Below are 553280 nucleotides of genomic sequence, written 5' to 3' on the forward strand. Positions count from 1 at the left end.
TTTATCTCTTTCGCGGTTTTAGGTCGTGGGTATTCTTTTATGCACTGAATTTTCTTTGGATCCGGGGACACCCCCGTTTCGTTAATTACATGCCCGAGATAGACTACTTCTTTTCTTAGAAAATTGCATTTCTGCGGTTGTAATTTTAAATTATGTACTCGTAATCTATCAAAAACTCGGATTAATTTTTCCTGATGGTCCCTAAGACTTGAACCGTGTACCACTATGTCATCGAGATATGCAGTACACATCTCTTCTAACCCCATCAAGACTGCTTTCATTGCCCTCGTAAATGTGGCTGGAGCGGAACTTAACCCAAAAGGCATACGTACGTATTCATAATGCCCCGATTTCGTAGAAAACGCGGTTTTATGAATGTCGGTTTCGTCAATCTTAATTTGGTGGTAACCTGCCTTGAGGTCCAGAGTAGAAAAGTACTTTGATGACCCTAGGGATTCTAAAATTTCGAGTAGATTTGGTAGACTATAAGCTTCATTTTCGGTCATTTCATTTAATTTACGAAAATCAACACAAATTCTCAGTTTCTGTTTCCCCTCCTGGTCTGTTTCTTTTTTCTTGACTACTACCAAGGGAAAGTTAAAAGGTGAAGTGGAATTGCGTATTATATTGTCTTGTTTCATTTCGACTACTTGTTTTTCGATTTCCTGTTGATATGCCCACGGTAACCTATAAGGTCGTATGTTAATCGGTTTTACGCAGCGCGGTGTATTAATTTTATGCGTTACTACATCTGTGGCGCTTAACGGTTCCCCCTCAACATAGAATAAATCAGAATAGTTATTAATAATTTCAAATAAATTGTCTCTTTCTTCGTTATTTAAGTGTTCTGTTTTAATCAATGTTGATAATTGCTTAATTTTATTCTCGTTTAGATTATTTTCAACTAATCGAATATTTTCGTAATACGGCTCCCAGTCAATGTTACGTGAGGTCAGTTCCTCGATAAGATACGGTTGTTCTGAAATGTTTATTACGTTGCTGATTAAAGTATTTTTGTTCACCGGACTTACACTGTTTGCGATTATTACATCGTCGTTTAAATCCTGTTTTGCTATAGTTATTTCCGTACACTCAATATTTTCTATGTTTTTAACTAACATAACACAGTTACTTCGTGGTGGTATTATTAACGGTCGTTCCCACCCATGTTCTGGTAATAGTAATATTTCTTTGTTCATATCTAGTATGGCTTTGTTCTCTTTTAGAAATGTGCGACCAATTATGCCGCTACCGGGTATCGGAAAAACGTCTTTTACAATATCGAATTTAGTAATAAAAGTTGCGTCGTTAATTTCAATAGGAATTACGATCGAACCTAATGTGTTAATAATTGTAGAACTGATACCTTTAATATTTTTCCTATCTGACTCGTTCACGACTACATGGTCTTTCAAAGCTGATAGTTTAATAATATTCATTTCGGCTCCCGAGTCTATTAAAAATTTGAGATTTCCCGATGAAAAAGTGTTCGCGTTGATTACTATATGTTCCTCTTCCATCTGTGAGGTAATTACCCGTATACTTTTTAGTTCACCCACCGTTTTGTTTTGGTTATCCGCCTGACCTTGTTTTTTTTTATTTTCATTAAAAATTCGTTTCCTACACTCGGAAATATCGTGATTAGGTTTTTTACAATACTTGCAAAATTTAATGTTTCCTGTCCGCTCAGTTTTTATCTCTATGCGATTATTTATCGGATTCCTAAAACTTGAAGTGCTCGGCGCGCTTGACCTACACTCATTAGCGTAGTGACCTATTTTGCTACATCGATTACATTTAATATGCGATTTATTAGAATTGCCTTTATAAAACGGCCGGTTAAATTTTGTGCTATCGTTTTTCTCGCCTACATTTTCCTTCTCCGTCGCTATTCTCACTGCCTCCTCGTATGACGTAATATTTCGCGCTTCTAGAATAAGACGAATAGAAGGATTTATGCCTTCCATAAAAACGACAAGCGCTGAAGTTAGCATGGTTTCAGCTATTACTCGTGATTCAGGTGCTGTTTTCCCTACTGTAAGCGCTCTAGTGAGTTGGTGGTAAGTTTGTTGAATGCGATTTGCGAAAGCTTGTATGTTTTCGTCATTACGTTGTCGCATAGATGTCAATTGTTTTTGCAAGTAATTAATAGAATGCGAAGGTTGATATATTGTTTTCAAATGACTTTTTAATTGTTCCCACGTATTAAATTCGTGATATTTAATGTATTCATGCGCACCCCCCTCAATGTTGGCTAAAATTGCCTGTAATAATGGTGGTTTAACGGTTTCGGTTACGTTACCGAAAAGAAATTCACATTTCGTTATAAAAATGGAAAGTTGACTATCTGTGCCCCCTGAGAAAGAAGGTGCCTGCCTAATAGCGGTTTCAAGACCTAAAGTAGTGGCGGCCATAGTTATACGTAAATTAACAGGGTTATATGCAACGATTTGCCAATTATTACGCGGACTGTCAGACATAAAATTAAGATACTACTTTAAAAAATAACTTACACAGTGTTCATGTTAGTAAAGTGAGTATTGGTATGGTCCTCGTTGAAATGAATTGGAAACCTCCTCTGTGTCGCTGTATGCGTTGATCCAAAAAACTCTGGTTTGGTTGCCTGGTCTGATCCTGACTGCAAAAATTGATACTCGAAGTGGCTCGACGATCTAGCTACGAAACTGCTGGCGCGTAGACCAATTATAAATAATTGGGTTTCTGATGTAGTGTTCGTAGTATATCAAGAACGTGGTTTTCGAAGTTCGTCAGTGAGTTCCCAAGTTACTTTTTGATAAATCAAAATTTTCACTTAGTGTAACCCCACACCTGACACCAAAAAGTTACGTATGTAGTACTCTCGTGCTACACTTGTACACTTTAATTATTTAATGACGTGCTTCGATGTCCTGTTGTTGATAAGTTGGTAGAGTCACAAAGGTATGTTTGGAAATAGTAAATAAATTCACGATTGTATTATAAGTTAAACAGTAAGTTTAATAAAATAAAGTAAAATAAAATAGTCACAAAGTAAAATACATTTGCACTTAAAATTTGTAGGCAGAGTTTACGCTCGGTACCTGAGAACTACGTGCAGTAAGCTAGTAAAAAGTAATTCTAAATCTATGTACTAATTTAGTACCCTTATATACACATGACCTCTTATCCGTGGCGTGACCCCGACAAAGCCACCGGATAGGCTCACTAAAATACATGCATAGGAGTTGTTTACGCCGAATATTCATGAATAAGCACTAGTTACAAAAACATTTATAATTAATGTAATATTTTATATTACGTTTTTCCCAGTATCCATGAATACGCGTTTCCTAATCAAAAAGGCCAAAGGACAAAATAATATGTAAAAATACCTAATACCAGGAAACGTCAACTATACGAGTAAACATGGTTTACTACACCTACTACCACGAATCTGCACATGGTTTATGCAGTGAGTAAAAAAGCCACCGCAGCCGAATCAAAATACCACAGTAGCCGTCTCGAGTTGTACGCCGTCATATGGATACTGAACTGACTCCGACCATACTTGCTCGGCATACGTTTTACCGTGGTTACTGATTGCCAGTCGCTTATTTATTTGAACATTCACAAGACCGTCAAACCGCAGATCGCGCGCTGGTTCGAGGTTCTCCAAGAGTCCGAGTTCGACATCAAGTTCCGGCCGGGCGAGCGTATGGCACATGTTGACGCGCTGAGTCGCGCTGTATGTCCGACGGCCACAGAAGAAGATTTGTCCATTAACGAAGAGCTCTCCGCTCGCCTCGATGTATTCGTTGCAATGACAGCGACCGAAAGAGTACGGTTTATGCAGCAAGGAGATGCCGCCACGAAAAATTTAATCCAACTGGTGTTGGCCACGCGAACCCTCACCGAGCATGAGAAGCGCACCGTGGAACATTATGAACTACACGATGGAGTTCTACACCGCAGGTACGCCGGACGGTTGCTGTTAGTCGTGCCACGCCCTATGAGGAAAGGCATAGGCGTCACTAAGGGGTATCGAGGGGTATCTTTGCTACCCCAGACATTTTTTTGGGGTAGCAAGGGTATCGTTTTGCTACCCCAAATAAAATCTTAGATTTTAACAGTATAATCGATGTTTTTTTCAAGTGGGTACAAAAATAGACTATAATACTATATATTATTGTGATTATGTTCAAAATAATAATATTTTGTGATAAGTCCAATACGGACGATTAAATAGCGTGCACTGAGATAGATAAGAATATACTTATCTATCTCAGTGATAGCGTGTACCACGGTTAAAGATAATATAGTATATAGCTGATATATAAAGTATATCTTTAACCGTGGTGTATATAATATACGTCATATCAAGTTCTAAAACGAAAAGGTTAGCCAGTTATCATGATATTTTCTGATTGGCTATTGTCCGTGACCCGTGTGTCATATATGCTAGATCAAAAGAGCGGTTTTCATACAATACGTCTTGTTATCAATAATCTATATTCTATCTCATATGTTGCCAGACGTACGAGAATTCTCGTATTCGTACGAGAATTGAACACAAGCGTACGAGGTACGAGGACACCCTATTATCGTACGCCAAATATACGAGAATTCAATCATATTTTATAAACCTAATTATTTTATTTTTTTTTTTATTTTAGATTATTGAATTTGAACAGTTTAACATAATAGATTAATAATAGATTAATATATATAAAATGAGATTTTATCGTATATAAAAATAGTCTTATCTATCTTCGTGTAAACATATTTTATATTATGTATAGAACGATCTTGTGAAAATATGTAATTGTATTTATTACACGGTTAGAGTTAATATACACGGTTTATAATAGATAGTAATTTACATTGATAACGATATCAAATTCAGAAATGCGATATTTTGTAGTAATTCTGAATTCGTTATTTCTTTATGTAGTAAGTGATATGTCAATATAAACTTAAAGTTATTTATTATTTATAAATTGTTATATTTGTTATTGTTTTTTTTAAATATTTAAACATGCACGAGACTAGTGAAAGTGAAGATGATCATGCAGGTACTTCAAAGACCAAAAAAAGAAAGCAAACTCATAGAGCTCAAAAATTTAGAGACGAATGGTTAAATTTATCAGATTTAAAATCATGGTTACTTCCAGTAGAAACTGATGCTTTTAAAGCTAAATGCAAAGTGTGTAATATTATAATGGTTGGTGAATTGACAAACATTAAAATGCATGGTAAAGGTATAAAGCATTTGCAAAATTGCAAACAGTTGAAAAAACCTATATCAACATTCTTCAAAACAGCACCAACCAATTTGAATACTGATGTTTCTAAAGCAGAAATAAAACTGTCTGGATTTATAGCAGAACACAATGTTTCATTTATGGCAATGGATCATTTATCTGATCTGCTTAAAGAAATATTTCCAGATTCAAAAATTGCCCAAGAAATAAATCTTAAAAGAACCAAAACCACAGCAATCATCAAAAATGTGATAGGAGCTTCGCATAAAGATAATTTAGCTGCACAATTGATGAAATGTAAATTTAGCATTCTGACTGATGAATCTACAGACATCGGTACAGTAAAAACATCTTGTGTAGTAGTGAGGTTAAATATTAACAATTCAAAATAATAGACAAATAATATAGTATTTAAATAAACTTTTAAATGTACTATTTTCAGATTTTATGATGAATCGACAAAACATGTCGAATCAAAATTTTGGGAATTGCATGATGTTTTTGATATCCCAATTGATAAGCAACCAGCAGCGACGGCTGAACATTTATTTAATTGCCTGATTGCAACGTTGAATCGTTTTAAAATTCCATTAGAAAATATAATTGGATTCGGCTCTGATGGGTGCAATGTAATGATGGGCTCTAAGAATTCAGTGGCAACAAGATTTAACCAGATGTGTCCAGGTATTTTTATACTAAAATGTATATGCCATAGTGCACATTTATGTGCATCAGAAGCATGCAAACAAATACCAAGATCTTGTGAGGATATGGCTCGCAATATCTTTAACTTTTTACACAGCAGTGCTAAACGGCAAAGTACTTTAAAACAGTTCCAATTGTTCATGGATCTTAAACCAAAAAAAATTTTACACCCTTCACAGACCAGATGGCTTTCTTTAGAAGCTGTAGTAAACAGAATTTTGGAACAATGGGAAGCCTTAAGACTATACTTCAATGACACATATTTAGATCAAAAACTTTTTTCGACGGAACAGATTTATAATTCATTGAATGATAAATTCATAAAATTATATTTCTTTTTTTTAGCATGGATACTACCCAAATTTAACGAGTTTAACAAATATTTCCAAACCCAAAAAGTTGTCATCAATGATCTACATGACAAAATTCGACTTCTGTATCAGGAAATCTTATTATCGTTTTTAAAAAGAAACTATGTAATGCAAAATGATCTCAGTAGTGTGAGACCTGACAATGGAGAACACCATCTTCCTGATAGGCAGTTATATTTAGGTGCCCAGGTTCTAAAATACATAAATGTACCTGAACTAGCTAACAAGAATGTAGAGAAAAAACACTTTTTCAAGAGTTGTAGATATTTTTTGCAAACCGCTGCTTTAGAGCTTAAGAAGCGGTATAACATGGACGATCCTGTACTGAGTAAGCTGCCATCATTGAGTGCAAAGAATGCCCTATCCATCGAGTACCATGATTCGCACCCAACTCTTGTACCATTAATATCATTAATGACAAGAATAGTGCCAGAAAACAATGTGGAATTAATTCAAAAGATAGATGACCAGTGGCGTAGTCTTCCATTAAAAATAATGCACATGCCTGACTCCATTACTAATTTACAGTATGCCAATGGATCAGCTGATATATTTTGGTAATAAATATATAATTTAATTTTGAAAAGTAAAGTAAGTATATTTAATTTATATATTATTTCAGGTCTAACATCAAGGATTATGATATAAAAACTGAAGCAATAGGACAAGAACTTCCAGATTTTGCTTTATCAGTTCTTTGTCTACCGCACTCTAACGCGGACTGCGAGCGAATTTTTTCTAGCGTTAATGCTATAAAAACGAAGTATAGAAACAAGTTAATTACCGAAACTATAAATGGTACTATACTGACAAAAGAGTGCATAAAGGGCGGAAGATCTCAAACAAAAAATTGTGTTAACTTTGTTCCTAGTAAGTTAATGATTAATAGAATGACTAGTAATACATTATATCCTAAAAAAGAAATCTCATCAGAAAATATTTCTGCTGATATATTTTATTCTGCTGATGAATAAAATTGTTTTAACTACTGGTAAATATAAATTTTTATTTCTAAGTTAAAAGTATTAGGTTTGTGCAATTTGTGAACTTAACTATACCTACCATACAGAATAAATAAGTTGTTACATTTTTTTTTATAATTTTAGATTGTTTTGTTTGAATTGTTAAATATTATGTTTATTAAGGCAGTGATTTTGATTATTATATTTTTTTCATGTTCTTTAATCAACCCTTTCAAATTGAAGTGGTTAAATTTAACTACTGGTAAATATAAATTTTTATTTCTAAGTTAAAAGTATTAGGTTTGTGCAATTTGTTAACTATGCCTACCATACAAAATAAATAAGTTGTTACTGTTGCGGCCCACCTCGCAGTTTAGTCGTGGTACCCGGAGTCAGTTGAGGCGAAACAACCAGAGTGCGCGTGCGTTTATGTGCGTCGCCACAATACCACAGAATAATTATTCTGTGACAATACTATCTATACTCAATGATAATATTGTATAATGTATATCTGTGATTATGTATGAATGATTATAGATATAAGAAATCAAGAAATGAGTAGTATGACTATAGCGAGCGAAGCGAGTTTTTTTTTTAGTGTACGAGAATTGAAGTTAAAATACGAGAATTTTGGGAAGCTTGATACGAGATTTTAGCCATTGCCCGAGCGTTATGCTTGAGCTGTCTCGTTTGTTGTTTCTGTATTATTGTTACAGACTTACAGTGTAAATTGTGAATTTTGGACTCGTGCTTAAAATTTCAAAAGCTTAAAGATTATTATCTATTTTTTAATTTTTGAAAAACGCTATTGTTCTGTTTAGAACAGTATGGGTAAAATAACAAAAACAAAAAAAACATTACACCAATATTTCACTAAAAAATCGACATCTCCTGGCAAAGATGAAACAAATGATACAATCGTCAGCAATGGTAAGTTGCTAAAATACTTTATACTGTTCTGTGTTATAACTAATTATACTAAAATGTATTATGTACTAATATTAAATTGTTTATGTTTAATTTGTTTATTTTGTTAGATGTACAATCAGAAACATTCATTGAACAATCCTGTCCTGATGATCTATTACATGCAAGTTCCTCAACTTCAGTTACAATAACAGCTATAGAATCTACTGGTACAATTGCAGAAACTTGTTATATTATAACTTGTTTGTCGTTTGTGTCATTGTTGTTGGTCGTTGGATATACTTACCTATCCAGGTTTTTTTTTTTGTGGACATAACTTGCTAGTTAGACATTTATGTGCAAATAGTTATTGAGGTATGAATAATAATGTAACGGGTAAGTACCCACTACTCAGTGTTAAGTAAATTATTAATAAAGTACAAATACCAGTGGACAGTGGCGTTTTTCTATAAATATGTGTAAACTGTATTACTTAATCATTGTGTAACTTCATGCATTACCTAACTGCTTTACTAAACTAGTAGTTAATGCTTTATATATAATGTAGTTAAATATATAAACATTCAATGCATGTATATATTATGTAGTATTTTAGTTATTTATTTGTATTAAGATTATAAAAAATTGATCAGTTTTGTTGAATAACACATTTGGCGCCTATTTCTTTAACTTAAAATGATTTGTTATTTATTTATTTATTAATTTTGCTAATATTAAATTAAAATAAGTTTTTAAATTTATTTTTTAGAGCAAAGTGATACCTCTGTGGTATTGGATACAAATTTATATGATCGTGATCCTGCCAAAGGTGTTAATATTGCATATAAATTATTAAGTTTGAATACGGGACCATACCAGCCAATAAATATTGAATTTTTATCTCATAATGGTAGAAAATTTCTCCAAAGGTGGTACAACATTTATAATTGGTTAGAGTACAGTCCTTCTACTCATTCTGCTTACTGCTTTAACTGTCGTGCTTTTCCTCCAAATAATTCTGATTCAAGTTTTATTGATGGAGGCTTTTGCACTTGGTCTAAAGCCACATTTGCATTTAACAAACATGAAAAAAGTTTATCTCATAAACATTCAACTTTAAAAGTAAATAGCTACAAGGCATCATTTATCAGTGGTAGTGTAGCTGATAAAGTTGATAATCACCACCAACATGAACTAGCAGAAAATAGAATGTACTTATCAAATCTTCTTGACAGTCTACTATTTTGTGGAAGACAAGGGATTGGTATTAGAGGTCATCGTGAGGATGAATCATCATTAAATAAGGGCAATTATTTAGAATTATTAAACTTGAGAGCTAAAGATAATACCATTATAAATCGTTTCTTTATTGAAAAAGAGAAAACTTTTCGTTATGTTAGTGTTCCTTACACCAATATGTTTCTCAATTATATGGGAAAAAATATCAAGGACTCTATTATTAATGATATTCAACAAGCCATTATTTTTAGCATAATTGTAGATGAAACGCAAGATCTTGCTAGACACGAACAAGTGTCAGTATGTGTAAGATATGTTTCGAAAACATTGGAACCTCATGAAGTATTTTTAGGATTTTATCGAACAGCATCAACAGATGGAGAGTCATTAACTACTTTAATAAAAGAAGTAATCTTATCAAATGGTTTGAGTATTAACAACATAAGAGGCCAATGTTATGATGGCGCTGCATCAATGCGTGGCTCTTACAGTGGGGTCCAGGCAAGAATTCGTGATGAAAATAAACTAGCTGTATACGTTCATTGTTACGCTCATATTCTTAACCTATGTCTTGTAGATCTTTCTAAAGTAATACCTCATGTGAGAAACACATTTGGTACTCTTCAATCATTGTATTCATTTATAGGTGCTTCATCAAAACGATACAGTATTTTTGAACAAATAATGTTAGAAACATCTTCTAATGGAAAAAATAAATTAAAATCCTTAAGTGACACACGGTGGAATTGCCGCATAGAATCAATAAAAGCAGTTATTAAAACATTGCCAGTTATACTAAAAACATTAGAAACAATTTCAGAAAATGACTCTTTACATGGATCAGATGCTAGTAGTTTATTGAATAATATTCAGACATTTCAGTTTGTATTTTGTTTGTACACTTTAAATAAAATAATGGAACAAACTAATATACTTTCAAAGTATTTACAATCTCCATCGATAAATTATGCCACAGTCAATATTATGTCACAGAAAATTATTGATGAATTAAATGAGTATCGCTCTGAAAATGCATTTAATGAAATTTGGAAGGTCACGCAAGAGATAGTCAATAGTTATGATTTCCTATCACCTAAGATGCCTCGCAAAAGAAGTTTACCAGTTAAAAAAATTGGTGGTGGTTCAATTCATCCAGAGTTTACAGATGTCAAGGATTTTTATAGAATAGAAATGTATTATTTAATTCTTGACACAATCACACAAGCAATAAAAGACAAGTTTAATGAAAATGATTTAAAGATTTTAAACTCAATAAACAACATTTTAGTTAATGAGAATCCTGATTTATCTGATATTCAGGAAGTTAGTGCAGTATATAGATTTGATGTAAATGAATTGAAGTCTGAAATAATTATTTTCAATAGAATGTTTATCAGTTTGAAAAAAGAAGTTAACTTTGAAAATAAATTAGCATATATAAAAAAAGTTGAAGTTGGGAGTGGTTTCCCTATATTAGTAGATGTATTTAAATTATTTTTGACAATACCAATGAACAGTGCATCGTGCGAAAGAAGCTTTTCGTGCTTAAGAAGATTAAAAAATTACTTAAGAACAACCATGGGCCAAACAAGATTAAGTGACTTAGGTTTATTGTATATACATAAAGATAAAGAAGTAAATAAAGATGCAGTTATCGACAAATTTTGTGCTGACAACAAACGTCGAATTAATTTAAAATAAATATTTGAGTACTGATACATTTAATATATGTTTGTATCTAATGTTTTCTAATGTATATAATTTGTTTTTAATTAATGTAACAGTTAAAAAAAATAATATAGTTCAATCAAAATTTTAAATATACATATGCATTTTTATTGTACAAAATAACGATTAAACCTATAAAAAAATTATTTTTTCACTTTCTAAAAATAAACTTTGCTACCCTAGAATTTGGACTCTAGTGACGCCCATGAGGAAAGGTATAGTCATCGGCGAGCATGACTACGGAGGCCACTTTTCACTGGACCAAACTATGGCAAAATGTATGAACAATTATTGATTCCCGGGTATGTGAAACAGCACATACAGATGTGTCTTGACTGTTTAGTGTACAAAACACCGGCCGGAAAAAAACCCGGTTACCTCCACCCGATACCGAGTGGACGTCGTCCGTTCGAGGTAGTGCATGTCGACCACCTGGGCACCTACCGTGTTTTCTGGGGACACCTACCGTGTGGCCGAGGTAGCCAGCGACGGGCGTGAAGTCCACGCCACCACCGCTCAAGTCTCTCAGCTGAAGTCCTGGAAGGTATTTCGAGAGGATGAGGACGATGTACCATCTGAAGCCAAAATCGAAGACCCAGTCCCACCAGAGGACGAGAATGCAGTGCAGGAGCCGGTACGAGCTGTCCGACATGAGGTCGAGGAAGAAGATGGAGTCACAACCGCCAGACCAGTACGGACGAGGAAACCACCCGCTCACTTGTTGGACTATCAGATGGATTGATCGATGTTTAATTATTTACGCTGCATTTTATGATTTTTAATTTGCCTCACGTTCCTGGTATATCTGTTTAATTATTACTCCTTTTTATATGTATTTTGTTGTTACGCTACCGTGATCGAGGGTGATCCCTCTGGCCAGGAAAACCGAATGTTAGCGCCAATATTTTATTGCTGTATATGTAATTATTATTTATTTAATAACGGGTAGTCACACTGAGCCCTGGGCCAGTGGTTGTAGGCTCGGCGCGCCGCAGCGGCGACGTGACCGAATATGTCGTGAGAGTTCTAGTCTTGTTTTTGTAAAGATCCGGCGACTCCGTCCGTCCGCCGCGTACCTCCGTGCAACCACGACCAGTGACCACGTTTTAGTACCGTTTAATATACTATGTATTATTTTAACGTAAATTGATATATTACACCATCACCGACACCGTACATGTCGTGCTGGGGTGTACCGTGATCAACAATAATAAAGTTTTCATTATTACCGTCTACATCCGCCTAGTGTTTGTTATTTCAGTCCTGACCCGTAATAATATTCTTTTTGGATATTAGCCGCTAACAATGTGAACCTTAAAAATAAAAAAATTAACAAGCATAAAATTGTTATAACTTGAGTTAATAGATTCCTCCATTTTTAAATAAAATGGAAATGTTCATGACTCAATAAAGAAATAAAATTGTAATAAAGAAAATAAATGGCAACGCTGATCGTAAAAGAACAAAGGCTTTTTTCATATTAGGTTTTCATTATAATATTGAGTTCAATAAGGGTGTAGATAACTAACCTGGTTGCAGACAGTTTGTCCCGTTTAGTGTTGGAAACTAATGAAAATGCCTAAAAAATGAAATGTTGATGAAGTTAGTTGGGTTAAAAACCATTTACCAATATTGGTATTTGTCAAATTAAAACTAAAACCATGAAAGCACCTTATTTTTAAAAAAAAATAATCACTTATGTTCTAAGTAACTGGCCGCATGTAGTAACAGACGACATAAAACCTTTACACAATCGAAAATTAGAAATACACGTAAAAGGAAATATTTAAACTAAATTTACTAAATTATTTTTAACCGAACTTCATAGCAAACATCTTAGTTTTGTAATAAAACCTATTTGTAAACTATAACAATTTTACTTTAGCTAAACAATTTTTATAAGTATTTTATTAATTGTTACTTGTAGTCATAAATTAAAAAGTACTAAAAAAATATTTATGTTTGAACAGTCTTGATATGTATTTATTCATTGGTATTTGTTTTTATAAATAAAAATCTTAAATAACAAAATAATGTAGTTTTACCAAGCGGGTACTGAAAAGTCTGAAAAGTTTTAATGAATAGTCATTTTAATAGATTATCACTGCGCATGACTTCAGCGGTCATCCGGGAGTACACCAGACACTGAGTAATATTGTTCAAGATTTTTGGTTTCCAGGCATGAGAAGGTATGTAAAAATACACATCCACATGTTCTTGTCTTGCAAAATGTACAAAATTATGGTCTAAACAAAATCAGTCAACAATTGTTGCCAAACAGATATATGATGAGCAATTTAAATTTCACTAAGGTTCCTAACAAAACTAGTTAGAAATTTTATAATTAAAAAAATATTTCTACAAACACAAAGCATTGACATGTTCAATAAAATTATGGATTTCTGTGAATTAACACACTTTTTACAGCAATAAATACAATTTATTTCTGAGTACTGTGATATAAAAAATGGAACACATTGCAACATATTTGGACTTCCTTCAAGGAGAAAAAGGAATGTATCTTGGTTTTACCTTAAGACATAAGAGAAGTTTAACATAATGAAAAAGCGAATAACTTCATTTTGACGAGAAATTCATGATGATTACATAAAATTTATTGTACAGCTCATTTATTCGTTATAGGTTAATAGAAGAGAAGAAAAAACAATATAAAGCCTAATGTTACCATATTAAGCAAAAAGGAAAACAACAACTATATTTTATGCTCATTATGTGTATATTTTGTTTTTGATATGAACTCTATTAAACAATATGATTTCATGGAACACGGATAAAATACCGTATGGAAAATATGTTTTAAAAAAAAAAAACATAATATGCGTATGGGTAACAATAACCCATATCACATAGTTTTCCAAACTAACCTGTATGCTACACAGATAGGAAAACCATTTACACCTACTTATGATGGTGAAATTAGAGTTTTTATTGGATTAAATATGTGCATGAGTGTTAAACGTCTTCCAAGCTATCGGGACTATTGGTCTAGTGCACCAGATTTACACGATGAGTATATATCAAGTATGATGAGTGTAAAAAGATTTAGTTGGCTTCTATCACACATCCATTTCAATGATAATCAACTTCTACCAAAACGTGGGGAAGCCAACTATGACAAACTATATAAAATTCGGCCATTATTGGATTATATTGGTCAAAACTTTTTTAATTCATATAGACCTCACAGGGATGTCGCTGTTGATGAAGCTATGGTAAAATTCAAGGGTCGAAGCACTCTAAAGCAGTATATGAAAGATAAGCCAGTAAAAAGGGGTTACAAGGTGTGGATGTTATGTGATAGTTCTGGGTACAATTTAAAATTTGAAGTGTATACAGGTAAAAAAGAAGGGACAGTTGAAGCTGGTCTTGGAGGTAGGGTAGTACTTGATTTATGTAAGGAATTGGAAAATAAAAATCATGTTGTATATATGGACAACTTTTTTTCAAGTAATATACTTTTTGAAAATCTGTTGACTAAAAAAATATATGCGTGTGGAACTGTTAGAGCTAATCGAAAATTTCTTCCAACACTTACAAAAGACAACCAGTTGCAAAGAGGCGAATATGATTGGGCAACAAGCAATAAGGGATTGGCTTTTTATAAATGGAAAGATCGAAAAACAGTTCATATATTATCTTCTCTTCACTCACCAGATGACAAAGTATTTGTCAACAGGAAAGAAAAAGATGGAAGTACTTCTAAAGTTCCATGTCCTTTAGCATTGAAGGATTATAATTCAAATATGAACTTTGTTGACAACTTTGACCGTCTAAAAAAAGATTACCAGTGTGATAGAAAAAGCCATAAGTGGTACATGAGACTGTTTTTTCATTTTATTGATTGCTGTGTTGTCAATTCATTTATTATTTACAAAGAATTGGATACAGAAGGTAAAAAATTAACTAATAAAAATTTTCGTAGAGAGGTTTACACAGGCTTATTATCTAGAAAATTAGTTGATGTGCAATCCCCATCCACAGTGAAAAAAAGAACTAAATCCAATATTGAAATCAGCAACCATAAGCCACATGTCTCAAAACATCTGAGACTTACTGAATCTAAACATCAACCAACTGAAGGCAGTAGTAGAAGGTGTGCGATGTGTTCAACTAAAAAAAAACCACAAAGAACAAAATGGATTTGTTCTACTTGTAAAGTTCCTTTGTGTATCAAGAAAGAAAAAACTTGCTTTCAAGATTATCATACAAAATAATTTGTATTAAATTCAAATTTTTTTTTTATTAGTTATCTATTTCAAAAGGGTATAAATTTATTTTATTTTGAGTTATCTATATTGCTTCAATAATTTTATCTTGTGTTTTTATTATTATTATTAAAAAAAGGTTTTGTATTTGTTTTTCAGAAATATCTGGAGTTTATATAATATTATTTTGTTCTTTTATTATTAATAATATATATAATAAATATATCTATTATTAAATGGTATACAATATTCTAGTTCTTTGTTAGTTGGAGGATTCAAATATTTTCTTATATCCTTCTTATGGTACTCATATAATGTTTTATTGAAGTTAAAAAGTATAAGTTTGGATTTGATAACATTTTATTCAAAAAAGCCTTTTATTTTGGTGGTGGTCACTATAAGGACCACCTTTTCCCAAGTTTTTCTGAAAAAACTGCTAACTCAAAAAAAATGTAATCAACAATATTTTAGTTAAATACCAGAATAAAAGCATTTAAAAAAAAAAAAAATTAAAAAAATTAATTTTGACACATTGCCCAAATGGGTTTTTTTTCCAAAGGAAATTTTCGCCCCTCAAAGAGTTAAATAACAAAATAATGTAGTTTTACCAAGCGGGTACTGAAAAGTCTGAAAAGTTTTAATGAATAGTCTGATTATCACTGCGCATGACTTCAGCGGTCATCCGGGAGTACACCAGACACTGAGTAATATTGTTCAAGATTTTTGGTTTCCAGGCATGAGAAGGTATGTAAAAATACACATCCACATGTTCTTGTCTTGCAAAATGTACAAAATTATGGTCTAAACAAAATCAGTCAACAATTGTTGCCAAACAGATATATGATGCGCAATTTAAATTTCACTAAGGTTCCTAACAAAACTAGTTAGAAATTTTATAATTAAAAAAATATTTCTACATACACAAAGCATTGACATGTTCAATAAAATTATGGATTTCTGTGAATTAACACACTTTTTACAGCAATAAATACAATTTATTTCTGAGTACTGTGATATAAAAAATGGAACACATTGCAACATATTTGGACTTCCTTCAAGGAGAAAAAGGAATGTATCTTGGTTTTACCTTAAGACATAAGAGAAGTTTAACATAATGAAAAAGCGAATAACTTCATTTTGACGAGAAATTCATGATGATTACATAAAATTTATTATACAGCTCATTTATTCGTTATAGGTTAATAGAAGAGAAGAAAAAACAATATAAAGCCTAATGTTACCATATTAAGCAAAAAGGAAAACAACAACTATATTATTTTATGCTCATTATGTGTATATTTTGTTTTTGATATAAACTCTATTAAACAATATGATTTCATGGAACACGGATAAAATACCGTATGAAAAATATGTTTTAAAAAAAAAACATTATATGCGTATGGGTAACAATAACCCATATGGTTGTACATACATAACCAGGTACCTAAATAACAAATGTTCGGTGAAGGTGGCTCGAACGCACGTAATGAAAGAGTCTGTCTCCGTACATTGACACACAGGCTGATGAACAAGCCCGGATTAAGGGGGGGGCCAGGAGGGGCCATGGCCCTGGGCCCACGGATATTAAACAAAAGTGGGCCCTTGGCGAATAGTACTTTTTTTATTAAATCAGAAATATTTGGATATAGTAATAATAGTATATTTCGTAAATCAAAACTCAAAAGAAACATGTAAAATATAATAGGGGAAGACGGGGTATTACCGTATGCGGGGCAAAATCGTATTATCGGAATGTTATCAATAATTGTTATCATGGAGGTAAACTGAAGACACCGATTTGAAACGTTTTGTTTGCTTATCTATTGAATATGATAGTGCACTTGTTTTGATATCACGTTTTTAAAATAAATACGTTTTATGTTTTTACTTTCAATTACTAAAATATTATCAACATTTCAAAGAGTGAATTTTTATATGCGAAAAAATTGTTCAGGTATGTCATATTTATTATTCAATAGCTAATGAAGTGTAATTTACATTTGTTGTATAAATGCATTCATTTATTAATTTAATGTTTGATATAAAGCTCGAAAACTTTTAATAGTCTTGTGGGGCAAAATCGTATGGGGCAAAATCGTATGGTTATACACTGTACGGTTTTACTACGTTGATATTTTGACAATTGCTATGGTTGAATTTAAACAATTTATTAGTACCTATTGAATTGTTTTATTTTTCTTAGTATGGTTCGTAATTATATTCGGAAATCAAACAGACAATCATGGTTGGAAGATGATATGAAAATGGCTGTATTAGCTGTGGTGGAAAGAAGTTTGACTTATGATGCTGCGTCTATTCGTTATGAAGTTCCTCGTTCAACGTTACAGGATCGAGTCAATAAAGTTAAAGAAGGAAAATTAAATGTACAACAGTGTGGATTAAAAGGTATATATTTTAATGATTACACAATATTATGGTAATTAGTTTGATATAGGTATTATTACAGAAAATTTCTTATTAAGAAAACCAATTTTTTTCTACTGATATTAGATAACATATTATTTAGTTATAAGGGGGTGCTTATTGTAAACTTGTCAATTATGTGCTGAAATAATTGTTTTCAATTAAAAGTATAATTTTTTATTGTTATAGCTTTGGGACATTATCAAAAAGTATTTTCAATCGAACAAGAAAATGTTCTTGTACAATATTTAAAAGACATGGAAAGTCGTTTGTTTGGCTTAACACAAAATCATTTTAGAAAAATGGCCTTTGAACTTGCCGAAAGAAACAATATTGCTCATAATTTTAATAAAACAAATGGTTTAGCAGGTGAATTAAGCAATGATTATTTTTATTTATATATTTTAAAGTTTATTGTTATATTATCTTTTAATTTTTTTTATGTAGGTCAAGATTGGTTAAAAGGCTTTTTATTAAGGCACCCAGAGTTGTCAGTACGGATCCCAGAACCAACTTCAGCTGTGAGAGCTATGGGCTTCAATCGACCGGTGGTGAATAGTTTTTATGATTTGTTAAAAAAATGTTATGAGACTCATCACTTTAAGCCAGAACAAATTTTTAATGTTGATGAAAGTGGATTGTCAAATGTAGCCAAAAGTAGAGCCAAAATAATTTCCCAAAAGGGACGAAGACAAGTTGGCAAACTGTCATCAGCTGAAAGAGGTCAAAATGTTACAGTGACAATTTGTTTTTCAGCATCGGGTTCATATATTCCCCCATTATTAATATTCCCTAGAGTCAGATTAAATCCAGATTTTGAAGAAGAAGCACCACCTGGATCATTGGTTGTTTGTCATCCATCAGGGTGGATGCAATCCGAAATATTTGTGCAGTGGCTTCATCATTTTATTAAGCATACACATCCCACAAAAGAAAACCCTATTTTATTGCTTTTAGATGGTCATGTTACTCATGTTAAAAACCTTGAAGTTATAGATGTAGCCCGCAAAAATAATATAGTTATCATTTGTTTTCCTCCCCATACAACTCACAAATTACAACCGTTAGATGTGAGCTTTATGGGTCCACTCAGTACATACTATAGCCAAGAGTTAGATTTGTGGTTACTTAACCACCCAGGCCAAGTTGTTGGTCTTCGCCACATTTCTAAAATTTTTCGTGAGGCATATCTAAAAGCAGCAACTCCTAAAAATGCAATTTCTGGTTTTAGAAAAACTGGTATAGCTCCATTTAATTCAGACATATTTGACAATTCTGACTTTGCTCCAGCTGAAACTACCAATAATATTGAAATGTCATTAGATACCCAAACACAACCTTGTTGTTCAGCTGATAATAATAGTGCTCTTGCATTATATTCTACTCCCCAACCTAGTTCCTCTGCTAATACATTGAATACTGAACAACCTGCAGATAATGTTCAAAATGCAGCTGTTTCATCTTTATTGTCTCAAAGTTTGGTATTAGAAACACCACATACAACTTTTTCTTCAAATGAAAAACAGATTTTTACTATATCTCCAGAAATTATTTTGCCAATACCAAAAGCTCAAAATATTAACAGATCATCAAGAAGAAGAGGAAAGACAGCAATTATCACTGAAAGTCCATACAAAAAAGAACTCCAAGAAGCTAAAGAAAACAGCAAACCACTGCCAAAGAAAAAACAAAAGAAAAATAATATTAAAAAAAGATTATTCACTTCTACAGATGAAGAAGAAATTCACCCCAAAAAGCTATGTGTTTCAACTGATGATGATGACAGTGCCGACGAAGAGTGTATATATTGTAGTATGCCATACAAAGAAGACTCAAAGGGAGAGAAATGGGTTAAATGTATAAATTGCTGTAGATGGTGTCATGAGCTTTGTGGAGGAGTTGATAACTGGAAGACCTACATTTGTGATCTTTGTATAAAAAAAAAATAAGTAAAACATTATTGATTAAGGTAATTTTTATTTCTTATAAGAAAAAAAGGTTTTGTTTTATTTTTATATTACATATTGTTTACTATATTTATATGCTAGGCAGGCATAATGTTAAGTTTTGTTATTATTTTTTTTTGAAAAAGTTATAAAAAGTTTTTGTTTTTTTAATATTTACATATTATTTTATGTTTACCTACTATATTTATGTGCTAGGCAGGCATAATGTTAAGTTTCATTATTATTTTTTTTGGAAAAGTTATAAAAAAGTTATTTTGGTATAATAATTTATATTTCTTATAAAAAAATAAGGTTTTGTTTTATTTTTATGATTATAATAAACTGTTTATGTTCTAGCTAGAATTGCCAAAAAAATTTATCATATTAAATTTTGTTATTATTTTTATTAAAAAGTAATTTTGTGTGGTCATTTTTATTTCTTATATTAAAAGAAGATTTTGTTTTATTTTAATAACTTTATAGGTACTTAGGTAAGTTGTATTTGTTGTACTACTGCCAATGGGAGCAGGTTTTATCGCATATTGTATTGTGTTATTAATTTGTTGACATTTTGAAGAATTGAAAACAATGTTTAGGTACATTTTTAATTAATGAAAATGAAATCATACATAGCTTACTACCTACTGCCTAATTTTAGTTAAACTTTATAAATGAATTAAACAAAAGACCAATACCAATTAATAATTTACCAATAAATATAATGAACTGTGTTTTGGTATAAAAAATTATCCTCATACGATTTTGCCCCAGGGTACATACGGATTTACCCCGCACCTGGGGTAAATCCGTATTTTTCCCAAAAAAAGTAAAACGCAAATTAGACACATTTAAAAAAAAAAAATACAAAAAAGTTTCGAATAAAAGTTATAGACCATAAGTTGTTCTATATATACCAGTTTAAAAAATTTAATTTCGTTAAAAATTACATGATTCATAAGCCATGGAAGCTTAACCGTACGGTACTGCCCCGCCTTCCCCTATATTAAATGCGATAAAATACAAAGATTTGCAATGATAATAAATAATAATATAAACTTATATCATTATTATTATTATACATTAACGTTTCCTATAAGCTATACGCCTATACATAGAGTACTCTGTGGTGGGCTAAATACTATATTGATAATGGATATGGAATATGGATATCACCTATGTTATTATTATGCTATCGACTATCGTCTATTTTTAGCAGGATGATAATGATAATGCAATGGAATTATAGGAATCACGAGTACAGTCTGTACTACAGTGAATACCGTCGATTACGATTTACGACGGTTGAAACATCATTACTAATAATAGATTTAGTTATCAAACTGTTTTTGATGATAAAACATATTCCTCAATAATTATTATTTATTAACCAGACGAATTCTATTTATGTTATTTTTCTACGATAACAATACTGAAACAAGTCTTGTCTCTTGTATAGTCTTCAGTCGAAGTCATAATAACGTTTAACGTTTAACAGTGGTTAGTGTTAGTGTTTTGTTTTACAAATACAACTTATAACTTATATTATTGAAATTTGAAGTAAAAGTCGAATATGAGTGGCTGTAAAAAATATTTAAGCGGTGCTCAGAAGAGAAAAAAGAAGAAAGAAGATCTTTTAATGACATCTGCTGTTAAGTGCAATAAAATAACTGGATTTTTTTCTTTAACTAATGAAAGTGACGATAAACTAGTTTCAAATGTTATAGAAATAGATCATAGTATCTCAAAGGAAAATATAAACAATGAAACTAATATCAATTGTAAGTACCTTTGAATTTTAACTAGAATAATGAACGCATTCAAACAATAATATTTATAATTTATCATATTATATAACCCATGTTATGTTCATTGTTCAAACACTTAAGTTAAAAAATAAATGTATTTAAATAATTAAATATAATATATCAATATAATAAACATTTTCAATAATTATGTTAGGTATTGTGGATGGTACTGTGGATGGTATTGTGGATGGTATACTTGATGACACTATTGATATAAATAATCATTATAATATACCAGAAGAAGTTAATGCTATTAGTATTGCATGTATGTCATGTAAGTATATAAAATAATATATTAATAAGTAATTAGTATAATACAGTTTAAAATAGGTAAAGTATTTAAATAAAAGTATTTGATTCTTAAATACAAACACATCCAAGACCGTATTTAAAATACTTTCCAAATACTTTATTCGAGAAGTATTTAAAAAGTATTCTAAATACAATAAAAATATTTAAATACATTTACTCAAATACTTAACAAGACTGGACTATAATATAAATAATATAATACATTTTAAATTTAAATATTAATTTTTTTTAGATGATAATGCCAAAAATGTTTCCAGTAATTTAAAAGATAAAATTAATTTGCATGTTGACTTAAAAGAAACTGTTCAGACTGATCACTTAAACAATACTCATTGTAAGTACCTATCAAATATAAATTAATTATAGGTATCTATAGTTTAAATTTTAAATTATTTATTTGTAGGTTTATCACCGGCCAAACAAAATCAAAGTAATAATGGTCTTGAAAATACTAATTCTACTTGTAAGTATAAAAATTAATTTTTTTCACAATATTTGGTGGTTAATGTTTTATTTTCAATATTTGTTATTATTAAAGCTGTTAAGGATACTACGAATATTGGTACAATACATCATGCAGATATTGATGATAACAGCTTTGATGAATTAACCGTTAAAGATCCATATTTTTGGCCAAGTAAAATAAATGATGATTTTGTGGATTATTGTATTAAAAAAGGGCCATCATTTTTTCAAAATAAACAAAAATCGTATACTCAATCTGCACGCATTAGTGGTAAATATAGTACTTAATCATTATTTATTTTTATTGTTATTACTTGTTAAATTTTTTTAATAATTTTCAATAAAGAATTTTTTTTAATAAAACATTCTTATTATAATTTATTTATGTTTATATATCATTGATGTTTAATAATTAAGTTAATTTATTTGATTTTTAGATCATAAAAGACATTTAACGCCTGCAATGTTTGAAAGAACTTTACCTAATGGACAAATATGTGATCGGCTGTGGCTTTTGTATTCTCCAAGTCAGGGTTCAGTATTTTGTTTTATGTGTAAGCTTTTTTCAAAGAATCGTGAAAACTCTTTTGTAAAAAATGGGTTTGATCAATGGAAAAAATTTGAAAAAATATCATACCATGAAAACAGCATGTATCACAGAGAAGCAAATACTACATGGCTACTTCGAGAAAACTCATTAAATTCCGTAAATCAACAAATCTGTAAGCAAATATCTACTGAAACTCAATATTGGATTGATGTTTTAAAACGCGTTGTAGCAGTTATTAAATATTTATCTTCACGTGGTTTACCATTTAGAGGAGACAATGAAGTATTTGGAGTAAAAAATAATGGAAATTACTTAGGACTTCTTGAACTAATTTCTGAGTTTGATCCATTTTTGAAAACCCATATTGAATTGCACGGTAATAAAGGGAGAGGTCATCCATCATACCTATCTACAACAATTTTGAACGAATTAATAACTCTGATAAAGAGACGTGTTATTAATTATATTGAAAATGAAATCAGAGAAAGTAAATATTTTTCATTAATTTTGGACTCAACTCCGGATTTATCTAAGGTAGATCAAATGGCAATAGTATTAAGATATTGTACATCACATAATGTACAAGAGAGATTATTAGAGCTTAAACCTATTGATAGTCACAAAGGTGAGTCAATCTTTAAATTGTTAGAAGATTTTCTTAAAAATTCTAAACTTGATATTTTAAATTGTCGCGGTCAGTCATATGATAATGCTCCTAATATGAGTGGAACTTATGAAGGACTACAAGCATATGTAAAAAAAAAGTGTGATTTAGCTATTTATGTACCTTGCACTGCTCATTCACTTAACCTAGTCGGAGTTCACAGTGTGAATTGTTGCTTAGAAGCAGTAAATTTTTTTGGGTTTCTTCAGTCACTGTATAATTTTTTCAGTAGTGCTACTCACAGATGGAATATATTAACTACATCTATAGAAAAAAGTGATAGTAATCGATTACTAGTATTAAAATCTTTAAGTGATACTAGATGGTCATGTCATACAGAGTCTTGTAAAGCATTAATAAATAATTACACTAAAATTATTGAAGTATTAGAAACTATAATAAGTCCTAATAGTAAAGAAAATGAAGATACTAAAAGAAATGCTAGACCATTATTAAAAAAAATTTTAAAAAAAGAAACTGGATACATGGCACTTTTATGGAATGACATTTTAGAAAGATCCAACAAGACCTCAATACAGTTGCAAACAATAAATTGTGATCCTTTAAAAGCTCTTAATTTACTTATATCATTAAAGCATTATGTATCAAATTTGAGGAAGTGCAGTACATTATATGAAAATAAAATAAATCAACTTAGTCCTAAAATAAAAGAGAAATACTCCGATGAACAAGAGAGAATAAAAAAAAAGAAATTTCCAAATGACTCTGGTTGTAATCAGGTATCTTTAAGTGGTCATGACAAGTTTAGAGTAGAGACTTATTATGTTATTATAGATAGTTTTTGTTCACAATTAGAAAAACGAATTGAAGCTTATAGTTTTCTAAAAAACAATTTTTTGTTCATCACAAAATTACATGTTGTTTTACCACAAGATACTGATGAAGAAGAAGAAGTTAATAAAAGTCTTGAAAATTTTATTTTATTGTATAAAAAAGATGTTGATAATACTATACAAAATGAAATTATACAATTCAAAAAATATTGGTCTATCAGTAAACCTTCATATGATGACACACAAGATTATCTGCTAGATATTTGGAAGCATTTCAATGAAAAAAATCTATTACTTTCTTTTCCTAATTTGTATACTGCAATTAAAATATATCTAACCATACCTATTGCAAATTGTTCGGCTGAAAGAGCTTTCTCCAAATTAGCTCGAATAAAAAACAAGTATAGAACAAGCTCTTCTCAAGAAAATTTAAATAGTTTTATGGTTTTGTGTTCAGAGAGTGATGTTTTGGAGGTAATTAATACCGATGATATAATTAAAGAGTTTGCTGCCCAAAAATCTAGAAAAAAATATTTTTAATAAAATTTTTATTTTTGTATTTAAAAAAAAAATAAGAAATAAATTGATGAATATATTTTTTTTTCTGAAATATTTTTATTTGTGGGTCACCAAAATTTTGATTATGGATATGGGCCCCTAAAATTGTTTGGCCCCAGGCCCAAAATTATCTTAATCCGGGCTTGCTGATGAAGATCAAACCAATTAAATTAACATACAATTGTTAAATTCAATAATTAGAGAAATTTTTTTTTTGAAACCTTTAAATTTGCTTGTTCGTGAAGCACAGTGCAGCGAATTAAAGCTAAATCTTTAACTTTGCCTAGTTATATTGATAGACATGCTTGTTTGCTACAATATCGACATAACACAAAAATCGTAATCAAAAATATAAACGAATTGTCCGTATCCGATAGATAAACGACAAAGACTACAAAATACATATGTTGAAAAACCTCAAAAATCATTCAAAGAAAAGCGAGAATGTAAAAAAGTTAGAAAAAAAAAAGTTTATCCCATTTTTTTTATTCTTGAATCAGAAATCTCTTACGATAATTTACAACGAAACAACCATCGAATAACGTTCTAGCAACGGTGCTGACGGTTATGTATTTTTATACTAGGTTGAGATAATGTCAACGTACTTCGATATCAACAAATGACTGATGTAAAATCTCGGTATGAAAGACAAAACATTGAAAAATATACTCCAATCAAAATATAAACGAATTGTCCGTATCCGATAGATACACGACAAAGACTTAACAATACATATGTTGAAAAACCTCAAAAATCGTTCAAGGAAAAGCGAGATCGTAAAAAAGTTAGAAAAAAATATGGTTTATCCCATTTTTGTTTTTCTTGAATCAGAAATTGGTTACGATAATTTACAACGAAACAACCATCGAATAACGTTCTAGCAACGATGCTGACGGTTATGTATTTTTATACTAGGTTGAGGTAATGTCAACGTACTTCGATATCAACAAATGACCGATGTAAAATCTCGGTATGAAAGACAAAACATTGAAAAATATACACCAATCAAAATATAAACGAATTGTCCGTATCCGATAGATACACGACAAAGGCTAAACATAATATATGTTGACAACACAACAGATTACATCCAATGAATGAAGTGACAATCAAAAACATAATTAATGCTTTAGGAAACATTACAAAAACAGGAGTAAGATAATTTACAACGAAACAACCATCGAATAACGTTCTAGCAACGGTGTTGACGGTTACGTATTTTTATACTAGGTTGAGGTAATGATAAACATACTTCGACATCAACAAATGACCGATGTAAAATCTCGGTATGAAGGACAAAACTGAAGTGAAGCTGGCTCGAACGGACGAAATGAATGAGTCTGTACCCGTTCATTGAGACACAGGCTGATGACGATCAAACCAATTAAATTAACATACAATTGTTACATTCAATAATTGGAGAAATTTTTTTTCTGAAAACTTTAAATTTGGTTGTTCATGAAGCACAGTGCCGCAAACCTAAGCTAAATCTTTCACTTTGCCTAGTTATATTGATAGATATTTGTTATTATTACACTTTTTGGTACAAAATTTTACTATAAATTGTCTGTTATTTCATTAATATTATGTACAAGGTTGGTGAATATTTCAAAAATTGTATTCATTTAAAAAGTTTGTTGTTATTATTTGGTATAATTTTTATATGTATAGAATCCTATTTAAAAGTTATTTTTTATTTGTTCTCAACATGAAACATTTAAAATTCTCATGCAAGTATAATTAATTTTTATTAACTTATTAACTTTGTCTAATGTAACTGTGTTTTATACATTAAAATGTAAGTCAAAGGGAAACATTACATTTCAGAGAAGTGGACTAACCATCAAACATTTTTGTAAGTTACTCCTTTTTGAAAATTCTGAATAGCCTAACCCACATTACAACTTTGAAAACTTAAAGCTCGTAAATGGCTTATATATAGTTAAAAAGACACAAATTTATTCTTCAAAAATAACTTTCTTGTTATGTTTTATGATAATTCAGTGATTAAAAAATGCCTTTGAAAAATAGAAGAAACTTGTAAAGCCAGACTCTGAAAAAACCTATTTTATGAGTTCAGCCGTTTTAGTTCTATGCGTCTTAGACAAAAATTAGTGAGACTTAAAAAATACAAAAAATTAGCTATTTAATCATGAAGAAAAGAAAAGTATAAAATAATTAAAAGCGAATAACTTCATTTTGACGAGAAATACATGATGATTACATACAATTTATTGTACAGCTCATTTATTTGTTATAGGTTAATAGAAGAGAAGAAAAAACAATATAAAGCCTAATGTTACCATATTAAGCAAAAAGGAAAACAACAACTATATTTTATGCTCATAACCCATATGGTTGTACATACATAACCAGGTACCTAAATAACAAATGTTCGGTGAAGGTGGCTCGAACGCACGTAATGAAAGAGTCTGTCTCCGTACATTGACACACAGGCTGATGAAGATCAAACCAATTAAATTAACATACAATTGTTAAATTCAATAATTAGAGAAATTTTTTTTTTGAAACCTTTAAATTTGCTTGTTCGTGAAGCACAGTGCAGCGAATTAAAGCTAAATCTTTAACTTTGCCTAGTTATATTGATAGACATGCTTGTTTGCTACAATATCGACATAACACAAAAATCGTCATTTTTGAGTTGTTTGCAAATAATAATAATTTTGGTGTTTTTCTTTATGCTGCAAGAACGACATAAGTGAACATACATAAATTAGCCGCTAGATGGCAGTTGTGACGTTATTGCGTTATCATTATTTATTATCATATTTTATTTTAATACTGTCTTATCTCAGTTAGTATTCCGCCGGCATACTGCCAAGTGCTACTACTTTTTTCTTAGACCTACATAATTTACGTTAATACGTTATTGCTACAAAGGTAAGAAAATTTATACATTTTTATTTGTTTGGAATAGTGTATTATTTCGACTTATGACTTTATTGACGAAATAATGGTTACCGTGTTTGTGGGTGAATAGAAACAAAATTTCGAAATAAGTTTCATTGACCAATAACTACGGTCTAAGTATAACTATTTTTATAAGTTGTTGATGTATTACATTAGTTATGTTATGAAGAATCGAATTCAATTGATACATTTTTACCTCCATAATAATTGTCGATAAGAAAATTGATAAGAGTAAAAATTATTTTACCTCCAAAGAATGTGTATCAACTTTGTTATCATGGTTCTCGTGAACAAATTGTGATAACTCCAAAATTTTTTTTTTTCACTTTTCGGCGTTGTTGTGGAGAATTAATTAACGTAAGTATCAATCCTGTTTAATGAATTGCTGATTTTTTATAATTTTTTTAATCATAACATTTTGTTTTATGGGTGAATAGAAACATGCCAAAAGTATATAAGCCAGATCCGGGCGGCAAGCGTTATCAAAAACCTAACAAATCTGATTTAGCTAATGCTGTTGCTGCTGTCAAATTCAAGAAGATGTCCTACAGAGAAGCTGAGTCAGTTTACGGTATCAATTATTCAGTTATTTACAGACATGTTAAAAACCCGGAGATCAAAACACAAGGAGGCCAAACATCACTTTCTAAAGAAGAAGAGAATTTAATTGTATCAGGTATTTTGTTATGCGCTGAATGGGGTTATCCGTTTGGCAGATTCGATTTAAGATTATTAGTTAATGGATACCTTGAACGCCGGGGAAAAAAGGTTAAAAGGTTTAAAAATGGTACTATGCCTGGTCGAGATTGGGCAGATAGTTTTCTCACCAGACATAAAAATATTTTAGCTGTTAGAATGTGTCAGAATATAAAACGTTCTCGGGCAGGTGTTACAAGAAGTACAATCAATTCATATTTTGATAACCTTACAAATTCACTTGATAGTGTACCACCATCTAATATATTAAATTGCGATGAAACAAACTTAACAGATGACCCCGGTCGTCGAAAAATTATAACTAAACGTGGTACAAAGTATCCAGAAAGGGTAATGAATAGTAGTAAAACATCAAATTCTATCATGTTTGCTGGTACGGCAGATGGTATATTGCTCCCACCTTATACTGTTTATAAGGCAAAAACAATATCTGACAGTTGGCGCTTAGGTGGTCCAAAAGGATCAAGATATGCATCAAGCCAATCTGGATGGTTTGACAGTTACTCATTTGATGACTGGATTAAAAGTATTGCTATACCATACTTGAAAAAATTACCTGGGAGAAAGATATTAATTGGTGACAATTTATCCAGTCACATTTCAATGGAATCAATTAAAGCTTGTAAAGAACATAATATTTCATTTGTTTTTTTACCTGCAAACTCTACTCATCTTACCCAGCCACTTGATGTTGCCTTTTTTAGGCAACTGAAGTGTCATTGGCGTATTATAATGGAAAACTGGAAAAATGGGGATGGAAGGAATGAGTGTTCGGTACCTAAAGATTGTTTTCCACGACTTCTCAATATTTTGATGAAAAAAATATCAGAAAATTGTGCTAATAATTTAAAATCGGGTTTCGAAAAATGTGGAATATACCCTCTAAATCGTGACAAGGTATTAAATATGTTGCCAGTAGAATATGATGACCCAGATGTTTCTGATCATGTCAACAGTAGTTTAAAAGAATTTTTAAAAACTATGAGAAGTCCTGAAACAACAAATGTGCGTCAAAAGAGAAAAAAATTGAATGTTCAACCAGGACAAAGTGTTGAGGTTGTGAGGAGTTCTAATTCTGAACATGGAGATCAATCTGATTCTTCCAGTACAGTTGACCAACCAGAAGATGTTGTTGATTCTATTATATCCCCAGCAGTAATTTCAGATGATAGCTCAGATGAAGAAGATGATGGTGATGTAAATATTGAGACTTTACCACATGTTATAAAATACAATCAACGTTTTGACAATGTCCATCCTATTTCTCAAATGGCTGATGTAAAAGATGGAATGTGGTTACTAGTTAGTTTCGAGGTCATATCAAAAAAAACAACAACTTGTAAGAAAATTTATAAGTATTATATTTGTAAAGTTTTAAAATGTGATCATGGTGAGTTTATTGGTACATCTTTAAGAAACATCAATACAAGAGACCATTTTGGATTTATATATGGGTTCCCAAATGTTACAGACGAATTTACATTTAGTTTCTTCCAAATAATTGGTAAGCTGGATGACCCTAAACCATATAAAAGAGGTTTATTTAAATTTAAAATTAACTACAAATCATTATAAGTATTTGTTATATAAATTGTACATTTGTACTTACCTATATTCTTAATACCAAGGTGGGTATGTTTAAAGTATCCAAAGAAGGCTTTACTTTAATAAGTTAATATAAGAAACTTAAAAAGACTATTAAATTCAAAGACTGAATTTATTATTTTATTTGTTAAATTGTTTAAACTGTTGTTTTGTAAGTTTATATAATTAAATTAGTTAATATAAGAAACTTAAAAAGACTATTAAATTCAAAGACTGAATTTATTATTTTATTTGTTAAATTGTTTAAACTGTTGTTTTGTAAGTTTATATAATTAAATTAGTTAATATAAGAAACTTAAAAAGACTATTAAATTCAAAGACAGAATAAATTATTTTAATTGTTAAATAAAAAAAAATACTGTTATTAAAATAAAATATGTTTAAAATGTTGTTTTTCATAAAATAAAGGCTATAAGTAAGTTATTTGAACGTCTTTTTTTTAAAAAAATTCAAAATTATGTTTCTATTCAACCTCAATACAGTTGAATAACAAATTCTATGAAAACTAAGCAGCTGTTTTTTTTTCACCCACACCTGCGGGTGAATAGAAACAGCGTACTTAAAAAAATTTATAAAATCAAATTGTATAGTTGGATAACCGTTGAAAATTCTATCATGTAGTACTCGGTGAGACCCAAATTTTGATGTAATTCACAGCATTGTACATATTTTAGATCCAGAGATATAACACCTGAAAGGTGTAAACCTGTTTCTATTCACCCACAATTACGGTATGACTTACATTAGAATTATTTAGTAATATGTCACTCTTGCAAAAAACTTTTTTTTTGTTTGATTGGTTATTTATTCTTATGACGTTATTTCTAAAAATTATTTTTCTTTTCTTAATTTAAATACTGAATTATTTGACTTTAAGACTTTTCTTGTTTAAAACTATTATTTATCTTTTAGTGTATTTTAAAAATGAATTCTCGGGGAAAGTTGTTACTTAAATTAGCCGGTGTATCAACCAATTTACCCGAACATAAAAATGTAATTAAACAACAAAATACTTTTGAAAAACCTATACATGAATCAGCTGTACAAGTGTCTTCAAAATTGAATGGTATGTAAATCAATTACATTATAAATTATAATGATATAAATGCTATTTATTTCAAAAATAATAATATTTTTATTTATTTTTTATAAATAATATAATATTATTTTTATTTAAATCACAAATTATGATATTGTGTATATTTTCCCTAAAAAACTAATATAATATATTTTTTATTTTAGTATCAAGTAGATTATCAGCATCATCGTCAAGTAGTGCCTCAACTTCTGATTCTTCATCATCATCTTCCTCTGAAGACTTTGATGATACTTTTGGTGATAAAACTTACGAACCTACTAAAGAAAACATTATTTTGAGTGAAGATACTACTGAAGATGATTCAAACATTGACGACAACAATGATCACAGACCATCTGTTTCTATTGAGAGCTCAACCAGTGAGGTAAATTTAAGTTTGATAAATACATTAGGGGTAACTAGTCCATTGAAAAAAGGTAAAAAACGTCAGAGAAATGAAGATAAATGGAAGAGAAACATAGATAAAAAGTTGAGAAATAAAGAGCAGTTATATGAATCACATTGTGCGAGCAAAAAAATGAGAAAAGAAAGGCAGATGAAATCTCCATGTAAAGAAACTTGCAAGCTTAAGTGTTCATCCAAGTTCAATGATGAAAATAGGAAAGAATTGTTTTCAGGATTTTGGGAGTTGGGTGATATTGAAAGACAGAGACAATTTATTTCAAATAGTATGCAGACCATTCAGCCCAAGTATCGTTATATTCGCCAAGGTGGTATTAGAAGCCCAAGAAACAATAATAATGCGTTTTATTTCATTTTAAAAGAACAAAAAGTAAGAGTATGTAAATTATTTTTTAAGAATACGTTAGATATAAATGATCAACCTATTCGTACCTTCCTAGAAAAACAAAATAAAATAGCTAATATTCTATTAGAAGGAGATAAAAGGGAAAAACATGGCAAACATGTTAAAGTAGACGATAAAATAATATAAAACATATTACTTCAATACCAAAAATTGAAAGTCACTATGCAAGAGCAGATACTTCAAAACATTTCATTGATGGGAGTAGGTTTATTGCTGATATTCACAGGGATTATGTGGCTAATTGTAAAGAAAAAAATGTTCCATTTGGCAATTATGTATTGTTTTATCGTATTTTCACCCAAGAATTTAATATTTCATTTTTTCAACCTAAGAAAGACTTGTGTGATACATGTGAAGCCTATAACAATGCAATAGGTGAAGAAAAAACTGAACTAAAAAATAATTATGAAGAACACTTGATGGAAAAAGATTTGTCAAGAAGTGAGAAACAACTTGATAAAGAAAAGTCAAATTTAATTTTAGGTGTTTATGATTTACAAGCTGTGATGCCACTGCCAAAAGGAGATGTTTCTATATTTTATTACAGGTCAAAGTTAAATGTTCTTAATTTTGCTATTTATGACATGCAGAAAAATATTGCTGATTGCTATGTATGGGATGAATCAAATGGTCACAGAGGTGTGAATGAGTTGGGAACTTGTATACTGAAATATTTAGAAATGAAGTCTGATAAAAATGAAGGGGATGTAATTTTCTATTCCGATAATTGTCCCGGGCAAAATAAAAATAAATTTATACTAATTGCATTATATATTTATGCAGTTCGTCAATTTAAAAATATTAAAACAATCACACATAAATACCTTATAGAAGTATGTTCCACCTGACAATCTCTGGTTTTATAATGATCTCGAATCAAATAATTTACCATATGAAGACAACTCGGATGAATAGTAAAACAAAATTACTGTTCTTTTTTATTTATATACCTACAGTTTATTACATATTACCTACAGTTTTCTGTTATTTATTTTTTATATTAGTTTTTTTTTCATGATTAATATAAGTAATTTGTTTTGTATATCAACAAAAAACATGTATACCTACTACTATTTCTTATTATTTAATTCTTATATTGTTTTTTCTCATGTTAACTATTATTATAAATTGTTTTATTTTATTGTTTTTAAATACCTGTTAATAACATATTAAGGTAACAGTTTTGATTTAAAAAAAAAGCAAGTACTTACCTACAGTTTTCTGTTATTTATATTTTATATAATTTTTTTTTCATGATTAATATCAGTAATTTGTTTTGTATATCAACAAAAAACATGTATACCTACTACTATTTCTTATTATTTAATTTTTATATTGTTTTTTCTCATGTTAACTATTATTATAAATTGTTTTATTTTATTGTTTTTAAATACCTGTTAATGACATATTAAGGTAACAGTTTTAATTTAACAAAAAAGCAAGTACGTACCTACTGTTTTCTGTTATTTATATTTTATATATTTTTTTTTTTTCATGAATACTATTATAACTTGTTTTATAAATACTAATAAAATGAAGGAAACATTTTTATTTTAACAAAAAAACATGTACCATTTTGTTATTTATTTGTGTAGATGTATCAATGTTTAAAACAATGCATATATTATAATATTATATTACCGATGATAACAATTTTAGTGCAACAACCAGACATCTCCAAATTGTTTTTGGTTTTGTGAGTATAGAAATTTTTTTTTGGCAATTTGGGTGTTGGCATCAACTATAAGCCCAAAATTAGATTTCAATTATATTTTTTACAAATTTTTAAAATTATTAGTTATTTTTTAACACGTTGGCTGCCGCATGGCCGCCGGCACCCCAAGTAATTTCTGAGCGTGGTGGGCCATACTATTTTCACATAATTTATCGTAAATGTTTACGTTTGTAAAAATAGCTCTAATTTTCCGATTTTGATAAAATTTATACAGTTTTAATCAGTAAACCTTGTATAATAATATAAAATGAAGAAATGTCTTGGGTCGCCGGCTGGCAAGTGGCCTACAAATGATATGACTTTATATAATGGGCCACTGTTGGTCGCCGGCGGTCTTGTTCTAAACATAAACTTAGCTGGTATTTTTTTTTGCTTATCATAATTTACACTATTATAGTTTCTGTGGCGATAAATCACGATATATAATACATAGTAATAATAATTTTTAATGTATAATGTTAATATAAAAGTAACTTTTTTCACATATATTTAAGTAATAATAAATCTTTTATAAGTTTGAATATTTCAATAGTTTTTTTTTTCAAAACCATCTACTTTTTGTAGTCTACGCCATGGTAAAATCTATATTTTTCTATCTCCAGGCCGTATTAAAATAAAGTTCATTTAAGATAATGTGGAATTTGGTAGCCGGCGACCCAAGCGGCCTCTGAAAAATAATTCGGTTTGGGTCGCCAGCTACCCAATTGGCTTCACAATAAATAAAATCATTTGGGTTGCCGGCGTCCATGTGGCAGCCAACGTGTTAAAACACTATTTTGTCTCTCCTGAACATATTCATAATATTAAATGTCTGGTTGTTGCACCCACCTCTTCAATTTTACTTTAGCTAAACAATTTTAATAAGTATTTTATTAATTGTTACTTGTTATCATAAATTAAAAAGTACTAAAAAAATATTTATGTTTGAACAGTATTGATATGTATTTATTCATTGGTATTTGTTTTTATAAATAAAAATCTTAAATAACAAAATGATGTAGTTTTACCAAGCGGGTACTGAAAAGTCTGAAAAGATTTAATGTTAATAAAGATGGAAATACACTAAGTATGTCTGATATTATTATGAACTGTAATTTTCATTATTTTGTATAGTATTATACTCTAAGAATAAGTCGTATCTCAAAAAAAAAATTGAAATACATTGTGTCTCATGGAAAACATTTCAAGTACAAATGAATATGAAAATGCCGTAATATTACAATCAAAGATTATTATTATTTTGACAATTAAAAGATAATAAATAGATGTTTATCAGCTAAACTTGATTTTATTAGCACGTTTTTGTCTCTTCTGAAGATTTTTTTTTTTTTTGAGATACGACTTGTTACTTGCACAACGACGACATGCTAGATAGATTATTGGAACAAAAATGTGCAATGTTATACTCTATTTCTTCTATAATCTACCATTAGAACTAAATTCTTCTCAGTGGGATTTGATGGAAAATGTATAACTAATTTTAAAATATTTACCACTTATAAAAATGTTTTTTTTTACTATTGTTATATATTTGACTTGATTTTTCAAATAATATATATTTTATAATATGATTATAAAATGTAATACTACCAAGTAAGTACAAAAAAATATTTATGTTTGAACAATTTTGATATGTATTTATTCATTGTTACTTTTTATATAAATAAAAATCTTAAATAACAAAATTACCTATGTAGTTTTACCAAGCAGGTACTGAAAAGTCTGAAACGTTTTAAAATTAATAAAGACGGAAATGTACTAAGTATGTCTGATGTTATTATGAACTGTATTTTTATTATTTTGTATAGTATTATACAATAAGAATAAGTCATATCTCAAAACAAAAAAAATTGAAATACATCATATCTAATAAGAAAAAATAAATAGATATGTTAAATAATATATACATTTATGTTTTAACTTTTAGGTGGTAAGGCAAACAAGTGAAACAAATACTGACCATATTATGTAGTCGGTCGATATGCAAATTTGATAAAAAAAAATTCTTATACTCAAGAAAAACTTAACACCAATAATGTAAAAAGAGGTACCCTTATTACGCCCCTGACAGAATACATTATGATTCGCTTAGTATGACGACTGCCAATATTTTTACATAAACATGTTTAATGCTACAATAGGTTATGGTCGAGCCAACAACCAACAACTAAACGTCCTATAGGTAAATAACATCATATAACTTCCGGGGGCCCAAATATCCTACCTTAACCCTTTCAAGCCCAACGATAACTTTTGGAATCATGTATATCAATGACGTATTAAACAGCCCACAATTTTCCAATAAAGACTAAATACACATAAATAAATGAGAAATTGTCTTCTCTTTCTAATGGGAACACTGTTTTTTCTTATTTGAATGATTAAACTGTCAGTTTGTTTTCGTTATCAATAATCAACCACGGTGCAAGAAACCAAATTTTAAATATTAATTAAAAGGTAAGTTATTTTAGCCAAATCAATTAAAAAAAAATTTAATCATGTTAAAAATTACTTCATCTTTCTAGTTAAAGTATTATTATAGATCTAACTCTTATAGTTTTTTCATTATAGCATCATAAACACGATGACTCCTATAATAATCATTGGGATTAAACAAACAATTCAATTTTTTTTTTAATTATCAAAATGCCATCTTATAGAATATTTTGGAATAATCAGACCCGTTTTTCTATAGTTTCTGATGTAATGGCAAGAAACAGATTTGATAACCTAAGGTCTTACTTTCACGTTAATGATAATACTCATATGTTACCCAGAGAACATAGCCAACATGACAAATTGTTTAAAATCAGACCTTTTTTGAATGCTATAAGGGATAACATGAAAAAAGTTCATGTAAATGAGTATATAGCTGTTGACGAAATAATTATTCCTTTCAAAGGTCGCTCAATTATGAAGCAGTACAATAAAAATAAGCCTCATAAATGGGGAATCAAAATGTTTCACTGGCTTCATCAAATGGACTAGTGCATGATTTTGAAATATATGTTGGCAAAGGTACTTTACCTCCATCGAACCATGGCCTAGGTATAAGTGGAGATGTTGTCATGCGACTTATTGAATGTATTCCAAAAAATGAAAATTGTAAGGTAATATTTGTACTTCATAACTTGATTGTTAAAATTTTACATTAAGTTAACATAAATATACAATCATTTTTGTTTTAGGTATCTATGGACAATTGGTTTAATTCCTACAACTTGCAATGCAAGTTAAAATTTGTTGGAGTTCAAAGTATCGGGACAGTACGTTCTAATCGTATTGCCGGTTGTGTATTAGCAAATGATAAGCAATTGAAATCTGGAGAATGTGGCAAGTTTGATAGTAGAGTGGACACAAATAACAATATTGTAGTAACTAAGTGGAATGATAATAAAGTTGTGCATGTAATTTCAAATTACAAAGGACCACTACCTGTGGAGAATGTCAAAAGATGGTCTGTTGCAGAAAAAAAAAAGTTGATGTCCCTAGGCCAGCGTCAATTGGTGAATATAATTCTTATATGGGAGGCATTGATTTACATGACATGCTAGTGGAGCTATATCGTGTAAATATAAGAGTAAGACGATATTATTTACGCATTGTGTATCATTTGCTTGATATGTATGTGGTAAATTCGTGGTTACTCTATAGAAGACATTGTAAGCAGTTAAATGAAAAAACTATGAGCTTATTAAAATTTAAGTTAGAAATATCTCATGCTTTATTACAATGTGGAAAAGTTCAAACGCCAAAAAGAGGTAGACCATTATCTAACACACCACCAAGTAAAAAAGAAGAACTTTTACTCCAAGACCAACTAACGATGTTAGATATGATGAAACTGGACATTGGCCAATTCGAGTCATAAAAAAACAAAGATGTAAAAATTGTATTACATGTTATTCTACAACAAAATGTGATAAGTGTAAGTTACACTTATGTTACAATTTAAAAAACAATTGTTTTTTAAACTACCATAAAAAATAAGTTCCTATATTTTATCCTATCTAAGTAAGTACTTATTGTTATAATAGGATTATTATAATGTTATATTTTAAAGTTTTTATTGAAATTTTGTTTTCATTAAGTTTTGATTATTATTATCTTTTTATCAACAAAAAGCAACAAGTCATTGAATTTTGTACACAGTTTGATTTATATTTTATTTTATGTTTATGATTTTAATCTAATCTAACCTATTGTGTTGTGTAATATAGAGTTTGATTTGGGGTTATAAGTTCACTAAATAAATTCAATTCTTGTAATTTGGAAAATATGCTGGTAAATAAAAAAAAAAAATTTTAATCGTTACCTAGTTCCCAGTGATAATTTTAAGCATCATGTCTGTAAAATGTCGGTAAGTTTTTTCAAAAATTACAAAAAAAATTTTTCTCCCTTAATTTAATTCTACAAAAGCCAAAAATGATAACAGAAATTTTTTTTGTGAGTACACCACAAATTAAAAAAAATCAATAGGCTAAACAAATTAAAAAAAAAAAAGTTAGTTCAACTGCTAAAACACTCAGGGAAGTAAATTCTGATTCAGCTGATGAGGACCATGCATTCAATCCTGTGTGGAAAAGAAAATTTAACATTCCTACGTCCAGGCCTGAGTACAATCTACCAACAGGAACTAATGAAAATTCATTTTTGAACTGTAACACTCCTACTGATGTATTTTTAGAGTTCATGGATTGTATTTTAGAGGACATAGTATATCAGACAAATCTTTATGGAACACAAAATGGTAAAAACTTGAATATTAAAAATGAAAATATGCTAGCATTTATTGGTATAAATTTTATTATGGGATACAATCGCTTACCTTCGTGGAAAGACTATTGGTCTACTTCCCCTGATTTGAGGCTAAAACTTATTGCTGAATCAATGCCCCGTGCTTTATTCGATAAGATTCTAGTAAATTTACATTGTAATGACAACACTGCTCTGCCAGATAACAATAAAGATAAACTATTTAAATTAAAGCCAATGATAGACTAAAACAGTATAACCCAATGAAACCAATTAAAAGAGGATATAAACTGTGGTGCATAGCTGACCAAAAAGGTTATATAATGAATTTTAAAGTTTATCAAGGCAAAGAAGAATTAGTGAATTCTAGTTTTGAAAAATATGGACTTGGGGAACGTGTTGTACTAGAACTCACAGAACATTTGTGGAATCAAAACCGAGAGGTTTATTTTGATAATTATTTTTCATCTACATTGTTTATTCAAAAGCTGAAAATTGAAAAAACACTGGGCTGTGGAACAATTTGTATAAATCGAAAAGGGATACCACTAAATATGACATCTGATAAAACACTAAATCGAGGTGACCACAATTCAAAATATTTGTCAGATGGAACTGCATTTTTCAAGTGGAAGGACAGTAAGCCGGTACATATCATTTCAAACTTCCATGGATCTGAAACGACAACTGTTCCAAGGAAAGAAAGAAATGGCACATCACATCCATTTTAAATTCTTTTAAACCATATTATTTCATGAACTAATAAAATCACGTATGATATTATAATGTTTTTAAAAAAGAGAAAATATTTGTAAAATTAATTGTGGTTCACGATTGATGAATTGTGTTTGAATTGTATCAATATAATTTTGAAATATATAATTTGTTTTGCTATGCGTACTTCGATATCAACAAATGACCGATGTAAAATATCGGTATGAAATACAAAACTGAAGTGAAGCTGGCTCGAACGCACGTAATGAATGAGTCTGTACCCGTTCATTGAGACACAGGCTGATGACGATAAAACCAAATAAATTAACATACAATTGTTACATTCAATAATAATTGGAGAAAGTTTTTTTCTGAAAACTTTAAATTTGGTTGTTCATGAAGCACTGTGCAGCGAATTTAAGCTACCGTTTGTAACTACATAGTAGCTAATACATCACCATCTGTTGATGAAATTGATAATTTTTAGTAAGCGGTCACTCATTTTTACCTTGTGACCAAGACTTTGGCTTAGTTGAAAAGCAAAAAATATTCCTTCCAGACATACATTAATTTGATGATTGGAAAACTGTTATAGCGTCTGCTAGAAAACTAACCCGTTTCAAATGGTGGCTATGACAAAAGATGATTTTTTCTCAACAAGGTCATTGGAAAAACAAATAACAAATAGAAAAATAGATGTAACTAATGATAAGGTACAGTGGATGAAAATCCAATGGCTGAACCATAAAAAATAACAGCCATTATAAGTATTCAAATAATACAGAATACCCTTTTTACTCAGTTTATATTGGAAAAAGAAATTCACATATTGAAGACTATACAAAACAGTTAGATTTGTTATATCCAAATGGGCATAGGTACAATAACAGAATTTAAAAAAAAAAGAATTATTGGAAATAATTCCATTCATACTTCCGATAAGACACAGTTTTTAACATAATCTCAAAGTCAACTGAAATAACAATGACAATTTTCGAGACCTTTATTATTATGAAGAACATGAATAAAAATAATTATATTATACAATGTATTGTGAATATTACATCAAAAATGTTATTCATTTAAAAGTTTGTTGTTTTTTTTGGTATCAATTATTTTGTTATGATACAACTGTTAAATGTTTTTATTTTAATAACTAAGTTATGATTATATTATTACCTGAATATTTTGAAATAATAAAATTATGGTAAGTCTTTTTTTTTTTATACAATATTAAGATTTTAGTACATTATATTATTATAATACTGTTATGAATTTTATCACCAAAGAAATTTATTTTATTTTATATTATTACACTTTTTGGTACAAAATGTTACTATAAATTGTCTGTTATGTCATTAATATTATGAACAAGGTTTGTGAATATTTCAAAAATTGTATTCATTTAAAAAGTTTGTTGTTATTATTTGGTATAATTTTTATAAGTATAGAATCCTATTTAAAAGTTATTTTTTATTTGTTCTCAACATGAAACATTTAAAATTCTCATGCAAGTATAATTAATTTTTATTAACTTATTAACTTTGTCTAATGTAACTGTGTTATATACATTAAAATGTAAGTCAAAGGGAAACATTACATTTCAGAGAAGTGGACTAACCATCAAACATTTTTGTAAGTTACTCATTTTTGAAAATTCTGAATAGCCTAACCCACATTACAACTTTGAAAACTTAAAGCTCGTAAATGGCTTATATATAGTTAAAAAGACACAAATTTATTTTTCAAAAATAACTTTCATGTTATGTTTTATGATAATTCAGTGATTAAAAAAATGCCTTTGAAAAATAGAAGAAACTTGTAAAGCTAGACTCTGAAAAAAACCTATTTTATGAGTTCAGCCGTTTTAGTTCTATGCGTCTTAGACAAAAATTAGTGAGACTAAAAAAATACAAAAAATTAGCTATTAAATCATGAACAAAAGAAAAGTATAAAATAATTAAAAGCGAATAACTTCATTTTGACGAGAAATACATGATGATTACATAAAATAGATTGTAAAAACTTATATTATATTCTATTATAGGTTAATAGAACAAAATCAAGTCCAATATTGACTTATAAAGAAAGAAGGATAACAAAAACTATATTTTATGCTCATTATGTGTTCATTTTAAATTCTTTTAAACCATATTATTTCATGAACTAATAAAATCACGTATGATATTATAATGTTTTTAAAAAAGAGAAAATATTTGTAAAATTAATTGTGGTTCACGATTGATGAATTGTGTTTGAATTTTATCAATATAATTTTGAAATATATAATTTGTTTAGCTTAGTCATGTAGTAACATATTGATACTAACATACCAATTGACTTAATAAAAGATTATTTGATAGATATATTATATCAAAAAACATAATATTATAAACAAAATTAATTATATATACAATTGAAAAACTACTTGTGAAATATTCGTCATTACATTTGATTATGAGCCTATTAACATTTGATAGCCATTACACCGTGTATCCTTGAATTCCATTGTTCGTAGACATATAAAACATATGTGTATTGTGTTCATTCAATTAGACAATTATGAGCTTTCGGATGGTTAGATCGCGCCAGAGGCTCATACATATGCATTTGTTGAATCATATAATATATAATTATTTCGAATTTCCAATGGCAAATTCACAGTTATCATACACAAAATAACTACACGTGTATTTCATTATTTTTTTCTAATTCAAAACAACATGTATACCAATGTTAATGCAAATGTGGTAACAAAGAACAAGTAGCTATTAAAAGTATACACAACTAATGGTTTATGTATTTAAATAATCAAATAAATATTCCAAATCGTTGAATTACAAACAAATATTTTAAATGTAATTAATGTAAAAAAGCTTTAATTCACAATTCAAAAACAAAATATATCATACGTTATTTTTTTCAATAATTAAATATGTTATTCATAAATATTATACCATAAAATGTGAACCTTAAAAATAAAAAAATTAACAAGCATAAAATTGTTATAACTTAAGTTAATAGATTCCTGCATTCTTAAATAAAATGGAAATGTTCATGACTCAATAAAAAATAAAATTGTAATAAAGAAAATAAATGGCAACGCTGATCGTAAAAGAACAAAGGCTTTTTTCATATTGGGTTTTCATTATAAGATTGACTTCAATAAGGGTGTAGATAACCTAGTTGCAGACAGTTTGTCCTGTTTAGTGTTGGAAACTAACGAAAATGCCTAAAAAATGAAATTCTGATGAAGTTAGTTGGGTTAAAAACCATTTACCAATATTGGTATTTGTCAAATTAAAACTGAAACCATGAGAGCACCTTATTTTTAAAAAAAATAATCACTTATGTTTTAAGTAACTGGCCGCATGTAGTAACAGACGACATAATACCTTTACACAATCGAAAATTAGAAATACACGTAAAAGGAAATATTTAAACTAAATTTACTAAATTCCTTTTAACCGAACTTCATAGCAAACATCTTAGTTTTGTAATAAACCCTATTTGTAAACTATAACAATTTTACTTTAGCTAAACAATTTTAATAAGTATTTTATTAATTGTTACTTGTTATCATAAATTAAAAAGTACTAAAAAAATATTTATGTTTGAACAGTCTTGATATGTATTTATTCATTGGTATTTGTTTTTATAAATAAAAATCTTAAATAACAAAATGATGTAGTTTTACCAAGCGGGTACTGAAAAGTCTGAAAAGATTTAATGTTAATAAAGATGGAAATACACTAAGGGCCGATTTCACCAAATATGCTTTAATCGTGGTTACAGTAATCAAGATTACAAGTTAATCGTGATTATATTAGATTTGCATTTCACCGGGGGGTAAATCACTGATGGAAATCGGTGTACAAGTAGTGGGAAATCTTATGGTAATCTTGGAAATCTATGGGGTAATCTTGTAAAGCTTATGGTAATCGTGGAAATCTGTGGTAATCTCATGGAAATCTTGTGGAAATCTATGGTAATCTGATTAAAACCCCGATTAAAACCTTTGGTAATCTTATAGAAATAAAATTGTTGTTACATTATTTGAGATATTTAACAATGAATAATTGGCTACACTGGCCTTATCGGTATGTTTATTAATAATTATAATCTATGAGTTACCATGAAAAAATAATTATTATGTTTATTTATATCACACTATCCCAGATACACAGATTGTATAAAGTGGCGTTTGAATGTTTATCAATTTATTGTTAGTCATGCGAGGGTAATGTGTAGAAAAATAACATAATACCTATTATAAAAGATATCAGTGATATCACTTCAATCGCCAATACAGACGATTTTAATGCTATAAAATATTTTTCTTCATTTTATACAAATCATTTAAATTAAACTATAGAACAACATAACTACAGTCGTCAGTCAGTCTTGGAGTTTTTCTTGTAGCAGTTTACAGGTATGAATACATTTCCAAGAGTGATTGCACTAATTTTAACTATTATTATTGTTTATATTCTGGTTTTTATTATGTCTCGATAATCTAAGTTGTATTGTAAGGTACAAAGTTAGGTATAAACATAATTTTAGTGAAAGAGGCCAGGGAAAATAATAAAAAAAGGTAACTAATTTAGTAATGATATATTATTTGATACATTTAATTAATTTTTTTATAGCATTTTGTATTTATAATAGGTGTTTAAAATATTGCAATAGGTAGATAGTTCATTATTTATATTTTTGTTGGTTTAAGAAAAGGTGTATTTAACTATCTAAAAATGTATGCTGATGAATCTAAAATGGTATTTTATTTGAATGCTTAAATCTTGTATAAATATACAGAAAATATATGTTTGTCTATATTATGGAGTTAAGTAATTATGATTTTCACAAATGTTTTTTTTAATCAGAATTAATTTAAGTTTATTTATTTTATTATACCTATTTAATCAGATATTTAGTTTTTAACTAAACTTATGAATTTCAAGTAAGTATAATATTTGTCTTGAGATTTAAATAGTTCTTAAAAAAAATAGTGCCTGCAGCTGTTTGCACAGTATTATGCTTGTGCATTACTATGCTTATCTCACTTCATGTTTGAAATTATTTGTATTTTATTATTAGTTACATGCATTTTGAATTCTATTTTAAATAAATTAAATTTCTGCATATTCTTACTGAAATGTAGGTACCTACCTATTTTCTAAAATAAAAAAAATTATATTTTTGTCTTATTGTCTTATGTATTAATAAAAATCATATTGTATCATAATGTTTCTAATTTTATTCTTTTCAAGGCATTTGCAATAATAGAATGCTTGTGTTATCTGGTTATTATTATTTTTTTATGTGCATGAAAAAACTCATAAATTACAATTATCTAATTCAAGTGCATAGATAATTCACTATTGATCCATTTTTATTTAATAGGGTGTACAAATACCTAACTATAAAATAAGAAACAAAATAGTGTTATAATTTAAAAAAAATTAATTTTTAAAGTTTCAAAATAGGCTTTCATGAAAACATGAGTAACATATGTTTGAATATCAATATTTTTAAGACAATTATTATCAAATAATTAAACGTTTAAACCTATACAATTTCAATAGGTATTAAAAATATAAATAATTATTATTTGAGTGCAAAATTATTACCGGCTTTTGCTTTTAAATTTTATTTAACTTGAAAAATCCAGAAAAAAATCTGTAAGCAAATTAATTATGTTATCGTATATTTCAGCAAAATGGCCAATAACCCAGAAAAAAATAGTCTTCTGGACAGAGAAAATGTTGGCAATGACAGGGTTGACATAGATGTTTTTACGGAAGCAGAAAACTGTTTAATGACAACTATTCCGAGTAATTTAAAACAACTTTTAATAATAAATGGTTATGAGGATAAAAAAGCTTTGAGTTGCATTGATGATCAAATTTTGGACAAGATTGAAGAATTTGCTAGAGAAGTTTTACCCAGTTTAATAAATAGTGATGAATACTTATCTTATTATGGAATTTTTAAAAATAATGTTCCTAAATTTCAAATTCTTAGTGGGTTTCGTAAGAGAGTTATGATGGTGGCTAATTTTTATAAAACAAAATTTTCCAAAACTAGTCCACAAATGGTAAAAAAAACTTTACCAAAAACAAGAAATGTAAGTTGTAAACGAATTTGTACTTCCGATTTGTCTAGAAATAATTCAGAACCTAGTATGCCAAACATCACAGATAACAATGCAATACTTGACTTGGAAAGTGAACGTGCGTTTGTTGAATCTTCAATTAGAAAATGGCTTCGAAATCATTCACAATTAGAACTTGTGTCAGTATCAAATAATGATTTAAATATTTCTGTTAAGCTTAATGAAAATAATTTGGAAGATGATGATACAGGAGAAAAAAGTTATAGTTGTGATTACATTTGCTTCATACATTGTGTAGTATGCAAGGTAAGGTTAACATGCAGAAAAGTAAAAGATAGAACACATACCAAAGGTAGATGGTTACTCAGTAACTTATATAGACACATGACTATACATTGTTCAGAAAATAAAACCAATTCTAAAGAAAATAAATCTCATAACAAAAAAGTAACAGATTACTTTTCTCATAATTCTCATACCAATGAAACAAATAATGATGTTAATGTTGATTCTCCCATGGAAGAAATTAATTTGAATTCTGACTCTTCGGTTTTTCAAGTAGGCAGTATTATGACTCAAGGGACACATAATAATAAGCTGCAAGTTGAATGTCCCCTAGTAAAAAAAAATGCATTGGATAAATCTAAGTGGAAAATTGTCATTATACAGTCGTCGAGAAAGTTAAGCAAGAGCTAGAAATAAAACGCTTGTGTCAGAAAAAATCAACTATGGATTGGAGCAACCATTAATAACAAATTTCTACCCAGTATTGAACAAGGTTGAGAAATTAATTAAAGAAAATGCTGATTTAAAACAGATGTTGTTAGAGAACATGAATAACTCTGTGAATATCTCGGTTGAACATATTAAATAATTTATCAATTGAAAATATGCCAGTTCTACTTAAAAGTTTACTTAAATCAAGTATAGTAAATTCAAAACACAAACCTAAGTCGAATGTGTATAATGAAACAATGAAAAAGTTTTCTATTTATCTATTTTTTGTTGGTGGACGTCATCTATATCAAACACTTTGTTATAATTTGCCAAATTCTCTTCCATCTATTCCCAGTCTTTTTAGATATTTTGGAAAAACTCAACAATTGTCCGAAGGATACTTTAGGTTTATGGAACTCAGAAAATTCTTGGACGATCATAACTATCCATCATATGTCTGATTGAGTGAGGATGCTACAAGAATTACTGGAAGAATTGAATATGATAGCATTACAGATAAGCTTGTGGGATTTGTTTTACCATTGAAAGATGGCTGTCCTATATTAAATACATATGTAGTCACATCAGTTAGAAGTATATTGGATGCATTTGAAAATGGAACCAAATCCAAGTATACATATTGTATCATGGCACAGCCATCCTTACTTGGTGCTCTTTCATTTTGTATTTCAATTTTTGGTACAAATAATAATTTTTCTTTTACTGATGTAAATAATCGTTGGGAAAAAATGATAGAAATGGCTACAAATCAAAATATTCATGTTTTAGGATTTTCAAGTGACGGGGACCCTAGACTTTTAAAAGCCATGCAGTACCGTTGTATGGTTCAGGAACCGGTATCTGATTGTTCATGGTTTCAATTAGGCTCTCCACTTGGTTATAACTCAACATCAAATGAACACCAAATTTACATTCAAGACACGACACATATAGGGACCAAGTTACGAACAAGGCTTCTGAAACCTAGCGTAGTTCTTCCCATGGGTAGATATGCTGCTTCATTAACTCATTTGCAATGTCTAATAGATAATTACTCTAAAGACAAACATTTTCTCACAAAATCAGATCTTAATTCAATTGATAAAATGAATTTTCGAGCAGCAGAAAAAATATGTTCTGATAAAGTTATTGAGTTAATGAAATCTATTCCAGATACAAATGGTACAGTTGCGTATCTAACAATTATGCAATTTGTTATTTCTGCATTCAATGACCATAATATTAGCATTAAAAACCGTGTATATAAACTGTGGTTTTCTGTATTCTTTTTAAGAAAGTGGAAACTTTGGATTACAAGCAATAAATCCTACTCTTGTACAGCTAACTTTATATCTATTAATTCATACCAATGTATTGAAATAAATGCTCATGCTATAATTAAACTTGTAAATACATTCAAAACATCTGTATTAAATATTGAAAAACAACCAAACAATACATCAGATCTAAATCCTAGTATGTTTGTACCATGGCTCTACAGTTCTCAACCATGTGAACAACTTTTTAGAACAACAAGATCGCTAACATCTACTTTTAACACAGCAGTAAACTTTAGTATTAAAGAATTAATGAATCGGGTCAAACGTATTGAAATGTTGAATTCAATATCTAACGATCTTGGAAATTCAAAAAACAATGAAGATAATGATATCTATAAGTTTCCTAGAAATATCAAACAAACATCAATGTCTACTTCTGTTTCCAGATCTCTTTCAAATATAACTTCAGACATGTTAACTTCTTTGAATTTAAATAGTACCATAAATGACGCATTCAATGACTGCCAAAAATTATTAAAAACACTTGGGATAATGATGCAGGAAGAAACTATGATTATAGATGATTTAGTACTCAATATTTCAATTGAAAAACTCTGTAAGACAATGGATAAGACAATAAACAATGATTGTGTTATAACTTCTGATGGAGATTTGGATAAGGATATTGAGCTAGGTGAAAATTTGAATGACTCTGTAAATTACCACGATAATAATAAAACTGATTTAAACCCAGACGAAACTGATAATGAATTGGACTTATGTAGCTTGTCATCAATAGAAAATATTGGAGAATTTCTGAACCTAAAAAATTTTGAAACTAAGTTTGATGATGAAGCACATGGGGGATTTAAAAACAGTCCATTCATTAACCCTTTATAGGGCAAGGGGATATATATTTCCCACCCAAGAAAAAAAATTCTAGCACTGTGTGGTCACAGGTAATATTTTTCCCACTTGTTTGAAAAAAACCGTTATTTTTTTCTGTATACGACAGTGTCAATTATATGTATTTGATAACATTTCAAATAAGAGAAATAAATCGATAACGACCAAAGTGGGAAATTATCTACCCATTGCCAAACAGGCGATACACTTTTTTTCCCTCCAATAAATTTCCTATCAAAATTGTTATTTGTTTTAATTTTAATAAATAAGCAGCTTAACTTATAAAGTCTTTGGTGATATTAATTTAAAGATAACATTTTAGCGCGTTTTTCTGTGTTATCTTACGGTTTATTTGAAATGTATTTTCTGTGTTATCAATTTATAAAAATAATTGAATATTATTTTCAAATATGTAGTTGTGGTTTTGAACTTATAAAAAATACTTTCAAACTTCACTAACAATCTTGAAGTAAGTATATTCTGAATCATTATTTCATACTCTTTCGATAAATATACACTTTTGGGGCCAAAAATGACCCACTTACAAAATATTTACGTATAATTATCAATTTTTTTCCCAGATGCTATCAGAATATGAGATTCTAGAAGAGTGGAATGCTATTACCGATGATATGGCATTCGATTCGGAAGACGGAGGAGATTCTGATGCAGAAGACTGTACCACCAATGCAAATAACTCTCTAAGTCAACCAGTATGGCATTTATCTACCAGATCATCAGGTAAATAAACCAAATAATTATTTTTTTAATTTATAATTATATTTAATTAAAAGTTTTTTTTTACATACAGGTTCTAGTATGGCTGAAGCTGAAGTGCAGGTGCCTAATGTATCAAATATTGAACAAACAAATAGTAACATTCCTTCTACTTCTCAAGGTATATTTCAATTTATAATTGTTCAATATTTTGAATTAGATTTTTGTTTGTATTTGTTGTATATATTATAAAAAATAAAAAAAATTTGGTACAAAAATATTGTATTATACAATTTAGTATATTATAGTACCTAGAACCTATATAACATTATTTATTATTTTACTAAAATAAATTTGTACCTACCTATATTTATGTAAATGTATGGAATATGTTCTTATAAACAACATTGCAATAACTAATGTATTGTACTGTAAGAATAAAACTATGATGAAAACATTAATATAGTTGGTACCAATAGTTATATATAATCTTTAACATAATTAAAATTACTATTAATTAAATCTAATTATATCAAGTAGTATTCTAATTAATTATTATAGTTGTTGGTAAAATATATTGATAGATAATTTTATTTTGTCAGATATACATAATGATTTGGAGTTGCTAGAAGATATTATGTCCAGCTCAGATGAGGAAATGGATGACAGTGATAAAGATAAAGATTATGTACCAACTCAGCAACAGCAACTACTTGTAGATTTAGATGAAGTTAATGACTTACCTATTGATGTAAATATATTTCTAAATAATAATGATCTTGAAAACGAACTCCTAAATGTAGAAGCAGACAATATTTCAAATCCAAATATAAGTGGTGAAAACGAACTCATAAATTTAGACGTAGACAATGTTTCTAATCCAAATATGAGTGGTGAATTTAATTTTGTAAAGTCAGGATTTCCTCCAAAAAAATTTAAAAAAGTTAGATTTAGAGAAGAACAAGGTCCAGTAGACAAAAACGTTTATAAAATGCCGCCAATAGAAATATTTAAATTGATGATTGGTCCTATATTTCAAACAATTGTTCAACAAACAAATTTATATGCTCAGCAAAAAAATGTTAATATCAACACAAGCATTGAAGAAATAAAAGCATTTATTGGAATTTTAATTTTTATGGGTTACCATAGCTTACCTAGCATCAGGTTATATTGGTCAAATGATCCTAATTTTTTTTGTGAACGTGTGGCCAAAATCATGCCTGTAAAAAGGTTTTTGAAAATTCTACGGTTAATTCATCTTAATGATAATTCCCAAATGCCATCAAGAAATTCTTTGGATTTTGATAAATTATATAAAATTCGTCCTATGATAACGCATTTGAAAGATATTTATCAATCTGTATATCGCCCATCAAGATACTTGGCAGTCGATGAAAGCATGGTAGCATATAAGGGACGTTCCACTATGAAACAATATATGCCCATGAAACCTATTAAAAGGGGTTTCAAAATATGGGCATTGGCTGATTCTTATAGTGGTTTTTTACTGAATCTTGATATATACACTGGAAAAAAATCAAATGGAATACCTGAGTATGGACTAGGAGAAAACGTTGTGTTATACTTGACCAAAAAATTGAAAAACTTATTTTACTGTGTTTTTTTTGATAATTTTTTTACCAGTATACCTCTAATTTTTAAACTTTTGTGTGATGGTATATTTGCATGTGGAACATTTAGAGTAAACAAAAAGTATTATCCAAAACACCTTATGAAAAATGATGGTAAATATACTTCTGGTGACATTGAATATGCCCAAAGTGAAGATATTGGTATTATGCGATGGAAGGATAGAGGAAGTAAACCAGTGACACTTGTTAGCAACATGCATAACTCTTCAGATACATCTACAGTACTGAGAAAAAATGGTAAAGGGGAAAGGATTCAAGTAAAGTGCCCTACTGGAATATCAGATTATAATAAATACATGGGAGGAGTTGACAAATTTGATCAATATATGTCTCCATACTCAATTTCTCAAAAGTCGAGGAAGTGGTGGATTAAACTTTTTTATTATATGGTTGATACTGCTATTGTTAATTCTTATATTTTATATAAAGAAAGTTGCAACAAGAATAAAAAAAAGTACATTACACATTTAGAGTTTCGATCGAGATTAACGGATGAGCTTATTGGGAATTTTTCATGCAGGAAAAAGAATACATCTTCCCCCCACGAACAAAGATATAAAAAAAAAACAAAAACTTTCCATCGCTCATGATTTTACAGCTGGAGTTAATCATATGCCAAAATCCATAGATAAATATAGAAGATGCAAAATGTGTAGCACTAAAGCAAAAGAAAAAAGATCCAATATGATTTGTTCTACATGCAACATAACACTATGCAAACAATGTTTTGTACCATATCACAAACCTACCTAAAATTGTTTATCCCTATTTCATTACTTTTATTATTTATATGGAAAATTCCAGAAGTTTATTGTTTTATTTTACTAGAAATGTATCAGGTTGTTGATTTTTATTTTAAAGATATATAATAATTATTATTTATTTTTTATCAATTTTAGTTTTACTAAGTATAAGTTCAATTGTTTTTTTTTTATTATTATTTACGAATTTTAAATACATTTTATAGGGATGTGCATTACAGAAATGTTGTGTTTTTAATGTTTTTTTACTTTTTTTATTTTTATTATATTTAGGTATATTAGTTTGAATGAGGCTTGTATATTTTTCTAAGTAACCGCATAAGTGGGAAATATATTACCATTGCCCGTTCAGTAAATCCCACGGTCGTAAAGGTGCAAAGGGAAACTATTTTCCCACCACTTTTCCAATCATGCAAAACAAATTAAAAATTTTCCAATATTTTTCCCAAAATCAGAGTACTCCATACTGAATGTATACCAATTTTCAGAACAATCTGGTGATTTTTTTTGTTCTGCCCTATAAAGGGTTAAAATAAAAACTAATAGTAATAAATCTATGATCATAAAAAAAAGTACTTTATGTTGGTTATTAGATAATAAAAAAGATATAGTCAGTACTGACCGTTTAAGAAGATTCATTCCTATTGTTTCAAATAATGATACTCCATTAATTGTTCATAAGAAAATAACTATAAGTGATCATGTACGTATTGGGGATTGGGCCTTATTTAGATTAAATAAAACTAAGAATGAAGAAATTAATATTCCAAAAAATGTTAAGTTTGAAGGTTTTATTATTTGCAGAATTCTTGCTTTTGGATACATGACCAAGAGAAATAAAGCTTAATTATTAAAGAAGACAATTTGGACGAAATAGGATGTTATTGTAGTTGCTATACAATAAATGAATTAGGTCAGTTATTTTCATTAGAAAAAGAAAATGTGTATCAGTGTATGAACACCTATATTTTTTCAATTCCAAATCCTTTGGTTAAAACAATTGAAAATAAACCAATGTTAGTTTTGGACATTCAAGTATTAAGTGACTTAAAAAACCAAATACTAACAATAACTACAAACATTAAGGAGCGTACATCATTTAAATCAACCCGAACAGATGAAAATTTATCTGATTCTGATGAAGATTCTCTGAGTGATTCTTATAGTGTACATGACAGTCCAGACACTGATTCACTCAGCTCAAATGAAAACAATGGACCCATTGATGAACCTCAACTTCAAACTGACCAGAATAAAATAAAAATGTCTGGAAAAGTTAGTCTCAATAAAGAAAACTATTATGCTATTATGTACGACACAAATTGGTACTTGGGAAGATTAATACATTTTAACAATGAAGATGATACATTTTGTACAATCAAATTTTTAAAAACAGATCTAGATAATTTTTACTGGCCAAAACATCCTGAACAACAAGAGGTAGATATAAAATATATTTTCTATGGACCTATAAACCTTCAAGGATTTGGACCATTTACTATAAAAAGAAATGATCGTCATCAGATTATAAAGATATACAAAAGTTTGAAAAAAATTTAATTTAATAAATTCATTAATTATTTTTATTTGAATCTAGTTATAAAAAAAATGTTATGTTTAAATATTTTGATAGTTTGTAAGTTAGTAATGATGTGTTGTTCTGTTTAAAATAGTTTGTTTTTTTTTCATTTGTTTTGTTTAATAATATGTATTTGTTCTATTTTAATTAGAGTTTTATTTGTTTTTAATAATAAGAAGAAATACTTCTTAGATAATAATTTCTATTCCAGCTAAGGATATAAATAAAAGTTATAAATCTGGATATAAATAATATTTTGTGTATATATGTAATTATATTTGATTAAGTTGTTTAGCTATTGAAAACACAATTTTTTTAAGTTTTGTGTACAAATTTAAAATTATTATAGACAATCTGTGGTATTATCAAAGATCATTTGAAACTTTTATATTATATTCTGTGATATTTTGATGAATACTTTACATTATGGAAACATACTTATGCTTTAGTAATTGGTAATCATTTTAATCTTAAGGTAATCCTTAAGGAATCTCGGTAATCTTTAACTAATTATGGATATCCATTGGTAATCTTAGTAATAATGGTAATCTCTGTGGTAATCTTTTGACAATCATGGTAAACTTTGGATAATCATGGTAATCTTTGTATAATCATGGTAATTTTGGGTAATCATGGTAATCTGTAATCTGGTGTACACATTTTCCACCAGTGATTTACCCTCTGCATTTCACCATGCTAATCACGGTTCCACTAATCACGATTACGGTAACCGTGATTAACTCTACTAACCGCGATTAAAAGGAACTATCACAGAATTCTGTGGGTACTATCAAACAGCTGTGGCCTACGATAATGTGATAATAGTAAAATCAGCATCTTTATTGGACATTGGTTATTTGGTTATCCATAGTCCATTGACCTACGACCATCGTAGCATCGTTTTATTTGAATCAGTGCGCACTCCGCTGTTTTTTTTAACTTTTGTTTGGTCAATTTGATTTGTTTTAAATATGGAAACTGTAAAGAGGAAACGAGAGCGTACTTTCGACAACTCGGAAAAACGTATGTTTTTAGAGATTATCACTCGACACTTTAGTGTGATCGAGTCAAAAAAGACTGACGGTGTAAATATGAAACTGAAGAGCCAAAAGTAGAATAGAATTGCTGAAGAATTTGCCGCAGCATCATCAACATGTCATAGAGACTCTCAGAGTTTAAAAACGCTGTGGGACAACCTTAAGAGAAAGGCGAAGATGGCACATACAAATAAGTATGTCTGATATTATTATGAACTGTAATTTCCATTATTTTGTATAGTATTGTACTCTAAGAATAAGTCGTATCTCAAAAAAAAAAATTGAAATACATTATGTCTCATGGAAAACATTTCAAGTCATAAGCGTGTCTACGGTGGGTGCCTAGGGTGCCTGGGCTGCCCCTGCAATTTTCGAAAGGCGCCGGTCAACCAAGTTTTAAATCTAGTGGTTTACAACTTTTATTTAGAAAAAAAAAATGTCAAGCATTGTTTATTTTGTTCTAATAATATTATATTGCATTGCCGAATTGATTTATGATTCTATCACAAATCACGATAATAATATTATGCGGGTAACTGTTGACTGGTACACGTACAATTTTTGAGAAACATGAATTATTTTTATAACTATTGAATACAAATAATTTCAGTATAATTAGAGCACGGACTATGGAGTGGTGGTGACGACCGACCCCACTTGTTGTCGGAATAACCTAGTCTATAAAGACAGACGATGGTACGACCGTACGGTTCGCATAGTCGCATCTATTATTGGATGTTGACATATTATTATTGTGGTATTATTTTTCATCAACTCACAATTCTCAAAAATACGGACCAGTTACACATGAGTACATGACTGTTAAACTGTAATCACTAATGCTAGTTATTGTTCTCGGTTTTGACTTTTTTTTTCGTATTTGAGACTGGGTCTTGAGAGAATGGATATTTTTAAAAGAAAAAAAGGAGGAGCCGCTGGAGAACGAGATCGCAAAAAAGTTAAATTGGTTCAAACTGCTAAATCTTGTCAAAATATAAAAGCCTTCTTTAAATTAAATAATGAAAACAAAATTATTGTTGATAATAATGAAAACGAAGATGATCCTGATGTCCCTGCTTCATGCATGGTAATAGTATAAATCTTTATTTTATTAGATAGGTATGTTATATTTTACCTTTTTGAGTCAACAAGACACAATAATACAATATTCTTAAATTTATAGAATGAAAAGATCAGCGAAAATGTAATTTATAATGGACTTGAAGCTGAACCAGATGTAAGTTAATCATTGTCTACCTATATGTATAATTTTTATTTTTATTTATTTTATCATTACCTAGGTACCTAATATTATTAATTTTACAGAATGAAAAGAACAGCAAAAATGTAATTTGTAATACACTTGAAGCTGAACCAGATGTAAGTTTATCATTCCCACCCATATTATGTATAATTTTATTAGCTTTATCATTAATATTGTTAAATTTACAGAATGAAAATAACAGCGAACATGTAATTTGTAATACACCTGAAGCTGAACCAGACGTAAGTTAATCATTATCCACCCATATTATGCATAATTTTATTTGCTTTATCATTAATATTATTAATTTTACAAAATTAAAAGAATAGTGAAAATGTAATTCTACAATTATTTTATTTTTGCCATGTTTTTAGCGTAACAACCAAAACCAAACAATAGAAGTTACTAATGATGTCACAGGTAAATACTTAGTCTTAAAAATATGTATTAAAGAATAGAAAATATATATAAATATAATAGTTTTTTGGAACATTTGAATTCCACAATATTAGAGTTTATCAAGTTTACCAAATTATAGATTAAAAAAAATATATTTATAACAATACTTAAAGAAGATATTAGATAGGTTCTTGAATTAATTTATTTTACTCAATTATTTTATATCATAAATTATTTATATATATATTATATCAGATTTTTTTTATTTTTTATTTTTTTAAATTAATGATTAATATTGGATAATATATACTACATTTTATATTATTTTATCTCATATTTAAATAAATATTTTAATCATTCTTTTATAATGTATCATGTATGCATGGACATTTTTAATTTGTTTCAGAGTTTAATATTACTATCAACGATCCAACAGTTAAGTTACCAACCAATCGTCTTGAATTTTATCAAAGAATTAATCAAGGTCCATATCGTCCAATTTTAAAGCATTACCCGAGAACTTAACAAGGAAAGAAACAGCGTTCGTTTCAAAAATCATGGTATGAAATGTATAGTTGGTTAGAATATAGTTTGATAGTTGATGCAGCGTTTTGCTTTCCGTGTCGTTGTTTTAATGGAAATGAATCTAATATCGGTCAGACAGAAAAAGTGTTTACTAAAACAGGATTTAATAGTTGGTACAGGGCTTCTGAAAGATTAAAATCTCATCAAATATCAAAATATCACATAAACAGTAGAACAGCTATGAATAATTTTTGTTTTAAAAAATCTATTGATGAAGTAATTGACAGAATCAATTTTTAATACACTTAATGATGTAATTACTTGTCAATTTATGTTAGATTGGAAGAATGTAATTGCAGTATGTTTTGACGGAGCAGCAACTATGGCTGGTAATATTAACGGCGTACAAGCCAAATGCAAGAATAAAAATAAAAATATTTTGCATGTGCACTGTTATGCACATTGCTTAAATTTAACTTTAATGGATGCTGTTTGTGCTAATGCAAAGTATAGTGAAGTAAATAAATGTGTCTTTGATTTTCTTGGGACGGTACAATTTATTTATTCTTTTATTGAAGGGAGTCCAATACGACATGCAGTATTTGAAAAATTTGCCAAATTAGATGGCGCTAAAGTACAAACATTAAAATCAATGTCTCAAACTAGGTGGGCTTGTCGCGCTGATGCAGTGAATGCAGTTAAAAACAATTATAAAGCATTATTATGTACTTTAAAAGAAATAAGTTCCAAATGTTTAATACCTGAAGCAAGAGCTAAATGTCGTGGACTTCTATATCAACTTAAAACCTTTGAGTTTATTTATTGTTTAAATTTAATGCAACCAATTTTACAATTGATACTAAAAGTAAGTTCATCTTTACAAGCTTCAAACTTAGAACTTTTTACTGCTGTTTCACTTACACATGCCTTAAGATCTTCATTAAACTCAATAAGAAAATCACCTCAAGAAATTCAGTCTATATTTATTAATACAGAACAAATGTGTAAAGAAAATAATATTGAAATACCAACTGTAAAAAATAGAAAAGTTTCAAAAAAGAGAGATGATTTGCAGTGTTCTACATCACAGCATATTTATCTTACAAAGAGTGAAGAAATGAAGGTAACTGTCGTTTTTCCATTATTAGATGTGTTATTATCTGGAATCGATGATAGATTTAAACAAGAAACATCTGATTTAATAACTGTGATAGGACAATTAATTAATTTAGAGTTGAATTGCAACTCATCTTGCATATACATACTAAAAAATTTGCTAAATATTCGAACACAAGATCTTTTTGTAGAGATTAAGCTTTTAAAAAGTCTTGAGGACACACCCAAAGGAACATCATCAGATTATGTATATAAGTGGCTTGATTGGTTAGCAATCGAAGGAAGATCCGATACTTTCAAGACATTTTATAACTGTCTAACATATTTTGTGTTTATACCAGTGACCAGTTGTGGATGCGAAAGAAGTTTTTCAAAAATGTCAATAGTAAAAACCAAATTAAGAAGCACAATGACACAAGAAAGGCTCAATGCTTTATTATTTTTATTTATAGAACAAGAATATGTGAGTAATATCAATATTGAAAGTGTGATTGATGATTTTCAAAATGTTCCTACAAAAAGAAGACTCATTCTTTGATGTAAATGTGTTATAATGATAATATTATACGTATTGTTTTATATTATAAATATAATGTGTTGTTCAATGTTCTTCTTATTATTAAACATATTAGGTACCTCTATATACATACTATTTATAAAATGTTGTTATTCTATACAGTATATGCTTACACATCATATATGTTGCTTATTATCTAATTTTATCATATGGACATTTGGTGTAATCCAGGTTTGTATATAGATGAATAATACCTATATTAAAATTTTTGGAGTTAAATATAAAGAAAAATATGGACTTGGGGAACGTGTTGTACTAGAACTCACAGAACATTTGTGGAATCAAAACCGAGAGGTTTATTTTGATAATTATTTTTCATCTACATTGTTTATTCAAAAGCTGAAAATTGAAAAAACACTGGGCTGTGGAACAATTTGTATAAATCGAAAAGGGATACCACTAAATATGACATCTGATAAAACACTAAATCGAGGTGACCACAATTCAAAATATTTGTCAGATGGAACTGCATTTTTCAAGTGGAAGGACAGTAAGCCGGTACATATCATTTCAAACTTCCATGGATCTGAAACGACAACTGTTCCAAGGAAAGAAAGAAATGGCACATCACATCCATTTTAAATTCTTTTAAACCATATTATTTCATGAACTAATAAAATCACGTATGATATTATAATGTTTTTAAAAAAGAGAAAATATTTGTAAAATTAATTGTGGTTCACGATTGATGAATTGTGTTTGAATTTTATCAATATAATTTTGAAATATATAATTTGTTTTGCTATGCGTACTTCGATATCAACAAATGACCGATGTAAAATATCGGTATGAAATACAAAACTGAAGTGAAGCTGGCTCGAACGCACGTAATGAATGAGTCTGTACCCGTTCATTGAGACACAGGCTGATGACGATAAAACCAAATAAATTAACATACAATTGTTACATTCAATAATAATTGGAGAAAGTTTTTTTCTGAAAACTTTAAATTTGGTTGTTCATGAAGCACTGTGCAGCGAATTTAAGCTACCGTTTGTAACTACATAGTAGCTAATACATCACCATCTGTTGATGAAATTGATAATTTTTAGTAAGCGGTCACTCATTTTTACCTTGTGACCAAGACTTTGGCTTAGTTGAAAAGCAAAAAATATTCCTTCCAGACATACATTAATTTGATGATTGGAAAACTGTTATAGCGTCTGCTAGAAAAAAATGTAATATATTGGGCTTGAAAGGGTTAATAATTGATGGGTGTGAAATATGAGGGCGAAATCTCTTTTTACCAGATCCGACATGGTATCTAATAAACCACCAGTTTTATTAACAATGAAAGCAATACCTATTGCATAGCAAGATTAATAAGTAATCAAACAACAAAAATTATTATACCTACCAATCTGATTAAAAATGTTGTAAGTCATTGATAAATTATATAATTTAGGTACCTCAATAGTGAACCTTTATTTACCATAATATAAATGCCGACCTCGCAGTTGGTTTTGAATTGTTAACAATTGATAGCTCCACAGCAAATGATATCATAGGTACCTACCTGTAAAAGAAAAATATGAGTTATATAGAGACATATAAAATAATAGCATAGGTGGCAGTACGATATGGAAACATTAATGATTTGCATTACGAATCTTGCCACAGACTGCAGTTTAAAGCGTTCAAACGACATGCAAAATATCATGATATTGAATTATTATACTTATACATACACAGAGTTCCAAAGTAACACGCAGATTGCACTTGCTTGCAGCTGTAGTTAAGATAAGTAGCAACCAGTTAAAAAGTAATCAATCTGGATACTCTGCTTAAGAGACAGCTATCGTCATTGCCCTGGACATAGTCAATGGCGTTCACAACTAGACTCTGTAATGTGTACTGCAATCGCCGGTACCGAAACATCAAGTTCTTGCTAGTTGCCGTCGAAACGAGGATGAACCAATACCTAACTTAACATAACTGATGGATAAAATAAACAAAAAACACGAACACGTGTTTTCCCGAGACGCGAAATCGACACTGGCTTCAATGAGAATAAAATATAAAATAACTGTAGCGCGTTGTATAATTAATTGTTATTATTAATATTAATAGTATTATGCCGACAGATGACATACCGAACGGAACACGACCACTGTCGGTTCGGAGGTGATGAGAACTGAGAAAATAGGAAAGTACTTAAGTGGAAGAATCGGCAGAAGAGCAGTACCGGCGAGAGAGAATAAATTTAAGTTCAATCAGAAAAAAATGGCGGACCGGTTCGCAGCGTCGTAACAACAGTAAACAGCCAACAATAGTGTACACCATACTACACGGGTGTGCATGCGGCGTCAACGGAGCCGAGAGCAGCACCGCAGCGCTACATTCGTGCGTAGTGTACTAAGTACTATGTAGTTACTAGTTGTACAACTGCTTCGGCGACCAGAGCAGTGCCGAACCATCCGTTAGGCGGTGGGGAATCGACGTCGGTGGGGAGAAGTCGGCGCCGGTGGTGGTTGTACTGAACAAAATATGTCGACGTCGTGTCGGCGCGTCCTCGCCGCCTGGCGCCTCTACGCGCGGATGTCATTGGACAACCGGACACAGTGGTTCTCATTTTGCTGACTACTGATCGCGAACCGACCGTGCTCTCTCAATCCGTAACGACACAACACTATGCACTGATGATAATAATAATAATAAATAAATAATGGAGCTCCAATGTGCCATAGATTTATACATTATTATTCTATGTAACGGAGCAACACTTACGGACGACAACAGTGTTGTTACATAAAGTTACTTTATCGTTTAACTCGGTACGAAGTACGGCAGCTGTAGATACTATAAACACTGAGTACACACTACTGCCGTGGTTCGAAGTACCAAGTACAAACTACAAACGTACCTAATGTCCAATATTGTTAAACGTACCGCGCTGATGTTTTGCTGTCGGCAACGAAAATCACGTTGACAAAAACCTTAGATACAATATTATACAACGATTGTCAACATGAATATTATATTATAATATGCAAAAAGACTAACGCCTACCGAACGATGATAATATTACGTGATAACGCCCGTGTTAAGAAAAACCAAGTGTAACTATTATATTATTAGTATACATATAAATATTATTTTATATATATATTATATTAATATGTATTAGTATAATATATTAACTATCTCAGACCTAAGTGCATTTAGTTGACTCCACGGCTACCCACAAGGCATAAAAATATTTTTTGGAAAATAATATGGTTGTGAAAATATTTTGAAAAGTTGTGTAAATAATTAGGAAATATTTTAGTTATATTCTTTGACCATGAAGTTCATATTTTTAAACATTTACAAAAAATTTTAATCATATATTTTCAAAAAATATTTTTACGGAAACTTTATAAAAATATTAAGTCAACATTTTTATGCAATCATATATAGTACAATATTTTATTATTATGAGAAGAAAATATTCATACATAATTATTATTCAAATATTCACAGAATATTATCATTTCCCTAATGCTGTATAGATATCTATAGTTGACTACCACAGTCCCACGAAGAGGCATAATAAAGTATAAACTAATGATAACTGATAACAGATAACAAGCAAAAACATTAAGACACAAACTACAAGTTTTCGAAATTTCGAATGCGTCCAAGAGGACGTCGTACCTAGTATGTTTTGTCTTACTATGTTGTTTCCGTCTTAATAACGAATAATATACCAAAATGTACGTCCAGCAGTTCCAATTTTGTATGATTGGCTTAAATATTAGAGTGAATTGACCTATTGTGAAACTTAAATGTAAGATCTACATGACTACATTTATTTATATTCTGTCATTGGTTGTTTGCGATATTTTAATTTTTAAGTGAATTATGAGCATTTTAAAATAGGTATAGGTACGTATTAATATTTTACATACCTAGGCACTCGATAACTCACTTAAAGTAAAATATCGTAAAAAAACAACTAGAGAACACATAAAATGTTCTTACGTTTCAGTTTGACAATATAGGGCAGTTCACTATAATATTTAAGCTCACAACACAAAATTAAAACTGCTAGACAACGTCCTCCTTATGACGACCACGATTTAAGACTGTGCCCATCTTGTATTATAAATCACGATTTACCACGTCTTGTTTCGAATGTCCTAACTTGTCATAACACGGACACTTTTCACGTTTCGATCACAATTCACGACTGTAGATAATAATTAATAAAAATGTGGGCAAGTGGGTGTCGCTCTGCTGTAGATATAGTAGGTTACAAGCGGGTTACTGGAATGGATGGTGTTAAATGTGAATTCATAATATAATATCATTATATATATGAAAAACGATTCAGAGCGAAGACGGTCAGACAGCCTATATGATATATTATTAAGTATATTTAATGATATTATTATGAATAAAATAAGTTATACATAAACTATTTACGTGGAACCTTGTTTTAAATTTTCAATCCTTGGCTATAATAGTTAAACATTTTATACATTTTTAACTACAAAAAAATGAACTTTAAATGCTCATAAAAAAAATTGTGCTTATGTATTTTTAATATTTTTAACCTGCTATTGTAACAATATATCAGGAGCCTTGTATTAAATTTGCACGCTTTTTGACCCACCAAATAAAAGGTTACTGACATTTATAGAAAAAATAATTAAAAAAATTAAATTTTTTAATTATGGGTAGGTAAATAGCTCAAAACAAGTCAAAATATTTTCAAAATTGTATTGTTTGTATAAAATGAGAATTCAAACGTTCAGTGAAATGTTCATGTATCTACAGTAATTTGTTTTTGAATTTCAACAAAATAACAAAATCACTATACATGAAAAATCGAGTGAATATCCAATGTTGTACAAATATGATCGCTCATAAAAATTTAATTTAACCTTCTAGGCATTTTTTTTTTTTTTTTTGATAAAGGTAGACAAACTTATAGGAATCTTGTAATACATTTTAAAACCTTAGATTTAAAAAGAAAATTTTTTATGAATTTCTAACTCAAAATAATTTGCTAATTTTTGTGATTTTTACGTATTTGGTCAAGATTTTAACTTTAAATGCGTATAAAATAAAATTGTAACTGGATTTTAATATTTTTCAAATATTATTGTAACAGTATATTAGGATCCGTGTATTCAATTTTCAAGCTTTTTTATCCAACAAATAAAATTTTATTGACATTCAAACAAATCATAATTTTTTGAAAATTTTATTATGTATAAAAAATGTCAATATAAACAACCAGTGAAAATATCATGTATCTACGTTCAATTGTTTTAGAGTTACACCAAAAACCAAAATCAATTTTGTCAAAAACCTTGCATAAAAATCCCCGTTTTCCCTAATTTTTCTTTTGTTTTTCACAGCGCTTTTAAAAACTATTTGGAATTTTTCAATTTTTTACTTATGTACCAACTAGATTCACTTTCCTATCAGAAAAGATACTTTTGAAGAATTTCTAAGCATTTTTACTGTTCTAAAAGGTGATAAAATTTAAAAAATAACACACTTTGTAAAATTAATTAATGTTGGATTTAAAGCTTTGGTAAAGATTTCTAATACTGCTTTCCATTCTTATTTTTAGTTATTGATATTACAGAAAACAATTTTATTACACGAACACAATAATATAATAGGTTCTTCTTTGATCTTTGATGATTCGACCGTCGAAAATAATTAAGGATATTAATTACGAGCAAACTATAATATAGTCAATACTTAATGCTTAAGGGGATTCGATATCATGATTTTCTGTTTTTGTCTAACACACACGCGACATAGGATTTTAGACTGGTTCTTTGCCAAACATACCAATTGATCTAATGAAGCGATAAGAATTTTAAAAACAGATTTGAATTTGTCGTCAAGTCTACTTTAAATCAACTTCCCCACATTTTTTAATTTTTTGATTTTAACTTCTCCGAAAATTAAAATACGACAATTTTCAAATACTCCTTTTTAATATGACATTTTTAGGAATTTGGGGATAATATCAAACATGTGGGAAAGTCGATTTCAAGTAGCCTTGACGACAAATTCAAATCAGTTTTCAGATTTTCTTATCACTTCAATAGATTAATTGTAATGTTTGGCAAAAATCACGTCTAAAACCCATTAATGCGTACTTAAAAAAAGTATCTACTTATACAGTATACCTATTTAGCAGTTATACTAAATAGGTATGTGCTTATAATAATGTACAAAATAAAATGCTTTAATAATATGCATATATTTTTTTACTCACAATTGTTATAAATACAAACACTTTACTAAAAAATATGTTTTTGTTTTATAATTTTTACTAAACATTTACAAACAAAGACAGGAAATTAAATGTCAACTAGTGGTTTGAAAAACACAATACAATAATTACAATAATACCTAGTGAAAACTCAAAATAAATAAGTATTAAAATATTATAATATATTTTTTTTATTACCAAATTTTCAAACTGTATCTGTTATTAAATTATCATTATCTAACAATTAATATGATCTAAATTGGTAAATTTTAGAAATAATAATATGCTCTATACACTTTTAATATTTTTTTCGTAGTGTCGTGAAAACTATTTCAAACTTACTTATCAATAAATCAAATATCTCAAAAAAACATGCAAATGCAACAATTACAACTTCTGAACCATGAACTCAGATTTTTTGAACAATTTGAACAAAAATAAGACTTTGAATTATATGACTATTGGATATAATAATATGATGACATTTCTAGTTTCTAACATTTCGCTATCGCGGATAATATATGTTTTAGTTGATAGGCATTTAACTTCCTGAGTATCTTTTTCCGATGGGAAAGTGAATCTAGTTGGTGCTTAGGGAGGTCAAAAATCGTAATAGTTTTCAAAAGCGCCAAAAAAAAAAACAAAATTTTAAAAACAGTAATTTTAATTTTAACGGCATAATCTGTTTTCGAAAAAATTGATTTTTGTTTTTAGTGTAACTCTAAAAAAAATTAGATACATTCAATTTTTGGTGAATTTTATACTATAGTTTTCTATATACGATAACATTTTCAAAATATATTGACTCCTGTTGAGCTATTTATAGGCATATGAAATGTACAATTATTATTCATTTTTTTGAAAATAATGTTAATATACAATTTCCGCTGTAGAAAAAAAATTTGAGAGTAATTCCACAGTAATTTTTTATGAGCGTCTTAAGTTTGAATTTTGACATAAAAATCACAAACATTATCAAACTATTTGGAGTTGTAAATTCATAAGAAATTTTCTTTTTATTTATATGAGATTTGAAAATTGAATACAAGATTGCTCGTAAGTTTGCCTACTTTTATCAAAAAAAATAAGTCTGCTGGAAAATCAAATTACAATTTGGTGTGAGTTTGTATTTTTACAACATTGGAAAACATTTTCATATTGAATATTTACATATTATTTTGAAGTTAAAAAAATATAAAATATTCAATTTTACTAGCTGATAAGTAATAAGGATTCAAAATTTTAAAAAATAGTTCACACTGTAACCAAAAAATTAAAAATCTATAAACACAGTTTTTTTTATATTCGATTGAACTTTTGAAGTTCAAATTTGGACGAGATTACATAGGTATTACAATTAAAAATATTATTTGTGGGTAGGTACTTAAAACTTCTAAAGTATATTATTATTATATACAAATAATATTAATTCGACTTAAAAAACTACCGTAGGTATTAATAATAATTTTATAAATATAATATTAAGTTAAAATATCCTTGGCTAACAAATTGTTTCTGATCAGAATCGTTTATAGTTTATAATGATATTATATCATTGAATTCAAATGTAACACCATCTATTACAGTGACCCACTTGTGACCTACTGTACAGCAGATCTACACCCACTTATCTGTTTTTTAGATTCTGAGTGGAACGATGAATGTATTGATTTTACAATGATGTGTGTTTTTTTTTAAATTTTTTTAAATTTTTTATTTTTGTGTCTTTCATCACCTTTTAGGACAGTAAAAGTGCTTGGATTTTCTTCAATAGTAACTTTTCTGATAGGAAAGTGAATCTAGTTGGTACTTTGGGGGGTCAAAAGTTTTGTCAAAAAATTTCCCAGTAGTTTTCAAACGTGAAAAACAAAAGAAAAATTAAGGAAAAACGGGAATTTTTACGCAAAATCGGTTTTTGAGAAAATCGATTTTGGTTTTTGGTGTAACTCTAAAACAAATGACCGTAGGGACATGAAATTTTGACTGAATGTTTATATTAGCATTTTCTATACACCATAAAATGTTGAAAATATTTTGACTCTTTTTGAGCTGTTTAGGGACATTGTCAGTTTTAAATTTTTTTAGTTTTTTTTTCTATGAATATCAATAAAATTTTATTTGTTGACTAAAAACACGTGAAAATTTGATATAAGGCTCCTGATATATTGTTCTAATAGCAGTTGAAAAATATTAAAAATACATAGGCACAATTTTTTTTATAAGCATTTAAAGTTCAAATTTTGACAACATTTATCAAATTTATAATTTATTCATTATTTTGTAGTTAAAAATGTATAAAATGTTTAACTTTTATGGCTAAGTATTGAAAATTTAAAACAAGGCTCCACGTTATATAGGCATTTTCTATACACAATAAAATTTTGAAAATATTTTGACTCTTTTTGAGCTGTTTACGGCCATTGTCAGTTTTCAATTTTTTTAGTTTTTTTTTCTATAAATATCAATAAAATTTTATCTGTTGAGTAAAAAAGCTTGAAAATTTAATAGAAGGCTCCTAGGTTATTGTTTCAAAGGCAGATGAAAAAAATTAAAAATCCTTAGTCACAGTTTTTATTTATAAGCATTTAAAGTTCAAATTTTGACAAAATACGGAAAAATCACGAAAAATAGCAAATTATTTTGAGTTGAGAATTCATAAAAATTTTTCTTTTTAAATCTAAGATTTGAAAATGTAATATAAGATTACTCATAAGTTTGTCTACCTTTATCAAAAAAAAAAATGTTTACAAGAAACTTAAGGCGGTTGAAAGTGGGTCGTTTTTTCGTGCATTTAGACCAATAAGCAAAAGAAAAAAAAACACACTTCTAGAAGTCCAATTTTCATTTTGAAAAAATGTTTGGATTTGTTTACTCCTTGTCTGTGTTATGTAGGAAATTAATTTTTAATTTTATGTTTTTTAGTAACAATAAAGTAAAAGTGAATTTTGGAAAAAAAAGAAAATTAATTTGGTACTATATTAATTAAACAATAGAAAAAATCGAAAATCCATTTCCTACATAACCTAGAAAACAGAATAATGAATTTAAATGTGTTTTCAAAATTAAAATCGGGCTTTTGGTACTGGGTGAATTTTTCTTCCGCTTTTTGGGACTTTCATAGCCACATAGGAGTTGAAACATTTTCAATTGCAAAATATAGTGACGTGTCACTGCGCGTAGGTACGCTATACCGATTTCCGAGAATCTTAGCCGCGACTATTATATACGGGCGATAAGAAATCAATTACATAATATTATAATGATACACAGCTGCTAAATAAAATATTATTTAGTATATTATGCCATCGTGATTCAGTCCGTGCACTATTTGTACTCACTACCAATTTTATTTTCTTGTGGTAAAAATGAGTAATTGGCGTTTTGGTAATAAAAAACGAGCTAAATTATTCATAAGACGAAAAAAGTTGAAACAGAATTTGGCAAATTTACAAAAAAAAAATGAAGAAATTCAAGAACTCGGCAATGACGACAGCAATAACGTTTCAGAAATAAGCAATAATCAGTTAAAAAGTTGTTCAATAATGCGATATTATAATTATTTTAAATCTCAGTGGTATTTTAGATTCTGAGCGAAGCGATGAATGTATTGATTTCACAATGATGTGTGTTTTTTTTTTTATTTTAGATTCTGAGCGAAGCGATGAATGTATTGATTCTACAATGATGTGTGTTTTTTTTTTTATTTTTTTTTTATTTTTGTGTCTGTCATCACCTTTTAGGACAGTAAAAGTGCTTGGATTTTCTTCAATAGTAACTTTTCTGATAGGAAAGTGAATCTAGTTGGTACTTTGGGGGGTTAAAAGTAAAAATTTCCCAGTAGTTTTCACAAGCGACGTGAAAAACAAAAGAAAAATTAAGGAAAAACGGGAATTTTTACGCAAAATCGGTTTTCGAGAAAATCGATTTTGGTTTTTGGTGTAACTCTAAAACAAATGACCGTAGGGACATGAAATTTTGACTGAATGTTTATATTAGCATTTTCTATACACCATAAAATTTACAAAATATTTTGACTCTTTTTGAGCTGTTTACGGCCATTGTCAGTTTTCAATTTTTTTAGTTTTTTTTTCTATAAATATCAATAAAATTTTATCTGTTGAGTAAAAAAGCTTGAAAATTTAATAGAAGGCTCCCAGGTTATTGTTTCAAAGGCAGATGAAAAAAATTAAAAATCCTTAGTCACAGTTTTTAATTATAAGCATTTAAAGTTCAAATTTTGACAAAATACGGAAAAATCACGAAAAATAGCAAATTATTTTGATGAGAATTCATAAAAATTTTTCTTTTTAAATCTAAGATTTGAAAATGTAATATAAGATTACTCATAAGTTTGTCTACCTTTATCAAAAAAAAAATGTCTAGAAGAAACTTAAATTAAATTTTTATGAGCTTCTGAAATTTATATTTTTACAACATTTGATATTTACTCGATTTCTCATGTAACAATTTTCTTATTTTATTGTAATTAAAAAACGAATGACTGTAGATACTTGAAAATTTCACTGAATGTTTATATTAGCATTTTCTATACACCATAAAATGTTGAAAATATTTTGACTCTTTTTGAGCTGTTTACGGACATTATCAGTTTTCAATTTTTTTAGTTTTTTTTTCTATAAATATCAATAAATTTTTATTTGTTGGGTAAAAAAGCGTGAAAATTTAATATAAGGCTCTTGATATATCGTTCTAATAGCAGTTGAAAAATATTAAAAATACATAGGCACAATTTTTTTTTATAAGCATTTAAAGTTCAAATTTTGACAACATTTATCAAATTTATAATTTATTAATTATTTTGTAGTTAAAAATTTATACATTTTTAACTTTTATGGCTAAGGATTGAAAATTTAAAACAAGGCTCCACGTAAATAGGTTATATATAAATCACTTTATTCACAATAATATCATCAAATATACTTGGTAAAATCATAGGCTGACTGACCGTTTTCGCTCAGAATCGTTTTTCTTATACAATGATATTATATCATTGAATTCAAATTTAACACCATCCATTACAGTGACCCACTTGTAACCTACCGTACAGCAGAGCGACATCCACTTATCCACCTTTTTTTTTTTATTTTTGTGTCTGTCATCACGTTTTAGGACAGTAAAAGTGCTTGGATTTTCTTCAATAGTAACTTTTCTGATAGGAAAGTGAATCTAGTTGGTACTTTGTGGGGTCAAAAGTAAAAATTTCCCAGTAGTTTTCACAAGCGACGTGAAAAACAAAAGAAAAATTAAGGAAAAACGGGAATTTTTACGCAAAATCGGTTTTCGAGAAAATCGATTTTGGTTTTTGGTGTAACTCTAAAACAAATGACCGTAGAGACATGAAATTTTTACTGAATATTTATATTAGCATTTTCTATACACCATAAAATTTACAAAATATTTTGACTCTTTTTGAGCTGTTTACGGCCATTGTCAGTTTTCAATTTTTTTAGTTTTTTTTTCTATAAATATCAATAAAAATTTATCTGTTGAGTAAAAAAGCTTGAAAATTTAATAGAAGGCTCCTAGGTTATTGTTTCAAAGGCAGATGAAAAAAATTAAAAATCCTTAGTCACAGTTTTTATTTATAAGCATTTAAAGTTCAAATTTTGACAAAATACGGAAAAATCACGAAAAATAGTAAATTATTTTGAGTTGAGAATTCATAAAAATTTTTCTTTTTAAATCTAAGATTTGAAAATGTAATATAAGATTACTCATAAGTTTGTCTACCTTTATCAAAAAAAAAAAATGTCTAGAAGAAACTTAAATTAAATTTTTATGAGCGTCTGAAATTTATATTTTTACAACATTTGATATTTACTCGATTTCTCATGTAACAATTTTCTTATTTTATTGTAATTAAAAAACGAATGACTGTAGATACATCTATAATTATTTATTTTGTTTTTACTAGACACTTGTTACGTTGATGTTTAATTTATTATTTAGGCGTCTATCATTGGGTATAGGATCAACAAAGTTCTTTTTATGGGCGTACGTAATAAACACTGTTCAGTTTGCCAAAATAATGAAAATAGTGAAAAAGAATCACCATTTCATCAGTGTTTTAAAAATTGGAATGGGACTTCTACTGCCATGGAATCCGATATAATTGTCGAGGGATTCTGTCAAAGTGTGACTATGCATAATTTAATATATGATAAATTAATTGGAGATGGAGATTCAAGTATAATGAAGAAGTTAACACTTTCTAAACCTTATGCAGATTACGACATAGATGTAAAAAAAATAGAATGTATGAACCATATTTTAAGAAACTATTGTAATAGAATTGTAGACATGTCAGCTCGTCGTATAAGTTCTTCTGGAACTGTAGTCCCGGGGTTTTTAAGGAAAACATTAAAAATAGAAGGCTTAAATTAAGGTATATTAAGAATATAATATATAATTATACATTTATGTAGCAATATAATATAATACAAGCAATTGTTTTTTTAAAGACTTACTGTTGTCAATATATAATTTATAATGATTATGTTTTTGATAAAACTATGAACTAGGTACATTATACTTTATGTAAGTACGATGTTGTATAATTTAGTTTTGTCAATACAATGCGCGGTGTGACGGTAATAAAATTATTGTTGAACTGTTTACTGATAAAACGAAATAATTACGCGTTCGGGGAACTAACGCACACCAATGATCAGTTATTACACTCACACTCACACAGCAATCCCAATGAATATAACATATTGCCTATACTCAACATGTACATGAAGTTGGCCCCCCCACTTTGTCCCAATGACTTCAAAATACCACCACATAATTGCAAATTAATTGCAAATAATTGCAAATCGAGTTTCATTAATTGCAAATCACCCAGTTTTGAGTAAACTCAAATTCAAAATTGGGGGGGCCAACTTCATGTAGCCCCCCCACTTTGTCCGATTCATTTCAAAATACCGCCAAATAATTGCAAATTAATTGCAACTAATTGCAAATCGAGTTTGGCTAATTGCAAATCATTTTTTATATTTTTTACGAATTTTTCAATTTTTTAGCCAGCCCCCCCACATTGCCCGATTCATTTCAAAATGCCGTCAAATAATTGCAAATTAATTGCAACTAATTGCAAATCATTTTTTATATTTTTTACGAATTTTTCAATTTTTTAGCTAGCCCCCCCCCCCACGTTGCCCGATTCATTTCAAAATGCTGTCAAATAATTGCAAATTAATTGCAACTAATTGCAAATCAAGTTTGGCTAATTGCAAATACTCAACCCCTAAAAAACGGTCCACTTTCAACCGCCTTAAATTAAATTTTTATGAGCGTCTGAAATTTATATTTTTACAACATTTGATATTCACTCGATTTCTCATGTAACAATTTTCTTATTTTATTGTAATTAAAAAACGAATGACTGTAGATACTTGAAAATTTCACTGAATGTTTATATTAGCATTTTCTATACACGATAAAATTTTGAAAATATTTTGACTCTTTTTGAGCTGTTTACGGACATTGTCAGTTTTCAATTTTTTTAGTTTTTTTTTCTATAAATATCAATAAAATTATATTTGTTGACTAAAAAAGCGTGAAAATTTAATAGAAGGCTGCTGATATATCGTTCTAATAGCAGTTGAAAAATATTAAAAATACATAAGCACAATTTTTTTTTATAAGCATTTAAAGTGCAAATTTTGATAATATTTATCAAATTTATAATTTATGTATTATTTTGTAGTTAAAAGTATAAATAGTATAAAATGTTTAACTTTTATGGCTAAGGATTGAAAATTTAAAACCAGGCTCTACGTAAATAGGTTATATATAAATTACATTATTCACAATAATATCATCAAATATACTTGGTAACATCATAGGCTGACTGACCGTTTTCGCTCAGAATCGTTTTTCTTATACAATGATATTATATAATTGAATTAAAATTTAACACCATCCATTACAGTAACCCACTTGTAACCTACTGTACAGCAGAGCGACATCCACTTACCCACCTTTTTTAAATTTGTTTTCCATTATGTCAATAAAAAAATGTTCATTGGGTCAAAAAGCTTGAAAATGTAATATGAGATTCCTCATAAGTTGTTATAATGCCAATTGAAAAATATAAATGATACATTTGCATTATTTTTATAAACATTAAAATAAAATGTTGACAAAATCTCAAAAAATTATACAAATTATTGTTGTTTTAAATTTTTTTTTAATTTAAAATTTGCTTAGCTAAGTATTGATACATTAAACCAGGGACTGGAACCGAATCTAAATGAACTGGTTCTGGAACCGGAACCTATCATATATTAAGAACCGGAAACGGAACCAAAACTTTATTTTAATAAATAAAGTACTAGAACCGAACTGGATTTTTAAATTAAATAGGTTCGTTTAGGTTATAAAATAAAATAATTTTATTTATCATAATTTAATGGCATTACTGTTTTGTGTATAAACTATAAATGATCGTATGAATTACTGTTAATTAAACCCGCATTCTGGATAGGTATTCAAAATTACTATACTTTTCGGTACTTATAAATTATCTGGAACCGGTACCGAAATTATTTGGAACCATACCTTTGTTTTTTTTTATCAAAAAATCAGAACTTAAAAGAAAATTGCAAATGACTGTTTAGTTAAAAATGTATAAAATGTTCAATTTATATAGCTAATCGTTAAGACTTTAAACAATGTTCCTCATAATTAGTTCATTCTGTAACTAAAAAATCTAAAAATATAAAAACACAGTTTTTTTACGGATATTTTAAGTTTAAATTTGGACAAAATTAAATATTTAAACAAAAATTAACGATTTCAGTTAACCTGTTTTGTTGTAATAATGTAATATTATTAAATTTGAAAATATTATTCGTAGTTACTTAAAACTTTATAGTATATAATATAATTTATAGTATTGTATACAGCCAATGAAATTTTCAATTGTAATTTATTTTCAAAAATTATTTCAACTTACTATTTATGTCTTTAGTAAAATAAATTAATTTGATAGAAATCATATCAAAAAATATAGGCAGTTAGTAATATATAGGCTGACACTCTGACAGACCGTCTTCGCTCAGAATTATTTTTCGTATACAATAAATTATTATGTCATATTATTAAATTCAAATTTAGCTTGCACATAACAGTAACCAGTGTTTGGTTAGAACGTCGTTCACGTGTTCACGTTCATATTTAGTGAACGATACGTGAACGTCACTCGTTTTTTTTCAAATAGAACGTAAACGTGAACGACTTTTTATATTTAATGAATTTAAACGATTTTTAAGATATTTAAATTTATTAACTATGTATTTAATAAGCATTGATTATTAACCATATGGGTTGAATATACCTACTCATTTTGGTGTTAATTCAAATACGAAATTTGTATATATTAACAACTACACTAACAATAAAACATTGTTAAGAATTAAATCAACACTACTGCACTGGTACATCTATGCCTATACAAATATGGACTTAACTTTTAGGAGGGCCGGGGAAATGCCAAATATCTAAAACACGGTTTTTGGTCGGAAGAGATTTTCAAAATCCTTACTCTAAACATTCACTCAATACCTATAATTTTTAAGAATGTCGTTGTTTGGGTGGCTACATCCGGCCGAAAATAATATATATTTATTGTGTCTTTCGAGGTACTTTTTAGAATAAAAAAATGATCTTCAGCGGACGTATATTATAACATGGCCCGCAGTATATAAAATACGTATAAAATAAATTTCGGATATGGCATTGAGTTTGAAAGAGGTTGGCATGCCTGTAGGACGTTTAGGGCGTAGGTATACCGTGTGTCGTGAACAATATTATACTATACGAGTTCAAGTAGTCGGCACAGGTTTTTTTTTTTCATGGAATTCGGTCCCTTCTCAGTCCTTTGTTATATTTTATTGTTGTTCATAGCAGCTGCCAGCAGCTGTCTCAGGAATGTGAAATTTAACCTTGGAATTGTTCGGGTAGGGTCGTTATCTTGTATATCTACCTACCTACCTATACCTACAAAGTATAAACTGGATGCGACTGTATCCCATTTACAATAATATTATATTTTATATTTAATTTTGATATATTATTTTGTTTTTCATAAATCTTATTTAAACGTTAAATAAAGTTTCCACTCCGCCGGATTAACCTATCGGGAAATCCGGAATCTTCTCAATCGATTTATTATTATATGATTACAAAAAAAGTTATTTTTTTGTGAAATACTTATAGAATTGTAATTACAAAACCATAGTAGAATTTTTTCAAATCATAGCTTATATATTATATGATAGGACGGTACCGCGAAAAAAAAAACCCCGGAAATTTAGTCCCTGAAAAAAAATAACTCTTTATAAGATTTAGCAATATTATAAAAAGTCGGTCATGGGACAATGATCAATATTATTTATTATAATATAGTGTATATTTCTATCATATTATAGAATCACGGACGTTTCGCTATCGCCGTTTCGTCCCCGTCTATTATTAAGATAGGACATTTAATATTATCTTTGTTGTCGTCGTCGTCTTTGTCGCTGAACAACTCAAGTTAGGAAATTCCCAAAAATAATATTTTGAAAAAAGTTATTAGTTTTAATAATAATAATAATAATAATAAATATATGTAAACAGGACCGGCTCAAGGGAAAATAGTGAACTAGGCAAAATCAAATTTTGCCGCCCTTAACAATATAATACTATCAGTATTTTGAAAATGCCGCCCTCCTACTAATGTGCAGCTTAAGTGCCGCCCTAAGCATGGGCCTATATCGCCTACTCCTTGAGCCGGGCCTGTATGTAAAATCCCAAATGGTAAGAGTACAGTATTAAAAGACTAAAATTATCGTTAATTTAACTCATGAAAACAATAGTTGAAATAACTGAGAATTTTGAAAACAAATTAAACATCAATATACAAATTATAAATACAAATGTTTAGCTTAGAGCAGGAATCGAAAAAAAAATCAAAATTTGGAATTTTATTACAAGTTGTTGGTAGGCAACACCGGACTTTTTGTGAACTATTGTTTTTAGAATGATTTTTGTTTTATTAAATCAAATTTAAATTTTGTGGCCATTCTCTCATATTAATATAAATTATATTGAAATTGTAGGTTTTTTTAAAAAAAAATTGAGAATGTGAAATTATAAAAAGCAATTTTAATGTAGTGATTTAAAAATTAAAATACCGGGGCCAATCGTCTTATGGGTAGGTAAATAACATTACATAACTCCCGGGGGCTAATTGTCCTATCTTAATAATAGACGGGGACGAAACGACGGAGGCGAAACGTCCTTTTAAACATTTTAATTAATCTAAATATTTGTATGCCATTGAGTATATAGTAAAATGTATAACATATATCTACGTAAAATTGTTATATTCCCACAAATAATGTTGAATTTGGATTCAATGACAAGTTATTGTGTACGATAAAAACGATTCAGTCCGGTCAGGCCATGATCTGACCTATAATACTGATTCGATAACATACTAACTTAATACAATTTAAATTAAAAACTTATTTTGAAATTAGAATTTTTTTTTCATATTTATCATTTGGCCTAATGACATTTTATAGTTTCGCCTATATGGAAATAGGAATAAATAATATATTATTGACTTTCGATTAAAACAAATTTGACTGAAACGAAAATTGACTATTTGTTTTATATAATGTATTATATTTATACAGGCAGATATTATTGAAATTGTATTACAAATGTATTATGAATAAAAATTACTATTTGTCCTTAAATCACACATAGACTGTCATTGAAATTTCGTGAATATGTGTTAGGTAGGTACCTGGTAGATATACATCATTCATTTTAAAAAATACAACGTTAGGACTAATATGAAATATTTACATATTGTTATCTGTTAATACGTCATATTGACAAACTGTAGTTTCACCAGTATTGTATTAATTATTTATTTAACTGTAATTTTTCACATTTTTTTTTTGTTTCAGAACTTTGACATTTAAAGTTTTAATTTATTCTATTTAATTTAAAGTAGGTATATGTTTCTATTTGAATTTCTTTGAATCTTTCTATAAACATAAAAATATTTGGATGAGTTGAATAAAACCTAGAATTAAAACGAAAATTAAATGACTCGCATGCGTTGGTGGCTCTGATTATGCTTGCAGAGCTCATATTTCAGGTAGACCTATAGGTGAGGTTATACCTATATCTACTTAATAACCAGCAAATCGTATCACTCTTTCGTCGTCAGGCTTTGATTTTATCAAGTGAAATTGACCATTTTTCCACAATAGGTTAGGTTATATAGTTTTTAGTATATATGTCTATAATATAATATAATTTTTAAATTAATTTTTAAGACCACGGAAATAAAATATGGAGAATATACCAAGGATGGTATATCATACATTAATATAAGACAGGTTACATAAAATGTGCCTGTTTTTAAAAATACAATTCTGAAACCAGAATAATATAATAAATTAGTACCTATAATTATCTATATTATACGTTATATTTTTAACCATAAAATATAATATAGACCAAATTCCAGTTTAACGATAATAATTGTTGGTTGATAGTATTATTTGCTTATCTCATGAGTCATAACATAGGAACTCATTAACATTTAAGAATATTCGATTGTCCTGCGTTAAACTAATAGATAGAAATTAAACAAAAGCAAATATTAGACAACATCAAATAAGTAGTTATTAGACTCTGAGTAATGCAATGAATGTATCTATTGGTCTTACAATAATTGTTTTGTATTTGTCATACAATTTTGGAGCAGTGAAACTATACTACACTTTTTACTTTGAGATTAGTTCCTGGTAGAAAATTTGGTATAGACGTTTCTACTTTCCTTAGGATATAATAAGTGAAAATGTCTTAAACCTACCTACTTAAATAATATGGAAAACCAAACAAAAATTTCGAAAAACAGACATTTTTACGAAAAACTAGGTATCTATAAAATCGATTTGGTTTTTTATTTTATATATATAACGGGTGGTCGCCCAATAATACAGTAAACTTACATGATACAGTAAATACAAATAAAAATTTTGCCATTTTGGATATAGAAAAATTAAAATGGCAATAAAAAAGATTACGCAAACTAAACTACACAATATAATATGGTATACCGTATACGTTTAATATAACATAATGTAACAAAATCAATTCCTAACAATATTAAACTCACTAAAATAGGTGAGGTCCTCGTGGTGTTACCCAGTTACCCAGACGCATCAGATGGTCAATCGGTCTTTTTGCTGTAATTAAAAAACGAATAACAATGAACAGTTGAGACTACAATTTTACACTAAACATGCTTTTTTTTTAAGCTTTTACACATTAATTATGCATTAATGCAAAAAAACCAATTTTAATTTTAACTTGATAGATTATTTTAAAATAAACTGTAAAAAAGCTAAATTACTTATTTTAATAGTAATTTAATCTATTTAAATTCTTATGTTATAAGAAAATTACGAAATAGTTAAGTTTAATAAGTTAACTTTTCAACTACCTATAGTTAATGTCCATTTTTGGAATATGGCCATGAAGATAACTAAATATTTAATATATCCGTTTGGTACAACTACAGTGGCGGGTAACGACGTAACGTACGTGTCGTACATAATTTTATGTTTTACGATTTCAATTTCCAATAAAATACAGTAGTCACTCGATAATTCGAAAAACTCCATAAATCGAACTTAACGCTGAGTCCCCTGAAAACCTCTATAATTAGAAGAAAATACATGTAGGTATTCCGGTCCCATGTACAAAGATTATGTACAATCTATTCAGATAGATAGGTATATAGGTATAAGCTCCCTATGGGTTATTTTAAATAAATAGTGTTGTTAGGTGGGCTGTAGCCCCCCCGCAAAATGTTAACCCTAGTTGTACCTATGTCGCCAATATATTGTCGGTCACCAATTATTCGTATATCTTTATAATATCGAACATAGGTAATAGGAGAATATAGTATAAATTATAATATTATACTAACACTAAATTTAATAGATCGACTTATTTTACTTATCGTTTGCAGGGTAAAGGTCAAAATAACTCAGCGAATGAAATTCGAGAGTTTCGAACAATCCTATTGTGCACTAAAGTAGCCTCTAACCAGGGTACTACGACAACGGTCGCCGGTCCTACACCGTATAGGTATAATATAGTGTGTTACTTATATATTTTAGTTTTTATGTTACGTAAAATATATAATAGGTATGTGGGTATATTATATACTATCGACCGAAAATAATATTACGGTGCGTCATGGTATCAATGTGTAGTGATCCTAACCGTATAGATAATATACAATAATATGTATATTATCATATTATTATCGTCGACATCGTATGTTTGAATTTATAAACTACTAGCTATCCCACCCGACGTTGTCCAGGCCAAAGATTTGTAGTTTTAGTAAATATATTTGTACAAAATGTATATACCATATTTCTTCTAATTATAATATTTTTATAATATACGTAACGAATTGCAACCATTTAAATTGACAAAAAAAAATTATTTTTTTGTATGCTAAAAAAAATCATAGCTGTATACACCCTCCAATTGTCAAGTAATAATCTATTGAAATAACTTGTATTGACTTTTTTAAAACCTTCCCCGTAACTCGACCGATTTATTAGTGAAAACCGTATAATTAAAATAAGTAGATTTCTTTTCGAGATATGCTCGTACATACAAAAAAGGGGCAGTACTTCTCTGCTATATTATGCTTGTTATATATATAAACCTTCCACTTGAATCACTCTATTAATTAAAAAAACCGCATCGAAATCCGCGCAGTTTTAAAGATCCAAGTATATACAGAGAGAAAAAGGGACTTTGTTTTATAACATGTTAAGATTACCTGTATACAAGGCTGGGCAAGTTAATGATTTTTTTTAACTCAGTTCAGTCAAGTTAATATGCACCAATAACAAAAGTAAAAAGATAATTTAACAATAGGTTAAATCAGTTAAGTTAAAAGTTAATACACACTTTTTGTTAACTTTTTATTAAGTTAAAAAGCGCCCTTAATTTTTCTCCAACCCAAAACTAAATTATAGACTATAATGTTTGTACTTTATACAGTAGGTATTTGCATATAACTTATAGATTCAAATTATATACATTTTTAACATTAAACAATTCATGGTAAATATACTTCGACATGAAAACGAATAGACTGAAATAGTGAAGTTTAATAAAATTAAAAACAAAATAAATTAACTTGACTTATTTCTTAAAATGAAAAATTAATTCGTTAGTTTCACGTTTATTAAAAAAAAAAATTTAGTAAGTTAATAGTTAAGCTAATGAAAAACCAAAAGTAACTAGTTAAGTTAAAAAGTTTAAATTAAATTAACTTTTAAACTTAACTTTAACTTTTTAACTCTTTGCCTATTTATTTATATCGTATTGCATAGCCGAAAACTGTGAACGCAAATGCCATGACGTGTCGTTTGTATATTATTACTATTATTGTTCTTTAATGGTATTTAAAAAATACAATTTTAGAAATGATAAGAATATTGTTTTTATTTGCTTAATTTTTTTAATTGATTCATCCGTAAACTTATCTGAACTCAAAATTCGTCTATATTTATTATTTAGATAGATAATGAACAAAATTATATTATATTACCAATCTATCTAGATATGGGATATTTTTTTTACCTCTTGTTCTTAAAAAATACACCTAATTAATTTTAAACGCGTATATATCAGGGACTGGAACCTTTTGAATTTATCGGTATCGCAATCGGTTCGAATACTGGTTCTCCAAAAATAAAATATTCGGAATACGGGTTTAATTAATAGTATGAGAAATATTAGAAAACTCATATGACTTCATATTTTATACACAAAACAGTAATCCCATTAAATTATGATATCTAAATAAAATTATTTTATTTTTGAACCGAAAATAATCTATATTTAATTTGAAAATTCCTGTACGGTTCGGGTACTTTATTTATTAAAATAAAAATGTCGATTCCCGGTTCTTATTATTTTATAGATTCTGGTTCCAGAACCGATTCTTTTAGGTTCGGTTCCAGTCTCTGGTATAGATACGGCAATATTATTACTGTCGAGGAAAATGATCTACTTTTTATTTCGTCTTCAAAAATATAATAACCACATATGTTATACCTTCTACCATTAAAACCGCTATCGAGTTAGATTACACATTGCTTTTCACTACATAATATACTGTAGGAACCTAGGGCTTACTAGGCATTTGCCAAGAATCCAGATTACTCCATACTGTTATCGACGAAAAAAATATTATTTTCAATAGTATCATTGATATAACGAAATATGTTGCATTTATAATGAATAATGATACACCCATTATATATTTTTTATAAGCTTAGAGATAATTAAAAAAAATTAATATATAATTTATATCAATCAACATCCATATAACGATAAGTTTTACGCATTATCATAATATATGATGAACTCATAATCCGTATCTCATTAATATAGCCAATACATTCATTCGACATTTATTGCGCCATAGCCGCCATTAAACATATAAAATATATTATAGCTCATACTATCACAATTAATACAAATAATATTAGCCAACCAAATTTGAAAAATTAATTCGATATAAAATATTACTCCTTATTCCTTAACACTTAAATGTATTAATGTATCAGTGGTGGCGTGAAATTTTTTTCCCAAGAAACAACTATACCTTAAATACCTATAAGTAACCTACCCGCACACCAATTTTTCACATTTTATACTTATCTTTTCTCGCATTTTAAACGCAGGTCATATGCGACTATGCGAGTAAAAATGATAAACTAGTCTAGCCGTCTAAGTCTAATCTCTTGGAGACTGGAGTCATTGGTGATTGGGATACCAATCCCACTTTTGCATGGGGCGGCTGCCTCATAAAAAGCTATTCACTCTGCCACTGAAATGTATTATAATAATAATGATCTAGTATAAAATAAGGTATAATTATAATTTGTCTTTCACTACTCTTCCTTACAATTGGTCATTCGCGTTTCTATAACTACAATTTATTATAGCAATATAATTATAATAATATGTAAATAATTATTTAATTATTTATAAAAAAAATTCTAGTCCCACAACTGACGCATATTATACCTATTATAGTCCCTATCATAACTTACTTTATAATTTATAGAAATCACACATTTATATAATATGAGAAGTGCTATTTTCTTTTATTGTTTGAACACTATAACGTAGCAAAAATTTTGCATTATACATTTATACACTCGGACTCCATTTATAGTATTATAAATGTATAACATTTACTTATAGGTAGGTACCTATTATCTATTTATCTACCGTATGATTTTGAAATATAAATTAAACAACATTTTGTATTGACATTATTTTATGATTTTATTGTTTGTATAGTTATTATCATAGAACTTATACTATGTATTAGTATAAGGTCCATGGTTATTAGGGAGCACCACTGTAGTAGACAATTCCATTCAAGTGACTCACCTAGTCATCTACTATGTCTCTAATAGCATTTTGTTAACAGCCGTCAATTAAGAAATGTTAATACAACGGATGTGTATTAACTATTAATGTATTATTTGTATTTATCATTCTAAATTGATTACAAGCTTAATGCTGTAGACAATGATTCCGATCAAGTGACTCATTTAGGTTTTGATATAGCACATTAACGTAGTATCTATACGTACCAATTTGTTAATAGCCGCCAATAATTGAGAAATGTTAATACCCACAATTATCATATTATATGTATTTTGGTATTTATCATCCTAAATTGAATATTAAAAACTATAATCAAGTATCTGCAGTTAAATTCTATTGTACACAATTGACGTCCATTTATTTTGTTGGTAGGTTCTCACGATTCGACACGACGGGTGGTATTTATGGGAATATATGTATAATAGGTAGGTTATAAATGAAGACATTTGCACAGTAATGGAAATTTAATATCCGTGCAGGAGTACCACAAAAATTTGTCCATTTAAGAGTACCTGTCACAAATTTTGCCCTCCTTCGTAACGCTGCTGTTTACCAGCTAAAACAAAACTAAATTTATAGTATATCTAAAATGTCTATCCAACTACCGTCACAACTATATAGTATAGGCAGTATAGCGGACGTGCTACAAATGATATAGTTAATTCAGCATATTATACTTACCTACCTATAACTATATATTAAATAGATACACCAACTATAATATTAAAATTGTATCCAATAAATTATTTCGAAGACAAAAAAATGTATTATATTATTATATATTTTTATAAAAACTAAATTGTTTATCTAAATATATAATATAGGTACCTATACGTAAGTAAAACCTCTTTTACCTCGGCGCGACGCCAATTCCTACTTATAAATATAATATGTCATATATTATATAATATTTTATATAGACAGAGCCTTACCAAAATGTTTCAGACCCGGCGCAAATTAATTTCGGGGTCCATAAATCATCATAACACGATATGATAAAAAAATTTGTCACAAAGATTCGAAATTTGACCAACCAAATTGGTATAGGTGTTAAAAATATTAAATATTAAATATAATATTTAATTAATAGTCTTCACTCGTCAGTATTTAAATAATAACTATAGTCACTGCCTGACTTTGCTATGCACACTTATGCTAACGAGTTTCTACGAAGAAATGTGTAAATATTTATCATTAATAATCTTCGCATTCCGACATCGCGACAATAATACATTATATTTAAGATAACTGAAAACGTAATCTGTTTACCTATGTAATATAGTTGCAAACTACAGAAACGAAATAAAATCGTTCATTGAAATTTCATAAAGAAAGAAGATTTCATCAATGATGGGACTTATATAATGGGTAACGCCTCGAGTGGTCCAATAATAATTATTATTATTATTATCTGACTAACACACATGTCTATTTGAATTTTTTAGGGGCCCCTAGAAATTTCCCCTAAATGGAGCCTGGGTAACAATGATTCCGTTGTACTACCTCCTTCCCGTCAGAACAACCCTGTTTATAGTGGCTTACATAATAATATTACTGAATAGGTACTGTTCGTAATTTTTGTAGCACTCGGAAAATTTGCGAAGGTTAACAGCAAGTAGCAACCAGGAATACATAACATAATATGAACGTTGAGTTTAGTATTTTAAAATATCTGACAAACCAAAAACACACGTGTTTTCTAAACCTACAATTTCCTCCCCTACAAAACAAAAACAAAAACAGCTAATGGCCATAGTTTCCGGGCTTAATGATCAATTATATAAAAAAAAAAATATTAATAATAAGTAATAACAATAGGTATGTTACCTATATTATTAGGTATTCGGAAAAAAAGCCCTGTACCAACTAAATACATAACATTTTTTACTATATTGTGTACATTTTATAATTTTAAATGTTTAAACAATATATATATAAATATATATTTCAATATAATCATGTAAAACTTTTTTTTACATTGCTATCTATAAGGCTATAACCATATTATATTATATTATATATATAATATCCGTTTAATAAATTTTATATAATAATAATATTTAATAAGATAATACACCAAATATGTTAAGCTATACTTATATATAATATTTTATAATAATAAGAGTAATACAATAATATGTTAAGGAATGTTATTGAACTAGCTATTTATTATAATACCTATATATTTTGATTTATGGGTTATGTTGTATGATTTTCAACTGTGATATAATTAGTTATTGTTTAATGTCATATACCTACTAAATGTAATTTTTTTTATAGTTAGGTACCTATTAATAAAATAAATGGATTACCTAGTATAATAAATTAGATGCATAATAATATAATGAAATAATTTGATAATTAATGAAAAACAATTGTAGTTAAAACGGGGCTTTTTTTTCTTAGATTCATATTATTATGCTATTATGCACACATTAGACATTGTACAACAAAACAAGTATAAAGACATAAAAAAGCGACGAAAAAATAAGGCTACAATAGGAAGACGACGAAAGACGAACAACGAGCAAGAAAATAAAAGATAGAACAATCTTAACAATAAAAACATATTGTTGGTACAAAGAATTAATAATTATTTTTATTGTTCTTTCTAGATACTTATATAAGAAAGCCGAAAGTTTACCGACACGTGATCATAATACATAATGAACTCTCAGTCACCCGAAGCTCACGGGGAAAAAAAATTCGACTTACTACAAATTTCGAGTCATAAAAATCTTAATGTGTTATTTTTATTTGAAGGGGAATTTTATTTGTTCGAGATGTCGAGAATTTCGAGTTATCAAGGTTCGAGTTACCGAGAGTACACTGTATTTTATAAACACTAAAGAATCATACAGTATCCAATTGCAGTATCTAGGCAAAGAAAAAAACTAAAAAGTAAAAACAAGAATTATATCAATAATCATTTCTAACGTATATAAGTTTAATTTTTGTATTATCTAATGTTCTAAAATAGGTAAGCATTTAAAATTATCTATTAGGGTAGTAAATTATTAGTATCTATTTTACATACAACATAATATAACATATACGAATACGAGTGTTTTGGTCGATTTGATTAGATCATTTTTATTTATATTTTTATATAATGTTTTTTTTGGTGTAAGCTCTATTAAAAACAAATCCTTAAAAACCACTGACGTTGACACAATGAGATGGTGGTCATCAAATGTCTTGGTCAAAAAACTTAAAAATGTAATAAGTACCTACAAGGTTCCTCGTAAATTGTTTTTAGTGTACCTAAATTAAAAACAAAATCGAGCTAAATCCACAATAATATTTTATGAGCGTCTTAAGTTCAAATGTTGGCAAAAGTCGTAAAAATCACGAAAATGTGGAAATTATTTTGGGTTAGAAATTAATAAAAATTTTCTTTTAAATCTAATCCAAGATTCCTTTATAAGTTAGTCTACTTTTATCAAATAAATGTACCGGAGGATCAAATTACATTTTTATTAGAGTTTGAAGTTCGAATTTTTACAATATTGGATATTCACTCGACTTCTCGTGGAGCGATTTTCTTATTTTGTTATAATTCAAAAAGAAACAATACCCTATACCTAGTATATATTTAAATTTTAAAATTTATTTATAGTTTATTATATCGTTTACTATACTTGATAAAATTTTCAAAATATTTTGACTCGTTTTAAGCTGTTTACGGACATATCAATTTTCAATTTTTTTAGTATTTTTTCCTTTAAATATCAATAACATTTTATTCGTTGGGACCGTTGGGTAAATTTGCTACAATATTAGTTTAAAAATATTAAAATACACATATTTACAAAATGTCGACTAAATTTATCAAATTAAAAATTTACCAATTATTTAGCAGTTAAAAATTTATAAAATGTTCAATTTTTATAATTAAGGATACAAATTTTTAAACAAATTGCCATATGAGTTTTACACACTGTCACCAAAAAACCTTAAAAATATATAAACACAGTTTTTTTTATAATTATATGAAGTTCAAGTTTGGACAAAATTAGATATTTATATGAAGAAGAACAATTTTAGTTTTGTGTTATAATTTAAAAAAATATTATTTGCGTGTACTTGAAACTTTTAAAGTATATCATTATATAGGTACCTACCTACAAGGCTACAAATAATATTAATTCAACTTACCGGCTACCGTAACATAAATATAAATATAATATAAAATAAACCTATATAAATAAATATTCTAAATATCCTAGGCTGACCATCTCTGCTCAGAATCGTTTTTCGTATACAATGATGTTTTATCAATGAATTCAAATTTAACAACCATCCATTGCAGTGACTCTATTACTATATACTTTACAGCAGAGTGACACCCACTTACCCACTATTTTAATATTTTAAGTGCCTCCATATTTATAAAATAAGTTGTAAGCATAACTAAATTATAGTAGCTAATCAAAAAAAGAGTTTAAATTGTATTATTTCAATAACCATAATGGCTCCACGTATTAAGAGTTTAAAACTTCAAACAATAATATTATAAATTTGATAAATACTAATTAAATTAATAGTAGGAGTAGTAGTGTTCACACAGATCCTCCTCTACTGTCGGTTCAAACGGAAGAAAAAAAAAAAAATTAAATTAATAGCAAATGTTGATTAAATATAGGTATTGTAATTTTTAGCTTTTATTAAATATATCTATTTTGTGTAAAATGAAGATTATGGCGTTATTATTTTAAACATATAAAAATGTATAATTAGAGTTCAAAAGTTACAAGTTACCTCTTGTAGTTTTTAAATCGATATAAAATCAATAACCATTACCTACAAATGCATACAAATATGAAAACAATTACATAATAGTATTTTAGTTTATGATAGTGAATGATATTAATGCAATGCGTTGACCTGATTGCACTAAAATAATATTATATCTTGAGACATTTTCAATTTTTTTTGTTAAATTTGAAAAATTTACTTTTTTTACTTTGCACAAACTTTTGGAGAAATGGAAGTTGTTATCATAAATCAGACGCCGGCAACTAGCGGACCAACTAACTTTTTACTGCAGCCTACCAAATGATCCTCAGGGTATTTATTTAATCATGAGACTATGTATTTTAAAATTTGATACAAATTAAGTTGTATTATACTTTTGATTCTGATGACTATTAAATTCATACGATTATGAACATATTTCAAGTTTCTAATTGGATCTTTGCTTATAGTTACTTATAAGTTATAGAATTAGTACTATACAATGTATATTGAACCTTATTATCATGTTTAATGTGCTCTTCAATGAAAAGTTGAAAAAACCATAGCCTTCATGGGTATAAGGTTGCCGGCTCCTGCCTTAAATAATACGGCATAAAATACTTTGGTAATAAATTAAAATTTAAAAATATTTATCACTCATAAAAGTATTAAGTCTACAAGACATAAACATTTTAAATGAATTGTTTTTAAATTCTTCAATGTATAGATTTCTAGTCTTCTATAAATCAAGAACATAAAATAGAAAATTAGAAAAATATGCAACTCCTAAAACGTCCGAGCACTAATGATCAAACATTATTACCTATCTAGGAGTAACCAGATGTCTTACATAAAGAGGATTTTCTTGGATTAAATATTTATGTCTCCCCTTTAAAAGCTTCTGTATTCATAATAATTCAAAATATTAATATTTTCTATTTAATTTGTATGATAAAAATAAATATTTATTTATTATTTGTCCTTGGTTTTAGTTATAGAGTTGACACTATTGATGTATTGACTAATATCATTATTCAATTATCAGTTAAAATATTATATTATAAATACAAGAGTATAGTAAAAGTTGTTTTTTAATGTTATTTGACTATTAAATATTAATACATAAAAATAAAGTTAATTAGCGTAGTAATGAAGTAAGTAAGTAAAGTAAGAATTTTATATTATATATAATATTTTATCATTGTTAAAAACAAAAATTAGAAAGTATCCTCTTTTGGACATTATGGTTAGAGTGACCTATCTAGGTAGTGCATTTGTTATATGATAAGTTACAATATCATTTTAGACATAAGATCCACTGTTTTTAGAACTGAAAAAATGTATTTTTCAAGATAAATAATATCATTACTATAATTAATTGGTGTGCATGGTGCATCATGGCTGAAAGTTAGATAACAATAAAATAAATGTGTTATTACATATTAATTATCAAATAAAGCATTAAAGAATGTTAATTTGATTGAAATTGTGTAAATTGCGATGGCAAATAATTTGATTACTATTATTATAAATGTGTTTAGTTTGTCAATCAATTACTATTATATAGAATTTTGATATGAAAATAACAAATTATTTAATATGTATGATTTTGTTTAATTTACGTAACTATTGAGATGATGTCTAGTGCAAGTGTTTTATCTATCTTATTATTGCATAACATACCAAAACTTACGTTCAGTAGTTATTTCTGTGTTGTTAGCTTAAATATAAGAGTCAATTGACCTAATATTAAACTTAAAGATTAGAGCAGTATCTGTGTGATCTCGTAAGTTTTTTATAATACTTTAATTTTTGAGAAAATTATGAGCGTAAAATAATAAAATATAAGAAATTCTCATCTCTCCTAAAAATTAAAATATTATAAATAACCAACGAGAGAACACATTTAAAGATTTTACTTTTAAATTCAATAGTAGGTCAATTAATTTTAATATTAAATAAAACATCTGAACACTAATTTCTTATGTTGTCTATGTATAAGACAGAGAAAACATGTTATGCGAGTGTGATGTTCTCTAGAACAACCAGTTCAACAAAAATGTAGCCTCACACATTATTTAAATGGGAATATGCACCAGGGCTTTGTCGTGGCTTTTCTTATTTTGGGGTTACTACCGATTTATTGGTTGTTCCTACATATTACTGATTTAATAGTGTTATTTCATCATATTATATAAATAATAAAAATTTACAAATTATCTAAGAAAAATAATGTTTGTTATACTCTATAAATGGGTTGTACTTTATTCATTTTTAATTAAAGTCTTTCATTACATTAAGCAACATACTTTTGTGTATGTGTATGTGTGTGTACATAAATTTAATACAAAGTAGAAGTTGAAAAATTGAAAATAGAATAAAAAACTAATTCATTTTTAATTGTTTAACCGTATGAGTATTATATTGTTCTTTATGATAACTTTCTTGGAGTCATGAATTCTTTGACATCATCATCTGTAATTTTACTTCTGTTTGTTTGGTGTTCCTGCACAATTTTCGAAATAGTTTCAATCAATATTTTTTTTAATTCTCCAGTTAACATTTTTCCAGAAGTATAAGCCTGTTAACACATTAAAAGATTATATTTAATTTTAATGAAATTATAACAACATAGATTCATTAATTATGTTTATTACTTTTTCAATTTTGATTAATTCTTCATCATTTTCTAGAAAATGTTTTAAATACTGATAAGATATATCGACATTACAATCACCACCCTTTTCTCGGTGCAATTCAACTGTTCCTTGACCTCCAGAAAATGCATACTTGTTGATCTATTAAATAAGAAATAAAATGAATAGTTAAGAAAATAATTCAAAAAAACCCAACTAACTTTATTTTTTATTTCCTTTGGAGTGTCCTTCAAATAGATAGACGAATTCAAATCACTAGCCGACATTTTAGTGTCGGCCCCTTGTAAAGATGGTAGAAACGATGAATGTATTAATGCCGGTTTTGAGAATCCAAGCTTAGGAGCAACATCTCTTGTCATTCGAAAATATGGATCCTGTAAAAAAATTCTTTTAATAAACAATTAATAATAACACAATTAAATGTAATCTCACCTGATCAATAGCACAAGGAACTAAACAAGGAACTTTTTTATCTCCAAATATAAACGGAAAAGTTGAAGACAAGCAAGGAGCAGCTTGAACGGCAGGGAATGCAATTTTTCCGATGACATCACTATCTCCAAATCCAAATATACCTTTCACTTGATTGAATGTAACACTCTTTTGAATTCTTATTACATTAGCATAAAAAGATGGACATTCTCTAAAGTCATTTAATTATTATTACTAATTTGTATTAACTTCAAACCAAAATGTATTAATATATTAATAATATATTAAGCTCTAAATATTTATAATACCCCATGAACTGTAAATCTGAAAATATAAACGTGTTCTTTTTGTCGAATCCACACGCTATTATATCTTTAGCATTTTCAACAGACAACCTCTTTGCTTCTTCTAATGTTAAATCTTTCCATAAATATTTTTCATCATCAGTCAACTGGATTACGAGAGGAACATTAAAAGCATCTTGTAACCATCTGAAAGCAATACAATATTAGTAACTGTTAAATTCAACTTTTAAAATAAAATAAAATAATTAAAAATCTTACTTTGTAAATATAAATGGTATCAAATGGCCAATATGCAGAGAAGTAGAAGAAGGGCCTCTTCCTGTATATAAATAAAAAGGTTTTCCTTGTTCATATAAATTTAAAATACTGTATAAATCTCGATGTGAAAAAAAAATTCCCCTTTTTAGGAAATGGTGAACCGGTTTTTTAGTGGCGGCTTCAATCCGTAACAGTAATTCTTCATCAATTTTACTACTACCAAATCTTCCTAAAAAAAAAAAGGTTTTGTTTGTAATTATATTTATAAGCCAAAAGTTAAAAATTTAAATACCGATATAATACAATAATAATAATAATATGAACTATGCACCTTAATCTATGAATAATAATAAAATATATGTAATAATAATGTATGAAATATATTTTTTTTATTCAGTACATTTTTTGGAATTATTAAAAGATTAAATTGTTTTCTATAAATAAAACTATTAATAAGTAGACTGTGTATGTCTTTTTGCAGTTTTCACCCAGTGCGTATAGTAAAAGTAAAAAAAAAAAAATAAAGAAACTGATCATAACGACGTATGTATACATATTTTAAAACATGCGTTTAATCCACGCTAAATAATAATAAAATAACATTCAGCTACGAGTAGAGAATTTTAAACCATTTATTTCAAATGTATATTAGACGCCAATTGGCTACAGTACGCAGTCAATGTGTTAAAAGTGATATTATAATTTTTTTTTTGTAATTTAAGTAGATTGTTGAACTAAAATACTTTTAACATTGTATATTTATATTAAATAAATATTCTTAACTTTCTGTAGTTTAGGTTAGTTTTGTTTAACGAAAAATTAGACTTTGTGGGATTTGGTTGTAATAAGAACTAGGTATTAATAGTTTTTTTTTGTAATATGAATGCTTTGTTACAAAATTGTATTATTTTAATAGAAAAATCATATTCTAATTTGCTTGTTTCAATATTATAGAAATGATGTATCTGTTAACAGAAGGTTGATCGTATTTTTAAAAACAACTACAGGTTATTAAATAAATAATTTATTTACGACCCAGTTGAGAACTGCAACAACTCAAAAAATTGGTTTATCGGGTATAATGTGTTTTCTATATTGTTTCTCTATGTAACGTAATGTAAATTATAATATTGAAAATTACCTCTCTGGTAAATAATTTAACTATATTTTATTGCGTTCTTGAACTGAAATTGTCATAAGATGGTATACATAACTCAGATTTTTTATACTTCGAGTTGTTGCAGTTTTGAACTAGGGCGTCGTTATGATTGTATTGAACTATTGAGATGTTTATTAAAGAAAAAACACTTATTGGACAGAAAAAAAAACCGTATAAATGTAGTTAATTATATAGTAGTAAAAAAATTGTATTGTTTGAATCAATAATTCATAAAATGTATTAATAACTAAATAATTAATAAATAAAATAAACAAAAGCCCTATTTATCGGAAGAATAAAAAAATTTTATTTTATAACTATTGTTTAATTGATAACTAAAAAAAAATTTATTTATATCTAATTGTTTATTTTAATTGTAATTGTTTGTTTAATAAAATGTATAGAGTATACTGTATAAGTTCAGCTTAATAGATTAAACTAATAAAGTAAAGTGTAGTAAAAGTCAAATGATAGTTAATATTTAATTATTAATTATTTAAATTAAAATATTATAAGATGATGTTTAAAAAGTAATTTCATTAATACCTACCGTTAATAAATAAAAGAAGACATATTTTGGTATAGTTTAAGTCTAAAATGAAGGCATTATTTAATTAATAAGAGACCAATATAATAAAAATAAATATTAGTCTATAATACTTGTACAGTACTTCTAGATACAATAAATATCTTTATTACCTACTTAATTAAAATAAAAGTACTTGATACCTGGGAATTAAATAATACTATATTATAACATTGGTTATTAAAAATAATACTTAGTATATTAATTATTATGTTTGGCCAGTTTATGTACGAGAAATAGCTAAACTTTACCACGGAAGTAGGCCAAGTTCGTAAAACAACTAAGTAAATCTACTTAGATTGACAAATAATATCATATAATATCGGTAACTATCAGCAACATGTATAATTATTGTATTCATTATATATGAAGCAGCAAACATATTATATTAGTGCTTACTAATTCATTATAAGAAACTGAAAAAGAAATTACAGAATAATCATAATAACTATATCCATAATGTATCAAAGTATTGTTCTTTGTAATTGGTTTTTGAACAAATGTATTTTCATTATTATCAATAGGTACTTTTCACATTTTCAGAAATAGCCTAAAATAAATAAGAGTTTTATGCCTGTATGCATAGTCAATTTAAAAAACTATATTTAAACTATTATTAAAACTATTCATTTAAAAACATTATTTATCTAAGACTATTTCCCCGACTATTTCTTAAATGCAATTAAGTAAATAATTGCATTTCATTTTTAATTAAAGATTGATATATTTTTAACCATGTGCGGACATTATTGGTAGATAGTCATATAAATTATAAGTACCTACCTATTCAGTTTCAGAGTATGCTACACCCGCATGTGTTGTCTCCGTCCTAAAAATGTAAAGCATAGCAAAAACTATTTTGCGCAGGAAAGAACAGACAGCTACGGCGATAAGTATAACCAAGAAACAAAATTTTCACCACGTAAAAGGAGAACTTTGGCTGTGAAAAATTGTTTCTATTTTTTCGATATTAGAACAACAAAAAACGTTATTTAATTTTGAAAAACACAATGAATTTTGAAACAATATGAATTTTTTTCATATAAGTGATATCAAAAAAATAAAAACCATATTTCACAGATAAGATTTTTAGCCATATTGTATGTCAATTTGAAGTCTTAACTATCACTACAGCCTGAGTAGTTCTATCCCGAGCCAAATAGTTTTTGCTATGTTGTACATTTGAAAGATGCAGACAACACGTGCGAGAGTAGCGTCCTCTTAAGTTATGTTTCAGCTATATGTTATGCATATGTATATATTTATACATTATAAACATATTATATATGATACTAGAATAATAGTATACAATGTATACTAGTTGTTTCCGCAATTATAATTAGTTATGTTAAGTCTGAACATCAAGATGCGCTCAAGATGTAGTTTTTTTATTTAACAGTTATTTAACAAAACTTAAATTAACAATTAGAAAAACAATTAAAATTGCTTATTGCATATGGGGCATTCTATTCTAACAGTAAAACTACCGTAGTCCTGGTGGTTCGATTCGCCACTGATTGTGTACAATGTTTGAGAATATCAATATGACAATGAGTAAATCAACAAAAAAAAAAAATTTATTATACCCAAGTGTAAAACGATACATGGAAAATGAACCAAAAACCCAATTATTATTGTTGGGACGAAAGAAAAAGTAATAAACAGTGATTGCTTACGGATGAGTTTGTCATAGTCGATTCCTGTTTTGTTCTTTGAACAAACATTCCATGGGTCTACCACATCGTCTTCGTTGCTGACTTCTTTAGATTCCAATGACAGGTTTTCTAGGGACGAAGCCATCTTAAAACGTACGTGAAACGTAAATTTCAACGAACAAGGAACAACCCGCTAATAACTATGTGGTATGTACAGACGAATATTATTGGTTAGGTGAACGCATACAGTTATAATTGCAGGAACGTTATCAGTTATCAGTTATCACTATTATCGACGTGGATTCCGTGGAGGCATGGCTGAAAAATATATATTTATTTAGCCATGCGTTGTCGCGTGGAGGTAAGTCACGATTTTAAATAATCATCATTTATGTTAACAAAACTTCAAAAATCTGCAACTCTGTAAGCCAAGTGCCATCCTAGAGTAATATTACTCTCTATGATGCCAACAACTCAACATGATGACATTGTTTACTTGATCGATGATGATACCAATTACTATAGATATAGTAAGTGCTTGGAAGGAACTTGCTCCAATGATTTCGTACAATTTTCAGCAACTTAACGGGAACATGCTTCGGACTTAGTTTGTACGAAGGGACATATTGGAATTTCGTACATTTTTAGAGGACATGAACGATTTTATTTGTTCCTTTTTTGTTCATTTATTCTTAAATATAGGGAATTTAAAATTTTTTTATGGAAATGTAGTTAATATTATAATAATCTATAATCTATAATATACGATAATATTGACAATGTTTACAAAATGTCATGTCTATCGCGGCGGTCTTATCGGTCTTAATTTATATGAAATAAATAAATTAAACATTTTAAAAACAAAATAACTACCTTATTAAACAATGTGTTACCTACTGGGTACAGTAAAAAAATATAAATATAAATTAATATGCAAGACGTGGTCACGTAAGTATAGGTATCTAATATCCCATGTTGTAAAAACGCTCATAAAAATTTAATTTGACTTTCTGGTAGAGATTTAATTTTTATAAAGGTAAACAAACTCGTAAGGAATCTAGAATTAAATATTCAAATCTTAGATTTAAAAATAAAATTTTTATGAATTTCTAACACAAATTAATTTGCAAATTTTCGTGATTTTTACGAATTTTATCAAAGTTCAAACTTTCAATGCTTATAAAAAAATAGTGACTTTATAATTTTAATATTTCTCAACTGTCATTGTAACAATATATTAAGAGCCTTGTATTAAACTTTCAAGCTTTTCGACAATTCGAGCCAACAAATAAAATATTACTATAATAATTTATAAAAAAAAAAAAAAACTAAAATAAATTGGAAACTGAAAATGTCTGTATGCAGCTTAAAACAAGCTTAAATATTTTGAACATTTTACGGTGTATAGAAAAATATTAATATAAACATTCAGTGAAAATGTCATGTAGGTATCTACGGTTATTTGTTTTAGAGTTACCTACACCAAAAATTAAAATGGATTTTGTCGAAAACCAATTTTGCAAAAAATTCCCATTAGGCTATTTCGTTTTTCCCGGCGCTTTTGAACACCAATGAGAATTTTGATCTCCCCAATGCACCAACTAGATTCACTTTCCTATCAAACAAGATACTGAAGTTGAGAATCAAAGCTTTATTTCGACTACTTATCGTCTTATACACAGACACAAATATGATCGTACGATTTTGGTTTTTGCCTTTGGTGTACTTAACTCTGAAACAAATTACTGTAAATACATACAAATATGCAATTTTCACTGAATGTTGATATGAGAATTTTCTATACACCAATACAACATAAAGTGTTAATAATATTTAAACTTGTCTTGAGCTGTTATAACGGACATTTTCAGTTTCCAATTTGTTCAGTTTTAGATTCTGAGCGAAGCGATGAATGTATTGATTCTACAATGATGTGTGTTTTTTTTTTATTTTTTTTATTTTTATTTTTGTGTCTGTCATCACCTTTTAGGACAGTAAAAGTGCTTGGATTTTCTTCAATAGTAACTTTTCTGATAGGAAAGTGAATCTAGTTGGTACTTTGTGTGGTCAAAACTAAAAATTTCCTAGTAGTTTTCACAAGCGACATGAAAAACAAAAGAAAAATTAAGGAAAAACGGGAATTTTTACGCAAAATCTGTTTTCGAGAAAATCGATTTTGGTTTTTGGTGTAACTCTAAAACAAATGACCGTAGGGACATGAAATTTTGACTGAATGTTTATATTAGCATTTTCTATACACCATAAAATTTACAAAATATTTTGTCTCTTTTTGAGCTGTTTACGGCCATTGTCAGTTTTCAATTTTTTTAGTTTTTTTTTCTATAAATATCAATAAAATTGTATCTGTTGAGTAAAAAAGCTTGAAAATTTAATAGAAGGCTCCTAGGTTATTGTTTCATAGGCAGATGAAAAAAAATAAAAATCCTTAGTCACAGTTTTTATTTATAAGCATTTAAAGTTCAAATTTTGACAAAATACGGAAAAATCACGAAAATTAGCAAATTATTTTGAGTTGAGAATTCATAAAAATTTTTCTCTTTAAATCTAAGATTGAAAAATGTAATATAAGATTACTCATAAGTTTGTCTACCTTTATCAAAAAAAAAAATGTCTACAAAAAACTTAAATTAAATTTTTATGAGCGTCTGAAATTTATATTTTTACAACATATGATATATTCACTTGATTTCTCATGCAACAATTTTCTTATTTTATTGTAATTAAAAAACGAATGACTGTAGATACTTGAAAATTTCACTGAATGTTTATATTAGCATTTTCTATACACCATAACATTTTAAAAATATTTTGACTCTTTTTGAGCTGTTTACGGACATTTTTCAATTTTTTTAGTTTTTTTTTCTATAATTATCAATAAAATTTTATTTGTTGACTAAAAAAGCGTGAAAATTTAATATAAGGCTCCTGATTTATCGTTCTAATAGCAGTTGAAAAATATTAAAAATACATAGGCACAATTTTTTTTTATAAGCATTTAAAGTTCAAATTTTGACAACATTTATCAAATTTATAATTTATTAATTATTTTGTAGTTAAAAATGTATAAAATGTTTAACTTTTATGGCTAAGGATTGAAAATTTAAAACAAGGCTCCACGTAAATAGGTTATATATAAATTACTTTATTCACAATAATATCATCAAATATACTTGGTAAAATCATAGGCTGACTGACCGTTTTCGCTCAGAATCGTTTTTCTTATACAATGATATTATATCATTGAATTCAAATTTAACACCATCCATTACAGTGACCCACTTGTAACCTACTGTGAAGCAGAGCGACATCCACTTATCCACCTTTTTTTTGTTGAAAATATTGTCTAAAATAATTGTTTGACCAATCAAAATACAATCGTAAGTGTATAGATATATCCACAATAATGTTTTATGAGCGTCTGAAGTTAGAATTTCGACAAAATTCGTTAAAATTAGGACAATTTATAAATGCATAAAAATGTTTCTTTTAATGTCTAAAATTTTAATATTCAATGTAGGGGGCGGAAAAAAAGTCTCAGGGAAAATATGTTCATAAAACTGATGGAATATACAATTTGGAACATTTTAAATAGAATTCATATAATCACTCTGTATAATTAATATGTTAGTTTTTTAGACTTTTTACCTACCAAGGCGGTAATTGCAATACTGCATACTCTATTGCCTATGAATATCTTAAAAGGGGTTTTTAAAAGCAAATTAATTATTTTTCGGATATTAGATAATCAGAGACACGGTCTTCTAAGATATCAGAGATATATAAACCAAGTTAATTATAAAGAAAATTACTGATAACAGAGAGAGAGTGAAAGTGAGAGAGTGAGGTTCAGAGGTCCAGGGACCAAAATTGCTAGAAAAAGATAAGCATACACCTTAGGTTAGGTCAAGGTGGATTTATTTACCTTAGGTTAGGCCATAGTCTTAGATCTCATTATATTACACACAGAGGTGGCATTTCGCGTGACATCATGCATTATGCGGTTCACTGAACCACCAAAAAGTTTGGGGTGGGTGTCATTTTAATAGGTAGGTATACTTGCGTCTTAGTTCTCAGTGTCCAGTATAGCCGTATAGGTAATATAAGAATGGTTAATTTGATTGCCGATTCATTATTAGCAACAAATAGATACAATCACATACATTAACAATTAACTTATGAAGTTATCAACGGCTTTATGATGAAAATATAGTCCCAATGTCACATAAAGTATGAGACAATGTGACAGTGTTATTCGAAAATCGCAATCAATTGTATAGGTAGGTACTAGAATTGTATTATAATAATATCCTTATTACTGAACTACTCTCTAATGTGAAATTTGCTGAAATGTAGTCACTTATACTGAATTCAACAACTGATGAGTCAAAGCTCGATCAATTTGATTTTGTGTATAAGTGTATTGTAGACGAATTTGTGGTTTTTTTTAATTTGAAAAAATCGTCTTTTTTTATAACAAATTTTCATTTGTTATAGAAATTAGGAATTTTTTTTCAAATTAAAAATAACCCCATATTCGTTTATATTTAAAAAAATCATCAACTCGTTATTAATTATGCGGTTTAATGATAAGAAAAAAAGCTTATTGCCAAAAATTGCCTGTTTAAAATTAAAATGGTGGATAAGTGGATGTCGCTCTGCTGTACAGTAGGTTACAAATGGGTCACTGTAATGGATGGTGTTAAATTTGAATTCAATGATATAATATCATTGTATAAGAAAAACGATTCTGAGCGAAAACGGTCAGTCAGCCTATGATTTTACCAAGTATATTTGATGATATTATTGTGAATAAAGTAATTTATATATAACCTATTTACGTGGAGCCTTGTTTTAAATTTTCAATCCTTAGCCATAAAAGTTAAACATTTTATACATTTTTAACTACAAAATAATTAATAAATTATAAATTTGATAAATGTTGTCAAAATTTGAACTTTAAATGCTTATAAAAAAAAATTGTGCCTATGTATTTTTAATATTTTTCAACTGCTATTGGAACGATATATCAGGAGCCTTATATTAAATTTTCACGCTTTTTTAGTCAACAAATAAAATTTTATTGATAATTATAGAAAAAAAACTAAAAAAATTGAAAACTGACAATGTCCGTAAACAGCTCAAAAAGAGACAAAATATTTTGTAAATTTTATGGTGTATAGAAAATGCTAATATAAACATTCAGTGAAATTTTCAAGTATCTACAGTCATTCGTTTTTTAATTACAATAAAATAAGAAAATTGTTGCATGAGAAATCAAGTGAATATATCATATGTTGTAAAAATATAAATTTCAGACGCTCATAAAAATTTAATTTAAGTTTTTTGTAGACATTTTTTTTTTTGATAAAGGTAGACAAACTTATGAGTAATCTTATATTACATTTTTAAATCTTAGATTTAAAGAGAAAAATTTTTATGAATTCTCAACTCAAAATAATTTGCTAATTTTCGTGATTTTTCCGTATTTTGTCAAAATTTGAACTTTAAATGCTTATAATTAAAAACTGTGACTAAGGATTTTTAATTTTTTTCATCTGCCTTTGAAACAATAACCTGGGAGCCTTCTATTAAATTTTCAAGCTTTTTTACTAAACAGATAAAATTTTATTGATATTTATAGAAAAAAAAACTAAAAAAATTGAAAACTGACAATGGCCGTAAACAGCTCAAAAAGAGTCAAAATATTTTGTAAATTTTATGGTGTATAGAAAATGCTAATATAAACATTCAGTCAAAATTTCATGTCCCTACGGTCATTCGTTTTAGAGTTACACCAAAAACCAAAATCGATTTTCTCGAAAACCGATTTTGCGTAAAAATTCCCGTTTTTCCTTAATTTTTCTTTTGTTTTTCACGTCGCTTGTGAAAACTACTGGGAAATTTTTACTTTTGACCCCACAAAGTACCAACTAGATTCACTTTCCTATCAGAAAAGTTACTATTGAAGAAAATCCAAGCACTTTTACTGTCCTAAAACGTGATGACAGACACAAAAAAAAAAAAAAATAAAAAAAAAATAAAAATAAAACACACATCATTGTAAAGTCAATACATTCATCGCTTCGCTCAGAATCTAAAATGTTGATATTGATGATATTAAACAAGTACCAAAGCTGGGCAAGTTAACCAATTTTTTTAACTAGTTAAAGTTAAGTTATCCTAAAATAAAAAATAACTAAGCTAAGTCAAAGTTAGTTTTAAAAGTTACTGAATTTGAGTAACTAAGTTAAGTTTCAAATTTTTATGAAAATAATAACTAAGTTAAGTTAAAATTTAAGTTACTTTTTATTTTTTTAAAACCTTTAACTTACTCATAAACGTTTTTTTTATCTCATCTTAGGAATATAACTGGTTTTGGTATAAAGTAAAACAAATTGATTACAAATGCACAGACTATATTATTTTATAAATTATACAACTGTTTTAGATTATTGTTATAGCTGTTACCTTACATACAGATCAAAATTATATAATTGCAGAATAATTGAAATATTAGTATTTATTTATTAAAAAACAATTAAATAGTAGTTGAATCTTGAAATATGATTGTTTTCCATTTGTTTTCTTAAAAACACAATAGAAATATAGAATAGAATATAGCATAATATAATACCTATTTAATCATATTCTACTCAATAAATATAAATTAATCTACTGCTGCTAGTTCTGCTATAAAGCAATCTTGTCAAGTTAATAATTATTTTCAGTTTTAAATGTTGTCTAATATAAATGTTTCTTTTTTGAATTTGAAGGAAAATGTTTAAAATATTGATAAAAAAAAGAAAATATTTACAGTTCACATTAAAATATAAAATATAAAATGTTACTTCAAAAATATTTTAACAGTCCTAATCTCATCAGTTTATTAAAAGTAGCAATCAAACTATTAGAATTGATAAAAGTGTTCAAAATGACAAAATGACTTCATTAATCATGGCGATCTCAGAAATATCAATGCAAATAATATACAGTTCATAAATCATAATAAGAAAATTTTTGTAAACAACTTTTTACAAATAACTTTAATTTTAAACAAAATAACTAAGTTCAGTTACAATTATTTATAAAAAGAAATAACTTAGTTACTAACTAAGTTATTTTCTACATTCTATTTTTTTTAACTAGTTAGTTCTTAGTTCTATCATTTTTAAGTTTTTAAGTTATCAAAAAAAGTAACTATTAACTTAACTTTTAAATTTTTAACTAGTTACTGCCCAGCTTTGAGAAGTACATATAGTTAGGTACTGAAAATGTGTACTCAAGTGTATATAAATTGCTATGAGTAGCTTTTACTAGACCTGTTAGTTGCGCAACCTGCAAACGTTCATTATCTTCAATGCGGCGTTAAAAGTTTGTCAAAAGAACAACAATGAGACAAGAACGATTTTCAAATTTATTATTATTGAATATCAAAAGAGATGTAACTAATAGTCTTAACACAAAAATAATTAATGATACATTTCAGCAACTAATAGAAAATAAGTTTTGATTTTATATTATTTTATATGTACATTTTGTAATTCGAGTGAAAGTTGATTAAAACTGTGTCGAGGTACCTATATAACTATTTATAATTTTATAATTAAAATGTTTTAATTCACTACCTAGCCTTATATGATTTTTTATATATTTATTTTTTATAAATTTTTTTTATATTTTTGTGTATTGTTAGTAGCCAGCCGGTGTATTAGTTAGGCCCTAACTGTTAGGGGGTCTATGCTAAACTCTAGTAAACAATAGACCCTATAAAAAAAAGTTATAGTTGCGCCGATTTACATTGCGCTAGATAAAACTAATTTTGTTTTATATCTAGGTTTGTAATGTCGACTCGTTCACTTGGTTACTTAATTTATCATATCATCACAATTATTAAGCATGTCTTAAAATAAATAATAATTGTTCAAAAAAGTTATAAAAATTATGTAAGTTCTTGTATCTAATATGACTTTTTGGTTAACTATTGTTGAACTACCAACTGAAAATAGTCAAACCGCCTCTGATTACACATATATTTACTATCTCTTTTTAACAATATCGGCACTTGGCAACCATAGTTGGGTATGCGGGACGCGCAGTCCATATAGGTAGGTATATATAACTGTATAAGTAAGTCTATGGTTATATAATATATTCTATGTTTAAAATTCAAGATTCAAGATGGATTTAATAATTATTATTGGGATTATAGTTTATACAATTAAATATTAATAAATTATGTATATCAATAATATTAAAACAGGATATTAAATTATTTTATCGATTATTTACTAGTACTTATAGTAGTAGGTCATATACGACTTGCTACAATCGTACTGATACAGACATACAGAATACAGATACCTCGTAATTCGTATAGGAGGTATTTAATTTTAAAACAAAATGATAGACAAATAATATACACCGAGTATACGAGTCGCGTATATATAGGACCAGCGAGATAATATCAACACTAATCTTTACAACAGTAATAAATATAAAAATATGTCTATATTAAATAGTAAATACTACTGTTTCTATTAAATATTATTAAAAATGATTAATCTTTAATCGTTTAATAATATCTGTTTAATGTAGGTATATCTTTTAATGAAAAATTTAGTATATTTTTATGTAGGTACCTATAAAACTCGATAGGTACTTTCCATAACTGTACATACTGTTACAGAGACAATATTATAATTTGTAGTAAATAGTAATTGTACCTATAATATACTTGTATAGTTTTATCGAAGGTTATAGGACTGTCCAGTCCTCCATAATATATATGCACATAGGGCACCTATTATGAATTATGATAAAACTTATAATGCAAATGTTTCATTAACGTGCCTGCTGGCTACTACATGACTATACATCAGACGTCTTGATACCCCACAGGCCACAGCAGAGTATTTAATACATTCATATTATACTTTAAGGGAAGTATAGGTCCTAGTTAAGTTATGAATTTATAATTATTGTTTACACTACCATTAGGAAATTGATGAACTGTGGTCAAATCCAAGCAACTACAGATCATTACAAAATTTGGCAAATAGCTTCAAATTATTTAAATTTTAATTATTATAGTAATTTTAATCATTATTTATATTGTCCTAATAGATATTTTCGTGTTTAACAAAACTAAAAAATTGGTTTCTTTGTTAAATAACAGTATTGATCGCACTTTACATTTTTGAATTGATCTTAATTATACAATGTTAGCTTTATTTTATGAAATATAAACATTTGTCGATTATATATGTTATTAGTATATAGTTGAATGTATCTTATTAATTTTTAAATTTTTTCCAATTATTCGAACACTGGGTATTGGGCGCGAGCAACTACAATAGTAGGTAAACTAAAATATCAAGTAGGTAGTGTTAACTTTACTATTACGAGTATTGACGCAATATTATACATTATAAATTATAATTAATATTATTACAACGGCCGATGATCTTAATGTCTTATCATAAATAATAATTATTGTTATACAGTGCAAAGTGCAGACCACCTGGCACCTATAATGATTAAAATATTTATTAGCTGTTGTATTATTATTAATTTATTGGCTGCATCCGAATTGCGTGCGCACTGCGCAGTTTATTTGTTTACAGAGCTGAGAGTAGAGTTGCGTGCGAGTATTTTTCGGGATAGGTCTGAATTGGGTGCGTAAAGGTTTGAGAAAAAAGAAATAGAAAAATATTTAAAATTTTTTTCGAACTATCATTTTCATTTAAACCAAAAAATATGTTCTACTCTTCGTATCCAAACATTTCCGTATTTTTAGAAGTTTTGAATAATGTACGAACTGAAGTTTTAAAACTGCCAGTTTAATTTTTGTTTTTTTTTGATTTTTTGTACCTATAGGTATTTTTTTAATTGAATTCAATATTTTTGACTGATTTTTGACTTTAATTTACGGGTATACCAAAAGGTGATACTCGACGCACAACAAAAACCTATTACTTTCAATCGTACCTATACAATTTATACTATACTTACCTACATGAAACATCTATTTCATTATATTATATAATTATAAACATTTAAATAATTCAACAATAACTATTTAAAATATAAAAAAAATATCTAATACACACATAATATATACCTATAATTCATTATTATTATGTACAACATAATCCATTTATTTGTTTTTAATATGTATAATATTATGTAATAAAGTACAAATTCACTGAATTTTAAATCAATTTTTTGAAATCTTACCGAACTAACTTGGTTAGTCGGTAGACTAATCCGCACGAAAATTGGTTCCGTCACGAAAAAACTACGCACGCAATTCGACGTAGATAATGATTTTCGCAAGCAATATTCGGAAGCACCGATTTTATTGCTATCGTTTTGATCTATACCTTCCGTTTATTAACCTTTATCGTGGCCTTATTCTCACACACTAACTACTCTATGGCTAACGCACACACACTAGCACGGCAGCCGTGATCTCCGATACGTCTTGCTGCCGCCGACTGTCGAGTCGTTATCAATTTTTTTTTAAACCGGTCGTTTTTCATTATTTTAGTCGGAATAATAGTGTTTAATGCTTATCATCATTCATCGCTCATCAAGCCTTATTATTTATTACCATTAATTACCTACCGATATCGTTTTAAGTTACCCAACCGTCATCAATTATGTAGACTCCATAATATAATAAATAACACTATTACAATAGTAATAACTACGTGTGGTGTGAACGCGATAGAGTACGTACAACTTGTTGATTTTTTTACCTATTGCAATCATAAGTTATAACCAAAAGTTAGAATAATAGATTACAAACCCGTCGGATACGATGAAAATGTTTGGGTTAAAGAGAATTGTCGACGAGAAGGTCGACAAAACAGTAGATATGGCTTCAGACGCTGTTAACTGTTTGCTGGACACAACGTACAAGGGTGGATTATTCTCAATGATTATCGTTACCATCGTATGGGTGTCCATATTTCTGTACATAGCATTCTATTATGCGTACATGCCTTCTCTCATGTTCAGCCGTCCGATTCACATGCAATTCAAGTGAGTATTGATTTATAATATCTTGTCTTTCTTATTGTGAAATGTGCATACATAGGAGCATACTATTTATTAGCTGTCTGCTTCTTTACATAACTGATAATCTACTTAAATTGCTAATAGAAAAAGAATGGTAACTACCCAAATGGCCAAAATCATCCAAACAGCTTGCCCTCCTCTACAATGATAGGTTGGAGAAAATCTCCGTGATGCAAAGTTTAATTAACATTAAACGTCTTAGTGTCAAATGGCTAAGTGTTTGTCAATTGTTTACAAATTGTAAATACCTAACTTGTAGTCTGTGTACAAAATAGGTGCTGCCCAAATAATTGTATTATTATTGTCCAGTACATTATGTTTTTATCTTATAACTGGTCTGAATTAAGTTAGTTAATTAATTAATTAAGTCTCATTTAAGATATAATATTAATCACAATGAATAGAATTAGGTAGGTACACTTTTAATATTTGAATACTTTTGAAACACTATTTTATATTGTACCACAATTTGCAATATAATATTATAAAATCTCAATTATAAGTTAAATACAAATATAATTGTTGTTATTATAGAAAGTTATATCAGCATTATACATTTTAAATTAATTTTTTAACGAAAAACATGACATATAGATAATAATATGTATTTTATCTATTATTTTTTTTTTTATATTTTCCTCGATATTTACGTACATTAATTAAAAATGTAATTACATTTCTATAGGGCTTAGATTTTAAATAATTTGTATATAATTTTGATTTCAGATCCTGTTACAGCAATAAAGGTTTATGTGATTACCCTTCAGCACATGTTCAGTTAACCAAAAGCCACCAGTTATTAATGATTGGTCAAAAATACAAAATTACGGTTTACGTTGAGCTTCCAGAATCACCGGTTAATGAAGAAATTGGTGAGTTGACTGTGAAAACTAATATACTTTTTTTAAAAATATATTTTAATATTTTATCCTTTTTAATGGGATAATCCTTCCCCTTGAATAATTACAAAATAATTAAATATTGGCTTCATTTTATTTAAGGAATGTTTATGCTCTGTGTTCGTTTGAGTGACAAATTTGGCTATCTTGTATCGTCTTCCTGTCGATCTAGTAGATTAAGGTACATGAGCCAACTGTATCGTGCGGTTCATACATTGTTTATGGTACCATTTTACCTGACAGGATTATCCGCAGAAAAACAATTAATCCAGTTAGAAATGTATACAGATTTTGAGGAAGATCAAGTACTTATACATTTTTTTGGCTTAGTTTTGAATTAATATTTTATTTTATTATATTATACATTTTATATATTAGTTACATCCAGTTACGGACATTTACTTCGAGATGTTAAATCATGATATTCAAATTTATTCTGCCAAGATAAACATCATTGCTAACCTGGGTGGTTTACGATACCTCATGTTTCATTGGCCGATAGTATCGGCTTGTCTAGGAATCGGATCAAATCTCCTTTTTGTATTTTTTGTGTTTTCAATGTCATGGCGACATATATATGGACCTGAAGTTTATAGAAGTGAACCAAATGGTAAATAATTAATCATTTCAAAATTATTTTATTTTTGTTAATTAGTATTTTATATTTGTATTTATTTGCAGATCTTTTGGGCCGAACAGGTATCGGACACTTGGATGAATTTGATTCTGAAGATGATTCCGAAATATCAGATGATTTATCTAAAAAAGAGTTTCTTCCTTATAGTTTTTCATCACCCAGCCTAATGATTCCTGAGCAATAGTTGATAATCTTATTTCTAACTAGAAATATTTTGATTTGTCATAACCTGATAATTATTAATTTATAAATGAGCAAAACTCTTTTATTGTAGGTACCTATAATATTTATGTTATCTTTGTTTTAGATTTAAAACAGATAGGTACCAGAAAAATATAGGGTATAGACTATTCAACAGTCTCTGTGGTGCTTTTATTTAGCGTTTTATTTTATACTTAAGATTAATGTATATAATACTTTTTATTATTTCTTTCTTTATCTTGTTTTAATTAGTTGTTTGTTTAGTGATTAGAGAATAATATTTTTTTAGTTTTGTATCTCATTGTAGTTACCAAATTCTATCGTTGTTATAATACCTATATAATTATAAATTTTGAAACATTTACTATTTGTATTGCAATATGTATCTATAAACACAGGAAAATGTAAGCACTAGTTACTTTTCCATCCATTTGAAAAATGCTTTTTTTATGCATTTGAAGGGCTTGCTGAAATAATCAAATTAGTCCATGTTTTTCACAAATGCACTTTTTATCGAATAAAAAAAAAAAAAAATTCTCCATAAGTGGGTGCAACAACCAGATTAGTTCGTTACATAGAAGTATAGTTTTTAGAGTAAATTGACTTATCTGGTTTTCGTGTTTGGGTGCAAGAATTAGATAAGTCCGGACTTATCTGGTTTTTGCTAGAAACCATCTATTCCATTTCATCATAAAAAGTAAATATAAGTAGTATGTATACATTCTACAACTTGATTAATGCCAAAACTAGTTTTCTTTTATTTAATACTTAAATAATTAATTTTGCATGCAAATACAAATTTGAAAATTGTGGGGAAAAAACCAGATAAGTCCATGTTAGGTCAAGTTCATTAAATTTTTATAAAATGTATATAGAACTTAGACAAACTTGCAGTATGCATACATGACGAGCATCTTTCAAAGATTCAAAATATTTAATTAGATATAAATTTTAGAATATTTTTCCAACCGTTAAAGTGTTTTTTGTCCTTGAAGTGATATATTCAAATGTTATTTATAAATTATTTTATCTTATTGTTAAACAAATTCCACAATGCTCTTAAGTTAATATACTTGCATATAAACTTTGCTCAAAGTAATATTTTTATTACTTGATAAAATAATGACATAGAAATCATTTACAAAATATATGTGTTGTTTTGTTCATTTTGCAATTTGCATAATTACCTTAAAGTTTTTCAGTACTTTTTTTGTATTTTAAGAAATTTCATTCATTACTCAATTGTAAAAGATAATTTATTTTGCTTATCCCAAATTTTTAAGTACATTACATAGAGATAATCAAGTCTTAATTTGTTTTCAAAAATTCGTTGAAACATAAATTAATATATTAATACAAAAATGTAGAAAATATTCTTGAAACAATTAAGTTATAATATAGAGTGTTACAAATGTTTAGTATGATGCACTAACTGTCCTAAACACATCAATACGGTATTCAAAATACAGTATTTTTATAATTGTCTGTCTCTACACTAACAACTTGATTACATACATTCACAATTAAGATACGTTTATTGTTAATGAAAGATAACAAAAATAAACACGATTACCTTATTTTTACATTACTGTAAAAGTACGTTTGTCGTTTACTTGTAATTACTAATTTACTGTTGCTGAGCGCTATCAATTTGTAATTGAACAAATTCTTGAATATCCCTGTATTTCACACTAATTCATTGGTGTTGTCAAAGTGGTACAATATGTGTAACTTACTATTTTAACAAATACTATGTTGTACAGCTATTATATTTTATAACCTATTTTAATAGAGAAGTTTTCTTTTGGATTGGTTTTTATACTATTTAGTAAATAGATATCAAATAAATAATTTTGACTAGGATTTTTAATGTGTAAGGGGCACGGAGTAGGTTTTTAAGATATTCAATTTCAATTTTTAATATAAATTATAATCAAAATTAAGAGTAGGTGATGTGAGCGCGTAGTAATTAATAATTTATTAATATCATTAGTGACTAGTGTACTTACATTGCTACGTGTAGCTTGTACATGGAGGCATGAAGACAGTATAAATGCAATAACATGCTAAATGGACAGTATAACAATAGTATAACAATGTGTTATTAATTAATTGTTTAAGTGTTTAAGATTGGAGACCGATAGCCTAAAGTTATGATATTATACGTTTTTTAAATTCCTAAAATTTGAAAATAATAAGTACTTGTTTAACTAGTTTTTTAAAGTTAATCATATTCCCATATTGATTATATATCTAATATTATATTTTTCAAACAAGAATAATATAGCAGGTAGCGTTTCCGTGAGAGACAAAATATAAAATGCATGTCATATTCCATCATGACTTATGACATACAAAAGATTAAATAGTTGGGAAACTTCTGTACTCTGTAAAAATATTTGATAGTGGCTCTACAATAGTTGTTGTTATAACTACCTATCTAAATCGAACTGAAAATTTACCATCGATAATAAGCAATTGATTTCACATTTTTCAATAATTATAATAATACCACTTTTTATCCTTACATTATTGGAAATAGAATAATTTAAACAAAACAAAATTGCGTAGTAATAAATTATGTAAATACTAAATACAATATTACTGTACAACTCTTAAAATTAATAAATGAATAGCTTAAATTAGTTAAAGTTAGCTTAAGTTAATATACAAATAATTAAGATTTTGTCTCTGCAATGCAATTCTTTTCTTCGAGTATTTTTAAAGTAAGTATTTGCAATATAAATGATTACCTAATATGGTTAGTGTTGAATAAATTAAAAATAGTACAATATAGTATTTATTCTTAGTTTCTTATTCCTATAAATAGCTTAAAAACAATCAAAATATTTTTCATAATTTTATCATGTACAGAGACAATGGTAAAATAAATACTTGGTGAAAATGTTAAGTATCTTCAATTACCTATTCATTTTTGAGTTACAAAGTATAAACTAACCACTTTTGTAAGTCAAAAGGTCATCGTATAAATTTAATGATGCTTTGAGTGGCCTGTAAAGCCACGTAAATTCGTAAATTAACTCATGTCAAGAAATTCCTAAAAATAAAATTTTGAAAAAAGTTATAACGTTCAAAATTAATTAATTTAAAAAAATATTGATATTTTAAAAAATAAGTATATATTATTCAAAGTATAAAACATAAATGCCTTAAAATTGTTTGTTGATTAAATGTTGCGTGTTGTATATTAATGTTATATTCAATATAAAGTGTATGTTGTATAATGTATATAAATAATTAGCAAATTCAGTTAAGCTGTGTGAATTTCTTGGATGGATGTATTATTTGTGTTGTGATTTAGATTTCAAACTTTAAAATTTTACTATTTTAATATATCATTTAAGTTATACTTTGATTTTTTAACTATAAAGCCAATACAAGTTGAAAACTTTTGTATTTGCTAATGTTTATTACATATTAAATTTATTGGTGGATGAATATTATTTTAAATTATTATCTGCCTGAGTTCTAAAACTAATAACAATTAACATGTAACTATAAATGCTTTATACTTCAATGTTGGTTTATTGTACCTAATAATGTTAATTAATTTATATTTTAATTATAAAATTATGAATGAAAACAAAAGATTTTTCTATCAAGTAAAATAGAAACTAGTCAAAAGTTGATGTACTCTACGACCTGCAGCAAGTTAACTGTAGGATTTAATTCAAGGACAAGGACACCATATATACCAAGATCAATGTCTAGAGGATCACCTCTCTGAGGAACATGCAAATTTTCATTGATACAGATATTATGAAGAATACAACACGACACTATGATTTTTGAAGCTCGTTCTGGATTATAGTACAAAACTCTGTTAAATACATCTATTAATTCCTGAACCAAAGCCTTACTGAGTTTAAACTCTAAACTTTTTTTAGAAACTGGTGGTCAGATACTTTTAAAAATATAATAAATTATAATGAGTATAAATGTATAATGTAATTAAGTAGGCATGAACTAAGAAGGCTATAAATACTATAGGTTATTTATTATTATTACACAAACCAACCTTCCATAACATTTCGGGCATTATAATATTGCCTAGGCTAATATTGCCTACCTACAGCTCTAATTTCAGCTTCCTCTAAATCTCTCAAGACTTCTAAGTGCAAAATTAATTCAAAATTTCCATTTTCCCAAGTCCCAAAAATAATAAATTGTAATATCGTATATTAAACTATTTAAGAACTGTTTAATAATATAGTAGGTAAATGTACCTACTTAAGAAATACGGTTTATGTTTCGATTTTTTAATATTCTTGAACGCAAATTAACACAATAAACCAATAAACAAAAACTATAATATAAATAAATAAAGATAACAAATAATGGTATGAAAATTAATACGAAACGACATATAGGCGCAAATCGGTTAAATTTTTTGGAGGGACTCAAGCCCCATAGGCTCCCCATATACCATATTGCTAGTAGTCTAGTACCACAGAATATAAAAATTACTAGATTAAATATAAAAATACTAATTACTAGATTTTGAACTGGGGGGACTTGACCGACATTTGGGGGGACTTAGTCCCCCCCCCCTATTTGCGCCAATGCGAAACGATCAATTCGTTATAATTACAGATTGGGTTGACCGACCTTGGGATGAATTTTTTTTCCGGGTCGGGCTTGAGCATCATCCATCGGACTCACTAGGTAGCAGGGTCGCAGGACGGTGATAGTCGCTTTTCCTTCTTCGGCATCGACGGCTCGCTCGGCAGTGGCAGTAGCTGCTCGTTCGATGGTCATCGTTCAGTCATCACGATCATCCGTCCATAATACACATATTCTGATAGTTGGCGTTCAATATTTTTTACAATGTTTCCACAATGTTTCTACAATGTTTCAAAACATCGCGCGCAAATTTTCCCAGAAAATTGTATTATTTATTTATTATTCATCATTAACTATTTTATTAACCACCCGTTTTAGGTACTAATAGAGAACCTAAATTACCAATTTAAATATGGTCACCAGTGGTGCCGATCTATATTTCATGTTCTGGGGAAAAAATTCTGGTATTAGAGGTAAGACCCACGACCCACTTACTTAAAAACATTTTTAGCTACTCTCGAATAGTGCATTATAATCGTGATATACTTCCTGGTGCCATACTCATACTATTATTGCCTATTCTTTACACTTTCTTAACACTTACTATTATTTTTCAATTAAATACCACTAATGACTGATCACTTATATTCACACTCACCCATCTGATCCAATCATAAATAGTTCTGGGGAATTTTTCCCAGTTGATACGCGCGGTGTTCGGCGACACTGATGGTTACAATATTGGGCATTTCATCCCTAAATTTGAAACTTTTAGGCACTATTATAGTCTATAATAAATATATATGTAGGAATTAATAATTATATGTACGTTAAGTATTTTATCTTTTTTATTCAATCTAGATCTTATACGGGCATAACTATACAAAATTATAAGTTAGCTTTTAATATTTTAAATTTCATCGATTGTTTGTGACTTATTTTAAAATTGTAAATTATTTTTACATCTTAAAATACTTATAACTCGCTTTAAAATTAAAATATAATAAAAATCCGATGAGATTGTCTAGATAATAATCTTATCTTTAAATCTTATAAGAAGTCAATTCACTCTATTTTTTTAACTAACAGAGCTACACGTGTTCTGCCGAGTGTAAAATTTGGTATGTTACGCACTTGTAAGACGGAGACAGAACATACAGTTATCACGTTCTCTTAAACAACTTCTTATAAAATAGAGATGTAGTAAACATTAACTTATTAAAAATGGTAAATGGGTAATCCATTTGTAGTAACTAGTACACTAGTACGTATGTAGTAGGTTTTTTTGTGAGTACTGGTCTTAGTGTTCAAAAATGGTTTCAAGATTTTTCTGAATAAGTTTCGTATCTGAAAACGGTTACGATTTTTTCCGGGTTTCGATTTTCGTGTTTGAAAACTGTCTCGATTTTTTTCGGGTTCCGGGTTTCATGTCTGAAAATGGTTTCGATTTTTATCGGGTTACCGGTTTTTAAAACCGGTTTATAAGCCGTTTTTACTCTCTGGTTTGAGGGGCCCCTTTTAAAAGAAAAAAAAATTTCCAAAGAAAACCTACAAATGTCGGGGCAGTGGGCATCATTATCCTCGAAGGCCGTACGTGACCTCTGGGTAGGTCTTTATAAAGATGGAACTGATGGTCGAACGATAAATGGTGGCAGGAGAAAGTGCTTACCACGAACTAAGATGTACAGGACTGGAAACGATAAGGTTAGATGGTGTGAGAGGTAAATCCTCCTTAATGTATACAATGAGCGGGGTACGGGGGCTTCGAATTCTTGTCAACATTTGCGCTAACTAGGTATCTAAAACGAGAAATTAATAAATCGGTATGCTAATTAACATTAACAGGAGCTTAATTTCCCGCCTTTTTTATGCTTCGTAAAATATATAATTATATAATATATATAATTATATATATATAATTATATTTCATAATAATTGTGTCTATGTTTGATCTTGACTTGGGTGACTTGATGTTCAACTTTTTTAAGAGACTTTTGAATTCTTAAAATACACACAATTATGGACTATGGCAAGGTATTGTGTAATAAATTGTCTTTCACAAAATTAAAAATAAAAAATTTCATTATTTACTTTAAAAAATCCAAAATCCAAATATTCCCCTTTTTTTATCATTTTTTTTTCTCCAGAATATTAAAATGAATTAAAAAATGTTTTTGGTTCTATTCGGAAAGCCAATGGTCCAAATGATCATCCTACCACTATAACATTTCTACAAGTTTATAAATTACTTTCGGTTTATTCAATACTTAAGCCCCCCAAAACTGGCAATTGTCTAATTTTAGATTCGTCAACACCAAAACTAACAATAGGAATTAGGAGACATAAAAGAAATATTTAAATCTGAACCATCAGAAAGACAAGAAAAAATTGATTAAATAGGTAGTATGGTCACCGAAAATAATTGGAATTCAAATGTAGATGTTGCATTTGAAGACCATAATGTTACTGCATAGGTACAGACTAAAGCAGCAGCGAAAGAATTTCTGATTTATTATATATGTGGTTATTTATGTAAGCAAATACTAATACACACAAACTATAAAGTATGTCTGAATGCTTTAAAAGGTAGCTTTATGTTTTATTTTACTTAATATTTATTGTTGGTAAAACATATAGGTATAATTTACTAATATTGAAATCTAGGAAATGACTTGGATGTAAAACAACCTGAAGCCGCATTTACTAATTTGGAAACAAGAGGTTACCTACAAGATATATCTAAATCACAACTTTTTCCAACTAATATCAGCCATAGAGGAAGGTTGTGTCAAACATAGTACAGATTCAGACGTTTTTAACAAAACAATTGATCATGTTCTTGAAGAACATGGTGATTTACTGACATTTCCTCGTAGTGATCATAAAACTGAAAAAATGACTAATATAAAATATTTTCCAATACAACATCACTATGAGAATGAAACAGTTTACTTTGTCACAAAACAAACAATTAAAAAAAAGGTGGATAAGTGGATGTCGCTCTGCTGTACAGTAGGTTACAAGTGGGTCACTGTAATGGATGGTGTTAAATTTGAATTCAATGATTTAATATCATTGTATAAGAAAAACGATTCTGAGCGAAAACGGTCAGTCAGCCTATGATATTACCAAGTATATTTGATGATATTATTGTGAATAAAGTAATTTATATATAACCTATTTACGGTGGAGCCATGTTTTAAATTTTCAATCCTTAGCCATAAAAGTTAAACATTTTATACATTTTTAACTACAAAATAATTAATATATTATAAATTTGATAAATGTTGTCAAAATTTGAACTTTAAATGCTTATAAAAAAAAATTGTGCCTATGTATTTTTAATATTTTTCAACTGCTAATAGAACGATATATCAGTAGCCTTATATTAAATTTTCACGCTTTTTTACCCAACAAATAAAAATTTATTGATATTTATAGAAAAAAAAAACTAAAAAAATTGAAAACTGACAATGTCCGTAAACAGCTCAAAAAGAGTCAAAATATTTTCAAAATTTTATCGTGTATAGAAAATGCAAATATAAACATTCAGTGAAATTTTCAAGTATCTACAGTCATTCGTTTTTTAATTACAATAAAATAAGAAAATTGTTACATGAGAAATCGAGTGAATATCAAATGTTGTAAAAATATAAATTTCAGACGCTCATAAAAATTTAATTTAAGTTTCTTGTAAACATTTTTTTTTTTTATAAAGGTAGACAAACTTATGAGTAATCTTATATTACATTTTCAAATCTTAGATTTAAAAAGAAAATTTTTTATGAATTCTCAACTCAAAATAATTTGCTATTTTTCGTGATTTTTCCATATTTTGTCAAAATTTTAACTTTAAATGCTTATAAATAAAAACTGTGACTAAGGATTTTTATTTTTTTCGTCTGCCTTTGAAACAATAACCTAGGAGCCTTCTATTAAATTTTCAAGCTTTTTTACTCAACAGATAAAATTTTATTGATATTTATAGAAAAAAAAACTAAAAAAAATGGAAATTGACAATGTCCGTAAACGGCTCAAAATAAGTCAAAATATTTGGAAAATGTTATGTTGTATAGGAAATGCAATTATAAACATTCAGTCAAAATTTCATGTCCCTACGGTCATTTGTTTTAGAATTACACCAAAAACCAAAATCGATTTTCTCAAAAACTGATTTTGCGTAAAAATTCCCGTTTTTTCTTAATTTTTCTTTTGTTTTTCACGTCGCTTTTGAAAATTACTGGGAAATTTATTTTTGACCCCTCAAAGTACCAACTAGATTCACTTTCCTATCAGAAAAGTTACTATTGAAGAAAATCCAAGCACTATTACTGTCCTAAAAGGTGATGACAGACACAAAAATAAAAAAAAAAAACACACATCATTGTAAAATCAATACATTCATCGCTTCGCTCAGAATCTAAAAAAAGTTACAAGAAAAAAAAAATATCAAAACTTATTACTACATAATAGGTACTTTATAAATAATAGCTTTATAGTAATAAGTTCTACCTATCTTTTATTTCATAAATGCTACCTATGTCTTATTTCCATGATATTATGTTATCAATTAAATACAATTTTACAATAAATTATTACAAATTATAGTTAATATCTTTATTCTACAATAATATTTTGAAATCATAATGCCTACGTCCTATCTACATTCCAAAATAAAAAAAAGAACCACTCAAATATTTTATTATTTTTTTACACGTTACTCCTAATATACCTATATATTATGTATTTTTTATTATATTATGTTTGGGTTGTTACTTGCCAGTTGCCATGGTAATTTTTTGACCTTCACGAATCTATTTTTCAAAACTTTTTGGTATAAATGCATAATTGGGAAATCATTAAATAAATAATAATAACTATAAACTCGGATAGCGGCCGCCGGCCAAGAGTTGAACGCTAATGTTGATTAGAACCGAAATTCCCTCGTCCCCCGCACAATCATAATATTAAGATGAACTCTTATCAACATTCGTTTCCAGTCCTGTATATCTTAGTTCGTGGTGCTAATGTAAATGCACTAGCTCTTAACGTGATCTAGTGGTCATGAATAGTTTGGCTACCTATGAGATCTTAGATACAGTAAATAATCATAATATCAAAATACATCGTAAAATACAATTACTGTTTTTAGCTGAGCAAAGTTTACTAAGACATAGAATTCGACGCTAGATGGCCTTAACTGTTGGTAATTTCATATGAGATCACTGCTCGGTCACTTTGTCATTAATCTTAACATAATAATATTATTACGTCAACGCGCAACCATTATATTTTAAACCGTGGTCAGAAGTTAGAATTTTGACAAAATTCGTAAAAATTACGAAAATGTTGCAAATTATCTAGAGTTAGAAAGTTCATAAGAGATATATTTTTTATAATATCTAAGATTTGAAAATATTTATGCCAACTTTTCTCATAATGTATTTGTCTACAAAAAAAAAATGTCTACCGGAAAATCAATTAAAATTTTGTATGAGCGTTTGGAACTATTTTCTTATCAATTTATTGTTATTCGAAAACGAATAACCCTAGATACTTTAAATGTACACCAAATGGTTATTTTATAATTTTCTATACTTTATAAGACTTTCAAAATATTGTGACACATTTTGAACTGTTTACAGACATTTAAAATTTTTTTTTTATATACATTTAAGAAATATTTTGACGTTTTTAATAAATATTATAGTCGATAAATAATTTTTTGCTCGATTAAAAAACTTGAAAATGTAATACAAGGTCCCAAAAAAAGTTGTTAAAAATGCAATTTTGCAAAAAAAATTGAATCCACAATAATTTTTTATAATCGTCTAGCATTAGAAATTCGCTAATATATTTAGAAAATTTAGTAGAAAATTCCCCACAAGTTTTTCTATATTTGACAAAATCATTGTCAATAAAAAAATTGTTCACTCGATAAAATAGTTTGAACATACCTGGTTTCTCATAAGTTGTTTTGATAGTAATCGATAACAGTTCTAAGAGGAAGACATAATTTTTAAAAAAAATGCAGGCAAGCGGGGTATTGCTCTGCTGTACAGTAGGTCACTGTAATGGATGGTGTTAAATTTGAATTCAATGATATAATAATATCATTGTATAAGAAAAACGATTCTTAGCGAAGACGGTCAGTATCAGCCTATGATATTTTGATGATATTATTGTGAATAAAGTAATTTATATATAACCTATTTACGTTGAACCTTGTATTTTCAATCCTTAGCTATACAATTTATACATTTTTAACACAAAATAATATTATTACATTTTAAACTTTATAAATTTAGTGAAAACTCAAACTTTAAATAATTATGAACAAAAATTGTGAACATGTATTATATTTATCAACTGCTATAATAAAAATATATCAGTAACTTTGAATTAATTTTTCACGCTTTTTTACCCAACAAATAAAATATTATTGACAAATATAGAAAAAAAAACTAAAAAAATTGAAAACTGAAAATGTTTGTAAACAGCTTAAGACAAGTCAAAATATTTAATATATTATACATTGTATCGTGTATAGAAAATGCTATTATAAACAATCAGTGAACATGTCATGTCTATACGGTAATTTGTTTTAAAGTCACGCCAAAAACCAAAATCGATTTTGTCGAAAACCAATGTTGCAGAAAAATTTCCCGGCGCTTTGAAAACTATTGGGAATTTTAAATTTTGACCTGAATGCAACAACTAGATTTACTTTCCTATCGAACAAGATACTGTTGAAGAAAATCGAAGCAGTGTTACTGTCCCAAACCGCGGTGATGACAGACACAAAAATTAAAAATAAAAAACACACATCATAGTAAAATCAATACATTTATCGCTCTGCTTAGAATCTAAAATAAACTTTTATTTTAAAGAAAACTCTTAACTTAAATATATTATATACCATAATATTATATAAGTCTAAAATACACAAATTATGTATATTATACATTAATGATATTATATACGGAATTCAAAACCTATAGGGAGTGAGTTAGTTGCACCGTTTTGCCCCCCTTCTTCAGAATGCCCATACGTCCCTCGTAAAACATTTATCATTAAGCAATTTTAGTTTTTTCAAAATGTAATTGAACTAAAATATTAATCGTAGAAACTTGAAACATTCCATTGTTGTTTAAATTTATAAATTTAATGTGCACATTTTCCATACTTATAAAGACATTTTAAAAATATTTTACTAATATACATTTCAAGCTAATTATATCGTATTTGAAACTTTAGAATTTTTTTTATACTGTTATTTTTAGTCTCGGTAAAAAAGCTTGACAATTTAATACAAGTTCCCACATAATTTGTCGGAGATTTGAAACTTGTGGTAAGTATGTGTGTTATTATATTTTACTACCTAAACGCAAATATATTTTAAAAATATTGAATTTTAGATTCATTTTAACTTTTAGACTATTGCCTGATACCTAATACCATACAACGCATTAACGCCTATATCGTAGTAAAATAAATAACTATAGTTGTAATATACCTAAATATATAATACAATATACTTAGTTGTTCGTAATATAGGTTGACAGAGTTGTCGAATCAGAATCGTTCTTCCTATATAATCACTTGTCAATTGTCATTGAATTCAAATTGTATACATGATACATCCATTACAGATTACTGCAGTGACCTATTCGATGACGAAGTATAGTGACAAGGTCACTAGACACCTACTGTACATCAGCACGGTATACCTACTTCAAGTAGGCTACTTCTCCTTTTTTATTTTGTAAATCATGATAAAAGACTGCAGTATATGACTAATAATATATATTACAGTAAAAAACTAAAATGTTTGCACTTCATTTTAAAATAAGTCGACCTTTCTAAAGTTTCTATGTACCTACCAAATTAACACTCTGTATAGCCTTTACCTATATATGGTACCTATACATTATAGGTACCATGTATATTATATTTATAAATACATATCTATTATATTATATAGGTACAACAATATAATCATAAATAATATTATAAAGTATGTAGGTATTATAGGTAGTAATTTTTTTATTTGATAGTACATTATACTCAGTTAGACATAAGTACAAAAATTGTATATAATGATAAACATTTAGGGCTAAATTTTCCGAATATTTCAATAGACCACGGCGAAACAAAATGTTATGAAAACCATTGTTTTGGGCTGTCCACCTCCATATCTATAATATTATTTTTCTATTCCTATCCATAGTATTCTTGTAAACCTAAAACAACGTAATAACTGGTGATTACCTTAACGCCTAACCCTAAGCGTCTTGTGGTATCGCATCTCGTAATACATAATATACGCATGATCCAGGGGTGAAACTGAAACTTGTTTAAGGGGGTGGCGAGTAGGAATAGTTTACAGTGATACATAAGTACAATGAAAATGTTATTTCTATATTAATTTACTCATATGAGAACCCAGGTTCAGTTTAAATACTCTGAATGAATGGCACATTGATTAATAATTATTGTATCTAATTAATATGATTAATTAAATAATCTTTGTTACAGTTTATAGATCTGACTTTTCACAAGACAGTACACAAAATTATCGCGTTTAAATTCTAAAGGTACAACTTTAAGTTTGGCATAAATGCAGTTTAGCTCCTAAGAGTTTTTTTTTCTTCAAAATGTATGTTTTGCATGCTTAATTTGATGTTACTTAAAAAAAATCGCTCTAACTCAATTTGTAAGTTATGGTCAAAAAACTTCAAAATGGTCGGGTTATTTTAAAACCTACTAAGTTGAGCAAAAAATACTAAAACTTACAAAAAAAATCGCTTGAGAAGTAAACTACATTCATTCCTAAGTTTTAATGCGTACATCGCTACATATAATTATTTAAAGAATTGGCCTTCTTAGCACGCTTGGAGGCCCATGCCCGCATTAAATGTCCTAAAATAAAAACTCAACAATTTCTCAATCAAAGATCGGAAGTGACCATATCGTTGAATTAACTATCTAAAAAAGCCTGAAGGTGGAGGGTTATCACAACGTCACCCCCCCCCCCTATACATCCACCCATGGTATGATCCCTCGTGGCATACGCTCCACTGGCTATAATTTACCCCTCACTGCAGGATACCTGCATAGCATTATTAATTAAACTTTTAATTTTCTTTTCTCAACGCCGTTACTGAATGAAGATACACATAATATCATACAAATACGAGTTCCTATTATACTTGTTGAAAAATATCACGCGCATTTTGTAGATCAAAATTTGAAATGTCCGTATCGAATATAGGTAATGTGCGTAAAATCGCACCAACGCAAAGGTTGCCGCTGATATTATATACCTACTTTGATTAGAATGGACTGTATTATAAGCAGACGGAAACACGTGGCTTCGAGGAACAGAAGTTTTTAAACGAAAAAAAGTAGAAGAAACGTCGCTCGTTGTCTGATTGCGTTCAACTCTGTATCATGGTTTATTATGTAATATAACGAACGACTGCGTGGGCGCGTGGCACGTGCTCCGATTTGATGGTAATACTAACAATATTATAATTATTACTATCATTCTGCGGTCGTCAATGTGTGTTTGCGTGTATTTTACAACAAATAATTATTATGTAGTTGTGCGTGCACGCTTCCCGTATATCCTGGGTCCTGGGGCGGCGGCGGTGGAGTCGACGAGCATATTTACAACGGATAAGAAACATCTTATGCCACCAAACGAGTGCGAGTGTCCCGCTTTTATAAAGTGCTTTTATTTTGCCCCCCCCCTCGCTACTGGGTCACCATGGGTGTGGAGGGCAGAGGGGGGGGGGAGAATAGGTACGAGGGTGAGTGATCGAGAGAGAGAAAGTGAGGGAGAGAGTGTGTGTGTGAGAGAGAGAGAGAGAGAGTGAGGGAGAGTGTGTGTGTAAGAGAGAGAGACGTCGACCGTCACACGGCGCGTTTTCCGCGATACACAACAAACCGACATCGTCGTCGTCGTGTGGGAAAGTCGGCGGTGGCGGATGAAAACTGACGGTAATAGGTGTTGATTTTTCCCCCAGTGAATTAATGATTAGTTACCGGAAAAGCCGCCTGGCTGCGCGGCCTGTTTCAAAGGTATATAATGCGAGGGCGGCACGGACGGCAAACCGCATACGCTCGTTCGGTACCACCGTGGTCGCTGCCGCCCGCGAGACAGTCACGCGTTGCGCCTCGTATCGTGTTGGCTTCGTGAAACGCTGTCGCGCCGCAAACGTCACGAAAAACGGCAACAACATATTATTATTCATACAGTCGCATTATTATTTTAATTGTCATACAGTGTTGTATTAATGCCAAGACAATGTCATAATTCTTACAATATAATATAATAGTATATGGTATTACTGCACCCCGGCGGCGCCAGCACCGCGCCGAGACGTCGTCGTAATATTTGCATATAGGTAATATTATTGTTGTTATTACATTGTTATTATGATACGATATTATGCGGTATCGCATATAAATAATTATATTGTATGATATTATAATTTATAAGTATTCACCTTTATGCACCTCCTAATCGACATGTACACACACACTCATTGCACAGAATTGTTCCACCCCCACCCCTTAATCCCACAAACATACTAGTGTACCTATTATAATATTATGTTGACGCACAGTCCATAGACATTTATAATGATAGCCATGTGAAAAAAAAAATTTTAAAAAAATTGTATTTTACAAGCACACACGTACTTACGTCGGATCGTGCGAACGTCTTTTAGAATTCGAGACGTTAAAATTTAACAGTTTCTTAAAAATCGAATAATGACCCTCTATCAAATTTTAACGAGCCGTTACATTTACGAAATATCTATGAGACCATTCCCGGCAGTTGTATCTACATTTTAATTGTTAGTGTGTCTATTTAATATAATATAATGATATGCGCCCTCAGTTAGTTTAATATAATATGGGTATAATATTTAACATATTATTATGTATATATTGTATCATAAACCCACGAGGATACACGTGCGATGGGACGACCGATGACTGGAAACATGGAGACTTGTGGGTTAAACTATAACGATAATAATAATAATACGATTCTACGGAATGAAGCTCGCGACCCGTTATAATTGCATCAGTAATCAGACCGTATTGACAATATCGCTAGTTAGGTATATAGTTATATTATTTCATTTTTTTGTTCATATTTTAGTAAACCCCCGTGACGAGTTTTGTGTTTATAAAAAGATACGACGACAGACTCTTTATTGCATTTGGAATAAGCATTCTATAATTTAATAAGTTCCATATTTTTATGCCACCAAACTTCGTTCTTCCCAATACGAATTCCCGAGGAATATCAAAACACTCGACGAAAACCAATGATTTGCAAACATTTTCATTGAAACAGATATTATGTTTAAACAATTTTTTCTTTGGCTCAAAAAATAATATAATTATTATCATATTGTTACTATAGTTAATGTTATTAAATAATGTAAAATTATTGGATTTACGAAATTGTATAGAGATTATTTTATTATTACATTTTCAAGTCATATACAAATAAAATTGCGTTAAAAGAATTGTATTCATTGTTTTAAAACAGTAATTTATAAATTTGTTGGAACGATTGATCGAAAAGTTGCACTATACAATTTTTAAGATAGGCAATTTTATCTAGATAGTTCATTAAAAATATAATTTTTCTATTTGCAAAGTAATATTTCTTAGTGCAGGGAAAATAAACGGAAACAAATACGAGAACTTACGGCATATCCGTTTTTAACAAAAATTTGTATGGATATTTTGTTGTTTTTCAGAAAATCATAATAATAGACAGTAGATACATGGTATTTTAACGATTGTTTTTTTGTTTGTTAATTCCTTAGAGAATATTTTTTTTTTAAAAATGTAGTACATTTTTGAGCCTTAACAAAAAATTTTAAATATTTTTGTTTTTAAATTTAAAATGAAATCATCTTATCTATCCCGTGGAGGTACACATTTTTTTATTAGGATTTAAGTTCAAATAAAAAGTTTTATTTATATAATTTATATAATATAGGTTATATATATTTATAAATATTTATTTTTATATAGAATTATGTTTTTGTTTTGTTTTATCGCTCACAAATGGTCAAAAATGCAAGGAATTAAATTGATATCAAATATTGGACTCTAGTGAGTGTCATTAGTGGATGACTTCTCCCCTCAATTGTAGCCTGTTATAATTAACTCTTACCATATAAGCTTATTGTGCCCCTAAGGTACAGATTGTTTATCTCAAATAAAAAAAAAAAAAAAATATCGGACTTAATAAAAAACCCAAATCAATTCTGAAATGTTTCAACAAAGATGATGACATGATGTTCTTTTTTAAATTTGAAATCATAATATCTTAGACACAACATTTGAATTATTTATTTGTACTTCATTTAACGATATTATATAGCATTGTAAAACTTTACAATTTAATACAAGGTTGAAATTGAACAAACATGAATTACTTTTTTATTTAATATCTACTTACATTTTTAAACCATAATTTATACATTTTTTTATGAGTAACTTAAAATGTTAAAATGTCCTATGACCTATATACATTATAAACCAAATTACGTTAAAAATAATTGTCCTTCGGATGCTATGATTTATTATTGATTTCCAATTCATATCAAAAATACAGAAATGTCCTGCTTTTGACATGAACCGCAAAGTGAGACGAGTGGCCAACACCCGAATTCTGAAAAACTGTTTGGGTATTTTTTTAAATTTTGATAAAATGTGTAATTCTGGGTTTTAAAACTTCAAATTTTAGACAATATGTTTAATAATAAACAATTACTTAGTACTATAATTAAAACTAATAAATCTCCACCAATATTATAATATATTTATAACTTGTTAATGTTCTATAAAATACGGTAAAGTTTTTAATTTTAAAACACCATTATTTTTCATTTATTTTAATAGAATTTGTAATTTTGAGGATGCCGTCTAAAATTTTTAATACATATATGTTTATTTACATAAGATTCATTACTTTATATACTATTGAAAATCTATACCTTACCATTTGTTATTTTAATAAATAACTTGAAATTGTATAGACAATGTTATTTAACATGCATCACTCAGAAACATTGTATGAATGCTATATCAATTCTTTCAAATGAACAGTAAATCATTATCCTGTTCCGTGAAGGTAAGCACTTCGCTCAGATGCTGATATAGTTGGTAAGAAATAAAATAAAATTTGTAAATAATCTCGAAAGTTAGTGCACGAAATAATATTTGCTTTTTTCACTCTAACGTGGTTACGTGGGTGGTATTTATTTTGAATACCCATTGATTAGATTATATTTTAATTTATAAACTATAATTATGTAAACTATAATTTTTATTGAAGTAATATTATACTAAACTATTGATAATTTTTTAAGACTTGGGGAACATTTTAAACATTTTGTTTGGCCCCCATCTTAGAATCAAAAATATTATAAATCACATATTTCTTAAAAATAAAAAGATAATTTTGTCTCCTTATAATGTATCTCTTTAAATTATCTTTATTATTTTGGTAATATCTAATTATGTATTATAGTTAATATAGGTGCTTAGTTAATATTGTAAAAAAATGTAATAAGGAACTTTGAATTATATACTAGGAATAATTAAAATATAATAATACTTTCATCACTGTAACAGCTTTTAATTAGTTTTAGCTTCAACATTTTAGTATGGTTAGGAAAAAATAATAATTTGAATCATTACTTTAATTATATTATAGATTTAATTAGTCCAATAGCTAGAATAAAATATTTTTGAAAATATATAGGCATTATATTATAATTGGGAGAAGTTAAATTAACTCGTAAAAGGTAAGGATTTGAGTAACTTATTTAGGCATAAACTAAAAAAATATAACTTAAAGTTGCTCGTTGTGACAAAAAATTACGACTCTTAAAAAAATTGTGATTGTTCTTCTTTTGTGTGTAACTCGCTGCAGTAAGTGAACCTTGGTAGGCAATGTGCGAAAATTTGATTTGATGCAAGCTTGTATCTAACTGATCTGCCCGAATAACCAATGGCAACCAATAAAATAGCCAACACTAATGTATACTAATTATTTCTCCTGTAAATAAAAATGAATGTAGCATCCATTTGTAAATAAACATTTCCATCGTAAATCTCAAAATTCCTGTTTGAGCACCTCCCCGAGTTGGATCTATCGGGCCCAATTGTGAATCCGAATCATCCCGAGAACCACTCAAACACACACAAAAAATTTCATCAAAATAGGTCCAGCCGTTTAGGAATGCATAAAGGACAGACGAACGGACGGACAGACAATCATTCTTTTTTGTATATAATATAGATGATAAATAGGTATTATTAATATAATAAATGTACGTACAAGATTAAATTGATGGAGATGATGCAGATGACAGCGGGATATCTTGAGGGAGGCGTGGTTCCAATGGTCCATTTATTGTTTTATTCCCAAATTTATATTGGAGAGCTCATTGAGTTTAGTTGAGTCTTGGGTGAAATATTGTTTGAATTGATCTTTGATCAAAATACCCAAGAACGGTATTCCGACGTCGTTATGAAGTTTTTAGTTACACATAAACCAAGCTTTTCATAAACCTACTCTAAGGTTTTTATTTTGAGCTGTCTGTAGTTTTTTAATTCTTATTAAAGATGCGATGGCCCACACGGTCATACTAGACACGAGTACCTTTGTTAAGAATGGTATTATTTATGGGTATATTATTACATTTATACCTAATAGTGGTGATCATTTAATTTATAGTGTTGAGCTATAGTTCATCGGGGGTAATGAAATTTTCATTGAGGCCTGGTTTATTATTTTATTTATTTGTATTTTCCAGATTAGTTTTTCATCAAGGAATACTCCGAGGTACCTATTTAATTGACTGATCTTTATAATTCTAATTTATGTGTGAATTATTATAATTATTATTTGAGTAGGGTTTATATATCTCCTTAGGGTAAATATTTTTGGTTTGAATTTGATAGGGTTTAAGGTGAATTTCTATTTTGTGAATCATTTTGATATTAAATCAACTGAGTTTTGACTTATTAAATTTTCTAGATTTTTATGTTTCGATACGATAGCGGTGTCATTTTTAAATATTGCTGATTAAATTTTTTTTATTAATGGTATATTAGGAATTATACTATTATAGTGGTTTTGAGCTTCAACTAATGACTAAGTTAATAATTATATTAAGTTCTATCACGATTTAATTTTTTATATAGCAGACATAGATAAAATGAGACCGATAAAATGCCTATCATTAAAAGTTTTCTGTTTTCGAGAGTGTCAAACACGTTATGATATTTATGATATGAGTAGGCACATGACTAAAAAAAACGTCCAATAATAAGAGGGTTATGCTATTGAGAGATGTTTGTTATATATATATATATATATAGAGGTTCTCTATATAGATCTTATTTACCTTGTACTTCTACACAATTATATTTTATTGAATGACATTTTTTTTATATAACTTCAATAGTTTTTAAATTCGATTTATGCAATTATAAACAGTATTTGTGAAATATATTCATGTTGACATTATTTCTAAAGTAGGTACTATAGTACCAAATAATGATATCAGATGATTGTGACCTAACTAAAATATAATATGCATAGCGCATACCTCTTTACTATTTTATTATTTTTTAAATAAATTATAATAATATATTTCTATAATTCATGTATTTTTTTTAACATAAATATCATTTTGAAATATATTTTTAACTATCTTTTGTTGTTTTAAACTACAACTCTATAATGTTTTATCTGAAAACAATTTTACCGCACGATTTACACGAATTAATTCACTTGTCTTTTCCTTTTCAAAGCACTATGAGGATCCCTTTTTTATTTTAACTGACACATTATTATTGTTAGGTAGCGGCTTTAGGATTCAAATAAAAATAAAGCGAACAATATGTTCACATTTTATCATAGTGTAACATGTTAATAATGTTTATATAGTAGACATCGATGATACGTAACGTAGAAATATGCCCATCATTGAAAGTGACCTGTTATCGAGAATGTCAATATAACAACTAACAAGTTTTGTTATTATATTTTTGACGAAACCAAAAAAACAAAAAAATAAAAACATACTTACGTCCACTATCAAGAGGTTTTTTTTTTTATTAAATTGAGGTTGGTTGTAGGTACAACTTATCATATTTTTACACAATTATAAATGTAAGAAATGTTTTAATATAACGTGGTTAATTTCAGAATTTAATTAATGCAATTTATTATAAACAAAGGTTGTTAATATACATGTCATCAATCTTTTATAAAGTACCAAATAATGATGATGATGTTTCAACTTTTTTTTTTTAATGAGTTTCAAAAGTTTTAACATAAAACTTTGTGCACCATTAAGAGATGGTTTTAGTTCGTTTTCAAGCTAAGTAAGTAGATACGTTTGTATTTTTAATAATAATTTAAAAAAACTAGTAATATGTATTATATTATATGGAATAATTAAATTAAATGGGTTAATGATTCGATTTATTATAGGTACATTGAATATTTGATTAAACTATTAAAGTTCGATTATTCATCGTTGGATTTTGTAAATAATACATATAGTAGTAAAGTCTATATTTTTATACATATTTGAGACATTTTATAATCTAATATTATAATAACTGAGAAAATATTATATATTTTGAACGGAAGTAGGACCCATAATTGTGGTTTATAATGATGTGTTTTTATACGTACCTGCACGCTTTTTAGGACACTAAAAATGCTTCAAAAGTTTTGTATATCTAGTCCTCTTATAGATTAGAAGTGGACACTGGACAAACATAGTACTTCAAATGTGTCAGAATTGCAGAATTCCCATTAATTCTGAAGAAAAAAGAATAATATAATACTATTTTAGGTTGTTTTAGATTTTAAGTTTCTGAAAATATTTTGAAGGTATTTTGTACATATTAGTTTAGGTATTATTTTTGAAACAGTAAATATTAATTTTAAAATATTTACAAAATTGAAAGTTTTTGTTTTACCTATAACAGGTAGTTTATTATGAAAACAGACAAATTGATTGTGGATTAGTGTAACAATTATTATTTCTATTATTCATATTAACTTCATAGTGCATAATTTTAATTAAAAAAAACTATTGCGACTTTAGGCTTTAATGAATTTGGTAAACTGTTTGTATCTTAAATAATTAGGCAATCGGTGTTTTCGTTCTACCTCCATAAGAACTATAGACATTATGTCATTTAAATTAGGTAAATAGTAATATGAATGATAATTGGCTTGAAATCATTTTTATTTTAACATACATGCTAAGTATGCTACCTATAGGTTACTGTTCCTACCTACCAATATGTATCATGTGTTATTCAACATTTGAGTTCTTGTTCGACCTCAAGAAGGAGGATGTTATATTTAGTATAATAATAATAAAAGAAAATATTATGTTTTCCTTGTTTCGTAAACGCAGAAGTCAACAGAGAAATGCTATATGCAGCCCACAGGCATTGTAGAGCCTATTTAGAAAAATCACTAGTCGAGTTGTCCAATTTTGCAATATGAATGTTTAAAATAAAAAATAGATACCTACTCACGTTATGTATACAATATACAAATATAATATAAAGTCAGTTTCATAAAAATAAATATTCTGCGTTATGTTGAATTGTATAGTAAACTTATATTAATATGTTTATATATGTATGCATATTTTAGGCGAATAAACGTTCTGTTTTATTTTATGGAGAATATAATATGAATGTTGTACTAAAATGAAAAAAAAAAACATCCAATAAATAAAACTAGTTTTCTTCAAATGCTGGGTGAGTTTACTGTTTTTTTTTTTTTATTATTATTATTCCTAATAAGTTTTCTTGACCTAAAATCAACTAAACTTACGTATATAAAATTAAAATTTTTAATGTTTATGCCTAATTTTTACGAGTGCTTATTTAAATTAGTGGATATTTAACATTTATACATTTGAAAATACGGAAGAAGAGAATAAAACGTCCACTATTCTGATTTGATAGATATTTTGTTTTATTAAAATTTAAAAAAAAAAACTTATTTAGTACTGTAGAATTAGTTTATAATTATAAAAGTTTTTTTAATTTACTTATAACGTTTTTACAAATGTTCAAATTTATAGTTAGGTTGTTACAATTATTTACTTATAACCAAATTATGGCAAAGATAAGCATATAAAAAAATATTACCAATACAGATCTCATTGTTGAAGATGAATTAAAAAAAAAAGTATTTTGAAATAGTTATTTGTGAACACGAGTATTACACTATTACCTAACACTTTTTCTTTTGAACAAAATTACTTTTGTAACATTTTTTTTTCATGCACCATTTTCACATATGGCGTTCTAATACTTGACACCGTACCCAATTTATCATTACTTGTTATGATGAAAGTTCTAAATACAACGCGGACACGTGTAATTTGTGAAATAACAATCAACATTTAATATTTCAGGATTCTTAATAAAACTTGATACACAAATTGCATAATAATTATTACTTCATTAGGTAACTCATTTTATAAATAGGTATTAAACTTAATTACTGTTATGAAAATGTTCTCATAAAATGAATTAAAATCTAGTTTCCATAAACAGTAAATAACCTTAAAATTATTTAAGTGATTCATTTGTTCTTGAATCTTTAACTCTAGGGAGATTTCTAATAGAAAATTGGATCTAGTTTTGAGTTTTAGACTGCAAAATACACAGCACTTTTTTAAATAATTAGGCAAAAAGTGGGTAAGTGGATGTCGCTCTGCTGTACAGTAGGTTACAAGTGGGTCACTGTAATGGATGATGGTAAATTTGAATTAAATGATAAAATATCGTTGTATAAGAAAAATGATTCTGAGCCAAAACGACCAGTCAGTCTATGATATTACTAAGTATATTAATTGATAATATTATTCTGAATAAAGTAATTTATATATTTACCTATTTACGTGGATCTTGTTTTAAATTTTCAATCCTTAGCTATAAAAGTTGTAAATGTTATACATTTTTAACTACAAAATAATAATTACATTTTAAATTTGATAAATTTTGTCAAAATTTGAACTTTAAATGCTTATAAAAAAAAATCGTGCCTATGTATTTTTAAAATTTTTCAACTGCTAGTGTAACAATATATCAGGAGCCTTGCATTCAATTTTCACGCATTTTTACCAAACAAACAAAATGTTTTTGATATTTATAGAAAAAAAAACTAAAAAATTTAAAGCTAACAATGTCCGTCAACAGCACAAAAAGAGTCAAAATATTTTCAAAATGTTATGGTGTATAAAAAATGAGAATATTAACATTCAGTAAAATTTTCATTTATCTACAGTCATTCGTTTTTAAATAACAAAACTGCTATATATATTCGATTTATCGAGTGAATATGCAATATTGTAAAAATATGAACTTCAAACGTTCATAAAAATTTAATTTGATTTGCTTGTAGACATTTTTTTTCTGATAAAGGTAGAGAAACTTTTAAACAATATTGCATAACATTTCCAAATCTTAGATTAAAAACAAAAATTTTTATAAATTCTCAACTCAAAATAATTTGCCAATTTTCTTGATTTTTCCGTATTTCGTCGAGATTAGAACTTTAAATGCTTATAAAAAAAAAACTATGACTAAGGATTTTTAATATTTTTCAAATGTCATTGTAACAATAAATTAGGAGCCTTGTATTAAATCTTTAAGCTTTTTTACTCAACAAATAGAGTTTTATTGACATTCATAGGAAAAAAGACTAATAAAATTTGATCTAGCATAGAAATTTCGAATATAAACAACCAGTGAACACAACACTCGTTTTCGACTAAATCATTTTTTTTTTTATAATTTATAAACAAGTACCTACTTACAATTTCATACAAATATATTTAATATTAGATTTTCTAGACATGATTCAATTTTCAAAATGTATTGGCTTTTTCAAGATTTTATGGATGATTTACATTTTAGAATTTTTGATATAATATATTGAAAAATTAAATCGAAAAGCTTAAAAATTGAATACAAGGTTATTCATAAATATCATTCAAGGTACAATGTTTTTAAGTCATAAACTGCCATAGTATTAAATGGTATACACAAACATTTACCAAGACATTTAACATGCTATGTAAAAAATTAGATTACTATTATATATAATTCGAAAATAAATGACTAAATAATTAACTTAACTTGAAGACAATGATAATTAACTATAAAAAGTTAAGTTACAACAATAAACATTTAAACTGAATAAGATAATAAGTTAAAAACAAAAATAATTAACTAGTTAAATTAAAAAGTTAAAAAAAATTAACTTTTTAACTTAATTTTAACTTTTTAACAAGCCCACCTTTGATGTTAATTTATATTTTGTTTTAATTGTAACACCTAAATACCTTAAGAGTTAAGATTGACAATTGAATACAACATTTCTCAAAAGTTTTTTTTATTAGTATTACAAAATTTGATATTGTAGGGTATAATAACGATTTATGTTCAAACGCAATTTGTTGATTGGTTGTTATTCAAAAATATTGATCGTAGAAACGTTGTTGGTGCAGGTAGTTTAATATTTATATAAAAATATAGATTTTTAAATAGAACTTAGTTATTTGACGTACAAAAAATATAAACCATAGAAACTTAAAGGTATTTTTATTTAAATGATTGGAGTCTTTATAAATTCAATACGCAATGAGACATGGATATATTTTATAAGTGTGGGGGGGGGGGGGGGGGGTACCAAAAAAACCTGAAAAATTAAAATTGAAAAATTGGTACAAGTTAAACTTAAGAAAAAAATTATGAAAATTATATTAATAATAAATGATTTAAGGTTTTATTATGATTGAAAATTATCAAAAATAATATTTTGAAAAAGTTATTAAGATTAAAATTAATTAAGTGAAAAAATTAATATTTGTTAAAAAATTGTAAAAATAAATAAGTGACTTAAATTAACGTTTTTAACATAAATATTTTTTTTTAAATTAGATTTAAAAATTGGCTATTTTGAATTTTCCATAACCAATTAAATAAGATTAGCATAGCTTCACCGTAGTTTGAAATTTAGATATTTATTTTTTTCAGCTTTTAGTAGTCTCTTTTTCTGTGTTTTTTACCAAATTTCCGACAGATTTTTTAAATTTAGTATGAGTATGCCAAAAGGAATGACAGTTTTTAAACTATGGTACATATTTGTTTTATTTTAATGGTAATAAATAGAGTCTATAATTTTAGATAGAATAAAGGTAATTTTATCTAAAAGTTTTATAACATTTAAAGGGAGTGTTCTGTGGTGATATAAACTTTTTTTTCAAATAAGAATTTTTTATTGTAAATTGCTCAAGACATGATTTTTTTTTTTTGGAAAACGTTGAAGCATTTAAATAAAAGATCAGTTCAAAGAATCGAGCAGTTTCTGAGTAATTAAACATTAATTACTAAGGATACTAAGAATAGTACCTTATTCTTAAAAATGGTTTTACATCAAATATAAAATAAATTAAATATTTATTCTAGTATTTTTTATATTCAAAAAAATGTTTACAAACATAGAATGCTAATATTATATTAAAATGTATTACCAACTTAAATTTTTAATATAAAATTATCATACCGAGTATAATATATTTAAACCTATTATCGTGGACTATTAATCTTAGTACCTACATAAAGTTAGGTAATTAGAAACTGCTCATGTGAATTTGGATTTATATACAGCAACATTTTTAAAAAAGTATTCGTTGAAAAATTTACAGTTTAAAATGAAGGTTTGTACCAACAAATTACAATTTTTAAATGACATAAAAAATCTAAATACTAAAAATTTGGTATTTAAGAGGACGCCACACCCGCATGTGTTGTTCACGTCCTACAAGTGCGTAACATAGAAAATTTACGGTCAGTGGATCACGTTTGGCTCCGTTAGTTTAAAAATGAGAGTGAATCGACCTGATATGAAACTTGATGGTATGAACATCATCTGTGTTCATATGTTAGTTTTATACGATAGTTCAATTTTTTTAGCAAGTTATGCGTATATAATACAGCATGAATTGAAAATTCTCATAACTCACTTAAAAACTGAATAATCGTAAAATACAAATATACGAACACAGATAATGTTCTTACCATCAAGTTTTATATTAGGTTGAATCACTCTTATTTTTAAAGTAACGGAGCTAAATGTGACCTGCCGAACGTAGATTTGGTGAGTTACGCATTTGTACGACAGAGAAAAACACATGCGGATGTGGCGTCCTCTTAAGTATACTGTAAAATTTCAAAAATTAGAATTTGAATAAAGTCATTATTAAAGGAAAAAAATTATGAGAATATGCTTGTTGAATCTCGCCCGCTGTAGTTGAGTGAAATTGGACCACTTGTAGACTATATTATTATGTTTACATTCGAAAAGTTTTAAAATTTATCTTTTCTCTTATTTTTTTTTCATAAGTTATAAAAGTAAACAAATTGAAACCGAGCATTTTTATTTTAAAGTTTGAACATTTTATACAAGGTTAAATTCATTCTAATAGTTAAAAATGTATGATCTGTCTCATTCGATTAAAATATATAATAAAATATATACAACATTTCCCGGTTCTATGGTGAGCTAAGCACCTTATACTTGTAGCACCTTGATAGCACAATACTATCTGTCTATGTATTTTGTTCAAATCTTTTCATAAGTATATAATAATATTATTTGATCCCAGAAATATCAAAGTATTTTAATTACACTTTTTTTATCTTTTTTTTACAACACGTTTTAAGTTAAAAAAAAAACAACTTTTTTAATGTCATAAATTAACTTTTGTCATTATTTCGTCATTTTTTCACTTAAGTGTATATTCAATTGTATACTTTAAAGATAACTGAAAAATTAAATTACATAATATAATAACACATAATAATATGTGCTCTAATGATATTGATAATTTTAATTAATTTTGATATTATTTCAGATATTCAACATATTTATTTTAAATATAAAAAGATAAATAATTCTATTAAAATGACATTTATATTATTTAAATTTCTACGCAGGTACCTAGAATATAAACATATAATATAATATTGTAATTTTCTTAGTAACGATATTTTCCACAGGTATTTAATAATATTCATGATATAAATAAAACACAATAATTTCTATTGAACGTGTAACTTATAATGGTTCTTAAATACCTATGTAATTGGGTTTATAGCTTTGTTATGTTAACAAAACCAAAATCGTATTTATGTTTTGAAAAAGTATCTTTTTAAAGAACCCTTTATATTATTTTGTCAAAAGTATTATTATTATAATATGTGCTTATAGTTAATTCCAATAATCTCCATAAATTCAACAAAGCTTATGTTTTTTTACTGTAAGTAGAATGCATTTGGTAACAATTATATTTATTTCCGGTATTTATTGCGAAAATAATATTCTTGATTATGCAACTCAAGGTATAAAAAAAATGTATATCATGTACTCAAAAACCCATTCTCAGTCTAGTGAATTTACCTTTCTACTCGAACACGTTCAAATCCCTCCCCGAGTAGGTCGAGTGGAAGTCATTGTAGACTTTGTTTACCATTTGTCGTCATTCAAATTGAGAAAGAGTGCTGTATTATTTGTTGACAGAAGATGGGTAAAGAAACTTAATGAGGGAAGCGTACACTGTAATATTTGTTTTTCTCGCAAATAAACATTCATTTTATTTTATGGAAAAGTTTTAAATTTAACTAGCTTCTGAATATTAATAATAAAACACATATGAATCCAACTATTCAAAATTACATGAAAACGTATTTTAGTATACATATTAATACATTATAGGCGTTAGACTTATAATGCATATTTTATTTTAGTTTGAAAACCATTCGTAAATGACAAGTATATTTTATATTCAAATAAATATCCATGTCGCCTTCACAGTGAAGTTATAGTTCAGTTCATGTCTTGTCCATATTAAACGTTTAATGTTTTGTGTTAGCTACAAAGATTTATTTTATTACACGTCAGACAAAAAATAACACTTTAGCACTTCAAAGCATTTTTCAAAATTATTTCGTATTTAATTTTGCAAAATATAAGAACAAACATAAACTTTTTTTAATATTTATAATATCTTACTTACTTCAAGTGCTGGAATCAACTAGGTTTTTATTGATCCATGATATGTTGGTTCTTGTGGGAATATATGTATATTATAATATTATTAACATCATTACTGTAGCATTTTTCATCATTAAGTATTTATTTGTTACGCAACGTATTTCTTGGTGTCGAATTTCTGTTTTTACTGTGGCTGGGGCCACTAGACACACTTCATTCTAATATATTATTTGATTAATTAGTTTTTAATAGGTACGGTAGTATCGTACCCATAATGAATTATTTACTTGATTGTATTTTAATGGTTTAAGGAGTAACAGTTTATAATAATTATGGTATACATTTTGTTTAGTATATTATAATGTGTAATTTAGTACCTATACACTATTACACTGTATTATATATATATATTATTTTAATTTCAGTTTCATATTACAAAACGCCACGATAAAGTTGTTAAATATTGGCTTCGAGAATCTTTATTGTTTGGATAATAATTTTTCATAAAAACTTTGTTTAAAAAGTTATTATTTCAATGGAATATTTTACATGTCTATATTAGTTTTCATAGTATTTAATGAATTATAAATTGTAGAAGACTCTCAATCAAAAATTGAAGAAAAACATTTTATTTTCAAAGAATATTATTTGCTGTATGTAGATGTTCATGCATATATATAATATAGAGTGACTGACAATAAATTATTGCAAGACCATTATCGTTATTACAAAATATATAAAATAAATAGTTTTGTATAAGGTTTTAGGACTATCATCGACTCAGTCTAGTATCATTTACACTTATACTACGCGTATTATTATTTATTTCCCGGTATAAAAGTATTCCGACTAAACTGTAATAACCATTTCACTAGACTGCGACTTGCAGTCGTTATCAGTATCACTGTTTCCCTATAGTATTTTTTTTTTATTATTATACTAGAGTTGAGTTGAAAATACTACCTAACGCGTTACATTTTTTTTTCTAACCTTATAATTTGTTTTCTCTGATGCACCGTTATTACTTATCGTCTACTAACTAACAGTCAAAGTCTATTAGTCCATTAAATACATTAATACGAGCATGAAATGTTTTTATATTACACTTAATATTATGGTTGTAGTTTTGAATAACTGTAAATATATTATTTCGGTCATAATGATATATCGTCATTCGTACTTGAGCTGTGTTTTGTTAGCGAAAGTGCCCGACTAGTCCAACGAGAAAAAGTGGTTTTCATTGGAAAGAGTGGTAGATAATAGTCTATGTAATGGTACAGGAATACAATTTTGAAAATCACCTACAATCATATTTACATACTGGTGTTTGTGTATTCCCATGTGAGACGTATAAAACGTATAACTATTTCGAACGTGGTAAGTCATTCCATAACAGTTCTTCGAATTGAGTTACGAAGTGTAAGCTTTGGCTGTAGAGTTCTGATCCTGGGGGCTGGGACCCTCGATTGCGTCACAAGCGTTTGCCATTTTAAAAGGAAACCCTACCAAACTATTGACATCATTCTAGTTGATTGTGTTATTTTTGTTTGAAGACTAGTAAGAGTAAGAACAATACAAATATTGTATGAACATAATGCCGATTTGGCTTTATTTGACGGAATAAGTACGAAGTAATTTGCCCATTATCGCTCGACTCTACAACGTACCTACCTAATATTGACATAATTATATTGTACGTCATAATATTGTTTAAAACATAACAGTTATATTCCATATAAAGACGGTGATATCAGCATAATAATAAATGTGTAGTTCGGCTAGAATTTTAATAAATAATTATTTTACAAGATATTACATGGATATAATTATTTTGGACGAAAAACAAATGAGATTGATAGATAGATAAATTTAATGTAACTAACTGATTAAAAGCATCAAAACATTAATTTGATTTTTAAAATATCAACCATGCATTTTTAGTATTGAGTACTGAACCTATCAGATTATGTTAAACCTACAGTAATACTTTTTTTTCATTATTCATCAAAATCGTTTAGAAAAATAGAAACCAACAAAACATACGCAAATAATTGGTTTTTGGATTTAGGTAACAAACCTCCCTGGAGGAAAGTCAGGGTTTCACAATGAAATGGGATGTAGTTCAATTTATTATCTGATATCCAAAAAGGGGTACAATAATGTCTAAAGTTTAATTATATACATTTTTTAGTTGGAAAGTTTAATTGAGTGATAAATAATTATTTGTAATGTTGTGGTGTATTTTAAATTTATAATATAATTATGGAATAATACATACTGATACCTATACAGCTAAACCTATACCTTCTGAATAAAAGTATATTTTTTATATTGTGAATTTATTTTCTTCCAAAAATTTATATTTTAAATACATTGAAGTATACAGTACATTGTTCAATGATACTTAGGGTAAATAAACGTCTTAATTTTCCAAGTTGATTTATTAAATGTATTAAATATATCACAATGTTTTATACTATGTTTAATGGTGACTTATATGATTTATTAAGTACAAATTATTCCAAATTATTTTTTGTTGACAAAAATTATCTCTCAATAGATTATTTCAAAATGTTTGGACGAGGGAGTAATAAAATTACACTTTAATATTGTTAGCTGTGTTTTTAATAATAGGTTATCTATCATTTATATTTTATTAAATTAATGTAATTAACAGTCATGGTTTTTTTCGGTATAGTAATAGTAGTTTAAAAAAATGAAAACTTTAGTAAGATATGATTTGAAAGTAGGTAGACATTGGAATCAGTTAAGTGGTGCTTTGAGCTTTCTAAAGTATATCATAAAATGTTCAGAAGTCTTAAATAATATTTAGAAACCTTCAAAGAAACAATAAAATAAAAGCTAAATTGATTGTAATATCATTGACATTTATACTTTTAAAAACTTTTTAGCGTTTCGTATTCGTCGATTACTACCTTCAAAATATGTTTATGCGCATAAAACAAAAACACAAAGTAAAAATATATTGTTTATTCATTTAAAAACATTTTTGGCCTTTCCGCTGTGGTCAAAGCACACAATAACCAAACACCACAATAGACCCACTTTTCATTCTGCCCTACCTATTCATTTTTTATGATAGCTTAACCTGGATAAATAATAATGTGTTAATCAAGAAATATTCTTAACTTAGGAGGTACCTAGTAATATTTACTAACTAAGGACTTAAAACGTAAATATGTTTGTACGTCACAACAGCTATAAATGCTAGTAATGTTTATAATATATTATAAAAGACATATTTGGGGGACGGAGTGACCGAGTGGATTAACGCGTCGGTTGCGACGCATACCGGCGCCGGTTCGATGCCAGCCGCGGGTGGTATTTTTCTTTGGAAAAGTCAAGGTGTCCGGAGAGAAGTGCCGTCATCCTCCACCCGGGCATGGCAGATACCTACGGGAGCCCACTCAAAAATAAACCCAGAAAGTACCCTCCCCCCCCACAGTAAAAACCACCCAATGGCCTAAGTTGCCGCGGGTTAATAAAAAAAGACATATTTCTTAATTAAGTTTTGATTTCTAAATAGGTACCTTATAATATACTTTCACAGTAGCTGTTAATGATGTAAATTATTCAGAAAACATATTATTTGATTATAAAATATAAATAGGTAGCTGCTTACGCAACACTAACAATTATTGTTCTTAAAATAATTTTAAATTTACGTTTTTGCATATTATGGGGAGTAAAAATAAGTTATTGATGTATTTGAAATAGAAATTAAAAATTGTATATACAATTGTATATTATCTATCTTTTTTAAAATACCAACGAATTTCATTGAAATCATTATTAATTTTGTGTTGATAAATCTGTAAAATTTACTAAAACATTTCTTAAAATATTTAAACATACCTACCTTATCTTTGGAGTTATTTTTATAGAGTGCGATAAAAATCAATTTTAGATGTACGATGATTACAGACGTCAATTTATTGTTTCCATTTTTCAAAAAATGATTCCAATATTTACTCGTATCTACTAGTACCTAAGTCAAGAATTTCAGGGATCAAAATTATTTTGTAAAGATTAATTAACCAATGTACAGTGATTTATTGTGCTCTATAATGATTAGTTTAGAGAACATATAGGTAGACGGTTGAGAATTGCATGCACGATGATAAAGGATGTCAAAAACCTATTGTTATATAGGTATTTGTGCGCGAGTTGTTTTAATGGGTTTTCAATAAACACACTGTCGTTGACCCTGCATATACCGTCCTTGACCGAATGTATTTTATTCTTTTTGAAATATTTCTTTTTTTCCTGATCGATTTTGGATTTTTCCAGTGTTCTTGTTTTTATCGGGTGTGGTTGTATGAAGTAAAAACACACACGCACCCACACATATTATATAAATGCACACATTTACCATCGTTTTTGAGCGTAAATCGTTTATTTTATAATAAATAAATAAGTATCTTCTCATCGAATTTGTATTACATTATGTTGTTACAGCAGTATCTACTGTCTAATAGATACAACTGGAATTGCCGTATCTTACATATCATCGCCCCATGGGAAACATATACGAAAATACGCATTAGGTTCCTTCGGATACCCCACTTGGTAGGTAGTTGGTATCTACGTGTAAAAACCACTGTCGTTTGTTTAAAAGGTCATAATATAACGCAATCCTATAGTGGCCAAAGTAACGAAATATATAGTGCGTAAATATTAAGCTACCCACTAAAAGTGTGGTTTAAACAATTTCTAATAGAAAATGTAGACATTTTGAAATTTAAACACTTAGAATAATCTATTTCAATTTGTAATCGAAAGTATTTTATACACTAAAATATTTATATACCTATAGTAATATTGATCCTCCATAAAGGATCTTTTGAAGGATTTTATATTGTTGGTACAGTTATAAATCATGTTGAGTAGTTTTTAAAATAAAACAATAAAATTTTTTTCAATAAATGATTAGCTCAACACTTAAGATCAAAATATATTAATATGACGCGTAACAGTAGAATTTGGTTTAAAAAAAATAAGTTACCGAAATAAAATTCATCTATAGATAATAACATTTACTAGTAAAGTTATCATATTTTTTTTTTACTGAATATATTATCATTAATCATCGTAATTGTTATTTATAATGCTTTGGCCTATGGGCAATGCAAATCACTAAATTATTACTGACTTGTTTAATCATCTTTTGACTGTTTCCTCATGATAAATTAACTAGGATAATTATTCAAGCAACTTCTTATTAAAATGTGATGCCCTGGGCAATTTCCTTAGCTCCAGGCTTTTCCCTAATACGCTACTGTACAAATTGTTATTATATTTTATTTCATTGCGATGATATTATCGGTGGAATTTTTTGAAGAATCGTATATTGTAATGTAACTACCAAATAATTTAATTTGTATACCCACTGAATGTGATTATATTTATCAAATTGCAATACTTGATCATAATTTGTATAAGTTTGAGAATAAAGAATTAAACAATATATTTATTATTTATATCAATGCACTTATGGCATTTCATAAGTTTTAAATTAAATATGAACCTCTTATCTATTTATAAAAAAAAACGTATTTTCTATTCAAAGCGATAGAATTTCATATATTTTGACATTTAAATTGTTTCATAGGTGGATATATTTGTTTTCTTTTTATTCGTTTGAAAAATTTGTTGAATAGCAAATAAATATAAAAACTGAAAATTTGATTGATATACATTAAATATGTATGCCGAAAAACTCTGAACTGACAAAATATTTTAAATAAATGACCAAGTTACGTCATAATCCTAATTGAGATTGTTGAAAATTTGATGTTGAACTTAAAAATATTCACTATCATGATATTACGATGATTACAATTCGTATTTAAATGATTGCTATTGCTGCAAATACTACAAACACTCACAGGTCACAATATTAAATATATTAATATTTAATACCTACCTACCTAACCTACTCACTGGTGAAAACAATGAGTATGCATACGGTATATTTTGTTTTAGAGTTTAGAGAATTTTAAAACAATAGAATTTCATGTCCATTATTCAATCATTGATTTTGAATTTTCCGGCGAAAATAGTTATGCTAATTTTACAAGGTAGGTATACCAACTAATTTTATTTTTCGAATAGTTATTGTCTTACATCGATTTATTTTCATGAGATTACACATAAGTTTACATAAAACATAATGTGTTCACGAACCCATATGACAATATTTTCATGATATTTGTTATCAATATGTCATCTATAGTAAATTGTGTAATATATTTATAGGTAAGTACCTAAATTCATTAAAAAAAATATTTTTATTCCTAGTTGTCTAAATTATATATCAATTATTACTATACCTGCATGTATAACACAATATTAATTATTACGATATGAGAATATTATAATACATTATACTACATTAATACTTAATTTATTATAGTAAGATTCTGAGTTTTGTTTCGTTTAAATTCAAATTCGTTGATATTATATCTACTAAATAATGAAAAAGAACAATATAATGTAAACATAGTTGAAGGTTATCAATCATGTCAGACATTTGAGAAATAGTTTAGAATAGAAAAATTTATGACTTATTACCGTTTTGTTTAACTTCCTAGGGAAACGGGGAAGCATGATTATGACATAATATTTTAAGGGTTTATTTATAAAGCTTAATAATTAAGAAGCAGCTAGTTTAGTATATCATCAAAATAATATGGAATTCGTGATTTACAAGGATGCTAAGACGTCAAATATTATTTTTTTATTTTATTTACATGAAGAATTATATTAAATATAATATTAATTATACACATTTTGTAGCTGCCCATATTGTTACAATTTTTAACCATCTATCCGTATTGTAAGTATTTTAGAAAATAATTCTATCAAATTAAGATCACAAGTTTTTGTTTATTGTTATAAAGTTTGAAGTATTTTTTTTTTAAGTAAAAAATCTTTTTGTATCTTATGTAGGTGTGTTAATTTGTTTATTCATGTGTTATTTAGGTACCTATTGGATTATTTATCACAGTTATACTTTAATTTTAGTTTTTAATATTGATACCTAATAGTTAATTGTTTAAAACCACTCATTTTCATATTAATCTTATAAAAATTATTATTAAATACTATGCGAGGAATTTTCCAACTGAGGTATAGAATACAATTTATATTATGCAGTTTCTTTATTTCCCGTACAAATAAATATATCGATACACGTTAGTAGTATGTGCTTACATTGGTTATTCATAGTTCAGTTTAATCAGGAACAGTTTATAAGGTTTATTTCACATGAAATTATTTTAATTTAAAAAAGAAATTACCAATGGAATTTTAATATGCATTTGTTTATGTTGAAAAGTCGCTTCAAAACCATATCAAATTACTTTGTTTTATTTTGTATATCTCAAAAAGTTTTAGATAAACTTCTTGAATATTCAAGAACGTTTAATGATTAATGAATATCAAGGTGAGTCTGTTTTCAAGAATTTATAATATATTTTAAATTTTTATCGAAAGTTTGTTAAATATTTTCAAGATGTAAAAACGGTATCCATATCATCAAATTATTCTCTTTTATTTTATTTTTTTGTTCATTTAATTAACTGTTCCAACAAACTAAATGTCTTACAATGTTATAATTTTACAAAAAATACAAATACACATATTAATTTGTACTAAGATTGGATTTATGTGTTTTCTTTGGTTTTGCTGTTGTTAGAATTTAGGGTAAGTTTCCATTTTTGTATATATTTTATTGGAAATTCTAGGATTTGGTTTTGTGATAAAATTATGGTTTCAACTGCTAATATTGATAACTGGCAGTAATTTGGTGTTGGTGTATCATGACAGTAACGTTAAAAAAAGTTGGTCCTAGGACAGATCACTGGAGGATGCTTTACTTTATATGGAGTAGGTATCTACTTTGGAGAGGTCGGATCCCATTCTTACCAGGAAGATGCGATTCGTGATTAATATTTATAATTATAACAGTGCTTTGTAAATTAACGTTGGGCACTTTAGAGTTTTTAATTTTGATAAAAGTTCTTGATGTCAAACTTGTGATCAATTGTTGACGGCTGTGATTGTACTTTTTTTGTTTTCAAATAGGTCAACTAAAGTTTTAGAAATCCGTTGTAATTGGTCAATATTGTTGAGTAGAAAAGGTTTGAATCCAGACTTATGAGGTGGAATAATCCTTATGAATAGTTTTACTCTGTATTGTATAATTCTTTCTAAGAGTTTGGAAAGGGTAGCGAGTATACATATTTATCTACAGCTTTTGACTTATTTATTTTCCTAGTACCTATGAGTATTGGGATGATGATTCTAAATTTCATGAACCTGAAAAGAAACTTAGTCTCATTGTTAAGTTTAAAAGGTTAGCTAAACGATATTGATATAGATTTTTGATTATTTTTTACCAATAAGGTCATGTCCTGGGCTTTTTTATTTATTAATCTATTGTACTTATGGTATTGGTTTATATTTGATTTTCATGTTTTTTTTTTGCTTATTTCAATAAATATTTATTCTTAGGAATTTGCATTATTACCTATAGAAAATGAAGTTCCTAAATGTTGGTAAAAAATATCACATTTTCGGTATAAGTTTAGTATTCAGCCAAACAGTTTTTTAATGGAGGATTTGTGTTATTTAGTTTAAGGATTTTTTTAGTAGCTGTCCATAAGTAAGAATCATTTTACTCTATTTTTGACACAATTTATGTTTTGTAGGAGTTATATGTGTGGTTGTCTAGTTTCCGTTTACTATTCTTGTTAGTTGATTTAGTCGTTTTTTTTAATATCTGGTGATCTATCATCTTTTCAGGTTCTTTGAATCACGATTATTTTATTTTATTGGTTATAAGTCGTATGAATATTGGTATTGTAAAGATATTGGTATCAACTTTTGTGGTTATTGGTGGAGCCTCCGCTTGGTCTATTGCTATTTTTATAGTTTCTGTCAGATATTAGATATATTGTCTTGGAGTTTACATCGTTTACGTTGGTACCTACCTATAGTCATTGTTTGTTTGGTTGATTGATGTTTTTTTTTTAAATTTCTCATTCAATTAGTTTTGGGACTGGAATGTTAGTTTCAGTTTGGGTACTTAGTTTTTAATATGGGGATATGATCTGAGTAAAATTTTAGACTTTTTGCTAGAGGCTTGATAAAGAAGTTTGAGACTAAGATAATATCTAATACCTATATCTGAGAGTTATTCGTGCTCAGTAGTAGGTAGGATGAGGTATATGTTAGATCATTGATTTTATGCAGCCTCATGGCTCATATTATATTTCTTGATTTTGGATCCCATAAGAATAAGGTGGGTGTTTTTTTGTACAGTTCTAATAAATCCATTTTTTGGATATTATTTACAATGTGGATTTTGTGTCGTGATAAGAACCCTACTAAGGTAAACATAGGGTTTAATAAAGTAAATAATTTATAGATTTTCTTATATTGTCATTTTAGTTGAATAATCAAATTGTTTTTAATAATCGTATTATAACGTAAACCTAATTACCTATTCATTTCGATTTCTTCATAGATTATCAGCCAATACAAATGAAAATTGTAGGTTAGTATAAATAGGTATAATTAATATATTAGAATTACCTTTATAGATTAAGATAAATATATTTAAAAGTGATTGGACAGTTATAAATAATTCGTTCGCATACCGGAATCGTAACTATAAAAGTACCTACTTATTTATCCTTAGAACAATCAAAATCTTACTAGGTGTGTTTTTACTAGAATGTTTTTAAAGTGAATATCACTAGTATTCATCTGAAGATTATCATTAGACGCTTATAAAATAAACCTTTAATGATTTTTATCATAATATAATATAATAACATAACGCTAAATTATAATTTCAACTATTTATAGTTTTTCATAACTTTAATATTATTATCATCCATTATTAGCAAATTTGATATTTTTTTTATGTAAGTACTCTTCATGTATATTAACGTTTTAATATATTATGTGTATTACGTATGCATTTGTTTGTATGTATTAGCAGATAAACAGAATAATAATTATACGATTGGGGCTGAAATAGTTTTCTTAACTCTTAATGTCAAGCAACAAACAACGGGCGGGAATGAAATTACGCTGGGGAATAGAAGCTGGTAGAAAATTTGGTGCGTTAACAATTATTTTAATTCAGTTCAAACAACATTGCTTGGGTTGTATGACATTTCTTTTGTGTAAGCATTCATTTTTCTTATAAACGATTGTTTTATATAAGTCTACAGATTTGTTGTTTTGTAATTTTCTTCACACGATGATGGAAAGAAAGCTCATTATAAACTCGACCAACTATAATGAGTTAACTTTCGTAATCATCAGACTTTTTTTGATTCAAGTGTTGTTGATCTAGTAAGTTTGTGTTGGATTTAAATCTGACCGGGTCAAGTATAAAGTAACTCTTTTGCGCCGACTGTATAATTGGTGTCAAACCAAAAAGTAACAAACTCCATTTTTCAATAGCTACACCTAATAGTTATGAATGTTGAATGATTTATAGCAACAATAAATAAACAATTTGTTTTTGATTTTTCTAGCTGCTGTTTTTAATTGAAACCACAAATGTAAGCAACTATTGCGTTGATGGAAATTACAAAATTGGATGTGATAGGAATATAATATGTATAATAGGCACACACGTAATTGTTTAGTGAAATAAATAATGACTAATTTTTTATTTACTTTTTGAATTCTCGAGAGTTGGGATCTATTATCATCATTATAGTAATATAACTGTAATACATTGGCTGCCGTATTAATTTAAAGTAAATACCAATGCTACGAGACAGTTTACTTTTGTTAACAGATTCACCACGAAAGAGGTGGTGTAGGTACAGCATAGCCATAATGATGTGGCATACCCGGATATAATAAGTTTGAATTGTTAATACAATTATTTTGTGTTGACGATAATTGTAATAAATTATTTTGTGATAGATTTAAATATTATCACTTGAAAAAAAAATATTTTTATTTTTAGTTGGGTTGCAGTTAGGTTTGCATCTAGTTAACGTAGTAGGTATATATCATTAAGTTGAATAATAATTAAACTCCTTTAACGTGACACAATTAGAAATGTTGCCATCGTAGTAGTGAGTAAACAATATATAATATTTAAATACAATGCGTATTATAAATTTTAATTGTGTAGCTGTTAAAATAGTAATTCAGCTGACTAGGTACTGGATTTCTCAAAGTTAGTTCCAAATCCTGTGTAAAACCTTTGCTCATAAAAGTGGGAATATTTATATTATTATATTTGAATTCTATAGTGAATCAGTGTAAATTTGTGGTTAGTAGCTGTTCTTACTGCGGACAGTTGACTAATCTACGTTCTAGTATTTAAATGTTTGAATTTTCGTTATCAAGTTTATCAAAAATTAAAAAATATATTTCAGTAAAACCATTTTCAATAAATGGATACTTCTCTAATATTATGAACTATTTTTTGATAAAATTATTTTACTATAAAAAAACGAGAATTTATATAATAATGGAGTGAATATTATATTATATTTTATTTTACAATGTATATTTTGTGAGTGCCGAGCCGACAGCTGAACGACAACGACGACTGCTGAACCCACGCAACACGACCGCATAATATTAATAATGATATATAGATTATAGATTATGATATTATACAGGTTTTATCGATAACAATATATAGGTATATCGTATACCTTCACGCCGTAACACTGTCCAATCAATTTTACGGTATAAGAATAATAATTGTTAAAAATAGTATAAATTTATAAGTATTTTTCAAACAAAACATGTTGTCTGTCAATGACAACATTAAGCTAAAAAGTTTTAGGTCATGTTATATTAAATGTAATTTACTACCTACCTAATTCATGGCGGTGCAAACTTTTTTCATCTGTGAAGCTCGATTTTATTTGTTCCAACGCCCAACGGGAGGTGCCAATCACTAAGTTTAACTTCCTATAATTTCGTAAATATGTGATTAATAAAGCTAAAAATATTCTACCTACTGTGTTTCAAACTTAATTAACTAAAACTAACGTCCTAACTGGCAACTACCACAAAAGGTTATTACCATCTTTATGTACGAAACCGCTATTTTGTATAAAACCACTTCCAGCCACTAATGAAACACGAGTTCCAAAATAACAACAGAGGTTTCGCAAAAATGGAATATTAATCAGCCATTAGTACACAGAAACTTTTGTAAATAAATAAATGTCATTAAATAATTGAAAAATATAATAGATACAAATATACAATACTCAAAACATCTGAGATTTTTAATACAATTTTATGCTGATGCGCAAAAAATATATAACTAGAAAAATGCAGATGTCATACATTTTTGGTTTTGTTAAAAAAACATGTTTATTACTGATTACTTAAGTTTGAATACAACTGAATTCCATAATATTCATTTAAAATTAAACACTTACTTCCGAATGTTAAACTGAAATAATTATGTATGTTTAATAGATGTATTAAAAACAACAAACTATTACAAAACAATATGATAATAATAATATCCAAAACGTTTTAAATATTTCCGTTGGCTTAGACGTACCTATGAATTAGTTATAATAATAAAATATGTACATTTAAATATATACAAGTTGGCATTCTTTTATTGATATACAAAGTCCAGTTTTTGTTTTTCACATTTACCTACATTTATAATCTTATAGAAGATTAATGAGAACATATTTCATAAATTGCATTTTTGAAGGCATTTCTTAAGAAACAGATTTAGAAAAATAAATAATAGTATAATACAATAATAGTATATTAATATGTAAATAACTATGTGTTATAAGTACCTTTTTTTTCTTCGTATTATCGAGGACCGGGAAGTACCTAGTTATAAAGATGATGTCGAATTTTGGAGGAAGAATAATCACATTTTAATTTTATATAGGTTAAAAGTTAGAGATAAAACGTTATTGTAACTATATTAGGTATAGTATTATCCGTCCGCTATAATTATTTTTTCTGGTCGCAACATGTGTAGTATTTTTGATTTTTTATACTTGACCTTACTATTATAATTATTATTTTTGAAAAACGTAATTCATTCACTCATTTATATTTTCTTGTTTTTGCTCTACAATACGTTAATGATAAATATAATATAAAAAAATTATATTGCAGTTCTATGAAGTAATACTTTCTGGTATGTGTTTTTAGAAAAACCCATTGCAATTCACTGTTTTGCGACTATTCTATACCATGAATATTTGCGTTCGTACTTCCATGAACTTCCTACGGGGTTTGTTCTGTTGCAACTTACAGGTCACCCGAAGGATACGCAATTCCTGCCATTATCACAGTTTTCAGTAGAATTATTCAAAAATTACACGATACATAACATTTTGTTATTTTGTTTTGCATTGCAAATCTCCCGTTGGAAATACGCCAAATATAATAATATTATAATACTTTCTGGTTAATCATGTACCTAAAACTAATAAATAATTGTACGATAATCATACAACCCATACCTGTGAGATTATATTATAGAAAAATAATAAATGTCGGTAACTCTACGGGTAGATACTCTCTATATCGATGGAGGCGTTAACAAGAAAAATAAATTCCAATATACACATACTCACGTGTTATATTTTAAAAATAAAATAAATCCTCACCAAACCGGAACATCACGTTTACCGGGCTATTGAAATACGACTGAACAAACAATACGAATATGTATGAGAAAGAACATTGCTGTGCGTCAGATTTCCCTTTATTCGATTTCAAATCATATTTTCTTCGCTCAAATAAAATATTGAAATTAGTTACTAAACGTTGAAAAGTTACAAAAATTGTTTTTCTTAAAAACAGGGAAACGTATTGTTTTAAAACTATTAAAATGTTGTGCAAACGTTTGAATAGTTATTCAAAAAAAAAAAATCTTTTTCTTGGGTATTTCTTAAGCGTATGTAAATAGTAAAATATTTAATTGCTCGGGGAAACAATTAATATAATTAATATTTCGTTCATGTGATAAAAATCGTGAAAAATATTCATAATTTGCTGTAACAACTGTCTGATTGCTATGGAAATGGTACTTAAATATTATACAAAATGGTTGGCGCACGCTATTTAATTAGTAATAATTCTTCTCAATATCTAAATACTTTCTACAGCGTATAAACTCGAATTGAAATTTGTTCTGCCTATTTATTTATTATTATATATTTCTTTTTTTTTCTAAATAATCGACTATTTGTAGAAAGATAATAATTTTCGTTCATAATTTACTTTTATTTTTGATTCAATATAATAGAACAATAGTTTGAACCAAAATTATATTTCAGTGCCTAAATAATGCAAAACAATCATTTGGTCTAGCGACGAAGTAATATGGGTACGAAGAAATATGGGTACCTAGGTAATAGATTTGTTTTTCGTTTTTTTTTCGATGATTTAAATTTATTTGCCCATGGGTTACGCACAGTTATTGAATATTACACCTATATGAACTTTTTTTGATTAATTTATAGTAATATTATTGATTTTATTAATTTTAATAATTTTTAGATTTCGATTGATTAACTTATGATTTTGAGATCACATATATATCGATATATCAAATATTATTATCATATATAGTTATTATTATTTTTTTTTTAAATACGTTTTAATTCTTAAGAAAACTAATTTGTTCAGTTGGAAAATTGTCGATTATAATTTACACATAAAAAATTGTTTTTATAGGGATCCATCTAAGTGGACGTATTTTTAGTCTAAAATTAAATAGGATTGGTTGTTTGAGTATACTTTTAACTCTTAGTGGAAGTTTTTTTTACTCGTGAATAAATCATGTGTTTTGTGAAACAGTAGTAGTTTTGAGGGGGGGGGGGGAGACTAAGGGTGTCATATACTAAGTTCTCTATAAAACTAACTATTTAAAAAAAAAATTATATGATAAACATTCAATATTGAAACACGTCCTAATATTAGAAAATAGTTTGTATTTATTAATATTTACGGAAATAAACAAGGAAACTATAGCAGTTATTGAAATATATATTTTATATTATAATATAAAGTATATTAATTATTCTTATCGTTAACCTATTTTTATAGAAACCATAGTTAGATAAGTACATATTAACCAAATACTTGGGCACGTATTAAATAGCAAAAATTTTTTTTCCAACAAATTCTATTGTGGATATCACATTGTGAATAAATCAGTGGCAACTGATAATTATACAGAATTTAGAGGGTAATACGTAAATATGCGAATATTGTACGAGTGTTAAATATTCAATTAAAATAATAAAGGAACTAAGAAAGTATATTGAAAAGGTAGGTACTTAAGACTAACATAGGTAGGCATTTTAAAAATTATTTAAAATAGTATTCAATACAAAGATATAGAAGATATTTCAAGTGAATCTGATGCGTTAAATTATATATGTTTGCAAATACTAAAAATAGATGCATCGAATTTGTAGTTTAAATAGTTATTTTTCTTTTTAATTTCGTAATTAAGATTTTGGGCATGTAGCCTCCCCTCCCCCTTATTCAAGTTCCTGAATCCCAACTATTTCTGTTATAACCACCTAGATGGATTCTCAAAAAATATCACGTTTGCTTATGGTTCATACAATTTTTGAATATAATATAGTTCAGGCATGTTTTAGTGATAAGATCTTACTACTCAATAAAGAGATTGAAAATTGTAACCGCGTTTAGTGGTTAATTTTTGTCCAATATCAATGAGAAATAAAAATAAAGTTGGTTAGGGAATTAAGGCTAAAGTCGTATACATATAGTATGGTGATTATATTAACATTAAACTTAGATTATCTCGAAAGCAAAAAATGTCTTACAATATTTATTTCTATGGGAAACGTAATTAATTTACCTACCTACATATACTAGTGGAGAGCGAGACCAGATCCATTAGAAGGAGGGGAGGGGGCAGACGGTCGGTTATCCTGACTGGTCGGTCGTGTTAGACCGACCTAAGTATATGGTACTTTAAGTCAAATAGTAACACATTTTATGGTGCACAAAATATATAATACTTTTAAACAGTTTTGAAAATTGAAAATAATCTATTTATTTTTTCAATAATTTATCAGGAGTTTCATTTAAAAGTTCGACAATTTGTTATTTTCAACGGTCAGCAAGCAAAGTTAATTTATTTAAAACGCTATCACCAGGCTACAACTCATCATGAACAAATATCGCAGTGTTTTTAACACTATTATATGACTATGTAGTGTATTTTCCACGTAGATCACCACCATACGAGTAGGTATGTACATCTAACGTCACACTTCAAAAGTTGAGTGCTGCATTTTAAATTAAATGAAAAAAAAAATACCCCAAGTAAATTACCTATGATTTGTACGCTAGGTGTATTTATGGTTATTTAAAAAAAAAAACCCCATTAAATAATATTGGTAATACGATTTTCGATACACAACAGATTTGCCGATTAGTGTAATATTGTTTAACGTTGTTTCGACGTTACCCAACAATTACCGTACTACAGGTATGGTTGCATACGAAATAGCACTGAAAGCTACTCCCACTAATTGTTCTTAAATTAAAAAAGGCAATACACTTATGGAATGTACGCTTTCCCAAGAGTGGCTCGCACTCCACACAGGAAGTACTTTAAAGTACAAATAAGTAGCTTGTCCATCGTATCCAATACCCTAAACGTTAAGATAATTAAATTGGACGATTGAAGGAAACTTAATCGGATTAATACGTGGCGGTTAAAGATCTGGCGAAGAATCGTAAGGTGGTCAAACCTTGGGACGAACGTATGTTAGGTATACATAATATTATATACGCGTGGTTAGGCGTTTTCATTGGATTGCATCCGGTTCTGACCTCGGTATACTTATCGTCGTTTTCCTGATAATGTTGTAACATTCAGAGCCGATATGCGATTTAGTATTTACGTACACCGAGCGCCTCATACGACGGCCACTGCCTCGTATCATACGAAGGCCAAACGATATTTTTACCGATTTTACCGTTATGGTCTCTAAGCGGTTGCGATTGGTATCCGGCCGCTGGAGTCGAGTCTGACCAATTACTGAAAATAGGCTTGCGCCTTGATTTGTAGATACGGAATAATAATAATTCACGTGGAACAATAACGATTTGAGATGTCCCCTTAACGTCCATTGTTGTACCAGTAGAACACCCGTGGGACCCAATATCATCTCATTCAATGTGAACGGTGACCGGTAGAAACGTAAAATTCGCTTTGCAACGTCATGGCGTTAACTGCAAAGCCCTTGCATCCCCGTCGTTGGGTTTCAAACCTGTCATAATGTCGTATTGGAGTTTGCAAAATATGTTTTTGGAAGTCCCAGTAGTGTTGCTACATTTCAATCGTTGGGAGCTTATACTTTAAAAATGTTCATGGATATAGTTCGGTAAACAGAAAACTGGGGAAGTCGTTCTGATGTATTTATAATAAATGTTGACTGTTGAGTGTACCTCATCATTGAGTAGGTCACTCTGATGTAATGGATGTGTTAGATTTGAAATTATTCAATGATAAATGATTGTACATAGGTATACGATGAATAACGATTCAAAGCTGAGGTGGTCATTTAGTCTAAATATACTTTTCTAAGAATATTTTACTATAAATATAATGTATTGCTTATTAGGTAGTAGTATAGTTTATATTAGTAATAAAGTATAATATACTTTATTACTAATTAATATTATTTAAATTACTTAATTAATATTATTAAGAACATTGGAAAAATTTTAAGCTCAAATTTTCCAATTAGAAATTGTGATCATGTATTTTCAACGTTTTAAAATTCCTACAAGAACAATTTACTAATATGAGATATTGTATTACATTTTAAGCTTTTTGACCGAGTCTAAAATTGTTAATAAACACTTATTAAAATTTTTTCTATAGGTTTTAAATAGTTGAAAATGAGTCTAAACATTTTGAAAAAGTCCTTGTGTATGGAAAATGATATAATATAGTTTTTATTAAACATAAAAGAACACAAATTGTTTAGATTATAATTCGTTATTATACGTTTGAATATCCTATGCCACCAATACCTGAACTTAAATAGCTAATAAAAAATATATGTGTCTACACTAAATTTTTTTTTTTTGAATTCCAGTAAAGAATTTATGACGAATATTATCTTGCATTTTAAACTTATAAGTGTTAAAATTAAAAAATGTATGAATTTTTAACATGAAAATAATTTACCTTTTTTGGTGATTGTAAAGAATTTTGTAAAAATGTATTGAAACATGCCAATTTGGACTTGCTGGTCTTTTCATATTGCCACTCGAAGCAAAATGGTACTAAGTTTGGCTATGTTTAAGCCGTGAAATCTGTTTAAATCAGTGAAAGATCTCGTGCTTAGAAATAACCGCGGAAGCATCAATTCGGATAAAGAAATTCCTGTAGATATTAATGGAGGATAAGCACATGGAAAAAGTTTAATTTTATCAAAAGTCAGATTCCAGAAAATACAGTAAATTACATTTGAGAATGTTTTAAAAATATAATTAATATCTTGATTGCTCTAAAATCGAACGTTTATTTATTTCAATAGTTCTAAAAAATATATATTGATAATAGATAGGTAGATAGTTAGTTTAGTTTATTTTAACGTTAGTATATTAAGTACGTAATACGGTGTAGTATCTTCATTAATTTAACATTATTGTTGAGGCAAAATTCCCGATTGCTCTGATATAATAATTACTATAATTTATAGAAAATAAGTGAAACGGTAATTAGGTAATCATATGTTATTTACCATTTACGTAATAAGAAAATATTAGAAAATCCGTTTACAAAATGTTTATACCTGTATAATAGGTGAAGCATAACTGTTATGAAATCTTATATTATTGGAAAGTGACAACTTGATTTTAAGTGTTGAAACAGGAAATAAAACAAAAAGTACAAATTTAATTGGAGTATATTTTTTCAATTTTCTCATCGTATTTTCTTATATAATGGATATTGAATAGATTTCTCAGTATATATTTTGAGATCAGTTGTGGATACTGAAAAAATAAAGCATTTTGGAAATTATTTTCTTCTGTACACAGTGTTTATATTTTCATCTTGAAGGTATTTACCCTCTATTTGATGTCTGTATGAATTTCAGAAGAATAACAATTATTTTCAATTCTAAAATGTTTAATAGAGTATCTCGTATTATTTGGAAGGAACAAAAAATATTATTTTAACGAACATTGTAGAATAATCTTAAAGATGTATGATACAAATATCATATTGTATGAAATAAATATGCAAGGAAAAACGATAATAATCCGTATCAGAAAATTATAATAATTTGCAAGCATTATAATTATAATTTGAATGCTAACTTAACAATCCACTGATTTACTAATAAATTTACCTTAGTAAAAATAAATAGTTGTGTTGTGTTTTTTTTTTATTCAAAAATGATTTAAAAGTATTTGAATAAGAATACATTATTAATATCTGTGTACAAAAATATTGCCAATTTATTTATTTTGATGGGCCATATTAAATCGGTACATTACCCTTGTCCAGTAGTTTAATATGATTTTCACTTATTTTTTTTTTACTATTATTGTGTCACAAACTGTTTCATAGTTTCTTGACTGTAAAAAAATCTAAGTAAGTACCATCTGTCACCAATTTTTGATCGATCAACATGTAATTTAAAACTTTTGAACTCTTTTACTATCTCAAAAATTGTTTTTCAATAATAAAAAACACAACATTGTAACACCGATTTCTCTCTCTCTCTGAAAATGAAATGAGTTAGTGCTTTAAAATTGTCTAATAAGTGTATGACGCGTATGTATGTGCGTTTAATTCAAATACAATATAAAAATGTTTCATAATTATATTAGCAAAAATTAATGTTTAGCTAAAAAAACATGTAAACTTATAACATATAGGTACCAAAACTGTGCATCGTGTGAGCACATTTAATAAAACTGTTTGGTGGTTAGATTACAAACTTTTTATCTTAAAACTAAAAGGTGTTAAGAGGTTACGCCATCAAACATTCTCGACTTTCTAAAGCTTTTATTGAATCAATATTTTAAAATTTATGAGCACATCATGTGTTAAAAAATTCTTTGAACAGTCAAATATCGTTATTCTTCTACTACATTTTTGCATGCCACATTAATAACCATTCCATAAACATCTTAGGTGTACCTTATTCGTTTAATAAATTCTTTAATATAATATTAATTATAATTGTTTAGCGTATAAAAATATTGTGAAGTATTTTCAATGTTTTAAAAATTCTATAAGAACAACTTATATTAAAAATTTTAATTGAAAGCACTTTTGAGTTTTTTGACCGAGCCTAAAAATAGTGGGCTAAAAAAAATCGAAAATATTTCGAAAATGTCAAATGTTTTTAATAATAGTTAAATAAATATTTGAAAAAATTTACTGTGTATAATAATTTAAGTTATCGTAGAATGTTTCAAACTTATATAAATAAAACGTTTTTCAATAATCATAAAACACAAACATCGTTTAGAGGATGATTCGTTATTATGAGTTTGAATATCCACTGTCTTCAAAATTTGAACTTTAAAAGGGTAATAAAAAATATATGTGACTTTACGCTAATCTTTTTTTTTTAAATTCCAGTCAATAATATATTTTCGTGGTTAAGTCAAATTTTGTTAACATAAGAACTTTAAACGCTTTTGAAAAAATTTGTGAATGTGTCAGTGTTTTCAATATTTTTAAGTGTGGTAAAAGTTAACTATAATATTATATAAGAAAATTATAATATTTATAATTAGAACTAAAAATTTGTAAAATTATACCATGTTTAGTATAAATGTAAACTGTAATATTTTATGAAAGTCTTAGGTATCTATGGTAATTAATTTTTGAGTTCCCACAAAAAAAATAAAATATGTTGTGTCCAAAACTGGATTTACGTAAAATTAATTTTAATTAATACCCTTAACTTTTTTTCCGATTGTTTTGTAAGGTACCTACTGTGAGACTCGCAGATTACCTTTTAGATCTGTTTTTCTTCTAGAAACCTAAAAGTTGATGATTGACTCCTTTTTCTTCTATAAAAAGTGTTGTCAAACACAACAAAAAACATAATATTATGTTATTAGGTTCATATCGCATTGTAATATAAAGCATTCGGAATCAAAAATAAAATTAAAAAGCGTTGAAAATATACAATCATATTATTAATACTTACTGTTTTTATGATATAAAATATTTTCTGGAGCGAATTTATGAACTTTTTCAAAATGCAAATTTCATTATTTGCACGGAAGTATTCAAACGTTTAAATCGATGTTTTTAAAAAATGTGAAAAAAAAAAGTTTGTTTTACTGTATAAAAATTATTATTTTGTGTATGTAAACATGAAACAGGCTAATAACGATTTTATCATAATAATAAAAAAAACTTAGATTTAATTATTATTTATATTTATATAATATGATAGTTCTTTTATGGTTGATTTCACTAAAGTGTATCGAACTTTGATAAAAATACAATTTATAATGTATTCTTATAATTCTTTAATAAGTCAAAGTAAAGTTAACGAACTAAAATGTAGTTCTAAAAATAATCATATAATATAATATAAAATATAAATTATGTTTTCATTAGCAATCTCCAATCTACTATTAAAATTGATGAATATGACCTTCGATCTTCTGAAGAATACTTTCTACGAAAATGCCATTCGTCCATGAATTATAATGTAACATAATGTAATTACGCCTAGTAAATTTTGTACTATGGACAGGCTACTTAAAATGTATTAAAGTATAAATATAAAATTATATTTTTTTATTTAATATTTTGTAGAATGAGAATATTAATTCATAAAAAAATTATTACCTATATTGTAAATTTTTTTTTTAAGGGTTGAAGCTAAAGTTATATGGAAAAAACGTTTTTCCCTTTTTTCCCCTATTGTTCTTTCAATTTTTGTTTAGTTATTAAAGATTAGTAATTACCAAAAAAGTGACTTTTTATTTTTTCGTCGTTTGATGTTTTCTAGAACAAGAATTATTATAAACAAACTATAATTTAAGTGTATTAAAAACTAGGTACTGCAAAATTATTAAAAATATACAAATGCATTAAACCGTGTATTTATAATTTGTTCATTATTACACTGTACGTACATACTCAACTTATTGATATTTGTAGCCTTGTAGTCTGTAGGTAAGGTAGGTATATTGTAATATTTATCAGTGTGTGATATTTCTATATTTATAATCTTAATAATCCATTTTTACTAATAGTACCTATATTATAGGTACTATTAAGACCGTTTTACGTATTTAATTGATAGGCACTCTATTACTTTGCATGAACATTTTTGTACCCTTGCTATCTTACTAAGTATTTAGTATTTTTTTTAAAATTTTATATTTTGATATTTTATATTCAGAAAATATACCGAAATGCCTTAAAAATACTCTTTTATTTATTAAAATCGATTAAAGGCCACGGATACGCACATTATTATTCCAAGGGCAAACATTTATAATAAAAATGTATTTTTATACTTCTAGCCCACTTCCGGCATTTGTTATGCTGTACGTTTATAGGTCACTGTCACTATACGGACGTTAGTTTAAGATTTTTGAATTAACAAAATAGAATGAAAATATAATAATTTAATTTTAGATTGATACAATAAAATGTATTTGTTAACAGTATTTCATAGTTTTGATTAATGGCGATCTATAATAATCTAGTTTTTGCTCTTTTCTGTTTATATAATAATATATTATACTTACTTAAAAGGTAATATGTGACGAGTGTTTTCTATGGATTTATTTCTTAGCTTCAGAATACATTTATCAACTTTCGTTTCATATGGTAGGTACCTACGTGGCTATATATTGTGAACTACAACAATAATAGTAATTAGGTATTAGCTGTAGGATGTTTTCGTAGGTATTATAATAACTAAATACAAATAGGTTTTAATCAATATAAAACTGATTCGAAACAAAATAGAATGAAAATATAATAATTTAATTTTAGATTGACACAATAAAATGTATTTGTTAACAGTATTTCATAGTTTTGATTAATGGCGATCTATAATAATCTAGTTTTTGCTCTTTTCTGTTTATATAATAATATATTATACTTACTTAAAAGGTAATATGTGACGAGTGTTTTCTATGGATTTATTTCTTAGCTTCAGAATACATTTATCAACTTTTGTTTTATATGGTAGGTACCTACGTAGCTATATATTGTGAACTACAACAATAATAGTAATTAGGTATTAGCTGTAGGATGTTTTCGTAGGTATTAAAATAACTCAATACAAATAGGTTTTAATCAATATAAAACTGATTAGATAAAACTCGAAATCATAGCACGCCAGAAATTCTTCGTAGATAAGAAATTAGCCAAATTTTGTTTTTTTGTGATCAACGACAGTTTCTCAAATTATAGCAGGGTGTTTTGTTTGTATGGATTTAAATGATTAGTAGTGAAATGTATGAATGTCGTAGCCATAGAACATGTTATTGAAAATTAGTTTTCCTAGTTACCCTAAGTAATAAGTAATATTTACGCTTACCTATGTCTTATAATGTATTTTATCTACTAATGAAATACAAAGATAAATATCCAAAGTTTAGTTGTACAATTTAAACTTCAAAGGTGGAATTAAGATTCCGGGACCTAGTACTAGTGTTATTACTGGAAGTTGGTGCATTCTAAAAGTTTGTGTAATGTAGTACTCGTTATTGTTTTCAAAAAATGTTCAATTTCAACCTGTATGAATAAGTAATAAATACGTTCTTTTATATATGAATAAGTTGAAATATAGGTATTCAGAAAATAAAAATTATGAAAGAAAAAAGGTGCAGAAATTATGAACCTACCATTTATTTTATAAATATGTTTTAATAAAATAAATACTTTAATAGTTAGGATAATATGCTTTTAATGTTGATTGTTCTACATTCATTTAATTTGTTGTGATTTTAAAAGCTTCGCGATGTAAATTGAAAATGAGTTCCAGTTGTTATTACCTATTGGTAATTTATTTTTCTTTTATTTGCATTTTTAAATATTTTAAAAATATAAAACATTTTGGTACATTTTTCTTATATCGCAATTTATTATTTTTAATTAAAACGGTAAATACCAAAATGTAATACTTATCAGAGCTGTTCTGATTTTATAATATAAAATGGTATATTTTTCAATGGCATTTTGTTTATTGTACTGTAATAAGAATATTTAATAATTATCAGCTAAATATAATATGCACCTCACAAAACTTTTGGTGTACTTTTATAATATTATTTCATGGCATTGTAACAATCATTACTGTCGTGGGTATGTAATTATAGTAATTGTTGAGTTTTCTGTTTCATATTTTTAACATCGAAACATATTATTTGATACATATCATTGTAAAAAATAATACCAATAGACAATCAATTATTTAAATGTGTCATTATGTAGTTTTTTTTACTATTATTTTATCTAATATTCTTTATACTTTTACACTAAATATGTCTTTTGTTTTAAAATTGCACTCACAAATAAACATAAAAAAAAAATTTTGCTGTAAATTTATTTCTTATTTGTTGCCACCTACATTAAATTGAGTTACCTTTAATTTTTGAACAACAATATCCAATCTCATTTTAAATTCTGAACGCTACAAACAAAACAATCGAGTTTACAATAATGTGTATTTTTTCATTTTGAGAAACACTTTTTGGTGGAAATAACAGCTAAACTATTTTAGTACGTATTTTAAAATTGACACCAATCTAAGAGAGTATATACTTTACAATTTAAAAGTCAATGGTTTTCTCGTTAAATCACACAAATCAAGAATGACAATTTTATCGTAGAAATATAACTTAAGCCAATAATTGTCCAAATTTATTCTTTTAAGTAATAAGGAATAATTAAGTTTGGGTTTAGAATTCTTTTTTAATTTTAATTTTAATTTTTAGTTTGTTAGGTTGGAGTTGGATTCATAATAATTTGTATTTTATTTTTAATTTAATACTTTTTGAAACATTTACAAAATCTTAAAACTATTACATTCATTTGATACCTTTTGATACTGTCTTAGTAGTTAAATAGATTAAACTTAGAATTTTTTTTGTAATTTTCATGAAAATATAGTGAAAGAGTGCTATAAAATTATCCTGACCTGGGTGGCATCGCTTTTCAAATACAAAGATTTATCGTTGCCATCAAATTTAAAGGCATACTTACACCTGTACCATATTGGAAAAAATAAATAAAAAGGGAGACAAAGAGACGGAGATGATATAAAGTGTGAGAATGATTGAAAGTGGTTACAGTCTTATAGAATATCACAATTTTGTATAAATGGATACATTAAAATATTTTTGTTTTTAATTTACAGGTGGTTTCTGAATACCAACTGTCGACTTATCAAACATACGGTCTGTTAAATAAATTCGTAAGTATACCATAATATTAAATCAAAACTTAACCTTCGATTTGCTATGCAAATCTGTAGGGCAGAAGAGATTTGATGCATTTTTACTTATAATTTGCTTACTAACATTCATTGAAAGTTTTATTGAACACTTTTAACTATTAACTATTTCCAAAGCTCTTTTTTTTTTGGAATTTAGTAAATTTAGTTTTTGTAACATTGTTTTATTTAACATTAATTTGGTTGTGTAAAAGTTAATGATTTCGTACTTGCGTAATGCTAAAGGTAATAGTTGAAATTAAATCTGCTTAGCTTAGACATCTTCTGAAAATTCTCACATTTTGATTTAACCAAATAAATGAACAGCCTTGTGGTATCTATGATGAAGGAAAACTCGCAGTGGTACAGCATATACTAATAAACGTGATTATAGATTGAGCCTTTTGAACGGACCATTATATTATATACGAAGTCTTAGAGATAAGAAATTACTAACTTTAAATCATAAATCGCGTCGGCATTATTATAATGTACCTAATCTACTAGTTCTATTGTTTCGCAAGAAGTTCCAGTGAATATTTTGAAAGAAATGCATAGATAGTTGACATAGAATACTCATATTGTGTCGTTCTATTTATACAATTCTTTCAGATTAATTAGGCACGCAAATATCTAATACATTATTATTATAAAGATTTATTATATATTTTGTTAGGTAGGTATTTTTGTTTATGCAATTTAAATTGTGTACTAAAACACATCAGTTTGATATTATAACTTCTATAAATACAGACGTATTTTAATTGAACGATATTCTGAATTATATTTGGTTTAATCTAAACTAATAAGCATAATTTATAATTCGTCAAAGTATATCTTAGTTAATTGTTTGAAAATAACACGTACGAAGAGTAGGTATTTGTAAAAAAAAATGCGTACCTATATCCGTTTACGTGATCAGTGGCATAATAACGGAGACATACCTACTTAGGATACTTTGAGGATTTCCCATTGTATTCACAGTTCATTAATTACATTCAAATCTTTAAATTAAAAAGAATTAATAATTCGCGCACGTCAAGTACAAAATTTAATGTAAAAATTACGTGGTCACAATATTTTTTTTTATAAGCGTTCAAAGTTAGAATTTTAACCAAATTTGTAAAAATTATGAACATTTGCAAACTATTTTGAGTCAGTAATTCATAAATGTATTCTCTTTATATCTAAGATTTGAAAATTGAATACAAGGTTCAATAAGTTTTTTACTTTTGACAGAAGAAAAAAGCTCAACGAAAAATCACATTAACTTTTTATGCGAGCAATTTTTCCGACATTGGATATTCAACCGTATATTAATGATTTCTCATCGAAAGATTTTCTTATTTTATGTAATTCAAAAACAAATAACGATTAACCTTAGATATTTATAATGTTCACCAAATGTTTACCTGTATTACAATTTTCTATACATGGTATAATTTTCAAAATATGTTGACTCTTTTTGAGCTATTTACTAGCCATTTATTTATTTACTCAAAGAGCTACATTTTTCCCCGCGATACGCAGTTACTAATCAGTTTATTCATTTTATAGGTACGTGAAATTAATATTTTTCTCAATATAAACCTCATAGATTTGCACAAAACGAATTATATTCTTTATATTTATATTATAACATCTACTTTTGTGTATTTTAAATACTAAATTGTAGAACGTAGGAGAGTTGGAACTTATTTCTGGATATCAATATGATTCAAAATAACGTATACAAATAAAACTGCGTAAATACATTTCCATAGAAAATTACAATCTCATCCAAACATATTATCATTTTCAAATCCAATTCATAATTATTATAACAGTAGGTACCTACTGGATAACCAGTTTATTTTACTGGATATTTCTATTTTTGTGTATATTATGTACCTATTTTTATCAAATTTGCTCGCTGAGGTTTGGCATACGTACATTGTAAAAATTCCAATTAAAATAAATAATAGAACTAATTTTCAACCAAGTTAAATTACTCTTTTCCCCTATATTAAACTTGTAACTTTTACTTAGTCATAAAAAAATAAAAGTAATTTTTAACTTCACACTTATAACTTACATCATTTTGTCTATATTAACTTGACTCGACGAGTTATATAAATTAGTCAACTTGCTTAGTCTTGTAAACTATCTAGTTAATAAATTAATTTTAATTTAACAATTATTATACATCTAGTAACTATGTGAATCAATAAAAGTCTTGTATTTAACTGTAATTGTGATTTGTCATTGATCTTCAGTTAACATAATTATAATGATAACTATTTGCTTGGAAAATTCTTTAACCTAGGCAATTTAATTATAAAAACTGGATTATTATTAGCTCTGCTGTACTTATATTTTATTTCTAACTTACCTCGTCATTGAGAACTGAGAACGTTACTGGAATGGATATGTTAAAATAAATTTGAATTCAATGATAAATCATTGTATACGAAAAACGATTCTGAGCGAAGGTGATGGGTGTATCTGCATCGATTTCTAAGGATAGTTTATGTTATACTATTATTTTCTTATTTATTGGTAGGTTGAATTATTTTTTGCCAAAAACATCGCATGTAACTTATAAGTCAATACTGGCGTAGGTAGGTACCGATCGCATAAGATGGTACTTATCGTTTTCTATTTCTTTAGTTCGTCTTAAAAAATGTAATATATTTTTATATTATACAAAGTACAAATGATGAGCACTTATAACAATACAATTCAATTTGACAACACTATTGGCCTTTTACACACGTGCCCCTAACCACCCCCCCTTAATTATACGGTTCTGAACTTATGAGGGACCGTGCACGTCGGACAAACAAAATATGATACTCGCCCCCTTTGGAATAAAATATTATTTATTTACTCGTGTTACACAAAATATCTCTGTTGTATTTCATTAACGTTTAGTAGGTACAGACTAAGTTCGTAGGTACATCAAAAATTAACCACCAGAAATACTCACATAACTCACAAGAAATATTTTAATAAAGTTTCTGAAAATATTGCAAATTACGCAAAGATTACCATATTATTGTTATCATTATAATGATTTTACTATAAACATATTAAACTTTTGGTAGTTTTTTTAAAATTTATTTATCACATAATTTTTTGTAATAGGTATTTATTGTTTATTCTTCAATTTGACTAAATTTAAAACTGAAAATTGTGGAATATTATACACAGAATACACTTCCAAGATGTTGTACTTAATAGGTATTTAACATTTTGTGTAAATACCCAACGCCGAACTATCAAACCAATAAAAAAATCCATGGTCAAAAATCCAACTTATTTGAAAAAAAATTGTTGAAACTGTTGCCAAAAAACTTTATAAATCTAATACAAAAATATTGAAGGATACTAATAAGTTATCTATATAGTAAAATTAAAAAAATGAATTGAGCCACCATATTTTTTATTATGAGCGTCTGAAGTTAGAGTTAGAAATTCATAAAAAGTTTCTTTTTATATCTAAGGTTTAAAATTGAATACAAGATTCCTTATAAGTTTTTCTACATATAGTAAGAAAAAAAATTGAAGTTTTTTATAAGCATATGCAATTCAAAATTCATCAGTGACAAAATTCGTCAAAGTCGCAAAAATTTGCTAATTATTTTGTAATTACAAATGTATAAAATGTTTAATTTTTATAGCTAAACATCTAAAATGTAAACTGTAATCAAAAAAACTAAAAAACTGTAAACACATAGTTCTTTTATTTATTTATATAGATATGGGTAGAATTCAGATGAAATTACATTTTTAAACGAAGAATAACAATTTTAGTTATTTTATTGTAATTTAAAAATATATTCGTGAGTACTTGAAGCTTTTTAAAGTGTACCTAGGTACTATTATATTTTATATTATATACAATAACATTTCCAAATGCATTTTTTTTGGCGACAATTAATTCAACCCACTGTGTTGCGAATAGTAAAATAAATTACTTTAATAACAAATCATAAAATGTATTTAGTAATATATGCTGACAGACTGTCTTCGCCCAGAATCGTTTTTCGTATGCTAAATCATTGAGTTCATATTTAAAACATACATTACAGAGACCCACTCCACACGCCCACTTGCCTACCTTTTTTTGAAAATTTGCTTTGAACTTAAATAATTTAATACATTTTTCGTGATTATTAGTCATAATACAAACAAATAATGTTATTACTATTAATATTTTATTCGACAGGCTATTTTGGATTATTTTTGATTTTTATTTGTCATATCCGTTGGGTTTATAGATTAACAAGGCAACCCTGCATTTTTTATCTATTGGATATTTTGGCCTTAGATATTTTGACTTGGATAATTTCAATACAGACTATTTTGTCCTTAAATATATTTTCCCGATACCAATTTATTTAGATGTAATATTATACTCAAGCGATTAGTTTTTTTTTCGTCCTAAAAAGCTAATTTAGTTTTTCATATCAATATATTATACAGTTTACTCGTAGACGGTAAGATTATGTACCTATTGACGATTAAAATCATTTTAGTTTTATTGCTTAGATAGATGTTACTATTATACATAATATTTAATATTATCATGCGTCATGCAAATAATTGTTGTCTTATTAATTTGATGCCAACATCAAGTAAATATTACCTACTCATTTACTAGCATACCATAATATGCTCATCGTGCAAGCAAGTTTTACAAGTTTATGACAAATATTTTACAAGCACAGTCGACGAAAACTCAGAATTTACAATAATCATTGATACTAATGAGGATATGTGGAGACTGGAGAGGTTTAGGTTTAGGCTAATAATTGTTTATAAATGGGTGGTAACTACAATTATTAATATACTGGTGAATAGCGATCATAATGGTATACCTATACGACAGAAAATCACGTGGAACACGTGTTTAATGCCCACACTGATTTCGGCCGTACGTGAATAAAATTATACATATAATTAATAATATTATATTAAATAAAATCAAACAAATTTGAAAAAAAAAAATTACACACAAACCTCCGTTTATGTATTATAAATAGGTAGGCGGTACTTACTTGCAGTGCCCGTATTATAGCATTATAATAATATTATTATGCTTGCACAGTCCATTCAACAATAATATTATAATAACATACGGCTGAACGTCTAAAATATAATATTTTAGTCTACCAATAATTGACAGATAATATTAGTATGGCCGAGGTTTATTATAATATTAGATTGCATTTTAAATATTTCACGAATAGTAGCATTAACCCTTAGGCCATAATAATATTATGCGTGCTTGTATTATAATAATAACCAGACCCTGCGACGGCGCATGCGCGGTAGACACACATACACACTGATGGCGTCTATGGTCCCGAACAACGGGCTGATGACTAATGTACGAAAACGATTTGTTTAATTATTGAAGCCCACCGGCTCGCACTGTGAATAAACCAAAACCCGATATGGCCACAGGCCGTGCAATATCGTACATTGACGATTTGTTGTCGTTATCATAATAATAATGATAATAATAATAATAATAATAATAATAATATTCATCTTCCTCGGGCTGTATAAAATACAATGCGATGTACAGGGCGAACGTAATATTATAATGTGCAACGCGATTATTTCACGTGATTTTGTCCATTGAAATCAAATTATTATTATTATTATTATTGATCGAATTAACAACACAATACGTGCATTTCATTATTTCGTAATAATATCATTAGCCTCGTGTACATTTCAATAATATTTCACAACGCTCCAACCGCGAATGAAAACTTTTTATTTCTTTTTTTCGATGTAATAGGTGCCCCACGTACCTCCTAAAGGTATTTTCTTTTTATTCCGAGAGAATTACGTTTTCACGCCACGATTGTTGTTGTCTGCGACGTGCGTCGTCAAATACTAAAAGGTTCACAAACCTAAATGATTATAATATAGCTGGTATTTATTTAATGCTATTATAATAGTTGTTGCATGTGTTTTTTTTGCATTATAATATTTATCGCTAACTTTTTATTATTGCTTTTTAGAAAGTCGTAAATAATATTATGACTTGATTTTTGTCACTACGCTGGAAACATGTCCCGCAGGAATCTTATACTGAAAAAAGTATAATATCATTGACCAATTGCCCTAAATATATGTCCACTAGTGTGTACAAAACTTGATAATGTTTTTTGTACCGTATGTCCTTGTATAATATAATATTATATCATATTTTGTTTGCATCCATTTATTGTTATTTTCAAATGTGTGGTATAATAATCGGTTTACCATCTTCACATGAAGATTTTTTCTTCTAGAATTTTAAAATTGTATCAATAATATAGAATAATATAGCTGAAGAGCCTTCAATGAAAGGATTCTTCGCCCGAACATCCGTCGTAGGTGCAGCACTTGGAATTATTTTTGTGAATAATTATTTTATAGATTGTATATTAATTAACAATATATGTTTGAAAAAAATATAAAATATAATATAAATTTATAAATATTATAATTTTACGAATTTAGAAGTCAAATTTCTATAATTTTACAAATGAGCAGACATTATTAATTATACAATAACAATTTCAAAATATTTTTTAAAAATAAATCTAACGGATAATATATTCGTAGTGCCTATACTAAATATTTTGTTATCGTCTGTTAATACTCATCAATACTATATCTAGTAATAGCAACTAAATTTCATATAATATTATTATGTGCAGCAGACACCTTTTTTACACGAATTCATGTCGATAGTAATAAATTAAAAACATTTTTTTTTTTTTTTTATGAAATTATTCCCTTTACATATATAACAGCCGAATATGCTTGGGTTCATTAAACTAATTACTAATTTTAGAGTTGTACAACAATTGTATTGCATAGTCACTAGTTAGACTTATAGATACATTACACATTTTTTTTTACTAATAACTAGGTATAAGTACCTAATATTATAGATCACAATTCATAGACAATTTCTTGATTGTCGTTTAGTTTAAAACATTTCAAACGAATATTTATTTTCATACAAATCCCAGACCTTGCATCTATAGTTATTTTGAATCAAACTTGTATTTATATTTATTACTAAGTATAAAAAAAAATGCGTTTGCAAGTTCTACAATAACCTACCTAATTATATTATGTTTCAACTATAGATATTGATGCGCAATATGGAAATAGAAAATCACTTCTGTATGAAAATCTTGAATACACTAGCATGTACTTAATTGATTGATACATTTATACGCACAATTTTTACACATTATAGTATGACGACAAATATTTATAAATTTTTATATTCTCTTCCAGATCATTGAGCGTTTAAAAACATAATATTATATAATAACTATTGTATAAATATTTTTGTAAAAGCATATCTAAATAAATAAATACATTAAAAACCAATCATTTTTATGACTATAGGTCACATTGAATTGCACTTAATTATATTGTTATCATCAAATTGCGTTATAAAATTTTATATTTTAAAGTTTACGCGTCACCTACTATAATAAAGATTGAAAACTTATAGTATTTTGTGTAAAGCTGTCGGCGTACCCGATTAATAACATAACCACATATAATTAGTCGATAACGCGAGACTTACCTTGTCATATATATTATTATTATTACTTCTACACAGGTACATACACTCAACTTATTTCCGTGGTTTCTTTAGAAGTTCAAGTGTGCACAACTATAATAATATGATTGTATCGCATATTATGTCTCATACAATGATCGGATGACACACGCTGCATCAGATTTAATAGGTTGTATTTCACGTAAATGTCCGTTGTTTGCCTCTGAATTTAAACAATCAACAAAACGTATTGTATTTTTATTAACATAAAGAAATTTAATACTTGTAAAATTTATTTTATTATCATACTAAAAAAATGGTGGGTATGAAAAAAAAAGAGCGCCTTAAAATACACACAAATAAAACACATTAAACCACCGGACTATAATTGCAGCAAGTCTTTACGATTCACGAAAAAATTTCTCGAGAAAGCATTGCAAATTTGCAGTCAAATAAAGAAGTTTGAATGTACAACAATCTAATTGGAAATTGAACATACAAGTGTATGGTGTAGTTTTAAAATCATTTTGAACAATATCAACAGAGTTACAGTCTATTTAACTAGAAACTATTGTAGCGTATTTTCAACATTTTATCAGATAATTTCCCTGCGGCCCGCATTACATTGCACTTCCGACACCTAAAGCAACCAAATAACCAATATACAAAAAAAAAAAAATAATAATAACAATACTAATTTCTACTATTACTATAATAATCTGAAACCAAACCATGTATAAACATAAAAACTCATTTTATAAAATAATTTTAAAAAAAAAAATCATTGTAAAACCAATATGTTACCAAAATAATATCTAGCTATCAACAACAAAAATGAGTGATATCCCAACAAACACTCCGCCATACTACGTGTAAAAAAAAAAAGGTAAGTATTAAAAAAAATGGCTCTACAAGTTATGATGTAATTTTATAGGTAGCTTAAGTCTTTGAACTATAGATATTATTTATACTTAAATAATCTGCTAAAAAATTGAACTTAGCTTGGCGACTAATTAAGTTAAGAATTTAAAAATACTATAGCATAGTGAGTACCTACATAATAACAATACAGTCTACTATCATTGAAATAGCTATAGTGTAATCAAGTGTTTTAATGTCACCGTGCTAAGTTAAACTGTTTGACAGAATATTTTAACATAAATGATATCCAAAGTTCAAAGACTTGGCTACCTATAAAATTATGACACAACTTTTAGAGCCGTTTTTTTTTTTTTTACTCAGCGTTTTTTTACACGGATTATGGCGGAGTGTTTTTGTTGGGTTATAATATGACGAAAACGAATATCGAACATTTGCTGCGTAACCAAGTAAGAATGATAAAACAACAGGTATATACGTTTGAAAACATTTATTATATTTGAAGCCTCGAAGGCATACAATTACATATAGATATACCTCAAATATGGCAAAAAAAAAATTTGTGTTACGACGATAATATTTCCCGTTCCATAAATGTTTATAATATTATTTTAACGGTAATAAACCTTTATAAAACGGAAATTGTCTATTGTAGAGGTGACATAATATTTTATTCTTAGTGTCCGCCAATTATTTCTGCATTCTGAACATCACTGAAGTCACCAAACGTTGGGTAAATGCATTGTAGAAGTTAACTAAAATATAATTTGTAAAAAAAAAAACATTTGCAATACGAATTTGAAAAACTTAAGCACGCGTTTATCATAATATTATGTTACAGTTGGGTAACACAAACACATTATGAGCGAATAACATATTATGGATGCATTGTGCATGACATGAATGTATGATATCTAAAATCTGAAAGCAATAATATTAACATACTTTGAAAAAGGTTAGCAGCCGAGTGATTTTTTTTTTAAATCCAACCGAATACCAAACTTCAACAGTAGATGTACAAAAAATAAACTTTAAAATTTCACGATCTACATCTAATCTTCTATAAACATGTTTTGAAGCAGTTTTATTTTAAAACGTGTTCAAATTATAAATAAATAAAACACATCATTGTAAAGCTAATGTAATAGCTTCTTCGTCCATGTTCAGAATCTAAAATTTTGCACGGTAAATATATCGTAAATAATTAATAGGTTGGTACTTCCTGACCTGTACAACGAAACTAAATTTTATATTTACTTCAAAGTTCAAACATAATATTCTGAACCCAATTCAATTTACTTATGTTTGAAAACTACAGATATATTAAATTTGTAGTATAGGTCTGCATAAAAATATTATGTTAATTGATGTTTTAAATTAAGAAAAGAAAATTGACTGATAGTCACTTGATTGTACATTGTATTGACATTTTTTTTTTTAAAATTTGAATGACTTTTAATTAAACGATATTGATAGGTTGAAAACAACGTGAAAATGTCAAGTCTGAGCAATGTGGTGTGCGCGAGATAGCTAAGTAATTCATTGCTATTCAACAATTAATATTCAATATTTTAATATAAAAAATAAAATAAAATACCACTGGAAACAAATTCTATAATAACTTATACTATTACTCATATTATATATATATATATTATATACATATATATTACAAAATATGCAGTCGATATAAAAGTCGTTCAACATTTTAAGTTACGTTACCGCACATATTATGGCCACTTTATTATTATAGGTTCTGAGTTTTGGCCGGGAGGTTTGGGTTTAAAATGTTGTGTCTTTCAGTGAATTTTATTGTATTTGATCGTGAACACTTTTTATTGTAGAATGAGTGCTACGAAGAATTTCATATGTAGCATATGAGAAATCGATTGGAAATTATAGATGTAGATTGTTCTTTGGGGAATCAAATGTGAAAATGTTATTTTTCAAGGAAATTGAGAAAAACTACCAAAAAACACCGACATTTATGGCAAAACCATTTTGTACAAAATGTATTTCGTTTGTTTTCATTGTAATTTAATAAATAATAATATTAGATATTGGATTGAGTGGGTATTGGTTTTATTATTTTATACAGGGTGATTCTCCAAGCATACCCATCCAAACATTTTTCTTTACTAATGAAGTTATTCAAATTCAGTTTTTTTTTCAATTTTTATGTAAACAATACTAAATATAAAGAAGTTTATATCACCATAGAATACTCATTAAATGGTATGTCTCTAAGTATTTGAAAATATGGCCTTCGAGTATAATTACAAATTCAAAAAAGCAGAATTTGAATAAAATAATAATTAGGAATAATACATTATTTTAGGATGAAATGGGATGAACACTAAACACCCTGAATACTTCATTAAATTTTTAGGTTCCTTCCATATAGGTTTTTTATTAATTTTTCTTATTTCTAGAGGGATTAATTTTTAGATTTCTGAAATAAATACTCAACATTTTAATCTCGGTTGACTCATACTGCATGATTAATGATTATATTACCTATATACCTAATTATTAATTATTTGATTAGTAAGTATTTAATTAGTATTAATTTGAATCGAAAAATCGCATTTACAAAAGTATACATATTAACTTAAATTTAGGAAAAATAAAATACATTTAAAATGAAGTATCGTAAGTAAATTTTATTTTATAGACTTTTAAGAATGGTAATATAATCTCTTTCGAGTTTAAAATTGAACCAATGTTAATATTTTAAAAAATGTTTATTTTTACAGAGAATTATTTAAAAACTTCAGACATCATTATGTTGGGTAAATGATGGAATTCTGATCACTTTTTTATTTTTGTTATAAAAATCATTAAATTAAACTATACGTACCACATTGTTTTTGGTCAACTTTGAAAAAATTATATAAATAATCGTATGAATCTCAACTTTTTTTTTTTTAACATTCTGGATATTAAAATAAAAATATTTCATGTTTTTCATTTTCTGTTCAAATGAAATGCACTGTTATGCTTCCACCTGACATTCTTCAAGCTTAAATATACCAATAAAAATTAAACAAAAACGCAATATTTATGATTATACTATATTATACTATATAAAATATAGTCATTAATTTAGATAACTATAATTATCGAAAACATCTGGTATGTATGCCAATATTTCGTAATTGTTACTATATATTCCATTATACTTTAATTAATTCGATTAATACCTAATTAATGGTGTAATTCATTATCATATGATTAGGTAGGTATACAGATTATTCGGATATTTCAAAAATTTAAATTTATAATGCAATATTTGTAATGACATGGACATGTTGACGGGTCGAATATCATGTGATTAGAGTAGGTACTTAGAATAAAAAGGGGTATTGTTGTATTTTCATTGTGTTTCACAATAGCAAATACCGAAAACAGAGTCATGGAATATTTGGACATACGTCGAACAAAATTCTATGGTGAGTTACGTATTTATCAATGACTAAAAAATGATGTTTGGGTAGACATACGATAAATTCAATTATTTGAAGCACAGACCTTTATGAAAAAATAAGGTATTTGACTACTCGTTTCATGTTTTAAGTAAATTTATTATTTGATTTAAATAAATTGGCAGTACAACGTTAAGAATACTCGTATAATAAAAATAATTAAATCTTTCAAAATTAAAATATAATTCAAGTATGGTGACTAACCTATTGAAGATTGTATTATATAAGATCATTTAAATTTGATATTTTTTTATTTCAGTGTAGAAATGTCATTGTCTAAAGTGTAAATAATAGGTATATTATGTTTCATAGTTAATAATTTTGTAATAATACATCACTAACATATAATAATAAAAAAATAATAAATATGTAATTGTAGTTCAAAGTTGTATGATATTAAATATTACTATTTTTCTAAAGAAATACAAAAATCAATAACCACTAGTAAAAAAAAAAAAATGCATAATAGTTGTCAGTGTTACACCTACGACCTATATTTAAATTGATTGGTTTTTTGTATAATATTTAAAAAGAAAAATAGTCAAACAAATATACATTGTTTTCTTGTTTTTGGTAACAACATCAAAATATAATATAACAGTTTAGAATATAAATATAATAATATGGTCATAACACTATTCGTTCTATTTTTTGAAACATTGTTGAATTGTGTGTACATACCTACACGTACTTTGTCTGCAACATTAAAAAAATATTTACCTCAAGTTCAAAATCGTAGGTTTTAGTGGATTAAATCATATTGAATTTAAATTATATTTTTATTTTGTAATAACTTAGAACGTATACACTTTCATATACTAATTTTAACTCTGCGTTCATATTCTTTATTAAGTCTTGATAAATTGTCGGATGTAATCGTTTTCAATTTATAACTGCCTTTCTTCAGTTTAATTATATAATTGAAAAGATTGCTAAGAAAATAGTCTACAATTGTCCTGAAAACTAATATTCTTAACTCTATATCTTTTTAGTGTGAAATTAATATACGAAAAAGCTTAAAATAAACCCTAATTAGTATATTGTATAATATTATTTTATAATATTGTGTAATTAAAAAAAAACCGATGGAATTACTCTGCGATATAGTAGCTGGTATCTATACTGTCCGTATACTGTCTGTATTGATCCTAGTCATTGAATAAGTCCCTTATAGGTCACTATAACGGATGTGTTAAATTTGAATTTAATGGTAAATCATTGTAATATTGTTTACTTAAAACAATTCTGAAAAGGGGAAAAAGGTCTCTCGGCCTATATTTCTAAGAATATTTTACTATATATTTATAGATATAGGTAATTGATTTTTCTCTTAGTAGATACATACTGGCTAATACGATAGGTTCAACTAATTTTTGACAAAAAGAAATCGCATACTTTTATTTTATTATAATAATATTATTTTATATAATTTTACCAGCTGTTATTAACAAATTATAACTTATTAGTCAACACCGACGTACCGTAGAACGATGTAAATAGGATCATAGTATAGCTTAAATTAATCTAAATATTTTCATTTTATTGTGCATGCAAAATAATATTATACTTCGGAATCTAATGGAGAATCGTTTAAAGTCCCAACGAATATGTATATATTCAATATTATTGATTTTCAACATAATAGCTAAAATTCGTTCAAAAATCAAATTTTGTAAACATTTGATCTGGAAATGTCAAAAAAAAAAATGTTAACAAAATAAATGTTTTTTCAATATTTTTTTTATTGAAATAAGAATAACTTAAGAGAGATTATATATTACATTTTAAGTATTTTTCCCTAGTATTAAAAGTCTTATCAACACTTATAAGTATTAAATATTAATATTTGAAATTTCGATCGTGGGTAAATAAGAATAATTGCAATAATAGTGGAATGTTTCTTGTTTCAACCATTAATATTTTTACATCAAACTAACAAAAATTATATTTTATTCGTGAGTGTCTAGTCTCGTTGTATCTTAGATTCCACAAGGCCATAAAAAATAAATGTGGCCCTACGTCAAACTTAATTTTCAATTTCATTCAGAATAACTTATGAGAAACCTGCATAAAATGTGCAAGCTTTTTGATTGAGCAAAAAACTAAAAAAAGTTTAAAATTTTAAATAATAATATTAAAAATATAGTCTTATAAATATCAATATTTTTTGAAAAATAATTCTTCTTCTTGAAAATTATAATATTGATACTTGGTGAAAATTTAAAGAAATACCTAATTATCCGTTTTTGAATTACAATAAAATATCAAGAACAATGTTGTCAGTTGGTTATTTTTTCCTAATTTTTTAGAAAAGTACAGATTTCAGTAATTTTTATTTTTTACCCTTTTTAAAGTACTAAATAAATCTAAGTTTATACCATAAGATCACCTCGAAGTTAATGAACAAAAGATTTATTCTACTATAAATAAAACACGTATTGTTAAATTGAATCGCCCCGCCCAGAATCTAGAAAACTATTTTAAACTATTGTTAAGGTGCTATTATACTACTGTATTCTAAACGGTATTTTAGATTTTAAAATTGACTACATTTAGGAAACATTGACTTATTTCAGATTCCGAGCATTGCAATTTGCAAGGAATCTATTGTTTTACAACTACGTGTTTTTTTGTAGTGGCAGTTGTTGTTATAGTTGTTGTTGTTTCATAAAATACTTTTTGGGTCAGTAAAAGTGCTTCAAATGTTTCATTTTATAGCCTCTCTAATAATAATTTGTATAATAACTCGTAATTGGAATGCGAGAACAGGTGCTCTTTAATACAGATCATTTTTAATAACGCTTAGTTAAAACATAATTTATAAATTGCATACTAACAAGATTAAAAATATCAATGTTATTTATTTTCATATTAATTTTGTATTTATTATTTTTCATTAATTAGTCTTTACTGTTTAGATATAAACTACCCAAACCTATATGTATTCGAAGATATTTATTGACGATAATTTAAAGGTTGAAACATAATATTAATACTAATTTTAAGCCGAGATCTTCTGAGAATCATCTATCAAATACAATGATAGCTACTTTCAGATTTAATAGCATAACACACCCCTCCTTATTGCCCGTTAAAAACAGTGGCCTACTTAACGTGTAAAGGATGTCTGTTTTCCCGACTAAATCATTATTCTTGCCAAGCATTGAAGCATTAACATTGGGCGTTATTCCTCATTAATTTAAGTCGATGTAAGGTAATTATAATATCAGATTTTTTCCCTTTAAAGAGGTGCATATTATGTTTGTCAGGATTCTTGGGTAGGTGTCTAATTGCGATACATTTTTTCTTACATTCACTTTTTGGGCTAAATCAATCATCAGTGTTATTATTCCGTAACATTTGTTTTGTATTGTATTTGAGTTGACGTAGTAATAAATATTTTTTTTTTTTTTTTATTTATTTGAAGAAATCTACAATCTATACATGCTTTTTGTATAATAAGTAGGTTTGATATATGAAAGGTAAAATATGGTATGAGTAGTTAGATTAGGGAAGATACCCAGTGGTAACACCCTGGTAATAAATATTAATAGTAATAAAAAAAATATATCACTGTACATTTGAAAATCACATTTAATACGGAAATAAAAATAAAAATAAATATTCTATCAATCACAAAACCTGTCAAATTTAACATTACCTAAGCATTTCGTCTGGTGTGAAATAGTTTTCAGCTTTTTAATCGTATTCCTTCATTTTTAAATACTCAAGTACCCATAATATGTATATTAAAATAAAAATACCTACCATATTATAGCAATATAACTCAGGGTTTGGTTAGGGGGAAAAAAAAAGTTTATGCAAATTAATATACTTACATTTTTTTGGCGCCCGCAATTGAAATTTCCATCAGCCTTCATTTTTTTATTTGTCCACTTCAATCTGAATTTATAGTGTTCCTAATCGTTTTCTGTTTATTATAAATGTGTAGTAACCTAAAAAATATGTCTTGACTTAATAATTTAACGTTTAATTTTATTGAAAATTGTATTGCAAAGTATCTACGTATAGGTAGGTACTGATATCTAATTTTTATTCTACAGTTTTTATGAAGCTGTTGTTGCATTCTATTCACAGCCTTAGTTACAATTCTTCAAATTCATTTAGTCGAATAGCCAATGATGAAATTATATTTTAAACAGTGTTTAATATAATATTAATAATAGCATAATCTATTCTGGTTGGTTGTAATTAAATAAGTTAAACTATTAAACCATAGGTAGGTACAAAATATTTATTTGCATAGATATTTGAGAAATGTTTAGGTATTATTCCGAGTTCGAGAACTGTCGGGGATCAACTTAATATTTTCTTTATCTAAATTACATTTGAAAACTATCGAGGCATGTCCTACAGGTTTATTCAAATGTTCATATATTAATTTAAATGCGGCTAGTGCACGTCATTATTGCAAGTGCAGATAAGTTTCACCAGACTGAAACAGAGATGCCCTAAAAAAAAACAGTTTGATGATTTTATACTGCCAACAAACTGAACATTGTCCAATTATCATCGCAAATATGATATATACTATTTCAACACAAGTAGTATATTATTCCATTCCATTGTATTTTTTATTCATTACATTTATTTATTGTGTCCCGTGCGCTAATAAAACCATATAAGCTCCAGTAATCGTGTTTTATTAATATACAATGGCCTTTATGTGAAATATTTATATACAACACTAAATAAACGTTACTATATGAAAAATAAAGTGTACAATTTTCACTGGAGAAAATAATTAGTTGTGGAACTTAAAATCTAAACGCAAATCGAATTACACTAATCAATTATTATAATAATATCATTGTATAGATTACACAATTGTTTCGTATTGTCACTGGGAGCCAACTAAATATATTTAAAATAAATCTACAAACTATCCGAGTAGGTACTAAACATATTTTATGCAATTTGAATGCAAATGAATAAATAGAAAAAAAAGTACATATCACAAATTTAGTTTGTTTTATGTACCTATACCATGGTTATAGATAATAAATTACAATTTATATACCTATTCGTAGTACCTGCCTACCTAATAAAGTAGTTGCTATTTTAATTTTAACATTTTTTCTTTTATAAACGAATTTTAAAATCTATATTCTGGTAAAAATGTATAGTATAATATGTTATATTTTATAAATATTTACATTTTTCATGGTTAAGACGCTATTCATCAACAGAACCAATCCATTGAATGTAACTATGGACCTCGGTTTGGAGGTAAGTATAGTTTTTCTTATAAAATATATCTTATTTGGATTACCAGGGATAGTTTTCGATGACATACACGGTATTTATGAAATTTTAATGTTATTAGGATAGATATAATATGTCGTTTCTATGTAGGTACTATATATTTATTAATATCTGTTGTTAGCAGTGTGATGAAAGGCTTATTATTACTGTTTGAATAATTAATAAAGGGAGTAAGACGAGTGGTTAGAAATGTTGGGGGTCATATTGTGAGTTATTTGTATATGGTTGATATTAGATTTGAGGGTCTTGAGCGTTTAAGTTATTGACTCGTTGTGTTTATATTAGGTACTGTGATGCTATTTCTGGGGTTTCTGTCAATTCCTATTAATTTTAATAACTGATGTTCTAAATCTATGAAAAACAGTGATAGAGGTTTTTTGTTTGATATTTAAGTGTGCTTATAATACTGTGAGTAATATTTACGTTTTTCTTTAGATATTTTTCAACTAGCGAAACTACAATAGATTGATGTAAAATCTAGTTAGGTATATAATATTCAGTAGAGTTTTTCTTCATATAGCTGGAAGTTATAGAAATCAGAATTTTATTTCTTTAGATATTTTTACTACAGTTTTTTAGGATTTTAAATTGGTAGTAAGTTGTGAGTATTAAGTTGTTGGTCCAACTCATGCATATGAATTAAATTAGTGAATTAGTGAGTTTTTTAATTTCATCACAAACATAATATATACGGGTTTGTGGTTTTACGATTACTTATTTTTTATATCCTTACTCTCAGACCAAGACTGTCTAAATCATCTTTGGCTATGGTTGTAAAACAGTTTGTCGAGTTAAACTGTGGAATAATGTTTGGTTAGTAGACTTTGCTTTTGGCGAAGATACTGGGAAATGGAGATGTTTTATTTGTTTTTGAGATCTTACTGAGAGAGCGAGGACGATGTATTTGTACCAAAACTATAACATTTGTATTTTATATCACTATAAACAATCAATGTTGTATTTTGTATGATTTGTTTATTATTTTAATTGGTTTTGCTCTAGGATTTCGTATACCTGGTTAATGTTATAATTGCTCGTCGACGAAGGATCGTTTGATAGTGTCTAATCTGATAATTTTCTCGACAGCGATTTATTAGTGTGCAAGGTATTAATGTGCTATTGAACACTCGTGTTTTCTGAGTACAATTTGTGTATGGTTACCCCGGAAAGCCTAAAGGTTTCTTGTCCAGCTCGTAATAATTTAAGTATCTATAAACATAACTATTTTCCTGAGAAAATTTGAGAATATTTAATTAATAATTATTTTAGCTAAAGAAGTGCGTGAATAATACACGTTGTATAAATAATGAGTACAAAGCTACATGTGAGTAACATGTTTATCGGATAAGATATACCACCTTAAATTCAACGATGATATTATGTTCTATTTTTAAGAAACACTTTTAATATAGAGTACAACACTATTTTGAAATATTTGAATTTTAGTATGTATGAAATTAAATATAAATCATATATAAAATACTAATAAAATTGTGCTTAAATCATATTATATTATAATATTTAAGAAATACATATTTATAATAGTTTATTTTACTTGCAATACATATCCCAGACATATCCTAACACAAAACATTATTTACACAAATTATAAGCTTATGTGGGTATTTGGGAAGAACATAGATATCCATAAATATGGGTAAATCTACAAAAAACAAAAAAAAAAACAAAATCATAACATAGCAATGTGTTTTAAAATAAAACATATTTTTTTACTTGCACTTATCTAGAGCCTATTCTATTTATAGTCTTTTTTGAATTCCTAGAGTGTATTTATAAATACATACTATTAAACAATAAGGATGTCGAAAAAAAATTTGAGTTTGTTTAGCGAGTCCAATGCTCCTGCTGACCACCCTTAGATACGTACCTCCCTTTAAATAATGGCGTATTATATATTTATATTTTTAGTAGATGCATTTGGCTGGTGATTAGTCAAGTTTTTAAATAAACATCAAGTTTTTTTACCTAGATTAATATTTCAAATTTAAAAATGTCCAATATACAAATACATTTATAAAACTATTTATAAGCATTTAAATTGAAAAAAAATATGAATTATTATATATTATACTAAATATTTGATATGTTAATAATACATTATCTTCTCGCTTGTCTGAATACATAAACAGTTTATTAGCTTAAATTAGCTTAGCTAATGTTAGTACTTAGTACCTAATATATCACAAGTAATATTTATAAACAACTCGTTAAAATGTTTAAATTTTACATTCATAATATTACAATATTTAAAAACAGTATCTGTTTTATACTTATTATTTATAATATGTATGAATATAATGTTTAGACATTTTTTCAGGACATAGTATTAGCCTCTTTTCTTCTTAGTTATCATATTACATATTATAGTATAATATCTATGATCAATGATCATCTACTTATAATTTATTGTAATTGAATATTACAATTTATTAATATCCGTTAATAATTCATTTAGTTAAATTGTAATTTAAAAATTAATAATTTTAGCTATGTTTAGCTTTATTATTGGTATAAGATACTCATTACTTTTCATAGAAATAAAATGAATTATTATCACTTTAGATAAAATTCGATCAATTTCAATATTACGATAACACGGCGATCTATATAGGCAATTTAGCTACATCACTGTCGCGGATTCATTTTTTCCGGTGACTAGTATAAATTATAAGAATGAGATTTTAATAACATAAATCATATATCGCAAAGTTGGTCGATTAATGGATAAAATACATTTTATCTTTGTTCAAAAATACAATTCGACATTTTAAAATTGGCAATGAAAAAAGCATACTTACTTAATAGATGAGTATCGATAATATTTTCTAATTCAGGGCTACATATTGGTAAAAGTGTGTACGGTTGATGTGGTAGGTAAGGGAAGTTGACTCTCGGGCAAACTATTCTCTACACTCAGATAAAAGGCAACTTATGAAGTTAAAAAGTGATTTTAAAATAAGTAACAAGTTAATTAAATTAACTTAGTAACGCTTAACTTAATTTTTCTATTATTTTTAACTCATTAATATCCAACCTTGTATATTAGTGGGCGTAAGTGTAGGTAAGATAAAATTAGAAATTATTATGACAATAACATTATACTCAATTCGTGTTAGTACTATTATCGTATATTATTACTGTACATTTTAGTATTTTTATTTTACGTCAACAAAACAATACAGTATTTAACTGTCCCGCATTTTAATGCTGATTTAGAATATCCCTTTTATGGTTCAGGAAATGTAAACATAAGAATTACGTGGGTTGATAACCATAGGGGACACGTTGCTAAACAAAAGTGAAAATAGTACAATCATGTTAAATTGAATTTCTGAATAAGGGTTTTGTGAAGGCCGCGGTGGTCGCATACGAAATTGTCTAACAAATCACCGGTTCTCTGTGACATAAAATCTTAAAAATCTGGATGTTCCTCGCTCACCGATAACATTCAATTGATTTGAAAAGCCTTCGGGACAGCTATACTACGAGATCTATGATAATTCGTATGGAGATTTTTTTTTTTTTTATTGTAACGAACATTTAAACGATTTCCTTACTCAGATAGTCATGTCTAATTTGCATACATAATATTATGAAACCCGCACACGATCTGTTTAACTTCTGTTTTTAAAACTAACCAATGATGATTTTTAGCTTATAGTATTATTCTTTATTTGTTTTTAGCATTAAACAGATCTTTGTAATTGGACAGAGATTGGGGTTGAATGTCAACGGGTAGCTAAAAAAACACTGGGTTGTGTATATTGTTATTATTGTTTACACAGACGATAAATTTTTTTTTTTTAAGTTTCTTTTAAATTAAATACCGTACGTTCAAAATTATTAAACAATTATTAAACAAATGGTTCATATTGAATACTATTATTATATAATAAAATTGTTTATATAATATAATATTATTAAATATAAATGTATGTAAATGTGTTATAAATATATAATATGAGTAAATTAATATTAAAAAAATAATTCAGTTTCATTTTCGTCTACATTATCTTTTGAGTGATTGAGACTTCGCTGCTTATTAATACATAATGTATATTTGGTATATTTTTATTTAGTTATTTTTATAATTGAAGATGATTAACAACTATAACTCATAAACGTTTAGAAACACAAATCAAATTTATTTAATGATAAATGATATGTAAATAGTAATAATGAAACAATAATTGACATTCGAATGGGTTTTGAAAATTGTGCGTCACAATGCCTACATTTAATTGTTATGATTGATTAAACAGATGTAATGTTCAAATATGAGTTATAAACACACGAGTTTAAAAATATATATTCATTCAATTTGCATGTGATATTATACAAAGTTAAATAGTTGGTATACACAAACAAAATATCGAATTTTAATTTAAAAGCTGAAACACAATAATATAAACGATATAATTTTATGAAAAAAAATTAATTTCAATATCACCCTAACTACCAAAACTTTTCACTGTAAAGATAAAATTTAATTTTTCAATAACAACCTAAATTCTTGATTGTTTTAAATTCAAAAGGCAAATATAATAATACTATTAACTCGTATATACGTATACATATTACTGTCTAATAATTAGACAATTATTGTTCTAAATTGTATATTTTACATGGCATATTATTATCATATTAATAATATATAGGTAGCATAATTATAATAAATTGAATATGTGATTTGAATATTGAAAAGACTAAATAATAGCGGACACTCTCTGCAGCTGAAATTTTGTTCGGTATTCGGAGGTGCAGAGGGATTCAGATGGGATTTGATTTGTAGTTGGGAAAATGAAATGGAAGAAGTGTAATTCGAACGTCAATTAATAACTACATAATATATGTAATACAATTATGATATAAATATATTATATTATATATATTGTATATGTAATTATTTATAATTATTCAATTATGTTCGATGCACCTATGTATTAATAAAAATAAATAAATATAATATAAATATAATTAATATTTAAAAAATTAATGAAAAGGTAAATATTTTAAGCCAGTCACTCATTATTTTAGGTGTCGTCCAGACTTTTTCATTCTAATACCAATCGACAGAGAAGTTGTAGTAAACTTTTACCTATTTAGTCCATAATTATTAAAAAACCAAATATTTTAGTTTCATAAAAGTGTCCGTTGTTAAAAATATATCGTATTTTGATGTTTTTTTTATCGAAAAATAGTAAAAAGTTCTAGACCCAAAATAACGTCCAAAAATTGAAGGTGTCCGCAATGGGAGGTTTCACGCTGTATATATTAATATTTATTTCATTCACCTAGGACACTCTTATTACTTAATAATGTAATATAAAATTAACATGATGTACAGCAGATTATAAAATAGTAATTAATAACCTATAATAATACTTTTTATAATCCAAACATTAAAAAATAATATTTTAAAATAAAATAACGAACCAGGATTAAAATAAGTGTGCTCATTGAGGCATATTCCTTGAGCTTGTTTTAGATTTTGAGCGGAGCGATGAATGTATTGATTTTACAATGATGGGTGTTTTTTTATTTATTTTTATTATTTTCGTTTTTTTGTGTCTGTCATCATCTTTTTGGATAGTAAAAATGCTTAGATTTTCTTCAACAGTATTTTTTTCTGATAGGAAAGTAAATCAAGTTGGTACATGAAAGGTGGAAAAAGTAAAAATTTCCCAGTAGTTTTCAAAAGCGCCAAGAAAAACCAAAAAAAAATTAAGGATAACTGGAATTTCTACACAAAATCGGCTTTTGACAAAATCTATTTTGGTTTTTGGTGTAACTCTAGAACAAATGACCATAGATACATGACATTTTCAATGAATATTAGCATTTTCTATACACTATACAATTTTCAAAATATTTTGACTCATGTTGAGCTATTTATAGCTATTTATTGATGCTGACAAAAATAAATGTTTTCAACTGTCTACGAGCATTTACAGTATCCAATTTTTTTAGTTTTTTTTTCTACAAATATCAATAAAATTGTATTTGTTGCGTAAAAATGCTTGAAAGTTTATTAAAAACCTCCTAACCTATTTTTATTATTGCAGTTGAAAAATATTAAAAATACAAAGTCACAATTTTTTTTATAAGCATTTAAAGTTTAAATTTTGACAAGATACGTATAAATCATGAAAATATTAGGCAAATTGTTTTGAGTTGGAAGTTCATAAAAAATTTATTCATAAACCTAAGATTTTAAAATGTAATACAAGATATCTTATAAGTTTGTCTACTTTTATAAAAATACAAATATCTACCGGAAAGTCAAATTAAATTTGTATGAGGGTTTGAAGTTAAAATTATTCAACATTGGATATTCACTCAATTTCTCATGTGGCGATTTCTTCATTTTGTTGTAATTCAAAAACCAATAACTGTAGATACTTGAAATTTACACCATATGTATATTTTATCAATTCCTATACTTGATAAGAAACCACCACAGTGACCCACTTGTAACCAACTGTACAGCTGAGTGATATCCACTTATCCACCCTTTTAAATATACATTTAGCAAACAACTTGAATATAATTATAATATATAATATGAAATATAACATCCATTACAGTGACCCACTGACCACTTGTAACCTAAAGTAACCTACCATACAGCAGAGAGACATTCACTTACCCACTTTTTGTTTTTAAATCCTGTCCTTGTCAATTTGATATGAAGAAAATAATATATAAAGGCAAAGTAAATTTCATTTAGGTTAATCCAGAGTTAACCATTTTTTGTTGTGAGCTTTCTTCCTGAAAACGGATCAACGTCTTTCTTTTTCAAAATTGAAATGTAAGATTGAAGTATAGAATCGAGCGAAAAATTGGGAAGCTCAATTTTATTTATCTAATACTTTTCAACTTTAAATCATTGAATAACTGTTAACAACGGTTTTTTGTAGTTTAATATCAATAAATTTATATTTATTACAATTTATATATTTGTAAAAAAATAAAATAATAATAATATGATATCATGCAAATGCGTAAATGCCATAATACTCTTATGAACAGTATACTTATTTTATTTACAATAGACATACTCTTAAGAACAGTATATTTTTTTTATTTACAATAAACTACACAAACAATATGTTGAAAAGTTGGAAAAATTACACGTATTATAACCTTAGACAAATGATGCTAACTTTACTTTAAAATTCTATACAATTTAAACACGTGTTCATAAAAGATATACGAATGAAACCATATATAAATAATATTATACAATTTAAATAATGTAAGTATTTGTTGTACCCACTTATTACTATAATGAGTTTCGTTATTTTATGTTTTACCTATTATAGCATGATAGAATGACGCAAAGCTACTGTAAGTTTATAAGTTTATATTGACAATAAATGGCCATGAATCATATTATTTTTTTTTTGTACTCCTTTATTATACATTCAATTTTCAAAGGTTCTTATTTTCTTACATTCTTTTCTAAATTTAATCTCTCATTACTATTATATATATTTATACACAGTTATGTAGAATCACATTCATTGGCTTATTAATAATTATATTTGTTTTGAATAAACTTGTCCTTTATAAATTACCTTTTATATGCATATCAGTAAATTTAATTTACGCTTTTTATATTTTTCTCGTTTGCAATTGTTCGCGATAAGTATACTTTTGTATTCGTGTTTTGTCATAGGTAAATATTTTTTCACTGGGTTATTACTACCTAGTTAATATGATTTGCGTCTGGGGCGATTATAATGTTAAGTTAAGTGATTAGCATGCATAATTATTCTGACAGTATCATGGATAGTACGTAACAAAAACGTATTCAGTGACAAAAAAAAAACGTGTAAGAGCAATATTAAAACATAATATTATTATAAGACTGTCAAACAGTTTTAAATACCTATACATCTGTAAATATAGCTGTATATATGGCACACTTTTTAGATTCAGAGTGAAGTCGAGACAGCTATTGATATAACAATGATGTGTCCATTTTATTTTATTTGAAACATTTATTGAGGTATTAAAAACCTCAACAAGAACACATATTGCGCATCACAAAGACGTCTATAGCGTTCCTTGGTATTTATCAAGAAAATCGTTAAAAAATAGCAACAAAAAAAAAATAAACCCGCGAAGAAATGTAAACAACCAGCTGTTTTTAATGAAAATGACCATTTTGGGTAGTTCCGTTAAGAAACGTCTTTCAACGGCAATGATTTATAGCTGCTTTTAAATTAAAGGACGCTCGTGCCAATAATAGCCCACTCAACTCGTTTTGGTCGTAGTGTTGTGGGTAAAAAACCGGTCAAAAGAGTTTACTACAGCGACGAATTTTATGAATAAATATAATATGATGTAAGAAATTATTTAAACAACAATATTTCATCATATTAGTTAGGTACTTGCAATACTTGTCTAGTATATCAATTAGAAAAACCTCTGTTAAATCAATTCAATTTGTCGTGTTCAGCATTTAGCAGTACCTACTTTGTAAACGGATGAGACGAAACCGTTTACGATATACATAATATTTGAGTGTAATATTATTGAATATATTTGTATGATTTAAACTTTGACAGCCTGCGATGAATTTCACAGAGTTGTGTTGTGTCAAATCTAAAACGTGCAAGCGTTTCATGACACTAGATAGTGGATAAGGATACTAGAATACTACTTGAGATTTTAGAAACGTGTCCGTTCTCACTTTTTGCCTTCTTCGACATCCAAGCCGAGATTATTGATGACAGGTAATAAATAGGGCTCAGATGTTGTTGACATTCGCATTTTTTTCATCTAAATCTTAACGCGATTGCATGATAACCATTTATATCTATCTATTATTGAAGATTAAACAATTTCGCTTTACACATTTGGGGATTTTCGATCTATCATGGGATCATTTTTATTTACATAGGTCATAGCAAACGATTAAACTATTACAGCGATTATTGTTTGAATGTATTTCTTATAACATTCATAATTAATGACATCATTCATTTTTGAATCTGGATGACAACAATGTTCCCTTTTGTTCACGTGGGAGAATTAAATCAACTATCGATAGTTTAATTCGAAATTAATTACAAACACATAATATTATTTATACCTATTTAATTAAGTATGCATTGAAGTAATAAAACTGAAAAACAATACAATATATATACCTCTAAACCATGTTTAATTTAATTTAGTTCTTTAATGACGATCTGGCACCGTCGTTTTGCTTATATTTTATTACGGATAAAGCATAATATTGCTATACTTAAAAAAAATCCGAGTTTAGGAGTAAGGAAGGGGAAGGGGAACTGAATTCCCCCATTTGAACACATCTTGAAGACAATAATTAAAATTAAGACCACTGCAATATTTTGCCACAAATTAATTTTAATTTTCTTACTTAAATAATTAGTTATGATATATCTGAAATGATTAGCTCATATAATAATTTATAAAATAATGTTGAGATATGTTAAAAACCTCTCTTATTACTGGAACAAATTATGTCTTCGTGTTGATCAAATCTGTTAATATTAAAAAATATCCTTCAACAATAATTTTATAAGCTATTTTAAATGTGTAAAATAAATTGTGTTAAATTGAATAAAATAATGTGAAATTGTAAAATATTATATAAATTTAAATTTATTAATTCATTAAATTAAAATTAAACTATAAAATATAAAATATAAAAACGGATTATTTTTAAATTTAAATAAAATTATAGACGTGTTAAACATTTAATTTCAGTGAATAAAAAATTAAAGAAAAGTTTCAATATTTGTAATCAAATAAATTAAATATAACATAACTCTGAAATATGATAATTCATACGTAACGTTTTTACACATCAGTTACATAAGTACCTAATGAAAAATCATTTTAATTTCTCTGTTCTGGTATTTTAAAATTTAAAAAAAAACAGTACATAAAACAGTAAAAAAAACAAAAGGTTTTAGCTTCACCATTTATACAACGAAGTCTATAATGATTTGGGTTATATATTTTTTTTACTGAAAACTCATTGTCAGTGTGCGGTCACGTCGGATATAATAAACAATTATCATTTTTTTTTCCCTAAAGGAAATCGGTGGTTACAAAAGGTTGACTGGGTCATATAAACCCAAAAAATTGATTACATCCGCTTAAGTTTTAGTTCTCAGTGTGTGTAATCGCACACTTCTTTTTTTTCCTTATATGTGAAAGTACTAAGTACGAAACACCACGAAAGCGTCCATAACATTTTAGTGTTATTATGTTGTTAATTTGGAATGTAATAAAAATAGTTTTGTATTCGTTCAGTACAATGTGTTTTTCATGAACATTAGTTTTATAACTATTATCTACCTTCCACATCTCTGGATTTTATACATACCGTTTCATCCTTCATCATTTTGATAATGGGCTCATTTGATCCATAGAAAAATTTACCTTGAATTGTAATTACTTTTAGATTCAGAATGAGAATGAGGAAGCTATAAATCTGAAAAATGATGTTTTTTATTCTTTCAGAGAACATTTTCTGAGCAATATAGTGTTCCAATTAAGTTCGTAGGGTTACAGATCTACATATCGAATGGAAATTTGACATACCTTGATATTGCATACAATTATGTAATATATTCTTATTGTTTTTCAAGAAAATCGGACTGTTAAGCAAGGTAGTTACGAATTTACAATATTTATTTTTGGAATGTACCCATTTGGTATTCTAAAAAAATGTAGATAGAAGTTAAAAACTCCAATTTGTTAAAATATTGGATGTCTTTATATTATTGAGTTAATTTTATAGTATTTGTGGACGGTGAAGCGAAGTCAAATACATTGAAAAATATAACAGTATAGTCCTACACATTCTTACAAAATATCCATATAATATTGTATACTATTATTAGAAGTGTATAATGGCCTGCAGGAAATATAATTACAATAACAAATTAAATAATCAAGTAATTGAAATATGTCCTGTCGAATTATTTGTTCGTCTTAAAATTCAAAATAATTTGACTTAAATACACTATATAATTTGACTAAATCGTTTCAAAAACATTGATTCAAGTACCCTACCGATTATGGTTTGTTGGAATTATATGACCTATATTCAAGACATCCTACAGTTATAATTTATCATTTTGACAAGGGGCACAATCTAAAATAATTAATACAAAATATAGTATGCAAATAGTCTTGCATAAGTTTTTGGTTTGGACAGTTAATTTAATTCAGCCAATCGTTAATTTTTAATTCATATTTTTTTACACAGAAAAGTTTTATGTAGGCTAATAAAATTAAAAAAAAAATAGTTCGACCAACAATATGATATAACACTGAATAATTAAATTATATAGACCGATGGAATAATGATATCGGGTGTTGGGCACTAGATCCACATAGATTAATTCGATGCATGATACTGATACATTATACTGTCACAAACAGTTTAAAAAGTTGAACTTTTTTTGTAAATTTGTTTAATGGTATAAAATGTAGTCGGTACTGAAAATTTTACAAGTTCTGTTATAGATTATATGTTGGTTTCAATAAGATTATTTCAATTACTGTAATGTATATGCATATACTAATATTATGTATTTTTTTATCGAAGGTTGTTATTTTCTAAATTATAAAGAAGTAAAATAACTAATTATTTTTTAATGACCATCCAAATAATATTTTTTATCTGTAAAATATATCCAACATACAATTTTTAAAATAGAAAAAAAACCGTATACTTACATTATAAAACTAATATAGTTTTGCTGTAGTAGGGTAATGTATAAATCTAAAATCTAAATTTGTATATAATATACATAGTATAATAATTAAAAAGGATATTTTTATAATTATTTTAGTACCTCAACCTTTTTTTTTTTAATTAATAGCATTTTATAGAAATTCTGTCGTATTATAGTTTTAAAGAAAAATAATCAATATGTTACAAAATTAATTTTTTTGCTACTTTTCGACACCACAAAGTGCCATAGTTTTCATTTTTTCTCTGTTTAGAGGGTTAAATAAATTGTTGAATGTTCAAAAATGGGTTTTCAAAACAAGAATATCTATACTTTTTGAAAAGACATCGTTTTAAACCCATCAACTTCTTTGCTCGGTTCAGAATCTAAAATTGATAGTAAAAACGTGATTTATAAATGTTCGAAAACCTGAAACATAAAACTTAAACTCTAAAGGACAAACATGTCAAACATTAAAGAAAAAAATAATAATTTTTTTCGAAAGAAATATCAATATCCACTGTCATTTTACCCGCACTCGATCTGAAAGGACTTAGATTGATTTACTATTAGGAACATTTGTCATTTACTGTAATTTGATTCTGTGTGTTCTAAGATTTATACAAGTCGTCAGAGGAAGTTTCAATATCTAACAGTAAAATCTATACTACCGTTGTTGAAGTCCATCAATGATAAAATATCACTAGCAGATACGATGCCAATTTAAAATAATATTTATTGCAATCATTAATAAGCATGTTTCAATAATAATGAAATAAAAATAAAGTATTATAATGTTATTTTTTAAGTAACAAAATATAAATTATCATTCTAGCTATCTAGCATAATTATTGTAGCACTAATATCAGAATAATATTTACATTAAAAATGTAATAAATTATAATACGTATTGTATTATACAATTAATCCATCGGTCCACTGCAAATAATAAAAAAAAAAAAAATACAAAAAGTTTTTATTTGTTATACGACAGATTATTCAACAGTAGAATCAGCAATTCATTATACGATTTACTAATTATTTATAATTTTTAAATGTAATAAACTATTTAATAATTAGTTATCCAGACTCTAAAGGAATATAAAAAAATCATAATTTATATTTTTTAATTTGGCTTTGGTCTTATTTTCTAGCATAATCAAATATAATTTTTATGTCTTAAAAATGATAGGCCTATTATTAATATATTAAATGATTAAAGAAGATTTTAGAAGATTTTAGATTAAATATATTAAGGATTTAATAAGTAATATGTATTGTACTAAAAATATCCATGTGATAAAATTGTAACTAATATAAAAACTAATAATTATATTATATTTAAAAAAGATTGATCGTATACCCACTTTAATACTTAATCGTACATTTTAATCGTATTAAGTGAGTTAAATAATTTTTTTATGAAACACGAATATTATGATTTAAATCTACCCAATCATAATATCAAATGTTAGTAGGTACCTACTAAAGATTTATAATTTTTTTAATGACTTTCGTCAGCTTGAAAAATAAAAACAAATCTGTTTTAAACGATTAAATTTAAAAAAAAAAACACGTAGAAATAATTTTTCAGCTTAAAAATAAAATATTTACCGTGGGGTCGTAATAATCCAAACGTGTGTTCTAAATCAAAATTACCAAATATCTGAACAACGTTATCCAAAAAAATCCACAAATTCATTATACCGTAATAACAGTTCTAGATTAATTACTAATAAGCCATTTTTTTACAATATGGTACTAGTATTTAGAGTGTACGCAAAAAGTTATTTAAGATTCAAATGAAAGCAGACAAGTTGTTGTATTAATTTGAAACATATCTGTTAAGGTCAAATAAATCTTTTGGTGGTATACATAATTTTTAATCAATATGTTATAATATTTAATGCTCAGTTGTTTTTTTTTTTTATTTAAAAACTATATCGTTCAATATTAATATCATTTTTATTTTACCCTCTATATTATAAAAACAAATGACCACTATTCTATGATTAAAAGTAAAACACTTGAAAATAATTAGTTCAGATCCTAATGACTAAACTTTCAAGTTATTTTTGTTTTAGCTATTGATGCAATGATGCGTAGTTTTTGTTGTGACATTATTTTTAAAAACCACTTCCTCAAAAACAATTTCAATTATCTACAAGTGTGACACTGTGACCTACTGAGGCATAAAGTATATCATATTATATTATTACAGTACTTATCTCATATTATTTTGCCACGAAGAAGTTTAAACTGCCCTAAATCGAAATGTATTACATTTTATTATCACATTTTCATTAAAATAAATATTATAAGATTACAGTTATTTTGACCTATTGTTGATACGAACTCGTTATTTTGTAATGATAATCTCTCGCCCTATTTGATTTTTATAAATAAAATAAACAATATTTTTGATAACGAAAGTATTGTAGCTTTATTTTATAGTATGGAAAACATTGAATAGATCATAATAATATATGGGTAGTCGAAAATTATAAAATATGAGAAAATAACCAAGCAACACTTTTTAATTTGGATTATGAATCATGTTGAACATGTTCGGTTATGTTGATGGCCTACATGACCAGAAACGAGAAATTAGTGTATCGATGTTTAAATATTTCCTATTAACAGTAAGCATCTGAGTAAGCATAATGGTGTAATGTTGTGTGTGAGTGAGGTAGAGGTAATACGATGAGTCTGAATATTAAATTAATTTGCTGACCTAGTTGTATTATATTTACACATGGATCATGATAATAATTATGGTATGCAAATTTTAATAAAAATATTTTCTGGTTGTAGCCAATAGGTATAATATTTATTTAAAAATAATTACTCGGTGATTTTAAGATAATTGGATATGTACTTTAGGTTTTTAGATTTCGGTATTTAATGTTTTTGAAACATACTATGGCCCAAAATATTATTTCTGATGTCATAGTTTGATTATTGTTACATAGCTATTCAGGTAAAATATATTTTATTTTTGATTGGAAGACGATAATAGAGACTAAAAATAAATACAACTACTTGGTTATTATTTAGCAGCCCAATACAATTTTTTAAACGATGGCAATAACGAAATAATAAAAGCCGGGAGCTTATTTATAGTGGTTGGGTGTGAATAATCGCCAGACAATTTACCTCAAGCTCTCAAAACAAGACAAATATTGTTTTATTTTATACATTTAAAAGCGACAAAATCACCACGTTCTTATTTAAATTGTAAATAAACTTAAATAAATTGCTGATAATTCAATATAGGATTTGGAAATATTCACGTATTTACCAAACCTAATATTGTACATTTGTACAGTAAGAGTAATTTAATTTAAGTTCATTAGGTATTACAAAATATATTTAAATAATGTTATAAGTACTTAGGTTATAATAATATGATTGTAACATATTAAATTAGACTAATAAAAATAAAGAAATAAAAATGTTCATCTTTTATTTGACTGCCTACTGCCTATTTATGGTTTTAAAATAGATGTCTGCTGAAGGTTGGAATGGGATTTTTTGATTTAGTATATTATTATGTTCAGTCGATAGAGTATGATGCTTACGGCTGATCTGATTAAAATATTTTGATAGGTTCAATAGTTTGTCGTTTAGTTGAAATGCATTGTTTGATAACCGAAGACTATTACAGGTTAAAGTTTTAAAAACTATTTTTATTTTATTTATTTGGTCATATTTTAATTAAATTACACTAAAAGTTTAGGCTAGTTTACCATTTAAAATTACCAAAATAATTTTTCTTGTCTTTAGTTTCAACTAATATTGTAGTTGAGTGACTAAAAAAGGAAATTACCTATATTATGTAAAGATATTAGGTTTTTAATAAAATAATACGAATTTCTGAAAAACGAATAAATGATTATGAGAGACGGTAGTGGATTCACATCTATTTTTAAGGATTGTTTATGTTGTATTGCAATGTAATTAGTATTTTCTTAATTTAGTATGTTGGCAAAATTCGCCAAAAGTATTGGAAATGAATATTAAGTCAATGTCAACGTAGCTCGTAGGTGTAGGTACCGTAGAATGGTGTGAATAGGTTTGTGGTATATAGGTAAATAGATTAAATTAAGTATTATTATATTGAACATTTCACGATGTTAATAATATAATAATGTACGCCGATGGCCGATTTATGGGGGCGAGGTCAGTTTCGACCGCCATGGAATTTATTATATTTTTGAGCTTAAATAGTAAAAATATTTGTTTTATTTATAATCGATAGCTACCATGGTAATAATTAATTTATCTTTTAGCATTTTTTATGGGCTTTACAATTATTTCTTACGATAAAAACCATCCCTTCACAAAAAAAAAAAAAAAAATAGTTAATAGATACGCCACTGTTTTGTGTAATAACAAAAAGGTTCAAGTCTTTACGATAAATGATTTTTGAAATTACATAAAAATAAATTAAAAAAACATTGGACCGGGTTGGACAGTACACCTGTAGTGGATTGAATACGGGACTTGATGCATTTCTGTCTAAGTGTATAATGACTTCATGAACAAATCGATTTAAGTGTACCTCGTTCATGGGGAAATCATGGTGTCATGATATCTTTCATAATAATATGCAGTTTGGACCGGGTTATGAAATCCACCAGCATGTCGCATCAGATACGGAATTCCGATGCATGTCAGGTTTTCTTTTTGTACGTCAAAAATTGTAAAGTCGGAAGTCGTCTATTTACTGTCCAGTTATCTCGGAAATTCATGAGGATTGTTTTTTTTTTAGATTCAACTAACTGAAAATGGTTTGAGATTGATTTTTACTTATTTCTATTTACTGATTTGTATAGAAATTATGTTATTATTTTTTTTTTTTATTATTTAACCATAAGCAACTATTCATTTTTCTCTATACATATATATTACCTAAATAATATGTTATACACCTATATAATATTTATTAAAAATACCAAAAAATATTGCTAACACTAATTAATATTTGCATGGGATGCTTGATTTTAAAATTGGGCCAGAATTATTGTTTCGCTAGACTGGGGTAGGTATATAATATATACAATAGTAATACACTCGTGGAAAAATTTGATTTCCAAGCATCTTTAATAACACAAAGAGGGTCGCTTATTTTTGTAAAAAGTGTCACTGAATTACAAGTTAAATATAACATAGTATGTAATGGTACATAATATTTCAGAATTCGGTCAAAAATGGACCAAATGTCCAACTTGCAGAAATTTGGATGATTGTAAAGGTTTACATTAATTTGGGTTACTTATTATATTGACATATGTTGTGAACATTATTTTTACCTCCATGCACATCACGCAGTCCTTGGACATTTTTCACAAAGTGACATTTATTTTGATGTACATTTATTTATTTAAAAAAAAATATTCTAAGATGGATTTCATTTTCAATGGTGTATGATGGAGGGGCTATAAACTCTCTGAATAAGGCCTGACCTTAATTTTTTTTAATCAGTCTTGTTCAATAAAGTGAGCGCTCGAATATTATTATCTCTTATCTGATTATTAATATTTTTAAACTACCTTTATATGAATAGTTTATTCAAGCTGAACTGTATGTTATATGATATTACAGCGTTTGAGGGGAGAATTATTTTATTATTCACATATTAAAATTGTATAATGTGATTTAAAAAAGGTCAGCCTATTATAGTAATATTATAAACAAAAAAATATGAAATTCCTTGACGGGAGCCTTGGCTAAAAATACGACTGAGTTTCTAAAATATAGTTTTCAGTTTGCATAGTTATTGTGGCATTGTAATTTGTGAGTATTCATTTTTGAATTCAAATTATTTTATGTGGTAATATCATTATTTATATTTATTTATTTATTTAATAATAATAATAATAATATTAGTATGTATATGAACACTGAATATGGTATAATAACTTACTGTAAAACGTAGTTTGTAATTAAATAAAAAGGAAAAGTTCAAAAAACATGAAAATAAAATACATATCGTGAAGTTATACCTACTTTTATTCGATCATTATGTAGTAGGTATATATTGTATAACATATAGACGTATAAGTTATGAATGTCTCATTTCTAAAGTTACACGGGAATTGAACTTGACGGTCCAATACATCGTTATATCAGGGTGTAGTTATCATATTAGGAAAAGAAAAACGAAGAATACAAATAATATATAATATATTTGATTTTTTTTTCATTAATAAGAATTAATCGATTTTACACGTAACCATTAATAAAATTAATTGTGACAGCTGTAGTGTTATTAATTCTATAGAGTTCAAAAGTCTGTACAGTTTTTTTTTGGTTAAAGGCGTAATATACCTGTATAGTTTGTCATTGATGGTCTCATACATGTGTCGAGACCAATCACCAAATTGCTGTCTGTATATCTTGAAAAATATTTGGCAACAAGAAAAATTGTTCTCGTGTTGATACAATACAAAACAAAAACATATAACCAGGGTATAAAACAAAAATGAATTGATAAATTGCCTCATATTTTAATACGGTTGAACAGTTTTTTTTTTTTTCAAAACCAAATAAGTAGGTATTGTTAATATAACTATTGAAACATTTGTAGGTACATGTCAAATATACCAACGTAAATAAAGGTCAACATACATTTTGATTTTATTATAACTGTTAAACGTAAATGTTTCTCAAATAATTTTTCACAGCCCTAATTCTCGATAATTTATGACTATGAGACATACAAAAATGTAAATGTCATAATAATTTACTGAACTTAAATACATTTTATACTTAAGTTATCAATACAATATTAGTTATTATATTATATAATATAATTAATTATATTATATTTTATTATTTTTTTATATTATTATTATAATATAATTGGTTATGTTGGCTACTATTGTTATCTTTAAAACACACAATGCAAATCAATATATTAAAAATATCTTAAGTTAATGTGTACATAAAATATTTATTTCTACAATAAATACAATGAACAATGTGATACTATACCTACGATTAATAATAACTACGATAATAATATAAAATACATGATACTACAATTTTTACTTTTAAACTTTAATCTGGAACAAAAGAGCGGTTTTTCGGTAAACCGTTCGTGCCACCGTGTCACGTTTTTTTAAGGAGTCATTAGATTTGTATAAAAAAAATTCCCCAGACTATATATTTTAACAGGTTCTAGACACTATGACATGCTTTTATTTTTGGGTTATAAACATAATTAAGTGAATTTGTAACGTTGTACAATTTATTTAATTCCAACCATATTTATATTTAAATAAAAGTGAACTAGAGTAAGATTGATGGCATGACTCATAAGTTAGTTTTTAAATTGTCCAAACATCTATTTTTATTCAGTTTAGTTTTATATAATTTCATAACTGTACCTATATGAATACTCATTGAAAGTATAGTATAAACACATGACGACGCGAATGGCTCATACATATAAAGTGGTATTAATAAGTCTTGTAATATTAAAAAGGTGTTACTTAAAAATGTACTTAAAGTAAAATTTGATTATTTTCATATTTAATTCGTATCTAATTAAACCAGCGCGCTGGTTAGGAAACAAGGTTATAACGATAAAAAACAAAACCAAGAGCCTAAAATGACTTCAAATAATAATATATTCTATTTAAATGAATTTAAACGGACATTTTCCTTCAGAACACATAGTATATTTTAGATTAAAAATAATGGTTTTGTTTGACACTACTGTATCCATCAATATCAGTCAGCTGATAGATAAAGATTATCTACGTAATAAATTTAGCTTCATGGTTAGCTGTATCCTGTGCGTGTAGTAGCAGCCGTGTAGGTAATGTTAAACGGGCGTTTCGGCAGTGATGTTTAACGAATATCATTGACATTGTGTTGGTCTGAGTTAACTCACAAATAGTTAATTACAATACGAGTATGAAATATGTATACGTTTGGAAATTAATATTGTAGTGAATTTAATGTGTAAAGAAATATTATTGCTATATGGATTTAATTCGACTAAGACACCGTTTTAGACTCTGGGTCAAGCGGGCCGGCAGCTATAAAATATTATTTTATACCATCTCAAAACTATCGAAAAGAATTTTTAAAAAAAAAATTAGAGAATAGTCCCACCAAATTATACTCGCTTGTTGCACGACGAACACACTCGTTAAAATAATTATTGACCAGTTTTACTGGGTATTAAATCTCATCATTATTATGTCTCGTTGAATTGTATTTATAGTAGGTAGGTAGTCACTAATGATCTATCATATAAGATTTGTGTTAAAGACATTTTACGAAAACCTTTCAAAATATTAGAGACGTTTTCGATAAAGGAATTATTATTAATATTTTGTCTACTGCTCATGCATGCCAGGGTTCATTTAGAAAAGAACATAAGTTAAATGTAATTTGTGTTGGCTTAAAATGGGTTTACTTGAGTTTTCCAATTATTATCAAACCAGGTGTCGAGTGAAATTACGTGATTTTGTTTTTATTTATATGTAGGTATATAATACATTATATATAGGTAATTGGGTCAGTAATAATGTCAGTAAAAATAATGGCCGCAGTAAAAGTAAACAAAAGTAAATACCTACTTTATTGGTGTCATTACGTTAAAATATATCGAGTATTTTTCTACACCCGACGGAGATAAAAAAAATTATGTTTGAACAGTATTTTTTATAATATTTTAAATAATATTTACTATACAAAATTTTATATTTTATAAAGAGTTTCGAAATACGTTTTCTTATATACTTTGAGGTAATGATAGAAAATGCGTAATCATCAAAATTATTTTTCTCATGGAAGCTATCACCACATTAATATGTTAATTAGAAACTTTTTTTTCTATTCTACTTAATTATTAATTTTTTCCATTAATGAACGCACATTTATTTGGTTCTCTTTTAAGTCTATTAACTTGTTCACTTAAAGCTTTTATGTATATAATAATTTAATTCAACTCAAATAAAAACTTATTCATTTAAATAAGTGTAATGTATTTTCATAACCGAAAATAAGTTTCAAAAGTCCTGTTTTACAAAAGAAAAAAAAGCAATATTAATAAATTATCCTTGTTTTGGAAACAACAAAATTCTGTTAGTTGTTTTTATAAGTATTAAATGACATGCATATTTTTCAGAATATGACATAACAGGATATACCTGGAAATAATATTGAAATAAAATATTGAAATACATTTTCTACCTACTATTGAAACTATATTGTATATTATGTCAGAAATATATAGTTACAGAAATAATTTTTGAACTTATAAAAAAGTTTCTGCCAGCTATCTCGTATTAAAGGTTTAAACATGTTTAAGCTTTTTAGATGTGATGAATATTTGTAGAATTTTTTCTTAATATATTAATATAATATAATATAATATAAATCAAAATATCTTATCGTTAATTATTTTTTGGCTATTGAATTGTGCGAAAAATCAATATTAGCCTAACAGAAAGTTAAGATGTTAAGACTGCAGTTTGACTTTTGATGTTTCTTGCTGATGAGACGGTGTTTATTGGGTTTTGTTTAATTTGTTCTAAAACTTTTTGCCGTTCATTTTGGATCATAAGTTGCATGCAAACAAAATTATTGTTCCTAAAATTATGTCTTTCACATAATTTCAAACAATTTTGTCCATGTTCTATGTAAAGCATGACCTATATTTATATAGTACATATTTTATAATATAGTTTGGTTCTACATTGTTGGTAATCAATGAAATCCCAAATTAATTTACTTATTGTTTTTAATTTATATTCAACTGTAAATAGGTCATAGGTAGGTACTATCATTGAGTACATATTGTGTATACAATGTAATATACTCAATGATACTATTTTAAGATTTGATGTACCTAATACCTATAAAATATATGTTAAAACATACGGTAGGTATATACTATTATAATATGTAATAATTGTTTTTATAATATTTCTCCAATTATTACCATAGTGTGTGCTGTGTTATGATATTGTTTCAGTCCTTATTGACGAGTGGTGATGATGTATGTACCTATGTCTATAACATTAAATGAAATATATTACAAAAAAAAAAAAAACAATTCAACGATGATATTATTATAACGAATAATATTTGTAAAATAAAAAGAGCAACACCTTGAAAACATAAAGAATGAAAATAATAGACTAAAATTACAATTATATAATTCGAAGGTCATTATTTATGTAACATTTGTTACCGATATATAACCTATAACCTATAATATTACTAACTGATTCTGTACGACGTTGCTCGAGACAAATTAAATGCCTTTGGTGATTACCCCTTCCGTTAAATGTAAAATGAAAAGAATTTTAACACAGTTATTTTGGGTTGTCTTGACCAAATTTAAAATTCCGGTCTAAAATTATATCCAATCATATAATGACTATTTTGTTTTCTGTAACCAATGCCAACAATATATAAACAAAAAAATGTAGTCTTTCCGCTTTCGTGAGTCAACTAAATGTACGCATTAACTATGTGTTGAAAAGTAAAAATTTAGTAATAAATAGTAGCATATGACTGCCGTGGATATTGACGACAATTTTATGAAAACCGATTAGAAACTATGGATTTGTCTAAGGTTCATCCGTTAGAGGACTTTGATTTTATATAGTAGATATTATTATTAGAGGTGTTCCGGGTACCCGGCTATCGAGTCCAAACCGGGTACCCGATATCATATTCAGTACCCGACTAATACTCGTTACCCGGCGAATTATTAAAAGATGACTTAGACAGTACCCGGTACCCGGTGTAAAGCTACATTTTTACCCTGGAATATACCCGGTACCCGGTTTAATAAACCCGGCACACCCGGGTTATTAATAAAAAAAAAAAAATGTGTGCCCGCAATAGACCAAACGAAAATATTTTATAAAATTATAATAGTACTAGCCCCTCCGGCCACCATGCTAGTTGTTATGACTATAAATCGTTACGTAATTAATAATTATACGTTTACCGATAACGATTTAAAAATAGAGTTACCACGCACAGCCCACCGATTATAAATGTTGACAATAATTGACAATATTATCTTGTTTATCTAAAATCTACTATTTATAATCAATGGGTATAATATTATTAATATTTAATATTATATTGTTATGGGTTGTAGACTTGTAGCTTGTTAGTTGTTGCTTTATTTCTCAGTTGTCAGTTGGTTGTTCATACATAAATGTATAAAAGTGATTACTTCCTAGTGTCTACCTACTGGCTTACTGCTTATGAGTTGTGAGTGACGATTGATCACGAAAGTTGTATACAAGGTACGAAGTTCATACTATATAATATATAATTAATAATTATTATTTTAAAAAAAATTATTACTTGACCAATACTCGAGACTCGGTTTAAAAAAAATTATTACTCGACTAGTACTCGAGACTCGGTTTTAATAAAAATTATTACTCGACCAGTACTCGAGACTCGGTTTTAACAGATATTGTTACTCGACAAATACTCGGTACCCGGTTTATAAATAAAAACTGTACCCGGAACACCTCTAATTATTATATATTTTATTATCACTGTATCACTCGAATTCGCCTGAATTACAATTATTAATCTATCTCTATATTGTTTTCAGTTTTGTTTCAGTTGAAATATATAATACAAACACAATACTACAAAAACAAATTTTAAGATTTTCCACTTCTCAATTCTGGACATATTTTTAATGTTAACAGAATAAATTGGAAACAGAATCAACGAATGCTGACGTAAATCCAACGTCGTTAGAACTGATATCCGTCTGCATATTGTGTTTGTACATAAAAAATATGTCCGGAATAAATATTAAGAGAGCAAATCATAAAAGTAACCATTATAATTAGGTGCATAAGTATTTAATTTTAAGATTCATTTGTTTCGAAATATAAATTAATTGTAAACCACACTATGTTATACCATTTTTATACTAATTATAATTTATAATAGTCATTTAATCTGTAACCAATGGCAACCATTTAAATAAACAAATAAATATTGTATTTTCTTGAAACAAAACAAAAAGTTCATGCGATATCTATGGATTGCTTTTACACACACACACACACACACACACAAGACTTTACCTTTTATTAGTATATTGTAGATAATATTATACTTGAATCAATATAAAACCGTTGATTGTCTTGCATATAGTTGTGACTATTATGTTGATAGGTATATATTACTTTTTTAGTGGTGCCTTTAGCAGCAATCTACCTGTTGTATCATGCATGTATGAACCTTTGAACTATATGAGTTTCAAACTCGTATTTCTACATGTTTTTGCAGATTTCAATACTTGAAAATGTGTTTAATCATATCATTACTTCGTTATTTATATGATTAAAACCAATGCGTTACAATTTAATAAAAATATTTCTACGAATATATAACTTTTAAAAAACACCAACTGATAGATAGTTGGTAGATCGATAACGTGATATCATATAAACTGACTTAAAATGAAACACACGTTTAATTTTGAATGAAATTAATTTATTGTATAACGTTGAAAGTTACTGCTGATTCATTAACAATAAAAGGCAATAGCCTATGCCCGGCCACATTATTTAATTGTATTTATGCTTTGATCGATCCAAAACGATTTCCGTCTGGAACAGAAGTTACCGTAAAGTTACCTTAAACTGAGCCGTATATAGCATACTTATAAAAACAGTAGTGAATTATTTAACTCTATCGATTTATAATAATAATAATAATAATAATAATAATATACTCGACTAAAGTACTTCCCTTTAAGTTATCGAATCCACAAAGGCACGAGGCAACTTACTGCCCGCATATGTTGTAGGCACCTTATAACAATCGTACACAATATTATTACAGTTTTCGTTCTCCTTTTGTTTCGTGTGAACGTTGTGTTATTTTCCCTAGTTGTGTATAAAATTATTGTGACGTTATATTAAATAATATAACATAATATCTACATTAGTGAGTATGGGTAGCTAATACTGGTCGGCGTTTACGCCACTGTCTGTTATTTGTATAGTAATCAATCAAACCAAATGAAAACATTATGCTTAAAAAATACAGATAAACAATATTATTTACACGTGACATAACTATTATTAACATTTTACGAATCGATAATAATTGGGGTTATGAGTTGTGATTACCTATGCAATTGATTTAATCCCGGGGAATTCGTTAAAAATATACTGTAAAGTATGTTATTGTTACAATCGACACGGGCCTACTCATAATACAATAAACTGAAAATTGTAAGGAATATCAAACAATTGTTGGAGACGGGAGAACCTATAATTAGACACTCAGGATTGAAGAAAAAACATTTGTGGAATTACGCTAATTTTCTTTTAAAATTCCAGTTGTAACTTATCAGGAATCTTGTATTAATTTTAAAACCATAGAGATCATAGGTATTTATAAATAATTAACATATTATGAAACTTTAATTACAAAATAATTTGAACATTTTCATGGTTTTTACGAATTTTATCAAAATTCTCACTTTAAAGGCTTGCAAATACAATGGTATCTACATAATATTGTGACTTTGTATGTATTTTCGACATTTATTAATTGGTGTATGAAAAACTTATAAGGAACCTCATATTACATTTTCATGGTTTTTGAACAAGTGAATTTTTTTTTATCGACATTTAAATAAAAATAACTAAAATAAATTGAAAATATTAAGTGTCTATAAATACTACAATAATAGTTAATATATTTTAAAACCTTTACCGTATATAGAAAATACTTATATTATAATAATTTGGTGAAAATTGCATACGTCTCGGTTTACAGTTGGTTATTTGTTTTTGAATTGCATCAAAAAACATTTTGTCAATAACTGGTTTTGCATAAAAAATCCATTTTTTTTCTTCATTTGTTTTCAATTTTTTTCTGGTTAATTTGCTGAGTGCTAGGAGTTTTGTTCTTTTGTCAATCCCTTCCCCCCCACCCCAAAGTAACAACTAGATCCATTATGCTACAAAAAACCACCCTCAAAGTTGAAAAACAAATTATTTTTTTGTCCTAAAATGTGATGTCTACACAAAAATAATAAAACATAATTGTAAAATCAATATATTCTGCTCCACCAGGAATCTAAAATTAAAAAAAAAGCTAATTTATGGAAAAAAATATTTTTTATGATCGTTTTGATAATCACGCGTAAAATAACGATTTTCTCCCGGGTTTTTTTCCCAAAATTAGTTCAACCACTTCAACTTACCACATTATAGGCACTAATAGAAAAATAAATTACTAATAAGTAATACAAAATAATATAAATAATATTATATACAATAAAATTTCCTTAGACACATAGGCCAGACCGTCTCAGCTCAGAATCGTTTATCGTATGCAATGACTTATCATTAAATTCAAATTTAACACATCTATTACAATGATCTTCTCAATGACGAGGTATACTCGACACTTTCTATGCAGCACAACAACTTCCCTCGTGTTTTATTCTGTATGTACGGCGGAAACTGTCGACATTGTTGAAACGAGGAGGCTTGATTCCATAATAAGCATCTGTTGTAGTATTAATAATTATGCATGATATAGGTGGATAGGTACTTCTTTTTTTTTTTTTTTAGTTACGGTGTTTAAATAAAACGAGGACAGCACATAAGAATATGCGTTGTATAAAAATAAGTTCATTTATGTTTTTCGACAAATGATTGTACTTCACAGATTGCCAATGAAGTGGATAAACATTTTTGAGCATTTTGTTTTTTTCGAATTTTAATTCTGTGGTTACGTCGTAGATACCACCTATATTATAATTATAATTCTAAAATTAATTACCATAGTAAGTAGCAAAGTTTAAAAGTTGTACATGTGGTTTACATAGAACTCTATTAACAAAACTGTATTATATTCAGTGCTGTTTATATGACGTTGGGTTATGTACGAAGATAATTTATTCTCGTGGAATTTAAAATAAGAACACAATTCGATAGAAAACTTATATTTGAAAATACATTTTTCTAGCTATTTTGGGTTTTATTTTTTCATATAATTTAAATAAAAAATATATACAATAATACATGAATCCACGTCCAATAATTTATTATTTCGAAAACTAAATTAAACCACTTATACTTTTATTTGAAAAATAGTTAGGAAAATTTATTCTTTTTATGTACCTATATAATTTGTTGATCTTTTATACAAATTAATATTTAACTATAAAAAAGTCACTAAAAAATTGACATGGTTAATTTATTTATTGTATATAATTACTTAGCCCTGTATTTGGTAAGACGCATTTAAAGCTCATAGAAATAAATAATATTTAATTTCATTATATTTCATAATATCTAATAAATATTATAATTTTTTGGTGGTTAGCAAATATTTAACTACAGACGCGTTAAAATATTATGTTTTTTAATTAAAAGTACTATCTACCGAAAAATGTGTGTATATTTGGTTATTCCTTAGTACCTATCTCCATTCTCCATATCCTTCATCCCAAATTAGAATTGTTGTTTATTATAAATATAATTGTTTTATTTTTGTTTTTGCAAACGTAGACTTATGTTAACTCAATATGGGCAATATCAAAAAATTGTATTATTTTTATTATTAGACACTGTAAATTATATTTTTTTAAAATCTAATAACGTCATGTCCCTACGCACCTTAAACATAAAAACCTTACCCGTAAAAATTACTAAATTTATTTTTAAATTATTTAAATAAGATACGTATCGAACCAACTTCAAAAAACCAATTTAATTTAGTGTTATAGATTTGCCAATACAAACGTTAGTAAACTGTCAAAATGTTTTATAATTTTCAATTATTATAATTCATAATAAAATATATATTTTATGAAATTTCATAATTTTATATTCATGACTTCTCATGTAGGTATGTAATATCAAAAGTATACACACGATTATTAATATTATATTATATACATTTTGTTTATGGATAAATTAAATAAATTTGAGTAAAGTTTTTTCTGTAGAATTACCTTGGCGTTGCAAGCAATAATAAATCTTTATTTTCCACTCGTTTTGATAGCTTAAACAGACCGTTAGCAAACTATACTTCCGGTATGCCAAAAATCACGAACACATTTATTTTCCGTCAAATAAATTTTTAAAACATAAGAGAAAAAATAACAATTTCAATCTATTTTCAACTTTAATTACCTAAATAATATAATAAAACAAAATGCAGCAAATTGCACAGTGGATCGATTAATTTTTTTTTTAGAGAAAAATAATCTTACATCTACTCTACAACTCTAACCAAATGTTTATATTATCGTTTCCTATAACTACATGATAAAATGTTTAAAAGATTTTGACTTTTTTGTGCTATTTATCAACGTTTGAAATTTTGGAATTTTTTTTCTACGAATTTTAATGATAAAATGATATTTGTGTTTAAGTGTTTGAAAATGTAAAACATTATTCCTCACAAGTAGATTATATTTATAACCAAAAATTATATAGAATCTTTAGTTCAAATTTCGATGAAATCATAGATATTTAAACTAAGAATAACTATGTTAATTGTTTTGTTGTATTTGTAAACATGTATCATACATTTTACTACAGGCCTTGCAAACGTTATAATATCGTTGTGATTATAATGTTATATTTGATCAAAAACGATTGAAATTTGTAAACGTAATTATAACGGAAAGCGATAGTCAAAAATAATTAAATATTGCAAAACAAAACGATTAACAAAATATATAATATTCATTAAACAAAACATAATGCAAAACGTAATTTATAGAATATCATTAAACGAAGAATAACTCAAAACGTAATTTATAGAATATCATTAAACGAAAAATAATGCAAAACGTATTTTATAGAATATCATTGAACAAAAAATAACTCAAAACGAAATATTTTAAAATCTATTTATTTAAAAGGTCTATTGGTTTCGTAGAAACATTTATTTCATGCAAACAATCTAAGAATTGATTGTATTATATCCCGTATCCGGGCCTTTACCTACCCGCATTAGTTATTATTTTTAAATTTAATATGTATTAACACTATTTTAAATAACTATGAACGCAAAACTTGTATAACGTTTTAGTTCTAAATAAAGATATACATTAAACGCAAAACTTGGATAACGTTTTAATTCTGAATAACGATAAACGCAAAACTTAATTAACGTTTTAATTGTATATAGCATAAAACGGAATTTTTTTTCAAAAGTAAGCCCTGTTTTACTATAAACAAAGAAATTTTAAAAATATTTAAATTAAGATATTAACTATTTATACCATGAATCTATTCACCCTGTACAACGGTAAGGTGGTATTGATTCAAAAGTTAATACCTGACAATAATATAATTCGATAGAATTATACTGTACTATTATAGTTTCACTTATGACGGCAGTATAATAATTAAATATTCATTAATATTATAAAATAAAATGCAATGTTTTCGGCAAAAGTTAAATCAACATACCGTAATACAAAAAGTAAAATAAGTTATTTAAGTAGGTACCAGCAATATCAAAAAACATACCTTTCATGAATTAATACACTTGACATAGGCTGACAGAACACCTTTGCTTAGAATCGTTTTTCACTTACAATGGTATAATATCATTGAATTCAAATTTAACACATTTATTACAGTGACCCACTCGACATCTACTATACATCAGAGCAGTGCCCATTTCTCACCTTTTTTCTTTTTTCTTTTTTCTTTTTTCTATTCTATTTTTTTTTTTTACTTTTTTAACATGTAATATCCAGTTAGGGCATTATAATCTTTATTATAACTAAAATTTTTCTGACATTTTTAAATTTTAATCCTTCTTTGTTTACTTTTGATTTTATTACTCTCATTTTGTCTTCCAGTGTTTATCATTAACAGCGAGTCTGTAAAAAAAGCAGTCATGAACTATTGAAACATTAATATAAAAACCCTAACTATTTTTAAAAAAAATGTTAAAGTTACTATTGATAACTAATATCTATAAATCTAAAACTTTAGAAAAAATCTTGATATATTATAATCAAACAGAAATTGTGCTAAAAAAATCACATTAATTAAAAATCTATGAAGGGTACCTACTTAATCATCTGGATAAAAGAATTCCATAGAAGTGATATAACATGTATTGGACATTGTAAACAAATGCATCAAGATAGGTGATAAAAATAATTTTCTTTAATAATTGATTAAAACGTTTTCAACATATTTTAAATTTTTAAGTAATATTTAATTTATAGATAAATATTTTTGTGAATTAATAATATACTTCATTAAAGAATTGTTTTTGTAAACGGTTAGTAGTTTTTGTTTTGGGTTTTTAGATTTTTCAATTTTTTACTAGTTCCAATATAATATCTATTATTTTGTATTGTAGCCACCTATTCTAATTCCAATGAGTTTAATTAATTTAAAGGATATTTTATGCTAACATACTATACACAATTTAAAATTTAAATATGTTTATTAGATTAATAAATCGAGGAAAACCTAAATGTTTAATTTAAAATTATTGGTCGGTGCCTAACAAAAGAAAGTAGATTATTCGCGTTTTTTTTATCGAACATTTGTTCTTTGGTAATCGTTTTAAAACGTCAATAAGACATAACTTTATCTCGTTTCAATATATTTCCCTACATGTGTTTACATAAGACTCACCGTACATTATGCTTGTAGATAACATTTATTTTGAAGAAGCCGCAATAGCTTCTGTGAAATGGTTCTTGATACCCATTACTGATATGCAAATATGTGCAATTCTTTGTCCTACGTTGTGGTCTTAAGGTTTTATTTGATAAGAAAAGCAATATGATTTTGTTCTGGAAAAATTACAATTTGTTTCACGATACACATGATAAAATACGTATAGTTTAATATAATATAATATCGTATACGTATTCATAATATTATATTAAAACTATTCGTGTACTGTCAGATTATGGTTTAAACTATATAGGTATAATTAATCACATTACCTGGCTAATGAATGATATTGACAGATAACGTATAAGTATGTGTGATATTTTATTTTTTGAGAATATTGATGTTTTACATTTTCCACTTGATAGAAAGTATATTATAGGTAACTCAGGGATGGTCAGTATTTCTGTTATTTCATTTAATTTAAAAACGTGTTCGGAATGTGTAAATTATTTTACATTTTCTGATGTAAAAAAAATTGTAATTTGTATTTTACATTTTGAAAATATTCAAAATACAAAATAAAATAATAACAGATAATACTTGAAATCTTGTTCCTGTTACGAAATAATAACGAGCTTTATACTTTTGTAGTTACATAATAATATAATAATATACGATATACTGTAGCCTGAAGATATACCGTAAACGCAGTGCTTGAATTGAGAGGGTTTGTGGAGGGGGGGCTCTTCTTTTGAAAAATATATTTATGCCTAGGTTCAATCTTCCCTAGCAAGGCATCCCTTGCCCTTCAAATTATATCTCAATCAATAAGATATTTAAAGTGAATATGTCGCTCTGCTGTACAGTAGGTTTCAAGAGGGTCACTGTATAATGGATGGTATAACATTTGAGTTCAATGATATAATATCATTGTATACGAAAAGCGATTCTAAGCGGAGACGAATTGTCAGCGACTAGTGAGGATATCTTAAATTATATTTATATTTGTATTACTTATTAGTTATTACGGTAGCCGTTAAGTTGAATTAATATTATACAATCAAAACAAAATACCTAAAATCGTTATTCTTGGTTATTTAATATGTAATTTCCTCCAAATTTGAACATAAAAAACTACAAAAAAAACTGTGTTCTTATGTTTTTGAGATTTTTTTGTTTACAGAATAACCTACTTACGTGGAACCTTATTGTAAGTTTTCAATCAAAAACAAATTTTGCATAAAAATTCCTGTTTTTTCTTAATTTTTCTTTTGTTTTTCCTGGAAATTTTACTTAAATCTAAGCAGTTTTACCACCCAAAACAGCGATGACAGACACAAAAATATAAAAAAAAAAACAATAAAAAAAACGCACAATATCATTGTAAAATCAATACTCAATATTCAATATTCTGGTACTCTCATTTTCTTTGCACTTTTGCATCCCTTTCCTCATTTTTTCCCAATTCGAATGAATTTTCAAATACGAAAACGTATAGAGTATAGACTATAGCCGTCTATAGGTACGTACGTTATAGTCAGCAATTATCTACGTCGAGTTCTTTTCTAAAAAGTTTTATCTCCCTCGTGTCAAACTGAACAAGCTTCGACATGGATCAGCAATAGACTCTTGATTATATTTTTGTGGTGATGACTAATAGGTTAGATTAACTCTTTTAACAAATAAAAATAAAAATATTTCCTGTCTAGAAAACAATTGAAACAACTCGCCAGTTGTTTATTTAGTATAATGCAAATATAATATGTTTTTTTTTTGTTTTTTTTTTTTTTTTATTTGTCTAAAGCCCGGAAACTGCGGCCATTAGCTGTAGGGTGGTACTGTAGGATTTTCGGTATGTTAGGGAATGGTTGGAGGAGCACGTTTTTGTGTTTGGCAGAATTTTCAAGTGGGCACCCAAAGATATCTGCCATGCCCGGGTGGCGGCCTTTCTCTCCAGACACCGTGACAGCCTGAAGAAAAATGCCGCCCGTGGCTGGGATTGAACCGGCGTCGGTAAATATATGTTTATCAGCATCAGTAGAGAGGTTTTTTCCATTCGCAGGAATGATTCCATCTCCAAATTGGGCAAGGATGAGTGTTACAGTATTTGAAAAACTTATATTTATAAAAGTGAACAATTTTTTTGAAATTCTTGAATAATATATAATTTTTAACTTTTACTATGATTTATTTACGTATTATACACAATTATTTTTAAAAGCATAATATTATAATTTTTTTTCAAAACAAAAGTTTTCTAAAAAACATAAAATTATAAAGTATTTTGTGTTTTTTATTTGAAATACACGAAATGATGTATTTTGCCCATTCCTGGGTGTACTTATTCAATGTATTAAAAAATAAATCTAAAACAATATTCAAAAATAGAATAACTACTAACGAATTTCAATGTATTTTTAAAGGTTATCTATTATAAAACTTTTGAGATAAAATATTTCAACAAAAATGATGAATCATGAAGCTGTTTTCAATAATAATTATTATGTTGTTTTAGAACCAAATAGAAGTATTGTAATGTAAAAATTCACAAAACAGGATACATTTTTATAACTTTTTAATATAAATAAGACATCATAGGTAAGACTGATGGAAATTATGTTGTATAGTTGGTAATAACGTAATATGTTATATCTTAATATACTTTCAAAAGTATTAGAAGACTTTGGTGGCATACGATGTTTTGATAAGTTTCATAAATACAACTTTATATTTGAAACATATTTCACATAATAACTGTTAATTACAGATTTTAAATATTAGTCGAATAAGATGTTTCATGTGAGTGAACTTATAAATGTTATTTGTTTGTATAATATGAAATGTAATCAAATAGTTCAAACGAATCCTTAATATTTTACTGCAGTGTAGGTATATCAGTATTATGTTTAATACATCATAAATAATTATTTAAATTCTTTACGTGTAGAGATCTATCTACCTAGGTATAAGAACAATGTTCCTGTGTAATATAATTTTTATTTTATACCATAATATATAACCTAATATAATATAATATTATACAAAAATATGTATTATTATTATTATTTGTATCCTTCACCTATAACGCGCATTATATTATCGTTGTTTAACAATTTACTTTACCAACAATCGTAATGCCAAACATAATATTACACAGTTCAATTTAATTTTTACTTTGTTTTACTCCATACAATCATAATTCCATGTGAATTTAGTTTTTTTGATGGCGTGTACAGTGATGTCAGTTTGATAGGGACACGCGATTCTATCAATAATGTATAGAATAATAAACGTTATCATGAGCCGATCACGTTCTCTTTCTAACGAATACTATAAATATCGGACAGCGTATAATATTTACAAAATAACCCTTTTCGTCCACGGTGCTTTTCTTTAATTTTATATTAATTTTGAAAAAAAAAACAACAATGTATAATTTTCCCGTTAATAGAAATAATCAATTTTCCTAAAAGTAAGTTTGTTTGAACCGGCAGGTTACAATGGCGTTTATAATGACGGAAAAGTTGAATACATAATATATAATACACAAATGCAGGCGCACGTGCACGCGTGTGGATTTGTGTTTTTGTGTGACAACTACAACATTGTGATATAAAAAAAAAAAAAAAAACAAAAAAATGAAATAAAACACAAACATAAATATCAATAACAAAAATATTTCCTCTTTATGAAAATATGGGGACATAATATAATATAAATAGCCGTGGATGTAATTCAAAAGGTACCTAACTTTAAATTATTGCAAAAGTATATATTTATTTTAGTAGCGAACACTCACAGTCAGTGGCGTGGCGAACTTCATTAACTTATGAGGCACAATAATTTATATTAGTAATTATAAATACTTATATAAATAATTACGTATTTACTTAAATGGTAGCTGAGAATGATTGGCTTAGTCTTAGTGTGTACTTAATAAATTATTTACTATATTATGTAAAATGCCCCTAGTCTCCAGGACACCCACCACCCTTTAAGCGGAGGCACGTGCCTCAAATAAAGTCCTTCGTCACGCCACTGCTCACAGTTCAACACACACAGACACACACAAATAAATATATTTATATTATTAACTATATAATATTATATTATTATCTTTGTGTCTTAGTTGTTAATTTATTGCGAAATTTAAAATGAATAAAGCCGTCATCAGCACATATATTACCTATGTAATATTACTCTGTTTTTTTCGACTAACAATATTGTCAATTGTATTATAAATGAGTAGGTATAATAAATTACGATCAGTTAAAAATAAAATTAACGTTTCATTATGCGGTTCGAATGCAATATTGTTTCAATTGAAACATTTTATTAAAATATCATAACTTATCTCGACACTAGAAAAACAGATAAATTATTATAACTAAGGACAAATTTATTTTAGTTCATAGAAATATTAAGGCATTACAGTTATCGAACATAGATGTTGGATAATTTAGAGAAGCCGTTTTTTTGAATTCAGCATTTGGAGTTACGAAAATATTTGAAATATAGAATAAATTATGGCCAAGTAAAGTGAAAAGTCACAAATATTAACTAAATAGGCAGGTAGATAACTTATTTGACGTATTTTTACTTAATTTATAAAATATATAATGTTATGACGTTATTTCACCTGTAACTATTAAATTAAATAACATTTTTAATTAACGACACTATTAACTACCTAGGTATGCAATTGATTTTTTCTGATTCTTATGAGACACACTCATGTGTTAATAAAACTGTACCTGTTTTGTCAATAATTCATCTATTAAGATATCGAATATGTTTAATTTATAAAATGTAGTATGTATAGCTTGTAAATGATCATTAAGTACCAATATTATTATTTATAATATTAAATATCGTTGTTGCCAAATGAGTATGTATGGACTATGAAGTAAGTAGGTACCTAATCTGTATAAACGTGTATTTCAAATTATACAAAATATACGTCAAGTTAAAAAAAAAGTTATCAGTATGAAGAGCATAATATTTAAAAAAGCGGGAAAGTGGATGTCGCTCTTCTGTACAGTATGTTACAAGTGGGTCAATGTATAATGGATTGTATTAAGCTTGAATTCAATGATATAATATCGTTGTATAAGAAAAACGATTCTGAGCGGAGACGGTTTATCAGTCTGGTTTTAGATTCTAAGAGGAGCGAGGAAGCTAGCGGTTTTACAGTAGTGTTTATTTTTTTTTCAGACTGACAAACCGTCTCCACTCAGAATTGCTTTTCTTTTACAATGGTATTATATCATTGAACTCAAGTTAAATACAATCCATTATACATTGACCCACTTGTAACCTAATGTACAGCAAAATGACATCCACTTACCCACATTTTTAGATTCTGAACGGAGCGAGGAATATAGTGGTTTTACAATGGTGTTTCTTTTTATCCTGTATACAAAATGTATACCAGAAAGAGTGCTTTGATTTCAACATATAGTACTTTATATTTTAGAAAATTGGATCAAGATGGTACTTTAGGGAGGTAATTTTTCGATTTTCTCAATAGTTATTTAATGTCACGGGAAAAACCACCGACAAATTACGAAAAACCACTAAAAATGGGATTTTAATTTCTAACGCTTTGTTTATCACTATAGAAAGGAATCAAAAAATAACACTATAAACTCAACTTACAGGCTATAATAAATAATAACAATATAAAAAATCCAGACTGGCAAACCGTCTCGCTCAGTATCGTTTTTCTTATACATTGATATTATATCATTGAATTCAAGTTAAATACAATCCATTATACATTGACCCACTTGTAACCTACGGCTGTACAGCAGAGCGACATCCACTTACCTGTTTTTTTATATTGTTATTATTTATTATAGCCAGTTAGTTGAATTGATATTTTAATATTTTAATTTTTTATTTGTTTATATGGTGATAAACAAAGCGTTTGAAATGAAAATCCCATTTTTGGCGGTTTTTTTGTAATTTGTCGGTGGTTATTCCCATGTCATTAAATAATTATTGAGAAAATCGAAAATAGAAATTATATTTCTAAAGTACTATCTTGATCCAATTCACTAAAAGATAAGATAGGTACTATATTATGCTGAAATCGAAGCACTCCTTCCGGTAGAAATTTTTTATACAGGATAAAAAAAATAAAAAACCATTGTAAAATTACTAGCTTCCTCGCTCCGCTTAGAATCTAAAATTAAATAAAATATCGTTTTTATCTGAAAAATTAATTATGATTTTAATGATATGTATAATTAGTACTCTGTATGTAATTTGTTGTAAAAAATACAACATTAAAAAATTTAAATTATTGAAACATTATTGTAATTTATAATAAATTATGAAAGTTCTAGGAATAATTATGTCAAGATATTTATCGAGCGCATCCCCTTCAAAGAATTACTTTTTTTCATATGCCCCATAGGTTAATAATCTAATCTGTTGAAGTTTTACAAAGCAACAAATTACGTCCCTGTCAAAGTTTACATAATTTTAAACAACTAAAAAAAATACCATGAAAATAACTGACATTTTTCAAACATTTTATTGACATTTACGAGACATATGTGATTCTATAAAACACGATCAGATAGTAAATGTTTTCTATGATCGGTAACTCTTTTGGAAACTTAAAAGTGCAAAAATAAACAGAGAATACTTTATCACAGTTCAATGCCTACCAAAATAATTATGTTAAAATAAATGTTATTTTGTTATTTTTAATGTAAATACAAAACATATTAAGCAAATGATTCAATTAATTTTTGGTATCCTAAAATTGATTCTATTATATTTATCTGATATAATAAACACTTTATAAGCAAAACAATATATTATTGTCACTTACTAATAATGATTGGAACGTGAATATACTCTATTTATATTGGATAACTGTTTTATAAAAAAACAATAATGTTCTATAATAATTTAAGATCAACACGGAACTTATGTGTTATATTACATGGATACAATATAAAATTATGTATATTTTTATCGATTTTACTTATAATAAACTTGTTGACTCAACGATACCTATATTAAATTGTACATTTTAACCAAGAACACCATTAAGGTCATTCATATCTTCATATATTTCCTATTCTATGAGGAAGCTTTTAGATTTATGAAAATTATTTTATACAAAACGATTAAAATAAATATAAACATACATAAATATTTGATTTAGAAATTATTTTCAAACCCTAAGTTAAAATACAATAGACCAAGATTCTGTCACATAAATTTTTTTAGTATGTCGACCGTTAGAAGTCAGATGTGCCAAATATGTCTTTCACAAAAATCACCAAGTTCCATTCCCACTCTTATTCGTTGACTTGTAGCCATCAAGCAAGCTATAATATATATATTATATACATTTTCTTAAATATGGTTCCCACACAAATTGAAATTGGAGAACCTCACCAGCACAAAGCAACTAGTACATGCATTAGTTTTCGAGAGTACGATAGTCGCACGAATACATACAGGCAACTCCTCGTGTTGAGTTCATTGCGGTGCTGAAAATTAGTCATCTGCCTGTTAAAATCAACTCAATACGATCCATCAAAATTACCACTTTACTCTGGTGATTATCCTGCAAGCTATTAAATGAAGTAAAAAACAGAGTTTTAAACTCCATGTTCGTATTCACTCAATAAAAATTATATTGTAAAACTGATTTCTTCGATGTTCCGTAAGAATTTGATAGAGTCTAGTACAATGACTTGCTTTGTAAATTAAACACATTCTTGTATCATGTTTATTTCCTAATTCTAAAATGTCATATATCAAATCGACATTTCCAAATTAGGTTTATCGATGCATTCCCAAGTTAAGCTAATAGGTCAACTGGCGTTCTTGATGGTGGCACACATTCCTTTGTATAATATTTATGCCACTTTCAACTCAACACTCCAAGCACAGGGGTTTCTGATTACTCGGAAGAAAAGGCCATAATTTCCATCAATTCTGATCTCCGATACAGCTGAATTTAATTGACCCTCCTGGAATTTTGGTACACCTATTAAATGACGGTTCAATATAAACCAATCTAAATCTATACATACTACATTTACTTTCAGACAATATACTAGCCCAAACGTCTAAATATATGGTACCCAAATTCCTATCTTATCCACAGTCAAATATCTGAGCTAACATTACATATCTTAGACTAACATGGGTCCCTCGCCTAAAGTCTAAAAGACTTAATTTGAATTCTCGACTACCAAAACATTTATCATTGATAATAAAATACACATTACACACACACACACACATCAACACTATATTTTTCATTTACAAAATATCAAATAAACCCTTCTGGACGTATGGACCAATTGCAAAGAAACGTTAAAAATCCAACTTAAAAAAAATTCAAACTTTCTAAAATGTTGGCACTAATAAAATTAATTATAATACTCATTCTTACGTCTCTAACCATACAATTTTATTCATTCCAATACCAAATTGAAAACTGACTAGTTAAAATCTAAACTTTTTTACAAACACTTCTACAATAACCGACTAATCTCCAACTCTAACTCATTCATTTGTAAATAATTATGTAGTCTTCCCAAGTCCCCGTAATCCCTTATGTGGTATTAAACGTAAAAGTATTAGGTTTTGTACTACGCCATGTAAAAAGAAAAAAACCGAACAATTGTTGTTTTGTTTATTATATTTGTCACGGTATAGAATTATATAATATTGAACAACCACCTGCCCGAATTTATTATTCGAACAGCGCACGAACATCCGTCTTCTTGTCACTTTTCTCAACCAGTCTATGCATTAAAAATTGTTTGGACTGTAAATACGTTTCCATTATAATAGGTACCTATAACGTATGTGATATGTTTGCATCACAAAGACACAATTGACAAGTATGTGCAGTCGTGTCAGTGTATCATATTATATTATTATGTAGGTATTAGATTTTATTTTTAAATCATAAAGTAGTGTATCAATTTAAATTATTTTTTTCCAAATTTAATCAAATTCGTATTGCATAATATTTTTTAATTATAAGCCTCAAATATTATGTACCTGCACACTGTTTAGGTACCTGACGTACATAGGTACTTAAATCTAGTAAGTCGAAAAAATAAATACAGCCAAAATCAAGTAGCAATATAAATACATTACACCTATATTATATATTTACTTTGTAAATGAAAAAAATAAAAATCATTTTTGTCGATTTTCAATGTTTAGTCTGTATTTGCTTTTGTTTGTGATTATTGTTATTTTTTTATTTTTTTTATCAAAAGTTATGACTTATTTAATCTTCATATTTGGTTAAGTAGACTTTGACAATATTGACAGTTTTGTGTAAGTAATAAAAACATAAGTACAACAAAAGAAAAATAGTATGGATTTGAGCACATTATTCAAAAGTAAAGAAGCTAAATTAAGCTTGTTATATTGGAATAATATCTTAAAAATAAATAATAATAATTAAAAAAAGATAGAGCGAATCTGATGTTTAAAATATTCGCCGAACAGTTTGATAAATTTACTTTTCCAAGAATAAAATATTAAATATAACATCCACCTATTCAAATTTACATTAGTAAAATATAAATGAAGATATTTTAATTGCACCTTAAATAACTTTCAAATGTTAACTTAGTAGAATTGGAATTGAAATAAAACAAAATCTTTCTACTACTGTTTATACATTTATTTAATTTATTAAAAGAGTTAAGCTAACAATATTTAATGAATCATATATTCCCATAAGCAGAAAGTTTGTTTATAAAAGTTCATACATATTGATTACGATAAGAATATTTAATTTAGTTATTCAATTTAAATTAGATTGCTTGGCATTTTAAATTTGCAAAACACTTAGCATTAAAAATGAATAATCTTGTACATAATATAATCCTTTAAACAGTAGTTTTTGCTTTCAGATAATACAGGCCAGTGGAAATTTAATGGACTTTTCTGGCAAATTATTACTCATTGAAAATAGTCAAACATTGATGAGTATATTTGGCTATACCTAGATCAAATTAATAAAATATAGAATATACCTTAGGTACCTAACTATCAAGTGTAGCACCCAACAACCAACACCGCATTTTGGTGAATAGTTTCATACGATGTTCAGAATGATATAACAGGTCAATATCAAATTTAAAACAATATCCTACCTATTATATGGTTTTCAAGTTTATCTAAATTATAATTACTATTGTAATAATTGTAATAATTAGATTTTAACATCAGTTGTTGCAAAGTGTTAGTATTTTAGTTATTGAACACGTTCTTGCTGTAATTAATTACGTAGTTATACAACTGACAACAGATGAAATTAAATTTTTTTTTCAAAGACATTCTCCACATTTTTTTAAAAAAATATGAAATTATTGTATGTATGTATACTATGTACACTTCATACATCATTATATATTATATACCTATTGTATAAAATATACAATACGAGTATAAGTATATGTAAATATAGGTGTACAATGTTGTAGGTTAGCGTATATTATAATATGCGTTTACACCTATACAGCTTGATTTGTATTAGGCTTGTGTCTCCCACGGTTTTCTCGTCCTATTTTAACCTGTCAAGTCTGTTAAACTTTCACCGAAAACGAAGATAACAAATTATTTCTTGAAATAACTGGAATAAGGGCGATAGGATATATATATAAAAAAAAAAACTTTCAAACTAAACGAGACGGACACTCGTTAGCTGTTAGTCCTGTTGTTTAATGAATAAACACGTACTCGTTTATCCTGCGAATATTCTATGCATACCCTTTTCCTTTTGTTTCAGTGAGTGACGTTTGAATTTTAGCTTAGCTCTAGAAAAACGTTGATGTTGCATTGTAAATTATGTATAGGTACTATTTCGTTTGAATAGTTTTTTTTCCCGTTTATTTTCACTTCTGCGGAGAGGTAAACTATAAAATATTGCACATATAATATTTCCATGATTACCTACCTACTATATACTAGTTATTTCGCACGATTTTATATAATATTATCGTAGTAAAATGATTTTTAATTGAAATATGTGTTTAAGTCCTATTTATGTTTTATTAACATTTATTCATAGATATTAATACTGGCCAAGCTCGTCATTTCCACATGCCACCTTTTATATCATTTTAAAATCATTTATTATACAAAATATATGTTTTCACTGTTCTTATAATAAGAAATATAGAAAAAATTTCATAAAATCAATTGATTACTCGTCATAATATTATAGGATGTTGTATTTTAACGTCTAGTTATTAATTTTAATCATGTCAAAAATTAAAACTATTTCATAAATTACCTATTTGATTTTAATAATGTCATAATATTTAAATTTTTAAAATTATACCTAGGTACCTATGAATAAAATATTAGAAAAAAAAATCTTGTAAGTATATTTTATTTTCAATGGGTATTAATATTTAAAATTTGAAATCAATATTAATTCTACTCAAAGTTCTTGATAAATCATATATATTGTAAATCAAATTTTAAAAGCTATGTTCTCTACAGTTTAAGTAAAAAATCATATTGTGTCCAGGATGTTTCTTGTTGACTAACTTTTTTTTTTGTTAATAATAATGGTAAATATTAGAAGTGTAATAATGTCAAGTATCTGTGAATAAATATTGCTGACTACAAATCATTAAGACCTAAGTTAGGTTTATGTATGACTTTATGAGTAATTTAACTACCTACGTGCAAATTACTTATAGTTGCAATACAAATATTGGTACTATTTTTTTATTAATTATCATAATTATCCATTTAAACTATGAATACAATAGATATAATATTACGCAGAGAACAAAACCAGGGGAGGGGGTGTGTTGTCCCCCTCAATTGGACAATATTTATGCATAAAATGTATGTACCTACTATATGATTCAGATTATTACAAAATATTAAAGACCATGTAAGCCCACATGTAATTTTTAAATATGTTACAACTATACAAATGAAGATGATTGACAAACCGTTTGGTAAAGGAGATGATTTTAAAATGATGTTTAGAAAAAAAGTTTTTATCGGCACTGTGAATGGCAGGAGTTCTCCAAAAGCTTTATGTGACACTTTCAAATATCGTAAATTGAATTTAGTTAGTATCATCCGGCATCCACGAATATGTCATTTATCATTTTTATCAATACTTTTTATGAGTAATAACAAACTGTTGATAACAATTAAAATATATTTCTATATTTATAGACTATATAATAAAAGATAATATAACATATTTTGTTATTTTAAAATCAGAAATATTATTTAGAATTTTCTTCACTATAATTAATTTGTATTTACCATCATACATTCACACATTATCAATTAATTAAACTATATTTTCAAATAATTTGATATTTGTATACGGCTACGTACATTATAACACTATAAGAAACCAAACATATATCTGAACACATAATATAATACTTTTTTACACCACAGGTGAATTTCGCATTTCAAGAAATAAACTTTTTGAAGCTAATTTTTTTAAAATGATAAAAAATGATAAGAAATTTCCAATTTGGACAACGATGATAAATGATGCTCAATTCATGAAGTGTGCAAATGCTAGTTTTATAACTAGAAACCTTTTTGACCTTATAAATTATAAAACATACTTTTAGTTAGGTGTATTATTGTGCTTTTTGTAGAATAGCTTAGAAAAAATAGTATGTACAAATCATGGAACTCATAACCTGGAACCGATGTATAATGTATGCTACATATTTACGTGAAAGAAAGGTGTTTTCAAAATATAATACAGCTTCTTACTTGTCATTCTGATTTAGTGGTTTACGCTGCATATAATTCATTGTATAATAGTGAATCCACTTACAGATTAATATTTCACCTTAAACTGAAATTATTACTGATAACCTAACACATTATTCGTAACAGAATAAAAATATACCTTATCATAATATTTTTAAATTCATTTATAATATAGTATATTATTAATTTTTTTTTTTTTATATTTTCAATGATTTAGCATTTTGATTAATTTAAATTAATTAGTAATAAGAAAAATTAAACGTCTCACAGTTTATAAACAAAATGTAAAATTCGCATAATCGATTTATTGAATTGATAAAAAAATTCAAACTGTACATAATATAAGGAAATTTCACTGTTACATTAGGGATGGACCGATACCACTTTTTACCGATATCCGATACTCCGATATATGCTGCCGATATAAAACCGATACCCGATAATATATGAAAATATAAAAACAACATTTTTGACAAAAACACATGAGCCGATACCACCATGAAACCGATACCATCAACCGATGTATAATAAAACCGATACCCGATAACACAAATATTACCTAGAAAAGTGAAAACATTGATCATTATTTATTAATGGTAATAAATTCATAATTATTATTTAATAGTTATCACATGTTTGTTTATTTTTCAGTCTTTAATACTTTAATATTAATATTTAACAGTCTATGGAATAATAGAAAATGTATTAAGCTTTAAAGTTTTAAAGCTTTAAGTTATAGCCTATAACAAATTTAAAAATAATGATAATTATTAATTATGAATAAACATAAATATCAAATGAACCTTCACTATACATTGTTGTTAAAATTATTATTTTGAATATTATAAATATACAGTATGTACAGTAGCATTAACTATTTAATATTTAATAACCTCGTAAGTAGTAACATAACTTACACAACTATCACTACTAACTGCTAACTAGTAGTGTGACACTGCGACTAGATAGTAGATATAGTATTGTTATCTATTGTATTTTCAATTTTGAATATTTGAAATAATATTGCTGTTAAAAATTTTAAATATTATAGTAATGTGATAACAACGATAGTCCTGCTAATAATCTATAGTATTTGATTATTCATAACCTAACCTGTGCATTTGTGAATTGTGATAATATGCTGATCGATAGGTTTTTTTTTTTGGTATCGGTTGAAGTATCGGTTTTGAAAAAAAAAACCGATACTACTGATATCGGGCGATATCTAGTATCGGTTCTGGTATCGGCCCATCCCTAATAAATACATTTATTGAGAACTCATAGTTCGTATAATTACAACATGCTATTTTATAGGTATAATGTGGTGACATGAGCAAAACGAGACTGGACAAGTTTGTTCGATGAATATTTTGATATCATAAACCAAATTAAAAATACCATGAAACTTAATTTATTGACCTTAGCATGTTTACATAATATAATATATATATATTATAATACACGTTACAATAATAATATTGATGGCAATGGATCTTCTAACGAATCTATCTACTGGCCAGTAGTTTCACTAATGTTGCAAATTTTTCAGAAATGAAATTATATTTCCAAGTCATCCATAACAATTAATATTTGCGGATTATGGTAACATGTTTCAAATGACGTGTAAAGGATAAAAAAAACTTGTTGAATATGGCCACATGATTTTGAAAAGCTCATCATTATCCATTCCACAAATATTTGAAAGTTTTTGGAGTTGTTAAATAAAGTTTTACGGATAATTTTACGGACTGTTCACGCAATTAATCATATTGAGAGGTGAGTGGTTCGAATATTATACACTATCAAATCAAACAATACTCATAGATAATAACCAAATATAATGAAAAACAATACCTGCAGGCATTAACATTAACGAGAACAAAAAATAACAAAGCTATAATATTTGAAACTGTTATACTGTTCACTGAAGTGTATTTTTTTTTCAAAAATAATTATGAGTAAACATTGTTGATACAAATTTATTATTTGTCACATACTCGTACCTATTAAACACACGAAAAAGGGATAACAGGGTTTGCTTTTAAATGTGGCTCACATTTTACATAGTTATATTATAACGGGCTGATGTATTAATATTTCGTCTAAATACATATACACCTACAAAATAAAATATAAAAAGTAAATATTAAACATAAAATATATAGTGGAAAAATGATTATAAAGTTTTTCCATAACTAAAACATGAGGTGTTCTTAAAAACATATAAGACATAACATTTTGTATGTATTACTATAAACCATAATACATCAAAATTATAATTTTTGGTTAAACACTATACATTTTTATCATCGTATGTAGACAGTAAAGTTCAGACTATTCTAAATTAGTTTTTTAAATTATATAAACTATCAGAAATGGTATATGTCGATATCTAAGGATTAAGTTGAACGTTATTGTAAAATTAATTTAATGATGCAAATACAATTGAAACTATTTGATAGTGTAACATATTATATGTATATTATACGTATGTCACATTATAGTGTATTATATTATTTTGTTATTACAACATTGACAATAAAATTGGTCTCATATTTAAATCATCTCACTGAAAAAAAAAACAAATTACTTGCATTATTTATTTTATAAAGACAATTCGTAATCAGTGTAAGTTGTCCAAGAATTTTAAAAAGTTGGATGGCCCTAGGCCATTGTAACGTATATACATTTATATTTTTTAACATGCATTAATGGACATTGCGTTTCATTTCGTTATAAATAAACATTTATTATTTTAGAATATTATACTTATTTATATATATATATATATGTATTGTATAGCGGACGACCTTATCATTAAGTACATTTGGACAGTGTCGATGTCATGCGTTTGCAATATACATATTATGCGAAAACATTTTCTTTCGACAATAGGGCCTTAGGTATTTTTAAAATACTAAGCGCAAACTAATTTCGTATATGGAATAGAGGGATAACCATGCAATTTTTATGAGCAGCCGTTCACCCAGGGCAACACTTAAGGCACATCCCTGTCGATTGTACAACCATGCCTTAAACATAAATAAAAAAAAAACCCGTTTAATATCGGACATTTGCAGCAATTGTGAAGTCACATTTGGTTTTTAAGAATATATGAGGTCCGTGAGATACAATTGTTTATGCTCGGGATCCTATACAAAACAGGGTGTTTTGTAGCAAACCATCGGCAAGATATTAAGTTCTTGTCTTTAATAAATACGTAAGTATGCCTATTATGTCTATAATATATATTTACGAGTTGTATTAAACACTGCAGGTATAAAATTAGTAATGACAACGATGTTTATTCTGGAATCGACATTTTCTGTAAAGTTTAATCACTCTACAATTAATTATTATTATAGTTGTATAAACAGCATAACAGGTAGGTAAGAAATAAATTCCCAACAGATTAATTAATGATAACAACGACAAGTTAGATTTTATAATAAACACAATCAGCATTATTTTCTTCTCCAAAGTATTTCTAGAGTTTTTCTTGATCATAGGTAATGCAAATCACATTATACGCATAATATAATATATAACACCAGCTACCTTACCACATCTGTCACTGTTTTCTTTTCAAACATTCATTATAGGTGCGGTACCTATGTGAAATCCGATAAGATAGTCGTATTATACATTTATACTGTACGATCGCCGTATAACAACTAAATAATTAATCACTGTAACATTATTGTGTTTATCAGTCAAATGTATAGCTCACTATAACATTCCTTAAAATAAACACATTATTTTAGTTTATAATAAATTTATCATATTCCAACGGTGTAATAATGGTATTGAATTAAAATTTATTACACCAGTATAATCATTATGAACGCAATAATGTTAACTAGAATTAGATACTGTAACAGTATAAAATCCAAACACTCAATATTGATGTTGGTATAACTTTATACATTTGCTGATTTATTTTCAAACGATTTATTTTTATTGTCATAAAATATTCATACGGTCGATGGATGTACAATAAGTACATACAATTCTCAAAAGTAGTACCTATAGGTGCCTATAATAACTCTTCATCATTCATAAAAAGTACAGTGTCAACTATATTTTAAATTTATTTGACCATAGATATATGTACAAAAAGGTTACACTGCAGTTAGATTAAATAATCTCCCTAAACCGAATTTAGGTAAAATATCTAACTTAAAAAAATTTAAAATTGCTTGTTTAAAAAAAAAAATAATAGTAAAATATTGGATATTTTTCATAATAATATAATATTCGAGTATGATTGCCTATAATATGGTATAAATAATTTTAAAAATAATAAAATTAAATAAATTAAAAACGTACTTGAAAACACTTTACAAAAAATAAAAAAAATAAATACATTTATGATAGTTGATATTGTTTTTAAAAAAAAACATCTATATGTTTGTTGAAAGATTTTCGTTAGATTAATAGTGTTTAATGTAATAATAATGTACACAATCAATCGTGTTTATATAATATTATAGATTTCAGCAGTGGTTTCTATTATTTTCAGACAAACGAAGTTGTTTTTATTGATGGATACAATTAAGTGCTTTAATATTTTTATTCCTAAATAACTCGATATTTGATGTACTAAACTTTGTCAATTTCGTGAATTATTATTTCCAAAACTATTTCAATTATATGAATCTCCTAATGCATTTAATGCTAGCCGATTTATTACACATTTATTAACTCACACACAAAACGCACCTACCACAAAGTATCCCAAATCAAAGACCAACTTAATATAATATGATAACAAGATTCTATGCTCGTATTCACTTAATTTGCCGTATGTATACTACGAAGCATAATGAAAATGTTACATTTTTTTTTCAAACATTAATTTTTAGATTATAAACGGAGAGATGAATTTATTAATTTTACAATGTGCGTTTTTTTTGTGTCTGTCATAGTGTCATCACCTTTTAGGTCAGTAAAAATGCTTGGATTTTCTTCAACAGTATTTTTTCTGATAGGAAAGTAAATCTAGTTAGAATTTTGGGGAGAGGGAGGGGGTCAAAAGTAATAATGTCTAATAGTTTTCGAAAGTTCAGAGAAAAGCAAAAAAAAAGGTAAGGAAAAACGGGAATTGGTTTTAGTTTTTGGAATTCTAAAAAAAATTACTGTAGATACATGCAATTTTCACTGGTTATTTATATTAGCATTAAACACGATAAAAAATTCAAAAAATGTTGATTTATTTTGAACTGTTTACGGACATTTTCAGTTTCAAATTTTTTTAGTTTTTATTTCTATGAATGTCAATAAAATTGTATTTGTTGGGTAAAAAAGCTTGAAAATGTAATACAAGGCTCCTAATATACTGTTACAATGATATTTGAAAAGTATTGAAAATTCATAGACACAATTTTTGTTTTATAAGCATTTAATGTTCAATTCTTGACAACATACGTAACAATTACAAAAATGTTCGAATTATTTTGAGATAGAAATTCATTTTTCTCAAGCATTTTGACAACATTTATCAAATCTAAACTTTAAAAATTATTTTGTAGTTAAAAATGTATAAAATGTTCAACTTGTATGGCTAAGGATTGAAAATTTAAAACTAAAAAATCTAAAATTTAAAAATTTATTTAAAGGTTGGATAATTTGGTAGTGCGCATATTGTGAACCAGACGAGAATTAATAAATAAATAACTTTAATTAAATATTTATAAATTGGTTTCAAAAATAGTCTATTTTGTTGGTACAATGTACATGTTAATGGTAACAATTATTTATTGGAAAATCATGTTTAATATAAAATGACATACAATCAGTTTTATTGTTTTGGATAACTCGAAAAATTTTCGTAGTTTTGACATTTGACGGTTTTATGGTTTTAGATTTGTACCTTAATATGATATAATTGACTTAATAGCCCACAGATATTTTTTTATTTGTTTATGGGTCGCACTTTTTGTATACCTACATAACTTCTTTTTCGCGAGTACTATGTATGAATAATGTATATTATGTCATAATATAGAACGGTTTATAATTTATATATTTTATTTCGTTAAAAATAACAACGCAATCTCTTTTAAGTTATATCTAAATATTTTATACCGATTAAATTGTAATTTGAAAACCTTTATTTTTAAGATAATCGTATTGTTATTATTTATTTTTATTTTTGTTGGACAGGATTAGTTTATAAATCAACAACTACTGATAAAACACAGCTAAAATGTTTTGTTTTAATTTATATGATTATACGATACCTCGATGTATCCATTGTAAATACAATGTAAGTAGTAGATATTATTTTAACGTATATGAAATGTATAATATTCAATGATGCAAAATTTCTCAGAACCAATAACGGAATTCAAACGTTTTATGTTTCTCGTAACACGATTCTAAATTGTCACTAGGTCAAAGACAAATTTTTCAGTACGTGGAAAATAAACCATTGAGAATGATTTTTCATAAGATGTTGTTAAATTGTTTGTAATACGTAGTAAGTTCTCAGTTTATATCCCGAGCTTAACCACCTTATATATGATACTATATATGTAATGCAATAATATAATTCGATCCCTGTCTTATTGAGATGGCAAACAAAATAAACTATAAAGAAAATCAATAACGAATTTACTAAATCAAATACAACGCAATAAAGGTATATTTTAATTAATAAGAAGTCAGAGGTGAAGATAAAATAACGAACAAAATAATAATTATGATGATAAATATTGTATACCGTATAATAGTGATAACTGATATGTAAGAGAAATTACATTTATTGAGATATATTATACTATAATGATGTACCTACCTTATTGCAACTGAAAGTAAAAATTAGGAGTACAGTTAAGTGCAGGTTAGTTACCTTCTACTAAATCATAGGTAAGTTAATTTACAGACGACTTAATAATGAACATTATTATATTTCGAAACCCACTTTTACGTAATATTGGTAGACAGTGCATGGGTAGGATGGATTTGAGGGATATTCCGTGTAAGAACTTTATTTTAGTTGTACATCATGGAGAAGAACCCGCTTATATGCGAGAGTCGAGATGGGTATCACAATAATATTTAAGAATAAAACATAACAAAACGATGTAGTAGGTAAAATCGGTTACATTTTGGAGGGGTGCTAGAGACAACAAATTTATATTGCGTTTTAAGAAGGATTTGGAAATTGAAATTGGCCGTATATGAAAATGGGTCTAGAAGAAATCTGGCAGCTTATAAATAAGTTTTAACGTCTAGACGTATAACCTATATATCATGTTGAAGTCGTTATGAGGAAGTTGAACGGAATGTGCCGTTAACTTTACGAATACTGGATAAATTATTTTATTAAATTGTAACGATATTTTTTTTATCGTATTTATATATCGTAAAGTATATCGTAAAACTTTTAATTTTGGTACGTTATGTCTTTTTGTAGAAAAAAAACTTCTATTTATACGTGACGTGTAGCGATATAGTGATGTGTGTGGCGAAAGTGCCACGTCTAGGCCAATAACATTTTGTCAAACATAAAAAATTCATAGCAACATTCATACTATTATTTATGTTTGGATTTAAACAGAATAAAACTAAACATTTTAAAATAAACAAAATAATATTAAAATTTGTTTTATAACTGACAGTGGGTTTCGGATATTATCAAACCTAATTCAAAATAGTTTTTCATTTGATTTAAGTAATCGCAATACTAATATTTGGATACAATTCATACTTCGAGTGAGAACGAGCCATCCTTATTAGTTTTATTTTAGCTCCATCTGAGTGGTTTGTATGGAACTATAATGGAAAGAATGTATACGTGGGACTGATTATTGTTTTAGTAATCTTAGCAATTTGTTTGTATCGAATAAGTACACTAAATACACTATACATAATACATATTAAATAAGTATATACAACTTAAATATTATTATGACTTTTCTTTCGTATTTAAGAATTTATTGCAAAGTAAACTATGTTTAAGAAGTGAAAGTACATACAATACACTGTTATATAATAATATACAATATATATTCAATTGAACATTCAAATGCTTATGATCACAAATATTTATATCATAAATAAATGTAAATTTTTATTATATATCTTTGGCTTGCACTTCATTGTTTTTCTATTTACATTGATTTATATAGTTTTTTTTTTAAATAGTTGTTTTTAATATCCATTATCCAATGTTAACACGTTTATTAATTGAATTACCTAGTTATTTTTAAACTTCTAACGGTTTTATAGACTGTAGGTTAATGTGTTAAAAAAACACGTATAATTAAAGAAAATTGATTTTCTGAGTTTGAAATGTATTGTATCGAATTGCTTTAAAAATGGAAATAGCTTTGGAAATGCATATTGACATGGAACAATTCAAATAAAATTATGATATTTTTGATTCAAAAAATGTTATAACAAATCCACTAAATGCTGTACATTTTTGTATTTTATTACAGTTAAATAATATGAGTCACATGAAAATGTTTCATTTATTTACACTCTTAAAAAAGTTTTCTAAAAATGAAACAACAAATTTACTGAGTTCTATTGTTTTTTTTTGCAACGTTTTTGTATTCTTTTTTGTTTTGAAGGATTAAAATTTAAAACTTTTGACATTGTAGGTCATTATAGCCATAATGCATATTGTTATTATACAAATGTTGGAGTAAATGTGTGTTAAATTAATTTTACAATCAGTAAAACTATTTATAAATTTGAGCTTTAAGTAGGTTGAGTAGATTATGTTCGTTATATTTAGTGAGGGATTATCGCCGTATTCCCAGTTTCCTGGAACCCAGATTCACGATCGAATAAGAGAGTACATGATAATCTTCTAGAGAATAATAAAGGTATGTTAGATGGAATATATTATATATTTCCTTGGTAGTTAGTAGGAGGTACTGATTACTGAAGGAATTATATTGTTAATCATTTTTTGTTTTGGTAGAGCCATACGAGTTAGTATCGTTTAATGACAGATTATGTTTTTTATACTTACGCATACCGTGACACATTTGATAGATTTTCAATGTTAACAGAAACTATTTAAGTAGATAGTTGTTTTATATAGAGTACCTACCTATGTACAAGATCAAAGTGCCGTCAACATACAATTTTAAAATGTTTCACTAATTAATACCTATCAGATTCTTGAATATTTAACTATTTTGATTCATCTAGGCTCAGAGTTTACAGTCTAGCAGAAGACGTCATATATAGTACCAAATTGGTACAAAGTACAAAAAACGTACTTAGTCTGCAATGCTATTCGACGAGTAGGTAGATATTTACAATCATAAAATACTAATACAATTTTATTGCACAGTAAATTTAGCTTACAATCAATAGATTTTATTTTGTTTTGTATTTACCAAACGACATTGACATAAGTTCTAAATATACTCTTTGATTTTCTTTCGATACTTTTTACCCTTAACTTTTTAAACAATTATATTCATTTATAGGATATTTACTTGCTTTTTTCTATTTCAACAATTTCTTTGAATATGAATAAATCAACTTAAAAAAAAGAAATTTAAAAATTTGGTATTCCTAGAAAAATTAACATTTTTAGTTGACTAGTAATTTTAGGTGTTTATAATAAAATGTAATGAGACTATACAGAAAAAATAATAATATTATGCTTTAGTAATGTTAAAAATATTCAAAGTATCTTCTCTTTTTTTTTAATGTTTATAATAATGATTTGTATAACACATTTAGTTTATGTTAACTAAAATAGGATACAGCACACAACTGAAATCTATGTATTATCTGTCAAGAAACTAATAATAATATAATATTTTAATTATTTTTTTAAGTCTTGCTCCAAATACAGTCCTGTTTTAATTTATTATTTGTTTTACATTTTCCTTTAAATCTAATGTGGTGAATCTTATTTTATTAAGTAATTAACATACATCCTAATAGCATACTAGGTGTTTAATATTATAAACATATTAAGGTTATTTGCATTAGAAAAACGCATAAACTGTTTTAAGAGTATAATAGAGTTTGCAGTGAGATATTTCTAGATTTAAATGTATAATGTAAAAAGGAGTGAAGACTATTATATACAGTGTAAAAATAAAACTATATATCTCACTAGATGTAATGGATATAGTGAATAGTTCTGATGGTTGACAGCATTAATAATATAGCACTCTATAAACATATTCGGCTTACATTAACTGAACTGTACAAGGTTTATCTAGAATCGATTTGCATGGCTAAGAATTCTAGGCACTGAGTATATATTATACATAAGTATAAATCTCTAGAAAAATTGTGAATGTCCGGTACGTAGTTGGTTTAGTTTTTTCTCCGTTTGAAAAGGTTTTCAGCAACGCAGAATAATCTCAATATTTTGACGGGACGGCATTTAATAAAATATATTATGCACGCATATCAATAGAATCATTTTTCTTAGAAATTTATCATAATAGACGGATGATATCCAATAAAGAAATGGATTTTGAAATAGAGCCCAGTGCATCGCCATCCTACTAAAGGCCGGAACAAAATACAAAATATTGAAATACTGGTATAATCTAAACAAAATAGCGATTTAATTATTATAAGAACATTATCAAACAATAATTGTTGTAAAATATATTTTTGAACCCAAGAAAGAATCACAATTTACTTATTTTTTTCAAATTTCATATTTATAAATTATTTTACGTTATTTCATAACGATTCAGAGTGTTTTGTAGAATTTATATGTCCCAAGAAATATTGCTAAAAATGCAAAGTAGGTAATGTAATAGAGTATAGTAAACAGTAAATACTTTACACAATTTTTGAGGTAGCTAATGAGCTTAATACGATTACAATAAAATTAGTTATCGAGTTCAATCATTGATGATGACAATTTATAATTTTAAGATACCTATAAGGTGAGGTAGTTATTTTTTTAGTTGGCTTAGTGATTTGTAAAATAGTTTTATAAACTATCTAAGTTTAAACTTAGATAAAAACAGTAAAACCTTTAAATTATTGCAATATTAAAATGTGGTACTAAAAACAATAATTTTTATTGAATAAAAAATTTTTTTCAAATTTAGAAAACATCTTAAACCTAATAATAGGCACTTATAAGGAGTTTTGATTAAAAAAAAAAAAAAAACCAACTGTTAAATAATATACAAAATTAAGTTTAAAATGGCTGTGGTTGAGGTTCTTTAGAATAATACTTCATATACCTACTAAATTTAAATGAGGTTATTATTTTTCATGTTAAAAATAATTCTTATAGAAAGTGTAATATTGTTTTTTTCTTTGTTCTACATAATAAAAGTGTTTTTTAAAATAGCCATTTTATTTTATTACAATATATGGCGTAGGTAAAGGACAACTTTTAATCACACTATCGTATCATTTGCCTCTTTACAATTCAACCGAAAAGTATTATATGAGTAAATAAAAAACATACCAAACTATTATTAATCTTATATTAATGATTAGGTAATTATGTATAATAAAATGTAATTGAATATAATTTTGAAAACATTTTTGAAAAGCGGAAACATAATAAGTTAACTTTAAACATATATATATAGATATTATTATGTAGGTACATTATTGAAACTCTATTTATTACATTTTATTTTATATATTTCGCGTTGGTTAAGTTTCTTATAAATTAAGTTGGTAGAAACCTACTTGGTGTACAACTAAACTCCAGCAAATTAAAATGTTAAAGAAGTTACAACACTGTAACAAAGAAACATTCATTAAATAGAAATGATTAAGATTTGAAATATTTTCTCAAATTGAGAACACAAACAATGAAAATTGCTGACTATTATCATCAACGTAAAGTATTTTTAATGAAGTTAATGAGCTACACGAGAAATTCGAGAAATTGTTATCAGTGGACAGTGAGTAACTCAGTCGATAATGGACAATGTGGAACAAATGTATTGTTTCCTTGCATAATCCGTATAAAAATAAAACGAGACGTAAACATTTTAATAAAGTAAAATTCTAAAATTGAAAGCTGTAAAATACAAGATTTGAACAAAAAAAAAAATATGGTACACGCATAAAATATTTGGATTTCAATAAATATCAAAAATATACAAAAAATAATGAAAATATTTAATGCATAATATTAATAAAATAAGTTTCAGATTATAGAATTTGGTATAGGTAATGTGTTATAATTTCAGCTATAGGCACTCTTATAGCTACTAAAGTTATTCGTGTTATTGGCCACAGTGAATGCATACATTTAAGCTTTATGAACATGTTTAAATTTAAGACTCTGGCTGAAAATATATTTATTTTGTGTATTTCTTCCAAGCAGTTTGGGATGTTATTCGGATAACATATTTGATAACCTACCTCGCTGCTTAACCTAACATTTTAATTCAACACCGAAACATTAAATCGATAATACGTATATCAAATAGTGTTCTAGAATAATTATTTATTAAAAAAAAAATTGTTTTTAGATTCCTAGATTTGTTTCTAAATGATTCTGTGAATTGTATGTATTTTATATTCGAAGACCATTTTTATTTTTAACCTTCACGGTGACCACACCGTATGACGGACAATGTTCCACTCGAAAAATCAAATAGTATACCTTCCGTGTAACATTTCTGGGAAATCACGCGATCTTTGACCTGCAGTTTGCCACTCACGCACAAATAATAATTACCGTACGAAAACAAAACTTTTGATTTTATTTTCCGCCATAATATTGTGTCTTAACCTTATTAGTAAAATTATTTCAATAAAATATATAAAAACATGTTTACAGAACATAAGTTTTGTTTATAGGTGTTGTTAATATTTTAGTGTGGCCGACAAATTATCACAAAGGCTATATGTAACTTAGACATTATTTGGATATGCTAAGTATAATTGATCTGGTCGTGTATATCAGGTACCCAAATAAAATGTAATGAAATCACAACATATGATTCCTAGTTCTCAAGACAGTTATTTAGAATAATCATATTATCGTATGTTACAATTAGGTCACAATATTTTATTTTTAAATTGTTAATTACATTTTGTATACAGAAAGTTATCGCAGGTCATCTAGGTACGTTAAGATTATGTATTTTTTATCTATTCGTACAAATGTTTTGATTTGTTTATCAGGAGTAAAATTATTTGGTACCTGCTAAATGTTGTCCGCTGTTGTTTTGTGGTATAGGTAGGTACGGTAGTCATGATTATAATAATATTATATAAACATTTTTCTACGTTTACATGTAGAGTTTAGTGCATATCCTATTTTGTTGAGGATTATAACTTGAACTAAACTGTTTTTATAAAATACAAGGGTATTGTACAATGTTGAAAACAATTCTATTGTTTTTGTTTTCTGTTGTTGAGCTTCTGTTATTATTTTCTTTTCTTAACTTATAAATAACGACTTTTAGAATAAAAGTTGAAATTCAAACCAGGGAGCCTATTTTTCTTTATAGCAATCCATTTATTAATCTTGTATTCCTTTAACCTTCAATAGTTCGCGTGGGTACCTATTTTGTGGCGTGGGGTCAACATTTTCCTTGATTAAATATAATATGTTTTTCTTCAATATTTCTTCATTTTAAATTTAAATTGTACTGTATATAAAAAAAAATAATTAGTGGGTACTTTTAATTTTACAATTGTTGTAATTGTATTACTTTTTAGACAAATAAATAATATACTATTTAAAAAAAAATTATATTTTATCATATTGCTTTACTTTATCTTAGCCAGAATTTGATTATAGATTTATATTTTTTTCCGAGGATGTTTTGGTTGGCCATTTAAAGACTTATAGTAATGTGTGCAGGATTCTCTAGCTACGTTTCTTCAATTATTTTTAATTGTTAAGCTAAGTGAAAGGTTTGATTTGTTAGATAAAATGAAGCGTTTGTGATTAGTCTGAAGATTTTGACACTGAGTACTGACGGCTTAAAATTATCTTTAATCTCACTTACACGATCAAGAATCGTGGTACCAAAAGTGGAAAGTAAAAATTAATGTAAATAAATCATATCACATGACTATCGCGAATAATATTAAATAACATTATTTTACCTAACCATTTCAATAAAAAAAAAAAACATCATTGAAAAAAATAACAAAAAAATAACATTGGCTCACGCTATATTAGATATGTATTGCACAACAATTTAATTAAATTACAGCCTGCGCTTTCTAAGAAAATTTCTCCACTCAAAATCTAAACTAACCCTTCTTACGAAATTAAATATCCTTACAAACTCTTTCTTGAGATTATTTGTACACACGGAATTCAAATACTGGGTACCCTTAAACAAATTGCAATCTAATCAAAATTTAAATAGCCCAAAACAAAATCTTCCAATTAATCAGAGCTGTACTGTTTTATATCAAAAAAGTCGTGGCTTATAATTGTTTTAAAAATATACAGTTATCACAATTTGGTAGTCTTAATGGCAGTTGTAATCCTTAATAAGATAAAATGTAAATTATACATTAATACGTCATTTTGATTTGAGTCAATGACAATATTATTATTCAAACGTCATTTATGAGTTCCTATCATATCGTTTACGAAAATGTATTTTAGTTTTCGTTAATGAAAAACGGAATAAATTGCATTGGCATAAATTAACCATTAAAATCATAAAGCCAAATGTGGCTTTTTCGAAGTGTAAATATCGAATCTCAATTAAACAACTGTAGCTATGCTGACGGGATTAACTGAATAAGAGTTTCAGTGTGAAACGTGAATAATATATTGTATTGAATATATTAATTTGTATGTGTTATATTTCCGTGTTAAACTAAATATTCAAACTACCTATATCGAGATAAAACTGGGTCAAACAAGCAATACATACTAAAAATTATGATGAATAATAGATTGAATCTGTTCGTTAAAAAGATATATTATTATATAATATTACACCTCTTCTAATATTTTTTTATTATTATTATGGTGAGGATTCATTAGACTGTGTGTTGTGTAAGGTAGGCGTTTTCATTTGCTTTATAATAATGATACTTTCCGTAGAAAATGATTTTCTCTAAACTCTCTTCTGGTTTTCAAAAAATAATTATTATCATACAGCACTAATTTAAGTTTCATATGTAAAATTACAATATCCTAAAATTAATAATAGTGCAAAACACATCATTCTTTAAAATTGATAATTTATTAAACTGCACGCAAACCGGGTGCTTAATATTTGTCAAAATATTATAAAAGTTACATGTCGTTTGTAAAGTATTGGTATAGTAATTATTATAATATTGAATATTACGATTTCATACCTGCACTATATATTACTAAATGTGAATCCTCGATTATAATTCATGCATGATGTAGGCACTGTAGATATGTGAATAATTGAACATTCCGATGAATTCATAAAACATTGAACTAAATAACAAACTAATATATTCTAGTTCATAAAAAGAAAACAGCACCTGACACAACTAGTACAGTGACACAGTCAACTGAAGCAAGATAAAAAAAATGGACATATATTTAAAATGCAGTCGTGTGTTGTTCGTAATTCGTTCGTTTTCCGAATTTCAAACGCAATACTTCACTATAATGTTTGGCTTTATTAGCTTACACGAATAATTGTAAATTGTTCATCCATTATTGTGATACGAATAGTTTCAAATATTCAATCAAAGTAGCATTAGATATGAAGCATAGAATAGTATTCATGGTGGAATAACCGATCATTGCATAAACCATAATTTGACATTAGACTGACGCATGTCTAAATCCGAATACCTTAGACTGTTCATAATGTTCAGGTACAGCCACGACGATTTAAAATCATGAGTTTCAAAATGCAAAACTAATTTGTTTCGAATGAGTATCAATATATATTATATAACAGGTGTATAATATATGTGTGAAATGGATCAAGGGTACAACCGATGGATTAACTGGCTAATAATGTTTTCGGTAAACGGTTGACCGAATACAAGGTATATGATAATATCATCGTGGTATTAGATTGAGTTTACACATATGTACGCTGTAAACATCAATGACTATAAGATATGTCTTTAGTCCAATTTTTGAAAACGGGAATAAATACAGTTTATTCAAAACTTCATGTGTTCACTCGTATACTAGATTATATACTTCCATATGCTATGAATGTTGTCAAATAAGTTATTTAATATCATCAGAAATCTTACATATTTTTTATTACCCACTGCCTCATCTGAAACATTGGTAGAAGGTAATTAAAGATGTTTACTGGCGAATTGGTGGTGAACAAATGGGACCACATTATAACGCTGCAGCGAGAAAACTCATACATATACCGTAGTCAAAATTTCTCGACAGGACCCTTATAAATTATGATAGCTACTATTGCAACTTCCAGAATCGCTTAACAAAACCAGAACCACGGTTCTGACAGTTTTAGAATGTTAAAAACCAGGGTATCGGTCAACGTCTGGTTGTAAGATGATTTAAAAAGTGATTACTAAATTACTCAAAATACGTTTTCCGAAATATATTATAAAGCTGGTACTCCGGGAAATTTCTGTGGATACCAAAAACTGTAAAAAAAAAAGACAATTTTATTTTATTAATTATTTTCTGTTGTTATATAGACAATCGCGTCTCATGATTTATGCACGTTTTGCATAAAATATATATCCATATTTTTTTTTGTGTGGATAATAGGAATAAGTATTTAAAAATGTTCTGTATATATTCCTACTTTAGTCCAGGATAGTTATTCATTACTAGGTTCTCTGTACATTAAATATTTTTAGAAAAAAAAAAAACACTAATTTTCTTTAGACCAAGTACCTATATTATGTCTATTATCTATTTATATATAGTTATAGTTATAGTATACTGCTCAACTACAGATGAAACAGTTTTAGGTAGTTTTTAGAGGCTGAGAAAATGAGGAAAATGTTTTTTTTTTTAATCGAATTTTTTTTTAACTATTTATTGTTTTGGTAACACTAGAAATGCCAACAACATATTCAAATGGCATATAAGGTACAATGGTACATAAACCTAGTATATAGTTCCCCATATATTATTTTCTCTATTAGCTAGTTAAAAGCTATAGTAATGATTAGTAACCTAGAGCAGGTCACCAGCTTCTTCAAACAATTAGTGAACCACAAAAAGAAATTGTAAGTATTTGGTGATCTACCACTACTCGTTTAGGTATAGGTACTATTTATATTAATACTAGTACAATATGCAGCATAACAATAAATTGTATGATAATATTCTACTATAATTTTTCTCCATAGAAAAAATGTATATTTTTCTTGTCTAATAACTACTTTACTCTGTATATAGAGCGTAAAGGTTTGCTTAAGTCTTATACTTTAAGATTACGCACATGATCGACATGTGATGGTATAATTAATTTTTAATAAGATCGAACAATTGACTAATCGACTGGTTGGTGCCCCTTTCCTAGAGTGTCCAGACTGGTATGCGTCCCAAAAGTCTTTATCATTATTCCAATATGTCCAAGAAATATAATTAGTTATTATAAATTCGCATTGCATCTTTTGATAGTTTATAATTTATAATATCTTTTTGCGGAATCCACCTCCTGTTTCACCATACCTATTAATTTAACAGTGCTTTTTCGAGTATTTAAAACTGTTTAAAATATTAAAGAAATTAAAAAAACCTGATTAATTTTATAAATTAAATTATTTTTAACACTAATAAAATATTTTTTAGATCAAATTGTTATATAACTATTTCTTTATTTATTGTTTTTACTAATATAATAAAAAAATAAGAAAATTGGTATATTGCAAACCATTGATTTCACCAGTACAGGTACCATAATAGGTATACATATTTTCCAATTGAAGTCTAATTTCTAGTTTCATATAATATTTTTAAACAGCTTATATATAAATATACATTTAGCAAACAACTTGAATATAATTATAATATATAATATGAAATATAAAATTATTTATCCTAATGATGCGTAAACTATAATCGTTGGCTCAATATCTATATGATGCCCGTGAATTACCTATGTCTACTCCAAAAAACTGTTGAAGTCAGAGACTTCAGTAACATTTTTATTTAGATACAAATACAGTTCCATAAACATTCATTACACTTCTATTATTACCTACACAATGAAATTCATTAAATTATTGAATTATGATTACGCAAAACGATTTCAATATAATACATTTTGTTTTATATCAATTATGTAGGAATAGTATTCATTGAAAGTTCGTATATAGAATTATGTTATGTATATTTTTTTAATATAATTCTTAATTTTTTTTCTCGAAAAAACCTTTATGATATTAATATTCAGTTATAAAACAACCAAATTGAGGGATTAATTTACCTATTATTTTATCGTAGGTATAGTATTTAATATTTTCAGAATTAAAAAGAATAGTACACAATAAAAAAAAAACACAACTAAAATACAATCAAAATAATTTATCTTCAAGCGTTTCCTGTATTTTTGTTTCACATTAATCGATTGAAGTGACTTAAAATGTCTATTAAAAGTATTTTATAGTTGCACTTTGTTTGTTTAAAATGTAAATTTAAATAGGTTTTAATAAGCATAGTTTTCGTAAGATAACTTATATAGCCGCAACTTTATGACTAATGCACGGTGAATCGAATAAACACATTTCAAAACTTTTTTCAATAGCCATCAGTCATGATTAAAAAGTTTACTTGGACCATTTATTAAGGATAAAACGTGGACATGGATAAATTATGTTCAGAGTTATATTAAAACGCTTAAAATTATATTATGCAGGTCCTGTGTTATAACATATTAATTAATTGAATGGATTGACTGAGAGTTTAACTATTTGCAACTAACTAATATATTTTATGTTTACATTCATAACAATAGTGAATTTTATAATGTACATTTGTCAATAATTTTCTTTAAACCCAAAGAAAAAATTATAGAGATTCTTTGCTGTATAGTTGGTTTCCAGTGTACCCCGTCATTGAGTACCTACCAAATATTACTGTTGGAATATTGTGTTGTATTTGAATTCAGAGATTATACTTGGGTATACCTACGACTAAAAATGATTCTGAACGAAGTATACGGATTTTTCAGCTTCTATTTTTAAGGATAGTCTTATAAAATGTATATAATTATTACTGCTACTGTTATCATTGTTGTAATTATTATTTACTTACTTTGGTAGGTAGTTTTCACCAAAAATATAATATACTATTATATACTATATCTTAACTAATATAACTTATAAGTTAAAACTAACAGTATAATTATGTAAATATAGGTACAAATAATAATATGTGCATTGAATGACGATGTTGTTGTAAGGCTTTACGATTAATATATTTTGAATAAAAAAAAATCCTAAATTCAATTCAGAAAAAATTCTTATTTTTTGTTTAAATATCCAATTTTATAAAAAATGTAAGTTCAAACACAATGAAAAATGGTTAACTGTATATTTGATACTATTAAATCACTAAGAACAACTTATGAGAGAAACCTCGTATTACCTACAGGTTAATGGCTTTTCACCGAGAAACAACTTTTTATTAATATAAATAAAAAAAAAAAATTTCAACAATTTCAATTGTTAAAAATATTAAGTTTTTATTTTTATTATTTTTAGCCAAATTATTTAGAAAATGATATTGTAATTAATGTTCAATGACAATTAAATGTCTCATGTGTCTCATCCTTTTTAACAGAAATCAGTGTTTTATTAGTAACATTTATACAACTATAAATAATAAAAATGGCAAATAGCAATGGTGTCATTGCTTGCATAAGATAACTGTTAATTTTGTACCGTATTTTAATGAAATAAATATTATAATTTATAAACACAACAATTATCGATGTGAATATTTTTTTTTAAATGACTATATTTTGTGAGTAACATAAATTTAATTGAAACATATGAAATGCGAAAAATTATTTAAATTAGTATTAGACCACATATCATATACATATACTGAATATAACTACATATTTTATCAGATTCGTTAAAAAAAAAAACAAAACATAATCAATTATATTAAATAGGAATTATCGATGGTACTAAATAATGCCCTAAAAAATCAAAAAAAAAATCCGCATAACTTGATATTGGATATTTTTATAATAACTGCATATAGATAGGTCCTAACCTAACCTAACTCTTATGTCCCTCAAAGTTCATCTCACAATTATAAATGAACGACCCCCTTTTTTTTTATAGAAATTAAATACGTTTTGGGGTAACTAAATATTCTGAATACGTAGCCATAACTCAAAAATGACAAGTTTTGAGCTGTGGATATTATATTGTTCAAGGAAGTGTGATATAATGTAATTGCATGTTAATACTTAATACACATTTATTATAGTAAAGTTTGGGGTGGGAATTAATTTGTATGTAAATATTTGTTAGATTTGCAGCATTACGGTTTTTCGTTCTTCCCCTTGCATATTGTGTAAACATAAAACAGTCTTAAAATGATTAACCGTTAAAACCCCAAAATATGTATTTTGACGGCGTAAAAATTGTGGATAGCGTTGCCGATGTTATTTATATAAGTCTGTTCGACTGTTCAAGACATTGTTCGGTAAGTTTCAACACTGAAGTTCTCAAGGGAATATGCCGCTGCTTATTTCATTACCTCTGTTTTTCACACCTTCGCAATTTGTTTGTGCGGCTTTTTGGATTAATCTCACCCCGGGCTTTTTCATTCATAATCCTATCACATGTTTTTACAGTGATCATTTATCAGTGATATGACTAATATGAAAGTTTAACAATCAAATGTTTGTGTACGGCAAAAGCTTCGTTTAAGGTAATCCAAGAAAATATATTATATCTGAGCTTGTATGCTATCACATCCGGTAAAATTAAAAACTAAAATTATCATTAATGTTCTTGTGATTTTTAGGTTACATTTCTAGAAAACTGTTGTAATTACTCCTCTCTTGCACAATGACAAAGTTTCCTTTTATAGAGCCTAGGTAATGGGTACAGTATTGCTGAAGCTATAGATGTGAATTGCCTTATTATTGATTTATATAAGATAACAATATCGAACTACACTTATCAAACTTTATTCATTTATAACTCATACATAACTTAACCGAAAACTAATTACATTAATCAACGGAATTCTCGGTTTCATTACAACAATAGTCACTAGACCCTACTTGTCTACTGTCTATACATATTTGATAGATAACATTTTTTCTATTACGACACATATTTTATTCTGTGCATTGGTACAATTTTTTTGGTCATTTTACATATTAAAATATATTTTTCCATACTCTTGTCATATTTATTATTAAGTAAACATTGTTTGAAAATATTATTGATCCGGGAGAAAATTTATATTATAATATATACCTACACAAAGTCCACTCAAACAATTATTAAGAAATACCTAATATTTTAATATTATTTATCCATTGCTGTTCATCATAATAAAATCCATTAAATAGTTAAATTTTACTTACTCATACGCAAGCGTTATTTCATTATGTCATATGTGTTCCAGAAGTTGTATTTTTTGTTTAATTTAAGGAGATAAATAAAAACTTGGAAGTAGATTGTTCATACAATTTGGATTTTGCAATTAAATGGATTATTAAAATTTAATTTAGCCATGAGTCTGATTTTCGTTTTGTTCTTTCAATATTTTTCTACATCAGAATATTCGTTTTTGAAATTTACAGCAATATCTTTTGAAACATAAGAACTAAATTAAATGCTTTACCGACGTAATCACTAAATAAGTATTAATTATTACCGAAATTAAATGTAACTTCCTTAATATTAGTATAATATTTCAAATTGTTGTTAGAAATTTCTTTTTTAAATTATAAATATGATCTATATATAAATTTTAATATTTTTTAAATATTAAACATGTTTTTGAATATGATTTTTTTTACATTTTGTATATAGTCTTGAGAAAAATGTCACTCATCATTAGTGACCCTTTCATCTGTCCAATATTATACCGCGATTAGTTTTGTCACTATTTTCTTTTAAAAAAATAATTTATTTATCCAGGAAAAATGTAGGATCTCTGAAATCATACATTATTTAAATAATGATAGATAATAAACAAATTTTATATACTATATAGATAGAAATGAGATAATTTTTTTTACACCTTTTTCCCAAAACACATAATTTATACTAAGTTTGTCACATTATATTCCTATATATTTAGCACTTTGTGGATTGGGTATTTGTACATCATTTAAAGCCATATTATGTGGTCAAAAGTATACAAAATGTATAGAAAGGTGACTTTGAAAATATTCACACGTATATTCTTTACTTTTGAGAGCTGTCACTATTTTATCAGTGAGCCAGCGTATTTGGTATGTGATTGAGTGCCTACTGCAATCTCGACAGTATACAAGTTACATGTGTCTAAAATATTATGCTCTGACTTTATAAAAATTGTACACGTAAAGTTACTTCATAACACATTTATTTTGTACCAAAAAAGAAAAAAAACAGATTTTATATTTTTTACTCAATAATATCAACAACGTTTACAACCACCAATAACCTCGTGACCCCACAGTTCTAAAAAAAACCGCTGATTTTCTCGTGCCCACATATATAGAATGCATATATTTAAGTTTCTTGAGTTAAAGAAATCCAAGTAGTGTTAACAGCAAAGTCTAAGGTCACGTGTTCACTACTCTATACCTATTTATACTAAAATGTAATAACACTTTAATGAATAGGCCACATATCTACATGAGAAGATCCGAAATGGGTCAGTTTTATAAGCCACTAAATAGCATACTCTAAATGATTCTTTAGATAAATTAGCATTGATAATGAATATTACTATTGCTAGTATACTAGTATTCATAATCAATGATATTAAGTACTACCAATTACCAAGATGTGCCTATTGGCTATGAAATAGGAGATGGTTGGTGAATGAGCGAAACAATTAAACATTAATGGACTGTGCACCTGTCTTTAGGAGTTTATAAAATTGTAACCACATATTTTACTTCTTGAACGTCATAGACATGTTTAAAAGCTAAATATCAATAGAATTGGTAGGAAATGAAAACTTACAACTCCTACGATAAAAACCATAATTGAAATAATTATAATAATAAGTTATCGAAACATCTAAAAAAAAATTTCAAAGCTCAAAAACAACTCCCATAATACTCATATTATAACCCCACTCTATCCAGAAAGTTAGGTTTTTTGAAAATTAACACACAACATCATATCTACCCCCCCCCCCCTCTAATACTGAGTTTTCTTTTATGATAGGTCCAAGAGAATTGTTGCAGTGTGTCCTCGACGAGGTACAGTAGGTATAGTCCAGTAGCTATAGATACGGGTTACTTAACTTGTATAATTTTATAATTCAACTACACTTATTAAACTATATTTACTATTCATTTCTGATTTATATGCCTTTATTAATTATTTTAGTTCTAATTAGGTAAATACATTATTATTTACTTGACTGGCCCTTCCTTCGGCCCGACCGGCACTCACTTATCGTCACTGACCACCTCATTTGACACTCGACCAATATATTCTCCGTCTTACTCTCGGTCGATTTACCGTGGCTATCACTAAACTACTTCTTTAATTAATACATCACCATTAAATTATACTGCTACCACATAATATATTATGAATTAAACACAGACACACACACATACACACGTGCGCGCAAACATAAACCGTTGCTCTATTTAATAATGATATTTTATTTGAACATTTTTAAGCAGATTTTTTAAAACATTATCTGTGAAAGTATATATTTTATTTTTTCTCAACGTCCAAATTTTTCAATACTCATATATTTTTAAAATAAAATAGGTAAGTATAATACATTATTTTTTTATCAATGTTTTTCGCGAGATAATAAAATGTAAACTTTAAAATTAAATAAGTACCAACATACTAATTTGTTGCCCGGCATAGGAATGTGAATTGAAATTCAATTAAAATCAACATGTGTCAATTACATATAAATTAATAAACCTTTAACAACAATTAAGTTCAAAATATGTTGAATATAATTGTATTATGTAAGTTTTTATATATAATTAATTTAGTTTTCATAGGAATGACTTAATAGTAGATACTAGATAATTATACATAAATATATAAAAATATATTCAAAATAAAATACCGTGTACCTACTTAATTTTTTTTCGAGGTGTTCATACTTAATTCAACGTTTTCTCTATAAATATAACAATATTTAAAGTTCAAATTTGACCACTAAGAAGTTTTTAATATTATAATACCTTAATATATTACCTGCAAAAACGTTTTATTTTATTGAGAAGTTGAGCCCCCAAATTTCGTCTGTGCTAAGGCTGCTGTCAGCATAAAATAACCTTAAATTATAACCATAAATAATTGTATATTTCAATGCAAAATAAATTTATTTTAAAGGCACTGCGTACTTTACTTAGTTAGTCTTACGGTCTTGCCACTTCTCGGTTTCCTCGGTTGCCATATTTGAACTATAATAAAAACACGTTTTCGTACTTTATTTATGTCTCTATTGGTCATGGTATTTAACCTCACATACATATTATATTATAATAATCATCTCTAAACATATTTTACTGTTATATTAATATGAACAAGACACATGTTTTGCATTATGTTGTTTAATGTATGGTGCCTATTACCTATCGTAATATTAATAGGTGCATACACTGTTAATTTAGAAGTAGTTTTTTAGTAAGTCGTATTTTGTTTTTATCTGAACCTTGGTATATTATATTGTTTATATCAAAATGATTATTATAACACTGCAGGTATGTAATTATTTTGTTAAATATTTAAAAATAATAAATAATAATTTTTATATCTCTACATTTTCTATTAGGTGAGTAGACAAAAACATATTGACAATAGGTAGGTATTTAACTTTTTTGGTGTTTATCGGAATTTACTTGATTGCATATTCGATATTTTATAACGGTTGATTTATTTCTCATTGTTGTTTATATGTTGTATGATATGTAATTTATAAAGTATATTCCCATAAAGTAAAAAAGTCCAAAGTCGTCGTTTGAAAAAAAACCCATTCAAAGCGAATACATTTTATATTTCACTAAAAAATATCAGGATCTTAGAAAATGACTATAGTTTATTAGAGTTATAGTGAAATCAACAACGAATAAATAAAAATATATCTTGAAAACTTCTCAACAGTTCCAGCTTTATTATATTAAACGAGTGTACTACCCATCTAAATAAGTCAAACAGCAAACAATATCAGATATCGATGTTACTGCGTTAAAATTTGTTCTATTAGTTTTCACTCCAATCTGTCCAAACGCCGCAATCCTCTTATTTCTGATCTGCTCACCCGTACCATTCTCTCAGTCCACCAGTGACCCTGTCAAGAGTTTAAAACACAATTAGTGTCATGACCCTTTCCTTTACTATAAAGCCAACATGGTAAATTCATAAGTTCCATTAATGCATCGATTCTTCAAACTTAGTTAGGTACCAGTCTAATACCGTATCTCATGATATAATATATTCTCTACTTGCACTTATCGTAAACTACTGTATATTCATGAACTCAGTGATAATAATATAATATTATGTTTGGTAAGTCACAAATGATAAATACTATTTGTTATATTTTTTTTATTCAGTGGCGTGCCATATATAAAATTGCGTTGAAACCTTTTTTTTTTTTTTTGTGGAGTGCCGTTTCTCATCATTTACATAATGAAGTATCGTGTCCTATATAACAATATTACAGGTATGTTACAATATAATGTAGGCGTAGTTTTTTTTTTCCTGGAGCCCCGAAGGCTATTGCCGAGAACTAATAAAGCTTGTAGTGTTGTAGATGAGCCACCTCGTGTTAATGTATAATTTACCACGGAAAAAGAAAAATAGTTTGCAAACGAAAATGTTGTTTTTCTATTAAATGCTTTATTTATGGCATATAATGTATACATTCGTATAAAACTGTATCATAATATTTGAATCAAAACGTATGCAAAAATAATAGTTAATGCATTCCTGCGTTTCGTTAAAGCCACACACTCAACACATACGGGAAATTATTGGAGGTTTTTAGTGGGCAATTAAAAAAAAATACATAAATATAGGTAATGAATTAGGTATTATCTACGTAGGTATGTTATCTAGTGAATGATTTTATCGTTGGTCCGATTAAAGTATGTCCAACAAAATCATATTGTAGGTGCCTACACAATAAATTGTATTATTAAATATTTAAATCCAAAAGTTGTTAACTCTTTATTATTGAAAAATTACATTAGTTGTTATCGTTAGTGATGTAAATAAACTAATATATTATAACAATGTTAAAGACTTCATATAGGTGGTTTGTATATTTTCTGCTAACACTCGTTAATACAATTACATTTTACACAATCCTCTATTGTATATTCTGTGAAGACTATTTGTGTCAGTCATTGTATATTTCTAAATAAAAAATTGATTCTTGAATCTTCAACATTAAGGATAGTTTCAGCTATCAATTTTAAACTACTAAGCACAATTATAACCAAAAATAGTAACCTCAGTACTTTTCAAAAACGAATGAAAACCTGTAGAAAACCAGCGGTATTTACGCAACAGTTGTAGTCTTTGACAGCATTGATTTTGTTTTTTTTCTCCATATAATGAATAAATAAATGTACCCGTATAATATATATAAAAGTAAATTTATAGGTCTATGGATTAGATTATCCGACAAGATGAACTGTGGGTGGTGACGAATATAAATGCCCACAAGCTTGTTCGTTTATTGTCACGGGAAGGGAGGTTAACTTTTTACGGTTTTGTATAAGAAATTATGATGACTAATTACGTAAAAAATTTAATTAAAACTGAATTATTATTGTTGTGAAAGGGATTTAAAAAAAGTTTTGAATTAATTAGAGGATCTAAATATCCTGTGACGAAAGAAGGCAATTATTATGCCCAAAGTTAAAAAAAACCAAATAAATAGACTTAAAATGTTCCTGTTTGAAGTTGTGAACCAGTGCCTATTAATAAGAATATTACAATGAATCATGTAACCATTAGTTTTGTGTTTTGGACTTCAATTTTTCATATATTTAAAAATGTTTGATGTTGTATCCAAGTATAGAATATACAATTAACGTAACAATTAAATGAAACCACACGTTATCACAAAACATTTTAATTAATTTTAAACTACTGTATTTAAAATCATATCTTCGCAAATGCAACAATTTATTTTGTATTTTAAATAATGATATAGGTACAAGCTGACATTGTCCAAGACATTATATGTGGCATTATTTCAAAAATAATAATTCCTTTTTTTTTTTTGAAAAATTTAAATTTCATATTATTCTAACATTTTATACTATAGGTAACTATTTTTTTGACCTACATATTTGATAGTGAAACCACTTAGGTAACTTCTGATTTTTTATATAGCAACATTTAAATAAATAATATGAACTTTAAAGCATAAACTTGTTACAACAATTTTGATGAACGAATTTCGAACACCAAACAAACCGTTTTTATTAGTCAACATTTAAAGTTTGGATAAAAAAATTTAGTTATAAAGTCTAAAATATGGGGAGTATATATATTTTTTATAAATATTTTAGTATAATTCATAGTTAAAGTAGTTATTTTATTGCAATTAAACTTTGTATGTTGAAGAACGAATTGACAAACGCACTCATTATTGTTTTTGTTTAAACTATAGTAGGGTGTGTGCCAACGGTTTTATAATTGAAAACAATGATAAATTATTCGAACAAAAAATATAATAAATATATAAATATTAAATAAATGTATAAATATAATAAAATATTTTGAACATTCGGAAACGAGTGCACGTTGGAGGAGGCTAACTGTTGAGTGTAGACATTTTATAAGTATAAGTAGATATAACTCATTCTAAGATGACAAAATGATGTTGACGGCCGTAAATCATTGATGTATATATTAAAACTGTATAAAATATACATGTGAACCATAAAAAAAAATAATACCATGTAAGCTATGTAAAGTATCGTTCATCAAATACGGGTAGTGTCTTGTCTTAGCGTTGATAGGATGCCATAAATAAAAGTAAAAATAAAATAAATAAATAAATGGTATAAGATGCTTTTAGCACAAATATTTATGTGATTTAGTGATGTACTACTTAGAGTCGTTGTAAATTGCAAACTAAATTTAAAAAAATATATATTCATAAAAATAAACCAACACAGTGGTTATATTGTGAATCTACCTACATAATTTTAAATAAAGTACTAAGTTTTGATATTCTTCAAGTCGTTTCTCAATAATACTTGAAAATAACCACTTCTATGTGTTATTCTTAACATTCTTAACTTTCCTAAGAAGGCATCTTTCAAACAACCCGTCAAAAACATACAAAACTGAAAACACTTATAATTGTATGTCAACCTCGATGACTTGGTATAGTATGCTCTTTCACATTCTATATAAGTGGAGTGCTCATAGAATAAAACACAAGTTGTATACCTATTATATATATTGTATAATAGTTTATATATATATATATATGTTGTTATAAACGAATAGTTTAATATTTAATTAGGACACTGTGCTATAACGTGTCGTTTTTGTTTGCCATTTGTTTCATATAGATTTAGAAATAACACTCATTAAAATTATTCATTAATTATTTTAGATATAAAACGAAACTGTATTCTTGAAAGCACATATAGGTATTATGAGGGTATCTTATAATAGAATGTTTTCCCTATGTTAATAAAGTATATTAGGTATTACAAATCAAAATGTATTTATTTATTGACTAGGTATGTGTTTTTTTTTACTTCTCCGCGTGTATTATACACATACAATATAATTTTAACAAAGAATCCAAAAGCCATCGCATCCATATTATTTGGTTAACAGACATCATCTGTATGAATTTAAAAAAAAAACTCAGTTAAAAAAAAATTGTAACGTTACACATTACAATTAGCACTATTGAATTTGGATACAATACATTTTAATAACTATAAATACGTTTATATTAGTTAAATTAAAAACATTTACATTTATATGTTATTATAGGTATTTAGTTAGGTATTTTAATGAATAAATTTCATATTTAAGATAACATTTCTCGATTAAATAGCTATATGAGTTAAATTTTGACCATGTTTTGGTATTTCGTTCTTTTTTTTAAACTTATGTAAAAACATACTTACATGAGTTATTACATAAATTAACCTACCACATTAAGATCAGAATCGTTATCATTAATTGAAAATAGTTATTTTGTTTCACTTAAACGGGTGCTTGATTGTGGTTATGTTGTTAAAAATTCTAGTTTGATTTTAATTATAATCTTATTGATTAAATAACTAATATACTACCGGTAATAAGTATCAAATGTTTAGGAAAAATCAAATCAAATCTATTTAACAGCAACGCGTATGTACCAGGTACCTTATACATTGTACAGCGCGATGGGTGCCAAATTTATAACATTTAACTTATATATCGTTATTTATATTAATGTTGTAGCAATTCCTGGATCGCATAAATTATCAACAATCGTTGGCTAAAAATGAAGGGGAAATAAAGGATAATGTTACTGAGAGTGATAATTTTACAGAATATAAGATTTTCATTTATTTCTTATAACGTCATTACTCATTAGGTATATTATATAAAATGTTTCATTGATTTAGGGAAATCGTTATCTTCGTAAAATGGATGATACCTATTTACTTTATGTAATACACCCGAGTACCGTATATTGAATATGACTGTTTTTTTTTTTTTTATAGAATAAATATGATAATTTGTGTTCACTTCGTAGTTCGTGATATGTTGGTGTTCAAAGTGTGTACCAATACTGTGAAATAACAAAAACGTATGCATAATAACATACCGGGGAAAATTTTTCCCGGTAGGTAGATTATTTTCAGTAAAATTTTACTTTTTATCACATAAAAAGACGGAACAGAAACCAGTATGAATTATTAACGGTTTTAAAATGTTTAATAATATTTTGTAGAGTTGTAAAGTATTAAAGTATTTAAAGCAAATGTAAATATTATTAATCATGTATAATATGAACGATTTGATATTAGACGATAATAAATATAATATATTATATCAATACAGATTTATATTAGTTAACAAACGTATCTATAATTTCATATAAGACCAAATAGCCAATAGGTACACAGAATTTTAAAAGATGATTTTTTTTTATGATTTACATATAATATACTGTAATTTAAGTAGGTATCTGAAAAATTGTATAAATCTTAAAATTAAAACTGTTAAGAAATGTTATCACACGTTCAGAATCGGCCACAATAGGTATGTACTCCCATATGATATTATTATGTGATGTCAAAAATCAATATTTAAAAATGTTAAGATCAAATCTTAAAGAACTTTACATCATAAATCGTCTGTTTTATATTAATAACAGGGTTGATAACTATAATGAGTAATAATAACTGACATTTATGTCACATAACTGACAATTTTATTGTTATTGTATAATAAATAAATTAAAGAATTAAAATCGAATAGAAAACTTGGTACATAATAATATTATTCATACAAATAATAATACACCTATACCTATCCATCAAAATCACAGTTCAATTATTATCTAATATTGGCACGAAAAGAAGCATTACGTTATTTTTAAAAGTAAATCCGGGTTAACGTGTACATCAGCTGTCATGTCGTGTGGCTTTTATCGTATTAATGATTGGCCGTTGTAATCGGCGTATCATTCACTAACCATGATCTTCCAGGAAATTTTCCGAGTTTGGGCCGAGCTTAACTTTTGTACACGACACGACCGATGACGTCGCTGCGAACCCACCACCCGGCTTAACTCGCTACATCTACGGGCGTGGTATTGTTTATACGGAAATATAATATGGATATCGAGAAATCTGAACACTATATAGAAAGGTCATGGTGAATCGTAGACTAGAGTTAGAATCACAACTTTTAGACGACCGCATAATATATAAATAACTAGCCCTTTACTTGCCTTTTAGTGTGTTGTAAATATATTATGCAACAAAATAATTTAGAACCTAAAAAGTTAGAACACGTTTTGCGGGTATAAAATGTATTTTAGAACATAATATTTTCAAACTTCTGACATTTTATTTTAAAAAAATGTGCATTATTTTATCAAACTAAATCTAATATAATCATGGGGTTTCCATTTAGGTTTTTACGGTATATAATTTAGTTATAAAAAATAATGTTAACTTTTATACTCGATTCAGTAAGCTATAGGTAAGGAATATCTAATATGTAATGTGCAAAATATTAATATAATATGTATACTATTAATACAATAATTATCAATTAATAATGTTAGGCACCTACTGTATGCACATTAAAGGAGTTGTTGATGTTTCAACAAATTTAATTTTATATAATAAGTCATTTATTAATTAGGTAGAACTGTTGAACATATTTATATGTAAGAAATGCTGAGAAATCGTTCCATAACTTTGAACAAGTAGAATTGTAAATATTTTTTTAAAGATATCATATTTGAATTTTTCCACCATCTTGAATAATTGTGAAAAATAAGTAAAACTCACGAAAACACTTTTAACTAGGAATTTAATATTTTTTCCCAGTATTATTTCTTTCAATTTTCAATAATAATATTTAATTTTTTCCTTATAATATGAAATAAATATATTGTCTATATATTGATATTTCATTAATAGGTTAGGTTAGGAATGTTCGCTATTAAACGATTTAGCATGTACAAAACAATTTTTAGTATATTAAAAAATTGTTAAATATTTCATGAAAAAAATGAGTATAGAAACATTACCATTTATAGTTCAATAAGTTTTGATGTAAGCAAATTTCGCCATTATAATGTTTTAACTCTTTTAAAGCTTATTAAATCAATTAAATATTATTTACATCAAATTTTATTGATAAATTATTCGTGATTATTATGAGAATTAAAAAAAATTTATCGAATTCTGATTCCATCGTATAGTCATTGTAAAAACACACTACATTATAATATCTACAATACTATTGTGAGTGTGTAGTTTAGTATATCTTTGGAATTAATAATTAGCAATCAACTATGTTTGCTGAAAACCCTAGTTTAACCAAGCTTAATGTTTACTAATAAATTGGATAAAATAACTTTAATATTATAATGGTTAAACATTCTTGTATAGAATATATGAATATAATAATATGTATGGGTCTTACGACTGTATCTGCGTATAAAAGAAGAAAATGCTTTTATTATTTGTCTTTGTAAACAGTTTTTTTTTTTTTATTGAAATTTCAAGTTTTATAAACTGAAATGTATTTACTTTCATAATCAATCTCATATACCTATAGTGTAAGATAATATTACATTTATCCAATTTTCCTTATTTTATACATTTTGAGCTATCATAAAATTAAAATTATCCTATTCGATCGATTGGATATTGGTGATATGGTTTTTCTCTAAATAACTGATTGAATTAAAGGTATATTGGCATATTGCTTTGTACTTTCCTCCCATATTAAGGATTATCTAATAATTATTATAAACTATGTTCCAAGGTCTTTGATCTCCACTCACAACAATATGGTTACTGAACTTTTAACTAGGTAATCATTGTAAATATAAATTGAATTAAAAGTTCTCTAAATGTATAATATTTTTAGAATTTTAGAATTTTACAGTATAATATCCTTTAAAACAAATTCATAATAATATTAATATAGGTGGATACCTACTGTTTAATATAAGCCTATATTGTAAACAATTAACAATAATTAAAATTACTTACCGTATTAATTTATAATAATTGTTACATGTACGTTTGTGCCGATCCGTATTCCATACAGCAGCAGCAAGTTTCCAAGTAGTATTGAACGTTTCCAGAAAACTTAACAAATATTTCCATAATATTGCCTTACCAAACACATAAATATTTGTATGCATACGAAATTTCCTCAGATATCATTTCTGGAAATTAGAAACCCCTAAATGGCTATAAACATAATATTATTATTAGTGTACAGATATACGTACCTACTAATTAAAACTTTGTCATTTCATGTCACTGAACTCTATCAATGAATTTCTCCTCCATTCAAGCCAAGTGGTAAATCCCTGTCCTAATTTATAATCCTGCTTCATACCATGTTGTAATACAAATAATTTTTTACAAATAGTAATATAAATACATAGGTATTTAAATTGTATTAATTATATGTTTCATGACTTTTTTTATATCTATCAAAACAAGATAATTATCTAAAAAAAGAAAGAATTTAAATTTCATTTTGAATATTATTACCTTTTAACAACATAGGTCCTGCCTATTTATTGTTTTTCCTAATTAATCAACTTAAAAACTATTTAACATTAATACATAATATTATTCACTATAAGCAAGTGACATATTTATATAGCAACATTTATATAAATGATTATACAGAGTTTATGAGTTCAGCGCTAGAGTAACTTTATTGTTTAGATATGGGGTCAACATTATTTGTTTGTGCCAAACTTCGTTTTTAAGATTCCTCTAAGACTAATTAAACAGCATTAAATTTAAACCTCGGTAAGATGTTTTTTAAAGTCGTATTAATCATTCTGACAAATTTAAGCATCGAGCAGAATAGAATGGGAAGTTTGACTTCCTTTGGCATTTATCTAAAACATGTTTAATACATCAATATGAAAACCTATGTGAAATGTATGTCATTTAAAATTGTTAAATATGAAAAATATGCTGGCATGTTGCTATTAAGTATTACGGGGTAGTGGGTAAACGTATTACCTGATTGAAAATATAAAAAATAACAATTTATTAAAATTTATTCTAAGAAAGTTAAATGTATTATTGAAGATCGTACAAAATGCATTTACTGTCTAATCGTATGTGGGTTTCTTTTCACAAATATTGATAACAATGAGTCAATAACACATACCTATATTTAGTTTTTCCGAGTTTGAAATAATATATATTATTTTCTATGTATTTCCTAATTTTAATTATATTTAAACACCTACCTATTTCATCGTCAGCTTTTATACTTAGAAATAAAATATAGCTAAAAGGTATAGTATAGTTTAAGATTAATTATTATTCCCGTCACGTTAAATAACTTTTAAAATTAAGAAAAATACAATGAAATACAAAATGAACAAGCAATTTGTAAAATATACACAATTGTGAAACAAACTACATTATTGAGTTAGCGTGCAAATGCGTTTAATGGTGATAATAAGTACAGCTAGTGGACTTTAAGGAAATTCCTTTTTCTATAATCGGCACTTAACGCATAAATATATATGAGGTCAGAACAAACAAGCTACTCAACTGTACAAAAATAAATGTTTATTAAATATTAATTTTTTTAAATGTGCTTAATAAATACAATATCAGCCAGACAAAATGTGTATCATCAACTAAAATTGGTGAGTTGTAATTTGTCCTACCTGGCCAAATGTCTCCCATTTTCATACAAGAATTCAAATATTTTTTTTTGGAAATAAAATTAGTGTTGGTACCTAGTATAATTAGTGAGAATTATTTTGTGCGAATTATTTTAGTTAAAGAAAAAATTGAAAAAACCTGTTTAGTGACTTGTGAAATGTTTGCCTTCTCCTCTCCAACAGGAAAACATAATATTTTTGGATACACTTTAGTACAAAATGTTTAAATATCAATATTTGTATTTTTGTAGTTTTCAGCAGTACTTAAATAAAAGAAACCCACAACAATGACATCATAATATATGTTCAAAGGATATCGATTGATAGTAAGTTTTCTTTAGAATAAACTAAACTAAACAATTCAAAATATTTAAATTTAACTATAATAAGGAATAATATTGCAAAACAATATTTTGATTGGTTAAATTTTCATAAATTATATTAAAAACTATTCAGGCTTAAATTAATTTATTAATAACAGTGTCTTCTGTAGTAATGATCGTACATAATAACAACAATGCAATAATTATTTCGTATTTATGGTGGGGAGGTGTGGGGGACTTAACTTCCCCACCAAGGATAAATTATTATACTTTCTTGATTCTTGAAGTTAAATGCAAATAAAAACATATTATACTGTAATATTGTAAATATAAGACATTTATTTTTTCGGGAAAATTATATATCACGTTATAAACCAACTGTTAGCTATGAACTTTCAATTACAAAATAATTTGAACATTTTAGGTACTGTCGACATTTCAATTTCAAATGATAATAAAAAAAAAAATCATTTTAAGGCAAATTGTTATTATTTTTAAATTTAAATATTATCCAATTGTTCAACATTTGAACTCCCAATGCCAATAAAAAATGTATGTGGCTTTACGCTAAGCCTTTTTTTTTCTTTTTAATACCATTAAAAGAAATATTGTACTACGTTTTTAAGCTTAAGATAGGCATTAACATTTAAAATATTATGAATTTCTACTACAAAATAATTTTGTCAACATTTTAACGTATTATTAATAATCATAATATTTTTTTTTTATGGTTAGGTGTTTAGATATCTCAGCATATTCTCCAACGTGTATGTTTGATGACACATTTCACCACATGTCCTGCAAACACAGAGATCCATTATAATATTCATGTTAGCAACGTTCATAAATCATTGTGTCTTCTTTTCATTTGTACGAAATGTATAATGTTTCATTTCTACATAATATAGTACAAGTTTGACACTCTTACCTCGTGGTTTTTACTTTTATGGTTTTTTTCTATTTTGAATTATTATTGATTTAATTTTAACTGAATAATTCAACACACTAACCAATGAAGTATATTAACTTTATATATATATATATAGCTAATAAACTCATAGGGTCTCATTGGACTGCGATTGTTTTAGCTGTCCGTACTGTGTAAACAGTAATAATGAAACTTAATATTTTAAGTGTTAGAAAGCATTTTATCGAGGCATTGGTGTAACTTGTTAGCTCGGGAATTAGGGTAAGTTAGTATCGTGAGAGGAAACATATGGCACATGTGTAAAATTCTCGTGTGGTTTCCAATTAGAAATCTATTAATGCATTAAGCGATGATGCGGATGCCAAGATAAGATTTATTATTATCATTGTCACTCACATGACTAGACACGTTCAATTCGATCAATCATAAATTACGGAGAAATGGTTTCAGTGAGGTAAGACACCTGTGCATCATAATAATATATACCTACCTAAGTCTGAGTGTGCGGAATAATATATTATCATATTGTGAAAATGTCTTAATAAAAGTACTAATATTTACACATCCGTCATGTACTATTATACCAAGTAAGACCTGCACAGTTACATATGTTAATAACATTTTCATGATAGAACAATGGTTTGTTTATAAGAAAAATATAATAGTGAATTATTTATTAAAAGAGTCTTCTTAGTTTGATATAAGTTTTAACTTATAGATATTTTGTGTTTTCAAATCCCGAAGATTATTGTATTTCATTTTTTTCGCTATACCTTCTCAGGCATGAATAATACCTATAATTTGTCAAGATGGAAATATATTATTGAAAAAAAAATATATCGTATAATACTGTGACTTTTGATATATTATTATCTAATACTTAGCAGGGATTTTATTTTTAAAATTACTTTCACAAAAGTTACCTAATAGTTTAATCGCCTTAATAACGGAGATTAGGAACATAATATATATCTTGAACTTTATTATAACTTATGTAATAAATAATAAGTAAGTATACAAATTTAGGTTTTAACGATTTCCACTGGTATGAAAAAATTTGAGTTTTGCGCCACAATAGTCACAATTAAATGGGTTTTTCATTTTATTTATGTGATTTGATAAAAAATAAAAAAAAAATGCCAACACGTATTTTTTGTTCTGTACAATTTGTTCATGTCGCTGTTTTCAGCATGTCCGTCACCACATTTTTATCGGCTAGAACGAACAGCACGTACAATCATAGTCCTATTAAATTACATTTGTTAATAGGTCTATGCGTACAATGGACAACTCATTTCTCCCCTCTCTCTACCCTACCCTCTCTTACTATACGCACTATACACAGTATGATCCAGTCCATACAAAATTAATTCTAATGTCTTTGCTGAATCAATGCAAACAACGCCATAACTTATATCAATTATTTTGTTTTTTATTTTACAGTTTGTCAACATGACCTAACACGGTTCGTTTTTTGTCACTCGTGTTCGTGTTTTTGGGTACGATCGCTGTCGCAGCAGCTCCCTTTTTCGTATTCTTTTTAACTATAATATAGTTACACGTTACAATTGTTGTCGTCAGTAAGATGACACCATAAATCATAATCATTGTGTTCTCTTTCGTTTCGCGGATATTGTATCTGCAGATCATTTATACCACAGATACCAATAAATCGTGCGTCGCTTACGATTCGGTGAGTTCTTATTTATTTGGTTCCTTTCATAAAATACCTCTCTTCTCTGTTGTATAGTCCGGATTGACTAGTCAATGAGAATTATTGCGATAATGTGATCATTGCGACATCATCTGTTCGAGTCGTTCGAGATCATTATAATTGGCATCGCTCTCCGTTGGCGTAAGTCCGCCAGTTGTGTGAGTGGCCACCCAGGTCGTCCAGGTGCAATACGCGTTGCGTGGATCGGCCGAATCATCTGCTCCACCTCAGTCGCTGATTCACAGGACAATCTGGATCGTTCAACCAATATCGTAATCATTGGATAGACTTTCGTAGCATAAGTTAGTTGTGAGATTGTATCCGAGTGTTGTGCGCATTGTACAATACCGATCCGATCTCAGGGAGACGCACCCCCCCCCCCCCCCCCCCCCCGTATACTTAAACTACACAATCCTATTTTCCGCTGTATGGCTTGTTTCCCTTACACCTTCGGCGCGTGTCAAATCCTTATTGTCCATTGTCGAGTCAGTCTACAATATAAAAATATTACACTATTACAGTACAATAACTGTGTGTTTAATTAATGCGTATCGATGGGAAGTAGGCACAGTTCTGGTTGCCTAAACTGAAGCCTTCAATATTTTTGGTATATGCACTAACTACAAGTTCAACCTATCGAATGGCCCTTCGAAATTATCGTTTATCTTAGACCGCTGATGCCATTTTTATGTACATCCATATTAACGTATATTACATACAGCACACGGTTCATGTAATTAGTATTTTATGGTGAACAAATAAATTTTTCTTTAATATTAGAAAAAAATAATATGTTTGAGAAAAAAACTGAAATTAAAACGCAAGGTGTATGTTTCACCTGTTACTTTATCATGTACATTTTAATTACACGAATCATATGAAATATAAATTATGTTAGGTACCAGTTTTATTTTTATTTTCTAATAATCAAAGTAAAGGAAAAATTATTTCTATTAAATAGTTGCTTGTATAAATATTATAATATAGACTGTATTTTTAATATAGAACCATTCATATTTTGACAGACGAGGCTGAACATTATGCACCACATCACTACATAATCATAATCTAACAAATTCTTGCCCCCTTAATCAAACTCCCAATATTTATGTTTGAATAGGTAAATTCATTATTTAATGCAAATTTTATTATTATTATGAAAACTTAATTACTTTTATTGGTTATAAAACAATATACATTTTGATAATATTATTCAATATTTGTTTAATTAATTAAAATATTTAAAAAAAATCCATATTTAAAAGGTGGAAAAGTAAACAATCATTAAATCATTTAATCATTAAATTAGTTATTGTTTTATAAATATTAAAAAATATTATTATTTGTAAAATAAGATGCATTAAATAAATTGTGCTTGAATTTTCAAAAGACAGAAACATTTTTAATGTTCAAATTCACGTTTTTCAAAAGGTTTCAGATTTGAATATTGAAAATTAAATTTTATAGAATATTATAAAAAATAAATTTAATTCTAATAAATATTAAATGATATAAATGTATATTAATATTTATGGATATGTGTATATTTTTTTAATGTATTATTGATTTGATTTCAATAATATTTTATTAAATACAGGTATGGCTGGAAATATATTCTTCTTACTACATATTATTGTTTATTAATGACCAATAATTGACTCAATTAATTTTAACTTTTTTGGCAAATCTCCACCAAACATTCTATGATCAGCTTTTAACCCTTATTATTAAGTACCTAAGTCAGTAATTAGGATATATTATAAAATATAAACTATTTCGTGAACTAAAAAAAACTACATGTTGAGTTCTTGACTATATGAAATTTTTGAGAAATAGTGAAAATGGATTTGTCTACACATTGGTATTCTTCTGAGAATTAAGGAAAAGTGGTAAGTTGAGGATCGATGGGACATTAGAATAAATTAACGTACAAAAAAAACATGGTTCAAAACGATCGTATACGGGTCACGCAGAGAATAATAGCGATTGGAATTTGTTTATCACCCACCCCAATCACCATTACTCGTATAATGCACTCTTGTTAACAATAAAAATCTGAAACGACCTTATTATCATGTCACGAACCGTGGTCGATGACTTCAATGATAACTTTACGGTACTCTTACCTTTTAAAAAAAAAAATAATAATAATTTATCTTACTGGTAAAGTTTAATTTTATGGTCTAGGAATATTTACGTTTTTTTTTGTACCCACGGTACAAAAATTATAGAACGTCTTATTATTATGTTAATTTTAGTGGATGTTAGATAAAATAGTTTATAACTAATATAGATCATAATTTATTATATTTAATTCATTGGATTTTCTAATAAAAATGTCTTTAAAAACATCCGAAAACCATTTAGTTTTATACCTATGTTAAGTGTTTGTATAGGATATTATAGTATAATACGATGACGTTATGATAAGGAAAAATAATCCACGCAAAACGTATTTGTTAATGTCTTGATATTCGCGTTGTGCATATCTGAATCTCAAGTTCCTACACGAGAGTAGCAGGTAAAATTACATACGTTAATTCCTACAAATGAGTTGTGTAAATGTCTAAATAAATATAAAAATAAGACGTTTAAGTTCCTAAACGGTAAAAAAGGTACGTATGTTCTATTTGGTTCTTACACGACGCATAAATTACCTACCCACTTACGTCAGTTCCTACACAAAATAAACCATAAAATAAAAACATAAATATATTTTTTTTAAATAAATTATTGAATTATGAAATGTATTGGCTTATTATTATTTTTTAAGAAAATACTGCCATCGGTTTGATAACATACTATAATACAATATATTATGATAATATAATATAATATAGTATAATATGAAATATAGATGATATATTTTTTTTACTATTATTGAGTTATGAAATGTACGAAAATTATATTAATAATTATTAATATATATATATACTAGGTAAGTGATAACAATACAAAATATATTAAACATAGGTAGATAGTACACACAATAGTTAAATATTTCCTTAAAATTCGAACCATGTAAATAAGTGGTAGCGAAATTATTGATCACGTGTGTTTAATACTTTAATACAGTGTTAACATTTTCAAAATATATAATAAGACGAAATACAGTATGTCTGTACGTGTAGTCTTAGAGTAGTAAGTACATTAGAAGGTACCTAAATTATAGTCATTACTTATTACGCTTGTAAAAACATTTAAAACGAAGGGTCACTCAATTTTAACAACTTTAAAAGAACCCTTGTAAAATGTACATAATTTTACTTTTACCCGTAATATTTACCGGGTACATAATTTATACCGATCTCACGTCTCTACATAATATACATACACCTAAATGTTATATGTTATTCAATACATAATACCTACCCAATATACAACATAAAACCACTATAGTATGATAAGAACTTACTATGAAAATACCTGCGGTACATATAAAAAATATTTAGGTACATCATATTTTACTATTTTAGCCGTATAGTTGGGTTACTATTTACTTGATCATAATATTATGTAAATCCATTATATTACGATAAAATAAATAAACAATGTTCTATTGCTTCCAAACAAATTCTATTAATAATACGTAGGTATTTTACTCCTGGTATTATTTTTAAAGATATTAAATATATACAATACACATACGCTTATATAAATACTAAAATCATATGAATACCACAGTGGGGCTTACCAAGCATGTTCGCCTACATTTTTTTCCTTAAATAATGAATTTATAAAATTCTGATTTTAAGCATTTTAAATATACTTAAAGGCCATATTTTCAAAATTTAAATTTTTTTAAGATTATTTAAAAATTCAAAAATCGTATTATTGAAAAAAAAAAGGGGTAAGCATGCTTGGAGAATCACCCTGTATATCATAACCATAATTATAATATTATGTATTGCTACATTTAAAACTTCATCGAAGATGCTATAAGTAACACTGATTAAGATTAAATAAGTTATAACTTTCTTAACATGTATTATTATATAAAAATTAACTAGGTAATTATAATAAAACATAGTTAGATACTTCTAATTTAACTTTCAAGTACCAATTTAATACTTACAAACAATATGAATAAATTAAAATACTAAATATAATCATCATGCATAGTTAGTATTTCTTACACACGCAATAAATACATGGAAATACTAATATATTATTTTCTTTCACATTTTCACACAAATATTATAATTTTGTTTACAGTTTTTATACACCTAATGTGTGTGATTTTGCATTATAATTTTCTATAGGTGCACACATGTACTTACACAGCTTGTAAAATTTTCTAAAAACACTAATTTATGTAGATTGTTTATGTTATAATAATCGAACAAATAATAATTTTCTTTTTACAAGTGTACCAATTAAATTAGTTAAATTAATATTTTATTACAGGAATTGTATGCGATGAAAGTGTTATAACTCATATTTGTATACTTTTCACACTTCAATATACAAATAAATAAATTTATATATTATGATGGATATTAAAATTACTAATATTAACTTTCAATTGCTCGAAAAGTTTCAAAAGGCTTAATGTTTTCATGCAATCTATATTTTATAGAAGTCCGAAACAAAGTTTACGAATGCATAAATCATAAATAATCATCATTGTAGCTTGTACTGCCTATAGTACAAATTTGAAATAGTTAATTTGACTAAGTACGGAAAATATCATTGGTCATAAGTTATGATTCATAACCAACCATAAATGGTAATAGGTATATATTATGTATCTGTAGGTCATTATATTTTCATATAATCGAAATACATATTATTATAAATGCGTATATTTGTGTAGATTAGACTTGCATATTGATAAATAGTAATATTTTCTTAAATCGTGTTGTAAGTATTTATATTTAATATTCAATAATTATTTAAATTAACAGTGCAGAAAAAATAACAATTCGTTATAAATAATAATATCGAAATACTCGACAACTGATCATACTCTATATTATTAATATGTGATATGCAGGAAAGTGCTTTTAACACTAGTTATATGAATTTTTCTTTGGAGTTTACAACATTTATTCCTCTATAATAACATAAATTATTACACGAATCAGCGACAAACTGACTCAGAGTGCCAAGGTTAAATCGCACCCAGGGCTATCGTCCGTATTTATGTTCTGGACCCTGCCTATCTCCTTTAGGACCCTCAAAAAAGTTACGATCGTAAAGATTTTATTATTTTATACATTTTTGAGGCCCAAATGCCACGGACATGACCTTGATTTTGCAATACACTTAGTTTTTTAGAAGATAAAAATGTATCCTAATCGATTTTGAACTCTAGTTCCATATAATACTATATTATTCTATTATATTATACTAAAGCATCTATTATACACAATTGATCCAACTCGATGCAAGGAACCTAATATTGTGAATTAATGTATATGATTATATGAATGTTTGATTTTAAGTTGTTAGCACGTCATCAGAAGTAAAAACTGTACACATATCATATTTTTATACAATATCGCTATAGGTTGTAGTAATAAAGGTACATTATATTATATGTATTATATTGTACTACGTTTCGGGAAAACAATTTACAGTTCAATATATTATATATATGTGGGTACCTGACACTTGTACATATTGTATTTACCTACCTACTTATAAAGATTAAAATATAGTTTGTTATTAAATTACAAAAAGCAAACTGTATGGTTATGATTAAGATTTTAGTAAATTAAAAAGTTAATTTAGTATAATAAATGAGCTATTTAAGAAGAAGCTTTATGATAAAAATAACATCAAATAAAATATAAGAAGATGAGTTTATTTATATATTTAACTACGTTACAAAATATTTTTGATTTTTATAAAATACTAGTTCGGTTCTGAAGTTTAAATGTTGACAAAATTAGGTAATAACGAGTAAAACAAAAATTTCTTATAATCAATATTTTCTAGTTTATTTTCTATAAATATCGATAAAAAAAATGCTTGCTCAGTCAAACATTTTGTAAAATATAGTATAAGATTCCTCCTAAATTTATATTACACATTTTTAAAAATACTAATGATACATTGGGACCATTTTTTTTTTACAAAGATTTTAAATTTAAATTTGATCCGATTCGAGAAGATCATGACATTGTGCAATTAAATGTGTATAAAATATTCAATTAATATAGCTAAGGCTTAATAATATTTAATAAAAGATTTATCATAAGTATGCTGAAATCAAAAAATCTAAATAATACATAAAATAATTCAACCTACGGTCTATATACTTAATAGTTAATCATATATAGACTGACAGACCACCTACGCTCAGAATAATATACGAAAAACAACTATGCAATGATTTATTATTGAATTCAAATTTAATATAATAAACATTACAGTGACTTACTCAAGACAAGGTACACTTGACACCCACAACTGTACAAGAAATCGGTTATCTAGTCTCTCTATTTTTAACTATGCATTTTTAAGCCCTGACTTTCCTGAATTAGAAATAAAGATATTTTACAAAATCTAAAATCTAAAAAAAATGAATATAATAAGTACATTTTGAGAAATAACCTTGGATCGTATAATTTTTTATATGTTCAGTGATTTTTTATCAAACTGTATGAGTGTATTTACAGAATATTTTCTCATTATCATAAGATTATATACACAACAAATAAAAACGAATATGATTAAAATTCAAAGTATGTTATTATTTTCGTATTATTTGTTGGTGTATGTTTTTGACAATATTTTTAAAACCTTTCTTATGTAAAATATTTTTAATAACTTCCACTATAGCATTTGAAATAAATTAAATTTTACATAATGTATTATCATAATTTAAAAGTGTACATCCTAAGGTTTTGAGGACTTGTGCATCGGACCTCACTTATGTATGAGTTTATGAACAGACGATGTATACAAGACCTACCAGGTAAAAAAAAATACACAATAATATGTTAGTTCTTGCTCGGCAGAAAAATTATATCTGACAACTATCTACGCGGTAAAAAAATTACTTATGTTACTTCTTACATTAATCGTTTATCTGTTATTATATTATATATTTTATAATAGTATATGTGATACAACTAATGATAATATCTTAAAAAAAATGAATAATAATATTATATACCCATGACTAATAATGTAATTGTAAATTATAAATATTAATTAATGTCTGCATTAACAGTTTTAGGTATATGTTAGGTAAGTAAAATAACACAATAAAAATGATTTGAAAAATTTACCAATTTACAAATTTTACCAGTCAATTTACCTAAAAAATGTATTTGTAAATTCAATATCAGCTCTAAGTATTTGCCTAAATTTTAAGAATAAATGTAAATTATTGTGCATGAAGTATTTTTAGTAAACAATGTGGACTGAAAATCATTATTACCTACATTGGATTTTATTTTTTGTTCGGTAAATTAACAATAATGGTCTTTGAAATGGGTGTTGAAAAGTCGGATAGTACCTATTACAATTTATTACTACTGACCAATCGAAAAATGTCAAATACTGTGAAATTACCACTGGAATCAAACTAAAATCCTATCAGGGAAGGATAATTCTGTTATCGAATAAAATAGAAATTGGCTCATTTTACTTTTTAATTTGTTTAAAACTGAACTAGTTACAATCAAATATAATCATATTACCTACGTGATTGTAATATTCTGTAGTTTACGAACTGGAATAACTCACGGTGTTTATTGCTGGTCGTTTATAACAATTTGTTTTACTAGTAAACTAACATTTACAATACACAACATCTGCGAGTTTAAAATCCAACCGTACATACATCAGGGTCATGAATACAAAAACCTTCAACCAAAATTGCCCATGACAACCCCTCATACCACCAGTTTCTTATACTAAACTACTAAAATATATTGTATACCTTTATGTATACATCACGTGTGTTAATGACCTAATCTGGGATTGAGTAATCCGACACAGTCATCTCCCCTCCACTCATCGTCCCACAGTTCGCAATTGTGGAAGCAATCTGCACCGACACCTATAAAAGGGGATAAGGGCTGCCTACAGTACGTGCAGCTGACGGGTTCCCGGCACACTTCTAGGATATAACATGGCACTCGAAATGTATTACCTATTGTAAAATAATATTATTAGGTACCATTATTATTATTTCTTAACCTATAATTCCGATATTTTAGGTAATTTGAATAATTATAGTTTGGTCCATCGGATCCTCACACGTCATCCATAAAATAGGTTTAAATAGACCCAGAAAATTAAAAAAAAAAACAAAAAACAATTAACGTCCAAAACAGGACAGCGTACGGTGTAATTACTTTTATACCAGTACAAAATCGTCATGCAATATATTGTATAATGTACACGACGTCGTCGATATTGTACCAAACAGCGATTATCTTCCGGAAGTTTTTCGTCTCATTTGCTTTCCGTTACACGTTAGTAAGGTTCCGTTTTATCAAAGGTTATCCTATATGACGTACAAAGAGACCAGGTTTTCTTGTTACTTGAAAAGTGTCGTGTATTCTTTATTCGACAGGTTTCACTGTAATAATAAAGTTTGCGGAAATACATTAAATATAATCGATATTACGATAAATTTAAAGTTTCATCCCTAAAAAAAAAAATAAATCCCTAATGGCTAATAGCCCATATTATATATTATATTAAGTATAGATGTGGATGAGAGACAAACATTTTTATCCTCATAAATATTTGGTACGGAACATGGGTGATTATATTAAAATATAATATAATGTGACTTGGTGTTTGATTAAAAAGTGATTATTTGATAAATTAATAAATTGTTCGTGTATTACCTCAAAGTCGTATAACCTCAACGGACATCTTTGATTATGCGTCCCCTACTGATAGAGTAAATTAATCAAAAAATATATTATTATTAAGAAAATGAGTCTTATCATGACAGATTGTTGGTTATTTATTTTTATTTCAAAATCAATTATGACATTTTATTTTAATTTTAAATTGCAGGTATAATATGATATTTTATTGTAGTATTTTACTTGTTGGTTACTATCTACTGCCATTTTCTAAACATTTTACTTAATTTATTTTATTATTATTATTATTATTCAATTGAAAATAATCATAGAGAATATTTTCATATATTCATCAGCAATATATTGACATGTTGTTAGTTACTTTAATTCGAGTGTTTACAAATATGCTATTTTCTACAGATATTTTTTTTATTCATCAACAACGTAGGTATATAAACCGTTTTACGAGTAAGTGGTGAACATAATAGTATTATATTATATGTTCTTGCATAAACATACAATATAATATATACACATACATTCGACGGAAATAGAGATAAAGTGTTATTATTATTATTCTTTTTAACGACACATTGTTTAAGAATTGAACGATTAAATCGCGGTACTTAGTGTGACAAAACATAAGCTTAACTGTTGAAACTGTGAACGTATAAAAAAATATTAGGTCGCTTTTTATGTTTTTTATTTTATTTCGGATTTGTGTGAGGGTTAGGTGTAATGTACATGACAATAACCGTTTTGTGAATGGGTTGTTCTTGGCAACGACCCAACGTACGACCATCGGTTAAGATGTTCACTGTGGCATGACAAAACTGGGATGTTTGATAATAATATACTATTCCTCACGCGCGTTGCATGTCACACAGCAGAATATCAGCATGGAACGTAATATATTTTAGTATTTTACGGACTATTTTTCAAGAATTCCTCATGCGATTACTATGTATGGTCTTATATTCTCATGTACCTATAATAATAGGTAGGTACGATCACAAATATCATATTATTCAAAATATTATTATACAATAAACCATAGTAGGTTTTTTAACTCGTTTCCCTGAGTAATAGGTACACCCAATGACAATTTATTATCAGAAATTATTTCGACACTTTTTGAACTTTTACTTGTTATTAATGTACCTACACAGGGATATACCTACTACCGGCATTACATTAAAGTTATCATCGAACGTAAATTCATCATCTACCTTACATATTAATACTTAATTATGGTTTTTTTTTTACAAAAAAAATATTTCGCGTGCAAAAAGGTATACGTTTTTATTATTTACTGTACTTAAAATATTGACCACTGTACGCACGAAGGTTAGAACCCCGTTTTAACCCCGTCGGTTGATTATTTTACGGGATATTATCGTAGTCGCAAAGAAAGGCGGTAATACACACCGATAAAGGACACAATATGGAAGGAAAAAAAAATAAAATAGCAATAGTGTAGTGTAAAACAATGTGCGATAGGTAATAAAATGGACTCTGTAGAAGTAAAAAAAAACCCTATGGGTACCTATAAGTAATAATGTGGGGATGGAGGGACACTTATGTTATAGGTACTACAACTGATGCTTACATTAATAATATCCCAGAGAGCTTAATATCGATATAGCAATAACGTTACAAATGTGGTGGTGCGGATAAAAACCCATCCTTCGATGGGCTCCAGTTGGCAACACTGCACACGTGTCGTTATAATAATATCATCGTGTCGTTACGCCGTGTCCTGCGTGAATCCGGCGAGTGCGTGAGAATTCTGTTCCAACCATAGACCTATAAACTAATGGACAACGCTTAGAGAGAGAAGTAAGAGTACGATATAGAGTGAGCGAGAAAAAGCAACTAAGTAGTAAAATGTATACAGTTCCTTATGCGAGCTCCTTCACTACTTAATGTTCCTTCTGTCTCAGATATATGGTTATATGATCCCCTAGCGTTGATAGCAGGTAGAGTGGAATGGGCTGTCCATTAGTTTATAGGTCTATGGTTCCAACCATGCTTTTCCACCGTTAAATGATTGATGCGGTGGTGAAATACGCAACCTGTCTTGTTTTCCGCCGCACTCGCCGAATTCACGCAGTAGGACACGGCGTTAGGTTATATTATATTGCGTACAAAGCCCACGCGTGATTTAAGCGACTATGGTTGACGTGCCATGCTGAAAAACCTAACCTAACCTAACCTGCGGGCGCGTCGCTTCTGTTGTTGTCTTGCACGTAATGTCGGAAACCAACTTGACTACTAAACTTGTTAACCGGTGCCGATCAGTACCAAACATACCTACCGCGTTAGAATACCAAGGCTTCCAAGTTATGAATTCGTCATCTGGTCAAAGCATTGTCTCGAGGCTAAACTGAAGACTCATAGTACACACATTACGTGCGACATTTTGAGTAAATCTTTGACGGGTATGTGCAGCGAGGTGGAGCAGGTCAGCAGTGGTGGAAGTTTGTCCGTCGACACGGTTGCAGTATGCCGATGACCAAAAGATCTCGTTCAAAATTGAAAATCGGTGCAAAATGTCTTCCTGATCTGGAGACTTATCAACTGAATGTAATCGTTTAATAGCGGGTCTCACTTTCAGTAATTTATACACTGGTATCAGTGAATAATCTGAAATTGACTATTTATCTTCTGGTCCTTTCCAATGTAATTTTAAGGTCAACATAAGCTTGAGTAATAAACAACGATAAGATGCATTCATAGTGTCACTAAATATACTAAATACATTTTACAGCTCGGAATACATAAATAGTTATATGCGATCCGATTTGGAACAAATCCTTTTGTTTGGATGTATATCAGGACTAGGGACAAAAAACTGAGGAATATGACTAGACATAGTTTTGAATGAAATCTCGGGCTCTAATTCGGTAGTTAAATGTCTGTATAAATTAACAAGTAGTAATATTGTACACAATATAAAGCACGGAACAGAAAAAGATCTATTTACAGCAACAAACGGAATTACTCTGTTTAAAGTGTTAAAAAACTTACGGAAACTTCTATAATTTACAAAATATCGTAAATCTATGTATTTTATTTATAGAGTTCTGGAACGAAATAAAAATAAAAGTGGATTCTATAGAAAATTTGTCTCATAAATCATAATAATGCATAGTGCATACATATACAAAATACACATATTATAATGGTTGGTTATGTTCAAAAAATAATAACATACGTTCAAGTATTGAATTTTAGCTCAAAATAGCTAAAATATTTTCCTTAGTGTATCAATTCTTATATCTGTAAAGTTATGTTTAACGAAATATGCATAGTTTGTAATATATTTTTTTTCACGGAGAAATCATTTTACACCTTAATAATTAATTTTTTTTTTCTAATGTTTCAATAAATTTGTATGTCTCAAATAAAAATGATTAAATACATGAACATTTTAATTTAAGTTATATATTTAAAAAAAAAAACAGAAAACTCACTAGCCTGTATAATAGGTTTTGAGTTTTGTGACTGTTATTGATCGTTTTTGATATTTTAAAATATATCTAATAACATTTAATGAGTTAATTTTATTAAATTTTTAAGACTTGGTCTTTAAGTATTAAACTGAAAATCTAATGATTTGAAAACATCAGTGATTTACGAATTTCGTCAAAATTTGAAATTTAAATATTTAAAAAAAATTGCAGATCTAAACAAAAATTAGTTTGTAAAATTAAAACCTTTATTTGTAATAGGTTCATAAAATCAAAACTGATTTAGATGTTCAGTATAACCATTCAATTGAATACAACTTTTAATTTCCATAAGATCTTTTTAAAACAAATACTCTTTACTCACAAAATTACATTATTTTAGCTATTTTTATTTCAACGTTAGAACTTTGTTCTAAAACATGGTTCTAATAATTGGCCTGAATAATAAAATTTCTAACAAAACTAATATTAAATAATGATACCTATCAACTTGATTGGTTAATTTTATTTATTTAGTATATAATATGTATGCTTGACAATGCTATTTCGTGTGCAAAGTAAAGAAGGCTAGTTGGACGTAGCTCCACAGTACGCATTCATCACCTCTACACTTTATGAGTACAACAATTAATTACATTTTTTACTGTCATACTATATTTTTTTTATAATCTACCTATGGAATCTTTAAAATGTATAAAAACTTTAATTTAGTTTTATCAATTAAACCCGAACAACCGTAACCACAGCTGGTGTAAACTAATCATATTGTGGAACAATTAATATTTGTTATTAAACATGTAAATTATTGATTAAAGCCGGGCTTCCACTATACCGTGTCGTGTCCGTGTTCTTTACATATAATAAATAATAAGTAGGGAACAACATGTTAGTAACACGTTGCCTACTATGAACACAAGCTGAATATTATAATATTCAACCTCACATGAAACGGTATAATTATTAGTTGAAACCAAGCTTAATATAATCTAATAATATCTTAATAAATTCTTAACCATTACTCATTAGCACTAATTTTTATTTTTATTTCAGCTACCTAACTAGCTCTATATGTTTACCAAAATCACCGTAGACCATACTTAGTTTTAATTCTAGAAATACACATAATATTGGTTTCATGTTATTTTTTTAAGGCCTAAACTATTTTAGAGTGAAATCAAAAGCAGATTGCATTCAAGTGGATTGATGACTGCTTATAGACTGATCAATGTATAGAATTGCTACACTTTTTATGTGTCACATAATGTTCTATATAAATTCATCTACAGAAATTCATCATAATAATGACGAGTACATTAGTTCCATTAGCATTTTTTTTTACTTTTTATAATTTATACACGAACAGAGAGAAAATAGCATAAAACGTTTTCATTCAATTCTATACACTTAAGCGATGTAGTGTTCATCGTGGTTGTATGTCCTATATTGTTAGTAAATTACTATTTACGAATATAACTCACAGACGTCAAAGACATACTATTTAGTATGATATATTTAAATGTGTCCATTATGTACTTATGATAAATTCAAATACAACTATTTGAACATAATTATATTTTGTGTTTTGATCAATTAAATTAATTTAAAATATTATGCTAAACTACAAATATGGAAACAATGTTTTTAAAATGTTACCAAACATTTTTTCTATAGATAATGAATCTACCTAAAATATAATATAATATGGAAAACGTCTTACAAAGAAACATTACAATTCGATTGGAAAATATCAGATTGCTTACAATTTCAAAACATATTTCATTGAATACATATTTTATACTTGTATGTTCAATACAACTTGTACAAATTAGCTACTTAAATATGAAAAGTTGATACGTCATAAATAAAACCGTACATTTTTATTCACAGGAGTATTAAAATTTATATTACTATAAAATACATTAAATCACTGGTATAGTGACTGTTTATAGTTTTCAAGTAATTACATCAAAACAAATAGGTAATGTAAAGAATAATAGCTAAAAAAAGTCATGCCTATATATTTAATAATTATTTAATCATGTAGGAAAAAATTCGGGATTTGCGCATGTTATATTAATAATAAATTGAATTTTCAGGACCATTATTACATATAAAAAACATGGGAAAATATTTCATGGAAAGTGTAAGCCATACAACATTAAATATTTCTAAAGGTTAGGTTTGAATATTTAAACAAATATTATAATATTATGTTATATTATCATAATATAATATGTCTATGTTATCATAATATATCGTCGAGAGTCGAGACAGGTGTTGTTTTAATTAGTCATTGGACAATGCGTGTGTGGTACCTGGTAAATAATAATGGGATTTTTGAATAATATATGAAAGTTATTTAAATTGTCATGGCTACCGTACATTATTATAGCTCTAGAAAATAATCACAACAATTGCATACCTATTCATTGAATATCATTCTTGACCTAGTTTTTTGACATTGAATTTTGTCATTCGTGTGAATTGGTAATCTAGAAGTATTGACCAATTTCAAAGATTCAAGTTTATTTTTAGCTTGTTAATTTGATAGAATAATAACATAATGTGCAAATAAAATATTAGATCTACAAACACAATGATAAGGTTAATAACAATAAAACAGTTTTTTTAGGATTTTATAGAAAATTAACGATTGATAAAATTATATTTTCTACTACGTTCTTTTCCGTTTACTTTCATGAATAATAATAGAAAATACCAAACATTAGACGGTGCTCGGGAAATCAAAATTTAAATATAGTTTTTATGTTCTTAAACTATTATATCAATAAGTTATTTCATGACGAATGTGAGAAGTACATTAATTAATATGTACGAATTATCCATACCTTTTACTTATACAGAAAGTAAATTATAAAAATATGTTTTTGAATGAATCCATGCAATTTTGAGAAAGTCACTAGAATGCTAAAGCTATATACTGTCTAAAAACACAATAGACAGGTAGGTGTAAAGTGTATAATTAAATTATTTTAACACAATAATTATTACAGGACATTATGCAAATACCATTCACAATAATACAAAAAGAAATAGCTAACGTAATTAGAGTCTATAGTATGAATATAAAATAATCCAAGACTTAACTTTCCTAAGTAAATTTTTATTTTGTAAGATGCTCAACACATCGACATTATTGTTGCATACCTATAACATAATATTTAGTTTTAGTGGTTTTACATCAAATATATTATAGGCGTATTAGTTTCATTGTGTTATGAATTATAATTTTTTAAGAACAATTTACAAAATATATTACTTATAGGTAATAATAATATCGTGTAAAACAATAATTTAATGAACATTATGAGGAAAATATTCTCAATTATGATGAAGCTGTATTATCTTTTATGCGCTGGATTTATATGAGTTTTCAAAGATTGTTTTTTCGATAAGCTGTTTTAAGATTAAGTAAATGCTATGTAGGTCTATCCAAAGTAAACTGATAAAAAATATGTATTTATTTTTAGATTGTACCAAGTACGGGAAGTGGGCATGACGAAGCTGTTTTGAAATGAAGGGCTCCAGTATCAATAGATCTCAAGTACCGTTACTGTCACCCATCGAATACGACGGCATCGCAGTAAGTGTTTAAAAGCAACCATAATATCGAAGTATATGATTAAATAAAATCAAATACGGAATAGTTTTAAAAATATTTGTATCCATTTCAGTACACTCGAGTATTCCTTTAAGTTGCGCGGGCCAGGAGCGTAAAATAATATCACGCGCACGCCCGAAAACCAATATACCATACCCATAACCTAATCTAACCGACAGGTTGTGTGTGTGTGTGTGTGTGTGTGTGTGTGTGTGTGTGTGCGAGTAGTGGTCAGGAACATCGGCAAATACTGATGAGCTAACTGTGCATATATTTTCAACATCGTGTTGTGTATACTGTGTGCTTAACAATTAAAAATAATTGTAACAGTAAAATGTTAATAATATTATTGCTTGTACTGCTGGTTCAAAAATAAATACACATAGGATATTATATAGATTACGACGCACAGCATCACAAACAATTACTGAACGGACTGCACCTACGTATAAAATAATTAAAACTCCGTTTTTTTTGAAAAATTACCCAGCAATCTCTATTTGAAAATTTTACGATTGTCGGGTAACTATAAAATTCTGATTTTTCAAAACATATCCAAACAAATTAATATATACAATTTTATTAAACTGCATACCTATAGTGATAATATCTCACAATAATGATAAAAACATCGACATTCAACAATCGTATTAAATATTATAATATTATATCAAAGTGACTACGGTCGGTGAGCATTGTGGGATGGGGGGGGGGGGGGGGAGAGGGAGGAGACGTCAATGACGACATACAGAACCGGCAGTGGCAGTGACGACTACGTCAAAGGAGACGGCGAAATAAGTGTACTACTACGTACGGAGAGTCGTCGTGCGTGAAGGTAGACATGACGTGGACGTGAAAGGCGTCATCGGCAACGCATCTGCGAACTATACTCGTAAAAGGCTTGCCGCGCGTGATTAAAAAAACACGACAGGGGCGTGAACGGCATCGACGTGGAACGGTATAAGACAAGGGCTGCAAACGATCTGTGTCCCAAACACGGAATCCGTGTCCCTCTGTTTTTTTTTTTTTTCAGATCAGTTGAGTCGTGTCCGGTGGAAATTTTTTTTTCACGTTAGGTACCCGACGCTATACGCACGAGCTGGTATATTTTTGTGAGATAGGTACGCCCCCGCATTCGTGTACTGACGAAAAAAAAAAACGTAAGTCTAAGCACAAGTTTTTTTTTGTGCTCGTAAATATTTGAATCGACACATTTGTTCGTTACAATATTATACGTAGGTACCCATTTATTTGCATACATTTATTTATTTCGTACGAGAATAAAATATTATGTTGTTTTGCGATATATTTTACCACCGATATAAATTAAAAACAATTATTATTAGTCATTAGGCACATTAGGCTTCGAATAAAAGCAGTTTTCATACATTCAAAGCGTGAAAATATCCATTAGGCACAATACTATAATATAATACATATATTTTATACAAGATAAATTACGTTGTTTCGTCAAATCTATGTAATATATAATATTATATGTATAATCAATATAAATTAAAAGTAAAAATAATAATTACAGGTAAAAAAAAAAATATGTAAATGAAATTTTTTTTAAAAACTGAATTTTCTAAATAGCCTATACAAAAAGGCCAAACAACACTACATATTAATCGAAATACGCACTCCGTGGTTGCAGTTTTTTCGTACTAAATGTAAACAAATATTCATATAAAGCCTTTGACTGTCCAGTTCGTGCGAGACAACAGATCGCAGAACAACCACCTGTGTCCACATCTAATTGAGGAGTGGGCAAACTGCGGCCTGTTGGCCACTGCACTCAATGCGGCCTGTGAACCAAAATTGTAGGTTTTAAAATAACTTGAACATGATGCAAAATTGCAAAAATATGCAATTTATGCCTTTTTTACCCACGCAAATTTTTATTTTTACTACTATTTTGACCATCATTAAAAAAGTTTACTCATCCTTACACAAGTTTATAGCAGTGATGTTGGATCGGTGCATCCATTATTGTATTTCGGTAAATTGGCAAAGCTCTATATAATTATATCATTAATCGAATCTGGTCGAAACAATAATATTATAATTTATATACGGCCTTTTTGTTCCAAAACTAAAAGTATAAAAATAGTAATATTTTATTGAATATTATAACAATACGTTGCAATAAGGTGACTATAGTAAATTAAACAATTAAACAATATAGCAGAAGTAAGAGTAGTGTAGGAATTTATTGAAACTAATGGGTACAGTCACTCAAGAAGAATAGATTAGTTACCTTCTCAAACTAACGCCACTGTCACTATAAAAATCATCGCTTAAAAATATAATTCAATAAATAAAATAATTCTTTTTAACTTTTTAATAATTCACCTACAAAGGACAAAATAATTATATGAATATAGAACAAAATGTATTATTCACAACAGAACACAGACCGCAGACTAACCAGTCACTTACGTCATAAACCTAACTAAAAAATAACATAACTCACACTCGTACAAATGAACAATATTGATACATTTGTGAGAAAAAAAATATAATATTAAAAAATAATTCTGACAAGTAACTACACAATAATAATTTTGGCGATTTTCGTAAGCATAAAAATGAATAATAACACTTTTGAGTTATGATTAACAGTGATTAGTGTGCTTTGTTCAATAGGTATATTATAATAGTAGGTACAGTGTAATTTCAATAAAATTATATTTTCTGTATAACGAAATTTACTTACCTATACTATAATATTATTTACTAGAACTAAATTAGAATCCATTGTATGTAATTTGATTTAACGAATTCCTCTAAACTATCAATCTTTCATGTTTCACTCTTTTAATTATATTATTACAATATTTACGAGTACCTACCTACATTTAATCGTCATTTTTAATATAACAGAAATATCTGATCTTGGTAGAAAACAATGATTCACATCGGTGGCGAACAGAAGATAAAGACAATATTCGCACGAGCGTTGGCCTTTTCTGACCGATATTTCAGTTAACCCATCATAAATTATATTTTACGTTTATGTGGGTGTGTCGTTGACTATGGACAAAAATAGTCTGTTAACCATTATGAGACGTTGGGTTCGGAGGCAATCGAAATAAAAGCGATCACCTTATAGTGACTGGAATAGCACGAGAGCAATTAATATCCTTAGTCTTGTGGCTTTGAATTTATTACCAATTGACGGGCACAACAAATATATCAGAGACTATCAAAACTTTTCATTATTCATTGGGTAAAAACTTTTGGGTCCCGAGAGAGTGACCAAGGGGAAATCACGATATTGTCCCAGCTAAATACGAATCACAGCTGCCTTAAGTCTTTTTTTTCTCAACACTAGAGAGACAATTTCATTTTCCGTTTTAACCCACCGAGGGAATGCGGTTTTTGACCTATCCTTTACATATTCTTTGCCCTTTCGCGAATTGTGGTAGACATTTTTTCACAATAGTCAACCTCTCAAAAATATTGTCGTTTTCATAAATAAATTATTAGAAACCGGATATTCTATGGTCATTTCTCGATGATATTTGTGTATAATTTCTAAACCAAACCCGAGCCAGTAAAAAATAATATTATGTAATAAACATTTTATTTTTTTCGTAACAGTTATATTTGTATGGAACAATTATAATTCGTAGTGCCTAATCAAAACTAATATTTAGCCTTCATATAGGAAAAAAATAGTTTACTGGAGAGTGTACCACTAGGTACTCAAAACGAACCCCTATATAGTTTAAAAGTAATTCTACACCCCCTAGGATAAAAGTTTAATAGCCATTTTTTTATAGCATATCAATAAATATGGCATTCGTAGATTAGTATTTGGAACATTTTATATACCACACTATAATTAAAACTGAATATTTTATTAAATTGTAGCAGTTTCTATATTGTATTACATATATTTTTAATCAATATAAATTAAATGAGATCAAACTTCTAAATAACAATTTAAACTACGTATTCTCAACGCATAAAGATAAGTTACTAATGCATTTTTGTATTACCCGTGCACTTCTGATTAAATAGCAACGATAGATATTTGTATACGTAGTTTACTGTTATTTAAAGAATGTTGTTCAGTGGCTTATATCTTTTTTTTTTTTGTGGTGTATGGCGAGGGGGGGGGGGGTGGTTAAATCTAAACCTAAGTGACCCTTACGACCAACGAAAATAGGTATTTAAAAAAAATCCAAAGTCAAAAAAGTTTCCTCTACCGATATTATGTCATGGATGTTGTTTTTTTTATTGAGTTGTGAATGCTTATATGTGAATATAACCTATGGCCGTTAAAATTCAATCGTTGCATCGATAAAATCAAACCGAAAATACATATTATAACTATACAGCGTCAACCAAGGTCGGGGTAGTACCGGTGGCACCAAAAAAACTTTCAAGTTAGCTGGTTGTAGCTATCATAAACATAATGTGATTATCAATTAATACTGTTAAGATTTTGGTTGAATATAGCATATTATCATTTAAATTATAAATGTTTGAATAACTATTATTCATGAGTAATATAAAAAATTAAGTAATTTATTAACTAACTAATTGTTATAATTATAACAATAATTATATTTTCTTCATATTTTCGATTTTAATTGATTATGCCTTACATAATACGTATACACCTCACCATTGTATTGTGTTGTTTTGTATTTGGTGACAGAATAATATTAATATTACAATTATTACCAGGTAGATATCGGAAAAATGAAACACGACAATAGTGTAGCTAAACTGCCTATCTAAAACGCCGTGTGATTATAAATACGTAAACAAAATAATAAAAAATATAATGGTATAATACTTTCCAAAATTGTATGAAATAAAGTAATATAATATGTGTTTAATTTTCTATTTTAGTTGTGTATTCCTGATAACATTATTTTCCGTCTTTTGCCTTTTGGTATTCAACTGTAAAGGTTATAAATAATAATGTGAACATCCACACTAAATTACTTTTGAATAATTTACTTATTTTTATAATAATATTATGATTTTAAAATATAAACGCTTAGTCAGTTGTATCTTTCTGATCTTTTCGATTGTTCAATCAGACAGCTAGTTACGTCAAAATTATACGTACAAATAGTATAATATTGATTTAGATTACATAATGATTACCTAGATAATTAATTCATTGACTTTTGAAATAGTGTATTTGTTTTTAAATGTTCAAGTAATCAACTCTAGAATGGACTATTTTGTATTCCAATTAAATTTATATCTGCAGAAATTCTTAAGGTCATCGGAAGTTAATTTGTCAAATAAATTTATAAACCTATTTTTTCATTAAAATATTCCCTTTGTGATTTATTTTATACAACGTGATAATACGACTAATCGAATATTGTTTAGTCGCAGGTACTTACTATACAATACAATATTATGTAATATTGTGTTTTGTTAACATTAAATATTATTATTTATTATAAAATATTGTTTGTACTCTTCAGATGATCATTATTGTCAATACCTATTTATTAGTTAATATATATATTATATATACATATATATATTAATATTATTGTGTATGATATATTAATATGCGTAGTCAATAGTCGTTGATTTACTTATTACTTATTAGCTAGTGCACCCATAATAAATCGCTGATAATAAATCTGCTGAGTGTTTGCAAACTTATACTATACGAGCAATTTTTATAACACAGTCCTAATAAAAATAAAAATGAGTCCTAAACTCTTCGCATCTAAGTGTGCAAAAGTCAAAACGACCGAGTCCATAATTTAATGTAATAAATCGTAATTCATTGGTATTCTGAATGATAGTACACAACGTTTTATAAGTTAAATAATAATATGAATTGGGGCCTGGTGGTTGGCTGCAGTCACTAATGTGTGCTGTGGTCAAGCATCGTCCGGCATCGCTAGCTCTCGGATGGGTGACCACGCAAGTTTGAAACCGATGCAAATGTGTTGCTCAAAACAACCCTCCCCACACACCTCAAACTCACCATAAGCCCCCACCACATGATAATGACCATAGTGGCGGATGTATCAAAAACAAAAAATATTTTTAAAAAAATATTAAAATTGTATAATACATTATATTGGCGTTTATCTTACCGTGCATAGTGTCCCTGAAATATGTGATAATTTTTTTAGGTAGGTACTGTATCAAATGTTGTATATCCAAATAACTCATATTAGCGGATAAAACGAAGTCCATTAAAGTTAGCTGCTGAGTCAAAAAAGTCTGATTTAAGTATGAAAAATACAAAATACTTTTTTACATGCATTTATGGCATGGTTGGTCAACACAATATTAATATAGATCATAAAAACTGTTTTTTTAAATGATAAAAACGTTTATAATTTTTTGTTTTATTAAAATGTTAGAAGGTAATTAATAACAGACGTTATTATTCTTTTTCTTCCATTAGGTAAAAGTTTCAAATAAATTATAGTTTAAATTTAGTGTTTATATTAATTAACGTTTCAGAGTTTTTTTTCTTTAAAAATAATATAATGCCGCTAACCAAATCTTAATATACCTCTGTATGAATGGACTTTAATGATGTGGTCTTATTTATTTTATAATTAAAATGTTTTTTTTTTCTTTCGTTTAATTTCATGATTTTAATTTTTGAACAATATTAAAAATAAATAAAATATACAATATCAAAGTGAAATATATTGTAAAGAACTATGTCGAGATTTTGTATACTTACAATGTTGTCAATTATTACTATATGTAATTGTAATTATTAAACTATAGATAATGTAAATCAAATGTATTTATTTGAAATATAAGTATAGAACCTAAATAACATTATGTTTACATAATATTATACCAGTCCCAAACTACATAATTTAGTTTGAAGTTGTGGGAATGACTTGTTTAACCTCATTAAAACTAAGTTTTATTTTTTAGATTATAAAACGTAATATTTTACCAAAATACTTTTAAATAAGTAATTTTAAGAGTTATATCAAATACGATATAATATAATATACAGAAATAGATGTTTGGATACAACCTGAATTTATCAATTTTATTATGTCAGTACAATTTAGATTGCAAATTCCAACATCAAAAATAATGTCCGATCACCTACCTGAATAAATTGACTTTGTCTCTAAATTAATGATAAATAATACGAATTTACAATGGTGTTATGTTACATCAAGTTTCATCTATTTTAGATTTTAAGTGATTGGTTTACCATCACATGTGATTTTAGATATGGGGATGCATCGGAATTACAACGATTTATCTTTCGTTTTATCTGTGATCATTTTTCGAACAGTGTTAGTGCACTAAAAGTTTCACGTGACCAAATATTTGATTGGATATTTTATTTAGTAGGTGCTTTAAACGAGTCATTGTGTTTTAAATGTCTTATTAGTTAGTTTCGGTAAGTGTAATGAAAAAATAAAGGAAAAAGTAGGGAATATGGTTAAAGTGTCTGTTTTTCAAAAGCTCGTAGATTATATTGTTTTTTTTTTATGATAGTTGTATGTTTAGATATAGGCGTAGTGCTATAGTATATAACTATACAAGTAAGATTTTAATATATAAATAAATTGAATTATAATAAATAGTACATATTATTAAAAAATTATAACTGAGATTAACTTAAAAGAATCAAAAAAATAAATAAAAATAAGGCGTTAATAAGAGTCAAGTATTATAATTTAATATAATTAATTATGATAGCTTGATATGGTGTGGTGTCTATCTTCAGTCACTGATGTGTCACTTAGTGCTACTAGTTCCCGGATGGGTGACCACCCGGGTTTTTAGTATCAAATACTTTCTACACATCCTCGTGTTCTAAAAAAAAACAACCGTACTCTCCCCCGCACTAATAAAATAACCCAGGCTAATAACCTCAGATGTTGAAGCCTTAAATTTAAAAAAATAAAAAATAAATTATTTTATAGTACTATTATAGTTTTATTATATATTATTAATTATTCTATTAGAATTTCCATTATTTTAATTTTATTAACTATAAATTTCATCAGTTTAAATATAATTAAACTTAACACTACTTTAAACATTAAATTATCTCCTTTTCTTTAAATCGTATACTTAATTCTACTTATTCATTATAATTTCGTCAAAAATTCAACAAATATAAAATACAAATGTCTTTACTTTAAAACCATAACCATCTGAATTATTAAATGTGATATAGGTATCACATTATCAATATGATTTTTCAACTAATTATTTTAAAAATCTTTAATAACATTTTGTTGGAAAAAATTACGAATATACTTGATACATTCATATTTCAGAACAAAGTAAGGATAGTTTACGTTTTTGATGTCTTTTTAAAATCATTTATCAGTAATAAATCTAAGAAAACGAAAAGGTTTTTTACACCACAGTACAATCTTTCTTATATGTTATAGAGAAATCTTAACATTTTAAGGACTATATGGACCTTCAGAATACTTCAAAATTATAAAATCCAAATATTTAAGGATAAAATAGGAGTGAGGGGGCTGGAAGACGTTTCCATTGTCTTAATTTTATATTTTTTCCTTATTTAGACTTAAACAATAATGTAATCTCATGGATCATTTATTTTTGTTCACAGGATGACCATCCACATAATGTGACTTCAGGTTGTGAGGGCTTTAATCCCCTCGATGAGAAGAGTTCTGAACCGCTACAAGACGTGTTAGATTTGTCAAAAATATTTATCCCATTAAGCACTCCACGTTGCAGGTATTTATTGTACACATAAAATAAAATTGTAACATTTATAGTGTTAAGCGCGCCACCATTTGTCTTAACCGTAAATCAAATATTAAAATGCCACACTGTAGTAAGACATTCTTGTTTCTGGTTTCCTATTAATAACAATGAGTAAGTACATAGACTTTGTTGTTTGAAGCATATAATATAATAATATAATACCATAGGTCTATGCATTTTGATTTAAGTCTGTGCAATAATATTTCGAATCGTGAAATTAAGATAGGACTACATTTATAGTAGGTATATGCATAATATATTAAAGTTTATACTAAACAATGTATATTTTGTAAACACTATAATATGACCTACTAAAATATTCTGTTTACTAATAGCAAAATGCGCACTACGCACAGAAGGACTGGGAAACATAACATTATTATGGCACAATAACGCGAGCAATGGTCACGAAAACATTAGAGTGCGTGAGCTTTATGCCTAGGTTTTTATCCCCTACAAATGTATCAAAGATGAACGTTAAATGTTATGCAAGGTTACTTATATCGGTTTTCGCATTACCACTTTACCAGTTCACTACACTGTTGTATTATATTTCCATACCCTACATCAAAACAATTGTACATAATTATACAATGCCCTTTGGTTTAGTTGTAAGACAGTTTTGTATGAAATAACTAGGTGAACTGAAAATATTACCTATTGTCAAAAAAAAATAATTAATATTTTTTTACTTATCATGTCTTGTATTATTAATATCATAACAATTATAAAATAAAGTCTACAACTAAATCAACGAAATACAATATAATATTTACTTTTGGTGTAGTTATTTTTGTACAGAAATAAAAATTAGGCACAAATGTAAGCCACGTTGTACCAAGCTTATTAAATTTGATAACAATTTTAAAATAGTTTACAAATAAACATGGTAAAAATTAATTTTTTGACAAAATTGTGGCGCCGGCATCACGCTCGTATGATTTCCGCCATAATATATTTGTGGAAGATGATAATAACACATTGCAAAGCATTTTTTCATACCACTTACTTAATTCGAATATTTCGGTAGGTAGTGGGAGGATGGGGGCAAAGATTCGAGGATTCGAGGATTTATCCCGACGTGTCCTGAATATTTATGGGTATATTTTTATATACAGTCGGCTGAAATTCCTCAAAAAATAAAATGCTAAGTAGGAGCGTGTCACAGTTGCTTCTTAACTATGGAAATATGAATTCTCATAATTAATTATCTATTCGAAACAGCTAGTAATTTATGCACGTATGGTAATTATACATATATGTCACATTGTTTTTTTTTCATTGTATACATCACTGGCTATTTTCTATAGCTTATCTCGTATTATGATACTGCATCGTAAATATTATATAGGTACCTATAATATATAACGATTTAATAGATATTATTATGATAGAAAAGAGATGTTTTTAAGTTGTTTTAATTGGACGTCTTATCAGTAGTATTTTTGAAAATTAGTATACTAATTAAATTAATTTTACGGTAAGTTGAAACAGTGAATAAAAAAAAAATCCGTACAGGATTTAATATCCTAGTGGTGTGCGTTGATTTGACTCTGCTCACGTTGAATGATGATGTAATGTAGAATTTTAAATAAATAATAATCAAAACAATTTGATCAGGATAGAATAGTATCTTAACATTTATCTAATATTGTTAGGCCGATGTCCTAATTTAAGTGTATAGAAACTACTAGATAGATCCTATTGACCTCTTCAAAGTACCGCAGGTATAGACTAGATTTTTGATATTTAAAAAATATGTTTTCGAATAAAATTAAAATAATTATAAAGAAAAAAAGAGGGAATGTAGGTAGCCACTTTGTTGTACAGTAAGGGTCATGTGTAGGTACTTCGTCATTGAAGGGTAAGTCTCTATAATGTGTGTGTTAAATTTGAATTTAATGATTTATTCATTGTATACAAAAAACGTTTCTGAGCGAAGATCATTGTTCAGCCTATACCAAGAATGTTTTATGATATATTTCTTTTTCTAATAAAGTAGTTTATTTTACTATTAAGTTAATACAGAAAGTTTAATTTATTTTTTACAAAATCATTGCATTTAAAAACCTCATTGTGTGTATAAAAATACAAAATAACATACGTTAAGAGTTTCAAGTACCCGGGAATAGTATTTTTCAAATTATAATAAAATAACTAAAATTGTTATTCTTTCTTCAAAAATCTAATTTAATTTAAATTTTAACTTAAGTTGTCTTTTATAAAAATTAACATTATACATTTTTTTTAATAATTTACTTATGAGAAATCTTGTACTAAAATATTCTGACTCAGTAAAAAAATAAAAATAATAATAATAATGTCTTTATAATTTAATGTAGTTCAAAAATGGGGTCAAAAGATTTTCAATAGTTGTATCATAATATACCTACCGAGAGTAAATGATTATTTATACAGATGGTTGAAATTTCAAGTATCTCAGATTATTATTTTTTGAATTACACCAATAAAACAAAATTAATTTTTTCAAATACTAGTTTTGCGCAAAAACTCGTTTATCTCTATTATTTTGAAAAGTACTTGGAATTTTTTATATACCAAATTTATACCAAAAGCTACCCTCAAAGTTAAAAACCGACGTTTTTTACTCCCCCAAAAGGTTATGAAATCAAAACTAAAACTCACATGATTGTAAAATCAGTACCTCCATTCATTGCTTTGCTCAGAACGAACAATTATACATGTATTTCAATAACGCTGGCAATACGCTTAGGAAATCCTCACTTAGCGCAAAATGTTAAAGAAAACACATACCTATAGATGTTATATTTTTTTTTCAAATAACAAATTCCAATCTGTCAGTCAATCTTATATTAAATATCAAGCAAACACTTGGAAAAAAAACATTATTTGCCAGAAACATTATGCGTGTATGGTGTATAAATTTAATATTTAAATATTAATACTAAATAGTTATATTATAATAATATAATACGAATACATCCTATGTAGGTACTAAATTATACGCGTATATTTAAATTTATAAACAATACATACATGTCATACATAGTATGATTATATATAATATCTTCCAAACAATATGATTCAGTATATTGTATTTTTATTATGAACAGAAATACAATAAAATATTTTAATTGAATATTTTTTTTTTGAATTAATTAAAAAAAAAAAGTTACTAAACTTGTAGCTTTGACAGTTACTGTAGTATAAAATAACCTTTACACTCGTATAATGTGTATAAAACAAATTAGATGAATACAATTTGAAAATTAATATTATACAAACGGTAATAATAGGTACCTATGTTATTATCAATCTCTCGTAGACTAAGTACTTTTTATCTGAAATTTTATAAACTTTTAATTAATAAAGTTCAGCTCATGGCTCTTATGAAAATACATATTCATAAATATATTATTTAGTTTGTCATATATTGTGGTACACATTATTAGAATGTTCTAGATGTTTGTGTTTATGCAGTAAACAGTACAGTTTTGAGAATTCGTTAGTAAACTTATTAAATCTTGGAGATAGCAACTAACAAAGAAGAAAATAACATGTGAAAACTCAATTTCAATAATTTTTAGAAGTCCATTTTTAGTTATTTAAATTATTAAATAGTACACTGGTCTTATGCTTTAATATTAATATTATTAAGATATGTTTTTTTTTAAACTCCACTGTTTGTAATAACCATACAAAAAATAATATAAACTGTATTTTTAATCATAGTTATTTTAATTATTAATTATTTACATACACTAAACACAAATTCTTGAGTGTGAACACAAAGCTTACTACAATATATTTATATCAAATAATCTAATCCAAAATTGTTATAATATTTTTATTCTTTTTTATCTATTTTAAGTTTCTTACAACTTTGGTGACAATGGCCATTAGTTAGGTCTATTCAATTTACATATTATTTTAACGCAAGCTAGGTTATACATTATGTTTAGGTATTAATAACTAAAAATAAAAATTGTTGTAAATATTATTGTTATTAATTAAAATATCAATACAATCCTCTTATAACCTATAATTGTCCCATAATACATGTCCATAAAATATTATATTCAGATATCAAATAAAAATAGTTTTATTTTAATTTTTATTGATCTTTGGCCATCGACGATGTATAAACTTGCATTGTTATAAACGAATATTTTTATTTTTTACATGTTTACACTTGATATTATATTGTGAACAAAATAACGTAGGTACCTATCAAACCTATATAGGTAATGTAAATTATTTTTAATGTAGACTTGATTAATGTTAATATTTCACATTTATTTTTTATTTTTCGTAAATTATAAATTCTTTTAAAAATTCCTACTCAATCGGATGATTGAAAAATCAAAGTACAAAAAAAAATAATAATAATATACGGGCTATGTTAAACTTTTTAATAAAAATTTTAATTGGAAATCGTGATAAAACACAAATTATAATTATTATAGAATCTCACTACTATAATACTCAGTCTCGGAATAAAAAATCTGGGACGTAGCTCTGCTGTGTAGTATTTTTCACGTGTACTTCATCATTAAGTACGTCACTGTAATGGATGTGTTAAATTTAAATTCAATAATAAATCATTTCATACAAAAAACGATTCTGTGCGGAGCTGACGTGTCAGACTTATTTCGAAGAATATTAATTTATAATTAAACTATTAGTTATTTATTTTTCTATTATTAATGCTGTAGGTTTAACTTTTTTTACGATATATATTAACTTACATTTTGTCAAGGTACCGAGGTACCATCGAATGGTTTGATGGTTTGGTTATAAAATATAATTTAATCACATTAAAACATAAAAAAATCACTACCTAAATCTTAGACTTAATCAATTACGTTCCCTATTAAAATCCAAGCTATTAATTCAAAATAAAAATGGAAAAAGTATGTAATCATTCTGCTGTACATTAAGAGATGAGCGTAAAAACAAGAACACAAAAGAAAAACAACACATCTTTATTCTTTGTAGTACCATCGTTCCACTACAAATCAAAAAAATGAAAGAAATTATAAACTTTAACGGATAATATGTTAATGAAAATATTTTAAAATAACTGTTTGACAAATACGCAGTTGTTATATGAACATAATATTTTATATCATTACTAAATTATTATTTGTTGTTATTAATTTGCATTAATTATTATTTTTATTTTTAGTATCGGTTCTTCTGCATCTACAGACCACCTTGGTTTTGAAAGTCAATTACTGGAAGTGGCAATTCGTACAAACGATGTTTCAAAAGTTAAACACTTCTTAATGATACATCGAGATAAATTTCAGGTGTGTATGTTTGTATGGTAAGAGTAAAATACAAAACTCTAATATATGACAAATAGTATAATTTTTGTTAATATTTATTAATTTTTATAAATCACCGAAAAGGAGATTCGGAACCTAAGGCGCTTAGTATAGGCAATAATAAGATATTTTATGTGCGGTTAGTGTGTGCGCAGTTAATATCATTAGTGTATAATTATAACTTACGTGTGACGTGGTTATAAGAGGAGACACTTACTACAACGATCACGCAAACAATATTACAATAATAATTTGTTATGTCGTTGTATTTAATGACATAATATTATTGCAATGCAAATTTGATAAAATTTAATTCCATTGTAATATCATACGATTTCGATACTCAAAACGGATTTTAACGTCAAAAGACGTTTGATTATGACATAATATATGAACTAATTTTGCAATTAATTTATTCGAATACTCATAACATTTACTGTTGAATAAACATACATTTATACAAACATTTCACATTTTTAAAGTCGAATGTTGATAGGCGCATGTCTCCAAAATTTGAAAGAGTTGTTTGTTGGGCCTAAAGACAAACAAACAATCCAATTTTTATAAACCCATTTGTGTAATTAGATTCATCAGTACGTTGGAATGGAAATATGAATTTTTAACATGAAAAACTGATTGTTTCGAATTCTTTTAAATAGGTAGGCGTACACTATAAGACAATACAAAATTGTTTACGTGACATGTACTTATTCGTTATAGATGAAATAAAAGGCTTATAGTGAAAATGCTAAAATAAAAATGTATACATTAACATTATATCAATAAAAAAAAAAACTTTAAATATTAAATGTGTTAACAACTTACTAATTAAATTTTATGGTTAGCAACAATTATTTTGGAAATAATAGATATTTATATGACGTGTAGGTTGTACCTACCTGAATTTCTAATTTAAGTTGTATATGAATCAATACTTATGCAAACGCATGAAAGTAAATTTAATTTGTATAATTTCTTTTTAAGTTGATTAAAAAATCATACAGGTAATCTACGCATATGTAGTTATTAGTGTTGTACTTACTATGAGTCAATAGCATATTGTTTTATAATATCGTTTATTTTTTTTAATATTTATTCTGTACATTTTGTCTTTTACAGATCAATAATTATTTAAAACCACCAGAAAATAATTTCAATTATAGTTTACCAAACCAGGGCATATATTCACAACCGATCAAAATTCCAACAGTCAGGTAAATTAGTTTGTTTATGTATAATATTTTGTATTATTTATGATGAATTCAATGGTGTTTACTCAACAAGTGTGTGTATATTAAAAAAAAATAGCTTGATGTTGATACATAATCATTTATAACATAAAATATAAATATAAAGATTTCACTTTTAATTAAATATATTTTAATAATCTATAACCACTCTAAATAGATTTTTTTAATCGAATGCAACTAAGCATTAGACACATTTTCATTTTTCAATGTTCATAATTTGTGTGCAACATGTTCCATCATTAAAACCAAAAAATATATTATATTTTCATAGTTTTTAGAAGAAAATAATTGAATTGAAAAAGTACAATATGAAGAATAAACATACATTTTTTTCACATAATTAATAATTACTCATTATTATATAACGTTTTCCATTAGCATATCCCAACATTTTTTATTTGAAATAAAATTAGTTGAAAACATAGTTTTTATAATGTTTTATAAATATGATATTATTATTATTTTAATGCTTTTATAAACGTTGTATGCTTAATTCGATATTTATTGTAGTTTCTGGAGTTTAAGGAGGATACTTTTATACTTTTTGTTTTACCTACTGTGACATATTGTTTGTTCTGGAAAGCAATTTTTTGTGCTAGTAAAAATACTTTATTATTCATCATTATAAAAAATGTGTTATTTTTTTCCTGTTCGTAGAAAATGACAATGTATAATATAATGTTCACCATACATATTATAGTGATATGTCAGCAAGGATACATAGGTTTTTTCAGTCCCCGAGTAAAATAAACTATTTTTAAAACCCTTGCAAGTCTATTTCGTTATAATTATTTTACTTAACTTCCAAACATTAAGTATTGTTTTTTTTTTAATGTCTATGTTACCAACCAAAACTACTTTCAGTGTAGATGCTGATAATTTACTGATTATTTATGTTTGCTAATAATTTGTTTTGAAAATATGAATACCTAGATACTGGTAAAATATACTATAGAATTATTTATTGACAGTGAATTAAAATCTATTTATTTATTTTTAAAATGTTGTAGTTACAACTGTTTATTGTCAACATGTTAAGCCAACATTTTTTGTTTTTTTTTTTTTTGTAAATGTATGAATATTTTAAATGCAATTAGTTTGGTTAGTAGATACTTAAATTGATTAAAGTTTTAAGTTTCATTTCTTAATTGGGTGGATGTTGTGAATGTGTGTACATATCAGTAGGTACCTACACAAACTGTATTAACTATCGTTAGGTACCTTTTAACCTCTGACTGGTTAATCTTATGTACTTACTTTAATGTTAAGATAAGTGTTTTTAAAATGGTTTTAGTCTTAAGATTTTTATGAAATTAATTTATCTGGTATACAAAATATTACTGTATGGTACTGTATGGTGACTGTATCATTTTGTATGGTTTTATGTTCATTTTTTATTATATATATAATACTATAAAATTTATATTGCATCATAAATAAATTATGTACGTCAATGACCCTTGAATTATTTAAAATAAAAATCCTAAGCTTTGTAAGTTCATGTTAGGTATCTATAGATATTATATTATTATAAAAATAATTGCATTGCAAATTCCATATAAATTACATAATTTTAAAACCAATAAACATATATTTAAAAGTCTTAAGTGATAAAATGATCAATGTCATCTTAAATCATGGTTTCAAGTATGTATATCAGTTGTCACAATAATTATTTATTTTAAAATTATGGACTAAATAACAAATGGGTACAATTATAACGAGGAAAAAAATTTAAATTGTTATTCTGAATTTCATTCAGTAGGTACTTACTAATATACATTTTTGAAGTTTTCCAAAAGTTCAAACTTCCTAAATCATATTCAAATTAGTTATCTACCCTAAGTTTCATATTAAATTCGTACACTTTTTAATTGTTTTTAATAAATAAAGTATTTATTTAAGCTACAAAAGGTTTCTTTCAACTACGAATTTATATTCAGATAATTCATTGCCGTCCAACAGAAGGTATATATTGGTTTTACAGTGCAGTGATATGTTTTTTTTCACGGTATTCAAAATACTTCAAAAGTTCCATATTTGTATCAAGGGAATCATACTATGTAGATTTTACTTTTGATACATAGCAATTGGAGTTAATAAAATAAAACAAAATCAAAGCTAGATCCCGAAAAACTGTTATTTGGACAAAATCATGATAGAACCACATTCATTGCCGTTATATTTTCGCCTTGGTTATAATAATATTATGTTTATAAAACTTCAAGATCACTTCTCAAAATATTATTCATAATATTATGAAAAAAAAATCCAATAATCAGGAATAAACTAAAATATAATACACAAGTCATACAAATAAACATATAAAGCATTATTTCATATTTTCTAGTTTGGTAGTTTATAATAATTGATAATATATCATAATAGGTACTATGCATAATAAAGTCGTTATTTTGTACGTGTGAAATATACACATTACACACAACAAACATATAATTAATCAAATTAGGCAATGTGTGTGTGGCAGGGGCTGAAAACGTAAGCGGAAAAAGACCGATTTTGAACCAAAACCTTATGAGAAAATATTGGGACCAAAACCGCGCTAGAACCCTATTTTTTTTTAGGAACCGAAACAGAAACTTATATTTTGACGTAGAAGTTTTTTGGTTTAAAATTTCATTAGATATTTTACCCATTTATAATCAATAGTAGTTATAACTTATTCAGTACAAATCACTAATGATTATAGAACCGTAAATCTGTAAAAATATATCATCAATATTATAATATTATTATTTTCGTAGTATTGTAATACTACTAATAGGTACTGACTCGTCAACAATTTAAAAAATATATAAATTCCAATTTCCATGTATTCGATAATAACCCCATACAGAAGGTAGGTATAACCTATCACAATGTTGTATCAAAATTGTAGATTTTGGATTCGGGGACGCCAATTATTACATTAATTATTATAATATAATAATATTATCGTTATTATTTCTGGAAATAATAATAATTCGTTTACAATATTTGGTTATTTAATATTCTTTAGTACTGGAAGACAATGTTCCGGAGTCAAAATTTCCAGAAATGTATCAAATAGTATTTTCCATTCCAGCAACTCGAGTTAATGTCGACAACCTTTATTCAGGGTTAAAATTTATATTATCACCTTACATATTATGAAACATAAAATCAGGCGATTACTGGGTCCTTTTTCCCTACCAGGAAATTAGATATATAATCAGGGCCCATTTACTACTATTACTAATATAAATGGATCTGATGTATACCTAGGTACAGCATTACCTATATCCGATTCTTATATTAAAACAAAACTATAAAATTAAAATTTTTTCAAGTCAAACACATCGTTTACTTGTAAAAACAGTAAACTGTAAGTGAATTTTGGCGCGTATAAATAATACACCATATCTACATTTTGATTTAAGTTCTATATATAATATATGAAAAAAAATAATAATAGAATAATATTAATAATATACGTTTGTAAAACAACATTCTGGTTCATTAGTGGTCATAATAACTACGAAGTTTTGATCTGATTGAATTCAATTTTTTTAATTTAGGAAAATGTATCGTTATTTCTTAGAGTTAAATTGGATTAGTTTAATTTAATGTAATAATATTGTCCTTTTTGTTTTTTTATGAAAATAAAATTCGATATTTGGTCTATTTATAAGTAAACAATATCAGCGGCACGCACCCCATGGGTAGGTAATATCATTGGTCATTGTTTACCGATATTAAATAAAACGTTACAAACGCCAAATGTTGTGCATACTATATCTAGCCGACGATGAGCGTCTTATATTGTTTATTATCAATAGATAATAAACTATTATAATTCGTATTTAATAAATTAATATGTATTACACATAATCAATGTAACCTATTGTAATAGGTTAACTATGAAACACGACCAAGAGATAAGAGACAAGAGCACCTACGTCATAATAATTATTGAAAAAATTAAAATAGTAGTTATACTACTATTACTGTAAATAGTTGGGACTTTTACATTGACTTTTCTGTGTACTAACTCAAAAGTACTGTCTTTATATTATTATTTTATTGCATACAACAGCAATCTATTAGGTTCAACTCATCAAATCTAAAATAATTTTAACATTTAAAACTATTTTAAATTTATTCAAACTATTATTACTTAATACTTGTGAAATTAATTATTCTAGAATTTAAAAAAAAAGTTAAAAACTTTCCTTTTTCGTCTGTATGGAAATCAGATTGAAATCAGGGACTGGAACCTTTTGAATTTATCAGTATCGGTTCCTGTACTGGCTCTCTAAAAATTGTTCCGGTTTGGTTCTGGTTTTTTAATAAAATAATATAAGGGTATCGGTTCCGCATAATTTAGGTACCGAAAAGTATAACAATTTTAAATACTTATCCGGAATGCGGGTTTAATTAAAAGTATGAAAAATATTATAAATATGATAAATAAAATTAAGTTATTTTTGAACCTAAAAGAACCTATTTAATTTAAAAATTCCAGTTAGGTTCTGGTACTTTATTTATTAAAATAAAGGTTTCAGTTCCAGTTCCTAATATTTTAAAGGTTCTGGTTCCAGGACCGGTTCTTTCAGGTTCGGTTCAAGTCCCTGGATTGAACTGTCTAATTGGTAGGAAACAAATAATATAACCCGACGACGAAATTCCGATTACCATCGATAATTATTAATCCAAACAATTTATAAATAACTTTATTATAAACCGAAACAATCGGTGTAGGTATACCGTGTACTCGCATCGCATTCTGCTTTATTTAGTTCTTATCATAATTCATAAGAATTCTAAAGAAAATAATATATTTGTTTTTCGACAAATACGTATTACTATGGCAATATGATCAAATCAAGTACATCAAAAATCGTATTATCAATAACTTTCTTACGAAATTCGTTATTTGTCATTAATGTGATTTTCTCTTTTCAATTATTCAATTAGAAATTAGAATTATTCAAAATAATAAATTCACTGAATTTTTACTGAAGCTGGTTGGTACCTATTTGGTAGGGAGCTCAGGTCTTCTAACTTTTAAGATTTCCCCGGTATCCTGATGGGTCATTAAGTGCCAGAATACCATCCACCTATCTAAAAAACCAGTAATTAGTTTGAACAAATATAATATATATTTTTAAAATTATTAAATGAAATTCTTCATGAGTAAGTCACTAATATATATATATATATATGTATATCATTATGTATTGACTATTTATATTATAACATATTACATTAATAATTAATGAGTTAAGCTATTATTTATTCATTTTGTATCAATCTCCATAGTAAATGTATACTATAATAAAGTAATTTACCCATAATATATTAAAGTTTATCTTACCACTATAGTCTATAATAATATGCTCGTTTATGTTTCGTATGTTTTATTATTGGTTGAATTACTAATAACTTATAAAATAGGTATTTTTTGAATAGGTTTATTATTATTTGGTTTTTGATAGTAATACTATATACCTATAACACAAGTACTATTTTTTGAATTCTTACAATGTTTAGAAACCTAAACCTAAACCTAAACCTAAACACAAACTGATAAAATCATGGTTAGGTTTGTAGACACCAAAACTGCTCTACCGATTTGGAACAACAATTCAAATTTAGAGAGTAGTTTAAAAATGGTTTAATAGGTGGCGATTACATGACATTGCCATGCAAACAACTATAACAAAGATAATATCGAGTGCCGTATTTTCAAATCGTTAATTTTCACGGGTGGAGGTGCACCTAAACCTATTAGCTCGTAAAGTTATCATACTTAAACTGAATAAATCAAGCGAGCTTATCCAATCCACCATAAGCGGATTCCCCATTTCAATCGGATTTGTCCACAAACCAAGGTATACTGACACCGATATGTCGTGAACCGGAGTACACTGAAAACAAAATGTACCTAGGCGGGTGCATTTTATAACTGTTCATTTTTCCAGGCTGAAATGGGGTAATATAACTAGTTAACAATAACAATTATCTGTTATACGTAGTACTCGTTTTGGGGGTTAAACAGCCTCCTTCGATATTTGTCCAAAACGTCCGAGCCGATCCGGATGTGCTGCGAGCCATATATGATACAGTTCATCACAACAAAATTACATTTCACCAGATTGCGCATATTGTGTGCCATTGGCTTATTAATTAACTCACGATAATGCACGATAATACTTGACATTTACGTGTTTTAGTTTTATATTATAAGAATCGTCGTGAAGTGCGTTAACTCGTATATTTTACCAATGTTTTCCTCGGATTTTCTATATCTATTAATAGTATAATAATAACACTATTATGTAAACACAATAAATTATGATTATTAATTGCTAAGCAATATTGTAGGTACCTAGTAATGGCATATTATGCAATTGTTCATCGATACACGAAACCTGGGAATAATATTATATTATAAAAGTGAAATTATGAATCATATCCACGAACAGTGTTAGGACTTATCTAGATAAATTATCCAGATAATTATTTTTTTTATCTTTTATCTTATCTAGATAAATAAATATAAGTTATCTAAGTATTTATTATAGCTAAAAATTTAACTTATCTAGATAAATTTACAAGATAAATTTTTTGACCAAAATTAGCTAGATCTGTTCGAAAATGTTTCATTTTTATCATCATTATCTAGTGACACAACTTGTACGTAAAATAACATCTAGGGCTAATAATATATGACATTATTCTGAAAAGACTATAAATTATTCCTATTAGGTACGTATTACTTTTACTTATTATAATATATAATGTAATATACTATTTAATTTATGTAATTAGCCTATATTAGTATATTACTGTCACAAAAAAAATGTCAAATTCCCAGAATTTTATAAATATTTTTAAACTATAATTAAAATACGAATAATAGAACAGATGGCAAGTTATAACCACCGCCGTCCCAAACAAAATTCCATAGAATATAATATTATTCATTGAGAAATAAAGATTAACCAGCCGTTTATTCTTTCCGTATTTGTAATGCGTCTGAAATTAATGACAATTGATAAGTCTGACGAGCAATACATGAGATGCTATTTATATATTTCGGGTTTTATGTTTTATATTATAAATCTATGGACTATAAACAATCTCTAAACCAAATTTAATTGCACATGACGTATAATAATAATAAACATTATTTCGTATACACAAATACACAATACTCGTAAATATCTTTTCAATGTTGTTAATTAATAATAGTACGTGACACGAAAAGTGGCTGGTGACCTCACCACCCTCCCGGAAAGACTGGCCGTTAGCCATGGGTTCTCTTGTGTGTGTATTATTTTGTGTACTTACATGACGGTATATATATTTTTTTTAATTAGTTGTTTTAATTTTAATTTCTAAAATTATCTGTTATTTAAATATTTAGATAATTATCCAGATAAAATATTTTTATCTTTTATCTGTATCTTAGATAAAATTTAGTGTTGTTATCTTTATTTTTATCTAGATGATTTTTTGTTATCTGTTCCTAACACTGTGGACGAGACGGATTCTCCAATGTATAAAACTAAATTGTAATACGTACTCACAAACGATGATGGAAAAACCAAGCGTACTTACCTGCATAAAATCAAAATACTATATTATAGACGTACTCACAAACGTGAAAAAGAAACCAGAAAACAGCGCGATGGAGAATCGGACGGTGAAAACTGATGTTGAGAAAACTGCTACGACTTAAGTTGCATACGAAAGACTGACTCACTGAAAATATCGTCTTTACCATGATAAAATAACAAGGAATGATGGAAACGAACCGCAGAATACTGTTAGAGTTTGCGCAGTTCATTGTATTCTGCAGTTTGCCTCACAATGCACCATGTATATATACTAATCATGACAACCAATGAAAAGCATCGAACTGGATACAGCTTTGTATGATGGTCGGTAGGGTAAGGGGTATGTGTATCATAAGGTTGCGATCATACCATGTTTTTTATTATGGTCTTTACCGGGTCACTGTGATCTTGAACGATAAGGTGAACGGTTGCCTTAGCTGCGCTTACCGTTGCCGAACAGCATGGGATTAGAACCTCACCGGAATTCCACAGTGAAGTCTTATAAATCCCCAATCTTCGGTACATCGGAGATCGTGGTAATATTATCACCTGCTGGTGGCTCATAGAAGTAAGATTGACATCAGCCATCTATATATATATATTATGATTAAACAGACCCCTTGTATAAATATTGAATATTATATACGCCTCTGCGACATGTTTTATCACAGACAATATTGCATTTAAGTAGAATACTATAATGTAATAATGTATACATAGGTTCGGAAAATCCAAGTGATGACTTGGTAAATTAATAGTAGTCGCACAGTATGTAAATATTAGTTATTATTATTACTGTGCATTAAAGTCACATCGTATTATTCAAATATAGGAGTATTATACTCATACAGATGTATATAGGTCACGTATATTAGATCTTCAGCATTATTATAAATAAACGACATTACGACAACGATATACTTGTGTGATAATATGCAAGTTCGGCGGGAAATACAAAAGAGCACCGGAGTTGAACGTTTTAGTCTTTAGATTCGACACCTACCTGTAAAGCACCAATAACGTTATGCTTTGCGAATCACCTTATATGCCTTTGTCACATTTTACCACAAATATGTACCAACAATTTGAAACTCTGGTAGTTGTAAATAAATTAACCATAAACGGCACCAAAACTCATTCAACTGCTGTCTATAGAATACATTTTTCATAATGTACAATATTTAATATATTATGGGCTCAGAACTAAAAGGTGCTAAATCGATAAAACCTACACATCCGTTACTTGATAGCAATCTAAATAGCATATTTTAGTTTTTAAAAATAATGTTAAAACCAAAAAGTTCTATCTATACGATAAAATAAATTAGTGATAACCAAAAATGGAATACTAGAACAGATGCTATGTTTTTCAAACGACATTGTAATGATAGCAGATTTGAGATAACGAATAAAATTCATAAAATATGCTACTTTACTTCAAAACCCTGAAATAGGGCTATAACATGAAAATTAACACAGCCAAGAAGAATATTCTAATTTATAACAGACAACAATTATACATTTATACACTAATATAATGATAAAAATATCGAATTGGAAAATGTTAATAGTTTCACATAGGTACCTTAGAAGAAAAATTACAAGTGACGGGAAAATTACCACAGACATAAGCTGTAGAATAGCACAAGCTAAGCAGATGTTCTTCAAAAAGAAAAAAAAAACTATTCACCACAAAAACTTTAAACATAAATATCAGAAAAACACTTATAAAAACGATAGTATTGAAAATATACTGTATATAGCTGAAATATGGTCAATTCTTAAAGATAATAGGAAAATAACGGAAATATTCGATACTTGGGGAAGGGGAAAGGCATAGAAAATCTCCTGGAGACTACAGAACATGTGTTTAGTGTAGATGTGTCATAAAATAAATGAAAGATATCGATATGGAAAACAATCAGGGAGATAAGAATGAAATTGATAAGACACCTTCTGAGGAATAATACATCCATAATTTAAGGAAAAATCGAAAGAAAACTAGAGAGGAGTGGAAAAGCATTTCAACATTAATCCAATATACGGATTGTAAAAAAAAAAAAGTAAATTTCACATTTAAGATTGTATTAATTTGTAGTAAATGCTTAAATTATGAACTAAGAATCTTATAATATGATACCTATGTGTGTTACAGAAACCATGTTAAGTTACTAGATACCATATTCGATTATATATTTCATATATTATACTTAACGAAAAAGCTTTCAAAAATAGTCTTACAACTCTTTGTAATGCTGATAGATTACATTAATGATTTTCACACTAGTGATCGATGTAGAGAATAAGTTCATTTTTCATATTTTCCATTAAAGAGGTCGAAAATCAATTAATGTATGAGGGACACTTGAGTTAAAATGTATATAACAAACACGGACATCATTAATGAACAGAAATTGGATACTATAGCGGTAATCGTTAATAATGGATAAATTGAAAAAAAAATCTCATAATGGTCTTCATAATATTATATTGATATAAAGTAGAATGTACTTAGATTATATATCAACCCAAAGAATCTTTCAACTTTTAATGAAGCTCGTACTATAAAAATTAATATAAATAAAATATACATACATTATATTATATCATATAAGTAAATAATTTCACATAAAATGATGTCAGTGTCTTATTTTTTTTTCTCACTGACCCACACACAAAATAGACAATTTGCGTTTGACAGAACCAATTTTGTTTTGTTAGTTTTAATTATGTAATGACACGACAGTTGACATATAATACAATGTGCAAAAGTAAGATGATGAGAAAATTATCAAGGGATCCTATTAGTTGTTATTGATATTTTAATTAATAGTTTATATATCGTTAGAAGTTATGATTTACTTTAAAATTAAAATATTGATAAAAACATACAATATTCACTAGATAATATTCTTACCTTTAAGGTTGATGGTTATAGGTCACCTTATTGTTAAAATTAACAGCACAGAATTTAATTTACTCGACGAAAATGTGCTTAATTGCATATAGGTCAGTAAACAATTAATAATTAGCATTAAAATATATTATAGGGGACAGAGTGGCCGAGCGGACTAAGGCGTTGGTTGTGACGCACACCAGCGCTGGTTCAAACCTCGGTTCACGGGTGGCATTTTTCTTCGGACAAGTCACGGTGTCCGAAGAGAAGTGCCGCCATCCCTCACAAGGGCATGGCAGATACCCACGGGTGCTCACTAAAAAATCTGCCAAAACTACACACACGCGTGTTTACACCTACATTTCCCTCCCCCACAGTTTAAAAACCACACAATGGCCTAAGTTGCCACGGGTCAACTAATAAAAAAAAAATGTATTATGAGCTGGTATAATATATCCATGTTATTGCAATGCATATAAACATGTAGGTATATACATTATTATAGAAAAAAAAAAATAAGAAAAAATCCCCAAAAAAATATTTAAATATTTTTTTATTTTTATAAATTCAAAAACTCTAAATAACAACATACCTCATAATTATAATACATAACTACATAAGTATACATAAATAAATTATTACTTGTTTTAGAATTAGGTACTACAAAATATCATAATTGTTAAATATATGTCATATAAAGATTTTTAATTAATATATTTATATAAAAAAAAAACAAATATTTGCGAGAGCAATGCTGGGTGGGACAGCTAGTCTTAAATATAAAACAATATTTTTTTCCTTCGAAATAATTCGTTGCTATATTTTACGATATTTTGGTCAATTTTGTCAAAATTCTAACTTCAAAAATTAATACAAATATGTTGTGATTATGTAATTTTGATATTTTTTAGTTAGTATATAAACAACTTATGAGAAACTTTGTATATCATTTACGATGTTTTTGATCAAGAGAAGAAAAATTTAAAACGTCAATATATTATGTTTATAATGATAGTTCAAAAGTATAAAAATATTTTGAACGTTTTACCATGTAAATAAAATGTTACTATTAATATTTGATGGAATTTTCAAGTATCTATGTCTAGTACCTAGTAATTATTTTTTAAGGGACACCAATAAAACAATATCGAACTGGTTTTGCGTTAAACTTACCTTTTTCCTTTATTTTTTTTTTTGTTTTTCCCGATTGTTGAGAAAAGTACTGATAATTTTCTATTTTGATATTTGATTTATATCAGATCCAATATTATATTAGTAACCACCCTAAAAATTGATAGTTGAAGCTTTTTTCTTCTACTTTTTGTGTAACACAAAAAAAATGAAAAAAAATACCCAATCACACAATCATAATATTGTAAAATCCAACACATTCATCGCTCCGCTCAGAATTTAAAAACATCGTAACCTCGAAAATTCTTCTTTTAAGACCATCGTAATTTAAAAAGTATTTTATTTGACAATGTCTTAATGTCCTTATCAAAATAACTCTGTCTGTTATGTATTTTAATTGTATTTTGTTTTAATATTTATTATTTGTACATCATTTTGCTTGTGCGTGTTTGTTTTAAATTTCCGCTTCATAAATAAGTAAAAAAACAAATACACTAGAACATTATATAAATATTAAAATAATTTAAGTGGTTCCATTTGAGTCGTCTGATGTCACTTAGTTGGTAGTTTGTTGGTCCAATGATGTGGGTACATGCGATGCGAGATAATTGGCTTGTCCTAACTCAATAGTCAATTTATATACCTAGTATAGTCGAATTCCAACCAGCCAGTGACGTTTGATAAACAATAACGATTGCATATTTTATAACTAATGTATTACCATTTTAGATTTATCCGTACATTTTTAACGATTCTGGAATTTGAATTTAACTTTAGATGTCACGCCATTGTCGTTTAAACTCTAAAGGTATTCCAAACAAGAATTTTTGTAGTTTTGTTATCATCAAAATCCATGCAATTGTAAATTGATTTTTTTTTATAGATTTATGAAAAAATTACGTAAAGTATTAGTTCGGTTGTATGCATAAAAATGTATTATAAGTTCAACTTAAAAGAATATAGTTATTGTCTTACAATAACACTGTGGACACATTTTGGAAAACATTTATTATTTAAATACGTTCTTAAAATACATACATTTTGTTGTTTATCAAATAAATTGATTATCATGTGAGTGCGACGTCTTAACATTAAACCAATTTATAAAGCGATTATCCTTGATTTTGTATTTAATTTTTATGGAGTTTTCTCGGCCCAACAATTTCTCAGAGATCCTGTTTTTTCTTATTTAGGCACACTTTACACATTTTCTGTATTATATTAATTATGTAACAAATTTAATTATAATATCATAAAGTTATTTCCATAGATTAAAAAGTAAAAATGCATCTCTAGTGAATGTTTGTCACACAGATCGGAATTTCAGTAGATTTACGCGTGATGGATGGAAATAAATGTTATAATATGTGCTATCATTCAATATTCCATACCGATTATATAGCTTTGTTTGCAAATTTCAATGTTATTATTTTTATTTTTATTTAGTTTTAATTAAAAATAAAGATTTTTGATATCTCAAATAAATATTGAGTAATGATTATAGGGATTTTTGCCAGTTGATAGAGCTTCCACCATTTTCCACGAAACATTAAAATATAATATTGGCTATTTGGCCTGCATATTTTATAGAATAATCGCATAGTGTTGAATAAGTAAATAGTATTATATAATTGATCAGTGTCGAACCCGGTACTATTCTGGTCTGATGCACTGCTACCTACGAGGTTACAAGCAATAATTATTGACAATGCGAGTATGTGACTGTAAAGCAAATTTAACCTATTGTATTATATTCTTTATACAAAATATTTTTGATTAATTTTCTTAATACCTTAATTAATGATTAAGAATAAACTGCTTCAAGTATGTTGCATTTTAATAAGGAATCTATTCCAAAAAAAGAAAAACGTTCTACGTTAAATCTTAGAATATTGATTACGCATGGACGAAAAGGTTAAGAAGGGTATACCTATCAGTGGTTTTATTCGAAAATGTTCTGAAATCAAAAGTAAATTGAGATAAAAAATTGTATAAAGTTAAATGTTTCTCTATTTCAATAATAATATTAATTACAATCTTTTTCGTTAGAGTACAATATTAAGGATTTACATTAAAACTAATTTATACCATTGGTAGTCATTCTATAATACGTTTATTTGAATCTTTTCTTAACTATAATGAAAATGGATTAGTCTGTCAAACTATGGTTTGTAATTTTGACTAAATTGTTGATCTATTTCAAACTAAAATTAAAACTTTTATGCAATAATTGACTCTTGAGTGCTTAGGTGCAAATAGCGTTTGATATTTTGAGGGGTACTAAAATCTTTATACTATAATAAAATTAAAGAAATGTTTGGGAGAGCTATGGAATTTTTTGTTATTTTTTTGGGAGGGGGGAGAGGTGAGGTGGCTTAGTTGTAACAAATCATTTTTTTAATTTTATTATATCAAAAAAAAATGTTTCAGGTATTCATGTAAACAACATCTTGAATTTGTTTAAGCGAGGTTTTAAATGTGTCTTGATTTTAAAGTGTAGTTTTTTTAATATATTAATTTTTTTGTTTAGAATATAAAAAACGGGTATGTTTTGACAGTCCAATTTATTTATTTCAAATCATTGTACCAGTATGTATCGGAAAATTTATTTTCATAAAAATGATAATTTTTTTAGTAATTTATAACTAATTTGTAACTTTACAGAGTTCAGACTATCCAGTATCCATGTTTCAACCTCACGTTCCATTTTTTGTATAGGTATTATATTTTTCACGAACCGTATAAAAATATAAAATAAATAATTAATTATATATCAATAATCGGATTTGGTGAGAAAGGGTATAAGTCAGTTATAAAAAATGTAATACTGTACTTTTGTTTTGTAGATAGTTTTACGCCAGATCGAATGGGGTGACACTGATATTCGGCTATTTCAATAAATAATAATATTATTAAAAAACGAGGTACCTAGCTAAATATCACTGCCACCAGTCGATCCGGCGTAAAATCATCTACAAAACAAAAGTATAATATTAGAATTTTTGAAAAGCGACATATACCCTTTCTCACAAAAACCGTATTAATTATTATTATTTATTTATTTTTATATATATATTAATTAAATATTATACATTGTGGGATATCATGTTTAAATAAGAGAAAAACCAAAATGAACTTAAACGGTTAAAAATGTTTGCCATTTACTTTATTTTCATTACCACATATTCGGCAACATTTGCTGCCCGCATTCGGCATTCGGCATTTCGGCGTACGTACATGACTATACAGACTATTGACTAATCGTTCTGAATTTACATTTATGTTTATAAAAAGTGTTTCTTTTTCAAAAATCCCTTGATTATTTTAAGTGTGTGTCAATTGTTATGGATCTAAATTAGGATGTAATCGTAAAAAAAAACGTTGAGAAGCACTGGACTAGTGAGTAATAATAATATAATATTATAAATAAACAGGAACCTGGAACATAAATAATTTTTACAATATAAAAAGATATCTAGATAAATTGCAGTAAATTACTGAAGTTTTCATCTAAGATAGATAAATAGATAATATTTTCATTTATATCTAGACAAGACAATAAATAATTAATGTTTTTATCTAGATAATTCTTGACGCTATAAAATAATATACTAACATATTTTAATAAATCTTAAACATATTATTTACTAATTTTGCTAAATTAATTAGATGAACATAATAAATGAATTCTTTAAAAATAATTAATAATTGGGTACATATGCGGATTAAATAAAAACTGAAGATAATAATATAATACGTTATAACATCGCACAATTTATAACAAGATCGTCGTTATTACCTATTACACCTCTATAAAATTATACATTTATACAATTATACCTACCTACTCGTAACTTTGTCCTATTTCACTTTAGGTAAACTTTATTAAAAATCGACTACCTACACAAAATGTTTAACTACATAACGTTATAATTATAACTCAAAACATTAAATTCAAACACAAACGTAAACATTGTTCATATTCATGTTTTAAATTGGTTTGCCCATGACGCATTGACACTTACACCGATTTGCTCATGAACCACACATTTAAATCATATTTCTTCGGAAATGACTGATTACTAGGCATTCAAACGCAGTTTTCAAGTTTCTACTTTTTAACTTATGAAAAACACCAGAAATTTACTGTGGTACTGTATCCAATGTTACCCACCCTGGTCCTTTTTGCCAACGAACGAATTACGATTTACGACTGATTCGAATATTATAATAAAATATATAATTCGAATAATATTCGACTGAATTAATGCACCCGTATACAGGTCCAATAATTTACAGTGATAACGACTGATACTAACTATAGACACTCAAACTCAGCCTTCGACAGGCACCAAAGTCACAAAATCGACTTACTCCTTTAAAGACTTACAACTAGAAATATTCTATTAGGTGTCTAGGTGCAATCTCGACCTAGGGGATTTTTGACAAAGCGTGGTTTACTTACACCGAATTACACCAGCGGCTAATTAGATATTATTAAAACAATATTGTAGATATTATACAAATTCAAAAGATTATAGAATATATTATACATTAACGTAGTAGAATAAAGTAAGTAAAGTAGGTACATAGTTGAAAAATTAAATGTAAATGTATAGGTATCGTAATGCAGGAGGTTGACGAACTGTTACAAGTTCGCGAAGGATTAACCACACGTTTGTGGTAATACGTCTTTAGAATTATTTTAAGGATTTCGCGGGGTAGCGTAACCGGTGTTAACAATGTGCCGAAACAGACACGAAATGTAATGCAGTAGCAGTTACGCCACGGGGTCTCCATGTACCCTTGTGTTTGTGTGTTTTGTGTTGTCGAGGTCATTTGCAGGTGTAGATACAAGAGGGGGCATGGGAGCATTGACCCCATATCTTAACAAGAAAAAAAAGTGATTTACTCGGCGTGTGTAAATTGTTATTATATTATTAATTATAATATTATTATTTAATTTCAATACAATGACGAAAACTCATAACAGAAAAAAAAAAACATCAAATTATTATTTTATCAATGTTATTCAGTAATTTATAATCGCGTCGACTAACGTGACGTTGACGTTCTCGACATAATCACCCGCATTTTAGTATTATGTTCATACTTTTATTTTTTATTTTTGTTCATACCTACCCACCTATATACTGTTTAATATTATATTCATTTCACTACTGCTGCTACGATAAGGTGGTCGACAGTCATCTTTATAATGGTATTTATTATTTTATTTATTTATAATAGCTGGTAAACAGGTAAAACAACATTATAATAATATTTAGTATAAGTTTAATAAAATAATTTAATATTTATTGAAATAAAAACATTTTACAAAATATATAAAAACAAAAACATTTAATAAATATAGAAAATTGATTTGCTAACCAGAGGACTCTATAAAAAATGAATCAGAATTACGGTTATTAATACAAAACAGAACATGAAACAAATTATTATTTTTGTATAGTACTTATACCTATCTACATTCAAATTTAAAACTAACTATTAATCGATATCGTCGATTTTTAATAAGTCATATAAAAACATAGTACCCGTAACTTTTATTTTTAACTCAGATAGTGTCATTCCTAGTTGAGCAACTTATAAATTATATATTTATATATGTCTCTAGATATGTGCATATATGATTTAAAATCAACTAGTTTAAAAAATAAACAGGTATTGTATATTTTCGAATTGATTAATATGAGTAAAATAATTTGACGACGCAGACTACGGATTCAAACTCAAGGTGAGATATTAGAAGAGAGTAATATGAATTCTTCAGAGCATTAATATTTTTAAAACAACATGAAAGACATTTTTTTATACTAATTAACCCTTACATTTCAAATTGTATTATTATATTAGTATTTATGTGAAAGGAAAAAGAGATATAATGATTAAGTAAAATATTGAAGTAACTCAGGGTAATTTTATGTTTTCAATCTTATACCTAATTAATGAAAATAGGACTTTTAAAACGTATTAAATAAATGCGATGACACTTTTTAGAGGTCAATAGTAAATTAATTTTGACGAATTCAGGCAACAAAATAAGATTGTAATTTTAATAAGTCTAGAGAGGTCCAATAACTGAAAAAAATGTTACACCTTCATTAGCTGTCATTTATACAGTGCCTACCTATGTTAGTCAATTGGAAAGTCAGTAGCTCTATATTTAAATTAAACGAAGATATTATAGTGGATTTTTTTTTAAAAAGTCCAATAAATCACTTATAGCCTCTCCTCTACCAGTTTATAAAAATTTGTCAAAAAACTCTTCAATTGTTTTGATTTGAAAATAAAACTTTTTTAAAAATTCGAAAATATATATATTATAGTTGTTACAAATATCACGGGCCCATACAACTGACTTCTGCATATAAGTACATGGTGGATATATTGAACAATATTATAAAAAAAAATACATATATTACATAAAATTCCAACGATTTGAGTGTTTTTTTTATTATATTGAACAATAATTTAAAAACAAATACAAATATTACATAATATACCTAATTCCAACGATTTGTGTTTTCATTATTACATATTGGATTAGCATATTAGTTGTCATCGTGTGAAAACCATACGACTTCACAACTTTATATCCTGTATTTTTGAAAATACAATTTGTTTTCATTTATTCGAAGTTCGACCGATTTCAAATTTTTCTTTTCCTGTATATTATAAACAAATGACGCTGAAAAATAGTTATTTTCAAAATTTTCAAAACGATTTAATCGAAGAAAAAAAATTCAAGCAGTTTTTAAATTAATTTTTTTAGATCATGGTAAAACGGAGGTCTAGTCATATACACATATATTACACTTAAAAAAATGTTCTATAATATTTGCATTATATTTTGAATTTGAGCTACCGAGTTTCAAATTAATTAACATTCAGTAGGTATATCATATTATAATATTATATCAACTGAATATTATTAATGAATAAAATATACAACTGTGGGTCTAAATCAGACCATTATAGTACCTACATCTGAACTTCTTAAGAAATCTGATTTTATCCAATTTAAAAAATTGTCCACGAAAACCAAATGAAATGAATGAAATATTTTATATATTTTATGTATATATTATATATTTTAGATATATTTTATCTACCTACCAACTTTGTATTTTAAGTATATACTAAATTCGGCTGTATATTAAGAAGAAAATATAAGCGCATTGATGACAGTATTTTAGTGACTCGTCAGATAAGTAAACTAATATAAGTGTATGTGTGTCTAATTTAGAAATGATATTGAATGTATGGTTTATTATTGATCGGTGAATTTTCCGTACGTTTATATAGTGACATGGCAATCGATTAAAACTATGTTCACTATTTCCGTGCCGTTTAAAACAATACAATAATTAATAACAAAGTTGATATACCTAGATAAGACAGCCGGTCTTTATGTTAAATTAATTAAAAAGTTTACTATGTTTTAATCGAAGTGATTTTTTAATTTTAAAAAATCTGTTTACTTGATTGTTATAAATTTTAACTTAAAAATACAATAGTTAAAATGCAAAAATAAAATTGTTCAATCTTTGATATTTCAGTTGATAGTTTAGTACTAAAAACCGCTTTAATTAAGATATTAGAATACTTTTTTCATTAAATAAAAATGCGTTTACATAACTAAAAATCGTCTTTCCAAATTACAAACTAGTTTCTCCAAGATACATACTAAATAGTATAAATAATAAATTTTAAATTATAAATAATAAATGTTTGTGTTTCTAGCTACCACTGTTCTTTTACCTTTAAATACTGTTTATTTTCAAATTTTAAAACAAAATTTATTTGGTAAGTCTATATTTTTTATAATTTTCATTTTTCATTTAGTTCAAACCTATGTATAACCTTTAGTTTAAATATTAATCTCACTATCTTTTATTAATCGTAATTGAATAGATTCGCAAATAATAATTACTTTATATTACCTATGGAATTACTTGCTTTAAATGTGTTATGACTATTCCGCGTTCGAGTCTGTGATGCTTAATTTACAATACGTGGTACTATCAAGTTATGCACTTATTGATGTCCGATACAACAGTCAATGTCCCAGATAGCAATTTTTTTGTTTAATAATATTATTATAACATTATAACCATGAATAATATTAGTATAACGTTATTATAATACCATTATAATATTATCATTACAAAATGATGTCTGAGGTCTAGTTTGTCTTAACAATAATTGATATTTTCATGAAAGTCTCACACTAAATGTATATACATAATAATTATGATAATTACTTAACTTGTTTAATAATTTACCTTATAAAAATATTTTTTATTCGTTACTATATTGCTCCATCATAATATTATATATTCAAAAATCAGTGGCAGATCCCTAGGGCTTAATTTTTTACAAAAAGTACAAAAATTTGCTACAAAATTGGCTAAGCACAGTGTAAGACGGGGGGAGCAATTCCCCCCCTCTCCCTGGATTCGACCCTGTCGAGAATAGGAATAATTGCATAATAATAATGTCTAGTAGGTACCTAGACATTAGACACCGCTATTATTGATCTCACAGTAAATTGAATTATTTGCCAATTGGACTCAAACAGGCTGGTTCCGATTTACACATAGGTATATCATACTAACATAATGGTTGGCAGTATAGTGGAAATGTAACATTTTTTACTTTTAGTTGTTAATGATAAAATAACTATAATCAAGTTCACGGCGTGAACAATACCTTCTACTTGAACGACTTTGTAAAAATAAGGACAAGGCGTCATGGCAACGAGTTGTCTTATCTGTGAGTTAAGTTTTTCGACGGTTACCGGCGTGAATTATGCGTATTATAAACTATAGATGACTTTATGACAAAATACTGAGAGGGTTATATATTATATTCTTTCAGAATTTGTATTAGGGTATTTAAGGATGGTGACGTTAGTGCCAGACATACTTTATTCTTTTGTTAGGATTTTTTTTTACTGCAAGCGTTGTATTATACACAGAGATGTAAGCCTGCAACATTTCAATTGAACATTTTTATTTTATTGAAATGTTCATCTTTCTTTGAAAATATGATTTTTCAAATTTATTTTCTTAACATAATTAGTTTTTGATGTTGTACGGTTAGTATGTTAGTTATATGTTTATTATTGAACTAGGAACTAAACAACTGTAAATATGAAATAAAATTATAATAATATATAGGTTAATACCTACCTATACGATAGTTAAAACGTATTCATCAATTATATATAGTTGTGATTCGCTGTCGTCTTGTGTTAAGACTAGGTACAATGTAGTTTTTAATAACTCATAAAAAGTAGTTAGTGTATTACTGCGAAAATAACTAAAACAATAAATAACAATAATCCGAAAAATCAATAAATTTAAGAAAACGATAATAAACACTCAACATTTATATTGAAGTAAAAATATAAAATGTTTATTAATCGATACAAATATGCACATTTATTACCGCGATAAATTTATTTGTACCTATTTTTTATTCGCTATGGTATAGATATTACGTCCAATAGAATAATATTAAATGGCTACCTACCTAAACGGTAATACAAGTAAATTCATAGATTCACGTTTAATTTAAAATATCAAATAAAACGGTACCGAGTAACCAAACATGCGCACTGTCGGATCGCATGACGTCGACGATTTTTATATTATTTAAATATTTATTTTGCCCACAGATCCGATCAAAACGATTCTTCGCGCAGTTCTATATCGTTGGACGATCAATCATTGTTGCCGTTCAAAAACGCTCTGCACACGGCCATTGACTATGGGTCATTAGACGTGGTGCGAACGTTGCTCGAAAACGGCATAGATCCCAATGCAGGTGGCCACGTGTTGACCGATGTAGACGTGCCACGACACTCTCCGTCTGGATCATCCGGCCCAAGTGAACGATGTAACGTCAAACCAGCGTCGATTCAATGTGAAATCGACGAGGAAACTGGATTCGATATACACGATATCTATCATTACGATACAGGTGGTTATAGCTGTTTTTTTTTTTGTAATAATTGTAGCTATTTTTTTTTGGTTGCGGCGATGAGACGATGCCGTGATTTTAAGGTTTTATGTTTTGAAGGAAAGATTTCCATTTTAACCTGCACGGTAGAAAGAATCACTTATTTTTAAATAACCATTCAACAATTACACATAATTAAATTAATGTCCGTAAAATTATTCATAGATACTATACGACTTGTAACATAATATTGAGTGTAAATGAGGGAAAGTCAATTTATTATAAAACAAACGTTTTATTTTCTTCTTATAAAAGTAAAAAAAAAAGGTCAGTTATTATCGCAGAGCATAATATTTTGTCGTAAATCAATTCAAAAGCCCTATCAGTAGTAAAAATTAATATTATATTTAATTTGGAAGTTCGATACTGTGTTAGCGTATAGAATAAATATATGGGTATGATCGCATTGAGACGCATTTTCGTTATGGGCTGCGCACGTACAATTATTGCATGTTTTAGCATGGAAAGGAATCTCAGCTGGCAGTGATTTTTGGAATTATTTAGCCAAGAAATTAATAATTTGTATGGTTTTGTTGGCAAATAAATCGAAGTGATAATATTCACTGCCAGTAGCGGCCATGACACCTGCGTATCACAAAGTTGCGATTATACCTATATATTTAGCCATGATAGAGAGTTTTTGCACAACGCCGGTTAAAAATAACGTATGAACCCGTTAACGTTATTTACCAAAACAAGCCTTTGCGCATGCGCACCAAATATCGTTACGGTCATTTGATTATCGTGATCGGTTATTTTAATTATTTTAACAGGAACCGCATTGCTGGCCATTATCGGTTATATCTCATCAATCGGTTATATCTAGTCTGTGACTTTGATCAAAGTTTACGCTGGTGATAACAGAATATGTTTTCTTTATCAGTCACCGGTTTTTGGTATCCCACCGATTATGAATCTAATATGTTGATATCATAAAGGTTAAGTCATAAACCTGTTTATACGTCAATGGTTAATATTGGTTATAGCTACAATTTACAATGTGATAAAATATTTTAATGAAATATTATATATCTGGTAATGCAAAAACTAAAGTTACAACTATAAAGTTTATATAATATTACCGTATAATTTAACCGAACGTTATTTTTACCTGAGTGTTTTACAGGCGTTGTGCAAAAAATCTCCACTTAACAATATTCACCATTTTTGCAACCACCTTATATTAACGTTTTTGTGTCGGTTATGTTTATCTGCAGAAATCATATCGGTGGCCGAAGATGTGCGGCCAGACGAAGAAGTAGTGATCACGATCGGCCCGACCACGTCGGCCGTGTCGACACCGTCGCCTAAACCCACAGCTATGGTGGTGGCGGTCGCCGAGCGCAACGTCAACCGGTCGGTACTGATGCGACAACGTTCGCTGTCGCTGGACAACGATCAACCGGCGAAGAAGAGCCGGCCACTGCTGCAAAAGCTCCGAGCCGGCTGCAGCAAGCTGGTCCGGTCCACGCCGACGGACATGTGCGGCTACGAAGCGGAACAGCCGCAACACGGGCGGCCGGCGACCGTCCACACTACTGGCGTCGCGGGCGTCGCGGGCGTCGCGTGTATCGCGGGTGGCTGCGCGGCGGCTGGTTTCGTACCTAAGGGTGTGGCGGGCGCGGCCGGTTTCGTGGCCGCCGCGCCCGCAGAGTTCAAGGGCATTATGAGCGAGCTCCGCCGGAGCAGTGACGTGGTCCGCGCCATACTTTGGAACCTGTCGTTCCGGGACACGTATAGTAACGGCAACGCCAGCGACATGGACAGCAGCACTGACCTGGACGTGGACACGCTGTTCGACCGGCATGAGCAGCGCCGGTACGCGGACTACGAGTTGGAGAACGGTGGCCGGCTGCCGCTGCTTGACTCTCGGTCGTCGCTCCAGTCGTTGCAGTCACTGTCGTCCACCGGATCTCCGACGGTCCCGGCCGTGGTGTCCGGTGGCTCGGTGTCCTCGGTGCCGTTGGCCACTGATTTCCCGGCCACAGTGCCAGTGGTCGTCTCAGACCACGTACCGACCACTGTGAGTCAACCACAACAAGCAAAGCCACTGCAGTCCTCACGACCTCCACCACCACCGCCGCCACCACCGCCACCACCACCGCCTCCACCACCGCCATCACATCCACTGATACTGCCGTCACTGACACCTCCACCATCGACGCCTCCACCGTCGATTATATTGCCGGACACTGTGTCACCGCCGAGCGCCGACACCGACGACGTCCTAACGGTCGTCCCAAAGATAATTTTCAAAATCAAGAGCTCGCTGTCGCTGGACAGGATGAACGAAATGGCTGACATGTACACAAAACCGTACTTGATGACTCTACCACCGCTGTTCTTGGCAGTGGTCCGCCAAAATCCTACCATGATTTACTTGCTCCTCAAGTTCGGCGGGTGTCCAAATGTCCAGGTTAGTCACTTTGATTTATTGTTTTATAACATATTATACAAGTAGGTAGGTATAGGCCATCGTGGTTTTATGATTAACTTTTCTCGTCCGCGGAGCGAAAGAGAAGTAGATAGTGATACAGGTAGATAGAGCAACAGGTATGTAGTGAGTTACTGCGCGATACAGGGATAGATGGATTTCGTTAATTACCTTTTTTGGTTATGTCATTGACTTGTGATGTATAACAGTTAATTTACTACTTGAACGGATTTATCGGTTTGGAATGCAGAGGCAATAAGTTATTATTATCGGTGGGTCACAGTCGAACAAAATTATACAGTGAAACGAGAAAACTCGTACATTAGTTTCATATGGTTTATATTGTCATAAAATATATTTATTTTTTAATGCATTTTGTTGTATTTTCGTTGTAACTTACAGACGGCAATACTGATATGAGTTCGGTAAATACTTAAATGGTTTAATTTATATTTTGTCGAATTATTATATATTTTTACTTATTAGGTATGGATACTTATTTCAAATTAGAAAAACTCACACACATTCGTCATTGTAAACAGTTTAGGATAATTTTTAATTAGTTATCTCAGAACAAACACTACGCTCATTGATGGAGTATCAATAGTGTCTTTTTTTTATGTATACATATTACATATGCATTTTATTGGGAAAAATTATTATTGATAAAATAAAATATGTGATTATTATTCATTATTTAACTAAATCAGATAGTAGTGAGCATAAAAAAAACAGCGTAGTAAACCTTTAGTAGGGCTTAAAATGTCCCTCATCATTCTGCAGGTCATTGGAATGGATGAGTTAAATAATATGAATTTAATGATAAACCTTTGTTACGAAAAACGATTCTGAGAAGAGACTGTGAGTTAGCCAATATATTTTCTGAGGATAAATTTTAATCATTTATTTATATTACAATTTGTTAAAAATTGATTTTTCTATTAGTTATGTGATAGGTCAAACTAATTTTTGCCAAAAATATCGAATATGAATATATATTATATAATGTTATACAGTATTATTTTAACATTACATAATATTTCTTATATCATAATAATATAATATTATTAACTTGTAAGTTTATATTGAATACCTACCATAAAATAGTGTGAAAAAGTCAATGGTATAAATAATATATAATAACATACGTTATGGCAAAATGTACCTCTAATTAATATTTTTCGATTCAAAATTAAGTAGGTAGCTATCCATTAAAGAAAAAAAAATATCATCTTTGATCTAAAAATATATAATTCTATCAATATTTTAACTTTAAATGATTAAGAAAAAAATGTTTACTACTTATTTACAATATTTTAAATTAATAAGAACAACGTATAAGGAATTTCGTGTTATATTTTCAATGTTATTGACATAAATAAAAAAAAAATTATAAAAGTTAAACATAAAAAAATTTCTTTTATTAGCTCTTAAAGGGATGTATTATGATGAATATTTCAATTAAGTGTTTAAAAAATGTCATTATAAATTGCTAATTATTGATAAAAATGTCAAGTATTTACTCCGTTTTATTATTAGAATAATAAAAAATAAATAAATAGATTTTGTCAAAAACAGTTTTTGCTAAAATAATCCGGTCATTTTTTCATTTTTTTCTCTGAAAAGTCTTTTTTTACTTTTGATAGCAAGTACCAAATAGATTAAACTTGCTGCTAGAAATCACCATCAAAGAAGAAAATCGAAGAATTTTCCCTACACTGAAACTCGGCGATTGGCATGTCAGATACATATTTTTTTAAAAAAAAACATAATTTTAATATATTTTTAAATATAAAAACTTATTAGTCGTACTATCTGTAAATCTGTAACGTTTATATAAGAAATATTTAATACAAAACAAGAATTAATTATTTTGCTATTTATAGTTATAATATATAATTTTCTTGTTGCGATTATAGTTTGGAATGTTTCATGTTTATATACTGTAAATTATAATATTTATGTGCAACGTTAAAATACTTAGTACATCAAAAAAATTTTTTTTTATTAAATGTACTGTTTAATTGTTATAAATTATTCTATAAATTGTTATTTTTAATTCTATAAATATGTATGATGTTACATTTCATAAAACAATTTGGAATTTACAATTATTTTATGGCAAATATTTTCTTTTCCGCACCATCATAGTTTGTTTATTTTATAAAATTGTTTTCAAATTCATGCTTGTAAAATCTCAATAGTAAATTATTCAGAAATGATGTATTATTAAATTTAAATAAAATAATATCATAGTATTAATCCAGCTATCCAGGAAAATGTACTCATACAATTATATCAACTATATAATAATAATAAATAGGTATGCATATAAGTTCTAAATAATATGACTAAAATGATTCTTTATATAAGAATTAAATTTAAATGCAGTTGAAGAATACAAACAAGTATTGGAATATTTTTTTAGTGGCTTATATATGAAAAAAAATAAGATTTAAAAAAGGTGGACAAGTGGGTATCGCTTACTGTACAGTGATTGTTGAGCATTTCGTTGTAATGGATGGGTTATATTTAAATTCAATGATCAATCATTGTATACGGAAAACGATTCTGAGCGAGGACGATGTGTCAGCCTAGCATACTTGAATAAAAAATAAATTCAATTAAATAGATAAAAAAAAAAATTTTCTAAAAATCAAAAACATCTTATTGCTATAATGGTAACTTTTCGGTGAACTTTTTATTGGGTAGAAAACTTGTTGCGAACCTTCTATTAAAATTTCTAATGTTAGATATGTGAAGAAAACTTTTATTCATTTTTAACTAAATAATAATTTACACAATCTGAAAAAAACTATTATGACTATAAATAGCTTAAAAAGAGTTCACATTGTTTGATAGTTTTACCATTTATGTTTGAAGTACAATAAAATATCAAAAATCGATATATGAAATTTTTTTAGTTTACCGGTGAAAATCCAATTTAAAAAAAACTGTGTTACTCTCCAGTTAACTTTCTTAATTTTAAGTAGAAAAATTCTTGAAATATGGAACATTTTTATTACCCCAAATGTTGATGACAGACGGAAAAAAATATTATAGTAAATACAATGTATTCTTTCGCTCCACTAAGAATTTAAAATAGCATAAATAAAAGTTATGAGTTTTCGTATGCACGTGATGCGAACAGGGTTTAAAGTTCCACTTGTTATCAATAAAATATAATTATCTTTTTTGAACTTTAAAGATTTTTTGATTTTGTTCATACATAATTATAATAATTTAAGCTATTCAGTCATATTATACAGCTAGTTATGCCTTATTATATAGCTAAATAACCCGGCAACGCTTGTGAAAAGAAGTTAATAATCAATAAAAATTGTGTAATTATTAATCCCTCACCGATAAACTGGCACATTGAAAAATGATGTGTGCTCTCCCCCTCACCTGCCATACCAAAAATTATAAAAAGAGCGACGGCGAGACACTTGGGGGTGATGTTTTCAAGAACTATTTGAAAATAAAACTTGAAAATATTCAAAAGTTTTGTCGGAAAAGTGAAAAAAACAAAAATCTAATCTCCATGTCAAAAATGGGAGAAGTGCGCAGCTTTAAAATCCAGTGATATCGTTTGTAACTACAGTAAAACTCGCTTAAGACGCTCTCGCTTAAGACGCTTTCCCGCATAAGACGCTGTTTTTAGTCGGTCCCTAGACATTTCCTATACTAGTCAATGTAAAAATCACCTGTTAAGACGCTCAGTTTTTCTCTGTCTAATCGGGTAAAACGCTCTTTTTTTCAGCAGATTACGATAAATTTTAGTAGTTTTGTGAAAATAAAAATAGAATTTTTAGTATTATACGTGTTCTTATCGTTTTATTTTATCGCTATACCTATTTTATCATTACTTATTATAACAGTTTTACTGTATTTCATCGTCTTATGAGATTTAGTAAGTGCTGTTCGTTCGCATGTGTATAACCGTAATTTCGTTATGGCTAGTGGTATAAAACGTAAAGCGCTAACGATTTCGGACAAACTCAACATTTTGAAAAAGTACGATGAAGGATTGGCTGAGAAAAAAAAACAAAAAGATATTGCTAATGAACTGGGGATACCTCCTTCCACTTTAAGAACTTTATTGAAAAACAGACATGAAATAGAACAAAGCAGCTTGTTAGGTGGCAGCAAACGACAAAAATTAAAACACGGGAAGTATGAAGAGTTGGAAAATATTTTATTGGAGTGGTTTCAACAAGCTCGTAGTTTAAATTATCCAATAAATGGAGGTATAATCACGGAAAAGGCGATGGAGATTGCCGCACGTCTCAACTTAACCGAATTTAGTGGATCGACTGGTTGGCTGGATAGATTTCGGAGTAGGCATAGCATTGTGTACCGGCAAATATCAGGTGAGGCTGAATCTGTTAATAATGATGATATAGCTTCATGGAAAAATAACGTGTTGCCTTCATTACTGCGTGACTATGCTCCTGACGATGTATACAACGCTGATGAATTCGGATTGTTTTTTAAGCTTATGCCAGATAAGTCTTTTGTTTTTAAAAATGAGACATGCCATGGTGGAAAGTTGAGCAAGGAACGTCTCACGGTTTTAGTATGTACAAATTCTACCGGAACCCATAAATTGAAGTTGGTCGTCATTGGAAAAAGTAGGTCTCCTCGCTGTTTCAAAAATGTTCGTACGTTTCCATGTGAATACCTTGCTCAAAGTCGTGCTTGGATGACAGGAATACTATTCATAAACTGGATTCAACAGCTAGATGCATTTTTCGGTAAACAAAAGAGAAAAATTATTCTATTCGTCGACAATTGTCCGGCTCACCCTAAAGATATCCCTACTACCAATATAAAACTTGTTTTCTTTCCACCAAATACTACATCTAAGTTACAACCCCTAGATCAGGGTATCATTAAAGTGATAAAACAAAAGTACCGAAAAAAGTTAGTTCAGCGGTACTTGAGAGACATGGAGAGTACCAACCAAATTTCAACTAAAGTTAACGTTTTGGACTCCATACATTACGTTAGTGCCGCTTGGGATGAAATTAAACCAGATGTAATAATAAACTGTTTTCGGAAAGCTGCATTTGGTATGTTGAACAACTCTGAACAGGCTGATAGCTCACCTTTAAAAGAAGAGGACTTTCAGCTTCTGCAAAATTTTGCTGATTATGCAACAGTAGATGATGAACTCGTAACCAGTAGCACTCGGACTTTAGATGAAATAATCGCTGATACGAACTTAGTGGACAATGAGAAAGAAGACGACGATCAAGAAGAAGAAGATCAAGACTTTCCAGTATCTACTCCTACAATAACTACTGGTTTGCAACATTTATCGGAAATTCGGAAAGTATTATTCTGTGTTGAAAATTCCGAAGAAATGTTAGGTTGTCTTAATAAAATTGAAAACTTTCTTGCTGAAACACATTGTCAGAACCTTAAACAATCAAAAATAGATCATTTTTTTAATAAACAATAATAAAATATGTATGTAATAATAATATTTTTTTAAATTAAATTCAGTAGCACAAAAATATAAGTATGTATGTATATCGTAATTATAATTAATTTTTAAGTGTATTTCTCATTAAATTATGTTTAATAATAAAAAAATAAACTCGATATTTCAACCACATCATTTTGTTTCATTCCCGCATAAGACGCTTTCCCGCATAAGACGTTTTAGAGAGCTGGTCCCTTAAAGAGCGTCTTAAGCGAGTTTTACTGTATTTTGTAAATAATTAAGCGTGAAAAAATACAGATGCCTTAACAAAAAATCATAACGCGTAAATATAAGATGTACCCTTTCTTGCCTCGCAGACCAAAATTGAAATAAGATCGATGCTGTGACTTTTGGCGGAGGTGGAATATTTTCAACAACTTTGTGTAATAAATAAACAGTAAAATTATTCATAATTTTGTCACAACAGTGTAAACAGTGTAAAAATTAAATACAAGTATGCACCATTTTCCATCCCTGGGCAAAAAATTAAAAAAAACTGCACCGTAGAGCCAGTGAAGTGTATTTAGAACAATTTCACAAAATAAAAACAAAAAATCATAAAGAAGTTCAATAGTGTCGTCGGAAAAGTGGTAAATAAAAGAGGCCTGTAAAAGGAGGAGATCCTGTAAAAAAGTTGTAGGGGCTTAAGTATTTGGAAGTAAACGGAGCCTTGCCTCTTCATCCCATCTGTCTTACCGTTACAATATCTTACTTTTTTATAGAACTTTTTGTTATGTTAACAAAACCTAACCGACCAAACTGAACAGAATAAATAAAATATTTTATGGAGTTAAAACACGACATTTTTGAAACAGCTGTCAATCATGGTGTGTAGTTCTTATTAAAATTATTTACAAATTGTAATTATTAACCGTACATGTACTTAAGTCTCAATACTTTTCAATTAGAATTTCAAAAGTTTTAAAATAACATTTTCCTAAATATTAGCTCAAACAAACATTATTTATATAAGTTTAATATTTGTATTTTCAATATTTTCATTTATTGGTTGATAACTATCAAGTGTTAAGATTTAATGTCTCTGAACCATTATTTTTGTTCATTATAGTTAATTATATTTTTTGTAGTTTTAAATCTAAATAAATTGCAATAAAATAGGTAGGTTTCGTTTCCATTCCAGTTTAAATAGCTAAGTTTAAATTAGTCAAATTGTTGATAATTTTCACAATTTTTTTAAAAACTTTAAGAATTTAAAAAAATACGTCTTCAAAGTTACATGCTGAGGCAATTTTTTTTTCTAAAAAAAATTATAGATGCATTTTTCGGACCAGTATCTATCCGAAATTGTTTACATGGAACAAACCAAGTAGAAGAAATAAATTTAATTATAAAACTCATCTATATTTTCACTCAGAATATCAAACAATAATTTAATGTAAATGATGATTTGATGTAAATTTAATTTAGCTGATATGTAAAATATATATTCTTCATTTTTATTCGTTTTTTAACCTTAAAATTATTTTGGCGGGGATAAGCCCCTGTAAGCTACACCTCAAACCAATATCTTCGATAATAGCGCCACTGTCTTTTCTTTTATATATAATAGGTATGTACTATGTATAATGTATTAATGTATATTGTATAAGAATAAGGATATTATAGGAATATAATATAAGGAATTTATTTATTAATTATATTATTAATTTAAATATCGATCGAAACATTTACAACTTAATTTTAAGAAATGTATAAGATCATTTGATTCAAAATAAATTCATGTTTGTTGTTGTAAAAAAAAAAAAGGATTCTCTTGAAGGACAAAATAATAATCTTAAAAATTATAGTATAACTAATATTAAAACCAAAATACATACCAAAAATATATACAATATAATACATATTTCATATTGAATCACATATTTTTCAAGTATCTAATAATACTATTTTCAAAATACACAATTTATTTATTAAGCGTGAAATGTCCAATTACAATTGTAGAGTACTACCAGTATTTATAAATGCAATCAATTAATATACAAACTTAATTAGTTTATAACTTTAGTTGAGAAGAGGGCTGCTTAAAAACGTACCTACCTATACTAAATTAACAAACATATTTTAGTAACATAATAATAAACAATTGAATTCGTGAAATAAGCAACTATATAAGCAACAACAGACGGTTTGTTAAAAACCAGTTATAATAATATATTTTATTGGATAAATTATTCAATCAATCAATATAAATCAAATTATTTAGATATAAGTTAATAGAATTGACATAAAGGTACGCAGATCTAAGTTAAAACTATTTAGTAGGTAGCCACAATATAGAAGTTACATAAATATACTATATATGTTGTTCGACTAGGAACATGGAAGTTAAAAGTGACAAGTAATCCTGAACAGTTAATATATACATTGTTTAATTTAAAAATAAAGCATATATCTAATATATCCTTCTTTTATCTAACTATTCAAATCTTAAGATTCAAAATATAAGCTGATATGATGAATGCCGAATGAGGTACCTACATATTATTATTATGATCAATACCACATTATAATTTATACACATATTTGAGTAGAAATATAGGTATATAGGTGTATAGTATATAGGTTAGTTGTATGCACTTTTTACTAAACGCAATTATTTTCGTCGATAGATTCTTTGAGCAACAATATCGTGCTACTAATTTCATGTATTATCACTTCACTGTTTAAACTTCAAAACAAATTTGCCGTACAAGTGTAATTTAATTATTAGAGTTGGTTTGAAATTAAATTTCGTATAAGCTGCATCAACTAATTTCTCTTTGATTTTACCGACAGTTCGATCATGAAAGACGACAGCAATAAATATTTCAATTATTAACTTGTACATTTTTTGTAAATATATCGACATTTCTTACTAGGCTATCAACGCAAAATGTGTTTTCTCTCTCAAATATATGGGACAAAGCCAGTCATAAATATTATGTTCAATATTGTATTAATATTATACAAATAGGTACTTATAAAAGTATGAAATAGTTGATATTTCCAATTGATCGATATGAGTAATATTTGATACAGTTTAAAAAATTATCACATAACAATTATTGAAAAAAATTTCAAAAATAAACAGTAACTTTTGGGTGTTTTACATTTCAATTGTATTCACTATTCACAACAGCTATGTTTTAGCGAAACTTTTTATGAATACCTAGTGATTAGTTTAAGATTAAAATCAGATATTTTTTACTTATTGAACCGGTGGGTATGTATAAAAATTCCGTGTTAAAACAAATAACTAAGATTCCTTTATATCTATATTTAGATAATGGGCGAGGTACCTTATGAAATATGTTTTTCTTTCATAATAATAAATTATTGCATACCTCTTATAAAAATGAAATACAATTATAAATGGGATGTAATCATTTAATTACCTTATAATAATTAATCTTATGATTAAAGTATAAAATTATTATTTGGTGTAGTGTCTTAAATTAACTGTACTGTAAAGACACATTTTCACATTCAGTTAAGTTTGTAATATTATCCTAAGAATTTAAGGAAAAGTAAACTTTTGACGTTTTATAAAGGTTTATTACGGGAACACTCCTCCGCGGAGGGCAAGAAGCAGTATTTTTGTATTTTGATTAAATAAAATTATGAACTTATAAGTATAAGCTATAGGTATGGTACATATTATGTTATACTTACTATATTTAGTATATATATTTTTTATTTAACATGTCTATTATTCTGTACAAACACAATATGATAATATCTTAATACTATTACTGTTTTTTCTTACCATTTTTAAATGTCTGGTATTTCATTATTTTTTCAGGATATATATGGTAACACGCCACTTCATTTAGCCATCGTACAACCGGAGATATCATGGAATTGCGTCCTGGATCTTCTTGAGTTTGGTGCAAAAATTTGCATTAAAAATGCTTCAGATATTTGTCCATCAGATATAGTGGACTCGTTATTGCGTATTCAAGTCCACATGATCAGTGACTGCTGGAAGATTTTGTCCGGGTCAACAGCTGTTATTAAAGGTATTGAGCTTGACATATTAGCATATAATTATCATTAAGAAATTCAAAAAATGTATAATAATTTACAAGATAACCGATCATAAAAAAAAAATATAATAATGCACATAATAATATTATCTAGGTCAAAGCAATTATGAGAAATACTATTTAAATGTTCTAATGGGTTTTAAAACAATTGTAAATAACATGTAGCTGGTTGATACACTTTATCGTATTGTTTCTGTCAGTAAAAATGTAAAATGTGATTGAACACACTCTTAGTCGACCATATCATTTTTTATATTCCAATTGATCGCTTTTAATATATACGTTACATGGCTTATAGCTTTTAAATTTCATTTCAAAAATGCTAGATGTTTATTTTTTCTGAAAATGTCAGGTTGGTTGTGTACGAACTAATTTTAAACACAATACAATTAGCAAAATAATCGAAAAACCACGATGATCTGAAGTAAATATGACAACGTTAAACGCGTTCTCAATCATATGATACTTACGGTAAGCTCTTTGATCAGTGTCCCATTGTTCGGTCAAAGGGATAATCACGCCCAATCGTTTGTTAGCTGTTTCGATTGTGAAACTACAGATTGCTATTAAGAGTAAGGTATAAAATGTGTGGTTTACTGTTTCATTTAAAATCGTAAATAACAATATAAATACTTACAGGTATATCGCTTCTATCATTTTGTACATTTGTTTTATTGCCAAAATTATTCTCTAGATAACACTCGGGCAATATCGTTTTCATATTTTATATGTTACAGTTAAATTATGTTATTTAGAGATTATCTTAGACAATAAAGATAAATCCAAAGTATATTAGGAATCATGGTTATTGGTTGGTCCGTGAATAACTGTAATGCTTTTGCAACGTGGATAATGTGTATTGAATACAGTTTAATATAGTATATCATCGGCTACAACTTACAGTTATAGAAGTTATACATATTACACAATTAAAAAAAAAAATACTAAAAGTTATAATTAATTTAAATCCATAATATTTTTACTGCTTTCCAAGTTACCCAACTTACTTATTTAATTTGACTTTTATTTAGTATATTTATAAGTTAAAACCATTTATAGGCCTTTGAAAATAATATAAACACCAAAAACCACATTTAATAGATTTTATGTTATACAAATATGTGTTTGATTTTTATTTTTATTTTTATCAAAATTAGATTATTTTAATTTATAATACAGATCGAGCTGTAAATTTAGCGCAAAAATGTATAAAAACGTAAATCATACGGTTTTTTTTACGAACACGCACAAATACAGAAATTGTGTCTATAACTCTAACCAAAAAACTAAAAATACTAAGTACTTTAACTTAATCTATACCTACTTAAACCCTATGTCAGATATCATCAGGTATTCGTACGATAATATTAATATAATATATTATATTTTGGTCAGTCAACTTCATGTGTGTGTGTGTGTGCATGTATAATAATAGCATATTATTATTATTATTGTTACCTACAATATAATATTGAATACAATTTCAGAGTCTGTTGCAGTATTATGAATGTTATTTACTAAAGAATTTAATTTTATTCCAATTTTTAAGAAAAATTATTAAAAACTCTATCACAAAATATACAATTATTTCAACGTAAATTAAATAATGATATAATTTACGAACTTGTCAGAATGTGCCAAGTTATTGCATTGACATTTGCAATATTTGTATATTTCTTTTTCTAAGTGGAAAAAAAATGATGGGAATTAATTGATTCTCTTGTTATAAGACATCAACTATACAATGTTTCCTACAAACAGAATGTATTAGTAGGTAATTAAAATCATACATACTTTTACCTCAAAAATATAATACATATAATATTATGGTTTCTGAAATAATAGCTGTTAATAAAACTTCAGCTGACTCATCAAATATATCATTATTATAGATTCATGCCGTGTTTGTACCTGCACACTCAGGTTATATAAATATATAATATATTTAAACGTATGAAAAATATATTATTTAGTGATTTAAAAATACATTTTACGTAATAGAATGTGACACAGTACCCACTTGGACATATATGGATTAATATAATATCTCATTATTTTTCTAAATTTTTTAAAACACTTCTTTATATTTCACAAGCCCACACACAGTTTTCAGTATTTTGCAGCATAAATACGATTAAATAATAAATACGAACATCATTTTCTAATGATAAAATTTCAACGATAATTATACGTTGTGCTTAGAATTCAAAACTGTTTACAGTTTAAACATTCTGCCATTTGTAACCAATTATTATACCTATATATGACTTCAACTAATATTGAAAATGGGTTTTCTACAGCAGATCCTACATTTATATCAGAAAAAATCATAATAAGTATTATTTTTTATTTACTCGAGCGTCTATAATATTGGGGACTTAAAGCTTTAATTTGAAAAATAATATTTCATTACAATAGAATAGTACTCCGAATTAATAAAATCTAGATAATAGACTATACAACTGTAATATTTAAACAATAATAAGCAGATAACGTCATAAGCAGCCCACTCGATTTAATATTAAAATGAACAATAAACAACAGCAAAATTCCATACAAATATTTTATTATTAAATAACTGTAAATGGACATAATTATTTAATAATTTTATTCCGCTAAGAATATGATTAAAAATTAAAAACATAAATATGAGTTGTGAACATAACGTTAAAATACATATCAGGAGACATAAGTTCTTTTATATTGTGACTGTATACTTGCGAGTATTGACATTTCACATATAGCTACGACGTTGTATATTATAGGGACATTAAGGATATATTTTGTCAGAGAATGTTCCACAAGAACCTCATTTTATCGTTCATTATAATATATCATTATTTGTACCTTTATGAATTTTATTTTATACAAAAATTACTCCTTCTCTTAATTTTACCACTATTGTCCATCCACTATATTATATTTTTGATTTCCAATTGAGTAGGTATGTACCTATAAACCATTAGTTGAATAAGAGAATTATTAGAATTTTCAGAATATCCTTTAAACTATAAATATATATTTATTTTATTATATTACCAAGTACAGAAATAATTTTCCATGAAATTCGGGCAAATGTATGTCAACTTCATTAGACGGTACACTATTAAACATACGTCAAGTTTTGGATACATTTAGAAATAAAAACTATATACTTGTTACCTGATTGATTATAAGTCTCTTTAAATTAAATTCTATTCTTGGATGTTCCAAAAAATATTTGACGCCAGTTTTTTATTTGAATTTTATATTTTGTTGACCTACGTCGAAAACGTAAGTCGGAAGTCCAAAATGTAAAATTTAACATTTCGACCACTAATTTCCTAGTTCGCAAAAACTGTATCTCCATCATTTATTACAATAACAATATCGAGAGACGACTTAAAATCATACATCGGAGATATGAAGATTTATAATTATCAATTTCATGGAGCATAAATTCATAAAATTGGAGTTAGGTACGACCTTTTCGATTTAGGCCTACGATTTGTTTTATCTCTAATCTAAATAACTGTTCCTAAAAATCTTTAGAATAATAAATCAACGATTTTTTAGATCTTTATAAGTTCCTATGTGCGCCATAATTATTTATTCATTAATATAATATATTATGTTTTCCTTTTTCGCGAAGAATAATTTGTCAATTAATATAAAATTTTTTGATAACATACGCATTCAAAATATTATAACAAAACCCAACTAAGATTTTTAGTCAAGAGGCGTTCATTGTCAAATATTAATTTACAAACTTGGATCAATTTGTTAAACAATACTATTAGTGTATGTACAGTTTTCATACATTCAGTTTAATTAAAATTTAAAATGTTAGCTTTAATTTAAATATTTATGACTTATTTTTATTATATTTCTAGAACGAATGTTGCTCCAACATGTTACCAATTATGACCAAGGAGGTAAACCATCGGATTTACCAACGCTGCCTTCACGATTATTTCGGAGGATGAAATTTACACAAACCGATAGTGCAGAAGAACGTCACAGTAGTAATCCAGATAATTTTTTTGGGTCGATTTGGTCACTCAAAAGCAAAGTCAGCAACAAGACTCTCGAAACGGTATGAAAAAAAAAAAATACATAACACATTTAACTATGAATTTCTTTAAACAAATAAATTTAAGGTAATTTTTAGACGTCATGAATTTGGGTATTGATTATGACGTAGCTGTATGAGACTCAACTAATTAGATAAAAAAAAATAGTCATTAATAAAAATGAGGCGTACCCAACTAAATTTTAAACAAATATTATTGTTATCTATAACACAGATGAATACAAAATAAAATCGCCGATTTATGTAAAGGATTTAGATGTCCCTAAAGGTACCTTTTATTTGTTTACTCATTCAATTCTGGGAAGATCGATTGTTTACAACATGCTGAGACTAAATGGCATTTTGACATGCAAGTATAAAACGTAGCTGCCATGCGATCAAGTTAAAAATAACTTGACACGTTTAATTGGCATTCAACTCAGCCGCACGGTTCAGTCGTTTAACCACAATCGATTTGCGTTGAGGTGACATAGGTACCTGCTTTATGTTTTTACCAGCATTGACGCAATGTGAATAAGTTTCCCGCAAAAAAATTATAAGAAACATATATATGTAGTATGTGGTATCGTTTTCCGAACTAAATGATTTAGCATTTATTTTTAAATCATTTATATCAATATAAATATTGTACCTTTCAGAGGTGAGTCACCGGACAAAAATGAACCCATCATTTACTGTATAATGTTCGTAGGTACTTTTAAATTTATTTTATTTTACAGTATATGTAACAAGAATCCCAGAATCCCTATCCCTTAAGTATAGGTACATACTGTGTGGTTTAATATATATTACCTATAGATTACTGGTTTGAACTAAACAACGCTTTTATAAACTAACACTGTATTATTAATATTATACTTGGCAAATTACAAAGTCAAATTTATTGATGGATTGAACTTCCACGTGATTTTTTTTGATTTTTTACCTCAAATATGATTGAAAAATGCACCAAATAATTAATGTTATTTATGAATTGGTTTCGCATTACGTGCAGAAAATATAAGCATTGGTTGTGAATTATTAATGTAGCCTGTAGGTATGTAGTATGTATTATAATTATAGACGTATTTTAATATGCAAGGAATTTTCAATTGCTGATATAAATTAAAATTAATGGTTACAAAAATATCGCATGTTATTTTAAATTGATATTTATAATTTTTACCGACAATAGTAGAAACTAAAAGATATAATTTATTATTGTTTACCACTATTTAATATCATGATTTCGTGATTAGTCATTAGTGGTACATTTTTATTTGCCGATTTATTTCTATGAAATTTAATTTAGTATAGGTATCTATAATAATGTAGTCCTGTTTCAGTGGGTAAATTAATTGTTGGGCTGATCCATTATATCGGTCAAACGTTGACACAAAAGCTTATCGTGAAGTAATTAAATGTCTATGCCCTATCACGTTCAGTCCCTTTTATATGTATATAATATATTATATCGTGTATTTTATATACATATCATACGTTGCATGATTGTAGTTTGTGCGTACGTTGATCACCCCCCCCAAACCAATAATATTCGTTCGACGTAGATTTCATGTCATCTCCATACACTCAAATGTGACTCTTGGGACGGTACATATAGTTAGTTAAAATTCAATTACCTTGGCACGGGACCAACATAATACTGATGCCGCTCACAATGTGTTAATCCTATTGATCGCCTATACCTTGTTGACATTCGATAACGTGTTAAGACCGCGTGCGATTCAGTTTTGTTGTGCACATTTCAAAAGCCTATAGAGCACCATTTAGAACGTTAAAAAAAAAAAAAAAATAGGTACTCACTTATTGACTGTACCATGATCAACACAATCCGTTTTGTACAATACTCCAGACTATAATAATGTGTTATGATCAGAATGTCCTCATAATGATTTAGTCATTAGTTTCCAGCGATCTGTATATTTTAAAGGGTGCCCCGGGTGGTTTTTCCCGCTCAGCTGGTGGAACTTAGGGGCGATTCGTTTTGTATGTGATTAAATATTTTAAACATAATATTATATTTGACTATACTATAACGTAATGCACAATTAATAAATTGTATGTATTGTATTGTCGATTTGTGTGAGGATTTTAAAAACTAAGCTTGTGAATGATTGTTATTGTAAGTTGTGTGAAAGCAAACACGTGTATGAATGCCTACCATTATTATATTATTATTAGGGCAGATAATGATATTTCTTATTGAAATATTTTTAAAATAAATACACGGCGTACTCATAAATGCAGTTATTCAAAATAAAAGTATCAACTTATCTAAAATATGCCCTGAAAAATAATAAACACTTATATTTTTGAAATATTCGTCATAAGATGAAAACCATTAGTTAAAAAAAAACATGTTCACATTTTTCATTTACCTCAAAGCCATTAATACTTTTTAGTTTCTCGCCTTTGTTTTAAAGAAATCAATACAAATCGGTCGGTGCTTTAAAAAATATATTAAAAATTAAAATATTGTATTTATTATTTATATAAGTCCATAAGTTTTTTGAAATTGTCCTCTATTTTTTCTGCCGCACTACTGCAAAAGTTATCAGTTCTTCTGCTCATATAATAATATCCTGAACAATAATAACAATAATTGTTGATTTTGTATTTTATGTTTTGTCAAATTATAAAAAAGAGCATTTTAGTACTACAACTCCTACATTTAAAAATTCTAAAATGTCTATAAATATGCAAAAATATGCAAAACAAAATCATATATTCAGAATCATCAAACCATGAAACACTTTTTGGTATAAACTAGTTATTTTTTTCACTGAACAATAAAACAAAAAGGATGCAATGCCATATAAATATCTGTCCTAATTATTATAAATTTAGGTGCAATTTGTATAAAAAATACAACGATTTACGCTTTTATAAATCGTTATTTGTTTAACACTGGACAGTGGACACCAATCTAGGTTTTCACAAAACCCGGTTTGTCCGGTACATTATCGGCTTTGAGTAAACCGTGATTTGGGACGGCCAATCGTCCAAGAATTAAACTTCAATAATTATTAATTATTATCTTAACATTTTTGTCGATAATAATGGCTTGAAGGTGATAATTATTATTTACGAATACGTTTATTCTTTTATCGTTCCAATGTTCTATAATATTTACAGTTTTTGATATACGTTTATTAATTTGTAGTTTTTTTTTTGCTTATCCAAATGTTCGTCTGTCTGTTCTATATTTTTTCTGATAGGAAAGTGAACCTAATCGGTACTTTCAGATGCCAAAATTAAAAAAAAAAAACATTTATTGCTTTTCATAATTAGTAATTGGGAAAAACAAAAAAACAATTTTTCTATAAAATCCATAGTGGCATTTTGTTGTACTTATCAATAACAATTAACCGCGATGAATATTGCAATTTTCACCAAAAAATTATGGTAACATTTGTATACATAAAATAATCTTCGAAATATTCTTACTCTTTTAAACATAATTAAATTAAATAAACAAATACATTTGACATTTTATAAAATTATGTTTTTTAATTATATTTTTTTGTATAAATGTCAGTGCAAAAATGTTAAGCCTTGTAAAAATACTTAAAAATGTAATACAATAGTTTCCTCACAAGTTGTTAATACTGGAATTAAAAAAAAAAATTGAGAATAAATACAGTTATTTTTTATGAGTGTTTAAAGTTTGAATTTTGATGAAATTCTTTAACATTGCAAATCTTTGCAAGTTATTTCGTACATAACAATATTCATAAAATGTTTAGTATTCATACCCAAGATTTGAAAATTGAATACAAGGTTCATGTAAGTTTATCTTACAAAATTTTATTGTAATTATTGCACAATTATTTTTATACCTATAAGAAAAATTTGAATTGATACCTCTCATTTTAATATTATTATCTTACCTACTTGTTATTTTCAATTTACTATGGCGTGATTTAAAAGTTTACAACCTCGCTTTTCTTGCAATATAATATTTTAATATTTTGTTTTTTAATTTATTTCATAATACTTAAAAATGACTTGTTTATTTGACAGGATGAAACGCGTAATCATGTTACAACACAAAGTAACAAAACAAAAACTGATAAAAAGGGTGTCATCAACGATTACGGTAAGAAACTTCAAACCCATACAAATATTATATCGTAAAAATTTTAAATTCATGAAACTTTTCTTTTGGTCAAAGTACAATTTATATTGATCAGAAATATTTATAATACTAACAACATATTATTATATAAAAAGTCGCGAAGTCATGTAATAGCAATATTTTGCTTAATATTTCTGATATTATTTTGACCCCTTTTCAGTTCAACCTATCCGAATAGATTTTATAAACATCGCAGGAAAAGTATATGATTTACAATAATTATTATATAAACAGAGTGACCAACGAAGAGTTACTAATTTAAATGGTGGTGTAATGGAATTTACATTAACCCGTCATTCTAAATTAGCGAATCCCGTGGGACATTCCTGTATGTTACAGTTTACGACATTTACGTCACCATCAAATAGTGCATTAGAATGCATGCTGATTTGAAACGAAATAAAATATTTTAGTTTCCATTTAATAGAGCAGCTTATTTCAATATTTCATAAAACTATATCGTTAAGAATTATTATTATTATTATTATTATTATTATTATTATTATTAATATTGTACAAGACCATTTTAATAATAAAATCAATTTAAATAATTGTCAAAAACGTAAATTTTATACTTTCTAATGTGCCTCAGGGTGAAGTTACCGGGCGCCGTCATAATACAATAGCTAGTATACCTTAAGTTATGAAGAAAATATTTTCAAGGAGAGAGAGGGGTCCAACTCTTTTATTTTTTTTTTTAGTTTTGGGCCATTTAACTTTTTTTAATCAAAAGTTAGCCTACCGCACATTTCCTGTTGTATCTTCAAAACCTATCCACGTTTTTTTTTAAATATTCAAGCTATTTTAATGTACTGTCAACTAGCGTACACAACTAAACTATAAATGCACAAATTATTTTTATTAAATTAAAAAATTGTCAAAACTTAATATTATTTTTGAAAGTAATTAATAAAGTTATAACAAAATAACTGACTTAGACCCGCCTTTAAAGGGGTGTTTTCATAACTAAAGTTATACTATCTTATAATGCCGGCTGGTTACTTTCTCCGTGATACATAGCATTATGGCAATTTAAAAAAAATGACAAATAATCGTATTATATGGGAGGACGGTAATAATTTTGACCATCCATATATTTGCCTTTGATTATTATTGGTACCACAGTTTAGTTTCTCCTTGTGCATTATGCATAAACTTTCCATCAGTTCTGAAATTTGGATATTGATGTTTCAAGTTTTACATCCTTTATTTTATTTATATAAAAATTATATTAAATATAACTTACAATCCATAGATAAATAGTTTATAATAGCTGGAAAAGCCCATAAGAGCAAATGTTATTTTCGGTTTTCGTCCATTGGATTGTAGTTTTAAATAAACTTCTACTTGACGTTCTAAGTGCTTCAATAAAATTATCAATCGATGGGTGTGGATTGTAAAATTAATTGCTCTTTCAAGTGACAGTGTTATGATTCTTGACCATTGGTAGTCCTTAGCTCGTTTTAAGGTGGCTTAGCCCAGAGGTGTGGTGGATATTTGATGTCATTTTCAATAAAACTATATAGCTATAGTTTTCAAAATTCCCAATAAATGTAAGTTTATACTGTAGATATATATTGTAAAGTTATCTGTATCTCAAATGATTATCAATCGTCATTTTAATTTTTTACTATAAAATACGAGGCAATAAAACTAGATTTTATCTGAACACGATCACTGTTGTTTTTAAATTAGAAAAATATACTAAATTCGAGAACTAAATACAACGAGCGTTAAATTTTAAACTGAAACGTGTGTAGTGCAACAGGTACAACGTCGTACCAGGTACTTATTACAATTTATTTTTATGATTTTATCCCATTACTACTATTAACTATGAATGCGTTCTAATTATAGTAATTTTGAAATAGCTTAACGGATTTTGTACTTTTTTGATTCTAAATTGTTTTCATATGGTTAAATTACGTATTGCGATGTATTTAATTATAAAGGTAATACTAACGTTAAAATTAAAAATAATTATTAACTTCAACACTGTGTCTAGTATTTAGTTACCTACAGTAACTAGTTTTTAGCATCAATAGATAAAAAGATAACCGGTGTTATATCGATATAATATTTTATAGATTTGAGATATTTATTCAATTTTCGGTATTGTTTTAAAATAATTTTACAATAATTATCTATATATTTTTTCTGGGTAAATATATTATTAAGTTTATAAACTTAGTGGAGCAATTACTCTAGGTGCTAGTTTTACAATGAGGTGTATTTTGTTATTTTTTTTTTTTTTGTGACCAAAGATATATTTTATAGTGGATACAGTTCCTAGATTTTTAACTGTAAACGATAAAAGTCTAAGGAGAAAATGACATAAAAATATATTTTTTTATTTATTCCTAAAAAAATTTGTTTTAGTCATAATTATCAATTATACATTTACCTATTATTATGAATAAAAACTATACGTTTAGATGATAAAATATTGCGTAAAGCTGTTTCTAGTAAGTTGGTCTTAAGTATACAGAACAATTAAGACATATAAAAAAAAAATAACGTCGAACTCTTTTCTGTTTAATCGAACCACTTTTCTCCTGACTTTTGTCTGGACTTTTTCCTCGGACTTTTTTTTAATATTACTTTCGACATCTACTATATAGTATAGTGACTTCCCAAGTTATATTAGCAAATAATTGTATTACTATAATTTATTTGTCAATTTATATAAATTATTTTTATACTCAAATCTTAATTGAAAAAAGAACTTGATATTATAATATGAAACTTTTAGCGTAATTAAACTTTAAATGTGTTAATCGAAGTTGAATAATTTTTGTTTTATATTTGAATTGTGTTAATTTTACATTTTAATAAATATTATTTCCTACGAGATCGTAAAAATTAGCAATAGCAAAAGCGAGTGTCATTAAAAAAAACTTTAAAAACTATTTTGGTCAAAAGATTTTTCTAATGTAGTTAATAAAACACTTATAAAAAAATCTAGATCAAATAGGTGGCGCATCAAAAATGTAGTCTTTCGAATCTAATATGATAATATTATAATAACTAAATGGTTAGAATCAATGCATTGTGCGTATTATTGTAATAGATAGGTACCTATGTAATTATTCAATGGCAATTTTTGTTTTGTTTTTTTTAATAATATAATATTTATTCTTATGCAGGTATAAAACACAAAAATTCAAAAGCACTCAGGTTATACAATATAGAAAGAAAGTTTCAAGTGATTTCTCATCTTTCTGGCAACGTAGAATGCTTGGGTTTTATTTTGCATGGCCTGAACAACTACATTGTGCTTATATTGAAATATTTACAAGCTAACTATGATCTGTCACTCCGTCATACTGCAAGTCTTTTGAAGACAATTTTGAACGTAAGTTTATTTTTTTTTATATACAAATCAGTTTTTATAATATAATAAAAATATATCATATCCTTCTAAGAATATTAAGTAAAGGTTTGGTTTTAATTAATTTTAAATATTATGCTTGCATTCAAAGGCAAATCTACGACTAAGATGAAACATAATAGATTAATGATACATTATAATAAAATATTTTTTAATGTGCTTCGAGTATTAAATAGTATTTATTATTGTAGGTGTTCACACAGTAATATTGTTAATTCTAAGGTTAGGGAATTGGTGTTTAACTGATCAAATATTATATAATTGTTATTTTTAATATGGATTATGCGTCACTCCAAATATATTAATTTTCATAGAAACACTAATTTATGGTGAATTCTAATCAATTCTAACTCTTAATATTATGTTAATATCATTGAATATAATATACATATTAGTGTAGTAATATTAATTCGCATATCTACTATGTAAAATGACGGTGACATCTTAACGAAGGTATATTTAAGCATCAATATAACTCAAATAAGTAAAATATTCTCTTTTCGTACACATGTAGTCATGCGTATATTAAAAAAATAATGTATATTGTAAAAAATTATCGTTATTTATATAATCCGCGTGAATAAATACATCTAAATATAAGTAAGAATAAATATTAAATTTATTTTTAGTAATAGTTTTATTAAATATAATGAAAATTAATGGTTTAATTTAGTATAAAATTAATAATTATGAAAAAAAAAAATACTTTACTTACTTTCCGTTATAATGTCTTATATCTCGACTTTAGGATTTATAGATTATAGTAGCAATAATTATATTATGTAATAATTACAAATGGATTATATTTTGTAATTTGCTAACCAAATAATTACAATAATAAACTATTTCCTATTAACTTAAAAATAAAAACATAACTGACCTGAAATACAAGCACTTATAAATAATAAAATACAACGATTATAGAGTAAAGTTTGGGCAATCTATTTATTTGAAAAATATCATCATAAAATACATACCTAATACAATAAACTAGTTTTTGATTATAAAATAATTTGTAATATATTATATATATATTATAATATGACCTACCAATATAAATTTAAATAATATAAAATTACAGAATATATTAAATCAAGTAAGACTTAGTATTTTTTTTTTGTCAATGGTTCAATACAAATACAATTCAATAATAATATATTTTAAATTTAATATGCATTATATTCTGTAAATAATTTACAACATTGTAAATAAAATGCGACAATGCCAATTTTCGTCAATAAAACAACCTTAGCGTTGAACGTGTTCATGTTTATATAATACTGATCACAAAAACCTAAGTAAATTTAAATTCTCCGGTCCAGATTCATTAGTGTACTACCAACGTATCTGTTTTTCGGATTTGAGAAATAACTACTTTTTAAAAATTAATGTGTATTATTATTTTTAATGTAATTCAGGTTGCGGTTAAGGAATTTGGAGAGCAAGGGAAAAAAGAAGAATTGAGTGTGGTCCTTTGTTCGGTAATAAAAGTGTGTTTAAGTGCACTTAAAGAGATTCAACATGTCCAGTTTACAGCAATGACGATAATCAATAGAGTTATTGATATCTCCGTACAATACAACGTGTCTTTTACTAAAGCTTCTGAATCTGAATATTTACTCCATCCACACTACGTATCGGAGTAAGTTTTTCCATATTATAATTTAGCATAATTTATTTAACGCACTTTTATCATTTGAGTATTATATTAAATAATAATGTTTTTTAATATAATTAGATACCTAATTCAAGAAATACAAATAATGCCCATTGATCAACCCTGTAATAACTTCCAAAAAAACACTTGTACATATTATTGTACTACTGTATTACCTATACGTATAAAATATAGTGTTAAATTAATTAAGTTCCTTCCGTAGCATAGTAGGCAGTAGCGAATAAATATTAAATACCTACTACAGTATCCATGCCCGTTTTCAAGTTTGAAAAACAATATGTTTACTGAAGAAAATATTTTGTTAAAGAACTAGTTTGGTATTTGTTATTCCGTAAGTCTTGACAGTATTTGTATTCTTAAAATATTGTATCAACTATTTATAATATGATCGCGAATTCAATTTATTTTACCTCAGAAATCAAACATTAAACAAACATGGATCCATACGATCGTTACAATTTTGTCAATCAAATCTAGTTTGAGATGACGTTTGCTCGTTAATTATTCACTAGCTTTAGTTTTGATCAAACATCTGCTTTTGATTAATTTTAGAATAAGGCATTTGAGTGGAAAACAATAAAATATTTTCTATGGCCCACTCAGTTGCGAAGATCGTGGTGTTTTTACTAGATTGTTGAAGACATTAGGTCTGTTTTTTAGCTTACATATTATTTAACTTATTCGCTTGATTATAACTTATATTTTTAGGGTGATTATTTTAACACAAAACAATTATTACCTCGAAAAGTAATGACAATTTTGAAGAAAAAAAAAATTATTTTAACATAATTTTTTTACAATTTTTATCATAACCATTCAAAAAGTAATTCTACTTGTTCAATCTACAATATTAATAATATCTACATTTTTAATTTCATATTCCAACCAAGAACATTTTTCTGAGAATAAACATTAATATTAAAAATCACTTTTCAGACTAGTAAGGTATAGTTAACTTATAAGTATTTATAGTTTAGATGGGTGGAGTTGTTAGCACAAGAGTTCCATGGAATACATTGGTCTAGGTACTATTTTACTAAATTATAACCTTAAAAATAATTAACTATTCGATCGATATTTGATTTTTATTCATAGCAGTTTGTGAAAAAGCATCATCCAAAAAAATATGTAATTTAACTCATATTATGTTACATAAAACAGTAAAAACCTAAAATATTATAATTTTTTTGTAGTTTTAGAAATTACACTTAAAGTTATGTAAAAAATATATTTTAAGAAACGAATACTTTTTTAGATAGTGAGTGTTTACTGTAAAACAATCACTCAGTATACATATTTTAATAAGCTGGTAAGTAGAGCTTTGTATTACCTACCTAAAATAATACTCTTGTTGCAAATTTAATTCATTTGAGACTATTGCAAATAATACCAAGACCTCTAAGACTTTGTAGTTTTAAACTTACTGTTATCTGTGTATGACGTGCATTTTGGTTTATCTCAGACCATAATATTACTTATGATGTTTATCAAATATATGACAGTCTACCTATGTTTTCCTGAAGTATATGCATTTAATTAAAATTACAATTTTTAGTTCGAGGTAAATACGTCATATTAGCATGATAATATGATAGCATAATTTATGCTTATTCTGTATTCATATTTAGTAACTTTTTTGTGGTGTTTGTTATTAATAATTAAATTAAAACATGAATACATATTCCTAAGAAAACTGATGTTAAATGCCATGATAAACTTTAAAGAAATAATTAATTAATTTGTGAACACTAACCTCACATTTTGCGTTTAAAATCTTATTTACAATATTTATAAAATATATTACAAATTCAAAAATATTATGTTTTTATACACAAGAGGTTTTATATTCTAGGTGGATATATGAATGTATTAGTTTTCGATGATGTGTGTTATTATTTTTGCATTTGTGTACACGTTTTATAGTAGAGCAAATTTAAGGATCTTAAACATTCTGAATGGTTTTTGTTAAAGAATTTTATTCAGTTCGTACTTTTTGTGAAGTCAAAAGAAATAATTCCCAGTACTTTTTACATATTCGGACAACACATTAAATGTTTAGGGAAAACCAGGAATTTTTATGCATATCCAGTTTTTGACAAAATCATAAATTGTTGTTGAAATGAAACTAATTACACTGTTGAAATTAAATACCTAACTTGAAATGTTTACCAAATATGTATATAAGCTTTAACTGCGTGATACGAATTCCAATAGGTTCGACTAATTTTAAGCTATTTATAAACATATTACATTTTTATTATTTTTCTTTTTTATATGTTTTGATAGCAAATCATATTATGCTTGGTAAAAAAGCTGACAACTTAATACTAAAAAATTACATACAAGTTTTGCAATAGCAATTTAAAAGTATTGAAAATACATAATCACTATTTCTTTTTATTATTATGTTCAAAGTTATCAATATTCATAAAAAAAATGTCAAAATCACGAACATTTGGAAATTAGTCTGTAGTCAAAAATATAAACAATGTGTCATTTCGAAGCTTAAAATATAGCTAAATTTAATTAAATGTTCCTGAAAAGTTGTCTTACAGAAACGTATAAGTCATAAAAAATACATTTGCTCAATTTCTTTTTGTAGACATTTATATTTCACATTTTAAAAAATTGGATATTAAAAAAAAACGATTTTAGTTATTTTGTTGAAATTCAAAACAAATTATTCGTAGGAGTCTGAAACTTTTTGTCATAAAATATTTTATTATTTTATATTCACAATGATATTTTGTTGTACTTTTTTTTATAAAATAAACAATCCTTTAAATTTGTGTACAGTAAACCTATGTAATATAGTAACTTAGTTTAGCTAGAAGGCTTGAGAAGAGTAACCGTTTCCTAATGTCACTCCTGGGTGGTAGTTTATAGTCTATAGGGTTAGGTTGGACGGGGACGTCACTATTTTATTTTCAGTATTTTGATGGAATTACGAACATTAATCTATACAAACCGTATAGATTTATTGCTAGGATATTTGGGTGTTCGTAGAGTGAGTTGTTGTAATGTGTGCAGGATTTGATAGTCATTTTTATAACTGTATTCATTTTTTGGTCTGAGTTCACTAACTTTGATTTGAGACATAAAAATATGTTTTTGTTATTAAGCGAAAGATTTTATTTTAAGTTATTTGTATTATGCTTCGATTTGATATTTTTGTGGAGCTCAAAAATTGGACACCACCCACACAGCATTTTAATATTTCCCAACTATGGTAAAAATATTTTCACGAAAACAATATAGTTGTTAAAATATTTGAAAAAGTTGCGTTAATTAGAAGGAAATATTTTATTTATATTTTTTGGCAAAGAAGTTCACATTTGAAAAATACATTAACAAAACATTTGAATCATATTTTTTCAAAAAATATTTTCATGGAAACATTATTAAAATATTAAGTCAACATTTTTGTGCAATCATATAGTCTAATATTTTGTTATTCATTATTCAAGCAATCCAAAATATTCACAAAATATTATCATTTCCCAAATGCTGTGTGGGCATACATCCAAAATGATTTTAGTAGAGTTTTATTAAGATTATCTTAAGAAATCTTTTTATTTAGTAGTACTAGTTTTTAGTGATGTTTTTATTAGACCTGTATATTTAAATTGGTTGTGAAGAGTTGTGAGTGAGATGGTAGCTGTGTGATCAGTGTAAAGGGTGTTACAGTTTTCGGTGTAGCTATAGAAAAGAAGGCCAGTAAGTTGAGTTAGAGGGATAGTGAATTTGGTTTAGTTCAAAGAAGATCGTAATATGTAAAACCTTTTTACCATGCATTTTGCTGTTTTACCAATCCCAGTGAGGATGTTTTGCATTAATTTCTCCGCAGACTATAAGCTTATGGTCTAGATATTTAAAAAAATTGTTTTAATTGTTCGTTTATTATTTTATGTTATGGTGGACATTAGACAGTAGTTATTATGGGTGGGATATAGTTTATTTGGGTAGAAATTATACAGAATTGTCAATAATTTGTATTGTAATTCGGAAGATCTTATTGAATAAATACAATAATAAAATTAGAGACTGAAACGTAGTATCATCGGCCTGATTGGATGTGATCAGTGATTAGTGAGGTTAAATTATGAAAAAAGGCTGTCTCCTAATGTATCATAAACAAGTGCATTCAGTTCATTAGTATGAATTAGAATACCATTGCAATTCCATTGCAATTCCAGAGGAGGAAAGAGAGAAAGTTATGGGTGAAATTATTTTCCATTTTTTTTAAAACTAATTGTGTGATGACTGTTATTTACTGTGATATAAGAGTGTTATTATTGATTTAATTTCTAAGGGGTGGGTGTTGATGGATTTGGTTTGGCACTAGATGTGACTTTATAGTAAGAGATATGCGAGGTTGTGTTAAGATGGAGGAGAGGTTTCCTATACCCTACATTTTTGTAGAAGAGGGTACATATACATTTTTTAGGGAGAGATATCTTGGAGATGGTTTTCGACTTTTTTTCAGTTGATTATAGATTTGGTACCACCTGAAGTTTGCGTGATGATTTCCTTGACAACCCGCAGTAGTAGGCGGGACGTCGTTTGGCTTTTTACAGGAGCGTGGTAAATTTGAGCGTGCCCATGATATTGACTATTTTTACACTACTCTATCGTGACCTCATCTTGGTATGAAGAATATGTGTGATATCAAAAGTCATTAGTCAGAATAATTTTTAGCTAAAGCTTCGACGTTTTTTAAAGTGTTTTTTAAGTGAAATCTGTTATGTACGACGATAACTACGAGTGATTTACATAAAAGGTTTTAGTCGAGATTTTGATTTGAGATAAATATTGGAGGTATCTAATTGTTTTTTCTAAAATTAGTTTGATAGGAGCATGGAATATAACACAACTGCGCAATTCTTACAGTTAAACAAAAATTAATACGATTCCACACAAAAAATATTCAAATATTCTTGGTTTTGAAGAAATTCACAATTCACAATTTACCTTTACTGTGTATAACAGATTTACTTTCACAGTTTCACTACCAATACTTAGTAAATTGAATAAACTATATTGCATGTGTATTGAAATATTAAATCGTTTATAATACTATGTATTAAACTATATTTTAGTATAATTTACTATTTTTTGCAATACACAACTCCATGCATTTCAATTATTGTATGAACATAATACATAATATTATAAGTACTACAATAATACTAGTGCAATACTAATAAATATAAATATTATTTTACTGGAACTTCATTTTTCTTTTCAATTGAACACAGTATGTCTGTAACATTATAACCATGGATAAGTTCAGAATGTTGATTTATATTTTTTTAATTTAAATTATTGTCATACAATTTTTGTTTAAATTAATATTATGTAACTAGTAAACACTTGTTTAATATTTTTTTTATGAACTCAAATTTGTTATTATTAAACTGTCGACGATAATATAATAATATGATAGATCTGTCTTAAAATTATGAAAAAAAATAAAAATATTTTTATAATGTTATGTTATAAACCTATATTATGATTGTCAACTTTCATTAATTTTAAATAGCACAGAGAATACTATAGGTATGATAGACATATCATAAAATGGTAAATATTAATCGCGGATTCAAGCAACAACTCAGATATTTTACAAAAAAAACTTCTGGTCATAACTCAGGTCTTTTAATTTTTTTTCCATTTTTCGTAGTAATTTTTGTGATGAAAATAGAAGGTATGTAACCAAAATGTTACTTTTGATACTCAACTTTATATATTTCATTTTATTTTCACAAACATTTTACTAATGCATATTAAATTAAAACATTATTAACGTAACTGGTAGATAGTCAAGTTATAATGTATCATTGGTATTTGGTACTTTGAACCTCAAGCAACGGCGCTGCCTTATAGGACTCAGAAATTGGCTCCTGTTGCAATCGTCACGGTGAGCTCCTCTTCCCTAAATACGCCACAGCGTAATGCTATAGCAGCACTCACTAGATTTTACATAGCAGCTTAATTAAAACACACTAATACATTTAATAAATGAAAAAAGGATGAATTATTGTTCAAGGATCGTCCACAATCTCGGTTTGAATGTAAAATAGACTTCAGGGAAAAATTCTATTAGGAATGTAAAATTCGCAGGAAATGTATGTCGATGTGTACACGTGGATTGCTAAATAAGTGTCCCTCTGTGTCAGTCGATACTGCTGTAGTCACAGCCGCTTGCTCATGTCCGGTGTTTGCGTGTCATCGGTAGGTGATAGGTAGGTTATCATCCGATAAACTGACAAAAAAGTAGAGCCATGCAACACACGGCCATGTCACTTCGGGAAACAGGTGCAGTGTGCACAGTCGAATGAAATAATATAACGGTCACAACGTTTGACCATGTCAAATTCATCTGTCCAATAAAGATACTATCTAATATTATAATTTAGTGCGACGACTGGTTTAAGGTTGAACTGGTGTCAAATAAAAAAAAAAAATTGCCGGTTTCTATGATAGGTACTTGTCTATAATAATATGCTCAAGTCAACGTTTCAGGGCCCGAATTTCATTCGTAACAATTACTCCTGGGCTGCTACGCCCACCGATTGCTTCTTTTTTACAAACCAAGTATAACCGGATAAAATATATATCATCATTAATAATGATTATGATATGCTATGATTATTTATTATTATTATTTATTCATTAAGATTTATGACTACAAAAAAAAAATAATGTATAATAATATACACGAATGGTTACTGGTTAGTGATCTCATTATACTAGATAAATGAGTATATATACCTATGTAGGTATTAGATAGGTACTATTTCGAACTACATTGAAGACTGAAGCCAGAAACAACTTTTGTGTAGAACACGAAGAATTAACCGTTGTTCGTATTCGAAACAACTATTAGTAGACATGATTGTATTCAATAATACTACTTTTATAAAACAAAATAATAATTGTCATTGTTGGTAACATTTATAATATAATCATGTACAATAAAACACTTTTTTGTTTGGTTTTTTAAAGGAGTAAGTCATCGAGAAAATGTAAACTTAGCCCAGTATTACCTTTTTACATGACCTGATTTAATCTTCTGACAACAAATAATGTCTTATAGTGCACAAAGTCATATAATACAACACTATCGATTTATAAACTAATGAATACCTACGTTGAATGAATGGCACAATTATACAATTGAATAAAAAAAATATATATACTGTCAAGTACATAAACCTACTATTTTAAAGTAGAAAATAAATTGTATACATTTGTCTATAGGTATTGATTAATAATAAATGTTCATGAATTATTAAACAAAATTATAATTATAATTGATTAAACATTATTAGTAGGTATTGATAATTGTTACCTTATCTTTGTGTTTTCTGGACTTAAAATACCTAATGTTTAAGATTCTCAGAATGTCAAAACAAAAATTGAAATTAGCTTATTATAATAATATGTTACACGTGGTAGCTTAAAAACAAGAGGCCTCAGTTTACACATAAAATTTTTTTCATCTGAAAAATCAAGTTTGTGATTGGTCTAATGTTTACACATGTTAACTCGCACAAGTTGGTATAACAAATTGTTGGGCTGAATTTAAAACACCGAAGTCATCCCTTGCCATCGAAAACAAATTACCGACAGTTCTTTATTAAATACTATGCGTTTGTTATAATAATATATTATTTTATTCTGTTCTGTCGTCGTGTTTTTAAAGTACGAGTGGTATTGGTCTGTTGAGTGTGTTACACGATTGACGGTTGTAAATTAATGTAAATAATAATTATTAATATTAACTTAGGTGCACTGCTTTAGATACGAATCCTTAGAGTATTATTAACTATATAGAATTGGGACAAACTAGTGGTTTATAAAAAAAAAACATTTCTGTACAATTTCATGTGATGTAATTTGCAAGATAAAAATCCAACTTGTATTTATTGTTATTTTATCGTTTATTGTTTCGTAAGTACGTTATCACTTAGGTTTATAATGTTCTGTATTTCTGATTCTTGTTTCCAAACAAATCTTGTGTGAAATATTTAAAAAAAAGCAATATAATGCTGCTTAAAAGTATAATTTTTATGTCAACATCGATATCGACTCGAATGAGAAACATATCACCTGTTTATATTTCTTTTATCCCAATCATACATTTTCATATTTAAAATAATTTTGTGGTTAGATACAATGTATGTCATTAAGCTTGTTAAGCTTGAATAAATAAAATACAATATAAATAAGACTTTAAAGAATTAATTTAAAAAATGAAAATTTGAAAAATTCTTCATTTGCATTGAAATTTTTAAATGTATTCGTTTGTGAATGATTTGTTCTAAGGATGAACAAATACAAATCGAGTAAAGATGATTCAAGTATTGGTGATGATAAAACAAAACTGGGTGGTCCTAATAAGAAATTGACGTCAATGTGGCGTTATTTCATCGGCGATCAGGCATTCAGTAACAAGACTGGAAACTCAAAAACGAATATGGATACTAGCGAAAGCGTTATTGGTGAGTACCAATTTAAATTTAAACAAAACGAGGAGTCCACAATATTTGCAGTTATTGATCAAATACAATAATCCAATTTCTAATATTTCAGATATTTTATCCACCGCTAACGTCTTATCGATTATCAACGTGTTGCACAATTCTCAAACCCTTTACAAAAGAGTGATTGGAAGTAAACGTTTGTGTCCACCGAGCCAAAGGTTCGTACAACAATATAAATACTCACCATAACGGCTTGAAGTCAATACTATTAAAAATGTTTAATATTATAAACCAATAATAAAAATAATATTATTATAGTAAATTGTAATTATTGATGACGCCTTTACTATGGTTTAGATCCAGTCATTGCGGTTACCATTGCTTGCAGATACTGAGCGCTCGGACATTGCTATTCATGTCGCTAAATGATGATGTAAAAAGTAAGCTCGTGGAGGAAACGCATCTAAAAATTTTGGCTGCCTCGCTGGAATCTACCAACGATCCGGTCAGTAACTACATTAAATATTACAGTGTTACAGTTGTGACAGAGGTCGTTAAACGTGAACTGAGATAAGTGATAATATTTTTATGCATAAAGTAGAGAACGGCGTGTAAGTAGGTACAATGTTGATAATGAGCTACCTATATCAACGACAGTCAGTGTAAACCTGCAAGTGAAACGCATTCTATATGCCTACTTAGGTACCGTTATAGTAATATTGTGTAGGTATTATGTTTTTAGACAGTTGGAAAACAATAGGTAGTTATACCTATATAATATTATTTCCATTAAGTACAACTTAGTGTTTATTTTATTTTTAATGTTTTATTCATTATAACTTAGGAAGTTTTTATGGGGATAAGTCTAGCGGGTACGGCAATAAATACGTTAATTACAGTCTCATAGTATGAAAATATTAAAAATTGATTTTACAAAGTTGTTAAAGAAGAAGAACAAGTTTAAGATTGGAGATAAAATAAAATACTCCTTATTATAGTCGTGATCTGTTTATGCAAACAACGCTTATAAAGTTGAAAACGTTTACGTTTTACGCAGTAAAACTTTGTATTACGTATGATTTATTTATTATAGATAACATGATAACACAATCAAAATAATAATTATATTTAAATGCATCACTAATATTACAACTTTTTATACTATAAAAAATATAATATTTAGATAGTATTTATTCATTCCGACTTAAATATAGATAGACTAAACTACTATGGGTTAGATATTATAATGAATAAGTATTTTCAAAAGTTTCATATTTTAAATAATATTGTACAACTTAGTATATAATCATTTTTGAAAAGTAAACAAACGAATTAATTATATATGCTATGATGGTGCATAATGATATTAGACATGTAATTTATATTGATTAAAACTAAACGATTTAAATATTTACAAAGATTCAAAACTCAGAAAAAAATCATCATATTTTTGTAAATAAAGGCTATTTATTATTTATGTACCTAGTCTAAACAGTGGCAGAAGCCCTAAGAATACTTCCGAACATAATTAAAATATTCAATGTTAACTTTTTTTTTTATAAAATGACAAAATTCATTATTATTTTGAATTTTACATAATATAATTTTGTATTATATTCATGTAAGTGTATACGGTTTCAATTTTTTATTTACAATATCACAACACTATAAGTTTATACTTTACAATAATCTTTTTTTTCGTTAAATTAAACAGATTATTTTATAATTGAATATCACAATGGGTAATAAACGTGAGAAAAATGAACATTGTAAATCTATGTATTATATGCTACCTACAATATTCATAAATAAAAAAAATCACGAGAGGTTATAGTGTTATATTAAAAAAAATAAATAATCAGACATTTTTTTTCTATCAGTGATACTGAGTGTAAATGCTTTTACATTTTAGTCGATCATATTAATTTAAAATCAACTTTATTTAAAAGTGTTGTTGATGCAATAATTTGTTTGTTAAAATATTTAAAATTAAACTATGAATGTTATTCGTTGGATATTAAAAATAATATGTTTTGAATACCTAACTAAACAAAATTACTCAGTTTCCATTCAAATATTTAAATTAAATTATAAAGATAAAACATTGTGTTAAAAAGGGTAAATAATGTTCCATTTATAACGACCATTGTGATACAAGCTTTTCATATTTAAATACCTTTTAAGAATTGTAAGATATTGAGGAATCTTTAAAAATGTTTATAAATAAAAAACAAAATGCTTCTAAATAAATCACTTGCATAATAATTTTCTTTTTTTACGAACGAAACAAGAAGTTATAAAAATGTGACGAGGCATATAAATATTACGTCATCGGTAGATTAAAACTTTTTACCTATAAGGAGGATGTATTTGGTGAAGAATGGTTAGTCTGCGATAATCGCTGAAAATGACAACGTTGTTGTAAAAACTAGAAATACCCACATCATGTTATATTTTTAAAACATATTCTATTCTTATGGCTTACATTTATCTCATAGATTTTATTATTCAAAATGTAAGCCATTGTTTATTGAGCATGCTCTTATAGCCGTCGTAATAATGCATTTCTCATCATGGGTCTGTACTTCTGTAGGCTGTATAGGTATTTAAGTTTCTCAGAATATAGTACTGCAGGCGGTAGGTTAGGTACTTATGTAATATTGTTTAAATGTTCAATACTGAGGTTAGATATGTTCAAATAAATATTAAATAAGAAAAGTGGGTTTAGTAGTTCATAGCAATACAAATAATATTTTAAATCAAATATGCATTGCGATCGAAGATGAAAAAACCTAAAATATTTTTCGTTGGTATAGAATAAATTAATATTATTAGTAAATAATACTATCGCTGAAATAATTATAAATATTATAGAATAAATTACAGAATGGTTTTATTTCCAATTTTTTTTTCCAATAAATAAAGTATGAACTACCTATAAAAAACCTACTTCATTATATTTTCACCAGAATTACTTAATAATAGAGAGAATAACATAAGTATTAATAAAAGCATTCACTAATAAATTGTCCTATTTAATGGAAGTACGTTAAAATGTGTCATTGAAGTTTAAGCGTAGGCATATACTTTGCGTTGATCCATCCTTTGACAAACAAAATAATAGGTGGGTAGTGATTTTGGTATTTTTTGTGACTGTTTATTTATGTTTTAATAATTACATGCTTGAATAATATTTTTATCGTATATTACTATTTTGCTTGATTGCATCTTCGGACCAGTATTATGACAAAAGTGCAGTTGTTTTTTATTAGTTCAAATATTATATTTGTTTCATTTTATTTAAAACAAAAAAACACAATTAAGCCAATTTAACGTTTTTAAATCGAAATATAATGGACTTCATTTTGCATTGTAAATCTCAAGAACTTATCGCAAACCCTTGGTATTTCTGTGTTTTCGCTGCACATCTACGACCACTCACCTACCCGACCCAACAACCAGAAATATTGATAGAGTCTACCATTAAATTCACTACCTACCCATAATAGCTGACCGTGTACATTATTATTTAGCTTAATGTTCCGAGCAAAACTTGGAATATTATACCTACCATGATATCGTGTACATACCTACCTAGTAGCTGGTAACCCGGTTCGGGTGTATAATATGCTATTAATTTATACTAATTAAGACTTTATCAATTTTGTGCAATTAAAACTTTCAGCAATTACTCGTGTTGGTGTTGCAAATTGTAGCATCAATTGCACTGAACACAAAACATCACCGGGAGCTGATAGATCTGGAAATCCCAACCATTTTGAATCAATTGCTACTGCCATCTGACGAATGGTATTATACGAACCACAGTGACAAATATGGCCGCTACGTAAAACATCACGCGGCTAGGGTATTGGTTTACTTGGGATTCTCATACCGAATCAATATTTCGATTTTTGACATGTTTCAAGGTAAGCGATGTTTAAATATTCGATTTTCAAATTATTTCCGTTTTTGATTTTTCAATGCATGAAATTGGTACGTCTTCCTAAAATCCTAAACAACGATACCATTATCCATATTATAATCAGAACTATAATTTAATAATTTGAACAAGACCAGTACGTATAAAATATGTATCAATGTTAAGGTCAGGGTCCATTATGTTATTCGCCATATAAATAATTATTTTTAGTAAAAGTTAAAAATACTTTTCTTTTTGGAGTTATCTGTGACAAAATATAAGATAACAAAATAGGATTTTGGTAAAAATGTGATGACATACCTCGTCAAATGCTTTGACTTATAAATTAATCACTGGTTTAAAAATTGAAAGCATGCATTTTAAAGTAGGAATTTCACCTAATTCGAATATCAAACGTTACTTTAAAAACATTTTCTTTGTGTTTTTTTTTTTGTTATTTTGGAAAATATATTTTGAAATACTCAACATACTTAAATCACGTCATTTTACAAGGCTCACATAAAATATGAACTTCAAATGTTGAATATATTATAACACAAAGGTTTCATTTAAGGATGTTTGAATAATTGTTGCTTCTATATTATCTTTAATATTATTTCTATAGATATCACAATACTTTGAGTCAAAAGCTATTTATTTACGGTGTAAAGATAGGGTTCAGCTATACTACTGAAGTTACGCAACAAAAGACTAAAGTAATATTTCCCGTTTTTTTTTTCATGTTAAAATTCTATTGTATTTTATTATTAAATCTATATTTCTAGGATAGTTGGTGTTTTTTTATTTTTAATATGAACATTGTGGTTTAATTTTTAATTTTTTTATAGTGGAGGACTGTTAATTTTTAACTTTATTCTAAAACGTTTTTAATAATATGTTAATATTTCATTACGACCTGTTTATTAATTTTTTTTTTATATTATCCGGCAAAATCATTTTAAGTGTAGAATATTGTATACTAGGTAAACCGAGAACTTAAATTCAATATACTAAATGGTGTTATCGGGGTGACATTAATATTAAATATCACAATGATATTATATAAATCGGTTTGACTTGTTATCAAATAACACAAATATTTCTGGGATATATAATTTTATTTTTTAAAAAATAAAATGAATCGTGGTAAATAATTTGTGATAAAAATGAATAACGATTTTCTTTAATGCATAAAAGAAGTATTTAGTAAGGATCTAATAAAGTTTTTTGTGTGCTTTTTACTTGCTTTACGGAACTTACAAGTCATCTCTCTAAAAATACGAACATAACTTTCAAAATGTTAAAATTAATGATTTTAAGTGGTTAAGACAAAAATCAAAAATAGTTTTTTATTTTAACACATTTTCGCAATATTTTTAAAAAGATTAATTGTATAAAAATAAAAATTATATTTTATATTTTAAAAGGAGTGAAGAGTTTTCGTAAAAAAAGTACTTACTATATTTGTGTTGACGCTATTTAAAATTAAAATTTCAAGTATTTAATATTATTTACTTGTATTGTATTACACGGTAGAAAGTGATGTTTTTATTTTAATAGCTAATATATTCCTATTTCCTTTCATGGATACAAATATAAAACCGTACCTAATTACATATTTATGTTTACACAAAAAAAGCACACTAAAGATCATGCGTATTCGTTTTAATGTGAAGTTAATTGATAATACTGTTTAGGGTAGAAGAACCATGTTAGAAAAACTAAAGAAAAGTTCAGAAACAATCAATGACATTTTCAATGTACCTACTCGTTTTTAACAATATCGATTTTTGTTATTTTGTTGTTATTTAGAAAACTATTTCCACTGATTATATTTTGATGAAATGTTGTTTAATGCGTCACATATTTCCATAAACTGTTGATGATTCTTATAATGATAAGTTTTAATTAAATTGTTTCCTCTAACCTGGTACATGATATAATAATATAATTTAAAAATTTAAAAACTCTCAAGTGAACAATATTATTTGTAGTAAATGTTTGAAGTTTAAATTACGGTAGAATTAATTTTCACTAATATTATGATTGATAATTAATATAAAATATAATATTTGATATATGCATAATTTTAAGTTTTAAACTTGAAGTGTTTTGTGTGTTATATTATATTTATGATTTATAATTATGCAAAAATCATGAACCGTGATAATGTTTAATAAAGATTTAAAATTTAAAACTAAAATAATTCAAAATTGTAATTCTATTGTATTATTGTTTTATTGTATTTTCTGACATTTTCAGTCTTTGGTTTCACATTTTAAATTTTATTAAAAAGATGCTGAAATTAATAATACCTAATTAGGATTATTGTTTATTACATTTTTATGTAAATTTGATTTCAATTTAAAATTCAACCTAATGAAATAATTAAAAATACCATTTTGAATTTTTCTTGCAGAAATATTTTTATTTTTATTATCGTTTGTTAAAATGTACCTATGTAAAACAATATGTTTGATATTATTATCACAATTAATAATATTTTAGCAGATGTACAACCAAATCCACCTATAACGAAATCAAACGAAGACAACTACATTGCTGTGACGTCCTTATCTCCAAGTTTTGTATTGAACTCAGATCAGTCAAAGCTATTAGGCGTATCAATAGAAACTGCAATTATGAACGTGTTAAAAGAGATTGAGGTAAGCTAATATGTTGATCTATTAGTTATATTTAAAATAAATTTAATATTTAGAGTAACTATAAAGTACATAAGTATAGACTAATTTGAATTTTTATCATTTTTAATTATTATAAATTAACTTATGGTGCACTTTTAGTTACGCTAAGTGAAAGTCTCTAAGTTTAAAATTATAATACATTACAATAACGAACCCAATATCATTTAGAACATGTATTTTGATAGTTTTTAAACATAATATTTTTTATTTTCAATATAAATACAATGGGTATAAATATTTGTGATTTTATATTATTCTAAAAATCATAACATCAAACCATTTGTTTCAAAGTACTTTTCACAACATTTCATTTAGATTAGGTACTCAGAAAATGATAACTATTCATTTATTTTTGCCACACTTGAATTTCAAGTATCGCTCAATAAAAATATAAAATATGACAAAATGTCATCGAATGTTAATATAAACCAAACTAGAAAATAAAATGTTTAAATTCAATATACTGAAAATACAATCATCTAACCATAAATTGCTTGAAAAAATATTTTTTAGCAATCATTGAGTCAGTCTGCTACACCGTCTGAAGTTTTCACATTGCATTGGTCACTGAATGGAAAATCGTATAGTCTATTACAAAATAATGGTATGTAAAAATAATTTAATTTATGTGATTAAACACAAGTAGAACTATACAAGAGTAAATTGCATTAGAGCACGCTGTGTGGTAAATCGAATTACGTAGGTACAGTATAGTATATTGTGCATCAAACATATTTGTTTTTATTTAACCACTATATAGTAACTAAATCATACGGAGCTCTCAGTCAAACGCGCCAAAACGCATAATCTCGGGTACTTATACGCTTGGATATTGCGTAATAAAATTATGGTCATCGAGACGTGCAGTGTTTTAGTTTTAATTAATGCACAATAATATTAATGAAAGTGACAATATAACGTTAGTGAAGTAGAATGTAAAAAAAAATTCAGCAAAGTATATAGGTGTACGGGTTTATGGTTTATAAGGGGATAAAGTAGAGAAATACGTAAACCCGGTATGTACAGGAAGGTCGATATGGGCGTTGAAATGTGGTCCTTCTGAAGGGAAAAAGCCACGACCACCACTGTTACTGCGGTGCACGTGTTAAACGGTGTGATAAATTAATATTTGTACATTATAATATTATAGTATGATATTATAAGATGGGCTATAATCGATGTGGGTGGCATATTATGCGTGTTTACGGGTCCTGACGTCATATTTTAAGGTTGCGATCGGTGGATTTTATTTTGTTAGTGTAAAGGGTGCACATGCAAATCCATTATTCCACTATTTTATTACATAATATCAATATGTTTGAGCCTAATGTGTATGATATAAAAATAATCGTTATGTGAACATATTATAATGCACTAACCTTGCTCATAATATACTACCTAGGTATTGTTCAATATACAAATTATATATTCGTGGATAATATGTCTCCACAGAGTTGAGTTCGATATTACTACGATGTATGCAACGTAATTGAATTTTAAGTAGGTTTGAAGCGCAAGTTAGTGTGCTCTAGTAAGTTAATACTGTGCCCTACGCAATATTCTCAAATACTATGATTTGACTTGGGTAGTCGAATATCGTTTATGTGCGCTATTTTCTAAATGTTAAGTTGGTTAGTGGATATCGATTTTATTGATTATTTAGTTAGTTGTGATGTTAAGTTTGTCTTGTCTTAATATTATGTTTAATACAATTTATTCTAACTTATAGATTCTAACTTATAGTATTGTTAATAATATATAAACATCTTAGGATCTAAGATTCTCTTGATATGATCGCAAAAGCTCCTTTGAGCCTGGTTGAAATTCAAGAGCACCTTAGTATTAGGAGCGTATTTTGGACTTTACGTAACTTTGGGCACGATTGCGAAAACTCCTTATTATTGGAGTTATCCAATTGAAATCCTGAAGTTTCATCAAGTTCATATTATATTGATTAAAATATAAATAGGTAAAATAATGATAATGATAAAAAAATATTATAACTTAAATCAATTCAATAACATTAAATGATGATGATTTTGGCAATGAGATGATTAGATAAAGTAACAAGTAATTTTGATTGAGTAATACAAAATAGTAAGGTAATCCTATAAGACCATACCCGATATTCGAATGACCCAATGTAAGCACATAATATTCGTACGGCGGCAAGTACTCGTTTGAGTGGTAAACATAATATATCGCAGTGTATACTACTTACATACATACACTACATACACTGTACATACACTACATACACTACATACACTACATACACTACATACATACTTACTGGCGTGAACGATGTGTCTTGAGATTTTAACTATGATAGACTGCTGCTGAGTTGTTTTTGAATTGCTCTTATATATGGATATGTAAATAGTATCCCCTCTACTATTGATGAGTATCGTTCGTACACAATGTTCAGTCCATACGATGAGCTCACATATTATAATATGACTGTGTGTATCTTGTGACGGAGCTTAGGACCGTAAAATGCTTGCGGAGTGCCGTACATCGCTAGTGCGTTCCGTAGAACGTTCGGTCGAAAGTCGGTGTGAAGTATATGTTATGATGTGTTACATGTGTCAATTATATTAATATATCCCGTATGGTCATATTGAACTTAGATATTTTGTCCGTTTATTATTAATAACAATAATAGTTATCATCGAAATGATTTACGTTCCATAAAATAATACGTAGGTGTGCAAATATAATGACGTATTACATTGGTTATGCTTATTCCGTATTTTTTTGTTTATTCTCGTGGTTGTGTGCACTGTTGTTGTCATCAGAACAACGGACGACCGAAAAGAAGTATCCGACAGACGTCCGTTCGTCACTGTTCGTGCAGACTTTCGTGGCATGCGCCGCTAGCACCGTGGACCCCGTGCTCTTGGTCCGGTTGCTCGCCAACCGTCTAGTCACCACGCCACTTTACCCCCGAAACAGCTCAAGTATCACTTCGATGTCGGGACAAGAGCCGTTCCCTCCCAGGACTACGAGGAGTCGAGCCTCGTCTACAGACACGAATGCCAGCACCCGGAGGAAACGCGTACGTTATAATATTATGGTGACATTGTAAAATATTATATTAAATATGACGACAATATTATTAATATCGGGGGCCTGGAATAGCAAACATCTTATAAACTATGTTTTGTATCAATTAGTCTTAAATGAAGCTAGGTTAGCTACGAATCCGAGGCCGATCATTCTTTGGGAAAACATTAATCATTGATTTTGCAAATCCGAAACATTTTTCATTATAACGCATATTTTGTCAATATTGTAATACCCACATGTTTAATTGGAATTTAATTTAATATATATTAATGCAAACAATTAGGTGCATGCATGCACGTATGGTCTGCACTTTTTTAATACATTACATTTCCATGCCCAATCCACCACATAATATAGGTACTTAAATTTCAATACATTACTGCTAATATCACGTTAAATTGTATACCTATAGGGTCAAGTGGGGTAAATGGAAAAAATATTTTTAAATTTCTATATCTTATACAATTATGAGTAGTTGTCATAACAAAATTAACACTTCCGGTAATGACAATGTCACAATTATTAAAAGTTTGATGTACTTACTATTTAAAAAAAAATATCCATTTACCTAATATCAAAATTATCTGTAGGAATAACCTCTGTGGTCATTAAATATCTAAATGTCAAATATTTATCATTAGCATTGATTTTATATTACTTGAATGTATGAAGTATACATATTTCCATTTGCCCCATATTATTTAGTGACTAAGGGGCAAATGAGAATTTTACTATTTTTTATCACCATCAATCGATGAGAAATTAATATCGTTTCCAATCGTCTATATTTTCATTTACCCCACTGATCCTACTGAGAGCCATATACATATTATATCTCATCATTGACCGTGTCATATTATAATTATTATGGATCCGATTTTTTTTTCAACTATTTCAATCTAGAATTTTCAGCCTGGACGAGTGATGGTCGTCGGCTAGTTAAACCAAACAATATCAAGTCAATATCAAATTAATATAATTCCACTGCGCTATTATGTGGTGTGAATAGTGTGGCTTATCTTCTACAACGCTTGAGGAACAGACATAATATAACCTACGGTTCTATAGACTATAATGATAGAATATACATAATACCTACTATATTATATGTACACTATAATATACAAACTAGGAAGGTACATAATATTATAATATATATATTTTGGCATAATGGGTCAAATACTGCCATTTTGCGCTTTATAGTGATAATCAAACATTTTTTTTTAACTGAACAAAAATTATTTTTAAAAATAATTTATTTTATTTTAATGTCAAATCCGGTAAGCCTTTATTAACGTAAATGTGATCGTTGGTAACCACTAATCACTTCTATTTCAGAAGATGCACCTTTTGTGTCAGTACGATAGTAATAAAACTATTTTAATTTATTTAACAAACCGTGGGTAATTAAGTTTCAATAAGTTTTAATACCGAAAACTCAGTTAGTGTTAGTTAATCACTACAAATATGTTTTGTTGTTTTGAACAAACAACTTGTGAACATAAAAAGTAATTTTGTCCAATGTCCGTTGAAATAACAATTAATATTATACTTTGATTGTAGGTAGGTGTGTTGTTTTCATATTTTTTTTTCATTTCAGATCCATTTAAGCCTGGACACTACAAAGTGTTATGGTTATGATACAGTTGATGGAATTCCTTCAAAAGGAAAATCAAAATCGGTAGGCATGCATACTCGTCGCCGTCGAAGCAGCACCAGCAGCGCAGGTGGTTTTGGTATTGAACCAGCACTGCAAGCAACTTTCAATGCATTTTCAAATATAATCAAAAATGACATGTTTAAAGATAATACAATGAGTCCAGACATAGATACTGATGAATACAGAAATTCTAGCGGTCAGTAAAATTATAAATATAACTTAATATATAGTTAAAGCTATAATAATTGTAGGGTAACTATGATTTAAACATAACGTAAATAATATAATTAATTTTTTCAATTTTAATATATTTTATCAATTTATCATGAATACGTCATAACGGAGTATTTGAAATGTTATGCAAATAATCCACACAAACTCAATATTTTTATTTATTATTGTCTAAATATTTAATCAAGATTTGAGTAACATACTAATGTGATAATAAAAGCTTGATTATTCGTTTAAAATTTAAACTTATACAAATATTTGTTCAAAAATAATATGTTTAATTATTAACAGTTTCATTGACTTCGACAAAAGCACTACCCGGAGGACTCAATTTTCAATTTCCTCCGAGAAATCGCCCATCTTTAAGATCGTCCAATATTCGTAATATCACCAATGAGCGATCTAAATCACAAGCAAACATCACAAAGGTAATATTGAAATCTAATATTTTTTATAAAAGTACTCGAGTACCTATATAAAACTGTTCTCATAAATGCAAAATATTAAAAAAAAAATGAAAGTAAAAAACTCAAATCCTTAACTTTTATTTGTATTTTAAGTAATGCATAACTTGAAGTTGACTCTTATTGTTTCTTTAGATCTGTTTTTAGTACTCAGCTTTATTCTATAGGTACACACTTATACCCAGTTATCATTACCTGGGTATTTGATTCCTATTTATTGAATTTATTGCATAACCTACTCTATATTCTGTAGATTCTACCTCCAATATAACATTTTTGCTACAGACAATCTGTCAATATGTAATACTTTACATTGTATTACCATTGTCAATATGTAATACACCTTCCGTTCAAAAAGGTTTTTTAAAATTTCTTTTTTAGCTTAACATTCTTTATAATATATTAATATATATTAAAACTACTCGTCTATACGTCAAAAACATTTTTTCAATGCTTCTTTATTAAGATTTTAACAAATAATGAAATAACTATTTTAATACTAATTTATTGTGATTTATGACATTGATATAATATTTATATTTATATTATACCAATTTATAGCAAAGCTATTGACGTTTGATGTTAAAATTGTAAATAATTGTAAATACGTCTTAATTTTACTAACAAAAACGATTTAAGCTCTGAAAGTTATATAATATGCGTATCACATAATATATACAATATAAAAAAATACATATATTAACATTGTTCATATTATTGAAAGCAAATGCATCACTCAAATATAAATTATGAGTGGTAATTAGTGTATTCAATCGCATTAAAAATTAAAAATTAACTATTTTTTGTTTAGGTAAGAGGAGACTCTTATCAACAAACACCGGAGCAAGAAATTTTGGCCTTTCAAAAACAATTGCAAAATTTACCCGATTTAGATTCCCCTAGTCATGTATTTTCAAGACGCTTACCGTTAGATTCTACATTTGCAACGGCTACTGCCGAATTCGCACCAGTCACAAGACCAAGATCTAGGTCTATGCCACGTGTTGCTTACGAATCAAACCGCTATCTGACATTGCCGGATTCATTTCCATTCAATTGTCGATTGCCAAGAGGTCGTTCGGCTGGAACATTAGGGTTTCAGGTAATTCATTGCATAAACGTAAAACTTTTTAAATAGTATAATATTAATTTAGTAAAAACTAATCCTGTGCATTTTTAAAAACATTAATTTCACGACGACAATGAAATAATATGCATGACTATGTATTACAATCGTATCAATTATAAATGATAAATAATAACTGTATCATTTTAATTGCATATGTTTTGTAAGTAAATAATTACTATTTTAAAAATAAAATGCGGTGGATTTAGGTAACTGTTTATAAACAACTTGTTTCTAGAGTTCTATTTAAATGTTTTTAAGAAAGGCCCCGTTATTGTTTAAACTTGGTTAATATTTAGAATGGTATTTCATTTAAACCCGGATAAATTAATACGATCATCTATCGGGGTTTTTTTTAAATTTTATGTGCCTACATTTCATATTAAATGGAAAAACAAATAAATAAATCGTAAATACTAATTAGCTAGTATCTTTACTCGTGCACAACATTTTTATCTAAGTGATACCCAAACCAATTATTTTTCTACGAGTAGTGATGTTGATCTTAATGTGTGTTATCGTACCTACTTATTGTGCAAATGTTTGTATAGAACAACGGTTTATTTTAAATATACTACCTATATTAAAGAAAATTTGTTTATCCGCCGGCCAAATTGAAAACAGAAAATTATTCTTTCGGAAAATGTTGGCCCATGGTAATTTATGTATTTTTAATTTCATGTAATTTCTATAGTACCTAATTACATTACTTGAGATTAAAACTATATTTAAAAAAGCCAACATGTAATAAACACCTCGTAGCTTTACTTTTAGTTTTTGAATAACTCTTTACACATCTAATTATTTGTTGCAATTGTATATTTTAAAGTATGTACTTACTACTAATACGCCATTCTAAAAATTATTCCAAACAAAGGGCTCAGTTAAGGGCGTCGGGGAGCCGGTGCGTTTTTTAGTATAAAAACATGTCTTACAGGAAAAACTCTCATGCCCTGTAGAATAGTCGTATTTCGTTAATTTTTATTTATTTAAAAGAAGAGAACATTTTGTAAGTCGGATCATAGCCTGGTTTGAAAAATTATAGCCATAGAAGATAAAATATACAAAACCGACACCGACCACCTTAAAACTAATTGCTTGCTAACATCTTGTTACATTTTTTCAAACATTTGAATCGTGCAATGTCTCTAGCTGCGCTTAGAAATTAGAATATAATATTATATGATTCTTATAAAATATCGTTATTTTTGTGTATTTTCTTACAGACCGAGTACCATGGACCGTGTGGCCCAATGGTCATATCCAACCAAGCATCGTCGGTGTATAACAGCTATCCGGTAAACAGTAACGACACGAGCAATAATGCGGCGTGCAGTAGCAGCATTGCTGGAGGTGTAAGCGGTACCGGTGCCATGTCTTCGGGGTCGGGTAACACATATAACAGTAGAAGAAGCTCGTACTCGCCCAGTGACAGATCCAGGGGAAGAGATAGCATAGCATTTACACACGGTGGCGAAATACATAATATTGCAATCACGCCTTGGCACAGGAGCATACTTATCTTGTTCGAGGTATTGTTTTTATTATTTAACTCGACGTAACAACATCATACTTACGATAACCATGTGATTAGGTTGTGTTTTTAATTAAAGACATAAGCATCAAAATGAGATTAGAAAAAAAAAGTTGTACCTGTCGTACGAATGCACCAAAATTGTATCTTACGAAAGCGCTAAAATCCTAGATACCTGTGTCTGTGTGTCACGGTTAATAAATATTAAATACCAGATATTAAATTTAGGACTATATATTATATTTAAAAAATGTATTATTAACAATTGTTAGTAAGATAAAAAATCAACCGATTTATTAAAATTATAATTTATTAATTTCTATTATATTTATTTAAAAAGTTTTTATAAGATCGACATTTAAAAATAACTACTAAAAAAGTATTAATTTTGGCGCAAATGATATGTCATATTTTTTGCTCCTTTGGCGCTTCTGTCATATAGCCGTACTACGTATACGTGACACCTGTGATAATTCTTAAAATTATTGACAGCAGAACTTCAATTGAGCATAACTTCACAGAGTAGGGTCCCAAAATGTAGATGTCTTATGACCATTATGTTAAATCGATTTATTTGTAAATAAGAAATTTAATTTTAAGGCGTATGTTAGTAAACGCCAAAGTAGACGGACATTAGTAATGAGTCGTTTGAGTTCTTGTTTATCGTAGCTTAATATTTTATCCAGAGTAATACTTAGATGGTCGATGAATGAAATGAAATTAGTTTATTTTCAATTCTGTGAAGGACATTAAATTATCTTTAAGGAAAAGTTTACATGAGTGGATATTTGTCATTCATTTCAATTTTTCAGGTTTTACCCCAAAACTCAATTTTATTTAGATATTAATCGTAAATGATGTGATGTAATATCTGAATTATTACCTATTTGAAGAAAGTATTGCTATGATTTTGGAAAATGTGGCGAGGAAAGTTCGATTGATTGAGTGTGAGAGAGTGGTCACTACCACTAGACTATTTGACTTAAATTATTATTTATATTAGCACACATTTATATTATACATACGACATATCTGTTGTATAATATAATATATTCATCATATAAAAACCGCCTATCCAACACATTTATTTCATTTGTATATTCAATTATATTTTAGACGTGGTTAAGAACTTCAAAAACGGAACTAAATGATCAACATGCATTATGTGTGGAAATGAGAGAATTCATGCGTATTGCTAATCACATTGGAGGAGAATATTCACAATGGTACATTGAGATGGTTACTGAATTCAAAGAACTTGTAAGTATTTAAAACTTTAAAATCGCATTATTTTTAATTTAATTCACATTCATGGTCTGAATTCTGCACATTTATATCATCAATATAAAGAATTTGACATTAAAACATAACAATTTTAATGGAATGATAATGATTAACCATACATAATTATAGATGGGTACATCAGATACATACTAGGTACTAAAGTTATATAGTTAAGATATTATAGTTAATATAAAAATAACATAATCACATACCTCATATATAATTAAGAAATATAATGATAAACATCGGAAATAAAAGTAATTTTCTACTAATACAACATTTCATTATTTATGTTTTAGTCTATTGAAATTGAATTTAAAGATGGAGATGCAGTTATGGATACAAATAAGGAATACTCAAAGGTAAAACAATAATATTATTACATTTATTCACAACTGTGAAAAGTTATCAAAAAATAATTTGATATGTTATTTATTAATTTCAAATGATAATGCAATAATGGGGGGGGGGGGGGGGAGTTCAAAAAACACCTTTTGCCGCAGAGTATTTGCTTCAATACCTATTTATTATTGATGGTAGCTAATTTTAGTTTTTAGTTAGTACTTTAGGGATTCAAAGTTGGAAGTTCCAAGTACTTTTCATAATAATTGGGAAAACTAACTAAAACAGGGATACGGAAATATTTATGCCACACAAATTTTTGACTAATCGATTTTGTTTGATTGTTGTTATTCAGAAAGAAATAATCGAAGGGGTCATTATACTAATCCATAAATTAAAGAAAGTATTTGACAAATTTTACATATTTATTGACGTTTAAATATTTATACTTTTGTAGTCCCCCCCCCTAAAAAAAAAAGAATTATGTTGATTATTTTTTTTGTTACTATGTCAAAAACCTTAGACAAATATTAGTATAAGATTGATTCCTCAAAAGTTGTTCTTATACTACATAATATATTAAAATATCAAAAATACAATTTTTTTTTATAAAACTGATTAGTTTAAATTTTTACGACATTTATCAAAATCACAAAAACCCGATTGTTAATTATTTCATTGCTAAAAATGAATACAGTTTTCAATTTTATTGCCCAAATCTGTATGATAAGCTCGTGACTTATATGTATTTTATATACACAATGGCATTTTTAAAATGTTTAAATTGACTTTAAGCTATACCACGAACTATGGAACCTATTCGCACTGTTCTGTGGTAAGACGGTAGTGACTTAAAAGTTAGAAACAATTATAAATTAAATAAATATATTATACTATTATAATAATTAAATATAATAAATGGAATGGTTTCGGCAAATATTAATAAAACTAATAGAAAATAAATGTCTATTGCTGCAATCAGGAACCTTACCGAAAAGAACTGGTTTTGGAATCGAAACTCGTTAAATATTGAGAATTGAAACCTCACCAAACTCTTATTTAAATTAATTTTAATTCTGGAACCTCACCGGAACCCTTATTTAAATTAATTTAAAAACCGGAACCTAACCGGAACCGTAACTTTTACTTTACAAATTTTTTACATAAGTATAAAACCAAAACGACTAACAAATGTTTTAAATTTTAAGAACAGAAAAGAAACCGAAATCTAAATTTTAGTTTTTCTGGGAACCGAACCGGAACCGAAACTGAAATCTTAGTTTTTCTGGATCCAAACAGGAACCGAAACTGTAAAATCATCAAGGTTCCAGTCCCTGGTTGCAATATAATTATATCATAAAATATAATTAGTAACATGTTTCATAGTCTTCACCCGGAATCATTTTTTGTGAGCAATGATTTATCATTGAATTCAAATTTAACAAATATATGACTGTGACTTACTAAATGTATGAGGTACACACTCTTTAACTGTACAGCATTATGGTTACCTACTTTTCCGCTTTTTTATGGGTATTTGATGGTTATGTTTAATTTTAACGTTATTGTATTTTTATAATAATAACGATTTTAGTTTTTTTTTTTGTAATACAAAAATATTATTTTTAGAGAATTGTAATTTTTCTCCATTACGAATATAATTGTTTAACATTTTCTAATTTTCTATACACGATGAAAATTTCAAAATATTTAGACCAGTTTTATGCTTTTTATATCATAAACCAATCTCCGTACTATATATAATATTGTAGTTGTTATTGACTTAGAAAAGTATTATCCAATATTTTTGGAAAACATTTGTTCATCCTACCTACGAAAATATTAAAAATAAATAATCATATTATATCATAATATACAACATATATACTACCAATATCCTTATTTGTTCTCAGAATTGTTTTTTGTATATAATGACGAGATACACTTGAAATCTTTAAAACAGTAAAATCAAGTTACCTGCATTTTTACTCTTATAATATAACATACAATTATTTTTAGTTTATGAGGATATGATTTGCACCAATAAATATTATACAATTTTAATTTTAATCTTAGACATATATTTTTTTTAGAATACATCAACTAACCATTTTAATATTTATGAAAACAAACATTCATATCACACATCTACCCAAGCTGTCTACTCAGAATGTAATTTCAAACCCAACCCCAGCTGAGTTTGTGTGAAACTAAATTACATTCAACAAAATGTCTATCTTTATTTAGTTTAATCTGATTTCAAGAAATATTCATTACAAACCGTAAAAGATTAAATACTATTTTTTTCAAATATTTTTAACTGTCGGTTATTATAATTTTTTCGTTATAACAATTTAAAAGTTTTCTTTATTTATATAATTATTAATTAACAAATGCGAAATTTTATTAAAATTACTTACCAAGTTTTTTCTACGATAAATATTTTTTGCTTCGAATATAATTATTTGTTTAATATTATTAAATCTTGACAAATTAATTTTTTACCAAACCCACTTCAAATAATTACAAAATATAATATAATAAGAAATATAATTTTAAAATTATTTTCAACTTTTTCAATACCGTGCATGTTATAATATTTATGTGGTTGCATCATTTCATTACTTTGTGTTTATTATTTCAATCAAGTATTTTAAAACATTACCTGTATTTCATTATTAATTCACTAAACTAATACATTCGTTTAATTTCTAAAGACATCATTGAATTCTGCCATATCAAACATATTATGTAGAATTTAAGACTGAAGGAAGAATATTTTCTTTGATTCGTTATATAAGTTGTGATTGAAACATTAATCTCACAATAATGAGTATTAATATTGAATACATGTTCCCACTTGACTATAAACAGACAGACATTACCATATATAGCTGTTGTGGATTATTGATATAATAATATGTGTATAGATTTCTATTTAAGTTTTACTTGATAATTATAATGTAGATACTTACATTTTAAAACGAAGACACATTAATAAGCTTATAGGTAGGGGTATACATCTTGAATTCTTTAAAGTAAATTTTCGTTATAGTTCTTTTGATTTTATTTTTAATAATTGTTGTTAGAAATAAAGTTTAAGTACATGAATTATTGTTGATAGGTAATCATTCACTATAAAATCAATTAGGTACATACAATCAAGAATTTATAATTCATTCATTATTTTAGAACAATTATATTATACCCATAGGAAAAAAAATATTACAAGAATAATAATATAAGTTATAACTACTATAATAACATTATAAAACTATCAGACACATTTGAAAACAATGGGGAACTATAATGTGTAAGACATAATACAGATAATTAACCTATATCTGCTGTGTTTTGCTTTTCCAACACGGATTCCGAACTTAAGATACAACAGCACTTCTTTCACCAAGGCGTTCTGAGCAAATTTATTTCAGTATGATGTCAATTTTTTTTTTCAAATTTAATGTTCAATGCAATTGCGATATAATATTTACATTGCTGCTTATATATAATATAATTTTTTCACGAAAAGATTTATAACCGCAGGGAAATGGAAACGCAATTTCCCACCAATTTTTAATTCCTATTAATACCCAGGATTCATGGCTTGTATATTATATAGGTAATAATTTGTATAAAAACTCAAAATAAACATATTTAGTGCTTAGATGGGCACTGTCTATACCAGCTTATCACATTAACAGGTATGACATATATATTTGGTCTTAACCATAATACCATGATAATAATATACCTACTATAAGATTATATGTACTTACTTATAATTCGTAAGTACATCAACATATTTCTGACATTATGTGCGCTTATTTGTGGCGTTTACTGATGATAATGAAATCGTTGTATGCGCACGGAGAGTTGTCGAAAAATAAAAATGTACTAACCAATTTAAATTCTACGCTTATTTTGAGCTATAAAATTGTTACAATTTTCAGTTAGTCTGAAAATTAGTTACTTGATACATTCGTTGGATGTATTGAAATTAGTTTCTGATTAGAAATATTAGATTGTTTTAACGCCTTTAATAAAAAATAATTTGTTTAAATTAAAAAAATATATATTTATACAACGTAAATATTTAATATAAAATTAAAATACCTTATTATGAGCTTTTTCTTTGTCCACAAATCGGCATCATACAGTTGGTTTGACAGACGGATTGTTGGTTGGTTTACAGCCAGTCGTTCGAAGTATAATATTATATTGTTATGGTTGAATACCTGAAAAATTCGAGTGTTTTATAATAACATTTATTATAATCCTTGATTGTGAACAAAATGTACGTTTTTCTGTAACTTAGGTTATCTTACACTGATACCCCATACCCATATTGAACATTTTTTCCCAACTCCGATAGTATGATTAATGGTAAAACTAGTACTACCTATGTATTATATTTCATTACATTATATTATACTCGGAAATAGACTTCAGAGCAGTGCCGTGGGTGATGGACGATAAGGATAAATCCACCCCAGTTTATTATTTTTTATTGCTATTGCTATAAAGTAGTATTGAGTCGATACCTAATGTTATTTAAAAATAAGTATGCATAATTAAATGTTAAAAATGCAGTGTTATCAATAATTAAACAATTACCCATTGATAACGTAAAAATATTATTAGAAGATTCAAAAAAATTTACCTGTTGGAATTCTGTCATTAGGTAATCTAGTAAGTAGTATTTCCATAGTTAAAGAGCCGCAAAAACGTCAAGTAATTTTACAATTAGAAAATAACTCTATGATGGTATACATATAAATATCTGCATGTCATGACAAATCCATGAAAACAAAATTGTCACAAGTAGTAATGTAATACGTCTTTTTTAGGGGGCTGCAGACTAGCCTCTACTCTCAACCCTACAAAATTTACATACGAACAACAAACGTAATATTTATAATTCGTCTCCATAAAATTTTTTTTCCTAAAGTCTGTGCAAACAAATCGCAAGGGTCACCATTGTTTTGGGTATCCAGTGCATGTATCGATAACCTTTGTCGATGTAAATTTGTTACCTATATATTACTATGTGCCTGCCTCTTTATTATAGTACAAGAACCAATGCAGCTGATGTACCAAATGCCATAATGCCTTAACCCTTATAAGAGAATGGCCAACAATAATGTGATAGCAGCCATTAATCGTTAAAAAAATTCTCTCGTTTTTCGTAAATTTAAAAAAGCATAGACGACCGCATAATATGATACACTATAGCCAATAATATGCTGACCACATACGATATTTATATAATATGATATTATTATGTCATATGGGATATACAATCTAGGTAGGTATATCCTAACTTATAATACAAAACATGAATACCGGTATTATATTATAATTATGTGACAAGAAAATGTAAATAATAACACATAATAAGTTAATTTTAATAAATACATATTATGTAAAAATAACTGACAATAATATTATAAATATGTAATTAACATTGATAAACATATTCAGACGATTAATGACGTCCGTCAACAATGATAACAGCCAGCCAATAAAAAACGGTGTCCACCAAGCTGGCCGCCCTATCGTAGACGTTAAGAGCTTTTTAGGCGTTATTTGTACAACTATTGAACAACGCATTGTTGTTGTCGGAACAGTTGCAGAGCGCCGTGATTGCGGGCACGTTGCAGTGCAGCAGCGACGAGGCGATCGGGCTGGCCGGTTTGCAGTTCCGCATCGAGAAAATGTCGGAGCGCCGGAACCAGACGCCGGACAGCCTGACCGCGAACAGCCCGGACTCGCTGTTGGACGGCGGCGGGCCGTGTTCCACGCTGCAGCCGATTTCCGAGGACAGGGAGCACCAGTGGCCGCTGGACGTGCCGGCCGTGGTGACGCCGTCGCCGGTGCTCCAGCCGCAGTTCAACATGTTCAGCGCGGCCACGGTTACCAGCCCGACGGTCACCGACGAACCGTCCGTCGGCAAGATCCGCAGCTTCTTCATGCGCTCGTGCCAGTACTTTTGCTTCGGCCGCCGCCGCCAGAAGGATGTCCAGCCGGTGCGCGACCCGTTCGGTATCCTGCACAAGGTGCACATGTACGTGCCGCCCGACTACCGGAAGCCCAAGAACACGGCCAAGCTCATCAAGGTCAGTAGCGAAACCATTTATCAGTTGGTATTTTTGTTGTTGTTGTTGTTGTTGTTGTTGTTGTTGTTTGTTGTAATCATCGCCGGTATTTACGGTTGTCAAAGCGATCGATTTTATACCGACGAGGTTAAGACGTGCGTACACCAACAGTAAAGTTTTTTTTAAAAATATTTTATACGCAACTTTTTTCTTTTTGAGATTCTTTTTCAAGAGTTTTGCTTTCTAACTATTTCTCTACACGCGCAGGCGCTAGATTTTGGAATTTCGTCGGGTAGGGTGTAACATCGATCGGTCAGACGGTAAGACAGGACAGTCGTGATTATCGCACAACTAAAATAGGTACCGTCTACTTAATTATTCAATGATAACTTGTAAGGTACCTATATCGATAGGTACTATCAGCTGCAAAACTTATGATTTCTAACAAAGATTAGAAGACTTACCTACTATTAATATTTTTAACGTATTTTTTGTTTTAATTACACAATATTATATTATACGAAAAGAAACTATAATATAAATAAACATAATTTGTTTGTCGTTTTATTAGAGAACACAATTAAGCTATTGTAGCAGTTTTGTTATAGCCAGTTATACTGATGAAATTTGTCATTATCACACTTTCGATTTTAATACCTATCATTTTTGATGGATTAAATGTGCCTATCATGTAAATAAATTATGAGGTGGGAAAATTTCAGAATATCATTGTTATCATTTAAATTATGGACTTTACAAATGTTAGTTTAAATATGACATTTTCCAAATCATTATAAAAAAAATAAGAGTGGAATTGTATATTGTTTTTAGTAGGTACCTAAATAAAATTTAAATTATATTAGCTCAACTTGAGAAAAGTAAAGATCAATAAGATCAATATTATTACAAAACACAAACAGTAATTATTTCTAGATTTTTATAATGTTAAATAATTATATTATTTTTCTAGCTTATAAAGCTTATATGATACTCATCCAGAATACTTAATAGCCCTTCAAAACTTTGATACATTTCCTTGTTTTTGATTCCCGGAAGACTTCTGACACGACCAAAACTTCCGGATGTTTCACAATCCAAATTTGTATTCTCAACATTTCTCTTCATTATTTATATCAAGTTAATTCAATACAAAAATAAAGAAAAGTATGTAGGTATTAAATTAAATACTACATAAGGTTACTTGAAAACGACATAGACATAATTATAATTTAATATAAAAAAAATCTAATAATAAAAGTAGAATTTCAAATATTTACATTGTATAATGTCGTGACGAATATAATACTCTATTTTCATTGCCTACGTGCTTACAATTATGTTTAATAGAATATTGTATTTTGCTTGAAATTTAACTTTTCAAAAGTCCTATACTTCTGCAACTGCATTTGAGTGTAGCAAACTTGCTAATTTAATTTATAAAAGCAACATCCTGACATCCTTTACCTACGGCTATACATAGAGATATTGGATTGGCTTATTAAAATTTAAGCAATGAAGTTATGTTTTAGTTTCCAAGTGATGAAAACACTTTTAAATAATATATTATTTAGTTGATATTTTTCTCCATGTGAATACAGTTGGTAAAATAGTAAATAGAAACGTATGGAATTAAATCAATTTTTGAAGTTAATTTACTAATAATAAAATCATACATTAACACTAAGAGAAATATTCTATATTCTCACATTGAACATTATAATGTTAAATACTAATTTTTAGATTATTGTTTTAGAACTGTAGACTCTTTGCGAAGTGTTAAATTCATTGGCTTTACAAACTTTTGAACACTTTTCATGTTTTTGACGAAAAATAATTCAACCTACTATACTACTAACAGTAAGATAAATAACTACAATAGCATTATAAATATATAATTAAATAAACTTGGTAATATAAGTATCCACTGAGAATTGTTTTTCGTATAATGATGGTAAGGTTAGGATAAAATTTAAAAATAAGACTTTTAAGTAGATTCTATGGAATCTCGAAAGTTTTTATCAATATTTTAATTTTGAAGCAAATTATCATTTTAAAATGATGAAATAAATCTATAGTTTTTAAAATTTGCATAACTTGTTTTGGAATTCAATTATCAATAAAATCCTCCAATATGACGTGCATTAGATAATAATCATATAATTACATTTTAAAATTAAATTCACTCAAATTTTAAAAATAACAGAGTAAAATGGATTTAACTGAACGTACAATTAGCAATGCTGAACATTTATAAGATTAAGACATATCGCCATGCGGGTATGGCGTCTTATTAATTAGTAAAATTAGTATTTAAAATTAATAAGAGAGCGAGTAGTGAACGAACATTTTTTGGAGTACCCCTGGGTCACTCAAATCCGTTTGTGTTTTCAAAACTTTAAATTCTTATAAGTTATAAATAATTATCAACTCGCTTGAAATTACATTTTTTATGGATAGGAATACTCCAAACAATATCCAGCTTCGGAATATGATATAAAATATGTTTTTATATAAAAAGAAAAAAAATTAAACATTTGTAAAAATAAATTCTTAATTTAAAAAATATTGTTTTTCAATGATATCAAATCATATGAAATTAATATTTTCAAATTAATGAGTGTAAACACTAAAATCATGGATCATCTAGTAAAAGTACTGTGAACTTAACACATTAACAATTGAGATTAGCTGGTGTAACCTTACAGAAGAATATTTTTTTGGTAAATATTGAATAGGTGCGCCCAATATTTTTATTTCTTAAGCAGCGCAGAATATTTTTTACTATCACTCACGATTTCCACGATTTAGTTAGTAATAAGTTATTTAACAAAACTGAAAACAAGTAAAATACATTTTACTTTAGTTACTTACTTTAGTTTTTCGGGCAATCCAATATTGCATGATTATATGAATATTATATTGTACATACAATATTATATTATAGTGTACAATTAAAATGGATAGGCATAATTGAATAAATAATTGAAGTACTCTTGTCAATTAATATTTGTATAGTCTCTTTTACCATACCTACTAAATGTATATTATGATTGTAAAAATAAAATTCAATAATATAAAATTTAACAACTTAAAAAAAAAAAAGTATTATTCCGCGATAAGAATTGCCAATTTAATTTTTAAACTAGACGCATGGTGTGAATCAGTGTACCACACAAAATACACCCGATAAACCTTGTAAGTTTTAATTAATATTTGTTTTATTTATTGTTATAAACGTTATTTTCATTTATTCATTTTTTTTTTCAAATAGAATAAAAACAAATCTTTTAATGAAATAAAATGTTTAAAAAAAATAAGTGAAATGATTCACCAGGGTAAAATGGAAACTTTTCAATTTCAGACAATACAAAAACGAGTATGATTTAAAAACTGAACCCGAATTCTTATCGCTTACAAAAAGGTTTTATAGAGTATTATTATGTAATATCAGTTCAATAATCATTATTCATAAATAATGAAATAATTTGTAAATGAAACTCGGAGCCATTTATTCGTACTAAATGATATAATATATTTTTAAACTAAAAAAAATGTGTTAAATTAAATATATGCAATGATTTTAATGATTTTATGAAGAATTATTTAATATTTTTACCACATGAAAACAAATCGTATTATTTCTAAACTAATGTTTTATTCTTTAAATAGAGCAATGAAAGCTAAAATACTTATCTTTGTTAAGACTTAATTTTTTTTAAAAGACAGGCAAAATTGAGGAATTATATTATTACGATTTACACCAAAATGTTGTTAGGTAGTTTATTATTAAATAATTCAAACAACATTACGAACACAGGTACTTATAATAGTTAAGTTATATTTAAATGTACTTAACCGATATATTTATCAAATTATCTGATTTTTAATTAAAACTAAATGGAAATATATGGACCCGGTGTTGTTAATAAGAATATCTAGTTACTTCAAGTTGTCTAAGTATTTGAAGTGATGGAATAAATATTGAAATATATAAATGCATTTAAAAAATTTGGAAATATAATATAGGACAAATTCTAAACCAGTGATAAAATAATACTAAAGCTAAACAGTATCATCATACTATATTTATAATGTGATATTACGGTTTTCTAAAAGGTATTTATTTAATAAACAATTTTCTCTATAGATTATTTTGATACCTAATCAAAAATATTATGCTTCGTATATAGCGAATCATTCTGTAAAAATAATTAGATTAGGTTATTTACGATAGTGTTATCCATAATCATATCATACCTAATTCTTTTTCGTCTTATAAATGATCTAATTATAATGTTGCGATTCATACGAATTTTTCTAAAACGTTGTTAGTGCTATCTTTTCATATTTTTATAGAATGAAAATATGTAAGCCAACGATCCAACAAAATAATCAAATCGATTGAAGCCTACTATTTTCAACGCACAATACGTGTATGGTTATAATATCGTGTAGGTATACCTATATTATTATTGTAATATATTACGAATAATAATAATAATAATTATCGGGTCGCCTAATATTTCTCGGGTACCTACTTATCGATAATTAACAGCGTAATTACCCTGCAATAGGTTTTTTTTTCTCTCTTCTGCCCGACACGATATATATTGTCATTCGGTCGTTATTATAACTAGTAAACAGTAGGGAATGGTACAAAGCAGTTTTATCGCCGGCCCATGTGTACGTTAGCGTCCGTGTAAATAAAAATATTATGCAGTGTCGTCCGATCGCACGGTGAGCCACGGTCCCATGTTTTTCCAGTTCGTTTGTTTCGTTCGAATAAATTGAACAATCTCGAGGGTGTTTAATTTTTTTCCTTTTCTTTTCTTTTTTTTTTAAATAAATATAAATTGATTGGCAAATAAAGTAAATATACATTGAAAGTAATTGCCCATGTTGTGTTCGATTTGGATTTGCTGTTGTTACACTGGAAACGGAGAAAATCGTAGTGGATTTGTGATCAGAGATCTACACGAATTGGTTAGTACGGTCCTAAAATAATATTATATCAATGTTATTTTGCATTAATATCATATAATACAATAGTTAACTATATACATACTTTTGTGTATAATATACGTCTTCGTATTTCGTCAGTACAGCGATGTTTAAAATACCTACATTAATATTTATTAGTTTGTAAACAATTTTCTCTAAACATAAAATTGATTTTTCCAATAGAAAACTATGCGTAGTTTTTGTATTAGACTACCTAGAGGTATATATTATTACATTACACGAAACTAGAAAAAAATTAATTTGTTATACCTATACCTAGTTTTTATAATAATTTATTGTTGTTTTTAATAAATATGTACATTTTATCAATCTATTTGGATCAAAATTATTGACCGGTAATCATTATCTAATCACAGGTACCTACCATCATAAAAAAATACTTCTTAATAATCGTCTACTTTCATTGATAGTATGATAAATGTTCAATAGTTATTTAACGTTTAGTCTTTCTATAAACAATTGTTTATTTCTTTACTATTTTTTTTTTTATATCGTTGACTCATTTGGCTTATGAATAAACATCATCTTGAATAAAAAATGTAATGCAACAATATTATATTAACGTTTGTGTGTGTTAATATATATATATATATATATATTATATAGTATATACGTATGTTGTGTATATATATAGGGCAGTAGGTATTGATAAAGCTGCAAACCAGTATAATAGAACCATAAATGGAACAGTGTTATTGGAACGTACGAAAGAAATTTTATAATCGTCCAATGTGAGGTACCTATCACTATTTTTGGTCCATAAAAAAAAATCCCTGAGCGTAGTCTTTTGAAAATACGGTCTGAATCGAATATTTTATAAATAAATGCCAAGTGCTGGAATATTTATTAAAATAAATTATAGTTTTATAATTGGGTTTTAGAACAATTTTTTACGCACACAGAAATATATAGAAGATATACGTAGAAGACATTATTAGAAGACACTTATTGGAGTTATAAAACAAAAATATTATCTTTACCTATATTTACATTTATAATCATAATATTATTATCCGCTTTTGTTTTTTTAATTAAGTTTTAAGCAAAATGTATTTTCATTTTAATCATACACTGTATTCAATATTCGGAATAAACTGTACAAGTAACAAAATAATCAAACGTGTTGATAATCATAAAACAATTTTTAAATTATAATATAAATGATTTAAAATTCATAAATCATGATTATTATAAAATTTTAAAATATCATTCATCAATTTGTAAAAACATTTTTAGTAAAAAAAAAAAAACAAGTTTGTCATACTTATTGTATAGAATGATGTATTAAATATAATTTGGCACTTTGGCACTTTAAATTAAATATAATTTCAAAGTTAAATAAATAAATGTTTTTGTTATATAGATATCGAATCAAAAATTACAATACTTAGTAAAATTAACAAAAACATCGAAAAATCACAAAACAGTATAAAAATACGGTAGTGTAATGTTCTCCAAAAATTAATATTTTAAAATTGAAATGTATCTATAGGTAGTTTCCATAAAATAAAATATCATGTAGAAAGACTGTATATATCTATTAGGAATAACACGTAATTTATTCATTTATCGTACTGTAAAAATTTTTGTTCAAATTTTTATTTCAAAGCTTATTTAATTTTTAATTTATAATATAAAGGTTTTGACCCAGGTTATCAACTAGCTCGTTTCTTCGAATTAAAATATAATATGATGTTTACTATTTTACAATTTAATTTGATGATTCACGTTATTTGAAAAATGTATAATGTGATTTTTTTTTTTTAAATTTATTTACCCTATTTATCCCAAAATTATTTTTCTGGCTTAAAAACTTAACCACCCGTTACAATTATTATGTCATAGAATAAATTATAATATGACTTACAGTTTTTATAGAAGAATAGTATTTTAAATAGAATGTATACATTCGTATTACCATGTACGTTTTTTTTATTTCACAACAATGTTGTTTGTAATTATTATTGTCATAATTATTACAAACCACTTCGTTATTATATGATAAATTGTGTAGAATATTCAAACGAATATATTAAAATATGTAATAGATTTTGAATATGATTGTAGGTAGGTATTCATATTTTAAAAATTTACTTTTTAGTTCCTATGATTACAAACGAAAAAAAAACTCTGACCAGAGTCAAAAATACATAGGCGATGTTTTTATTTTTTACTTGTTCATTAAAATTATTTACAGTCTTCAGCATAGCTTATAACTTTACTCGCTGTCATCACATAATATGCTATATATTTCGTCATTAACTATGTTTATGTAGCTTTACAATTATTTATTTTAAATTATATTACATAAAGTAAGATATAATGAAATTACTAATTTACTCTTCTTTTTCATACAAATATTTTAATTGGCCACCACTTGTTGAATAATATGTTTAATGATAAAATTATTAATCTGTTATTAAGAAGAACATATAATTAATCTACTGATAATATATTATATTATACATATAGATATAAATATAAATATAAAGAAAAAAAGGATTTCAAAGGGTAATGTTTTCAAAGGTTAATAAAATTAAAATGTTTTAATATAATTGAAAAGTCAACATCAAGTATAATTACAGATTTGTATAGGTATATAATGATACCTATATGTTTACAATTATATAAACATTCTTGGCACTTGAAGTTTTTGACGATAAGATAAATTCCTAGTCTAAATAGTTTTATTTTATGGTTAAATTACTAAATACCTATAACGTATTTTTTAAGAAAATCAAAGTTACCATAATAACATACAGCTGATTATTGCCTTCCGTAAAAAGAAACTAGCTATTATTCTCAAACATTAACATAATATTTTGGTCTTTATAAGTTTAGACTACTAAAATAAAAAATAATTTTCATTTCTATGGAATGATTTATTCTTTTTATGTTCATCTTATGATTTTAATCTAAGCGGGTTGTATGTTATTTTTGAGATACTATACATTCAAGTTTTATTATGTTCTAAATTTTTAATAATAACATTGGATTATATTTGCATACATTTAAAGGATACCAGAAATGAATGCAGGTATGGACGCATGTACATACTACATAGTATAAAATATATATAAATATATAGGTGTATATAATTTATATATGTTCCTATATGTATATGATTTATATACATATATAATATTGTTTACACGAACACACAAATATAATAATATTATAAGGGTAATTATATTTGTATTTATGTACATAATATATACTTATATATTTGTGCAATATAAAGACAACAGTAATTAATAATAACAACGATAAACCATTATGTTATCACCTAGAATATTACTGTACAAAGCACGTGAACCAACCAGACTCAAAGGAATGTGATCAATGTGCAAAATCTCCGGGTATATAACATATTTATTAAAAATTACAGCTTTTATAAGTATATACAACTTACAGCCATATTATTGTTTATAAACACTAGAAGGTTCTTATAAGTGTATATATTCCAATATAATTTAGAGTATATTAATATCGGGATTGTAAATTATAGGTTATTGTTAAAAATGTAATCATTATAAATTCTTAAATTCTTCGCATGTTTGAAATGTAGGTAGCTGAATTTGATAAGCTATACGCAGGACTGTGCAGACAAGTTGTTTACTGTACGTTTTAAACCAAACATCATAATACATTTTTATAAGCATCTATATTGATAAAGCTTTGACAGCAATTTGACCTAAAATCACTGACTAAAGAAAAAAAGAAAAAATTTAACAAGTAGGTAACCGCTCTGCTGTACAGTGGGTGTCGAGTGTCAGCCTATATAATTATTTATTACTAAGTATATTTTATTATATATTAATATTGCTATTATAATAATTTATATTTCCATTTATATGATACGGTATTTAATATATAGGCAATAACCTTAAATTGATCCAAATATTTTCAAAATATCATTGCGTATAGTAAAATATAATAATTTACGCACAATATTGCAAGTCCAGGCCAATATTTTCAAATTATAAGAAAATAACTGAAATTAATTATTCTTTGTGTAAAATATGATTATTTGCGTCAACATGTTAACTTCAAATGTACAAAAAAAAAATGGGACGATATATTTTAATGATTTTTTGGTTTCAGTAATAATTATTTAAGAAAAATTAAATTGTTAAGCGTTAAATATAAACATTTAAAATAATATTAATTTTTTACTACAAAATAATTAAATGCTTCCTTTACTGTAACTACCTGTCTACCTATTAGTTTTTTTTTCCAAATTATTGCGAAAGAGTGTAAGGAATTTTGTACTATCGATTCACTTTTTTACCGAAAAATTATTGAAGAGGAAGATTGAAGCATTTTTACGGTTCTTAAAGGTGGTGACACACACAAAAAAAACCCATCATTGTAAAATCAATACATTCATCGCTGTGCTTGGAATCTAAAACAGTATAGCACTTAAAATATAATATACACAATGCACATCTCTAATATTAAACATTTTTAAACTACAACAATATATTAAGCTTAAAAAAGGTTCTTTAGTCCTCAAAACAGTGAACGTTTATTTTGTCACTTAATAAAAATGGCTTACATCACATTGTTTAATTTTTTTTAGAAATTAATTAATAGTAGTATACTATACTAAATTGTAATGAGTGAGCCGTTTTAAATAATAGATTTCTGTAATTTGTGACATTCAACATATCATATTAATTCAATTTCCAATATTTTACTTTAAATTATATAATAGACATTGAATCTTTTATACCTGAAACTTCCGTTGAAATAAAGAGCCCACTCTTTGTAATTTGCATATATAAATACACAATATAAATACACTAGAATGCTGTGTATTACCTATAGCAAACAATGCTTAATAAGTTTTTACTTAATCGTAACTAATTAATATATTTTTCAGGTAGATACCTATATTTTTTCCGCTTAGCTGTAGTCTTTTTTCTCTAAATCTTCAATAAAAAATAATTTCAATATTAATAGTAGATATGATACATATTTGTATATTATGTGAAATAATTTAAGACATTTAATAAAAGTTCGTTATATCACGTTTATTTAATATTTAATATTCAGTAATATTTTGAAATCTATAATAACTTGTTTTAAAACTCTAGTTTTAATAACATTTTCTTTCATAAATACAAAATTTTCCAAAAGAAACATAGGTGTCTATTGATAGTTATTTAATTTTAATAATTATTGTAGAAAATATATTTTGTTTACATACATGTACGCTTCTTATCTATTTAGATTTAACAAGCAATACAGCCAAATTAATTTACATACTATTTTTTAAGATATAGGTAATACAGGATTTTTTATCTAAAATTACAAATATTAATCATAATTATTCAGTTTATAGGTACATACAATGAATGATGTAGTGGTACAAGTAAATAACAAGTAGGTAGTCTAAATATTATTGAAAAATTCACTAAATCAATCGTTGTACCTATACACTCCTATTATGTAATGCAATTAATATAATTATTTACATTTTAACGAGTCGAATTTAAAATAACGCTAATTACAAAAAGGATGTAAACATGTTAGTTGAATACTAAAACTACATATCAACAATATTATGAATTATTGTATTATGTATAATATACAGTATATAGATATTTTATACTTACTATAAGGACTTTAAAAGTTGTTAGAGAAATTCAAACTACGTATAACTTATAACGGTATACTTACAACTTTTTTTTTAAAATGAGTATGAAACATACATTTTACACACTATACACTTTCGTTCTATAATACATATTATAAGTTTTAGTTATTAATTTCTATTCAACTAAACAATTGACTTTTTATCATACCTAATCTATAGACTGTTCCAGAAAAATTGGAAATACTCTGATTTAAATCATGTGCCAACTAAAATTTCAAAAACTCAAATAAAAAAAGCAGGTATGTGGATGTCACTCTGCTGTACAATAGATTACAAGTGGGTCACTGTATAATGGGTTGCATTAAATTTGAATTCAATGATATGATATCATTGTATACGAAAAACGATTTTGAGCGGAGACGGTTTGTCAGTCTTGATACTTTATATTGCTATTATATTTTATTATAGCCTGTAAGTTAAATTAATATTATAAATTACAGCAAATTAACTAAAATCATTATTTTTATTTTATTCGTTTCTATGGTGGTAACCAAAGCGTTAAAAATTAAAATCCTATTTTTAGTGGTTTTGTAATTTGTCGGTGGTTTTTCCCGTGACCATAAATAATTATTGAGAAAATTGAAAAATGACCTCATTAAAGTACCATTTTGATCCAATTTACTAAAATATAAGATACTATATTATGTCGAAATCAAAGTACTCCATCTGGTACAAATTTTTTATACAGGATAAAAAAATAATAATAAATAAACACCATTGTAAGACCACTAGATCCCTCGCTCCGCTCAGAACCTAAAAGTTAAATAGAAAATTTCACAGTTTATTTTAAATCTCTTTCAAAATAAATTATTAAGAATGTATTGAAATGATACAATTAGGATTGAATGTTTAAAAGCATATCAATAAATATCGTCGGAAATGATAATCGACAAAATACCCATTCATATCCACTACAATTATCCCTATACAAGCCTAGATATCAAAAAAGTTATCAAAAATCATACTCTCGAGTCTTGGCCAGAACAAATGGATGAAACTATGAACAAAACCAAATGAAATTAAAAGATCAATTATCCCTTGACCCATTTACAACGACCCATCTTGAAGTCAAGGAACAATAATCAGCTAGCTGAGAATAGGACACACATCACTCACCCACCGATTCCTTATGGCAAGGGAGGACTGTACCATTTGTAACACCTGTGGCGTACAGCTTACAGTATAACATATTCTAAATAAATATCGTAATTTCCAATAATAACAAGAAGAAATACTCTCCTCTACCTAACTCATCACCAAGTAACTCTCGGCCCAGACCCTATACGACTACGATCAACCTATTTAAATACATACAAATATCCAACATATACCATAAAATATTAATTACTGATGTGATAACTCGTACTAATTCAGTTTTAAGTTTTCACTGTAAAACATGAAAAACCAGAAATATTTACGCAACATCAAAAATCGAATATCTAATGATAAGTGTAGGTACTTAAAATTTTTACCAAATATATATCATATTAAGTATTCAGTACTATGTATTTAATATTTTCTAAATATTATATGGTTTTCAAAATATTTAATTTCTTTTTAGGTTATTTATGGGCGCTCTAAATTTTTATAAATTTTAGTACATTTTAAATAAATAAATAAATATAAATTTAAATTAATATTGATAATAATTTTTATATTTGGCCGAAAAGCTAAAAAAATTAATAAAATTATCATAAGTTATTATTTTAGAAATTTAAAAATATACATGGACAATATTTTATTAAGCATTTTACATTAACATTTTTCAAAATCACGACATTTTTCTAACTGGGTATTTTGAAATTCAAAATTCAAAAAGTTTTCAATTTTTTAGACAAGGATTGAAAGTTAAATACAGGGTTTTCCAAAAGTTTTTATTACTGAAATATTTTAAAAAAGAAGTAAAATGTAAGTATATCAAAAATATTTTCATATAGACATCGATATTTGAAGTTAAAACGTTGTCAAAGTTGCTTAATTCGACGAAAATTAATAATTATTATTATCTCCATTAACGATTTTGTTTATCTTATTTTTATTTAAAAAAATAAAAACAGCAGAAATTTTAAACTTTTTTGTATTGCGTATATTATTACTTTCTAAATACAATTTAATTGTTTAAACATTTAGACTAATTTGAATTATGCTATTTATACCACCAACATATTCACACCAGTAAAATCCTGTTGCTTTTTCGGTTCCGGTAATAAATTATTTCATTAAATAGTCCTGGTTTAGCTTCTGGTTTTTTTTCAAATTTTAAATTAAGCATTTTAGTTTGGATTCAGGTTAATACCGTTGTTTAATAGTTCCAAATATTTGTGTTTTAAATTTTTTTCTTTAGTATCAGTGGCCAGTAAAGTATTCTGTTTGATTTTGTATGCAGACAGTCTACAATAATAGCATTTAATATATTTTGTTTTGAAATTTAAATGTTGAGATTTCATGATAAATAAACGACTAAACGGAAATAATATTAGTGTATCAAAGCACTCTTTATATCCATAACAATGATCGTGGAGGTATAAAAAAATTAATTATTGTGAAAATCGATATTGTTCATTGAAAAATATGGATTCAGGTTTTCGTTCCGATTAGGTATTTGAAAATATTTAAATTAATTTCCTATATTCAATATTCTAAGGATTTTTGGGTTCTAAAACTGGTATTATTTTCTATTCGGTACCATACTCTGCTTCATACCATTTAACGGTTCGTCAGTAAAAAGCTTATAACAAAATTAAATAATGTAATATTATTACAATAGTTATAAGATTTTTTTGAAAAAGTGAGTTCTACCTAAGTACTTACCACGTTATTAATAGTAGGTAATATTAATAAATTATAAAATATCCTTAAAAAATGATACCCATAGAGTTTAGACGTGTATTTTTCCCTCGAAATCGTTTCTTCGTATGCAATGATTTATCATTGAGTTCAAATTTAACACATCCATTTCAATGTCCAACTCAATGACGAGATACACTCAAAACCTATACTTATTACAGAAGTGCGACTTTTTCAGTTCAAATCCAATAACAAATCATCGCATTGGAATTTTTTTTAGATCATATTAAACTGTCTTTGATATATTTTATAATATTATAATTGTACAACATTTTTCGGATTTGAATAGGATATACAAAATCTTCAAATATAACTTTAAAATATAAAACATAATCCTAATTACAAAACTGAGAGTTAAAAAATATTTATAACCTCATGAAATAAACGCGTTCTCCTTGTGATTTAAAATTAATTTTTAATTAAAACCAGTTAATTGACGTACAATTGTACATTTATTTTTTAGTTATAAAACATATTATTATCAGTATTCAATATATTTGTATAAAACAGATTTAACGAGTTAAGCTAAAATCAATAAATTAAATGAACAGAAATATGAAACTAATAATGAATAATGGTGCCCGTGTGAACTACCTAGTTTAATTATGCAGTATTTCTGTTAGGTGCCTACTGCCTACATACATTTTTAAAATATTTACCTAACACTATCTTACGACCAATGCATAAAATGAATGCATGCATCTATAACCAGTTATAATAATATTGATTTTGTTTATAGAGGATTTTATTTTGGTATTTTAAAATTTTACTTAATATACATATTTCTTTTTCTAGTAGATATGTTATGCTTTTCTGCCAGGGTCTCTAGTCTCTACAACAAATAATTTAAAACGTATAATGATTAATTACACTTATAAGATGTTATCGTATATTGAGTCTATCTTATTAGTACTAGTTTTATCGATGCTAAAAACTGATAGCTATTCCAATCAGGTCATATGTATTCATTATGCATAGATACACTGTAAAAGAATAATAGTCATTTTGGTGTTCTATATTATAATCGATGAGAAAAACAAAAATTATTATCTCTCGAACACGATGGTAAATGATTTAATATTTTTTTATCGAACATCGTTTATTTTATTATTAATTAATTTGCATCTTATCATTCGTAACTAGAAAATATAAATCTCAGTATTAAAAAAATACAATTTTTACCTGCTAACATTACGCATAAATAATAGTCAATAATATTAATTATTAGTTTATAAAATAATATTTCATCGAAATATTAATAAATTATTTACTTATGTTATTAAACATGAATTACAAATTCTACATAAAAGGTAGATCAAAAAAAATATCCACGCAAATACATTTATGTGGTAGGAATGTACGATAAAAATATTCTATAAACCGTATATAATATACAAATATATAGGAATCTCAAATATAACATTTTAAAGAGACAAAATGTGCTCAAGTACTTCCAATATTCTCCCAAGTTGCATACATCATTCAATAATAATAAAATAAAAAAAATAGTTGCTGGAAATTATTACAGTACCTAATTTTCTGTAATTTGCTCGTTTAATGGTACCTACTCAAAAAAAAAAAAATTGGTATTAAATTCAAGCTTATGAATAAACGGTTTTCAAAATGATTATAATAATATTCCTCGTTAAATAATTTACATATATTTTTATTATGTGTATAGCAATTAAATAATTGTAGTTATAATTATACATTAGAATTTAGAATATTTTACAAAAGTTTGAAAAATATACGGTATGACCCATACGGTGTAATTGTATAAAGTACTTAATTACTTTATTATGATACAGTTCATATTGTGTCATGACCAATACGATAATTTTAAATGTTTTAATTCTAAATAATATTACTACAGAATAATGTATAAGTTACTTCGTTAAGGGTCACATTATTTCAAAATATATTCACAAGTAGCTTTGAACAAAACTACCCAAGATCGATTGTCGGGTATTTATGAGGTGTTCTTTTACAAAAAGTAATATTGTTAAACATAAGATACATTTGTAAAATTTCCGATAAAAGCTGACATACTCCGTTTGTAGAGTTTGTAGTGGGTACTTCAACCATCGGATATGTTGCACTTGAAATGGTGTGTATGTTAAAGGCGTATTTTTTATAGAGTTGGGTGGTGATATGCTTTTAGAAGCCATACAAAATGCAAACTTTTGCAAAAAATTGCATTTTAAAAATTAAAAAATGGTTTTTTTTTTATTTTTTTATTGACAAATAAGTAAATATTTAGTTGGATTTTGTTTGTATAAATATATTTAGATAACGTTTGACTGATTGATATTGCTATCAGCATAATGAGGTACCATTCTAGAATTATTACCTATCAAAATCATATCATTAGTATGGTATAAATTATTATTTTAATTATAAATATTATTGATACGAAATCTGTTATGTACGGTTTATAATCACAATAACGTTAACTTATTAAAAAGAAATAGCAGGTACCAAATTTTCAATAAGAAATAAGATTTCGTCATATCAAAACTATAATATATAAAATATTATATACTAAGTTTGAAATTATTTTTTTTATAGTGCCTTCAACTGATACTATGATAAATAATAGACGTATAATATTATTATTTTAGGTCACTATGAATATAGTGTCTAGCATAATATAATATAATAGTATTTTTGTGATTGTAGATGGATTGTAGCTTTGCTGACTAGGCCATTAGCGCTACATTTACCAATTAACATTTTCTTATAATACTAGTGTTATAAACAAGTTGTACAAAATAATAAGAACTTAATATAATCTTCTATATGAAGTGCTATATTTTACAGCGGTAGTACACCATATATTCCCGCAATTTGTCGTGGCTTTGTTAAATATTTTAATCAATGAATTATGTTTCACAATAATATGTAAAATAATAGAAAAATTCCGAAAAATTTTACGTACAAAGTAATATATTGTCTTTCATTTTTTAATTCATAAATATGCTTAATAAACTATTTTTTTTAAATTTCTACCCCTAAAAAAATTGGTTACATAAGAAATACTTTTTTACAGGAATCCATCAGTGCTGTTTTTGTACAGCGTTAAGCATGTAAAAATTGCTATGAGTATAGTAATATTAACTGTCTTATTTACGTTTTGTTGTTATGATGATCGATCTATTTTCATAGTATTATAAGCTTGTAAATAATGTTTATTATGAATACATATTTTTTAATGGTTCATAAAATATGGAAAACGCACGTTTAACTCCAGTAAAAACCAACATTTATACACGATAAATTTATACTGGATTCATATTTTTGTGTGGGCTATGAATACATTTTCACGGATATCTTTTGAAGTTCTTATAAATGAAAAGTTATTATTTTTATAATATATTATCGATTAGTAATCTGACGTCATTAGAAAATATCTTTAACATTTTACCTAAAAATATGTGTATATAATTGTTTTGATCAAATAATAATTCTGAAAAAGTTCTTATAAATCCTACAAAAACTGATTTTAATTTTTAAAAAAAATGTAGGTATTGAAACGTCAGTACAAGTTAAATATTGGTTAATTCGAAATATTTATTCAATTTTAAAGAAACTCATAATATATCTAATTAAATATATGAGTCTGTGAAGTGATTATTATAATATAGTTTTAGTTTTTGGACTTAAAACAGGACTGTCATTATACATACAATATTTACTACACTTAAAACAAAACTAATTACATTTTGATAGTTATTTCAAAGGATTTAAATTGAATATTATAATACATTTCACAAAATATTAGATTTTAAAATAGCAAACATCAACAAAAAGTATATTTAATTATGTAAATAATAAAATTGAAAAAAGTGATAAATATAAATAAATATTTTAGGTAGGTACGAAATTGTATTATTTTTAGAATTTTTAATATAATCGGTGTGTTTTATTTATGTGTTCATTTATTTTAACAAATAACATTAAAGTACTTGAGTAAAAAAAAATATATCAAATAGTGTACCTACTACTTTAATGTAATCATAAACACGATTTTGAAATAAACTAATATTTAAATGTGGTTGATGGTATATCGACGATAACGATTCAAAACCGTGTACTTCTGTTCAAAATTACTTTTAGAATTTTATAGAACATAACAAATTCCTTTTGCATTTTGTATGGTAATCGATGGAGCTTTAGTCACCTTTCTGAACACATATCTAACAATGTTCACACACAATAATTAAAACACGCGTATTTGCTTGTACGAACGAACACATTAAGAATGCTTGAGTTTTTTTTTTCAAAATATTGCGTTTTGTCCAGTTATTAAAATTCGAACTTGTTCATAATATAGTTTATTGAAACCAATCGTTATAGTTGTTAAAAACCTTTGTCTGCACACATGACTGATCAAGAAACTTAAATAATAGTTTTTAAAATGGAATGAGAATTTTGTTTTATAATGATTATTATGGGTGATTAAATGACAAGCATTATCATCGGGGAAACATCATTTTCACTTAGTTAATTTCAGCGTGTAGAATACGAACACATAACGAATACGAATAATATTAAAGGGTATAGGCAGTTTTTTTTATATTTAACCTATCCATTTTTTTTTTGTCTACACACATTAATGAACATCAAAAGAACAAATTAATTCCGTTTATTTGGAACACAAACGTTCGGTTGGATGTTTACGCCGATTTAACGCCCAACAGTTGCGGTTGGTTTAGCGAAATCATTCATATGGTAATATTTTTTCTCTGCGGCGGATGGTATAAAAGCAACACACCATGTGGCAGACTGTTCATTTAAGTTTCAGACTTCGTACATAGACGTACAGAAATATTTTTCCAACAGCATTTATCTTTATTACGTATTATCTAACTTAAAATTTTAAACTTTTGAGTAGTAGGTGCAATAGTCAGTATACATCAACGGATCTTGGTAATTATAACAAAATAAAATATTTTTATATCCTCAATTATTATATATTATAGTTAATTAATTGGCATACCTATTTTAATTCATTGTTATATTGCATAATAGACATAATCAAAAACACCTAACCGAACTGATTTGTTTGTATTTATTTTATTTCTGCAAAACGTCCAGATAAAAATAATATTAAACTGAATTTTAATTAGGGTCAAATAATGTGTATCAACACATTTGCACTATAATATTAATATAATTATGAAAGATAAGACACATACTTACGCCTAATAATTTTCTTTTTAAATTCGATACCTACCTATGGTTATTTAATTAATTTGATTTCCCTCTGAAACTGTATAGGTACGTTTTGCAATATGTTTTTTATTTAATTAGCAATGTTTATATTTTATCGTTGTATAATTTATATACCATGATTTCAGTCATGTTATTTAGTTGGTCGTCAGTTTTTTAGGTATGTATGTGGTAATTAAAGATTTTTAGAATTTATTAATCCCGGCAAAATATCTCGGCTAATACCTGTCACGCTACTATACTACTACAGTATTTATTATTTCTTTTCCATAAATCAAACGTTTCGATAAACTTGTATTTTCTAGATATGTATTACCAACAATAGTTATTATGGTTTCAACTATTATTGACCAGTTTTGATAATGTTTCCCCGTACATGTAAAATCCATTTAGTTTATCTCTTGGCGCGTTATAGAATTAAATTGGTAACGGTATGACGTGAAATGTATCACACAGTGTATAATATTATGCTATATAATAATATAACAACGAAACAAGAACAACGTACGTACCTAATGTCTGTTTGACTGTTCATATTTTTAATCTTGACCATTTAGTTTTTTGTACTTAGATATTTTTAAAAATGACGATTTTTTTTTTGTTTTTTTTTCATTTGTTAACAGGAATTGAAAAAGATCGTTGCCCACACACTTTTGAACGACTCAGAGTTGCAGCTGAAACGTATTTATGTAGAGAAATGTAAACGTTTACCGGCATTCGGTTGTAATTTTTACTTTGTCAAAGAAGTTCAACGTGGTAGAACAAAAACTAAGGTAATATTTTATTTTTAATTCTATACATTTGTAATATTTACACATAACAATTTATGTTATAATATTATGCACCCATAAAAATCTAATAGTTATATATATATATAATTTATTTATAAGCAATTAATATAAATATTAATATTGGTGTACTTTCTATGTAAGGTATAGTAAAAAAAATTGTTTCCAACATTATTGTGAGTTGTTGTTTTCTGTAAATAAAGGATGTTTAACACTTTCTATTCTGTAATATGTGCATTTGATAGTATAGGTATTAGCCATTAGGTATATTTAATTAATATTAATAAAATATACTATTTGGTATGTAGTTTATATTCATATCAAAATTTTGAAAACATATTCTGAATTAACAATTATATTTTAATATTTAAAATGTTTGGCACAATCGAATTTGATTGATTTTATAATGATTTATATTTCCTAAAATACGCCTCTTTCGACACTAACTATTTTTTATTGGTTATATGCTTATATAATATAAACACGGAATAATATAAAATTACAAAAATACCTATTACAGTTTCATATTTTATTTGAAAATTGGACTACATTTGACAATACACATCGATAAGCTATGTACCTATTAAATATTTTTTGATAACATTTAAATTTTTTTTTTTATATAAACAATAAAAATATTATGAACATTTTAAATGCAATAATTTATATTGTAGATTATTCCATCGAATAGCTAATAAATATATTGGTAACCATAGTATATTATAATAACTTGAATATTTTAATTGGTAGCAAAAATTTATTTTTTACGAATGCAAATATTATTGTTGTGTGGAGTTTACTCATTTATCTTGTATTGGTATACCTACTAACATAAAAATATTTCACTTGTAATAATTTCTGTTTTTTATCGATTTTGAACAATGTTGTATTTATGGTAAGTTGATAACATAACAATCAATCGATTGTTGAAATAAATATTAAAATAATCCTATAAGAAAATAAAAATTAAATCGATGGGTAAAATTAACAATGGAGTTATCTAAGATTATGTGGATAATATATTGTGTGACACTAAAGGTACAGACATTGCAGTAAGGAATAAAGCGGAAACAGCCGTATTTCCGCTTTATTATATACTGCGTAAATGGTGTTGATAAAACCAGTGTCATCGTGACATCGTCGGATGTCTCCCCAAATTTCATGATTGTCCTCAGTTCTAGTCCACTATTATCGTTTGATAAACTGGGTACTAAGTACCATACAGAGTGTAACAAAAAGACCTTACAAAAAAAAAAAAAAAATGTATGTCAGAAAATTCCCCAAAAGAATATTTTTAAAAAATGTGTTGGGTTTTAAATACCTAAATTTATTAAAAAAAAAAAATATTGATATCTTACAAAATTGTTAAAATAAACTATTTATAAATTAACATCAACATTTATCCAAAAATTAGATTTGCAAATTGGTTGTTGTTAATTTTTGGTATTAAAAAAAAAGTACTGTACTATAGCGCAACGTGTATAAATTTAAAAAAAAATTTGTTTAAAAATTAATTGCAACAAAAGTTATTTTATTTATCAGGTCTTTATGTTACACTCTGTATTATTATAATATATGGTTAGATAAAAACGAAGACCTGTAAAATATTTCTGTCACACAATCAACGAAACCCTTAACAATTTTAACTTTTCGTTTTTATCTATAATAATATTCTGAAACCTCTGTATGATTATTTTCTTAAATAGGTAATCATTTATTTTTTCAACTTTTGTACAAATAACTTAAATATATATTAGATTCAATAGACGAATATAATTTTATTATGATAATGCCGTTTTTAGTAAATTGAAAATGCAAAACTAATTGATATTTTTATTTTGTCGTATTCTATAAAATTAATCATAAAATATAACCGTTTACTCCTAATATTAATTGGAGAAGTATTTAATAATGTTAATAATTCTTTATTGGCTTTAATATGATACGTTCAATCATAGTTTTGTTATTATTCATAGAATTTTTGGTATATTAAATCTCAAGTTTTGCAGTAATAAAACAATCTATTTAGTATACCTATTATTATAATTATTTACCTAACGAGCAGTATTATATTTATTTGAAATATATGTATGTATTATGCAGGCTGCACGTTTGCTTGGGCTGAGTTTCGATAAAATAATTTTGCTCGACAATAAAACAAAAATTGTATCAAAGAGTCAAAATACACACGATTTACTTCAGGTAAGCGAAATTAATTGTAATTATATTGTTTTCAAGTATTGCTATAGAATGAATAATTTACCTTACTATGAATATTGGATTGTTATAATATGTCTTTGTTTATTATATTATTGTACTTCCTAAGATGTCTTTAAACATTTAGGTTCCTGCTCCTACATATAAATGAAATGGACGAGTGATAATAATGAACCAAGCCCTTGTCTCATACTCATATATATATATATAAAAAGTTTTAAATTTAAGCAAAATGAATGTCAACATTATGAAATACAATGGTTAAATGAATCAAACAGTGTTTTCAAAAATTAATTTAAATTCATAGATTTTATATTGTTTTACAAGCTATTTGAATTGCACAATGTTTTATTATCCCAAATACACTGGATTTTATCTGAATCTTCAATTAATTTTGTATGAATAAAAACCTGTCAATTTTTTCCAATCACAAAAATACAGTTTAATTAAAAACATGACTATTTTTGAACTGAATTTACCATTTAAAGTTATTTAATTATTGCATCATAAGGTTATTTCAATATTTTCTAGCAAAATTTGTGCATATTTGGTTAACGGTTTATTATTTAATATTATATTTAATTATTCATCAAGCCAAATTGAATAATCCAGACTGTCCTTACTAACTACTCGAGCAGTTAATATAATATTACTATAGGTACATAAATTATATAAATTCTTTTGAACACAATGTCATAAACTTTATAATGTAATATGATATGACTACCTACTTCAGACAATGCATTATTTATTAATAAATTAAATAATTAAATTTTGGAGGAGTTTGTTGAATCCGGAACACCAAATCTTTAATATTGGTATCCACGAGTTTCACTGATATTTTATTTTTATATGTAGTATAATATAGTAGGTAGTTGTTCAAAAATGTTTAAATCAAATGATCACAAGACATGCTTGATTCACTTAACATTATAATATTAACACAGTACTTAATGTTTTATATTTTGTTTATTACAGCTTAAATTTAAAAGTTATCATTACAATTAATAATTTTTATTATTTTTATTTTGTAAACTGTCTAGGTGACTTGGGTATAACTAATATTTGTCATAATTAAATTTTGTGTTACAAAAATAATATAGTGGCAAACAGTATTCAGAAGAAATCGAAACAAAGTGTCACTTGAATTTCGCAACTCTAAGTGGACATTGGCCACACCAACAGAGCGATCATTGCGTGACATTGGTTTTGTTTTATTAAAAATTCTGCAAGAAATCGACAACAATTTCTTAGAGCAGCATTCCGTAATTGCACCACATAATCCTAGTAAACCATTAGGTTAGTAATAATTTCATTAGTATTTCAAGTTCAATTTGATGTTTTTTCTACTATTGAGGTTGAATTGAAAATGTTAAGTTTAATCGGACATTTATATTTGAATATTGTATACTCTTTATTAATGTTTTCTACAACGGTATACGTGTTAGAGTACTAAATTAATGAGTTATAGTTATGATTTGTGGTAAACAACCACCCAGTATTTTAAAAGAAAATTCATTATTATTTTCTTAGTAGTTAGGTGTTCAGTAGGTACCTAACCTATTCATAGAATAGAATAATAATTATAAATTATTTAATTCGTGTTTACCTAAATGAACTATGTAAAACGAAATATGTGTAAAGCTACATTATAAAAAAAATAGTATAATTTTATCTTGATTTAAATTAATAAACAGTTTATAGTAATGTTTACTTGTTATCAGTAATTTCATAAAATTAAAAATAATTATTCTACACTTCTACTCCTCAATCAAATGTTCACTAAAATTATAATTTATTAAAGACAAAGTTAAGAATAATCAAATTTTTTTAGAGTTTCAGAAAACTTAAAAATATACGTAAATACTTTTTAATTGAATTATTATTCAAATTGATGTGTGCATGATTTTAATTTGTAAACATCGCGGTCACAGAAAAATATTATTTAAGACCATATTAGTATAATAATAATATAAAATAAATAAATCTTTTTTTTTTTTTTATATAATTATGCAGAATTCAGAGAGATAAACCTGGACGACACTTTTGCATCAGAATTAGACTCGCTGCGGCGAATATTACATTTCCCTGAAGAAGTTGCAATACTTTTGAGTGATAGAGAAAACGATTTGTTTTATGACGTTCCACCAATTGATTTCTTGCAGCAAGTGTCTTTAGATCAAGACGGAGCAAACGCATGTAACACCTCAGTAAAAAAGCTCATAGACAGGTTCAATGCAGTACGTACTCTTAATGATTGTTTATTTTAAAAATTTCGATTTACAGCCAAACCGTTGTAAATCGTACAGTGTTTAATATTCAGCTCAATAACAAACAATAAGAGTAAAATATTATACTTAAAAAAATATATAACTATATTTTCCTGACGTTTGTGTGTTCTTATACGTTCAGGTAAGCTCATGGACAACCCACCTTATAATCACTCGCCCGACACACGAAGATCGGAAGGCCATATTTTCTTGCCTTTTGAGGGTGGCCAAAGAATGTTGGAACATTGGAAATTTCAATGGAGCTATGGAAATTATAGCTGGACTCAAGTAACAAATTATAATAATATTATTAATTTATCTACATAGTACATAATAAGGTATTAATTTAGGGCTTCTAAACGTTATTTATAACATTATAACGGGAAAAAATGAAAAAAAAAAAAAACGAAATCAATAAACGAAAAACGAAAAAAATCTGATATCATTAATCATAATTATGATTAAAAATAAACAATAAACGTAACATAAAGTAATTGCAATTAACGTTTAGGTTTTTTTTTTTTCGTTGAACTTGACATTACTATTGTTTTTAAATCTTGTAGTCTATAATATAATATTTGTATGAATCTTATCAGTTATAACTATGAACAATTCATGTTTGCAAACCTAAATTAACAAAGTCTACTAACTTGATAGTTCTTACGTCAAATTACCTATCTATACCAAAAATAACAATATCATTTATATAAAAAAAAATTAAATGTTAAACAGAAAAAAAATTAAAATTACGTTTAAAATATAAAAACAATGAACGGAAAAATTGAATAACGTTTGAAAGTACAATAACGATAAACATTAAAATTGTATAACGTTTAAATATCTGAAAACGTAAAAACGATAAATTTATTTTAAATTTAAGCCCTTCTTAATATTGTTAAGTGCTACAAACGCTGGTATAATTTGAATGAATAAATTATTATTTTAGTAATTATGCAATTATAAAATATCGCAAACCTAGCTACTGCATTTGAGCATTCCCCACTAAATTAGAGAGTGTTTATAGTACTGATATCAAAAGTTGTTTACAAAGTAAACACAACACAACTCAAATTTTATTTATTTTAAGGTTATAAAAAAATAACAATTCGTTTTTATAATTTCAATTATAAATAGCTTTTTATTGTATTTTATTTAAAATATACAATTTGAAGATGTTTACTTAGGTATATATTTTTTATTCGTAACTAGATGATTACTCAGCTATCACTTTATTATGGTAACGACGTTGTATGAGTTTTAAAGTGAAATTATTTTCTTTGCAGAGAGTAAGAATGTTGGACAATAAATATACGTAGGTATACTATTTTCGTGTGACATTATCTGAATGGGAACTAGTTTTGTATTGTAGTTACTGTAATTATTATTCACAAAAATCATAAAAATATCAATTGTTTTCAAAATGCTGTGGTTAATTTGCAAGAAATGAACTGTGTAGATAATTATTATTGAACGTATATACCTACTAACGAATTATAACCAATACTTGATTGATTTTCGAAACCAGAAAGCGAAATTAAGTTAAACAGGTCGACATCACGGAGATTACTGAATTCGATCGGACGTTGGGGTTATTGATCACGGGACAAAGACGTGTCGGTAAAGCAGTTGTTTCAACCGGTCTTCAGCGATTATAACAACAATGTTTGTAGGCCGGCGGAAACTACTAGCTTCGCTGATCACAAATTCAGCAATACTAATGTGCATCATTGCACCATAATTTCTGCATAGTGCAATTTGTTTTTAAATCAAAATGCTCAAAAACTTAAACGTTGTTAAAATAATATGTCGAAAACTTTCAGTTTATTCGCTTTATTGTTCTTGTACATAAAATAATATTGAAAAAACAATTTATATTTTGCTCAGATTTAAATAATTCTCTTTGTCATTTTTTTTCAAATTATATCAAATTAAGTTTTAAAATAAAAAAAATTATGATATTGTTAAGCCCTTATTGGCTAATGGAATAAAATTATTACAAAATTAATACAAAATTAAAATGTCCATGTTTTATTTAATCTATTTTAAATATGAACACATGAACAAATCAAAGAAAGTCAGACAATCCAAAACTTTACTTCATTGTATTATTATTTGATTTGAATTTTTATATACAGTGAAATTTCGATTACTTGAATTTGCCTAGACCTAAAAAAAAATATATCTTGTTTAGACCTTCTCACTAGGTACTAAAACTTATGTTAATATATTATATTTCAAAGATATCATACAAATATTGTGATTATTAGAATGATCAGTAACCAAAATTTCACTGTAGTTTAATCGTAAATAATATTAAAAAAATTGTTTGTTTGCAATATATTATTATTAATATAAAATTATACTTAATATGTGACATTATAAATCAATAAACTTTATTACCTATTAATATGTTTTTTTTGTAAATTATTGTATACTAAATCCTTACTGCTTACGGTTTTATTAGGGTATAACGGGAAATTAATGAAAATATTTGGGTTTATAAAAGTTCAAAGCTAGGCACCCTTAATATAATTTTTTGAATATCAAATAAAATAGAGATAAGTACAGTTCTATTTAAATTTATAGCAATTTTACTGTAGCCTAGGTATGTTTCGATAATCTATCAAAATAATATTAATTTGAAAAACATTATATGCGATAGAGTAAAAAAATAGACAATAAATATTTTGTTAACAATAGTTAAAACCAGGGCTGGCCAACGTTATAATTACATTATGACTATAAGGTTATATTTGACAAAAAAACGATTGGAATTTGTAAACGTTATTATAACAGAAAGCGATAGTCAAAAATAATTAAATACAAAAAAAGAGCAAAACAAAACATAACGATTAACAAAATATATTATATATCATTAAACAAAACATTACGCAAAACGTAATTTATAAAATATCATTGAACGGAAAATAATGTAAAACGAAATATTTTAAAATCTATTTATTTAAAAGGTCTATTGGTTTCGTAGAAACATTTATTTCATGCAAACAATCTAAGAATTGATTATATTATATTCCGTATCCGGGCCACTACTTATCCGCATTAGTTATTATTTTTAAATTATACAGGTGTTAACACTGTTTTAAATAACGATAAACGCAAAACTTGGATAACTTTTTAATTCTGAATAACGATAAACGCAAAAGTTGAATAACGTTTCAATTCTACATAACGATAAACGCAAAAAATTAAATAACGTTTTAATTGTAAATAACGATAAACGCAAAAATTGTGTAACGTTTTAATTATAAAAAACATAAAGTGGAATTTTTTTCCAAATACAAGCTCTGGTTAGAACTATATGCTTAACAATGCAATACATATTATGTAACTAAATTCTCACAAATTTCGTAGAAAAAAATAAACATTAAAGACATGTTATACTTTTACGCATTAATAACAATAATATAATAATATATATTATATTCATACCATCAGTGAAATAGTTAAAATGGTTGCACTTGGTTTTTCTGTATTTTTTATCTATGAACTATTTACGTATTAATGCCTCAATAAACAACTAATTTTTGAATCTCTGTAAATTTTAGATTTAATTTTTTTGTATAACAAGCCAAATAAAATTACTAATTTATAATATTCTGGTACCTCCTGAATACAATTTAAAAAAAAAGTGATGCATATATTATGTTAAAATATAAACTGTTTTCGTATTATAATTAATTATAACTAAAACTATGTACCATGTACCTATGGTCTAAGGATATTATAAATAAAATTAACTATTTTATTAAAACTTAAAATCAAAATTTAAAAAAAAAAAACTATGAAAATAATCAATAAAATATAATATGATATAATATAACATATACAAAATATTATTAAATCATATAATTTTAATTGATACGTACTTATGATATGTATACCAGATACCTATAATTTAGTCACTGAATAATAATAATAACCTATGTATACACTTGTGTATCTTAACATAGTACAAAACAAAGTCCTGCTATCTGTCTGTCATCTATTTTAGTGTAAAAATATGTAGGTCCTTATTTGTTATTTTTAATATATATTAAGCTTAAAATCATGATTCAAATATACCCATTATCCATACACTTATATTTTAACATTTATGTGTGCGTATTACACTTTTTTTAAATTTAATAAATACGTTTTTAAAAATTGTTAATTATAATTTACTAGCTAGTATTAGTTTATACAATGAATGATGAATAAATTCGAAGTCAACAAACTGAAAATATATTAATTTTTTCTAATACAAGTTATGATATATACCCATATAGTGTTATATCTATCTAATAATATAATATGTATTAACATAAGATTTCTTTGTTGAGATTGTACATTTTTCGAACTCAACGGTACTTACTTATACAAATACTATTATGCTGTTATGGCGATGAAAAGATATTATATTTAGCCATGTGCGGAACATAAATAAACTAAAAGGTTATTTCTTAAAATGTATATTATACTGGCGTTTGTAGGCCTTAGTAAATGTCTAGGCTTCAATAGTAATATTACTGAGCTTTGTGTTCAATCTCCTCTATGCCTATAATTTGGTTCTTTGTGTAGCATAATAATTCCAATGAACTCATAGAAAACATCTCTAGAATCGGATGCCATAATAGGATCATACTAAAAGATAAGGTTTTTAATATATATTTTTATTTCTGTGTTACATATTTTGGAAATCAATTGTTGATATTGTATGGCATAAAAAATGGATTTATTCATGAGATGTTTTAAATGTGTTTTTACTTTTGGCACATTTCATTGTTTAACAGTGGTTTAAATATATTTTTTTGAACGCAGTCTATTAAATATTATGTATTTTGTGATATGTGTTACAGATCAGAAAAAATAAGGCCATTCATGCAGACAGTATTAGAAAAGGAGAAGGTGCCATTGTTCTATTATCTAACCGACGCTCTCTTGTCGACATCACAATACAACAGCGTTCTACAAAAGGCCCTAGCTATGCCAGACTGTCCGGTGGTGCCATTTTTTGGATCCTTCATGCGCGAAATTAGGAAAATAATGAAAGAGACGCCCAGCTCTATCGTACTGTCTGACCAAGACGGCAAGGATTTAAGCGAGGTACCTATATAAATCATATCAGCTTAATCGTCAATTAAATTTTACAAAATCGAGTTGTGAATCATGTCGCCGGTCGTGTGGTTATTATTGTGAACTTGACAAACTCAAATCAGTCAAATAAGTTTTTATATTAATTGTTACTCGTGCATTTTATATACAGTACTATTACTCACTACCTATATAATAAGTTCATTGGTATGCCGTTTATCATAGGATAACGCATTTTAGAGTATGACAAAGGCAATAATAATATTATTTTGTCGTTATACAATAATAATGGTCCTGTCTGCACAGCAATGGCTTTATATCTTCAATTTATTTAAATAAACAGTCCATTATGAAACCAACAGTCTAAATACAACTGTGAAGGGTCAATATGTTTACAAAATTAAAGACGCGACTGTTAGTAGTATTCTATAAATTATTGCAGTTTAGTATACTTATATTATTGATAACAAACAGTATTGCTATTAAATAGGTATTGTTTAGCAGGTGACAAAACTATATTATTCCGGTGGATTATTAAACGTTAGGCACTGAGGGCTATCAGTAATAAATGTGCGGGTAAACCATTACAATTTATTCGTGTGTGAACGATTATCAACCTATCAAATTAATAATATTAAACTCGCATTCTAATAGTATGCTCTCAACCAAAATGATATATATTATCTTTTGATTTCATCCATACAAAGGAATATGGAAAATACCGAGAACATAAGTCTGTTTTATTAATAAACTAACACATCTTTTTATTATTTATTTTATTGGCTAATTTTTTTTTTTATCAATTTTGCCGGCTTTACAATGATCTATTTCTATTTTATTCTTATATTTTGTGTCTGAGATTACGTTTTGGAACCAATGTTTGCTTTAATATTTATTATTGAGAGTAGTTTCTAGTAGGAAATTTGATCTATAGGTAATTAAATAAAATTATGAAGTTACCAATTCCCGCTTATTTAGGCCCTTTTATTAGTTTTAATTAGTTTACACAATTTTTACAACACTGGTTTAGTTAAAATCGATTTAATTTTTTTTTTTTTTTGTAATGATAATCCAGAAAATAATTACAGAAGAGATTTGATATTTTTACTAAATTCCATAAAAAAGGTGTTATATACATATTATAATACACAATTTCCAAAATATTTATACTCATTTTTAGCAGTTTATACATAACATTTTAAATGTTCGATTTTGTTTCATTATTTTCGATTTGTGTCATTCAAATGTCTATTTCTAGTTCAAGAACTTTGAAAATATATTATAAAGTTCCCAGATAAGCTGTTCTTAGATTTGTTTACTCTATGTTCTTAAAGTTCAAGCTTAGAATAAAAATCATTAAAATCACGAGAGTTTGAAAATTATTTTGTACCTGCTAATAAAATTATTATGAATTGAATATTCAGAAAATTACTATTTTTTTCAAAAGTGTTACTTATTTTGTTGTAATTCAGAAAATATCAGTAGTATATACACATTTTACCATCATGGCGTACCTATATCATTATTTTTTATGGGTAAACAATGCGTTTTTCCGAATATTCATTACCCCATAACTAATTACCTATACCTATAAGACATCAATTAACCTTTATGATACTTAAACCACAAAACTCTTCACACAATTTAATAGTACTTCGGTATTAAGTTTAGATCAATATGCAATATTTGTGGGATAAATGTATTTTACCCACTGAATTAAAAAAATTCTACTAATAATATAATATTATAACAATAAGTACCTACCTGTAATATAAACTACTAAACTACCTGTCCTTAAAAATATATTCTGATACACCGTCTCCTTCTCTCAGTCGTTACTTAGTGGTTTATCGTTGAATTCAAAGTAATCACATCCTCTGCAAGGGATGTTTAAGTACAATTATTGAGATCTATACTATGCAGCAGACTGAAGCTATAGTTACCCATTTTTCAATTATTAAAATATGTCTGCTACTCAACAGTGTTTTTACTTAAATATATCTATATATTTATTCATTTATCAGAGACATTTAATATAGTATAGAAAATTATTTTAATAACTTTTAATAGTTATGTATGTATTACTCCGTTTCAATTATATTTATCGTAATGTAATTTACATTCTACAAGGCCACCGATTTATTCAAATAATTATTGAATTCTTCATATATCATTAAATCTTCCCAAAAATAAACAACAACGAACATCAATACAAAACTCTACCGATTTTGTCGATTCACTTTTAGAAAGCATTGTTGGTGTTTACTCGACGATTATTAATTTTAATAACTGTCAAACCAGCGTTCAAGATAATTGTATAACGGTACATTCAATATGACGTTATCTCAACACCTTTAGCGATAGAAAACAAAAAGTTAATTTTTGTTTAAAATGTTTTACGTTATTCCGTCATTAAATTATATTAAACTCAAAATATCATTATAATTTTGTCAATAAATTACAGACATTTGCTAAACACGAATATTTAGAGGGGTATACTACTACGCTTGGATTAGATGGCGTTGTTAATATGGAAAAAATCTATCAAGTTCAATCCGTATTGGAAGAACTATCAGATTATCATCGGCATTATTTTGAAAGGAAAACGTACGAAGCAAAGTAAGTTAAGAAAAGAATAAAATATATTTAAATAGGTCTATTATTTGCCCCGGGTGGGGGATAGCGGCACTTGTTCTCCGGACACCGTGACTTGCCCGAAGAAAAATGCCACCCGCGACCAAGGTATCGAACTCGGGTCGGCTGCACCTTAGCCCACTCGGCCATTCCGTCCCCCATTAAGCTTTTCTTATAATCAAATTAAGTAGGTATTATTCACAATTGTCTGTATAAATTAATATATTATTTGATATTTATTGACAAAACTGGGTTATGTATAAATTAAAAATAATTAATAATATATTATTATATTATCTTTTGAAACTTAAATATTAGGAACAAATATTATTTGATACTACATTGTACCATATTTATTGTAGTACTTTAATATAATTTATAATATGTACCTATACTAAAGGAATATTAATTCAGTAGAAATCCAAAATCAATGAAACAACGATACTTAAAAAATATATATAATAGTTAATAATTTAAATGCACCTACTTATTAATCATTTGTTATCTACACATGAGTGCACCACTCGCACCATCGATCGTCTTCTTGAACCATTATCAACGCATACAAGACACATACGATTTTTGAGATTGCTTGTTATCTGAATGTCTGATTCTTTTTAGACAAAAGAAGGACAACAAATTTTTTAGAAATAAAATATTTAACATGTTGATATGTTAAATGTTGATTGAAACTAAAAACTATGATATAACAATAAAATCGTACTATTTTATGATTGTGTTTATTTTATTGATAAAAAACCAAATAAACCAAATAATAAATGTTATTAATTCACTTGGTCTTGTTTCAGCTTTGTAAAAATTGTAGTACTTAAAAATGTACCTAGTTAATTTTTGTATTTCTGCGTAAAGGTTGCATTTGTTAAAAAATGGAGAATTGCAAGATAATTCTGAAGAAGAATCATCTCAGAAATACGACCCTGTACAATCATTAGCCTACGATCATGGTGTTTCATTAATACCACTTGCGATATCTCCCAACTCTAAGGATTTTACGATTGGTCATCACGAATTACAGGTAATACGAAATAAAAATATACTATTCATATTTCCGTTGTTATTCATGTTTCAATTTGTACGTTTCTACATTTCTACAAGTTTATATCCCTTTTTAAATTAATGTTGGGTAAGACAAACAATTCATATTTTAACAATTATTATCTAAGTGATTATAACAACTTAACAATATGTATATTATAATATTATGATTTATGGAACCTAAATTTATTTACCTTAAGTTGCTGAAGAGTACCTAAAAACTCGAAGGATCTCCACGTCATATCAATATGTTTTGAAGCAGTTTTTTCCTAAGTAGGTAATCTAAGGAAAAATAATAATTGCATAATAGTAATAACATTTTAAGATTATTTTTCTTGAAATTAATTTTTCAAAAAAATTTTTTTAAGTAAAAAAAAGAATTCTCCAAAAATCTACCAAGTTACCAAGTCAGTTGGTTAAGTTTTTAATTTTCTTGAAATTAATTATTACTTTAGAAAAATACAAAACAAAATATTACATTTGTCTTAATAAAACTCGATTTTCGTGCTTACTTTCTAAGCATAAAAATAAGTAAAAAATATCTATCTTCTTAGTAAATATTTTAGCACAATTTAAAATATATTGGGCTCTTGAAAAAAAGTAAGACCGGTGTTGTACACGGCGTATTCCACTGCGTTTCGAACCAATCATAATTTAAAAGTAGTTATTTAAACTTAATTTTTATAACTTCAGAATTCAGATTCACTTCATTATTGGTTACCTATCATAAATATATTTTTTTTAATTGTTGTCATCAAATCGGAACTGTTCTAAAAATTACTATAAAATTAACCATTATTTTTTAACCAAAAAATACTTTCATAACAAATAAAGTAAAGTTTCTATGTTATACGGTTTTATTTTGCAATAAAATAAAACAATTAATCGATTATTAACGATTATAAAGGCTTTTTATTAATCTTTATTATTATTTAGTTTAATATTTAATACTTTATAGGAATGTTTAAAAAATATAAATGAACAATTAGTGATTTCGAATTTATTCTATGGATTTATTCTCATTGCGTAATATATTATTATTATTCATTTTAGATAATGCATCATGGGACTACTGTTGTTCATTGGGCAGCTGAAATGGCAAGTAACAGGTCAGCTCGAATTTTCATACGTTTGGAGAGAAACTGTTCAACATTGACTTGGGATAAGACGTCGTGGAGCGCACTGAAAAGAAGTTCTGGTACACCTGACTATTCTTTGAAAACCGACCCTGAAGATAGTTTACCCAATGCGCTGATTAACAGATCATCAGTCAATTGTTCATCAATGATGGGTAAATTCATAGAATATTAACAAATACATTTTTTTATACATATCAATAAAATATATTTAAAATCCATTTTTACCGATGCAGCAATATTACAGTATTTTGAAAAAGTAATTAAATATATGCCGAAATAGTTTGTGTTTACACAACTTTCAATTGAAACTTTACTTAAAAATTATTATTATTTATAAAATAAAACACAAAATAATTGTATTGCATGGTGTACATTACGTTTCATGGTTCTAACTGTAGTATAACTTAAATTTTTTAACACATTAATCTAAGTAGAAATATGTTTGATACTATAATCAAACATATATAATTATTATTTAATAATATATTGATTTTTATAATAGGTCTCCAGGAAGGATACTTGGAATTGTCGACAGTCAGAGACATATTTATTGGTGGTGCGGTTGGAAGAGATCGAGTTAAGACTGATGGAGCGGCAATATTAAGAAAATATAGTTTGAACAATTATTCGATATCAGAATGTTGTCTGGGATTAGTATATGGAACTAATACAAGTGAAAATCGAATATTCTATATACTGGCTCCCCCCAGATTACTTAGGTAAAGTCTACATCGCATATTTTGATATTGGTCACTTGCAGGATTTTAGTCAGACGTTCTTCAATAGATTATAATAATGATATTAGCATTGAGTATATAATATATCATGAGTATAATATAGTTTATATTTTCTATTAAATACGAAATTTCGAAAACTACTTATCCTATAAACCTGAAATTTGGTAGGTAGGTAGTATCTAGGTAGGAGATAGGGGATATCCGCTAAGAACAGGTTTTGTAAAATTGTTCTCCTAAATGGAGAAATAAGGGGTTCTAGGAATACAAGAGTGGCGCCATCTGTCCAGGAATATCAAATTTAAATACAGTGGCAGTCGAAGGTATTTTTTTTTATAAATGGTTGCCATTAGTTGCAGATTACAATAGTTGTAGTAAAAATGAGTATAATTTTTATTTTTTTTTTGTGTATAAATAGTCAATAATAAATTATTGTGTATTTAGTGGTCTTTTTTCTGTATAATATTTACCTGTTTCAAACCTTGGTTTTTGACAAAATTCTAAAACAGTACCAAAAAAAATGATGTACTCATAGACTATAGAGTAAGAAAAAAAAAAGATTTTGTATTAATTGATAAAATGTTTTCCCGGACCAAGTCAGGTTATATAGTTATATCAAAAACCACCCATGCCGCAGGTGAATTACCTACCTGACAATATACTGTTTGCATAATCATAAGCGAAGCTCACAGGCAACGCCGGGATGGCTATACATTAAAATATAATATGATATAGGCTTAAAAAGATATTGTTTACACAGCGAGTTACACATGAAAGGAGTTGAGATAGTATTAGTATATATATATATATATTTAGTAGGTATACCTATATAATATTATTAGGTTACATAATTAACATTTTTTTCTTTCGAAGAATAAAAATGTTTTTTAACCATTCTGAAAAATGTCTAAAAGCGGAATAGGTAGTCTGGTTTTTAAAGCAAATCTATCAATTGAAATAGTGACCAATTTAAAATAGTTATTTCATACGTAATATTTAATTATTTATTAACTAAATGTTTCTTGTCTAAATTCAATAAGTAAAAGATGACAAGTATACATAAAAATATAAAATATTCTTTTTAAACTGTTGAATATTGTTTCACTAGTCGTATAAAATTGCTTCAATAAAATCAATACTTTTTATACCTATAATTAATTAGACTAATAAATGATAAATCGCTTTTTATTCTAAAATAAAAATGTGATAGTTAAATGTTTTTCATAATTGTATACAGCTATTAATTTGAACATAATATGAAAAATAAGCACTAAAACTTGTTAATAGCCATAACTATACCTACGATTATTACTGTTTGCATATAATATTATTTTGTTACATAATATAATAATTATTTTGTATTTATTTATAAAGCATTTGGCACCATGGACTTAAAACAGTGGTTCAGAAACTACGAAATGTTACACAGACGGTTGATAAACGTTCGATATGGCTAAAGAACAATTATGTACATCAATACATTATTTCGTCTGGTCGTGGGCCAATGACAGCCGATGCAATACGTGTAAGTAGATTTTTATCTTATACTTATTTGAGTTTTATTTTGTTGATATATTAAATAATATAAACATTATGAAATAATTACGATTGTGTGACTATATACGTCATGTAAGTCATAAGAATATAACGCCTTCGCTGTATTTAGTACTTATAGAGAAATTTATAAATATTAAATACCTAATTAAATCTCTTGGTAGACATATATGAAACCTGTTTGGGTTATCACTCCCAGTGGAGAGGTCTTGGTCCTAGTCTAATATTTATATGGACTTCGGCGTTTGACACACTTTATGTCTTGAAAGTTATGGAGTAGTTCTAATTCTGCTGGACTGGTGGGTTGATCCAGCTTTATATCGTGTTTGAGGGTATACTTAATATTCTCGTCTGGACGGAGTTCATCATCGGTGGATAATGTCGAAAAGTTCATATATGTGCAAATATATTTTAATATTGTTACTTTAAATCAGGGACTGGAACCTTTTGAATTTATTGGTATCTGTTCCGGTACTGGTTTTCCAAAAATAAAATAAAAGTTCCGGTTCAGTTGTGGTAGTTTGATAAAAAAAAAATAAAGGTATCGGTTCCAAATAACTTCGGTACCGGTTCCAGATAATTTAGATTTTAAATACCTATCCGGAATGCAGGTTTAATTAATAGTATGACAACTATTAGAAAACTCATATGATCATACATAGTTTATAACAGTAATACCATTAAATTATGATAAGTAAAATTATTTTATTTTTGAACCTAAAAGAACCTGTTTAATTTAAAAACTCCTGTTCGGTTCCGGTACTTTATTTATTAAAATAAAGGTTTCGGTTCCGGTTCCAGTTCTTAATATTTTAAAGGTTCTGGTTCCCGAACCAGTTCTTAATATTTTAAAGGTTCTGGTTCCCGAACCAGTTCTTTTAGGTTCGGTTCCAGTCCCTGTTTTAAATATTAAACCAAAGAAATTATTTTGTAATTTAATAAATCTAAAAATTTGAATAATTATATACTATTGGCATACTAGGTGTGATATTATATAAGTAGGATTTCACTGCTTATATTGTTTTCACTTTTTATGTAACTTAATATTCAGCTTTATCCCTTGATATTATGAATAATAATGTACTTTTAATTAATTATCAATTAATACTAATTATTATAGTTGATTTGATGTATCATTGAATTATAGTTATTTGGCGGTAGAGATTGGTCGACGACTGGTAATTCGGCCAATAATACATCGCCAGAGACAAGCATTGCTAAACGAGCTGCTTCGATGAGATTTCGAAAGAAGAAATCGGTGGCTAGTGTATCTGTACGTTTACAAGAACAAAATATAAAATAATTAAAATGTTGTAACATTTTGCATTAAAATATTCTGTATCTAGAATGACGGACTTCTCAAACCTTACGATGTCAATGACTTGTTCAACAAATCTAGACTAGACTTGGCTAGCAGTGGTTGCAATTCTCCAACATTGAATAGCCAAACAGAAGATGATAAGAAACGAGACAGTGTCGACAAAAATATTGTTTCTGAGCCATCAACGTCCGCAGATAAGTCGTATGTTATATCTAATATTATTTAGATAAATTAATTTTTTCATGATAAGCTATACAATAAATTAAATAGTAGGTACATAAATACTTTATACACACAGATACTTTTTAGTTAATATATTTCCTTTCATTATTCCATAAGCCACAGGTGTGTACATTTGTATCAATTCTGCTTTGCATTGTATTTTTAGCAATATAATTATATTGGTGTTAAAAAACAACTTCAAATGTATTGTATTAATGAATAATCTGTTTACATTACACAGTTTTATTTGATTTTTTTTACTTGGTAAGTACCCAATTAATGTTAAAATACAATATTTATTTTTAATAGAAAAATAACTTTTTAAATTCAACAAAAAAGTTATACTAGTGTAATGGAAAGATTTGTTAACTAATCAGTACATACTACATAATATTATGGTATCATAATTTAATATATTTAATTTAATTCAGAGTTTTTTTTTCCTATTCAACAGAGTACACTATTAATCTGTTAAGGTTCTTTAAAATTAATATATTCTACAATCAATATTTAATATTTTTTAAAAGGAACTTTTGTACCTACTTCTGTGAATGTCTAATATTTTGAATTGAAACAAAGGAGATAACAATATATTTAAATGTTGTTTTTTATTATTTTGATTAAGGACGCCACCTAAAATTATAGAGCCAACTCCCAGTGATATGAATAATTCACCAATGACGCCAAATAATTCACAATTAGACTTTGAAGATTTTTGTGCTCTATTTGATAGCTTCAGGTTAATGTATTTTTTGAATAATTTTTATTAATACAATATATTAGATGAATGATTAATTTACGTTTTATTTTTCGTTATTACAGTTTGAGAATGCGTAAAGATCTTCGAGATATTTTTGACCAAGTACGAGCGACAAGTCATACAATGAACAAAAAATCTGAGGATACCTCCGTTCAAAATAATGCAACCTTGTCTATTCCAAGAACTATATCTGAAAAAACTCAAAGTAATCCAGCCTTAACTTATTTGATTTAAAAAAAAATTCACTAAATTATCATAATAATAGAATTTAATTTAATACCTAACTCCATATATTTTTAAATGTTTCCTTGTAATTGTATTAATGAACAATATTGTTCTCCTATCTATAACTATCTATCTAATAATTCATTATAAATTCGTTCCAATTTGTTGTACCATTTTTTTAAAATCTAATTTTAATTAATTTGTATTATACTGTTTTACATTCATCTCGGTTTACCAAAATATACTAACTGTATTTACACCTACAATAACCTATATTTTCATAGGTTCGAGCTCAATTAATAAAAACATTGGACATAACTTTGTTCGGCCAATTGATGCAACAACTCAGAAAAAGCGTATATTTGATGCTATTGCAGCGTCTAGCATAATTTCTAACTGCACTGGTGTAGAGACGTCACAGTCTGCTGCAACATGGTCAGTAAATGATTTAACTAACTTTTTGGAAAACAAACAGATGGTTACTTGTACAGAGGACGAAGCTCGAATATTAATTCAGGTACGATGTATATTCCATAAATAGGTAATTATTAAATTACAATAACTTGTACCTTCGGAAATTATTATTTAGATAATATATTATCAACTATAGTAAATTCAAAAACTAATTATCGTTAAGTTTCCGATGACCAATGATTAAACTAATAGTAGTTGTAAATTTATTTTGATTTTCACGAACATATTTGGATTTTATTGTTCAAAAAACAGATGACAAATTAATTTTGAAATTTAGGCATCAACAAATTTAATTTGATGTCGTGAATTATTTAAGCAACTAATATTATTACTATAAACCTATTCAATATTTGAAAATATTAATTGTATTATATTAAATAGATCATTGTAATATTTTTTTTTTTACAGAACCATGAGCCAAACCCAGAAATCAGTGCACGAAACTGTCTTTCTTTCGAAGGATTTGCTAAGTTTATGATGTTAAGGAACCAAAGCGTGTTCAGTGAACCAGATTTTGCAGTCGAGAAATCTGATATGAATTTTCCACTATCTTGTTATTATATTGCTTCATCACATAATACATACCTTACTGGTCACCAGTTAAAAGGCGACTCTTCTATTGATCTTTACAGTCGGGTAAAATTGTAGATTAAGTAATACATTATAATTAAATTAATGGTTTATTATTACATAAAATATATTATTTTTAAATAAAATATCCTTTCTTTATGCTTATAATAACAAAAAATCAATAGTTTATTTTTGCGTCATTAGTATGGATGAAATATATTATGATTATAATGGTACAACGTAGTACGTACCAACTATATTATAACTCGTTCAATTCATCTTGGCCCTTGGCCTGACGTTACAGCTAATGTTTTATCAATTCAATTTACCATTTAAACATCCGTATAGCCACTCGCAATTGGAATATTGTATTACATAATATTCGGACCTACGATTTTTTGAAATCGTAAACAGTCGTCGGTGGCCGAGATAAACTGAACGAGTTATACATTTTTCATTGAATTAAATTGTAATAAACTTTAAACGAATCTAGTAAACAATCCACATTTTATAATTTTATAATATTTTATACTTAAGAAATATATTATTCCTCAAATGGATTTATGTAAATTGATTTTTAGGTATTGTTGGCTGGTTGTCGGTGTGTTGAGTTGGATTGTTGGGATGGTGACGATGGGAATCCATTGATCTATCATGGGCATACTTTCACATCAAAAATACCATTTCTTGGAGCTGTAGATTCAATTAATCGTTTTGCATTTGTATCTTCACCATATCCTGTCATATTATCTATTGAAAACCATTGTTCATTGGCCCAACAAGCTCGCATGGCAGAAATATTTGAGGTATTATATTTTACACATTTTAAGACTTTTCAAATTTTAAAATCGTCAAAGGATATTATTTTTGATTCGTGAGCAGAAATAAATGTTATTAATATAATTTAAAAAAGTGTTTATAATCTTATTATTTCTCAAAAATTCTTCGATGTATACCATACAAAATATACATCAAATTATACAAATATAATTTAAATAAACTCTATTATGTTAAAAAAATATTGTTTAAAATAAATTAATGATATATCTTTGTTTTTCAATTATTTTTCTCAGCTTAAATTTTGAGACATGCATTGATCGATAGTTTTATTACCAGATTTTAAGACAATTGTTGAAACTAATTAATCAATTCATAATAAATAACCTAAAAATTAAATTATAGCACAGAATGATTAATTTATTTGGTTTAAAAATTAATTATTATACAGTTATTTTAACAATATATTTGACTAAATGATAGCTATGAAATATTACAGATATATTATATTATGTATTTTTATTTTTCAGTCCGTTTTTGGTGAAAAATTGGTCAAAGGCTTTATGTTTGACACAGATTATGAGCCACAGCTACCATCACCAAGTCAATTAAAATACAAAATTTTGATAAAAAATAAGAAAATTGCACCACTAGAAAGTGAAGCAAATCGATTGAAAAATAATAATAGTAGTACAAAAAGTTCACAAGTTGTATCGTCACTTGCCAGCAACTATTCTAATGCAGGACCTTCTGTGAGTAGCAATAATTCTAATGTTGGACCTTCAATGACCATCAAGAATCCTATTGCCGAATCTTCAGTGGACATCAATCAGCATAATTTCGAATCTTCTGGGGCCAGTAGTCAAACTAATATATTACCTCCAGTAGCCAACAATAATCCTAATTCCGGGCCTTCGGTGGTAAGCAGTCATCCAAATGTGGGACCTCACAGAAGTAGTTCAGCTAGCGCTGGCACTGCGACCATTGATGATGTTGCTACGACCATCGAAGAAGAAGAAGAATACGAGGAAGATGATGAAGAATATGATGATAGCGATGAGTTGGACTTTAAAAGTAATACTGTATTATAAACGTATAAGTGATAGTTCAAATCAATCTACAATGATAATTTAAAGTCCGTTGAAAGTACTTATAATATTATGGCTACTTAAATTCGATAAGGTTTACCAACTTTTCTAGAAAATTATTATGATTTATTACTGCAATCAAATATAACGCTGATATACATTATACATATACATTTATATAAGCATTAATATTTATTTTATAATTTTATTCTTATAATATATATATATATATATATATATTAATATATATTAGGTATATTATATAAATCTAATAAAAAAATCAATTAATGTTTTTCAAATTATTCATTAAAACAATATTAAACTTATAGAATATAGATGATTAAATTTATACTTATGTACTATATATATTTATGGTCTTAGGTAAAATAGCATCAGGAATGATTAAAATTATTAACTGATTGATTATCATTTTATTTTTTTAGTAATCAGACTTTTAAATAAAATATATCTAATATTGAATTTACATTTTAGAAGATAGAACGGATAAGTATGGCAGAGGTCGTAATAGGTTTGGATCAAAGTCCAATGATAAATATGCTGAAGATGACAAGTCTAAAAAACACAACAGTCAGATTGCAAAAGAACTATCGGACATAGTCGTCTATACACAGGTAAACAAAACATCAGTGACCATTATTATTATTATATTAAGCTAAAGTATTTGTTAAGAAATAATTATTTTTAAATACTTTGTAGAGTTAATATAAGATTAAATGAAGTTTGTTTAATTTTGCTTTTATAATGAAATATAATAAATCCATAATATTTTTTTCAGGCAATAAAATTTCGTGGTCTTAATACTAGAAGTCCAAGCAGTTCGGTGAAAAATAAACGAAAATGTAATGGTAGTCTTTGTGGTCATAATGGTACTGTAGGAAGTACATCATCCGCTGGAGCTACATCCACAGAACACTACCATAGTCGTGGTTCTACTACGATAAACGCGCACCATCCATGCTATAAGTGTTCTTCCTTAAGTGAAAATTCGGCAAAAAAGCTCACAAAAAAACGTCCAAAGGATTTGATTGCACACTCTGAGACGCAGTTGGTACGCGTTTATCCGGCTAGTATGAGGATAGATTCATCCAACTTCAATCCATTAAATTTTTGGTCATATGGTGTACAGATGGCAGCACTAAACTATCAGTCAGAGGAGGCCACAGCTTCACACGTGAATGCAGCCATGTTTGAACAGAATGGTCATAGTGGTTATGTACTAAAGCCACGAGTGATGCACGATCCATCACACAAATTTTATCGCCAGTTCAACCCAACGGAAAAAGATTTTGATGGTTTGAATCCGATATGTTTTTGTATAAGCATTGTCTCTGGTCAGTTTTTATCGCCAAATGGAGGGACTCGAGCTAACGTATACGTCGAAATTGAAATAATCGGTATACCATCCGACAGCATAAAGAGAAAATCTAAAACTATATTTTGTAATTCAATGAATCCCGTGTGGGACGAAACATTTACGTATAACGTGATGTTCAAAGAATTAGCGTTTATTCGATTCCTTATAGTTGATGCCAGCACCAATCACCCGTTAGCGCAGCGTGTAGTACCACTAACAAGCATGCTGTATGGCTTTCGGCACATTGACATGCATAATATGCGTAACCGGCCACTACCACTTACCGCGTTATTTGTGTGTACTAGTAGCACAGAAGAAGCACCAAGATCTACTGATGACGAAAAGACATCTTCTACAACAGCACCAGCGGCGGACAACGGATCAATGAAAAACAATGGTCCATCAACGCACCGTAAAAAGTTCTATGTAATGGTTTATGGGGTATTCTCTGAAAACTCATATATCATGTTCAAAGTCACCCAGGATAGTACAGTAACAGACGTCATTAGGTTAGCATTAGACAAACGTAATGAGGGTGATGAAGAAATGAAAACATACGTGCTCATGGAGGAAGTCGGCCTTTCGTGGGAAGTGTCAAACAATGGACCTGGCAATAATAGTGATGATATGGGGAATAACACTAACGTCGTCACTGATGATGGTACCGATGATAGTAGTAGCAATAATAATAACTCTAAAAACAAGAAAAAGAAAAAGAAAAAGATAAAGAAGAAAAAACAGAAAAAAACCAAGCATAGACGAATCGGATGGAAAAATGGCGATGCACCCATGATAACACGTGTATTGGATTATAATGAGAAACCGTTGGAGGCGCAGTCACGCTGGCAAGGCAATGGGTACTTTGTACTAAAGAAGATCGGAGATGACCCAAGCAGCAGAGCATGGCTTATATCATTGCAATCAAGAAAATCAAGAAATGGCCAAGCAGGGTCATCGTGGGATGAAATACATACGTTCTTAGTGTGTATTTATAATGTTTCCATAGAAAGACCATACGTTATTCTTAAGGTACCAATAGGGTCAACTGTACAGGATATTTTAGCTCAGATTTTAGTCAAAGCCAGGCGAATGGAAAACCCTATTTTATTCATATTGGTTGAGGAACAAATGTGGGGCAGGACTGATATAAGATATAGGGTACTGGACGATGATGAGGTAGTGTATAACACACAAAACCAGTGGTCTAGAGTGGGCAGGTTCGTACTAGATGATCGTTGTGGTAAGGATGATTTATTAGGTGGTGGACTAGTTGCTAAGACATTGCGAACGTTTTTAAGGGTAATAAGGATCCAAAAGGGTATGGCTGCGGTAGGACGAGGTTGGAGAGCCTGTGGCTTGCCTACGTTGCCCGGCCATTGTTTACAACGTCCAGAAAATAGCAGGGAATACGTCATTAGGGAAGCGGCTCGGGCTCACAGGAAAATGATAGCAAAACACGAGAGAATGTGGCGGGCAAACTTAGAAAAAGGAGGTAGTGGTGACGGTGGTGGTGGCCTAGAACGTGGTTGTGATGATGACGGTAGTGGTGGCGAAGATGCTGAAGAAAGTACATTCACAGGGTTTTTAAAATCACCAGCCCAGCTATTCGGTTTCTTGGGATCCTGACATATGTTGTGTTGCTTTAGAAGAGCACGTGATAGACACGATATTGGCACTATGGTATGAATAAAACAACGTTTTTATCTCTCACCAGAATTTCTGAAAATGGAAATATGGAATGTTCGCTTATCCCCGTGTTCCCATCCTGTATTTAATCAAAAACATTTATCCTCCGATACTCCAATCCGCTCGGTGTTCTTCATTTCTCTTCACAGGGAACCGTAACATTTTCAGGGTGTAAGTAAATAAGTTATTAATACTTATATTTTGAGACGAATGGTATATTATAATATATACATTTATCTTCTTTTTTTGTGAGAACTTGTGTTTTAGCTGACATTTAATAATTTTTATCTTCTGATAAATATACATTTTTATTTATACAGCTAATTATCTATTTCAAAATTAGCCAAAGTTCAATGTTATTATATTTCATTGTTTTTGATCAATGAGTGATCATGATACAACCATTCGTTTAAATTAATAAATGTTATTTCAAAATATGAAACGAAAATATTGCTGTATTTTGATTTTATAATCCCAATTATTTTAAATGTATACCTTATCAATTATCTGTCATATGATATTATTTTGAGCTGAAAATGCCAAAGCTAGTGGATAGGTGTTAGTTTTAGAGGTCGTTGAGAGTTGAGACATCCAATTATTAGTGGTTTTGTTGTCATATGTAGTCATATATTTATAAATGTAACTGTATTGTTGTATTAAAACCAATTAGTTATTGGTCAGTTTTATAATAAGTTATATGTGTAAGACGTAATTTAAAAGTCCTAGTTAAAACCGATACAAATCTAGTCACTTTGTCAATAGAACTATATTTTTAGTAGGTACCCCCAACATCGTTTTTATGCATTGTTTGGATGTGTAACTAATATTGTTTTTTTAATTTTCTCAATAAAATGTGAAAATATCTACTACTGTATTTTAATACTACAGTATTTAAAGTTATATGAATTATTATTAATTTTGTTCTTAAAATTATTAGTATTACTATTATTATTAATTATTATCATTACTTTTATTATTATTTACTGTACACTTATCACAATAATGATTATTATGATTATTATTATGATAACTATTTTTATTATTATTATTATTATTATATTTTTTTTATATTATTACTATTATTATTATAAATACTATTATTATTACTATATATAAGTAATATATCTAATATTATCATCATCATTATCGTTTAATAAAACTATTATTATTATTAAAGTTTATATCTCATGACGAATAAATTTATAATTTTATAAGTTTATAAACCAGACTGTGCTGTAGTTAGTATTTTTAATAAATTAGGAAGGGCACTATCACATACCTATTAAATGTCACAAATATTGTCAAAAACATCTATGTTAAATTAATAAATATACATTTAATTTATAAAATCACAATATGCAGTACTTACAAGGAATTAGTAATACAATATTGCGAATTTATCATTTTTTTTCCAACGTGTACAACTTGATTTTGACAATAAATCTAGATATTTCTTATGGATATGTTCTCCTAGTGTCCTCCCTTGGCTATGGTACAGCAAACAGTTTTTATGATAATGACAACAATGAGATATCACTTATCGGTTATTTTATACGTGTTATTCTCAAATATGTGTTTTATTGAAGATATTATTATTGATGATATTAATGTTTATTAAATGACTAGTAATTATATACATTGTTGGGTGAAGTTCTGTCGAACCATGTTAACCTAAACCGATGTATTTTATTTATTGATGTTAAGATACTATTTATTGTTTTACTCATTATACCTATATTATGTTATATAATCTATATAATATTATTATACTTTGTAATATTATCACAACAAACTTATTTATTTATTCATATTTTTCGTTGGTCAACAGTTTCTCAACTATGCCTAAAATCTCCATTATTTTCCTCAAAAGTGTCACAGGGGGGGGGGGGGGAGGCAACCACCCTCACACCACAATGTATTGCTTTTTTTAATTATAAACATTGAGAATTATCTAATTAAAAATAATTATTTTTACTCCCTTCGCTTGTTGAAGAGTACCACCTAATATCCTAATTGATTATAATATTATGGTTCTCTCTGATAATCACATCATGATTCGTGAATGTAATATAGTATTCTTTAATGTTCATTGATTTCACATGCAAACTGTGACTGGCTCAATGTCGAGGCAGACTTAAACTCTACTATACAGGTGCATAGTATATTTCGCTGTTTTTTTTAATCATTAATTTCTGATTGATATTATGCGAGTTCAAAGAACAATTGATTTTGGAGGGCTATGAATAATTTTGGGGTCCCCTCCAGCTCCTCCTCTTTATGATTGTAAATCAATACTCAGAAGTTATTATACGAATGGCTTCACTATAATACAATTCCTTGTAACATGTATAATTTATATAGGTAGCGTGTTTTTATTTTGTACAGTAAATATATTTGGTTAACTGTTCACAATGGAATAGGTACCAAACCATCATTATGGAAATGATAGAAAACATATAAAATAAAAAATATACAGTCATTCAGAACTATATTATTTTAATAAAACATAACAGACAACTTTCGAACAGTGTTTCCAGTTTTAGCCACTATTGTAGGTAGGTTTAAGCGTATATCTAATCAAACGATATAGTATACCCTCGTGCTTCAAAAGTTTAACTGTGCTTTGGAATAGTAGGTATTTGTTATTAAATGATTTAAGATTTGTTTTTGTTATAAAATTGTACATACCACTATTCTGAAGGAACTGGAACGATTGACAAACATAAAGTCACTCAATTACAGAATAAACTTTGTTTTCAAAAAAATGCCCAATACACCCATAAATTGTTTGCGAATCGTTTCACGTGAAAAATTACCTCAGAGGCTACAGTTATAGTAGTTAAGAAACCATATTATATTTTATACGCACGATACTGTAAACCATATTAATTTATGGTTTTTGTTTTTTTTATACCTATCATTAAGACAACAAAAAAAAGAAGCCGTCAACTAGGTAACAGCATTTCTGCAGTACAGTCTGTATAATATATTTCGAGTGTACCTACCTCGTCATTAGGTGCTAAGTAGCTCACTGTAATAAATGTGTTAAATTTGAATTAAATGGTAAATAATTATATACGATAAAAAACGATTCTGATCAAAGATGGTCTAACTTTATGGTAACCAAGGTTACCAAACAATTAATTATTATAATAAAATCATCAAAATTGGGTTAGGTTATAAAATATTTGTTTACATTTTACTACCCGGATATTGTGCCACAAATGAAATATATATTTTTAAAGTGTATCCGGAGATCGTGCTATAAATGTGTAGGTAGCATAAAATATACGATTATGTAACTCTTATTAACTAATTATTATTTTTTTTCTAATACATGAAAATACATGGAGGGAAAATAATATTGTCACAAATATAAGTGTCAAAATCAGTAAATGTTGTTAATTTATTATTATGTGGTATTGCATTTATAAAAACCATTGCAACGCAGTTACCTACTTCTTCTGGATTTAAAAATGGAATTCCAAATATATTTACTAGCCATTTACCTATTTCAGAAGTTTTATCATTATATTCTTTACTTAAGACTACAGTCCGAGTTTTTCACCACCATAATTGAGCAACGTGTAATCTACATCCTACAATATCTATGTCAGCCCATGTATACTTAATTCCTTCTTGAAGTCGATAGTAACTTTTGTTGGCTTAAAATGGAATTTGTAAGCCATGAAACCATGATGAGAGCAATAAAGGATATAAAGGATAATTGCTTTTAATGTTTTATATAAGTATTTTTTACTACTTTTGACTTGATTAATTTTTCTTATTACCTGTCCAATTATTGTTCTCTGATAAAGTTTTACTTTTATAATGACATAATCAGAAGGTAATCTTTCCATAAATTAGAAATGAAATTTACAACATTGAAATCAATTTCAGTTCACATTATTTTATTATATAGGTACTATTGAACCAAACTCTGGTTATGATTATTTGGTTGGTTGATAAATAAAATATAAAAATTTGTTAGTTTCAAATAAATTAAATATTTTTATCATGATATCAAAATGTAAAATAAAGTATTACAGCTATTACAATATAATATATACTAGACAATTATATAGCAGCTTACAACGATTTAACCGTGGAAAAAACGACATTGTAGTTACGCGTAAGAGTATATTAAGAGACTAAATTTAACGTACAAATTAATCTAAATTTGACAGTAGGTCCTGCGCGTAATTGTATCAAAACAATATGTGCCATATGTAGTTATTATGAGAAGCAGAACTATTGTTATTATAACATTTATTATTTGTGTAGTATTTTTACCGGTCCATCGAAATATGTATTTCCCATAATAGTTGTGACTTGTGACGCTCTTTACTGAGGGCACTCGTGACTACGTGAGCTGACCCCAGTAATAAGCAACGACAAATAATTATAAAAAACATTTTACTTTAGGTAAAGATAAAATATATTCCATAAACTAAATAGCATATTATCAAAATACAGTTGTTAATTGGTTATATGTATTTCGAGGAATTCTATAAGGTACCTATAAAAAAAACAATAGTGATCAATAATGATAGGCAACTGAAAAACGTACCAACGGTGTAGTATTATAATACACGTAGGTGTGTAATTTTGTGTAGGGTGAAAACTGAAAACTGAGGGGTGATAAATAGGAATTGTTCTAACAAAAACATTTGACTAATTTTTGTGTGAAAAAGTAAACCAAGAAACTTATAAGAAAAAAAACATTCTTCATTATGTCATAACCGTTTGCATAAAGCCATTGTGTGAATAATAACGATATCGTTAAAATATTTGTTCATATTAAATTGTTTCTTTCTTTGTTTTGGAAATTATGCAGATTAAACATGGAACTCGCTTGTTAACGGCCCCTATAATGCTATTTAATTTATTTATGCTACTTCAGTATAAAATTAATCGTTAATGTGCACGTCGTAGCTGTAAACAGTGTTTTGGAAATTATTAAATTTAACATAATATTAGATATGAAATAACAATATGTTGGATCATGGCTATGATAAATTGTTCACCACAGTTAATGATTCTGAAATGTTACCGATTGACGTTTGAACGTGAGATGTCGAAGATTTGATTGTTGATGATGTTTGCAATTTAATAGACCTTTCTGGATTGTTGGATTGATCGTTGGTCTTATGAGTGTTTTGTCCTTCAGATGTAAATCTCCCATTATCTGACAAAAATCAAACAAGCATACGTATTAAAATAGCGTACTAAACACCATACAGCATTGAAGTTGCGAGGTAAGTTAATATTATATAGACGGTTTACAATGTATTGAATTGATATCATTAGCTTGTAAATTAGGACATAATACTTGTAAGATAGATTTTTATATTAGTGTCTACATGGATAGATCTCAACTTGTGTTTGTTGAAATGAAAAATGTAGAAAACTTGTATAGTAAAGGTATTATTATAACACCTTTATTTGGTGACTATAAAATTGCAAATACAATAAAATAAAATAAATTGTAAATATTAATGTGTCAACCTAAATATATATATATATAAATGAATGTTTGTGTGTGCGTCTTTAATGCATTTCTAAACGGATGGGCCGATTTCGATGAAAATTGGTACAGAGATAGATTCTCTGGGAAGCAGATATGCTAATTTAAAAAGGATAAATTCCACCCAGGGAGGTGCTCAAAGAAGAATTATGAGATTTACGATAGAAATTTTTGTTTGTAAATGGTTCCTATTTGTTTTAATAATAATTATTATTATTCAACTGATAAGACTGTTAGCGTAGTGTCATTTCTATGTATTTTAGTACAGAATGTCTCAAATTGAACTACAGTTTTGGTGGACCAATTTTTGGCATTGTTTTTTTTTTTGGAAATTGGAATAATAAATTGTAATTATTACAATTTATATAAAAGTTACCTATATTTATTAACCATGATTTTGTTTGTTCGATGCATAGGTTGTATAAATTAACAATAATAATCAACTGAGAAATAGAATAATACTATATGGGAAATCTCAAAAACGTATACTTTTAATATAAGTATATGTTTACTACCTTGTTTATTGAAATTTCATAATAATGGATATTACATAGAATTTATTGCAAGGATAAAAGAGGAAATAAATATATATATGCAGTCCTCGATTATTACGATATCATGACGTTTACAACAAATGTTCTAAGTAATTTTCGAAATACACCCACTATACGTCAAAATCAAAATAATTAAGTTTTGAATAATTCAAATTTATTAAATTAATTTTTTTATTATCCATGAACAATAATTAATTATCCATTTCATTTATTAATATATACCCAAGTGATAATATTATATTGTGCACTTGTGCTAAATGTTTCCTTAACTCGTATTATAAAAACAATTACCTATGCACAACACTAGTACACTACATCATGCATATACGATATACCTACTACATGCTAGAACATCGATACTAAATATTTAGCAGTTTTAAAATATTATAAAGCATCAATGATAGTTTAGAATATTAAATTATATAACAATGTTATACATATCGCATGACATTTAATTTTTTTTCGTCCCACTTAAGTGGATTGAAAAAGCCCGTTTTAAGGAGTTCGATATTATAGTAAAATTTACTATAATATCAAGAGTACTTGCATAATAGCCGCGTGACTATGTACTTTGTAAGTATAATTATCGTTTATGGTAGGCAACGCATAACATTATAACAATGTCATGTAACTTCCACATGCACATGAACATGTAACTAACACCTGTTTTTCACGACTAACATTTTTGGTTTTCGTAAAATTAAGTATATCCTATTGTATCGCGATTGATGAGTTTATTCGATAAAGCTTCTAAAAACAAATTTGAATTCATTATTAGTTTCACTTAAGAACTATTTTCTCACTTTCTACATTTTTAGATTCTGAACGGAAAAATAAATGTATTGACTTTGCAGTTCAATGTGTGTTTTTTTTTAAAAAAAAATGCTTAGATTTTCAATTTTGATAGTACTTATTATTGGTAGTAAATTCAATCAAATTCGTTCTTCGGGGAGCCATAAATAGAACTTTCCAGTATTATTGAAAATATTCTTGAAAAAAAAAAACTTTAAGGAAACGGGAATTTGTAGGTAACGAATAATTAAAAGGTAATTATAGATATTTTATATATTCACAATTTTTTTTAGTTTCTTTTTTCAAATAAATAAAACATTTTTCCACTGTAAAATAGCAATACTCTATTGTACAGCAAAACGTATACCTACTTCCCCCTTTTTTTTCATAATTGCATAAAATACATTTTAAAATTTATGAAATGATATGATTTTATAATCAATTACAGGGGAGGTTAAATGTTAAAAAATTAAAAAGTGTAGAATATGATTCCTAATAAACATGTTGAACCAGTAGCAGATTTTCAACATTTTCCGGGGGAGGGGTCCTAAAAAATAATATGTATTTTAAATGTATTATTTTTATTTTTATAAAATTAATTAATTATATATGTATATATCAGTGTCAGGGTGGGAGGGGTCCCCCCCCCCCCCGTAAATCCGCCACTGCGTTGAACAATTTAAATCTATTTTCAGAAATCTTTCTCGCCTTACTAGTGGATTAATTTTATATATAAAACGTGAGAAATTGAGAACCATATGTTTAGTTACAGGATACCTAATATCCGATTGCAAAATAACAATGTAGTCGATTGTGATTTATATAAAAACGTTGGCGTTTTTCAATAATCTACTCCAAAAATTATTTTTGAAAGGTATAAAATATTATCATAACAAAAAAATGTAATATGTTAGTTATAGCAGTATTATATATTAAAATTCTATATAATTTGATGTTTATGTATGTTTCATTGTTATTCAATATAGCTATTTTCGGAGAAAATAATTTGAAGGATATAAATGAAGATATTTATTTTTTCAGTTATAATAGTATATCGGAATGCGTTTTTACTATAGGTACCTACTCTAGACTGCCATAAATTTTATTTTTATACATCGTTAAGAATTTGAGCATCAAAGACAGTAAATATCAAACGAAAATTACATTAAAATAAACGCTGAGAATTTTACAGAATTTTTTTATTTCATTTGTTTTTTTACCTGTATATTCGTGATCAGCGCTATTAGCAAAAACGTATTCACCACCAGTCCTTTGTAACGCCATAACCAACCTTTCAGCGTTGGGCGTTTGAGTGTTATTAGCAGCGTGTGGGTTCCAGATAAAAACATAATACGCAGACAACATGGTCGCCACAGTAGACACGGACACTAAGTATGCAATGACGGTCATTATTCGAATAATTTTGATCTGTGGAAAAATTTAAAAATATTATGATCATGATTTAGGTAAAAAAACGACCAGATAATATAAAATACGTATGTAAATATTTTATTAACTTTTTACGGTGATTGTTATTGTAACACGTTTTGATGTGCTGTTTCATCATAAGCAGTCAATTAATTGTCATTTTAATTTAAAACTGTCATTTTTAAAACTTCATTGTTTTACATTATTTACATAACATTTTTGAAACGCATTTAACACTTGAACGTTTTCATTTATAATAAACAAAATTACACATATTTTTATCGTTTTTAACTTTTTTACTTCATGAGACGTTTTGAATAAAAACTTTAAAATAAAACTAAAAAGTGTATTTGCAACAAATAAATCTTTCACTTCGTGTTATGTTTACCAATCTATTGGCGCATTTATTTATAATGTATAATAATTGTATAGGTACATACTTTTTTTTCTTTTTTCTGTGCCAACATTCTTTGTTTTGTCACTTCTTCCTGCATCGCTATATCGTCCCCTTGATCGTTATTCATTATTACTGTGTTGAGTTAATTCACAATAAATATCAATAAAACCAATTTAGTTCAATTCAGTATACAACTCGACGTGGTGATATGCAATTATTTACAGTACACAATAAATATTGGAAAACGGAGAAACAGAGTATTGTTTATTAAAAATGATCGATACACAATTGAGAATAGACCTCGTTGACCATTGCTAAGTCTCGACTATCAAATAAGGTTTAAAGAAAAAAAGCAATAGCCACTGTCTTTTATGGGATTTAAAGCGCATGACCCTTATATAATAGTTGAAGCCATTATTAGTAAGCTAGTTAATTCAATCATAGCGGATTGTCTACCTACAGCGGGTGAATAACTTAGTCACGACTCCACCAACATGAATGTTATATTAAATTATAACCTTCTATAAAATAAAAATAAAAAACAACATGCATAGTATATAACATAAAATATTAATCAATGAAAATGTATACATTTATCTGATTAGAAAAATGTACCTACGCCACAAAATAAAATAAAGATTCAAAAACAAATAAATGTAGTTACACATAAGTGGTATACGACTTAATAAGTTTTTCTCAATTCTATTTCGACATGAAATTAAACACACGTGCATATTTTTTGGTTTTAATAAATATTTACCAAAAATAATTCATACATTTATGTTAAAAGTAAATTATCTTTAATTGGGCTCCGTGAGATCTCTATTCATTAAGTTAATGAAAAATAAAAATAAACAATGCAATTTATTTCCCAAATACTTAAGAAAAAATTATCATATATTTTTATTCGAATACTATATTATTATGTAAAGAACTAAAGACTCAATATATAGTTTTAAAATCAACAGCGTTTATCCCTCCATGTGTAATAGTCCATTCAGAGTTTAACAATCAATAAGCCACATGGCATTATGTAATCATATGGTTTTTTTTTTAAATTTATAATATTTGATTTTTATGATTTAATTTTAAAAATAAAATAAAACACATACTGTACTTATTTTCGTATTCTTAAAATACGGATAGACTGTACAACTTTTAGAAAAATGTACATTTTAATAATTCAGAATGCAATATAGGCATTTGGAATCATATTTATTTCTGTTTTGATTAAGTCCATAGATATATATTTTTATAAGCAAATAGTGTTAAATTAAATTAAATTCACTAAGTTTAACAATTTACGTTTAAATTTTTTAGACTCTATATTGATTATACATCGATGTGTGTGTGTGTTGTTATTTTTTTATATATACATATTTACACGATTTCTAATACAAAAAAGCGGGTAGGTGGGTGACGATCTGCTGTAGCGTAGGTTAAATGGATGGTGTTATATTTGAATTCAATTATATAATATTGTTGTAAAACAAAAAACGATTCTGAGCGGAGACGGTTTTGTCAGCCTATAGGATATTTTGAATTATCTTTATATTGCTATTATTAATACGGTAGCCGTCGAGTTGAAATAATATTATTTGCATATTATCATATTTTTATATAATGATATAGTTTAGAAGTTTCAAATACACACAAATAATATTATTAAATTACAAGAAAATAACTAAAATTGTTACTTTTGGTTATTTAATATGTATCTACGTCTAAATTTTAACTTAAAATGACTATAAAAAAACTGTAAATATAAATTATTTAGATTTTTCGTTATAGAATTAACTACTTAAGTGGAGCATTATTTTCAATTTTCAATCCCTTGCTATAAAAGTTGAACACCTTATACATCTTCAACTTAAAAATAATTCGTAAAATTCAATTTGAAATGTTTCGTCAAAAATGTGAACTTAATTTTAAAAAAAAATCTTGCGTAAGTGTTTTTAATATTTTCAAATTGATGTTGTAGCAATGTTTAAGAAGCTTCGTAATAAAATTTAAAATTTTTGAATTAACGCATACTATTTTATTTTCATTTATAGAAAAAAAACTAAAGAAAATTAAAATTTTAAGTTGTCCGTAAACAACTTAAAAAGAGTCCAAATATTTTGAAAATATTACTAAGTATAACAAATTATAAAATACATATTTTGTGTAAATTTCAAGTATCTACGGTTGTTTATTGTTGAATTGCAACAAATTAAGAAAATCACTCCAAAAGAAATCAAGTACTATAGGAACTAATAAACATTTAATATGACTTTCCGGTAGACATATTTTTTGATAAAGGTAAACAACATTATGTGGAATCATGTATTACATTTTAAAATCTTAAATATAAAAAGAAAATTTTTATGAACTTCTAACTCAAAATAAATTGCAAATTATCCTGATTTTTACGAATTTTGTCAAAATTCTAACTTTAGACGCTCATAAAAAGATATTGTGGATTTATTTTTTATTGGCATTAATTTAAAAAATACTAATACTAATTGAAAATTTCATATGCTTATAAATACCTCAAAATATGTAAAAATATTTTTGAAAGTTTTATGGAGTATAGAAAATACTAATATAAACATTCAGTACAACTGTCATTTATCTACGGTCATTTTTTTTTAAGTTATACCAAAAACCAAAATCAATTTATCGAAACCTGCATACAAATTCCCGTTTTTCCTTAATTTGTTTTTCCTGGCACTTTTATAACTACTGGGTTTTTTTACATTTTTACTTCCAGAATGCACCAACTAGATTTAATTTCCCACCGGAAAAAAATACTGAAGTTGAAAATCGAAGCATTATTACGACTACGCATTATGTACACAGACAAAAAGAACAAATAACACATAATTTTAAGATCAATACATTCATCGCTCCACTCAGAATCTAAAACGCTTTGATTTTCAATATGTTATCTATACTTTCTGAAAGAAAATTTAAGCTAGTTGGTACATTAAAAATTAAAAATTCCAAAGTACTTTTCTTAATAAGGGAAAGAAACAAAAAAAATAGGGTACAGTGGAATTTTTACTCAAAACCAGTTTTTGTTAATGTCTATTATTTTATATTATTGTATCTAATTCAAAAACTAATTACTGTAGATATTTGAACTTTTCACCAAATGTTTAAATTTATAATTTTTATATACCATACAATTTTAAAAATATTTTGACTATTTTTGAGCTATTTATAGACATTTTTATTAAAATTACTGTCAATTAATAATGTAACACTTGGTCAAAGTCTTGAAGATTTAAACCAAAGTTAATCATAAGTTGTTGTTAGTGGAAATTTAAAAAAGAATTGCGTAAGTCCACAGATTTTTTTTATGAGCGTTTAAAGTAAGAATTTTGACAACACTTACCAAAATTACAAAAATTTACAAATTATTTGAAATTTGAAATTTAAAAATAATAATTTATTTATATCTTGTATATAAAAATTCGATCAAGATTCCCCATAAGTTTTCCTACCTTAAAAAAAAGAAAAAGTTTACTGGAAAGTAGAATTAACTTTTTATGAGCGTTTGAAATCAAATTTGTTCGACATTGATTGGTAAAATCATCTACAAATACCATTAATATTATATACTCGGATGGTTTTCTAATTTTTAATTTTTAACTGTGATAAAAAAACCGATAAAAATACTTGACAATTTTATTAAATGTTTATCTTATCCTTTACTATACATGATAAAATTTAAAAACGTTATTATTCGGTTTTAGTTATTTATGGACATTAAAAATTTTTTTTTGTTTTTCTTTAATACATTTGAGTTAAAAATGTTCTATTTTTATCTAAGATTTGAAATAAGATACCCTATTAGTTCTTATAATATCAGTTGAAAAATATTAAAGTTACATATGCACGATTTTTTTTAGAAGCATTTTAAGTTCAAATTTTGACAAAGTCTCGAATGCTTGAAAATTATTTTGTAGTTCAAAACGTATATAATGTTCAATTTGTATAGATTATGTTTTAAAATTTAAAACAAAGTTTTTCATAAGAATTTGATAATATTGTAAACAGGGTTTTTTTCCATATACATTTTTAGTTTATATTATGACGAAATAAGATATTTAAACGTGGAATAATGATTTGAGTTATGTTTGTTGTAATTAAAAAATATTTGAAGAATATTAGATATTATAATATTATATATACACAATGACATTTTAAGTGCAATTTTTTTTTGGAAAATCTTAATTCTACCTACTGTATTACTAAAGTATAATTGTAACATAAATTATTTAAATAAGTAACAACAATATCATATAATATACTTAGTAATATTATAGGCTAACTACCCGCCTTCGCTCAGAATATTTTTATCGTATAGGTACAATGATTATTGAATTAAAATTTAACACATTAATTACAGTGACTCTCTAGACAGTTAACACCTAATGTGTAGCAGAGTTATATCTACTTGTTTAAATATTATATTTTCAGCAAGTCATTTACCAATATTATTGTTTTAAGTACTGTAATGTCTCAATTTCGTAAAAATTACAATTTCATAATTTAGTTTCAAGCATAGATTTCAAGTTGAAGACGTATAGCTGGATATTTTTTCCAAATACTGGTAATATTTACAAAAATCAATTTATGAATTTTAAATTAAATTATTTTCAACATATACATATGCAAACATAATATACGCATAACTCTGAAAAACTTAAATTATATATGATATCTAACAGTAGGTGGCTAAATAAAATAACTCATGACGAGTTGTAGGTATGAATATTGTATTGTATATTATAAAATAATGACGTGTTTAATGATATTGATAAAATGAGTATGAATTTATGAATTACAATCTTTCAGTTCTCATAATATTATAACTTATAAAATAGTAATAATTATAGTATATTTAGTTGTAATGAATGAATTAATTTATAAAAAGTACATCGTTTTTGCTTTTATATTAAAGATAAATATTTAATTATTAAAATTATTTATAGTGTTTACAATTATGTCAATTCCTGCACGTAATTGTTCTTCTGTGATTATTAATGGTGGCGAGAATCTCAATGCGTCTGACCCAATAGGCTTAGAAATCAATCCATTAGTTTTCAACTCATTGTTTAATTTGTAGACATAATTGGATACGCCATCTGGAAATGTAATACAAATTAAAACAATATTGTATGTTTAATCTCAAAACAATAATTTATGTAATCTTTTAAAATAACTGTAATTTATGTCTATTGATTATTTATATCCAACATGAAAACCGTGTATTGACTAACAATTTAAGGTGCTAAACTATTTTGAACTCATATCAAATTATTGACTAATATGAGTAGTAAAAAATAAATGATGCAATTATAAGTTTTTTTGTATAAAAATAATTATAACACCATGCGTAAAGTACCTACATACACAATAATAGTTTATTATTACATTTTGTACGTCGAAAATACGAATAAAACAATCAAACAAAATATGTCATCATACTTATATAATGTATACCTAGTCATAAATATTATCACAACACAACACTTTGCATAAAAAATCGTCATTTATAAGACATTTATAAAATAAATAAAAAGAATTAGAACTTCATTATAATATTATAATGGAAATTTCTACACTTGTCAAAATAATTTCTTGCAAAGTAAATACATCATTGAAACAAAATAAGTGTACTTTAATTCAATTCAAGTACTTAGCATTTATTCATGATATAAAATTTTTATAAGATCATAAATGACTGATTTTTTTTTTTTTGACGGAGATCGTCAAAGTGTTTTTGTTGTGATATCATAAATGTTTTACCTCAATACATTTTTATTAATTTTGCCTTTTGAGGATTATAATATGCCACACCGGGACCATCTTACTTTATGAATAGTAATTTATTTGTTTATCACAAACTTTTAAAGTAATCACCAATAATAACAGCAGTAACCAATTAACATACGTATACTTTTCGAAAGTTACGACTAAGGCGAATATTGTCGATAACGAAATGAAAAAAATAGCGATAATGAAACGTGTTGTAGCCATCGATAATAATATTTTCTCCCGCCGTGATTCCAAATTTCAATAATATAGTTTCTTATTAAAAAGTTTGCACGTTTCCTTTAACAACTAAATTTCTAATCGCACGATGTCTATAGTTTTTACAAAAGGATCATCTGCACAGATTTGTTAGATATTAATTTATTCAGTAGATAATTAGTAAACGAGTCTGAAAAAAAAAACAGTAATATTTGCACGGTTTGAATGGGCGACTTCTACTTTGACAGTATAATATACACTGTCGAGCCACCGCCAATTTTTTTTTTTACTTAGCCGTGACGCTGAATAAGATAATAAAACTAAGTATTATTCACTTTTTATGAAAAAAAATATATTTTTATGGAGACTTATTGAAATAGTAAATATAAATATTATGCTAATACCTAATACACGAATTTAATTTATTTTTCACGTGTATTATTATGGATATATTAAAATATTATGTATATATTATAATATAAGTTAAATTAATACATACTTGTATTTAACACGATAGCATTCAGCAAGCCTCTTCCTCTGACTTGAATTAATTTTTTTTCGTCCAAACGAGCAGTGAGTTCAGACCTGAAGATCTCGCCCATCTTAAATGCGTTTTCTACCAAGCCTTCGCTTATGATTACGTCTAGTGAAGCCAGCGCGACCTTGCATGCTAATGGATTCCCACCATATGTAGACCCATGAGTACCAGGAGTAAGGACATCCATTACTTCACTGTTACCCAATACCACAGAAACCTATTGTGTCAATTAATTTTATTTAATAGGCGTTCAAAAATAGGTACGACCTAATGTTTTTCAAATTATACTCACCGGATAGACTCCCCCGGAAAGTGCTTTTCCTAGAATCAACAGATCAGGTTTGACGTTTTCATAATCGACTGCTAACATTTTTCCGGTTCTACCCAATCCAGCTTGTACTTCATCATCAATCCAAAGAACGTTGTATTTTGTGCAAAGCTCACGAACTCCTTTCAAGTAGCCTAGAGTAGGCACAACTGCTCCTGCTTCGCCTTGTAATGGTTCTACCATAAATGCGCACACGTTTGGATTTTTCAATGCTTGCTATAAGAAATTGTTATGTCAAAAGTTAAAACATAGTTCATTACATATAATATGACTACAATATTGTATTGTATCATAGCACTATAGCAGTAATAAAAAATATAAATATAAAACTAAAAACATATGTTATAATACTATATTATTATCTTTTGGAAAAATACTTAAGCTGATAAATAGTAAAACCAAATGTTATATAAAAGACCAATCTAATGTATGTAATATACAATATTTCCAAACTAGGTACGGATATACGTAAATATAAAACACCGGATTTATTAGAGAATTACTATGATGATTACTATACATACATGATGTGAGATGATGCAATATACATACTCATGTATATACCTTATATACCTAACACATAAATGGTACTCTAAATCTCCACACCCTTTCAATGTTTGATTGGACGCTCTGCAAAACGACACTAATCCTCTACTAGTGGTACTTACGTTGCATTGTAAAATATAGATATAAAATCATAAATGCATCGTGATGCCTTAAAGTTACACAAACATCGTCCTATATAAGGATCAGACAATGTCGATGTAGGGGCCAGTCTCTCAGTAACAGCCTCAAAACACATCGTCCACACCGGTATGCCCTTCGACAATATTTTTACCATTCAAATGAATGTACGATTTTTGCATGTATATTGACTATTAAGTCAATCAAACATCATGTATGATCACACAATTAATCATCTTAAAATATTAGCCTAATCAATTTATTAATTATATATTTATCTCTAATAAACCTAATATTATCCATCTTACTCCTTATTTACTTAACCATAGAATATAAAATTCATTAACTACTATCGTATTATAACCTAGCTATAGCAGTATCGTTACATAATTATTATTAGATCACAAGCATAACTGTTATTCATCTGTTATCTATTTACTATATAACTCTATAAATTAAGTACTCATAAGCTTAAATTACATTCCGACATTAGGATAGAGATCAACAATGTATAGCGGCCACGAAGGTAGGGATTTTTAAGAACTTCCGATAATAGTCATGGCCCCAAAAATAATAAACAAATGTATGTAATTGGTGTTAAAATTATATCCAAATCATATATAGAACTCAAAAAAAGTATCTCTTGATATACTAGGTATTATAAATACCTATATAAATTAAAACACGTAATTATATGTATAATATTACGCAGTGACTTCGAGTATCGAACTTAACTTAACCCCCGTATACATATTATCCACGAATACATCTACATACTCAGATGCGTGAATTGAGATATTTCATATAATATGTTTGATGTTTATATGCATTTTTCATAACTACTTGATTTAAAATAAATATGAAAAAAATATGCAAAATAAATAATTTAGAAAAAACTTTTAGAACTCTTGAGATATTTTTTCCAAAATTATACATAATATATAACGAGTTTATGAAAATAATAATACGTAAACAATAAGTCAGTTATTTTCTTTAAACAAAATTATTAAAATCTTCAAACAGAAAAAAACAATTTGATTATTCAATAATTAATTTTGCCTCATATTTACCTCCAATTTTTTTAAATCATCATAAGGCACTATTTGATAACCAGGAACAAGAGGTCCAAATTCATCGAAGGATGTTGGATCTGTGGATGCAGAAATGGCGGCAATTGTTCTCCCCCAAAAGTTACCATGAGCAAATACAACTTCCGCTTGATTATGTGGAATATTTTTCACCCTATATCCCCATTTTCTAGCAATCTTGATACTAGATTCTCCTCCTTCAACACCTTAAATAAATACGAAGAAAATTAATTGAGTAACCAAAATTTAATAATTGATGGTCGATATTGATTTAATTATTTCAGTTGTAGAATGTTCAATTAAAATATCATATTTACATAATACAAAATGCATATCAAAATAATGTATTTTACCAGTATTCATGTTCAAAACTTTTTCATATTCAAATTGTTCAGTCAAGAACTCATTAAGTTCATAAAGCGAATCATGAAATATAGCTCTTGACGTGTGATGAAGTTTATTTAATTGATCTGTCATGGCCTTAATAATTTTGGGATGACAGTGACCCTGATTGAGGGTGGCAAATCCTCCCACAAAGTCGTAGTATTTTTTTCCTTCAACGTCCCACATATAAATCCCTGAAATTTTTTTTAAATAAAATTGTATTATCAATAATGATTAATTAATATGCTTAAAATATAATATACAAAACAAAAAAATAATAATGTAAGTTATAATGATAACCTTTTCCCCTGCTGATAACCACGGAGCTAGGATGATAATTGTTTGCAGACACTTTTCTCTCTCGTTGAATCACTTCAAATGATGTAGCAGTATTTGAACGTAAACGGGCCAAACAGACATTATTGAAAAGTCTTGTGTACTTAAGAAACTGAGAACTATAATTTTGTAGGCCTGACATTGTGTTTTGATATCTAAGATCTAATCTAAAAATAATAATGTCACGGGTTAATATAATAGGTATTATATGTACTACCTAGATACCTATATTTTAATTACAATAAATTAGCAAATTAAATGAACATTTATGTCATGACTCAATATAAATTGTACAACAATTTATATATATAAACTTAAACTACAAATTATATATAATATCTATCACTTTTTTCAAATCTAAAATGATAAAACATAATTGATAAAATGAGTTGAGTTAGTGATTAATAAAAAAATATAAAAATAGATAATTTTAGATTCTGAGTGAAACGATGAATGTATTGATTTTACAATGATGTGTGTTTTTTTTTTTATTTTTTTTTTTATTTTTTTTTTATTTTTTTATTTTTGTGTCTGTGTACACGATAAGTAGTCGAAATAATGCTTCGATTTTCGACTTCAGTATCTTGTTCGATGGGAAAGTGAATATCGTTGGTGCATTGGGGAGGTCAAAATTTTAATTTCCCAGTAGTTTTCAAAAGCGATGTGAAAAACAAAAGAAAAATTAAAGAAAAACGGGAATTTTTACGCAAAATCGATTTTTAACAAAATCGATTTTGGTTATTGGTGTAACTCTAAAACAAATGACCGTAGATGCATGAAATTTTCACTGGTTGTTTATATTAGCATTTTCTATACACCATAAAATTTTCCAAATATTTTGACTCTTTTTGAGCTGTTTACAGCCATTGTCAGTTTTCAATTTTTTTAGTTTTTTTTCTATAAATATCAATAAAATTTTATCTATTGAGTAAAAAAGCTTGAAAATTTAATAGAAGGCTCCTAGTTTATTGTTTCAAAGGCAGATGAAAAAAATTAAAAATCCTTAGTCACAGTTTTTAATTATAAGCATTTAAAGTTCAAATTTTGACAAAATACGGAAAAATCACGAAAAATAGCAAATTATTTTGATGAGAATTCATAAAAATTTTTCTTTTTAAATCTAAGATTTGAAAATGTAATATAAGATTACTCATAAGTTTGTCTACCTTTATCAAAAAAAAAATGTCTAGAAGAAACTTAAATTAAATTTTTATGAGCGTCTGAAATTTATATTTTTACAACATTTGATATTTACTCGATTTCTCATGTAACGATTTTTTTATTTTATTGTAATTAAAAAACGAATGACTGTAGATACTTGAAAATTTCACTGAATGTTTATATTAGTATTTTCTATACACCATACAATTTTGAAAATATTTTGACTCTATTTGAGCTGTTTACGGACATTGTCAGTTTTCAATTTTTTTAGTTTTTTTTTCTATAAATATCAATAAATTTTTATTTGTTGGGTAAAAAAGCGTGAAAATTTAATATTAGACTCCTGATATATCGTTTTAATAGCAGTTGAAAAATATTAAAAATACATTTGCACAATTTTTTTTTATAAGCATTTAAAGTTCAAATTTTTGACAACATTTATCAAATTTATAATTTATTAATTATTTTGTGGTTAAAAATTTATAAAATGTTTAACTTTTATGGCTAAGGATTGAAAATTTAAAACAAGGCTCCACGTTAATAGGTTATATATAAATTACTTTATTCACAATAATATCATCAAATATACTTGGTAATATCATAGGGTGACTGACCGTTTTCGCTCAGAATCGTTTTTCTTATACAATGATATTATATCATTGAATTCAAATTTAACACCATCCATTACAGTGACCCACTTGTAACCTACCGTACAGCAGAGCGACATCCACTTATCCACCTTTTTGGTATTATAATTGTTAATAACTACGCTAAAATAATAGACAGTTAAGTTCAAATAACAATCGTGTTAAAGATATATTATAGTTTATAATAGGTCTAATATATTGTATTTGTATACCTAGTGTACAATTTATTAAAAAATAACAATTTACCCATATTTAACGGTTATAATGAAATAATTGTTTGATCGAATATGATGTTTTTATATTTTATATTATATTTATAATTAAAACCTAAAACAGCAATTTATTACAGGACTTAAAACAAATTTATTTAAGTATACATTTTGAAGGCAATTTTTGTTATTTAAGTATTGTGTATTACCTTACTGCATTTAGTTGATGCATATTTACTATTCCTAACTTAATAATTAATATAATAATTATTTTAAAGATGACCAAACTATTTAAAGTAGGTATACATGTCATAATCATAATTTGAAAAATGAAATTTCAAAGATTTCGAACATGACATATAAACCTTATTACAGATAGAGTATACCTTGGTGTATTATAATTAAATTGACTTGAAATTATTAAATAAAATTGTGCTCAGTAATATAGTTCTTGCTAATGACATATTAATTAATATAGTACAATTATTTACTATACAATTTATTTTTTTACTTCCTATTCATTTTATAGAATTTTTAGAATTAAACTATAATATTATATAACAATTATATACCTAATAAATAACTAAAAATAAAAAAATCTCATAATAATACAATGTTGGTGACTTTTTAAGGTCTTTGGCAACTCATTGTTATCTAATATTAGGATCAATAATAAGGGCTGATATGTCAACTTAGTTTTATTACAACTTTATAGTATTTAAAAATTAACTTAGAACATGACAAAAATAGAAATACTATATTTTAAAACATTATTGAAAAAATAAATTACATAATGAAATAATTAATTAAGAATTTTAAACTTACACACAAATTTGTAAGACTTGAATAGGTATATTATTCCAACACGATTAGAATATCAAAAGCAGCACAATCAGACCTATAATAAACATTTAATAGTAATTATTAAGGTTTTATACTAATTCAAAAAAAAATAATTCAAAACAGCAACTAATCCACATAGAATTACGCTTATCTAATGCTATTGTTATTTATTTTTTCTTATTTCTTAATCTTCGCCATTTGCTTTAGGTATGTTATTTTTTAAATATCTATTGTTGAGTGAATATCGTGATAATTAGTCCAAAGGGAAAATACAAAATATTAGAAACATGTATAAATCGATAGTTTACTTATAGTACAGGGGTGACCAAACGAGGCTCGTGAGCCACATGAGGCTCTTGAGTCAGTTTTGTGTGGATTTAAGTTATTTCTATAAATAAATATATAAATAAATGTTAAATAAATGTTCCTTCATTTGATATAAGATGAAAAATGTGTCTTCATTTTATATACCATTTTTAAACATATCTTAACAATGTGGCTAACTTCAAATTTGGTCCCAAAATTAAGATTAGTAGCCACCCCTGTTATAGTAGGTATGTAAATAATTAAGTTTGAATATGATTGTTATAATTTTATGAAAATGATACAAGTAAGTAATTTTGAAAAATTTTAACACTAGACAGTTTTAAATTAAATATTAAAACACATAACAGTGCGTTAATTAAAGCAAAGTAATAAGTGGCGTTAATAAGAATTTAAATGAAATAAACAAAGCAAAATATATTATCTATATAAATATCATATAGCCAAGGGTGTTGTGTCTACTGCTAAAATAATCGTTTATGATTTTGATAATTAGGAATAATTATAGGTACCTATCATACATCCAAATTCCGAACATTTCCTTACACTAATAAGTGCTGCAAAATATGATTCTATCTATAATAATATTACTCAATAATCTAATTTATTGTGTTGTCAGATTATTACCTTCCTCCAGATGTTTGGAGGCTCTCGAGGTCATGCGTATTAGAAAACTGAGCAAATACCATATGATACAATTTTCACTATTTTGTATAATAATTTAAATTACTATAATTATTAAAATATTTACCTGGCTCACAGCTGCAAAAATTAAAGAAACCAGAAGTTGCTCACAGGACTCGATACGTGTTGTTTGATGATGATGCGCTCTGCATTTAATGGTGCACTCACGCTACTATAACGGTCAGGCTGACCAGAGAATAACAGGTAGTGGTGTTTTAGTGGTGTGGTTGGGTGGGGAGGTTAGGGATTGTATACGGGTATATCTAGGTATTACGAACACAATGATTTTATATGTATTATTACTTATAACACCCCCCCCCCCCCACCCATCACAACCACGATTATAAATCCCTGGGCACACCAATGACCACAGATTGCAGTAACAAAGGTTCTTAAATTTCAAAGAACTAGCTCTCTCTTCGGTAAAAATATTTTTTTCGGCCACCCGTCATCGCTGGTGGCATAGAAGATACGAATACGTGCCGATTTCTTAATACGTGACCGTACTGTAATCGGTAAGGATCGTCCTTTTTGTCCAGAATTTAACATTTGTATAAGAGGTGACCTTTGTCTGCCCGTGACAATGTGCCAGTTCTTTATTGTACCTTATAAGGTTAATATATTTCAGCATTGGAATGTCGTGCTATGTACATTATTTTTGATATAACAAATGATATATTTTAGTAGTTGAGTGTGTTGGTCTACAGTTACATTATTACGGTAACAGCTATGAAATGTTGTAATAATTTAATTGTTGTAGCCTTGTAGGTACCTATAACAGTATATTTATACTTAAACTGTTTTTAAAATTCAAAATATTTATACTAAGGTGCGATATATTTTGTATAAATATTAGGTACAAATTATTATATAGTATTTTATGTTTGATGAAGGTTTATCATAATAATATTATTATATTGTTACAAATTGCATGATAATATGTCATTTTTAGATTTGAATAGAGCGATTAATGTATTCATTTTAAATTGAGATTTTTTCTCTGTCATCATCTTTTGGGGATGTCAAATGTTTTTATTTTCTACTTCAGCATGTTTTTTGGTGAGAAGTAAATATCTAATTAGTATTTTAGTTGGTCAAAAGTGAAAAACCTTACCTATATGGCACAAATTTAAATCTATAATATTGTTATTTTGCAAATCATATTAATATGTTGTGGTGTTATACATATGTGGTCCACAATGAATGGTTTATGTTCGGTAGTTATGTATTTTTTCTGTTTCACGTAGTGCAAGATTTTTAGATTCTGAGCAGAGCGATAAATGTATTGATTTTACAATAATGTGAGTTTTTCTTTGTTTCTTTCATCACCTCTTGGGGCAAGAAAATGCTAAGGTGAGTGTTATTGTTCATACTGTTTAGTAATATGTATGACCTGTTACATTTTCCGTACATAATCCCGGTATTGTTTGTATCATTAACAGTGCTGAGAATCATCTAAATACAATCACGAACTACACAGAACTAGACACTAACAACAAAATCGCGGACACAAAGTTGTACGGGATACGTACACTTGCGATAGGAAGGGCGCTCTTAGAAAGCCTTTGTTCAAATAGGGCGCCGCAAACCAAAACAGTTTGAGAACCCCTGGATTAATAAATAGCGTTGCGTCGTACGTCTACTGGTAGCGTACAATTTTGTGGCTGTCCTCCTACAGTATCTATTCCTGTGATGAAGTAGTGAATATCATGAATCAGTGGATATTTTAACTAATATACTTTATAACTAATATACATTTTTTTGTCGCCTAGTAGATATATTTAATAACTGGGTGACAATGATTTTTTATAAAAATTTCGATGTTTGAAATTAATATACAATTTTATTTATCGATTATTTATTATGTTTAATTTTGTTATTTATTTATGACGTGTATCATTTCGTTTGACAAATTATTATTGAGGATGAAAAACCCACAGTTCACCGTAGCGTCCGTAGCCCGTAGCCCGTACCTATACATAGAATAATACAATGCAAGAAAGCAAATAATATTTTATACTTGGACTTAGACTAAATACAGTACCTATTTTCAAAAATTATATTATATTACAAAATACAATAATACTAAATGAAATATATACAATTGCATAATATGATACCTACATATAACGTATTACCATTGGTTATAACTTATAAATACTAGTAAAAATAGTAGTATTTATAATCAATGGTATTACGTATTGGTGTAATATTATTAATATTCTGTGAATTTCTGTGAATATTCATTATAACAAGTAATAACTATTATTATAAACTATTTTTATTAATTAATATAATATTTAATATTTTGGATAATTATTAGGTACTTATTGTTTTTAAATTCATTTTTACAAAATGGAATATTTTTTCATCTGTGGCTTAGGAATAAAATTAACTTAACGTGACAATAAAACAAATTAACTCATAAGACATAAGTTACTAAATAACACGGAAAAAATAGGTAATATTTTCTATAATATTTAATACTGAAAAGTTTTTTATAAGCTCATAATAATATGTTGATTTTGATAGTCAGTGTGAAATTTTTTTTTAATGTCACCCAGTGATAATTCCTTAAAATATCCACTGTCACGAATACAAATATTCATCCAGTTATTTTTTTTGTTATCATTTCCCAATACTCGCATTTTATATACCTTTAATGTGTGTTATAATAATATTAGCCTATAATAATTATTTGCTATTGGTATCAGTTTATTACCTAACCTATTATAATTTGGAAATTTAGATTGTTTTAAATATTATAATATTATAACTTATATGTAAGTATATTATAGTCTGGCTAACGAAAAGTGAACGTTGACTTCAGAAATACAATTTGTCTTTTCTTTCGGAGGCCCAGCGTTTATATTATATAAATGCGTAAATTGACTAGCTAGGGCATTAAAAAAGGCGAATATAAACACTATTGTTGTTCACTTGACTCTCTTCTCTCGATTTGTACTATGGTAAATAATATAATGTCGATATTGCCTGCTTTGGTGAGTTCTAAATATTGGTCTTTGAATATTTTTTTGAGAATTTTGTGTGCAGAGTTGTAGGTATTATATTAGGTCTATTTGGTTTTGTTTTACATCACGATATGATCAATACGATTGTTTCAGGGTCAGTTTTTTTGTTATTTTCAGTGGATTGTTCTGTGTTTTTACTTTTGTGATATCCTTTTAGGAATCGATTTTGGAATATTTATTTTATATAATACTAGCCGAATTACCCGGGTCTTTTTCTTGGATAATACCTGTGTCTTCAGCTGTGTCATAATATTATTGGGACTGTTGAACTGCACTCCTTATTCAAACCAAAATGTTTGAATTACACTAAGGTTCAGAAAGGTGATATTCAAATTTCACTTGGGTTAAAAAACCAACCCGGGGAAGTTCTCATACAGGGATTTTGAGATTACTATTATTATTATTTTTTTGTTTATAAATGGTTGCTATTGGTTTTATTTAGTTTCAATAATAATAATAATTCAATTCAATTTTCACTGGTTGGTTATATTAGCATTTTTTATACACGATACAAATATTTTAATGTGTTTTAAACTGTATACGGACATTTACTGTTTCCAATTTTTCTAGTTTTTTTTTCTATGAATGTCAAAAAAATTATATTTGTTGGGTAAAAAAGCTTGAAAAACTAATACAAGGCTCTTAATATTATATTACAATGAAATTTGAAAAATATTAAAAATCTATAGTTACAATTTTTTTTATAAGTATTTAAAGTTCAAATGCTGACAAGACACGAAAATGTGTAAATTATTTTGAGTTAAAAATTCACAAACATTTTTTACAAGATTTCTTTTAAGTTTGTGTACCTTCATCAAAAAAAAAAATGTCTACAAGCAAATCAAGTAAAATTTGTATGAGCGTTCGAAGTTCATATTTTTACAAGATTGAATATTCACTCGATTTATCATGTAGCAATTTAGTTATTTTGTTGTAAATCAAAAACAAATTACTGTAAATACATTAAAATACATGAAAATTGGACTGAATGTTTAAATTCTCATTTTCTATACACCATAAAATTTTCAAAATATTTTGACATGTTTTGAGCAGGTTACGGACAATTTCAAATTTCAATATTTTTAGTTTTTTTTTCTATAATTGTCAATAAAATTGTACAAGTTGGGTAAAAATGGATGAAAATTTAATTCAAGGCTCCTGATGTATTGTTACAATAGCAATTGAAAAATATTAAAAATACATGGGCACAATTTTTTTTTTATAAGCATTTAAAGTTCCATTTTTCACAACATTAATTATATTTAAAATGTAATAATTATTTTGTGGTTAAAAATGTATAAAATGTTCAACATTTATAGCTAAGGATTGAAAATTTAAAACAAGGTTCCACGTAAATAGATTATATATAAATTAATTTATTCACAATAATATCATCAAACATACTTAGTAATATCATACGCTGTCTGCCCGTCTTCGCTCAGTATCGTTTTTCTTATACAATGATATTTTACCATTGAATTCAAAGTTAACACCATCCATTACAGTGACCTACTTGTTACCTACTGTACATCAGAGTGACACCCACTTGCCCACTTTTTATTTCTTATTTTTACATGTCATGTGAATGCTGACGTTAAGGGACATTAAGTTATCGTACATTTGTTATTAATTAATAAACGTATTCGGCATTGGTTTAATTATCTAAGTCATAAATAATTAACAAATACTGACCTCACAGGATAAGTTTATTCAGATTCCTATTTGACGCATAAGGTCGAATGACTTGTGTCTATATATATGTTGTACATACACTGTACCGCTAAGACGGTAGGTAATATAAAATTTTGTCTTATTTATGGTACAAGTAAAATTCAAATGCATTCTATGTCACGTGGTCATTTGTTTTATTTACATCCGATGGAACTGATACATTTGCATATTGTAGGAAAACGTTTTGGCTATCCGTTCACTGAAACGAATTAAGCTACTTATTTGGGATTCAGATATTAACCTGTCACGTGGTGTATATACTATCAATTACGGAAGTGTCATTTATAGAGAAATAATAAATGAATATTTTTAGCAACTGGAAAGCTAAGAGAGACGAGATCAAGGTGAATATATAATTATTAAACCTCTTACATTTAAAGTGGATTATTCTTATAATATATTTAGCAATCGAAACCCAGAGGACATTTCGAATGAATCGTAATTAAAGCATAAATAACTCTGAAAATTGTAAAGATTATACTAAATATGGTTTATATTATAACCAGGGCTTGCAAACGTTATGATTATAACATTGTATTTGACAAAAAAGATTGAATTTGTAAACATTATTATAACGGAAAGCGATAATCAAAAAAAATTAAATACCACAAAACATAACGATTAACAAATTAGGTTTATATCATTAAACAAAACATGACACAAAACGTAATTTATAGAATATCATTAAAAGAAAAATAACGCAAGACGTAATTAATAAAATATCATGAACAAAAACTAACGCAAAACGAAATATTTTATAATCTATTTATTTAAAAGGTCTATTGGTTTCGTAGAAACATTTATTTCATGCAATCAATCTAAGAATTGATTTATTATATTCCTATCTGAGCCATTACCTACCCACATTAGTTATTATTTTTAAATTTAATAAGTATTAACACAATTTAAAATAACGATAAACGCAAAACTTCTATAATACTTAACGTTTTAGTACTAAATAATGATAAACACAACAATTGGATAACATTTTAATTCTGTATAACGATAAACGCAAAAATTGTATAACGTTATAATTGTAAATAACATAAAATGGAATTTTTTTTAGATGCAAGCCCTGGCTTTAACACAACGCCTTCATTAAATATAGTAATTTATAGACTTGAGTAACTTTTATTCTGTCCCCTTATATGTTATTTCAATACCTATACATCATATAAAATTGAACAGATTACGTTGTATCATATATTTACATTTCTTGATAGAGCAAATAATAATATTTTAGTGTGGATATTGTATAGATTTAGAGTCCATGTGAAGTGACGCATTCATTTCTCAATAATATTTTTTTTATCGTTATTATTTATTTGTATAAAAAAGTAATCAAGGCTAAAATGTCCGGGATAATTATTAACAATGGTTTATAATGATAAACTATAAAATATATAAACTGCAACATAATATAAGATATTTATCATATTTCTGTTTGAATTGAGTTAATCAATAATATCTGTATACCTACAACTTGCAAGTTGCAAATAATAAACTTCCCGTTTTTAACCAACTATCCATATTATAACTGCTTATTAAAATAGATTTGCAATTAAAATAAACACGTACCTTTTTATTGATCGACTGGATATAACTTATACACAGATATCATATTATACGAATCACTTTCAACGGCAAAATGAAAAATGAACGAATGCTCATTGCTTAATGCATACACTACACAGTATTTGAGTACAACGGCAATGTGCGACGGCTGGACATTTTATTTTTATATTAAATACGGAGATTACAGCTCTAATGTTATTTGATAGTTATATAATCTAATCTACAGTACATTGCCGTCAATCGTCCAAAATATATATATATATATATTATATATAATGAATTTTATCTTTATATTATTTGGTGATTTCACTACAACAGAGAGTATACGACCTTAATCAGAAGGTATACGGAGTTTGTTAGAAATAACCAGAAGGTATACGGCGTATACCCTCCGTCCCTCCACTACAGAACTGGTTACAGTCTAGGGACTGGAACCGAATCTAAAAAACCGGTTCTGGAACTGGAACCGGAACAAGAACTGAAACATTTATTTTTGTAAATTAAGTACCAAAACCAAACTGGAATTTTTAAATTAAATAGGTTCTTTCAGGTTCGAAAATAAAATAATTGTAATTATTATAATCTAATGGTATTACTGATTTGTGTATTAACTATGTATCATCATATGAGTTTTATAATATTTATCATACTATTAACTAAACCCGCATTCTGGATAGGTATTTAAAATTATTTTACTTATCGTGACTATCTGGAACAAGTACCGAAAGTATTTGGAACCGGTACCTTTATTTTGTTTTATCAAAAAACCAGAACCGGAACTTTCATTTTATTTTTGGAAAACCAGTACCAGAACAGATACCAATAAATTCAAAAGGTTCCAGTCCCTGATTTAAAGTAACAATATTAAAATATATTTGCACATATATGAACTTTTCGACATTATCCACCGATGATGAACTCCGTCCAGACGAGAATATTAAGTATACCCTCAAACACGTTATAAGGCTGGATCAACCCACCAGTCCAGCAGAATTAGAACTACTCCATAACTCTCAAGACATAAAGTGTCTCAAACGCCGAAGTCCATACAGTTATTTTATTTTTGGAGAACCAGTACCGGACCGATACCGATAAATTCAAAAGGTTCCTGTGTTACACTTATCATTTGTATCATAATATTATATTATTTTTATAATTTATCATATAATTCCGTTATATTATGCACTGATGTAATTTAATGTAATATTTAAGTGTAGTACCAAAATGTCAGCTGCGTATACAAAATATGTCACTATAAATACTTAAGCAACTGACTCCGTTATTCACACCAATATGCTGTATATAATAATAATATTATTACTTATGTCACCTTGACGGTGACGAGCAGTTTGTATATACGAGTATTATAGTATGATTGTATGATTCGACTGAAGATCAAAGTGGATACGTGGTGGAATTTCGCAATTTAGAGAAAAGTGGAATTATAAAATCTTATAATAATAAAATGTATAACTAACATTTGGTTTTATCATAAAGACATAAAGTGACGTTGTATTTAATTGAAAATGTTATTTATTCCTATAGCTCACATATGAACCGTATCCGTATTGCATTATTTATTTTATGAGAGTACCTACGTAGTTTAGTTTTAATGATGTAGATGTTATAATATATTATTTTTGTTTTGAGTAAATTCTTATTAAACTAATAATACCATACAGCACAGTTATCGAGCGTATATTATGCATAATATTCATAAAAACGTTTAAATGGGATTTTTTCAAGTTAATTTTCACTTGTTCTTTTAAGAACATGTAATAGGTGAAAATGTATAGGTAAATTTAAAAAACAAATAATTTGTTCTGATGATATAAATAATGAGGATACATTTTTTTTTTATCAAAAATAGGTTGACTCTTAAGCTTAAGACACAATATAAGTATAATAATTAAGTGAAAAAGATAACCAAATCGTATTCCTACATAGGACATATATATGACAATATAGCTTTAAACTTTGACACTAGATGATTTTAAAATAGAGAACCTAATAATATTTGGCTGATTTTTAAAATAATTTTAACTGTTTGATAATAGGCAATATTATTGTAATCCCAGACACAATTATTTTTATGACATTTTAACTAAAAGTATACCACCTATTTTATTTTACTACAATTATATATTTTTAGGTAATTTTAACTGACTTAAATTGAAATTTATTTTTTTTAGAACTTAAACACAATTTAATAATTGTATGTATGTATTACCCAGACAGCAATTTTTTGTTCAATAATATTATTATAACATTATAATAACGAATAATATTAGTATAACGTTGTTATAATACTATTATAATATAATCATTACAAAATGTTGTCTGGGTATACATTGATAATAATTAAATCAACTTCATTTTTTGTTGATAAGTGATAACTATTTTAATGTAATGTTTAAATTATCAACAGAAATTATAAATTTATAGCCGTATAGGTAGGTACCTAGTTATTTTATGTATATTTATTGGTAATTATAGATAACACGTTTATAGGTATAACATTGTAAGAAGTGTTTAGGTTAAAATAAAGATTCTAAAAGTTCGAGAATTCAGCAACTTTTATAATCAAACATTTTATTTTTAAATTATACTCATAAGACATTTAAAGTAAACAATATTTCAATAGTTTTATAAAGGATTAAGAAAAATAAAACAATTACGATTTTATAATTGAAATAATTTCAAAAATGAAAGTTATTTAATTTGTATGAACAAAAAAATTAAATAACAATATCCTGTACGCATTTTAGAAAATGTACATCTAAAGTAATTTTTAAATAGCCTATTCTTAAAAAAGACATAATCTGATTTTAAAATAATAATAATTATACACCTCATCTATCTCTAAATCCTGCACTGGATGTGAAACAAAAACGTTATTGGTGTAATATTATGACGTATGAATTGCTGCTATGATGTTTTGCAGTACGGCGTACTGCATAGGCAATATTGGTACTTTATGTTTTGCTGATCGGGATTGTTTTAAAATATAAAATGACGTCATTTTACTATCTATTATTCGTTTACCTCACCTTTTCACTAGCTACAATAATGAAATTATTTTCTTTAAAAAATAACTATAGTACAGTCATTTTAAAATTTTTTTATAAATTTAGACGCAAGTTAAATTAAATACTTAATAGTTGTTGCGCATAGAAAACCAAAATCAGGGTTAAATAAAAACACGTAAAATGGTTTAAAATACCAACAGTTTTATTGATTTTTAATAAAAAAATAATGACATTTAAGTAAGTCACAATTCATTCAATTTAAATTTCGATTTATTCAACAATATTAACCTACCTACTTAAATTAAAAATAATATTTATTTGTAAATAATTATTTCTATATTAATAAAAAGTTACAATATTTTGGTTTTAAAAATCAATTTTAATAAGTACTTATTAATATTAAGAAATATTTTTTTTTTTTTTCATGACATTAAAATAGATTATTAGTTCCAAAATACAGACATCTCGTATTATAAAAACACAGCAATGATAATGAAACATCAATTAACAAAATATAACACATTATGCATTTTCTACAAATTACAATTTTAAAAATAATTGTATAATATTTATATTATGTTGTTCAATATTACTGATTCAATTTTATTTAGTTTTTTTTTTTTTTTTAATGAAATAAAACTTAAAATCTGAAATCATATTATTATTTCACATTTACACACCCACTGGAATACTAAATATTATGTATACCTAATGATAAAAATATATTACACATATTGACTTTATAAAGTTATAATTTGCAGTGGCGTAGCCAGAGGGGTTTGGTTGATTAACTCAAATAATGACATTCCCCCACCCCCTAGTAAATGTATTATTTATCGAGTTTGGGACTTCTTGCATTTGCATGTTTTTTTGTAGATTATTTTAGGTAAGTTATAAATTTGTTATAATATGAAATGACAAAATTAAATACAAAGTTTAAATTTGCATATTTCGTTATATTTTAAGACAAGTGCATATTTGAGCGATTTTTAGCATATCTGTGCATATTTTGCATTTTCGTTACTTAAATGTATGTACAATTATCGGATTGTATTTGGATAACATTAAAAAATATTATGTTTGGGTAGGTACCATAGACTTAAATACTATTTCTGTTTGATATTTGGGGAGGCTAAAGCCTGCAACCCTACTATTATAAAAATTAATAAGCTTAAAAAAATGTAGAAAATGTTTGGGAGGACTGTTAAAGTGGTTGGTGTAGGCTTCGCCCCTGAATCCCCCTATTTATGCATATGGTACGTAAGATTTTATGAGTCTCTTCGTGACAAAACTGTGTTAAAACTATAATTGACATCTAGATTCTAGATTGTACGAAGAAATGAAAATCAGTAGATACGTGTTCGTAATAAATTGTAATATGTTTTATGCATTTTTCAAAAATAATATAAAAATATAGCTACATAAATTTAAGCATATTTTGACAATTATGAATGCATAATGTTGAATGCAACAAGTCCCGAACCCTAAATTTATTTATATATGAAAACTGTAAAAAACTTGGTTTAATGTATACTAAACTCCCCCCCCCCCCTTCTACCCATTTCATTAATCTGGCTACGCCACTGATAATTTTTAGGTACAATTTAATTTCGATTAAAAAAATGTTTTTTTTGTTTGGGAATAATTTACTAACTTTTATTTTTCTAATATTATGTTCTACTATTCCGATAACTTTAAATTATATTTATTTTTAGTCTGTTATTTAAATTTTAAACTATATATTTTATCTTATATTTATCTTGATATTTTATCAAAATGTATTCCCTTCTAACGCTACGGCAATAAATATATACATAAGTAAAAACCATTATGAAATACGTTTAGTAATAGTACCTAGTAACCAAATTTACAAATTATATTTTATTTAGGGGTGACATAACTCTCTGTGACGTTTTCGGGTTTTTACTAAAACAATGAAAAATATATACATAATCCAAAAGTGTAGACAAAATGCACGGTGAATATTATTAAGTTTAAAAGACAAACGACGGAAATCGAGTGAAAATAACGAGGTGAGAATTTCCCATTCGGGATTAGACAAGAAAACATTGTTTAGTTGTGCGTTTGTGTATATATATTTTATTATAATACCAGGAACCGTTCGTTTCAAGATCACAGGAGTTTTCTGCGAAACAAAATCTATCAAAAAACATTAACCTGACGGTTTGTTTTCGGATTACAAGTGCGTATACACCGTATATATAGGTAAACATACATAACACATTACAGACGTATATATGTGGAATACGAACACCGCGGAGATGAAGAACGGTGGCGGTGGTGTTGAGCAAACGTACTGGGAAAAGCGAAAAGCCAATTCGATAAGCTATATAATAATAATAATAATAATAATAATAATATTAGTGGCCGGGTCGGTCTGCAGTGTGCGTGCACAGCACACATAATATTATACATATGATATTATTATATTATGCGAAGGAAAAATGTACAAATATATAATAATAATAACATATACAGTCGTCGTCGGTACACAATATTATAATGTTATTACTATAACGTCGACGCGGAAAAAAGATTCTCTTGACCGACACGCAATTTCCCGAATGTATACATCATCGTGCGTGCGTCGTCGCCGTGTCAAAGACGGCGGCGGAAGATTGAACTCTCTCCGCGCGCGTCATTGGATCTGCGTCACTATAATACTGGCCGCCGCAGCCACCGCCACCACCACAGCCACATCCACCTCCACCGCCACCACCACCACCACCACCACCACCTCGAGATACGTGATATTTTTAGACTTTTGGGGGGGCACAGCACACGCGTATGCGTATTCGGCCGGATGCCGTGACGTCGGCGCAGCGGCCGCGTGTCCTGCTCTTCCTGTCGAACGCGCGTCTCTTATAGGTAGCTCGGTCGTCCCGGCTCGGTGGGTTGAAGCGGCGGGTCCCCCGGCTGGATGCTGGGGGGACGGTGGGCACCGGGTCCGGGACACACCCACAACAGACGCGGTTGGTCCGCCGCTGAAAACCCTCGACCACGGTACAAGGTCGTCAATCGTCGTGTGCGGACTCTGGTCTGCAGCGTCTCGTCGTCGGTTATTACGCTGCGATACTTCATGGTGTGTAGTGGACGTGACGGTGTCTAGTGAGTCTTTGGCAAACCGCATTATGATCAACCTGGTATTCTGTGTCTTGGCCACCATGCACTTGGTGTACTGTGTCTGGCAATCTGGCACGTGGGCTCAGGACGATCAAACAGCACCAAACCGCCGCGCCGCAGCTGCTGACGCATCCAGAGCCAACAACAACGCCAACGCCGGAAACGCCGCCAACGCCGCCTGAGCCACTGTCTCAGAGTCCAGTCGACCACCGCGAGCCCCTGACTCTCGTAACAAAAAAAAATAATCTTATTATACTAACCACAAAATAAATTCTATTATACACTTATAACCATATTATATTATATAAATACCATATTATAACAACGATAACTATAAATATTCTACACTTTCACTTAACCATATTAATAATTTATATTATAACTTTCTTGTTGTAACCCCCAACTGTCACAATAGCTACCACACGAGTACTTTTTGTATTTTTTTTTCTCATTTTTTTGCTTACCGTGCTTTTATTTCCCCATCGATTTCGTGTATCCGGCGGTATCTATGATGATCAACGCTTTCGAGATGCGTTTGGTCCGAGAGACGGCCACCGCATATTCTATGACGTTTACAATGCCCAATTTTCCAGCGCTGAGATACATTCACCTCAACAAAATCACAGGAGTCGTGACGATCCGGACCAACAACTTTTTCTTTACGTGTAAGTACGAGTAAAATAATTGTGCTGGTGTAACTGCGGACTTTGACAATCGTGACTTAATGATCATAAATATTGTGTTTTTAACTTCAGGTTTACTCAATGGCAACCAAATTAGAGGAGGTTCATTCAGATGGGTTGACCAAGGAGACGAATCAATTTCCATGCTACCACCGCCAGACTTATAATGGAATAACTTATAGAGGTATTTAACCTATTAGAGTTCATGTCATTCAATTGTTGCCCCTTTATTGTATACCGATTGCCCAATGATTACTAATATTGCTTTAATAATATTAGGTGCTTGACCTAACACTGTATATCTTATTGTTAATCTTATTATACAATTCCATTCATGATATAATGTATCATACGTCGTTTTACTTATCACCTACTGTTAATACCTACATAATAATAATAATCTTACGCTATTATAATCACTTTAATAATGATAAGCACAATAATATGTAGTTGTCAAGTTAAAAAATAATACATTATAATATTTATCACATATATAACATAAGATGCACAGAAATAATAACTTATGGATACATATTTATCACGAATAAATTATTGTATTTATTTTCAAATGTTCCTATTTATTTACCAGCTTACCTCAGAAATGTTCAGAAGTATAATACAAAATTAAGGATTTATTTTGCAGAAATTAATTAGGTACCAAATTTATGTTACTTAAAAGTAAAAGTAAAATTAATATAATAATATAGTGTTTAATAGTCAGGATATTATGTAGGTATAATATTTTATAATTATTTAAAATTATTACAGATTATCTTAAAAAACGTATACATTTATAGATACAATTTAAATTCTTCTGATATTTCGAAACATATTTAAATTAAACGTTCAAATGTAAAAAAATCAAGATTCTAAAACATACTATTTAAAGTTTTATATATTAAAAACCGAACATACCTATTTCAAATGAATGTCTATTTTATTTTGAACGTATAATATTGTCTACATTTATATTACTAGCATTATTATTATTATTATTATTATTATTATTATTATTATTATTATTATTATTGATATTATTATTATTATTTTTTTTTTATTGAGCTTGATCCCAGCAACTTAGGCTATTAGCTGTTTTGTTTTGTTTGTGTGTGGTTGGTAGGTGGAGGAATGGTTGAAAACACGTTTTTTTTTTGTATGTGTGGCAAGGATTCGTTGCTAAAAATCCCGGGTGATCACCCATCCGGGAATTAGCAACCCCGGCAGTCACGTACACTCAGTGCGTTTCCGCAGTTGAGTGCACGCACCACGCCACACCAAGTCACAATTATTATTATTATACATATTATATTATGTTATGTTCTATTATATTTTATGTTGTATTATAATTTATATTATGTTATATTATATTGTGTTTTATTAAATTCTATATTATATTGTGTTATATTATATTATTATATAATGATTTATATTAGATTTATACCTAAAATCATGATTTAAGTTAATTTTGTGGTATAATTGTTATTACTGTCCAAATATATTTCATTTGAAAAACAAAAGAGTCTTGTCTTATGTGATTTTAAAAAGCTACAATAGTATAATAATACAATACATAGATACTATAGGTGCCTACTAATTATAATCAATATGTTGAGAGTTTGTTAATCGTTTATACGCGACCTAAAACACTTCGGAATTAGTGACAATTAATTAACGAACTGTGAAGAAGACTATTTATTATTACATCATTTGCATATAAAACACTCATTATTATCCGAAATTAAGAAATTTAGAGTAATTATATACCTATGGTTAAAACATTACATGATATTTGTATTATTTTCATATTAATTGTTATCAATTGTAGAATAATATTATATTGCCTATAATATATCGCACGATAATATTATATTATCGATGTGCATAGCAGTGGTTACCTTTAACACGCGCTATAAAATTAATATAACATCGTATTTTATTAGCGATGAACATATAAAATAGGGTGTATCATAATAATAATTCGTGGACAGCGCACACGCAGCAATACGCGGTTTCACGATATTTTCCTTCGACGGTTTCCCGGGCACACGCGGGGTTTTCGTTGACTACAGTTCGGCGGCGACGTGATCAAGCCGAATGTGAAACGCACGAGAGCACACAGCAGACTGAATGGAAAACCCTCGTGGCCCGACCGCCGTATCTCGAGTAATAATGTAGTGTTCGCGTATGTATATAATATTTATATTTTATATTTTCCCGGCGTAGCGTCGCCAAGTTGTAAATAACAACATTATGAATAATAGTAGTAAATGTTATGACGGTATGTGTTGATATATGTATTAAACTAAAATTCGAATAATATTTTTTTATTTTTACGTTGACAATAGTTATTAATTAAATTTATCAAAAAACTAAAAAAAACTTCTAAATTTGCAATAAAATATGAAATATGCAGTTAAATTTGTAAAACAATTGGTCAATAAAATATCTAGTAATAAGTTAATTACTAGACAATCGCTACCTACAGTTTATCGTTTTTTAAAACTCACCCAATATGTGTTTTACCTCGGATCCAACGTACAATTTATTCCACTCCTCCGAACTGAAACCATCCGTATATTTGACCTAAGTAAATATAATATTGTATTGTAAATTTTAATAATTATTAATCATACTAATATGCATAATATATACTATATAATATCGGTACGAAATTAAACATCACTTTTTCAAGAGTAAGTAAACTACTAAACTGCGTCCAACCCTCGTACGATCTCTTATAATGAAGCATTTTATCCACTCATGATTTGTATTTGTGTCTGTTGGAACGTTTCGGGAGTATAATAGTATAATATTATAATTATATTATATAGTTATTATAACTTATTTAAGTAACAGCAGGTATTTTATTTGGTTTCATTTAATAGTCGTAAACAAAACATTATCTCATTTAAATAGGATGTAAAATCGAAATAAGACAAGGTATACCTACCTCCCTAGTTTATATTAATGTTTTTTTCAACAAGAAACATTTTTCTAACCTGATTGGACGAATTATAACAAATACAGTTTATACTGAAGTTTATATTATCTAGCACTTGGTGATGTGCAATTTGTATTATAACTCTCTATTGGGTAAACCATTCGTTATTACTTATTAATTATTGTAATACAATTAGGCTTACTGAAAATGTCTGAATATATTTATCATTTTTACCATATTTCATGAAAAACACTAAGTTTGAAAAATAAAACTGCTTTAAGTACTATCTGAATTTCATTTTCAAACGCTTCAGAGAATTTTAATATACTAAAATATTTGGTACCTACAGAAATAAAAAAAATGGGTCAAGTGGAAAATGCTCTCCTGAACATTAGGTGTCTAGAGAGTCACTGTAATGGATGTATCAAATTTGAATTCAACAATATAAAATCATTGTAAAGAAAGACGATTCTGAGCGAAGACATTCTGTGGCATATTTTATTACAGAGTATATTTTTTATGATATTATTCTGGTTAAATTAATTTATTTTACTATTAGGCATTAGTTACAACTTACAAATATATACACAATATATTTGTAATAATATTGATAACAAATAATATTTAATAATAATTACAGGAAGCAACACGATTCATGAACAAAATTCCTTGAGAAATCATAGCAAATTTTTAGTTAAATAATAAAGTTTTAAATACTATTATCGAATTATAAATTTGACGTAGATGTACATGCTGTATTTTTCAAATCATTTTGAACAAAATTGACATTTGACAGTGTTATAGCCAACTTAACTAGAAATTATTGTAGCGTATTTTTAACATTTTATTTGATAATTTTCCCCGCGGCCCGCATTGGCAACCATTTGTAAACATAAAAATATATTTGTTTAAATAATTTAAAAAAAAGAATCATTGTAAAACCAAAATGATCCCAACATAATAATAAGACATCAACAAAAAATGAGTGATATCCAAATAAAAAACACTTCACCAAACTTCGTGTAAAAAAACGCTAGTTATAAAAAATCGGCTCTAAAAGTTGTGATACCATTTTATAAATAAGTCTTTGAACTAGATATAATATTTATGTTAAAATAGTCTGCTAAATAATTTAACTTAGCTTGGTGACTTAAGTTAAAAATTAAAAAATGATATTAGTACCTAGGTATATTATATAATGAGTACATAATAAAATAGTCTACTATTATTGAAATAGGCAGTGTAATACTAATCAAGTAGATACTTGAAAGTCACCAAGCTAAGTTCTGTTATTTAGCAGACTATTTTAACATAAATGATATCTATAGTCCAAAGACTAAACTATAAAATTCACAACGTTTAGAGTTGTTTTAAATTATACTTAGAATTTTTTTTTTTTCACGGAGTTTGGTGGAGTGTTTTTGTTGGGATAGACTTTTTATTTCACGACATGCACACATTTGACAACAAACTGTCTGCGGTGGGTGGGATTGTACTTGTTTAGGCGACGGACGTTGCCGCACATCGATATAGTCATAATAATATTATGTACGTTTTACGTTGTCAACAACGATGTGACAATATTATATTGTTTTATATTTTCTACCCGCAGTAATTATAGTCAAAACAAGAATCCAAAATTACCACTGAAAAGTATTGTAACAGTTGATTTTTACCCCCCGGATATTTATACATTTATATTTATATATAAAAATATATTAGGTAATACATATTTACCCCTCCCCCTCCCGGTAAAATTGTTCATCAGGGGGGTAAAAATATCGGGATTGGTAAATTGGGTCCCATATGACCTTATCTCGGTAAATTGGGTCCCGGAAAAAAATATATAAATTAAAATATAAGTGGTTTTTATAATATTATGTTCTAAATAAATAATATATGGTATAAATGATTAAAAAATTGTGTACCGGGAAAAAAATATTTAAAAATATTATGCTTTAGGTAAAAACATAAATGATAAACATTTAACAAATTCTAATCGAGTTATTATATTATTAGCATATTTCATAATTTGTTCTCTTAAGTATTTTTCTTTACCGAGCCCAAATATCTGTACGTAATCATCATCAAAATCGATAATAACTACTAACTAATACGAATAATACTAACACTTGTATACGCTCGTATACTCGTATATATATATCTATTAGGTTTAATCATAGTTACGAGTTTACGACATAACGGTATTTAATTTTTGGAGAAAAGTGGCTACGGCCAGTTTAATAAAATCTGCGATAAGAATACCTGTATATACACACATTAACATCATGCGTAGAATTAATTGGTATCCAGGCGGTGTACCACTGTATGCAATATGACGTATTATTGTAACATAATTATTCAAAAGTAAGTTACATAAGTATGAAATATTTAAGTTTTAAGTTTTTAATATTGTAGACCTAATTGCGCCAATGATTTATAGCCAGGACCCAACTTACCTATTACCTTTTTATACCCGGGACTCAACTTACCGCTTTCAAAACGAACCCAAATTATCGCGGACCCAATTTACCTAGCTCCAAAAATATACTAGCATACCCGATACCGGGACTACGGGACACAAAGTTGAAATACGGTATTACAGTAGGTTAAATTATTTTTTGCCAAAAAAATTGCATTTGAAAATGTCGTGTGTACAAAATATGATAATGCATTTTAAAAGTTTTAATTACAAAGAAATACCCAATATTATTATTAAATCACATCAAAACAACTAAAATTGTCGAAATTTAAATTTAAAATGTCTATGCAAAAAATACTGTGCTTATATTACATTGTTTAGATTTTTCAATTACAGTATGAACTATTTATGTGGAACCTTGTTTATATTTTCAATTGTTCGCTATAACGATAATTGAACTTTTTATAAAAGTTTAACTACAAATTAGTTTGCAAATTATTATATAATAATATAGTTTAGAAGTTTCAAGTACCCACAAATAATATTTTTAAATTACAAGAAAATAGGCAACTAAAATTGTTACTATTGGTTATTTAATATATAACTTAGTCAACATTTGAACATAAAATATTTATAAAAATAACATAAGTCTTAAAATATAACTATAACCAATTGGTAATTATGAATTTTATTTTATTTTCATTTATTTAATTTACAATAATAATATTGACTTTGTTGCTACGGTTCCACATGATATAATATAATATAATATACCACGGGGTGCCGCGATTGGGTGACTTCCCCTCCCGTCAATCAAACCATATCAAAATTACTTATTGTATAACTTGTTAATACAAAATTGTAAATATACATTTTTGTTCAATAAAAAAAATATAATTAAAAAATAAATATATATATAATATACGCTTGATGTGGTTGCGAGAAATCGTACGAACAAACGATAAGATTTGAAGTTAAATAAAAACCTTTAAATTAAAAAAACTGTGAATATATATTTTTAGATTTTTTTGATTACAGAATTAACTACTTTTGTGGAACATTATTTTAAATTTTCAATCCTTTGCTTTAAAAGTTGAACATTTAAAAAATTTTTAACTAAAAAAAAATTTGTAAATTTTCAATTTGATAAATTTTGTCAAAATTTGAACTATAAATGATTAGAAAAAAACGGTGCTTTTGTGTTTTTATTATTTTCGAACTGCCATTGGAACAAAGTGTGAAGTGCCTTGTATTACATTTTCAAGCATTTTGGCACAGTGAATAAAATGTCATTAACATTAAAAAAAATAAAAAATAAAAAATTTTTTAAATACTTGTATACAGCTGAAAATGTGTCAAAATATTTTGAAAATGTTATCAAGTATAGAAAATGATAAAGTAAACTGGTGTAAATTGAAAGTATCTACGTTTTTTAATTACTACAAAATAATAAAATCAAGTGAATATTCAAGGTCGTAAAAATTTAATTTTACTTTCCAGTAGAGATTTGTTTTTGTTAAAAGTATACAAACTCTTGAGGAATCTTATTGAATTTTAAAATTAAAAAATTAAAACACACACACCATTGTAAAATCAAAAAAGACCTTGCATTATAAAAATTATCTAAGGTTTCTAAATTTTACAAAAATACTGAACATAATTAGTAATTACTATCAACAAGAACACATATCAAATATTGTCAAAAATGGTAAGTTACTTAAACAAATATATTATATGATTTTATTGGTGGTTTAGTTATTTTACAAATCAATTAAAATAAATATTCATTGGTACCTACTAGTCTAACAATATAACTGATTTATTTAAAAGGTACTGTTAAATTTAATATTTCAATGATTAATTTTGTTTTTATTATTCGTTTAGAATCTATGCATTATTCAAGTGCTGGTAGTGGTGCACAGAATGTTTAAATTTCATGTACTTTAGTTTTATTTTAGTTGTCATAAAAAAAAAAGGGTACAGAAAAAAAATATTGATTATATAAGGAAAACACTTTAAAATATGTACATAAAAAATGTGGCCCCAGGGCCAGAAACAGGTATAATCCGGGCCTGTATGTTTGGAAGGGAAATATTGTACCTTAGTTCATGCTGTATACTGAACAAATCATTATGGAAAATCAATGAACAACGACTTATTGCTAAAGAGACTCAATCTCAGTCTTTCATACACCTCTACATTTTTTCAGGTACATTCAATTTTTAAACTATCTACCAAAGTTAAATCAATTCCAATCATTATAATACTTGCTTTGTACAAATTAATAAGAAATCTCTAAAAAAAAAAAAATAATAATAACATAATATTAGTAAACAATAAACAGCCAATTTCTGATTTTCCCAACTACTGGGGATCACAGTATACAATAAGCAAATAGACTAAGTAAAAAAATAGCAAAGTGCAACACTTATATGAATAAAATATATTTTAAGATGCATTTAATATAACTTAAATTCTATAAATCGAACTTTGAAATTAATTTTTTTCATTTAAATAAATAGCTATCGTGATAAGTTTTTGAATAACTCAATTGGGTAATATAAATACTGAGATTGGTATCAATTTACATTTGATAAAATTCCGTCAATAATATAATATAGGTACTTATATTTGTAATCAACGTAATATTTTAGATATAGATATTATATAAATTTAATATATATATAAACTATAAAAAAGGAGTGGATCCTAAGAATACATAAATTAACCACTTAAATGTACAGTAGGATTCGAGTGTATAAATGCATCGTCATTCATCATTGAGCAGGTCATTGTAATGGATGTGTTAAAATATGTGAATTCAATGTTAGATCATTTCACACGAAAAAAAATGTTGAACGGAGACTGTCAGCTAATTATTATCATATAAATATTTTATATATTGCTATTAATTTTTATACCTAGTAATTAATTTTACTAATATTATAGCAATACACTAATATGGTATAAACTATAAATACAATGAAATTAGTCTAAATGTCATTGTGTACCTATATAAAATATAATAATAACAATAAAAGTTTCAAATCTCCACGAAAAATATTTTTGAATTACAGTAAAATAACTTAAAACCGTTAATATTTCATTTCAAATTATTCGAAATTATAAAGTCTTATTCAAATTTGAACTTCAAATATCTAAAAAAATTAAGAATATAATATATATTTTTAAATTGTTGGTTCTAATATTAACTACTTATGAACAATCTTGTATTTAACTTTCAAGGCTTAGCTATAGATAATTATTATTGATAATTTTCATGATTTTGGATAATTTTTCAACATCTTAAATTCAAATAGATATAAAAAATAATCGTGTTTATGTATCTATGTATCTTTTATATTATAATTACATTGTTATAATGACTAACTAACTATTGAGGAACCTTAAATTATATTTACAAACTATTTAACCAAGCGAAAAATGTTTTATGGATATTTACAGAAAATACTAGGAAACAAAAAAAAAATTGAAATAAATAATGTCTAGAAAAACTCAAAAAGATATAAATATGTTAAGTGTATTATGTATATAAAATACTAGTAAATAATTGGGTGAAAATGAGTATTTTCAGTTATGTTTTTTTAATTACAACTATATAAAAATATTGTTCTATACGCAAAATTTTTATTTATCACGTGAATTTCAAATGCCGTAAACATTAAATTAACATTAAACTAAATAAATTATTTTTATCTTCAAAATATTTTTTTAAATTTGATTGTGACTTTTTGGAGAGCATTTTGTTTTGTTAGGTATAAGGTAGAAAAAACTTTTTTTCTTTAAAATATTTTTTAATTTTTATGAATTTCTAACTACAAAATAATTTGCATACTTTCATACCTTAAACCTGCACGGAAACCGAACCTAAAAGAACCAGTTCTGGAACCGGAACCTTTAAAAAAATAAAGAACCGGCGCCGGAACAGATACCTTTATTTTAATAAATAAAGTACCGGAACCGAACAGGAATTTTAAAATTAAATAGGTTCTTTTATGTTCAAAAATAAAATTATTTTATTTATTATAATTTAGTGGTATTATTGTTTTGTGTATAAATTATGTATGGTCATATGAGTTTTCTAATATTTTTCATTTACAATATTTTTCGTTACCTAAATTATCTGGAACCGGTACCGAAATTATTTAGAACCGATACCTTTATTTTTTTTTATCAAAAAACCAGAACCAAACCGGAACAGTTATTTTATTTTTGGAGAACCAGTACCGGACCGATACCGATAAATTCAAAAGGTTCCAGTCCCTGCCTTAAACACTTATAAAAAAATATTGTAATTATGTATTTTGGATATTTATGAATTATTATAAGAACAACTTATTATGAATATTATAGGTATTAAATTTTCTTAAACTGTTTTACTAAGTGAACACAATTTTGTTAACATAAACAGGAAAAAAAATCCCCGCAATTTGAAAATGACAAATGTCTATAAACAAAAATAAACGTCAAAATAATTGGAAAATGTTTCACTTGTTTTGAGAAAAAAATTCCTATTTTTATTTTGTTTTTTCCGATTATTATATTACATTATTATAAGTGAACCTTTTCAAATTATTTATATATGAAACTAAACTAAGTCTTTCTCCAAAATTGTTCAAACAGGCCTCTAGTCTATTTTGCACGTTTCTCGTATTTTAAAAAATATAAAACTATAAACACTATCTATTTTCCTCTCCCGCTCTCAACTTTTTTTCTGATTGATAATGCTCTTTTCTCTAATAACGTAATTATAATAAAACGTATCCTTAATTTTACACCGCAGACAGGCCTAAACAATTAACAGCGTGAGCTATATGATCGTTTTCTTTTCTTTTCTGTCACTACTACAATTGTTTTTGTCGATATTGTAATAATCCAGACATAGGTAGTAATTAATTTTATATTATTAACCTCATACATTTAAAAAAAAAAAACAAAAATAAACCTGTCCCTCATTACACACACACTATCAACACAAATATTGTTGTTATTCATTATATTTTTAGTTTTAATGGTTTCATATGTAAATATTATAAGTAGAAAATTAGGCGTAAACGTTAGAATCTTAGAATTTTTAACATAACGTAAATAATATTGTTCAATCAATTGAAAGTTATGTGTGTAATTTTTTAAATATTATCATATAAACTTTTTCTATAGTTGTATTATTATTGAATTAAAATAAACTGTTATTCTTAACTTTTTCTGTCATTTAAAAATTGTATCAAAAATCAATTTATTTATCTATTCTTTAATCTCTAGCTGACTAGGTTAGATATCTAATAAACCAATCCAACATATTATGGACTTAATAATAAAATATTATGTTGTTAATTATTAGTTATTTTCTTGACTACTAATTTCAAGCAAAAATGTGTGTTTTATATTAAAAGCTTTTGTCGAATATTTTTGAATTAGGTATTTACTTGTACACTTTACCTCGTTGGAAATGTTATTGTTTGGGAATACCAGTTAAAATTCTTATACACATTATTCACATCTTAAACAAAAGCGTTTAAACTGTTTCGTGAGTGAGTATGGTATACCTGCATAATAAATTTATTATTATTTTGTTGGTAAAGTATGAAGTTATTTAATGTACACATGTGACACATTAATGTATACATGACGACATTTTTAGATAAATACAGAGAACGTTAAACATTTCCTCCAAACAGCACTATTATATTATAATATATTACAATTAGGAACCTAGACCTTAATAGTACATTGTTTTACTCAGTTAAATAAATAGTTATTATTTAGTGAGACCTAATTAATAATCGCAATTTTGCATCGCTTTTATTCCGGGATTTTTCCTCGTTGAATTCCTGCAATTTGTGGTTGAATAGTTGTTCGTCGAAAGAGCGACTTTTAGCTTTTCCACTTGAGAAGGTATCTTACGTATAAATCAAAGATGTATATTTTTATAATCTGTAACAAAGTTTTAAATGTTATTTAATACATCTATTCTACCACATAACTAATAATATTGTTCTAAATACTAAAATATATATTTATATAACACTGAAATAGCTTGTCACAAGAAGAATACATTTTTTTATTTTGTATAATATTTACTGTAGTACCTATTATAAATATCAATATACTTAGGTATACTGGATAAGATAAATAACGTAATAAATCATACGACAACTATGATCGGTGCTTTTGGATTAATCGTCTTTAGAGATAACATAATTTAAAAACGGAAACTTGATTACCTACATTTTTCACAACATATTTTTATTGAAAAATATAAAATGAATGAGATATATAGGTACATGTTATAGTTAATATCTGTATTTTATAGGATTTCATACTCCCCTCTTTTTTTAATGGTTTGTAATTGTATATAATAACTAACAAATAATGACAATATTAATTTAAATAAAAAAAATTAATAAACTAAATTTAACAATTCAAACATACAGGTTGGTACTTATTTTAATAGGTAATTTAAACAAAAAACTAAATTAGTATATAAAAGATTAATTTAGGTATTTCTATTATTTGAGGGACAGACCATACCGGATCTTCGACCACCAGAACGAGTTAACCAGAGCGGCGGACTACGGTCGGCTCTAGAATAGGTTTTCCCGAACGTGAAGTCCAGGGCGCCTGACTCCGGTCGGCCCGAGAAATCATCAGGAAGAACTCCAGACGGAGATTGTTGTAAATTAACGTAAATGAATGTAACCATGAACGGGGGGGTAAGTCGGGGAAATGTCCCGTCTACTCCCCCACGTATGTATAATATTGTTTTTTTATATAAACCAATAAACGATGGCGGCGTCGCGGAAGCAATGCGTAAGCAGTTCCCGCGGCGTCGTCGGTTCAAAACTGGAAAAAAAAAAAGGTATTTCTATTATTTATAATTAAATCTGGAATTTTTTTTTTTTATTAATTAACCCACGGAAACTTAGGCCATTGGGTGGTTTTTAACTGTGCGGGAGGGTACTGTAGGTTTAAACACGAGTGTTTGTTAGTAATCAGATTTCTTAGTAGGCACTCGTAGGTACCTACCATGCTCGGGTGACACCGTGACTTGCCGCCCACAGCCGAGGTTTTGAACCGACGTAGGTGCGCGTCGCAACCGACGCTTTAGTCCGCTCGGCCACTCCGTCCCCAAATCTGGAATTTATAAACACTTTAAATATCTATCGATGAGTTGAATTATTTGTATAGATATAATTTTTTCACCAACAAAATGTACGCCCAGAGGCCAGAATGACTTCCTTTTAAGGTCTAATATACCTAGTATGTAATTCATACATACAAACCTTTGGTCAATGTAGGTACTGTATAAAAAATTGTTCACAATAACAGAAACAAAAAACCTGAACTGCAGGTCGCAGGATATAGGAACCGAATGTTGTCCAGTTGTTGTCCACTCGTCTCTCTTTGCTCATGTCACCACATTATACCTATAAAATGGTATGTTGTAACTATATGAACTATGAGTTCTCAATAAATGTATTTATTTTTATTTTAGTGGCACTTACGCTACGTGTCTTGGTACCTACATACTTGTACTAAAAAAAATTTGTTTGAAATTTGTTGAAAACAAAATATCGATATGTATTTAATTGACGTTGAAGACCATCTCCAATCCTTCTCCCAACCGTGGTGTGACCATGGACGCTGTAGTTTTTCTCTCACTATAAGTACCTAGAATATAGTTGTATATTAATATATAGTAATACACTGCCTATAGAATACCTATAAAATACTAAAAAGTTTTTATATTCATGCACAGTCCACACATTAAATAATTCTAATTCTGATTGTTAAATACTTAATTATAGGTAGTTTTATGTACACATCCCCATAGGTATATAATATATATATATATAATAATATAGTACACTTTCAACGATAAAATGTTTTTATGATATGTAATAGGTACAGTGAAACTTTAATATTACGAACTATGAAGTCTCGTGGGCAACAAACAAAATTCGTATTATAGAGCATTTTGTTAAATAGAATTAAACAAATTTGGTTCCAATTTGGTTTGGCTCATACAAATATTCCGTTAAACAGATAATGTTGTTAAATAGAAGTTCATTATAATGGAATTTTCACTGCGTATTAGGTATTAATGGCTATATACTATTATAAGTGAAAAAAACTATTGTATGTATTATTGTATTAGGCTTTTTTCATTTATTTTATATAAAATCCAATAAAATAAAAATCAACATCTAGTATATTTTATGAATTACTTTTCATTATAATATGTTTTTTAAATAAATAATCGATAAAATGCTTTAATAAAATATGACTTATTTTAAGAAAGATGTAATATATTTTTAATTAATCACCTGACATCTTGATGGTTGACTTGAAAATTAATTGAATTTCCATACTATGTAGACCAATATTAATACGTTAGCACATATTATATTATGATATAATAATATTATATTATAACCCCTAACGAAATCTATTTTTACAGAGCATATACATTGAACACTTAAACATTTATTTATTGACTGTCCATACCATAAAAAAAAATATGGCACTTAAAAATATTATTTTGGACAGTAATGTCTATATCAGTAATGTTTTATTTACGCTCGTCAAGATCAAACATCCATATTATTGTGACTTTGACATAAAAAAGTGTCAACAAATCAACTAAGTACATAAGAGAAAGTACACTAAGAATTTGAACAACGTTATGACTTTTGATATTTTCATCTCAAGTTGTTATACTTTTATTGGAGTAATAAAGTATAAATTTAAGTAAATGCCAAAATATAAAGTTTCAAAAATCAAACCTAATAAAAAGTTAATGATACAATATTAATGTATTATTTTATGATCATTAATTCTCGTCATAACTTGATTACGTTAACATGCATACTCCAGCATCGTAGACAGTAATATAAAGCAGCTAATAATAATTTTAAATTAGTATCTGTAAACAAAATATTATTTGTAAAATAGGCACTCTAACCAAATTATTTGTACAACTGTAACTGGAATATAAGAAGTGGCGCATCTGAAGCTCGTCCAATGGTCCATTATAGTGATTCACCCATTACCTCATCCTCCTCCTGAAATACGAGACTTAATGAAAAGGTCATATATATATTATGGGGTTAACCTATACATATATGTGCTCTGGTTTATCATGATAATATACGGCTTAAATGATTGGATAAAATAACCATAGTTTTAAATAACGATCGATAGTTTTAATTTTTAATAGAATATAATAACTAAATAATATATTGAACAATTTTATATTAAAATAAAAAATACTATTATAATATTGTTGTACCACCTACCAATGCGTACCAGTGTGTATTTTTTTTTTTTTGTTAATCAACAGAAAAAATATTTTTTATAAAATGTATTCATGAAAATATATACAATAAAAATATTACTTATCTCAAACAATTATCACTAGTACTACTGTCACTTCTATCAATTGTTAACGAGGACTTATAATTTATTATGTTAATTGATAATTAGATAACATAATTACTAGTGGTTAAATTAAGATGATTATTTAATATTTTATTATCAGGCATGTGTTAACTGTATTAAGAACCCCCCCCCCTCCTCTTCAATGACCACTGTTGTAAAGGGAAACTAAAAAAAAACGTAATTTCATAAAACCATTATTCCATGCATTGTATAGGTATATTTTATAAATTATAATTTTACAATAATGTTATGACAATTTTTAAATTCTAAAAGATATTTCATAATAAATATTGTATTTATTATAGCTGAAAGATATGGTTTTTCGTTTATAAATATTATCTTGTAGTTTGGAATTTAATTATCCTTCTATATTTCTTTCAAAACTAAAAATGTATTCTTTGTAATAATTTCTTATGAATTATTTAAACATAAAGTTCAATATTGTGACATTGATTGTTTTCCGTGTTTGTGATTTAAATATAGCATTTAAAAAAATAAACAGAATATTACCAATTTCATTAAAATAATAAACGACGGGAGATTTATTTGAATAAAAGATGATTTAATAATAAAATATACAAGACGTATAACTATTTCATTTAAAATCAACACAATATTGGTTTATTTGGTAGGTTTCCATAACGAAAGAAAGTTTGAGAAACGAGTAATGTGTAATGGGCATGATAAACTAAAATTCAAGACGCAATAGAAAAATAAGCAAAGTAATTATTTTTGCAGAAATAATTTTCAAACACGACCCTTTATCTAAATTGCTAGCCAACGTTAGACAAAATATATGTTTGGTCGATAATCCGGCGCCACCTATCAAAATATGTAAACAACAAAGATTTGCACAAGTGATGACAAGGGATGCGAAAACATATTTCTCCGAAATAGAGGTTAGTCTAAAACTAGATTGGGGGAGTGTGGTCCGTTGCTGAGAAAATATGATACTACACGCTATTAACGGAACATAATGTTGTTATATTATAGTGTTTATTAAAAGGGAAAAGAAAAAAATCAAACGCCATTGGTTTTAAAATAATATTACGCGTAGTTATTTTCCATCAAAAAAATAATGAGAAAAAGAAAATAAGAAACATAGTGTGGACTACCATTCTCTTACAATCAGAATGAACTGGGAGAGAAATTCGTAACGAAAATTATTAATATGCACCAGACCTTATTGAAAACCACGTAATGTATATAAATTAATATCCATAGTAATATTGAAAAAATAAAATACGACAAATGTAAGTTAAGGACCGAAAAAAAGACGTGTGCTATTTTTCAAACCAATTATAAAAACATTAAACATAATATTTCCTCTGAAATATATTATGTATAGTATATACAATATAATGTATGCACAATATTTACGAATATTAGGTGAGAGTGAACTTAACTAACTACAAAATGATTACAAATGTTATCAACGTTTTTATTTCAAACACTCATTAGGAATTATTGCAGATGTACGCACAACTTTTTTTTTAATTCCAGTATTAACAACTTATGAATTAGGTTCTTTCATTGTACTAAATTTGTATTGGAAAAAGCTAAAAAAAAGTCATAATATTTAGGATATGTATATTATTATAATGGTAATATAAACATTTTTTGAAAATGTTAAGTGTCTAAAATAACCTAATTTTGAGTAAAAATTCTGGTTTTTCCTTAATTTAAGTACCTACTCGGAATTTTGACTTTTGACTCCCTCCTCTACCAACACAGCGTTTTGGAAATGATAATATTTTATGAATTTTTAAAATGGTTGAATAATTAATATTTGCATAATAATATTTTATAAATATTTTCTTCTTATGATAACAAAATATTATATTATATTATGATTACATAAAAATGTTGAGTTCATCTATGTAAAGTTTCCATTAATATAATGTTTTTTTTAAAATAAATGATTAGAATATTTTTTTATGTATAAAATATTTTAAAAAATATGAGCTTCTTGGCCAAAGAATATAACTAAAATAATTCTTAATTATTTACGCAACCTTTTTAAAATATTTTGACAACTATATTATTTTCCTGAAAATATTTTTACCATAGTTAGAAAATATATTTATGCTGTGTGGGATACCTAAGTTACTAACTAGATCCATTTTACTATACCACAAAAGTTATTGAAGTTGAAGATTCGAGCATATTTGTTCTACTACAAAAAGTGTATTTGGACATAAGAAATAAAAAACACATCATTGTAAAATCAATACATTCATCATTCCACTTGATTTAGAAACTAAAATATAACATTAATCCAAAAAATTTTACCGATTAAAAAGTAAACTAACATTTATTTCCAATAGTTTTTTTTTGTTTTTATCATAAATTATATTTATAAGTGTTTGTATGTAGTTACTACAATACTGTTACTATATATGTAGTTTCTTAGTTTATAATTATATACCTAGTGAAACTAATTAAACTTATTGGTGTTATACCATTACAGACTTATAGCGAAGATTTTATTCAATTGGATATTAATAAAAATTAAAACACCCTAGATACTAAAAAATCAAAAAACCTCGTAATAAACTTCAATATTTTTGATCTAATTGAACATGTGGTAAGGAACAATCCTTCACAATAACAATATTTTTTATATAAGTAATTTAAGTATAGCTGCTATACCTATACTATTTTTATACAATATGTCGAGTATCTACGTAATATTATAATCAAGTTTTATCCATCTGGATTGAACCTCATCCAAATATAATATCAATATGTAACTGTTTATTTTGTTTAAGTCTTAACATTATACAATTTTTACAATATTTATTAGGTAGGTACCTATATCTGACAAAATTTCAATATTTTATCAGATTGAAATTTGAACGCAATGTTAACCATTCAATATTTTAAAGCTTTTAATATGAAAAATAGACATTCCCTACCTATAGGTATATTAATCGTATTACATAATACACAAATATGCGTATATAATGTATAATATATTTGAATAATTTACTTTGTGAAAAAAATTGTTTTTAAAATTGTAAATACTTCACTTGACGTTTTTTTTTTCACCAAATCCACTTATTTCTTATAATGGAGAAAACAAAAAAGAATACAATCAATCTAAAAATTTTAATTATTCCTATATATTAAATATAAATTAACCATTACTCCTTAAAAAATAAAAACATACTACATATTTTGGATTCAGAGTGGAACAATGTATGAATAGGTCTGACAATGATATGTGTTTTTATATTCATGTTGTGTCTGTCATGTACACATGTCAACCTTTTAGAGCTATACTATTAATTGAATCGTTAACATAAAGGGTGGCTTATGGTGGTTAATTGGATCTAGTTGATACGTTTATTGGAGAAAAAAAAGTAAACCATATCTGAAAAACTTCAAGTCTTTAAAATATTCAAAAAACTGAAACTGTCAATACTTATTTATTTTATCAATATTTATATTTTTACTTAAAATGTTTTACATTTTTCAATTTATGTATGATAAAATGTTTGTATCCACGTTAAAAAGATTAAAAAGACAAAATTAATTTTGAAAAAAAAATTACAATCGATTTTAGCTATTTACTCGTAAAGAATTCATCGTTGGGAATTGAAACTTTTTACGATTACGTTTACCGGATTAGATTCTCATAACATGAAAATTAATTTTAAGCTATACCACACAAATATTAACATATTATATATAATATGTCGGTATTGACTTAAATGTTTTAACAACAATAATACACGCTATGTTCTAGAAATACCTATATAATTGCAATATAGGTACTGTTCAACTATTAAAAATATAATTCACTTATATTAATTTAAATAATATTATGTTATAACATATCTTAAGATTTACATACGGTGTCCGTGCAAAATCTTTTTTAATTTGCAATGATTTATCATTGAATATAAATTGAATATATCCATTACAGTGGTCTCAAATGACGAAATGACAAAAATGCACTCAAAATCTATATAGCACTGTGACATCACCAGTTTTCAACAGTTAATATTATCAAAGTTTTTTGATCATCGCCATAAATTTAAAATTTAAAAACTTAAAATATGCTTATCTCTGTACATCATACAACATCTTATTTGATCAAAGCGTCTTTTACATCTTTATTGCGTACGAAACACACTATGCAACATCTGCAGTAACAAAGTTTTGAAACATGGAGTGCTACAAATATGTGTCCTGACCAAATATATCATTGAGATGCCAACTTGATTAAACTTCTAAAAGCATAAGGAAGCGTACAATCTTCAAAGGCACATCAAATATTATGTTTTGAATTTGCTATATTTATGTATATTAATCGGTCCCAATCTATTTACACTGACAATAATATTATTTATCATACTGCATATTAAATCATTTCTGTTGGAAAACAAAAGAACATGGTATTCTTTTTGATCTTTACCACATGCCACAGTTGAACGTTTGAGTAATACTTAAAGATATATTTTAATATCACCAAAATTATAAAATTAGGTACTTACTAACTAGTAATACTTATTACCTACTTCATAATATTACATCAAAGAGAGTTTAAAGTTTTAAACACTAGTTTTTTTCTTAATTTGAGATAATTAGGTACTAATCATAAAACAGTGAGATTTATTTGAATGGTCTCCCTCCGGTTATAATGGTAAAATTCACATGACCGAGGTAAGCTAATTTAATTGTATTCACTATTTACAAGTAAGCTCGTTCGAATATATCGTATCAATAAATTACGTATTGTGTAAAAATAATATAATTTCTGTATTAGATACATATGCATTTAGGTATATATAGGTATATTAGAAATAACATAAAATATTCTATTTATATATAACTTTCGATTGTGTCGATATTCATTAATTACTTTGATAAAATAGATTTCAAATGTGTATTTATGCACTATATTTTAATATGAGTGAAACATTAATACATTAAGAAAATAAACTTGTCACAACTATTTTAACATGATTTTTTTTTCCAGTAAATTGTTTTTATTATAATTACTGCTAATTCAGATTTCAAGACACCTCTCCTCTCTCAATAAATTTACCCAAATCAGTCATACCATTACAATTATTTTTATACAGTTGTGTACTTTTTAACTCTGGCAGATTTTCATAATAAAAATATGAACACAATTTAACTATTTTCTATAAACATTAAACAAGGAAACAATGTAAACGCACTCACATTTATACATCCACCCTGCATCTTGTCATTTAGGTACATAGATAAATAAAAGTGTCATTATTCTGTGTTCAAATATATTTCATTACTTTATAGCAGGGTCTGGAACCTTTTGAATTTATTGGTATCGGTTCCGGAAGTGGTTCTCCAAAAATAAAATAACTGTTACTGTTCAGTTCTGGTTTTTTGATAAAAAAATAAAAATAAAGGTATCGGTTTCAGATATTTTAGGTAGGTACCGAAAAGTATAATAATTTTAAATACCTATCCGAAAAGCGGGTTTAATTAATAGTTTAAGAAATATTAAAAAACTCATCATATGATCATTCATAGTTTATACATATAACATTAATACCATTAAGTTATGATAAAAAAAATTATTTTATTTTTGAATCTAAAAGAACCTTTTTAATTTAAAAATACATGTTCGGTTCCGATACTTTATTTACTAAAATAAAGGTTCAGTTCCGGTTCTGGTTCTTAATTTTTTAAAGGTTCCGGTTCCAGAACTGGTTCTTCTAGGTTCGGTTCCAGTCCCTGATTTATAGTATAATATTATTTTGATTATTGTTACATACATAAGTAATAACTACGTATCTGTATTCTTTGACTTGTTCTGTACAGCATTAAATAAACTAAAGATTATTTCATAATAATATGTTATATTATGTTATAACTGTTATAACTGGGAACATAATATCAAAGTACCTAGTATCTACCTTTCTACCTATTATAATAGTATACTCCTGAATATACAGTACAGATATAGTATCGCATTTTTATATTTACTGATCAATTTTAGCTATAAGCTATTAAATTATGAGCTAAAAAGATTTATAAAGCTGGTAAGTTTGCTTAAGCCTACCTTCTATAATAGTCTATATTATAAAATATGACTACAAAAAAGCCCGGCACACTCAAATGTACTCTAGGTCTGCCTATGATCATAATAATATATTAAAATGTAATTTTTTAAGGAAAAACAGTTATATTCCACAAAACATTGATAATTGTTGTGTCTTATTTCTAAACCACTGACTATATTTTGTGAAAGTAGGTACCCATAATTTTATTTTTTATATTCCATCTATCTCGTGGTGTTATTTTTAAATAATTGTATGTCGTTTTAGAACTATTAGTTCTCGAATTGCAATTTTGGCAACCAATGTAACTTGTATCACTTCTAATTAATTATTTCCTATACGCATTTTAGTAGTTTTTAAGATCTTAAAAAAGTTGTTTTCGCATATGGAAAATGAATTGCCCCAAACTGAAAATTATTCACGTCAGAACATATTTTCGAGTTGATAGTATTTTGATTTCTGATACTAATTGATTATTATTACACAATTGCCTTTAAAAGCACTATTGAAAAAAGTATTAATGTAGAACATTAATACTTTAAACTATGAATTTCTTTAAACTAAATTATTATTAATTATTATTAACCATATTTTTTTAAATTATTTATTTCACACTCTTAGCTTGTGTTTATTACGAGCACCCAGGGATGGAAATCGGTTAAAACCAGTTAATAATCGGGTTTAACGATTTATCTTAACCGTAACCAGAGTGGGAGCAATAAAACAAGAGAGCGGTTACCAAGTCTGAGATTAAAACCGATGATTATTTTAATGCTAACCAAAACCAAAACCGTTTTTTTACTTAGTGGTTAACCGGTTTTTTATATCAAACGATTAATGATTCTTATGTAATTTAAGAATATCCAAACATATAACGAGCGTCAATATGCTATGAATACCTATAACGGTTAGACTATACATGAATTATCTGTATAATAAATAATATTTGAATTCCACTTATTATAATATTATTAAAATAAATAACTAATATGCAGTTAGGTCCTGGGTAAATTATGATTTGAAATTGTCCAGGATATTAACAATTAATTTTGATTATAATATGTATTTTATTAACTATAATATTTCAGTACTTATTACTTATTACTATATATTTTTGTGGTGGGCGTCAACCAGTCACCGTAACTCGTATTAATTGGGAAAAATCATAGATTTATTATAGCTCGTATACCTATATTTAATTAATTTATTGGTTCATGATTCTGAAATGTGGTATTTGATATTTGTAATTTAATTTCAATACCATTATGTTTTATACAACTATTTTTAACTTGAATATTTAAATGACTTAAATGTTTATATTATATTATCATTGGTTTATTCCTTACAGCTGATAAGGATATTGAGCTTGATAATATTTGGCATTGTGATTCCGTGATTTGAATTCGAGCATAAAACTTTGTATAAAAAAATTCTTTTGAATTAACAATATGAAAATAACATTATACATTTATTATAAGATGGAAATAAACCTAACCTACCTAGAATTTTATTAATTTCAAGTGTTATATTTATAATATACCTACAATTTTATAGACCTACCTATTAAACATTATTTATGAAGGTTATTGTATTATATTTTATATTATTAAAAACTAAAAAGACTAAAATCATAAATGTTTACAATTGTCCCGACTCCTGATGTCATTTCAAGTCTAATATAAATAGTCGTTAATGATTAGTAAATAATAAAATTATTACTTTTCTTGGTTTTTAAAATTATTTGTATGCAAAAATAGTTATTTATAATTAACCGTGAAGTACCTAGTAACTATGAACCCAAAATCCAAGTGAAAAGGTATTGTAAACATTTTTTTTATAATATATATTATAAACCTGTATGAGTGATTAATCAAAACCTTAGTAGTTTATAGCTGGTTTTTAGAACCAGAACCAAAATCTAAGATTTTTATTTTGATCATTAAAATTGGTGAGCAAAACTGTTAATATAAAAACCCAAACCGAAACCACCAAATTTGTTTTGGTTTCCATCCTTGCCATCAACCATCTTATTTCTTATTGACGCGTATATCTATTGAATTGTGATGGTAATTTATTACTATGTAGCAATATTACGCATTTAATTAAATTTTTTAATTGACTAGAAAAAATATTAACGAAATGTATGTAATAATAAATATGGTTTCTACTTTCTACTACATATGTATAGTGTATTATAATATTTATACGTTTTTTACAATTATTTATTTATTACCGCTATATTAATATTACTTTACAGGACCATACTTGTTTATTATTCAAAAATATCTGAGTTATCTTAATAATATTTTTAATTTATTGTATGTAACATATTATTGATTTTTTTTATACCTATATACATTATTTTTAAGATCATAATGATTATATTGTTTTTAAATTTAATATAATAGAATTTATTTTAGAACTTAATTAATAGGAAATACTAACGTAGGCATCAAAAAAATATCTAAATCGGATTATCAGGAAATATATATTTTATCAAACCAAAAAGAATATTTGAGTGAATGACACACACCCGAACGCCGAGAGGTGTCAGAAATAGAAAAAACAGAAACTGGATATGAAACATCTAAAAAAAGATATATTAATCGTATTTTGTATCAAAGTTGAAAGTTATATGATGATACGTATAGCCAATAGCCATAATATATTAACCCTTCGGTTGTTATAAATAAAATATGAATTGAAAGAGGTAATCCAAATTGCAGTGACGAAAAGATCATGTTTCCAATTTTGTTTTATTTGGATTCAATATTTATATATAATGTTATACAGTGTCGTAGGTACCTATATTATATTTAATCCCTAGTGACAGCCATAAATTTCTGAATTCCCATAGGTACACACCAATAGAAACCACAGCGGGAATTTCATTGGTTAGAGGCCGTCTTAAGTTTAGTGAATTTCGTATAGTATAGTGACTCGAAGTGAGAAAAAATCAAACCATTCATTGTATAATGAATTGTATTTAGTCGTCCAGTAATTGAATTGAAAAAATTCTACATAGGTCGGCGTTTTATTAACATTTTTAATGCTTCGCTTGCGAAAAAAAACTGAGACACTTACCTGCTACTTGCGTATATGAATTATATGCGCATACCTTATAATAATTCCTACCTTTAAATAAGTAAGATAATTATTAGTACCTACGTATAAAAAACTCATATGTAAGGTCTCGTTTAGATTTTGTCTTCAACCTCTACCGTAGCCGAGAACTTATACGATCAAAAATGGTGTTTCAAAACGTATTATAACGCATATATTAGATTTAATTATGCCAATGTAAGAGATATAATGGTCTTCTAATTAGGAATACGAAGTATTTAAGGATAATAATGGTGTTGTGTTAGTTATTATTTTGTGCCTTTGTGGGGTGTACGGTGTACCTACTACCTACTACATTTCAAAATATTATATCCTATGATGTTGGTATACTATTATAGAGTATGATGTACACTTACAATACGTTCTTTTGAAGCTTTACTCATTAGTTTATACAAAATATAACATCATATTATTTTAAGATGCTAGCAAATACGATTACTATAAGTGACGGTCATAAAAATGCACTAAAAAAAAGGTACATTGATAATAATATTTAATACATATAGGTACATGTAGGTACACTGGTTGTAAGATGTTCCCACATTACACAAAGTACCTATAAATTATATTAAGTTATTATAACATTATTGTGTTCTAACTTAATATAATAAATAAAAAATAATTTTAAATTTCTTAAAACTAATTTGTTTACTCGAAATAGTATAATAAACAATTAAATATAAATTTAATGTAGGCACACATTAATAATGGGTGCTATAATTGTTTGGATTGTACGCCATCATTTCGTGTTCCACTGATCTATGTTTATACTTAGCTGATGACCAATTAAAAGATAAATTACAAAATTAATTAAAGACATGCATCAAGAGGTAGAACCTATTTGGACATATTTTCAGTGACATTGAATAAATGATTAAACATTATCAGGTAGGTAACTAATAATGTAATATACTAAGTCATTTACACGGTTCATTTGAAGGAAATCCACACAAACTGTAATTCAAATGCACTGTTCCACCAAGCAATAAATATGGTAATTTATAATTTCCCAAACTAAAATGTATCAATTGTAAAATATTATTCAGTTTAATAAAAATCAAGAATACCTATTGAATAACTAATACCTTATATAGTATTTGATAAGTGATTTTATGTATTTAAAAATAATTAAAAATACGAAGAACTGAAGAAGTATAATATATCATAAACAATTATTACTTAAGTAGGCAGGTATTATTGTATATTATACAGTTTTTAATTCAATGTTTTATTAGTTCGAGCAAAAAATTAAGTTATAACTACAATCTTGTATTTTGTTTCATCCGGTTTTATCTAAGCTCAGAACTTAGGTACCTACCTACTCAGTTGACAGTTCGATTACATAAAATTCATTTTAGAATAATTTATTATTATTCAGTGTAGACAGTAGATATGACTGTCCATGTAACTTATCGATGTCTGTGACTTGTGAGTTTATTATATATAATATGGAACATAGGTAATTGAATATTAAACGGTAATTATATAAATATTATGATACCTATTTTACATTTATAGGATATGAATCATTTTGTAAATACTAATTGTATACCAAATATCCAATACCTAAACTAATACCATACTACCCACTGTTTAACCTACTGCAAAACTCTTAATTACCTATTGTTTGAAATGTAGGCAAGTATGTTTTTTTTTATTGCTAATTAAAAATTAAAATCTATATAGGCAAATACCATGGTGAAATTAATTTATATAATATATTGTGATAGTATTAAAATATTATACAATACTTACTATATATATTATATTTTATTAGTTATAGAAAAATGTGATTTTAATATTGCATTACATTTAACAGTTTGATAATATTTAGAATAAGAAGACTTTTATGCTAATACTTTTAATTTTTCAACTGAAGTACAACTAATGTATGTCAATGTCCTGCAATAATAAAATCAATATTTTACAACAGAGTTTAAACACACGTTTTCGTTTCCAAAGGTAAATTGAGTGGTGAGGAGGGTGAATACCGAGTACACCCTCCTTCCTACTATTTTTTTTTTTGATTATGTTAAACTGCAAACAACAGCCTGTTGTTTACACCGGTGAATACTAGAATATTAAAAACAATCTTATTTAGATACATGGTCAGATAAATGTAATTTCATCCTCGTACACGTTCTCAATTCCAGTGCTATAACTTTATTTTATATACTGCACGGTCTCGAGGTTGAAAATGGATACTAATATTATATTTATAACATATGTTTTTCCACTTACACATTTTTATACTTAAATGTAAACTAATTACCTACTTTGTAGTCTCACCTAAGACTCCAAACGCTGTGAATTTAAAATGCATTTTTCTCAATATTTTATATAATTTCACCACATAATATAGTTAAAAATTAAATAAAATAAATTATGTATAAAATATACATTTATGTAGGTACATTAAGTTATACTAAAATTAAAATACATTATCATTGAAATAAAAAAACATAATTATTACACTAATTTAAATCTGCGTAAAAATATCGGCTTTTAATAATTTTTTAGTATAAATATATTTGTTTGAAAATTCTATTGATTTAACGTTAATATAGTGATTGTAATTTAATTATTGTATAATTCAAAAATTTAAAAAGAAATTTAACATAAAAATGTTTTAAAATTTAAAATTTGAAATAACGTGTAATGCAGCGTGGTTCACGTTTATTCGAGTAGTGTTGAAGATATGTTTAAAATGATGTACTTAAATATTTTTAATAAGACGAAGATAAATTGGTGCTTTAAAGCATTTAAATTTAGAGTGTTTAAAAAGAATATTAATGAAAAATTAAAAATCTGTTGATTAATAATTGTTAACAGACAACGTTTGAGTAATGTTTTAAAAATTGATTTCGGTTAGTTGCGAAAACGAGTGTATACATTGTTGCTCAAGACACACACCTATCGACAGTCGAAGTATTTATTTATCTTTCCGACGGGCGAATGAAAAATGTAATACTATGCCACCGATCGTTGTACGCATTGTATGTGGGTGTGTGTGTGTGTGTTGGCTATGGTTTGATTCGTATTATTTTCGTAAACCGTGGATTATGTGCCTATGCAAATTGAATGTCTGAGTGATTGGTCACGAAATGCATCATCGCTGCGTGTTTTTTCTAAACTGCCCTGTGTATGGGTGAAAGGCGGTTTGAAACGACAGCAGATCGGCGTCGACTCGTCGCACCACGCCGACGACAATCCACTCTCGGCCGCTATACGCTTGCAAGTCGTCCCTGGCAACGTTTGAATCGATAAACGATGACGACGACAATAGCGGCAGAAACCCGAATCGTCATTTCAATTCTCGGCCCAACGAATTCTATTTATACATTTAATAATACGTGCATGTCACATTGATGCGTAGGTACGTGGGTACCTATGTGGATGTGGATTGTAATGCCCTAAAAAATAGAATAAAACTCGTATAAAAAAACTGGAGAAGTTTCTCTGCTGTACACCTATAAGAGTCAAGTGTAGCTCGTCGTTTAGTAAGTCACTGTAACACAGATCTTGGATATGTAAAATTTGATTTCAACGATATAATATAATTGCATACCAAAAACGATTCTGAACGGAGACGGTCATCAGCCTATATACTTTCAAGGAAACATTGTTATTATATGGTGTATGTAGGTATATTTCTATTGCTAATTTACTTATATAATAGTACTTACCTACCACAGTGAAAACACTTTTAATTGACACCACATGGACATGGAATCAAGGGTTTTATGTGACAATATCAAAATTGTTCAGTGGAGCGTTTTTTAAGATTAAAACGATTAAAAAATATTGTGTTTACACCCAGAAAGTTTTGAAATTGTTGGCTTAAAAAAATCGGCAATGTTCAATTCCCCCAATTTAATTTTAGATATTGTTAAAATTCTTTTTAAGTACCTACTCAAAGTATTATATTACTTTAAAATTTAGATTTTTAAAACAAAAAGATCTATTGATAGAACATTTTGTTCACGGTTATATTTTTAAAAACAAAACGTTCAGTGTACCCATGTGCCACTTTACTTCACTCATCTAAACTTTAAATTTTAAATACTTATAACTATAGTTAAAACTACTCCTTCACATAGGCGCAACTAGAGTTAAAATTCTGGGGGGCTAACTAAACTATTTATTTAAAATAACCTATAGAGGGGACTTATATCTAAATCAATAAGAGATATTTGTGGGGGGCTAAATCTTAGTCCGGGGGGGGGGCTAAGCCCCCTCCCCCTAGTTGAGCCAATCAAAATACTCTGAAAAATATTGCACTTCGGAATATAAAATTCAAAACATATGATATCATCAAAAAATAAACAAATGATAACGATAAAAATTTGCTCTGCAATAAAATCAAATAATGTAATAAAGTAATTTCAAAATAATGAGTGTAGATACTTAAATTGATCATAATATTGCATGTTTTATTATTAAATTGATAGATGGACATCTGTGCCCATTCAGGTAGGTAAGTATTACAATCATTCTTCCTTAAAATATATACACAGAAGATATTAATAAAAAGTTATTATTATTAGTATATCAAAAATAAAACGCATTCAATAGGTAATACATGAGATTGAATCACGTTTGAGCTACAAATAATAGAACTAATCGTCGCCTTCCTTGTAGAGCAGTACCTAGATAGTAGATAATATTTTGTTTGCATATTATTTAATTGGTCTACTATTAATTACCTATCCTCATATGGAATTTAAGCAAAATATGTACCTAGATAGCTCAATTCGATCTGTGATCATACTGTGTACCTTTTTTTTTACAATGGCTGTGACCACAGGGGATAGCCGGGACACGCCTAACATTAATATTATATACATATATGCTACTTTGCACGAAATCTTTTCCGCCGCTCTTGACTTCTCGTTCTGAGGGTCCTCTTCTCGGGCTGACCTAAGCCAGTCACCTAAGACTTCCCGATCCGAATTCCATTTTACCGAGCACGCCGGAGCCCGCCGCTCTCGATTCTCGTGCTTTAGAGCATCACCCGTTTATGATAGCATGGCCTGTACAAGAGAGCAAATCCGTCCAGAGAGCATCACCCGTCCATGATCATGGGTACCTCTCCTGCTTCAGCTTAACATCAATATAATTTAAAATATCCATGATCAGACACTTAATGGCTTAGTATAACTTCAAGAAAAGTTTGTTATTGGATTACTGGATCATGGTATAATGAAAATACTATTATATTTATTTCCAAATATACTATACATGTAACAGAAAATGTCTTCAACACACTAAAAAGGCTCTTCTCGGGGCAATCGATGACAGACACAGTAGTTCCATAAGTTCTAAACCCACTAAAACCATTTAATGGAGTAATCAAAGTAAACACGTGAAAAGTGAAAACCACACTATCACAATCCAACAACACACGCAGATGATCAAACTTCTTTACCTCCCACGAGGGGCTAGCGTTTGGACTGTGTGCACGCAGAAACGCCGTACTATTACAATTGTCTAACCGACAACCACACATCGGTACCATTCAAATTCATATTCATACTCCAACGTTATGATCAGCACCAAACAGCTCACACTCCGAAGAAACGTGTAACTAGGGTTGTCTACTCAAAAACCATCCGCTGGCATAAGACACGTCACAACCAGCGCCCGACGACGAAAGTTTTGCCGTAGAGGTTGCCTATTCAACAGAGTCACATTCATAGTTATTATCAAAGCGCACCTACGACGGCTCAAACTATGAACACGTAGCGACCGAGAATATCGTGGACTACCAAATTCAACAAATCGTGGAAAGCCATGACTGACGTGAAATTGTCAAACGCGTGAAAGGTAAAATCACATCAGTCAGAACCAAAGACTAATCGGGCAATCTGCCACGAAAGCGGTCTTTCAGAGCTACTATATTGCGACCCACCCGATACGCCTGAACGGTGGTCGTCCCTGGACTTACGTTCACATAGAATGCTTAGATTTTCTACTTCAGAAATTTTTCTGATAGGAAAGTACATTTAGTTGGTACTTTGGGGGAATCAAACAATTCATAATAATTTTCAAGTATCAGGAAAAAACAAAAAAAAATTAAGGAAAAACTGAGAAGTTTAAGCAAAAGCTATTTTTTTAACAAATTCAATTTTGATTATGGGTGTAACATTAAAAAAATTACTGTAGATACATAACATTTTCTCCAAATGATTATTTAGAATTGTATGTACACCATATAATTTTAAAAATATTTTGTGATATTTTTTCGACCTTTGTTATTTTTCTTTAAAATTATTGCCAATAAAACAGTTTTGCTCAAAATCCTTAAAATTTAATATACGATTTCTCACAAGATATTGTTAATGGAAATCGGAAAAAAAATCGAGGGTAAATTCACAATATTTTTATGTAAAAAATTAATTAATTTTTTTTTTTTTTTGGCCCCAACGTGAACATTTCAGTAGGGGCGTAGGCCCCCCATTGTCTTTTTGTTGAATAAATAAAAATAAAAGTAAAATAAACAAATAAGCGCCCGAAGTAAGAATTTTTATAAGACTTCAAAGGAAGTGTTGTTGTATCTATTATTATTATATCATTACAAGTAAGTGTTGAATACCTATTTAATTTTAAAAATGTTTTATTTTCAATTGATTTATAATTTTCACTAATAATTATGTCTAGCACAAACATAAATTTAAACTTATTCTTCTTTCTTAGCTTAACGGTCCATGTATGACCTGAGCTGCCACAAGCAATTATTCTCTTTATCTTTCCCTGTTCAAAGTCAACTGACACATTTCTTCCTAATATTTTGATACCTATCTTTCTCTTAAATTTAAACTTATTATCAATGCTTAAATCATATTCAAGTAGTAGCAAAGGTTTAAAATATTATTATCGTTTGTCTTTACCTAGATAAATTTGAATTAAGTTGTCTTTTATCTTTATCTAGATCAGGGATGGGAAACTGGCGGCCCGCATACCATTTTTCACTGACCCATGCTACGTTTCAATTTAGTTTATAAAAATATAAAATTTTAAGATTTTTTTCAATTTATTTTAATATATTTATAAAATTATTAAAATTGAAATAATGTTCATCGTAAAACGTAGATATAAATTCTCATCCTAGTATTGAACTATTAAATGTATAAGGTATATTATTTATAGGGGTATAGTTAATATTAGGTTGTTTTTTGCTTTCCATATTCTCTGGCCCTCTAGTACCATTGAGTTGTTCATCCCTGATCTAGATGAAAAAAAAGTAATTATATATAATCCCAACACTAGTTACAGAAAATAAAATAGTTATTATGATTGAATATATTATATATATATAATAAATAATAATATGAAAAATAAATTAATAAAATAGAAATAATTAGAAATGTCATTTTTTTCCCAATAATATTTAGGTTATAAACGAATAAATGCCTGGCCGTTCAGTCGAAATAACAAAGTATTAAAATTATATTTATCGATTATAAATTATTAGTTATGTCGGTTGATTGTTATTCATTTATACCAACTCTATACCAAACAAGAAAATAAAATAAATAAACAAATTTTGTTTTACTAACCGATTTTGGGGTACGCGATAAACATGTATACACGGAATAATATTGCATCATAAAAATGGCCCGCAAATACCAGTGACCACCAAAAATATATAAAATATAATTCAATATTTTTTCGTGCTGCCGTAGAAAATATAAAGTTTTTATTATTATTAATAGTCTATTCGGAGAAAATATATTATTTATTTCCCCTAAATACCCGTACGAAGATCACACGTTCATGAAAAATTGCTTATGTATACACAAATATCTATGTTTGCGATGCAAACACGCACTGTGATCCAATCGAAAAGTCAAAATTGAAAACTCTACTATAAGTATACACAGGTTCTTTGTGGGTAAGAGTTTATATTCCGTGCACACAATTTTGTTTAAATTCTCGCTCGTTTATGATTTTTTTCCCGCTTATAAACAAATGTGTCGAAATATACGTACCTATTTGTTTGTTAATATATTTTCCGTCCAAATGTAATAAACGATGGGTGATTACATTTATTGTAAAATCAATAAATCAAAAATAACACTAATACATACTCAAGATAATAAATAAAAATATAAAAATGATAGACTATATTATTATAATTATTATTATTTATTGTTTATTTTATAATTTTGATATAATAAAATTAGCCCCATTTTATGCTAATAAAAATATAAGCTATTAAAGTAAAACGAGCTTAAATCGAATATTTAAAATGCCTATTAATAGCTAAAAAATAGTTAAAATATTTTGAAAATTTCATTGTGTAGGTATATGAGAGTAATGATCATTTAAAAATGTAATTTTTTTTCCCTAATAATTCAAAAAGTAGAAAGGTGAATTTTACATTTTTGACCCCGTAAAAGTACCTACTAGTTCAAATTGTTTACTAGGAACCACACTCAAAGTTTAAAATTGAAGCATTTTTACTAAAAAGTGGTTACAGATACAAAAAATAATCTATTATAAATAAAAATAAATTATTTTATTACTATATAACTCTAAGCAATATATTCGCTCAATACGTTAATAATTGCGTAAAGTACCTATATATTTTATTTTTCAATCATTACGATATTATGTAACATTGAAGATTTCTTTATTTTTCTCAATATAAGAATTTTTAATAATGACTTATTATACAACACAATTATAACAAAATACCTAATGAAGGTCGAGTATTGCCGACTGCCATTTCCCAACTCACTGACCAAAAGCTGATAAAAAGTGGGTAGTAATTTTCAACACGTGCGTCATATTCGATATAACCTACCTAATTAGTGATGTCATATAGTTACTAATGTGGAAGCAATTTGTACACTTTTATAGTTTATTTTCAATAAATTAGGTGTCTCCAACATTATTGTTTAAAACTTAATACAAACCTTCTCGCGTATGAGATCTGCTCAATTTTTTTTTTTTTAGACTTATGACATAATAAATAATAAAATATTTCTTTATAATCTTAAATGTACCATTTTCATAACCTAATAATAATTACTTTATCTGCACATTATAATATATATCTTAACCTTGTATTCAGACTTTTATTTGGGGAAGGCTGGGTGGGCTATTTCAGTATTCCCTATTAGGCGGGTAGTGGGACTTTGGAGTTGGTACATTTTTACAAGGCTGGGCATTAACGAGTTAAAAAGTTAAAGTTAAGTTAAAAAGTTAATTTAATTTTAACTTTTTAACTTAACTAGTTACTTTTGGCTTTTCATTAACTTACTAAATTTCTTTCCTAATTAACGTGAAATTAACGAGTTAATTTTTCATTTTAAGAAGTAAGTTAAGTTAATTTATTTTGTTTTGAATTTTATTATATTTCACTATTTTAGTCTATTTTGTTTTAATGTCAAAAAAAATGTATCGTAAATTGTTTAAAGTTAAAAATAGAAATCATTCAAATCTAACTTATATGAAAATACTGTGTGAAGTATAAACACTATATCCTATAATTTAGTTTTGGGTTGGAAAAAATTAAGTACGCTAGCGTTTTATAAACAAATTAACTTTTCTTTAACTTAATAAAAAGTTGACAAAAAGTGTGTATTAACTTTTAACTTAAATGAGTTAACCTATAGTTAAATTAACTTTTAACTTTTAACTTTTTGTTATTGGTGCATATTAACTTAACTTAACTGATTTAAAAAAAATCAGTAACTTGCCCAGCCTTGCATTTTTATGACATTTTTTTTATGACGTGTTTAACTATAATATTATAATGATAGGTAATTATATATTATAATAAAGTGTAAGTTGTTATTCTATTATTGTTGTATAGTGTATTGTAATAATTACTCGCCTAGAGATATAGGTTATTAATATTAATTAACAACTTCGGCGAGTTTTCAATATTAAAAATGAAATACACCACACAACATGAAAGTAAAATAAATAATAATTAGCATCAGTATCATACACATGTGAGGGAGGTAGGCGCCCCCCTACTATATAATATAATAATGAACCGATTGCTCGCTATTCGAGACAATACATAATAATACAAACCGCCGCACATCCAATCATCTGGTTTGCGATTCAGTGATTTTAGACACGTGCAGACTTCTCGCATACCGGCCCAAAAAAAAACGACTCTTTATACTTCGTTGCGTTCCACCAAGAATATTTCATGTTTAGGCTCTTATAAACAAGTGGATTTAAATGATGGTACAACATAATATATTAAATATAGAAATCATCCATCGTACATGAAAGAGTATACTTAAAGAGTTGAAATGAAAAATCAAACTTTCGAAAACAGTGTAAATATTTTGTGATCCAAAATGAAGTATTATTTAAAATAAAATAATATACTCGTTATACTGGACCAAATAGTAAATATTCACATTTTGAAGATAATGCATAGTGGTTTAGATATTTCTGATGAAGCATCATCATTATCAGCTCATAGAGAAAGAAATGTAACGCAACAACTAAAAAAAAAAAAGGTAACCTTTAATATCGTACTACAAAAAATTGCATAATATTAAAAGTGTTAAAAATTTATATCCAAAAGTGGCCCTCTATTTTGCAATGCATTTTATTTGCTCATGGAACAACCAAACATTTTCAACAGAATATTATTATTTAAAATATTATACCAAAAACGAGAAGCAATGCTTTTGATATTAATCATGACGATAGTTAACCCAATTCGGACAAAGATGTAGAATTTGATCGTGAAAACGATTCAAATGTATTTCATCAAGAGTCATTGAAAAAACATTTGGTCAAATAATTGATATGTGGGACGTTATGGAAGACCATGCATAAATAAAATATATAGATGAGGCGCAAAAATGACAGTGGTATTCATATGCAAAGCGAATATGCGACATTAGAACGAGAGTAATTTATAAAGTAAACGATTAAGTGCTACCTAGTTAGAAATTTAAAAAGGGACGGTAGAAAATGTGGTTGAAACTTGACAATATATGCCTTTCGACAGGTCCCTATATAATTGAATCGTTCGATAAAAGTAATAAATCTGAGAGTAAGATTTAAAAAAAAACAACATTTATGTAATTTAAGTACCTATTATCAATTATGATTTATAGATTTTATATTTATATCCCTGGTATCAAGTAGCGTGCCACGGTTTTTACTTTTTAGTTTTTCTTATTTAAATCTATATTATTTTGTTTGACTTTTATACAAAGACAACAGATAAATCATCTATTCTAAATATGAATTTCAAACAAATCTACCTACAGGCTACAACTTAAAGTATAAACATGTAGGCACATATTATTGTTAATAGGTAGTGAGGTACGTCATAGCCCATAGGTAGAGTAGTCTACAACGCACAGAACGCTATTTCAGCCCCAGAACAAGGTATGATAATATTGAGACGGTTACTGTTTTATAAGTATAATAACTCAATAAAACAGTTAGTTTAAACAAAACTTGGAGATCTGTAATAATATTTGTCATTATTGTAGGTACCTTTGTCCGGAGAGGTTCGTTAGATATTTGACAATCAGTTTGTTGCTATTCAGAGGGGCCTTTCAAATCGTTATATTATTATTCTATCCATAATCAATGGGGAACGCTTCGTTATTATTGTGGTTGTACAGCAAATTTAGTTTGACATTGATGGCTTTAGTATTCTTTCCCCTCTGTTAAATAATATATTGCATTATTTTCTGGACGTCTGTCCGCATCAATATCTATAATATTGATTGTAATACGGGTTGTTCAGCCTACTGCATAAATTGTCAAATTGTTATTTCACTATATACCTATCTCCATAATTTGATTTTGACATTAACAAGTTGTTGCTACATAGGTAGAGAAAGATTAATAAACACATTAATTATTATTATTTATATTAGCCTTTAGATGAGTAGGTGCGTGCGCGTACATTAGTTTTAATTTTATAAGAAAATCATATTATTACATTATACTTTTGTCTTATTTAAATATAAAACTGTTTTTCATGAGCATAAATGCATAATTAATTATAATTGATCACTGTTGACAATTATAATTATGAACGTACTGACTGTAGAAGAGAAAAAGTGGTTGTATTATCTCTATGTTATTTATTTTATACTTGAACTTCTAATCTTTAAGTCGGAGATTATATATTTATTTGTTGTTTTTTTTTTAATTACGCCTTGTGGTTAACAAATTATCTCAGTTAGTGTTACTTTGGCACCCCCGTTCTTTTACGTCAAATTTCATAAATCTTTCGTTCGTGACTTAAATTGTACCAATGCTTGAACTTCACCATGCTGTGAAAAATACTTCACAATGATAATATGTTAATAACATAAAATATATAATACATTACGTTCATTATAAATGCTAAATAACGTATGAGAAAAAAATCGGGGAACTCGCGCTGCTGTATAATAGTATAGGTGTCAATCGTAACTCATAAAATCGAATACGTCAGCAGTGTCAATGATATGTTAAATTTTAATTCAATGATAAATTATAATATTATTAATGCATACAAGAAACGATTTTGAGCGGAAACGTGGCGTCCCCAGATATTATGTTTAAGGATATTTAATTATTAATTTAAATTTTAAATGTCTAATAGGTAGGTAGGTGTAATTCTTTTTAACATAAATATGTTTTTGGACTGAATACACGTTGTTTTTTTGACCAAATTTCCGTAAGTTTTTCGCATAGGAAAAATATCGAATAGCTTGCTACTTTTAGTAATATCAAATATGGTAATAGCTGAACTAATATAAGAATACAATTTTATTACATAATATTATTTTATATAATACGAATATTAAATTTGTTTATTAAATAAAAATACAAATACATATTTTGTTATATTGACATATATAGGTATTGTATAACTTATAATAACGTCAATATAACACTCAATTGAAGTATTATTTCGGCTACTAATCGTGTGCAAAATACAATTTTTAAAAAAACACACATCATTGTGAAATCAATTAATTCATCAGTCCGGATTTCAAATTTAGAGTTTATTGTTGTTTACGTCTATTTTGCGATCCAAAACCGGAATACTGACTATTATGTAAATAATATTAATACTCAACGCGCCTGTGTTCTTTTACGATCTAAAACAAATAGACGTAGCTGATGGAACGTGGCCTTTTTGACGTGGGGACAATTGGACAATTGGACATCAAAAAAATATCAGTAAGTAGTAAAAATTAAAAACTTATAACATAATTTCAAAAAAATTTGTTTATAATAATTTCCCAATAGATCAATCAAAAATATTTAAAGAAAAATTAAAAAAATATTAAAACATTAGTAATTTAATATTAATTGAAATTAAGTAAAATATTAGAGTTATTCGAAAACTGATTTTGTGTAAAAAATTCCATTTTTCCTTTATTTTATTTTTTTTTTCCCGATTCTGTTCAAAGTATTGGAATTTTACAATTTGAATACATCAACTAGATTTACTAAGAATTTAAAAATCAAAATATTATTTCGGCTACTCTTCGAGTTCACAGACAAAACAAAAAAATGTGTTTTATTGGATACTTTTCCCCAACAAAGGAAATCTATCCATAAGTCATAATATTATTTTGTTAATAAGGAACCATGACAAAAAAAAAAGTTAAAAAACAGTGCTGTAGCTAGAACTAGATGGGCCCTGGTGCAAATTTAATCTGTGGGCCCATTACATAGGCTCACATTGGGTATGAATACACCACCCTAATAATATAATAAACTGCATTGCAATAATTTTAAATCTTTACTTATTAATATTCTTACTTGTTAATTATAATACAAATATAATAAATTAAAACTTTAATTAATTATAGTACTCCAATACTTGTATAGACAAATTAATAACTAATAATAAAGTTGAAATTGTATAAATGTTAATATAATCGCTACTCTTTATTTAGTCAACTATACTGTACATAATTTAAACGTCTGAGCATATACCATATAGAACATATACCTAGCGTTAAAGTTAAATTATTTATTATACATTATACATAATATATTAAGTATATATATACTTACATTGGTATAAGTATTTACCAATACACTTTTAATGAAAAGACCGATTGCGTGAAACCAATATAATTAAATAAAATATTTTCAAAATTCATCAAACTTTAGTGATTTTTAATGAAATAAAATTAATCAACATGTCAAAGGAATGTTAATATATTAGTATACTATTATTTGTACGTGAAAATGTTTGGTATGTGTGTTTAAGGGTGTATACCTAATTTATAATAAATTTTATTCATATTAGGTATTGTTCAACTATAATAATAAAAATACACTATCTGTAGATGCGAGCCAAAACAGAATTTATTTACCAAAGTATGAAGGTAAAATCCAGTGGCGGCTCGTGGGTGCTGGTGGTTGGGATGCGACTTTAAAATATATAATAGAGGTAGCTATTGGTATAACAAATTATTTAAATATACGAAAATATACATCTTACCATGACAAAATAGATCTATTTTGTCATGCATCTTACTTTTTATATAGTCACAGGTCGTAGTATAAAATGGAAATTAAAATAATAATAATAGCGATTAGCAACCGACAACGCTGTTAATTTTAAAATTAAATTACCCATTATAGTAATATATTATAAATATTTTACTGTATGGACGACGCTGCCTGTCGTCCAAACCCGTATACTATAACATCGCAGCAACAATAAACGTACCCGCGCGCACACACGTTTAAACAATTAATTTTCTTCATTTAATTAAATTTTAGTAGGTGGTGCGATCGTCCCGTCATCCAAATCACAAGCCGCCACTTGTAAAATTAATAAAAATGTTTAATAATTGAACGCATTCCTAAGTATAACAATTCACACGTATTTTTATTGAAAATCTCTAAAATGTAATTGTACCTACCTATTTATTAAAGAGAAAAAGACCAATTGTCCATTTTTTTTCAATACCTACCTACCAATTAATAAAAACTGTCAATTATTATTTTAATCAAAGCTTTAGTTTCAATGCATTACATACCTACAACTAATTGTATATACAAACATTGCGCGTTCAAGAAAATCTAATAAAACCCACATGGTCAATTGCACATGTCAAATATTTTCAGGAAATGAGATCTGGTGTAGACAGGTTCCTTTACTCAGTGTATCTACCAAAAATAGTATAATTCCCGATGGACTATGCTTGTTTAGAAATGTAAACATGCGTAAGCTACCCCAATTTCGGGTAAGATTATTCATGTGAAAACAAGACAGTCTTTTCAAACGAGTATTTGGGTTGATAAAGGACGTTCTCAGTGACTCTGCAATTACGTATACAGGATAATATATTAGATAGGTATATTGATTTACATATATATATATACTAGCTGATCCCGTTTACTTCGTTGTCCGTTAAATGTACCAACTATATTATATGACTCAAGCTTTGTTCCATTCGTTATTTAATATTCGGTTTAATATATTATGGTGTTCAAAACTTATCTTAACTTTTCTGTTACCCGGAAAAAAATAATGTTTAACTACTTTTTGGTGTAACACATTGTGGAAGCAATGTCCTTTTAAGTGTAAGTTATATTTTATTTTAATGTTTAGCCATCTCGACCGGCGTTGTCCGTGAGATTCGCAGCATTTTATTATCAGATAGGCAATCTATCCCTGCAGTAGATCGCGGACCCCGTGCTCTTTGTACATAACTGTACAATATTAATAACTGATAAGTAACCTAGTAACTGCAAAATAATATCAATGTCTTGCTGGTGGGTAAATGTGTAATGACAGTGTTGACATCTTTCGGAACAAAAACCATATATCTCCGGAGATACCTGGTTCTTGCCCAGAACATTTAAAACCAGATATCTCCTTTTGTATGATATTAGCGTATCTAATAGTCAGAGATATATCGTTATTGCACCGAAATGTAGACAAATTTTTCCACTATTAGAATATGTTAAAACATGCATATCGAAAAAAAGTGGAGATACCTTGTTATTGCACCGGACCCTTCAATTTAACTCAAAAGTATCAAAGTTATACCAAATTTGTCGATTTTACTTAATTCCACCAACGGTTGTTCAATATAATCAATTAATACAAAATTCTAACCTAGCCTAACCGTAGGTATACTAAAACCCGATGAATAAAATAAAACCAAATTTAACCATTTTTAAATAATTACCCTATCTTCTTTCCAGAGGTCTAATCTACACACTAACATTCATTAATAATATGACAAAAAATAATAATACATATCAACAAACATGCCCGATTAACCAATAGCAACCAATTATATAATACACTATTATCATATTAATCTGCAACAAGATATTAATAAGATTATTAACAAGATTACAACATTAAATATTTTTTATTATTTAGTTTATTTTTTTCTGGATAACTGTTGTATTTCCCGATTTTGATAACAATTGATAACAGCGAACTTGGTAAGAAAAAAAATAATGCTTATGCCAACCTACAAAAGTTAGAAAAAATTCCAATTCCCGCGGCGTTCACCAGCGAATAACTAAAAAATAAAAAAATCTGTTTCATATGATTGAAAAAATGTATACTGAGAAATTTTGCCTTCTATAAAATAAAACCCTGTTTAGTTAGCATTTAATCGGTGAAGTTAGTTTTATATCATTTAATGATCATAAATCATAATATAATATTCATATTTTAAATTTTAATTTTAATACTTATAACTTTATACTTTATACCAATACTTTAATCTCTATTCTATGCTTTATACTTTATTATTTAAATTTTTGGAATTAAGTGCAGCTTTAATATTATTGAAAGTATACTTACTGTGCTATAAGAAATAAATTTAATATATAATATATTATAATATATAATATTCTTGTTTTTAAAATGTATTAACTGTATCAATCTATTCAGTATTTATAATTTATTGGTATATTTAGAAAAAATAAATTAAAGTTTAATTAATGCAATTTGCAATAATTAGTTGTTATAACATAAAGAAAGATGAGTGTATAAAATATTTAACCCAATGATTTCGATACCTTTATTGGATTTAAACATGTACTCCAGATTATACTATTTGAACACACTTCCACGTTTGGTGACTATCAACAGACCATACAGACTACTTTATTCACTCAAATAAATACACAGTTAATAGAAAGTACTACATAGGGATTTTCCAGTACATAATAAAATGGGTATTCGTTTCTCCTTATAAAGATAATGCTATATAATATACAATATAGTTCATATTAAGGGACAATGTATATAAGTACCTATATTATGTGAGCAAACATAAATTTACTGCCACTTTTTCAGTAATATTTGTGTATGTAAGAAATATGGACAATGGCTGTCCCCTGTTAATTCATTTTTTGCTGTTAACTTCATTACAACACCATGATGAGTAAATATATATTTATATAATTATGATATTTTGACAAATTACAATAATATACTATGACATATTTATTATTTATCCAACTTAATATATTAATTTTTTATATTAAAAAATATTATTGAGTTTTGTTACCCTTCAATGTTATACCTGTAGCTAAATGCATGTCTGCATTCTCCTTTTGCATCATCCTTGATGTACCTGTTCTATGCATAGACCTATAACCTAAGTTAGTTTATAGATGTATGGTTTAAAGTATAGATGAATTTAAATTTGAAAGCAATGACGAATTAATAATTGTTAAAATGTAAGTTAAGTCTCTAGGTAACACAATTATTTTTGGAGTTGCAACTAAATAGTAAGTAATTAAAATTAATTTCAAACAAGTTAAACATATTATTTACTATTTTTTGGCAGTTTATCCCGAATTTTGCAAAAACTATAGAGAATTTCGGAAAATGACCTCTAGAGAACCTAGCCAACCTCAAATAAGCTCAAATTACAATCGAAGATTCAGTATTTATAAATGTACTGCCTTAGTAGGTACTTTGAAAGTTTAAATTACTTTTCTAATTGTTATCTAGTGACGTGTATTTTATTTTCCTTGTATTGTTACCTAGGTGGTAACTTAAGACATTTACTACATTTTTCGTAATCTTAGTACTATACTTGATAAAATACAATTAAGAATAATTTATATTTCACTGGTTCAATGAATTATTACTTATGGAATTGAGAGTTGGGGGTTTGCTTATGATGTTCACTTAACATAATATCTAAAAGTAACTATAAATTAATTAATTTAATTTCTATTAAAGTAACTAAACTGTGCAAGTATTCTAATATTATGTGTATAATTTTAAAAAGCTATTTAAAAAATGTTTATTATTACTTGTATCTAAACATAGAAATATTGTAACAATATGTAACCATAATGTTAAAACTAGATTTAGAAAAATGTTAATATAAATATCATTTAAAATATGCCTAGATGTTGTAAAATATACTGCAATTAGTAAAGAAAGGACTTATATTGAATATATATATAATAAGAAATTGAAAAACATATTAAAAAAATTGTAATCCTTCAATAAAAGTCCTATCTTTATGAAACCTTCAAGGTTCGAAGCAGAAGCGTTCTTAGACCAGTTTCCAGTTTTCAAAAGTGTAGTAACTCAATTATTAAAGGGGTAAATGTTGTGATAAAAACTAAATTTTCAACAACAAAAAATGGCGGGAAATTTTGTTTTGCCAATTTCTCAAACTTAAATACGAGACCCAGGTTTTTTAGAACAGAAATTTGATCTAGAGGTGTCACTGCATTGAACCTCGAAGATTTCAAGACGATACGATCAATATTGAAGTTTTTGGGTTTTCTTGATATATTACGATTTTAAAAAAACCAAATCCTTCAAAAAAAGTACTATCTTTATGAAACCTTCGAGAATTGAAGCAAAAGCGTACCTAGATCATTTCCCAGCTGGTAATAAAATTTTAACTCAATTATTAAAGAGGTAAATTACGTGTTCAAAATTTGAATTATTCAAAAAAGAAATTGGCGGGAAATTTTCTTTTGTAAACTTATCAAACTTAAGGTCGATACGCGACTTTTTCGATAATAGAAATTTGATCTCGAGGGTTGACTGCTTCGATCCTTGAAGGTTTCATAACGATAGGACTTATATTGAATGATTTAGGTTTTCAATAAAATACAAATTTGAAAAACCTATCTAAAAACCTAAATCCTTCAATAAAAGTCTATATTATATTATATTATATTTCCTATCTTAATGAAACTTTCGAGGATATTGTATAATGTATATTTGAATGTATTTTTTTTTGTTTCTATTTATTGATAAACTTAGACGAAAAATATACATATTATATTTATATTTTAAATTTCAGCTATTTATTTTTTTTTAATTCATATATAAAATCTTAGTTTTATAATTTATACATTACTTATGTTTGTATTTTATGTAACTATGTACCTTATACATAAAATATATATAGAATTTAGGAAAGTAAATGCAATTTTTAAGTCTTATACTGTTTATATATTATGATGAATTTACAATTGATACTAATATGTATGCAGAGGCGCAAATATCGTTTGGGATTTGGTGTGACTAACGCCTTACTTTGATAATATTGAATAAGCTTAAAACAAAATTTAGGAAATGTTTGAGGAGCTTATGTATGTATGTATGTATATAAGTTTTTGAAACTGCATTTAAAACAAATAACTGTTGTGGAACATAAAATTAATAGAATTACACCATATCATTCAACATATATCGCATCATATTGTTATTGTAAATGTAAATCACTCAATCGTGTATTATTTTATCAATGGTTAATTAAGAATAATCAAAATTATTATGAGTTCTGTGTTACAATGATTCACTAGATGTGTCATGAACAAACTATTTTAAGTTTTTGGGCGTTCAAGTTTTAAATTTTTGTAACTTTGGTGGGTAGTGGGTAGCTCCAAAATTTGTTTTTTTTTAATTCGGATATTGATAACCTGTAGTTATAATTGATATGTGGTAGTTAGGTATTTAGCTATTTTAAATTAAGATTTTTGTATTTTTATGTTGGAAATGCTGGTTAGGTAAAGATAAAAATATATTTATGCTGGAAATTTATGTTTCTAAGGTTGGCATAACCGATCTCCCGAAATTTGATTTTGATGATATCTCGCTGTTATCAAAATCGGGAAATCTGTCTCAGCCCCTGTCTGTCACCAGGCTGTATGCCTGTATATCTCATGAACCATGAAAGTTAGAAAGTTGAAATTTTCACAGATTATGCATTTTTGTTGCCACTATAACAACAAATACTAAAAATCCTAGAGTATATAATATAAGCAATGTTACCAACATGTTTATAGATGTAGGGTACGGAACCCTTCGTGCGCGAGTTTGACTCGCACTTGGCCGGTTTTTTTATCAATTGTTCAGGACGAGCAAAAGCAATTCCGTTATCTCGTGACCTCGTCCAAGCCGATTGTTTTTAAGAAGAATGATAAAAACTTACTTACCTTATAATAGTGCAATTAATCCAAAGAAACTTTCTCCTACTTGTTACTGGAGACTTTTACTATCATACCTTCTCACACTATGGGCAAGCATCTGGGCCCTTCAAAGAAAAATTGCCCCTTAACATTACTTATGGTTAAATATTTCGATATGGGTCCCTATTTAGGATAGGAACACGCCAAGCAAATAAAAAATTTACAAGATCCTAAAAAAAAAAAAACGGAGGTGCCTCGCTGCGTAAATAAACCTCAGTTATTAGGTTTCTGGATTAAGTCTGATACAATTTACACACAGACTTAATCTAGAAACCCATAACTGAAGTTCATCAATTTTCAAGTTCCGTCCATGAGGATATTAAGATTAGAGCTACCTTATATATAAAGTCGATATGTAGGTGGGATGACTGGGTAGACGGTAGCGGAGCAGTTCGTAGTTTAGTCTTTGGTACCCGGGGCCTTTGAGGCGAACAACCAGAGGGCGTGTGCGCTCGTGCTCGGTGCTTATGAGCGTCATCACAGAGTGATTAATATTTTCCTGGTTTGTCGATTAGACCGCCACCGTCATTATCATTTTGCTGCTATTAAAAAAAAAAACATTGTTTGATTTACATAGTACAGTTATGCATAGTAGATGTATGTAAATTATTAGTATAATAGACAAATTTTTTAATTATAGGGAATTTTTTTTAATAAAAACATGTTTTTTTTAAAAATTTTTTTACACAGTTGAATAATTATGGTCATTAACAATATTTTCCGGCTAAGAATATCGTTTCTCAAATAACGAAATTGACTGTCATATAATAATTATAATTTGATGAGCTATAAAATGAATTGTACAATATATTAGGGAAAAGGACATATTTTTACTTTTTATTTGACAGTTTTGAGGCATTTTTAATCAAATGAATATTTTATCTCGTAATTAATATAATTTATTATTGCTAACATATTTAAACGGTAGCCTCGTGTTTAAGGCTTCTCACCTCGTGAAATAACCACTCCTGGTTTTCAGTATTAGTTATCTGTATATTTCTATGTTAGTTAAATATTTATTTACAAATATATTGGACGTGGATACGCTAGCGCGATAGTAAGGCAATTGAAGCGGGCTACCGCCTACGGAGTACCTAATCGTGACAAATCAGACTCGTCCTATGTTACACAGCGGGGTACGTAGACGGTACGTAGACGAGTGTATATAGTATAATGTAGGTATATAGGATGGGGCAGCCCCTTAGGAAAAATAATTATTAAAGATCAATAGTTAACTACTTAGTTTCAGTAGTTAACTACTCAAAATAAGTAGTTTTTGTATAGTTATTACTAAACGCAAATAGCAAACAACTAAGTGGTCAGTAGTTAGCTATTAGTTTACTACTCAATATGAATAGTTTTGTATAGTTATTATTAAAGATAAATGTTTAACTACTAAGTGGTTAGTAGTTAGCTAGTCGTAAAGTACTCATAACAAGTCATTAACTACTCATAACTAATAGTGAACTATTAAATTGTTATTAGTCAAATTATGGTTACTTCTTAGGCTATATACTAGTAATTTTTTTTTTAACCGGAATTGTTGGCAGCATTAAAATGCATTTTTTTTTAATTTAAATATATTTTAAATAGAAAAAACTAGAATATATAAGGAAGAATGCAAAATAATCAGTGATGTTACGAACTGTTCGATTTTCGGACCGAACCGAATCGAACTCGGGGTGTTCGGTTCGGTTCGAAAATCGAACTGAAAATTGCAAATAGTCGAACCGAACCAAATACTTAATAGTTCGGTTCGACAATCGATCCAGAGAATTTAAAAACAAGTCGGTGATCCAACATTATTATTGTAATTAATAATTATTATTATTTATTGCGTGTTGCGACCGGCAGCGGCGTGGCATACTCCCATACCGCGCGTTTCACCGAGCCCACCGTGATACAACTTCACTACGCCAGACGGTGCAGGGGAGTCTGGTTATGAAAAACCCTAGATACAAAAATAGGTTGTTTGGTTGTTTTCAATTTTAATATCTGTGGCTTATTATTAATATCTTATCTAATAGTATTATATTATATTATTAATTGTTATGAAATAACTGATTACTGGCTGCAGCCAATATTTTCAACGGTCTTGTTTTTTTTCTATCTTTACTCTTTAGTCTTTACTGAACAGTGAACATTTGTATTTTGTACTATCGTCTATCGTACCGTCCATACCGTCCTTAGTTAATACTTTATTCTTTAGTTTATACTGATACTGACTAAACTTATAAGTTTTTAAATAATAATATATTCATCATTGTAGATTCGTATCGTATTGTGTATCCATGTAAGTACAATTGTCAATTAATTATTATTTACCTATTAGAGTATCAATTAAAAATCTTATTTAAAACTAAATTTTAAAATTAATCTTGTAAGTTGTATTTTATTACTATAGATTTATTGTAATTTTACTATATACTAACTATGGCTGAGAGGATTAATGCATTTGAGATCCAGTCAATCTGATGATATTCAAGGTAGTAATGATAATAATTTTCAAATTGAAGATCCAGACCCTGAGACAACTGAATTTATAGTTGAACAACTTGAAGAAAGTCTGATGACAACAGAAGAAGTAGAGGAAGACAGAAGTAGAGGAATATACAGCCCATAACAGTACCTACCTATTCCGACAAATTCACTGTGGGATATTCTTCAAGAGCGATCAATCTCCAGTACTCGCAATGAAGAACTAACAAGCTGTGTTAAAAATGAGGTAGGATCACTTCTTGCTTATCTATTTATTAATTGTTAATTAAATATATTTATAATATATAATAATTAATAATATAATAGTAGATATTAATTATTAAAATATTATATGATTATCTACTTGATTTTTTTTAATTTTTTTAGATACAGGAATATTTGCATCAACTACTTCTTCCTCCTACATAAAATCACCTTGTATGGTGGAAAACTAATACTGAAAAATTTTCAAGTTTGGTTCCTGTTGCATTGAAGTACCTTAGTATTCCAGGAACATGAGCTTGTAGCGAACGGATGTTTTCCAAAGCAGGAAAGTGGTTACAGCTCAAAGACAAAAGCTATCACCTCAATCAGTTGAGAAATTGGTGTTCTTACATGACAATATTTAATTATATAATTTAAAATTTGATACAAAATGTAAATAAAAAATAATAAGAAATAGTAGCAACTAGCAAGTTTACTAGCAAGCAACTTTATATTTTTTAAGATAATCATTAGTTTATAGTAAATACTAAATACTAAATAGTAAACAATAATGAATAAATTAATAATACATTTTTAACCATTGGACTTTATTAATATTCGGTTCGAGTTCGATTAAAATATGTAGGTTTGGATCTGTTTGAGTTTGTTAATTTAAAGAAGAGTTTGGTTCAGGTTTGGTTCGACCTTAAAAATCAGGGTTCGTAACATCACTAAAATTAATAAATATATTTATACTTTTTTTTACATCGTATTATAACTACACCTTTTTGAACAATCTCAATTTTTAATCCTTCCCAAACTTGTTTACAATACATTTTATATAAACATTATTATTGTACGATATTCTTACACACTTATCAACAATTTCTTCTGGATAAAAACATACTATATTATTACTCTCTTCTGTGATTATAGCTAAATTGTTAGCCATGATTGTACCGTATGAATGATTATTATTATTACTAATTGGAGTAAGTTCGTTTCCAAGTAAGATATTTTTTACAATACTATCGTTTTACATGGTACAAACCGATATTGATAAAAAGTGAGTGATGTCCACAAATTGTCCATTCTGAAGGTAAAGACTACTGTTACTTCTTTTTTTTTAGCCGTCCATACATTGTTGTATGAAGCATTCCATTACTTATAAATCTTTTGAAAGATTTAATTTCAATGATACCATTTTCCATTAGTTGTATACCAGTTTTATTTTCTATACAAATTTTTTGACGTATTGTTAATGAATGTGACATTATACCTTTTGGTACTCCAAATGTAGTAAGTTTCATATCTAGACATGTCGCATATGTTACATGGGTCTATCCATTTAATCGAGTCAGTAAATTTAGAATGCGAGGGTTAATTGACCTTTTTGTGAGATTTTTCAGCTTGCATATTTGAAATTATAATATTCATTGTCATATTAAATTTATAAGTTTTTAAAATTTGTTGTGGAACACATTGTGTACCACAGAAAAAGTTTCCTATTACTCCATTGTAATGTTCATCCGTGAACGCAGACCTAGTCCAGAGTGATCCCCATCTTCTTACATAACTTGGAAGATGCAGCAGTAAGTGAACATTGAATTTCATAAAATTTTCTCCATACATATTTGGTATTGCAGAAACAAATTTTTTTAAGCAATTCTTAGAGTTATTTATTTCTTCAGTAGTACAATTATCTTTCAACAAACCATAAATTGCCGAAATCAAAAGGTTCCAATGTTGATAATATGATTAGGGTAATAGGCCTTTTAAACATACTGATGAATAATATAGTAAAAATGTTCGCCACTTAGATGCTTTATATTGTTTTTGGTCATTTATACTTCTAGGGGTTACCATTACTTCGTTTAAATTTTCATTAGGAAGAATGGCTTGACATTTTCACAGAAATATTATTTCTTTAAACTTCATCAATAAATAATACTTAGATTGATGTGTAGGATGATCAGGTGTATGACAATTAATTAAATCGACTAAATCTCCTAGTGCTCTGCTTGTCAATTTGTGACGTGACGCGAATGCAAGAAGAAGTAGTTCACTCTCTTCAGTTGTTACTTTGTTGTTATTAAATAAATTATTTGTGATGACATCATCCGAAAGATCACCATTGTCCTATTCAACATATTTTAAAAATGTGCGTTGTAATTAAATAAGTAAATAAATCACAATAGTTATGCATTAGGTATTCATTTACTAATTGTTATATTACCAAAAATTCCTGTCATTTATTAACATTATCTTCAATATCTTCATAAGTATCTGAGCCATTTGCAAGATTTCCATTATTGTATTGTAAAAATATAAATAGAAACATTATTATTTATTACTATGCAAACAAATAATACATAGTTGAATTCAAAATCTATTTGTGAAATAATTTATTATTTGTATAAACAAGTATAGATACTGTATATTAAATTAAGTAGATACTTTATTTGAATTAATTAAGCAAAAATATATTTAGGCATTATGTTGTATTGTAACTAACAGATAAATAATAATATTATATAATATAGGTATTCAAAATAATAATATAATACTCATGTACTTACATTGACAGTATTTATACAATTAAATAAATAAAAAAAATAATAAACAATATAATTTACTAGTAATTCTTGATGATTCACTTCAATGATTGAATTCAAGTTGCAATATCATCATTACCACTGTTGGGAGCATCATCAGCAGCTGCAGCTACTAACGGTGCAACATGATTGCGCACTTTTTACCATTTTATATTTATGAACTTATAATTTTTTTTTTTGTTTGACGTGCGATCAATATTTCCTACTAGGTATACCTTATTAAATTATTATTATTTTTAATATCATTATGAGTAAATCTTATTTCTTTATTTTTCTAGACGAATACCGAAGATTATTCCTTTTTTTAATGCGTAATAATTGTGATGTATTATAATATTATAATTATTTATTTTTGACTTTATGTATTATTTTATGTTTTATTTTTGACTTAACGTTACTATTAATGTTGAATTTTTATTGCGTATTATTTGTATATTATATTATACTAAGTCTTAATATAAGTAAGTAAATCATTAAAGATATTATAGGACAATTATTGTTAATTACTCTAATTTATTCCAAAAAAACAAAATATTTGTTTTGCACAATCTTTGTTGTATTTGCTCAAATATTAAAGGTAAAAGGTGCGCAATCGTGTTGGGTTTTCTCAAAGATAAAAAGGTAAAAAGTGCGCAATCGTGTTGTGTTTTTTTCAGGTAAAAAGGTAAAAAGTGCGCAATCGTGTTACGCCCGTAGCAAAGGCACCCCTAAATACGAATTTTATAATTCTTTTTTTGCAATTATTTAATACTTATGAAATTTGTATGAAGTGTTATGATTGTTTGAAATTAATATGGTTTAAAATGACTTTATATTTGTTGTTTGGGAACATTTAAACCGTACCGTTTTTGTGTAATAGGTACGTATATTCGTAATTTTCTTAGCATATTAGATTATATTTTATTGATACATTTTACTATTTTCATATTTTAATTAAATTAGATTAAAATATGTTTGAGATAAATATTAAGACATGTACCTGCCTATACATTTTTAATTAATAGGTAATTAAATAACTGAACATTCAAATAAGGAAGGATATCATAAAAGATTTTAATAACAATGGATGAACTATATTCATTAAGTATAGATTATTAATATTTTACATACCTATACACCGGAAAAAATTGGTGAGTTTATTAAATATGAAGCGGCAATTAACATAGTAAAATACATTAATCGTTTAATGGTCCGTTTTGTAAGTCTCTTTTAAACGTTTATTCTACATCTACATAATAATTAAGAATATAATAATAATACATTATTAATAAAATATGAATATATTCTTACCGTAAATATGAATGTACGTCGTGTCGTACGATGAATCAAATCTCTTTTGGATGTGCAAGACAATTTGAACAAGGAATAACACACTTCATTAGACTCTCGCGTTCAAAAACACAATGAAAAATAATAATTGAGTACCTATGTTAGAATATTACGTTTATCCCTAATCTCCTACTTAAAAAATTCAACTATTTAATTGAACAACAATGTTTTTAGTTTAGGTAATCCTAATGAGTATTTGTGAGGTTTCGCACAAACAACCCGACAGCAATACGCAGAATATAAAATAACAACTTAAATGTAGGTAATCTCTTAAGAAATTACCATTTATAAGTGAAACCTTAATAATACACCTGATTGTAAATTTGCATCTGACAGGTGTATTGTATTCAATATATTTTTAATAAAATATAAGGCAAACAATATTCTAATAATATTATTTTAATCTTGCAAAAATACCTTATATAAGGTAGGTAATTCTGTCATGTGCATACAGTACGATTAAGAATTTCGTCAAATCGTACTTCAAGGATCGAAGCAGATGCGTAATTATATGTTTTTCCAGTTAGCATAAAATTTTTAACTCAATTATTTAGGTAGTAAACCGTAGGTTCTAAATGTGAAATTTTCAAAAAAAAAAAAATTGACGGGATATTTTGTTTTGATTTTTTTTCAATCTTAAGACCGACATTCCACTTTTTTGACGGTGAAAAAAAAATATGATTTTTAGGTGTTACTGCTCTGAACATCGAAGATTTCAAGACGATACGACCAATATTGAAAAAATTTGTATTTCAAACTTAATTACAATTTTTTTTTAACCATAACGTTAATGAAATGTTGGTATATATCCAGTTGGTTATGATTGAGACACACATGACAAAAAATAATACATTTTGGAAGTAATGGACAATTTAGTATGATATTCACATAATTATATTATAATAATACAATTTAATAATATATTTCTCTTGATTTAAATCTTTAATCCAAAAACATCACTGGACTTATTGTGTCTTGTATTCATATACCTTAGTACTTAGTTGGTAGGAAATAATTAATTTTGTAATTTCTTTGGGAATAATAAATCAATTTTTCTAATTTTGATACCAAAATATATAGATATTTCTTACATGAAAAACGGATTTTTGATAAAAATTGAATTATGTTGTTCTTGCACGGAGCCCTTCATTAAAGATAACTTTTACGCAAAATCGGTTTTCGGCAAATAGATTTTGGTTTTTGGTGTAACTCTAAAAAAATAACCGTATAGATACATGAATTTTTCATTGAATGTTTATATATTATCATTTTCTGTACACGATAAAATTTTCAAAATATTTTGATTTGTTTTGAGCGGTTTACAGACATTTTCAGTTCCCAATTTTTTTTTCTATAAATGTCAATTAAATTTTATTTGTTGAGTCCAAAAATTTGAAAATTTAATACAAGGCTCCACGTAATTAAACCTGATATATTGTTACAATAATAGATGAAAAATATTAAAAATTTAAAGTTCTATTTTTGACAACATTTATCAAATTTTAAATTTAAAAAGATTTTGAACTTAAAAATATATATAAAATGTTGAACTTTTATAGATAAGATTTGAAAATTTAAAACAAAGTTCCATGTAATTAGTAGGTTATTCTTTAACTAAAAAATTTCAAAAATATAAAAATACAGTTTATTTTTATAGTTATTTATGTTCAAATTTGGACGAAATTACATATTAAATAACCAAGAATAACGATTTTAGTTATTTTGTTGTCATTTTATAGAATGAATTAAACTTACCGACTACCGTATTAATAATAATTAATAACAATAGGTATAATTGTATAAACATAATAAAAAATATACACACTGATAAACTGTCTCCGCTCAAATTCGTTTTTCGTATACAATGATAATTGACAATGTATTATATCATTTAATTCAAATTGAATACCTACCATCCATTAAACAGAGACCCACTTGTCCCCTACTGTACAACAGAGTGACATCCACTTACCCAATGCAATCTTTAAAGAGTAACTTGCTCTTAATTATAGGTAACAAAATAAAATATTAGGTGTTTTAAATGTATTAGGTATTGTTTTAAAATGCATACCTACCTACCCCATTCCTTACTGAATCAAAATATGATTTTTGGGTTAAAATAATTTCTATGGATTGATGTATACCTACAATTATTGTATTACCAAACCTTCTGACTTGAGTTAATTTTATTTCTCACAATAACAATATCTACCTCTAGTTAAATTCCATTAAATTGCATGATTTATTAATTCTAACTGATGGATATGTTTGTAAAAGAAATTTATTGTTAAACATTTTCAGTGGGAATATATTATGTAATGGAATATAACGAAATAATGTTAAATTAAATTTGTTTGAGACAAGAAGACGTGATGATTACATAATATAGAGAAGAGTAGGTAAACGCGGAACATTATATAAATTAATATCTATCATATTCTGGTAGACTACTATAGTACTATCACATTGTATAAAGATTAAAGGTCACAGGTACATATAAACATCAAGAAACTCCAATAGTGTAATAATTTGGTTTATGTTATATTTACTCAGACGGAAGAAAGCTCGGAAGAAAGAAACTACATTTTTTAAACCATTAAAAAGAGTGTAACGTCCTTTTCAATCGAGTTGATCAAAATGTATGAAATGAAACGCTTTAAAGAATTTATAAATATACATTTGTTCATTTAAAATTTAATTGGATTTTTAATAACACATTATAACAAGTTCGATATTTACCAATTTTTAAATTATTTCCATTTATATTATTCCTTTATGAAACCATATTTATTACACCAATTATAGATACATAATTTGATTTGATTTTTAATGTTATTCACCATTCATAATATTAAATAATAATTATTATAATTTTCCCATTTAATTTATTGAGTTAATGGCATTCTAACTTCATTTAAAACCGTACCACAAAGGCTGATCAATAAGTTTCAGGTTCTGTCCAAAACAAGGAATGTGTACCTATTATGTATCGGTTTAACAAATAAGTAATTTTTTAAAATTTTTTTTTTTGTGCAAACACTTTTTGAGGTTAAAGTTTTGTTTCAATTTTCAATACAATAATAATAATAATAATAACATATTATAAGAAATATTATATATTAGGTATATAAAAATATATAATCATAGGATTAGGTACTCTTGCCAGCTGTACCATCTCCGATTAAAGTTAACCGAAGTTTTATTGGCCAAATTTGCCCGGTTATAAAATCTGTTAATTGAAGTGTAACCGTATACAACTGGCCCAATGGCCCAAAAAAATAAAAGATTCTAAAGTATTCAGCTATCATTTTATTACCATAACATTATCAATTAAATTTGTCCAAAATTATTTAATAATTCAATTTATTATGTAGGTAATTTTATGTGTATTGATAATCAACATTTGGAAAATATTTTTTTACATGGCAAAATATATTAGATGATACAGATGAATTCAGATATATAATATAAGTATCTATATTTAATTGAGTATCTATTTGAAGTATCAACAGATTAGGTAGGTACCTAAAATCTAAAAATATAATATTAAAATTATCTTATTGCAGTAAACTTAAACAGGTGCTTTAGTTTATCCTCAATCGTTGTTGCTCCTCGAAGAAATGCAAAGTACTTAAGTACTTACATCAACATATTATCCTAACTACCTAGCTGTAGTCAACAATACAGTTGAAGTAAAATTCATTTGTTCCCAAGACTCCAGAACCTAATAAAAAAAATAATAACCAATCGGATTTCAAAGTTAAAATGAAAATATATAACTAGGTATACGGTTTGGAAAAATGAAATGATAAAATAATTGTGTAATTATTGGTATGATTAATCTCGAAAACATTAAAATGTTGTATAATTTATAATATTCTATTAATATGTAGTCGTAATAAAAACTTATGTTATATCTTGTACATATTATGTGTAGTAGGTATATATATTGTGTCTATTATGTTTGTGATTGACATTAAAGCTGCTTTTGATAAAATTATCTCAGTCAATTGTGATAGGTACAGTATACTTTGTAACTTGTGTGTTTATGCGTGCTCCTATCCAGGATGTATTTTTATATTATTCATGTGGAAAATATTTTTAATTAAAATTTTGTCCCAACCGTTATTTCTTTTTAATTTCTATCAACGTAAATATTCGATACTGTCATGCTAATAAAATTATAAAGTCAACTGGTCGACTTGGAGTAAAAACTGATTGACGGTAAAAATGTAATAACCAGACAAGTCCACTTTTATCAATTGTTCGGGAGAAGCGAAACAAAATTCTTTATCTCATTCACCTTTATGGGCGGGAAATAATTCATTTTGAGATATCTTTGGAAATAATAAATCGATTGTTCTGATTGTTCTACCAAAATATAGATATTTCTTCAATGAATAATATTCCATGAAAAACTCATGTCTGGTTATTGCACTGAGCCCATGAAGCACGGACTAAGTCTTAGATCATATACAGGACTGGACACGACAAGGTTGGAGGGTGTGGGGGGTAAACCACGAAATGTAGTACAACAGGCGGAGTTCGGGGGATATTTTCCTTTTAGCATTACTAGCGCCATCTCATGGATACTTATGAAACTAGGACACATCATACAAATTTCTAGTTCCATAAGTATCCACTAAGACGGCTTAGTAATGCTAAAAGGAAAATATCCCCCGAACTCCACCTGTTGAACTACATTTCGTAACCACAATATTCATCTCGTGTCCAGTCCTGTATATCTTAGTCCGTGCCATGAAGACTAGAGATCTCTAGTCTTCATGACTGAGCCCTTCAATTTACGTATATACGTATATTTTTATAAAATAAAAATAAAAGTAAAAGGATATTTTTTGTTAAGTTATGTTTCACTATAAGAAAATTACCTATCTAAAAATATTTACAAGACACAAATAAGTGTGAGAGAAGAACCATTCCGTAATAATTGCAGCATCATAATAATATGATTTAATTTTTCTACCTGTTATAACTCTTTTACCTATATATATTTCATATTTTATAAAAGTCTTAAGTACAGCTTTTAAGATGCTGAAAACTTCTGTTTTATATATAATGGCCTAATTCAATTCAACGGTTCTCAAGAATAAATCTATTATATTGTAATATTAATATATACTGACAATGATACTAAATAAAGAAAAAAATATATTTAAGTAGAAAGGCTTTAAATAAAGCTTTCACCAAAACAATTCATCATATAAGCTTACATAATTAAAAATAATACAGCTTTTGTATTTTAACTTCCAAGTATCTATATGGTTGGATTAATTTATAACTTTTAATCATTTTAAGATATCCAAATATAAAATATTAACGCATAGGTACCTTCCAAAATATCACCAACAAAAATAAAATAATAATTATTAGGTATTTATTTAAGTACCTAAAAAGCCAAAAAATACCTTATATTAGAATTTAGGTTAGGTTAGACATGACATCTATAATTCGAATCATTTCAATGCATGTTATAATGGATGATTTTCGTATGGGTATAGGTTTGGGATTAATGAGTGTTTTCAATCATATACTTAAGCTAGTCATAGTTTATTTAGGTTGGGGGTTTCTTTAAAACATATCTTTGCTGGTTTGAGAGTTTTGTTGAGTTTGAGAATAATTTGTTTGATTGAATTAGGTCGTTTAGGTTATTTTGGTGTTGGATGAGGTATTTTATGGGGTAAAGCAATACTAAATTCCTGTTTTTCTCACATAAACATTAATACAAATAAAAAAAGAAGAAACACAAACACCGAAAGTCGAAACCATACTGAGTGTGCGCTATGAAATGCAATATTTTAGAGCACACTGATTTTACAATTAAAACGGTTTTTCTAGTCAAATATCTACTAATAGACAGTACCAATCATAATAAACAGCTGATAATACCAGAGCATGTCGTATTATTTGTTAAAATCATGATCATTTAAATCTTATATAAGATTTTGATAGAAAAGTATTGAGTTTGTGAGTTTATGGTGTCAATATTCAATATAAAACAAATATGTACTACCTACATGACATCATTTATAAATAAAAGTTAAACAATAATTAGTTAATAGATTCAATCTTCAGAAAAAAAAATTATACACCGTTGTAGAACAGCTACTATATTTGATATAGAACTGGTAGTAAAATATAGTCTATAAAGTACATCAGTTTTTCATTCAACAGATCATACAACTCTATGGACCTACTTATATTTTAGTTTTAAATGTAGAATATAATTTTGTGTCAAAGATAAGATAGTATAATTATGTTCATTTTATAAATATGTACATTGTACAACCACAATATCATCAGACTATTTATTTTCTATTAAATTACTACAATTTATAATTTATAAGTGTTTAATTAAATACTGCAGACACAATGGCAACTAGGTTTCCTAAATAAAATATAAACAAATATTGTACGGGTGAAATATTAATATAATTTAGGTATACATAAATCATCATAGTTGCAATATTCAGTTCTCTTTGTATATAATATTAAAAACATTTTTACAATTTTATCATAATTAGGTAGAAGTTATTTAAATTTATTTATTTATGAGATAGGTGGAAATAGTAATAGTTAGCATGAACTTAATGTACTTATCAAAAATAGTAACAAACACCCAATTACATTAATAAATATCAGTGTTTACATTTAAAAATAAATATGTATAATTAATGGTTGTAGTCAATAGTAAGACTTTATAGTATATATTTTTTATATTTACTTATTCATAACATTTATGTTGAGATTCTTAATAAAAAAAATGACTTACACAAATATATTCTACCTTCTACTATACATTTAATACCATTAAATAGTTGATAAAATACATGTATAGAATTTAAACGATGGAAAGAATGTTATAAAGAAATAAATTACAAAACAAATGATGTGCTTAATAGTTATATTATACTTAATTTATAAATGTGTTGAATTTTGTGATGTTAATGTGTAACAAAACTCTCGTTAAAGTTATTGTCAGGGATACGATTATTTGCTAGAGTTTCTCTGAACTCATAAGACCAAAATCCATTAAAATCTATCAAAATGTTCACCAATACATGACCCATCTTACTGCGTATGATATCTTTTAAAGTTATTTTATTTGGATCTTCTGGCTTGATCATATCAAATATTTCATCTTTTATATCTTCCAATGAAACCATCTGTTGTTGCTCCTTTGGTAATCTGTCGGCAACAGCCTGTAAAAAAATATTATTATAATAAAATGAATAACAATATTATTATAATATAGGGCTTGTAGACTGTTTAATATAGTAACGGCATTAATATTTTATTAACATTATTTTTATGCATATATTTCTATAAAATATACCCATTTGATAAGACATCAAATTATCATAAGTAAAACTTAAATGTAGTATAGGCACTATTTAAATAAATCATTAAAAATGTTTGTATGGATTATTTTCTCCAAGTTTCTAAAAATATACTTAAAATTAATCGCTTTTATTATTCTACAACAAAAAAAGTATTAACGAGAACAGATAGAAGCTACTTACATGGTACATAAAAAAGGTAAAGTATTGCAATTGTAAGCTAATTGTTGCTAATGATATGGAATGATAGGGATTATTTAGCTATTTATAGTACAACAAATAGCTACATTTCCAAAAACAAATCAAACTACACATATTAGTTATTTAAATATTAAATAAAAAATATAATTTTAAATACCTAATAACTATTGTTGTATATTTAAATATAAAATGTTTATATGTTTATTATAATGTAAAGTTAAAAAACCTTGAAATATCATCTTTTTTAGAGTATTGATAACAGTAAGTTTAGAATTTGTATGTATTTATATAATTACTTCACGTCTAGTGTGATATAATAATACAAATTAGACATTATAATATACTCTATTCAAAATAAGAAATGCCTGCGGCACAGCTAGCTACTGCGCAGGGGCTTGGCAATACTGCATGGCAGGTGTACAAATAGTTGACACGTTAGGGTGACAAATGGGTGTCGCCTGACCATTTGCAACAAAAACTGGTTGCCGCCACAAGCGTTTCTTATTTTGAACAGAGCACAGAAAAAAATTCACAAATACCATTAAATATAAATTTAAATTAAAGTTAAAATACTTTTGTAACTCATAAGTATCTATACTATATCTATGCTGTATCTAACTTAGGTCTGTACAAAAACCAAATCAATAAATAAATAAAGAATAAATTCTAAGAATAATTTATAAAATGTCTATACATCTAACATAAAACAGAAAATTTCTGATGCAAAATAATTTAATTTCTATTTAATTCTCACAATATTTAATACCATTAAACAATATCACAACTCAAAAAATTATGGTCTGCTAGAACACAAAATTTACAGGAGGTAATCACAATATTGTCAGTAAAAATGTTAACAGGTTCAATCAAATACAATCAATTATGATAAGGATTTCGATTTTCAGCATTTTTAACCTATTGATTAATCACCCAACACAATTTTAACCCATAAAATATGGCCTACTGATATAACCTGTTAATATTTTGTACTTGCCATTGTTAAGATCATCAATATTTTAACTTATCAATATTTGACTATTAAAGTTTCAAACCATAGGCACCACAAAATATTAAAATTAAAATTAACCTATTAACTTATGGTGGAAATTACAAGAAATATTCGTCCAAAGTCAATTAAAAAACTTAAATAACAATCACAATTAAAAATAATTGGAAATGTATTTCACAAAAGTGCTTGAAATTACCAAGTTGTTTAAACCACACCTAAAGAAAATTAAATTAAGTATACAATGTAAACAAGTATAAGTTAATAGATTAAAATAAAGTTATTCACATAAAATTTGAAGAAAAAACACTAATAAAATAATTTGGACATCGGCTAAAATGTGAATACAAAAAATTACCCTAGAAAAATAGTTGATGGTAAATGAATCCAAGTATCCTTGATTCTTTATATCTAAAAATTTAAATAAATATCGTAGAGATTGAGGTTCATGCCGATTTTCTGTAGCCAATACAAAGTTCAAATAACCCTTGTAGTCCATTTCACCAGCATATGTAAATGCATCTTGGAACACTCTATCTAAAAATACTGAAGTGAGAGCACCTGATTTATACCTATAATAAAAAAATTTACCATTATTAACAACTCTATATTTTAATTCTGTGTACAAATTATTAATAAATGTATTAGTTATTACTATATTAATAATAAGTACTATAAATCATTTAAATTCTGATTATGTAATTTTATACACATTTTGTTAAACATTTTTGTTGAAGATTTTGTAATTTTGTGGAAAAGTACATTCAGTTAAAGATTTAAAACATAATATTTTAATATTAAATGAAACTAGATCAATCAATGGCAAAATACTACAAAACTCTTCCAACAAAATGTTTGTAGAACACTAATATCAGTATTTGGGCGCCGGAGCAGTGCGTTTTTTATTACAAAAACAATGTCTTTTAGAAAAAACTCTCACGCCCTGTAGAATAGTTTGGTTTTGTTAAATTTTTTTTTTATTAAAAAGAAGAGAACATTTTGCAGGTCGGATCGAAGTTTGATTTTCAAAATTATAATTATAGAAGCTAAAATATGCGTTTGAATAATGCACAATATTTGTTCTGTTCAAACATACTTATCTACTACTATTTAAAGTAAAATGAAAATTCTGCCTTTGAGCCGACCTGAAAAATGTTCTCTTATATTGAATAAAAAAAGAATTAACAAAATCAGATTATTCCATAGGGTGTGAGAGTTTTTCCTGTGAAGTTATTATTGTTGATATAATACACAGTATCGACCCCCCACCCCCTCCTAAATAGGAATCGAGCTGTAGATTAGTGGAAAAGTATTATACTTAATGTAGTAAAATATAAAATTTAATTTTCAAATTGTATAGTATTTCGGAAAATTGGAAAAACCGGCACCGACACGATTAATGTAAAAAACCCCAGTAAAAACCATTTAGGTTGAAACATACAAATAATAATTATGGCTTGGATTTATATATAAATACATATTTTACTACGACTTTATAAACTAATGCAAAAAAATGATTTTTAATTTAACGACCTGTACAGTTAATTTTACATATTTAATAATTACTTTCTCACATATTTTGAGAATTAAGACTCAATACTATTATATTTAAGAACATATGTTTAGATAACATTTTATTGAAGTATTAAAAAAAATTATTATGGTTATCTGAAAAGTCGACATATGACAAGTGTAGTGCATGTTTTGTGGTTTATTCAGTTTTTGTTTGATTGTGATTTTGGTATATTAATATATATTTTTTAATTTTTAAGATACTGTACTTAGAGTACTGTTTTTGTAGTATAATTTTTTTAATGAAACTCCTCATAACGCCATAAATTTAAAATAAATAGTATTAGTAAATTACAAGTTATGAGGATTTTAGTACAATATAATATTGTTTATGTATATATTTTGATACATAAAAACCCAAGTCTTAATATTAACTATATGGAAAATTTGTGCCATAAATAGTGACGGTGATAGCAAATCTTATGTTGTGCATTATATATTATTATAGTTATAGAAGCAACATTGTGGCATTGTGCATAATATAAATTAATTAAAAAAAATCAAACAACTTTTAATAGCTGTAAGATTTTACATTTTTACCATAGACCACATTTAAACAGGACCTTATTGTTATTTTTATAATTATTTTACTGTAGAGTGAATATGAAGACATTATTACTTAAAATATATTAGTAATATTATTAATAATAATATTATTATATAAGGTTAAATATTATCTTAAAAAAATATTTTAAATTGAAAAATAACTGTAACAATATAAACAGTGTTTAACCTATTGTTCGTTTTTACAATAATCCACCAGCACTTTATTTTTTAAATTTTAATCTAAAATTATCATTATTTACTAAACATTCTATACAACAATAATTTAAAAATAACCATAATAATTATTATTATGTAGTATTCATGAATATATTAGATACAATAATTGTGTATACCCTGTTATTTCTTGGCGACTCAACAATCCATTATGATCTTTATCCAATTCTAAATATGATGAATAAATATGAAGAGCAGAGGGAACAGAAAACCAATTTTTTTTCTGTAATTCCTTACTCCAATTTTCTTCGCGGAGCTAAAACAATAAAATAGGAGCAGATCATATTATTTTATTAAACACAAACTAGTACTCACTAACACTAGTGTACTATTGTGTACAATAGACATAGATAACTTTAATATGGGAGTTCTTAATTGGTTGTTTAAAGGATTTTTTTAGAGCTGGATATGCATATTTATCAAATAACCCAAAAATTATGATTTTTTTTAAAATTATTTAAATTATGTGATGGATTTTCCTTTTATAAGTGATATATCATTTTCATTTAAATTCTTCATACTTAAAAGTAAAAAATGGATATGCATATTCTTTTTAGTAGATACTATAGACTATAAAATATATATGATTCAGACCACATTAAAGACAATATAGTTTAAGATTGATCGAAAGGACCACACCACATTTTTTTATATAACTTAGTTGAATTTTGATGTACATTGACATCTACTAGTTGTATTCAATGCAATATCATTTTTGATTCCCTTATCCGTTACATACATCGGTAAGTCTGGATTTTTTTTTATATTGGTTACGATTAAAACTAAACTACATCAAAATAATAAATAAAAATCAAAAACACATTTTTTTATGGTCAGGGAAGGGGGTTTGTGGATACACACTTTATATCTTAAAAGTACTTAAACCACAAAACAAGGTTAAGAACCCCTACTTTAATATATTTATACCTCCAAGAGCTCATCAAGAAAACCACAAGATAAGATTTCAATGATTTGTATTTTTCCAGTTCGTAGAGGATCCAAGTAGAAAAAAAATTTTCTTACAACCATACATGAATAAAATGAATAAAACATTTTTTCTAATTTCTTCAACTGTGTTAATGTAGGTATAAGATCTAAAATATAAGCTTCAAAATCCTAAAATTATAATAATATTTCAGTTAATAAATGCAATTAAATGAATACAAATAATGTATATAAAATTATGGATTTTTAATTAATATGTTTTTTTTTAAATTAGAAACTGATAATTTAGTATACTATAAGTTTTAAATATAAATCTTATAGGCTACATGCTACATTATTTGGTGATTATTAACATCATATAAACATTAAAAACAATTGAGATTTAAGATAATAATAAAACTTTAATTAAAAATATATTACCGCTTCACTTAAATAACCACAACCACTTGAATCATATTGAGAAAGACCATTTCTAGTTTGGTCTATCCATATTTTTTTCATTATATAATTAAAGAACGTATCTATTGATAAATAACCTTTCATCTTACTGTCTTGTAACTGTAGAAATATACTAGGGTTGAAAAACAATCTGAAATATAAAACTCTCATAGTAGTATATGACATTAATTAAATCCTTCAAATAAAGAAGAAAATATAAATAAATTAAAATAAATTAAAGTGATGTATGGGAAATATAATGTTACTTGTATTTATCATTTAATTTTTGTTTGACTTGAATAAAACTTTTATAATTTATGTATTGGTTATGAATAAAATCATTCAACGGTGTCTGATGCTCTTGAAGCAATGACCACATATACTGAAACAAATGAAATCAGTTATTTGAGAAGTTATGTCAGGCATTAAACATTTAATAAATTAATAGTGAGTTTTTGTTTATGTTCCTACAAACATGATTTGGTGACCCATGATTGGTTCATTAAATTTAATTAAATACGTTTTTTATGGTTTTTGTTTTACAATAGTCACAACATTTTCTAACATAAAAGTGGTACTAATAATTTTAATTAAATAAAACCTTTTAACATCATAATTTAGGCTAAATTAGAATACAGATGTTAATAGAACAGTTAGTATTCAAGTTTTTATGATTTATATAACTACTGGTAAAAGGCCTAAGTTGCTATAGATCACTTTACCGGACTAAGCGATATGGCGTATACTACCAGATGACTGACAGATTAAGCAATTGAAAGCACAACTTACTTATAGAATTCTGATTATCATTTAATAAAAAGACATAATGCTGGGACATTTATTCACAGAAATACCAAAATAAATGGGCTAAGTTATTTTTTTTTTTTGGTACAATCGACTCAAAGAAGTTGTATGTGCTAATCGAGAAATACATGGTACTCAACTACTATTATTGTCGTTTATCATATTTTATAATTTTGGTACAATTGAAATGGTTAACACTTATTTATTTTCTTTCAGTTTTATGTAGACACTTGCTAAATAATAAATAAGGTATGCTCAAAAATATTTTACTTATAATTTGAAATATTGTTCCCAATAAAGTGTACTATTTGATAATTTTTAAAACTATATGATATAAATAATAAAATAAAAATCAGTTTTTTTTTTATCGAAAATGAAAATATATATTCAAGATCTACAATTATTTTTATTAAAAATATGAAACATTTGTTTGTATTAATATTAAGTAATATAATTACTTTTAACTCTTCACTAGTTAATAGTCTCGACAGCTCTCTTTCAAAAAAACGACCGCGTGCTTCAGCTCTAAGCTGAGCTTTAAAAACATTGACTTCTTCGGTGATTTGCTAAAAATATACAAAATTAATACTTTTACATACAAAAAAATCTACAACTAATAATATTTAAACATTTTAAAAGATTATTTTATAATGGTGATATAAAAAAACAATTTATACTTACTGGTATATAAAATATTGGTAGATCACTACCAGATAACCTCTTAAGTATAATAACTCCTGTATTATCTTGCTGCATGACTTCTTTGAAATATTCTTCTTCATTTTTATTTTTAGCTGCAGGTGTAACTATAAACACATTAGGAATATTAATGTATTTATAGGTTCACTAAAATATCTGCTATCTATTTATCTTATTACTTAAGGGTAGGTTACAAAATTCTATTTTTCAAATGAAAACCCACTTTTTTACTGAAAATTATTAAGTAGATGATTTGTTTAGTGGTTCTTATTTAAAAAACAGAAGTTTGTATAGTCACAAGATGATCCTTAAGTGCTACAAAAATCTCAAGTATTCGAAAATAAAGACTTCAAGTGAATTTAAAAACATAAATAAATATTATAAAGTTACATAAATTAGGTAAGTAAAACTTACTTGTCAAATTTTTCAAACCTTCTTTGATACAATTTTCAAAATTGAAATCCATTGCTCATTCAAAATCCAAAATGAAATATAGTAAAAGATTGAATATCCATTAAAACTGAATCAACAAAATAAATGTCAAAATTTAATATACTATTATATTATAAATAATTAATAATTAATATTATGTAGTATGGTACCTCATAAATAATAATATTATACTGCATTACAAATAATGATTTATTTAATATAACTAATGATGTTGGATTGATCTATTTAAAATTATTTTATTGAGTTGTACAAACAATTTATTAAAAACATTTTAGTTAATAACATGATACTGATATAAAATGCTTGATTTGTTTTTTTGTATTTATATTAGGTCTTTCAACATTCTGTTTGGAAATATAGACATTGGGGCAACTAGGGGGGGAGGGGAGTATGCCCTCCACCGACTAAGTTTTAGCCCCCCCCCCCAAAACAAAAAAAAAAATCCCTTATTGATTTAGATATAGCCCCCATGGGTTATTTTAAATAAATAGTTTTGATAGCCCCCCCCCCCCCCCCCCCCCCAGAATTTTAACGAAAGCTGCGTCTACGAATATAGATGGGCATAACCACCGCCCTCGAGGCTGGTCTGCGTAGTTGGACTGAACTTGTTTAGGATATTTTGGCTATGTATTAAAGCCAATAAAGTTATAATTATAATATTATACCATTATAATATTAGGATAAAACAAAGTATACAACAAGGTTATCAAAAATCTAGAAGCCTGATAACCATGAACTAAGATAGTATAACTATCTTAGTTCATGCTGATAACTCAATATGTGATAGATAATATTATTATTACCACGGGCCACGGTTTAAGATATACCACAATTTAAGATATACTAATTTAAGATATCTTAGTCCGTGATTATTATGTTCGTTGACATATTTGATAATACAATTCATAATATTCATATTATAATATTATACATTAATATTAAGCACTATCAATTTAGATATTATTACAGTCTGGTTATTGTTCTATGGTAATAATTAAAGGTAATAAACTATGAACTACAGAATTAATATAATAATAATATTTAATATGCATTAAACTTATTAATAATTTATGAAATTATCTGTAAGAGTACAACTATTTTCAATTAGTTGCATGAAAAATTGATTGATTTAATTGTTAAATAAAATTTAATGAACCAATCATTGGCCACTAAATCATGTTTAAGGGACTATTAGCTCACTATTTACTTATTAAATGACAAGTAGTTGTTCATGTAACCCAGCATATAATACATTATACAATATTATTTATATCATAGACCGATATACCTATTCATAATATAGTAATAGGTATACTAATATATAAATTTATTACATTTAATGGTTCACTAAAACTTAATGGACCAATCATAGGCCACTAAATCTTGTTTAAGGGATCATTAGTTCACTGTTGAATATTTATGAAATGTTTAGTGTTATCAAACCTACAGTATTTGGTGCAACCCATGGATTAATCACTAAGATATATCTTAATCCCTGGTTCAACCCGAATGTTATATTAATAATAAATAAGTGGCAATATTGATAATGTCTATAGAGAAATAAAGAATATCTGGTTAATAACGGTCTGCACAGTCTTTGGTAAAATATATACTAGGTTTGTTCCAGCATATAATAATATGAAAAAAAAATCAACATATTATGACAACCTTATCTCTATGTCAATTATGCAAACACATAATGCAAATTCTTATTTTAGTATTAATTGATTAGTAAAAAATATTTTTGTCTTTAATCAAAGTATTATATAGGTAATTTGTTTGACTAAAATGTTTAAGTTTCTAATAATTTAACACTTCAACATTCTTTATACTTTGATAATTATCAAAAAATAGAAATGAATAAGTTACAGTCAGATGATTTAAATGCAATTGTGAACATTCAATATGGAATTGGGTTTGAGCTTATTGAAGGACAAATTGAAATTGAGATAACAGTTTTCAATGAAACTAAAAAATCTAAATCTCTACCGGCATGTAGAAATCGAATAAACTTTTATGAAGAGTTCATATGGAAAATTGACAAAACTACACTAAAATATAGTCGTTCAACAAATGCGATTGTTAAGGTTGAATGTTTTAGAACGTCAGAAAAAATATTTTTTGGAAATGTATACAGAAGACAAAGAATTGGACATGTAATAATTAAGCTTAAGGAATTTCAAATAATAGGACGTAACTGGGATCAAAATGTATCTATTAGAGGTTACAAGCTTCTTGGTACTAGTAGCTACATTGAACTTATAATTGTTTTAATAATACAAGAAGATATAGAATTTGAGAATATAAAAGATTTCAAAAAAACCTCAACATTCAATAACAAAGAAATTAATACCACAAAACCACCATTAGAACTCAATAAATATGGTAATTACAATTTTATAATAAAATATAATATCTAATAAAAATAAGTAAAAAGTAAATTAATTATATATAATATACCTATAGGTATTTTCCATTAACATAATTTATACAGTCATAAAACAAACTCGTTTTGAATAAAAATAGATAAAATACCTAACATAAATTTAATATAAAATATACCTAAAAAAAACTTAATATTACCTAATAATAAATTGAAAGAAGGTATTATTGAGTAAATATGTTATAGAGAAGAACCAAATTCCACCAATGTAGGTGAATAAATTTTTGTCTGAAAATAAATTAACTGTATTTAATGGGGTTTTCGACAAAATACATTATAATTATGACTGTAGGAAAAATAATAATTGTAAAATATCTGATAAAGCCAATAAATCAAAAAAAAACTTGCAATGCAATTAAAAAAACTATCCAATACATAACTATTCAATTTTAAGATTTTTATATTGTATACCAATTGGTTTTAAGTTGTAGAAAAAGAAAGCAAATATTTTAAAACATTTTAATTATGTTTATTGTGATTATGTATATTTGTATTGTTTGTATATATTATAAATAATTATAAAATAATATATTCTTACATAAACTTGCATATTTTAGCAAAACCAACAAAAATTATTATAAAGCATAATAAATTAATATGTACAATATGTAAATACATAATGTGGCTTGGTGCAAGAAGGGCCAATGTCATATTTTGACAATGTTTAGTAATTTAAAATATTAAATTGGACAATTTTTTAAAATTTACAAAAAAATCTTAAATTTTATGTTTGAACTCTAAAAGTTCTGTTACTTAATTACATTTGTTTTTATTTCATTGTATGACTCATTTTGTTTTTAAGTATAGATATGTACGTTTTAGTTTGACAGTGCCCCCTTAGAATAAATAATAAAACTACTTTGGTTTGACATTGGCCAAAAACTAAAATTTAAAATAAACAATTTCTAATAATTAAATAACTTTAAATAATTAAATAACTTTTTTTATGAAAACCTAATAATAATATTCAATTGAACATGATGTTAGTAACTTCTACATTTATAAACTTTATTAATTGATTTAGAAATGGCCAATGTTGTGGCTATAGATAATATGTAGCTAATGTCGACATGGGCCCATAATAAATCGATTATTATCAAAAAGGACAATGTCAAATCTAATTTGGTCACATACCATAAGGGACATTGGCCCTTTTAACACAAGTAACATAAGCAGATTTTAATGACATGGGTCAAATAATCTCAATTTTGTCAAAATGTGACATTGGCCCTTATTGCACCAAGCCACAGCATTGTACTATTAAAAAAAAATATGAAATACTAAGATGGAATGATTGATAGCAATATTTTTGGGTTTACACTTCATTGAAATAAGAGTAAAGAGATAATTTAAAAACAAATTATTATTTAAAATGTTGCATTCTTTAGTTTTAATTATTTTTATAGTTATAACTCAGAAACTAGATTTTCACCACATAAAAAGGAGAAATTTGGCTATATCACTACATCACTTATACGAAAAAAGTTATTCAAGTTTGAAAAACACAAACAATAATGGTTTTTGAAACAATTAGAACTTTATTGGTATAAGTGTTATCTAAAAAAATAAAAATGACATTGCACAGCCAAAGATCTCCTTTCTGTGGTAATATTTAAATTTTGATCAGAAGGATATTTTTCATTATTCTCAGTAAGAGTATTATTACTATTTAATGTATGGTAAATTTATTAAATTTAAAATATGTTTTTATTTTGAAATCAACACTCAAAAGGTTCCATCTTAAACAAATTTCAAATCATTTATTTTTTCAAATAAATTAAAATTAAAATGTAATTTTAAAATTGTTTTTTTAGTAATTAAAACTATTAAATATAAACAAATCTACATAATATTTTGTAACTTTCTAATAGTTATCCATTTGTTATGGTAAAAGTAAGAATCCTTTTAAAACCTAGAATTTACAAACTATACTGCTTGAAAATTTCCAAATATTGGGCTCCAAGCAATTGATCTTGATTAAGGGGATTCCACAATATTGTTTATTGGAGCAAACTCTAGCTATACGCCTTCAAACATTTGACTTAGAGTTTTATTCCAATAATAATTTTGAAAACATATTATTTGAATTTATTATTATGAGGTCTATTTTGAACAAATTTTAAAATTGTATTTTTTCATTAATATTTCTAAAACTACAAGATTTTTTTTTAATTTCAAATGAGATTTTATCTTATAAAAGGATGCTACATCTGCATACGCTGTCTCTGTCTTACAAACACCTAACATGGTAAATTGTAAGTTCTAAATAATCCATTTAACTCTGTTATGATTAATATTATGTTATGGAGAATAATAAACTAAATATGTAGCTCGAAGGTGGATCATAGAAACTCCCCAAAGCTGACATAAAAAACAAAATAAAATCTGTTTTCAAAATTATTATTGGTGTAAGACTCAAGTACGGTGGAACACATAGGTCTATTTGGCACCAAAAAACAATATTGTAGAATCCCTTTAATTTTAAAATATAAAAAATAATTTGTTAAAATTCCTAATTATTATAAGATTTTTTTAAATTATAAATTTAATTATGAAAATTATTTTAAGCAGAATCTGAAAATAATATGAAATAAAAAAAGAATATTATCACTAGGGCCTGCATTTTAATACAAAGTGCATTATTTTTTGGGTGCTCTAAGACAATGCATATTGCATTCGAAGTACATATTTAGTTACATGTAATAGATACTTCAAAAGTTAAATTTTTATTTTGCATTTCTGAATAATATAAATTTTTAGAGCATTTTTTAATGTATGTATTAATATATTGAACAAGATTTTAGTGTAAATTAGGAAATTCAAAATATTATATCAAGAAATATTGTTTTCATAATACTTGTTTTAATAGTTTATAAGAATTTTTCATCCATACCAAATGTCAATTATTCCATATAAGAAAGCATAACGTCTTTATCAATCTCCAGAAAATATCTGATATATGTAGTGTCTTACTAGGACTAAAAAAAATGAACAACTATTTGTTCAGTTGAGCTTGTTGGAGATACATCTCAATCACATTTGTTTCCAGTATACTGTTTATTTATTGTGCATTTGTGCATGCCTAAAACAGTCTTGTAGAAGATACTTTTTAAAAGTATACAGATACAGTTACTTATTTTTAAAATGATTTATAGATATTTACTTTCAAATATTTTCATTTTTTTATAAATTAATCGAGAAATTAATTAGGTAAACCGATTTTCATGTTTTATATTAATTTTATAAAGTGTCTTACACCATATCATTTGGTAGAAATTAAAATAATCATCAGTTTTCTTTCATTGTCGAGTATTTGAATTTTTGGTTGAGTGCTATTTTCTATTATTTACAATAAAAAAATATATTTAACATTTTCTTAATTTTTATTATTATTTTAAATGATTAAAATTTAAATACAAAAAATATTAACTAAAAAGAATAAGTATTTGATTTTAAACAAAAATACTTTTTGATAGTATTTAAATATGTATTTGATTACTTAAAAAGTATTTGAATACCTTTACTCAAGTACTTTACTAGACTGGTGCCTAAGTTTGGTATTTAGTTTTTGTATCATTATTAGTTTAGTTAAGATAATGACATGTTGAAAATGGTGAAATTGAAACCATCGTTTTTCTATAGTTGTGTGCCTATTTATTTGTTTTATTAATTTTAACATAAATATGTTTTTGGGATGGATACACAATAAAATGTTTCTGACGGATTTTTCCTAAGGTTTTCACTGTCATAGTTGCTTATTAACAAAAAAATATTTATGATTAATAGATTTTCCTTAAAGAGGAAAAATATACATTATTGTGTTGTAAAGGCATTTTTTGAGAGCTTTTAAATTAAATTATTACAATAGATTGTACACCTATCTATTATTTATTGTGTACGCTTGACTATCGTGATATCGATTAATATATAAGACAACATTTTAAAAAAAATACGTAGGAAGTTTGATCAAAATAGGCATGAAAGTAAGGAAGTATTTACTTTTTTAAGTCATCAGAAAGTTCTAAGTTCTAATTTCATCAACCAATCAGTAACAGTAGAATTTGGTACATTTTAGGTTTCATTGGTATTTGTACTTTTACCATAATTTATCTACAACTAATAATTATTATTAAAATCATATTTACTTATAGAATTATACAGAAAATATAGTGATACAATGATCCAAGAAAAAGGGAATATATATGAAACACCAAAAGAACAAAATGACAGAATAAATCAAATTAATGAAAAAGATAATAATAAATTTAACAATATAATAGACAAACAAGAATCACAATTTCATAATACCCTTAGTAAATGTGAAGAATTATTAAACAGATTAAATATTAATAATAAACATGAAGAATTTTGTAAAAAAGGAATGAATATGAATGAATTAAACACTGCAAAAAGAAAAGTTGAAAAATCAATTAAAGAAAGCAAAGAATCTTTAAGACTAAATGATTACAATGAACATAAACTTAGTGAATTATTAGAAAATTGTTTGAAACATACAAATGAATGGTTAAAAGTTATGCAAAAAATTAAAAAAGATATTGATATAAACAGCCTAGCCAAATGCTCTAGTAATTCATTTTGCAATTCAAGTATTCAATCTGAATATGACTTTGAACGGCCAACTATTATAGTAAAGGAAATAAAAAAAAACCTTAATGAGTTAACAGAATATATGACTAATATGAATAATAAGGTTAAGAAAAATAAATGTAAACGTTCGCGAGAAATGACAACACTAAAGAATACAAATTTCAGGTTGACAAAATTATGTGACATAATTGCAAAGAAAATAAGTGATGACCGATGAAGTTATTTAATTAATGCATTATTGACATTAATCAAAATCATTATTTTTGACCAAAAAAAATCCTCATAAAACACAATTACGATGTTCTAATATTGGATTTATTTAATTAGTATTCTTCAAAAAACACATTATTAATATTTTGCAATTAAAAATCTAGTAATATATATTTGTATAACATTGAATATTCTTTTTATGAATTGTAATAGTCATTTTTAATTTAATTTTTTAAGAAATCAGATCCATACTATAGTATAGGTATTCATAAATACATTAGTTGGTACGTAAATTAAAGGCTATAAATAAAGTAATTCAATATGTCAGATGATACTATTAGGAATTAGATAGTCTAATTATTAAGCTCTACTGAATTATGATTTTGGAGGTTAACTATGATAATTGCTCTTTTAAAAATATACATTTTATTAATCAACAAAAATTATTTAATGAATTTAACTCAAGTTTTTAAGTAACATTGTATTGTTAATAATATGCTAACGTCTATTTAATCGTCCATTTGATATATATCACACATGTATATATTAATATTAGCAGATACATAATAAAGGTATACACCTTTATTTTATTTAGGTAATTGATTTGAACTTAATAATTTAGCTATGACTGACTGGAAAACATACTGACTTCATAGAATTTAAAACTTATTTTGTAACTATAAATTTTTCTTATGTCTACAAACATGTACCTACCCATCATATGGTCTTAAACACCAAATTAAGGTCTTTCATACATAATGTATGTAATAAGTAAGGGTTATACATAGGATGAACACTTTTATTGGTACCTAACTCAAACATTGAGTCCTTATATTATTCTTGTTAACCTGACAAGTGTATTCAAACAACCGCGATAAAAATATAACTGTCTATACCTACTTCAAAAGTTGCACTACTTATATTTGAACACAAATAATATGAGTGTTGATACATTCGCTGCCTATGTGCATCAAATGTTGAACAAGTGTCAAGTGATGTACATAGTGATGTTTTTCTTTATATTTTAATCAACATTGTGAACCTTACCTCTGTGGCACTGTAATAGCGTAATCATATTTTGTGGTTTGTCAACATAATTGAGCAATGATGATTGATGGTTATTGTCTAGTGGAGAATGGTGATCATAATAATATGTGATAGTTATTAATTATTACTTAATACGTATTGTATTTATTACTAATATTATTAATTAGTCAGTCGTAGATTCAAAAAATGTAAACAACACATCAGTTATCAAACTTACTAAACGTTATCAATGATTGATTACACAGAATAACACGCAATTCTCATTACACAACATAGCTGCTGCAGCTGTTGTCTGTTGGTTACGAATTCACAATAACAACCACAACAACTGACAGCCATAGTATTGCTCTGAAATGTGGTCATAAGCGTGCGCACTCGGTAGGCATGGTAGGCACTTGACTACTCTGCGAACTCCCCCCCGGCCGCCCACAGTATTCAATATTATTATCATGACAATTGATAGTCAATCATAAAATACTTTTTTACTATGGTAAATGTAGTCAAATGAGGTTACCCCATCCAAATAAGTTTTTATAACTTAGGTGTGAATATGAATATTATATATATTACGTAATATGTGCGTGTGTTAACGTGTTATGTACTTATGTATATGACTACCCTGCCAGAAATTATGCGCACGCTTATGAATGTGGTTGCTTGTGCTCGGAAGTCTGGCCCATGACAATAACGATAACTATTAACCCGAGATGCGGCTAGTTAACGTTAGTTAAATCATGACTTTAACAATTGTTAAACGTTACCGATGTAACAATAACGATGCACGTGAATACGTGATACTGATTGCACTTAAGAGGACGCCACACCCACATGTGTTGTCACCATAGCGCATGGACATATAAATATATATTTATACGTCTATGGTTGTCTCCGTCTTACAAACGCGTAACATACCAAGTTTACGCTCAGAAATTCACGTTTTATGCCGTTAGCTTAAAAATTAGAATGAATTGAAAGAATTTTTAAATTTTCACTACACTCGACTTGACGTGTGCAGTATCGTGCTAGGGGAATGGGGTGTGAAACCATCCCCCCAATCAACAATTGATACATTTATGTGTATACTTAGATAGTTACATATTATAACATTATAATTATTGTATTTATCAATTTTTAGATCAGGCAATTTGCAATTTATCTTAACCACCCCCTCCCCCACCAATACATATCTATGTAATGATTTATTGATCTGTAAAGAAATATGAAAAAGATACATTCTTTAAAAATGTATTTAAGTAAATGGGTAGTTGTTACAAAAATATGCTAATTTTAATATTTTATATATTATAACAATCGTTACAATCGTTATGTATTGGCAAATATTATAAAATGTTCATCACATTGTTATTACTAATTTCTCGTTCACCGCATTGATACCATAAGTCATAGATTTTCATAATACCATATGGCATTTTCTATTATAGTTTTTCTATATTTATTGAAGCAATGGAACAATTTATAACGACACTGCTGCCTTGCGAGTTACGGCTAACGAGCAACGGCGGGACGTGGGATCACTTTTATATAACATCGTGATCTATGCGCTATACGCAGCTGCCAACCACGACCAATGACGATGCAGCCGTACAAACACGTACGGCATGTCGGCTATATGAGTGGAACACTTGTCGTTGACCGAACGGTTCACGGTGGTGGCCCGTAAACGCGAACCGACGGGTCACCGTCACTCGCACTCCGGTTATACACATACACACAATTACGCGTCCCTCTCCTCCCCGCCGGTCATCAAACGTAACCACTACAGCACTGCCAGTGCCACAACCATCACCATCACCGTCACGGCGTCACCAAACCAGCCTGCGCGCCAGCCTCGCCAGTCGCGGTTAGTCCCGCCACAACTTCCCCCCCTACCCACCAATCACTCATAGCATCACAAATTCACAACAAGAGGTGTCGACGCCGCCGCAGCCGAGTTCAGCCGACGCATCCCGCCATCCCCTCGCAAAGCCCACCATAACAACTAACAAGTAACAATATCACTCGTACGGGTGTCCGCCATATTTTGCGCGTTTTCGTTACTGGACCGTCTCGGCCAACCGGCCGCACCGCGCGCGTTGTCATTGTAACGCCGCCGCCGTAACGACGGCAGACAACCGCTCCAATAATATTACGATTGCTCGTTAAGCGATTACGCTCAATCAATCGATAACTAACGCCGCTGTGTAGCGCTGTTCCTCGTATCCGATGTCTGTTGAGATACGAACTATGAACAGTGTCCGACGACGGAGGCATGACGTGAGCTACGGAACCGCTAGCTCGGCACATTGACGGGTGGCCGCCGACGGACGTCTCAGCGATCGGGGACCGTGGATTCCAGGTGAGTACGCGTTATAGACATTCGCCGTTTACGTTTTTCCGGTCACGTTCACGTTCACGTCGGCGTTCCCGATCGTTACCACCCACGCCCGAAACTGGCCACTCCACGGTGGCCGCACTCCAAACCCGGTCCAGCTGTAGATACTGCCCGGTGCCAGATTTGGAATATTTGGGTGTTCGACGATCGGTGGATAGATACGGGTGTGTAACATCTGATTAAAAATTTGCGATTATTCAATGCCCGTTCTGAGGATAAGGGTGTATAGTCACAAGCTGCTTCTATGGGCGGGCAGTGTTCACACATAACCCCACATAATTCTAATGCAGAAATCTATGCCAAAAATACCTAGGTATCCGGGCAACAAAGTATCGAAAAAACGTATACGAGAAGAAATATCCATGCATATTACATTATTATCCGTTACCTTAATACCTACCTATCATTTTAAATTTTTAACTAAAGGAATAATTATAGTTATACATTATCTATGTAGGTAATTAACATGGCCATCTACTCTAATGCATTATGCATAACATTCCCAAAAATAACTGGGTAGGTACCTAAAGTATTATAATTTCAATGTCACAATGTACCTAATCTATTCATATTCATTTACCTATATTATGCTGTCATTCGGGTGTCAATTAAAAAAAATATGATGATTTAAATGTCTTATCACGCTTATTTTCTACAAGCAACGGCTACATGGTTGTAGATTTTTTTCCTTGTCTATTTGTTTTCTGGAGGTCTACTTCTTTTATATTTTGATAAAAATTTCCTATTAATTAAGTACCCACTGGGCGAGTATCCTATGTCTCTTACTATGTATTTACTATGTTAGTTTTAATGTTGGAATGAATTGACCTTTAACCACATTTACAGGAAAGAATATTATTCTTTACCCATTATGCATTTATATATAACATGTGGGTATAACGTGATCCATACATTTGTTCATATCTTTATTACCTAAATAGGTAGGCCTCATGTCCCATTTTAGTACTCCACCCAAAGTTAACTTTTTTATCTTCAATTTGGTGAATTAAACATAGGTATTTGACAATTGTACACATTAAAAATGATAAGCATATGATTGATATCATCACATTGTTTCAACTAGGTTATTTTACATATTCTTATGTAGAAACAAACTTGTTGAAAATAATACCTGATAGAACCTAAGTGGTGGGGGTACCTACAATTATGTAGAGCTGTACATTTTTTTAATTAAACATTTTCAAAATCGAACATTTTCAAAATTATTTTTTTTGTTATGGAATTTGTAATTATTTATTTTTTTAAATTATTGGCCATTTGTTAATTATTCATTTAATCATTTATTAACAAAAAACTTACCCACTTACTTATAAAGTAAAAATGTTAACTGTTTAACATACTTTATTACTATATTCTCTGTTTTATAAATTTAAAAAAAAACCTAGAATATAGAGTAAATTGAATCTTTATTAAATACACCAGTACATGGATTGTTTAATACATTATTTATATTATATTAAAATAAATTTTGGTATTTGCTTAAATTATCTGAAAATGTATATAGTTCTTTTCTTCCTATAGTTGGTGTACTTAAAATACATTTTATTTCATCAACATTTATTGATGATGTTTCTTCAATGAGTGCAATAATAAAAAAATTAGTGGATTTTTTATCACTATCATTATTATTACCAAACACGTACAATTACAAATTTTATTAAAAATTGGAAAGGACTTGAAAAATTTCAGTCTTACAGCTCTACAATTATGTATACATTATTTACAGATATATTTTTTAAAATACCCGTGAAGAAACTGGGGATAAAACTTTATTGTTTTTTTTTATAATTTTATAACAATTTTATAATTGAAGTATTAGTTGAGGTATTAATAAGTGTTAATAAATAGATGGGTACCTACTTAAGTATCATCTGATTTTCAAATTAAAAGATTTCATGCGTATTAGACTCATTTCACGGGTGTATATAGACCATGGGCTGATGTAAATACTGTAGCGTATGATTGAATGATAAGTGAAACTGAAATGTGCCTTAGGTACATATAAAATAATTGTTATACCTAATGTTGATATTTTATTGTTTAGTTAAATTAGTCATCAAGAATCAAAATCAAAATGAACGAAGTTAATATGACCAATAATCAAGATATAAGTATGCAATCATGTACTATAAATGATGTATGCAGATTATGTGCAAATTTTGATGAAAATTTGATATCAATATATGCTGATGAAGGAGCAGACCATATGTTAGAAAATAAAATAAAAACCCATCTTCCATTTATAAATGTAGTGTACACATTTTAATTTTAATTATATATAATAAAAATGTTTTTGAACGGTTTAATGTATTCATTAATAATTTTTATTTTTCATAGATTTCTGAAGATGATTTATTACCTAAAGGAGTATGTTATCATTGTGCGTCTGCTGTGCTTGTATGGAATGAGTTATATGATTGCAGCAGTGAGGCAGATCAAAAACTTAGAAATATGTTTGAACTTAATCCATTTGACCAAAATCAGTGCAAGGTAATGTAATTTTCTAAATTCCAATTTAATTTTGACAATAAATAATTTATTACTTTTTTATCAAATACTTATTTGTATGTACCTACACCAGGTTTGGTACATGCAAATATAGATTCTATCTACTTTTAAATTATTAACAGCAATTTTTATTTATTTTTATGCCTAATTCATTCATATTAAATTTATTTGTAACTGACATAGGTATTTAATAATAATAATTAAATACGTTTTTTTGATTAATTATTTTGTCAATGATATGAAATGTATATAATTAGTTTAAAAAGATCGAGTTAATTTGTATTATTTGTTTATAAGTTAAATGAGGAATTCCTAACAATATCAAATATATTTCCATTTCTTATATTCAATTAGAACAATCAGGTAAAATTTTTTACTTAATTAAAAAATTTGTGTAGGTACACAAAATTTTACAATTAAAATGTTATTTTGAGTTAAACATAGTTAGGTAATTTGAATATAAATGGGATGTATAACACTTAATATACTAAAAAAGAATGACATACTTTCATACATGTACACTAAAAAATCTTAAATTTCCAGATAATACTTATGCAATTTTTTATCGTTCACTTATTCAGTTGTAAGAGATTAAACTTAAACAATGTGTAACTATTCAAAAGATATGTAATAAGAAAAATTTAATATTAGTATAAAAACAAAATATTTTATTTCTCAATTAAATATTAGATAATATATTATACAAACCAGACCTATAAGGCCATAAATATAAAATAATTAGTAAATCTAGTTTTATTTAAAATATAGACGACCTTTCTTTTATGATTAATATTTTCTCAAAATATGAGATTTATAGACATTTTTAATTTGTTAAAATATGTAAAAATATACAACCTGCATTTTTGGATTTGAGTTGGATGTAATATGAAACAAATTATTGGATTTCTTAAAAGTTTTTGAAATATTTAAATACTTACATGAAGTTCCAAGCTCTTGTTTACTACTATTACTATCTACTATAGTCTGACTTGTGAAAAGTGATGGGTGAAGCCCAAATATTCTTACCAACAGGGATTCTCAGTATTGTGCTATATTTTTCTACCACTATGGGGCCATAAACAGCCAAACCTAAAAAAATATAACATTAACACGTCATTACAATGAACAATCTTTTATTTTTTCAGTTATAGTGAGTGAGCAAGATAAATAACTGTTTCCTAACTAAAAAGTCCTAATCATGGCTAAATTTATAGTTACGATCACAACTTTATGATACGCAGGTATCATGGCCGCCTTGGCAGTGCATATTATCACTTAAGTTTATTAATTAATCAGATATCTATATTATATAATATAATATAGTTATCTGTGTTAACAAAAAATACTAATTATTAATTCCATCGCTAAATAAATCTAAAAATCACTGTCAGCTGAGATTCATTTTCATGGTAAACCATGCAATCATAGTACATGTGCAGCCCATAATAAGAATGTGTCTACAAATGATCATCATACCTATCTATATATTTAGCTTGGTAACAAAGTCAGTACTCACTTGACAATTATATTTATTAAATAATATTATTAAGTATGTTGTAGGTTATATTGAATAATTAATTAATATTATTTAATTATGTTCCTCATAGATGACTATTAGAGTATACTCTTAAGAGGATATTAAACCCGTATTCATTGTCTTACAAATGTACAACATAGCAAAAACTGGACAACTTTACTCCCGTTGAATTTATAGTAAAATTACAAAAATTCCAACAATGTAAGGAAGAACTTAATCTGTAGCGTTTTAAATTTTTTGATAGCACTAACCAATAATATTTAATAATTAAATTATGAAACAAAAAAAAACACAATATTCTCAAACTGATAACTTTAATTTTATTTATGTTATCCAAATAACAAAAACGCTACGACACAGATAAAGCTCTCCCCTATGCGTTGTGGAATTTTGGTAATTCTGCTATAAATACAGAGGGAGTAAAGTTATCCTGCGCAAAACTGTTTTTGCTATATTGTACATTTGTTACACGGTGACAACGCATCGAGGCGTAGCGTCCTCTTAATATTATAGATGTAATCAACATTCTTTTTATATTTATCTTTATTTTGCTATTGAGATGCAGTTATGCACTATCTAATGTTAATGAATGCAATTGTAAATGTATAATTATTAAGTTGTTTGGGACATGAATACAACCATTATAAGAGTGGTAGTGAACTGTGTCATATAAAAATAATTAAAATATATATTTTAATCTATGGTTATTTGTTTCCAGATATTAATACTAGTTTTTTATGTATATTGTAGGTGGATATTCAAGATGACGAAAGGTTAAACCCAACATTAAAAAGGTAAGATATTTCTGTATTAAGTACTTATTTTTAATTTTATAGAAACGTTGATTATCTGATATAATATATAATTTCAAATACAACAATATTTAAGTAGTTAAATTATGAAATGTGTTTATTTGTTATAATTTGTATTAATTGCCTACTGCCTAGCCTAACCTAATCTGCATATTAATTAAAAAACTGTGGTTTCTGTATTTGTGCATAATTTTATAGAATCTTAATACCATACTTTAAATACGCAAAGTTGTAAATAAAATATCTAAACACATACCCCGGGTATATTATATTTTTTATTTTCTGAAAGTATTATTGTATGACATGAATTGATAATATTTTATTATTTCTTATATTATATTATTACATATTTTGATAACCTTATTATGCCTTTATATTTCAAATTTTTTGTCAGGTTTAAGGATATAGTGAATCGGCCTATTATCAACCTTAAAGGTGACATCTATTGTATTTCTGGAGATTTTTATAATATTTAAGTTTTTAAGCAATTTATGAGTATGTAAAATATTATAGTTTAAAAATTCTTACCTATATCTTGATTGAAAATTAAAATATCATAAAAAAGCATAAATAATGTTCTTACCTTTAAGTTTGAAAATAGGTTAATTCTCTCTTATTAATAAAAGTTATTAGTTTTTACATACAATTAGAACTCCTAAACACAAATTTGATATGTCATACATTTGTAAGACAGAGACAACACATGCAGATGTGATGTTCTCTTAACTAACCCAAACCTTTCAATATAATAATAATAATACTTATACTTGCACCCTAAATGTTGATATTTAGAACTCAAGTATGAAAGTAACTATTTTTGAATATGTAAAGCGCGTATGTTTTGAGTAATAATTAACAATACATTATACAATAAGTGTTATAATTTTATGATTACAAGTTGAAACTTTTCAGTACCAGTAATATTTATATATATTATTTATACACTACATTGTTGTAAGAAATCAATATTTATTTTTATATATAAATAAATTTACATTAAATTATTTAACCAATATAATCACATTCTGTAGTTATCTTTACACAAAGAATCCTAGTAAAATTCAAAATTTAGTTTTCAAGTATATTGCATATAATTATCCATTTATACATTCTATATTAAATAAATGATGACAGATTTCTTTTTTATCCTTTAGGTATTTATTTGATAATTTATTGTACTAGTTAGATAATCAGCGGACTATAATTTATATATATATTTGTATTTTATAGATGCTTATTATTAAATAAGTAATATTTTTTTTTTTTTGTTAATGCTTATGATTAATATTTAAAATGTAAGGTAGTTGAAGCACAACTGTTGATAAATGATAAAATCGATTTAGGAATAAAGTAGTATATCTAATTATCAAATTTAAATATCCATATTTATATTTTTTTAAATAATAGATCGGTACTCTTTAGGTGTAAAAACAAAGATTGATTGTACTTTTTGCTTTACTAAATTAAGTATGTAAATAAATATAATTGTTAGATTCTAAATATATTTCAATTTTTCTTTAGAAATATTATATTTCTTGTTAAAATGTATATATATAATTATTAATTATATAAAAAAAATATATTTCTTTATTTTATTTAATAATCAAATATAATTTGATCTAGCATTACATGTTATATTAAATATGGTTATAGATAATTTGTGTGGATATAAATTATGTTTAAAAAAACACAAATGTGATTTATAACTAACAAATATTCAAACTCAATTATACTTACATTTTTTTTCTGCTTGTTATAGTTACAAAATTTATATTCTTAAAAATATCTTATATTTCGTATAATTTTTTTTTTTAATTCAATTGAAAAAGTTTAACTTCCAACTATATTATTAATTGTCATACATTTAAGATATCATGGTAAATGTATAATAAGTTCTTTTAAATTAGTTAATTATGTGTCATATAAGAATTTAGAAATAATACTTAATATTGAACATAATTCTGAAAAAATCTATTAAAAAACAAAACACATCATGTCCAACAATTAAATCATCTCCTTATATTAAATAAAAATAAATATTAATATAAAAAACATGTTGAAATACAGACATATAACAATTATAATTTTAGGGTATTTTTTAATTTTAGTTTAGTGCTCAACTACTGGTCATGATAAGAAAGCAAGACAATTTCATTTGTTTACCAAATTGAACAGTAACATTTTATATTACTATGAAAGTAAATATTAAACTACAACAATTGTGTATCTTGTTTATAGAACTTTTTTTATTTATTAAAAATTCATTATTAAGTAACAAATTAATTTTTAGATGGACTTCTGATTACTTTACATTGGTTTAAAAAACTATTTTTGTCTTAATTTTGAAAACATAAATATCTTGTTTATTTTTAAATATTTTCTAATGTATAAATCATGGAAGTATATTATAAATGTATAACAATTAAAATTAATTAGTTATTTAAAATGGTGGTCTTTGAAACTATTTAAAAATATTATACAATTCAGTCATCCATCACAATCCCAAAATAAATTTGGTGAATTTAAGAATAATTGTTATTGACACAATATTTTAAATTTCTGTCTTATTCTGTTGTTTAAATCAATTTGAGCTCACTATAATATTTTAGTGGTGTATGAATGAACGAGTTGTAAAATTATCTCATACATATAAAATACATAATTGGATAATATAATAAACGTGTGAATGGTAGAATAATAATAAAGATTCAAAAGCCAAAAAATAACTAACAATATTTTATTTACAAATTATTAAATATTTGCTAATTTTGCTTTGTTATATATCATTTTTGATAATGTTTTATCATAATTTAGTTAGATAGAAGATATAAGAATTAGATCAAATTAAAATAGTCCAAAAATCTTATCTATCGATAAGCCTTTGTTTTTGTAATGAATTTAATATAATTATTATACACAGTTATAAATTATATAAGGAACAATTAAAACTGCAGATCATTTTACAAATCTAGTCTTGTATCTGTAGTAATTTTATTTTGCATGCATCTTAGAACATTAAATGTTAAATCATGTTTCAAAATTTTCTTGGCATTAATGTATTTTTGTTTTAAATGTTAGTTGAAAAACTAATAATGCAACTGCTCTAGTAATAATAATATTGTACTAAATTAAAGAATTACTGTTCAATATTTTCGTTTGCACATACATAATCAGTTTCATGTACAATGTTATTAAATCATTTAAACAAACTGATTTAATCAAACTTGGTTAGCTATGCACTTGCATCAAGTTTTTATAAACAAAAACAATTAAGGAAACTAGGCAAATAATATATTATTGAAAATTAAGATAGTTTATTTACAATGCAATTAATTTATTTTAGATTTTATGTAAAATTGTTCTGAACACAGAAACTCTTAATCTTATTCAATATAACAATTATATTGTATTAAATCTAAATTATAATAATTTATCTAAAATAAATTAGAATTTGAAGAGAAAACCATCTGAAATATTACTATATATATATATATATCCCTATTATTTAATGGAATCTAGAAAATAATTATTTTTGTTATTTATAATGTGAATATTTTGAAATCAAAATCACATTTTTATCAGGGAATTACATAGCTTCCACGCTATACCTAATAGAATTTTTTTATGGTTATCAGTTATCATTTTTTTTTTTCAGTTATTGACTGTGAAATATAAGTATTTATAATCTTTCATTGTTAAAATATATTTTTAAGTACTTCCAAGGATATAAAAACAGAAGTAAGATGGAAATAGTCATGCTGTCAACTCATAAAAATAAACTCAATATTGGAAATATTTTTGCTGTAAACATATACAATTTTAACAGTGTTCAAGATGGTATACAAATGGATTTTGTTGTTCATAATTCACGTAATCAAAAAGAGAAAAAAAATCTTTTGCTTTTATATATAACTAAGGATGTATGAAAAGAAATTAGAGCAAAATAATTTCTATGCCCATTTGGTTTTCCAGGTACATTGACTTGACAGAACCAGGTGGAACATTGAAAATAATTCCTACTAAAGAAACTTCACTTTCAAACAATTATTCCTGTTCATTTTGTTTTGAAAAGTTTTTGAAGATTAGAGATAAAGTAAAGCATGACCGTGATGTTCATGGTGTTCAGACTAATATATTGCCAATAAAATATGTAAGTGACAGGTATATAGATAATATGAAAAATTCAATTTCAAATGCTGAGGATAACAGTACAGAAAAAAATCTTTCCAACATAGTTGATGTAAACAATACAAAATCAACACAAGACTTTAAAATAAATAATTATGATTTATTATGCATTACGTGTAATCTTTCTTTTAAATCCTCGTTTGAAAAGTTAGAGCACGACCAAAAATTGCACACTGTACAGACAACTACACGAAGAAGCAAACGTATTGGTGTAACTAAAAGTTATGATGAATTGTTTGATGATGAATCTGATTTTGATGAAGAAACAAGACATGATACTTCAAATTCTGGACAGTTCAATAATAATTTAGTTGAATCACAATCTACTGATCAAAAAACTAATATTTCAATGGACTTGAAAAAAGAGAAAAAGTTGGACATAAAAGATGAGCTTATTGAATCTGATGAAAAGTCTGATATTGAAGATTTCAAGTGTTATTATTGTAATCAACAATTTCCTTCTAAACACTTGGCTTCAAAACATGTCCGTTCACATATGTTAAATGATAAAAAACCAATTCCAAAAAGTGACATTTATGATAAGTATAAAGTTATGGTAGATAACAAATTATATTACAAATGCGATCAATGTAACTATAATGTTGAAGGTAGAAGATACAAGTTTGTGTATCATATGAGAGTGCACACCGGTGAAAAACCATACACTTGTGAAATTTGTAGTAAACAGTTCCGTACAGCAGCATTTTTGAGACGCCATATTGTATGTTTCCATGATAAAGTTCGTAGTTATCAATGTGACATTTGTGGGCGCTCATTTTCTGAGAAGCGTAATGTTGATGATCATAGACGTACACACACTGGTGAACGTCCATTTGTTTGTGAAACATGTGGTAAAAGTTTTGCTCAAAGGTCATCAATGAAAATTCATTGGAAACAAATGCATGAAAGTATAAAAGCTCATAAATGTGAATATTGTGATAAAAGTTTTATCAGAAGATGTCATTTAGTTGCACATTTAACCCACCATACAGGAGTGCGTAACTATGTATGTGCAGTATGTGGTAAAGCATTCTTGCGCAGTGGTACACTTAAAGGTCATACAGCGGTGCACAGTTCAGAAAGACCTTTTCAATGCACTATTTGTGGAGATACATTTAAATTGAAAAAACATTTAAAACAGCATGGACGAGTTCATGGAACTCAGCATTCGTTTGTTAATATGCCTCAATTAGAATTTATTTCAACAACTGTAGATAATCAGAGGGGTTCACTGTAAATTTTTTATTTTATTGATTTATAAGTATTATAATTTATAATATATGTTAAAATCGATAGTCTTCTCGTTTCCTTGACCATAAAGTTGTTTAAAATTAAAGTAGGATTATCGCTAAATTTAAAATTAATATCTTCATTATTCATCAGCCTATTTTGCAAAGTACTTTAACCTTTCATGTTTACCTGTTTTTACGTTTCTTTGTCCATTATCCATTAATATTAAGATTAAATACTCATCACTTGATATTATTGTTAGTATATTTCATATTATTCCTTTAAATTCCTTGATATACTAATATACTATTGATAAAACGGTTATACAGCTTAACTCGGTAGAATATTCAAAAGTACAATGATTAAACAAAACTTTTGAACATTTGAAATCACTAGTCACTTCAGAATTATTTTAGAGGACACTACACAGCTATTTTTTGTTTCTGTCTTAAAAGTGCGGAACATAGCGAATTTACATTCACGTTTAGCTTGGTTAATTTAAAAATTAGAGTGAATCAGCCTATTATGAAACTTGATGTTCAGAACATTATCTGTGTTTGTATGTGGGTTTTTTACTAAAGTTCAATTTTTTAGCAAGTTATACGTAATATAACGTAAATTAAAGATGCTCATAACTCACTTTTTAAGTTTTTACTGAGTTATCGGAAAAACCCACATACAATAGATAATGATATAAATAATGTTAGATAACAAATATCTGTGTAGCATCCTTGAAAATTTTTTTTCTTCTGGTGCAAAATTTGATATTTTGGAATAATTATAATAACAATTATGTCCTTTGCTAAATAGGCTGATATTATTTAAAGTTTTAATTATAAATAACTCAAACTATCTTTGACAAAATACAAAAGTTTATTATTAAGTTGTTATTTTAAATATTTAGAATTGTATTTATGGCTTAAGAGGCAAACTTACGACTTTAAGCTTTAAAATTTAATAATTATTTTGTAGTTAAAAATGTATAAAAAGTTCAACTTTTATAGCTAAGGATTGAAAATTTAAAACAAGGTTCTACGTAAATAGGTTATATACAAATTAATTTATTCACAATAATATCATCAAATATACTTATATTTACAATATAAGGTAATATCATACTGACCGTTTTCACTCAGAATCGTTTTTCTTATACAATGATATTATATCATTGAATTCAAATTTAACTAGGGCTTGCAAACGTTATGATTATAACGTTTTATTTGACAAAAAAACGATTGAAATTTGTAAACGTAATTATAACGGAAAGCGAAAGTCAAAAATAATTAAATACTGCAAGACAAAATATAACGATTAACAAATTATATTATATATCATTAAACAAAACATAACGCAAAATGTAATTTATAGAATATCATTAACCAAAAAATAACGGAAAACGAAATATTTTAAAATATATTTATTTAAAAGGTTAGGTTAGAAAAATGTATTTCGTGCGACAATCTAAGAATTGATTATTGTATATTTCGTATCCGGGCCATTACCTACCCCAATTAGTTATTATTTTTCAATTGTATAACACTATTTTAAATAACGATAAACGCAAAACTCGTATAACGTTTTAATTCTGTATAACTATAAACGCAAAAATTGCATAACGTTTTAATTGTAAATAACATAAAACAATTTTTTTTTCAAATGCTAGCCCTGCTTTAAAGTCCTAAGTCCTAGGTTCTGTTAAAAAAATATAATATAAGATGTTAGAATTGCGAGCATATTAAATTTTTCAAATTACATTTAAAATAAATGCATTTGTAAACATGCTGCTTTTAAGCAAATGTATACCCTTTCATAATATTGTCATCTAAGAAAGTAGAATACCTACTTACAATAATAATCTACCTACCTATTTATGCTAATATTACTTTTTTTTTTCAATAAACCTAATTTATGTATGTCCAGTATCGTAGATAATAACACTATAGATTGGCAACGCCAATTAAATCATTTTTTACACATTGTTTTAATTTTGATTTGACTCACTAGTGACACATGGTGGCAGGAGACAAGTATATACTAATTTCCCACCTCCTCCTACCACAATGCAGGACTACTGAGTCAAATTCAAATAAAAATAATGAACTATAAATTATTGCTTTGTCATTGCCGGTCTAAAGTGTTATTTAATCTATGCCAATATAAAGCTGTTTAAAAATGAATAATTAAAAACATTTATTATAACTATTAGATTTAATGCAACTAAGTGTACAATTTTTTACTCCATTATATTATATAATATTACAGGGTATTGTGTGCCATGCAACATTCTGGTAACTAAACTATTTTTATTTTTATTTGTATTTTCTTATTTAAAGTCGTATTAATATTAATATAAATAACTTATAATTTAAGTATCTTAGTGCAATGATAAATTAATTGGTTTTATTGTTATATAATTATTTGCTCCAATAGTTTCATGTTTACCACTATATTATAAATTATATCTATACTCTGTCTCATTCAAAACTTACCTCAAACTTCTGTGCACAGTGACGGCAATGTGTATAATAACCTGCCGTGCCTTCAGAAGTGTCACTTTTTATTTCTATTAAGACCTAGCTTACATTTTGCTTAACACAGTAAAGAATATTTTGTCAAATATCAAAATAAAAGTGATTGTAAACCAATTTATCTTAATGAGTACTCTATCTGAACTGGATTAAAATCAGTCACTGCCTGATGTTACACTTACCTAAAACAAAGTAAAATTGCTATTTTCAAGAATTCATATTTCATTTTCCCAATAGTTCCTAAACTTTGAAATTTAAATACTATTTATTGAGAAAAGTTTTATTTCTACATTTTACTAAAAATTGTAACTGTAAGTTAAGACTTGAAATTTAAATACAAATCTACTTAATTATTTATTTATTAAATATATTACAGAATACATTTTTGAAATTTTTAAAACATATTATTATTTAGTTATTATTTTTAAAAACTACTATATTAAATAACTCTAAGAACAAAATGTTACCTACAAAGTTCCAATTAGAAATTTTTTTTTACATTCAATTATTTGGTTGCTTTTGAGTTTATACTAGTAGTGTAACATGGACAACAATACAATTTAAATGAATGTCAACAATGCTCTTTGTATCCTGTCTGTCTTTAATCATTTTTTCTTAAGATATATCTATAATATCCTATTGTAGTTTCACACTTATTTAATGTTATGTTTTATATATTTTTATGAATCTTACCTATTTACCACTTTATGTACCAAATGTTTAAACTTATGCATAAATGTTATTATATTTTTCTACTTACTAAATTTGAAATATTATATTTTTATATTTATCCAAAATAATATTGTATTACTACTATTCTTGTGAATTATATTTTAATAAAGTTTTATTTAAGTCTTATTTTAGTAGAGTATTTTTATATGTATTTTTTTTTAGTAAAAATTACTTGATATAGTATTAACATTTCATATTATGTGTAATTTGGTACCTATTAAATAGCAGTATAATAAGTATATTTAGGAACTAAAATTAATCAATTGATTTGTATATTATTTAACCTATATATATAACATGGTAAAATATTATATAATATACTACTTATTATGACCTGCATATTTTTTGTTATTAATCTACATAAAACAATAATGTAGATTATATATATCTTTTTAGACATCATCACTATTACAAGTTAAGTTGTGTTGGTTGTTTATATTAAGTTGTTATATTATAAGCTTTGAAACTAGTCTCATTAATTTTTATTCTATATTGTTCGGCTTGGAAATTTAAATATTTATCTATTTTGTTTAAAAAACTAAAGGTTGACATTAAATTAAACCATATAAACAAGAAAACAATGTTTAATTAAAATACACGATCTAAATCTGAAATTTGTATCATTGTCTGTTCTTATTATAACAAATTTTAATTAATTTTCTTTAAAACTGTTATAGGTCAGTATAATTCATTATCATAATTTTTCAATAACTGTGGAAAAATAATAAAACAACTTTTTAAGGCTATATGATGTCAAATATTGTGGATGTATTAAGTTCTAGTGAAAAAAATTAATTTGTTTTGGAAACATAATTTTATTTTAATTATATGTCTTAGTAATAACCTACCATAAAGATATTTAAATATTTTTAAAAGAGAAAGAATCAAAAGTGATTTGTGTTAATTAGATAAGATCAGTCACTGTTTAGGAGGTTTCTGATAAATAGCAATAAGAAGTCTTGTTTTGATGTACTGATTTCTTACACAAATAAAGGCTTGGGTGTATTGTTTTAAGTACAATGCACATAATGATGTATACAATTCATAGATATCTTAATAATAAACTAAACTAGGTATTTGAATTTGATTGGAAAAGATATAAAAAAATTTAATAAGACTTATACTATTTATGGTATTAAGCTTAGCTATAACACATTTTTTAAAAACTAAACCTGCTTGAAATTGATTTTTTTTAAATAAAGGTTAAAATAATAGTTTGTAGTAATTGCTGGGATTCTTATATTATGTTGTGTTTAAAAACTACGATCATTTTTTATTCAAAAATAATAAGTCAATCAGTTATACTAGTTTTAATATTAGGTAGTATCTGTATGCCTTAATTGGACAGTCGTTAGTTTAAATATATAATAATAATCACAGTATAAAACATAACAAGTTTTAGTGTCAAATTTATGATTGATGCTTAAAATATAGAAAATAAGTAATAAATAATTATATTTATAATCACATGATTTTTGTAAACATTTTAAGAGAATATCGTATCTGCATATTTTGTGTTATCCATCTTTCTAATACATAATATATCAAAATATATGTCCAGCAGTTTCAACTTTGTATTGTTAGCTTGTATAGTGAATTGACCTATTATCAAACTTAAATGTAAGAACATTGTCTGTGTCTTCTTGTTGGTTTTTTACGATATTTTAATTTTTAAGTTAATTATGACATGAATATTAATATTTGATCTTGATCATAATTCACTTCAAAATTAAAATTTTGTAAAAAGCAAACCAGAGAAAACAGTTTATGTTCTTTAATTTAAGTTGGATAAATAGGTCAATTTACTCTAATATTTAAGCTAACAACACAAAACTGGAATTGCTGGACGTACATTTTGATATACGTTAGTAAGATGGACACGACACACGTGGTCTTAAGTGACAAATAATATTTCTTAATTTAAAAAAAAAATTAAAATCAAATTTAACTGAAATTATTATTTGTAATTTGATATAGTTGTAAAATATTGTCATTTATTTATTTCCTTTGACAAGGTGTTATTAAAACAACCGTATTGTTTTTTTTTACAGCGAAATATCTGACATAATGTTTGACAGAGAAGTGGATAACGATTCTGTGGACGACAATATGTACCTGAATGCAGCTGGTCTCGACGATGACATAAATGGTTTGATGAATTGCCATCGGCTGGAAGACATTTCGGTGGTGGACGATTGCAACCTCGTGGTGCCGAAACAAGAGTACCTGGACGTCATGGGAGGAAACAGCAACCACGTAGATGTAGTTGACCATCAACTGTCCACTGAAGCAAACGTCAACTCGGTTTGCGGAGGAGACGATATCTCTAATCACAACGATTGTGATGACTTTAAACCACTTATGGATTCGATTAACGTCAATGACACTGAGGATGGTGAAATGGATGACCTGCAAAAAGATGGTCACGGAAGCAATGGAATCAACTGTGAAATGGACGATGAGAACGAAGACGAGGATGAAGATGAGGACGAGGACTGCAACCAGCTAAGCAACATGCAGGTGAGACAGTTGTACTTGAGCAGTTCATTGGACGGAGCCTCCTTAGATGAGGACGAACAACAACCGGAGACCATGTGCCAGATATGTGCGACCGTATTCAAGACCAGGTACAACCTGTTACGGCACTTTCAGAAGCGGCACCCCGAGTTCAAGATGTTTGAGTGCGATCTATGTCGTATCAGCTTCTCGTCCGTTAAACAATTCAAGAACCACCTTGAAGAGAAACACTCCAAGATACACCCCACGAGCACAATCGACTCAAAGCAAGTGCGTTTCGCGTGTGACGTGTGCGGTAACATGTACAAGAATAAGGCATCTGCTATGAACCACCTGCTGACGCACACCGCCAAAAAGACTGTGCGCTGCACCCACTGTGACTTCACGTGTTATACTAAGCAACAGCTAGGCGTGCACCAGACCAAGCACGATAAGCGGTTCGTGTGCGACATATGCCACAAACGGTTCGCACAAAAATCACAGTTGGACGTGCATGTCAACGCAGTCCACTACAACCAAAGGCCGTTCTCGTGCGTGCTTTGTAACAAGACGTTCAAGACTAAGGGGTCGCATGACGCTCACATGATTGTGCATACAGACACCAGAAATTATCAGTGCCCGCACTGCGATAAAAAGTGCCGGAAGCGGTATGATTTAACGTTGCACATCCGGACTCATACGGGTGAAAAACCGTTTAAGTGCAGTGTGTGTGGACGTGGGTTCGTGCAGATGTGCGATACGCGCAAGCATGAGATGCTCCACTTTAAGCCGGGCAAACGGAAAAACTTATTGTTTGAGTCTTCGGAGGTGGGAATGGCCGACGACGAATGACATACGGTGGCAGTGGCAGCGAGCGCGGCTGACGACGATGATGGTGATGACGATGATGACACCACCAACAACAACTCAATTCTATCACTACTGTCACCACCTACATCACCTCTCATCACCAACACAATGACGCTTAACTGATAGATCCCACTGTATTTTGTTTTTAGATTAAATCTTAATTGTAACATATTATTTTATAAATATTTGTATATAGATATATTTTTTGTATTTTACTGTATTTTTTTTATGTTATACATTTTTAAATAACATTCTTACAAATTGTATTATTTTTAATTAGTCAAAGTTCCTTTTCCACAACATTTACATAGGAACAAGCAATTATTAAACCCAGGTGAGTTAGAGAATTATAACCTAAGGTTATTTCTTGTAAACTCAAATAAAATAATTTGTCTGTTTTAATATACTTTCAATTTGATTTTTCTTCTAATCACCAAGTTAAGTTGAGTATTGAAAAGTGCAAAAATATGTTAATATGTGTAATTAAGTATTTTTATTATATCTGTGTAATGTATGCATATATTTTAATGTTGATAATGTATAACACTATGTATTAAAATCTTTACTGAATTGAATTTTGTTTGTAATTTATAAAAATAAATACCTTAAGTACTATATTATGTTATTATTGTCTATCAAATTATGTACAATACAATAAATTTTTTGTGACATCATAATTATGGGTTTTTGGTTAGCATTTGAATTTATTGACCTATGGTTAAATAATATATTTATAGATAAGAATATTGTTTGTCTCGTAAAGTTGGATTTTTTCGATACATTAATTTAAAATTTAGATAAACATGTTAAAAATGTTTAGTATTATACTTTATAATATTCTTATATTTAAATTAATTGAATTGGGAATTTCGAAATAGACTCATATCTAAAAATTAAAATTTTTCAGGAAACAAAAAAACTGATTTTTTTTTTAATTTTGTTTTTTTTTTTAGCAATATTTTTTCTAAAACTACAAACTTATGTCATGTTTGCCCATGTAATATAACATTCTTGAAGTGAAATTTGATTGGAAAAGTGATTGATTAAGTTTTCCGAGATGAATCCTTTTCAAAATTTGTACGTGGACTAAACGGATTTATAACTGAAACAGATATGGGCCTTTTTTGCTCATAAAATATCTGTCTGTATGTAGAATACATTTTTTCTGAACCTTTTTGTGGGATTGGTGATTGATTCAGTACTACTTGGATGTTATCGGTGTTGCATAACGTTTATTTAGCGAGTACTGATTTATCGCTATTAATTTTCCAACGTCTCGTCCAGGCAAAGATGTTGTCAATTGACTTCTGTGAGTTATAAGTTGCAGTGAGCTGACTCTTACGTGTCGACAATATCGACGTATCGTCGGCAAACATAATATGCTAAACTATAGCTAACGTGTTGTCATTGTTTGGTACATCAGGCGTATAGGCAAGTACAGTATATGTCCTAAATCACTACCTGGCAGTTCTCCAACTGATATGTCTTTCCAATCGCTTCTTCGTGTATGACTTAAAACTTACGGTAAGTCAAGTATGTTTCAAAAAGTGCACACCAGGTGTGTGGCAGCTGATCACGCAGCTTAATACAGAATCCTTAGTGCGAGACTAGGGTCAATATGTAACGTCTCCATAAGATCAGTAGCAAGCTTCACTTCATCTTCATCGAATTAATAAATATTAAATAATAACACATTACGAGACTTAATTTCTCTATCTTAAATTTCTTTAACTATATCTAAACCAGTATTATCGTTAACGGAATATGGCGAACGAATGAAATCGACAGAAATATTCTTTAGAATAACAATTTTTTTTTAAATTCCTCATTCTCTTTCTTTAACGAAATTAATTCTAACGAGAGAGAATCCATCCTGGTTAAGATTGCTGATGAACTATTTCCTCGAGTTAGCAATTTAGAATTAATAGATTGGATATCGTCAAGCATGATATTAAGAGTAGGTACCTACCTACCTATAATATCAGTAAGTGAATAATCTTTTTTAGATCCGGACGAAAGTGTCTTGGAACCGGGTTAATATATGACATCGTTTTTTTTGGTTGATTATTTCCTATTCCCGATATGGTGCTTACTTAATAACTTCTGATCCAGTAGATTTTTAGTTTATACTTGATTACCGTTGTATTACTTACATGAACAATATGCCCAGAGGTATGAATACATTCCCAATAACAATTTATTTTATATTTTATTATTCTCATGTTCTTGTTTACATCGATAAAAGGGAGATTTACTCATATTGGCATAATGTAATATAATATAATATAAAATTAACTCGAATAATGACCTTGAATTGTAATCTGCACCAATCACCAAAAATCTGTTTTGAAATTCTTGGACAATTTGGGTTGGATAACTTCTAAACGTTGATAGCTCTTACCGGCTGCCCAAGTTACTTGCAAATTCTAAAAATGGACTTGCAGATACTTGCTAAGATTCATAAGCTTTCGTTTGATACCTATTTAGAAGTTCTGGGACGACTTGGGTGGACGAACTTCAAAACTTCAAAGCTTATAGCGGTATATTCGGGTAACTTGCAAATTCTAAATACAGACTTAAAATTATTGCTAATCATTAGCTTTCGTTTGGTGTTGATTTCAAAGTTCTATAAGTCTAAATGGTGGGCCAACTTCACAAGTTCAAAAGTTTATAGCGGCCGTCCGAAGGACTTGTAAATTTCAAAAAAGGACTTACAAATACTTACTAATCATTAGCTTTCGTTTGATACCGATGTCGATGTTTTGTGTAAAAATTGGTGAGTTACTTGGTGATATTAATCAAATTGTACTTAACAAATCCACGTTAATATATTAATTTATTTTTCCACGTTAATCGTCAATGTTTGGAACAGTAAGAATGGTTAGAGTTTCTTCAACAGTATATTGACCGATGGGAAAGTGAATCTAGTTGGTGCATTCGAGAGGTCAAAATTCCTAAAATATTTCAAAAGCACCGGGAAAAACAAAATAAAAATTAAGGAAAAACAGGAATTTTTACGTAAAATCGGTTTTTGGCAAAATAGATTTTGGTTTTTGGTGTACTTAACACTAAAAAGAATGCCCATAATTAGGGTTTTAAAATGTCATGAAATTTATTTTCTTGAAAAATTTTATGAACATTTCATGAAATATTTAATTTCCACGAAAAATAAAAATAAAATGTTTATTATATCGTAAAGTTTATAGTCGTCAATTTTCAAGTGAACATTTTTAAAAGTTTGTTTGTTGTATGAAACAAAGAAAATATGTAACATATTTACATATAATTTATAAGTTGTTTAACAAATCTATAATATAACAAATTTAAACATTGTCTTTTAACTCTTAAGTTACAAACTCATAAACGAACTCAACATCATAACATATTGTTGAGAGCCAGGGCTCGGCGAATGCATACTATACTATATTATAATTATATTATATTATATTCACAATGTATATAGACATAAAACACTTTTATAACAGTCGTGAATCATGACCTTTTACAATATACAAAATATGATCTAAGTATTAAATAAAAGAGTATCCAGAGCACCTTCACATAATCACATCACTCAGTCACATACACACACATACACGACTTTGGTACACCTAATAATTACTGAAAATATACACTATTAATTCATTTACTGGTTTAAATTGACTTCAACTTTATTTCAAACCATTATCTTTTGGATCACTGACGGTCCGCAAACAAAAATATTTTAAAACTCATAAAAAATTTTTTTTTACTCTCAAAATAATGCTAGGAATATTTTTCAACACTACAGTTAATATGTTTCTCTTTATTTCTAAGGGTATAATCTATATATCATTTCTAATTATCTATAACCAAACACGTTTAATAGAAGGGAAAATATTTTCATAATTTCATTGAAATATTTCAAATTCAGAACCCTAACCATATAATGTTCACTGGATGTTTACCATTTTCTTTACACGATACAATTTGTTTTGAACTGTCTACCAGACATTTTCAGTTTACAATTTTTTTAGTTATTTTTTCTATGAATGCCAATAAAATTTTATTTATTTTATAATACAAATTTAATTTAATTTTTTTATTTTATTTTATTGTTACAATAGCAGTTGAAAAATATAAAATACATCAGCACAATTTTTTTTTATAAACATTTAATGTTTGATTTTACAAAATGTATCAAATTTAAAAATGATTTTGTAGTTAAAAATTTGTAAAATCTTCAACTTTTATAGCTAAGGATTGAAAATTTAAAACAAGGTTGCACGTAAATGGGTTATATTAAGAATATCTTTATTGACAATAATATCATCAAATATACTTAGTAATATACTAATATCATACGCTGTCTGACCGTCTTCGATTAGAATCGTTTTTCATTTACCGTGATATTATATCATTGAATTCAAATTTAACACCATCCATTACAGTGACCCAATTGTAGCCTACTGTACAGCAGAGCGACACCCACTTGCCCATCTTTTTAAAAATGAAGAGAACAAAATTGTCAATTAAAACCTTTTTTTGTACCTATATTTTCAACTTTGTTAAAACTTCCAAGTTCATCGAATTTTGTACTAATAGGTAATAATATGTATTCAGTTTAGTGAAGGTATCATATTGATAACTCGAATATTTTGTCGAGGAGACCTGGAGGCGTCAAATTAATAACTTTCCTGATTTTGTTTCTATTCACACCATCGTGCCCATATTCACCCAGTTATAGGTACATTCAGCTACATTCGACGCTATAATTTATATTCGATAAAATGCAACCTACACAATCACGGCACAAAGTAAGGGAAATTGTGCCTCGGACCGGTTCCAGCCGTCAGCTTGCATGCGCAAAGCGGTAATGTTCTGTTCTTTCCTGGCGCAGAGTATAGGTAAGTACGTTCCCATGTGATTTATTCGTCATAATTAAATCCCAGTATACCAACTCGCTGATGGATTAAATACTAAATAGTACCTATATTATATTATCATGCTAATTGAGTGGTGGACTAGCTAGCCTAGTATGTTCTGTATTGAGGTTGAGGTTTGGTGGTCGTTGACTTTTGAGCCTCTCTCGCGATCTGAAGACCCGATGTATAAAAACTGCAGGTTAGTCTGTAACCCAACAAGTCCATCCCTGTTAGGTTACTAGTTATTATACCTACATAGTTACAAACAAATCTAAACACTGATTAGCTTTCTAACATATTTTTATGCAGATAATTATGATTAAAGTAGGAATACCTATCACTTACCTACTATCTAGTATCTACTATAATAGCAAAGGGTATTATAAATAATTTACATACATAAGTAAAGAATACCTGAATACCTATATAGGTTAACCTAAAATATATAACAATTAATTGTGTATAATATGTTTTAACATTGTTACAGAATAATTTATATTAAAAATAGCACTACCTAATACAAGTATTAGGTAGTTACTGTACCTCATATAAATATGGTACAGGTATTAAGCTACGTATTTATTATATATTTATACTATTCTTAAATATAACAACAAAATTCAAGAGAAATCAAAGATTTATTTTTAAAAATTAATATATTAACGTGGATTTGTTAAGTACAATTTGATTAATATCAATTTAATCAGATCAAATTCAGTAAACTATAAAAAACAAAGAACATTTTTGAAAAGCTATAAGGTATGGTCGCATGGAGTGCGAATGTTCCCCTCGCTCCTCTTTCTTGAAGGGGTTCCTAAATAAAAGTAATTTCGTATTATTGTCCACAAAAACTATATTGGGGTACAATTCCTAACTAATAATTATATTATCATCACTAGATAGCGATACAAGTAATATAAAAACCAGTAACCACCATACACCGTAATATAAACTGGGAAATGACACTGTGTGAATTGGCCAAATTGGATGACCATTTTATGGCCTTGAACACGGTGGTAGTAAACGTTTTCATAACTTGTCACTTGTGTAAGCAAACGTATAACTCAGGTTGGTGGGTGACCTCGTTTCCACGTTTTTCGGTGTTTCTGATTTCATATCACAGGTAAACAAGAACTCGATCAGCTGATCGAGAGTCGTTTCAGTATTGTTTTTGTGATATACCTAAGGGTGGGTAATAACCCTTATATTTAACGTATTTATTGAATTTTTTTTTATTCCAAGACTAGTATGATGCAATACTAAGATTTCAATAAGATAATAACTGATATGACTATATTATTAAGAGACATGAGGGGCCAGTGGCGTCGTTATTTTACAATTTTTCATGAAGTTAATATATGACATCGTTTTTTTTGGTTGATTATTTCCTATTCCCGATATGGTGCTTACTTAATAACTTCTGATCCAGTAGATTTTTAGTTTATACTTGATTACCGTTGTATTACTTACATGAACAATATGCCCAGAGGTATGAATACATTCCCAATAACAATTTATTTTATATTTTATTATTCTCATGTTCTTGTTTACATCGATAAAATTTGTATTTTTGAATTGTTTCTATCTAGAAGAGGGGTCAATTAAAGGGATAAATGACGAGTTTGCTAATACTGAAGAACTAGAAAAACAGAGATTGCGTGATGAACAGGGTATAATAACTAATAGTCATAAAGAGGCTGACAAACAGAATCTCGAATGTAAAGGGATCAAGAATGATAGTGACGAAGACGTTTCCACAACTGGAAATGGATCTAATGCAGGCTCTGACTCTGAGGTATCTAATGTTTATGTTATAAATGTATAATAATATAATATAGTAGTTATTATAGGTATTCATAATAATCTATTTATCTTGATTGTTAATTTTTAATATATTGAACTAAAAGGGTGTTACTCGTGTGATACAAATGGAGAATTCAAATAGAAAGAAATTAAAATTATTGCAAAGGTTATCTTCGCTCAATGCATTTTTTGCAGATACTTCTGAACCAGTTTCATTATTTAAACATGAAAGGTTGGTTAAATTTGTTAAATATATTTTAAATATGTTGAAATGTTGTTAATATTATGTTTAGGGAACAAATAGAAAAAGAACAACAACAGAATTATCAAAATTTGCATGCCCAAGGTGATACAGAACAGGCACAATCAGATATAGCTACCAATGTAGCTGTTAAAGCTATTAATACAATAGAAGAAAATGAGAAGAGTGGTAAGTTTTTAGATTATACCTTACATTAAATTTTGATTAATTTTTTGTTGAAAAAAGAAAACATAATATTTCTTTGTCTATTAAAATAATAATACCTACTCTCCATTAACTGCATTTACCATGAAAAATATAATATTTTTAATATTATTTTGTTTATAGAAGAAGAAATGGTTTTGGTTAAGGCACTGCCCAAATTACAAAATAATTCTGGAAAATAATGGTATTAAGTACCTAATTATGGATTGATATGTATCATTAATATAAGTCAATTTACTAACTTACAATTATAATATTTATCGTTTTCTTAATTTGGTTTTTAAATTAATTTAATTAACTAATACCTATAATGAATTTATTATTATTATTTTTTTTAAAATTTAATTTTCATGTACGATACTTGTTTTATTTCTTAATTGTTCCTGACTACATTTGGTTGCTATTTGGTTGCCAAATTGTTTATGTAAAATTGTTTGTAATCAATTTTTCTAATGTATGGTAATTTTCCTAATTTAACACAGACAAATGTTTAAAATTCATCTTGTGATAAGGATGATTCTAAAATATCTTAACTGTTGTCTTTTAATGTTTGTACCTATGTTAAATTTAAAATTGTGTAGTTGAATTGTGTTACTAGCATTAAATAAAATCTACACCAGTTTTGATTTTCAATTATTGAAACATTTTACAGTTTCTTCCCTATTAGTTTTTAAGTTGCACCTTTCAGAAACTGATTAAATATTTTCTGTAATTACATTTTCAATTAGATTATTTTAATTACCTATTTATTAACTACCACTAATAGGCCCAACAGATAATTGTGTGTGAATATATTATTGTCACTTATTATTGTTTAATTGTTACAATACAATAAACCGGTACCTACTATCTATAATAATGTTACTAGGCATAATATAAACCAATGGGCAATGACTAGATATCCTACTGGCAATTACGATACTACATAAGATATATATGCTATAATGGGTAGGTAGTAGGTATACTAAAAATGTCCATTCTGTGGCTGCCGTACTACAATTATTAGTAGTTTACCAATATAATATATTACAACTACATGATAGAGGGTGCCTTGTTAATTCCAACAGCTTTATTAAATAGGTAATTTTCAATAGGTATTGGGTTAAACTAAACATTTTTATTTTAAATTTGTATGTGTATAATATTTATATTTATTATACTTATGAAGCTATGCATCTGTATATTCTTAAATCCATATTGGGAGTTGAAGTAAATAACATTAATAACATTAAAAAAAATAATAAGCAATTTATATTAATAGTAACAACATTTAAAACTTATAATTTAAACATATTTCATTGATAAAATCATTTTAACTACCTACCAATCCGAGAAAAAGTCAATAGTTAATTAATTTAAATTTAATAAAGACAATAATCCTATAAATATTTTAGTTTATGATCAAAAAGAGTCTCATTATTAATGTTATAAGTTATTAATATTTTATTAAAGGCTTATTTATTCTTGATTATATATTTTATTGCCAAAACTATTATATTAGTTTGTAGCAGTTTGTATGAGTTTATAACATTAAAAGTAAAACCACTAGTACTGCTATTTAATAAATATCTCTATAAAATAAATGTATAATTTAAAAATTAAAACCACTTGCTTCCCTCACAAGTCACAACTTACAAGATATTTCTTTGGTAAATGTTTATCTAAATACCACAATATTGCGATCATAATATGTGTGAGATGATATAAGCATTGGATTAAAAAAATATCCATTTTAGATATAAAATTATATATGTATATGATTTATGATTTATTGTTGCTGTACATGCTCCCATAATACAACTATTATAGTACCAACTTATATAAGAATTTACCTCAATTTACAATACTGGAATACCTACGCCTTAATAGAATCGGAAATTCATGAGAATTTTAAAAAGAACTAATGGAAAAATAATGGTACTCCTATTTTTGTCCCAATGAAGTCTAATCGACCGCATCTGTAGAATTCCTTTTTCAAATCCCAAGGAATGACAAAATTAATCCAAAATAGCATAATAAGGAATTCCTATCATATCCAATAATTTAAACTGAATTTAATATAAATTAATAAAATACTATTTTATTGGGCGTATATGATGAGCATACAATACAATTTTTTAAACATCACAAATTGTTCTAACATATTTATGTAGGTACCTAATTAAAATATATTATAATAATAATACAACTATGGACTAATTAAAGTAGGTATAATGAAAAATAGCTAGCCAAAAGCTATTAAGGAATAATAATAGTACTTAAAGATACATTTGTAATTACACTGATACAATATCACAATTTTTAAATCATTGCAATTATAACTATATTATATCAAAACTATAAATGTAGAAAGAAAGAATACCACAAAAAATATTAAATATAATAATGACAATTTAATTATTATTAGAGTCCAGAGTTGTATGCAAAAACATATTTTTAATTAGAGCATTCTGTTTGATGGAAGTAAAAAATATTTGTGTTTCATAACCTGTAGAATCTATTAATAAAAGTGTTTTTTGCATATTAGTGCATATTTTAATTTTAGAGAATATTTTATCTTGTGGTACCTATATAATTAAAGAATATTTTAGCATATTTCCGTTATAATGGATTATATTAGAAAAATATTTTCAAATTTTTAGTTTAGTTTTAATAAAAGTAACCAATTTGGTAATTGTCTGTAACAAATTATTGTTGTTCATCATAAAACTAGTATTTATAATCAATGATATTACTACATAACATTTAATTATCTATTAAAATAAAAATAAAAAACAATTAACATTGTTAAGTATTAAGAATGTGCATGCCTTTTTAATATTTATAGTCATGATGTATTTTGGCTCATACTATATTAAATATTAATATATTATAATTTTAGTATGTAAAATAAAATCATACAACTTTACTATGTTTAAATAAAAAGATATTTTAATTAGTGATATTAAGTAAGTATGAATGAAAATAACTAATACCTACAATTAAAAAACCTCATTTCTTTAAAAAAAAAAAATGTATAACTGCAAAATAGTACACCACTACCAAACCAAAAATAGTTTTACGTTTGAAAATAAAAAAAAATAAAGGAAATAATGTCTTAAGAGAATTTTGATGCAACTTTTCAGCAATAACATTTGAATTAAATATTTTTTCTGTAAAAATTACATAATACATAATTATTTTTCATACATTGAAGAAATTTGTAATCCTAATATATTTTAATAAATATGTATTGATAATTGGTGTCTGAAGAGCTCGTCTTTATATTTAAGTCCACTGACAAACAACCTAAAGATTTTGTTTATCTGTAAGTGTGGGGCTGATAGGGGCTAAGCTCTCCTAACCTTTGTATAGCCCCTCCAAAAAACTTGAAGATTTTTACCACATTGGAATAATTAAAAAAAAAATTGATCTGTATATCAAATTTTTAAGCCACCACAAATCTCATACAATTGAGTCTAGTATGTACATTTTTTATATAACACCAGTGCTGGTCAAACGTGGGGGTGAAAGGAATAAATCCTCCCATGACTTATTTTCAATGTTTAATTTTTGATAATAATAAATTATATTTTTAATAATTAAATAGTGCATGTTAAAAATCAGTTATACTCCCCTCTCACCAATGACAAATTCATTTGAACATCACTGTACAATATTGTAAAACCCAAATATTTTCATACCACAATTGAAAATTTATTTATACCTAATTAATAGGTTATAGTCATATAATAATATTATGTTTGATAACTAACTACCTTATAATTACATAAATTAGAACAATAATTAAAAGAATATAGTTTATAGATAAGACTTTTAATTTAAATTTTTCAGGTATTAAACTGATATAAAGAAAACTAGGATGATTTATTTTTAATCGATCAGATGCTTTTGTCAACCATATCTGGCAGCATTCTCCGCTTCCTTGATTTTAGCTGTTGTAAGTGTACTTTGAACAGCTTCTATATTAAATAAAAATATAATTGTATATAAGTTATTGATAAAACATCCATACAAGATATAAATTTTGCTTACTGCATAATAATATTGACAATATTGTTTTATTGAATGCTAATAATTGTATTCCTTTGTCTTATGTCCAGTACGTTGTATGTAGTTGCCATTTGATCTGAAATGATTTCCCTAAGAATCCATAATTTAATATAGAATGAAAAACACTGAACCTAGTTGATACTAAATAAATCCAAATTAAAAAAAGCCAATTTTGAGAAAAAAAATCTCTATTTAATTAAAAAAAGTGGGTAAGTGGATGTCACTATGCTGTACAGTAGGTTACAAGTATGTCACTGTAATGGATGGTGTTAAATTAGTTAAAACGTTACGCAATCGTTGCGTTTATCGTTATACAGAATTAAAACGTTATCCAAGTTTTGCGTTTATCGTTATTTAGAACTAAAACGTTATACGAGTTTTGCGTTCATCGTTATTTAAAATAGTGTTATACAATTAAAAAATAATAACTAATTCTGGTAGCCGGTAGGTAATGGCCCGGATACGAAATATAATATAATCAATTCTTAGATTGTCGCATGAAATAAATGTTTCTAACCTAACCTTTTAAATAAATATATTTTAAAATATTTCGTTTTCCGTTATTTTTTGGTTAATGATATTCTATAAATTACGTTTTGCGTTATGTTTCGTTTAATGATATATAATATATTTTGTTATTCGTTATGTTTTGGTTTGCGGTATTTAATTATTTTTGACTTTCGCTTTCCGTTATAATTACGTTTACAAATTTCAATCGTTTTTTGTCAAATAAAACGTTATTATAATCATAACGTTATTATAACGTTTGCAAGCCCTAGTTAAATTTGAATTCAATGATATAATATCATTGTATAAGAAAAACGATTCTGAGTGAAAACGGTCAGTATGATATTACCTTATATTGTTAATATAAGTATACTTGATGATATTATTGTGAATAAATTAATTTGTATATTTACGTGGAACGTTGTTTTAAATTTTCAATCCTTAGCTATAAAAGTTGAACTTTTTATAAATTTTTAACTACAAAATAATTATTAAATTTTAAATTTGATAAATTTTGTCAAAATTTAAACTTTAAATGCTCATAAAAAAAAATTGTGCCTATGTATATGTATTTTCAATATTTTTCAACTGCTATTGTAACAATATATTAGGAGCCTTGCATTACATTTTGACGCTTTTTTTTTATAAGAAATAAAATTTTATTGATATTTATAGAAAAAAAAACTAAAAAAATTGAAAACTGAAAATGTTCCTAAACAGTTCAAAAGAAATCAAATTTTATCATGTATAGAAAATGTAAATATAAATAACCAGTAAAAATTTCAAGTATATACGTTCATTCGTTTTAGAATTACACCAAAAACCAAAATCGATTTTGTAAAAAACCGATTTTGCGTAAAAAACACCTCAAAAAGAGTCAAATTATTTTCAAAATGTTATTGTATATAAACATTCTAACATTCCGCAAAGTTTTCATGTATCCACAGTTATTCGTTTTTGAATAACAATGAAATAACAAAACCACTACATGAGAAATCCAGTGAATCTTGTAAAAATATGAATTTTAAACGCTCATAAAAATTTGATTTGTTTGTAGACATTTTTTTTATAAAGTTAGACAAATTTATGAATAATCTTGTACGACATTTTCAAATCTAAGATTTAAAAAAAAATATTTATGAATTCTCAACCCAATTTTTTCGTTTTTTTGCCAAAATTTGAATTTTAAATGCTTATAAAAAAAAACTGTGACTAAGGATTTTTAATATTTTTCAAATGTTATTGTAACAATATTGTAGGAGCCTTGTATTAAATTGTCAAGCTTTTTTAGCTAACAAATAAAGTTTTATTGAAATTCATTGAAAAAAGGTGGGTAAGTGGATGTC

General features: G+C 27.2%; 16 protein-coding genes and 1 long non-coding RNA gene across 24 annotated transcripts; 11 read left to right on the forward strand and 6 right to left on the reverse strand.

Annotated features, from left to right (window-relative positions):
* The first annotated feature begins 5014 nt into the window (after positions 1 to 5014).
* Positions 5015 to 5632, forward strand: LOC132939916 (uncharacterized). Its single transcript, XM_061007348.1, has one exon. It carries the CDS (start codon positions 5015 to 5017, stop codon positions 5630 to 5632), a length of 618 nt encoding a protein of 205 aa, XP_060863331.1.
* An 8356-nt stretch (positions 5633 to 13988) lies between these two features.
* On the forward strand, positions 13989 to 15386 carry LOC132939925 (piggyBac transposable element-derived protein 4-like). The gene is made up of 2 exons (XM_061007361.1): positions 13989 to 14619; positions 14713 to 15386. The coding sequence occupies exons 1-2, from the start codon at positions 13989 to 13991 to the stop codon at positions 15384 to 15386; spliced, it is 1305 nt and encodes a 434-aa protein (XP_060863344.1).
* Positions 15387 to 17257: 1871 nt separating this feature from the next.
* Positions 17258 to 20930, forward strand: LOC132935602 (uncharacterized). 2 transcript variants are annotated; one of them, XM_061002201.1, is made up of 3 exons: positions 17258 to 17331; positions 17581 to 17783; positions 17991 to 20929. In XM_061002201.1, exons 2-3 carry the CDS (start codon positions 17582 to 17584, stop codon positions 19748 to 19750), a joined length of 1962 nt encoding a protein of 653 aa, XP_060858184.1. In that variant the 5' UTR covers positions 17258 to 17331; position 17581; the 3' UTR covers positions 19751 to 20929. The 2 variants fall into 2 exon arrangements, with proteins under 2 accessions (XP_060858184.1, XP_060858185.1); XM_061002202.1 differs by having other exon boundaries at positions 17314 to 17783; positions 17991 to 18170; positions 18249 to 20930.
* Positions 20931 to 21130: 200 nt separating this feature from the next.
* Positions 21131 to 25674, forward strand: LOC132935601 (zinc finger MYM-type protein 1-like). Its single transcript, XM_061002200.1, has 6 exons — positions 21131 to 21525; positions 21707 to 21826; positions 22097 to 22198; positions 22268 to 22327; positions 22403 to 22600; positions 22767 to 25674. Exons 1-6 carry the CDS (start codon positions 21318 to 21320, stop codon positions 24875 to 24877), a joined length of 2799 nt encoding a protein of 932 aa, XP_060858183.1. The 5' UTR covers positions 21131 to 21317; the 3' UTR covers positions 24878 to 25674.
* An 11061-nt stretch (positions 25675 to 36735) lies between these two features.
* Positions 36736 to 37661, forward strand: LOC132939932 (piggyBac transposable element-derived protein 1-like). Its single transcript, XM_061007373.1, has 3 exons — positions 36736 to 36900; positions 36979 to 37127; positions 37217 to 37661. Exons 1-3 carry the CDS (start codon positions 36736 to 36738, stop codon positions 37659 to 37661), a joined length of 759 nt encoding a protein of 252 aa, XP_060863356.1.
* Positions 37662 to 38808: 1147 nt separating this feature from the next.
* Positions 38809 to 39276, forward strand: LOC132939941 (piggyBac transposable element-derived protein 3-like). Its single transcript, XM_061007384.1, has one exon. It carries the CDS (start codon positions 38809 to 38811, stop codon positions 39274 to 39276), a length of 468 nt encoding a protein of 155 aa, XP_060863367.1.
* A 16980-nt stretch (positions 39277 to 56256) lies between these two features.
* Positions 56257 to 57868, forward strand: LOC132939951 (zinc finger MYM-type protein 1-like). Its single transcript, XM_061007394.1, has 2 exons — positions 56257 to 56443; positions 56553 to 57868. The coding sequence occupies exons 1-2, from the start codon at positions 56257 to 56259 to the stop codon at positions 57866 to 57868; spliced, it is 1503 nt and encodes a 500-aa protein (XP_060863377.1).
* Positions 57869 to 88658: 30790 nt separating this feature from the next.
* Positions 88659 to 93707, reverse strand: LOC132934287 (tryptophan--tRNA ligase, cytoplasmic). The gene is made up of 7 exons (XM_061000572.1): positions 93479 to 93707; positions 90058 to 90286; positions 89803 to 89985; positions 89495 to 89705; positions 89263 to 89436; positions 89063 to 89203; positions 88659 to 88986 (listed from the first exon to the last, which is right to left on the reverse strand). Exons 1-7 carry the CDS (start codon positions 93600 to 93602, stop codon positions 88837 to 88839), a joined length of 1212 nt encoding a protein of 403 aa, XP_060856555.1. The 5' UTR covers positions 93603 to 93707; the 3' UTR covers positions 88659 to 88836.
* A 10199-nt stretch (positions 93708 to 103906) lies between these two features.
* LOC132936899 (seipin) lies at positions 103907 to 106661 on the forward strand. Its single transcript, XM_061003702.1, has 5 exons — positions 103907 to 104524; positions 105287 to 105432; positions 105562 to 105764; positions 105838 to 106069; positions 106141 to 106661. The coding sequence occupies exons 1-5, from the start codon at positions 104301 to 104303 to the stop codon at positions 106278 to 106280; spliced, it is 945 nt and encodes a 314-aa protein (XP_060859685.1). The 5' UTR covers positions 103907 to 104300; the 3' UTR covers positions 106281 to 106661.
* Positions 106662 to 121045: 14384 nt separating this feature from the next.
* On the forward strand, positions 121046 to 413911 carry LOC132933939 (uncharacterized). The gene is made up of 48 exons (XM_061000219.1): positions 121046 to 121293; positions 160472 to 160528; positions 274079 to 274191; positions 282788 to 282918; positions 288119 to 288242; positions 289380 to 289474; positions 310848 to 311152; positions 312409 to 313607; positions 322919 to 323135; positions 327035 to 327237; positions 331258 to 331333; positions 334519 to 334727; positions 336182 to 336405; positions 344773 to 344948; positions 345040 to 345148; positions 345288 to 345435; positions 348616 to 348859; positions 351361 to 351518; positions 352071 to 352161; positions 354356 to 354615; positions 356227 to 356482; positions 356809 to 356945; positions 357793 to 358083; positions 359334 to 359639; positions 360758 to 360901; positions 361225 to 361287; positions 366898 to 367386; positions 386752 to 386901; positions 389020 to 389118; positions 390237 to 390432; positions 391150 to 391373; positions 391546 to 391691; positions 396260 to 396506; positions 398959 to 399113; positions 399999 to 400164; positions 401238 to 401475; positions 401826 to 402042; positions 403432 to 403582; positions 404759 to 404884; positions 404958 to 405133; positions 405780 to 405893; positions 405977 to 406119; positions 406424 to 406656; positions 407022 to 407249; positions 407765 to 407989; positions 408491 to 409034; positions 409541 to 409680; positions 409845 to 413911. Exons 3-48 carry the CDS (start codon positions 274123 to 274125, stop codon positions 412047 to 412049), a joined length of 11847 nt encoding a protein of 3948 aa, XP_060856202.1. The 5' UTR covers positions 121046 to 121293; positions 160472 to 160528; positions 274079 to 274122; the 3' UTR covers positions 412050 to 413911.
* Positions 413912 to 416014: 2103 nt separating this feature from the next.
* Positions 416015 to 421125, reverse strand: LOC132935025 (uncharacterized). Its single transcript, XM_061001461.1, has 3 exons — positions 420851 to 421125; positions 420203 to 420410; positions 416015 to 417297 (listed from the first exon to the last, which is right to left on the reverse strand). The coding sequence occupies exons 1-3, from the start codon at positions 420932 to 420934 to the stop codon at positions 417119 to 417121; spliced, it is 471 nt and encodes a 156-aa protein (XP_060857444.1). The 5' UTR covers positions 420935 to 421125; the 3' UTR covers positions 416015 to 417118.
* Positions 421126 to 425593: 4468 nt separating this feature from the next.
* LOC132935501 (ornithine aminotransferase, mitochondrial-like) lies at positions 425594 to 440504 on the reverse strand. Its single transcript, XM_061002075.1, has 9 exons — positions 440399 to 440504; positions 434125 to 434243; positions 433032 to 433104; positions 430154 to 430356; positions 429823 to 430047; positions 429452 to 429675; positions 427662 to 427913; positions 427331 to 427586; positions 425594 to 425942 (listed from the first exon to the last, which is right to left on the reverse strand). Exons 4-9 carry the CDS (start codon positions 430329 to 430331, stop codon positions 425767 to 425769), a joined length of 1311 nt encoding a protein of 436 aa, XP_060858058.1. The 5' UTR covers positions 430332 to 430356; positions 433032 to 433104; positions 434125 to 434243; positions 440399 to 440504; the 3' UTR covers positions 425594 to 425766.
* Positions 440505 to 446204: 5700 nt separating this feature from the next.
* On the reverse strand, positions 446205 to 447396 carry LOC132939958 (uncharacterized). The gene is made up of 3 exons (XM_061007406.1): positions 447330 to 447396; positions 447033 to 447288; positions 446205 to 446791 (listed from the first exon to the last, which is right to left on the reverse strand). Exons 1-3 carry the CDS (start codon positions 447394 to 447396, stop codon positions 446581 to 446583), a joined length of 534 nt encoding a protein of 177 aa, XP_060863389.1. The 3' UTR covers positions 446205 to 446580.
* A 10809-nt stretch (positions 447397 to 458205) lies between these two features.
* Positions 458206 to 460300, reverse strand: LOC132937058 (uncharacterized). The gene is made up of 4 exons (XR_009663590.1): positions 460141 to 460300; positions 459919 to 460062; positions 459662 to 459769; positions 458206 to 458569 (listed from the first exon to the last, which is right to left on the reverse strand). It is a non-coding gene; the product is annotated as an uncharacterized LOC132937058 (long non-coding RNA).
* Positions 460301 to 504435: 44135 nt separating this feature from the next.
* Positions 504436 to 521392, reverse strand: LOC132936089 (serine/threonine-protein phosphatase 2A regulatory subunit B'' subunit gamma-like). Of its 3 annotated transcripts, none has more exons than XM_061002780.1 (10): positions 521105 to 521392; positions 512541 to 512646; positions 512109 to 512233; positions 511886 to 511993; positions 510890 to 511005; positions 510606 to 510774; positions 510168 to 510356; positions 509360 to 509496; positions 507247 to 507460; positions 504436 to 505543 (listed from the first exon to the last, which is right to left on the reverse strand). In XM_061002780.1, the coding sequence occupies exons 2-10, from the start codon at positions 512590 to 512592 to the stop codon at positions 505286 to 505288; spliced, it is 1368 nt and encodes a 455-aa protein (XP_060858763.1). In that variant the 5' UTR covers positions 512593 to 512646; positions 521105 to 521392; the 3' UTR covers positions 504436 to 505285. The 3 variants fall into 3 exon arrangements, with proteins under 3 accessions (XP_060858763.1, XP_060858762.1, XP_060858764.1); XM_061002779.1 differs by lacking the exon at positions 521105 to 521392 and adding an exon at positions 520888 to 521097; XM_061002781.1 differs by lacking the exons at positions 510168 to 510356; positions 521105 to 521392 and adding an exon at positions 520888 to 521097.
* Positions 521393 to 522534: 1142 nt separating this feature from the next.
* Positions 522535 to 540816, forward strand: LOC132933940 (zinc finger protein 436-like). 3 transcript variants are annotated; one of them, XM_061000221.1, is made up of 5 exons: positions 522535 to 523243; positions 525345 to 525548; positions 525638 to 525790; positions 528096 to 528139; positions 532130 to 533825. In XM_061000221.1, exons 2-5 carry the CDS (start codon positions 525375 to 525377, stop codon positions 533580 to 533582), a joined length of 1824 nt encoding a protein of 607 aa, XP_060856204.1. In that variant the 5' UTR covers positions 522535 to 523243; positions 525345 to 525374; the 3' UTR covers positions 533583 to 533825. The 3 variants fall into 3 exon arrangements, with proteins under 3 accessions (XP_060856204.1, XP_060856206.1, XP_060856205.1); XM_061000223.1 differs by lacking the exon at positions 532130 to 533825 and adding an exon at positions 538887 to 540816 and having other exon boundaries at positions 522580 to 523243; XM_061000222.1 differs by lacking the exon at positions 522535 to 523243 and adding an exon at positions 523255 to 523443.
* A 5352-nt stretch (positions 540817 to 546168) lies between these two features.
* On the forward strand, positions 546169 to 547981 carry LOC132936877 (uncharacterized). Of its 3 annotated transcripts, none has more exons than XM_061003661.1 (5): positions 546169 to 546594; positions 546695 to 546900; positions 547013 to 547140; positions 547202 to 547338; positions 547498 to 547981. In XM_061003661.1, the coding sequence occupies exons 1-5, from the start codon at positions 546576 to 546578 to the stop codon at positions 547554 to 547556; spliced, it is 549 nt and encodes a 182-aa protein (XP_060859644.1). In that variant the 5' UTR covers positions 546169 to 546575; the 3' UTR covers positions 547557 to 547981. The 3 variants fall into 3 exon arrangements, with proteins under 3 accessions (XP_060859644.1, XP_060859645.1, XP_060859643.1); XM_061003662.1 differs by having other exon boundaries at positions 546698 to 546900; XM_061003660.1 differs by lacking the exon at positions 546169 to 546594 and having other exon boundaries at positions 546643 to 546900.
* Positions 547982 to 553280: the final 5299 nt, after the last annotated feature.

This window comes from Metopolophium dirhodum, chromosome 1 (assembly GCF_019925205.1).
Source record: "Metopolophium dirhodum isolate CAU chromosome 1, ASM1992520v1, whole genome shotgun sequence".
Lineage (NCBI taxonomy): Eukaryota > Metazoa > Arthropoda > Insecta > Hemiptera > Aphididae > Metopolophium > Metopolophium dirhodum.

Bases quoted from the DNA above. Each gene is read 5' to 3' on its own strand.
- LOC132935602 (XM_061002201.1), top strand. From the start codon at position 17,582: ATGGTTCGTAATTATATTCGGAAATCAAACAGACAATCATGGTTGGAA. The intron at 17,784-17,990 runs GTATATATTTTA...TTATTGTTATAG, and splicing joins ACAACAGTGTGGATTAAAAG to CTTTGGGACATTATCAAAAA.
- LOC132935601 (XM_061002200.1), top strand. From the start codon at position 21,318: ATGAGTGGCTGTAAAAAATATTTAAGCGGTGCTCAGAAGAGAAAAAAG. The intron at 21,827-22,096 runs GTAAGTATATAA...AATTTTTTTTAG, and splicing joins TAGTATTGCATGTATGTCAT to ATGATAATGCCAAAAATGTT. The intron at 22,199-22,267 runs GTAAGTACCTAT...ATTTATTTGTAG, and splicing joins TCACTTAAACAATACTCATT to GTTTATCACCGGCCAAACAA.
- LOC132939932 (XM_061007373.1), top strand. From the start codon at position 36,736: ATGGGGAATCAAAATGTTTCACTGGCTTCATCAAATGGACTAGTGCAT. The intron at 36,901-36,978 runs GTAATATTTGTA...TTTTTGTTTTAG, and splicing joins CAAAAAATGAAAATTGTAAG to GTATCTATGGACAATTGGTT. The intron at 37,128-37,216 runs GTTTGATAGTAG...CAAATTACAAAG, and splicing joins AAATCTGGAGAATGTGGCAA to GACCACTACCTGTGGAGAAT.
- LOC132936089 (XM_061002780.1), bottom strand. From the start codon at position 512,592: ATGGATTTCAATTTTGAAAATTGTATCAAAGAAGGTTTGAAAAATTTG. The intron at 510,775-510,889 runs GTAACATTATAT...TTTATATTTCAG, and splicing joins AAATTAAATGATAAATACAA to ATTGTTTTTCAACCCTAGTA. The intron at 505,544-507,246 runs GTAATTTTTTGT...ATTTTTTTACAG, and splicing joins CCATCAACTATTTTTCTAGG to GCTGTTGCCGACAGATTACC.
- LOC132933940 (XM_061000221.1), top strand. From the start codon at position 525,375: ATGAACGAAGTTAATATGACCAATAATCAAGATATAAGTATGCAATCA. The intron at 525,549-525,637 runs GTAGTGTACACA...TATTTTTCATAG, and splicing joins CCCATCTTCCATTTATAAAT to ATTTCTGAAGATGATTTATT. The intron at 528,140-532,129 runs GTAAGATATTTC...TTGGTTTTCCAG, and splicing joins TTAAACCCAACATTAAAAAG to GTACATTGACTTGACAGAAC.
- LOC132935025 (XM_061001461.1), bottom strand. From the start codon at position 420,934: ATGAATAACGATCAAGGGGACGATATAGCGATGCAGGAAGAAGTGACA. The intron at 420,411-420,850 runs GTATGTACCTAT...ATTTTTCCACAG, and splicing joins CACAGAAAAAAGAAAAAAAA to ATCAAAATTATTCGAATAAT. The intron at 417,298-420,202 runs GTAAAAAAACAA...GATTTTTGTCAG, and splicing joins CGCTGATCACGAATATACAG to ATAATGGGAGATTTACATCT.
- LOC132936877 (XM_061003660.1), top strand. From the start codon at position 546,643: ATGTTCTTGTTTACATCGATAAAATTTGTATTTTTGAATTGTTTCTAT. The intron at 547,141-547,201 runs GTTGGTTAAATT...TATTATGTTTAG, and splicing joins TCATTATTTAAACATGAAAG to GGAACAAATAGAAAAAGAAC. The intron at 547,339-547,497 runs GTAAGTTTTTAG...TTTTGTTTATAG, and splicing joins AGAAGAAAATGAGAAGAGTG to AAGAAGAAATGGTTTTGGTT.
- LOC132934287 (XM_061000572.1), bottom strand. From the start codon at position 93,602: ATGGCTTCGTCCCTAGAAAACCTGTCATTGGAATCTAAAGAAGTCAGC. The intron at 89,986-90,057 runs GTAAGATTTTTA...TATTGCTTTCAG, and splicing joins ATACCATTTATATTTACAAA to ATGGTTACAAGATGCTTTTA. The intron at 89,706-89,802 runs GTATTATAAATA...AAATGACTTTAG, and splicing joins TCAGATTTACAGTTCATGGG to AGAATGTCCATCTTTTTATG.
- LOC132939951 (XM_061007394.1), top strand. From the start codon at position 56,257: ATGTATAGTTGGTTAGAATATAGTTTGATAGTTGATGCAGCGTTTTGC. The intron at 56,444-56,552 runs GTAGAACAGCTA...AATTTATGTTAG, and splicing joins ATCAAAATATCACATAAACA to ATTGGAAGAATGTAATTGCA.
- LOC132933939 (XM_061000219.1), top strand. From the start codon at position 274,123: ATGAAGGGCTCCAGTATCAATAGATCTCAAGTACCGTTACTGTCACCC. The intron at 391,374-391,545 runs GTACGTACTCTT...TTATACGTTCAG, and splicing joins TCATAGACAGGTTCAATGCA to GTAAGCTCATGGACAACCCA. The intron at 404,885-404,957 runs GTACGTTTACAA...TTCTGTATCTAG, and splicing joins AATCGGTGGCTAGTGTATCT to AATGACGGACTTCTCAAACC.
- LOC132939941 (XM_061007384.1), top strand. From the start codon at position 38,809: ATGAAACCAATTAAAAGAGGATATAAACTGTGGTGCATAGCTGACCAA.
- LOC132936899 (XM_061003702.1), top strand. From the start codon at position 104,301: ATGAAAATGTTTGGGTTAAAGAGAATTGTCGACGAGAAGGTCGACAAA. The intron at 105,433-105,561 runs GTGAGTTGACTG...ATTTTATTTAAG, and splicing joins ACCGGTTAATGAAGAAATTG to GAATGTTTATGCTCTGTGTT. The intron at 106,070-106,140 runs GTAAATAATTAA...ATTTATTTGCAG, and splicing joins TTATAGAAGTGAACCAAATG to ATCTTTTGGGCCGAACAGGT.
- LOC132935501 (XM_061002075.1), bottom strand. From the start codon at position 430,331: ATGTCAGGCCTACAAAATTATAGTTCTCAGTTTCTTAAGTACACAAGA. The intron at 430,048-430,153 runs GTTATCATTATA...AAAAAATTTCAG, and splicing joins GGTTATCAGCAGGGGAAAAG to GGATTTATATGTGGGACGTT. The intron at 427,587-427,661 runs GTGAGTATAATT...TTGACACAATAG, and splicing joins TTTCCGGGGGAGTCTATCCG to GTTTCTGTGGTATTGGGTAA.
- LOC132939958 (XM_061007406.1), bottom strand. From the start codon at position 447,396: ATGGAAATTGATTCGTCTCCTTGGTCAACCCATCTGAATGAACCTCCT. The intron at 447,289-447,329 runs GTAAACCTGAAG...ATGATCATTAAG, and splicing joins TCTAATTTGGTTGCCATTGA to TCACGATTGTCAAAGTCCGC. The intron at 446,792-447,032 runs GTAAGCAAAAAA...TTGTTACGAGAG, and splicing joins GATGGGGAAATAAAAGCACG to TCAGGGGCTCGCGGTGGTCG.
- LOC132939925 (XM_061007361.1), top strand. From the start codon at position 13,989: ATGCGTATGGGTAACAATAACCCATATCACATAGTTTTCCAAACTAAC. The intron at 14,620-14,712 runs GTAATATACTTT...CACTTACAAAAG, and splicing joins TATGGACAACTTTTTTTCAA to ACAACCAGTTGCAAAGAGGC.
- LOC132939916 (XM_061007348.1), top strand. From the start codon at position 5,015: ATGCACGAGACTAGTGAAAGTGAAGATGATCATGCAGGTACTTCAAAG.